General features: G+C 46.1%; 1 protein-coding gene and 1 long non-coding RNA gene across 2 annotated transcripts; one reads left to right on the top strand and one right to left on the bottom strand.

The window, feature by feature from the left end:
* Positions 1-30720: 30720 nt before the first annotated feature.
* LOC138288580 (acrosin-like) lies at positions 30721-77417 on the bottom strand. Its single transcript, XM_069230084.1, has 5 exons — positions 77334-77417; positions 76102-76297; positions 55630-55895; positions 45256-45401; positions 30721-31286 (listed from the first exon to the last, which is right to left on the bottom strand). The coding sequence occupies exons 1-5, from the start codon at positions 77404-77406 to the stop codon at positions 30846-30848; spliced, it is 1122 nt and encodes a 373-aa protein (XP_069086185.1). The 5' UTR covers positions 77407-77417; the 3' UTR covers positions 30721-30845.
* Positions 77418-134930: 57513 nt separating this feature from the next.
* Positions 134931-534642, top strand: LOC138288579 (uncharacterized). Its single transcript, XR_011202472.1, has 9 exons — positions 134931-135256; positions 170086-170168; positions 212400-212542; positions 329960-330007; positions 330450-330604; positions 498290-498406; positions 498590-498668; positions 529947-530006; positions 534082-534642. It is a non-coding gene; the product is annotated as an uncharacterized lncRNA (long non-coding RNA).
* The last annotated feature ends 35665 nt before the right edge of the window (positions 534643-570307 follow it).

Below are 570307 nucleotides of genomic sequence, written 5' to 3'. Positions count from 1 at the left end.
CTATGGTGATGCGACCGGTACCACCGCACCGGGTGCGGACTTTGGGAGGGGGCACCTGTTTGCAAGTATATTATAGTTTTAAAATCCCCTACTGCAGCGCTCCTTGCGTCCAGCAAATTTCAGGCAACAATAAAAATGTCAAGATAATGCTGGTGAATAATGTTCTTACTGGTGAGAGATTGGAATTTTGTCTAGTGGCAGTTCTGGCTCATCACAAAGTAGCGCAGAGGGTTAATGTGCCTGTTGCAAATACCATTTACCATGCAGATCACAGGACTGGGTGTGACTGAAATACTATAAAAAATGAAATATATGTCCAATAGAGGCTATGAAGAGATGAAGTGCACAATGAAGGAACCCGTGGAGAATGAGGTCATTGGGGGGAGGCCTGAAGGCGGCCCTGCCTGTGTCCAGCTTAAGGATGTGCTCTCAAGAATTCCTTTTGTAGAAAGTTACGAGACGGAATTACCTATTTAACCAGCCAGTGTTTGTTGTTTTCCTGGATACATTATTATGGTGGTTATGGTGCTAGGATTCCACTGGATTTCAAACCGGGCTGACAGGATTTCACTCTATGTGATTATATAATCTTTTGTCCCATCTTCAGTTTCCTGCAGATCTGCGCAGAGTTCAGTGAGTTTGGATTTAATTCTTGCTTTCAGAGAACATCGGCAAAACTACTCCTCTACTTGATCCAGATGTAGTAGGCATAGCTGTTCCAGGCACCTTTCCAGTATCAGTTAAATGCTTTAAATGTTTGAGAACTGAGGATACCCACTTGAGACAGCCTTTCTGAGAAAGCAGCCTGAACGGGTACTTTCTTCTTTAGGGTACATTTAGAGGCGCCTTTCCCTGACTTTATTGGGCAGTGCCACTCTGTTTATGATAATCTCCTTCTCCAGATTTCTCTATATTCTACAAAACCTCCTAAAATCCCACTTTTTAGAGGATCAATACTATTTTGTGATTCTTAAATTAAAATGATGAGTCACCCTGGATTTCCATTGAGGCAGTCTGCAAGAGTGTGGATGGGAGGGTGAGTGCGTGGGTATTTTCTGTGCCACATATTTGTAAACATTAATGAGCATCACACCTGGAATTGGTACATGAATGAGTGTTTACCTCTTCAGAGAAGCCATCCCTGAAGATTGACGGGAATAGGAGGGAAATGGGGTTTAGGTATTACTTGCACTCCCTATTCAGAGGGTAAACACCACAATAAAGCTCACAGAATAACCGAAGCAGTCATCAAGGCCTGGACAGCTGCACCAGGAAAGGATGAAAATGGAAACAAATAGAATAAATCTCCTCGTGGTAGGAAACATATCCCGACGACTCAGCACCCTCACAGGATTTGCAAAATGGAATCTGGTTGGTTTCTTTTAATTATGGGATGCCTGAGACTTGAAAGTTTAAGGCTGATTGGAACTTTTGCAGCAGAGATTTTACCTCCACCATTCCGAGTTTTACATACACCAGCAACAATCGTTGCCTTACGCGTCCGGCACAATCTTAACAGTGGTTTACTTGATTAGGCCACACTGGAAGCAGATGCCCTTTCTGGATACATGCCTAAAGGTGCAGACTCAATGTTTGTTAAACCCCTGACTGACAATACACCAGATGACATGAGGCTTTCAAAGTATAAATGGTTGAGAGACATTGCACTGCGATTCAGTAAGAGGGATTCCTCTTTTCGTGCCTCCTCCTCCCACCAAATCTCAATTAGTCTTAAAGAGAATTTTGAAAATTTGAAAATCAATGTCTTTTCTACATTGCAACTCCAACCTGTGCAATTGCAAAGCCTGTGTTTTGCAAGGCTTTGCGATCCCAAAACAGTTTGGGGTATCAAGCCCACGCTTCAATATCGCAAGAAGCAACTACACTGGAACAGCCAGAAATTGTACAGGAAACAACATACGACTGGAGGAACTAGATGACACAGCGCTTCAAAAGTTACTTCTAACTTCCGGTTCCCTACTCCTCCCAGTTTTCCTGTTGCTGCGTGGCTAAGAGTACGCTGAGTGGGAATGTGATACAGCAGATGGACGTAGGGGACGTAGAAGTTGAGTCTGCTGTTCAGGTAGGCGGGTCCGGCGTTGTAGAGTGCCTTGTGAGCGTGGGTGAGGAGTTTGAAGGTGATCCTCTTGTCCACAGGGAGCCAGTGGAGGTCTTTCAGGTGGTGGGAGATGTGGCATCGGCGTGGTACGTCGAGGACCAGTCGGGCGGAGGCGTTTTGGATGCGTTGGAGTCGTCGGATGTCTTTTGCTGGGATGCCTGTGTAGAGTGCGTTGCCGTAGTCTAGTCTACCAAAGCATCAATTTCTATCAAGAAAGGATGCTGCATAGTGCCATTACAGACAGGAGATGGCCATAGGCGCGTGTATACTTTATAGAAGAGATTATGGAAAGTTTGAAAGAAGGTGCACTGTATTTAGGAGGTGAGACAGAGCCAAATAATCCATTGTCAGGCCTATATGAGGTGCTAAACTGAAGGCTCTGTAAAATAAATATCCAGAGCCATAATAAAGTTTGCTCTGTCTCTTCCTCAAAAATAGCATTGTCAAAAAAGACAGAGGCATCAGCCAAGGAGACAGAAGATTCACATTTCTAGCTTTCATATTTAAATCTGCTGAATATTACTTTGCCTGCAAGCTCTAATGATATACTAGCACTTCAACCAACTAAAGAGACAACAAGTATTTCAAAAATTATTTCCCAATCCTCCCAAAATAATAAGACAGTGGAGCTATTCCCCTTGTTTCTTAATAATAAAACCACAAGTAACTCCACAGAAACTGCAGGAAGTGTTGGAGGTCATGAGGGCGATGGTCCAGAAGAAGCCCTTCTAAGTTCTGAGAGGGTGTCCTAAGATGCCTCATTAATATTATGCTATGTGGCCTCTGATGTGTTGTCTACAGTGTCAACATCAGCGATACAAAGTTCAGCTGAGGTAAGCAGACTGGGAGGTGTAATGGATAGTGCAAGACAGGAAAACAAGTCTAAGAACAGAGAACTGACCACTATGCTGAGAGAAATATTGATAGAGATGAAGCTGATCAAGCAATTCCAGCTAAACACCAGAAAACAGCTCTTCGAACTTCTGACGAGGATGGACAAAAAGATCTCACAGATCTTGAACAGAGTGGAAGAAATGGAGTAATGAATTTCAAAGTACGAGGATAAGCTGTCCAAGACTTCTGGGTTGGTGGATCTCTATGCAAGAGAAATAATACCACTTCAGAATAAACAGGAGGAGATGAAAATTATTCAAGGCAATCAAACCTGAGAATAATGGGGATCCCTGAGCACAGGGACAACACCTTGGGGCCTAAATCTTATGGGGAGGTGCTGATTAAAAGCCACATCCTTCCAGATTTTTCACAAGAGTTAACAATTATGTGGTTGCACAGGGTGCCTTCCCGCATTCTGCATAATGTCAAATGTTCCCAAACAATGCTGTCAATTTTTTTGACTACGTGGTTAAAGAAATGATACAGAGTAAAGCCCTATGTGAGAAGGTCTTTGATGTTAATAACAACATTTTCTTTCAAGATCTACTCTGACATTACTATTGACTCGGCACGTAGACAAATCTCAGTCGGAGCGGAGGCTACCATAGTTTGGCCTGCAAAGCTGAAAGTACTTACTATACAAAGATTGATTCATATGTTTGGATCATAGAAGAAGTACAATTATTTTTGAATGCATTACAGCTGGACTCATGTGGTATGAAGAAATATGTTTGCCAGATTGCAACAGGTTGGCATTTGAGGAGTAAGGGAAGTTTTGGCGCAAAGACATGGTGCCAATATGCAGGCTCAGAAGCACTGCTCAGGGATTACAGCAGGTGAGAACCGGTAGAGCAGGCATGAGGGGTGGGGTGGATGAGTAGGATAGGTATGTGGAAATTAAAATATTGGAGAATACACAGACTCAGTACCAGGCAAACAAATGATCAATTTGGCAGTCATTCCCTCAATTACCAAATGGAATATGCATTTTATGCACTTTACACACTTTATGCACTCAAGGTATAACATTTAAATGTGCTTAGTTTGGGTAGGTTGAAGTCAAATGTGTATTTGTCCTGTCACGGATGGGGTTGGAATGTAAAGTGGACCAGTGATGCAATATTTCTGTTCATGTTATGCACTGTTTGTACAATGTTTAATGTGTCTCACCTGGTTCGTACAGAATTGCACATATTTCCACATACTTGCAGTTTCCACATTGCTAATAGACACATTGCACTTTCACTCATCGCTTTTCTATATAGCTTACATTTTTTTTTAAACTGCAGTTTTAGATTAGCTTTACTTTTGGTATATACATGGTGGGGCCTATTAAGCACAAAGTATGATGGACATGTTTTTTACATGCATGTGTTTTTCATTTTTATTGAGTATCATAAACTCTATATGGGTGTTTGTAAATTTGAGGGGATATGCTGCTGGAAGATGAAGATGGATAGCAAGTTGAAAACTACTGTTCTATGGGAAAGGTTTGACTAATGAGAGTATAATGAAAGCTATTAAAAATGGATCATTAGCCACTATGCAGATATATGTCTCATTTATATAAAAATATAAAAATAGAAATATATAAAAGATGCTAAAGTTGGAGATTTCTTAATGTTATACAGATGGGCAGTGTTAGAAATGGGGTTCCTGGTAGGCTAGCGTATACACCTAAGCCAGGCAGAACCCGCCCTCTAGTCAGGGTAAGACAGATACACACCCTAAATCAACCTGTGTTCCCCCTCTGGTAGCTTGGAGCAGAGCAGTCAGGCTTAACTTAATAGGCAAAGTATAAAGTATTTGTGCAACACCCAAATTACATCCACCCAATGAAGGCACCACAAAAAGACTCCACACAGGTTTGCAAATAGGCGATATTTATCTGCGTTAAAAATGATGAAGATCCAATTAATAGGTCAAGCGATATAAATTTTACAAGAAATAACTGTAAGAGCATTGCTTAAATCATCTTCGCTCCTTTTAGAGCTTCTATGGTAATTCAACTCGGCAAGAATGGCACAACCACCGAGTTCGAATTGAGATTCAGAGTGTCCTTCTGTGGTCTTGAAGAAATCGTGATGCTGCCCAGTAATCCCCCCAGCTGCCTGTGATGGCACTGGGTCAGCGGTTGACACCACACAGTCACCGTACCTTTGTGGGAAGAGTTCAGCCGCCATCCAGCGAGTCAGGCCCGACCAAAAAGCTGATAATGAGGTTGTGGTCATTTGAAGGCCCTAGGGGTGAACAGGGAGCCAAGCTAGCAAATTGCTTACAAGGTTGTGGCGGTCCCAAGCAAGTAATGAGTAGGGGAAAGTGAACAAATCCTTGGAGTCCCTCTGGGGGGTATTTTTGGTTCCCTTCTGCAGGGCAGAGTTCAGCAGGCAGCAGGGCACTGCAGCACAGCACGGCAGCATTTCCAAGGAACAGTCAGTCACAGCAGAGTGGCAAACCTGGCACAATAGCCTTTACTCCAGTAGGGTTTCTTCCTAGTCCAGCAGTGTGCTATGTGAGTGGGCCAAGAAGCTCAGTACTGATACTGACAAATGCCTTTGATGTGAGGGTGATTACAAAAGAGTTCTTGTGAAGTGCACAGGTGCCCCTTTCAAGTCAGCCGCAGCTCCAGACTGCCAGTAGGAGGTAATCAGCCCATTTGTGTGGACTCTAGTCACTACCCTTTGAAATGTAAGTGTGAGCCCATCCCAACCTCCTCCCCAGGAAGACTCATCAGTATGCAGATGAATGCTGATGTAGCTCAGTCTCCCGTGTTACGGGTGTCTGAAGGTAATGCACAAGTGTAGCTGTCGCCTAGCCCAAGATTACATGTATTGGAGATAGGCTGTAGGCATACAGGGCAGAGAGTGTCAAGAAATTTCTATTTTCTAAAATTGCCATTTCTAAAATAGTAACAATAAATCTAACCTTACCAGTAAAGATGATTTATTATTACCATTTCAATGGTACTAAACATGAAGCAGCTACTCCCCTCCAATCAGGAAATACAGCTTAAAGATTTTATAAGGAATTCCCAATGTTGGCCTATGAGAAGGGAAGGCTTCACACTAATAAAAAATATCTTTAGGAGATTTTCATTACCAGGACATGAAATACTTATAGGTACATGTCCTACCTCTTGCTTACATAGCACCCTGCCTTATGGGCACCCTAGGGCCTACCTTAGCGGTGACTTATTTGTAAGAAAAGCGGAGTTTGGGGCTTTGCAAGAGGTTTTAGGTGCCAAGTCAGAGTGGCAGTGAAACTGCACACCCAGGCTCTACAATGGCAGGCCTGAGATGTTTACAGAGCGACTAAAGTGGGTGTCACAGTCAGTGCTTCAGGCTCACTAGTAGCATTTAATTTACAGGCCCTGGGTATATGGTATACCACTCTACAAGGGACCTTCAGTTAAATTAAGCATGCCAATTATGAATACACCAATGTTACCATGGTATAGGGGAGAAGCACACACACTTTAGCTCTGATTAGCAGTGGTAAAGTGTTCAGAGTCCTAAGGCCAACAAAAAGATACAGCAACAAAACAGGAGGTAAAGGCAAAAAGTCTGGAGTTAGACCACCCTAAAAATGCCAGGTCTAACAGGCAGGCCTTGAATGTATCCCTTCATCAGGAGCAGCTCATAGAGGGGTAGCTGTGTATATTTACAGTATTTGCAAACTCAGATGGATATCTTTGCATCCCAAACAGATTAAAAGATAAAAGCGGGTAGATGGGCCTGGATTAAAGGCATGGTTGATGGCTTATGTTTCACAGTGGCTATGATATATGCCCCCTTCGAGGGTCACCGAGCAACACTTATTTATCTATTCCAGTCAATCAAGGTTATGCCAGGTGAGGTGGTTTTAGGAGGTGACTTTAATCTCCTTCAGTGTCTGAGCCTAGATTCATCCGCGGTTAATCGCAGATGGAACAAAAGTATAATGGCTAAGGTGCTATTGGACTACCAGAAGAGCTTAAATTTGGTGGATCCTCAGAGAAATAAATTTCCAAACCAGCGGGAGTATACCTGTGTGTCTCCAAGATATAAGTCAGCAGTGAGATTGGATTTCTTTTGAATATCCTTTGATTTTACTCTTAAGCAATATAAGCACCATCTCAATGTTTTCTCGGACCACTGAATGGTGGAAATGCATATAGCGGCAATATTGACGCCCCAAGCTGCCTATGGGTGGCTGTTTAATAAGTTGAATCTGAAAGAAGAACATTGGGTTTCAGAAACTGAAACTGAAATAACTCAGCTTTTTCTGCACAATGAGCTTTCAGCAAATATTAAGATGGCGTGGGATGCACTTAAGGCCACTATTCGAGCATTATAAGGACAAAAGATATAGCAGAAAGAAGTAACTCTAAACATATGAAAAAACAGCCCTACAATAGTTATCTGCTGGAAATGAGTATTAGAAATCATCAAGGTCTTCAGCAAGCAAAGCAAGAGATGTGGGATTACTATCATAAATAGATCCATTTGACCGAAAAAGCCTACACGCAGAAGGTATATGAGGGGGCTGAATATTTGGGTTGGTTTTTAGTCTGGCAGACATGGAAACACCCAGCTAAAAATGTGATTAGGTCACTTTTCAATGCTGAAACAAATATCCGAATAGCAATTCGTAAAATCATTCAGGATGTTGTCTTTCAGCATTATAAAACAATCTATTGTTTCCAGCAAGAATTGTACACCATTAAGTTGCAATCCTTTTTAGAAAGCCTTTCAACCCCAACTCTTGGGCGGAGCTCCTGGCAAGCTTTAGTAAAACGATTCATACTGGAAGAAGTTGATTTATTGTTTACGTCTATACCATATTGGAAATCGAAAGGGGAAAATAGGTTTCCAGCTGAGATTTTTAGCAAAAATTCAAAATCTTTAAATAAACATAGTATGAAATTGGCTAATCACATAATGCTGGGAGGGAGAAATCCACCCTCTTTTGATGCAGCCATAGAGGTAAGCTTTCTTAAAAAAAGATAAACAATCCTGTAATTGTGAATTCCTATAGGCCACTCACTGTTTTGAATACAAATAACAAATAATAACTAAACTGTTTGCTCATCGAATAAATCAGGTTGTGGAACTGCTAATGAATAAAGATCAACATGGCTACATATCTAGCAGATAATTATCCACCCACACAAGCTATTTAATTGAAGCATTAGATTTTTTTTTAAAGCAAACAGATCCTAGGGCAGATATTTTGTATTGGATAACGAAAAAAAGCCTTTAATCTTGTAAACTGGGAAAGCCTTTACTTCATTCAAGAAGCGTTTGGGTTTCACCACTCAACTCATTACCATAGTATCCAACCTCTATGAAGGTACATGGTTTCAACTGATCGTGAACTCAATAAACATTGGTACTTGTGTAGAAAAGTGGGGTCTCGACAGGGATCTCGATTACCCCCTATTTTTTTGTTTAACTCTATTTATTGTATTTAACTTTAAGCAATTACATACTGGAAGTTACACTGCATACTTTGTATCTTGTCTGGTAATCAACAGTATTATACTAAGTACACTGCGGTGAATTATCGCCCATTAACAAACGGAAGTCTAGCAGGGGAGTCCCGCCATGGGAGGACAGTTACATCTGGATCTTGACCTGCAGTCTCTCCTAAGGAAAACAGCGCATAAAAGGGGGGAGGGAGACGTGTGGATTACAGTGTATTTCCATGTCTAGAGCAGTGAGCAATAGAGATAAACAATTCGCTTTTATAACGAACAAAATCATCATAACAGTAGTCTGGGCTATTTTAACACAATATAAACTGGTCCCATATTGCCCGCCAGATATATGTTATCATCATATGGGATGAACAGGGTGACCACGCGTCCGTAAATTTCACGGACTGCCCGTAATTTCGCCCTGCCGTCCGTTGTCGTGATGAAAGTCTTAACGGACGGCATTTGTCCGTAATTTTAGCCTTTCACCACAAGGACAACGGAGGGCAGGGCGAAATTACGGGCAGATCAGTTTCCCCACCTGGATTGAAGGGCAGGGAGTCTCCTGTGCTCTGAGGGAGGAAGGGTTAGACAGATGAGAAAAGGCTTTTTTGCCAGGGTGTCCTGGTCCCTAAAGAAATGCAAATGTGGGTAACTGGTAAATCTGCAAACACAAAGGGTCTTGAAAACCTTCAGTGACTTTAATCAAAGGAGTCACTTGAAGCTTTCTGATGGCAAATATATTTTCTTTTAGAGAGGTACTGTAATGGTGTTCCAAGGTGAGCTGTGGAGTGTGTGGTTTTAATGGAGTGTTATAAAAAATGTTAGTACTACCTGTAAACTATTATTCAAATTTGTATTTGAGAAGCACTTTTTTTTGTTTAACTGAAATGTATTTGCGCATTTTGTAGCAGCCTATGATATGAAGTAATTGTATTTATATGGCGCTTACTACCCCTGAGGAGGCACCAAATGCGTGTTTAAAATAAGGATTTACACATTCACAGTTCTTTCAGGGACCTCGGTACTTCATAGTACTAACAAACATTGGCAAAGCCATTAGGTCTCATCTACGCAAGAGTTATTGGCTTTGCCAATGTGTTTTAGCCATGTTATACACCAGAGTGGCTGCTGTTCATGGCTATAAGTTAGTGGCATAGTGGTGTGGAGTAGAGTGGCATAGGAGCAGTGGCGTAGTGGTGCAGAGTACAGTGCAGTGGGGTACAGTGCAGTTGTTTAGAGTGCATTAGCGTAAAATGCAGTGGTTTAGAGTGCAGTGGCGTGGGGCAGAGTAGAGTGGCATAGAGTTCAGTGGAAGAGAGTGGCATAGAATAGAGTGGCAGAGTGCATTAGTGTAGAGTGGTGCAGTGGCATAGAGTGTAGAGTAGAGTCGCGTGGCAGAGAGTGCAGTGGGGTAGAATGCAGTAGTAAAGAGTATATTGGTGTACAGTACCATGGCGGAGAGTGCAATGTTGCAGAGTAGAGTGTCAGTGCAATGATGTAGAGTGGAGTAGAGTGGCACAGAGAGCAGTGGCGTAGAGTACAGTGGTGCAGAGTAGAGGGCAGTGGCGTACAGTGCAATTGTTTAGAGTGCATTGGTGCAGACTGCAGTGGCATGGGGTAGAGTAACAGAGTGCAGTGGAGTAGAGTGGCATACAACAGAGTGGCAGAGAGTGCAGTAATGCAGAGTGATGCAGTGTCATAGAGTGACATAGACTGAAATTACCATTACATTTGCACAGACATACAGTTTTTCAAATCAAACCATACTGTGCACAGACGATGATGTGTGGAAATTGCATCACCAAATGTAATGATTTGTTTTAATCATATAAAGGTATTTGTTTCCACCACAGTTCAAAATTAACAAAAATGTGCTTCATTTGTACTCCTAATTTTGATATATTATGAAGTCTATTTAAATGTTGTCATGGGATAGAAAAACACTCTTTCTTAACCCCAGAATCCAGCAAGATTGTTGCATAAATCCTCTCACTTTGAAGTCAGAGAAAGAAAAGTAAACACTGAAGCCCCGATTTTGATACTGGCAGTAAAAACCGCCTACCGCCGCGGCGACGGCTGCCAAAAAACCATCGACGTGGCTACCAGCCATCCACCGTATTATGACCACAGCCGGGTTTCCGCCAGAAGAATGGCGGAAATCCGGCTGTGGCCATGCCGGCAGATGGCGCTGCCACCAGCAGCGCCACACCAGGAGGCTGCCGTATTATGAGAAATAATATGGCTTGGCGGTGTTCTGCTGGCGAGCGCTGCTGGTGGCAGCAGTGCCCCGTCTCCTGCCAGAGGACCCCCTGAACACAGGTAAGTCGGGTCTCTGACAGGGGAGGGAGTGGGGGTTCTGTGTGTGCGTGGGGGTGTGTGTGAATGTTGTGTGTGCGCGGTGTGCATTGCGTGTTGAATGCGTGTGTGCATGAATGGAGGTGTGAATGTATGTATGTTGTGTTCTGTGAATGCATGTCTGTGTGTATGTATGAAAGTGTGTGCAGATGTGTGTGTGAATGGATGTATACATGCGTGGGTGCATGTGGGAATGCGTGTGTGCATGTGAAGGGGGCATGAATGTAGGTGGAGTGGGGGGCTTTAGAGAGGTGGGGGCTTTGGAGAGGTAGGGGGGTGCTAACTTGAGGCAGAGGGGGGGATTTAATGATTATTTAAGGTGGTTGTAAGTAAGGAGTTGACCAGGGTGAAGATGGTAGTCTACCACAAGGGTTTGGAAATTTAGTAGCTCGCTGTCCAGAAACAAATCCCCCAATTTTAAGACACCTGCAGCATGCCACTGATAGAGTTGCTCTGAGCACAGCTGTACTGTCCGAGTGGGAAGGCTTAGCAAAGATTGTGCAGGAGCAGAGGGTTTCTTCATATCAGTGAGTTTACAGGTTCTAGCAAGGCAAGAGAAAGCTGTGCATGGTAACCCCAGATGGTGATCTGTAGAATGGTTAGTAGGAAGCAATGAGCAGTGCATTCAGCCTTCCTTAAAAGTCTTTACTGATAAACCACATCTCATGCAGGGAGGTGGGCAGAAAGCCAGCGAGCTACCCAATGGACCGGTGCAGCTGAATAATAGCATTCTAAACCCAGAAGACCTAATCCACCTGCTGTCATCGGTAGCTTTACAGTGGAAAGAGCTACCGACTGTGCAGCAGTGACCAAATCAGATGTGTGGCATGTCTGAAGAAGGAATGAAGGAGGAGCAGGAGAAGGTGTGCAAAATAATACTATCATTGGGGTAGCACACCATCTTCACTAGTGCCATGTGGCCCACTACTGAAAGCAGAAGAAAATACCAAAAAGAAAACTGGGTTTGGAGGGACTTTGATGCTCTGCCGAGATTTCCATCCTGCAAATCAGTGGGAGACTGCAGATAATCCTGGGCACTGACTCTGGCGGTGGTCTCCTGACCAGTAACAACGGTGTTGGCGGTTGTGTCTGGACCGCCGGAAATGATGGCGCACTTCTCCGCCGTGACACTCACAACAGGCTGGGCAGACTTCCTCGGGACCTTCCCCACCTTCTATGGAGTTACAGCTGACTCACCAATCGCCTTCGATCCCATTTCAGTTGTTGTCCCACCAGGAGTCTTGACACAGTCCCTCGTCCACTCTCCAATTTCAGAGCCTTTACAGGGGGTGGGCTGCCAGTGCCTTGGCTCCGGGTCCTACTGCCTGCCCTGGTGGACGGTGCACTTCAAAAACCTGGAACACGCACCACTGGCACTGGAGGCTTTTTGGCTGAGGCGCTACGACGGGACTGATGAACTGGAGGGGGGGTGGGGGCAAACAGGTCAATTTGACAGAGGGACAGTTTCTGACGGACACTGGGATGGGTAGCTGGAGGGGGTCTGGGAGTGGAGGTAGAGGAGGTGGTTGTAGGAGGTGTCACTTTAGGTGTTTTGGGTGCAGGTGCAGGTACTGGAGGCTGTCGTGAGGTGGATGGATGTTGGGTGAGTGAGTGCCGGCGTTTGGGTACTTTGGGAGGGGGCGTCACAGACACACTGGGAGAGGACACAGGGGACGTGTAAATGGCAGTGGAGGTGGTGAGTGCAGGTGAGCGGCTTGTGGTGCTGGGTGTCCTGGTGCGAGTCCTAGTGCCTGTAGATGTGGTGCATGCAGGTGTGTGTGTAGACGACACTGGGAGGGAGGAGGGATAAGAGGAGGAGGGGGACACAGTGGAGACAGTGGATGTTGCTGTGTCTGTATGGGTGTGATGCTTGTGTGAGTGCCTGTGGTGTGTGTGGTGCCTATGTTTGCTTGAGCTACTTGTGTGTGTTGACTTGTGTGCATGCTGGTCTGTAGGTGTGCTTGGGGTGGGCTGGGGTACAGGGGATTGGGTCTGGGTGGAGGAAGTTGGAGGGGGGAGGCTGGACACAGGGACAATGGCTGCCATCAGTGCTGAGGCCAGAGATTGCAGGGTTCGCTGCAGGACAGCCTGACCAGAATGAATGCCTTCCAGGAATGCATTACCGTGTTTCAACTCTCGTTCTACTCCCTGGATGGCATTCACAATGGTAGACTGCCCAACAGTGAGTGACCTGAGGAGGTCAATGGCCTCCTCACTGAGGGCAGCAGGGGTGACTGGGGCAGGGCCTGAGGTGCCTGGGGCGAAGGTGATGCCCACCCTCCTGGGTGAGCGGGCACGGGGCGAACGCTGAGGGGCTGCTGGGAGGGCGGTGCTGGTAGGGGAGGTGGCGGCTGTACCTGTAGAAGAGGGGCGCACAGATGGTGCCGCCACCACAGGGGAGCTCACATCGGCGGACGAGTCCGTGTCGCTGGTTGGTGATCCTGTGGCCGATGTGAAGCTCCCCTCACCCTCCGTCCCACTGGTGCATTCAGAGTCTGTGGTGTGGCCCTCCATGGCCATGTGGGATGCAGCTCCCTCGTGCTTCGGTGCCACTGTACCTTCGCCTGATGATGCTGATGTACAAAAGGACAGGGAGAGCAGGACAAGGGGGGGAGACAGAAGAAAGAGAGTTTTAGTGCATGGCATACCGCTACCGTTGGTGGACAAGACAAACGCAGATGCCCCCTGCATTACGCCGTGCTCCTGCCCTCTGCACATGCAATTTCTGGGATATGGCCTACGTGGCAATGGTAGAAATCTGCGCACATGGATGGCAAAGGGGCAACTATACATCAACTTGCCTCTGTTCTGAGGTGGGGTAGAGTGCCACATGGCCTACATTATGGAGGGGCCTTGCCTACCTAACTCGCCCTGGCCTAGGGACACCCACAGCCCACCTCCCCCACTCAGACACCTCCACTGCATGCAAAGTTCACAGAATGAGGTTGTACTCACCCCCTTGTGTCTGCTGTAATGTCCTTAAGCGCCCATCCAACTCCGGGTAGGCCACCGCCAGGATCCAGAACATCAGGGGGGTCATGGTGCGACGGGCACCCCTCCCACGTTGGGAGGCCATCCCCAGCTGAGCCTCCGCCGTCTTCTTGCTGCAGCTGCAAATGTCCTCCCATCTCTTACGGCAGTGGGTGCCCCGTCTCTGGTGGGCCCCAAGGGTCCGGACCTCCTTGGCGATGGCACGCCAAATGTCCCTCTTCTGGTGGGCGCTGACCTACATGACATGCAGAAGGAAAGAGGAACAGTCATTACCTACTGCACCGTCAATGTGAGTGGCCCCCTCCCAACTCTGTCCATGTGGCCCATTCATCCCCATGCATTTCTGTTGTAAGAACTCTGCCCCCTTCCCTCTCCCACTCAGCCCTGTCCACCCAGGCCTAGCCCATCCAACGTGCTCCCTGTGTACTAACCTGTTGGCCTGGAGGACCGTAGAGTAGCATGTACTGAGGGAGGACCCCATCCACAAGTTTCTCCAACTCCTGTGCAGTGAAGGCAGGGGCCCTTTCCCCAGACGCAGCAGCCATCGTCGCTTCCAGACCGAGGTCACAGCAGCACTAGCAGTGTAGGTCCTCTCCTGTCGAAGGTCAGGTATCTAGTGATTCAACAGATAGAAAATGGTGGTGACTTCCGCCGCGGTGACGTCCGCGGCGGGGCGCATCATCACCGCCAGCGCACCTGTTCATTGGCTCCTGGGACCCATAGGGTCCAATGTTAACCAATGCAGCATTGTGCCGCGCTCTACGACCGCCTACCGCGACGGTGTGCAACGTCAGCGCAGTTACCCCACAATTCCATTGTCCCAGTGTAGAGGTCAGGCAGCCGCCATTTCAGGGGCCACATGGCTTCATTTACTACTGCGTCACACATACCGAGGCCTACACTCAAAACATTTCCCGGCTGGGTTAATTGTCTGTTGTAGTCTTGTGTGTGACTGTGGGTACATACCTGGAGGAATGCTGACAGTTTCTTCGCTGTTGTCCTTCTTAGGCACCGTCAGTTGGGACACATTGGAAGATGGCGGAATCCGCCGGTGTACCGACCGCTGGTGGACCTGCTGACAATGGAAGAGAGACATTTGATCGTGACCTACCGGTTCGATCGTGCCACAATCCAGGAACTATGTACCCTGTTGGAGCCAGACCTGATGTCACCAATCCGCCATCCGACTGCAATCCCCCCTGACGTTCAGGTGCTGTCAGTGCTCCATTTCGTTGCAAGTGGGTAATTTCAGACTACTGTGGCCATGGCATCAGGGATGTCCCAGCCTATGTTTTCCAACGTGTTGTCCAGAGTGTTGTCTGCCCTGCTGAAACACGTAAGGAGATACATCATTTTCCCTGAGGTGGCAGATTTGCCTACAGTGAAAGGTGACTTCTATGCCCTTGGACATATCCCGAACGTCAGAGGTGCCATTGATGGGACCCATGTAGCTCTGGTCCCCCCCGCAGGAGTGAACAGGTGTACAGGAACAGGAAGAGTTATCATTCGATGAATGTCCAGATGGTCTGTTTGGCAGACCAGTACATCTCGCAGGTAAATGCTATGTTCCCTGGCTCAGTGCATGACGCCTACATCCTGCGGAACAGCAGCATCCCTGATATGATGGGTCAACTCCAGAGGCACCGTGTATGGCTATTGGGAGACTCTGGTTACCCCAACCTGTCATGGCTATTGACCCCAGTGAGGAATCCCAGGACCAGGGCAGAGGAACGCTACAATGAGGCCCATGGGCGGACTAGGAGGGCCAGGTTCAGGTGCCTCCATATGACAGGTGGATCCCTATTCTACTCACTGAAGAAGGTGTGCGACATCATCATCGCCTGCACAATGCTCCATAATTTGGCATTGCGACGCCAGGTGCCTTTTCTGCAGGAGGATGATCCAGATGACGGTGTTGTAGCAGCGGTGGAGCCTGTGGAGCCTGTGGACAGTTATGAGGATGAAGCTGATGAAGAAGAAAACGACAACAGGGAGTCAGTCATACAGCAATATTTACAGTGAGACACAGGTGAGCACATTTTCAGGTTTAACATAACATTAACTTTCACACGTCTACCTCTATCCTGTACCTACATTTCACTCACTATTTGTTAACTGAGTTGTCCACTTCCATTTCAGTTTCACTAATGTGGTAACCTACGTGTCAACAGCTTGCACCCTTGAAAGGCTTGTGATGTGTGACATTGGTATGTTGGCCTTCCAATGGGTAACCATCTTTGACACTGTAATTGACAATACAAAGTTCAAAATCATTGACTGACTCAAGTTTTATTGGTGTTTCAAGGGTGTTTATTTAAGTGCATAACAATGAAGGGGGGTTGTGAAATGGGGATGGGTTATGGTGGAAGAATGTCCATGGCAGAGTCCAGTCTATTAGTCTCACAGGTACATTGCACATCTGGCCATTGGAAGTGGAGCTGTGGCAGTTCCTATTTGGACAGGGTAACAAAGTGGGACAGTGGGGTGACAATCAGGGTGGTCTTATTTCCTGGCGGGGTCTTGCCATCTTGCTCTGTCCTGTTCCTGGATCTCAGGGACCGCTTGCGTGGTGGTTGTCCGTCTGCAGGGGGTGGGGTGCTGGTGTGTTGGTCCTGTGGCGGGGCGTCCTGTCCACTAGCGCCGGCAGAGGTGGTGGGCATTTCATCGTCCTGGCTAGTGTCAGGGGCCCCTTGGAGTGCCACGGTGTCCCTCAAGGTCTTTTGAATGTCCGTCAGCACCCCTACAATGGTGCCCAGGGCGGAGCCTATGGTCCTGAGCTCCTCCCTGAACCCCAAATACTGCTCCTCCTGCAGATGCAGGGTCTCCTGCAACTTGCCCAGTACCGTTGCCATCGTCTCCTGGGAGTGGTGGTATGCTCCCATGATGGAGGAGAGGGCCTCGTGGAGAGTGGGTTCCCTTCGCCTGTCCGCCCCCTGTCGCACAGCAGCCCTCCCAGTTCCCCTGTGTTCCTGTGCCTCCGTCCCCTAGACCTTGTGCCCACTACCACTGCCCCCAGGTCCCTGTTGTTGTTGGGGTGTTGGGTTACCCTGGGTGCCCTGTAGTGGTGGACACACCGCTGATTGACCTGTCCTGGGTAGGGAGGTTTGGGCCCGCTGGGTGGGTTCTGTGCTGGTGTTTCCAGAGGGTGTAAGCTCAGTGTTGGGCTGTGGCTGGGCAAGGTGAACCAACTGTCCTGAGGCCCACGATGGTCCGGGCTGGTCATCAAGATCCAGTAGGGCAGGGCTGCTGTCATCACTGTGGGCCTCTTCTGGGGGTGGAGTGGTGTTGTCTGGACCCTCTGGTGTGGTGACGTTCCTTCGGGTTCCTGCGGGGGTATGAGTACATGATTATTGCATGTGTGTGTTTCATGGTGTGCAATGGTTGGGTGTGCGTGTACACCAGTGCAGGCATTCCTGTGTGGGGGCTTGTGTGGTGATGGTTGGGGGGTGTTGTGGGTCTGTGCAGTGGGCATGCTTTAGTGATGGGTATCCATGCTTAGTTATGTCATGCAGGTCTTGGGGTTGGGATGGGTGGTTGGTGTCATGGGTAGATTATTGAGGATTTGGGGTGATACGGGAGGGTGTGAGGGTGTGGGTGTGTGTGATATGATGCAGGTAGGGTGGGGGATATGATAGTTAAGATTTGACTTACCAGTGTCCGTTCCTCCAGCGACTCGTGCGAGGCACTCAGGATGAAAGATGGTCAAGACTTGCTCCTCCCATGTTGCTAGTTGTGGGGGAGGAGGTGGGGGTCCGCCGCCAGTCCGCTGTACTGCGATGTGGTGCCTGGATACCGTGGAACGCACCTTCCCCCGTAGGTCGTTCCACCTCTTCCTGATGTCCTCCCTATTTCGTGGGTGCTGTCCCACTGCGTTGACCCTGTCGACTATTCTTTGCCATAGCTCCATCTTCCTGGCTATTGATGTGTGCTGTACCTGTGAGCCAAATAGCTGCGGCTCTACCCGGATGATTTCCTCCACCATGACCCTGAGCTCCTCCTCGGAGAAGCGGGGGTGTCTTTGGCGTGACATGGGGTGGTGTGTGTGAGGTGTTGGGTGGTGTATGTGTTGATGAGTGTGGTGAGTGTAGTGGTATGTGGTGTTTTGTGCGTGGGTGTTGTGTGGGTGATGGTGTAGTGTGCCTCTGTGTGATGGGGTTCTCTATTCTGTGCTGTCTCTCTCTGGCCTTCTCTCAGAAATTCTGGTTGTAGGGGTTTGTGTGTGATGTGGGTGTGTGTTTTATATTGCGTTGGGTGTGTGGGAGTGGTGTTTGTATGTGTATCAGGTGTGTGTATTTGTAATTGCCCAATGTGGCGGTGTTTTGTAGATGTGTGTGTATTTTGAGCGCGGCGGTGTGTACCGCCAATGGAATACCGCGTTTGAAAGACCGCCGCGTGGATTCGTGGGTCATAATAGCATGGGCGTGTTTCTGTTGGCGTGGAGGTGGAGGATTTGTTTCCGCATGTTTATCGCTGACCTTTGGTGTGGCGGTATTGTGTGGGTGTCTGAATTTCGGCGGATTCCGTGATGTGTGTCATAATAGCTGTGGCGGAATTCCGCGGCCGCGGCGGTGTGTTGGCGGTCTTCTGAACGGCGGTAAGCACCTTATACCGCCAATGTTGTAATGACCCCCTAGGTATCAAAAAGTAACTGGTTCCCAGTTTAATCTGAGATCTAATTGTATATAAAGGGGAAAACAGTGGCATATGTTAAAGACACACTAATTACATTTTTACATTTTTACTTTTTGTTTGTGCAATTTAAATCCTATATATTTGGATGATTCTCTATGTACTGACATTTAGGGATAAGCCAGATCACTAGTTTGGCGTTTGCTCTATTTCAAAACCATTTAAAGACATGGACAAAGAGGGCAATTGCCTTGCACAGCCTTGCAAGGGTCTGGCCCCTGCTCACCCTTCACAAGCCCAACAGCGGACCATTGCACCAGAAGATTTTGCCAAGGCGGGTGGATGCTGCTTGTTCAACCACTTGACAGTGCCTCTTCTTTTTCTCTCCTGTCTGCAAAGACAACTCCCCAAGAACCCAATACCTTCCAATGGTCTTCGTGGACCCATCTTGTCTGATTTTAGGAATTGTCCCACCTGTTTTTTTCTTCCTTATTTACCTAGTTCTTAGCAACAATGCTTTGAATCACTTGCTGTGGATCTCCCATTTGATTTCGATTTCATCTTCCTACTTTATTATCTTTGATTGGTAGTCCAGGCTCCCATTTCTGAGATAAATGTAGAGTCCCAGACATACACTCTAGTGCTGTGAGACTATAGACAAGTTGTGGGTACCTCACAACTTGACATAAGGTGTGAGACTGTTGCCCACCCCATCTGCCCTACCTTATTACATTTTTTTTAGGTTGAAAGTCCATGAGTGGTTGGAGTGAGCCAGATAGTTTTGTTTAATTTGTATAAACTAGCATAAGCTTAATTACCTGAATGTTTCCCAAATGGTTACCAAGGGTTTTAAAATGTGGAAACATAATCAAAATGTTGCTGTTTATTTTTCTTCAAGAAAGATTGGGTAGATTTGGGTAGGGGTGATGGCCTTGACACATTGCTGCTGGGCATTACTTTACTACTGAACAAGGATGTAATGTGACACCTGAATGTAGCATACCAGTAGGCAATCACAAAAAGACCTCAGTGAATAAATAGTGGTATGTTCAAAAAGAGTAAATAAATGCACTGATAACATACAGAGGTATGGTCTCTCTTGCGTGTGTTTGTAAAACTGGTGTTTGTTCTTGAATTTTTGTCCTGAATTTTGACCCTTTGTCCTGATTTTTTTCAATCCTGTACAGAATTTGCCTCAGTGCCAGGTAGTCACCCTAGGGATGAAGGTTAATGCACAACACTAAACATTCCTCACCGCAGTCAATAGGTTGCACAAGGGTGATTTGGGATTTGGTTCAGTGCCTGATGTGGTTGTGATAGTGCTGGCATCGGAGAGTGAGCTCCTATCAGCTACGTGGACCCTGTGGTAGTTGTTGTGAGTACAGCATCTGCAGTGTCATGAACGTGGCATGAAACTCTGAAACTATAGTGTCCCAGGCAGTAGCGATATGGTATTTATGAAGACCCAGGTTAGTCTACCAATGCAGTGCACCACTCGCAGCTTTCAACCACACCAAGAGTGACTGTGTCCGAGATGACAATGTCGGCGGGTCGGTGCCTTCCACCTGTGAGTGTTTAGTTGTTTAGCCAGCAAAAGACCAAGGTCCAGGAAACAGGAGGTGACCTTATAGTTTTTGCTTCTACGCAGTATACATGCCTCCCACGTGTTTTACACATCTCGTCTAGTGGAATTTTACTCCCTGCCAATAGTGGTGTAGACCAGGGTAGGACAATGGTATGTGTAGAAGGTCCGCATCCACTGGGCTACATCAAGGGTGCTCCACATCTATACAATGGAAATATCTGTTGATTTTGGCTGGGGTGAGGTAGGCTCTATGTACAATGTAAAATTGTATTAGAGGAAATCGGCCATTGCGGGGAATATGCGTGGGGTCCTCAAGTATTGTGCACCATTCTTTATCGGAACATGACCTGCCTAGATTTTGCTCCCAGTGGGCACGAAGCGTCTCGTGCAGCGGCTCTGTGTGTGTGCTCAAAGAATCACCCAACCAGTGTACTAGGTGTCTGCCCTGGCCAAGTACATGTAGATATTGGATTGTGAAATGACTTGGTGGCTCCTGAGTCAAGTCTCCCCACTCCTTCCTTAATGTACAGAGCAGTGAGTTGTACAGGAGAAACTGACCAGGCTGAAGGTCCTCTTGGTCCTCCAAAGCCTCATATGTGAGGAGTTCTCCGCTGCCATAGAGGTCCCCTAGTGTATGTATCCCCGCCTCATGCCAACTGGTCAGTTCTTGTCCTGAGGTAATGTGGTTACCCCTTGAGGTCATCAAGAGGGCCAGCACTGGGGCATAAGCAAGCTTTGGCCTCATGAGAAAGAGGCTCCTACGGAAGCACCGATGCACCACTTGTAGGAGTGTGTGTTGTGGCACAGGAGCCTTTGTGCATGGGTGGAACAGGTACAGCAGCCACAGTTGCCGCCATGCAGGTGCTGTAGTTGCAGTGTCTGACAGTTGCAAGCCAGCCAACCAGTGCGCCACCTACTGTAGCTGAGAGGCCAAATAATAGTGCGCAAATGTTGGCACTGTCAGCGCACCAAGGTTTATTGTCTGGTATAATTTAAAGAGTGCGATCCGGCAGTGGGAAGTGTACCGCATGAAGTCTTTTAGTGTGCTTTCCAGGGCACGAAAGAATGGGGGTGGGAGATACATCGGAGATACAGCAGTAAATTTGTGAAGTAAGATAGGAGCCTAGGGAGGGCAAACATCTTGATTAGTGCAACATTCCCCGCTACCATCAGTGGTAGCAACTTCCAGAAAGTCATTTGAGTCCGTAGCAATGTGAATGCGTGAGTGACATTGCCACCCAACAGGTCTTTTTGTGTATGGCATACCCTAATCACTAGGTACCTGAATGTGTGAGGTTGCCAGGCGAGCGATATCCCAGCTAGGGTGAGCTGTAGGTTGGGAGTTAGTGGATTCAAGGGGAAAACACATGATTTAGTCCCGTTAACATGTAGACCGGACTGGTTGGCATAGTTACAGAGGGTATGTATCAATGTATCCGGCATTGAACAAATGTCTCTGAAGTATATGAGCATGTCATCTGCATAAAGCGAGATTACATGAGTGCTATCACCTAGAAGTATGCCCCATTCATGTCCCTGCGTGTGTAGGTCCACTGGTAGGGGTTACTGTTGCCAGAGAAAACAATAGTGTCGAGAGGGGGCAGCTCTGGCGTGTGCCTCTGTGTTCCTGAATGGGGTCGGAGATAAGGGAACCCGTTTTGACTCTAGCAAGCGGCAATGTATACAACAGGTGCACCATCCGCTCCCAAACCTGTATCTTTTTATCCACTATTTTATTTGCTTTGTTATATTATGCCCCTTGCTATTGCCATAAGAAACAAGGTCTGTGAAAGCTCCTTTCCATAAAAGGTCAAATTGTATGAAAATGTATGTAGATGATATCATGCTTTTCATAAGACCTGAGCAGAATGACCAGCACAGAGTTTTTATTATTCTTTTTAATTTCGGGAGATCAGTGGATATAGAATCATAGATTCTGGTATGTTATTGCACTATAGAAACTTTAGTTCCAAAGCTACGGCCGCTGATTAACTCAAGGTCAAAGAGGCATTTAGGAACATATATGTATATTTGTATATGTATATATATATATATATATATATATATATATATATATATATATATATATATATACACACAAACATAAATGTAGATGATTTCTTTGAGCTAAATTATATACCACTATTTGATACATTTAAACTATAGTAGAATATTACTTATTAGAATGTGGGTTTCACCCTTACTAGATTTTCTATAGGCTGCACTTTCCTGTTTTTGCACATCATTTTTTTAGGTCGAGCTTTCGAGACCTTTTGTATATACTTTAGTATATACTTCGTTGAGGGCTTATTGTATTTCATTGGTTTGTTTCAGTGTCCTTTAAAAATCCTTGCTTGCTAATGGTCAATAATTCCAATTTGTCCCGCCTTTTCAATCCGCAGAGCAAGTACTCCAGTAATTGTACCCTTCCACTTGTCTCAGTTTAGGGACTACTTTTCCCTTTCTCTAAGACCATTTGACTAGAGCGCTGGATGATTTCAGTGCTCCGAGGTCAGTTTCTTTAAGCAGAGCTGTAAATCCTGTTCTTATCTCGTTACATTTGCTGTATATTCAAAGACAGATGTGAAATATTTGAGGCTGTTTTCCGGGGCGCTTGTTTGGCCCTCCCTGCCGCCACTTCCGCTTTCTAGCACCCAAGCTGCCCGGTTGCCTTGTTTAACTGCAGTGCACACTGCCGGCCTGCAAGTTTTGTTAATGTTGCAGGGTTTCATTCATAAGAGGGCCACGGTGCTTTAGGGCAACACCATGGTCATGCGCAGAAACTGCGAGAAAGGAGCGATGGATAGTCCATCTTCTTTGAACAAAACAAACTTCAATGCAGCCAGTCAGTGACGTCACCGGAGAGCGAGTCAGTTCTGGGCAGCATGGGACATGTAGTCCCTTACAAAAAAAGGCTCACTGATGCAGTGTGTGAAAAGAACACTTTTTCAACAATGCATTTAAATTTAGATTAGAAAATACATCGAATATATTGGGTTTTGAAAAATTTCTTGAATGCTCCATTTAATGACCTGCACAAAATCCATCCACATAGTCCTGGATCGGAAGAACGCTAGGGAGCATGTCCATCTTCTGTGGCTACTTGATGCTGCAGCTGATTCTACCACTGTGGGTTTGGGCTCTGGGTTTTGATAGAGCGTTCCGTACTAATAATTTACCTGTATTTGGACGCTCTTTGGGCCGATGAATCTTTTGGCTAAGTGGGACCCTCAACACCCTTAATCAGTCAATTTCATTAAATCAATAATCAATAACGAACATAAGCAAAGCCCTGATCAACATAACACTTAACAATTAATCCAGAATACATTTCGGCGAACCCTGACCTTTCAGTCAGGAATAACCACACCAGTTTATTCAAAGTTAGTGAATTTATTTCCCTATATTAACAAAGCTAGCACAATGTAGATGTGTCTCAACACCAAATGATAAACATAAATGAACATTAATAACTGTCCATAGCGGCGAAACAGGTGCAATCTATGCAGCATTTGAATAACAAGGCATTCGATAATAGCAATGCAAATCACTAAAACTATAATCTGTAATGAACTAATTGCATACATTTAGTCAGCATAACAAGGTCTCAAATTGCATCGTGCAACAAAAGGAATCCTCATCTAACCTCAAATTAGCATCGGCATGTGGGACTTTATGCAAAAACAATTTAGCAACATTAATTTAGAAAAACTCTTAGCTAGGGATCTTGTCAAAAATCAGCAGTTGGTTACCTAAAAGAAACACAATGCAATTGTACAATTTCCTTTCATATTTACCAATTACGATCAGCATACAAGGAAGTCTTCGTCTCACAGGTACCGTTTCTCGATCAGCATGGGACGGGGCAAAGGGGCAGGGGTGGACGGGGCAATTGCCTCACGGCGGCAAGGTAAAACTACTACTTCATGCAAAGGGATCAAAGTTAAAGTCTCTAGGGCAAGAATCATTTAAAGTCTCTTTCTCTCGATTAGAGAAAGCATCAAAGTCTCTTTCAAAATGGCGTCGCAGCAAGGTGGGCCATAATGGCTACGGTGTCCTGCAAAATGGCGGGTATCGAGCTGGTAATGGCCGTAATGGCTGCAATGGCTACTTTCTTCTCGTGCACCTGGTTTAAATAGACAACAGTTCAAATCCAGTAGGGTCTTCCATTGGAGGGTTCATAGGTTGGCTTCAAATTGTCCAATCAGAAACGACAGTTCTCAAGCTTTTACTTAAGCATACATTATCCTTGGAGATGGGTACGCAAGTTGCAACATTTTATACCAATTAACTCACTTTCAGAGCTTCCATTGTCCGCACCTGCAGATCGACCTTGGAGCAAAGAGAAAAATGCCAAGCTGGCACGAAACCTTAAGATAAGCATGTGAACGATCTCAGTGGAAAAGTACAGCTTCAAGCAAAAATACACGTTTATTAGCACATCGGAAAAATACGAGCATCTAAATCGTGAGACCAGGCAACTAGGCCAAAGCCTCCACTAAAGTAATGCTAAGCTAAAGCATTTCAAGCAAGCAAATCATATCACACGTTTACGATTATGTCGGATTAGTGCAATTCTAATACATCACGTTATATAAAGCACGCTTATAAATGTTGGCAAACTACTCTAAGGGCACACTTTGTCCCCGTACAATCTTTATTAGTTCGGTTAAAGTCACACATGATTATTGCAGTACTACGTTTAAGCGCTAATAAATTAAAACCTTCATTTTCTGCTTCATCAGTTTCAGGAAATTACTGCTTCACCGAGTGTGCACGGACCTCAGTCCGGACAGAACCTGTGCTCACTGACTTAGGGGCTCAGGATGGAGTACACTGAGTTGATCAAGAACCTGATGGTGGCTAACGTGCAGCTGCATCAGCCCTTCCACCTGCCTGAAGGGTGAACCCTGTGCTTGTTTAAATTGAATTGTTTTCTGTAGCTCCCACGGTTCATTTTTTACCACGTCACCGCACTATGTGAGAAGAGAAACTGTTCTGAATGAGATTCCACAATAAGAAATGAAACCGCCCAGGGGACTGTGCTCGCTTAGAGCATGGAAGCTAGTATTTAAGTTCACAAAGCTGAGGCAAAACTTTCTTTGAAACCAGAAACTTCCCAGTAACATGTCTTTTAACTGTACAAAAGTGGTCACATCCCACCACCCCACGCACACTTTTCCAGGGGACCCGAAAATAATGTTATTGGTGGTTAAGATGACAATTGCTGTATTTTACTTCCCTAGCCATTTCCCCTGTTTGTGCTGCTGCATCTTACGATGCTGCTGATTGGATCTACCTCGCACAGGGACCAAACCTGGCCAGCCAAGGGCAGAGATTGCAATGTATATGCGCCTCCCACTTTCAGTTCTCTCTTCCCTCCTGTCCCCTTAAATATGGATCTTGATGGGGGGCTGGTCTGTGTTCTCACACACAGAGCAGGCTCCTGTTTTGCCATTGAAGCTGCATTCTTTGAGTAGTGTAATTGGCTGACAGGGTATATTAGGATTTCCCACTACCGGACACTTTCATCTGAAACAACGTCTTTCATGGCCAGCTGAGAGGAGTGACAGTCTCTCGATTCGCTTTGTGTGATAACAAGAAGGTGTTTAGTGCTCAGTTACAGCGGGTTAATACACCTGTTGGAAAGAAATGCGCAGTCTGTTTAAATCATGGCGCAGAGAAAAACACTTTTAATTTACACAGAAGGTAGATTAGTCCTATGCGAAAAGTAAATCCAGTTCATGAATGAATAATTTATTACATTGGTTATTAAAAACTATCTCACACTTACATATGAGATAAAACATGTGTCAAAAAGAAACAGTAAAATTAATAAAATGTTAACTCTGTAAAGGGCATTTACAGGTGTTCTTCTGAAAGAGGCTGGTGGCCCACTTTACTGAGTTTGTGATAAAATGTTATATGCAAGCTTAATTATGTTGCACATTAACGGGCCAGGCTCAGTCTTTTATCCTTCTCATATTAAAGGGCGGAGTTCCATTCAGTTGAAAACAGTAGCATCAATTTCTTTGTGTGTGTTTACATAATCTGTCACATGCACTTTTTGTAGGGGTTTGCCTCTAGGCGAGGTGCCAATTCAGGCAGGAGCAAGTTATGATCTGGCCAGCAAGATGTCAGGCGAAGCTTAAGGGCATCAGAGGGTTTTATGAATGATGGCATAGAGGGGTGGTCCTAACATGGAGTATAAACCAAGCACCAACATGTCATTTACTCTGTGCCGTGTGCTGTACAAGTGTGCACTATGAATGTTAATTCGGTATCCTTTCGCACCTAGTGTAGTTCGTTGCCAGACAGGTATCGCTGTGCCACAGGTTGTTTTGTACGAGCACACATCAGTGACCTTTGGCTGCTTTGCAGTGCCGCTGACACATCTGGAAGAGTTTGCGACATGGATCCTTGGCCATACTCACTGCTGACGCACCATTGTCCATGTGCACATCCGCTGCACACATTCGAGTCACATGTGATAGAGCGTTCCCTCCTAATAAATTACCTGTATTTGGACGCTCTTGGGTCGATGAATCTTTTGACCAAGTGGGGCTCTCTTCACCCGAGATTAGTCAATTTAATCAATCATTAATCAATAACGAACATAAGCAATACCCTGATCAACATAACACTTCACAATTAATCCAGAAAACATTTTGGCGAACCATGACCTTCCGGCCATGAATAACCACACCAGTTTATTCAAAGTTAATGAATTTATTTCCCTATATTAACAAAGCTAGCACAATATAAATGTGAAAACTCCTAACTAGGGCTCTTATAAAAAATCAGCAGTTGGTTACCTAAAAAGAAACACAATGCAATTGTACATTTTCCTTTCATATTTACCAAATTCAATCAGCATTCAAGGAAGTCTTCGTCTCACAGGTACCAGTTTCGATCAGCATGGGACGGGGCAAAGGGGCAGGGTGGACGGGGCAATTGCCTCACAGCGGCAAGATAAAAGACAAAACTACTACTTCATGCAAAGGGACGAATCAAAGTTAAAGTCTCTAGGGCGAGAATTTCTTAAAGTCTCTTTCTCTCGATTAGAGAAAGCACCAAAGTCTCATTCAAAATGGCGTCGAACATCAATTGGCATCGTAGAAGATGGCAAAATTACGAAGTCGGCAAGATGGGCCATAATGGCTGCAATGGGCAATAATGTCCTCAATAGGTGCAATGGGTAATGGCGCAATGTCCTGCAAATGGCGGGTAATGGCCAATGGCTAATGGCGGGTAAAAAAAATGGCTGCTTTCTTCTCGTGCACCAGGTTTAAATAGACAACAGTTCAAATCCAGTAGGGTCTTCCATTGGAGGGTTCATAGGTTGGCTTCAAATTGTCCAATCAAAAACAACAATTCACAAGCTTCTACCTAGGCATACATTATCCTTGGAGTCGGGAACGTAAGTTGCAACATATTTTACCAATTAACTCACTTTCAGAGCTTCCATTGTCTGCACCTGCAGATTGACCTTGGAGCAAAGAAGAAGATGCCGGGCTGGCACGAAACCTTAAAGATAAGCATGTGAACCGATCTCACTGGAAAAGTACAGCTTCAAGCAAGAATACACGTTTTATTAACACGTTAGAAAAACACGAGCATCTAAACCGTGAGACAAGGCAACTAGGCCAAAGCCTCCACTAAAGTTATGCTAAGTTAAAACATTTCAAACAAGCAAATCATGGCACACGTTTACGGTTATGTCAGATTAGTACAATTCTAATACCTCACGTTATATAAAGCACGCTTATAAATGTTGGCGAACTACTCTAAGGGCACATTTGTCCCCGTACAATCTTTATTAGTTCGGTTAAAGTCACACTTGATTATTGCGGCACTACGTTTATGCGCTAATAAATGTAAAACCTTCGTTTCTGCGTCATCACATGTACCACTCCTCCCAGAGCCCCGATGGTACACTCCTAAATCACGAAGCAAGTGCTCTTTAAAGAAGGTGCAAACTGTATATGGAATGGCCGCACTTTCCACCTGGTTGAAACACCATCCGTAGACGTGCTTAAGTTAATTATTGTCTGCTTTGTGTTGTTCCCCCCCCAAACAAAAATATTTATTTTGTGAATTAGTAAAGCATCTCATCCTTGTGCGTCTCAGCACTAGGTCTGTATATCAAGCCATCCCGTGTAAAGTTTAGGCTTGATTTTTATTTATTTCTCAGAATTGTACAGGCATATCCCAGCAGGGTGTAACATTTGGCCAGATCTGTATAGCTGTTTGGTAGATTTACTGACTAGACAGCTCCTAGCCCTCAGTGCAGTGCTTATAGACAGTACATCTCTGACCAGTCTTGCTTTAGTGGTGGATGATGCAGGTTTTTGGTATGATCGGTTCCTATCAGAGCAAGACCAGTCTGATTTGCATGTCTCAGGCCTATGTCTGTTGTGAAACTGAGGGCAAAAAAACGACTTGATCTGGAATGTGGCCCAGACAATTGCTAATGGCTGAGATTGTTTCAAGCATTCCAGCGATTATGTTTGTGATTTCCTTAGCCCAACATTTTAAGTGCAACAGATATGGCCAGGCGTGGGGTTTCATGCTTGCTGTGACACAGGACTCAATCTGCACCTTGCTGAAATCAGTTGTGGTTCCTTGTGTTCCCATTCGCAAGTGACCTCACTTGTCATTTTGAGTTGGACTGTTCCTGTTGGATTAGGAACATGCCTAATTTGCCCATGGAAGTCCCTTTTTTGTACTGCCATTGTTTTTCTTTAGAAAAGTGATGGAATGTACTGCTTCCTAAGTTACTGCCTATGGTCAAGACTTTTGGAACACCTCTGAGGTTTCCTCATTGGTTGAGCTGCACACACAGTTGTCTGTATAAAGATGTACTATTGTTGTGAGTGTGGGCATATCAGGTTGTGCTTTTACCAAAACGTTTTTTTTTGGTGCAATGAAGTAGTTTGGGTGCATCACCAGTGCTCCTAGAGCCTCTGATTATATTACTGGGCATTAGTGGTTTGAGGGACTTTGTAGATGACGTAGGAAGTGTTAATTCAAGGAAATGCCATAGACCACACAATTCCACAACTAATAATTCAAATCCAACACACATAATTCCACTCCACACCACATACATCCACTCTACTCCAAACCAAAAGTCAAGGGTAAAAGACATTGTCATTTACAGCGCTGATAGCTCTAACTCTTGCAAATGTGAGACCTATTGGCATTGCCAATGCTTGTTTAGTTGAGGGACTGTTTTCTGCATTTATCTGGGCTAACATAGCACATAGGCTAGCTTTAAATTTATTGTAAAAATCAACAAATGGAGGGGGTTGGCCTTGCCAGATGTGAAACAATATTATTTCATGAATTGTGCCCATTTTTTATCCCATTTAGCCAACGATTTTAGAAGCCTGATGCTTGCTGAACACGGAATATAGAATTGTAGACTTCTGCGTTTAACTGAATTGCTGAAACAAGTCCACTATAAAACACTGTTATGGGTATTAAAAATAAAAGAGCAAATATTTAGATATTATTCTATTCCATTTTTAATGTGTCCACCTGCCTAGAACATTTACACTAGAGCAGCAGCCAATCATAGAAAGGGATATATTGCAAAGATGGAAAGTGAATGGATACTCTAATTTGATTGATTTTTTAAATTATGGTACTTGGAAAACATGGGCTAAAATTAGGCCACAAATTAGGATTTTTAAGGGTTCTATGATAAGGTTTTATAATCAAATTTCACACTTTTTAAATAACATAGACCTGAAATTAGTAAGGGCGAGTTCGCATTTGGCTGAAGATAAGACAACTACAAATAATTCAGTAACATTCTGGAAAATTAGGTTAGATGACCATGAAGATATGGATGTATTTTTAAGAGTAGGTCAGAAATGGGAGGGAACTCAGAACCTGAACATTTTGACTTAGACATGGAACACAATAAACCACAATACATTTTCCATTCTTAAATGAGTGAATTGTTGTAGAATGCACTTGCTCACTAAGTGGTTATAAATACTGGTGTTTTTAAATAAAATCAAGCCACAAATTACATCACATTGTTTTAGATTTCCATTAGAATTAGAGGGTAAATGGACACATACTATACGGCTGTGCCATAAATTGGAGAACCAGTAGAGAGAAATATTACAATATGTCAGACTATGCTAGTCATTAGCAGTCAGATAAGTCCTAATTCATTTTATTAGGTTACTCCTCACGTACGGATCTAATTTCAAGTCATTGCAAAACGTCATACTTAGCAATGCTTGTAGCATGATATGTAACATTGCAAAATTAGAGAACAAATTCAGTACCCTCGTTTGAACAGTGGAAAACTAAAATGGTAATGATGAAATAATGTGAACAACATTATCCATTAGGACAAGGATCGCTGATGCAGTTTTTCGCTCTCTGGGAGCATTTTGTGTAAGAATACCGAATGGATTGAATTGGAGGAGGGTGGCTTTCGTAGCCTCTATGATGTACTATACTATTACAGGTTTGTGCAGTTGTGGTACATCTAAAGATGCTCGAAGTGAAATCATTATACATTCGTATCTGATTGCTGCTATGCGAAATTAGGTTATTGGTGTCTTTTAGCTTATGTGTTTAATTGATGTAACACTGTAATTAATGGAAACAAATGGAAAAACTAGAAACAACATTCAGATAAACACCCGGTAAAACACAAGACCGCACAAATAAAAACATTTATTTGGAAATGACCAAACTGACAATAGGTGGCATTATTTTGAGATCCTGTTTCATCATCTCAGCAAGAAGGCAAGCAGACTTGATTATAAGAATTCAAGTAGGCTAGATCACCACCTCTGAGGCCCATGCAATCGAGGTCGAGTCTTCCGGAGTATTGGAAGGCCATGCTTTTTTCTCTTGCCATAATCATAATACCAATCATCATAGTCATCATATAAGCCTCCGTTCTCTGTGATGGATGAGATGCCATCGTTTGTCTCTTCCCTGTGCCAGATCTCATCAGAGGATTCATTTATGTTGTTTTCGTAGGAATCTACAGTTTCTGAAGAATCTGCATCATTTCTTTCTGGAGCAGCTGGAACTGATGGCGGGGAGTAGAGGGTGGATCCTTGAGCAGTCTTCAGGATCCAGGCCCGGAAATACTGTGTGGAGCTGTAGACCCCGGGGCTGTGAGCCTGGGCACAGCCCCTGCCCCAGCTTGTGACACCCACCACATAGAAAATTGAAGACTCTGTGTCTTTACACATGAGAGGACCTCCACTGTCTCCCTACAAAAGTAAAAGAAACAGTTATTAGAACAACCCACACAAGTCAGCAAATGTACCTAAATCTTACCCTGTTGTGCATATACTTACCCCTGCATTTCAACTCACATATTACTGTGCCACTACACCTCAACCTTTACATGCACTTCTCTCTTTGCATCTCCAGCCTAACGCTCCTGCCCTGCTGTACCTACTGTTATACTATTGCACAGACTTACCACACAGATCCGCTAAGGCACTCCAACCCTTAATCAGAGAACATCTGCTACCTCAGCATCTTCGTGAGGTATGCAGCTGAATCTTAAACTACAACACTCTTTTCTATTCCCTGATTGATACCCTTGCACCACTTTTGTACCTCAACCCTGTTCTGAAATACCCCCAACAAGAGGGGATCACCAGCAACCTAATGGATCCCCCAGGTAAGCACCAGTAGCCTAGAACGTTCACTCTGGCGGCTAGGATGATGTTAGACACCCTATCAATTTCCAGAAAGGCCTCTCTTTCTAAGCACGTGTGTTGTGTCTAATGAAGCTGTCCTGTAAGGAGTCAAGGTAATCATTTCCTTACACTATAATGTCCTATGTTCAAATACCGAGCCTTAGGTCTCTTTCATATATCACTAAAAACATAACAAGGCATCATCCTATATATATATATATACACATATATATATATATATACATATATACACACACATATATATACACATATATATATATACATATATACACACATATATATATATATATATATATATAAATGTCATATACATCACACTAAGACATCTTTATAATGGAAGGCCTATCTCCATACTCTGCAGGCTTCTAAGTGTGTCACCCTTCACTCGCTGTTGGTGAACTCCCTGGAATCTCCTTGGGTCCTCCCCTTGAACTCCTGAGTGAGCTGCCTCCCTTTTGCTCCTGGGTCGACTGCATAGAGCCCTCAGTAGGAAATCTGTTCCTCACTACTGCGTGTAATCCATAGAGTCCTCAATGGGTTCCATGCCTATGGGTCCTGTGTGAACTGCTTAGAGGCCTCAGTGGAGTGTCGCCTTGCTTGTGGGTAAACTATTCATTCCTTGATGGTCCCCATACAGTTCTTAGTAGAATCTCTCCATTTGGTTCTTTTGTAGACTCAATAAGGATTATCACTGAGTTTCTCTTCCTCTTAGTTTCTCTTTTCAACAGCATAGGCACCACATTTCCAGGTTGCTCCCAATTGCCTTGCCAAAAGTCTGAATCCTAAAAACAACCATCTAATTACATCAACACTCTTGAATCGCTAAACCTTTTCTGACAGAAGTCTTACCCCTACTCAATATCTTCTCCACTCTTCTCTTTCCCACCATTCCTAACCCTTTCCACCTTGCCCTTTCTCAAGTTACTTCTGCATACCTAACTTTCTTCTGGTACCCTGTTCCTCACTCCTGTATTGCCTTTCCATCATCCTAGCCTTTCCATCATCCTCCTTCTTCTCCTCAGGCTATCATACAGTTCCCTTGTATTCCCCTAATTACCCATCACCTCTCTCTTTTCTGATCCTCCTCAGTTATCACCTCATCTTTGCATATCATACACTCACACTGCAGTAACTGTAGTATATGTTGTATACAAGCTTCACCTAACTATCCACATTCTTCCAACATTGCCCCTTCATCTGTTATGAGCTATTTTATTGTTTCCTTCACAATGTCTCAGCCCCTGTCACCTTTACAATATGCACTTGTCACTACCCATCATATCTTTCCAATAACTATATCTATTCATCACTCTCCAGTCAACTCCTTGCTAAGTGCATCCTACTTTACACACTGTGCTGTGTAACTCAATGTCCTCTCAGACACATGGATCAACTTTTTAAACTCCCAGTCATGCCCTGCTAAGAAACTTTGATGGCCTTCCTATCAGAGCAATTATTTCAAGAGTCAGTAGATCACTGGTGTACTTTTACCTTATCACCAAGGGCCTATATAACCTATTGATCCCATTCTTGGCTGCCTCTTTGTAAAATGTGTCATTTATCATGTCTATCCCACCACACCCACATCTTCTGCTGCCTTATCAGCCAGAGCAATCATCAGATCAACATGGTGGTCAGCTGATACTTGGATGTGTCACCAAAAACATTAGATACTGGTACCCTTGAAGGCCCATCTTCTCAACATATGGAGCCTCACTGGTAAGAGCAAATATGAATCTTATTTAGTTCATCAGAAAATACCTGCCATTCCAGTCAGCCCTTCATCCGTTTGTATAGACATCATACTTAGCACAAGAGCGACCCTTAACCCAGCGTAGGTCGCTTCTCCCGCCTCTGCAGCTCCACCTGCCCAGGCCCCTGCCACCTCCAGCAGACCGTAAGTGCTCCTTTGCGTTCTCCCCTCTCCAGCTCCTCGTTTTCCTTCTGTCCTCTGTCCAGCTCTTCGTTTTCCTTCTGTCCAGCCCCTCGTTTTCCTTCTATCTTCTGTCCAGCTCTTCGTTTTCCTTCTGTCCAGCTCCTCGCTTTCCTTCTGTCCAGCTCCTCGTTTTCCTTCTTTCCAGCCCCCTCGCTTTCCTTCTATCTTCTGTCCAGCTCCTCGTTTTTCCTCTGTTCTCTGTGAATTTCCCCTTTCCCCTTTTTTCCCACTTTTTCTCGTTTTTTCAGCCTCCCGCCCCCGCCCTCTGCTTTCCCGCTGCCGCCACCCGTGCGGCCCGCCCCCCCTGCTCCCATTCATCGCCATCCCTCCCGCCTCCTGCCCCCAGCTGACCCCTCCTCCCCCTTATGGTGCCCGCTGCGCGGCAGAGACAGCAACCCTTGACCCTAGGGTAGGTCGCTTCCCCCGCCGCTGCAGCTCCACCTGCCCAGGCCCCTGCCACCTCCAGCAGACCGTAAGTGCTCCTTTGCGCTCTCCCCTCTCCAGCTCCTCGTTTTCCTTCTGTCTTCTGTCCAGCTCTTCGTTTTCCTTCTGTCCAGCCCCTCGTTTTCCTTCTATCTTCTGTCCAGCTCTTCGTTTTCCTTCTGTCCAGCCCCTCGTTTTCCTTCTATCTTCTGTCCAGCTCTTCGTTTTCCTTCTGTCCAGCTCCTTGCTTTCCTTCTGTCCAGCTCCTCGTTTTCCTTCTGTCCAGCCCCTCGCTTTCCTTCTATCTTCTGTCCAGCTCCTCGTTTTTCCTCTGTCCTCTGTGAATTTCCCCTTTCCCCTTCTTTCCCACTTTCTCTCGTTTTTTCAGCCTCCCGCCCCCGCCCTCTGCTTTGCCGCCGCCACCCGTTCGGCCCCACTCCCCCCTGCTCCCATTCATCGCCCTCCCTCCCGCCCCCAGCTGACCCCTCCTCCCCCCCACCTCCCTCTTATGGCGGCCGCTGCGCAGCAGAGACAGCGACCCTTGACCCTAGGGTAGGTAGCTTCCCCCGCCACTGCAGCTCCACCTGCCCAGGCCACTGCCACCTCCAGCAGACCGTAAGTGCTCCTTTGCGCTCTCCCCTCTCCAGTTCCTCGTTTTCCTTCTGTCTTCTGTCCAGCTCTTCGTTTTCCTTCTGTCCAGCCCCTCGTTTTCCTTCTAACTTCTGTCCAGCTCTTCGTTTTCCTTCTGTCCAGCTCCTCGCTTTCCTTCTGTCCAGCTCCTCGTTTTCCTTCTGTCCAGCCCCTCGCTTTCCTTCTATCTCCTGTCCAGCTCCTCGTTTTTCCTCTGTCCTCTGTGAATTTCCCCTTCTTTCCCACTTTCTCTCATTTTTTCAGCCTCCCGCCCCCGCCCTCTGCTTTCCCGCCGCCGCCACCCGTGCGGCCCCACTCCCCCCTGCTCCCATTCATCGCCCTCCCTCCCACCTCCCGCCCCCAGCTGACCCCTCCCCCACCCCACCTCCCTCTTATGGCGGCCGCTGCGCGGCAGAGACAGCGACCCTTGACCCTAGGGTAGGTAGCTTCCCCCGCCGCTGCAGCTCCACCTGCCCAGGCCACTGCCACCTCCAGCAGACCGTAAGTGCTCCTTTGCGCTCTCCCCTCTCCAGCTCCTCGTTTTCCTTCTGTCTTCTGTCCAGCTCTTCGTTTTCCTTCTGTCCAGCCCCTCGTTTTCCTTCTAACTTCTGTCCAGCTCTTCGTTTTCCTTCTGTCCAGCTCCTCGCTTTCCTTCTGTCCAGCTCCTCGTTTTCCTTCTGTCCAGCCCCTCGCTTTCCTTCTATCTCCTGTCCAGCTCCTCGTTTTTCCTCTGTCCTCTGTGAATTTCCCCTTTCCCCTTCTTTCCCACTTTCTCTCGTTTTTTCAGCCTCCTGCCCCCGCCCTCTGCTTTCCCGCCGCCGCCACCCGTGCGGCCCCACTCCCCCCTGCTCCCATTCATCGCCCTCCCTCCCACCTCCCGCCCCCAGCTGACCCCTCCTCCACCCCACCTCCCTCTTATGGCGGCCGCTGCGCGGCAGAGACAGCGACCCTTGACCCTAGGGTAGGTAGCTTCCCCCGCCGCTGCAGCTCCACCTGCCCAGGCCACTGCCACCTCCAGCAGACCGTAAGTGCTCCTTTGCGCTCTCCCCTCTCCAGCTCCTCGTTTTCCTTCTGTCTTCTGTCCAGCTCTTCGTTTTCCTTCTGTCCAGCCCCTCGTTTTCCTTCTATCTTCTGTCCAGCTCTTCGTTTTCCTTCTGTCCAGCTCCTCGCTTTCCTTCTGTCCAGCTCCTCGTTTTCCTTCTGTCCAGCCCCTCGCTTTCCTTCTATCTTCTGTCCAGCTCCTCGTTTTTCCTCTGACCTCTGTGAATTTCCTGTTTCCCCTTTTTTCGCACTTTCTCTCGTTTTTTCAGCCTCCCGCCCGCCCTCTGCTTTCCCGCCGCCACCACCCGTGCGGCCCCGCCCCCCCCGCTCCCATACGTCGCCCTCCCTCCTGCCTCCCGCCCCCAGCTGACCCCTCCTCCACCCCACCTCCCTCTTATGGCGGCCGCTGCACGGCAGAGACAGCGACCCTTGACCCTAGGGTAGGTCGCTTCCCCCACCGCTGCAGCTCCACCTGCCCAGGCCCCTGCCACCTCCAGCAGACTGTAAGTGCTCCTTTGCGCTCTCCAGCTCCTCGTTTTCCTTCTGTCTTCTGTCCAGCTCTTCGTTTTCCTTCTGTCCAGCCCCTCGTTTTCCTTCTATCTTCTGTCCAGCTCTTCGTTTTCCTTCTGTCCAGCTCCTCGCTTTCCTTCTGTCCAGCTCCTCGTTTTCCTTCTGTCCAGCCCCTCGCTTTCCTTCTATCTTCTGTCCAGCTTCTCGTTTTTCCACTGTCCTCTGTGAATTTCCCCTTTCCCCTTTTTTCCCACTTTCTCTCGATTTTTCAGCCTCCCGCCCCCGCCCTCTGCTTTCCCGCCGCCGCCACCCGTGCGGCCCGCCCCCCCTGCTCCCATTCGTCACCCTCCAGCCCCCAGCTGACCCCCTCCTCCCCCCCACCTCCCTCTTATGGCGGGCCCGCTGCTGGCGCACCGAAGGCACGCCAAAGACAAGCCGTCTGCGCCCGTCCGCTCCTGGACCGCGCCCAGCACCAGAACCCCTGGCCCCCAGCGCTCCCAAAACCCCAAGCACTTCTACAACGCCGCCTCCCTCCACGTACTCAATCCTGGGACGTACTACAACCTGCTACCAAGCCAGCCCGAAACGCACTCATGGACCCTTCGCCTGTCAAACCTGCAAGCATACCTTCCACGCGACAGCACCCCGTCCCCCAGCACGCGCCCCAACAACCACCTCAAGTGCATCCTCATCAACGCACGCTCCGTCCATAAGCACGCCATTGAACTATGGGATCTCCTGGACTCCACGGCACCGGACGTCGCCTTCATCACTGAGACCCAGATGAACGCTTCATCAGCCCCGACATCGCCATAGCCATCCCCGTCGGCTACAAGATCGCCAGGAAAGACCACGCCAACCAAGTCGGAGGAGGAATCGCCATCATATACAAGAACTCCATCAACGTCACTACCTCCACCGAAGACACCCCCCTCGCCGCCAAATACATGCACTTCCAGATCCACACCGACCCCAGGACCACCCTCAGAGGAACTCTCGTCTACAGGCCCCCTGGACCACGCGCCCCATTCAGCGAATCCATCACAGACTTCATCTCCCCACACGCCCTAGCCTCGCCAGACTACATCCTCCTCGGAGACCTAAACTTCCACCTGGAGCAGAACAACAACACCAACACCACCACCCTGCTCGACAACCTCACCAACATCGGCCTCAAGCAACTGGTGAACACCCCCACCCACATCACTGGACACACGCTCGAACCCATCTTCTCCGCCAGCAACCATGTATCCTTCAGCCACTCCTCTGAAATACACTGGACCGACCACAGATGCGTCCACTTCACCTTCAGACACAAGACTCTCCACCGTCGCACACAACCTATCTCACGCAGACCTTGGAACAAAATCTCCACAGAACAGCTACTCTCCACTCTCAACCACAACCAACCTACCATCACTTCCGACGCCAACAACGCAGCCCTCAGCCTCACACAGTGGATCACCAACTTCGCTGACAACCTCGCCCCCCTCAGACGCCTCCCAAGACAGACCAACACCAGGAAACCTCAATGGTTCACAGACTCCCTCAAAGAAACGAAGAAAACCTGCCGGACCCTCGAGAAAACCTGGCGCAAAGATCACACCACAGAAAACATGTCAGCCCTCAAAATCGCCACCCACGAACACTGATCCGTGCCACCAAAAGAGCATCCTTCAAAGAGAGACTGGACAAGAACCCCCACAACAGCAAAGAACTCTTCAACATCGTCAAAGAGCTCTCCAATCCCAACGCCAGCTCCAGCTCCATCATGCCCTCACATGAACTCTGCAACTCCCTTGCTACCTTCTTCCATCGAAAGATCAGCGACCTACACGACAGTTTCGGTCCACAGATCCCGACGACCACCACAGAACCCACAGCCCCAGCCGTCACCCTCAACGCCTGGACCCCCATCAGCGCCAAAGAGACCAAAACTACCATGAACACCATCCACTCCGGTGCCCCCTTGGACTCCTGCCCACATTACATCTTCAACAAAGCCGACGCCAGCATCGCCCCCCATCTCCAGACCATCATCAACAGCTCGTTTGCATCTGCCACCTTCCCCAAGAGCTGGAAACACGCAGAAGTCAACGCTCTCCTGAAGAAACCCACGGCGGACCCCAGCGACCTGAAGAACTTCCGCACCATCTCGCTCCTCCCCTTCCCGGCCAAAGTCATTGAGAAGGCCGTCAACAAACAACTGACCAACTTCCTCGAAGACAACAACCTGCTCAACCACCCCCAATCCGGATTTCAGGCCAACCACAGCACGGAAAACGCCCTCATCGCAGTCACCGACGACATCCGAAACCCTGCTGGACAACAGAGAAACAGCCGCCCTCATCCTCCTCGACCTCTCGGCTGCCTTCGACACCGTCTGCCACCGCACCCTAATAACCCACCTCCGCTCCACCGGTATCCAAGGACAGGCCCTGGACTGGATCGCCTCTTTTCTCTCTGACTGCTCCCAAAGAGTCTACCTCCCGCCTTTCCGCTCGGATCCCACCGAGATCATCTGCGGCGTCCCACAGGGCTCCTCGCTCAGCCCTACTCTCTTTAATGTCTACATGAGCCCCCTCGCCGACATCGCACGCAAACACAACATCAACATCATCACCTACGCCGACGACACCCAGCTGATACTCTCCCTCACCAAAGACCCAGCCACCGCCAAAACCAACCTGCAGGATGGAATGAAAGACGTCGCAGAATGGATGAAACTCAGCTGCCTGAAGCTGAACTCAGACAAGATGGAAGTCCTCATCCTCGTAAACTCCCCATCCGCCTGGGACGATTCCTGGTGGCCCACGGCCCTGGGCACCGCACCGACCCCCTCAGACCACGCATGCGACCTCGGGTCCAGGATGAATCCGAGGTCGCGCACGTGGTCTGAGGGGATTCATCCTGGACCCCCTTCTCACCATGACCAAGCAAGTCAACGCCGTCTCGTCTTCCTGCTTCCTCACACTCCGCATGCTCCGAAAGATCTTCCGCTGGATCCCTGCCGCCACCAGAAAAACTGTGACCCACACCCTCGTCACAAGCCGCCTGGACTACGGAAACACCCTATACGCAGGAATCACCGCAAAACTTCAGAAACGTCTTCACCGAATACAAAATGCCTCTGCACACCTCATCCTCGACGTACCCCGCCATAGCCACATCTCCGCCCACCTGAGACACCTACACTGGCTACCCGTCAACAAAAGGATCGCCTTCAGGCTCCTCACCCAAGCACACAAAGCCCTCCACAACAAGGGCCCCGAATAGCTCATTCGTCGCCTCAGTTTCTACACGCCCACCCGTCAACTTCGATCCACCAGCTTCGCTCTCGCCGCCGTCCCTCGCATCCGCCGTACCACTGCAGGTGGGAAATCCTTCTCCTACCTGGCAGCCAAGACGTGGAACTCCCTCCCCGCCCACCTCAGGACCACACAGGACCACCTCGCCTTCCGGAGGCAGCTCAAGACCTGGCTCTTCGAGCAGCAGTGACCCCCCAGCGCCTTGAGACCCTCATGGGTGAGTAGCTCGCTGTACAAATATGATTGATTGAAGATCCGTAAGCAAACACAGCATCCACATGAACAACAAATTACCTGATTACAGACTGAATCTCTTCTTTATCCTGAACCTATTCAGAAAACCTCCTAAATAAGAAACATGATGGGGACTAACAGTGGCTTATTGGTGGACCAACTGACATCAATCATCAAACATTATTCAACCATGGATTGTGAGACTTCACTTGTCATATGCCGACACTGCCTTACTTTCCCTACCTTCTTCCTTCTCATCTACCAACAAACCAGCATAACACAGCTCTGTCAGATGCGCTTCTGCACTTGGGGCCCAATGTACATATTAGCGGACGACCTGCCATTCTGCCAGGGGGAAAGAGAAAGTTACAGTGTCCTGTGACAGTGCGACCACCTGTCAAATTTAAAAATGACTGCCAGGTAGGCTGTAATTTATAAAGCATTGGCAGGAACCGCCATCACAGCGGTTCCTGTCAATGCATTTCACTGTTTGGCGTAGGGCTGCGTCAGCATGATGCAACCCTGCACCAAACATAATTCTTTTTTTAGTTTCAAAAAGAAAATCCCAAAAGATAATTTTCTTTATGAAAATAGAAAAATAATGCTTCCCTTAACATGGGAGTTATCTCCCATGGTGGAGGGAGCATTATTTGGCTTTCACCGTCCCTCACTGCAAGGGTTTGCCTGGCAGTGACAGTCAGTAGAAACATGGCTACATGTCCACCCATGCTAATTGGGCAGGTAGACGTGGATATTTTTCCAACAGCTTTTACTTCATCGGGCCGTCTGAGAGATTTGTCTATTGCAGTGATGGAGTAGTCACCACGGTAGCCAAAATGAAGGTCCGCCCGCATTTAAGTGGGGAGAGCGGACCTTCATATTGGTGGAATGTATCCTACGTCGCCATTGCAACAGAGTATATATACTGCCAACATTTAAATTGGGCCCTTAACCTCACAGATTGCAATTGACTACCTAGATCTATACATCTTGGGTAATCTCGGCATCTGGGTCAACAACCCCAACTTTGCCCGACCTTCTACCATGTAACTAACCTTAAAATATTTATCTTCCACCAAACAACAACTGGGCCTACACATTCTAATGGTAACGCTTTTCATGCTATTTTGCCTGGTTTGGACATGTCTCAGTTACAGGAAATGATCCTGTTATCTAGAGACATTACCACATCATTAATTTCAACCTCAATCTCCACGCTTTTGAACCAGACCTCTGTTACTTTGCCACTGGACCCCCTGATGTATGTAAATTATTTTCAGCTTTGGCTCTCTGAGAATTTCAACTAAGTATTTACCCTCAAAACTTCATGACACTGACAGCTTCGCTGGAGAAATTTCTGGTTTGACTCACTTGTAAATCTACAGAAGCCCTAGAATCCGCAAAAAACATTGGAGGATAACACTGCAAGGAAATGCCTCTTTTTGCATAATCACCCCTAACCTTTTGGACAGATGCTGCTGGTTTTTCGACTTTGAGAGTGCACTGAGGCCTGCTAATGACACCTCAGTGACAGTGCTCTGACCCATAAAAATACATATTTGATTGGCTTATAACCAATTGGTATAACTTTACGTATTTATAAAACTCTAGTATATGGTACCAGGGATAACCCAAGCCTGTAAGTTAAAGTGTCCCACCAAGACTCCAGCACTTATTGTACCAGCGTAGGTGTGACAGCATGAATCAGACAGACACCTCCTAGCCTGCCACTGCAGACAAGTGGAGCAGTTTTAAACTGCTAATTCCACTTTGCCATTTAAACCTGTGGAAAGGCCCAAGCCTCTCTTTTAAATATATACAAGTCACACCTAAAGTAGGCCTTTTGAGTCCTAAGGCAGGGTGTTTTCTATGAAGAAGCAGGATATGTATTTTTAAATGTCCTAACATTAAAACCCCCAAAATGTCATTTGTACTGAAAAACGTTAGTAGTCCCATTGGCAAGTAAAGGGTTATATGCTGACTACTCAGCTGTACTAACTTCTGAATGGGACTACTAAAGTTGGTACTTTAAGGTATCAAAATATTCATTACATTAAACCTGACTTGTCAAGTCAAATTGAATGTAGCTTTTAAAGTAATGCAACTTTTAGAAAGTTGCCACTCTATTGCTCAAGTTTTCCAGTGGCCACAAGGCACCTTTCTGGCCTCCTGGGGAGAAGTGTGAATGACTCTCAGGAGTGGGAACAATAGAGACTTGTCATTGGAAAATGGTGTCACCTCTCCCTCACAGGAAGCCACACAGGGTGTGAGCCTAAAAGGCAAACTTCAAAGAGGAAGCCACCTTTGAAAGGCAAATGGAAGAGACACACAGAAGAGGGGCTGCTCTTTTGTTTGTAGATGTTTGGCATTGGGGACAGTGAGGAGAGACCAGTGCCAAACCAGTTTATTTGGTTGGCATCTAGCTCTTAGGCAGCCACACCTCTAGCGTGGACTACCAAGCTCTAAACACCCAAAGAGGGTTTCTGCCACCTTGAGAGTGGGCAGAATAGTGCACTGTGGGAGAGCAAGATGCCACACATTGCCGGAAGTTGTCATCAGGCGGGAAATGTCCCAGAAGACCATTGACTAGTAACAACTGCACCTGCAATGGCACTTTCTGGACATAAACATGGCACCCTTGCCACCCACACCTCAGATCACATTTGGACTTGTGAAAGGACTGAAGGAAGACTGCTTTGCTGTTTACTGGACCTGGCAAGAGAAGCTGCCCCAACCTCTGGACTACACCTGCTAATCCTTGGACTACCAAAGAGAGGACTGTGCCTGTGGTGGCTGGTTCATAGGAAAGTCTCTGCTGGGCCCCAGACAGAAGAAATGATTACCAAAAGTCAGTTGGCTGATTTCCTGTTACAGCATCAGGGGTACAATAGCTGAGGAAGCCCATCCTGGCTAATCAATAGCCACACTTGCCTGATCATCACTGACTGCTGACATGCAGCTAAAGAGACCAAGGCCCAATGCTCAAAAGTTGCACCCTATTCTGCTGGACCTGGGAGAGTCATCAGAGTGCAGTTTGCACACCCAATATAGACACTAGCCTTCACCAAAGGGAACTGGTGGTTTCACTGTGACCGCAGACAAGTAGTCAAGTGGAAACTGGACTTTTTGTGTACCCAAGAGGACTTCGAGGGACATCAACCCCTGTGGTCAAAGTCACCCCACCTGGAATGTGGAAAAAGGTGTAGCCCTAGGAAGCCTGCCTCCTGGAACACATTTATAATACGTTGGCACTCATTTCGAACATGGCGGTTCAGCCCACCATGCCGGCAGTGGCGGCTAAAGCCTGGTGGCGGGAGGAAACACCATCCTCCAGGGTAGCTGCGCTACCCTGCGGATAATGTTTCAAATGCCGCCAGCCTTTTCCTGGTGGGATATCCCACCAGGAAAAGGCTGGCGGAGGGGGTGCCCCGGCACTGCCCAAGCACTTTGCATGGACATTGCAGGGGGCCCCGTGCAGGCACCCGTCGAGCATGTCACTGCCCGATTTACGGGCAGTGACATGCGCAACGGGTGCTGCTGCACCTGCCGAAAAACAACATTGGCAGCAGCTCAATGTTGCGGCCTGGCGGGGAAATCATTATACGGCCGGCAGGTTTTCCAGGAGGCTGGTGGTCGATGGAAAGACCGCCAGCCCGAACACGGCGGGAATTCCTGCCGTGTTCGTGATGAGGCCCTTTGGACCTTATAACGAACTTGGCGGTCTCATGACCGACAGGTTTGCAGTAGCGGTTGCACTGCCGCCAATGCGGCGGTCTGTTTGCCATATTACGACCGCGGCGGTCGGTCTGTGGTCGGAGTGGCAGCATCGCCAGGACTAGTCATCCTGGCGATCATGGCAGTCCAAATCTGACAGGGCAGCGCTGCAGCAGCGCTTCCCTGGGGATTACGACTGCACCACCATGAAAAGGCTGGCGGAGAATGGGTGCAGGGGGTCCCAAGGGGGGTCCTGCACTATCCATGCACTTGGCATGGGCAGTACAGGGCTCCCCCTGGGCAGCACTGTCACAGTGTTGCGAGAGTGCTGGTGTACACTGCTCACTACAGCATTGCCGCTGGCTCTGTTACGAGCCAGAGACAATGCTGTATGCCGTTTCCCGCTGACCCGGCGGGAAATTCATAAATGGCCCGGTGGGGAGGCAGCCACAACGGCGGCAACCTACCTGTCGGAATTTCGGCAGACAAGCTTTCCCGTCAGCCAAAATCATAATGAGGCCCTTTGGTTTGAAAGTAGGCACTGACCACATCTCTTTATTAGGCACACTAAAATCATGCTCTCTTTACAAGGCAACCAAAACCTTGTTCATCAGTTTGTTTCCCTAAGAGAAACAATTGAACTAAACAAAACTACCAGTGTCCCCAGTTAACCAGGTAACCTCTGGCCCAAATCTGGAGAGTTTCTCAATGAATTTAAAAATGTCCCTCATCAAACTCTCTTTTAAATAGTGAGGGCCTGACCAGTCAGACTCAGCGTACTGCAGATCTATACCCAATTGTCTGTTTCTGAGTAATCTCATTGGAAAATCAGTTTGTTGGCACATCTTTGACTTACTTGAAGAAACCAGAAACCTCAGACAGGATTTCCACCTGCACTGGGTCAATTTTAATTGCATTGTGGGATGACATTTAAAACACTGTTCACTGTCACATAGTGAACACCCTCCTCCCAATTGACCTCTCATCAGCCTTCAACTCTGTTGACAACCAACGTCTCCACTGACTAAGCATCACACAAATCCAGGATTCAGCCCTAAATTGGATTAATTAGTAGAGACCGGGGGGGCCTAATCACATAAAGTGAGCACTGTAAGTGCTAAATTAAGATAGTTTCTGCAACAGTTTTTGGATGACTCTGTATTAAGGAGCTGAAGAGCAGGAGCAGCACTATTTAATCACCTTAGATAGCATTAGATGGTTGCTTGCCATGGGAACTTTAAAACAATATGCTGCTTCTGGTAGGAAATGTAGCAGCATTTTTTGACCTGTGTAAAGGAAACAACATAACACAATAACATACACAGAGCAACATAACTACATACATTTCAACAAAATAGTAAAAACAGAAAGCAACACAACTACAGTTTGACATCACACTGCAATAATGCAGCTCAAAAACACAGCAAAGTAGAAAATAAACAATAGAGCACATCACCACCGCAACAAAATAACCCACAGCAAATATGCACAACGGTTCTTGTCACACGCTACCACTTCCAGAATCCTGTTTTAATATTATGGTGGAAAAGGATGTTTAAAACAAGCAGGCCCCAACTTCCCTCTAAGACGATGAAATAGGAGTAGTGATAAGATGCTTTGTGACCTGCCCCAACTTACAGTGATCCCCTTCTGTGATACAGCCCTCAAGCATGGCATTACATACTTCCACTAATCTTGTGGGTGGCAAACATACCTGGCAACTGTCCACTCCGCCCTTCTCGTAGCCAGCACACAGGTTGTAGATGCCAATTGCTCCGTCATACCACTGAGAGCTGTTGCAGCGGCTTACTGGGATCATTTCCACACTCGCCTCCTGCAGGATATCAGCAGCCTCATTTGCTGCAGAGAAAAATGAAATAAACACAGCTTTTAGCAAGGGCCACTTTAACTTGGTTTTCTTTTTTTTTGGCTTGACTTAGAGTTTGGTGGATGCATACTATGTCATAAATGGGATCACTATCCCGACCACCTTATTATAAGTGTCATAGGATATAATGCACTTGTAAAAAAGTGGGCAGGAGATCCTTCCTGTTTGCGATTGAGTACACGTCTGCCAAACTCTAAATGAGGCCCACTGTGTTGTAGTTGTACTTTTGTCTCCAGGAGATGAACTTTTCTGCTTGAGCAAAGAGACAGAATGAAGATGACAATTGCTGTCCTTTTACTCTCTAGTAATGTATGCAGCTATGTTTGTGAGTGAACAGAGGAATGGAAACATTTTCATTGAGCTTTCCACAGAGTGAATAATTTTTGGTCACCTCCAGATGTATAGGACCAGTGTCAAGAGATTTATGGAAAGAGGAAGACAACATCATTTCCTAAACTGCAGATCATTATTCTTTCTTGTTGCTTCCCAATTGTCCATTGGTGTAGTTCCAAATGGGAAGACTGAAAGTGTTTTTCTGTGTTATCTGGGAACAAGGAGAAGATTGCCTGATGAAGAGCATAATAACCAAACAGGCTGAGATGGAGAAACCCTACAACAAAGGTAGTTTTACACTTTATTCTGTAACGCTATGTGCAAAATGCATTAGAACTCAAATTCTGTAAGGCTACATGCAGAATGTATTTTAACTCAAATTCAAGCTGTGTTAACAGTATCCCTTTCCAACCATTTATTTAGCAACCAAATCTACAGAAACAGTGACTACCTAAACGTCTTAATGTTGAGCAGGAATTCTAACGCTTATTGAAGTCTTCTTCAATGCACATTGGTTGGATCTCATTTCACCCATAGGCACTCTATGAAAAAAGTTTCTGCAGCCACTGTAACATTCGCTGAGGTGCCACTATGAATCATTTACAAAGCAGCAAAGATCCTCAATGCAACACTTACCATGGGTCGTCCTACTTTCCTATCAAAAAAGACAATGGGCCTGATTACAACCTTAGCGGAGGGGGTTAATCCGTCCCAAATGTGACGGATATCCCACCCGCCGCATTACAAGTTCCATAGGATATAATGGACTCGTAATACGGCGGGCGGGATATCCGTCACATTTGGGACAGATTAACCTCCTCCGCCAAAGTTGTAATCAGGCCCTAAATGTCAAAGTAAAAATAAGAAGAGACATTGTTAAAATAAAAATGTTGGTCCATGTTTTTAAAGTAATTTCGAGGAGCATTCCACACAATTAAATTTGCAGAGATGGATTCCCAATCCCTTTAAGTGGGTAGGGTTTGTACACTTTGGCATGTTTACAAAAGTAAAGGGGGAAATTAGGATTAATAATGCTCCCTTCTGGATCTAATGATAATTTATGTATTTATAGTGCACTTGCATGTTTGGCCTTTGTGTCTTTCTCACTACTCTTGTAAGGTCTATAAATTCAATCCAAGCAAGTAATTCAAATTAAATTAATAGGACTTCTATGGGTCCATCAATTGCGCCTTCTGCAGCAAAGAATGTTCTCTCAGTTGGGAAATGAGGTAGAGAATATCGAAGTCAAAATATCGAAGAGTTACAATATCGTGACCAGAATATCGAGGGACAAGCTATTGAAGAGATAAGTGCACAGAGGGAAGTATGCATTCTTAACTCCACACCTGCGTACCTTATATATATATATGTATATATATATATATATATATATATATATATATATATATATATATACTTCAGGTACATATACAGTATGTGAAGTTAGGTATTGAAAATGTATACAAACTTACTTTTTGATATCTTGTCTCTTGATATTCTGGTCACAATATTGTGACCCTTCAATATTTTGTCTTCAATATTCTCAACCTATAATTCAATTTGGTTCCTTATCTTTGTTTGTCATAGCTTCTCACAATACCTCTTGTGACTTCAGGTTCCTCATAGTCACTCTAAGATATCAATGCCCAAGGTGTGAGTTCATTTCTGAGGGTCTGTGGCTTTCAGGATTGAATTGTATTCTATGTTTTAGCTAAATAAAGTGACATTGAAGACTCTTATTCCACCTAAAGATTACCTTAGACTCAATCTGGATAAGGGTGTCTGTGTGCATGTCTTATCTCTCACACATTATTGTGTGCATGTAAGGAAGTTTTATTTAGAAGCCCACTGTCAATGCAAATCTTTACTGAAGTTGCCACTTAAGCCACCTTGCACAGTCTCTTAACGTCCTCGCTCTTCTGGTGAATTTTCCCAGCATAAAAAGGACTGAGGCAAGCACCAGTGCCCAGTGGGTTACTGTAGCAAAATCCATCACAGCGTTAGTGACAATCCTGCTACAGTGTTTTCTGGAATCTCAAAACAATTGTAAGGACAAATTTAGGGGTTCCAGTTCCAGTGTTGACGGACACTGCTGTTGCTGGGGACTCCCTATCTCATAATTCTAAGCGTCCGAGGAGCTCCAACTCCAATGTTATTGGGAGGGCAGGGGGAGGCACCACCCCACATACTGTAAGGCACCTCAAGACTCCTGTTGTGCAGGACCGACACTGCTGTTGCTGGGGTCTTCCTATCCCAGAATTCTAAGTGCCCGAGGAGCACCAAAGCGAACACGTGGGGGAAGAGTGGTGGATGCACCACCAAGCGCTATATAGTGCCACAAAACTCTAGCTGTGCAAGTCAGACACTGCTGTTGCTGAGGACTTCCCATATTTCTAAGTGCCAGAGAACGGGAATGCCAAAGTGAGGAGGAAAAGGAGGAGGAGAGGCACCACCTCTCATGCTGTATAGCGCTGCATGACTCTGCACATGACGGACAGTGCTGTTGCTGGGGACTACCTGTCCCATAATTCTAAGCCCCTGAGGAGTGCCAATGCAAGGGAGATGAGGATAAGAGGCACCAGTCCACTTGCTATATAGCACTGCAAGACTCCAGCTGCATGTGACGGACACTGCTGTTGCTGGGGGACTCCTGGTCCCATAATTCTAAGTGCCCAAGGAGTGCCAGTTCAAGGGGGAGGAGGAGAAGAGGCACCACCCCATGCGCTATTTAGGACTGCAAGACTCCTGCTGTATGGGACGCGTGTGGGCTGTACCCAGTCAAGGTCCGGGCCAAGGGTGCACCCAACCGTGCCCATCAGAGCCCAGAGGAGGGTGGGCTGGGCCACCCTTCTTGGCTTTTTTGTTTGGAGGTATCTTTTCTACTTTTTACTTTGATTGTGATTGGCTGCACTTTGTAATATGGGCTAAAGAAAAGTGCAGGCCTCCAACCTCTGCTTAAAGGTACCTCAATTGATGGGATGCTGGACAGGGCTATGGGGGTCATCGACATTGAAATCACTCTAACTGAAAGGAGGCTCTCCCTTAACTCTGGGGTGGCCAGAGTGCAATTGTAGCCTCCATGTCTACTGACTCAACAGTGACTTTGGTCTCTCTTTCTCCCCTTGTGAGTGCCCGGCTTCTGTCTGATAGTGTGCCTACTCTACTGGCTCTGTCGGTTCACAGCCATTCAGCAATGTTAACGTGTTAGGCGGGCAATCAAACTAAACGTATGGGGACTGCTAATCAGACCAGTTCTTTACTTTTGTCCTTAAGTCAGGTTCAACTGGCCTCATCGTCACTTGAGAGCACAGACAGCTCGGACGGTATTCCTGTGCTGAAACCTCCTTGGGTATCGCAGTAATGGAAGATTGCTTCAGGAAAGTCAAGAAACTCCTCCACGCCTAGTTTTCCCCTCTTTCTGTTCATCTTAATGCACCTATGCACAAGCTGACCAATATTAAGTGAATAGGAGTCAGAACAACGCATTCTGGAACCACGCATGCCTAAACAACACAGCTGTTGTTCTGACCATGTTGTTACCACAAATGCCTTTACCACGAATGCCTTAATAAAAATTTGTTGTTGTAAAGGCATTGCTGTTAAAGGCATGCGTAAACAGCATGCGTGGTTCCAGCATGTAAACCCCCCGACCCCTAACACAATCGTACCCCAACCCCCCACCCCTAAAAACAATTGTACCACTACCCCAACCCCCACCCCTAAATCTACCCCGACCCCCAACCCCTGCACCTAAAACTACCATGACCCCACCCACTAAATCCTAAACTACCCTGACCCCCGCCCCACCCCTAAAAACTACCACAACCCCCAACCCCACTAAAACCTAAACAACCCGACCCCCCCACCCCACCCCTAAAAACTAAAAATACCCAACCCCGAAATACAAAAAATACCCCAACCCCCACCCCTAGTACTACTGCAACCCCCATTCCCCAAAACGTAAACTACCACGAACCCCCCACTCTGACCATAAAACTACAGTGACCTCCACCCTCCTAAAACCTAAACTGCCCGAAAAAAACTACCCTGACCCCCATCCTACCTAAAACCTAAACTACCCAACCCCTACCCCTAAAAACTAAAAATACCCCGCCCCTAAACAAACCCCAACCCCCCACCCGCCCCTAAAATTAAAAATGCCCGACCCCCACCCCACCCCACCCCTAAACCACGCCAACCCCGCCCCCAAAAACTAAAAATACCCAGACCCCCTCACCCCCGCCACTATAACTAAAAATGCCCCGTCCCCCCACCCCGCTCCTAAACATAAACCACCCGACCCCCACCCCGAAAAACTAGAAATACCCTGATCCCCCACCCCGCCCCTAAAACTAAAATAGCCCTGTGCAAAGCTTACTTTTTGGGCATTTGAGCACACCGGTAGACAGGAGTAACATCACTTTACCTCCCTTAGGGTATTTTTATTAACCTTACCCTCAACCCCGCTGGCCATGAAATGCCAGCTGCCTAAAGTTTGTTCCCCCCAAATGTCTAATCATATTAACTCTGTTCCCTTGTGTAATGCTGATGTTTTTAATGTTTAGACTTTTAATCATTTTGACATTCTATCTGCTGTGGATTGACTTTTGAACACCACCCAGGCCTCTCCCGGAATTGACAGTGTAAGAGGGAATGATACTTTGGTGGTTGACCATATACCTGTAGACGATTGTTTAGCTCCTCCCGGCTCAGCTGCAGGTAAAACCCCCTCCAGCAACTTATCCAGGCAGTCTGATATTCCTACTGATAGTCTTTGTGTTGAGATGGTGGGAGTCGACCGTCGTGTTTCTTTGTTGAGCTGTAATGTCGTCGGTATTAAGGATAAACTCACCAATCTCGCTTGAATTAATTTTGTTGCCATCTTTGATTTCATAGTTTTGCAAGAAACATGGGCCACTATCTCCATTTTGTGTTCTGGTTTACTTGCTACTCCATTCCTGCTATTCCCTCCTCCTGTGGCAGGGCTAGTGGTGGACTGTTAATTTGGGTTTAAGTGAACCTTAAAGTGGAATTCAGGGTACTTAACATCAAGAGTTCCAGCTTCCAAGCGTTGATCATTAAGGATGGTTTTAGTTTCTTTTATTTAATTTTTTTTATTTGGATAACCTTTATAATAATATCTTTGTTTTCTCACACTGTGTCCATTAAGCACAGTTGTTTACTTTTCTTTCATGGTTGCGACCCTTAGGGAAAGGGTTCTGTGCCCAGCCATTGTATCTTGTATTTGGGATTTTAATGCAAAACAACCTGCTTTTGGTGAGGACCCCGGGGTGAGAATTAAGTTGCCCCCCCCCCCTTAGGCAGATGGATGCTAGAGGGAAGGAACTTGGGGCCTGATTAAGAACTCCTTGAATGGGTTACTCTGTCATAGCGCTGATGGATTGCCCGTCCACTAAAATCTAAATCCCATAGGATATAACTGGATTTAGATTTTGGCGGATGGGATATTTGTCACCGCTGTGACAGAGTAACCTGTCTGCCGAATTTTGTATCAGGCTCATGGTCATTTGTGTCTCTGATTTTGATCTTGTTGATCTGATTTATTTTTTTAATGGAGACAGCCCTCGTACGGCTTCTTGCAGGGGGACTGGATGAGTCTGAATTACTGATTACATCTTCTCAACTAGGGCTTTTTCATCATGGTTTCCTTGGGGTTATATAGAGGAAATTGAGAGGGGAGATCACAGTGCTCTAATTATTGAAGGCTGTTTCCCTGTGAGTAGGGATAAAGCTACGGCTGTTAGTGTAGTGATCACCCAGCACTTCAATGATGGCCTTTCGTTAGTCTGCCAATTGAAGGCCCTGGCTTGACATTTGGCCGTCTTCTAAGGTGCCATCTGAGGTCTTTTCAGGGCTGTTTGGGAGATGGGAGGGGTGGTGTCCTTCTGGCTCACTATGAAGCCCTTTGCTAATGTATTAGGGATTACTTGCTGAAGCCATGCCGGTGTAAACAAGAGTGCCCACATTGGCTTGATAGTCACTGCTATGTGGCCAACTGCCCCCTGAAGAAGACATTTTCTGTTTTCCTTAAACATTCTCAGGAAATCGGGGCTGCAAGGTGGGAGTATTAAAATAGTCTGAAGATGAGGATGGAATTTCTGCCAAACAAGCATTGGAAAACACTGGAATATGCTGCTGTGCAGCATCATTGTAATGCCTTTTGGGATTTGGTGATCAGGATTAGACTTAGGGATACTCCTGTTAACCCCCTCTTACCTTGTAGCATGTCTTGTTCTGATTGGGTTCAACATTTTTCCATGATTTATCACATTGTAGATGACAAGAGATTGGAGGCTGGTCCACGGGATAAATTGAGGAATGCTCCTCCTGTGTAAGTGACCTTATGGGATTTTGAAAGATGCCACTAACCAGAGCCCGGGTGTGAAGGCTCTTTGGCCGGACGGGGACCCCATGGATCTTATCAAATGTAACATCAACCTCTGGGGTCCCTTGCTTGTTAACATTTTTAATAACTCCTTTTGCAACAAAATCCCAAGCTCCTGGAGGGTGTCCATCATAGTCCCCATTTTCAAAAAGGGAGATAGGAACTCGCCTAGGTGCTGTCGCCCAATTTCCTTATTAGACAGCACTATTAAGATTGTAAGAAGGGTGGTTTTTTAAGAGAGTTATAGACTTAGGTACCAAGGACAGGGTTTTGTGTCCTTCCCAATTTGGATTCTATGCCGGCCTGGGCACAGTGGAACAGTGCCTGAATTTGCATTTGATCATAGACAAATATACTGTTGACAGGTACTGCCCACTGTACCTGGCCTTTATGGACCCATCCACAGCATTTAATTGTGCCAACAGAGCCAAACCTTGGCTAATGCTGTTAAATTTGGGGTTGGACCATGCATTTGGTTAGCTTCCTATTCACTTTTTACGAGGATTTCACTACCAAAGGGAGATACGGTCTCTCAGGTGAAATGTTGGATTCCTTTCCTGTCAATAGTTTTTGTTACCCTGGTGTTGTTTTCGATTCCTCTGGTGCCTGGCACTCTCACGCTACTACAGCATGTCTGAAATTGAGCAGGTCAGCTGGTGCCTTTTTTTATCTTGCCCTAATTGACTCGGAAGGGCTCAATTGTACCATTTTTAATCATTTATAATGCCCAATGTGTTTGTGCAGCTATGTAAGGGGCTGCTTCATCTCCCTCCCACAGACTCTCATTTTAATTTTCATGTGGATTTAAATCTAGATTTTTTCTCAGCTAAATTAAATTGGTCCCCTTATTGCTCTAGGTCAATTTATGGACCAACGAGGAGGCTAGACTATGTAGGGAAATGATAGCAGATTATCTTAGCCTTGGAAGAGGCAGTTCCATTCCATAGTTTATATATGTCTCAAGCTTGTTTGATGAACTTGGCTTGCTCTCCGTGTTCCATGCACCTAGCACTTTATCAAAGTCCAAAAAGAAAAGGATCAAATTCAGATTTCATGGGCCAGTTTTAAGAAAATGTAGCACTACTTTTCTTGTGCACTCTTGCCCCCCCACCGCCACCATGTGTGTGCCATATTTAAAATACGGTGCACCATGGCGCAGTGTAGGGGGCAATAGCATCAGAATGTCTGATGCTTTTGATGTACTGTTCAGGGTTAGCATCAAAAGTTTGCCACTAACCCTGAACTGTACATAGGGGCCCAATGAAAATAATGGCATGCCCTCTTTTAACACCTACTCTGAGCAGGCATTAAACATTTTAGATTCCTTGCACCATTTTTTCAGCCCTCCAAACGGGAGAACACCCCACTTGCATACATTATGGCTGGTGCAGGCATAATGTGGTGCAAGGGGTGACAAAGTGGCGCAATGCATGCATTCCTGTTCTTGTGACATGTCTTCCACTCTTGCTGTTGGGAACTGATGGGTTCCCAACAGCAAGATCCATCCGGTTGCGCTCTCAGAAACTGTTACCCAAGTGGACCATGCATCAGTGGACTGCCTTATCGCAGCGGTGGTCACTCCTCCAAATTTAGGGCAGGAAGACCTTCTCTGATCTAGGCAGGGAAAAATAAATGCAGAGCAGACCAAACAAGCATGGTGCTAACTCAGCATTCATTGGTCCTTTCAATGCATCCTCCATACAGAGATCCTTGACAAGTAGGTGGGGATCTCTAAATATGCCAGGCGGTGGTCTGCCAGATAATCACAAGTGTCTCTACTGAGCACCTGCCAAATCTGCTCTGTGTTAAGCTGAGGATATGTAGGAGAGAGTGTGAAAAAAGCAGTTACATTCTTATGATTACATTCACTACATCATTTACTTTCCTTTGGATAGTTATAGGCAGCTTTAGTCACGAACCTAGGCTCAGTAAGCCATATCCACTGAGCCAGGTAGATAGACCAAATCAACTCACTGGTTTATCAGTGGGTCAGGGAGACATGACTGGAAATCTACACCTATTCCCCCCACCTTTCTAATTTTTTTTAGGTTTGTGAACCAGGTTTAGGACTTGGTTTTTGCAAACAGCAGACAAAATTCATGCATAAAGGCACTAACTGGTCATTTTCTCTGGATATAAAACACAGAATAAAATAGAAAAGTAAATTGATTTTTGTCCATTTGACTTATTAATGTAATAATATTTGACTTAAAGATCAGCTATAACACACTCTGCAACAATTAAATAGGCAATAGATTTGAAATCTGAACCCCTCAAATAAGACGAACATCAAAGTTGTTAATTATCATCAAGTGTCACCAAAGGCTACACTGTTCAACTGCATATGTTCAGGTGCATGTGATGTGATTCTGGAGCTCTAAAGAAAAAGGCAGGCTACCAATTCATAATTCAGTGGTTTGTTAAATCAAAGTATGTCTCTTGGGTACCACCAATCTCTGGGGTACAGGAGCCTAATTAATGGAAGTCCTAAGCTATCCTTGAGAAATACTAGTTTTATGAAGTGAAATACTTCATGGCGATGATTGTGAAAGGTTCTTGATGTGAACACAATGGACCTCCTTATAAATGGCCTGTTAATTTTGATAGAGCTGGTAACAACTGATACCGCGCCACAAGGATTATGAAACCAACGAGAACAATGTAGATGTATTTATTTTCACCCTGAGAAATCTCTGGGTGAAACTCAAGGGAAAAAGTAATAATTACCAGGAGGATCTGACTCACAATTACTGAATCCCCAGTAATTTCTCATTTCTCAGGGAACCACAAGGGCTCCACCTTTCATTCCAATAACTCCACCCTCTCAGAGTTACAGGAACTACTGGCATAGGTACCTTAGTCTGGGATGGGAGAGCACACTTACCAGGGCCACTGTGGGCAACCCACTGTGATCATTAAGCATGTCTACCCTTTCAATACAATCCCCCATTAATTCTGAAGTTTCTAGACCCACTGGAGAGGATAGAAAAATGTTGTGCTTACTCACAGTCCCATCGCTTAGACTCCTTATGAGTCTAAGCAGAATTATAAACAACTTTTCGCCCTGCATTTTAGTTTGCATTGCTTGCAAGTCAATACAAAATCAGATTTTATAACTTGCTACCTGAATCTGACTAGTTAGAAACATGTGTATGCATCAATTAGGGGTCAAGCTTCTCAATCCCATTGTCAGGAAACATTTGCATTGCTCACTGCATTACAACAGGTAAAAAATTGCCAATCCACTTCTCTGACTTTTCTCTGCATTCTGATCTCCTGCACTAGAACTATTGGATATGACAATGATTGACTTCTCCGCCCTTTCTGAATTGTGAGCTAAAGGAAGAAGACAAGCCACCAACTCACTGCACCAGTTGTCTGGTGCTCCAGTGGTGTGGCTAAGAGACCACGGTCTATGATTGTGTGCTCTACTGTGCATGTAGTAAGAGTAGAGTGCTCACATCCTTCCTCCATGACTCCCCAGCCACTGACATGGCATGATGACATCGTGGGGACATCCATACTGTGGTCCGGGAAGCAGGCAGGTTGCGTGTAATCATTGAAAGCAATGGATCTATCCATTTCAATGAGGGCAATGTCATTCTTCTCTGTCTCAGGATCATAATTCTCGTGGATGTAGAGCTTTTTAAACTTGCGAATTTGGGTCTCTGGTCCAAGTTCAGAGAGTTGATTGGCCCCCGTCACCACTCTCCAGCTGTGAACATTCCTAAAGAGAGAAAGAAACACAAGTCATATTATCAGGAACCAAGACTCAAAGGTAAAGCAGATACTTTTTAAATCTTTAATGTCCAACAGCAGATGACACATCAAGAGGACTGTTAGAAATTGTGTCTCTAGTTGGCAGAGGTATGCACCCTGTCCAAGTAGGGACCACAATCTTAGTTAGGGTAAATGAGTTACAGACCTTAAATTAACCTGTGCTCACCAGCTGGTAGTTTGGCACAGAGCAGGCAGACTTAACCTTAAGAGGCAATGTGTAAAGTATTCATGCAACACACACACATAGCAACACTATGGAAACACCACAAAAAAAAACTCCACACAGGTTAAGAAAAGAAAAATATTTATCTGAGTTAAATGAGACCAAAATGACAAAAATCGAATCTGTAGAAGTCGAGATGTGAATTTTAAAAGAATAAACTAAAAACAGTGCTTAGTAGTCAGTAGCGGTCAAATGGTTACTTGAGGTCGTGAGGGACAGGTGCAAAGCCGAAGTTCAGGCTGACTGCAATGGAGGGTAGACTGGCTACACAACCCACTGGGTTTAGGGTCCATTGAAAAGTACCTTAGATGGAGCAAAACATTGATGTCAGCGGGCATGATGCATCGATCTTTTCTATGCAGTTGGGTCACTGCTTTGTCGTCAGGCTCCATTGGGATACATCATCGTCGAGCCGCACAGAGCGTTGTCATTGGACCATCTATGATGTGGATCTGCTGCAATCAAACAGTCTATGCGTCAGAGGACGATGTATCGGTTTCAACCAGCGCAGTGGTAACGGTGCATCAGTTATTGTAGAAAACTGCTGCAGAACCCACTTCTGAGGCCTAGGACTGGAGGGGGCACCTCAGGCAAGGGTAGGACTCACAGATGGTAGAACCCAGTAGCATCAAGAGAGTTGCAAAAAGTCTTTTGTGTCCCTGATACTTCAGAAAACAGGCAGCAAGTCAGGAAGCCCTTGGAGTAACTTTGGGTTCAATTGAGATGGGTCCAGTCCTTGTCCTCGGCAGGGCAGAGATCAGCAGGTAGCAGGGCAGCTCAGCCAATCAGAGAGGCAGTTCTTCAGAACAATCAGTTCAGGCAAATGGACAATCCTTACTGCACAGCAGTCTTTACTCAAGCAGAGCTCTTCCCAGGTCCAGTAGTGTACTGTATTGATAGGGTCAGAGCCCCAGTCCTTATCCCCAAATGTGCCTTTGAAGTGAGGGTGACTTCAAAGCAGCTCCATGAAGTGTACAGGTCTCCCTTTCGTTCCAGCCCCAGCTCCAGACTACCAGTAGGGGGTAATCAGCCATTTGTGTGGGGACAGGCACGTTCCTATTTAAGTCTAAGTGTTGATCCCCTCTACCCTTCCTGCCCAGGAAGGCCTATCAAAATGCAGATGGATGTAGATGAGTGCTCAGACACACCTAACATTCCTGTGTTTGTGGCTGTCTAGTATGAATGTGTAGATCTCACCCACTCAAACATATATTGGACACATGCTGCAGGGCACACAAAGCAGTAAAAGTAGGGAAATGTCCACTTTCTAAAAGTGGCATTTCTAAAAAAGTAATGTTGAATACGACTTTATCAGTAAAGATGATTTATCATTACCATTCCAAAGATATGAAATATGACAAAGCTACTCCTTTCTGATCAGAAATTACAGCTTAAGGTATATTATAGAATTCCCAATGCTGACCTACAAGAGGAGCAGGTCTCACAGTTGTGAAAAACAACTTTGGGAGTTTTTTACTACCAGGACATGTAAAACTTGAAAGTACATGCCTTGCCTTTTACTTATGTAGCATCCTGTCCTATGGGCTACCTAGGGCATACCTTTGGGGTAACATATGTAATAAAAGGGGAGTTTAAGGTTTGACAAGAGGACTTAAATGCCAAGTCGAAGTGGCAGTGAAACTGCACACACAGGCTCTACAATGGCAGACCTGAGACAGGATTGAAAGGCTACTTGTGTGAGTGGCACAATCAGTGCTGTAGGGCCACTATCAGGAGTCAATTTATATGCCCCGGGCACATGGTATACCACTTTACAGGGGGCTTACAAGAAGTTTAAATATGCAAATTGTGAATACACCAATGTTACCATGTTTAGGGGAGAAGCACATGCACTTAAGAACTGGTTAGCAGTGATAAAGTGCTAAGAGTCCCAAGGCCGACAAAAAGATACAGCACAAATTTGAGGCACACAGTAAAAGGTTTGGATGAAGACCACCCTAGACTGACAGGTCTAACAAGGAGTCATGTACCAAGCCTGATTCCAGGTTTGGGTACTGAACATAGGTTACAGCCTCAGGCTCCCCACCCCAAGCTTCAACCAGAGCCTCAAAAGGTGATGAAAAACACAGATGATAGTCACAGGAACCTAGTACTTGTATTTGACCATTAACATAGGAAAGGTCACCCTTCAGTGGTGGCTTAACACTATGAAATAAATCAGCCATATTAATCCCGAGCTGCAAAACAGGCTTCAGCTAAAACATTGGCCAGGCACAGAGATGGCCCACTGGAAACTTGAACTTCAAGAGTGTCTTGGATGTAAGCAGACAGCATAGCTACAGCAACACAGGGTAGACTGGTAAGTCACAGTTTCAGATGGTGCGTAATCTTTACCCATTATTTTAATTTCTTCTTTATTGTTGTAATTTTCACAGATGGTTCCAGTCCAAGAACATCAATGAATCACAAACTTAATTAGGAAATTAGTTATTACTATGTTACTGTTAAGATTTCTAAGGTCGACTCACAATGGGACCTACTGGTTGACTTGGCGTACCCATACTATGCCACCAGCAACAGAGAAATCCATTCAGCTAACTCAGCGAGTTCACTAATCTATGTGTGTAGCATTTTTTAGATCATTCCTCACTTCATCTCTAATAGTGAGAAGTATATTTCTACTCTAGTGGATTTTGGCTTTGCATTCAATTTTGGGACAATTTTATGCGTAAAACCATTGAGCTACCCGGTTTTGCTTTCATGCAGGGCCCAACTCTTTGTATCTCTGCTGCAAGCAAACAAGAACTGCTTGGCACTGTAAGGAGCAAGTATAATGTGAAAAGCCCTTTGCTCTATACATCCAAAGAGAGATGGGCCATCCATGGTCACAAATATTTTACACAATGTTTTTCTACTTTTAAAATCCCCAAATTTGATACTGGTCCCTGTATAACTTTCAAGACTAATATTAGAAGATTTTAGATGACCTCCAGTTTTATGAGTAAACTCATCCTCCTAAATGTTTTGACAACAATAGTATGTGGTAACCCACAATCCTCCATCTCTTGTAATGGTACACCACCAAAGATTAACCAGCACAAAGGTTTATTGCGATTATGTCCCTACTCTCTTGCTTAATGTATACTTGTCCTTGACTCCTTTGCTGTTGGATGAACTGTGCTCGTTTTCAGCTATGTACCTGACCATCTGTTTTCTACTTTTATTCCTGCACACTATTGAAAGTGTTCTGCTACTCCACACCTCAAACAATTAGTACCTCAGGCAGGACACTTGGGAACTTTTTCAGACTGCTGTGTGCTACCACACCTGTAACAAGTCATACCAGGCTTCTTTGTCTATGACTGTGTTTTCTTGTTCTTTTCCCTTTCTTTACCACCTCTTCCTCTACATTATTTATCCACAGTGTCACCAAAGCATCTACTGCTTTGATGTAAGGTAGCTTTGGCACACCCTTTCTGAAAACTCAGACTTTTTCACCAAAGTCATATTTGCCTTCAAAGGAGAGTCCCGAGCCTAGTTACCCAGAGTTTCTCTTGTATACACTGCATTTATGTGCATGACCACTCGATCACAAGTTAAATCATCTGTAGTGTACCAAATTTGTAATTCTTAGGAAGATTCTTCAACTTACTTGTCTCTGTTTTGCTTATATTTGAAAAAATTGTTGTGTAACAGCAATTCACACTGAAGAAGAAAAATGTTCATCCAAATTGTTGATGGCATTGACAAAACCATAAGTGTCACCAAGACCACTCTTTTTATGTTACAAATCCTCAGACCTTCTGTGACCAAACTATGGCCCTCAGTATGTCATTTGCGGTAATGACCGCCTACCACCGTGGCAACGGCTGCCAAAACACAGTCGCCGCGGCTACCTACCGTCCACCATTTTATGACCGTAGCCGGAATTCCGCCAGTGCGGAATTTCGGCTACGGTCATGGCGGCGGACGGCAGTAAGGTGGGTCTGCTGCCAGCAGCAGCACCACACCAGTAGACCGCCGCAGACCGTATCATGACCCATGATACGGCCTGGCCGTGCTCTGCTGGCGGACGCTGCTGCTGGCAGAAGCGCCACATCCCACCTCCTTCCGGAGGACCCCCTGCAAGCAGGTAAGTCGGGTATTCCAACAGGGGAGAGGGGTGTTGTGTGTTGTGTGTGTGTGTGGGGGTGTGGGTGTATGTGTGTGTGTGCATGCGGGTGTGTGGCATGTGGAATGCGTGTGCATGAATGGGTGTGAGTGTGCATGTATGTTGTGTTGTGTGAATGTGTGGGTGCTTGTATGTATGCATGCCTGGGTGAATGTGGGTATGAGTGTGTGTATGCGTGTGTATGTTGGTATGTGAATATGTGTGTATGTCGTGGGGGGTCGGGAGGGGGAGGATGGGGGAGTACTCTGGGGAGGCGGAGGGGGCAGGAGAGACCCCTATCAGTGTCAGGGAAGGAACTCCCTAGCACTGATAGTGCCTACCGCCATGGTTTTCGTGGCGGTAAGAAAGCCACAAAAACCATGGAGGTAGGCAGGGTCATAATCCCACGGGTGGGACAGTGACAGCGCCCTGGCTGGAGACTGAAGTCTCCAGCCAGGTGGCTGTTACCGCCCTGGCGGACGGAGTGGTACATTGGCGGTTTGGCTTGAGCCAAATCTTCAATGTCATATTTTGGGGAGAGGTACCGCCAACCTGTTGCCAGTACCTTTCTCCAAAATACCACAGCCCGCCAGGGTTGTAATGAGGGCCTATGTAACAATTGCCGTGTTTTTCATCTCAGGTGACAAACTGCACCCTTCATTGTACCAATGTATTCTATAAAATATGCTTTCCATTCAGCTCAGGACTTGCTAGGCTGATGGTACATAACAATGTTTTCTAGGCAGATTCAAATTAATATGGTGTTATGACCATAACTCTCACTGCTTACTATACAAAGAAAGGAGTTTCCACAATCACACTTAGAGAATATAGGCCCTCATTATGACATTGGCGGTAAATCCCACTTACCGGCATGCTGACTGCCGCCAACATACAGCAGCGGCGGCATATATCTGTTCACCATATTATGACACACACACACACCAATCTGTCACTATACAGCCATACACACAAATCCACCACATCAAAGGTCAGCGATAAACTGGCGGTATCAAAACCCACACCGTTACTCCAACAGAACTACGCCCATCACATTATGACCCACGAATCACCACGGCGGACATGCAACGGCGGTAACCCATTGATGGTACATACTGCAGCACTCAAAATACACACTCAAACAAAACAACATCACATTGGACAATTCAAACTACATACACCTGACACCCATACACACACCACACCTACACCACTATAAAACACACACCCACACTACCCACAATCCTTTACGACTTCAAATAATTGCCACCACAGAGAGACAGCAAGACCACTCACACAATCAGTGCCACATACCACCATCACCTATACACCACGCATGCACCTCACAACACACACCCCAAACATCACCCTACACACCCTCACCCTCACCCACACTACTCACACAACACCCATGGCACCTCAACAACACCCCAGATTCTCTGAGGAGGAGCTAAGGGTCCCTTCACCCCGCCCTCGCTTCTGCCGCGAGTTCAAGGACCTCCACCACCCGCAGGCACCCGCCTGCACCTCATCCCTGGTGTCTAGTTGGTTTCTGTAAGTATTGTGTGTTTGTCTTTGTATCTGTCTTTGTTTTATGTCATTTGCTATTTGTTCAGTGCCATTTCTGTATTCCTGTGCTATTTTTGTGCCTTTTTCTTGCCGCTTTTCTTTTCGCACTCCTGTCTGTTTTTGGCTTTTTCCAGCCGCTCCTTCCCGCCACTGCATCCCTGCGGCCCCGCCCCCCTCGTGCCCTCATTGGCTTCCGCCTCCCAGCTGCTCCTCCCTCCCACCTCCCCTTCTTAATGATGCCCGCTGCGCAGTGCTCAGAGTGTCCCCTGACCTGCTATTAAGGTCAAGAGCTCGCTCCACACGCCGCGCAGCTCCACCAGACTGTGCCCGTGCACTTCACCCTGCCCTCGCTGCTACCCTGAGTTTGAGGCCCTCCACCACCCGCAGGCACCCGCCTCTGCCTCATCCCTGGTCTCTAGTGGGTTTCTGTAAGTATTCTGTGTTTGTCTTTGTATCTGTCTTTGTTTTGTGCCATTTCTGTGTTTCTGCGCTATTTTTTGTGCCTTTTTCTCGCCACTTTCTTTTTGCGCTCCTGCCCGTTTTCGGCTTTTTCCAGTCTCTTCTTCCCGCCGCTGCGTCCCTGCCCCCTGCCACCCTGGTGCCCCCATTGGCTCCCCGCTCCCGCTTCCAAGCTGCTCCTCCCTCCCACCACCCCTTCTTAATGGCGGCCGCTGCGCAGTGCTCAGAGTGACCCCGACCTGCTATTAAGGTCAAGAGCTCGCTCCACATGCCGTGCAGCTCCACCAGACTGTGCCCGTGCCCTTCACCCCACCCTTGCTGCTGCCGCGTGTTCGAGGCCCTCCACCACCCGCCTGTGCCTCATCCCTGGTGTCTAGTGGGCTTCCGTAAGTATTGTGTGTTTGTCTTTGTATCTGTCTTTGTTTTGTGCCATTTGCTTTGTTTAGTGCCATTTCAGTGTTTCTGTGCTATTTTTGGTGCCTTTTTCTCGTGCTTTTCTTTTCGCGCTCCAGCCCGTTTTCGGCTTTTGCCAGTCGCTTCTTCCTGCCATTGCGTCCCTGCGGCCCGCCCCCCTCACGTCCCCATTTGCTCCCCGCTCCTGCTTCCCAGCTGCCCCTCCCTCCCACCACCCCTTCTTAATGGTGCCCGTTGCGCGGTGCTCAGAGTGTGACCCCTGACCTGCTATTAAGGTCAAGAGCTCGCTCCACACGCTGCTCTGCTCCACCAGACTGTGCCCGTGCCCTTCACCCCGCTCTCGCTGCTGCCGCGAGTACGAGGCCCTCCATCACCCACAGGCACCCGCCTGCACCTCATCCCTGGTGTCTAGTGGGTTTCCTTAAGTATTGTGTGTTTGTCTTTGTATATGTCTTTGTTTTGTGCCATTTGCTCTTTGTTTAGTGCCATTTCTGATTTCTGAGCTATTTTTTGTGCCTTTTTCACGCTGCTTTTCTTTTCGTGCTCCCACCCGTTTTGGGCTTTTTCCAGCCGCTCCTTCCCGCCACTGCATCCCTGCGGGCCCGCGGCTCCATCGCCCCCCCTTCATCGCAAGACCTCTGCATCTCCCTCGCCACCTTTTTCGATCGCAAGATCACAGAAATCCACGACAGCTTCAACTCCTCACCCCCCCCCACTACCACCACGGCCACTACCAACTCCGACGCACCCAGCCACACCAACCTCTTGCTCTCCTGGACCCACACCAACGACGAGGACACCATCAAAACCATGAGCACCATCCACTCCGGATCCACTTCCGACCCCTGCCCCCACCATGTCTTTAACAAAGCGAGCCCCATCATCACCCCCCAACTCGGTATGATCATCAATAGCTCCTTCAAGACCGCCACCTTCCCGGAGAGCTGGAAGCACACCGAAGTCAACTCTGAAGAAACCCAAAGTGGACCCCGAAGACCTCAAGAATTAGGGACCCATCTCCCGCCTTCCCTTCCCGGCGAAGGTCATCGAGAAGACTGTCAACGGCCAACTGACCCGCTTCCTGGAGGACAACAACACGCTGGACATCTCCCAATCAGGATTCCGTAGAATCTACAGTACAAAGACCGCCCTCATCGCCGCAACCGACAACATCAGGACCATGCTCGACAAAGTCGAAACTGCGGCCCTTATCCTCCTGGACCTCTCGGCTGCTTTTGACACCTTCTGCCACCACACCCTCGGCACTCGCATCTACGACGCCGGGATCCGCCACAAGGCTCTGGACTGGATCACTTCCTTCCTCCCCGGCAGAACTCAGAGTCCACCTGCCTCCCTTCCTGTCGGGAGCCACCAAAACCATCTGCGGTGTTCCCCTAGGATCTTCTCTCAGTCCTACTCTTTTTAACATCTACATGGCAACGCCGACGATACCCAGCTGATCCTCTCACTCACCAAGGACCCCGCCACCGCCAAAACCAACCTCCATGACGGACTGCATGCCATCGCCAATTGGATGGAGAAGAGCCGCCTCAAACTTAACTCGGACAAGACAGAGATCCTCATCCTGGGCTCCAACTGCTCTGCATGGGACGACTCCTGGTGGCCAGCCACCCTAGGAACTGCACCAACACCCACCACTCATGCATGCAACCTAGGCTTCATTCTAGACTCGTCGCTCACCATGACCGAGAAAGTCAACACCGTCTCATCTTCCTGCTTCAACACCCTCTGCATGCTTCGCAAGATCTTCAGATGGATCCCCACTGAAACAAGAAGGACGGTCACCCACGCCCTCGTCAGCAGCAGACTGGACTACGGCAACGCGCTCTACGCAGGAACCACAGCCAAGCTCCAGAAGAAACTACAACGTATATAGATCGCCTCTGCACGCCTCATCCTTAACATCCCTTGCTGCGACCACATCTCAGCCCACCTCAGAGACCTTCACTGGCTTCCCGTCACCAAGAGGATCACCTTCAAACTCCTCATCCACACTCACAAAGCTCGTCACAACACAGGCCCACCCTACCTCAAAGAGCGACTCACCTTCCACACTCCCACCCGCCAACTTCGCTCCACCAACCTTGCCCTCACCGATGTCCCTCGCATCCATCGAACTACAGCCGGCAACAGATTCTTCTCCCACCTCGCCGCCAAGACCTGGAACACCCTCCCTGCCCACCTACTGCAGACCAGGACGTCCTGACCTCAGGAAACACCTCAAGACCTGGTTATTCAAGCAGTAGCAGTCCTTCCCCCCCCCTTTCAGTGCCTTGAGACCCTATCGGGTGAGTAGCACGCTTTACAAATGTGTGATTGATTGATTAAGGGTCATGGTAGAGGAAATCATCCGGGTAGAGCCACAGCTATTTGGCGCACAGGTGCAGCAAATATCAATAGCTATGAAGACCTGTGTGAAGGCCTCGGGTAGGGGGTGTTGGTGGATGTCCCCTGGGCGACGTGCAGCTTGTGTGCTAGGCCATGTCTGTGTAAATGGGGATGGGAAAGGATATCGTGGGCAATGAGTGTAACAGGCAGGACAGTCTGAGTAATACCTTTCCTTTTGTGTATTTTTCATGCAGGTCAGCGCCCATCAAAAGAAGGGTATATGGCGTGCCATCATCAAGGGCGTGTGGACACTGGGAGTCTACGGGAGGCAGAGCACCCACTGTCGGAAACGGTGGAAGGACCTGAGACGCTGGCCATGGAAGATGGCGGAGGCCCAGCTGGGGATGGCCTCCCAACGAGTGCCCGTCAAACCCTGACCCCCCCAGATGGCCCGCATACTGGCAGTGGCCTATCCGGAGGTAGATGGGCACTAGAGGGCATCACAGCGGCCACAAGGGGGTGAGTACAGTGCCCATTATTACAACATGCGCATGGTAGGGTGGTATGCGGGTGGGGGATGTGTGTCTGCCCCTGGGCCAGGCCTGACCTCGCATAGTAGGTCCCATGTTGGGCAGGGTTCTGATGTGATATTTCTCCTACCTAGCTTGTAGGCATCCACTACTGCGCAGGGCTGTGTGGGTCCCAGGTATGCTGCAGTTGGCGGTATGTGTCCCTCCCCATGTTCTGGTGACTAGCTTTGTTACTGGTACTGCACTGCATAGTGCGTAGGGCTTTTCACTGTCTGTGAGGGTGCTGTGTACACCAACGCTTGTGTTGGTGCAGCCATTGACCAAGTGTTTCCTTTATCTCTTCCCCCACTTCCTTGTTTTGTCATGCTGTCCTTCTGTGCATTAGCATCATCTGGGGGAGGATCAGAGGCACCGGCGACGGAGGGAGCTGCATCCCACAGGACCCTGGAGGCACAGTCCACCAACGGTGAGGACACCAGTGGGATGGAGGGCGATGGGAGCACCACGGCGGAGACTTGAGGGGACAGTTCGGACACAGATACCTCCTCCGATGGAAGCTCCCTGGTGGTGGCAGACACCTCTGTGCCCACCCTAGCTACAGGTAAAGCCGCCACTCGGTACCAGCATCGCCCTTCCAGCAGCCTGAGTGAGGAGACTATTGACCTCCTGTGATCCATCTCTGTTGGGCAGTCAGCCATTGCGAATGCCATCCAAGGGCTGGCAGCCCAAATGCAACAAACCAATACATTTCTGGAGGGCATTCATACTGGCTTGGCGGCCCAACAGAGACCAATCCAGGCTCTGGCTCGCTCTCTGATGGCAGCCATTGTCCCTGTTTGCCCTCTCCAACTTCCTCTACCCAGTCCCATTCCCCTCAACCCCAACCTATCCCAAGCACACAGGCAGACCAGCATGCACACAAAACAACACACAAGAGTGGTTCAGGCAAACACAAGCAACATACTTCATCCCACAGGCACTCACACAAACACCATCCAGATGCAGCCATACCAACATCCACTGCCTCCACTGTGTCCCCCTCCTCCACCTCCCTCCCAGTTGTGTCTACACTCACACCTGCATGCACTACATCCTCATCCACTGCCGCCATCACCACCACACCTATCAGAACACACAACTCACTGCCAGACACCACCCCAAAAGCCATGCACACGTCCCCTTTGTTCTCTCCCACTGTGTCTATGCCCCCCCAAGGTACACAAACACAAGCACTCAGACGCCCAACAGCCATCCACCTCACAACAGCATCTGGCCCATGCACCTGCACCCAAACACAGCAGACAGACACCTTCCACAACCACTCCCTCTTCCTTCACTCCCAAAACTTCTCCATCTTCCCACACCAATGTCCCTAAAAAGTTCTCCATCATTGACCTCTTCCCTACCCCCCGTCCTTCACGTCTGGCCAGGGTGGCTAAAACCCAGGCAAGCACCTCAGCCACCCAGTCCACGGGCCCGGTAGTGTCCACAGCAACTCGTGGTGGTAAAAGATCCAGGCCACCAGCCAGCCTGACGGAAATTGTGCATGCCCCAAGTGCTGCCGAAGGGCAAGGAGCCATCCCCAGCTGCTGCTAGGAAGGACAATGAATGATCTCCAGCTGCTGCCAGGAAGGTCAAGGGGCCTGCACCAGCTGCTGCCCTGAAGAGCAAGGAGACATCCCCAGCTGCAGCCAGGAAGGTCAAGGGGCCTGCACCAGCAGGCAGGAAGGAGAAGGGGCCTGGTGCAGGGACTCAGTTGAAGCCCCCACCACCAACCATGGTTGTGCAGCTGTCTGAGGCTGCAGGGGATGGGCTGGAGCTTCCCCCCACAACCACCACCAGCAGCACCAGCAGCACCGCCACCAGCAGTGGGAAGCTGTCTGAGGCTGCAGGGGATGGGCTGGAGCTTCCCCCCACAACCACCAGCAGCAGCACCAGCAGCACCGCCACCAGCAGTGGGAAGCTGTCTGAGGCTGCAGGGGATGGGCTGGAGCTTCCCCCCCACAACCACCACCACCAGCAGCACCACTGCCACCACTGAGCAGCCGTCACCGCCGGCATATATTCATTAGACCTGCCTCCATGGGCTGTTGTGCGTACTGCCCCCTGTAAATCCTGTGGGTATTATACCCAGCTGAGAGACTGTGACCTTGCACTCCCCAGGATCAGAAGCACAGGGCACAATGCCCGCTCCCGAACCAGTAGGTATGGCACCCACTCACCCCATCCTCCCAAGGCTGAAGATCACAAGGCACAATGCCCTCTCCAGAACCAGTGGGTATGGCACCCACTCACCCCATCCTCCCCAGGATGAAGATCACAGGGAATGTTGCGCCCTCCAGAGCCAGTGGGCAAGTCACCCACATGAGAGACAGTGGCCTTGCACTCCCTAGGACAGAGCACAGGGCATGTTGCCCCCTCCAGAGCCAATGGGCAAGTCACCCACTTGAAAGACTGTGGTCTTGCACTCCCCAGGACAAAGAGCAATGGGCATGTTGGCCCCTCAAGGACCAGTGGTGTTGTTCCATCTGCCGGCTGAGGTGCCCCCCGTTCCCCGTTCCCCGTCCCCCTGAGGTGCCTGCCTATTTTCAAACTGATGCCCCTGCAGTGTTCTCTCCGTGTTGTTTGCAGGAGACAAGTGGGCCTTGGACTTTGTGATGTGGCCCTGTGGCCCACGCACATTGAGGACTGGGCTGTGTCCCTTGATTTGTACATATATATATACATTTAGACTGGATGTACGTAATTTTGATGTATTTATATTAGTACCCTCACTTTCATCTATTGGTCTTTTCCTTGCATTATTCCTGAGGCATATGGGGTCAATATGTTTTCTTACTGTGTCTGATTGTATGTATGGTGTTGGGTGTGTGTGTGTGTGTTGTGAATGTGTGTGTCACTGTCTTTTTCCTCCCCCCTCCCCCCGCCCCTGTGTGCTAGGTGGCTGTATTCACCGTCGTCTTCGCCATCGTTGGAGTTCATGGTGGAGCAGGACGTAGAAGATCATGGGAAATATCTGCAGCTCGGGTTCCATGGCAGCCTGGTTCTTCCCTGTGTCTCCAAAGGTCAATCGTTTCCCTTCTGAGGTCTGTTTCCGCAGGCTTTTGATGTCATTGGATTCCGCCCCGGAAAAGGTGGTGGATTGGAGTGTCATAATACAGTAGGTGGAACATTGTCTTCTGCCTGGCTGTAGGCGGCTGCCGCCGTGTTGCCTGTTGTTTCCGCCCTTACGGTCGGTGTGGTAAAGTGGCTGTCTATCTGAGCTCTTTCCGCTATGGTCATAATTTGGCTGTAGTTACAGCCGGACTGTTGGCGGTATCACCAACCGCCAGGGTTGTAATGAGGGCCATAGTGTGGTTTATGAGAAAGAGAGTACAAGGGGGTTTAAATCCTATGTAAATGTTCTCTCAAGATAAATGAAATCAAAATGTCCTTCACCTACAATTGAGAAAGGTGATACCACCTGCCCATCGCACCTTTAATCTGCTCAGTCCAACAACTGAAGAGCCTGTTGCTACTCTAAGCAGTGTAATTGACATGAGCATTGTAGTGTTATCACTGAGTTGCTGGGTATTTCTTTCTGAGTTTGCGCATCTGTTTGTGATGGTGTGTGTGTGTTCAAATTCTTTGAGCCACACTGCTGTGGGGTGCAAAGCATACAGTCACACAGCAGATCAGTGAGCAGGAGCACAAAACAGGTGAGAAGCACTTGAACATGTTTTCATTAAAAATACAAGGTTCACAAGTCTATCCTTCATAGGGGAGACAAGAATAATTTCCCTAATAGCTAATCAAACCATAAACATATAGGTGCTCATTACGTTCTTGATGGGATGCCCTGCCACCAACCGTGCCGGCGGTCAATGAAAGACCACCTTTGTTGGCTGGCCGGAATCCTGCCAAATAATGATGGATGGAGCCTCACCTCCACTGATGGCAGTGAGGGCCGCCATGCGCCATGCTGGCGGTCGGTGGCGGGGGTGGATGCTGCTCCACCCTCACTGCCACGTCAGACCATACACCGGCACGCCTATAATGAAGCAGTTATATGTGTTGCGGTGTATGGGGAGGTGTCGATGGTGGCGGAGCAGCATCCAGGAAGCCCGTTCCCTCCCGGAGCAGTGTGACATAAGTGCAGTCCGAGAGGGAAGGGGGAGGGGTGTGTGCGAGTGTGTGAGTGCATAGGGGTGTGCGTGAGTGTATGTGGGGGATGTGTGTCTGAGTGCACGTATGCATGTAAGTGACTGGGTGCATGTGGATGTGGGGGGGTGTGGTTTGGGGGGACCTGTATGAAGTGGTGGGGGTTGGGGGATGGCGAGGGTTGGGGGGACCAACATGAGGTTTTGGGGGTGAAGTGTTAGGGGGTCAGTTTTCAGGGTTCAGGGGGTGGGGGCTGTTCTAGGGGTTTAGAGGGTGGGTAGGGATAGTGGAAATGGGTGAGGGACCTGGCATGTCACATACAGGTGACAGGAATTCCTGCTTTCCGCCATGGATTACCTGGCGGGCTAACTCGCCAGGGAATTCCTGGTGAAAATGGGATCATAATCCCACCACCTGTCCGGCCTCCACCGCAAGGTTGAATGTGCCCACAGTCGGCCCGGCGGTTGAATGTGGCCTGGCGGTGGGTGGTAGTGAACTGGCTGCACTACTGTGTTCAGAATATGGCGGTCTGGTCCGCCATGCCTTTGGCGGTAATGACCACCATGTTCGTAATGACCATCATAGTCTTCAAATCTATAAGGAAATACATTTCAAAGTTTACTTTGAGAGAGATAAGTCCAACAGTCAGCGTGTACCAGTTTTTTCTGAATTGTACCCAGCTGACTGTTTTAGGTCCCCAGCTGTTTGGACTCCTCATCACTGGATCTGTACCACTTTCTCTGACACAGTACTGAAAATTACAGCCTTTCTTCTTCCAAAAAGCCTGTGGTCAAAAAGGCACATTCCCTGACAGCTTTCCTCATCCGCTTCTCACTCTAACTTGCTATGACCTACATACTAGATGTAACCCTCATACTTCTTATTAGAACACAGTGGACATTCACTGGTAAAGCACACTAGCATAATGAATACCAAGCGATACAATTTTGCTTTACATGGAATATCAAATAAAAACATAGTATGACATTCAACTATTATCACAGCCAGGGACCCCGGAGACTAGAAATTTTGTTGAACAGTGTTATTTTGTTGCACTCTGTCTCTGTGACCAAAGGATTTTTATTGCATTACAATTTTTCTGCTATGGTCTTTTTTGTGCGATCATTGCTCTGCACGCAGCTATGCATTATAAGAGGTCTCATTTCCCAGGCCTAGTGTGGATGCCGGCTTTGAACAAAGGTACTCATAACTAGAGTAGAAAATAGTTTCCTTTCTCCTTTAAAGCAGAGCAAACTGCAACAGTGTTGCTGTAGTGTAGCAGGAAAATACACAATTCCCACACTGAACCATAGTAGAAGATTGTGCAGGTTGTGTATACACACAACCATAAGCACAGATGCCAATAGAACAGAATGCCATGTGAAATCATGAAAAAACAGAAATTGGATAAAAGCTGATTAGTGTGTGTATTCAGGTTGTCAGTCTATCTGGGGGGTATCCCCATGAAATAAAATAATAGCAGGTGCCCCATTCCCATCTTTCTAACATGATGAAAAAATGTATTTGTCAAGAAATATTTGCCAGAAGTACGTGAGATTCTAGAAGGGTACAAAGACTTTCAGGGTGATTCATAATTTGGCAGACAGCCTGCTCTCTGCCAGGGCATTGGAGTAAATAACTCTATCGTCCTGATGGAGGTGCTACCAGCCAAATTTAGAAATATCTGCTGGCCCAGGGGACATTCCTAGCAAATAAGCAGGACTTCTATTACCATTCTGGCCATAATAAATATGACCTGCATACCCCTTTCAGATCAGAATCTACCAATCGAAAAGTATATGGGGGCAGTCCTAATGCTAGTCTATGAAAGGAGCATGCCGCACAGTAGTGGAAAATGAATATAGGAGTTTTTCACTACCAAGACATATAAAACACATAGGTACATGTCCTGCCTTTTACCTACACAGCACCCTGCCCTATGGGTTACCTAGGGCCTACCTTAGGAGTGACTTATGTGTAGAAAAAGGGGACTTTAAGGCTTGGCAAGTACTTTGAAATGCCAAGTCGAAGTGGCAGTGCAATGGCAGGCTTGAGACATGGTTAAGGGGCTACTTATGTGGTTGGCACAACCAGTGCTGCAGGCCCACTAATAGCATTTAATTTACAGGCCCTGGGCACATGTAGTGCGCTTTACTAGGGACCTAATAAATCAAAAATGCTGATTGGAGATCAACCGGTGTTACCATGCTTAAGGGAGCAAGCATATGCACATTAGCACTAGTTAGCAGCGGTAAATTGCTCAGAGTCCTAAAACTAGCAAAAACAATGTCTGAAAAGTGGAGGGAGGCAGGCAAAAAGTTGGGGGATGCCTCCTCTAAGGCTGTCAGGACTAACACCTATACCTCGCTTGAACCGCTTGCTATCTAGAATCACAAAGCCCCTGGCGCACTATTTGAAAAAAAAATTCTCTTCGAACAAAGAAGGCATTACATTGGGCATTCTCATGAACTTCAAGGAGGGGCTGTTACGAATAGTGCTAGTCCTTACTCAGGCCACATTGTTAAATTTTCAGGTTGTGTTTTGGTAATTTCTTCATTGTTATTTATTTGGGTTATAAAGGTTAACTTCTGTGCACACATTTGGTTTATTTACTTCGCAATTAAAACATTATACACATGTACGCGTGTTTGTCTGAGTGATTGTCTTTCACCATTCTACTAGGGGATTGTTTTACCATAAACCCCATCAGAATAGCTTCAGTGGCGCAGATGTTATGGACTTCAGTGCTACTGTTGCATTTTGTTGTGTATTGCACCCTCCTTAATTGCGTCATTACACTACATATTACAAATACACAAAGCAATTCCACAACACACCACATACCTCCAATCCACACCACAGATTTCCACATCTTGCCACAAAACTTAACCACACACCACATAATTCAACTCCACAACATGCCACCCCACAGCACACAATACTATTCCACATATTCCACTCCATAACACACAATCTCACTCTACATAATTCTAGGACACTTAATACCATTTAATTATTATCCACAAAATTCCACAGAACACCATATCACATATTTCCACTACACAGCTCCACATCACACCACACAATTCCATGCCACACAATTCCACAACAAACAATTCCAATACAACCCATCTCTCCCTCGTATTTCCACCAACACTGTCATCTCTCCCCCACACACCCACTGCCCCTCTCATGTCTCCCTCCCACTGCCACTAATCCCTTCTCATCTCACAATCCCACTGCCCGCTATCATCCCTCCCTCACACTCCCTGTCTCCTCTCTATACTGCCTGCTCACACATGCTACCCTCCTGTACCTCCTCTTGCTGTGCACTTGTCCACCTCTTGCCTCCCCCACCTCTTGATGCACCTCCCACACATCCCTTTCTCTCTCTTGTACTTTCGCTTACCTCTCTCTCTTGCTCTCTTACGCTCTCTTCCCGCCTCTCTCATGTGGTTGACTTCAGGTCTTCGAACACAGTTTAATTCCCTTTTAAAAGTTTCTGTCCTCAAACCCAGGCTCACCTCCTCTTCTTGGAGTGTCTTGTGCGTACATAGGCACTCCCTCTCTATGCGTCTGTGGCCTGCTCTCCCCTTCTTTCTCTCTTTTACACACACTCTCTCTGTTTCTGTGTACGGAGTTCATTCACCACTTTGTGTACACACCCTCTCTATCTTCCTTTCTATCTATTCTGGGCAGCTCTCACCCCTATCTACTCACCATACGACATATTTCCACTACACAAATATACTACACACCACACAATTCCAATTCAACCCACATAATTCTACTCCACACCACATACATTTACTCCACTCCAAATCAAAACACATGGGTAAAAGACATTGGGCCTGATTACAACTTTGGAGGAAGGTGTTAATCCGTCCTAAATGTGACGGATATACCACCAGCCGTATTACGAGTCCATTATATCCTATGGAACTCGTAATACGGCTGGTGGTGTATCCGTCACATTTGGGACGGATTAACACCTCCTCCAAAGTTGTAATCAGGCCCATTGTCATTTACAACTCCAATAGCTCTAACTCTCGCAAATGCGAGAGCAATTGCATTACAAATGCCTGTTGTATTTCTGTTGTAATTAACGTCCACAGGGTTGAAAACAACACGTAAAAAATATTACTAAGGGGAAGCCACCAGCCTGTCTTTGAGGCCATCAACCCTATTTCTAAATGGGAATTTGTCCCAGTGAACAGCTTCGTTTGTGCAGATTAGATATTGTCTCCTTTGAGGTGATTCTGCTAAATGATTTGTGTTCACATTTGAAATCACAAACCTGTGATACATTCCTTTGTGGATTGCAAATAGGATGGTAAGACCCTTTTCAAACTCCCTTCTATTGGCGATTCAGAAAAAGGTTGAAAATGCCCTTTGACAAGTCAGAGACACTTTTCCCTTTTCCAACTCTTACAAGGGCCTTTGTAAATAGTAAAAAGGTGCTTTGTGTTTCCAAACCCTATGATTTTCGTGTCACAGGCTTTGCCCTAAATCTTATAATGCTTTTGGGTTCAAAGAATAAAGCAATCTTGTCCATTCTATAGAACTCTACATTAATAAATAAAAAATAAATTAAGACTTGCTAGAACTTTCCAAAAATTCACAAAGTATTTTACAGTATGGAGAAGCCGCAGAGGAAGTGGGAAGTCGCAGAGTTGGACACCAATTGGACACTAACGGTGGCTTTCTTAGAGCCAAGTACATTTAATACAAGTTATCAGAATAGCATGCTCTTAATTTTTTACTTGCGGATTCATTCACTATTCTTCCTTCTGTCTTCAATGATCAGCCCTCGAGGGTCTAACCCAAATGTTACCACTCACACTCTCCAACGTAATTTCTCTGGGCTTTTGCTCAAATATGTAAGTTTTGGAAGGGTGCACTAATGACATCACGTAATTTTACAAAAGTATTACTGCTGCAGTTTGTATCAAACAGAATCTGTCAGAGCTGCTCAACTTTGAGACAGTGAACACATAACAAAGCATCATCTTTTACTGACATTGTTTTTACACTTTATACTGCATTTTGCAGTAAACGTTGCACCTCTTATTTCAATAGTGCATTTATTGATGACGTTTTATGTGTTTGAAAGTATTGTGGTAAAGGTAAGAAAAGTTCAACTCAGTTGTTTTGAAATGGTCTATATTGGTTAAATAGCAAAAGCTGAACATAATATACCAGTTGGAGCTTTAATATATGTGCGGTATATTAATGTGTACTGACAAGTCAGACTGAAAAAATCCATGTAGGTTAATGACTGTCCTCCTCCAATGGGAACTGCCGCCAGACAAAAACACCATCAATTATCCAGTCATCTAAGACACTTTAATAGCATTACAATGCGATGTGTGTGCCCCTGAAAGTTCACCTCTTTCAGCTGGCTGAATAAACAAAATGTATCATAGTTCCATGGAGGGAAAGCACTTTTTTGTGGAAGCATACAAGCCAGACTATTAAACCTATAAAAACCTGCATATGTGGCACAAACATTTCTCCAGAACAGGTGTCACCAAGCCTCAAATGAATTCATGTTCGTATTTCTCACCAGAAACGTTCTAAAGTGAGCAACTTGGCCTTCTCCATCACAGCCGCAAGTCCCTAACAACTCCGCCACCCCTCAGAAGACTACCCAGCCTCATTAGTTCCAGAAACTACTGGAACTCAACTATTAGACTACTGTTTTAGCTTTGCTAAATTTACCATATACCTGTTGGTTAAATTCAAGACAGTGCTAGCCTCTGTCACTGAATCTGTGAAGACAGTAACCAAAACCACATTTTCATGTTTTTAAAAAAAATATTTCTTCCTTTATTGCAGGCAGCCTGACCCACTGCCCGGTCCATGGAATGCCTCCTTCACTCACAAGTAGGTCAGCAAGATGGCACTGGCTCCTCATTATCTTTACTGTAACTGCTAGGTAGTTGCATCTCAACTGCCCCCTACATGCTTGTGTCTCCCGAAGTAGCTCAGCTAACAACTGGAGTAGAACTACTTTCAAGGACACGGGACATGTGGAACAAATAAATACAACTGAAGACTGTCCATCTCGTTTGTCCAACTCCCTGCGTGAATGTGCATGATTATAAAATGTCAACATTTGTTCAGAATATTGCTGACTTTAGCAGATTATGAGCTAGAAGCATTCTGACAACAGTATCTCTTTTTGGAACGCTACCTTCGACAAAGTGCAGTCACACCCACAGAAAAGTGGCATTTAGATTTCCTTCTACTGCTGTCTCACTCAGGAAACTTGTTAAATTCTGAGACCAGCGTATGATAAAAAATATTAGTAATGACATTTTACAGATTACAAAAGCTTTGGAGGATGCAGTCATACCTTTCCTCTCCTTTGAAGCAGTGGGAGGCAGTCAAAACCCACCCAGTACTGAAGAGCGTCCCCCCACACAGGTGGGAGAAGTATCCGCCTGAGGGCTGCTGAATGCTCACCAGCCAGGGCCAGGTCCCTGGCTTGGCATCCGTCCCACCAACGATCCGGGATCCTCGTTCTCCCACCAGGGGGCGCTCGCCGCAGACTGCACAAGGTAAAAAAGGAATAGTGATAGCAGTTAAGGTGGAACAAAGTAACAGCCAAATGCTTCAACCAAGCGTTCAGTCATCTCTTGCTTTCTCAAAATCGCTCTGTTGTGCACAAGAAAGGCACACCTTTAGTAACATTGTTGTAACCCCAACATGGATCAAAATATAAAGCTCTTTAGAAAGCAGAATGCAAGATATCACTCATCGAAATATTTACTTGTTGGGTTAAAAGAGGGATTAGCTACAATGTTCCACTGTTGAATTTATGTTCAGTGCGACTCCTGTTCTTACAATTTTCCTCCTATGGTTAGAATCATCTAATAAAACGAGAGGGTTGTTTTGGAAGGGAATGGGAGAATTTCTTAGCCTTTGATCAATTTCCTGTAGGGCAAATTAAATCGTTTTTAAAAGGGGTCAATTGAACATTTAGAAATGAGTTTGCTACAAATGAGGTTAAGTTTGGTGACATTTATCATTTTGGAATGTTTCAGAAGTCGTTACAAAACTCCTTAGTAGCAGGGTTCTGGGGAAGGGGATTATCCTCAATTTTAAGATGAAATGTGGAGGATCTATAGTTATGTTTTCCCCTTTTTCGAGAAAGTGTCTTCATCACTACCTCAGAAGACTGGTAAAACCAAAGTTGGTTTTGAGACATTTTATCCAGTCGTTGGATAGACAGTCTAATCTGAATGGAAACTGGGAGTGATTCTGAGAAGTCGATTACTCTGAAAGTCTAGGGCTGCAGCAGTAAAACTAACAAGTCAGATATGCCTTGAATGTGACTGAATGTGCTCCACCTCAATCATATACTTATAGGCTGCAATCTGATGGCAATTCAGATAATTTTCAGATGGGAATTTCGTCTTTTAACCCAACCAATCCGAAGGTGTAACCATAATTCCTGGGTTGTAACTACATCTCTTCTCAGACTATGTGCCATTCTTGCTGTCTCTGAGACCAGCACCAAGTATGGGAAGAGGATACGTACAAGCCACTTTGATGTGAGGAATGAAAAGAGTAGATGATACACACATTGCTTGTTGGTGCTCGAGCAGTCGATGATCCATAGCAGGGAGACAGAAGAAAGGAGAAAGGCACCACGCATCTCAAGTCCCGGGCACATGGAGAGTATCTCGAAGGCCTCACATAGGACAACCGTCCCAGTGGACGTCTCATCCACTGAGCAGGCATTGTGATGTGTCACGGAATGGTGGCATCATGGAGCCATTTAGAGCACAATGGCAGAAACTCCAAAATAGAACAGTGAGTGCATAGAGCTGAGATCCAGAAGTATTGCTAAGCTTACACTGCTCGGAATTGAGTGATACTTGCCTTAACCTAAAGCTTGTCCCTCATACGCAGACAGTAGGGCCAGAGGTAGGGCTTGGCAATCCAGTATATTCAAAGGGAGCTCAGTTCCGAGCCACATCAGCGGTCTGGCTTGACCCAACGAGCCAAAGCTTGTTTTTCAGCTATTTATTTCTATTTGTCTCCTAATTTTCTTTTCCTTTTTAAAGTATTTTGTTTAATTCCAAAATACATGCCACAAAGGCAATAGCTATCCAGGTCTCATGAAATAAAAGGACGAACTCCGTCAAGAAATGTAAATCTCAGCCACAACCTAAGAAGGTAGATCAAGATATTTCTACATATGCAGAGCTAGAAGCTCCATACAATAACCAGTCAATATCCATAAGACAATAAAAGTGAAGAATTATTAGAAAGTGTAAACATAGAAGTTGTGGTAGCATTAGTAATTGACAAATCTCTGGACTCCTTTGTAGTGGCTTCAGCTTAATGCCAAAAGCTCACTACAGAGCTTTCTGATTGCAACACATTACTTTGGAAGGGCCCTTGAGGTTATTTTAGAGTCAGACATATGAACCGACAGGAACGCTTCTTGGGTTACCTCACTTGAGTGACTTCCTGTCCGAACAACCTAATTCACACTTGGTGTAACTATACAGTCTGATTTGCAAATGGTGGGGCTGTTCTATACTCAACATATTAATGATATATCCTGGAGTGAAGACATATAGGGTCAGATTACAAAGCTAGCGGTCTGAAAACCGCCAGCCTTGCGGTTGCTGTCGGACTGCCGTGGATGTTGTGGTCCAACCACCACATTATGAGGTTGGTGGGCAGGCCCGCCAACCTCCCGCTGTCCCCACCAGGATCTCAGGTCCTGACGGTCTGACGGACGTTTGGTGACATTTATCATTTTGGAATGTTTCAGAAGTCGTTGCAAAACTCCTTAGTAGCAGGGTTCTGGGGAAGGGGATTATCCTCAATTTTAAGATGAAATGTGGAGGATCTATAGTTATGTTTTCCCCTTTTTTGAGAAAGTGTCTTCATCACTACCTCAGAAGACTGGTAAAACCAAAGTTGGTTTTGAGACATTTTATCCAGTCGTTGGATAGACAGTCTAATCTGAATGGAAACTGGGAGTGATTCTGAGAAGTCGATTACTCTGAAAGGCTAGGGTTGCAGCAGTAAAACTAACAAGTCAGATATGCCTTAAATGTGACTGAATGTGCTCCACCTCAATCATATACTTATAGGCTGCAATCTGATGGCAATTCAGATAATTTTCAGATGGGAATTTCGTCTTTTAACCCAACCAATCCGAATGTGTAACCATAATTCCTGGGTTGTAACTACATCTCTTCTCAGACTATGTGCCATTCTTGCTGTCTCTGAGACCAGCACCAAGTATGGGAAGAGGATACGTACAAGACACTTTGATGTGAGGAATGAAAAGAGTAGATGATACACACATTGCTTGTTGGTGCTCGAGCAGTCGATGAAAGGCACCACGCATCTCAAGTCCCAGGCACAACCTAAGAAGGTAGATCAAGATATTTCTACATATGCAGAGCTAGAAGCTCCATACAATAACCAGTCAATATCCATAAGACAATAAAAGTGAAGAATTATTAGAAAGTGTAAACATATAAGTTGTGGTAGCATTAGTAATTGACAAATCTCTGGACTCCTTTGTAGTGGCTGCAGCTTAATGCCAAAAGCTCACTACAGAGCTTTCTGATTGCAACACATTACTTTGGAAGGGCCATTGAGGTTATTTTAGAGTCAGACATATGAACCGACAGGAACGCTTCTTGGGTTACCTCACTTGAGTGACTTCCTGTCCGAACAACCTAATTCACACTTGGTGTAACTATACAGTCTGATTTGCAAATGGTGGGGCTGTTCTATACTCAACATATTAATGATATATCCTGGAGTGAAGACATATAGGGTCAGATTACAAAGCTAGCGGTCTGAAAACCGCCAGCCTTGCGGTTGCTGTCGGACTGCCGTGGATGTTGTGGTCCAACCACCACATTATGAGGTTGGTGGGCAGGCCCGCCAACCTCCCGCTGTCCCCACCAGGATCTCAGGTCCTGATGGTCTGACGGCAGTGCAGGTTGCAATCAATCAGGTTGGCACTGAAGTCAGTGCTTCCCTGCTGATTACAACCTTGTTCTCCACCTGCCTTTTCATGGCAGTGCCATTGCCATGAAAAGACTGGTGGAGAACAGGTGAAGGGCCCCCCCTGCCCAGCACTCTCAAAATGTGCACTGTGTGCTGTGCAGACAGTGTGCATTTTAAGAATGCTGGTGCCCCCTGCGTGCGGCAGGATTGCACCCAGCTCTATTAAGAGCTGGTGGCAATGCTGCCACCCCTTTCCCACTGGGCCTTCCACTGGTCAGCCCAGTGGGAGAGTCCTAATGGGGCATACAGGAAGGTTGACCGCATGGCGGTGAACACCCCATCGGGAGTTTGCCGGACCGGTGTTTCCATCCGCCAAACTCTTAATCAGTCCATAGTATCCATGGAACTAATGTATTTAAGGGTTTGACTCATTCTGTGTTGATGATGAAATATGTTAGTACATTTAGGCAGTGGTGTAACAAGGGCCACCGCAGCTCAAGCAGTGCAGGGGAGGGCCCTCAACACAGTACACTGTGCACAGGAAGCAGCACTGCATTTGGGCCTACATCCCATAACGTTCAAGACTTCACCTCTCTCATTAAACTTATCGTCTTTGTTTCTAAGCATCTAAACTTCAAAGTGAACCTTCCCAAAGTAGACGATTTATTCATTTTGGTAATCCATTTTTCTCTTCTATCACTTTCTGCAGACTTGCAAATTTTTAGGATGAATCTTTTCCCTGATGATATAGGGGGTCATTACGACCCTGGCGGCCGGCGGTAAGGTGGCGGTAACACCGCCAACAGGCTGGCGATGTTCCGCCAGCAATTATGACCGTGGCGGAATTGCCACGGCCATACCGCCGGCCCCTCCAATATCCCGCCAGGATTCCGCCTGGCGGTCATAATCCCCAGGGCAGCGGTGCAAGCACCGCTGCCCTGGGGATTATGAGTCCCCGACCGCCAGCCTGTCCGTGGCGGTAGACACCGCCATTGAAAGGCTGGCGGTAAGGGGACTTGGGGTGCCCCTGGGAGCCCCTGCACTGCCCATGCACTTGGCTTGGGCAGTGCAGGGGCCCCCAGGCATAGCCCCGTTGGGCATTTCACTGCCCAAATTTCGGGCAGTGAAATGCGCGACGGGTGCTACTGCACCCGCTGCACATCAGCATTGCCGCCGGCTCTATTACGAGCCGGCAGCAATGTTGATGTGACATTTCCGCTGGGCCAGCGGACAGTAGCACTGTTACCGTCCGCTGGCCCAGCGGAAATGTCATAATAGGGAGCCAGGAATATCGCCGGCAATGGCGGTATTCTGTTTCCCGCGCCGAGGTCGTAATGACCCCCATAATGTTCTTAATTCAACATTCATTTGTCTGGGTGACCTGGTCTTGATTTTCTACTCTGGGCCATTTAAAAATCATCATATAAATTATGCATCTTCAAAATTCCAAAATGACTTATTCTATAACTCAGTAGATATCCTAATAACATATATGTATGACACAGAAAGGTGTCACCAGGATGTCCTTAAGGCATATGTATTCATTTTGTATAGTGTGTGCTCCCACCGAGCTGGTGCCCTTCTTTTTATTTTTTTATTTTGTCCCCCTATAGAAGACAAACTCTTCCTGGTGCTATAGTGCTTGGAAAGCATTACTGGTGCCCGATCCCTTCTTGGCACTGGCAAACTCCGGAATGAGGCAATGCAGTACTCACTTCCAGGCTGCCTCATTAATATGACACACACATATCAGATAGACCTGGGGTAGATTCCCTATTTCCTTTCAGGTCCATGCAAGGATCAAGCAGGTGAGCAGGTGGGTGGGGCTCCCAGAGGGCCCAAGGGCATCTCGTACTACCCAATAATTTCCCTAGCCATGCTTACTAGCTTGCTCCACGTTTATTTCTGTTGGTGGGAAAGAAGGAGGTGGGAGGGATTACAGAAGTAGCAGCCCAACATAGGAACAAATCCAACCAGTGTCTGACTCCTTTCTGGGGCACAGACGCACAGCTCTGTGCCACAGCAAGGAGGTAGATGCTGTTTGTTTTTTTCTTAGTGTAAGAAAAAATCCAAACAGCGCAGGCTCCTTTATTCTCTTTATGGGAAGGGGGAGCAATCCAAATGTTCATCTGATTGAGGCTGCCTTCGTATTGCTAAAGCACAACACACATATGTTTTGCAGTTTTATATAGTGCAAACTTGCCCAGAGGAACCCAAGGCACTTTACCAGAGAACTAGTTTAGATACACATTTGTTTTATTTATTTTTGCTGTCTTTAGGTGCTGGTAGATTCAGTGAATTGCCCAGAACCACAAAAGGTTGAAAAAAGGCTGTGATTTGAATTTGGTTCCCCAGCTCCAATGTTGGCAGTTTTAGCCATTAGGCCACATATTATCCTCTTGGGGGTCTTTCCCCATCATTGGACATTTCAAATGTGGTAAATGAAGTGTGTGTCATCTTGCTATAGAAATTTAGGTGGCAAGTCATGAAAGTGCTCAACAACTCACCCAGAGGCAGCAATATATTTACATTTTTCTCCAGGCATGAACTGAAGTGGAGGGCTGTCACTCTGTGCTTTAAAGTAGGCCTTGGGCACCATTCTGGACTCTGGCCTGATTTAGATTTCGGTGGACAGGTTACTCAATAATAATGGTGACAGATATCTTGTCTGCCAAAATAGAAATCCCATTATTTCCCATGGAATTTATATTTTGGCGGACGGGATATCCATCACCTTTGTGACGGCGTAACCCATCTGCCGAAATCTTAATCAGGCCTTCTGTAATTAAAGTGTGCCCCTTTAACACTTTGGTTGTTTTTATCTTGAACTATTTCAGAGACACACTATTTTTTGCATGTTGATTACATACATGTCACTCATGGACATTTTTTGGGAGCTTAATGGATTTGTTTCATTTCACAATGTGTCTTTTTTTATTATGTTCCCCTCCTGACCCTAATTACTAATATGTTCTCTGTTATCTGTTTATTACTGCATTTTATTGTGTATTCAAGTTTATTTTCCATTCTCCTTTATGTCCCACATGCACACCTTTCTTTCATTATCAGCCCAGATAAAGCCCAGATAGACCGCTGCCTGTTTTTATCAGTCCTTCCACTTGATTTTTTCTTTGCAGGAAAGTCTCTTCCAAAGAACTTCCTTCCTCAGTACCTTAATGATCTTGGCATGGACACCCCTTCTCCGATACACAAATTTCATGCATAGAGACATCCACTCTGCCATGTCCTTTATTGGTGCATATCTAGTGGCTTCCAAACTGGTTCCCGGATGGGCTTCTGCAAACTGATACTGTAGGAGGCTAGCCCTCTATGTAGTGTGCAAAACTAGGGGCACTGTGCAGGGGGTCGAGGCAACCACATGCTGGTTCAGAAAAGTAAAAACTAGATCACCTAATGCTCTAATTTTTATGGTAGCATGGTCGAGCAGTTAGGCTAATCTTGGAGAAGTGCAAAGCATTTGTTGTACTCACAGTATCAATAAATGAGACCACACACTCAAAAGAATAACTCAAGACAAATTTACAAAAATACTTTAGATTTTTACAAACATTTTAAGATTGAGTTTACCAAAATCGAGTAAGTACTTTTTAAGTTATAAATTCTTAAATTTTTAATAAAAATAGTCTTTTTGTGCGTAATTACCCACCATAGGAATCAATGGAGAAAATACTTTGAAAATGCATATACAATCAAGCAGGGCATTTACCAATGTCTCCTTTTGCAGGTATGTCAAGGTCTCTAGTGGGCACTATGGACCAGCAGGAGAAGTTCGGGCAGCTCCCGGTTTCGGTGTGTACAGCTGCAGAAGGTCATCGGAGCTGGTGCCAGGCCACTGCAGGGGACCACTTGGAAAAGTGCTGCAAAGGTAGACTTAGAGGTAAGTCCGGCGGGTCCCCTTGGGTCAAAAGGGGTGGGGGACCATTAGGGCACAGATGGATCTTCAGTGCAGGACACAGGGCAGCCAAGTGTAGAGCGAATCGGTGAGTCAGGAGCTGTGTGCAAAGGTGCCCTTGGAAGCAGGAGGTAGGTCAAGTTGAGGGTCACCTGCAGGTCAACAAATGAAACATAAGGAAATGTCATGGGGGGGAGAGAGGGGGTGTCACGATCTGAATGCTTCTTACCGCGATTGTTTGTCAATCTTGAGGCATCACCTGGTCTCTTGCTGGTTCTGGACTGACCAAGGTAAGAGTGACCCTTTCCAGTAGCCACGGTGCTGCTGATAGAGTAACACCAAGCAGACAGTGACCTCCAGAAGGAGTCCCAGAGGAAAAACCCCAGCCCTGGGAAAAACCTCAGAAGCAAGGAACTCCTGGAAAGGAGGTAAGAAAAAAGAGAAACAAAATATTAACTGTAAACAGCAATACTGCAGCCAAGAAAAAACAGGAAGTGGGGTGCCGCAGGTCCTCGTGGCATCACCGTAGGTCCCCTTCCCGAAGCCCCAGGCTTGTCCGGAAAATGCTGATAAAAGGTACGGATCAAGCGGGGAGCATGGACAGAGGAAGCATCCTCCCATGAACAGTCACTAATGGGATAGCCCTTCCAATGAATCAAAAACTGGAGGCGATTCCGAAAAATGTGCAAATCGCATATCTCCTGTACGTCATACTCGGGCTGACCATCAACCAAAAGAGGAGGAGGACCATGGACAGTTCTCTGGTAGGGATCTAGAACAAAAGGCTTGAGTTGGATACGTGAAAGACAGGATGCACTTTCCAAGTGAATGGCAGGCGAAGTCGAACAGAGACTGGATTAATCACACGCAAAACTCGAAAAGGCCCATAGTAACGAGGTTTGAACTTGTTCTGGGATAAGAGAAAAGCCAGACCTTGTCCCCGGACTGAAAAGATGGAGCAGCAGTACGCCGAGCACCAGCTACCTTCTTCATATATTGTTTTGTGGCCAAGAGATTGGCACGTATCAGGTTCTGGACCTGATGTAGATGACGAACAAATGAGGTAACTGCAGGAAAAGGGGAGTCCTTAGGAATGACATTAGGAATGCACTAGCGTGAAAACCATAATTGCAAAAGAAAGGTGTAGACTTAGTTGCACTATGGACTGTATTGTTATAAGAAAACTCAGCCAACGGTAGGTAAGAAGACCAATTATTCTGAGTCGCATTACAAAAACAGCACAAATATTGTTGGAGTCCTTGGTTAAGGCGTTCTGGTTGACCATTGGTCTGGGGATGGAAACCGGAAGATAGAGCCACATCAATATGTAAAAATTTACAAAACTCTCTCCAAAAACGGGATACATATTGAGGTTCCCGATCAGAAATAATTACTTGAGGAAGACCATGTAATCGAAAGATATCTTGTATAAAGACTTGACTCATTTCTTTAGCAGTGGGTAATTTCTTAAGTGCTGAAAAATGGGCCATCTTAGTAAAGGAGTCCACTGTAACCATTATGACCTGATAACCTGCCGAAGATGGCAAAGAACATATAAAATCTGTGGTTACCGTATGCCATGGAACAGAGGGTACTGGTAAGGGCATCAATAGACCCGCTGGCTTAGTCCGAGGTGTTTTAGTTTGAGCACACAGTGGGCAAGATCTTACATATCTTTCAGCATCAGACTTTAATGTGGGCCACCAAAAAGAGCGAAGGAGTAGTTCCTGTGTGTTCTTAATTCCAGCAATAGGAGAGTCATGACACATTTGCAAAGCTTCTGTCTGGACCTTCTTGTAGGCAAAAATATTGTGTTTTTATGAAAGTAATTTTCCTGATGCTTTTGTAAGTGGGGATTTTAAGTGTTCGATTCTTCCATGGATAACTTCTGATACTCGGTCTTCACACAATCAAGAAAAGATTGAACAAGTCCCACAATGCGACATGGCTCAATGATGTGTGGAGTAATAGAAATATTGCTCTCCGGATATCGGCGAGATAAAGCATCTGCCACAATATTTTCGGAACCGGGAATGTAAGTAACAATGAAATCATATTGACTGAAAAAGAAAGCCCACTTGGCTTGACGACTATTCCGGCATTGAAAACTGCAGAGGCATTGTAGATTGCGATGATCAGTTCGTACTTCAAAAGTCTCCTGAGAACCCATTAGGAAATGCCTCCATTCCTTGCAGGCAGCCTTTAATGCCAGTAATTCTCTTTCCAATACCGAATAGTTTTGTTCTGCGTCGGATAACACGTGGGATAGGTAAAAGATTGGATGTTCAAGGTTATCATTGTCTTGTTTTTGAAGTAACACGGCTCCAATGGCTCGATCTGAAGCGTCCGTGACCACAATAAACTTCTTAGTAGTGTCAGGATGACGAAAAATCGGGGATTGGGTAAAGGCACGCTTTAGAGTCTGAAAGGCCCTTTCCACTTCTTCTGTTCAAATGAACCCCTTCTATAGGCCTTCTTTTTTGATGGTCTGGGTTATACATCCTTGTTGTTGGGCAAAGTCCTTTATAAATTGCCTTTAGAAATTGGACAACCCTAAGAAGCACTGTGTTTCTTTGACAGACGTAGGAGAAGGCCAGTCTAATATGGCTTGTACCTTATGAGGGTCCATGGCGATTCCAACGGGATTGATACGAAAACCTAGATATTGAACTTCGGTCTTGTTGAACTCACACTTTTCCGGTTTACAGTACAAACTCTTTTGTCTGAGTCTTTCCAAAACTTGAAGAACATGTTGAGTGTGTTGATCGGGACTGCGAGAATATATTAGAATGTCATTTAAATAAACTATGACATTCTGGTTCAAAAGATCAGAGAAAACCAAATCCGTAAATCTTTGGAATATGGAAGGGGCATTGGTAAGACCAAAAGGCATAACACAATATTGAAAGTGGCCCAACGGGGTACGAAAAGCAGTCTTCCATTCGTCACCTTCCTTAATTCGTAAGAGATGATAGGTACCCCTTAGGTCTAACTTAGTGAATATTGTAGCTCCTTGAGCTGCTTCCAGAACATCCTTAATAAGGGGCAAGGGATACCTATCCTTGATGGTAATCTTATTCAACTCTCAAAAGTCTATACAGGGGCGGAGATCTTTAGTCTTTTTAGGGATAAAGACAAGAGGAGCCCCAGCAGGTGATGAAGAGGGAGCAATCAATCCACTTTGTAGGTTTTCCTCTATGTATTCCTTGAGTACTTTCTTTTCTTGTTCTGATAAGGAATACATTCTTCCCAATGGGACCACTTTCCCCAGGTATCACAGGAATAGAGCAGTCATAGTCCCTATGTGGAGTTAAATGGGTCTTTGAGGTTTCTGGAATATGTCAGAGTACCCCTGATAGCATCTGGGTACTCCTTGAATCACATTAATAGTACTGCTTGCTTCGTTGGAGGAAAACATGGACCCTTTTGGTGACCAGTAGGAGTCAGTAGAATAACAATGCAACTGACAAAAGTGAGAGGAAAGGGATATATTCGGTGTCTCCCAGTTTATATATGGGTTGTGTCTTGCCAGCCAAGGAATACCCAAAATCATAGTATGGTTTGGGGAAGATATCAGGTCGAACGCCACATGTTCCTTATGTCTTCCAAATTGCAGGCAAAGGTTGGGTGTGGTATCAACCACTGGTCCAGAAGTTAGAGGAGAACCAACTACAGTTTGGACATGTTCTGGGATTTCTTTAGGAACACAAGGTATTCCTTTTTCTTTAGCCCATTTCTCATCTAAAAACATACTACTGGCTACACAATCCAATAACGCAAAGACTTGTTCTTCCTAGTTGGGGCACTGAAGAATCACTGAGACAATAAAAAGAGTAGAGTTGTCTTCTCTGGAGTAGCAGTTTGAAGGAATTTCAAGACCTCCCGTCCCCTTCCTTCTCACAGTGGGCGGGAGTTGGCGTTTCCCGAAGGTCTGATGGGACGGATGGGACACATTCAAATTAAATGACCTGGACTGCCACAGTAAAGTCATAAGCCTTTACGTCGTCAGTTCTCTCATTCTGCTTCAGATAATGGGCCACGGGCAACATCAATCTGCATGGGTTCTTCCTCCGTAGTAGCGTGGAATTGTGCTCGGTTTTCTTCAGGATGATGTGGAGACGGGCGAATAAGCACTGTCGGAGACTGGAATCTGGATCTTCGTTTCTCTAATCTACATTCCCGTAAACAGTACTCAATATAAAGTGCCAGGTCCATCAGTGCCTTCAATGATCTTACTGGAGTAGAATGCACCAGTTCATCTTTTATTTCGTCTTCTAACCCTCGACAAAAAAGTGCCACAAAGGTGCGTTCAACCCATGTGGTTTCCGCCGCTAGTTGTTTAAATCGGGTTATGTAAGTCAGAACATCCTGATTCCCTTGTATCTCACATAACGCCTCTTCTGCAGCAGCTTCCAGTCCAGGTCGTTCAAACATCTGTTTAAAGGCTTGCAGAAAGTCTGAATAATTGGATATTATCGGATCGTTGGCAGCTACCAAAGGAGTTGCCCAAGCTAGGGCTGCGCTGGACAAGGAGCTTATCAGATAACCAACCTTGGTCTTATCCTCGGTAAACTGGGAGGGCCAAAATGCAAAGTATACCGTTAAGGAGTCTAGAAATTCCTTTAACATGTTTGGATCTCCAGTATAACGAGGCGTGGAAACAGAAATAGCAGGAACATCACTGGACCGTGACACCAATGCTTTCCTCAGAGCTGTGTTCTTGGTACGCAGTTGTTGTAATTCCTGTGTCTGTTGTTGTATAGTATGAAGCATAGACTGCACAGTTTCCACAACATCATCAGGTTGGACGTCCATGGTTCCAGGGCAACGCAGATTCTTTTGGGCGTTGCAATCTGTCACGATCTGAATGCTTCTTACTGCAATTGTTTGTCAATCTCGAGGCACCACCTGGTCTCTTGCTGGTTCTGCACTTACCAAGATAAGGGAGACCCTTTCCAGTAGCCACGGTGCTGCTGATAGAGTAACACCAAGCAGACAGTGACCTCCAGAAGGAGTCCCAGAGGAAAAGACCCAGTCCTGGGAAAAACTTCAGAAGCAAGGAACTCCTGGAAAGGAGGTAAGAAAAAAGAGAAGCGAAATATAAACTGGAAACAACAATACTGCAGCCAAGAAAAAACAGGAGAAGTCCAAAAATCACCGTAAACAGGAGCGAGGAGCACCACCAGAATGGAAGTGTTTGCAACGCAAGGAACAGAAGACCAACTGTGCTTATATACTGGAAAACAGGAAGTGACATGCAGGAAATCCAAAGAAACCATCTTGAATTGGGAAAAGCCACATTTGAGTGAATGGAAAAATAGCCATGGTGTAAAAGAGGAAGCAAAGCATGCAGGGAAGGAAACACAGACTCCTGGGACGAACAAAAGATGGCTAAGAGGAAAACCATAAAGAAAGAGAAAACAAGAAAAAAGGCAGAAAGAATAGGTAAGAGAGATTATAAGGGCGAAAAGTGGGCACAGCGTGAAGCAGCACCCAAAGAAAGATTGACTGGTCACGCTGTGGACCGAAAAATAGGCAGCGGCCCAAAACGTGTCTCAAAATGTAGCCTGCAGCAGAAAAGGCTGTCCAGGACTCGGACCGCCGATCTGACCGCGGTCCGCAAGCGGGGCGCCGCAGGTCCTCGTGGCATCACAGGGGGGGAAAAAAGTGGTGTCAGGAGGGTGGGTATATTATGTACCTGTCCTCCTTAGTGGTCTACATGTTTCGGAGTTTACCCCTAAACTCCTCACCCCTTTATTTTCCCCCCTAACCCACCACCCCTCTCTCCCCCGTGACATTTATGCTTTTTTTCCCCAAAAGATACAGGCATCCTAAGCGGCATACCCCATTCAGGACCCTTTCAGCCCTTCACCGGGCCACCGACGACCGCCATTTTGGAAGGTTGTCGGTCTAGTGCTCTCACGTGCCGACAAACCTGGACACATGAGCACTTCCCCATTACATAAACCGGATCCCTATGGGGATCGCAGTCTTATTTCAGGCCACGGCATGTTGAGGAGTAGGTTTTATGGCGGGAGTGTCACTTTGAGGACGTAAGTACTCTGCATGTGCTAGACCACCGGCATTGATTAGGACACGCTTGTTGAGCTTGCCTTTCACCACATTTTCATTTTTACAGCGTTTGTCTACAAGCACACACCCCCTCCTGGAGGACCTATGATGCAATTAGCATAAACACTGAAAGTAGGTCACGCATGCACCACGTGTGTTTTCCTAGAGGTTCCTCACGTGTATTAAGTGTTTTGTAGTGTTTCCTATATGTAGTACGTCTTGTATTTGTTTTTATGTATGAACTACTAATGCCATTTGGCTGGGTGATGGTGACAACTCCACCACACCCCTGAGAGATGCACTTACATCAATTATTTTCTCTTTTCTTCCACAGATTTGCCCAGCAGAGCATTGACACTGATGGGTATTATTTAGTTAATTTAATTTAATGTGTATATATCACCTTACCACAGTAAATAGTTAAAGTACTTCTACTAGTGTAAGGCGCATGAGGAGTGGTACTAGGGAGATCACTTTGGTCCTGAAGTGGAGTTTAGGGGTAGACTCCGAAACATGTAGACCACTAAGGAGGACAGGTACATAATATACCCAACCCTCCTGACACCCCTTTTTCATCATACCACCCCTGTGAGACATATTAAACTAGTAATATCATCCAGAGGGGGGTATTTTTAATTTACCAGGACCCCACCACTCCTATCCTTTTCTAGCATTCGCATCATGGATACCAACAGTGCTCCCACGTATTCTGTCGGTTGCAGCACGCCTCGTTCTGCAGCAGAATGGGAAGAAACCCAATGATGAAGCATGCCAAAACTTTTTTTCTGTGGAAGTTTTCCCTTGACAGAAATGTTGACATGTTTATAAATCAGGACCTTGGATCGGCTTGATAGTTGAGCATAGTAGTATGCCTTACTAGTTTGTCAGAAGTCATCATTATTGTCCTGTGACCTTTGTGAAATGCAGTGTTAGTTCCAGTATAGCTTTCAGCAGGCAGGTGTTCGCATGTCCGCAGGCACTGTTAAAACCAGAGCAGCATGGTACCGAAATCTCAGGCCAGGGTACAGTTTAGATTCAAGACTATGAAAACTGTACATGTGGTAAAGTATTTTAATTCTTGGCTTACACTGCAAACAAATAACATTTTATATTTAAAGGAAAATAGCTTGCTGATCTGCCCCGAGAGCTAAATGCATGCATCATTTTTTGTGTGGCAAATTGTAGTTTTTTGTTTTTTTTTGTCTCTGTCCTCAAAGTTAAATTGTCCATCACTGTTTTCAACTACTATCTTGCTTGAGCCTTTTTGTAGAACTCAGAACATGATCTCTTTTCATGCACCTTCCATTAACAAGGATGGCACTCAAGGAATGTCCATTGATAGCAGATCACACTTAGCACATTGTGCTATTATTTATTCATAGCCTAGCTGCTTGATGGTAATGGTGCATTGCCACTGAAACACTCATTTTCGGGAAAGTATAATATTTCTGCATTTTATAGGTGTGGTGTTCGGTATTAACATACTTAGTGGGATTTAGAAGCATCGCAAAACAAGGAGTACGTTTCATTCAGGAAGTCTTCTAAACAAAAGTATCACAGGCTGTCTGCTATTCTGCCCCAGAGAGGAGATAAATAAACCTCTCATGAAGAGAAAGTTTGGTCATCGGCGGTTAGTTGCATTAAAGATTGTACAGACTAACTTGATGAAGCAGGGGACACTAGTTCTCCTATTAAAAACAGTCCCTTTCTTGCACGCTGAGAGTTCGGTTAAGGATGTGTAACATAGTCATTCTTAACAGTAGTTGTGTTCCCTTTCTTCTATTCTGTGTGTTATGTTTGTAATGGTAATGTAGTTTATAAGTGCACTGCACGCTGGAAAGTTGTCTGGTGCTGAGATAGCACAGCTGGCAATAATCAGCATTCATGTATAAAAAAGCCAGAAAGCAGCTGTTATAACATTCTCAAAGAAAGAGGCAAAGAATATCGAAGCTTAGATGCTTTAACTGAAAAACGTCTACCACCTAATACTATGTGATAGAACTTGAGAACGGTGACTGAATGAGCACCCATAGGACAACTTACGAGCCGGAAAATATTAGTGAAAATTCCTTTGCAAATTGTGAGTACCTCGTCAGTGAATTTGGAGATAGACATCCAGTACAAAGTATTTAATGCAACTGAATCAGAACTCCTCTAAGGCCATTGTCTTTTAACAGTGTTCTAATTGTGTTGGGAAAGTTGTATCATCCCAGAAAATTCTGTGCAGCAAATGCATAAATGAGAAGCAAGTTGCAGACAGTTGATTGACTTGAATAGAATAAAATAAAAATAAAATAATGAATAAATACATTAAATAAAAATAAAAATAATGATTAAAAGAAGTATATATATGTTTATATATAAATAAAATTATAAATAAATAAAACTAATATAAATGTACTCTATTGTATGCTTTACTTTGTCTACCTATCACCATATGTCACATCTCTATCAATCTATCCTCCATCCCCACTCTGACTCATCCCAAACCCATTCGACTACTTTCATCTCCAAAATAACCCTGCCTAAGCTCTTCCCTCCTCTTCCACATCTAGCTCACCCAAACCTCAGTTTACTACCATGATCTCCCAAACAACCCTACTAAATTCTCCCCCATTTATCTCACCTTTGACTCATCCAAAATCTCTCCTGCTACTATGATCTCCCTAACCCTTTCCACAGACTCTTTCCTTCTCTATCTCTCCTTTACTCATCCCATGCTTCATCCTATTACTGTAAACTCCCAATTAACACTTCTGGATTCTTCCCTCCTCTACCCCTCCATTACTCTAGTCAAACCAACTAACAAACTTACATATTCTCTGCTCAAATTAACCTATAATAATACTAAAACTGTACTCATATTTTCCTATACTAATCCACCACTGACTCCCCTTGGGTTCCGGAGTAGGGTGCTACTCTCCAAAAAGCGCTTTGACGCCTCGTCAGGGGTAGTTAGCGCAATATAAATACTATTACAATACAATACAATATTCTTTATGGACACTATGAACCATAAAAGAAAAGGATCATCATGAATACATTTCCTTGAATAAAGATCTGTTTCATAATAAAAAGAAGTGTTGGAAATTTGTGCCATCTACTACTGTAGAAATGAACGTTGTGGAAGCATGTACATTAACAAGAAATATATATGAGTGTGAGTCGTAAGAAAAAAGTTTTTATAACTGTGCAGACTTTTACAACCTTCTAACAAAAAAATCTAGTGACTGCTTCGGCGATGAACTTAGAAATGGAAGAATTCAAAGAATTCAAAATGCAAAAGGCAGAAAACATTTCCCTCCCTTTTGGAGGATGGTTCAGCTTCTCATGTATTTTAGTCTCAAGAAGACAGAGACAGGGGGGTGTGGACAAGCATCATGGCTGAACGGACATGATCCATTTGAGCTTCACCACATTCAGAAGTAAAGGCGAGTTAATTTAAGGCTTGACTCCACTATGCTTACTTTCGCTGAAGACAAGTAGCCCTTGAACCTGTAGCACCACTTGGAACTGCAAACATTTGTCTCCCCGGCAAAGTGTCCTGACAGAGGTCCTCCGGTGGGTAGCAACGCAATTGCTGGAGGCCAAGCAGCACCTGCAGAGCTCTTGTATACCTGCACCATTTCAGGCTCCAGAGCTCTCCTGCCGCAAACCTGCACTGCTAAATACCACAGGTAAAATTTACCCTTTTTCGACCATGATCCCCAGGGAGCCCATACCGGTCATAAGCAATGACCATCTCCCTTTGTCCCCTGTCCCAGCGAGCCCACCGCTGCCATACTTGGAAGCAGCGGTGAGTAATAGTGAGGCCCTGCAACCCGCAGGCAACAAGACCAGTCTGGAAGCACCTTCCCTACCCAACGTTCTTCAGTGCAGTGCTCGGCTGTACATACCCTGTGTCCCCCTCTCACAAAATCATCCATCATTTAACTCCCATGAGTATTTCTACAGGGTAGGGTGCAAGGCGCCTATTCAAACAGCAAAAACACCATGCTTACTATCGCAGAAGAGCCATTGTTTCACAGTGATTCCATGACGCATTCCTGTCACGTCAGCAATCCACCTCTTGGAGCTCTCCATGGACAATTACGATGCATCCCAAGGCATTGTGAGAGCTACATAAAATATCTATAGTGGGGGCATAGCAAACACAATCCTTTGCTGAGACTGACTAATGTGCAGCGTGCTGCAACATGAGTATTGGGAAAAGCTTCAAGGAACAAATGCCTAAATAATCTGCTGAACTAGTCAAGAGGACATTAAGAATTAACCCATAGAACTTTGAACCCATCTCTCCTACTGGCAATAAAGGTCTCATTATTTGTGGTGCCTAACAAAGGTCTCCGTCACTGAGCCGCTGCTTGTACCGTGACCTGCGGGCACTGAAAGTCGGATCATCACACTTCACACCGCAGTCCCAAAGCAATCTACGCCAGCGCTCCTGCATTCGTCATTAGCCTGGAGTTCGATCAGCAACATCTGTGACTTCAAGAGCCCGACGACCCCTGCACCGACCTCCTGAACTCACGTTTCCAACGCCAGTAACACCAGCGACACCGCTCTCGGGATCTCATCGCGAGGATCACAATGCCGTACATTTCCAAGGTGCTGTTTGCGGGTCTTCTTTTTGTTGTTCACGGCCCTGTGATAGCCCCAGATGGAGCTACAGACTTCAAGGAATTTTATTTTTTTGTTAATCCTTGCAAAATTAATATCCTTATTTCTGTATGTTGGATTTTTCTCATTTTGGTCTTGTTTTACACAGATAAATATTGGCTATTTTTCGAAAGCTGGTGTGGTGTCCTTTTGTAGTATTTTCACTGTATTACTGTGTGTTATGTGCAATGCTTTACACATTGCTTCTGAAATAAGCCTGACTGCTCATGCCAAGCTGCAAAGCGGCTGAGCAGTGGTTATCTGAGCTGGGTATCTCCCTTATCCTGACTAGAGTGGGGGTCCCTACTAGGCAAGGTGCAAACCGACTGCCAATTAGAGACCCCATTTCTAACAAGGTCCATGAAGCCTTCATTCTGAAACTGCCAGCAAACATTTGTACCAACAGTGAAATCTTATTTGCATGAAGATATGCTGCTCCAGACCTCTTACCTGCCCTGTAGCATCCTCACACACTCAAATCACCAGCGGAAGTAGATCGTATATATCCTAAATTGTCTTATACTTTACCTGTAAATCCTGTTATCCCTGGGACACACTGCTATTAACCACCAACCAAAGGATGCACCTCAGCTACATGACTCCCAAGAAAACTCAATCCAACAGAGTATCGCACAACTGCCGGCCCTCAGAAAACCAAACCGTACATACATCTACAGGAGCTAGAGGTGATATGGCACTGACTAAAGACGACCTCCTGTCGTCCCTAAGGGACTTCAAAAAGGAATCACGTGAGGAACTCAAGACTTATCACGCTGCCTCCTTAGAGACACTTTGTGCTGGCCTTTCTTCCATGTTATCCACCCTCCAACAAGATGTAGACTCTGTAGCTACTCGGATGCTGGACTTAGAGAACACTCGCCAAATGCTCACCCAGCATGTGGATGCCTTGGCCAACCCCTCCATGCACCTCAAAAACAATCACAGGACATTGCTCTGGGCACCCTAGGTAGGATGAAGGGTGATACCCTGAAACCGGGCTTGTTTCCAGTCCAGAGAGGACCTGGCGTGGCAGTTCAGGCTGGACTGTTCCTATGGGGAACAGGGTCAAGACTGATTTGCATATGGCTGGGTCCGAACTGGAATGGCATGGATGAAAAAAAAAAAAATGATGGATTTAGGCCCAGATCTCTGTACTGGGGGTGAATTTTTGACATTGTTCAGCGTTCCATCAATCACTTGTTCTTTTTGCATTTGCTTCCCCATGTGGGAAGGGTATGCCCAGACGTGGGTCCCTTGCTCCCCATGCCACTGGAGTCAAGCTAGCCTGGCTGATGAAGGGTGATACCCTGAAACCAGTCCTAGGATGCTTGTTTCCAGTCCAGAGAGGACCTGGCTTGGCAGTTCGGGATGGACTGTTCCTATGGGGAACAGGGTCAAGACTGATTTGCATATGGCTGGGTCTGAACTGGAATGGCATGGGTGGCAAAACAAACGATGGATTTAACCCCTTCGCTGCCAGGCCTTTTCCCCCTCCTGTGCCAGGCCTTTTTTTGCCTATTTGGGGCAGTTCGCGCTTAGGCCCTCATAACTTTTTGTCCACATAAGCTACCCAAGCCAAATTTGCGTCCTTTTTTTCCAACATCCTAGGGATTCTAGAGGTACCCAGACTTTGTGGGTTCCCCTGAAGGAGGCCAAGAAATTGGCCAAAATACAGTGAAAATTTCGTTTTTTTCAAAAAAATTGGAAAAAGTGGCTGCAGAAGAAGGCTTGTGGTTTTTCCCCTGAAAATGGCATCAACAAAGGGTTTGCGGTGCTAAACTCAGCAGCTTCCCAGCTTTCAGGAACAGGCAGACTTGAATCAGAAAACCCAATTTTTCAACACAATTTTGGCATTTTACTGGGGCATACCCCATTTGTGCAATTTTTTGTGCTTTCAGCCTCCTTCCAGTCAGTGACAGGAATGGTCATGAAACCAATGCTGGATCCCAGAAACCTAAACATTTCTGAAAAGTAGACAAAATTCTGAATTCAGCAAGGGGTCATTTGTGTAGATCCTACAAGGGTTTCCTACAGAAAATAACAGCTGAAAAAGAAAAATATTGAAATTGAGGTGAAAAAACCATCAATTTTTCTCTACGTTTTACTCTGTAACTTTTCCCTGCAATGTCAGATTATCAAAAGCAATATACCGTTACGTCTGCTGGACTCCTCTGGTTGCGGGGATATATAGGGTTTGTAGGTTCATCAAGAACCCGAGGAACCCAGAGCCAATAAATGAGCTGCACCCTGCAGTGCGTTTTCATTCTATACTGGGTATACAGCAATTCATTTGCTGAAATATAAGGAGTAAAAAATTGCTATCAAGAAAACCTTTGCATTTCCAAAAAGGGCACAAGATAAGGTGTTGAGGAGCAGTGGTTATTTGCACATCTCTGAATTCCGGGGTGACCATAGTAGCACGTGAATTACAGGGAATTTCTCAAATAGATGTCTTTTTTACACACACTCCTATATTTGGAAGGAAAAAATGTAGAGAAAGACAAGGGGCAATAGTACTTGTTTTGCTAATCTATGTTCCCCCAAGTCTCCCGATAAAAATGGTACCTCACTTGTGTGGGTAGGCCTAGCGCCCGCGACAGGATATGCCCCAAAACACAACGTGGACACATCACAGAAAACAGAGCTGTTTTTAGCAAAGTGACTACCTGTAGATTTTGGCCTCTAGCTCAGCCGCCACCTAGGGAAACCTACCAAACCTGTGCATTTCTGAAAACTAGAGACCTAGGGGAATCCAAGGAGGGGTGACTTGTGTGGCTCGGACCAGGTTCTGTTACCCAGAATCCTTTGCAAACCTCAAAATTTGGCTAAAAAAACACATGTTCCTCACATTTCTGTGGCAGAAAGTTCTGGAATCTGAGAGGAGCCACAAATTTCCTTCCACCCAGCGTTCCCCCACATCTCCCGATAAAAATGATACCTCACTTGTGTGGGTAGGCCTAGCACCCGCGACAGGATATGCCCCAAAACACAACGTGGACACATCACAGAAAACAGAGCTGTTTTTAGCAAAGTGACTACCTGTAGATTTTGGCCTCTAGCTCAGCCGCCACCTAGGGAAACCTACCAAACCTGTGCATTTCTGAAAACTAGAGACCTAGGGGAATCCACGGAGGGGTGACTTGTGGGGCTCGGACCAGGTTCTGTTACCCAGAATCCTTTGCAAACCTCAAAATTTGGCTAAAAAAACACATGTTCCTCACATTTCTGTGGCAGAAAGTTCTGGAATCTGAGAGGAGCCACAAATTTCCTTCCACCCAGCGTTCCCCCACGTCTCCCGATAAAAATGATACCTCACTTGTGTGGGTAGGCCTAGCACCCGCGACAGGATATGCCCCAAAACACAACGTGGACACATCACAGAAAACAGAGCTGTTTTTAGCAAAGTGACTACCTGTAGATTTTGGCCTCTAGCTCAGCCGCCACCTAGGGAAACCTACCAAACCTGTGCATTTCTGAAAACTAGAGACCTAGGGGAATCCACGGAGGGGTGACTTGCGGGGCTCGGACCAGGTTCTGTTACCCAGAATCCTTTGCAAACCTCAAAATTTGGCTAAAAAAACACATGTTCCTCACATTTCTGTGGCAGAAAGTTCTGGAATCTGAGAGGAGCCACAAATTTCCTTCCACCCAGCGTTCCCCCACGTCTCCCGATAAAAATGATACCTCACTTGTGTGGGTAGGCCTAGCGCCCGCGACAGGATATGCCCCAAAACACAACGTGGACATATCACAGAAAACAGAGCTGTTTTTAGCAAAGTGACTACCTGTAGATTTTGGCCTCTAGCTCAGCCGCCACCTAGGGAAACCTACCAAACCTGTGCATTTCTGAAAACTAGAGACCTAGGGGATTCCACGGAGGGGTGACTTGTGTGGCTCGGACCAGGTTCTGTTACCCAGAATACTTTGCAAACCTCAAAATTTGGCTAAAAAAACACATGTTCCTCACATTTCTGTGGCAGAAAGTTCTGGAATCTGAGAGGAGCCACAAATTTCCTTCCACCCAGCGTTCCCCCACGTCTCCCGATAAAAATGATACCTCACTTGTGTGGGTAGGCCTAGCACCCGCGACAGGATATGCCCCAAAACACAACGTGGACACATCACAGAAAACAGAGCTGTTTTTAGCAAAGTGACTACCTGTAGATTTTGGCCTCTAGCTCAGCCGCCACCTAGGGAAACCTACCAAACCTGTGCATTTCTGAAAACTAGAGACCTAGGGGAATCCACGGAGGGGTGACTTGCGGGGCTCGGACCAGGTTTTGTTACCCAGAATCCTTTGCAAACCTCAAAATTTGGCTAAAAAAACACATGTTCCTCACATTTCTGTGGCAGAAAGTTCTGGAATCTGAGAGGAGCCACAAATTTCCTTCCACCCAGCGTTCCCCTACGTCTCCCGATAAAAATGATACCTCACTTGTGTGGGTAGGCCTAGCACCCGCGACAGGATATGCCCCAAAACACAACGTGGACACATCACAGAAAACAGAGCTGTTTTTAGCAAAGTGACTACCTGTAGATTTTGGCCTCTAGCTCAGCCGCCACCTAGGGAAACCTACCAAACCTGTGCATTTCTGAAAACTAGAGACCTAGGGGAATCCACGGAGGGGTGACTTGCGGGGCTCGGACCAGGTTTTGTTACCCAGAATCCTTTGCAAACCTCAAAATTTGGCTAAAAAAACACATGTTCCTCACATTTCTGTGGCAGAAAGTTCTGGAATCTGAGAGGAGCCACAAATTTCCTTCCACCCAGCGTTCCCCTACGTCTCCCGATAAAAATGATACCTCACTTGTGTGGGTAGGCCTAGCACCCGCGACAGGATATGCCCCAAAACACAACGTGGACACATCACAGAAAACAGAGCTGTTTTTAGCAAAGTGACTACCTGTAGATTTTGGCCTCTAGCTCAGCCGCCACCTAGGGAAACCTACCAAACCTGTGCATTTCTGAAAACTAGAGACCTAGGGGAATCCAAGGAGGGGTGACTTGCGGGGCTCGGACCAGGTTCTGTTACCCAGAATCCTTTGCAAACCTCAAAATTTGGCTAAAAAAACACATGTTCCTCACATTTCTGTGGCAGAAAGTTCTGGAATCTGAGAGGAGCCACAAATTTCCTTCCACCCAGCGTTCCCCCACGTCTCCCGATAAAAATGATACCTCACTTGTGTGGGTAGGCCTAGCGCCCGCGACAGGATATGCCCCAAAACACAACGTGGACATATCACAGAAAACAGAGCTGTTTTTAGCAAAGTGACTACCTGTAGATTTTGGCCTCTAGCTCAGCCGCCACCTAGGGAAACCTACCAAACCTGTGCATTTCTGAAAACTAGAGACCTAGGGGAATCCACGGAGGGGTGACTTGTGTGGCTCGGACCAGGTTCTGTTACCCAGAATCCTTTGCAAACCTCAAAATTTGGCTAAAAAAACACATGTTCCTCACATTTCTGTGGCAGAAAGTTCTGGAATCTGAGAGGAGCCACAAATTTCCTTCCACCCAGCGTTCCCCCACGTCTCCCGATAAAAATGATACCTCACTTGTGTGGGTAGGCCTAGCGCCCGCGACAGGATATGCCCCAAAACACAACGTGGACATATCACAGAAAACAGAGCTGTTTTTAGCAAAGTGACTACCTGTAGATTTTGGCCTCTAGCTCAGCCGGCACCTAGGGAAACCTACCAAACCTGTGCATTTCTGAAAACTAGAGACCTAGGGGAATCCAAGGAGGGGTGACTTGTGTGGCTCGGACCAGGTTCTGTTACCCAGAATCCTTTGCAAACCTCAAAATTTGGCTAAAAAAACACATGTTCCTCACATTTCTGTGGCAGAAAGTTCTGGAATCTGAGAGGAGCCACAAATTTCCTTCCACCCAGCGTTCCCCCGCGTCTCCCGATAAAAATGATACCTCACTTGTGTGGGTAGGCCTAGCGCCCGCGACAGGATATGCCCCAAAACACAACGTGGACATATCACAGAAAACAGAGCTGTTTTTAGCAAAGTGACTACCTGTAGATTTTGGCCTCTAGCTCAGCCGGCACCTAGGGAAACCTACCAAACCTGTGCATTTCTGAAAACTAGAGACCTAGGGGAATCCAAGGAGGGGTGACTTGTGTGGCTCGGACCAGGTTCTGTTACCCAGAATCCTTTGCAAACCTCAAAATTTGGCTAAAAAAACACATGTTCCTCACATTTCTGTGGCAGAAAGTTCTGGAATCTGAGAGGAGCCACAAATTTCCTTCCACCCAGCGTTCCCCCACGTCTCCCGATAAAAATGATACCTCACTTGTGTGGGTAGGCCTAGCGCCCGCGACAGGATATGCCCCAAAACACAACGTGGACATATCACAGAAAACAGAGCTGTTTTTAGCAAAGTGACTACCTGTAGATTTTGGCCTCTAGCTCAGCCGCCACCTAGGGAAACCTACCAAACCTGTACATTTCTGAAAACTAGAGACCTAGGGGAATCCAAGGAGGGGTGACTTGCGGGGCTCGGACCAGGTTCCGTTACCCAGAATCCTTTGCAAACCTCAAAATGTGGCTAAAAAAACACATGTTCCTCACATTTCTGTGGCAGAAAGTTCTGGAATCTGAGAGGAGCCACAAATTTCCTTCCACCCAGCGTTCCCCCAAGTCTTCCGATAAAAATGATACCTCACTTGTGTGGGTAGGACTAGCGCCCACGAAAGGAAAGGACCCAAAACACAACGTGGACACATCACATTTTTTTATAAAAAGCAGTGCCTACCTGTGGATTTTGGCCTGTAGCTCAGCCCGCACCTGGGGAAACCTAGCAAACCAGCGCATTTTTGAAAACTAGAAACCCCGGGGAATCCAAGATGGGGTGACTTGCGGGGCTCTGACCAGGTTATGTTACCCAGAATCCTTTGCAAACATCAAAATGTGGCCCAAAAAACACTTTTTCCTCTCATTTCGGTGACAGAAAGTTCTGGAATCTGAGAGGAGCCACAAATTTCCTTCCACCCAGCGTTCCCCCACGTCTCCCGATAAAAATGATACCTCACTTGTGTGGGTAGGCCTAGCGCCCGCGACAGGATATGCCCCAAAACACAACGTGGACATATCACAGAAAACAGAGCTGTTTTTAGCAAAGTGACTACCTGTAGATTTTGGCCTCTAGCTCAGCCGGCACCTAGGGAAACCTACCAAACCTGTGCATTTCTGAAAACTAGAGACCTAGGGGAATCCAAGGAGGGGTGACTTGTGTGGCTCGGACCAGGTTCTGTTACCCAGAATCCTTTGCAAACCTCAAAATTTGGCTAAAAAAACACATGTTCCTCACATTTCTGTGGCAGAAAGTTCTGGAATCTGAGAGGAGCCACAAATTTCCTTCCACCCAGCGTTCCCCCACGTCTCCCGATAAAAATGATACCTCACTTGTGTGGGTAGGCCTAGCGCCCGCGACAGGATATGCCCCAAAACACAACGTGGACATATCACAGAAAACAGAGCTGTTTTTAGCAAAGTGACTACCTGTAGATTTTGGCCTCTAGCTCAGCCGGCACCTAGGGAAACCTACCAAACCTGTACATTTCTGAAAACTAGAGACCTAGGGGAATCCAAAGAGGGGTGACTTGCGGGGCTCGGACCAGGTTCTGTTACCCAGAATCCTTTGCAAACCTCAAAATGTGGCTAAAAAAACACATGTTCCTCACATTTCTGTGGCAGAAAGTTCTGGAATCTGAGAGGAGCCACAAATTTCCTTCCACCCAGCGTTCCCCCAAGTCTCCCGATAAAAATGATACCTCACTTGTGTGGGTAGGACTAGCGCCCACGAAAGGAAAGGGCCCAAAACACAACGTGGACACATCACATTTTTTTATAAAAAGCAGTGCCTACCTGTGGATTTTGGCCTGTAGCTCAGCCCGCACCTGGGGAAACCTAGCAAACCAGTGCATTTTTGAAAACTAGAAACCCAGGGGAATCCATGATGGGGTGACTTGCGGGGCTCTGACCAGGTTATGTTACCCAGAATCCTTTGCAAACATCAAAATGTGGCCCAAAAAACACTTTTTCCTCTCATTTCGGTGACAGAAAGTTCTGGAATCTGAGAGGAGCCACAAATTTCCTTCCACCCAGCGTTCCCCTAAGTCTCTCGATAAAAATGGTGCCTCACTTCTGTGGGTAGGCCTAGCGCCCACGAAAGGAAATGGCCCAAAACACAACATGGACACAACATATTTTTTCACAGAAAACAGAGGTGTTTTTTGCAAGGTGCCTACCTGTGGAGTTTGGCCTGTAGCTCAGCCGGCCCCAGGGGGGGGGGGGCAGAAATGGCCTAAAATAAATTTCTTCCCCCCAACCCCCACCCCCCCCGGAGCGACCCTTGCCTACGGGGTCGCTCCCCCTGCGTGACATTGGTGCCAAAAAACAAATCCCAGGTGCCTAGTGGTTTCTGCCCCCTTGGGGGCAGATTGACCTAAAATCGGCCAATCTGCCCCCAAGGGGGGCAGAAATGGCCTAAATACAATTTGCCCCCCAGGGGAGCGACCCTTGCCTGATGGGTCGCTCCCCATCTCGAAAAAAACAAACAAACAAAAAAAAAAACACAACAAAAAAATTTGCCCTGGTGCCCTGAGGGTTCTGCCCCCCCCCCCCTGGGGGCAGTTCAGCCTAATAATAGGCCGATCTGCCCCCAGGGGGGGCAGAAATGGCCTAAAATAAATTTGCCCCCCCAGCCCCCACCCCTTCCCTGGAGCGACCCTTGCCTACGGGGTCGCTCCCCCTGCGTGACATTGGCGCCAAAAAACAAATCCCAGGTGCCTAGTGGTTTCTGCCCCCTTGGGGGCAGATTGACCTAAAATCGGCCAATCTGCCCCCAAGGGGGGCAGAAATGGCCTAAATACAATTTGCCCCCCAGGGGAGCGACCCTTGCCTGATGGGTCGCTCCCCATCTCGAAAAAAACAAACAAACAAAAAAAAAAACACAACAAAAAAATTTGCCCTGGTGCCCTGAGGGTTCTGCCCCCCCCCCCTGGGGGCAGTTCAGCCTAATAATAGGCCGATCTGCCCCCAGGGGGGGCAGAAATGGCCTAAAATAAATTTGCCCCCCCAGCCCCCACCCCTTCCCTGGAGCGACCCTTGCCTACGGGGTCGCTCCCCCTGCGTGACATTGGCGCCAAAAAACAAATCCCAGGTGCCTAGTGGTTTCTGCCCCCTTGGGGGCAGATTGACCTAAAATCGGCCAATCTGCCCCCAAGGGGGGCAGAAATGGCCTAAATACAATTTGCCCCCCAGGGGAGCGACCCTTGCCTGATGGGTCGCTCCCCATCTCGAAAAAAACAAACAAACAAAAAAAAAAACACAACAAAAAAATTTGCCCTGGTGCCCTGAGGGTCCTGCCCCCCCCCTCTGGGGGCAGTTCAGCCTAATAATAGGCCGATCTGCCCCCGGGGGGGCAGAAATGGCCTAAAATAAATTTGCCCCCCCAGCCCCCACCCCTTCCCTGGAGCGACCCTTGCCTACGGGGTCGCTCCCCCTGCGTGACATTGGCGCCAAAAAACAAATCCCAGGTGCCTAGTGGTTTCTGCCCCCTTGGGGGCAGATTGACCTAAAATCGGCCAATCTGCCCCCAAGGGGGGCAGAAATGGCCTAAATACAAGTTGCCCCCCAGGGGAGCGACCCTTGCCTGATGGGTCGCTCCCCATCTCGAAAAAAACAAACAAACAAAAAAAAAAACACAAAAAAAAAAATTGCCCTGGTGCCCTGAGGGTTCTGCCCCCCTCTGGGGGCAGTTCGGCCTGATAATAGGCCGATCTGCCCCTAGGGAGGGCAGAAATGGCCTAAAATAAATTTGACCCCCCAACCCCCACCCCCCCCCCCGGGAGCGACCCTTGCCTACGGGGTCGCTCCCCCTGCGTGACATTGGCGCCAAAAAACAAATCCCAGGTGCCTAGTGGTTTCTACCCCCTTGGGGGCAGATTGACCTAAAATCGGCCAATCTGCCCCCAAGGGGGGCAGAAATGGCCTAAATTCAATTTTCCCCCCAGGGGATTTTGTCCCTTTCCTGATGGGTCGCTCCCCATCTAAAAAAAAACCAAACAAAAAAAAAAAAAAACCACACAAAAAAAATGTGCCCTGGTGCCTAGAGGGTTCTGCCCCCCCCTGGGGGCAGTTTGGCCTAATAATAGGCCGATCTGCCCCCAGGGAGGGCAGAAATGGCCTAAAATAAATATGACCCCCCAACCCCCACCCCCCCCCCCCCCGGAGCGACCCTTGCCTACTGGGTCGCTCCCCCTGCGTGACATTGGCGACAAAAAACAAATCCCAGGTGCCTAGTGGTTTCTGCCCCCTTGGGAGCAGATTGACCTAAAATCGGCCAATCTGCCCCCAAGGGGGGCAGAAATGGCCTAAATACAAGTTGCCCCCCAGGGGAGCGACCCTTGCCTGATGGGTCGCTCCCCATCTCGAAAAAAACAAAAACAAAAAAAACACACACAAAAAAAAAATTGCCCTGGTGCCCTGAGGGTTCTGCCCCCCTCTGGGGGCAGTTCGGCCTGATAATAGGCCGATCTGCCCCTAGGGGGGGCAGAAATGGCCTAAAATAAATTTGACCCCCCCAACCCCCACCCCCCCCCGGGAGCGACCCTTGCCTACGGGGTCGCTCCCCCTGCGTGACATTGGCGCCAAAAAACAAATCCCCGGTGCCTAGTGGTTTCTACCCCCTTGGGGGCAGATTGACCTAAAATCGGCCAATCTGCCCCCAAGGGGGGCAGAAATGGCCTAAATTCAATTTTCCCCCCAGGGGATTTTGTCCCTTTCCTGATGGGTCGCTCCCCATCTAAAAAAAAACCAAACAAACAAAAAAAAAACCACACAAAAAAAATGTGCCCTGGTGCCTAGAGGGTTCTGCCCCCCCCTGGGGGCAGTTTGGCCTAATAATAGGCCGATCTGCCCCCAGGGAGGGCAGAAATGGCCTAAAATAAATATGACCCCCCAACCCCCACCCCCCCCCCCCCGGAGCGACCCTTGCCTACGGGGTCGCTCCCCCTGCGTGACATTGGCGACAAAAAACAAATCCCAGGTGCCTAGTGGTTTCTGCCCCCTTGGGAGCAGATTGACCTAAAATCGGCCAATCTGCCAGAAATGGCCTAAATACAAGTTGCCCCCCAGGGGAGCGACCCTTGCCTGATGGGTCGCTCCCCATCTCTAAAAAAACAAACAAACAAAAAAAAAACACACAAAAAAAACTTGCCCTGGCGCCTATAGGTTTCTGCCCCCCCTGGGGGCAGATCGGCCTAATAATAGGCCGATCTGCCCCCAGGGGGGGGCAGAAATGGCCTAAAATAAATTGCCCTCCCCCCCAGGGAGCGACCCTTGCCTAAGGGGTCGCTCCCTTTGCGTGAAATTCACGCAAAGAAAAAACTCCCTGGTGTCTAGTGGTTTCTACCCCCCTTGGGGGCAGATAGGCCTCATTAAAATAGGCCAATCCGCCCCCAAGGGGGGCAGAAATGGCCAAAATATAATTTTACCCCAAGGGGAGAGACCCTTGCCTAAGGGGTCGCTCCCCACCCAAAAAAATAAAATAACACATAAAAAAAAAAAAATTAAAAAAAATGGTCCCTGGTGCCCTAGAGGTTTCTGCCCCCCCTGGGGGCAGAAAAGGCCTTCCAGAAAAAATGCCCCCCATGGGAGCGACCCTTGCCCAAGGGGTCGCTCCCTTTTGTCAATATCATAAAAAAAAAAAAAATCCCTGGTGTCTAGTGGGGTTTCAAAAGCCGGATTGCAAGCAATCCGGCTTTTGAAACCCTCGGAGAGACTTCAAAGGGAAGGAAATACTTTTCCTTCCCTTTGAAGCCCCTCCGGGCCTCCCCGGTGATTGAAAGAGAAATGCTTTTGCATTTCTTTTTCAATCGCGCTGGAAGCAGAGCTTCCAGCGCGACGAGGGAGGCCCCTGTGACACATCAGCGCGCGCGCGCGCGCTGACGTCACAGGGGGGGCGGGGGTGGAAGGGGAAGGTCTTCCCCTTCCATCCCCACCTTGGGGGGGGAGGGGGGGTGCACGGGGGCGCGCTAGCGCGCCCCCAAGTTCCCCTGTGCCATGGACGAGATGATCTCGTCCAAGGCACAGGGGAACTGTAGCCTTGGACGAGATCATCTCGTCCAAGGCACCCAAGAGGTTAAGCCCAGATCTCTGTACTGGGGGTGAATGTTTAACATTGTTCAGCGTTCCGTCCATCATTTGTTCTTTTTGCATTTGCTGCCCCATGTGGGAAGGGTATGCCCAGACGTGGGTCCCTTGCTCCCCATGCCACTGGAGTCAAGCTAGCCTGGCTGAAGAAGGGTGATACCCTGAAACCGTTCCTAGGATGCTTGTTTCCAGTACAGAGAGGACCTGGCTTGGCAGTTTGGGCTGGACTGTTCCCATGGGGAACAGGGTCAAGACTGATTTGCATATGGCTGGGTCCGAACTGGAATGGCATGGGTGGCAAAAAAACTATGGATTTAGGTCCAGATCTCAGTACTGGGGGTGAATGTTTGACATTGTTCAGCGTTCCATCCATCACTTGTTCTTTTTGCATTTGCTTCCCCATGTGGGAAGGGTATGCCCAGACGTGGGTCCCTTGCTCCCCATGCCACTGGAGTCAAGCTAGCCTGGCTGATGAAGGGTAATACCCTGAAACCGGTCCTAGGATGCTTGTTTCCAGTCCACAAAAGGCCTGGCTTGGCAGTTCGGGCTTGACTGTTCCCATGGGGAACAGGGTCAAGACTGATTTGGATATGGCTGGGTCCGAACTGGAATGGCATGGGTGGCAAAAGAAACAATGGATTTGGGCCCAGGTCTCTGTACTGGGGGTGAATGTTTAACATTGTTCAGAGTTCCTTCCATCACTTGTTCTCTTTTCATTTGCTGCACTAGGTAGGAGACAAAAATTCAGACCAATAACCGACAAGCTCAGACAAGACAATCTTAAATACAGGTGGGCTTAACTGCTTGGCTTGGCATTCACATTAAAAAACAAACCATACCACTGCACTGACCTTGCAGAAGCTGCAGCCCTGCTGGGACTCCAAATCTCAGACCCTGAAGATTTGACGATCCACGAGAAGTGATAAGCCTCTGGTTCCAGCAGTGGTGTGGGTGGCGGTTGATGGCTCCCACAGGGATGCCCCAAATGAAAAGGATGATGATAAATCTCTTAATTACCTAGCTTACTTTACTTAAGCTATAACTGTGATTCCTTGAAACAGGTTAAAAAGGCAGCTTTATCTTTACGTGCCCTCAGCGCAGACTGACTCTATGTATGGTAGGCCCTGGTGGGGACTCGCACATACTTCTTCACACTTTTCTTATAGAAATGACACTATGGATATGATATTTTTTCTCTTGAACATGGAGAAGACACTATGGCCCTCATTACAACCCTGGCGGACGGTGATATAGCAGCGGTAATACCGCCAACAGGCCGGCGGTAAAAAAAATAGAATTTTTACCACGGCGGAAACCGCCAACACAGACAGCCACTTTAACACTCCGACCGCCACGGTGGAAGCAACAAACACCATGGCGGTAACCGCCAACAGCCAGACGGAAGACAATGTACCGCCCACAGCATTAAAACAGGCCTATCCACCAGCTTTTCCGGGGTGGTACCAACTCCATCAAAAGCACAGCGGAAACAGTACTCTGAAGGGAAACAACCTACCTCCCGACACTCAATTTTTCCAATGCTGGTGTACCTCCTCATACACCAGGAATATGAACGCTCGTGAAGACGACCACAGTGAGTACTGCACCTAGCACACAAGGGAGGGCGGAGGGAAAAGAGAGTGACAGACACACGCAACACAAAACACCCGCCCTCGCCCCCAACACCATACACACAAACAGATGCAACAACATTACATATACACCCTCTAATCCTCAGGAATAATGCAAGGACAAAAGGAATGGATTAAAATGAGTGTAATACTATAATTTTAGATAAATACATACTTAAATCAATAAACAGTATGTATGTGCAATATATACAAAAGGAGGGACAATGCCCATTCCAAAATGTCCGTGGCCCACAAGGCCATAAAACATAGGCCAAAGCCACACTTGACTCCTGCCTCAATGCGGAGAGAACACTGCAGGGGCATCAGGTTGAAAAAAACACAGGCACCTCAGGGGAACGGGGAATGGGGGGGGCACCTCAGCCGGAAGATGGTACAACGCCACTGGCCTGGAGTGGGCTCCATGCCCACTGCTTGGTCCAGGGGAGTGCAAAGCCACAGTCTCTCAAGTGGGTGGTTTGCCCACTGCTTGGCCCTGGGGAGTGCAAAGCTATAGTCTCTCAAGTGGGTGGTTTGCCCACTGCTTGGTCCTGGGGAGTGCAGGAGTGCAAAGCCACAGTCTCTCAAGTGGTTGGTTTGCCCACTGCAAGGCCACAGTCTCTGGAGTGAATGGCTTCTCCACTGGTTCTGGAGAGGGCTTTGTGCCCAGTGTGCTTCATCCTGCCAAGGAGGGGGTGAGTGGATGCCTTCTTTCACTGGTTCTGGAGGGAGCTTTGTGCCCAGTGTGCTTCATCGTGCCAAGGAGGGGGTGAGTGGATGCCTTCTTCCACTGGTTCTGGAGGGGGGCTTTGTGCCCAGTGTGCTTCATCCTGGATGGTGCAAGGTCACAGACTCTCACCTGGGTGTCACACCTACAGGTGTTGCAGGGGCCAGGACGCACTGCAGCCCATGTAGTCACCACTACACACAGCACGCCGGCGGTGACGGCTGCTCAGTGGACGTTAGTTGCGGTGCAGGTGGCAGTGCTGTCAGTGGTGGGGGTAGGCTCCAGCCCTTCCCCTGCAGCCTCGGACAGCTGCCCACTGGGGCTGCTGCTGCTGGCAGTGGTGCTGCTGGTGGCGGGGCAGGTGGTGGTGCTGCCCGCGGTGCAGGTGGCGGTGCTGGCAGTGGTGTGGGTAGGCTCCAGCCCTTAGCCTGCAGCCTTGGACGGCTGCCCCCTGGGGTTGCTGCTGCTGGCAGTGGTGCTGCTGGCAGCGGGGCAGGTGGTGGTGCTGGCCACGGTGCAGGTGGCGGTGCTGGCAGTGGTGGGGGTAGGCTCCAGCCCTTCCCCTGCAGCCTGGAACGGCTGCCCACTGGGGCTGCTGCTGCTGGCAGTGGTGCTGCTGGTGGCAGGGGCAGGGGCAGGTGGCGGTGCTGGCCAAGGTGCAGGTGGCAGTACTGGCAGTGGTGGGGGGAGGCTCCAGCCCTTCCCCTGCAGCCTCGGATGACTGCAGTGCCATGGCTGGTGTTGTGTGCCCCTTCCTGCCCTTAACAGATGGTGGTGTCTCCTTGCTTCTGCCAGCTGGTGTTCCTTTCCTACCCTTGCTGGCTGGTGGTGCTTCCTTCCTCTTGCTGGCTGGTGTCCCCTTCTTGCCCTTGCTAGGTGGCAGCCCCTTGTTGGCCTTGGCAGGTGGTGCTGGCACACTGGCCATGCTGATAGGTGCCTCTTTGGAGCATCTCACACCTGCAGTAACTGCAGAAACCACAGTGGCCGTGGACTTGGTGGCTGAGGTGCTGAGCTGGGTTCTGGCCACCCTGGCCCAAAGTGAAGGACAGGGGAGGGGAGGGGTAGGGAATAGGTCAATGTTGGTGAGGAAAAGCTTCTTAGGGACACAGGGGTGGGAAGAGGGTGAAGGTTTGGGAGTGGAGGAAGAGTGAGCGGTTGTAGGAGGTGTCTGTCTGCTGTGTTTGGGTGCAGGTGCATGGGCTGGATGCTGTTTTGAGGTGGATGGCTGTTGGGTGTCTGAGTGGTTGCGTTTGTGTACTTTGGGAGGAGGGGTCACAGACACAGTGGGAGAGTACACAGGGGACGTGTGCATGGATGTGGGAATGGTGACTGCCAGTGAGGGGTGTGTAGTGATAGGTGTGATGGTGATGGAGGTAGTAGATGAGGATGTAGTGCATGCAGGTATGAGTGGAGATGCAACTGGGAGGGAGGTGGACGAGGAGGAGGAGGGGGACACAGTGGAGGCAGTGGATGTTGGTGTGTCTGCATGTGGATGGTGCTTGCGTGAGTGCCTGTGGGATGAAGTGTGGTGCTTGTGTTTGCCTGAGCCACTTCTGTGTGTTGATTTGGGTGCATGCAGGTCTGAAGGTGTGCTTGGGATAGGCTGGGGTTGAGGGGATTGGGACTGGGTAGAGGAAGTTGGAGGGGGGAGGCTGGAGGCAGGGACAATGGCTGCCATCAGTGAGTTGGCCAGAGCCTGGAATGCTCTCTGTTGGGCCGCCACGCCAGAGTGAATGCCCTCCAAGAATGCATTGTTTGTTGCAAATGCCCTGCTAGACCCAGGATGGCATTCAGTATGGTTGACTGCCCAACAGAGAGGGATCACAAGAGGTCAATAGCCTCCTCACTGAGGCCAGTAGGGCTAACTGGGGCAGGGCCTGAGGGGCCTGGGGTGAAGGAGATGCCCATCCTCCTGGGTGAGCGGGCATGGGAAATACGCTGAGGGGCTGCTGGGAGGGCGGTGTTGGTATGGGGGTGGCAGCTGTACCTGTAGTTGGGGTGAGCACAGAGGTGTCCACCACCGCCAGGGAGCTTCCATCGGAGGAGGAGTCGCTGTCGGTACTGTGCCCTCCTGTGTCTCCGTCGTGGTGCTCCCCTCACCTTCCGTCCCACTGGTGCCCTCACCGTCGGTGGATTCGGCCTCCGGGCGCATGTGGGATGCAGCTCCCTCTGTTGCCAGTGTCTCTGCTCCTTTGCCAGATGATGCTGATGCACACAAGGATAGGGTGACAAAACAAAAAGGGGGAGAGACAGAGGATACACTTGGTCAATGCCAGCAACAACACTACCGTTGGCGTACACAACTCACAGGGAACAGCCCTATGCACTTGGCCATGCACTACCAGTTACAATGCTATTCACCAGGCCATGGGGTACAATGCCTAACGCCATTAGCTGCACACCTGAAACCCACAGGACCCTGCCCAGTAGTAGATGCCTACTAACATAATTGGGGTTGGAGTGCATCTGAGCTTGCCCATCATGGAACCCACCCTGCCATGTTCGCCCTGGACAAGGGCAGAGGAACGTTACAATGAGGCACATGGGCGAACAAGGAGGATCATTGAGCGCACCTTTGGACTCCTGAAGGCCAGATTCCGGTGCCTCCATCTGACAGGTGGATCCCTGTACTACTCACCCAAGAAGGTTTGGCAGATCATCGTTGCATGTTGCATGTTGCACAACCTGGCCTTGAGACGCCAGGTGCTTATTCTACAGGAGGATGAGCCAGGGGATGGTCGTGTGGCAGTGGTGGAGCCCGTGGACAGCGACGAAGAGGAGGCAGAGGAAGAAGATGTGGACAACATAACTACAATAATTTAACAGTACGTCCAGTAACACACAGGTAAGACACTGTCACTTCACCTTCCATTGCAGTTTTGTGCTGGACATTGAACATGGCAGCCTGATTTCCCTATTACTATGGCCACTTACTGTACCCTTTGGCATCTCTATTTTCAGTTATCTGTGCCCCACTCTGGCTCCTGGTGTGTTTACTACTGCCCACTACAGGCCATACCTATGTAAATAATGCAGTACATTTGAATTGCTAGGTTTACAGCTTGTTAAACTAATACATATTTCAATCAATTGACAGACTCCATACTTGTATTACTTCCGAGGGTGTTTATTTCAGTGCTGAGAAGTAAATGGGGATGTGTAATGGGCTGGGTTGATGGTGGAGAACTATCCAGGATAGAGTCTAGTCTATTGGTATGGCAGATGCATTGTCCAAGGGGGCATAGGAAGTGGAGCAATGTCAGTCAAAGGTGGACAGGGTGACAGGGTGGGACACAAGGGTGACAATCAGGGGAGTCCAATTTCCTGGCGGGGTCTTGGCAATGTTCTCTGGCTTCTGCCTGGATCTCAGGGACCTTTTGCGTGGTGGTTCTGCTTCTGCAGGGGGTGGGGTGTTGGTGGCCTGTTGGACCTGTGGCGGGGCCTCCTGTCCACTAGCGTCGGCAGTGGTGGAGGGCTGTTCTTCGGTGTGGCCAGTGTCAGGTGCCCGTTGGTGTGCCACTGCCTCCCTCATGGTGTGGGCCATGTCAGACAGCACCCCTGCTATGGTGACCAGGGTGGTGTGGATGTTCTTCAGGTCCTCCCTGATCCCCAGGTACTCTCTCCTGCAGCCGCTGGGTCTCCTGCAGCTTGGCCAGTATCTGGCCCATTGTCTCCTGGGAATGGTGGTATGCTCCCAGGATGTTGGTGAGTGCTTTGTGGAGAGTGGGTTCCCTGGGCCGGTCCTCCCCTGTCGCACAGCAGTCCTCCCAGCTTCCCTGTTGTCCTGTGCCTCTGTCCCTTGAACCGTATGCCCACTGCCACTGACCCCAGGTCCCTGATCGTCCTGTGTTTGTGGAGTTGCCTGGGGTCCCCATAGTGGTGGACACACTGCTGATTGAGGTGTCCTGGGGACAGAGGGATGGGCCCGCTGGGTGGGTGCTGTGCTGGTGTTTCCTGAGGGGGGAGGCTCTGTGGTGATTTGGGAATGTGGCAGGGTCACAGACTGTCCAGAGGTCCCTGATGGGCCAGGTTGGTCATCCTGATCCAGGCGTGCAGAGCTGCTGTCATCACTGTGGGCCTCTTCTGGGGGGGGTCTGGATGTTGCTGGCACCTCCTCTCCGGTGACGTTGTGTGGGTGTCCTGTGGGGATGTCAATGCAGTGTTATTGTTTCTGCGTGTGTCATCTTGTGCATGGGTATGTTTTCCTCTTTGGTTGTTATTGGCAAGGCAGCGTTGGCTTGTGTGAGTTGTGATTTGGTTGGCTAAGTGATTGTCACTAGTGTGCATGCTGTGGTGATGGGTGTCCATGCAGGTTTGTGATGGGTGTCCATGCATTGGTGTTGCATGGAGGGCTTGGTATTGGGATGGGTGGGTTGTGATGGTGGGGTATACGTGAGGTGGTGGAGTGATGGCGGTGAGGGCAGGGGTGGGGGTATATTTTGGCATGCAGGTAGGGGGGGTGATACTAATAGAGATTTGACTTACCAGAGTCCAGTCCTCCTGCTACTCCTGCCCTCATGGTGCATGATCGCCAAGACTTGCTCCTCCCATGTTGTTGTGGGGGAGGAGGTGGGGGTCCACCCCCAGTCCTCTGTACAGCTATCTGGTGTCTTGCAACCACAAAACGCACCTTCCCCTGTAGGTCGTTCCACCTCTTCCTGATGTCATCCCATGTTCTGGGGTGCTGTCCCACGGCGTTGACCCTGTCCAAGACTGTCCGCCGTAGCTCCATCTTCCTTGCAATAGATGTCTGCTGCACCTGTGATCTGAAAAGCTGTGGCTCTACCCGGATGATCTCCTCCACCACTACCCTTAGCTCCTCCTCAGAGAACCTGGGGTGTCTTTGTGGTGCCATGGGTGTAGTGTGAGTGGTGTGTGTGAGGGTGTGTGGGGTGATGTGTTGGGGTGTGTGCTGTGAGGTGCGTGGATGGTGTATGGGTGATGGTGTTCTCTGGGTGCTCTTGGTGTCTCTCTCTCTCTCTGTTGTAGATTTCTTTTGAGTCGTAAAGGGTTGTGGGTAGTGTGAGTGTGTGTTTTATAGTGGTGTGGGTGTGTGTATGTGTGTCAGGTGTGTGTAGTTTGAATTGTCCAATGTGATGTTGTTTTGTTAGTGTGTTTTTCTATTTTGAGCGCAGCGGTGTGTACTGCCAATGGTTTACCGCAGTTGAATGTCCGCTGTGGTAATTTGTGGGTTATGATGCTGTGGGCGTATTTCTGTTGGCATAATGGTGTGGGTTTTGGTATCACCATTTTATCACTGACCTTTGGTCTGGCGGACTTGTGTGTGTGTCTGTATAGTGGCGGATTTCTATGTGTGTGTCATAATATGGGTAGCGGTATACCGCCACGGTCGCGGTATGTTGGCGGCAGTCAGCATGGCTGTAAGCGGCACTTACCGCCAATGTCATAATAAGGGCCTATATTATCTCGCATATATCTGTTACTTATAGCACAAGTGTATTGAGTGGCTCCTGACCATGTTCACACATTTCTCTGTAATCCACCAAGATGTTCTTTGGAAATTTCGGAAACATGTTCTTTCTTGTAACTGTTACATTCACTATGCTTTTTAGCACCTTTTCCTTTTCTATGTCACGTGTGGTACTTTGACACTCTTTGCCTTATTGCAAAGTAGAGAGTGGGGTGAGATGCCTCTCATGATGCTTACTACTAACTTGACTACGACCTATGAAGGTTCAGCTCATGCAATGGATGTTTTCCCACCTATGCTATGGTATTAACTCCATTAATGTGGAATATTAAGGGTCTTAACTCGCCCTCTAGTGACACAGACTGTGGAAATATCTCTTGGACCAATGATATGATAGTGTTGCTTTGCAGAAGACACATCTGAAGTGAACCGATGAATGTAGACTTAAACACAAATCATACCAGCTGGTATATCGTTCCTCAGCACCCACAAAACACAATGGGGAAGCGCTCCTGTTTCACTCTTCAGTGCGCTTTCAACCTCATGCTCACAAGACAAATAAGGATAGCAGGATCCTGTTAGTTAAGGGAATGCTCCAAGCCAGCATATGCACCACAGCAACAGTATATGTCCGTAATACAGTGCAAGTCATTTTTCTTGTTTCATTTTTGACGCTTTTGGGAGTCTTTGCTGAAGGCAAAATTTTGCTTGACAGCACTCACCTTCACAGGGTGCATCGAGTGCAGACGGGGAGATTCACAAAAAAAACACTCAAGCCCACTATTCACTCCCTCGGGTTACACGATGCATGGCGCATACTCCCTCCAACACCTAAAGATTCTAATTTTTGTCCCACTTCCATTGTACTTACTTCCACCTGGATTTTATATTTATTAGCCAGTCCCTACAGCAGCATCTTTTAACTGCCACTTTACATCTGATCGTGATCTCGGATCATGACTCTGTAGGCCTTACACTAGATTGGAAGGAACCAACCTCCAAACTCTGTAAATGGTTCTTCCCGCGCTCTCTCACTAGAGACCGCTTACAAAGGGATGGACTTCATATATCTATCAGGGAGTTCTTCCACGGGACACAGATATATCCACTAACTGGGATGCCTTAAAAACAGTTATATGTGGCAAATGTATTTCTCTCATCAGAACAGGCACAAATAAACCACCCTGCCCTCAGGCATCAACGGAACGTCACGGCCATATGAGGTACACTGAATGTGATATATGCTAATAGAGCAGAATTCACCCTTGTAGGAGGCTGGCCTGGTTTGTATTGGGTACCTAAGGAATTTACACCTTATACCAGGTCCAGTTATCCCTTATTAGTGAAATGTAGGCAGTGTCTAGCAACTCAGGCTGTCTAGGGGTAGCTGTAGCAGAGCAGCCAAGGCTGAACTAGGAGACATGCAAAGCTCTTGCAATACCACTATAAATTCACAGTACTTATACACAATAAAAGGCAATACTCAGTGTTACCAACAATAAATGTACTTTATTTTATTGACACAAGGCCAAAAATATCTTAGAGGCAATACTCCTTCTGGAGGTAAGTATTATACACAATATATACACTAGTAACCAAAATCAGGCAAGTAAACAGTCATAGAATAGTGCAAACAGTGAAAAATACAGTAGGTTGCAATGAGCCTAGGGGCAACACAAACCATATACTAAAACAGTGGAACGTGAATGTCGAATTCCCGCCTAGGCAAGTGTAAAGGGGCGCTGAGAGTGTAAGAGAAGACCAAAGGTAAGTAAGGTACCCCACCCCAGAGCCCAGGAATGCAGGTGTAAAGTACAGCAAGTTTCCTCAGAACACACTACAAGTCGTGATGAAGAATTATGCAAGAACCAAGTAATATTGCAAGTAACCAACAATGGATTCCTGGACATGAAGACCTGTGGAGAGAGGAGACCAAGTCAAAAAAGAATCCAGGAAGAAAAGGGGCCCCTGTCCACCTGGAAAAGGTGCAAAAGTGGATGCTCCGGTTGGAAGAAAAGTACAGAAATGTGCTACGCTGTGCATAAAGAACTCTTGGATGAAGTGCACAGAAGCCCAAGGAGCTGCAGGGGACGCAATGCACAGGGTTACTGTCTGGCACGGGAGGCAAGCTCTTACCGCCACCAAATTTGGACAGCTGGACCTTTGGACAGTCAGGGTCACTTCGGTCCACCACCTGTGTTCCAGGGATCACGCTCATCGACAGGAGAGGAGTCACAGAGAACCGGTCGTTGTCGCAGAGAGGTGCCAGCTGAAGCAGGGAAGTGACTCTGTCACTCCACGGGAGATTCCTTCAGTTCTTCTGGTGCAGGGTGAAGACAGGCGGTCCTCAGAGTGTGTACACCTTGGAAACTGTTGCAGTTGCTGGCTGGAGCTGAAGTTGCAGGTCACAGGAGCTTTCCTGGATACTTTGTTGCAGTAACAGCGGTTCCTGGAGCTAGTCTGCAGTTGATCCAACAGTCAGAAGCTGAATCAGAGGATGCAGAGGAGTCTTGGAGGAATCTTTCAAACCGAATCTGAGGAAACACCCAGAGGAAAGATCCTGAATAGCCCTGACGGAGGGATTGACTACCTACCCAGGTATGCACCTGTCAGGAGGGGTCTCTGAGGTCATCTGCTGGCACTGGCCACTCAGATGCTCCCAGAGGGTCCCCACACACTGAAATCCAAGATGGCTAACGCCAGGGACACTCTGGAGGAGCTCTGGGCACCACCCCTGAGATGGTGATGGGCAGGGGAGTGGTCACTCCCCTTTCCTTTGTCCATCTTCGTGCCAGAGCAGGGACTGGGGGCCCCTGAACCAGTGTAGACTGCATTATGCAAGGAGGGCACCTTTTGTGCCCTTCAAAGCATATCCAGAGGCTCTAGGAGGATACCACTCCCATGCCTGTAACACCTATTTACAATGGAAGAGGATGTAACACCCCTCACCTAAAAGATATGTATTGTTCTGCCTTCCTGGGACTGAGCTGCTCAGGAGGGCAGAAACTTGTCTGTGAGGTGGCAGCAGCTGGGGCTACAAGGGAAACCTCAGAGAGCTGATTTGGCAGCATGGAATTGCCCCCCAATACCAGATTTGGATTGGGGGTCCAATTTCACAATCTTAGACACCTCACATGGCCATATTTGGAGTTACTATTGTGAAGCAACATTTATGTATTGACATATATGTAGTGCACGCTTATAATGGTGTCCCCGCACTCATGAAGTCTGGGAATTTGGTCCTGGACAATGTTGAGGGCACCTTTGCTAGTGCAAGGGTGCCCTCACACACAGTAACTTTGCACCTAGCCTTCTGTAACTGAAGGTTAGACATATAGGTGACTTATAAGTTACCTGGTGCAGTGAAAATGGCTGTGAAATAGTGTATGGACTATTTCACTCAAGCTGCAGTGTCAGTCCTGAAGGAGTATTTGTATGAGCTCCATATGGATGGCAAAATAAATGCTTCAGCCCATAAGGAGCTCCTGGGAACCCAATGCTCTGGGTACCTAGGTACCATATACTAGGGACTTATAAAGGGAGTCCAGTGTGCCAATTAGAATTGGTATATGGAGTCACTAAACTATAGTGACAAATTTGGTAAACAGAGAGAGCATAAGCACTGGAGTTCTGGATAGCAGAACTCCAGTGACACAGCCAAGCATACTGACAACACATATAGGCCACAAACTATGAGCACTGGGGTCCTGACTAGCAGGATCCCAGTGAGACAGTAAAAACACACTGACAAATAGGTCTCAAACTATGAGCACTGTGGTCCTGGCTAGCAGGATCCCAGTGAGACAGTAAAAACACACTGACAAACACTGACAAACAGGCCAAAAATGGGGGTAAGGAAGGCCGATCTGACATAAATCGTGAACGCTCCAACAAATGATTCTTCACACTCCGTTTAGAGTTTGTTTGAAAAAAGAAGCGTAGTATTTATTACGGGTCCACGGCAGGCACAAGCGTCTGTACAGGTAGACAGCCAGATGCAAGTCACAACCGTGGGCTCTAGAACCTCCAAGAGTGTTCTAAGAAGAGGTAACGATAAACCAACAGTTGAAACATGAAAAGTAAATAATAATAACACCGTACATTTGAAACATACAAAAGCAACATGCAAAAGAAATAATAATAATAACGTACACATATCACATCATCTTCCCCCTTATAAACCAAACAAAATAATTTAATCCATGACAAAATCATCAAACTTGGATGGAATCCTAACAAGCCTGTCACTGCGCGTGCGTACAGGCTCCGGAACCAGCGAGGGAGTAAATTCAACTCTGTCATCACGACAAGTGTTCTCCACAGCTGAAGTAGCACAATCTTCCTAATTTAGTTCTTTGTTCCTTGTTTGTTTAGTTGACAAATCTTAAAAAAAATATGCCACTGGAACTGGCATTGATTTCTCTTCCTGAATAAACATGCCTGAAAATCGCAGTCTGCGAGGTTGAAATAGGAACAACACTGTTTCTGGTCCACCATCCCTTACCCTCTAACAGGACAGAAGTTTTTGTAACTTTAAGTACTTTAACAGGTAGAGAAAATTTCGATTCTCCCTTAGGAACTTTGTGTGGGTTTTTAATCAAAACCCAATCATGCACATTAATTTCAACATCATTCACACTCTTTCTAGCATCATAACCACACTTTTGTAACATCTGCTTCTCATAAACTTTGCGCCGTACAGGCTGGTAGAAGTTTGGATCTGGACTCTCTACCTATGAGAAGAACAAAAGGAGAAATTCCTGTGGTAGAATGTGGTGTATTTATATATGCCCATACTTTCTCTTTCAGGAAATCAATTATGCTACAATTAGCCGCCAAAGCTGTTTGAACACCTTCTTTCAAGATACATTTGGCCCTTTCAACCAAACCATTTGAAGATGGACTATATAAAGCCACACGTGAGTGCTTGATATTAAACTTGTCCATAAAGGTTCCCATTCTACTTGAAGTAAAGTGTACACCATTATCAGTGACAATAACTGATGGTGGACCTTCTAAAAGGAAAAGATTTGTCAAAAACAAAATTACAGCCTCTGTATCAGCATGCTCAACAAAAGCATAATAGATCCATTTGGAAAAATAGTCTATAGTAACTATCAAATACTTCATATTCCTGAGTAATAAGTGGAAAGGTCCTGAGAAGTCAATAGCAATACTTTCCCAATTTTTACTTGGGAAAGGGACTGTACACAAAGGTTTTGTGCTACCCTTCCAGTGTTTGTCTGACACAACACAATAAGGACACTTATCAACAAAATCTGAAACATGTTTATCTAGACTTGGCCACCAATATTTTCCTTTTAGGCTCCTGCAAGTAGCTGAAACACCAAGATGACCTTCATGTGCAGCCTTGATCAAAATGGGTCTCAGATCAGAAGGGGGAATACAAACAGAACCCCTCATACAAACACCATTTTCACAAGACAATTCAGTAGCTAACTGTCAGTAAGTGCTTAGTTCGCCTTTGTATTTCTTTTTATTGGGTCATCCATGCTTGATGTGGTACAAAACTTCTGACAATATCACATCCCTAGACATTGCTAAATTCCAATCTTGTTAAAAAAAAATACCCTCCGATGCAGAAACAACATCTAGAACTCCCACCACACACTCAGTGTGCTCATCTTCAGCGGTATTCTGGGAGCTTGCTAGTGGCAGACGTGATAGACAGTCTGCCCGAACATTTTTTCCACCAGATACATATTTAACATCTAAGTTATACTCCTATAACCTCGAAAGCAAACGCACCAGCCTGGCAGACGCTTTCCCTAGGCCATTACCACTCATGAGAAACACAAGGGGCTTGTGATCAGTATAGAGAACGCAACAAGTACCCCAAATATACGTCTTAAATCTTTTCACTGCGCAAACACAAGCTAAAGCTTCTCTTTCGATGGTGCTATAGTTGCTTTCAGCCACCGAGAGAGCCCAAGACACAAATGCAACAGTGTGTTCTTGCCCATTGACCCATTGTCCAAAAACTGCCCCCAACCTTTAAGGCTGGCATCCACCGTAATAACCGACTTCGCTGAAGGTATAAAAGAATTCAAGGCTGGAGCAGACAAAACAACTTGTATGATGGCAGTAAACGCATCAATCTTTTGCTCATTCCAAATAAATTTGTTACCCTTTTTTAACAAAGACCAGAGAGGCTGCACCATTAGAGCATAACCATTGACAAATCTTGAATAATATTCACAAAGTCCAAGAAATGAACGTAATTCATCCTTATTGGTAGGAGAAGGAGCATTTTTGATCACCTCCAAATTGCCCTGTTTAGGTTTAATACCTTCTGCAGATATAGTATGGCCCAAATACTCCACACTCCTTACCATAAATCTGCATTTCTCACTCTTAATAGTCATGCCACAGTCTTTGAGAATGGAAAATACTTTGTCAAGCATAACTCTATGCTCTTCCACACTTTCAGTATGAATCAAGATGTCATCTTGGAAAGCACATACATTGGTTAAATGGCCAAATAATGAATCCATCATCTTCTGGAAGACACTCGCCGCAGAAGCTAAACCACAAGGTAACCTGAGATATTTAAAGACACCATACAGGGTAACAAATGTAGTAAGTTCTTGAGAACTCTCACTGAGTGGAATCTGGTGATATGCAGAATGTAAATCTATTGTAGAAAAGATTCTTGAATTACCCAGGCTAGAAATTAGTTCTTGGATGTGTGGAAGTGGATGACAATCCACTATAATGTTCTCATTCAACAATCTGAGATCTACACACAACCTTAAATCACCATTTTTTTCTTGGTTAAGACAATAGGTGAAACCCACTCTGATGAGTCAGTGGGAGCTATAATGCCATCTTCAACCAATTTGTCAAGCAAAGTCTTCAATTGTTCCCTCACAGAAATAGGAACTGGTCTCACTTTATGTAAAACAGGGACAGCTCCCTTCTTGATTCTGATGCAATGCTCAAAGCCTTTCACTGTTCCAACTCTATCAGCGAACATACTAGGAAACTTTGTTATGAATGGCTCTGTAACAACATCAGTAGAGATGGAAGACAACATAGATTCTTTAGCTTCACATTTAGGAATATCTCCTAAGGTTACTGGAATATCACATCCGGGGCGAAGCACAATACCCAATCTGGCTAGATCTCTCCACCCAACAATGTCTCTTCCGTTCACAGCTACATACATTTTAGTCACAATGCATCTCCCCAAAATTGCCAGTGTAGTGGAAAAGTAACCCAATAAATCAATATCATGATCCCCAAAAGCCTTGGGATTGATGTCAGCACACTGTAACACCTTTGTTACCGGCCAAAGTTTACTATATGTTGTGTCTGCTAGTATGGTGACTGGCGCCCCCGAATTGGCCATAACTAAAACTTCTCTTGTGTCAATAATTGCTTGACAAATTGGTCCTTTGATATTCTTGACAACACTCACCCCACCGTCAACAGGAATGTCTACAGTCAATACAACATTGGATAATTTCCCTGTGCACTCCTGGATCAAATTATCTTCATCCAGGGTGTAAACATTATTAATTTTCATTTTCGCTCCAGTGTGTGTGGGTTTATAGCTGCGGCTAAATTGTCTACAAACTGCTTGGAAATGACCAAGCTTCTGACACCTTAAGCATTTCTTTCCCAACGCAGGACACGACTGACTACTGCTAATGTGATCACGTGAGCCACACCGATAACAAGATAATTGATTTTTGCCTTGCTTCACAGGCTTTTCTTTAATGTAACACACTTCAGAATGATCAATCACCTGACTGATAGCCGTCTGTTCACTTTGACCACACACCACTCTTGACGTAATAATGGACCTCTCCTGAGCCTTCGCTGTGTCAACAGTTTCATCCAAGGAGGGATTACGGCATGCCAATAAACGTTCCTGAATTTTCTTAGAATGACAATGAAAAACAAACTGATCTCTAATGTGCACATCCACATTACCGCCAAAGTCACACTTTGCAGCAAGTACACGTAGATTAGCCAGATACTTATCTACAGATTCATCCACAGCCTGTTTGCACATTGCAAAATTGAACCTCTCCAACAACACATTGGACTCATCCGAATACTGTTTTCCAATTGTTTCTTTCCCTTTGACATACACATTCCATACAATATTATCACCAACAATATTATCACCAATTGGTGGTGGTATAGCAGGCAGATTATCAAATACGAGCTTCCCTGCCACCCCAAGATGATTAAAAAGAAGAGCTAGCTTCCTTGCTGGTGAATAATCGTTGGCATCAATTGCAATTAAATCATTCTCAAAAATTCTTAACCACTCACTCCATTTGATCTCCGGCTTTCCACCTCTTGGTAAGAATGGTGGTGGCTGGATAACAGTATGATTTGTCACCATGTTAAAACACCATAAATTCAGTGGAACCAAAATACATGTACATCCACAACATCCAAATAACCATGAAAGTTCTTAACTTCCCCCCTTTTTTTTTCTTTACAAAAAAAAAACAAAAAAGCAAAAGGATGTCAGACTCCTTGAGGAGGAAAGGACAGTACACGGAAAAATATTATTACGTGTTGCGCACCCCTTCCTGGTGCTCAGCGCAACTCCTCCTGTGAATTTACTCAGCAACAGACATGCTGAACGAGTATCCTGGCAATCACAGGCTAAATATACGTGTTTCCGACGCGATGAACAGGTATCCTGGCAACCACCGGCCACGTGGTGTGCGTTTCTGGAATGTAGAGCAGGTATCCAAGCAACCACAGACCACGAACGATCCTCCTTTTGAACGTCACATGAGTCAAACGTAAGCACAGATCAGTGAGTAGGAGATTCTTCAACGTCACTGACGTCACATGTGAGCACCGTCACGTGAGCGCTTGCTCGCGATCCTTCCTCCAGCTCGAGTCCGCTCCCAACAACGGACCTCTGTGCAAAAGAAAACAACGGACAACCGACACACATATATTCGGACAGTACCTTGGTAAGAATGTGTCTCTCCAAAATTAAATTCGGCCCAGAAAGACAAGTCAAATCATGAACGCTCGATCTGACAAAAAAATTAATTTTGGTGCAATCGTTGCCGGTCGGTGAACCCGTCACTGCTTCTTCGACGTAACATCACTCCTGGTACCATAAAATGTGCGAAGGCCGATCTGACATAAATCGTGAACGCTCCAACAAATGATTCTTCATACTCCGTTTAGAGTTTGTTTGAAAAAAGAAACGTAGTATTTATTACGGGTCCACAGCAGGCACAAGCGTCCATACAGGTAGACAGCCAGGATGCAAGTGCCAACTGTGGGCTCTAGAACCTCCAAAAGTGTTCTAAGAAGAGGTAACGATAAACCAACAGTTGAAACATGAAAAGTTAATAATAACACCGTTCATTCGAAACATGCAAAAGCAACATTCAAAAGAAATAATAATAATAACGTACACATATCACACTCTGCTTAACCTAGATGCTAAAGTCTATACCAAAATACTAGCCACCAGGCTTGAGAAAATCCTGCCTGACTTAATCCACTCTGATCAATCTGGATTCATACAAGGGAGACATACACCCGATAACCTTAGAAGGGTGATCCACCGAGTTGAGAAGGCAAACAAAAAACAACTCCTAGCTGTGCTAGTAGCTCTTGATGCAGAAAAAACCTTTAACCAAGTGGACTGGTCCTTCCTCTTTCACACCCTATGTAAATTTGGCTTCCACAAACAATTCATCCATATGGTTCAGGCCAACTATGCACATCTCATGTCACGCGTAGTGGTCAATGGAACAAGCTCAAATTTGTTTCCACTACAGCGTTGTGCACAACAGGGTTGCGCACTTTCACCCTTATTATTTGCTGTTAGTAGAGAGGATCTGGCGGCTAAAATATGAGCTGCAACAGAGATACAATGCATGCCCTTTGGCTCAGATAGGCACATGATATTGCTTTTTGCAAACAACACGCTACTCGTCATTACTGCCACTTGCCTCTACACGGCCCCCCTTATATTCCATCACGTTCATTAGCAGTGGTATTAAATTACTGTCACCTTTTTATTCTTAGACACATACTCCCACCATGTATTTCACCAAAATAGTGATACTAACATACTTTCTATATTCATGAAGAAACGATGATAGTCCTTTGGTACGCATGTTCCCATGGAGCCCTGTCCCTAATTGAGGAGGGTAAGCAGTTATTACCATGAGTTTTTCTCTCCACCCAGCACAGCAGCATGTCATCACTGAGTGCCACAATACTTTCCGCACGTCTAATTTTGTATGTGTGTTTGACCCCACATTTGTTGGTCTGTACATTTTGTTTTTTCTCCACAGGTCCTCATCTATCTAGACTGTTAGATGCGTAGCTTTTTGAGTAAGTCAACTCAGAATTCCTTTCAAACATCCCATGACACAATGTGGTACGTAGTGTAGCTTAGAAGTTGATTATATTGGTCCTGATGAAGCGCCATTTGATCCGTAGGGACTTTTTAGGCATGAAACATGTTGACCTTTTGTAGTGGCTGAAGGAAGAATTTTCCTTCACCCCCCTGTGTTTTGGTAGAGTGGTGGAACACTATCTACATTCCACTCCCTAGTGTTTTTAACCTTGACCGAGACCCTCCATGATCAATAAAATATTCTTGAGCCAATTTTAACTTTTTCTCTCCAGCTCCTCTTGCCTGTAGGGTTAAGTGTATCCCAACATGCTCTAATCACGGCACGCACTACATGCAGTGCCAGTCTGACGAGGAGCAAGCCCTATGATGAAGCATGACATCAATTGGATGTATGAGGGCTCTTGCTTCTATATTTAGAAGTGCCCAGTGGACCTCTGTCTTCTCTTGTGGAACAGTGTACCTTTTTGATTTGTATTACTACTAGGGAGGCTATACACTGGAGCATATAATCTCCCTGCCCCCTTATGGTTATATAGATATGGTGAGACATTGCCAAATTTAACCATTCATTGTAACTCAGGGAGGCTCACTAAAATATTATATATGATTGGTACCTCTAACCTACTAAACTGACAAAGATTTTTCCGTACACATCCGATCTCGGTCGGAGGGGCTGTGGCTTCTTGGGGGCTTCCATCATAGATGGTGGGATTGCCCAACTATCCAGCCATTTTGAACTGAAAACCTCACAAAAATTAAAACAACATTGCGCTATCCCATCCCCTCTACCTTGGAAGCTATACTTCTGGTACTAAGAGATGACTCACTTCGCCACCAAACTTCCAGCCATCACTCTATCATGTGGTTATGTTTGGAGGCTGCTAGATGGCCATTGCCGCAACCTGGAAGAAGGTAGCAGCATTGTCTTTGGCACAATGGCACACAGGAATCTGGCAGAGTTTCACTATGGAAAGGATGACGGACATCCTTCAAGACCTAGACAAGAACTTTGAATATTGCTGGGGAGCCCTTGCCAATTATTTATCAGAGGGACTCCAATTACTGCATGCCCCACCCTCACAAGAGCACTCAGTCCGTTTCAATCCTAGATGACCCTAAGTTCAGTTTCGGATGCTCCCCAACTACATATTCTACATACCGCAATCTCTAACCTCTAACTCACACTGTTAGAACACATTACCACACATGAACAAAGTAAAAAAAAAATCATTTCTCTTCTTTTTCTTATTTGTAGGTTTTGGCTTTATTGGGTTGTGGGAGGGGCTATTCTCTGTACCGTGACAATGTCAGATTTTTTGCAACTGTTTTGGAGAATTATACCTGTTCTGGACACAAGAAGTCTGGATTATATTGTAACTGTACATTTCATCTGCACTGTATTGCTGTCTTGTTGACTTCGAACAAATACAATGTATATGTCTGATATTGTGCCAGAATCTAATAAACACAGTTTGAAACAAGAAGACAGAGACAGAGTTACTATGAACAAATTGACCAGTAGCCTTGTCAGAATGCTTCAGTACAACTATGTGATTAAAAGTCCAACTTTAGGAAGGTTGTTACAGGAAAAACAAACTGCAAATATGGATTCCTGTAGCAGATATTTTGTTTAAAGCAATTTGGAGCCCCACTATGATATGTTTCTAAGGGGGGGCGTGGCTAAGCAGCCGATCATGGCGGACGCGAGCTAGGAGAGCTCCGCGTCCCGCCCGGCTAATCCGGAGTCACATGGGGGATCGGCGGCCGGCGGCACCTGCTGCATAAGGTGCTGGGCGGCTCTGGGGGCCAGTGCAGCGGCGGAGCTCAGTGCTGAGCCCCCGGAAGGGAGCAAAGGAGGTATGGGAGCGGTGGGCGTGGCCTTGCGCACCGAGCGTGTGCGGCACTGAGCGTGTGCGGCGCGGTGAGGCCCGGCCGCGGACGCTGGCCTATGGCGGGCCCCCCCTGGAGAGTTGTTGCCCCGTCGGGGGCAAGGAGGAGCAGGGGGATCCTGCAGGCCTGGGGTAGAAGGCGTTGGCTCCCTGTTGGGAGCGCCCGGGCACGGCAGGGGAGGGCCGGGCCTGCCGGCCACGTGGTTGGGCCACCGGTCTCCCTTGGCTAAACTGTCTGCAGGAGGCATAAACAGAGGCCCGATTTTTTGGGTGTAGTGACCTGAAGGCGCAGAGCAGGAGGAAGGCGGCGTAGCAGCGGTGAGCCGAGCATTCTCGTGCGCAGCGCAGTATTGGATGCACAGGCAAACGGACCCGGCCCTAGTGGCAGACCTGGTGCGGTGTTCTTTTGACTGGCTTTGGAAGAGGCAGGAGAGCGAAATTACTGCCAGCTACAGCGACGGGGGTGATGAAGAGTGAGTCCCCTCTGGTGCCTGGTACGGAGGACTCGCGATAGTGTGGTGGAGTATGGCGAGAAGTAGGAGGTTGCCTTGGAAGGCCCAATCGGCTGAGGGACCGCCGCATTAGTTACAGCGATCTTCTGGCCTGGTCTTCCTGAGCCAACAGAGTGAGCCGAAGGGTTTTGAGCTGCTGGAATTGGTGGTGAGTCACCCAGTGAGTGGAGTGGAACTGGTTGGAGCCTGCACTTGCCCTGGTCATGGCGGGGACGGGTCGCCTTCGCTCTGGCACTGGAGCTGGGAGGTCACAAGAAGCTGCAGTGCAAGATAGCCAGAAGTTGGACGCTGTGCTGGCCGCGGTGGAGCTCATCGGGGACTCGCTGGAGCGGGCTCGCACATCTTTGGAGGCTAAATCGACAAAGTGGCCAGCAACCTTGTCCTCCTGCATGCTGACCACTGTAATCTGGCAGACAAAACAGGTTCAATTGAGGCGCGAGTGGATGAGCTGGCACCAGTGACGTCTCGCTTGGAGTCTACGGTGGGGGATGTTTTAGAGCGAGTGGGGGAGCTGGAACGTCATGTGGAAGACGCGAAGGGCAGCACCAGAAGAAACAACATACGTGTGATCGGTTTGCGGAGTGGAGGGTCGGGATGCTGTGGCCTACTCAGAGAGCTGGCTCCGAGGACTGGTGCTGGCTGGTACACGGACTCCTTTCTTTTCGGTGGAACGGGCTCATCGAATCGCCACGTGGCCCAGGCCTCCGGGTAGCGGTCCTCGCCCCTTTATAATTTGCTTGCTCCATTATGCGGACCGTGACATTATACTCAAGACTGTGAGATCCTCCTCGCCGCCTCAAGTGGACGATGCACAAATAATGCTGTTCCTGGACTATACGTTGACGGTGCAAAGAGATCGGGCCTCCTATATGCCATTGAAGTGCAGACTCCGAGCCTTGAGCCTGGACTACTCTCTACTGTTTCCCACCAAACTCCACATTGTGGCTGAGAATAAAGCTCATTTCTTCACCACCCCAGAAGCGGCGTGGGAGTGGTTGGAGTCGACGGGACGCGTCTCGGATCGGGAAATGGAGAGGAACCCGCCTGCACCGAGGAGCAGGCGCAGCCAGGGGAGGCGAGGCCGTAAGGGAGTGGCATGGTGTGACCGCGGAGGCAGCGGCACATGCACCTGACTTGGAACAGCTCATACAGGAGCAACGTGAGGCGATTCAATTGGCCGCAGCTATAAGTGCCTCTCCGGCTGCGCTGGAATCAGAAACTGAAATTTCGCAGCCTCCCAGCGACCAGCCTGTTATGCCCGACCGACTCTCAGAGTTGGGTTTTCAGGAATGCCCGTCTGTGACTCCTGCCACAGCAGACAAACTTTTCTAGGCCCTGTGTAGACCTGCTTGGTGGACTCGGCGGTGCTGCAACCCCCTGCTTGGGGCTCATGGGTCGCCTGGGCAATAGAGTCGATATGTTATTCATTGTATGTCATCAGTTGGTTCGGCTGCAGGGCGTGAGGAATTCCCATGGGCAGACCATGCAAGTAGCTGATGGCACTGTAACTGACTGTTGCTTACACACTGCAGTTAGCTGCCGGCCCCCCCCTCTGCTATTTTCTATGGCCGGGTTGTCCGGTTTAGTAAGTGCTTGTTTTACTGAGTGAGTTGGCCTACCCGAATCTCCTGCTAACGGAGGCTTAGAATGTTTGATTATGTTGTTGAATGTTTAAGTTGCTGGGTTTGGGAGGAGACCGGTTGTTTATCTGCTCTGATGGTATTGGTTTTTGTTCTGGTTCCGCTGGAGGCTATGTGCAGGGCACTTGACCGGGTGCTGGGAGTCTGTTACTCTGCGTGCAGCGACACGCTTGCGGACGGGATGAGCGGTAAATGGGTGTACTAAACTGAAGCTGCCATGAATCCATATATTGTGGTTACTTGGAATTTGCGCGGTATACACACGCCTAGGCGTACTCCATATACTCATATCTTAAAAGACACTTGGTCCACCTTGCTTTTTTGCAGGAGACCCATTTGGTGCTTTCAGAGCTCCCTCGCTTGCAGCGACGCTGGAGGGGGCAACTATATGCAACAGGGCACTCCACTTATGCTAGAAGTGCCCTGATTTGGATTAAAGCGGGTGTCCCTTTTGTAGCAGATCATAGACTCGCAAGGGAGATTTGCCCTGGTTCGTGGCCGACTTGCGGGTCGGGCCATAGTGTTGGGCTCTATATACGCACCACATGTGGATCAGACTTATTTTCTGCGCAGTCTTTCCTCCCTCTTGGCGGGCTGGAGCGACTACCCCTGGTTATTGGGAGGGTACTTTAATAGTGTGCTTGATATTGATTTAGATCGTTCCTTCCCCCCATTGCCTACGTCTCCTGCGGTGGTCGCCGCGCGTGGGTTACTAGATTGGACGCAACAGTGGCATCTGATAGATATTTGGAGGCAGCGGAATGCTGTAGACAGAGTTTACTCGTAGTACTCTGCTCCGCACTCCCTCCATGTACGATTGGATTGAATACTCTGCACGCAGAACCTGGCCTCAGCGGTTGTGGGTGTAGATTACTTAGGGCGCACGCACTCGGACCACAACCCGCAGATTGTAAGGTTGGGTTGGGATCTCCCCCCCTCAGCTGTTCCTACCTGGAATCTCCGTCCTGAGCTCTTAGAGGACACGGCCTTTAAGGCACCTTTGGAAGCAGCGATCCCTGAATTTTTTGAGCATAACGATGGTACAGCCTCTTCGGGCCTAATGGAGTAGGACGCGTTCAAGGACTTTATCCGAGGCCACTGTATGGGGACTCTGGAATTTGCGTCGCTCGATCGAACCTGACCTAGCTCGTATAGAGCACGACTCATTACGCCCAGAAAGGGAGGCCGCCCGCCGCCCTACGGGTGGTGCCTGGTTAGCCGAGACTCGAACTGAGCATCTGTTGCTGCTTTGTCTGAATTATGCTGCGCGCTCAGCGAGATCGCACGCCTCTGCAGACAAGTTGGGCAAACTTCTGGCCTGGCTGGTCAGAGGGGACCGTGACCATGGCCCGATTATGGAGGTTCGCTCGGAGTCCAGGCGTCTGTTGTATACGCCAAGGAAAATACATGCTGCGTTTACGCAGCATTACCAGGCCTTGTACGCCTCAGTGGTGAGCTCCCCTGAACGATCTTGTACTGAGTTCCTTGCTAGTGTCGAACTCCCACAACTGACGGTGGACCAGGGGATTGCACTGGAGGAGCCCCTTGATCTTGCTGAGATACAGGCCAATATTCGCGAGCTGGCGTCTGGTAAGACGCTGGGTCCGGATGGTCTGCCGGCCGACTTTTACAAGGCATTTAACGTAATACTTGCGCCCAAGTTACTCCATGTTTATGGGGAGGCAGAGTGGAGGGGCTGTTTGTCGCCATCTCAAGGGGAGGCGCTGCTTGTGTCCCTTCCCAAGCCTGGCAAGGACCCGGTAGAGCTAGGGTCGTATCAGCCGCTAGCAATGCTCAATATGGATTTCAAAATACTGGCCAAAACGTTAGCAATGCGGCTTGCGCCTATAACGCCGGGCCTGGTGCACCCGGATCAAAATGGATTTGTGCCAGCGAGAGATATGTCGCATAATATCATGCACTAGGCGAGACGGGACTGGCCACGGGCGGGTTGCCTTGTTCTTGATCAGGAGAAAGCCTTTGGTTCCCTAGAGTGGCCGTATCTTTTCTGGGTTTTGCGGCGGTTTGGTATTGGGCCCCACTTCATTCGGATGGTTAAGGTGCTATATACTAATCCTCAGGTTCGGGTCAAGGTGGGGGGCATTATATCAGAACCCATCAGGGTGTTTAGAGGTACGAGGCAGGGTTGCCCCCTTTCCCTGCTGCTGTTTTCCCTTGCCATGGAGCCACTGGTGGCGGTTTTGCATGATAGGGGCTCTAACTGGGGTATTACCCTGGGGGACGGCCTGCACGTGGCATCGCTGTACGCTGATGACCTCTTGCTGTATTTTAGGGATATAACGCGTATCCCCCTAGAGGTTGGGACCCTGTTGCAGCAGTTTGCCTCTCTGTCTGGACTAAAAGTCAATTGGTCCAAATCATGCCTCTTTCCCTTTGATTCCACGCATCCAAATCCAGAGCTTTGTCTTGCTGGGAATGAGGTCCCATGGCAATCTCACACTTTCAGGTACCTAGGCATCCGTATTTATCATGGAGAGGGAGACCTAGTAGATGGGAACCTTCAGAGAGCGGTATCCTCGATCAAATCCCAGATGGCTTTTTGGCAGACGCTGCCGATGTCAGGGGCAGGCAGGATAGCACTGCTCAAAATGATAGTTTTACAGCACAAGCTATATTACTTTTCTAACTTCCCGCACTATATCCCTCCCAGCTTTTTTAGGAATTTGGAGTCTGTATTGAGGGAATTCATTTGGAATGGGGCTCGAAGCCGGGTTGCGCTGAAAAAGTTGTCTTTGCCGTTAGAGAGAGGCAGCCTGGCGGTCCCTAACCTGGAGCACTACTATCTGGTCTCCCAGCTCCAGTGGGTATCTAAGTGGTTGGCGGGCCTTCACCTTGCAGACACGGCGACTACGGAAGGCCCTTGGTCCCTCGTGTAGGTGTTGCACCTATTTCACCCACTTGCACGCGGGGTATCACCGGGACAAATATTCCTCAAGGTGGCTTGTATCTGCTACCACAGATCCCTGCGTCTCACGGGGGGGGGTGGTTCCATTTGCTACAGCTCTGGCGTTACTGGGAGCTCCTCGCGGCCCTAAGATTACGTCAGGTTATGAGCTACATGGCATGAGGTGGAGTTATGTACGTTGGGTGACCTCTATGATGATGGTAGGCTGATTCCGTTTCTGACACTGGTTCAGGAGTCGGGGCTGCCTGCGGGGCAGTTCCTCTTGTACAATTCACTGTTGAGGTCTTTGGCATCTGGGTGGGGTGACATGTCAGTGGCCCCTCCCACGCATTTGCTGGTACAGTACATACAGGAGATGGGGCAGGGGAAACAACTGATCAGATGGTTTACTGACGCGTTGCGCATACATACAGCCCTGGGATGTGATACACTGCGTGCGGCCTGGGACAGGGATGCCTCCGCTTCAGTTACGGACACACAGTGGAGGTTAGCCCTTTCTGGACACGTTAATGTCCCTCGTAATTCTAGGTTTCACCTGATCCAGTTCTATATCATTCACAGGGCCTATCTCACTCCGGCTCGTGTGAACAGGTATTTTGCTTGTCAGGATGTGGCATGCCCCTGCTGCTCTTCCATAGATGCTGACATGTTGCACATGATGTGGTCCTGTGCGTCCCTGCATCGCTTCTGGCGGGTGGTGGTCGACTGCCTATCGGAGTGTACGTCATGTCTGGTTCCACTCACTTGGGAGGTTTGTGTGCTGGGCCTTTTTCCTAGGGGTAGGCGGAATAGAGTGGAGGTGCGATTCCTGGATCTGGGCCGGATAACGGCTAAGCAGATGATAACCCGCAGGTGGAAGTCAGCTGACCCACCTGCGGGGCAGGCCTGGAAACATTCATTCAGGGTGTGGGCAGCAGCGGAAGAAGTGGCGTTGAGGCGAGAAGACGCCCTGGGGCTGCCCCAGTATCCGTTATCAGACAGGTGGGAGGAGATGGAGTCCTGCCTGCAGGATGCAAGTCAGGGCTCGGATGCGGAGGGATCCGACTAGCTGCTGGGGCGGGTGTGCGTCTGCTTCTGGACTGGGAGTGCGAGTAAGGGAAGGTTGGTGCCTGCGAGGCCGGCCCGGTCTTGGTGCGGTAAAGGGAGCCGAATGTTATCAAGGCAGCAAATATCTATGGCTTGTATGCAATCCCATCCTACACTGGTATGAAAGGATAACACAAAGAGATTCCCGCACCTCCGGCTTAAATCACAACTTATAGACTGCACATATAGCACTCCAACGGCTGTTCTTGTTCATGTTTTTTATTGTTGTCTGTGGGGAGCTAAAGCTATGTATCTGCCAGCAAACCATTGTACGAGAACACTGATCCTCCGGTATGGTTTGAAGAAACAGGTAGATATTGGCTCTCCTTCAAGGTGTCTTCAGGATTTAGAGTTATAAGCTATGAACCCTCTTGTTCGAATTGTAATGTTTGTTAATCCTACACTATGTGACAATTGGGTACCGTGAGGCTAAATACGTTGATTGGAGGGCTGGTTATCAGCTAGCTGACACCTACCGTTCTTCGTTGTGCGTAATCAGTTCTGTGTAATTGCACAAATTTGTTATCCTATTGCTGATGTAAATTGTAATGTTTATAATACATTGAAAACACCAATAAACAGATGTTTTAAAAAAATTATATGTTTCTAAGAATTAAAGAAGGAGGGAATTGATGTTGCCTCTTTTCAACAGAGGTTTGAGGTACTGCAGGGTAATCAAGGTCATACTTTGCACACTCATTTTCCTGAGCTGGCATGTCCGTTTGGAATGACTATCCCAGTTTCCTTCAGTACATCTGAATGTTCATTTTCTTGACCTGTCTGCTATCAACATAGGGGAAAGTAGATTGAATTATGTTGCCTTCAATTAAGTTCGATTTTAAGACAATTGCAGATGAATTTAGTAAATAATCCACCGGAACTATAAAGGCAGAAGTACATATATGTTAGAGCATGTGTCTAACATTGAGAAGACTGGCAACAATATGATGTGGATTTATGTAAGTCAGATATCAATGAAGGTTACGTAGAGGCCACCTAGTGTTTCAGAACTTTGACAGACAGAAAGGAATTTGATTTCATAATTTCGGTAAATACCCGATGCATGTCAAAGTGAGCAAGGCCACCATATATACTCTAATTTTCCTGAGTTGCTAGACTGAACATTGTTGCCTTCTTACATGAACACAAAAATGAATCACATTATTGTTTAATCAAGAAATTGCAGGTAGATATATTCAGCAGCTTTCAGGTCAAATATATTAGCATTTTAATATGCAGCACTGTGACTGTAGAAGCACGTGTCCAACTATGTGAGATTTAATGGTGTAAATGTTATGTGCAAATAAGTTGTGGATTTCCATTAGAGAGGAGTTCATGACAGCAGCTTAAAACTACAGACGTTTCTGAACAGTGTTGTAGGAACTTTGTTTTGGGATGCAAGGTTCTAACAACTCTTTTTCTACCAGTTCATTGGCGTTCTCAGTGCCACATAATTACCAGTGATGCCACTTCCGATGATGTCACAGAGGTCAAAGATCATGTTTCATAACACAGTCCCCATGAGAAACTGGCTCCCCTGAGTTCAATGTAACAATGTCCACTTCTTGCAATATTTTGTGGTTCGGTATCTTGTTTTGAGGTAATCAAAGGAACTGTAACAGGTGTAATAATTACTGCAATATCAGTGGGACATTACAGTGTGTCTCTTTTGCTATAATATTTATTGGGAAAGAAGGGGCTGGGCATACGAAGTCACAGGGAGTGGGGCCTAATGGACAAAAAAAGAAAATACCCCATCTGAGCTCTACCTTAGTGTAAGCTTCAGGTAAACGAATAGGCTGCAGAATCCAATCTATGAAAGAAAACCCTAATTTATAAAAAATAATAATGAATGTTATTAGGGAGACCTGAAAGAAATTCATTTAAACAATAGACAAAGTGTGACTAAAACACATCTATTGGAAAAAACAGTCAACATGTAAAACAAACAGTCATTAGGCAAAATAAAACACGAGCATGATTTCCTGTAGCAGTGAGGTTGCCCGCCACCACAGAAAGGTGCATTGTGTAAAAATACAAAACTGTTCTATGGTATTTAAAACAATTGTATTTGCTGTCTGACCTCCCCAGGGCAGGACTTCATTTCCTGGCAACCTTGGCCCCGGCTTCCACCTGAAATTGACGCGCTCCCCCGCGGGACGCGTATTTGCTGTCTGACATCGCCCGGGGCACGACTTCATTCCCCGGCAACCTTGGCCCCGGCTTCCACCTGAAATTGGCGCGCTCCCCCGCAGGACGCGTATTTGCTGTCTGACATCGCCCGTGGCAGGACTTCATTTCCCGGCAACCTTGGCCCCGGCTTCCACCTGAAATTGACGCGCTCCCCCGTGGGACGCGTATTTGCTGTCTGACATCACCCGGGGCAGGACTTCATTTCCCGGCAACCGTGGCCCCTGCTCCTCCTGAAATTGACGCACTCCCCCTCAAGGCCGGGCAGGGCTCAATAACTTGGCAGAAGGACAGAGTCTCAAGTAAGAGCCTGTGGCTTATTCTTCTACTGGGTTGTCATTTATTATTATTCATTCTAGTACTATAGGGAAAAGAAAGACTGTTGACCTGCCCGTGCCTTTGAACGATACAAAAAAACTGAAAAAACATCCTAGGAAATTAGCTAATATGGCTACGGGAGGTGGCCCAAAAGCACTTGATGAGATTGATTTATTATTTGAGGAAGTAGAGGCCATTTTGAAAGGTGATATAGATACCAATGGAGGTTTGCCTATAAAGAAGGCTCTCATTCAAGCTAGGAAAATACCAGAGATTTTTACCAGAAAGAAGAGGGGGCAAATTTCAGACCTTGCTACTAAGGTTGACGGTGGGGAAGAATTGTTTAGTACAAGTAATATTACCTTATCCCCATCTCAAGGAATCCTGTGTAGTGCTCCCAATTTCTCACCCACACAGGGGGTAACACCCGTAAAGGATGTAGCAACTGTACCCCTTCCATTTAGTCCCAAGGTAAGGGTGGTTTCCAATATATTATGCACTAATCTGTTTGGTCCCCTGGCTGAGGAAGGTGACTTATTTATGGACCATGCGCAACCCTCGCCTGAACCAGCCACTGAGGATGCTATTTCACCGAAAATCCCTATTTTTACAAACGGCTTGGAGCCACCTGTTAGTGAAGCTAATAGGTCTCTTATTTTACAGAGGGTTGATGAAGTCAGGAGTTTGGTCTTGCAACTTACAAAATTAATGAAGGGTAAAATGGCACACCAATGTGGATGTAAATGTCAACAGGGTGAGGTGGTAGCAAAGGGGGATGTCAAGTCTGCTGTGACTAAGTCAACCATATCTACTAACACCCCCTATGGGAGGTTAGTAAACTTCCCCCAGTGTGAGGGTCTGCCCCTGCTTGGCACAGAGGACCATCAATCAAATTTTGCAACAAGAGATGGGGATCTAACAGTATACTTACGAGCAGGGATTCCATGGAGAATCCTGTCTGTTAAACTGCTTGCCACAATGCCCCCCCAAATAGGCAAAGTTCAAGGGGGTGCGAAGTTACCCCTAAAACAGTAGGTAAGGAGGCCGATACCTTTACCACCGCAAATAGGTTATTAGAACTCCCCACTATCATTGATTCGCCCTCCTGTAATGAACCTAGTGGTCCAGCACTTACAACAAAAAATGTAGGTACAAAGTGTAGAGATAATATTATTTTTATGATTGATGTTCCTAAGCTGCCACCAGGCTCAGTTGAGAATCATGAGTCTCGGATCAATAAGGTCATTCACTGGTTACATTCCAGACGGAACTGCCTTTCAGTTATTCATTCGGATATTTCCGAAGCAAAGAGGTGTAGTCCCCCGGGGTCTAATTCTGATATAATTTCTATCCAGTTTTTTGATAAGGTATTGGTGGAACAACTTATTGCCTTTGATTTACATACCCGTCAGTATAGGGGGCTGAAAAAGGGAGGGATTACTCTTGCGCTGAAACCCGATGGTGCTTGCCAGACTGCTACCTATGGACATATGATCCATCGACGAGAGAGGATTCCCTGGCAGCAGTTGAAAACCTGCGGTCTAAACCTGTTTGACTAACCACAGCCCAGGGAGTATCCAACAGGGCTAATTCTGTGGTTTTACATATGAATGGACCTATTGGGACCACCAAGGAGGAGATGATCAAGGAGGATTGGATTGTATATATAAATACTCAAGACATCTTTCTATTTCAGGAAACTTGGGCAGAGGATAAAATTAATATAGACGGCTTCCTTTCATTTAATATTCCTGCTCAATCATGTAGATAGATTTAACTTAGTTTGTCGGAACTATGGTCTGGAGCTGAATTTTAACAAAACCAAACTGATGGTATTTCATCCTGGATCTCGTAAGAAATTTACTATTACACTGGATGGAGATCCCTTGAGTGAGGTTAGCTCAATTGACTATCTGGGTGTGAGGCTATCAAGTAAATTACATTGGGAAGACCAGATTAGCAAAAGTGTGGGACTCCTACAACACAGAGCAGCAACTATACTGCGCTTTTATAAGAGTACGACCACCAAAGCTGTATCCCCAGCGATTAAGATCTATGTGGCTAAGGCGCAGGGAACCGCTGTCTATGGTGCGGAGGTATGGGGACCCTCCAATAGCAATAGATTATGTGGGTGAGAATAACTTTGCAAGGGCTATGTTTGCGTGCCCGCATAGTACACCTTTGACTCCAATGTTTTTTACTTTGGGCTAAATCGAATAGCTGATTTAATTGCCCTATGACCTCTATTATATTGGGTAAGGCTTTGGACTGTCCCCGAATTGGATATATACAAGACCTCACTTCTCGAACTGCTAAGGATACCAAATTCGGCTACTATTCCTTGGGTTAAGCATGTATCTAATTGGTTTCGCACTTTGGGCTTAGGAGATTTCTGGGAGAATCCCCATATTTTAGAGAAATCCCACATAAAAGTTCTGAAATCTGTAAATTGGTCCCATGTAAGGAATGATTATATTTGTCGCAAATCCCATGGTCGATTAACTAACCTTTTTATTGATCTTAAGTGGTATCCACAGTTTGAACCCTATCTAGATATGATACCTGATCTATTAGGTAAAAGTTTATATGCCAGATTTCATTTTGGGTCCTTGCCTTTGAAGTCTTTGACGAGTGGTTGGGGACCAACTGCCACTTCTGATATATGCCCTGTGTGCGATGGTGCCTCCGAAACAGTTGAACATTTCATGTTTTTTTGTCCTGCTTATTCATCCCCAAGGTCCAAATGGATTTGTAAAATCTGTCGGGAAATGAGGATGAGTAAATGTGCCATAGCTTTGAGGATTTTAAAAAGCCACAGGTCCAATGTGTTCATTTTTGCCGTTAGTAAGTTTTTAGTAGCAGCATGGTATATACGTAATTCCTTTGTAATTAAGGAGCAATGAGGAACGACTGGATGGGTTTTAATTTGGGCAATTGGGTTTTAAAGAGTATTGTCATGTATTAGTTTTAATTTAGGAATGTATATTTTTTATATGTTTTATGATATTTATATTGTTTGTGTTGCTTTGATGGCCTGTTAACCGAATAAAGCTTGTGTTGATGATGATGAAAACAATTGTCATTATTACATTACTAAAAATTCGAACTCATGATTAAAAATATACCAGTTTAAGTTAATTGGATAAGTCAGTCAAAAGTCCATTCTTTTGTGGAATTCCCATTCTGTTTAAGGAGGAACTTTTTTGTGGGACAATCAAAATTTTAAATGGGTTTGTTCCTTAGGCCGGCATGAAAAGTTGCTTTAGTACTGAATAGAAATATGGGAAGTTAGGCTCATTAGAATGTGGTGATTGTACCCATGAGAAAGGCTACATGCCAAAGATTTTCTAATTTCAATGTGTAGAGTAATTACAATTTAAGCGATATCTCTGTGGAGAGAAGGGCGCATTAACTGTGGGAATGTCCATGTACTAGGAGAACCTATTTCAGTCTTGTATCATCAGTGCTGCCATTTTCCATCATATAATCCAACTATTTCTTTTACTGAAGGACACAGCACAACCTGATGACTAGACCCCTGCCGATGTGATCCTCTCCTGTAGGGTTACCTTCCTCTATGAGAAGGCAGGCAGGTTTCTAGGTACTAGGCAGCCCATCAGCTCCTCCAACAAGACGTGCAGGTTTCAGGTGATGTCCCTTCACATCTGGGGGACGAGCTGCCATACAGACACTGGCACTGGTCATACATCAGCTTTTTGAGTACTCTGCAGAGCACTCCCTTCCTTTGTCACCAAGAACTCAAAACTTGAACAAAGTGTGATAGTTTGTGTCCCTCTGGCAAGAGGCAAAGCAGGTCCTAGCTAACAAAAGTTATAACTGATGAAGGCAATACCTAGGTGAGATACAGGAGGTAGCTACCGGATTGTTGAAACAATCCAGAACTGTTTTTTTTTTTGCAGTCGACTCCCACAGGCAGGACAGCAGTGTCTGAATGCTGGAGAGATAGTCCATCCTGACTCCAATCCAGACTACACAAGGGACGACATAGCAGACTGTGATACTCAGCAAAGAAGGCGACTTTCTGAAACCCTTTGCCAGCACTGTTAGGATTGAATAGGAGAAGTGAGCAAAGCCAAGTTTTAAAGTGGGTACGGTTAGGAGGAGCTCTGATCACCCAATCAGAATCCTGGAGATTTTATGGCCATTCCCTCCAGCTGCAAGTTTACCAGAAAATAATCTGAAGCCTTTGGGCTCCTTTGAGCTGCTATGAACTACACCCTATATAAAGAAGAGAGAAAGAGATGATAGATTGGGAAACATCCCATCTGCAAACCAAAGATAATCTTTGTCTCTCAAGACAGGAAATAATTTCCAGAAAAAGGTTAAGGAGGGAAAGATCTGGAGTTGTCGACCACTTCCCACCATAAGGTCAACTCATAGATAATGTCTTCTTTACTCACAAAGAAATAGAACTAACATTTATTGACCTTTATGTCATTGGAATATAAAGGAATATTCATAGTAAATCGGAGAAAGACATGGAATAAGGAAACTAATAGAGATTATTATATTCCTTGACTTTATTTCAAATATTGTAGGAAATAAGATGCTGCAAAAAAAAAGAGGCTTGATCTTATATTTACTCTTGTGGCCTGTGAATCAATCATTTTATAGTCCCACTTTTGTACTTATTTTCCAGTTATTGGATGCAGATCCATTGTGTAAGATTTCTGAACTTGTCTGAGGTGTTTATCATTCAAATGTCATTTCATGGCTGTTGCTCGGACACAGCTTTTGTGTAAGATCCTTATCCTAGCCTAGGCTATCATGAGCCTTCCTGAAGCAGTCACCAGGCACAAACCTTCCTTAGGCATTTCCTCACCTTTAACAATAGAAACCACTGTCCTAACCCTCGCTCCTACTATCTACCAAATGTTTTTGCTTAGGAAGAAGTAATCAGCAGCCCTACGCTAACTATATTCTAATTGAATTTCTATGGGTAAACATTTCTTCATCATTCCACATATCAGTGTCTGTACAGTGCAGTACAGTGTCCACATCTAGTATTTACCAGCCATAACAATTCAGTCAATACACGCCCACCGTCTAGGGAAGCTATATCAAATCTCAATCATGGCCATGTTAAACCATGGGCTTTCCAAAAGCACTTAATAAATTTCCTCTGCACATACAGGCACTTGACACATTATCGGATGTCAGTGCAAGGATCTGGGAGTCACACTAAAGCATACGTTTACTCATGAGGGATCAAAAGACTACATTCTTTGATAAAGGAAAAAGGTCTGGTCAAGACTATTAATTCACAAAATACAGTAGCTGTCACCACCAGTTTATGACCACCAATATTGTTACAATCTACAAGGGGCATTGTCTGTATTTTTAGGGACAATTTCAAGACATATCCATATAGTAACCCTGCCACCATCTCTCTGTGATCACTACCACTCTCAGAGCCTGTAGGCCAGTGCCTCTGGCTCTGAGAATCCCCTGTCTGGTCCACAGTCCGAAAGTCTGCACCACTGGTTCTTGTAATCTTCTTGCTGGTAGACACTGACACTCAGAATCCACTAGACCCTCCTGGGTGGCAGTTCTAGAAGCTCATATGTTGCATAGGACTTTCTTCAAAATATATTGGCCTTTTGCTACCCAAAGAGATTGCCAGATCTTTGTAGACATCCTAAAGTTCAGTTTTCCCATTTGTGCCCTGTACACATTTTTGTGAATGCTGACTGCAGTTCTTTTGATATAGAAACTCATCCATCCTTCTCTGTCAGCAACATTCCCTTTCAGCTTACCCTCAAACCTTCAAGTACTTTTTTTTTATAAGCACTCAAAGCTGCTATATCAGTGAACAGAACATCTCTAGTGTCACTATTAGAAATGGGGTCTCTAGTTGTCAGTCCAGTCAGGGTAAGGGAGATACACAGCTCAGATAACACCTGCTCACCCACTTGGTAGCTTAGCACAAGCAATTAGGCTTGTCTCAGAGGCAATGTGTATGTGTACCAAAACACACATTGACACAGTGAAAACACCACAAAAGGACTCCATACCATTTCAGTAAAACATCCTATATTTATCGTAATCAAACAAGACCAAAATGACAAAAATCCAACATACACAGGCAAAGATATGAATTTTTAAAGTAAAAAGAGTCTTACTCCATAGACATCAATGGAGGTGTTGTTGTAGCACAAAGTATCTGGTATGCATTAAAAATAAAGCTGCAAGGTCGATGGTGCATCAGCAGAGCAAGCGATGAGTCAATTCCTTACTCGTTAGTGAGGCCGTGCGTCGATTCTTTACTCGCACCTGAGGCTGTGCGTCGATTCTTTACCCACAAGGGAGGCCATCAGTCGATTCTGGATGCGCAACCTTGGATCAGTGCGGTGATGTTTGCAGATTCTGACACCCAGGATCCGTGCATGGAAATCTCCGACACGCTGTGAGAATAGACCATGTTGAGAACAGGTACTGCGTCGTTTCTCCAGGCACTGCGTCAAATGTTCAGCCACAGGATGGGCGGTGCATCACCTTTTCCCCCACAGGTTACCAGCTTCCACTTCTAAGGGGCAAGAGACTGGATTTGGCACCACTTAGCAAGTCAGGACTCCCAGGAGAAGAGCCCAGGCACTGGCAGATGAAGTCTTTGATGTCCCTGTGTCAGAACTAGGGTAGTGCGCTGTCTAGGGCCCGCTCCAACCAATGCGTTACAAGTTCTTCAATGTACATGTTTGAGACATTGATGTGGTAAGGCACATGAGGCTGCACCCAGAGCACATTGGTGGTGGCATTGTCATTGCATGTGTGAGAGAGTCTGGAGAATCAGTCAAGTATATCTGGTAGTCTGCAAATAATCTGAGCTGTGTGCATAATATTACCTTTTGAATGAGCCTATGCTTGTTGATTGTCCTTGACATTATTATTACACAGACTTGTGCTTGTTTTACTTTTTGCATGAGCCTATGCTTTCTGTCTTCAAATAATCTGAACTGTATGCATAACATTACCTTTTTCATGAGCCTATCCTTATTGTCTGCAAATAATCTGAACTGTATGCATAACATTACCTTTTGCATGAGCCTATGGTTGTTGATTGTCCTTGAAATTATTATTACACAGATTTGTGCTTGTTTTTTATGCTCCCTATAGAGGTTTCCATAGCAACCAGGTTGGGTGTGTCCAGACTATAAAGCCTGCCACACTCAGTACCCAGGTGCTCACTATTCCTCCAAAGCTTTCAGGGTTTGGTCCTTCGTTTGTCTGTGGCAGGCCTTTTCTCTCCTTTTCTCTCTCGGCTTTGAAAGAGTGCTTTCTGCAGGTTGATTTTGAAGTTTATTGAAGTGCACTTAGTGGTGGGATTTTATCTTATGTAGATAAACAAAAAAGGCATTTGCTGGCAGTCTGCCAGATGCAATATTTAATGCGCTTTTACTGTTTATAAAGATATGAAGTTACATAGCTAAAGGAATACTGTGAATAGAACAAAGTGTTTGTTTTTATCTGTGTATCTGTATTGCAAGGAAAATTAAGAGGAAATTATTTCTTCCATGGATAGGATATTTTTGTTTTGCAGAGAGGATACTAACTTAAATGTTTTTGGGAGATTACTCTTTATTTAAGACAAGATATTTTAGAAATGCAGAATATTGCTGAATTGTCTAATGAAAATCCGCTTAAACAATATCTTTAGAACACTTTTAACTTGGGGGTGTTTTTATGTTTCATTTTGTTTTTTTGTCATCATATTCTTGGTGTAATATTCAGTACATTTTGGTGAGTTTGTGAGAGAAAAAAACTAATGACAGAGAGATTATAACAGTGTTATAGTTAGTTATAAGATTACATTGCTGTGTGTATTGCTATTTCTTTTTGCAAGTCTCCTTCCCAGCAGTCCCCTTCCTAATTCCCTTCCCCTTGCCTGGCCACTCTAATATTCAGTGCTACAAAGGTGTCCAGAGTTGGAGGTGCCTGGAGGTGGGCCTAACTTGTCATCACCTACAGATCCTGAGGAATAGGAGTTTCACTCTGACACCCTGAGACTTCAGAACAGGGGGCAAGCTCAGTCCAAGCCCGTGGAGAAACATCTGAAGCAGGATTTCAGAAAGCAAAGTCCAGTCCTTTTCCTCTTCAGGCAGAAGCTGCAGCAGCAGGCCAGCACAACACAGCAACAGGCAGAGGTGCCTCCTGAAGCAGACACAGACCACAGGGTTGGAGACTGCATTGCATGAGGACAGGCACAGTCTTTTCAGGTGTAGTTGTCAGCTCCTCCATCCCCACTGTAGCCCAGGATGCTCATCAGGCTATGCAGAACACACTTCAGCTCTCTTTGTGTTAATGTCTAGAGAGAATCCAGAAACAGCCTAACTGCCAGTCCGACCCAGATGTGGATTCCACAGGCAGGCAGAGGCGCAGAATGGTTAAGCAAGAAAACGCTCACTTTCTAAAAGTGGCATTTTCAAACTGACAATCTCAAAACCAACTTTACCAAAAGATGTATTTTTAAATTGTGAGTTTGGTGACCCTAAACTCCATACCTCTATCTTCTCCCAATGGGAAACCCCACTTAAAAGGTATTTAAAGGCAGTCCCTATCTTAACCTATGGGAGAGATAGGCCTTGCAAAAGTGAAAACCAAATTTGACATGCAAAACACAACAGTGCATGTCCTACCTTTTAAGTACACTGCACCCGGCCCATGGGGCTGCCTAGGGCCTACCTTAGGGGTGACTTACATGTATTCACCCCCTTTTCCCAGCCTTCACAGACTACCAAACCCATCTGTTGCCTATCAGTGACCACGTAACTCCTGTGATGACTCTCACAACCTCATTAATATGCAAAATATCTTTTTTGGCTTTAGGATTTATTCAACTGGCTCCAAGGGCCAATATGTCAGTCCTTGGACCACCTCGACATGATCTCAGCTGACCTCACATCCCCTCTAACCCTTCCTTCTTCAGCCTTTAGCCTCACCATTCATCTTCAAATTCCACTGACAGCCAACAATCTCTTTCTGGCCTTCAAAATACTTCTGTCGCATATGTAGATCCACAGCTCTTCAACTTGCCCAACTTCAACAGAGCTAGCACTGATGGCCTTAGTTCTCAGTACTACCACAGCTAATAATCAGAGCCCTTTGTTAGTCAGAGTTCCTTTATAGTACATCAGAGTTCACCTATCTGCAATCTCCCTGACCCTCTCTTTTGCTCCTCAGGGCTTTCTTATAATCATGAACACCCCTTTGTTGAATGTCATAGCCCTTTATCCTCTTTTGTCAGCAATTGAACATTTTAGCTGACTTTAGCCCTCTGTGTTTCTCAAATCCTTCCTGCCATCCTTCACAGACCATAATTGTTTTCACCCATCAACCGTAAGACCAATCTGCCACGTTTCTTTCCTTTGAGCCACCCCCAGACCACTGTGCCTGCATCACACATCGTCGGCCATCACTCAGAGCTCAGAGTGTGTTAGTGCTGACATTTTTTTGTTTGATTCTGCAAATACTTACCATCAGTTCTATAAGTGGACAAAAAAGTAGGGGTTTTTAGGAGTTGATGCCATGATAAACATAAAAAAGAACTGTTTGCACTGGGATATTGTAATACGTGGAAGTAAGTCTCACATAGGTCTCTTTCTCCTCGCTTGACAGCTTATAAGAATCATTTACAAGAGGGATATCCTAATGCATGTGATCAAGACTGACAGAAGTTTCTATCTACTCTCACCTTTGTACTTCTCCTCCTGGTTCTTCTATGCTGTGTGGTCTTGATTACCCTTATGCTTCAGTTTCAAGTCCTCATTTTCTGGGCTGTTTCATTTCTCCTAGATTTTCTTCCTGCCCTGGTAACCATAGCTCTTCCTCCTGGTGCTGGTTTCCTGAATTAGGTGCTCCTGGCTCTAATCTTTCATGGCCTTCCTGGCTAACACTTTTGTGACACTTTTGCATCTTGGATTATCCTTGTATAGGCCCTACCTCTGCCCCTCTGATCCTGGTTCCCTTTGTCCCCCACTTACTGATATGCTGCACCCTGTTCTTGCTGCTCTACTGGAACATTCTTCACCTGGCATCACTGTCCTTGACTTCTTTGGTCTGGCACCCTCGTCCTTATGGTTTGAGTTGTCCTGATCTTCCTGGCCTTGACCCCTATCCTCTTGGTCTACATATTGCATCCCTGATATTGATCCTCCTTATTATGTTCTCTTGGCGTGGGCCAAGTCATCCTGGTCCTAGTAAGGTTCCTTTATCCCCCTGGCTCTGATTATCCTGGTACCAATGAATCATGCCACTTCTACTACAGGTCCTAGTGTTCCTGCTCCACTTGGTACTTCCAATTCTGGTTCCCTTGGTTCTGTCCTCCTAGCCCTATTCTTGCTTATCATGATACTGCTACCACATCTCCATCTCAACCATGGTTTTAATTGTCCTAGTCTACCTACTCATGATCTGACCAGTACTCCTAGTCCTCCTCCATCTGGTCATGATACTTCTAGCCCTGGTCCTCCAAGTCCTTCTGCTCCATGTCATTCTGGTTTTGCACTAAATCGTCCTCTCAGTCCTGTTCCCTCTTGTTCTAGTTGTCCTGGTCTTAACCACCTGATGAGGTCTTCCTGACTCCTGTCATCCAGGCCCCTTGTGTCCTGGTCCCCATTGTTCTTCTCAGCCCGGTTCTCTTCTTCCTGAAATGCCAAAAATTGATCTGATTAGGCCTCTGTGCTTTTATCTTCCTTGCCCCTAGGTGCTGGTCCCACTGGTCCTCATTGCCCTGGTAGTTCTTGTCCTTCTAACTCTGGTTGCCTTTGAATTTGCTTATGATTCTCCAGGTCCTGTTCTTTTAAACATCCTCACTGTGGCTGCGGTCTGTCTAGTCCTCACCGTCCTTCTCATCCGTGTTTTGTACCAAATGGACCTGATCATCTTGCTTCTGGCCCTCCAAGTTGGGGGTTTTGTGTGCCTAGTTCTCTTGGTCCTGGTCCTCTTGAAAAATCTCATCCCTCCAGCACGTTCTGCTAGCATTTCTGGTTCCTTCCTGGTCCTCTTGACCCTCCGCATATTGACATATTCCTTCTTTTTTTAAACTTTTATTTGAGTATTGTTACACATTTCCATATTAGTGACTGTAATATCAACTCATAGTATATTATTTACAATATAGCACATATTATGTACAGTACGAACAAGCATATCTCATTTTTCAAAAGTTTTTAGGGCTCCACAGGCCACAAAGAGGAGTGTCTAATCTTGAGGGTCACAGTTCAAAGAAGCAGTCCTTTATATTATACAACCATCCAGTGGGTTGGAACTTGGCCCACGGTTCACACCCCTTCATCAGAAGTGTTGGATTCTGATGTTGAGGACCTTCCATCGATACCTGAGCACTGTTGGGCGGATGGTCTTCTCATGGGGCCCCCTCTGTATTGCTTCCTTGTTTTCATAAAGGTTCGGAAGGGCACACATGTTTTTCAAATTTTTGTGGCATGTCATGCACTAATGTTGTCAGTTTTTCATTTGCATAGATAAATCATACTCTCGCCCACCAAAATGTACTGGGGGGGCAAGAGAAGGCCTGTTTTCAAAATGTGGCCCGCATTAAGCAGGCCACCAAAAGTAGGAGAGTTGTTATATTGCTGTTTGGGTTTGTCTGTAGGTATGTAGAATTGTCCCCCAGGGAACCCAGCAAGATCATAACAGGGTCCATCAGGAGTTACTCTCCTGTGACTGCTACCACCATCTGAAGTACCTCCTCCTAGTAGGTTCAGGCTTTAGTGCAAGTCCACCACATGGGTAACAGGTCACCTCGCTCCCCACATCACCTCCAACATATGTCAGAACTGCCATTTATTGCTTTTAAGCCAGTGGGGGCGAGGAACCATCTAGTGAGCCATTTGTATGCATTTACTTTATATTGTACGCAAATGGAAGTTTTCACTTCCCTGGTCTATCTCTTTCTCAAGTGTCATCCCAGATCCCCCAGCCCAGGTCTCTACTCCAGGCAGACGTGTAGGCAGGGGATGGCATGTCAGCCAGTTTGTGCTTAGTTTTTCATAGTGTACAGGAGAGACATTACTCTTTTTTGTCTTATTGTGAAACATGCACCAGATCGGAGTCATGTCTCTATTAGCCGTTGTCTGAACCTCTCTGTTCCTTAGCCATTGTAGAATTTGGGTAAGTCTGTAGTCTTCATGTGGTTGTAGGTGGAACTAGTGTATGCAGGTTTATCTGTCAAGTAATGCCCCTTCTTTGAGAAAATCCCCCAGGCAAAGTAAGTTCTCTTCATTCAAGCATGTGAAGGTTGGATCTGTTCGGCCAGGAGGAAAATTTGTGTTGTGGGTGATTGGGGTCATGGGTGATGAGAAGGATGTCATGACACAGGATTTAGGTATTTTCTTGCAATGGTCTGGTCCTTCTAATCCTCTTTACCCTATTCATCTGACTCTTGGTATCTCAGCTTCTCATCCTGATGATCCTTTCAGTCCACTTGGCCTCTTGTGTCCAAGTTCTCTTAGACCTTAGTTCTTGTCTTCCTGATTTGGATTGTCTTGGTGCTAGGGGCCCTACACCTTGTCATCATGGTCCTTCTGGCACTGCACCCATTCTTAGACCTGGTCTTGTTGTTTATTTGGGTCCTTTGAGCATGACTATTTTGGCTCTGGTATTCCTGGGCATCTAGGTCTAGTCCTCTGGTCCTCCTTATCTTTCTCATCCTGCTGCTGCCATCCCCAGGTCCTGGTCTTTTTTGCTCCACATCGTGCTTTGGGCCCTAGACTCTGGGTCTTTGTCCCCCTGGCACTGCTAGGCTGGTTCCCAGTCCTCTTAGTCCTGATTCTTCTAGTCATCTTTGATCTAATCCTGGGCCACCTGGCTGTGGTCCTCCTGGTATCTACAGTAGTGGCCATCCTTTTGTTCCTTGTTTATTCTGGTCCTACAGGCTATAGTATAATACTCCTAATCATCCTAGTTCTCCTGGATCTGGTCATTATTCTACTGGCCCCAGAACTCCTGCTCTTGTCTTCGTTGTTCTACACTGACCATAGTCCTCCTTGTTCTGGTCCTCCTTGGCCTGGTCATACTGTTCCTCATCCTACTGGCCATCCTGTTCCTAGCCCTCAGCCTGATACTCCTGGCTTTGGAAATCCTGGTCCTTATCTGTCATCCCAGTCATCCTTTTTCTCCTCACCCTGGACCTCCTGGTTCTCGCTGCAGGTCCTGGTCTTGTTTACCCTGATCTTCCTGGCCCCCATGGCCTTCTCACAGCTTATTGTTCTTACTGTGTGTAGGAAGTTGGCTCTGTATATACTATTTTAAAGTAAGAAATAGTGTGCACAGAGTCCATGGGTTCCCCTTAGAGGTAAGATAGTGGCAAAAAGAGATAATTCTAATGCTCTATTTTGTGATAGTGTGGTCGAGCAGTAGGATTATCAGAGGGTAGTGTTAAGCATTTGTTCTACACACACAGGCAATAAACGAGGAACACACACTCAAAGACTTACTCCAGGCCAATAGGTTTTTATATTGAAAAATATATTTTCTTAGTTTATTTTAAGAACCACAGGTTCAAGATTTACAAGTAATACTTTAAATGTAAGGTGCTTCACTTAGATACTCTAGGAACCTTGAATAAAAGCAATATCATATACAGTCTTTGTAAAAATGGCAATTAGCTATTTTCAAAGTGGACACAGTGGAAAAGTCAACAGTTCCAGGGGGAGGTAAGTAAAGGTTAAGTTTGCAGGTAAGTAAAACACGAGTCTCAAAGTTCGGGCCAAGGTAGCCCACCGTTGGGGGTTCAAGGCAACCCCAAAGTTACCACACCAGCAGCTCAGGGCCTGTCAGGTGCAGAGGTCAAACAGGTGCCCAAAACACATAGGCTTCAATGGAGAACAGGGGTGCCCCGGTTCCAGTCTGCCAGCAGGTAAGTACCCGCGTCTTCGGGGGGAAGACCAGGGGGGTTTTGTAGGGCACCGGGGAGGGACACAAGCTGGCACAGAAAGTACACCTACAGCAGCACAGGGGCGTTGGGTGCAGAGTGGAAAGTCTCATGTTTCCCGTGGGAAACGTGAAGTCTTTCTTTGTTGCAAAGAAGTTGCAGGATGTTGAACAGAGCCGTTGTTCACAGGAGTTTCTTGGTCCTTGGATGCAGGGCAGTCATCTGAGGCTTCAGAGGTCACTGGTCCCTGTTGGATGCGTCGCTGTTGCAGTTTTCTTCAAAGTTAGGAGACAGGCCCATAGGGCTGGGGCCAAAGCAGTTGTCGTCTCCGTCTTCTCTGCAGGGCTTCAGGTCAGCAGTCCTTCTTCTTGTTAAGGTTGCAGGAATCTGATTTCCTGGGTTCTGGGGTGCCCCTAAATACTGAACTTAGGGGTGTGTTTAGGTCTGGGAGGGCAGTAGCCTATGGCTACTGTCCTTGAGGGTGGCTACACCCTCATTGTGCCTCCTCCCTGAGGGGAGGGGGGCACATCCCTATTCCTATTGGGGGAATCCTCCAAAATCAAGATGGATGATTTCTAAAGGCAGGGGTCACCTCGGCTCAGGACACCTTAGGGGCTGTCCTGACTGGTGGGTGACTCCTCCTTGTTTTTCTCATTATCTCCCCTGGACTTGCCGCCAAAAGTGGGGGCTGTGTCCAGGGGGCGGGCATCTCCACTAGCTGGAGTGCCCTGGGGTATTGTAACACGAAGCCTGAACCTTTGAGGCTCACTGCTAGGTGTTACAGTTCCTGCAGGGGGGAGGTGTGAAGCACCTCCACCCAGAACAGGCTTTTGTTTCTGTCCTCAGAGAGCACATAGGCTCTCACCCCAGGGGGTCAGAAACTCGTCTCTCAGCAGCAGGCTGGCACAGACCAGTCAGTCCTGCACTGAAGGATTGGGTAAAATACAGGGGGCATCTCTAAGATGCCCTCTGTGTGACTTTTTTAATAAATCCAACACTGGCATCAGTGTGGGTTTATTATTCTGAGAAGTTTGATACCAAACTTCCCAGTATTCAGTGCAGCCATTGTGGAGCTGTGGAGTTCATTTTTGACAAACTCCCAGACCATATACTTAATATGGCCATACTGTACTTACAATGTCTAAGAATAGACTTAGACACTGTAGGGGCATATTGCTCATGCAGCTATGTCCTCACCTTTGGTATAGTGCACCCTGCCTTAGGGCTGTAAGGCCTGCTAGAGGGGTGACTTAGCTATGCCACAGGCAGTATTTTGTGGGCATTGTCTTTTTCTCCCCACCAACACACACAGGCCCTCATTCTGACCCTGGCGGTCTTTGACCGCCAGGGCGGAGGACCGCGGGAGCACCGCCGACAAGCCGGCGGTGCTTCAATGGGGATTCCGACCGCGGCGGTAAAGCCGCGGTCGGACCGGCACCACTGGCGGGGTCCCGCCAGTGTACCGCGGCCCCATTGAATCCTCCGCGGCGGCGCAGCTTGCTGCACCGCCGCGGGGATTCTGACCCCCCCTACCGCCATCCAGATCCCGGCGGTCGGACCGCCGAGATCCGGATGGCGGTAGGGGGGGTCGCGGGGCCCCTGGGGGCCCCTGCAGTGCCCATGCCACTGGCATGGGCATTGCAGGGGCCCCCGTAAGAGGGCCCCTACATGTATTTCACTGTCTGCTGCGCAGACAGTGAAATACGCGACGGGTGCAACTGCACCCGTCGCACAGCTTCCACTCCGCCGGCTCGATTCCGAGCCGGCTTCATCGTGGAAGCCTCTTTCCCGCTGGGCTGGCTGGCGGTCTGAAGGAGACCGCCCGCCAGCCCAGCGGGAAAGTCAGAATTACCGCCGCGGTCTTTCGACCGCGGAACGGTAACCTGACGGCGGGACTTTGGCGGGCGGCCTCCGCCGCCCGCCAAGGTCAGAATGAGGGCCACAGTCTGCAGTGGCAGTGTGCATGTGGTAGGTGAGGGGTCCCTAAGGGTGGCACAACACATGCTGCAGCCCTTAGAGACCTTCCCTGGTCACAGGGCCCTTGGTACCACTGGTACCTTTTACAAGGGACTTATCTGTGTGCCAGGGGTGTGCCAATTGTGGAAACAATGGTACATTTTAGGTGAAAGAACACTGGTGCTGGGACCTGGTTAGCAGGGTCCCAGCACACTTCTCAGTCAAGTCAGCATCAGTATCAGGCGCAAAGTGGGTGGTAACTGCAACAAGGAGCCATTCCCTTACTCACAATTCCCTAGTATCACCCCTGATCTTTCTAGTGGTGGTCTACCTACTTTTGGTTTTCATAGTCCTCGTACTTCCTATGATTCTGTGCCCACTGGACCTGTTGCTCTTGGTCCTACACCTTATAATTTGTGTTCTCGTGAGCCTGGTTCTCCTAGGCCAGGCCTGCCTAGCCATCTTAGTTCTGGTCTCCTTGGCACTGGTCATCCTGGCCCTTCTTGTTCTTGTCCTCTCTTGCTGGCCATCATAAACCTTGTGTTCAGGCTGTTCTGGCCCTTCCTGATTCCTGTACTTTTGATCTCACCTGGCCTTGTTCCTTTCTGGCCCTACTGTCTCTGGTTACCTTGTCCTGGTTCTCCTCAGTCTGTGCCTTCTTGTCTGGGTACTCCAACTGCTGGTACAATTGGTCCAGCTGTCCTCTCCTTAACTGACCCTCCTATTCTTCACCTCCTGGTTTCAGTTTTTCTGGTGCTCCTGACTCTGCTCTTTGTTTTGTTGGTCTTCCTGGTAATACACACTCTAGTCCTGGCCCTATTGATCCCAGTTCTCCTTGTCAGATCCTCCTGAGCATTTTAATCCAGGGCCTTCTAGTCACCTGGTCAAGCCTCCTTGGTCTTCCTGACTTTGATTGGGCTTGTTTCATCGGGTCCTTCTCACCCTGGCTCTGCTATCCGAAACAATAGATTTGCTCCATGTGATACTTCAGGACATAGGCGGTCATTCCAAGTCTGGCGGGCGGCTGTAGCCGCCCGCCAGGCGGGAACTGCCATTTGGCCGCTACGCGGCCGAAAGACCGCTGCCGGCATTACAACCTTCCCGCTGGGCCGGCGGGTGCTAACCATGTTAGCGCCCGCCGGCCCAGCGGGAAGGAGGCCTGCAACACAGAAGCCGGCTCTGAATGGAGCCGGCGGTGTTGCGGCTGTTCGACGGGTGCAGTTGCACCCGTCGCGCTTTTCACTGTCTGCTATGCAGACAGTGAAAAGCCGGCCGGGGCCCTGTTCGGGGGCCCCTGCACTGCCCATGCCAGTGGCATGGGCGGTGCAGGGGCCCCCAAGACACCCGTTACCGCCAGCCTCTTCCTGGGGTCAGAATCGCCCAGCCGGGGCTAAAACGGCGGGAAACCGCCGGCCCCGGTTTTCTGACCGCAGCTTTACCGCCGCAGTCAGAATGGGCTATGAAGCACCGCCAGCCTGTTGGCGGTGCTTCCGTCATACGCGACCAGGGTCGGAATGACCCCCATAGTCCCTTAGGTCCTGATATTCATAGCCCTTTTAACTCTGTCATACTCCTTTTAATTCACCTAATCCTCTTTGCTGTGGTCCTTCTGGTGCCCAGGGTCCACGCCGCCTGGTCTTGATAGTCCCTGCCCAGTTTAACATGGTCTCCTGATCCTATTGGCCATTGTCCTCCTAGTCCTGATCTTCATAGTCCTCCTCAATCTAGCCCTGGTTTCTCTAGTACCTTTAGTTTTTCTGTTCCTAAACCTTCTGCTCCTGGTTTCTCTGATCCATGTAGTTCTCATGGTACTCTTTTGACTGTTTTTCCTAGATCTGACCTTCTAGTTCTGGTCTCACAGTCCTTGGTTCCTCATAGCACTCCTAGACCCCAGTCGTATTCCTCCTTGTCTTCCTGGTTTCTTGGTTTGCCTGTTCAACCTTGTTCTTATCCATGTGACAGGAGTTTCTGTTCTTTTCTAATCCTCCTGATCCTGGCTATCTAGGTCTTCCTGGTCTTCCTAGCTCTACTCCTTCTGGTTGTTGTCTTTCCAGTCTTGGTTCTTCTCCTTTTGGCCCCCTGGTCCTCCTTGATCCCATCTCTGTGGTCCTGGTTGCCCGTTCCTTGTCCTTTTTTGTATTGTTACCCTGGTACTGATCCTCTTAGATCCATCTCCTTGGTCTGCTACTTTTGGCTCTGGTCCTGCTTGTCCCTCTGATCCTGGTTAGTGCTCCTGTACCCTCCTAACCCACCTTGTCCTGTTGGTCCAGGGCCTTCTGTTCCTCCTACTCCTGTTCCTTTAGTTCTTTTGGGCCTTGGGCCGCTGGATCCAGATCTATCTATTCCACATTTTCTTAGTCTTCCTGATCCTTGACACCCTGGTCCAGTACCCCTAATAATGCTTTTCCTGGTTGTGTTCTTCCTCGCCCATTTGTTCCACGTCCCCTCTGGTCTGGTCCTCGTGAATAGGTCTCCATGGACCTGTTTCTTTTTGTCCTGGTTTTCATGGCTCTGGTTATCTTAACCCTCTTAGTGGTTCACCTATTGGTCCATATCCTCCTACATGCCATCATCTTTCTCTGACTTTTCCTCCTCCTTCCTTCCCCATGTATCCTTCGCATTGACTTAAGTCAGGCAGAGCATCTAAGCCTGTAACTCCGATTTTTTTTATTTGCCTTCAAAATTTCTGTTGCTTAAACAGCACTGTCAAAGACAGAAGTAAGGGCCCAGTAGAGACAGGACCCAGGACACCTAAAACAATGTTTAGCATGGTAAAAGGTAAAAAAAAACAACTACAAATCCTGATACATTGGGTAGGCTATGAAATCCAAATTTTAAAACGTTACTCTTCTCCAGTGGCTCCTGGTGGAATTTTAAAGTGGTGGGGCATATTGGTAGTTTGTGAATCGAGTGAGCCAAATGTTTATAAGTGGAATTTCGGGGGGGAGGGGTTCTCCCCCCAAGATTTTTTTTTTTATTTGTGTATTTTGGTGAAAAAAGGAAAACTAAAAGTTGGCTATTAAGCAGTACCTAAATCATCGCTGGCCCTGAACTCTAGAATCCTGGAGGTGCAGTGACCAGTGTTGGGGAAATCCCTCATGTTACCAGAGGAGGGATGGTAGGTTTAGGTTTCAGAATAGCAACTGTCAGGGGGCTGGGAAGCCAGGGGAGAGATGAGCCAGTGATGATTCCCCAGCAACCAGAATCCAAGGTTAAAACCATGTAGCACAGAACCCACTGTCCTCTCAATGCAACCCATCTGCTGGCACCTTGCAGGAAAACAACAGCAGGCAAAGCACCACCCTGGATCCACGTGCCAGCCAGGTCCAGAATTATTTTTGTTTATGACCTTGCCCTGACTGAAGAAAGTGTTTTATACTCAGGACAGAAGCCAGTTTGGCAAGAGGTGGGTGATTATATTTTTCTATGCAGCACCCAAATTTGATTGTGACAAGAAAATAAGTGGGACAAGCTGCAAGCTCTCCACAGCTCACTTACTGCTAGCACGCTCCCTGCTGAAATGCAGCTCCTCATACAGTGCACCGGGGAATCAGGGCACTGTATTGAATGAATAATGCATTCTCTTCTGAGGATGTGGACACCAGCTTTAGTCTGACCCCTTATGCGTGATACTTGACAGGAAAGATGAAAAGTGCACTCTCTCCAAAATTTCAAAGTGCACTTCTGTAATATGTAGAAATGTTGACATTATCATGTAACATTTTAGCACTGCACTGAGAAGCTTTTCTTAATAGTGACAGTGCTTAAATATGAACGTAGAATCACTCTGCCCCTGCCCTCACCCTGGTGGCAGTACCATTAGTGCTCTAGGAGGAAGACAGTTGTCATGTGAACTTTGTATGTGGGATAGATTCCTATAGCTAGAGCAACATTACAGTCTATTAAATCAAACACACCATGTTTCTGTACAGCTTGCATTCTGAACATTTAATGTGCTTACGGAAAAGGACGATCCGCAAAATAAAATATTTACAGTTTTAAACTTACCTTGCCAGGGTGTTTTAGAGGCTCTGTCCCAGTCTGTCCTGCGGGTTGGTGAGATCACGCCAGGGTTGGTGTGCTGCGTGACACTGTGGTAGAGAGAGGTGTCGGATTCTGAACCACATTTCACAGAGGAGCTGAAAATGAAAGCTCTTCCCTGTGAATACGGCAAAAATGCTATAAACAAATACATTGAGCACAAACATGCCTAGTGTATCTATTTACAGCATGCAGCACGTGACTGACATCACAGGGTCGAGTTGAGACTCATGACTCTAAGGTCACGTCAAACTAGGTAAAACATTTTTTTTTTTTACAAGATGCAGCATTACTAGAGTAATCACAGCACAATAAACTGTGCTGTGATTATTTCAATAAATCGCTTACGTTTTTTACAAAAATGAATAAATGATCCCTCCCTTTCCCATCTGGTCACAGGGATGGGTGGGTTGGATATGCTTGATGAACCCAACCCGTCCAGTGACGGCTTGGAAAAGAGGGGGTTGTCAATGCTGCTTAAGAATAAAAAAAACTTTTAGCTATTGCATCAAGAATTTTCAATTCTTTTAAGGACACGGAGGCGAGGGCTTTCACTTTCTTTACTGAGAAAATGACAGCAGTCAATCAACATTAAACCGTACAAAAAAACTACATTTCCCAACATTCCTTGTAGTCCATGTCATGCCCAATCTCAGGCCTGCTCTCCATATAAATGTATCTGCCTCCTTAGTCCTTCCTCTTTCTTTGCAATAAAAGAACATGACAACCACAAACTGAATTCTCCAAAGTCCCAATGAGGAACAAGGAACTGCAGCCACCGGCTGAAACTGGCGCGACCACCTTGTCCTATGCGTAATTCCTATTAATCATGCACCTTTATTGTCTGATCCTATGAACGAAAGAAAATGCGCTAAGAAACTAGTAATGATTATGAATTACATGGGAGGGTACAATATAAAGTACATGAGACATACACCATGCATATAAATCGTACTGTACTATATATATCTTAAATGCATAATTAGTTCAGGAAACATCATCTGGTATGAAAAAACAATAAGGGTGGGATAATCCTCGCCTCTGTGTCCTTAATAGAATTGCAAATTCTTGACGCAAGAGCTGGAATTACTTTTATTCTATGTCAGGACCGGAGGCTTTGGATTATGCTCGTTCAAAGCTGATCCACCACTGTAGATGCCACATCAATAGGTTTATGATAAAAAAACCTTACACGTAGTGTCAGAAGACCAATCTACGGCAGCCATGATCCTCTAAACGAGAACCAGCCAGAGAGGACTTGGATGCCATAGCGCTGCGCACTGAATGTGCTCCAAATGTGGAGGTATCTATATCAGCCTCCCACAATAACCATTTGAATCATCTGGCAATGTGGCTGAGGAGACTGGAGCAAATGCGCCTTGTACTGATATGAGCAATTGCCCTTGAGCATCTCTGCAAATCTCCTGAGTGCAATCCTCGTAAGCCTTTAAACATTTTACAACACATAACTTCTGGTTATTGGGAAATACTGGATATGAAATACACTTAGTTGCCATCTTTGTACATCTAGAAATAGTGAAACAAACTCCAGGAGTAAATACGGTACCTGCTAAATCGAGAGTGCATACATCAGACAAGCGCCAACAGAAGATGAGACACAAAAGTACAGTGAGTTTGGCTGACAATTGCTCACGAGAGAGTTCTTTGTCACATGGCCTGAAATGAACCAAGGATCTCAAATGCCAGTTTTTCCTATGGACCTAGGGGAGTGTTACAGCACCTGATGGGCGAAGTCCTCAAATTCCTTTGTCACTCAGCCAATACTCTACACAATTCCCAATCACTCTTTCCATGAACGAATGGATACCAGGTTACCAGTAGTCACAGCAAAACCTATATTTTGCCTTGCAAATGTCTTGATGCCTTTCATGTGCTGAGTCCATTAACTTACAGTGCAAAGATGCAGAAGGCACTAATCATGTTCCTCTCATTAGTAAGGCATCAAATAGATGTATTTCCTCTTTACTAATTTAGCAACCCAACAACTCTGGTTTATATGATTTACTTTTCTCCCAACCACTCTTTAACCTTTCCTTAACTTCTTCCAGCAACAGGTCTTGACTTACTTTTTCCAGCTACTCCATGTGTGATACAGAAGGACTATTTATTGAGCACAATCACACATCATCTTCATTCTCCTCAACAGATCGTCATTCCTTTCTGTTGTCAAATGAAATAGGCAAACAGCAGATTTAAAAGACTCCCTGAATGTGCCTTACTTGGAAAGAAAAGTTTTGCAATGCGATTATCCACTTTGTTGTGTGGTCTGAGGTAGAATGAAGACCTTTTGTAATAATTGCCTCTATAAACAAGTTGTCATCCATTCAGACCTCAAATGTGGTTCCCCATATGAAGATTTGATATTTCTTCACTCTCCGCATGAAGCCTCAAGCGCTATCACCGAATATCCTTACAAACTACTCAATGCGAAGGCGGTATGGAATTCCATGTAATTGTATCTGGAGACTAAGATAAGGGGGCTATTACACTGCTGAGAATCCTTTTGAGCAGGATCAGAGCGTGTCTGCAGTTGAGGGTTTACAGCATGCGAGGGGTAGGTCCCTTATCAAGTGGCTGCAAAGCCTGAATTTGTTGAATATCTTTGACCTAGTATCCGCTTCTGAAAATCAGGTACCAACTTTTGTGGGGAGAGTGGCTGGGTCTATAATAGATTATATTTTCGTGTCTCCTTCAATGAGAAATTTGGTCCAATATGGAGAGGTTCAAAGGCAGTATTTTAGTGATCATAACCCCTTACGGTGTCCCTAAGTTTTCCAGGCAATAAGTGCACATCGGTGAGTAGCGGGCTGGTATGTCTGAGAATAAAAGATCAGGGCAGAAGTATTTGCTGGAGCCAGGTGAGCGTCCCACAGGCAGTGAAGAGGGTGGTGAGCCAAAATTTAAATCTGATTATGGGGACTCTTGGCTGAATCACCCACACCAGGGGACTTGATTGTTGCTGCGAACAAAGTAAATGAGGCCATTAAAGATATTATGACCAAAAATAAAGAGGCCACTCCTTAGCATCAGGGAGGATGGTTTGTAGAAGGTTACTGGGTGTGGGACAAAATATCTCTGGGTTTTGCCTACATGAGGAGCTGGATTTAGAGTTTGTGGAAGATGGCATTAAGATTGCACCTCTTTTACTGTGGATCTCCTTTTGGTCAAATGATTGTGCTTCCCTAAATAGGGAAATGCTGAGTGATTGTATGGTCTGTGATCGACCTCTGGATATCCCTTGGTTGGCATACATAAAAGAGGCCACCACAAGCCTTGGTTGTCCAGAAATGTTTAACGCCCCACAATGTTTAACACGTATTGATAAACGGTGGGTAAAGGATAAGTTTTTTTAACATTTTGAGATCAAAAAGGGAGGCAGAGGAACTAAGAAAATGTATCTTTTTACAGTACGAAATGTTTGGGAAAAGTCACTCATTACCTGCTTCCAATTAGGAGTACTTAGAAGTAATTTGTGTTTCCCGCTTGACCAGTATGACTTGAAATCCATACAAATTTGTCAGTGTGATGGGGTTTCCTTACAGTATTGAATTCATTTTGGTGGGGTCTTTTTTAAAAGGGGCTATATGTTGGCGGAATGGCATACATTTTTAAGTTTATTCAATATTTTTATCTTTAGAATTTTAACTGTAAATTTAAATTGCAAGTTTTAAAGATTTTAAATATGCGAGCTCTCATATAATTTTTTTACATGTTTGTATGTAAAACGTTTTGTTTTTATGTGATTTATGCTTAATATTATATAACCGAATAAAGAAGAATTGATTGATTGATTCTTTCTCTCTGACTAATATACATTCATTTTATATATTTATTTTACATGTAGAACAAAATAAAATATGCTGCAGTACTATTTACTTAATTTTAAACAAAACATTAGTTAATGGAAACATATGGAATTTCATTTAGATTATTTTTTTAATTTTAAATTAAAAAATAACATCCCACCTTCCAAAAAACTATTTTATTGTGCATTTATAGTTATTAAAAGTGTAGTAGACAATTTAGTTATATTTTAATAAAAAGTTGCTGTCACATTAATTTTTAAATACAAGTTAGGGAATTAACATATTTTAGAATCAAATATTACATATGTACTATTTGATATATTTTGTGAAAATCATTTATATTTATTTATATTTTGAACTATTTAAAATACTTTAATCTAATGTAAAATTATTTCCTTTGAGGTTTCATTTTAAATCTCTACCTCCATTATTTTCTAAGGGATCGTGTTGCAATACCACTGGATGGCCATGTGTGGTGCTGCACTACATACTGTTATTTTATTAGCAATGTATACACTTGATTTTTGTTAATAAGCAAAAAGTAGTAAACTTACTCAAAAGTGGAAATTACTAAAAAGTGTAATTTTTTTGTGATTCAGATCTTCAGTATACACAAAAGGGTTTAATAAATTATAATGCTTTTTTCTAGTGCAGATTATATGGGCATTATTTTGCTAATTACAAGCAAAAATACGACAGATGTAATTACGAGAAAAATGACAACATATTAGATAGTGATCATTAAATCAAATCATTGATGGAATCAATCTGTAATCCCTCCCTTCCTAGTTCCTAGCCAACATTGATATTAGCACAAAAAGTGTTGTAAAATAAATTTCCTAGATGGCCTTATTACACTTGTAGCTTTCACTTATAGAGTTTAGCTTTTTCTCACTCAGCAGCAATCAAGGTCACTTTCTGTCTTTCTTTTGTTGTGCTTTGCTTGAAAGTAACAGCACCAGCTTGCACCAGGGCTTGACCTCCAGGCAGACTGTTTGCAACTTCACTGCTACTTTGGAAACCAGAAGGTCCTCTCTTTCAAGATGCCTCTGAATATGATTTCACCCAATTATTAAGGGGGAAACAAGTCTTGGTATTTGTGATGTTAGATGTAAAAAGAAACGCATGAAAATCTTCTGCACATTTGCCTAAATATAAAACACTTTATAAATTGCTCTAGTGGATGTATAAAATATGAGGTTTTGGAGGGGGCATGGATGACGTGCAAGATGGCGAATGCCATTCTGTAGTGCTCCAGCACCTGGCACCCAATATCCTTTTGCATTTAGTGTCTGGCAGCTTGCAGTGGGCTGTGCAGTACTGCAGATGAGTCTGCAACACCTGAGGTGGCACTGGGAGTGCCCTTTGGGGGCAATTAGGCCCCAGACAGGGGGTGATTGCCTGTGTGATCCCTGTGTATCCTGAAGATGATTGGAACTTTGCACACTCAACTGCAGAGTACCTGAGCACTGGGTAGGAGCTGTGTGGAGAAACCATCTGTGTCCAGGCCAGAAGAAGATGGAGAAGTAAATGGCTGGAGGAAGGGCCTGTTGCCCTCTACTGCTGTTAATTGTGAGGTGAGCCCTTGCAGGACTGCTTCTTGCTTAGGACAGGCTTGAGCAGCCTGATGGACCTGTGGAATATTGTCTGGGAGATGCAATGCACCGTCCCAGTGTGTGGAAAAGTCTGTGTGCCTGAGGAGTGGCTACCCCTCTAGCCCTGACCCACTGCCGTCTCAATCGCGAAGACTGCACAATATCAAGAGTGTGTCAGGGAAACAGGGGACCCCAGAGGTGAGGCCGTTGCTAGTTCGGCCGAGACACTGCCTGATTCAAATTGAGTGAGACAATGTGGCCTAGCTGGAGCAATCTGGAAGACATAGTCCAACAAAGTAATACATGCTTATTAGCCCTGCAATGCAACACAGTCCAACACTGTTCCTCACAAAGACTTCATGAGCTGAGTTGAGCTAATCTTGAATGGATGGTAGGTTGGGGGTATCTCCCAGACTCTTGATGGAACTCTTGAGCTGGACATTGTGGACTGGAGAAACAGCAGGTGATAAGGGGCCCAGCCAGTAGAGCACCAATGATAGACCCATGAGGTCTGTGCTGGCCTGTAATTCACTATGCATCAATTCACCCCTGTGATCGATGCACACTGCTTTTCCCTTGCCATTAAGGAAGAGCAAGCAATAATGATGACCAAGGATAATGCCCCGTCAAGGCAGGGCAATATGGACAATTTTGCTTCACTACTTCACTCATCCAATATGTGGATCATCATGATTGAGTCACAGGTGGCACAACCACCTGAGGTCGAGGTAGGTGATTATCCAGACACTAACATGATTCTAATAGTGATTCAGTGTCCCGTCTGTGTCTGGAATCAAAAATTGGAGAAGTAGGGGTGGATGTGGCCCTCTGCTGCCAAGCTCTGCGCAAGACCACGGATCGACTGACAAAAGTTGAAACCCAGGCGGAGGCTCTGGAAAATAATGTGAAAGAACTGTGACAAACTATCTAAAAAATTGAAATCCACAAGCGGTGAAACAGTAGCTCAGATTGAGGACACAGCGGGGACAGAGGGTCAGTCCAGACACAATAACATACTCTTCCTCTGGTTCCCAGAAGGTGTACTGAGGACTTGTCCACAACACTTTTGCGAGGCTTGGCTAAGGTCATTGAATCACTCTCTAATTCCTTCCTGATAGAACAAGCACATCAGCACTGATGCAGAGATAGACCCAGGAGTGCTGCCCAGATCTATGATCATCTGGTTTCTGAACTTTAGGGAACAAGACTTGAGAGCTCATTATGAGTTTGGTGGTCAGACAAGCCGACAGCCAAACTCGCGTACAGTAGACTGCTGCGGAGCTGGCGGTCTCCCACCTGGCCCATTACGAGGATTTCATTGGGCTGCCCAGCGGAAAACGTGCAGTGGCTTTGGCCTCAGTTCCTCATGGAGCTAAGGCCAATGCTGTCGCACAGAAGGGGCCTCTGGCACCATCAAAATGCGCACTGTTTGCACAGCAGACAGTGTGCATTCTGAGGGTGCAGAGCAGGGGGCGCATGCACTGCCCATGACATGGTCGAGTGCAGTGTAGGGCAGCTCCTGTGGCCCCCTGCACTGTGACTCCACCAGCCTTTCCACGCCTGGGTGCCCACCATGGAAAGGCTGGTGGAAATGGGGCTTCTGATCAGCGCAGCAGCACTGAACTCAGCGCCACCGTGGCTGACCATGAATCCGGCTGCCGTCATGCCGCCGGGAATATTCCTGGCGGGGACGGTGATGACCTGCCAGTCTGACGACCAATGTCATAATATTGCAGTCAGACCATCTGGAGTGAGGCGGTCTGACCCTCACTGTGAGTCTGGTGGTCCTTGGACTCCCAGACTTGTAATGAGGCCCTACGTCCTTACAACTGTCAGAGAGCTGGAAGAGGTGCTTTGCGAGTCCGGGAAAATCGTTATATTCCTGACAATGGAAGAATGGTCCAGAAACAGGGCAATTCCCACTATCTGATAGAGCAAAAGCTCTGCACCATGTTTGTGAAGTACATGCTGGTTGTTAGAATTGGGGTCTCTGGTTGGCAGTCAGTTTGCACTCTGTCCAAGCAGAGACCCTCACTCTCGTCAGGGTAAGGGAGTTACACTCCTAAGACAACCCCTGCTCACCACCTTGGTAGCTTGGTACAAGCAGTCAGGCTTATCTCAAAGGCAAAATGTAAAGTATTTGTTCTAAATCATAATGACATAATGACAAAAATCCAACATACACAAGTCGAGATATGAATTTTCTTACTCCATAACGAACAATAGAAATGTTGATTGTACACAAAGTACCTGGTTTGCGTCAAAAATAAAGCTGCACGGGCAAGAGTGCATCAAAAAAGTCAACGATGCGTCGATTCCTTACTTGCAAGTGAGGCAGTGTGTTGTTCCTTCTTCGGTTCGGTAGACGATGCATAATTTTTTCTCTCCTGCAAGAGTGATGCGTCGATTTCCAGACAGGGCACCTCAGATCCGCGCAGGGTCACAATGACTTTGACGCCCAGCAACGATGCGCAAGAAATCTGGTTGCACTGTGTTGGAAAACCGTGCTGCGTGGGGTTTGGTTTGTTATCAGCAGCTGCAAGCGGGTGTTGCTTCGTTTCTCCGGTGGCGATGCATGGATCTCCCAGCCGCGATGCAGGTGGGGTGTCGATTGCAGTTGCAAAATGGGTGGCACATCGTTTTTTAGCTGTGTTACAGGTAGAGTGTCAAAATTGTCACTGCACAGATTCCTGTGCATGGATTTCCATTCTTTTTCTACCAGCTTCACCTTTCAAGTGCCAAGGGACTGGATAGGACACCACTTGGCAGGGTAGGAGTCTCAACAGAGAATCCAGGTGCTGGCAGAGCACGTCTTTGATGACCGTGAGACTTCAAACCAGTTGGCAAGCTCAGTTCAACCCCTTGGAGATTCTTCACAGACAGGAATATACCACAAATTCCAGTCTTTGTCCCTTTTCACAGGCAGAAGCAGCAACTGCAGGATAGCCCAAAAAAGCACAGTCACAGGCAGGGGCAGCACTTTGTCTCAGCTCTTCAGCTCCTCTCCTGGGCAGAGGTTCCTCTTGGCTCCAGAAGCAAATCTTGAAATAGTCTAAAGTCAGGAGTTTTGGGTCCAATACTTATACCCCTTTCTGCATTTGATTTCCCAAATTCAAAGAAAAGTCTCTGTTGTTTACAGGATCCTGCCTAGCTCAAGCCAGGCCCAAGACACATCCTAGGGGGTTGGAGACTGCATTGTGTGAGGGCAGGCACAGCCCAGTCCAGTGTAAGTGACCACTTCTCCCTCCACTCTAGCTCAGATGGCTCATCAGGATGTGCAGGCTACACCACAACTCCCTTTGTGTCACTGTCTAGAAGAGATTCACAAACACCCCTACTGTCAGTCCAACCCAGACAGGAAATCCATAAGCAGGAAGAGTCACAGAATGGTTTAAGCAAGAAAATGCCTACTTTCTAAAAGTGGCATTTTCAAACAGACAATTTAGAAATCAACTTTACCAAAATATGTATTTTTTAATTGTATGTTCAGAGACCCCAAGCTTCAATCTTGATCTGCTCCCAAAGGGAATCTGCACTTAAAAGATATTTAAAGAAGTCTCCATGTTAAGCTATGAGAGAGATAGGCCTTGAATTATTTCACTGTTAGGACATGTAAAACACATCAGTACATGTCCCACCTTTAACATACACTGCCCCGTGCCCATGTGCCTACTTAGGACCTTACATGTATAAAAAGGGAAGGTTTGAGCCTAACAAGTGGGTACACTTGCCAGGTCCAACTGACAGTGCAAGACTGCAAACACATAACCTGCAGTGACAGGTCTGAGACATGTCTACAGGGCTACTCGTGGGTGGCACAATCAGTGCTGCAGGCCCACTAGTAGCATTCGATTTACAGGCCCTGGGCACCTCTAGTGCACTGTACTAGGGACTAATTAGTAAATCAAATATGCCAATCATGGAAAGTCAATCACACATACATTTTACGTAGGAGCACTTTCACTTTAGCACTGGATAGCCGTGATAAAGTGCCCAGAGTAACAAAAGCAGCAAAAACAGAGTACAGCATACATCAACAACCTGGGAAACAGAGGCAAAAAGTTAGTGGAGACCACGCCAAGGATGCCAAGTCTAAAACGTGGGAACCAGAGCAATTTTAAGGCAAGATCCAAACTTTACAGGATGACATAGTTGACACTGGAGTGGTCCTGATGCTGAGGGATACAGTCTCAAAGATGCTGAAGGATGCGCCTGATGCTGTGTGGTCCATGGGCATGAAGTCTGGTCAAGGCCTTGGGCCACATGTGGGTGGGAGTGACTCTGTCCATGGATCCTTGAATCCTCTTCAAAGTCCTCTATGCAGGGTTCCAAGGGCTGCTGACGCAGACCTTGCACATTTGCAACACAGTGGTCACAGTGCAAATCTTTAGTGGAGGCTGGTGTCAACCTTGGGTGATGAATCCAGTTAAAACCAACACTCATGAGTCCAGTAAACATAGGTGCACCTTTTAGTTATCTCTGAATTGTCCTTTGGGGTGCCCGTCGGCCTGTAGTGGCAAAACTTCTGCAATGGCTACCAGAGATGCAATTTGATCTCTTCCAGCTTAAATATCCCCAGTGCCATTCTGGCTCTGGGGGCCATCTGACTCTTGGAGTCTCTGCTTTGGACTGCATCTGGGAATCAATTTTCCAGAAGCCAGGCACACAGAGCAGGGTCCAAACACTGCTAGCCTAATGTGCAGCAGGTACAGTCACTCCAGCATTGCAGCCTCCCTTTTTGCGCTTCCAAATGGTCCAAAGTGGTCTTCTTCTCGTCCTCCCTCCTTCTTCTCACCCTCCTCCCAAGTCCAGAGAGTACTGAGGGTTAACGTGCCTTGGGTGCTATATTCATCCCAGTAAAGTGCCCAGAGAAAACCACAAGGCCACTACCCAATTGGCTACTGGGTCCCCTCCTACCTAGTGATGACGTTCCTGTGGTGTGTGACCACTAGCTATCCTAGAATGATGTCACTACCTTGCCCCTTTCAAGATGGTATGACCTTTCCTCTGTCGTGAGGAGCAAAGTAACCCACCCTAGAGGTGTGGCTACTTGAGGGCCCATAGTAAAATTGGTTTGGGTGTGGGTTTTCCCTCTCTGTCCCTGTCTCCATGCTGTCTGCCGGGGCAAAAGGCATCCTGCTCAGGGGTGGTGAGCGAGGCAGACCATCAAAGACAGCTTCCCCTTTGAAGCTCGCCTCTGAACTAACCCTCTGATGGGCCATCTGGGCAGAGGAGGTGTCACCTCGCTGCTGCGGGACTGCCCTTTGTTCCTGACTTCGGGGAGTCATTCACACGTCTCTCCTGGTCGTCAGAAACCTGTCTGAGTGCGTATGCTTTTGTGAGGCTTCTGGACAAGCAGAACACAGAGGCAACTTTCTAAAAGTTGCTCCTTATTAATAGTGACATTAATTTCGACCTGGCCATCACGTTGCATTTAATGCCATGAGGAATTTGATACCTCACATGACTCAGCTTCTTGGTCCCAGTCAAAGGTTAGCTGGGTGGGAATGACACGTGGCAACCCTATACTAGCCAATGGGACTACCAACTTTACCTGCAGCAAAACAACAATTTGGAAGGGTTGCTGCTAAGACATATAGAGGAACATACATCTTACTTAGAAAAATATTGCTCCGTGCCATAGGACTCGATATACCTTCCTTAGGAGAGACTTACATATACTGTTAAGAGATACAGTGGCTTTGCCATAGGTTCAAATGACAAAGTCGAACTGGCAGTGCAAGAACTGCCCTTTAAGTCTACAGTGGCAAGCTGCAAGCTATTTTGTACGTAGTTACACAAAGGGTGGCGCAAACAGTGCTTCAGCCCAGAGTGGACACTATGGGCCTCATTTTGATTTTGGCATACAGGAAAGCTTGTCCCGCAAACTCCTTACAGGGTAGCCGCCGTCTACATGTTGACCTCCCCGCTGGAGCCATTATGAGTTTCCCGCTAGGTCTGCGGGCGGGAACCTGAGTTTCCACCCACCTGCCTAGCAGTACACAGGCTTCAGTATTGTCTCTGATGCGTAATCGAGCTGTGGGTAATGCTGTAGCAAGAGGGATGCCTAGTGCATGGCCAGTGCAGGGGCCTCCTGTTGCCCCCTGCACCTGTTCTCCTCCAGCCTTTTCATGGCGGTGGTGCCACCATGAAAAGGCTGGCAGAGAACAATCTTGTAATCGCACGGCAGCGATACTTGCAGCGCTACCCTAGCAGATTATGATCTCCGCCACAGCTAGGCCACTGAAATCCATGATGATGGGGAAGCTAGCGGTTTCCTGGCAGTCTAACAGCCAGGGTTGTAATGTGACAGTCGGACTGCTGCATCAGCGGCACGGCTGTCCTGACCGCCAGTGCAAGTGTGGCAGTGATAAGATCGCCATACTCGTAATGACCCCCTCCGTCTTACATTACATATGTATACTTGATACCAAATACTAGGGACTTATAAGTAAGTCAGGTCTTGCCGATTGGGTCTAACCAATTCAACATGCAATCTGTATGGGATTAAGACACTGGAACTGAGATCTGGTTAGCAAGCCTATGTGCACTCTCAGAGTCGAAAAACCAGCAGCATCCGTCCAAATGGGAGCAAAAAGTGATGAGAAGCTTTAAAAAGCATGTTTCTTTCCATCCTCCAAGTGAATCAGTACTCCATCTCATATCAGTTTACAAACAGAGTTCTAAAGCTGCAATCTTGACAATAAATTGTGAGCCAACAACATTATTTGGGCTTTCATTTTTATTGCAGTTTGATCTTTAGTTTCTCTTACCTCTTGTAAATCATGATATGTGGTAATTGAAGAACTACTATCACCAAATTTCTGTTTCGTTTTTAACACTGTGAATAGAAATATTATTTTTGCTTTTAAATGTCTTCTGAAAGCACTCATAGCATGGACTTGAGTTGTTTGATACTGCAGATATATTAGCATGCTGCTTTCTTGTTCATAATTCAACAATCAAGCGGTATATTGATATCAAAATGATTATACATTTTGATGACTGGTGATTTATAGATAAAGGAGGTTGCAATCCTTGTAAATGCTTAGCATAGGAACAACTATAGCACGAATAAACCTAAACAATTGTGCTTGTCTCCATTTGAAAATAGTCAAGTGCATTAAGATTACTCTTCTTGCATTCACTATGTACTAGTCATCATGTTATGTAGAAGTGTGGTTCTTCTCTCCTATGAACACCACTACTTATGGCTCTGCTTGATTTATGTCCATCACCCCTAACCCAGCCTGCAGGAATTTCTTTTCCCATCATATAGATAACATTTCACAACATACATTCAGGGAGGTCTGGTGTCAGACAAGACTGTCAGAGCCTGGATCAAGCTAGAATTGTTCAGCAATAACACCATCACCTGTTGACATGGATAATCCTAATTTCTGTTCGGAAAAACATTTTGCAATGCATCTTGCATTAGTGTGATTGGAGTATGGGTTGTGCGTATAATTCCCGTGTAACGTTGACTTTCAAACATGATTCTGACAATCAACCATACTTCTTCCCTAATTAAATATTTTGCAATCCTGCTACTCAAAAAACACTGGATTCCTAACCATTTTAACATACCATATAATGACATTGTAGCATTTTGTTTGTATGTATTCACCCATTACCTTGGCTCTGTATTGCATATTATAATACAATGAATCTCATGTTCAGGCCAGAATTTAGTTGTGAATGAGTTTTGCGGTGCCTAATACCTATGCCATGGTCACAATTCTCCATGCTGTACATAGTCACAATTTACTACTACAATAATTGAATATGATCTTTTTTAGCAGAGGCCAATGAGAGAGTTTGAGGACAGCATAAAGGCTAGGCTGCCAGGCACCTTAATAAATTACTCTGACAAGTGGATCACTGATGTAATATTGATGCATACAATATCAGAACACAAAAATATTGAAACTAAATATCGATAACAAAAATATTGCCTTCCTATACTTAACTGATAAAACTACAAATATTGAGAACACAAATGTCCTTTTTAAAAATATTGTTTTTTACCGATATCAAAAATCACAAATATCTGGAGCAAAAATATTGCCAACTTTAAATAAACATATAAAATGTCAAAAATATTGATCCACACAATATTGACTACAATAATATTGCCAAAAGAAATATAATATAATTAATAAATGTAAAAAACACTTTTTTAAATAAAACAATTATTTAAAATAAAAATGAAATATTATATTCACCTATTCGAATCAAACTAAATATATTACATCCCCAAAACCTTTTGAGTTCACCCCCAACTAAAATAACTAAGTTCATAACAATATTGCCAAAAAAAGATTGCCATTGACCACAAATATTATTCAGGTTATAATGTTAGCAAACTTTATAAATAAAACCTAAATTAGCATGTACCATAGAAGGACATAACTGATAAAAAAAAAATCTAATTAAAACTAAACTAACCAATAAAAACGAACTATAAACAACCTCAACCATTAAAATCAGACAATTAAATCAACAATGTAAAAGGCACACAAATGTTATCAACTAAATACTTCAAAAATGACAAATGTTACAAGATAATGGAAATCTTCTGGATTCTCTGACCAGACCCATAAAAAAAAAAAATTATACATCTCAACAACTACCTAACCAAGCAAGTAAAAGTTATATGTAAACTAAAACTTACTTTTAAATTAACTTAAACATTTAAAATAGCAAAAAAATTAAAAAAAACTCTCAAACATCTATCTTTTTATATGTACTTACTATAAGAAAACACTATAGGCCTAATTATGAGTTTGACAGACCGAAAAACCCGCCTGCCAAACTCACAACAGGGTGCCTGCTGCTGTAGTGGCAACCTATTAGGAGTTTCCCGCTAGACAGACAGACGGAAATCGAGGTTTCTACCTGTCAGTCTAGCAGGAAGCAGGTGGCAGCATTGTCTCCAGCTCAAAATTGAGCCAGCGGCAATGCTGTTGCCTGCAGGGTGCACCAGCACCCTCACAATCTTCACTGTCTGCATAGCAGACAGTGAAGATTGTGAGGGTGCTAGACAGGGGGACCTTGCTCTCTGTTAGCCTTTTCATGGTGATGATACCTCAATGAAAAGGCTGGGGGAGAACAAGGTCATAATGCATGCAGCACTGCCTTGGCAGATTGCGACCTCCACCCGCCATCAACCCGTCGGTACCACCGATCCCAGTGGAGATGGCAGCCAGGGTCTTAGTGTGGCGGTAGGACTGTCACAGCAGGGGCAGTCCTGACCTCCAGCCTCGTAATAAAGCCTTTTGAATTTGAAAAGTAGTTAGCTGCGAGAAAAAAACACCTGTCACAAATTAGCAACAAGTTAGAACAAAGTAAGTATTCAAAAGTTATGAAAATATATAAACTCACCCCAATAGCGAATAAAAATAAACCTACCAACCTCAGACTCTACAAACTACCAACAAGTAAACGTTAAAAATGAAATTGACAGTTCTTTTTTCTTCCAACAGAAAAGAAAGCACCTGCTCCACTTTACAACACCCTCAATGGAAAAGCTGCAAAACAGTGTGAAACATCTAAAAAGAACATACAGGTAGGTATAAAAAATATCAGTAGTTGTATAATGTTATATGTAAATAACAAAAGTATAAACTTAAAACAAATTGTGCATATTGATACTATTACACTTCTTTCAGTTACAATGTGCTTCCAACTGGAGGGCCACTATGAAAGATGATGCTGTAATTCATGTAAGAGACACAACCACTGTCCCAAATGTGACCGAAACAGAAGTAAGGGAGGTATTGTATGATATAAGAAAGGCAAACATTAGCTCCCAGGAACGCAAAACCAAAATCCTAAAAGATATGGGCCCTTATAAGAAGTCCGGTGGTCTTCAGACTGCCAGATTCACGTTGGCAGTCAGACTGCCACGCACCATGCCCTATGGCAGACAGTGCACATTCCAAGGGTGCTGGGGGCATGAGGAGCCAAGGCCAATGTGGCTGCACAGTTTCCACTGGGCTGACCGGTCCACTGGGCTGACCAACAAAAACCTTAGATTTCTGAGGTTTCTGACGGTCAGCCGAGTTGAAACCTTGTAATCAACCTGTGTGGGAGACCGCCGGTATGAGCAAATAAACCAGTGCCGTGCGCGTCGGGGTTTTGGCAGAGTGTTACGGGACGGGTTTATTCGCTCCACAAATACTTGAGGCTTATCATGGCCATCATTTGCCAATACTATTTGATTTCTCCCAAGGACTCATGACTACCAGCAGCTTGATCTATGTACCGTTCGTGTTTACATATAATGTTTTATATACATCTGAAGCCTTGACAAAGTATTGAAGACGAAACACGTGTTGGCTGTTTTGCTGTATGGACTTATTGTTACATTCAAACATCCTATTGTAACTTTGACCATTTATCACCATTTGGCTGCTCTGGACACATGGTCATTTTGTACAACGCAATCTTTTGATTGAGATTTCTTCTTTCTACCTGCACTTATAATAAATATCTACACATCATCTTCCAAGAACGAACTTTCTATTTATTCTTGAACATTATCAGGATCAGGATTCATGCTACTGGTGTGCCCTGGCCACTCTTCTTTCAATATTTAGGCAACCACCCACTCTTCAGTATGTGGCCCTCCGACACCTGTGGTGGCAGGTGTTACGGCTAGCCTGGCACCCAACACCATATTGTTTAAATTTTATGACTTCGCTCGGATTTCACTATTGACATACGCTTTGCAGATGTGCAAGCACTCTCTGGCATCCGCCACCTTCTTCGCCTGACTTACCAATTTGAGGAAAGTGTTGGACACTAAAGGGATGACACTAATTATTCCCACTCCAATCTAACCCAAATGGGGGAAGGTGTTGGACACCATGGGGGGTACATTTACTATTTTCACTGCAATTTGAAGAAAATGTTGGATACTAAAGGGGTAAAATTTTACATTTCTACTACAATCTAAAACATTTTATGCAAGATGCTACACAATAAATATACACAGCGATTACTCCATACTCACACAAAATTATGGATATATAAAATAAACTGGAATATACTTAAAAACACAATACTCAAAACTGCAAACCTATATATTCATACTTAAACATTAACATATAAAATAACATTTTTAACACTATAAATAATGAATATATTTGTGAAATTATCTATTACTATTCCCAAACAGTGAATCATATAATAAAAAATAAAATTATAATCCAAAAATAAAAATGATAAAATAACAAAAATGACTCAAATTTTTAAATATAAATGTCAAAAGATAATTACAATGTCATAGTTTTCAACGTGAAAAATGTAAACATATCCTAAGTATAATGATTTTGTAAAAAATATTTTTATTGCAAACATTTTAAAATTAATCTACTTCATTAAGTTTAATTTTATATACTTTTACAATTTTTTTTGTGTTTACATATTTACTTTAATATGCACAATAAAATACTATTTGTTAGCTTTATTATAAATAATATATATTTTAATTACTCCTAAATGATGATTTACCAAAATTATTATTGGGACAAACTAGATTAAAAATTTCACAGTATCAATTTGCGTATTATTAAAATAATTAGCATTAGGTTTACCTTAAAATACACACTTTTTCAAATCACCCTTATCCCATTAAAAAAAAACAATATCCTATTGCTAAAAAAATATAAATCAATTATTTATATACATTACAACTAAAAGTACAAATTTCAACAATTTCGTAATTAATACAGTATTCGGAAAACACAAATTCATACAATAAGCACATAGCATACAAAACACTGCAATAAATGATATAAAAAATAACACAAACAATATTACATACAACAATATTTTCTAAATCAATATTTTTTTACAGCAATATTAAAAAGAACCCTTAAAATAGTATTTTTATCTTCGATATTCCTGTCCACAATATTTTTGATATCCCGATCTTCCTGACTCAATATTTTAGTGTCACAATATGTTTTCCCTATATTTTGTTCATCACCTAACAAGCAAAGTTTAGGCCACCCTGTATCCAGAGCGCAGTTATATTTGCCATATTCCAACAAAATTCTTCTGAGCAGAGTATTGTGGTCAGGACATGGACCTTAGAAAGAGAAATACTGATAACTGTGCACTGGCACAAGTACTATAGAGAAGGGACACTGACGTGAGGCAGTAGAAACAGACACTTTTAAATAAACCTTGTTAGAAGGACCATGAGACAAGTTCTTGAAAATGGATGTGGTAACGTCAATACGGATACAAGGACACTGGAATATTTGCGCTGGGATATGGACACTAAAATAAAGACACAAACAGAGAGGCATACTTATAGGTATTGTGAACAAAGGCAAGGGACAAGAATAGTACGCAACAGAATACTCTTTCAAATGGTTCAACTTAGAGGTTATCAACATGTGACCTGTTTCACTAACCAACTAGATACAAAACTGTTCCAGCAGCCTTTAGAATTAAGAACCCTACTAATCATAGACGCTGCATGCAACAAACACTACTTTCTGATAACAATTATAAACATATTTCTAAGGGGGTCAGTTAGAATTTGGTGTGACCTGAGCATGGTTATAAATTGATACTCCTGACTTGTCAACCAAGTGGTTCTCTGACCTTATTCAGAAGATATTGTTACCTCAGACATGGTAAATCCAAGCAGAGCCCAACCATGCATAATTTCTCCTATCCCTGTTCCGATTGCTTGTTGGTCTTTCTTAAACTGTGGGTTGTGACCCACTGGTGGGTCATGAGCTGATATTTGGTGGTTTGCAAAAGTCCAAGCAATAAATAAAGACCCCTTTAAAATCTGTATTTTTCCTGTCACATTTGTTGTGTTTCAACGACAGAGGTCAAATGTCAAGCCATGTCTTCTGACAAATTTCTGCTTATATTCTGAACACAGGGATTGCTGTTTACCAACACCTCTCATTTCGCAATCGCAATCAGAGAAAGACATGTAAAGTTAATTATGTGACAGTCTTGCGGGGGTACAGGGAGTCTGAAACAAAAGGCTGTGGGAGATCATTTTTTAGCAGCACACAACAAAATGTAAATACCTGTAAATGAACTGTGCACATTCAGCAGTTAAGAAAGCAAAAATGAAGCACATTTTCTTGTATTTCTTAGTTGAGATGGAAACAAAGATGTAAATAGGATCAAAACAAATTAAGACACTTTACTTGATGATGCACAAATGATACCTATTTACTGACTCCTGATTTCTACACATTATCATTTGTGTGCAATATAGTTGTATCTGCAAAATCAGCAAAACTGTATATCTGTGCAAGTTTAACATCCATTTCAACAGAAAATGCACTGTCTGTAAATGACAGTGCACTACTGCACAGTATGTTGGTTACATTAAAATATCACTTGCCTCATGTCCATTAAAGCTAGGTAGGTTACAAAGGTTTGTTGTTCTAAAAAGTGGGCCATTGTTCTAAAACATTTGAGAAGCACCGGTCTAGCTTAAAAATCTGTGATCCTTAACTGATCAGTCACACATAGCTTCATACATTGTATATTGCTTTAGAAACCCTTCTCTACGGCTCTCAATCAAATTTGAAAAGGAAAGTACTTGAGTGAGTGTTGAAATATGTGGAATATTCACTAAAAAGCCAAAGGTTACAGGGATGTTATAGGTAGGAAATAGAATTACAAAAAACTTCGAAATTTACTGGGGAAAAAACAAAGATTACAGGGACATTATAGTTAGGAAATAGAATAAAAAAGCCTTAGAAGTTACAAAAAAAACAAAATTTACGGAGATGTTATAGGTAGGCATAGATTTTACACACACACAAACCGTAGAAATGTTACCAGTTATAGTTACCTGAGCGAACTGTAATTAAAACCCCCACAATGCATTGTTTATGACCTCACATATTATGTCACTCATGACCTGGTCAAATCACTGATGACATCATTTCTGACATCTCAAATGACATCACTGAAGACATCATACAGTGAGTGTAAGTGTTTCGTTTAACTTTCTGATACTTAAGGATACCCACTAAGCTACTGCATAAGTTAAATTACTATTCTTTCTCTGCTATTAATCCTGTTTGTAAAGCGGGTGTTCCATTTATAAGGGAACTTGCCTCCATGCTGAAACATGTCCCCTACTAATGGATGTGTATGGTGGTGCTTTGCGATAGCCTAAACTGTTCATTGAGACTTCACTCCACAGTGAGGGCTGAGTATAATTCTGTTTGATGACATACTAACCAGTTTCCTTAGACCTCTCTCCTTCATGATGAATGACTATAATAGTAGATTGCAATAAATTCATCTGTTCATAAAGAAGTTTCTCTAGGCTGCAGTAGACAGTTACAACTGACTGACCTCTCTGCTCACACCTTCCTTTAGGATTAAGAATAATTCCACTAGTGGTTTGTGACACAGTGGCCTGTCCGCTAAGACCTCTCTAATGGCCGTATGTTGTAGTGGTTTGTGAAAATCTGACATGTTCACTAAACCTTCTTTCCAGGCTCATGAATGGTGTTGTTCTGGTTTCTAACAAACTAACCTATACAGGTAGATGTTTTACTTTGGTCATTAGTGTTTAGAATAGTGGTTCAGGAGAGAAATGACTATCCGCTGAGAACTGTATTTTAGATGATAAGTAAGTGTAGTAGTTGATAAGGTGAAAGTGAGCTCTGTTCTGTACGTCTCTCACCTGTATCATCTTTTGATTTTTTTTTTTATTTAAATTGTATTTTATGAAGTATTTTGAAATGCCATTTGAGATGTCATCAGTAATGTCATCAGTGATGTCAATGACCATGTCATGACTGATGTAATATGTGCAGTGCATTGAGGGAGCGTGAGTTATAGTTAGCTCAGGTAACTATAACTGTTGAATTTCTATGGTTTTGTGTCTGTAAATAACATCCCTGTAACCTTTGCTTTATTTAAGTGAATTTCTAGGTTTTTTACATATCTATTTCCTAAATATAACGTCCCTGTAATCTTTGTTTTTTTCAGTGAATTTCTAAAGAGTTTTTCATTCTATTTTCAAACGTTAACGGCCGTATAACCATTGGCTTTATAGTGGTTTTCACATTTTTTTAATATAACTTGTACTGCAATTTAACCCATACATTCAATTTATTAATGTACATTTTCATAAGTTTATGAATACATTTTATTATTACACTTATTCTTATTGTACATTTTAAAAGTACAAATTAACAAATCAATGTAAGGTAACTTATGTAAATTTTCTACAAATTAAATCCAGCAAGTCTTTCTCTTTTGTGTATACATTTTATGGATCCATGGATCCACCGCATTGCCACCACAAGTCTGCCGCAATTCCAGGAACACACCCAAACCTCAGCTTCTCATTGGATATACTAAGGGCCATATTTAAAAGGCCCATGGTGCAGGGCGGAGCAGCAAGTGCTTTGCTGTGCCACACCGCGCCACAGGGAAAGTGCATAAATGTGCTGTGTCTTCAAGAAAAGGCACATTTCTGTCCTCTCCCCCTGCGCTGGCACACAAATTGCTGCCATGCGCCAATGGAGGCACCCTTGCACAGTAGTGCAAGGGTGCCTGGTTGTGGGGATGATTGTTTTGGTATAGGAAAGGACACCTTCCTGAACAAAACAATCAATGTAGGCGATTTCCTCTTTCTATGTGTGCTGCAGAATGTTCACAAGACTTTCTCTCAGCAGCATACTAACTTCGGTGTTGTTAACTGTTTGCAATTCCAAACATATCCCAAACAACATTACTTTTTTCTATCCCCAATCACTGAGTTAGTTATTTTTCTCATAAACTCCTTAAAAATGCCTTTAATTCCTCACACATCTCCATCTAATCAAATAGGGTCTTCTTTATTTTACTTACTGTCCTCCATATTAATTGTCTTTCATCTTCTAAACTTCCTCATTCTATTGCAGCTTTTACTTGTGGGCTGCACTGCTTGTCCCCAAAATGGCCATAGTCTGGATTGTGCACCCTAGTTTTGTGTTTTGGGCCAGAGAGAGAGCTAGAAAGAGTGGCTTTGACAGGGACCTAGGCTTACCTAATGTACACATTATTTGGATTGGCCAGAGAGGGTTAAAGTGGCATCAGTTGCTGACTTTGGTTGAAAGCATTGCAGATTGCCAACATCCAGACCTCATGATTGTGCACTATGATGACAATGACCTGGGCACAATTATTGGGGTAGGACTGGAAATCCCAATGAAGATTACGTTTGGTAAATCAATTACACATACTGCCTTGGTTTTCTCCAAGATTTGCCAAAGATAGAAGTGGCAGAGGTCAACCACATTTTGCCCACAGATATAGAAATCCAGGAAACTTATCAATAAAGCAGTTTCTTCATGCCTCCGAGACCAGAACATGGGCTCTATGTGCCATAACAACTTATGCTTTAATATGGATGGAATATAGTGAAAAGACGGATTCTGTTTCACAGACGGAGGCAACAGGCTGTTCCTCAACAACTTAAAAGACTGTATCCTGGTCTCTGTGTAATTATCATCATCTACACATCATAAACATAAGGCCTCTTTTCAGAGCTAAAACGTTTCCCAAACACTGAGGGGGTTATTCTAACTTTGGAGGAGGTGGTAATCCGTCCCAAAAGTGACGGAAAAGTGACGGATTTACCACCAGCCGTATTACGAGTCCATGATATCCTATGGAACTCGTAATACGGCTGGTGGTATATCCGTCACTTTTGGGACGGATTAACACTCCTCCAAAGTTAGAATAACCCCCTGATTCTTTTTGCTTTTCAAATGTTTTTTTTTTAATTTCTCACTTTTGGACCCCGCACAATAAAGGGTCTGCCTGTTATATTATGGGACAGATCCACAAATCTGTTGCCAACCAAAAGTACACATTCAATACAGAACAGCACATTTAATACAAACATTTCCTATTTAATTTATATAACCGTATCACTGCCTATGTGTGTGTGTTCAATTAGCTGTGTAAGTGACTGTGTGGATGCATGAGTAGCTGTCTAGTGCCTGCATGGGTGTGCGAGAGGTTTTCTGGATCTGTGAGTTGGTGCATGAGAGGTTGTGTGGCTGTGTAAGTGGGTGTGTGAGTGTAGAAGTAAGTGTGTGAGTAAGTGTATGAGTTGCTGTGTGAGTGGGTGTGTGAGTGATTTTGTGGGTCTGTGAATGGGTCTGTGAGTGGCTGTATGGGTGTGTGAGTGGGTGTGTGGGTGTGTATGTGGGTCAGTGAGTGTGTGAATCAGTGTGTGTGTGGCTGTCTGGGTCTGTGAGTGGGCGTGTAAGTCGCTGGGTGTATGAGCAGGTGTGTGAGTGGTAGTGTGGGTGTGTAAGTGGTTGTATGAATGCGTGACTGGGTGTGTGATTGGTGTGTGGATGTGTGAGTGGGTGTGTGAGTAGCTGTGAGGGTCTGAGAGTGGGTGTTGTAGTGGTTTTGTGAGTGGGTGTGTGAGTGTGTGAATGGGTGTGTGAGTGGGTGTGCGAGGGTCTGTGTGGGTCTGTAAGTGAGTTTGGTAGTGGTTTTGTGCATCTGTGAGTGGTGTGTGAGTGTGTGAATGAGAGGGTGAGTGGGGATGCCAGTGTGTGAATGGGTGTGTGAGTGGGTGCGGATCTCTACATGCCCCAAAAAACACTGTTGTGCAATTTCTTACCCATGAGGTGTCCCTACATAAGTCCTATGGGGTCAAGATAATTCTATCCTCACCAGTTATATCCTAACTCACCTTAATTCCCCTCCTCCCCAGACCAAGTGCTGATAAACAAAATGGCAATCTCAACTTCCTGTCAGGGTGCGGCCAGACAATTACGGCATTGCTGTTGGCACATGGGGCCACAGATCCACTGCAGTGAATCTGCATCTCTAGATGTACATAAATCTTTTTTATTTATTAACTCCGAAACTACTGAACAGATTTACACCAAATTACATAAGATATCTTTCCGGACGAAGATCTAGCTTTGAGACAAATTGGATGTAATTCCATACAGCAGTTCCAGCTGTAGTTGCATCTAAAATCCCTATGGGAAATTGCATGGGGAAAACACGTTTTGGACCCATCAACTCTTTTTCTCAGTCCCTGCTTGACAAATCATCCCAAAACATTCCAGACAGCAGATGAATTGACTGGTGCACTAGTTTTGAACATTTTGTAAAGGTTTCGTCAAATGGCACCAACATATTTTAGCAAAACAAAAAATGTTTTTCCTACAGAAAGGAGGTCCTAACTATAACTACCTAATGGCGACCACCAGTAGGTATTGTCACCCAGCATCAAATGTAAAATAGGCCTCGGATTTTAGAATGATCAATCCCAAGATCATACTTGACTTTTTTCCCCAATAATCGTTTAGTTTAACTTGGTCAGGAAGGGCCTTGCCTCAAGCTTGGGTGATGTTATTCTTCAACATCGAACATAAGTTCACCTCAAATAGCTGAAATAAGACTCACAGTTCCCTTAATAATATATCACTAGCGAATCGTCTTTACAGTTTCCGCCATAGTCTCATCCTCATCAAAATCAGATCTATTCACCTATGTCTAACCCAAACATTGGGAGAGGGACAGAAAAGAAAACAACACCCACACATGCCCTCCATCATTAAACTATCTTAACACAAATATGTGTGTGGGTTCCTATCCGGAGATTTATTCACTGGTCTCCTGGGGTATTATAAATATCCAAAGATATTGTGAGAAGACACCTCACTCACTGTTCTTTGTAACGTGCTTCGTCATTGGTGTTTCCACACATCTGAGTACGCAAGTAACAATCTGATGGACTCAACATTTGTTGGGAGTTCATAATGAATTATTTTTGGGAACAAGCAGGGGTCCAGGTGTTTGATATAAATGATTCAGGGAATACCCAAACGATTTCTCTCTTTTTAGGGGTACCCTGAACATGATTAAACATTAAGGTTGTGGATGTTTCGTGAAATAGTGTTTCTTTCATACGCAGAGTGCCATGGAATGGCAAAAATACAGAATTTCTTACTTTGAGATTACCACATGAGCTGACAAATGGGAAGAATGAGGTAGAAAAGCCTAGGAAGTCTGATATCTTGCAGGACAAAATCAAAAGCCCAGTGACAGTAGCTTGACTATTCAAGGTCACCTTAATGAACAACAGCCTCAGAATTCTTCCATGTGTCAGGTATAAGAAGGATGGGAAGACCTCCCCCTGATGAAGCATTTTCAAACAACAGTAACACCCCTTTTTTCAGTCAAATTATATTACTACGGTTCTCTATATGAATGATGTGAGAAGGGTTTACTCTGCAATCTACAACCGCTCCAGTATAGAGTCCCTCAATTGGTAATCCTTACAGAGATATTCTGAAATATGAAACTGCTTTTGAAGTAATTGCAATTTGTGATATATAAAAGAAGGATTCCAATTTAAGGTAATTATTTGGATGCAAAAGTCGCTTTCTAGTAAGAGTCCATAATATTAGAAAGAAAGTATTAGCTGGTATTTTCCCAAAAGGTTGTTTAGATCAAATGGGGCATGACTGACAATGGTTCCAATATATAAACGCAATTCACTTAACGAAAGTGCTTTCAGTGTAAAGTGGCTGATGCTCTGGCTTACTTTGTCGTAACATCTGAAGGACTTTGAACTGTTGCCCCAATGAGACCTGTGGATGCATGGTTGTTCTACAAAGAGATCCAAGAACAGTAAGTTATGTTAAAGAAGTGGTAGCAGCTATTTACCAGGCCCATGGGTAAATAGTGGATTTTCTCTGTGATTTTCTCTGTGATTTACTTGTGCGCTGGCTAAATAGTAGAAATTATTTGCTATTTGTCCTGTGGCCTTATAAATAGCAGAGCAACTTCACTATTTACCCTGTCTCTGGCTAAATGTTGGGATTCGGCACTGTTGACTGGCGGCCGTGCAAATTGCAGACAAAAATCACTATTTACCTGGCTGCTGGCTAAATAGTGGGGATTCTGTAGTGTTTGGCTGGCAGCCATGCAAAAAGCAGAAAACCTTCACTATTTACTAGTGAAATAGTAGTGCTTCTGCAATGTTTAGCTGACGGCTGTGCAAATAGCAGAAAAACTTCACTATTTATAGGACACAGGATACATAGTAGAGATTTTGCACTGTTTGGCTGATGGCCATGCAAGTAGCAAAAAGAAGTCACTATTTCCTCGACTGCTGTTTAAATAGTACAGGTTCTGCACTGTCCAGCTGCCAGACATGCAAAAAGTGGAATAACGTTTAATTCATTCATGAGCCAGCTGATGGCAAAACAGTAGGTATAAACAATTAAGTCAGCAGCCATGCAAATAGCAAATAATCATAGTTATTTATGTAGCTGCTGGTTAGCCTAGCAGGTAGCAAAGAAATGTCAATATTAACCCAGCAGCTGGCTAAACAGCAGAAATTATGTACTGTATTGCTGGTGGCCTAGCAAATAACTTGAAAAGACATGTCATTATTTATCTGGTGGCTGGCTAAATAGTAGACAGTGTGCACAATTTGGCCACTATCCATGCAAATAGCGGAGGAACTTCACTATTTACCCATTTGCTATCTGAGTAGCTTTTTTATATATATATCTATTTTATTATTTCCAACACAGATATTCAGTCACAAATTCAAATATCAAAAATATAAAAAACAGGGTCAATGCACACCATTATTCATAGGTCAACAGAGGATGTGTTTGCTGTTTCATAATACAGATCTATCAAAGAGCAACAAGCGATATATGCAAGAAGGAGCTGCATAGTACATTACAATATCATGTGCCATCCCTTAAATGCTTTGGGTGCGACTAATTTCTTGTACCTCTCACCCAGTGGGTTAATTTTCACAACACATCACAAGTGTGTAGTCCTGTGCCTCCGATTAAGTACACTGCTGGCTACAAAAGGAGATTCAAGCAGTTGGGTAAAATCAATTTTGTTAACCTTCTCATGTGCTTATCACCAAAAAATTCCTGTATTCAAAGGTCTCTCCCAGTCTCCCATTACCCCCCGACTCACAGGAAACCTCCAAAACTTATTGCTTTATGGATATGATGATCATAACTCCTTGATTCACGGCGGACGCTCATCATTTTTGATTTCCAACTGGGCAACAAGTGTCTCCCAAATGTCATGGCCTGTGTGCGCCTGTCCCTTATCTCGCAAGCCTCGTAGCACTCACGATTCCGTCCGTTCCCATCGCAGTGTCATAGCACACCACTTGTGTATATCCAGTGCCCTGGACGCTTTCCAATTCATAGCAATCAATCGCTTATACATAATGAACGCCAGGTCGGCGAACCTGTGGATATGTGTATGCTGCTTGATTCTGGTTCTTATCCACAAAAGACAAGATTTTGGTTCCAATGGGAACACATGTTCCGTGATGTCCGTGATATCTGTCACTACATCATGCCAAACTTTCTGAAGGGGTCCACAATCCCACACCATATGATAAAAGTGAGCTGCTTGAGATCCACATCGGGGTCATGTCGGGTTAGATGTAGGGTACATGAGGTGGATACGGGTTGGGGATAGGTATGTCTGGTGCACAAAATTTAACTGAGTATAGCAGAACCTAGGGTTTCGTGGCACTCGCTGTACCTGCTGAAGGGCCACCAGCCATGTCTCATGGGTCAAAGGCACAGGGAGAACTACATTCCATCTCTGTAACGCAACCTCAAGTTTATTTCCCTCCCTGTCTGTTAGGGCTTTATACAAATTTTTAATCACTTTTGAGAGACCACTATCTGAGAGCAGAAAGTGTAGTGTGGGGGGGTTATAGGCTCCTGGTCTCCCTCCGCCCATTCTTTTTAATCATAAATTGTCCCGATCCCACTGAGGTAAGATTCCTGACAGCCTCGAATGACATCAAAACACCATCGTCAAAACAATCCCCTACTGTCTCTATCCCTGCTTCAGCCCATGGTGTGAGGGAGTGAGCTTTAAGCAATTGTGCGCCTCCTGGTATCTGGCCAAGGGAAGAGGGGTGAGTATGGGGAACCAGTTCCTCCCTTCTGTACATAACATCTCCAGCAGGTATGTGCTGTTGTCAACAAAGAATTACCAGTGTTATGTTTCACTGCGCAATCCGTTAACCACGTGTAAATAGGAATGTCCTGTAGCTGTGTACTTACCCACACTGCCTCTGATGACTCAGGCCTATGGATCCAGTATAATGCCCACTGTAGCTGTGCTGCAGCATAGTAATGTTCGAAGTTCTGGGCGCCCAGCCCCCCCTCATGTAGTGGCTGCTGCAGAGTGGCAAGTGCCATCCGAGGTCTGTTGTTCCCCCATAAAAGTCCCAACAATAATCTGTTCAGCTCACAGAAGAAGCTCCTAGACACAACTATGGCCAATGCAGCAAAGTAGTAAAGAAGTTCCAGGAGCACCAGCATGTTTTCTACTGCTAACCTGCCCAGACGGGAGAGAGGGAGCGAGCACCAAAACCGGAGTGAGCCCTTCATCAAGCAAAGCACGTGGCCCAGATTACCATCCCTCAGGTCCTCAGATTTATGGTATATATGTACTCTCAGGTATCTAAAGATGTCAAAACACCACTTCAACCTTCCAGAAGGAAGCGTCTCTCTCATCCTCGCAGGCAAGTCAACCAGAGGGAACAAGCAAGATTTAGACCGGTTAACCCTCAGTCCAGAGATCTCTCCATACGCATCCAGCAGGGACATCACTGCAGGCAGCAAGGTCCAACCATTCTCCAGGTCAATCAATGCATCATCCGCATATAATGATATGATGTGGTGCATCCCCATCCGACATATCCCCCACTGCTCGGCCATTGCACGCAACCGAGCCGCAAGCGGCTCCATTGCAATCACGAACAGTAAAGGTGACGGGCATCCCTGTCTGGTTCCCCTATCAATGGCAAAACTGTCAGATAGTACTCCTCCCGTTTTGACCCTAGCCTTAAGTTCAGCATATAAGGTCTGTACCCAACGCATGAAACCCTGGCCAAACCCTATGCGGTGTAGGGTGGCAAACAAAAAATCCCAGCCTAGTGTGTCAAACGCCTTCTCTATATCTAATGACATTGCCACGTTACCATATGCCTCTGGTGGAGTATCGCTGATGATGCTTAATAGTCTGTGGTTATTCAAAAACGTGTTACGCCGCTGTATAAAGCCATTTTGATCTTCATGAATCAGAGTGTGTATCACAGGGGGAGCCTATTTGCTAACACCTTGCCTAAGATTTTGCAATCTACGTTAAGAAGAGATAACGGCCTATAGGACCTCACATCCGTGGGATCACAGCCAGGTTTGGGGAGCATCACTACCAGCGCCTCTCTCTGAGACAGCGGGAGCATCCTGCAGGTCCACGCCTCTTCAAACACTGACAACAGGTGCAGCGGCAAATGCTGTGCATAAATAGCATAGTACTCTATCGGCAAGCCATCCACACCCGGGGTCTTATTGCAGGCTATTTGTGCTATGGCTACACAAATTTCCTCTAGTTTGCAGGGTTCATCTAACACTGCTGTATTCATTGCTGATAACTGCAGAAAAGGCGCCCCGCAGAGGAAGGCCTATATTCACTGAGTGTCGCAGGTCGCCCGCCCACGGTCAGCCCCATGTAATATTCCTTGAAAGCAATATTAATTGCTTCCTGCAAGGTGACCAGCGTTCCATCAATCAAACGCATAGCCCCAATTGAGGTATGTTGCTGGTCCTCCTGTAGCAGCCATGCCAACAGTCTCCCCGATCTGTCACCCTGCGCCTGTAATCGCATGAGGTGATAATTATAATCATGACGGCGAAGACGTTGATCCGCCTCCTTGTACAGCTCACGTTTAGCGCAAAGGGATTCAAATGACGCCTTATTTTGTGCAACTGCTATTTCCAATGCCCGCGTGTCTTTCTCCGGGGTGACAACACCAACATGCAACGACCGACGTGCCCCCCAGGAGGCCGAGAGACAATGTCCCCTCACCACAACTTTATGTGCATCCCACTCCATAGCCCTCGAGTCAGTGTACCCATTATTTAAGTCCCCGCAGAGGAAGGCCTCTAATCACTGAGTGTCGCAGATCACCTGTCCATGGTCAGCTCCATGTAATATTCCTTGAAAGCATTATTAATTGCTTCCTGCGAGGTGACCAGCGTTCCATCAATCAAACGCATAGCCCAAATTGAGGTATGTTGCTGGTCCTCCCGCAGCAGCCATGCCAACAGTCTCCCCGATCTGTCACCCTGCACCTGTAATCGCATGAGGTGATAATTATAATCATGACGGCGAAGACGTTGATCCGCCTCCTCGTACAGCTCACGTTTAGTGCGAAGGGATTTAAATGACGCCTTATTTTGTGCAACTGCTTTTTCCAATGCCCGCATGTCTTTTTCCAGGGTGACAACCTCAACATGCAACGACTGACACGCCCCCCAGGAGGCCGAGAGACAATGTCCCCTCACCACAACTTTATGTGCATCCCACTCCATAGCCCTCAAGGTCAGTGGACCCATTATTTAAGTCCCAATATTGCTTAATACAAGTGCTTAGCTCCTCTCTAAAGGGATGGTCCAACAGTGCCTCCCTCTGTAGTCACCAAGTGGGTATTGTGGAACGCTTTTTACCCCACTGTATAGTCAGCAGCAATGGGGAGGGATTGGACAGAGTCCTAGCCAGGTACTCCGAGTCTTTTATCAAGGAGCACACTGTGGAGGTTCCCCAAAACAAGTCTATTCTAGTGTGTATTTTGTGTAGTGAGGAGTAGAAGGAATACTCCCTATGTGTCGGGTGACCCATGCGCCACATGTTGTGCATCCCAATGTCGCCAGCCCAAGCCGTCAGCAAACTAGAATTGTGCCTACTCTTTGCACCCTGCAAGGGCAGCGCCGAACGATCCATCAGTGCATCTGGGACACAATTAAAATCCCCTCCACAGATGGCAGGCACTACAGGGTCAGTTAACAGGGCAGGGGTCAGTATTTGTAGGAATTCACTTAATGCGTTATTGGGGGCGTAAACCCCCACTATAGTTAATGGTCTACCATCGAGCTGCCCCTCTGACACTATATATCTGCCCCCTCATCTATCCTGTGCGTATGCTGAAAGTATGGTACCCTAGGCGCTATCCACATAAGTACTCCCCTCACATATGCCGAAAATGACGTGCCATAAATCTTCCCTCACCAGCGTTTCCTCAGAGCCTGCAAATCGCCACCCAACAAGTGTGTTTCCTGCAGTACGGCAAAATGTACCCCTTGCCTGTTAAGATAAGAGCAGAGTGAAAGAATTATGAGCGTGCAGCGTCGTGTCCCTCAGCACCCTTCGCTCTTTCTGCAGCCGCTTGTGTTTTCGTGGGCTGCACTATTGTTCTCCTCCTTGATCTCTTGCAATCTGACGAAGTCAGCCACTCTCCATGTTCCCCATCTTCCTCCGATGGTTGGGCAATACCCTTGGTATGCATCCATGTCCAGGCATCGGCCGGCGTGGCGAAGACATGAGTGCGGTCTTCAGAAATCACCCGGAGATTAGCAGGGAACATCAGGGCGTATTTGAAATTGTGTTCACGGAGACGCTGTTTTATCTTCATGTAGGAGTAGCGGTGGCGCTGCACTTCTGCTGTGAAGTCCGCGTAGAAGCCCCCTTGTGCAGCGTATCGGACCTTTGTTTAGAAAGTACTGCAGAATCGCGTCACGATCTCTGTAGTTGAGAAAACGTGCAATTAGCAGACGGGGCGGCAATCCCGGACCTGGCTGCATACTCGGAATTTTGTGCGCCCTTTCCACAGAGAAGAACTTTGGTGCTGTGCCATTTATCTCCTCGTTAATGAGCCATTGCTCCAGGAACAATTTCGGGCTATGCCCCTCCACTCTTTCTGGGAACCCCAAAAACCAAACATTATTTCGATGAGATCTGCCTTCAGCATCTTCCGAACGTCTCTGGAGGGCTTTCACTTCCAAATCCAATCACTGTATTTGCCTCTGGTTGTCAGATACCATAGGATCTATGGCGCACAGGGTGGTTTCCGTCACTCCCACCCTCTCCACCAGGCTGCGGTGATCCACTCTGAGTAGGTTAAGGTCCTGGGAAACCATGTCTATTCTGTTTTCAAGAGATAGTTTAGTGTCCATGATAGCTTGCAAGAAGTTCTCGAATTAAACCGAGTGTGACTGCAAAGTGTTCTCCAAAGAGCATAGACTCAGCACCTCAAGTGGTGCCTCTGGAAGAGCTGTATGATTAGATCCCTCCTGGGACTTGGGTGTTTTAGATTTCCCCATCATTCTATCTGTGCAAAATGTCACTCCTTTAGGGTGAGCTCCCTATTCACAGTATACTTTCCACTGCGTCACTGTGTCGAAAAGACCACTCGACTCACCGCTGCCAGATAGATCAATATCCTCATGGACAGAATCAAAGTAACTTCAAATGGGCATGAGCACCCTAGAAAACCAGTACTATCACCGGCTCCAGGGACTGTCACCACTCAGGCAGGCAACAATCAGATGCAGGCCTGTTCAGTGTGTTGGTATCATTGTGTAGTGCGCTTTAATGTACCCTTTTGCAGTGTTCAAATCCCCTTTTTCATGAAGCAAATGGGGTTTGCTTCACTTAGCACAATATCCCTGGGCTTCCAGCAACTGTACCCACTGTAAAGTTGTCTCTGCCACCTCCGATCAGCCTCATCCACGTGCAGTCTATATATGCAGTCCCCTGGACTTTCGTATGCCACCGACCTTTACTTCCTGGGTACAAGATGTCGTGGAGATAGACTCCTGCATCCAAGCACACAACAATATTATAGAGCAAGGCCCAGGAGACAAACAGGAGGGGAGGGGGGGAGCCAGCCCCTCAGTCATAACGTCCGCGCAGAGCCCCCAACAATCCTTGGACCCACAGGGTGCACACCTCACCACACGCGGTCTCTCTCTCCAGTCGTGCATCTAGGGCAATGCCCACCAGGCGAAAGAGTGCCTGGACAGCCGCAGTCGCACTCCACTTCGCCTCCCCGTAGCCGATCCTCCTTCAGCACCCCTCCCCCTCGCAGTCTGTTTTCAGCGCGGTACACCTCACCAGCATGCCACGCCTACGCACGTATCTCCCAGTTCTCAGGTCCCGGCTCCTGGGGAAGGCCTCTCACACCTCGGCGGCCCCAGACACCGCCCGTCCACCTTACGCCACACCAACCGTTCCAGGCACCTCCAGATCGCTTCCGCCACCATTTATGGTGTGTGGCTGGTGCAGCGGAAACGTCAAACAGGATATTTGTAAGGGCCTGAAGCGGAGCCTGATTTCAAGCGTCCGCTACGGCCACCATCTTGACCACACCCAAGCTATCAGAGTAGCTTAATTGTGTTTTATAATGCCTTATGCAAATTTTAACAAGTACTTACACCACATAGAACTGCAAATAAGGAGTCAAAACAATTGGCATCCATTTCCTTATGAAAGTTAGGGTCCAGTTGTATTATTACATTCATGAAAAGTGTTCGCAAAATCCGCACATACATTTTACAAATGGAATAGTATTTTGCAAACCGACATATATACTGTTCAGTCGGTTCACAACATACAGAATCACAAGGGGTTGCAGAATGACCTATTTAATTAATATTCATTAGGCAGGTGCCAACTTGCAACCCTCTGTGATTGGCTGTAAGCAAGGAAAGGGTGACAGAGAGGGTGGTCCATCTATGCGACAGCATTGGCCTCGGCTCCATGAGGATTTTTGAGGTTTCCGCCGGTCAACCCAATGGAAACCTTGTTATGGGGTTGGGGGGAGGGGGGAGACCTCCAGCTTTGTGGCAGTCTCTTCTCCACGGGGCTAGTGGGCCGACGGTCGGCCCACCAACCTCATTATGAGGCCCTTAGGAATGAAAGAAGACACTGAATAAACAAAGACATTTTGTTACCTACTGAGCAATCCTTTCACAGTTTCACTTTGATACTCATTTTCTAGCACGCGGATGTGGATACACTATTGAGGTTTCAGAACTGATTTCAGGTGATGCTCTTCCAAGTATCGTTTTTGGCTGTAGCTCAGATGAAACCTTTGTGGTAGGAGATGGCTCTTACAGCAGCATCAATAGTGCTGGCTCCAAGCAGAAGTAGCCACAATAGGGACTCAATGAAGCATATGATCCCAGCACCTGGCTATCCTCACCCTACATCAGCAGTTAGCAGGCACAGACAAAAGGATAGCCCTGCTGAGAACCTTGACACCTTTAATAAGAAAACCTATGACCCATTCCTTACTCCTACCATCTACTCTATGGGCCATATGTACGAACACATTTTCCCATCGACACAGAATGGGCAAAACTGCTTGCTACATCTGGCCCTATGTCATCACTCAGGGAGAATGAATAAGGAGCCATTTGCTGAAAAGGACCTCACAGAATTTAATTGAGTATCTTTTTCCCCATTCTCTCTCCTTTCACTTCTGGGTCTCCACAATTCATCCACAGGGATGCAGTCAATATACACCCACTGTGCAGTGAAGTTGTATTTACTCTCTATCTTTTCATGCAATATGCATTCCACTGGGCCATGCACTTAGACTTTAACCACACAAGGAGTCTTACTACTATACACTTGTTAAATACCCACAACCCATATGCTCACATGAATGTTAGCACAAGGATCTGGGGGTCACACAGAATCCTTCTTGGAGCCATATGAAGTGATCTGTCTGGAGTCTCCAGTACCCCCTTGTCCGTTCATCAGAGCCTTCCTATGATCCTGAGCTTCCCTTTGATGATTGGCATAGCCCTTTGACCCCTTTGTAAGCCATTATTCATTTTTCATGACTTCAGCCATAGGAGTTTCTCAAACCCATTCTGCCATCCGTCACAGACCACACCCATTGTTACCCATCCACCTTTAAACTTCTCTGCCAAGTCTCAGTCCCTATGCCCCCAGATCCACCCTCAGACTACTGTCAGAGAGTGTCTTCTACCAATCAGAGATCAGAGTGCAACAGCCCCGGCTTTTTATTCACATTTCATGCTCTGTTTTTTCAGCAAATACTTACCAGTTCTATATGTGGGATGAAGAGGTGGGGGTTTCTCAGAGCTGTCAGCATAAGAAGCATGAATAATAACCATTTACAAAAGGGATGGCCTAGATACACATAGGTGTCCTCCTGCTCCCGGTCTTCGTCCTTCTCTTCCAGGTCTTTCTGTGTCTTTAGGAGTTGGTCCTCCTCCTAGTCCTGTTCCAAGTGCTACATTTTGTGGCTGTTTTCACCTTCCTGATCCTCATCCTGTCCTGGTCTAACTAGCTCTGGCCACCATGGTACTGGTTTTCTGAATCTGGTGCTTCTGGTTGTAGGCCTTCCTGACCCTGGTCTTCCACGCACTGCTCCTGCCTCATCCTTGTATTAGCCCTTCTTGGGCCTCCTGATCCTGGTATTTCTGATCCTCACTGCTGGTTTACTAGGACCCTATCCACCTAGCCCTATTGCTCTGGGTCTTATAGAGCCGGCACTTCTAGTGTTCTTGGTTTGGGTCATCCTGATTCTCCTTTTCCTGACACTTGTCCTTGTGGTCCACCTGGTCCACTGGTCCTGAACCTCTTATTAGGTCCACTGGGGCTGGGCCTGATCATTTTGGTCCTGGTCTAGTCCCATTGGTCTCAAGGCTCCTGTGGTCCTGGTTCGCATGATCCTCAATAGCCTGTCCCTAACACCTCAGTTTCTAGTCCACTTACTTCACTTGGAACTTCAGGTCCTGGTCCCCTTGGTTCTGACCTCTCTGATTCTCCTGGGCCTATTCCTGGTCCTGCTTATTCTAATCCTTCTAGTCCACCTAGAAAGATTAACTGGTCCCTGGTATAAATTGCCCTAATCCACCTGCTCCTGACTTGACTAGTTCTCTGGGTCATCTTCCAACATGTCATAATACTCTTGGCCCTGTTCTTCCTGCTCATTGCCATAACTTGTCTGCTTCATACGGATCCTCCTTGTAAAGGTCATCCTGTTCTTAGTCACCCGGCTTGGTCATCATGGCTTCTGTCACCCTGGCCTTCCTTGTCCTGGTCCTGAATTTCCTCCTCGTCCTGCTTGGTCTGGTATTCCATTCCTGATACTCCTGTGCCGCTGTGACTGGAACGTCTATTTTTCCTAGGTTGAGGTCCCATTGATCTCTGCCTGCCCACCTCCTCATGATTCTTCAGGCCCTGTTGTTCTAGTCTTCCTCACTGTCAGTCTGGTTTGCCTAGCAATGATTTTCCTATTCCTGGTCCTCAGAGTCATGGTTCTTTTCTTGGTTTTGTACTCACTAGACACGGTCCTTTTGCTTCTGGTCCTCCTTGTTTTTGTCTTTGCATGTCTAATCCTCTTGGTGTCTGGTCCTCCAAACCATCCTGGTCCTTTCAGGCCCCTTCTAGCTTTTCCCTTTTCTTTTTCTGATTCTCTTGACCTAGTCCATTTCACCTGGTCCTTCTGATCCCTGTCACCCTGCTTAACTGATTCTTAGTACATCAGTTCCTGGCCCTGCTGGTCCCCTTGATCTACCTGCCCTCTATGAGTTCACCTAGTCATATCTGCTCATTTGATTCCTAATGCATCAGTTTGTAACCCTGCTGGTCCCTTTGGTATACCTGGACTCTTGTGTCCTGGCCCTGTTAGGTTTTCCCCTCTTAGCTCTTGTCTTTTTGGTTTGGATCATCATTGTCTTCCTGCTCTGTGCTTTGTCTTTATGGCCCTTCTGGCACTGTGCCCAATAATGTGGGCCCTCTTGGCCCTGGTTCTCTTTGTCTGGGTCCTTCTGAGGCTCCTCATTTGGGTCCTGCTCCTCCTGGACATCCCAATCAAGTTCCCTTAGTCTTCCTGGTTCTGGCTGTTCTGGTCCTCCTCATCCTGGTCATGCTACCTCCAGACCCTAGTCTTTCTGCTCCATATAGTACTCTGAGCCCTGGTCCTTTGGTTATTGTCTACCTGGTACACCTGGGCCTGTTTGTGGTCTTCTTAGTGCTCATCCTTCTAACCTTCCTTGTACTGGTCCTCTTGGCTCTAGTCCTACTGATATTCTTGGTATTGGCCCCTCATCTTCCCTGCTTATTCTGGTCCCCCAATCCTACTGGTCATAATCTTCATGCTACAAATTTTCCAGGACCTAGTCCTGATCTTCCTACCTTTTATCCTCATACTTCTACACTAAATGATCATGGTCCTCCTTGCTCTGGTGGTCTTGGCACTAGCCATCTTGTTCCTCATCTTCCTGCCCATCTTGTTCCAAGCCCTGTGGTGTGGACCTCAAGGTTGCGGTAATTCCGGTCCTAATCTCACTAGTGCTGATTATTCTTTTCCTTCTCAATCTAATTTTTCCGCGTCTTAGGATTCAAGATTCTAAGCTTTTTGCCTTGATCTTCTTTGCCCCTAGTCCTTTGTTTCCTGGTCCTTTTAGAACTTTTCCTTCTGGTTGCCTGGTCTCACCTCCGTAGCACTCCTGACTATGCTTGGGCTGTTTTTGTTTTTCATAGTCCTTGTCTTTCTTGTGATTATGTATCCGTTGGTCCTCATTCTCTTGGTTCTGGTCTTTATAGTTTGGTTTTATCTGGGCTTAGTTCCCATGGACCTGGCTCACCATCCATCCTAGTCTTGGTCTCCTTGGTACTTGCCATATTGGTCCTTCTGATCCTATTAAACTTGTTATCATAAAACTGCTTTTTGCCATCCTGGCCCTTCTTGGTTCCCTAAGTCTTGAACCATCTGGCTCTGCTACCACAGTTGTTTTGTCCATATGGCCTCCTAGTTTCTGGCCCTCTAAGTCTTTGTCCTCCTGATTTGGGTTGTTGTGGTCCTCCTGGACTAGATGCTTTCCTTGTCCTTTTATTCCAACTGGTAGAGCAGCCATTGATCTTGGCTCTCTTGATCCAGGTTTTCCTTGTTAGAGTCCTCCTGATTCTGGTCATAGGCCTTCTGGCCACCACTGTCCAGTCCCCTTACTCTTCTCCACTTGGTATTCCGAGCCCAGGTCCCCTCAGTCCTAATCTTCAAAGCTCTCTTAGCACTGGCATGGTCATGATCCTTTTTTACCTAGTCTTCCTTTTCTGGTCTTCGTGGTACACATTGTACTGCCCCCCTGGTCTTCTTAGTCCCTGTCCTGCTTTTGTACTCCTCTTCATTATGGTCCTGATCCCCTCAGCCTTAGTCCTCCTGCTCCATGCCCTTGTTTTTCTGCATGCTAGCCTAAGACCTTACTGACCCCATAAAGCTTGGCCTGTCTGGTCATCATTCCCATGTGCTCCTGCACCTAGCACTTTGTATCGTAGGTCTCCGTATTCACAGGCTCCTGGCCCTGGACCTTTGTACCCCTGTCACCCTAATTCTCATTCATCAATCATCGTGGTCTTGCTCCCCTGGAGTATTTATTCCCTGTTTTGTTTGTTCCTAGTCCTGTCCCTGGTTCTCCTGGTGCATGTAGTCTAAGTCTTAATTCTGGCACTTCATTGTTTGGTCCTCGTATATCAGGTCTTTTGGTGCTGGTCCCACTAACCTTTGTTTCCTTAACCCTCCCAGGCCCCAGTCCTTCACCTATGCCATCCTAGTCTTACTAGTCCTCCCTGTTTGGCTGTTCTATCTAATTGCTGTCAATCTGACCCTAGTCCCCTCTATCATTGTCCTCCTAGTAATGGTCATACTAGGGCTGGTGTTCCTCATCCCCTAGGCACTGGTCCTCCTAGTTTTCATGCTGCGGGTGACCTTGCTTCATGTAGTGCTTGTCAGGCTAGTTTAGAACCCCCTTTAGTCTGCACCTCATGGACCTTCTGATCCTGTTCCTACTGGGCCTAGACTTTCTGTTCCTTCACATCACCCCTGGGCATTGTCATCTAGAGTACCCAGGTCCTGTTAGCACAGATCATTTCTGGTTGTGGTTTTCCCAGGACTGGTCCACTCACTTCTGATCCCTTAGTCCTCCTTGATCTGATCTCTGTGGTCTTGGCCGTCTGTCTCTGGTCCTTATTTCCATTGGTCTCCTGGTACTGGTCTTCTTTGGTCTCACTACCTGTGTCTGCTACTCCTGGACCTTGTCATCCTTGTTCCTCTGGTTCTAGTTGGTTCTCTCTGACTCTCCTTTTCATTATGGTTCAAGATCTTCTGTTCCTTCTACCTGTAGTGTTTCTGTTGCTTCAGGCCCTTGTCCACTGGGTTGGGATCCCCCTGTTCCACATCTTCTAGGCTCTCCTGATCTTCTCACCCTGGTACCTCTAGTCCTGTTTTTCCTTGTCCTGTTCCTTATCATTTATTTGGTCCTGGTTCAGTCTGGCATTGGTAACACTGGTCCTCGTGGATTAGGTCTCCCTATGCCTGGTTATGCTTGTCCTTGTGGCTCTGGTTTTCCTAGCCTTACTCGTGGTCCACCTTCTTGTCAGTGTTGTCCTCTCATGCTTGTCTACATCCTCCTCCTATTGGGCCTCCACTATCCTTCCCCAGACCTCCTCCACATTGACTTTAGTCTGGTGCAGCCTCCAATCCCATCACACAGATTTGTATTTTATTTTTATTGGCTCAAAGTTTTCTTTTGCTGAGACAGCACTGTCAAGGACAGAGATGGGGACTTGGTAGAGACAGGACCCTGCCCACTTAAACACTACTTAACATGTTACAAATCAAAACTACCATTCCCAAGATGCATTGTGCAGATGGCTAAAATGCCAGTTTGACTCGAGGAGCCACTTGTGACATTGGATTAATAAGCATCTATGCCTGAAGCCCACTCTGCTGGGTGAATACTATAACCAAATGTGTTTATTCACAGGCAGAAGAGTGAACTTCTCCTGTGAATTATAGAATTGTCCAGATGGATTACTTCCCTGTCTCCTGTTTTCACATCCTTATTCCTCAGAAGCCTCGTTACTGTGTCTCACTCAATTTAACTCCTGCAGGTGGCTCAAAGTACTGTTCCTCCAAACACCAATTGCCTACTGTATGTATGCCTCCGTCCCTCTGTGGCCCAGAAACCATCTGTATGCTTCCATTCCTGTTTGCTGCTGCTTGTCGACTGCTGCTGTGTTGCTAGGTTTGAAATACTAAGCAAGCTCAATTCTCCTTAAAAAGAAGCTAGCAAAAGGCTTTCCATTAGAAGGCTAAGAGGAGCCCAGTCCTCACAAATCATCAAAAGGAGGACCATGAACATTAAAAAATGATGTATTCTCACAAATGAGTAAAACATGTATGTAACATGCTTTAAAACAATCCTCAGTATTCTTTGTAGGCAGCCAAAGATTCTTAGACTGCAGTGCAAATTATTTGCATGCCATATCTAGAAGTAACTGAAGTAGAAGTTTGATCCCTACATTTATCTGACTATTACAATAACATTGATGTTTTTATTAAAAATCGATTTTACTGTTTTTTTCAACTATCCAATCAAATCCAATACAATCCAAATGGATTTGTAAAGTGTGGCTAATCACGCATGAGGGAATCCAGGAGCTAATAGCTGCTGTTGCCGGAACTCTTTAGAATAACCAGGTCTTCCGTTTTTTTCTGAGTTCCAGCAGGGATTATGAGGTCTGTATGTAAAGTGGGAGGATATTTCAAGATTTTGCAGCAATGTACGGAAAGGAACATCCTACACTATTGCTGCGATGTATGCGGGAACTGTGGGTGAGGAGGAGGGAGGCAGAGTGCAGGTGTCTCAATGGGAGGTGGAAATTCGGTCGGTGGTTGATGTACTCTGGCATAGGTTGTGGAGAGCTTTGAAGGCGTGGATCAACATCTTAAACTGGCATCTCTTCTGAATGGGGAGCCAGTGGAGTTTCTTGAGGTGGGGGTGATGTGGGTCCACTTGGGGAGATCAAGGATGAGTCTGGCTGATGAGTTCTGTATTGTCTGCAGTCTCTTGTCAACTACAACAGTTTAGCTTAATTTATGCACTTTATGCACTTACCTTTGTACACACAATTGTGTATTTGTACATGCACTAACATTAAAATGCTTCACACACATTGCTTCCTTATTACGAGATGGCCACCAACCTACCTTTGCTTGTTGTCACTTTTTGTTTCATAGCCAGCTAAATAAAGACCTCCTTCACACAATTTATCCAGCCACCGGTCAAAGAGTACATCATCTCTACTATTTAGCCTGTAGCCGGCTAAACAGTAGAAATGATGTAGTATTTTGCCAGCAGCTGGATAAATAGCCGAGATTATGTACTATTTGGCCGGTGACAGTGTCAATAGCCACTTCCTAAATAAATATGATTAAACACTGCAGAGGAATATAAAGAATTGAGGCTTCTGGTGAGTTAGCATTTTACAAGCTATAATAATCATGTACATATTATTACATAAATAAATGTTCCAAGGACAGATCAGAAACCTTAAGCAGAAACTATGTTAGAGGCACCCTCTATGTGACAGAGAATTCAAGCTACAGATTCTTTACCCTGGCCTATGATATTCCCCAGTTGTCACATTGGATCCGGCACATCTTGAGCAGTAACTCTGCTCCTCTGTTGGTTGCGCTGATTAGCTCTGCATCGGTCACACCAGATGTGCCTTTAATGATGCCACCCCAGCGATCTGAAATCAATTATTTTCCATCCCCAACATCATTTCAGATCCAGCAGCGCTACCTTAGTCATTTGTTGACTGCTTTTTTGTAACTTTTTGTTGAACATTTTTTTAGCATTAGCTCCAAGTATGCATTAGGGACGTCCCCTCAAAACATGTAGGTTTTAAACCCTGTGGAGCCTGTCATGGGCAGATGTCTGTGACAGACCCTCACCTTTTTAACCTTTGGTGCCTAGAGCTGTGCCATAACTCCAAGGTCTGCCGAGACTGCTGTGCAATGAACCTCAAAGCAGTCCAGGAGCTTGCCTTGAAACTCCTTGGTGCTTGCAGCAGATCACACAGCCCATGGTCGCAGAAGCAAGGAAGGTCTGAGACTCCCTCCCGGAGTCGCTCCCATCAGTCGTCTTCGAGGTCTAAATGTTTATGAGGTAAGACCCACAAGAAGAAGAAGGGTAAGAAGTCAAAATGCTCTTTGACTTCACCGCGCTCATCCACGTTGTAGGAAGGGGTGTGGGAACGAGGCCACAAGTCTAGGCCCCACTCCAACATTTCAACCAACGAGTATGAATCTGGGTTTGCTCTGCGACTCCCTGAATTTCTCAGAGCCTCAGCAACACTCACCCAACTGAAGGAATTTTATGAGGCTATGCACCTCATAGTTGAGTGAGCCGTACCCTCTGCAGCGCTTTTGGGCCCCATGGGCTCTGAAGATGCCCTGACTGGATTTATGCTGGTAAGTTTGTCCTCAGAGCCAGTTGTGCCCTAGGGATCTGTTCCTAGACTGTCTCCAGTCACAAATCCATGACCTTCACAAGAATCCATTCCAGTGGTGTCTATTTTGGGTGACACCCTTTGGCAGCCCTGACGCCATTGTCATTCCTGACTCCAATATAGAGTAGGATGAGTTTCATGTGATGTCGCCTCTGGTACCAACTGGACCAAGGCCCTCTGGGTTGCAGACACTGCCTCCTGTTTTTGACAGGACTTGTAGAGAATACCATTGGGGCAGATCTGAGGATCCTTATGCTTATCCGTGAGGAGCCCTTGACACAGGATACCTTGTATGAGGAATTAGCTGATGCCAGAAGCCTGGAAACCTCACCAGACCCCAGCCTGGCCTCTCCTCCTAGTGTGGTTATGGAGGATGGGGCATCATTTGCCATTGTGGTGCAGAGGGCATCTGAGGTACTACACCTCATGCTGCCATTGGTGGCAGTCAAGACCAACGTCTTGACAGAGATGCTTCAACCTGGTGCAGGCCCCAAGAAGCATCTGCTCCCTTTTCTTGAACTCCCGGCAGAGTCTCAGCTCCACATCAACTTGTTGGATTTGACATTAAAGGCCTTCCTCCTTCCATCAAGGGAAGGCTAGTTCAGGTGTTCATGGACACCGCCATGTGTTACTGCAACAAGTAGGGCAGGGTAGGTTCCTTGACCCAGTGTCAGGAGGCTCTGAACTGCTTGACATGGCTGGGACGCCACAGTCCTTTACCTGGCAGGGTCTCTGAATGACAAGATGGAACAAATTCGGCAGTCGTTGCCTTGCAGATCATGAATAGCGTCTACATCCGGAGGTGATGCACTGCTAATGACAGTACTTTTGCACGTTGTAGTTTCGAACGTGGCTCTTGCTCAGAGACGTGTTTCATCTCGAGTGGGACTCAAGGCTTCTATATTTCTTCCTGCTGATACCGCTCCTGCCCCGAATTCTGAAGATGATCAGGATGGACCAGGCCCAATTCATCCTTGTGGCTCTGGATTGAGCGCAGAGTATGGTATCCTGAACTCCTTAGCATTAGCCTCAGTCCTCTGATCAGTCTGCCCCTTCAGGAGGATCTCTTGTCGCAGTAACAGGGCAGGCTTCTGAACCAGAACCTGCACATGCTCTGCCTCCATGAATTGAGATTGAGCAGCAACAGTTGAGACTCTTGGATCTCCCTCCTAAAGTCTGAGAGGCATTGTGGCAGCCAGTCATTCCTCCAAAAAGACTATATGCACCTGCCGTTGGTAAAAGTTCATGGCTTGATACACTGACAAACATGTTGACACTCTACCCAAATCCTTGTTTGAAGTGTTGCTGTTTGCTTTGTGTTTAGCCCTGCAAGTCCTTGCACTGAGCACAGGTATGTACATTTCCACCATCTATCATTTTTTGTGGTTGACGAATCAGCCTTCCTATTTCAAGTCACCTGTTGTGACACGTTTTCTGAAGGACCTCCAGCATATGTTTCCATCAAAACTTTTTCTAATACCTCAGTGGAACCCTAAATTGATTTTTCTTAATTTGTTCACGTTTTGAACCCATGTATAGATGCCCCCTAAGACTCGTGTCAATCAAGGCAGTCTTCTTGGTGGCCAGGAGGGTCAGTGAGCTGCAGGTGCTTTCTGTTAAGCCTCTGTACACAGGAGCAGGGGCTTTGGGCAGAGGCACACCGTGGACCCCCTACCCTACCCCAGTACTACAGGAGAAGCAGACTAGGCTCCCATCAGCAATGGCAAAGCTTGACTTGGCCACATATGCTTTCTCTGGTGCTGATCCACACCAGGCCCGTGGTAATTCTGGGTCTGGCAGGGTATTCCCACATCAGTCTGACTCATGAGCCCAAGTACTTCATTTGGAAACGTGTCTGGAGAAAATGTTGAATAAAAAATATTGAGTTACACAAATATTGAGTTTTTTTATATCGTGACACAGAAATAACACGATACAGAAATATAATTGACATTAATATTGATTTTTAGGTAAGTAATTTTGTTTGCAATAATATATATGTCCTTATTATCGCTTTCCATTATATAGTTGTACAAAATATTGTTTTTTTATTAACTTTATGTGTTTAAGTTATATTTTAATTATATATGTTGTGTATTGTTTGTTTAACTTTTAATATTTTTAAATATAGTTTGAAATTTTAAGTTAACTTATTTTTTAAAGGAATTGTTAATAGTAATTTATAGTGTAGTAGCAGGATGTGAGGTTTGCAGCGGTATAGGGTGGAAAATGAATTAAGAATTGATAAAAATAGGGGCTTCCAAAGGAAATGGAGCGATATTGACTCTGAGGATTTCATGGTAAAACGAATGGGGAAATGCAAGGATAAGTTTGAGCTCTGCCTTAGCGACGATCTGACCCAGTGCTGACCCTGGGTGCCTATGCGAACATTTGTGAGTCGGTTAAGAAACACATAGCAAAGTCTATTAGACATCACCCACGAGGCCTGCCAGATGGTTTGATAAGACTTGCTCACATGCTCGTGCCAGAGGTATACAGGCCTTAAAAACTCTCCAATGATTCTGGCAGAAATAAGGATGTTCTGTTTACTCTATAAAGAAGCTATTAGGATAAGGAAGGGTAAAAATCAAAGATGACGAGTGGGAGCATCTGGTTAATGCCTCTGTGACGAAGGAAAGTGGTCAGATAACCTAAACACTGGTGCAGAGGTTTTTATTCCAGAGTATCTGTGGGTTGAACATTATACCAAGCTACATGATTGTAAAGACTTGATACTCCACAGTTATCTTGGTAGCACTTCTTCCAGTAATCCACCTGATGTGGCAGATACAGAAGACCTGCACATCAATCTAGGGGATGTAATAACAGAAATCAAAAGATGTCCATAAGATAGAGCCTCAGGTTCAGATGGGGGTCACAGTTGACCTTTTTAATGCCAACTTGAAGTTGTGGGCCCCTGTTTTGGCAAATGTCTTTAGAAGCGCAATAAGGGCGGCCCTGCCGGCTGCTTGGTCTAGGGCAACCATTGTCCCAATCTTTAAAAAAGGTGACAGAAGTGATACACATTGTTATCTCCCATTATCATTGATTGATGCCACAGCTAAAATCATGGGTCAAGTCCTTTTAGACCATTCACAGGGTTGGGTAACTGCCAATAGTATCTTGACACCTGCCCAATACGGTTTCAGACAGGGCCTAGGAACATCTGACCAATACCTGAACCTTCACTTGTTGGTGGATATGTATGCGAGCATCAAGGAGAGGTGTCTCTACTTGGCGTTCTTGGACTTAAGTGCAGCCTTTGACAACATTATCAGGATCAAGCTCTGAGACATGCTATGAGGGGGGGGGGAACCTATCCGAACATTGTACATCTTCTTGCACAACTGTATGCTGACGTATTAGGCAGCATCAGATATTGGACTAATTGGGAGCGTACCCCCTATACCAAGACTAGGAAGGATGTTAGGCAACAGTGCGTCCTTGCACCCTTCCTATTTGGTTTCTCTATTAATGACTTGGAGGACTTTTGATTAAAGCTGCAGCGGGTCCTCCAAGGATTAGGACACCACACCTATCTGTTCCTATGTACGCATATGACTGCATACACATGGTTTGGACTTGCCAGGGCCTTCAAAAATTACTTTAGGTCTAATCTGAGCCTCACTAGTAATAAAACTAAATCTTATGCATTGATATGTGGCTGTCCGAGAAGTAGACGAGCTCCCTTTCACATAGGTGATGTCCCCCTTAAATGTGTTTCAACCTTTTCTTATTTAGGAGTGCCATTACAAGGTTACTTGGGGCCATCCCAAGACTGTTAGGGTCACACAATATGAGTAAGCAGTAGGATCTTTGTGCAAGTTCACCTCAAGATTCGGCTCCATGCCCCTGGCTGTGGCCATTATTATTTATAAAGCCAGGCCCATGTCAATTGTCACCTACAGCACAGGAGTCTGAGGGTATACTGATCCTTCATCCCTTCAGGTTAGCCAGAATAACTTCCTGAGAAGACATCCATCACTTCTTGGCAGTATACCTGCCGTTATTGCCCACGAAGAACTAGGGTTGCAGTTTTTGGGAAATATAGAAAGGATGGCTTGAATACTTCTTTGGCTTTCAGTTTGGTCTAGGTTGAAAGCAGTGTTAATACATTCTCTGATTTGCCACTGCTTAAATCTTGAGGGGGCACGCAAGAGTAAGTGGCTCACGTATTTTAAAACAAAACCTAGGTACTATTAGCAGATCAGAGCTTTTTACTAACCCCGGGTCTATTATTACGCACACTACAGCATCAATCAATTAATCAATCAAGGTTCTTGTATAGGGGGGCTAATTACTTGTTTGGGTCTCCAGGTGGTGGAAGGGGAGGTTCTGCAGCTTGGTTGAAACGCTGGTTGGCCGGTTCAGTCGAAGAGCCAGGTCTTAAGGTCCTTCCTGAATTGCAGCAAAGAGGAAAATTGCCTGAGATGAAGAGGAAGGGTTCCAGGTCTTCGCAGTGAGGTAGGAAAAGGATCTTCCTCTGGCTGTAGTCTTAAGGATCTGTGGGATGGCGGCCAGGTGAGCGGATCGAAGTTGTCTGGTGGACGTGTGGAAGGCAAAGTGGTGGTTGACGTATGCAGGTCTAATGTTGTTAAGGGCTTTGTAGGCATGTGTGAGGAGCTTGAAGGTGATTCTTTTGTTGATCGGGAGCCATCTCAAGTGCCTGCAGATGTTGCTGCGGTGGGGGATGTCCAGGATAAGTCTAGCGGTGGCAATCTGGATTCTTTGCATCTTCTTTTGGAGCTTCTGGGTAGTACCTGTACAGAGTGCCTTGCTGTAGTCAAGCTTGCTGCTGATGAGCGCCTGAGTGACTGTTCTTCTGGACTCAATAGGGATCCACTTGAAGATCTTTCAGAGCAGGTGGAGCATGTAGAAGCAGGAGGACAAGACGGCGTTGACTTGGTGGTTCATAGAGAGTGAGGAGTCGAGGATAATGCAGAGGTTACATGTGTGGTCGGCAGTGTGGGGGGCTCCGAGTGCTTCAGGCCACCAGGGGTCGTTCCACGTAGAGAGGGTGGTTCCCAAAATAAGGACTTCAGTCTTGTCAGAGTTGAGGTTAATGCAGCTGTCTTTAACCCAAGTGGTGACTGCCTTCATACTGTTGTGAAAGTTAGTCTACGCGAATGTAGGTGAGAAAGAGGATCAGCTGAGTGTCGTCAGTGTAGGAGACGATGTTGAGTCTGTGGTTCCTGATGATGTCTGCTAGTGGGCCATGTAGATTATGAAGAGGGTGGGGCTCAGAGTGGAGCCTTGGGGGACAGCGCAGTGGATCTCTGTAGGTTTGCATGTAAATGGTGGGAGCCTGACTCTCTGAGTTCGGTCAGTGAGGAAGGAGAAGATCCACTTCAGGGATTTGTCACGAATGCCAGCATTGTGGTGTCTTGCACAGAGGGTGGGGTGGGAGATGGTGTTGAAGGTGGCCAAGAGGTGCAGAAGAATGAGGGTTGTGGTTTAATCTTGGTCCAGGAGATTGAGGATGTCGTCTGTTGTGGCAAAGAGGACAGTTTCAGTGCTGTGAATGATTCTGAGCCGGATTGGGAGGGTTCCAGTATGTGGTTTGATCTCGATGAATTTGGTAAAGTGGGGCGTTGATGACTTTTTTGATGACTTTGGCCCGATAGGGGAGCAGAGAAATGGGTCTGTAGTTCTTGAGGTCCGCCGAGTCTGCAAAGGGTTTCCTCAGCAGAGGATTGATCTCTACATGTCTACAATCTTCAGGGACATGGTGGTCTCAATGGAAAAGTTGATGGTGCAGCAGAACTCAAGGGCGATGGGTTTGCTGGCTTGGTTGAAGATGTGGTGGGGATGGGGTCTGAGAGGGCTCCGGAGTGGATGGTCTTCATGATCCGTAGGATGTCATCAGTGGTGATGGTGGTCCAGTTAGTCAGGGTCGGTTGGGATCTGGAACCTTTGAGGCGGTGGTTATGGATAGGGCTGATGGGTCCTGTGTCGTGAAGCTGCCATAGATTTTGGCGATCTTGCAGTGGAAGAAGGTGGCGAGGTTGTCACAGAGGGTTTGGGAAGAGGGGATATCCATGTTGTTGGTGCTAGGTTTGGTGAAACCTTTGATCACGGTAAAGATCACAGAGCATTGGTTAAAGGGGAACCTATAAGCTTGATGGTTGAAGAAAAGTGGAAGACTCACCTAGATAAGGAAATGATGACAGCGTATTTTCCCCTATGTACAACTCCTAATGATGAGCCATATCTATTGAAGGTGACAAGGCACTACAGATTTTATCTGGTAAGGTTTAGGCTTGGCCTTGCACACTTTTTGGTGCCTATTCTTCCAACTGCTAAAGAACTGGCACCATGTCTATGTGATTCTGTTACACCACAATCAATTAAACATGATGTTCTCCTGCAGCCTATATTAAGAGGAGAGATCCCGTACATTAATCCTACTCCTGCAGGTTCTTAACATCAGGCAGTGTAAGGAAGCCTTGCTGTATTTGCAATTGCTCCAAACTGACTAAACTGCATCATTTTATCTCTTCAGTTGTAAGGGCCAGGAGTATTGTAGGGAAGTGATCACTGTAGGAAGTTGGCTCTGTATACACTATTTCAAAGTAAGAAATAGTGTGCACAGAGTGCAAAGGTTCTCCTTAGAAGTAAGATAGGGGCAAAAAGAGATAATTATAATGCTCTATTTTGTGGTAGTGTGGTCGAGCAGTAGGCTTATCAGAGGGTAGTGTTAAGCATTTGTTGTACACACACAGGCAATAAATGAGGAACACACACTCAAAGACAAATTCCAGGCCAATAGGTTTTTCTAGTAGTAGTAGTAGTAGTAGTAGTAGTAGTAGTACAAACTTTATTCGACTTTCAACAAGCCATAAAAGTATCAAATACATTTCAGTATACAATAAATAAATAAAATTAAATAAGTTAAGATAATAAAAAGATAAAAAACAGAGAGTATCTAGTATATCAATAAAATTTCCCAATCATCAATATTTAAGTGGACTAAATAAAGTTACATCACTACCCCAATAGATTTCCTTGTATTTAGTACAGAGCATAAAAAGTTAGCCAAAGTTCCACACATCTCTATAGAGGATAACACCTGGAGGCTGGCAAACGCGATACGACACTGGGGCAAGTTGCTTAACCTTAAAAGAGGCACTACTAAGCGCTTTCTCTGCTTAGCGTAAAATTTACAGACTAAAACCACGTGAATTGTAGTTTGAGGTGCCTTTGCGTCACAGGGGCATGCCTTTAGCGTGGTACTCCAGTCGTTCATAGTTGGAAAGGTTACTAAACGATTAAATGTGTCTAGCCTTAATCTAGTGAGAACGAAACGGTGGCGGAGGTTTACCACATTCGCCAAATAGGGCTGCATGCCCTCCGCCGACAGAATTATTTGGTTATGAATGACGGTAGGCTTTTTTTGATTCAACCTCCCATCGTAAATCTTCTAGATACTTTGATGCCAAAGCACTCAGGTCCTTCCTAGAAATTTTTCCCAGCGATACCGGGTTTGTGTAATAGTCTTTGTTACCCATGTTTCCAAAAAAGGTCATGATATATCTTCACCAGGGCACCCTCGCTGAGTATGTTGACTCCATACAGTCAGTCAAGATGGCCTTGTTTAATCCAGTATATTCCGAGGTCCAAACTTTATGCCATAACAATAATGGTTGAATCTTTATCAGATCTGCAATAAAGGGGACCCCCAGCTCAGAGTGGATAATGTATGATGATGTACCATTTGGTACCATCAGCAGATATCTTAAAAAGTAATTTTCCACCATCTGTACCGGGTTAGAGTTGGTGTATCCCCAAATTCCAGACCAATACAAAACAGCCGGAATGCACTTGGCTTTGTAAATTTTTATCACGTTCGGGGGGGGTAATCCCCCCAAGCCTTTTGGAAAAAAGCCTTAAGGCCGCCGTTGTTTTAATAAGCTGAGCTCTTTTCATTTTCCTGCAGTTGGCCCAAGAACCCTGTTTATCGAACATTATGCCCAGATAAGAAAAGGTTCCCGCAGTTTCAACCCTCCCATCCGCAGTAGTAGCATTATAAATCTTACTGCGTTTCCCGCCACAGTTCATAACAAACGTTTTGGAGCGATTAACGGCGAGTCCCAATTGTGACATAAATGTAATGCAGGTGGTTAAGAGTTTTTGAAGAGCTAGTGGGGTCCCGGCCATTAATACTGCATCGTCTGCATAGAGTAGTACTGGGACAGCACGCTTACCTATTTGGGGTAGGTCTTTGCAATTACTAGCCAATTCATTTTCTAAGTTATTTATGTACATTGAGAATAAAAACGGGGCAAGAATACAACCTTGGCGCACTCCTCTATGTAGACCAAAAGGGCGGGTGCATTCCCCTTTTAGCCCATACCTCACTCTTGCTCTGCACCCTGTATACATTTCTCGTATGAATTGAATTATAGCTGACTCTACCCCCATGCTGCTTAAAATATCCCATAGCTTGTCATGTAGTACACAGTTGAATGCAGATGATAGGTCGATGAAGGCCAGGTGCAAATTGCCTGCTCTAATCTTTGTATACTTTCCAATAATGATACTTAAGTTCAGGCTTTGCTCGACTGTCCCAATTCCTTTCCGGAATCCATACTGGACAGGAGATAAAACACTCTTTTCTTCCGCCCATATTTGCAGTCTATTCTGGATAATTCTCTCTGCTAATTTTGATGTTGTATCCAGCAAGGAGATAGGCCTATAACAGGCTGGGTTAAGGCGATCACCTTTTTTGTATATTGGAATAATATTGGAGTCTCGCCAAGATGGTAAGGGGCCGCATATACAGATGGCCCTCAGTGTCTGCGTCAGTACAGGCCCCCATAGCTGAATATTAGCCTTGTATAAATCAATTGGAACGCCATCGGGGCCTGGCGCTTTCCCTGGTTTACTTAGAGTTATGGCTTCCTCAACCTCCTCAAGGCTAAATTGAGGGGTTATGGTCGGGCGTGGACCTTCCTTGAGGCCTTGGTGGTGTGCGGTAACTAAAGACTTCATATCGCTAGCCAGCAAATAGATTTTAGAGAAGTGTGCAATCCAATCCTCTTCAGAAATCGCAATTTCCATCCTGGGGGAGTCTCTGTCCCCTAACGCGGGGGAATTTATTGTTTTCCAGAAGAGGATATTATCTTTTGTGCAGCTTGCTGTATGTAAGGTTTCCCACAAAGATTTTTTCAAGGTCAGTTTCCTTTCCTTCAGTGCTGTCTTGTATTCCTGTCTACACTTACATATAGCAATTGGAGATCTTTTTGGGGCTCTTAGGGCCTTTTTCAATTTCTTATGTGCTTGTGTACAGTTATGGTCAAACCATCCGATAGCCCTTTTTTTCCACATCTTACCGCCTCTAATAGTAAGAGCTTCTTTTGTGGCTGCATGATCAATGTAAAAGAACTTAAACATCGCCCTGGATCTAGGTTCTCACTTAGGCAGTCTGCAAAGGCATGGTTACAGTCACATATTAACTGTTTCAACAGAGACTTAGGGTCTATCTGAGACCATTTCAGGGTGTATCCATTACGCTGCACTAATTCAATGTCATTTGCCAGCGTAGCTCTGTCAAGCTACTATAAGAGGAGTTAGTGAGAGGTTCAGGCTCTGGGGATGGTGATCGCTGATTGCGATGTCATGCAATGTATAATTCGTGTGGTAGTGTGCAAAGTGGGTTGACATTAAGACGTAATCAATCACAGTGTTCGCACCCCTTCCATTGTAAGTTGGTTTACACTGTGTTTCGTCCGCGTGTAATTCATTTACAAAGGACAGGTTATGGGTTTGGGCCAGTAAATTCATTGCATCTCCTTGAGTGTTATGTGAAAAGTGAAGTCTTAAGCCAACATCTTCAGGATCCCAGCCACATACCTTGTTTGAGAGTTCTTTACATGGGTGGACATTAAAATCACCACCCCATAACGTGAAGATCTCGCGTTTATTTTTTGGACATTTTTTTTTTGGGTCGTTACCCCTATCCGTTAGGATGTTAGGAAAATCTCCTGGAGCTACATTATTGTAAAAATTAATAATGACTAGATGAGTCTTATGATCCAGGTTACTCTCTATCATTTGATAGTACGGGCTCGTAAAATGCATCTCTATGTTCTGCAAACGTAACTTATTAGAAATATATGTGCTCAGTCCCCCTTTTGGTCTGCCATACCTGGACTGAATGGCTGGTGTGTGAAATGTTTTATAGCCGTTAATGTAGGTTTTTATATAGAAAAATATATTTTCTTAGTTTATTTTAAGAACCACAGGTTCAAGATTTACAAACAATACTTTAAATGAAAGGTATTACACTCAGGTATTCTATGAACTTTGAATTATCACAATAGCATGTACAGTTTTGACAAAAATGGCAATAAGCTCTTTTAAAAGTGGACACTGCAAATATCAACAGTTCCTAGGGGGAGGTAAGTAAATGTTAAGTTCACAGGTAAGTAAAACACTTACAGGGTTCAAAGTTGGGTCCAAGGTAGCCCACCGTTGGGGGTTCAAGGCAACCCCAAAGTTACCACACCAGCAGCTCAGGGCCGGTCAAGTGCAGAGGTCAAGGTGGTGCCCAAAACACATAGGCTTCAATGCAAATAGGGGTGCCCCGGTTCCAGTCTACCAGCAGGTAAGTACCCGCGACTTCGGAAGGCAGACCAGGTTTCTTTTAGGGCACTGGGGGGGACACAAGCAGGCACAGAAAGTACACCCTCAGCGGCACAGGGGCGGCGAGGGCAGTAGCCAATGGCTACTGTCCTTGAGGGTGGCTACACCCTCTTTGTGCCTCCTCCCTGTGGGGAGGTGGGGGGGCACATCCCTAATCCTATTGGGGGAATCCTCCAAAATCAAGATGGAGGATTTCTAAAGGCAGGGGTCACCTCAGGACACCTTAGGGCTGTCCTGCCTGGTGGGTGACTCCTCCTTGTTTTTCTCATTATCTCCCCTGGACTTGCCGCCGAAAGTGGGGGCTCTGTCCAGGGGGTGGGCATCTCCACTAACTGGAGTGCCCTGGGGCATTGTAACATGAAGCCTAAGCCTTTAAGGCTCACTGCTAGGTGTTACAGTTCCTGCAGGGGGGAGGTGTGAAGCACCTCCACCCAGAGCAGGCTTTGTTTCTGGTCTCAGAGAGCACAAAGGCTCTCACCACATGGGGTCAGAAACTTGTCTCTCAGCAGCAGGCTGGCACAGACCAGTCAGTCCCGCACTGAACAATTGAGTAAAATACAGGGGGCATCTCTAAGACGCCCTCTGTGTGCATTTTTTAATAAATCCAACACTGGCATCAGTGTGGGTTTATTATTCTGAGAAGTTTGATACCAAACTTCCCAGTATTCAGTGTAGCCATTATGGAGCTGTGGAGTTCGTTTTTGACAAACTCCCAGACCATATACTTAATATGGCCACAACTGTACTTACAATGTCTAAGAATAGACTTAGACACTGTAGGGGCATATTGCTCATGCAGCTATGCCCTCACCTGTGGTATAGTGCACCCTGCCTTAGGGCTGTAAGGCCTACTAGAGGGGTGATTTACCTATGCCACAGGCAGTATTTTGTGTGCATGGCATCCTGAGGGGGATGCCATGTCGACTTTGCCTTTTTCTCCCCACCAACACACACAATCTGCAATGGCAGTGTGCATGTGTTAGGTGAGGGGTCCCTTAGGGTGGCACAACATATGCTGCAGCCCTTAGGGACCTTCCCTGGTCACAGGGCCCTTGGTACCACTGGCACCTTTTACAAGGGACTTATCTGTGTGCCAGGGGTGTGTCAATTGTGGAAACAATGGTACATTTTAGGTGAAAGAACTCTGGTGCTGGGGCCTGGTTAGCAGGGTCCCAGCACACTTCTCAGTCAAGTCAGCATCAGTATCAGGCAAAAAGTGGGGGGTAACTGCAACAGGGAGCCATTTCCTTACAATCACCTTTTAAATTGATTTTTTTTTTTTTTTATGGATCTCTGAGGAGTAGAGCCTTAAAAGCTTCTTACAAGCAACCAAGACAAGGGCCGCTCTTTTCTTCTCATTAAAACAAATAGTGACTTTTATAACTGTGGGGTCATTACGAGTCTGGCGGTCGCTTCACCGCCAGACTCACAGTGGTAGTTGGATCGCCGCCAATGCAGTGGTCCGAGCGCCACATTATGACCATGGAGGTTGTGCCGCGGTCGGAACAGCGGCACTGCCAGGCGGCGGTTGTAGCGGTCCTAATCCGCCAGGGCATCCAGCGATTTCATGGCAGTAACACTGCCATAAAAAGGCTGGTGGGGAACGGGTGCACTTTGCATGGTCAGTGCAGGGATCCCCATGGCCAGCATCCTCGCAATGTTCACTGTCTGCTTTGTGACCATTGCGAGAGTGCTTGTGAACCCTGCATCCTAGAGCATTGCCGCTGGCTTGATTATGAGCAGGAGACCATTCTGTATGGCACACAGTGCGCCAGAGGTGAATGTGGCTCTGCTCTGTGACAGCATGTGCTTCAGGCTCACTTTCTGAGCCGAGGCATGTTGCCGCAATGCCACTGCCACAGATACTACTGCCAGCCCTGTAGTAGTGTTGTAATATGGTGGTGGGGAAATCGCCGGCTTGGCAGCATCCAACTGACCGTTGTATTGGAGGTTCAACATTCAGACCACTAATATATTAATAAGGCCCTGTGCTTGGAATGATTCTAAATGTATTATGTTTATCACTGTAATATAATGAATACACACTGCACATTTTCCCTTGGTGCAAATAATCATTTCACCACCACTGTCAATATCTTAATACCATAGGTGTATTAACCCTTTTTGCCACCAAGGGTGCCATGGATGTAACCATTACAACCTGGTAGAGGCCCTCAGGGGAAGCGCTAGCGCTCCCCCAAGGGCCTTCCCCCCACTCCCCAGGGCAGGGCTGTAAGGGGAATCGCTTCCCCTTCCACCCCGACCCCCCACTCCCCACCCCCAGTGACATCTGATGATGTCAGCGCGATCACGCGCTGACCTCATCAGAGGTCACCTCCAATCGCGCTGTAAGCATGATTCCAGTGCGATCCGAGGAGAAACAGATTTGTTTCTCCTCGGTACAGGGGCAGGTGAGGTCAGAGAGGCATGAAAAGGAAAGGAAAGGCTTTTCCTTTCCTTTTCATGTCTCTGTGAGAATTCCTGCGGCACGATCGCATAGCAATCGTGCTGCAGGAATGAAACTAGACCCCAGGAAGTTTCTTTTATTAGGAAATGGACATGAAGGGAGCGGCCCCTATGGCAAGGGTCTCTCCCCAAGGGGGAGCATTTTTTCTAGGGCCATTTCAGCAGATTAATTAGGCTGATCGGCCCCCAGGGGGAGCAGAAGCCATTAGACACCGGGAATTTTTTTATTTTTTTGTTCATGTTTATAAGGAGAGTGACCCCTTAGGCAAGGGGTGCTCCACAGGGGGTAATTTTTTAATAGGCCTTTTCTGCCCACACCCCCACCCCCCCGGGGCAGCTCGCCCCAAAAAAATTAGTCCGATCTGCCCTTCAGGGGGAGTGACCCCTTAGGCAAGGGTCGTTCCCCTGGGGGCAATTTTATTTTAGGCCATTTTCGCCCCCCATGGGGCAGATCACCTATTCTTCTTAAGCCAATCTGCCTCCAAGGGGGCAGAAACCACTAGGCACCAGGGATTTTTTTTCACCAATTTCACCCAAGGGGAGCGACCCCTTAGGCATGGGTCACTCTCCTGGGGGCAAATTTATTTTAGGCAATTTCTGCCTCCATTTGGTGGCAGATCAGCCTATTTTTGAAAGACCCATCTGCCCCCAAAGGGGTGGGGCGGCAGAAAGCCCACCAGAGAACAGGGAAGATTTGTTTTTCAAAAAACAAGGGTCGGGGTATGGCCATACCCAAAACCCAAATAAATGGGGACAAAGTTTTTCTGCCCACTGGTGGGAATACTGGGTAATTACCCCCAATCCACTTCCCAGGGGAGGGCAGAAAGCCTACTAGATGCCAGGGAATTAAAAAAAATATAGTGGGATGGCGGCTACCAACTAGTATAGGCATGGTTATGCCCCCCAACAGAAGTGGGTAACAGTCTGTCAGCTCTCCCGCCCGCACATTAAAACATCTTGTCCCATGGCAAGCAAGAGGACATTTGATTATTTTGGGTTTGGGTTTTACATTTGGACCATGAGAGCTTGTCTAACTCTCAAAATCGTCCCACTTGGAATGGTGAGCGCTGCAGTTTTTGGACTTTGGGACGCTGCCTTGTAGAAAAATCTACGAGACCTAGACACATCTGAAAACTAAACATGTGGGTATGTCCAAGGTGGTGTCATTCACATGCCCCCCAGACCATTTTCTTATCCACAATGCCCTGCAAACCTCCAACTTTGCTTGAAATCACACATTTTTCCCACATTTTTGTGATGGAACCTCCCAGACTCTGCAGCAGCCAACAAAATTCCTACCACCCAGCATTGTCACATCTAAACCGATAACATTTCTGCCCCACTTGTCAGCCTAAAAACGTTATTTTTCAAACTGCCCTTTATGACCCACTTTGGTTCGTTCTCATTTTCCACATGTTTTTGGCTCTTACCTGTCACAGGCACTTGGCCCATCTACAAAAGTGAGGTGTCATGTTTACAGGGAGACTGAGGGGAATGTTGGGTGGTAGGAAGTTTGTGCCAATGTGGTGATCCCACACAGAAATGTGGGAAAATGTGATTTTATTTTTAGCAAAATTTGAGGTTTGCTGAGGATTCTGGGTAAGAAAACACCGGGGGGTTCACACAAGTCACACCTCCCTGGACTCCCTCGGGTGTCTAGTTTCCAGAAATGTTTGGGTTTGGTAGGTTTCCATAGATGGCTGCTGAGCCCAGGACCAAAAACGCCGGTGCCCCCGCAAAAACAGGTTCTGTTGTATTTGATAATTTTGATGTGCCCACAGAGTGTTTTGCAGCAATTTCTGTCACGGGCACTAGGCTTACCCACACAAGTGAGGTACCATTTTTATCGGGAGACCTGGGAGAGTGCTGGGTAGATGGAAGTTTGTGGCTCTTCTTAGATTCTAGAACTTTTGTCACCGTAATGTGAGGAAAAAATGTTTTTTTGCCAAATTTTGAGGTTTGCAAAGGATTCTGGATAACAGAACCTGATGAGAGCCCCACAAGTCACCCCATCCTGGACTCACCCTAGGTGTCTAGTTTTGAGAAATGCACAGGTTTGGTAGGTTTCCCTAGGTTCCGGCTGAGCTAGAGGCCAAAATCTACAGCCAGGCACTTTCCAAAAAACATGTTGGATTTCAATGTAAAAATGTGATGTGTCCATATTGCGTTTCCTGTTGCAGGCATTAGGCCTACCCAAGCATGTGAGGTACCATTTTTATCGAGAGACTTGGGGGAATACAGAATAGAAGAACGCATGTTGTTGCCCCTTGTCTTTCTCTACATCTTTTCCTTCCAAATGACAGTGTGTAAAAAAGATGTCTATTTTTTAGAAATGTCCTGTAATTCACATGCTAGTATTGGGACCACAGAAATCAGAGATGTGCAAATAACCATTGCTTCTCAACACCTTATCTTGTGCCCATTATGGAAATACAAAGTTTCCTTGATACCTATTTTTCACTCTTTATTTCAGCAAATGAATTTCTGTATACTCGGTATACAATGAAAACCCATTGCAAGGTGCAGCTCCTTTACTGGCTTTGAGGACCCAGGGGTCTTGATGAACCTACAAGCCCTATTTATCCCCGCACCCAGAAGAGTCCAGCAGATGTAACGGTATGCTGATTTTGACAATCTGACATCGCAGGAAAAAGTTACGTGGAAAGAAATGGCTGTTTTTTTCACCTCAGTTTCAATATTTTTTTTTCAGCTGTTATTTTCTGAAGGAAAACCTTGTAGGATCTACACAAATGACCCCTTGCTGAATTCAGAATTTTGTCTACCTTCTAGAAATGTTTAGCTGTCCAGGATCCAACATTGGTTTCATACCCATTTCTGTCACTAACTGGAAGGAGGCTAAAAGCACAAAAAAATAGTAAAAATGGGGAATGTCCCAGTAAAATGCCAAAAATTGTGTTGAAAAAAATTGGTTTTATGATACAAGTCTTGCTGTTCCTGAATGCTAGGAAAATTGTGATATTAGCACTACAAACCCTTTTTTGATGCCATTTTCAGGGGGGAAAAACACAAGCCTTCTTCTGCAGCCCTTTTTTCCCATTTGTTTTAAAAAATGATTTTTTTGCTGAATTTTGGCTAATTTCTTGGTTTTCTCCAGAGAAACCCACAACCTCTGGGTACCTCTAGAATCACTAGGATGTTAGAAAAAAGGACACAAATTTAGCATGGGTAGCTTATGTGGACAAAAATTTATGAGGGCCTAAGCGTGAACTGCCCCAAAAAGCCAAAGAAAGGCTTGCTACCTGAGGGGGAAAAGGCTTGGCAGCGAAGGGGTTAAAAGAAAACAATATAAACAGGTCTGTTCAAGTTGAGGATTCTACTTGTTCTGTTGATATAAATAATAAGTGCAAGAGAGTCCATATTCCTTGAATGGATAGAGTCTCCATTTATCACAAGCACAGACTCACCCAGTTTTATATTATCAACTGTGCATATTATACTTCACACCACTTACATTTGATGGACTCTGCACGACCCTCGAGATGCCCATGATGCTCCACTAACCCTGCGGATTTCATGCATCTGGCCTTGGACTGTCCTATTAGGGTGTTCTGGGCAGTGGTAGATGACACAATTGATGAAATATTCAACACAGGGTTTCCCTGCTCCTCTGTACCCTTTCTCCTGGACTGTGTGCTAGATGTTTTGTGCTCCACAAGGAGATTGGCGGCCCATTGTTATTAATTGCTTGGCACCTCATGGCCATGGCTTGGCTAAAGGGCCTAATCCCTAAACACCAGGATTGGTGAAAAGATGTTACCTTTTTCAACAAACAGGCAGAGGTGTATGCATTGCCACAAATCCCAAAAACTAGACCTAGGGATATCTGAGTACCCCATCTCGCGATCATGGGGCAATTAACTATGACTAGTAAGTTATTCCCTACCCCAACTTTGAGCCAGGTCCTTTTTACAAAAGACTGTAATTGTTCCCTAGAATGTGCCTCTCTTGTGATTGATGACACAGTAGCATGTAAGATGTATCGCATCTAATTTAGTGTTGTATTGCAGTCTCTCAGTTGCTCACACAGCCTGGAAGATCACTCCTTGTCATTGATGTCATGTTTCTGTATCATAATCCCAATGGTTCAAGTTTGGTCACCCTAGAACATCTATTCCCCCTTTTGTTTTATTTTAATGAAAACCTCAATAAAAGAGAAACATAAATAATTTATTAATGGTTGACTCTAGTGCAAATATCAAAGTCTAAATCCTTGATCTCAAGTACTATCCACAGAACTTCTTTGCATTTAGCTCTGTATCTAGCAAGTGTCTGAATACTCCAGGCATAGAGCTGTGGAATCCCAACTATGACAATAGGTTCACAGCCACAACACCTGAGTATCTTGATTACCTTTCAAAGAACACTCTAAAACACAATGAGCTTGGAATCTTGAATTGAAGAGGGCCGCCACCATTGTAAGCATTTTGAGAGGCTTGTGGTGGCCTGGGGCTTGTAGTTTGTCTTGACACCATTGGCATGCTTCATGGACTGCATTCACCATGGATTTGACGTCTCACACTGAGGGGCATATTTATACTCTGTTTGCGCTGGATTTGTAGTTTTTTTTAAATGCAAATCCGGCCCAAACTTAACTCCATATTTATATGTTGACGCTAGACCCATCTAGCATCAAAATATAGGAGTTAACGTAATTTTTTTACCATGGAAACCTACCTTGCATCAATGAGATGCAAAGTAGGCATTCCCGGACAAAAAATGACTCTAACGCATTTGCGCCCTATATATCCTCCCGTGCAAAAATGACGCACGGGAGGAGGAGGACCTTAAATAATGGCGCTAAGCCTGTTTAGAGCCATTATTCAACGCCTGGGTCAGGGCAGGCATTAGGGGACCTGTGGACTCATTTCCATGGTCGGAGTCCATGGAAGCAGTCCACAGGTGCCCATTCCTGCACCAAGGGACACCCCCTACCACCCCCACCCACCCCTGGAGGACACCCAAGGATGGGGGGACCGATCCAAAGTAAGTCCAGGTAAGTTATATTTTTTTTTAAGTGCCATAGGGGGGCCTAACATGGCACTGTGCCCAATGGCCATGCCCAGGGGACATAAGTCCCCTGGGCATGGCCATTAGGCAGGGGGGCATGACTCCTGTCTTTGCTAAGATAGCAGTCATGTCCATGGGGGTTGTGCATCAGAAAATGACGCTAGTCAAGTTAGAGCCAATATTTTTGACGCTAACCTGACTAGCATCATTCTTTGCCACACAACCCCCAGTCTTCCCTACGCCTCCCCTGCCCGGTTAGCATCAATTCTTTTGACGCTGACCGGGTCATTCCTTAAATATGACGCCCGGCTGGCATCTAGGAATGGAAGTAGCCGGCGGTAAACATTTTGACGCAAACCTGCACTAGCGCAGGTTTGCGTCAAAAAGTATAAATCAGGGCCTAAGTGGCACCCACAATCTGCTTATTTCATGTACAGCAGGCATCATAGATTTGAAGTCTCAAACCAAGCAGTGTCCACAATCTGCTCATAATACTGACCAGTTGTGCTGTAAAAAATCCCACACATTAAGGAAGTTCAGAGGACTGCATTTTCTCAACCATCCAAAATAGATGGGTTAGCATGTTTCACGGACTATGACACATGATTATATCCCTCTCATTTTGCCAGCTTTTTAACACTTCATTTTAAGGTGTTGGTGAGTGCACATCTAATAGTGCCCTGGGTTTACATGGAGTCTGCATGCAGTGCCCTGAAAGGTTTCCCCCTCACCGTGGACAATACCTAATTATTCTAGTACTTTCTGTGAATAGGACCCAGGACATAGCAAGTTATGTTAATTTATAGAAGTATTCGGTTACAAACTGTGTGTGATAGGATGCCCCAGTCCCTGGTGGTATTGCCATGGCAACCCTGACCTTCAGGTAACAAACTGATCCATATGACCATTTGGAATCTGCACTCTAGAGCTTGAGGGATGTCCTAACTGAATATTTTTCCTGTGGCTTGTTCAAATTACTTTGAAGGGCTATCCTTTTACAGATGGAATTGGTGATTGGCAGAGCCTTCTATATCCTAGACAATGCTATTCTCTATGACTGGCATGAAGGACACACCACTTTCAAAGTCAATTAGGCCTCTTGAACTTGCCAATCTGGATACTTAGTTCTGATTTGTGAGTAAGGAAGTGATGGATATCTCACCTTTTGGATGACTGCTCCAGGGTCACCACACTTTATTGATATTTATGCTGGTAAATTACAGCTCCTCAACTTAATGTATTGTAGATGCTCACCAGAACTCCACAGACATGTCTACATTGTAGAATGGTGTGGTTGTGCAACTTATGGTACTCCACATGTATAACTCTAGGTAGTATGAAAATAAAATATATACTTTTTTAATATTGCAGTAGACTTACAGCTAGATTCCATTAGCTATCCCCTTTTCCCTCATGCAACCTTAACCTAGGGAATGGTGTTTCACTGAAACTTTCAGTCATGCGTGATGGCATAGTTGCCATGCCATGCTAGAAAGAGGGATAAGGAGGTGTGAAACAAAATTGTACATACATTTAATTGACAGTTTTTTCAAATCATCTCATATCAATTACTTCAAACAAGTTACACTATGGAGCCAGATTTGTTTTACAGATTGGTTGTTTGGACCTCATTGAGATAGGTGAAGAAAAGCCTTAGCCCTAGAGCACAGTAATCTACTGTAGTAATGTTTACCTCGCCTGCGATTGAATATGCACATAGAAAATATTTAAGTTTTTTTATTACAACATATTTCTGTTTTACATTGATATTCTCAAAAATAAACAATTTGCTGGTAAAAATGTTTTTTTTTTAAACTATGATTACACGCCATAGATTTTATTTGACTAGTGTACATATTTCACACTGATCATTTGGGCAGAAAAAATAGTTGTCAATGTTATATCAAGACATCTAACAGAGGCAGCTTTGGGATGGATGTGATGTAGGCCATCAATCAAATGTTTAAGAAATAGTTTTGTTTCTGTTTTTAGTTAACTGAATGGAGGCTGTGGTTGTGCAGATTTAGGGTTTTAGATGTGTCCTCTTATTGTAGTGGATTGCTAGAATGAAGGACGTTTAATAGGACGTTTAATAGGCCTCAACACCTCTAAAGAGCACTGAAATTGGCACATTTGGAGAACTGAGAGCATCTGACTGCTTCTCAAGATGTGGAAATTGTGATGGGTTTTTATAATATAGCCTGTGATTTGACAGTATCTGTTGCTTTCATTGGGGTTGCGAATTATACATATTTATGAAATATCTTGAGTTCTCAAAATGTATTGGATTAAGAGAGTTGAAGACATCTAGTAGACTTTGAGGATATTGCTGAACAGAAATGATTTAAGGGGGCTAGAGTGGAACCTAAGCCGTACCAGTATGTGATGTAGGAGCATTTAGTGCTCTGATTGTTCTCCGGTAGGTTGTACATAATATTAGAAGGTATCTGGCTTGTCCCAGAGGCTGATGGACAAGGGGATTTAGCATGCCTCCTGGATCCTTGTGATGTAATAAATTAGGAATGTTAAAAGTATCTTGTGGTCATTCAGAGTTCATGATTTGGGATGGAGTACCTACGAATAATCATTAATCTCTAAAATCTTGATATCATTATCTTCCTAGGCCCATGTTTCTTTGCTTATATTTTGTATGTGTACTTCTTTTGTTTGTACTGTAAACAAGTGATTTACTTAGTGGTTGTTCTATGGGTTTTTATTCTCCATATCATTTCCTTCCTAATAATTAATTTTCATTTGACTAACCATTTGTAAATTTTCTCAAACTAAACCCTTTGTTCTTTTTTGTTAATGATTTCTAGAAAGGAATTTTTTTTTTCATCTTGACTGTCTCTGAAATTAGTTCTAAATATTTGAGTGATTAGCTTCGTAGAATGTGCCTGGTTTTCCATTCTGATACTTTTTGGTAAACATATCTTTTTATGTGTTTTTGCATTAACATTTCTACAGTTTTCATAAAACTCATGGTTTCCTGAGCTCATTTGTTTTCAGGTATGTCTCAGTTTCTTTATTATTAATTTTTAACGAAAGCCAACTGAATTTCACATTCAGATCTCTAAATTGAATTCAAACTGTCTCTATCCTAATTCCATCAGACATACTGGGGAGTCCGCAGTTAGGTTCATTTCTGAAACATATTATAAATGTCCCTCTCAATAGTCATGCCAAAATTGCATTGCTGGTGAGATATGATGTCCCTTTTCAAGTTGTCCATCTCAATAAATCTCCATAAGAACAACACGTGGTCTTTAAAGAAATCTAGTTGTCTACCTCCTAGTGTTTTCCCAATGTGTTGTTGTAGTTATTGAAATTAGTGTCTAAAATCTCTTTACTAATTGAATGTGTTTTAAATGAGTTAGATTGTCTAACTGGAAACCCCTGTTCAAATTCCTTAAAACTGCTCACAAAGATGTTGGGGCTGAAGTTGATATGTCTGTTATGCAGGCCCGATTTATGCCAGTTGATAATCCTTTACAAAGAAATCAAACGCTGTCTTTAGATATCTCTGTGCAAAATTCCTTAATTACTCACCAAAATATACTTCTTTAACAAATCCACATATTTGGTATTGATTCTACTTTTCAAAGTCATGATGATGTGTATTACCTAGAGTGTATTACCTAAAGTCACATGTTCATGGTCATCTTGTAAACCATTTGGCTGTGTGAGTTGAGAACCTGGAGTGGTTGCTTGGTAATTCTCAATTTTGACAGGGCTCTTTGGAGTATGAGGATTTTCTCCATTTTGTTTGAATGTTTGGTTGCGCATCTTGATTTGCTTGTTGAAAACCTGAAGTCTTCCCATGCATATTTTCTGCAGTAAAGAGATGTGTATACATGCAGTATTTTTCATAGAAACTCATTTTAATTGCCATGTTGATGATGCCATTTGATATAGCTTTGGCTATGTTGGAACACCGTCAGATTCTCCGTGTTGAATAGTTTGCTTAGTAGCAGTCACCAGAGTGTGATGAAGGTGCCCTAAGGTTCCTGGCTGTGCCTTTTGAGTCACCTTTAAATGTATTGCTATGAGTCACCTTTAGATGTACTGTTATGACTCTTTCTTTTGAAATCCTGTTTGTGTGCGTTTTATCTGCAAATTAATGAGCATTATATTAGGAGATATTTGTGTCTTTGGGGCCCGTTGTGACAAATAACTTTGTTAATTTTTTTGAGGTTTGCTTGAAAAAAGTTTATTTTCTTTCTGTTGAATTCCTTAAGTAGCCCCCGTTTGTTCTCCATGATGAAGTCTTGTAAAAATATAGGGCAGTTCGTCTTGTTCCACAGTTGTGAGCGGTTCTGTTTTGAGGGTGTTAGGTTTTCTGTGTTGAATACTTTGGATCCCTTGTCCATTGCCTGTCAAGGGTCCATGATGATACCTAGCTAAAAAGTATGTGGAAATTTGCTTACGGTCCTGGTTAAAGGACTTTGAGACAGAGATGTCTTTCATTTGTCCATGATGAAGACGTGTAAAAATATAAGGCAGCTTGTCATTGGCATCTGTTGCAAAGTAAGTGGTCTGGTTATAAGGAGACTTTCTTGTCATAACAGGTGAGCTGTCTTGAAGTTCAGCACGATGAAGGCTTAAGAAGGAGGACCGTGGTGTCTTTTTAGTTTCAGTTGTAAGTTGTGTTTGGGGGTGTATTGGGGTGAAGAAGTATGCTTCTTTATTTGGAAATCCTGGTGCAGTGGTCTGCCATTGTGCACGATGAAATGCAGTGCCAGGAGTGGACATGTTCTTTTGAAATCCCCATGGCATAAAACCTGGCTGATTTTGCTGAGGCTGATGTTCAGAAATATTTGCAATTATTTGTATAGTTTCGTTGGTATATGTGTTAATTTGAGCGTGATGAAAGGTTACATAAAAGTTCACCGGTCTATAATCCATTCCAGAAGCATTAAAATGTGTCTGGCTATTATTGATGCTTGTCTCTTGAAAGATTTCATGGGGGTTGCTATTCAGGTGCCCAGTATGATGCCTATTTAAAAGGTGTGTTGAGCTTCCTATGGGTGTCTGTGAAAAAACACTCGAGTCTTCAGTCTTTGTTTGTTCACTCCACGATCTTTTTAAAAGAAGGTCTGATTCACTTTGTTGCGTCCATGTTGCAATGTCTTCCTTTTGGCTACGTTGCGTGTTTGGAAACAGGATTGGCAGTCCTTTTTTAGTTTGCTGTGTAAAGTTTCCTTCTTGGTTATTTAAAACATTTGGTGGAAATTCTTCAGGCGTACTGTGTTGATTTACTAGTATGTTCTCTTTCAGTTTACTGTGACGAAACGTTGTAAATGTGGATGTCGGCTCCCTTTGACTTTCTTCTGCTACGTTTTTGGGTTCGTTATGAAAAGATTTAGTCATGAGCGAGTGTTGATCACCAGTCCGAGTTTCTTCTTCTATGCTGTTCCCTTTTCTACGAAATAGGCTTGTGAAGAGGGATGACGATTTAGTTCTCTGTAAGGAACTACTTGATTGGTAATGAGAAGCTTCGGTTGAAAGGCTATGTGGTTCATTGCCCTCATTTCCTTTAATGGTGTCTCTTAATACTGCAGAACGAAAGCTGGTACCTAGATGTGGCAGTGGTGTCTCTTGGGTACCCCTAGGTAAATTGTCTGTTTGTGGTCCAATGTCCTTCCTTTGAAATGTAGGCGGTCTGGTAACCAGCCATGGAATTGGAGCTGCTTGAGTTTCTTGTGGATGGGCTTTTGTTACGCCTTTCATGCGACCATGAAGAACGGGTGCAGAGTGCTGCACTCCTGGTGTAATGATTTTCACTGGTTTATGATGTGTATCTTTAAACAGGGCTGCCATTGCATTGTTAATCCCTCCTGTAAAATCACTTTCTTGGTTTGTTAACGTTTTTATTGTGAAGAGCTCATCTTTAAGGTTTTGAAATCTGGGAGCAGTATATTTCAGTTCTGCATGATGAAGCATTGAAAATAGGAATGGTAAGGTCTCTTGGTTCCCCTCTGAAATATTAATTGGTTGTACATTAGGAAATTTTGCCTTGAAGAGGTAGGGGTCTCCATGTTGAATCTCTGGTTTTGTTTCTTTCAGTTCTCCATGATCAAGTTTTGTTAAAGGAGATGGTGGTAGTCCTGGGTGAATTTCTTCTGGAAAAGCATCAGGTTCATTTTGTTTGAGTTCTGTTGCAAAAGGGTATGGGCTTTCCTGTTGAAGTTCTTTTATGTTATTACTCACTGTTCCCTGATGAAAGCTTGTAAAGGTGGGTGAAAGAGATTCTTCGATGCTCAGTGTAAAGTGACTGGGTTTGGTAGAAGCAGCATTTATAGCTAAAAGGGGAGATTCATCATACAGAGTTTGTGGCTTTATGCCTTCTAATTCCTTCTGATGTAGGCTTGTAAGGAGAAATGTAATTGCATCTTGAGTCTTCTCTTTAAATTGACTTGACTGGTCATGAAAACCTTCTGTAAAGGAGGTATATGCTTCAACATCTTTAACTCTTTGTATTGTGTCTCTTGCTTCTCCATGAAAAGGGCTGTTAGTCAACAATGGCAATTGTGCCCCTTTGGTAGGCTGCAGCAAATAACTTGTTTGATTCTGCTCAAGTTTACTCACAGAAAGGTTAGTTTCTCTCTGTTGAATTCCATGAGAACTGTCATTTTGTTCTTTATAATGAAGGCTTGCAAAAAGAGATGGCAGTTTCTCCTGAGAGCCCTTAATAAATTCAGTGGGTTGTTTCAAAAGAGGATTCGCTGCGATCAAGTTAGGTTCTACATGATGAAGAACTTGTGCGTTGTCTATCACTTGCACATGACGACTAGTCATAAAGGGGGAAGGTGGTACTTCTTGAAACCACTTTGTAAAGTAATTGGGTTGGCTGCGATGATCTTTAGGTGTGCTATGCTGTATCCCTGGTGTAGTGTATTTCCTATGTACATAATGAAGACTGGTATCCAGAGATCGCACTGGTGGCTCATGAATTCCCTGTGACAAATTTTGTGGCTGAGTCTGTTGAAATGTACTTGTAGAAAAGTATGAACCTCTATCTTGATTTTCTTCAGCAATGCTTTGCCCTTTACTATGAAGAAGGGTTGTGGAATGGAATGACGGTCTTTGATTTTCAGATGTATTGTAGGGTGCTTGGCTGTCATTAAGTCTTTGATCCCCTTGCTGAATTCCTTTTAAGAGTCCATTGTGATAGTTTAACAATGGGGTTGGAGGTACATTTTGAGTTTCTGTTTTAAAGAAGTTAGAATCTTCATCCTTCAGGTTTTTATTTTCTAGCCTTGGTAAAAATAAGGTGGATTCTCCATGCTGAGTTCCTTGTGTGATGGTGCCAATTTTTTCATGGTTTTCTGTTTTAAACTGGCTTGACATCACATCTCTAGTCTTATCTGCAAAGTCATTTTCCTGGTGTTTTGGCAGCTTTGTCGTAAAGGGCTCTTGTTCATTGTGTTCAATTCCAGATGTCTTATTTTTCAGTTCTCCAGATTGAAGTATTGCAAATAGTAAAGTTAAAGGCCCCTGTGTCATCACTGTCAAATTACTTGGTTGGTAATCAGAAAACATTGTTGTGAATAGATAAGATTCACCATGTTGATTTCCCGGTTGTTTGCTTTTCACTTCTTCATGATAAAAACTTGTAAAGACAGGTTGTAGGGTTGTTTCTTGAGTTTCCGGTGGCAAATGAGTAGGTTGGAATGGTTGGACTTTAGTTGTCGAAGCTTCTAGTCTTCTCTGTTGAATTCCTTGTGTCCAATTTCTCAATTTCTTGTGATGAAAGCCAATAACGATGCGTGGCAGAGACTCTTTTATTTTCTGTGTAAGTTCACTGGTATTAGTAAAAGTAGCATTTTTTGCTAACAGATTGGGTTTGCTATGCTGAGTTTCTGGATCTGTGCCCTGTAGTCCGTTTGGATGTAGGTTTGCAAGGAGGGATGCCACTGCTACTTGAGTCCCTTCTGTACGTTCAACAGATTGGTTATGAGAAGCCTTTGTTGTTCTTTCTTGTGTAGTGCCTGTCAATTCTCCATGAAGAAAGCTAGTAACCAGAGATGGCAGTGATGCCTGTTGGGTAACCTGTGTCAAGTGCTCCTGTTTACTGTGCTGGTCATTACTTGTTAAAGTGTATGCTTCAGTTTGTTCAATTATATGAATGGTGTCCTTCGGTTCCTTGTAATGAAGGCTCGTAGAAAGATAAAGCAATGCCTCCTGAGATCCGTTTATCAAAGAGGTTGTTTGGTTCGAAAGAGGTGATGTTGTGAAGAGGGTAGGTTCTGTATGCTGAATAATGTGTGTATTGTTACTCAGTTCTCCATAATGGATGTTTTCATGAAAAGATAGTGGTACCTCATGAGTCTGCTTTGAAAAATTGTTAGGCTGGGCATTAGAGTATTTTGCTATAAGTAGTTGTGGTTCCCCATTTTGTAGTACACTGTTGTTCCATTGTACCTGCTGAACTATGGCAAGCAGATGTGTCACTGGGGCCTTTCGAGGTAACTGTGACAAATAGTTTGATTGCCTTTTTTTAAGTTTACCTGTAGAACGGTATGATTTTCTCTTGTGATTTGTGTTGTGATGTGACAGGTTTTGATTGGGTCTTTGTTTCCTTTGTTTATTTCCTTGTGTGGTGCCTTCTAAAAGTGCATGATGCTTGTGTGATGGGTGAAGGGATATATTTTGGGTTTCCTGTATAACAGAGCTTGAATCCTCAGTCTTAATTTGATTATTCTGAGATCTTGTCGAAGGTAGACTTGATTTTCCGTATTGATTTGCTGATGTGATGGCTTTCATTTGACCACGATGTTCTGTTTTAAGCAAGAGTGAAACTGCTGCTCTAGTCACCTCTGTAAAGTTGCTTTCTTTGTGTTTTAAAAGTGTTGTTATCTGCTCATTTTCACTATGTTGAATTCCATGTGTTTTATTTTTCAGTTCTCCAAGGTGAAGTACTATAAATTGCGATGTCAGGGCCTCTTGAGTGCCCCATGCCATATTACTTTGTTGGTTTTGAGAAAGAGATGTTTTTAAGACGTATTGTTCACTATGTCGAGGTCCTGTGTGCACATATTTCATTTTTCCACTACGTGGCTTATTAAAGTGAGATGGCGTGGGAGAGTATCGGGTACTTTTATTAAAAAACCTAGGCTTGCTTTGCTGGGATTTAGTTGAAAAAAAACCTGCTCTTGTGTTTTGAATTCCGTGAGTGGTATATTTCGTTCCACCATGTTGAAGGCTGATAAAGAAGTTTGACAAAGTCTCATTAAATCTCTGTGCAGAATTACTGTAGTGTATATAAATTGCTTTTGTTGTAAGGACCTGACGCGTGTCATGTTTAATTCTTCCTTTGCTGTCTTTCATTTTTCCCTGATGGAGATGGGTAAAGATGGCTAGCAGTGCCCTTGGACTCCCCTGAGGAAAATAACTCGGATGACTGTTGGGATTGGCTGTGGGAAAGTGCCTATTAGTGCGTTTACCTCTTCCTATCATTCCTTTCATTTTTAATTGGCGATATTTTCGAAAGGTGATTGGCTGTTTCTGTTGAAGTTTAGAGACAAAGAATTGCAGTTGCTTTTGAGAAGACTTATTTACTGAACCGTTCGGCAATGCACGTTTGAATCTTTGTGTCAGATCTTTTAATTCCCCGTGATGAAGCATTTTGAAAAGATATAGTAGTCCTTCTTGAGTACTTTGTAGGCCATAGCTAATCTGGGTGTTAAAATGGGTTCGTTTTCTTAGTTGAACTCTCGATGCAATGTCTTTACCTTGACTATGACAAAGGCTCGTAAAGATACATGGCAGTTTCTCTTTCATAAAGAAATGTGGCTGAATACCTTTACTATGTGACGATTTTAGCCATGGTGGCCGTTTTGAAAAGTTGGAACTTACCTTTTGAGAAGACTGAACATTTTCTTTATATGCTGTTTTGTTACTACCCTTGATTGCATCATTGTCCATAAGAGAGTAATCTTCTATGCTTGAAACTGAATATTCTTTTTCGGGTAAAAATTTTATTTTCTCTGCGGCCATGTCATGGACTATTGAGCTGAACGGCAGTGTCTCTATCCTTTTTGATTGTGTAATCTCAAAAGCTGGAATTTGATTATTGCTTGAATACTTTTGGATATTTGTGGTACTACTTGTTGATATTGACTGAAAATAGTTTTCACTAGAGTCTAAGTCTTGCCGAGTTATTTCATTAATTGTGCTCACTATCCACGTGCTTAAAAATTGAATGGAATAGTAGACTCCAGGTGTAAGATAACAGTCCAGTAGCCAACTTCGTATTCCAATGACGTAATAGAGGCTTGCATTTTGCTCTGTGCACATTAACGCAGCACCTCCGTCCCCCTGTAAAAAAAAAAACTGAAATGGAACATTTCATACTAAAATATATGTACACTAGTGTCAGGAAAGCAACCCATTCACTGTAATCCGTCTTTTTATTCACTGCATTTTGTGCAACAGAAGCATCCAAAACGAAATATATATGTATAATAATGTAATATCTATGTAAACTGCATTGTTATAAAAACCCACAGTTCAAAACATCCTGTGAAATTTGGTTTTCATCACCATAATTTCAGCCCCAAGTCACTCTACAGAGATTTACCACTGTTAAGGATACTAGGATTATGTGGCAGGGAGGGAAAATTCATGTGTCAAATTTATCTAAATTATGCAAAAAATAGATTATGTGGCAAATTTTTTAGCAGCATTCGTTTCTTTTATTTGAGGTAGAAACATTTGTTGTGAAATCTGCAAATTATGTGGAAAATTAAGTGGCAGATTTGGTAAATCCATTTTAATGCAGTAAATGCTGCGACCATAGAGTTCCATAAATCCACTCATCATTGTTTTATCAATAATTTCTTCATGAAAGGTACACAAACCTTTAACATTCCAGTTCCAATTTGTGCCCATTATTATCTGTACTTTGAAGAAAACAGCTGGTGCAAACAAAATACCCCATAATAAACATGTAATAGAAAAAAATATCATGTGTAACGTGAAATTTGGTACTATGTTGCCATTTCTGGGTTGTGGTGACATTTACAAACCAACTGGCTTTCGGCCTCGTTTTTTATCATGTTATCAGAACTCCTCAGGGCAATACTGGAGCACAATACACTGTTAAAGTATAGCTATGACTAAGAATACCAAAACAACACTGAAATTCATAAGTTATGGTTAGTTCTGCAATCCATAAATTGCACAACATTTTTGCAAACCCTAACTCACACATTAAATGCAATGCTCATGTTTGCACTTTGATGTGACTAATGCAATTACAAACTATGTAAACAGTGATACAGGTCATATTACATACACTACCTGTGAGAGAACAAGTAAAATGGTGTTATTTATTTTTTGAGTTTGTGTTGTTATGCATTGATGTCATCTTATATGTTGTTACTTATTAGTTTATTTTTTCAATATGTGCAAATTATGGTTTTGATTGATGTTGTGTGAGTTATGGATTGCAGAGCTAGCAATAAGTTGCACATTTTAGTGTTTGTTCAGGTTTCATTCAGAACCATAACTGTACTTTATTTGTTTATAAATTAAATTTCTGAGGGTTTTACATTCAGATTTTATAAGCAAAGCTAATTAAATAAACCAGTTTAACTTAGTATTTTTCAATGAATTTCAGACAGCAGGGTCTAACAGGAGGGCAGAGCCTTTGATTAGACTATGCGCCCACCCCGTAGATGGAAGCCAAACCTCACTGTGCACTGTCTTTCACCATGTGCAGGAGGGTTGGCCAGAGGGTGTGGCTGTAGCCAAACCCAGCCTTCAGCTGCGCAAAGTAGAGGTTAGCTTTAGGGCCTAGCCTAAAGCAAGCACTTGTATCCAACTCACCACATATTGGTGGTGGTACCTGTTGCTGTGGAACAGGCACCTTTTGATGCGAGGTAAGGATATATGAAGTTTCAGGATGGTAGTCTCTTTTTAGATTATAAACTGTGCTCAAATGTGTCTATTGGCTGTGGACTCAAAAAAGAGGTAATTGGACTCATGACACACCCAAATAGTGACTATAGTCCTCAAACTCTGCGGAGTCCACAGACTACAACTAGAGGCCATACACTCAGGATTTAGTGACAATGTAGGCAGCTAAGAGCACACAGGAGCTAGAAACATTGGAAGGCAAGTCAATGGGAATGTATGAGAATATAAACACTAGACTGCTGTGTGATCACTCACTCACTTAGTTTCTGGGGTTAAGGTTTCGTCGGTTAATGATGGCAAAGCTCTTTGTAAGGCCAGTCATGACTCATAATCTTTGCCTATTTTATATGGATGCTTGTCCTTACCTACTGACATTTCTCAGAAGTACATTCATATCACCGCCTATTCTGGCTTCCAGATTTCTAGGAGCGACTGATGCTCATAATTATTTTTTGATGCTCGTTGCACCTCTTCAATATTACAGCTTTACCTGGCCACCTGGGCATTTTGTGATACTCAGCCGCCTCCCACTATGGTTTATCCAAATCTCCCCAATTGTCAGTCAGCACTGTGTACTTCCTAATGTATCTGCATCCTCCAGTTTCAAGAACTGTTGCTTTAAAACCCTATAATTATCTCACCCTACATTGAAGGTTGTCCTAATGATGATCCTATATCTACAGGGGATTGAAATGTGGTTGACAATAAATACAGACCAAGTTTCATGAGATTGATTTAAAATAAATGGGCTACATTTATACTTTGAATATCGTGACACAAACAATGCATAAATCACACACATGGAGCAGCCTTGCCTGAGCACTCAGCACGTTCTCCTCGTTTAACGTTTTGCTTACCTCACAACCCTTTTGTATATATTGTTTGGTCTGCATTATTTATCAATAAAGCATTGTTTTGAATTCACAAATGCATGAATATTGAGTGAACCCTATTGCTTTTATAGGAACAGCTGCTCTTGACAGATCATAATCTTTGCCTGACAGCACACTGCTAGGTTAACTAGTTTTCCTTATGTGTGCTGTTTCAAACTGGTTTCTGTCTCTCCTGTTTATTGTTGTCTTTCCTTTCAGTTCCCTCAGTTACCCCTGTTTCCTGCTATCTCTCATGTGCCCTGCCTGCTTTGCTTGTGTGTCTTGCCTTCTTGCTTCTTCGCATGCTAACCTCACGAAAACAGATTGACACCAAACCAAGTACAGACACTTCTCTGAATAATGTTCTAGTTTCTTGTCATGTTTTGTGCGATTCCATTTATCTGTTAGTTCTGCAGCAAAGTTTCCTATGGGTGTTCAAAGTGGGGAACACTGCTTTTTTAACCCTTCTGGAGCACCACAGTGTGCCAGATGGATTGTTGAGCTGGAGGTAGGGGGACTGCCTCATCAGAGGTGAACCTGTAAGTGAATCAACAATGGTCATAACATTATTCTCTGTACATCTACATATATAGTTTATTAGAAAATTGGAATGTTGGGAGCTCCATTGGAGACAATAGAGTGCTCTGAACTTCTAACGGCTGGTAAAAGGCAAGAGTTTCAACTTTCCAATGTTATTTGTTTACAGCAACAGCTGTGAACAAAAGCCTCATGGAGCCCGAGGGGATTTCAATCCCCTCAGGCTCTGTGAGGGTTTTGTTTTAGAACATTCTGCCCTCTAGTGGACGGAATATTCTTATCGCCTTATAGCCCTTCGCACCTGGGCTATACCGGTCAATAAAGGCCCGCTCAGTAAAAACATAGTGAAGAGTCCTTATAAATATTAGGAGATCTGTTATCCTGTGTCACTGTGTAAAGTAATTGTAGTATGCTATCTGTGAGGAAATAAATATTGTTTTTCTCTTGCCAATTGAATTGTACTTTGGTATTAAACTGGAGTTTAACCTTTGCACTATAGAAATCAATGCTTGAAAGTGTGTCTATTAGTACATGTTTATTACCACTTCCATGGCATAAAATACATTTATACCACGGCATAATTTTTCATTATTTCGAGCACCTGTACTAATAAACACACATTTACATATTACAGGAGTGCAAAGGTTATATTCAAGCTTATTATCAACATACAGCAAAAATGATTTGAGAAAAAACGTTTTAGTGCCTCACGTATTCCATGTAACAATCACTTAACATAGGGAAACAATGCTCCTTATAGTCTCTTGAGTGTAACTTTACCGTATTGGACAAATGTAACTCCTTACATCCTGGTCTGGGCTAAATGCATCAGTTACATCAAATACACATGGCAATTTCCCAAGGCTTAACCGTATATGCAGATGAGCAGAGTATATTATGTGATTTATTTAGGGGAGGATTCACCTCTCATGAGTCATAGCCCCTCACCACACTCAACAGTGGTAGTAAATAGCATAGTACACTCTGAGCATCTGCAAACATACTACATATATGTGTACATTTTACAGTGGTGATCGGCACTGTGTAGTTATAGTTAGGTCAGACTTTACATAGGAAGAGCATTTTTTTTCTTTCGCTAATAACTTTGAAAAAATATCACCCACCTCAACTCCTTCCTGGAATGTTTTGGGGTGATTTGTCAAACAGGGGCTGAGAAAAAAGTTGGATCCAGCAAAATGGCTGGACATAATTACCCCACATTTGACAGAAAGCCCAGATACTGTGCTCAGTGTGCCAAAGTCCCCTGGCCAAAACCACAACTCGTAGTGCCAGAGCCACAGCCTTGTGATTGTCTGCCAACCAGGAAAACCACCATGAGGTGTTTTCCTGTTCACTCTCCATCCATTTGTGTAACCACTCGGTTTTCGCTCAAATAGCCCTTTTCCTTGTAAATTCTAACTACCTTGTTTTCTATAAGTAGAAAAACTGTCCTGTCACGGATTCAGCTAGTTTTACCAAAGATTGACACTATAGGACAACCACTAGCGTTTCATTTAATCTCTCCCAAATCGCAAACAGATAGCACTCGTTGTCCAAAAAGAATAAATGAACACCATCTTGTCTGTACAACAAAGTTCTCTTGGGTAGTGCTACCTTGCTTAATCACTACAATGCCCCATCCTACACAAAAATGGAGTGCCCCCTTGTTCACTTTATGGCTGGCCTTCTCCATGGCATTATAATTCACCTCTCCATACCAAACTCTCCAAAGTACTAATTCAGTCCAGGGTTTCGTGAACCTTGTCAAATCACATTTTATCATCTTGATGAGGAATAAGACTGATAGCTCAACTTGTCATTTTTCCCTAAATAATTGACCAAGACACCAGATCAGGGCTTCATACTCACCAACTCTGACAACTTAAGTGAAAGCTGGTCCCCTTTTATACCACCTTTTCCCCACCATTCAATCTTGAAGTGATTTGTACGAAAACCCAGTCTTCTCCCAAATGGTCTTTTGTCAGTTTGGTCAGCCGCCCATCTGATAAGTGAATGTCTGATGATCCATTTTGAGAATATTGCCAAATATTGTCCCACAACACAATAAAGAAAAAAACATATTATCACTGGTCACAACGTTCCTTTAACTTGTCTAATGTAACACAGACACAGGCCAATTGCCACCTTCCCAACCTCATTATGGGCTTGATTTATATGTTGGTGGACAGGGTACTCTGTTGCAACAGCAATGGAGTACCCTTTCCACCAACATAATGGTCTGCCCACTTGCTTTAAAAGCAGGCGTACTTTTGGTGTACAGAGGTGACTACTCCGTCTCTGCTGTGGTTAGACCCTTCTGATGGTCCAACAGAGTAAGGGACATTGGAGGTTGACCTCTAGGTTGGCCCACCTAACCTAAATGGATGAACATACAGGTCAGTTTTCACTGCCTGTCGCTGCCAGGAAAGCACTGTCAGTAAGGGTCAATATAAACTGCAAAATGCTCCATCTCGCCATGGGAGAAATCTCCCATGGTGAGATAGGGCATTTATTTTTATTTTTAAAAACAAAATTCGGATTTGGGGTTTTGATTTTGGAAATAAAAAAAGATTTAACTTTGTAGCGTAGCTCCATCATGTTTGATGGAGCAGTATGGCAAATTTTAAGGACAGTTCCTGTCAATACCTTAAGGCCCTCATTACAACATTGGCGGTAAAAGCCGCTTACCGCCTCGCAGAAGACTGCCAACACACCGCCGCGGCCGCGGAAATCCGCCACAGCTATTATGACCCACAGCTCGGAATCCGCCAAAATTCAGACACCCACACAAGTCCACCACACCAAAGGTCAGTGATAAACTGGCGAAAACAAATCCTCCACCGTAACGCCAACAGAAATACGCCCACACTATCACGACACACGAATCCACGCGGCGGTCTTTCAACCGCGGTATTCCATTGGCGGTACACACCGCCGCGCTCAAAATACACACACTTTTACAAAACACAGCCACATTGGACAATTCAAAATACACACACCTGATACACATACCCACACCACTCCCACACATCCAATACAATATAAAACACACACCCACATCACCTACAAACCCCTACGACAACATTACAGAGAGAAGGCCAGAGAGAGACACTACAAACAACTACCAAGCATCCACTGGCACACAATACCATCACCCACATAACTTCCACACACCTCACACAACTCACCACTAAATATCACCCCACATATCACAACACACCCCACCCCACACATCACCCACACCACCCCATGGCACGGCAAAGACACCCCAGGTTCTCTGACGAGGAGCTCAGGGTCATGGTGGAGGAAATCATCTGGGTAGAGCCACAGCTATTCGGATCAAAATGCACCACACCTCCATAGCTAGGAAGATGGAGCTATGGTGAAGAATAGTGGACAGGGTCAACGCAGTGGGACAACACCCAAGAAATAGGGATAACATCAGGAAGAGGTGGAACGACCAACGGGGGAAGGTGCGTTCTGTGGTCTCAAGACACCACCTTGCGGTTCAGCGGACTGGCGGCGGACCCACAGCTCCTCCCCCACAACTAACAACATGGGAGGAGCAAGTCTTGGCGATTCTGCATCCTGAGGGCCTCGCAGGAGTAGATGGAGGAATGGACTCTGGTAAGTCAAATATTAACTATTACATCCCGCACCCTACTTGCATGCTATCACATACCCCCACCCTCACCCCATCACTCCAACTCCTCACAAATGTCCTAACATCACAAACCACACATCGTAACAATAAGTCCTGCATGCAACAACAAATCATGGACACCCATCACCCAAGCATGGCCACTGCACATACCCATACCCCCCCCTAAACCACCATCACACAAGGTCCCACACAGGAATGCAAGCACTGGAGTACATGGTCACCCACCCATTGCACACCATGGCATGCACAGATGTAATAAACATCCTTTTATACCCCTGCAGGACCCCTACCCAACGTCACCAGATAGGAGGGTCCACACATGTCCACATCACCAACAGAAGAGGCCCACAGTGATGACAGCAGCTCTGTCCAACTGGATCTAGATGACCAGCCCGGCCCATCGGGGACCTCTGGACAGTCGGTTCCCCTGACACAGTCACAGGCCACCACAGAGCTTCCCCCCTCTGGACACACCAGCACACCACCCACCCAGCGGGCCCATACCTCTGTCCCAAGGACACTTCAATCAGCAGCGTGTCCACCACTACAGGGAACCCAGGCTAACCTCCCACCCCAACAACAAAAGGGACCTGGGGGCAGTGGTAGTGGGCACACGGTCCAGGGGACGGAGGCCCAGGAACACAGGGGAACTGGGAGGGCTGCTGTGCGGCAGGGTGAGGACAGGCCCAAGGAATCCACTCTCCACGAGGCCTTCTCCAACATCATGGGAGCCTACCACCACTCCCAGGAGACGATGGCAACGGTACTGGCCAAGTTTCAGGAGACCCAGCGGCTGCAGAAGGAACAGTATTTGGGCTTCAGGGAGGAACTCAGATCCATCAATTCCACCCTGGGCACCATCGTAGGAGTGCTGAAGGAAGTCCTCAACACCAGGAGGGACACTGTGGCACAACAAGGGGCCCCTGACACTAGCCTGGGTGATGAACTGCCCACCACCTCTGCCGGCGCAAGTGGACAGGAGGCACCACCACAGGACCACCACACCAGCACCCCACCCCCTGCAGAGGGAGAACCACCCCTCAAACGGCCCCTGAGATCCAGGACAAAGACCGAGAACGATGCCAAGACCCCCGCCAAAAATGAGACCACCCTGAATGTCATCCTTCTGTCCCACTTTGTCACTCTGTCCATCCTCAAACTGCCCCAGCCCCACTTCCTCTGCCCATTTGGGCAATGCACCTGTGAGACTAATAGACTGGACTCTGCCATGGACATTCCTCCACCAGCACCCCTCACCATTTTACAACCCCCTACAATATTGAGCACTTAAATAAACACCCTTGAAACACAAAACAATCTGGAGTCAGTCTGTGATTTCGAAATAGTGTATTAGCAATTACAGTGTCAAAATGCACTTTCAAATGTAATGTCAACATACCTATGTCACATAGCTCTAGTCGATGAGGAAACAAAGCAGATGTCACACAGTGGGACCCACATCTGTGAAATCGTAAGGGAAAGTGACAACTCAGTGACCATAAACTGGGTGAAAACGACAGACAGTAAAGAGGTAGTAGTGTTAAAGTACATGTAGTAGGCAGGTTTGTATTCTTACCTGTGTCTCACTGGAAATATTGCAGGATCACAGAGTTCCTCTTGTCGATGTCCTCTTCTTCTGCTTCCTCGTCTTCACTGTCCACAGGCTCCACAGCTGCAACAACACCGCCATCTGGACCATCCTCCTGCAGAAAAGGCACCTGTCGTCGCAAAGCTAAGTTGTGAAGCATACAGCAGGCCACGATGATCTGGCACACCTTCTTTGGTGAGTAGAATAGGGATCCACCTGTCATATGGAGGCAACTGAACCTGGCCTTCAGGAGGCCCAAGGTCCGCTCTATAATCCGCTGAGTTTGCTCATGGGCCTCATTGTATCGTTCCTCTGCCCTTGTCCTGGGATTCCTCACTGGGGTCAGTAGCCATGACAGGTTGGGGTAACCAGAGTCACCTGCAAATGGCGAGGGACAACTGTTAGACACACACTAACTTGTAGGGATATCCCCAGACCCAGACAACCATTCCCACTGACTTGCTTCCAGGTGCTCACCTAATAGCCACACACGGTGCCTCTGGAGTTGCCCCATCACATAAGGGATGCTGCTATTCCGCAGGATGTAAGCGTCATGCACTGAGCCAGGGAATTTGGCATTAACATGGGAGAAGTACTGGTCTGCCAAACACACAATCTGCACATTCATGGAATGATAACTCTTCCGGTTTCTGTACACCTCTTCACTCATGCGGAGGGTACCAAAGCCACATGTGTCCCATCAATGGCACCTATGATGTTGGGGATATGTCCCAGGGCATAGAAGTCACCTTTCACTGTCGGCAAATCCTCCACCTGAGGGAAAACGATGTAGCTCCGCATGTGTTGCAGCAGGGCAGACAAAACTCTGGACAACACGTTGGAAAACATAGGCTGGGACATCCCTGATGCTATGGCCACTGTTGTTTGAAATGACCCACTTGCAAAGAAATGGAGTACTGACAGCACCTGCACAAGTAGGACAATTTGATGTGAGGTAACTGCGCTGGCGTTGTACACTGCAATTCTGCATTGGTTAACATTGGACCCTATGGGTCCCAGGAGCCAATGACGATGTACGCCGGCGGTGACGGTACGCACCACCGTGGATGTGACTGCCATTTTCTATCTGTTCAATCACTTGATACCTCATCTTCGACAGGAGAGGACCTACACTGCAAGTGCTGCTGTGACCTCGGTCTGGAAGAGACAATGGCTCATGTGTCTGGGGAAAGGGCCCCTGCCTTCACATCGGAGGAGTTGGAGAAACTCGTGGATGGGGTCCTCCCAGTACACGCTACTCTACGGTCCTCCAGACAAACAGGTAAGTACACTGGGAGCATGCTGTATGGGCTATGCCTGTGTGGAGCGGGGTGGATGAAAGATGGGGGGGGGAGAGATGGAGGCGTGCATGAAACAACGGTGAGTGCATGTGCCACATGGCAAGGGTAAGGATGGGGGCCAATGACTGTGACCGTGCAGTTGGTAATAACTTTTCTTTTCCCCCTGTACAATTCACGTAGGTCAGCGCCCACCAGAAAAAGGATATTTGGTGTGCCATTGCCAAGGACGTCCGGACCCTGGGGTGTATCACAGACGGAGCACCCACTGCCGTAAGAGATGGGAGGACATTCGCCGCTGGAGCAAGAAGACGACGGAGGCCCATCTGGGGATGGCCTCCCAACGTGGGAGGGGTGCCCATCACACCATGACCCCCCTGATGTTCAGGATCCTGGCAGTGGCGTACCCGGAGTTGAATGGGCGCTTGAGGACTTCACAGCAGCTACAAGTGGGTGAGTACACTCTCATTCTGCTGATTTTGCGCGCAGTGGAGGTGTCTGGGTGGGGGAGGTAGGCTGTTGGTTTCCCTAGGCCAGGGCGAGTGTACTAGTTAGGTCCCCTTGTACTGGCAGACCCTGTGGCACCCCACCCCACCTGTGTACAGTGCTAAGTACACCTCGTCAGGCTCCTGTGTCGCACCATGTGGGCAGATGTCGGGCATAGCCTTGTAGGCCATGTACCAGGGATTGAACAGCAGAGCCCAAGTCCGCGGTATAGTGCAGGGGGTTTCTGTGTCTGTCTTGTCCATCAACGGTAGCGGTAATGCATGCACTCAACATGTCTTTCTTCTGTCGTTCCCCCCCCTTTTTGTGGTCTCACTGTTCTTGTGTGCATTAGCATCATCAGGCGGAGGAGCAGTGTCACCGGAGAAGGAGGGAGCTGCATCCCACATGGTCCTGGAGGGCGAGACAACGGACTCGGAGTTCACCAGTGGGACGGAGGGCGAGGGGAGCTCCGCAGCAGGGACAGGAGCTGACACCAGTGATACGGATTCATCCTCTGATGGGAGCTCCCTTGTGGTGGCGGCAACATCTGTGCCCCCTGAATCTACAGGTACAGCCGCCACCCCGCCTACCAGCACCGCCCTCCCAGGAGCCCCTCAGCCTTTGGCCCGTGAGGGTGGGCATCACCTTCGCCCCAGGCGCCTCAGCCCCTGCCCCAGTCACCCCTGCGGCCCTCAGTGAGGAGGCCATTGACCTCAGGTCCCTCACTGTTGGGCAGTCTACCATTTTGAATGCCTTCCAGGGTGTAGAAAGGCAGTTGCAACAAACAAATGCATTCCTGGAGGGCAATCATTCTGGTCAGGAGGCCCTTCAGTGAGCTTTTCAGACTCTGGCCTCAGCACTGATGGCAGCCATTGTCCCTGTCTCTAGCCTCCCCCCTCCAACTTCCTCCACCCAGACCCAATCCCCTCTACCTCAACCTATCCCAAGCACACCTTCAGACCAGCATGCACACACGTCAACCCACAAGGGAAGCTCTGCCAAACATAATCACCACACATCCCACAGGCACTAACGCAAGCATCATACACATGCAGACACACCAACACCCACTGCCTCCACTGTGTCCCACTCCTCCTCGCCTCACTCTTCCCTCCCAGTCTCATCTACACTCACACCTGCATGCACTACATCTACAGCCACTACTTCCATCACCAGCACACACACCACCACACCCCGCTCACCTGCAGTCACCACCCCCACTGCCATTCACACGTCCCCTGTGTCCTCTCCCAGTGTGTCTGTGACGCCACCTCCCAAGACACACAAACGCAGGCACACACCCACCCAGCAGCCATCCACTTCACAACAGCCTCCAGCGCATGCACCTTTACCCAAAGTCACCAAACGAACACCTCCTACAACCACAACCTCTTCCTCCACTCCCAAACCCCCTCCTGCTACCCGTCCCAGTGTTCCCAAGAAACTTTTCCTGTCCAACCTTGACCACTTTCCCTCATCTCCCCCACCCCGTCCGTCTCCTAGGGCCTGACTCTCCAGGTCCCAACCTAGCACCTCAGCCACAACATCTCCGGGACCAGTGGTGCCTGTAGTCACTGGAATCTGGAGTGCACCTGCCACCAGGGCAGCCAGTGTGGCACGGAGGCACAGCACAGACAGTCCCCCACCTGTCAACATCAAAAGTTGGCCAGTGCTCGGCAGGAGAGGGGGAAGACTCCAGCCACCAAAGCCACTCCCAAGGGTAGAGGTGGGAGTGTGGAGTCAGCTGCGACACCTTCCAAGGTGGGGAAAGGCCACAAGAAAGTCAGCAAGTCTGGGAAGAGCAGCATGGCGGAGAAGACCACCATCATCCCCGCTGCCCAGGAGGCCGCCGCCACCAGCCCTGCTGCCCAGGAGGCCAGCACCAGCCCCGCTGCCCAGGAGGCCACCGCCATCATCCCCGCTGCCCAGGAGGCCACCACCACCAGCCCTGCTGCCCAGGAGGCCACCGCCAGCACCAGCCTCGCTGCCCAGGAGGCCACCGCCATCATCCCCGCTGCCCATGAGGCCACCGCCAGCACCAGCACCAGCCCAGCTGCCCAGGAGGCCACCGCCAGCACCAGCCCTGCTGGGCCATGAAGGACCGCCAGCACCAGCCCCGCTGGGCCAGACAGGACCGCCAGCACCAGCCCCGCTGGGCCAGACAGGACCGCCGGTACCAGCCCCGCTGGGACAAATAGGACCATCAGCACCAGCCCCGCTGGGACAGATAGGACCGTCAGCACCAGCCCCGCTGGGCCAGACAGGACCATCAGCACCAGCCCCGCTGGGCCAGACAGGACCGCCAGCACCAGCCCCGCTGGGCCAGACAGGACCCCCAGCAGCTGAGTCACTGCCAAGGACCCCGCCGCCACAAGCACCACTGAACAGGACACCGCCGCCAAAAACACTGCTGAACAGGACACCGCCGCCACAAGCACTGCTGAACAGGGCACCGCCGCCATAAGCACCGCTGCCAAGGACACCGCCGCAACAAGCACCGCTGCCAAGGACACCGCCGCAACAAGCACCGCTGGCCCATGAGCGCCAAGGGCACTGACGCTACTGAGTCCATCACGAGCAGGATGAAGCACTCTGGGCACAAGGCTCCCTCCAGAACCAGTGGAGAGATACATCCACTACATCTGTCCTTGGCAGGAAGAAGCACTCTGAGCACAAGGCCCCCTCCAGAGCCAGTGGAGAGATCCATCCACTGCCTCTGTCCTTGGCAGGATGAAGCACTCTGGGCAAAAAGGCCCCCTCCAGAACCAGTGGAGAGATACATCCACTACGTCTGTCCTTGGCAGGATGAAGCACTCTGGGCACAAGGCCCCCTCCAGAACCAGTGGAGATAGGCATCCACCTGAGAGACCGTGGCTTTGCACTCCCCAGGATGAAGCAGTGGGCAACCCACCCACTGTAGAGACTTGAGAGACTGTGGCTTTGCACTCCCCAGGATGAAGCAGTGGGCAACCCACCCACTGTAGAGACTTGAGAGACTGTGGCTTTGCACTCCCCAGGATAAAGCAATGGGCAACCCACCCACCGGAGAGACTTGAGAGACTGTGGCTTTGCACTCCCCAGGATAAAGCAGTGGGCAACCCACCCACTGGAGAGACTTGAGAGACTGTGGCTTTGCACTCCCCAGGATAATGCAGTGGGCAACCCAACCACTGGAGAGACTTGAGAGACTGTGGCTTTGCACTCCCCAGGATTGAACAGTGGGCAAACCACCCACTGTAGAGACTTGAGAGACTGTGGCTATGCACTCCCCAGGATTGAACAGTGGGCATGTGGCCCCCTCGTGGATTTGGTGTCGTGCACTCAACCGGCTGAGGTGCCCCCCCTTTCCCTTCCCCCTGAGGTGCCTGTTTTATTGCTATCTGATGCCCCTGCAGTGTTCTCTCCGTCATGTTCGGGGATTGAGTGTGGGCCTCGCCCATGCCGTGTGGACCCAGTGTTCCATGCACTTCAATGGAGCACTACCTGGACTACTATTCTTGGTGTATATATTTGTTAATAGGTTACATATATTTTTGCGTACTGGATTTTTATATATTACAATGGTTACACTCATTTCCTTTTGTCCTTGCATTCTTCCAGAGGGTTGGGGGGTGTAACTGTAATGTATCATGCTGTATTAGTGTGTGTGTTGTCGTGGGTGAGGGTGAGGGTGGGGGTGGGGGGGTGTCACAGTTTTTTCCCTCCCCTGTGTCGTAGGTGCAGTACTCACTGTGGTCTTCGCCGCCGGCGTTCGTGCTCCTGGTAGAGGAGCAAGAAGATTAGGTCTGGCGGGATCTGGAGCTCGGGTTCCATGGCATCCGGATTCCTCGTGGGGTGTGTTGAGGTGAGCGTTTTCCCTTCGAAGTCCTGTTTCCGCTGTGTTTTTGTTCGTGGTGAATCTGCCCCGGAAAAGGTGGCGGATTGGCCTCTCATGATACAGTGGCCGGTACATTGTCCTCGGCATGTCTGTTGGCGGTGACCGCCGAGCTGTTTGTTGCTACCGCCGTGGAGGTCGGAGTGTTAAAGTGGCTGTCTTTGTTGGCAGTTTCCGCCACAGTCGTGATTCCATTTTTTTTTCCGCCAGCCTGTTGGCGGTCTTACCGCCGCTTTAACACCGACCGCCAGGGTTGTAATGACCACCTAAATGTTCACCTGCATTATAGACATTTATAAATTTAGTATTTGGGACCTCTGACAGGGCGATGGAGTAAAATACTCCATCCCTCTGGTGGAGAATGGCCCAAACTCCAAAGTATAAACAGGTCCTATGCATGGACGTCAATTCCCCGAAATGCCAGGGGTAACTGGAGTGATAACACAAGCACTTTGACTGCCACTTTCACACACACATACTTATACATATATACAAATTCACACTTATATATACTTTATCTCACATAAGCACACTCTTACCTGCAAGCACACACACAACATACACTTAAAACATTTTTTACTTACCTCTGCTGCCAGGGGAGGGTATGTTACAGCTAATTGTACTCCATTTTTATTACACTAATAAGGAATAATATATATTAATATTTACTATTAGTTTAATAATTGACAGAAAACAAAGAGAGTGGAATCCCAACTGACATCCACAAGGGCAAGCTGTCACTGTGTTCCTGGCACTGAAATTGCCACCTCTGAGGACAGGGGTCACAAAGGCAGTGCAGCAATAGCAAAGGGCAGGCCATGGGTAGCATCTGCGAGCCCTTGCGACCCCAATGGGAAGTCCATGGACCTATGTCTTTCAAAGACAACCCAAGCCTGATAACTTCAGCTGCCCCGAATCATAAAAGAATGGGTGCCATAATGTGAACCCACATCACTCGCTTTCACTAACACAATCCTCATTACTGCCAAAAGCTGAGATGAAAACAATTTCTTCCAGTCTCAGTGACAGAAAGCTATATCTTATTGTGCTCTTTCTGCTGCTCTAAGCTCCTTTTACACCTCAGCTGGACACACCATACAATCTTATACTCTTTAGAATCACCTTCACTCCTTTACCTACTTTGTGAGTTTTCAAATTCTTCAACCATAGCAACAATCTCCCGCCCTCCAATCTCACCTCCTCCACTCCTATGCTTTTCTCCCTTTTTGGTCCCCCAAAATTTGGAACGCAAATGCTCCAAAGAATAGCCATAACATACATAACAAAAATAACAACACTTCAAAAGCATACAAAAACACACCTTGTAGTGCTTTTATTAGCTTCACTAGATGTTGCATTATTAATGGGTTCTCTCATTCTGCCCACTATTCTTTTTGGCCCATCCCTTTAACATCCTCTTGCTTTTAACACCCTTCTTGCCCAATAATGTCTCCTAATCCACAGAAATATTTGCCACAAAAGGCAGTATCTGAAAATGTATTTCTCAAATATTTTCATGGCTAAAATACATTTTCCCATCAATATAACTTAAGCATCTTCTCTCCTGGCTCTCTTGCTTCCAGTCTCATGTTTTCTAAAAGATGCACTACTAGCTAAAAATATCCCCATGCCTGTTTGTGTGTTTCATTAGTCCTGCCACTAGCAAATCCTCAACCAGTCTTACTACTCTCAGTTGCCCAAAGCCCATATCCTCTTTGGTACCTCTGTCCTATGTATATCCACTCAGCATGCCCAACCACAGAATCTCTATACCTGTGAATAAGAGAAAGACTCAAATATGTTATTGTCCATACCTGGCACATGCTAAGCCCTAAGCATAATATTAAACATCAGCCCCCCCCCCAACATGAAATGTTGCAGCAGCTTCAACAATCTCTTGTCATTTACTTCCTAGCCATTCACCAATGTCACCACCATTTCATTATTCAAATTGAAAGTAACTGTCTTGTTGGCTAATTCACCTCCCATAAAGAAAGCACCACCAAGAAAGCGGAAGAACTCTGTGAAAGCTATGCTTCGTCATTCTTCTTGCCATTTTTTGGGCTACCACTTAAAACACTACCTACCCTCAGCTCCAGCTGACACAGAAAAAATGAAATATTCTATGCAAAATCGTGACCAATTGACCACATAGTAACCCCATTGAAATTCCATATGAACACAAGGTAGGTCTCCAAATCCGCAAACACCACTGCCAATATTCTTACCCTGTGATGGGACAACCTTGCAACTCACATGGCACAACCCAAACTCCGACAGAAAGACCTGATAGCTCTCACCACCCTTTATGCAAAACTCAAATGCCCCAACAACGTTTGTGTCTTGCTCAAGTCCAACTTTTTTCAAATTATGGAACATGGATTCTGAGGATGGCAGCTATCATGTCATAAAAGAATGTTTTTCATCTGTAGTCTTGGTATAGAGACTGGTAGTTAGATACTCCTGAAATGGTATCATAGTCACACCTAAGAAATTGACATTTCTATTGTCAAAAGTGATGTTAAATTTGATGTCCCCTGTTTTCAAGTTTGACATTTGGAAGAACTGTTGAAGTTCCTCTGGATTGCCTCATCAAATGCAGAATACGTTCTCAATTTAGTGATACCATTACGGGATACTCCCACAAAAAGGATTGTGTTCAAAAACTAAATTTGCTCATGTATAGCAGACTACCCTTACCTGACAAAAACACTGGTGAGGCTGTGCCTCCCTTACCCTGTTTGCCACCACTCAGCCCTTGCTGAGCCCAGCTCCAAATACCCTCACTCTAATCCGCAATTTTAACAAACACTAATCTAACACAATTGGAAAAAATATATCTCAAGAACTCCCCTGACAGAAACACTAGCCTGATGCTCCTCCAAGGACCACAGCGCTCCTATCACTGTCCCACATCCCTGTTTACTTGTATCTAACAGTCACCCTGACCCTACCCTCTGTATGGGTTCATCTCTTCTGACCCTAATGTCCTGGACTCTACCACTTGCTCGGATCACCTCCAGGATGAACGCTCATCAGGCTACTACTCCTGGGAGCTGCATTATAGTATGAAAGGTAGGTATCCAAAATTAGAGCAAGTGTATTTCACACTGACACTTTTCACCTTAATACATTAGATTATTTTAAAAGTATTTAGTTAAAGTTAGTGTTTTTAAACATGAACTGTGAAACATTCCTGCCCACGCTATAATGACAATGCTACTAGGGAACTAAGAGGGAAGCTAGTTTTTATTTATATCTTAAGTTCACTAAAAAAGCAAAGGTTAAACTAACAGTATAGTTAGGTATAGAAAAAAGACCTTAATGTTTGTGAAAAAACCTCAGTAAAAAACAAAGGTTAAAGTGACATTATAGTTAGATATTTAAAAAAAATAAAATTATAGTTAGGTATCGTAAAAGAATCGTAGTAAAAGAACCTCAGAAAGCTCAGTAAACCGTAACTGCCAAATTTCAGTGGTATATTGGCTTTAAAATGTTCTGTTGTGTGACTTTCTCACCTAACTATAACATCCCTTTAACCTTTCGATTTTCAGTGAAAACTTATACATGTATTTTGAGAATGGATAGTTATAGTTAGAACTACATACATAGAAAATTGTTTTTTTTGGTTTGCCTATAACTTTGTCTTCATTTGACAAATCTTCACAGAACTTTCCACAGACATGTTTCATCCACCTCAACTCCTTTCTGGAAAGTTGTGGGTGATCCATCAAGCTGGGGCAGAGAAGAAGGGTGTCCCAAAATGTATTTTCCCCATGCAGTCTTTCATAGGAAAATTGAAAAGCGATACCAAATATACCACTGAACAGAATAGCACAAAATGCTGGCAGAACACTAAGGGGCTCATTCTGACCCTGGCGGTCGGTGATAAAGCGGCGGCCAACCCGCCAACAGGCCGGCGGTAAAAAAAATGCAATTCTGACCCTGGCGGGAACCGCCAACACAGCCCGCCGCATTAACACTCCGACCGCCACGGCGGAACAAACAAACAGCACAGCGGTCACCGCCAACAGCCAGGCGGCAGACAATGTACCGCCCACCCTATCACGACCCACCAATCCGCCACCTTTTCCGGGGCGGGAGCCCCGCCGATAAAAACACGGCGGAAACAGACATTTTCAATGGAAAACGCTCACCTCGACACACTCCACGCGGAATCCGGACAGCATGGAACCCGAATTGAACATCATACCTGCTCTCGTCTACCTGCTCATCTACCACGAGTACGAACTCCGGCGCGGACGTCAACGGTGAGTACTGCACCTACGACACACGGGAGGGGGGAGGAAGAAAGGTTATGGGCATACACATATGCGACCCCCCCACCCCCCCAATATGTACACACCAATGCAGAGCAGGAAGTCACAGTGACACCACACAAAGCCCCTTTAAAAATACAATGACACAACCAAATTTGGAATAAATTTTCATGTACAAAAAAAGCACCTGGAAATAATTGAGCAACGGTGAAAAATATTTACAAAAACCAAAAAGATATACACATCAGTGTATCACTGAAGTAACAAGTCCTGCACATCCTACGAATCTAACATGTCCGTGGGCCAAGGTTCTGCGAAACAAGGGCAAAGCCCACACACGAGACCTGAGTCCTTTGGAGAGAACACTGCAGGGGCATCCGATGTCAAAACTACAGGCACCTCAGGGGGAAGGGAAGGGGGGCCACCACAGCCACATGAGTCCACGACGCCAGATCCACGAGGAGCCACCATGCCCACTGTACCATCCTGGGGAGTGCAAAGCCACAGTCTCTCAAGTCTCTACAGTGGGTGGATTGCCCACTGTGCCATCCTGGGGAGTGCAAAGCCACAGTCTCTCAAGTCTCTGCAGTGGGTGGGTTGCCCACTGTGCCATCCTGGGGAGTGCAAAGCCACAGTCTCTCAAGTCTCTGCAGTGGGTGGGTTGACCACTGGACCATCCTGGGGAGTGCAAAGCCACAGTCTCTCAAGTCTCTACAGTGGGTGGATTGCCCACTGGACCATCCTGGGGAGTGCAAAGCCACAGTCTCTCAGGCGGATTACAGAGTCCACTGGTCAAGGAGGAGGCATGGTGGGCACAGTGAACCATAAACAGTGCCTGAGACGGCGGGACCCAGCGCAGCGGTGCATGACATGGCGATGTCCAGCGGAGCGGTGCTTGAGACGGCGGGGCCCAGCGGAGCGGTGCTTGAGACGGCGGGGCCCAGCGGAGCAGTGCTTGACAGGAAGGGCCCAGCGGAGCGGTGCTTGACAGGAAGGGCCCAGCGGAGCGGTGCTTGACAGGAAGGGCCCAGCGGAGCGGTGCTTGAGACGGCGGGGCCCAGCGGAGCGGTGCTTGACAGGAAGGGCCCAGCGGAGCGGTGCTTGACAGGAAGGGCCCAGCGGAGCGGTGCTTGACAGGAAGGGCCCAGCGGAGCGGTGCTTGAGACGGCGGGGCCCAGCGGAGCGGTGCTTGAGACGGCGGGGCCCAGCGGAGCGGTGCTTGAGACGGCGGGGCCCAGCGGAGCGGTGCTTGACAGGAAGGGCCCAGTGGAGCGGTGCTTGAGACGGCGGGGCCCTGTTCAGCGGTACCTGTCTTCACGGCGGGGCCCTGTTCAGCGGTACCTGTCTTCACGTCGGGCCCTGTTCAGCAGTGCTCCTCTGCACGGCGGGGCCCTGTTCAGCGGTACCTGTCTTCACGGCGGGGCCCTGTTCAGCGGTACCTGTCTTCACGGCGGGGCCCTGTTCAGCGGTACCTGTCTTCACGGCGGGGCCCTGTTCAGCGGTACCTGTCTTCACGGCGGGGCCCTGTTCAGCGGTACCTGTCTTCACGGCGGGGCCCTGTTCAGCGGTGCTCCTCTGCACGGCGGGGCCCTGTTCAGCGGTACCTGTCTTCACGGCGGGGCCCTGTTCAGCGGTACCTGTCTTCACGGCGGGGCCCTGTTCAGCGGTACCTGTCTTCACGGCGGGGCCCTGTTCAGCGGTACCTGTCTTCACGGCGGGGCCCTGTTCAGCGGTGCTCTTCTGCACGGCGGGGCCCTGTTCAGCGGTGCTCTTCTGCACAGCAGGGCCCTGTTCAGAGGTACCTGTCTTCACGGCGGGGCCCTGTTCAGCGGTGCTCCTCTGCACGGCGGGGCCCTGTTCAGCGGTACCTGTCTTCACGGCGGGGCCCTGTTCAGCGGTACCTGTCTTCACGGCGGGGCCCTGTTCAGCGGTGCTCCTCTGCACGGCGGGGCCCTGTTCAGCGGTACCTGTCTTCACGGCGGGGCCCTGTTCAGCGGTATCTGTCTTCACGGCGGGGCCCTGTTCAGCGGTACCTGTCTTCACGGCGGGGCCCTGTTCAGCGGTGCTCTTCTGCACGGCGGGGCCCTGTTCAGCGGTACCTGTCTTCACGGCGGGGCCCTGTTCAGCGGTGCTCCTCTGCACGGCGGGGCCCTGTTCAGCGGTACCTGTCTTCACGGCGGGGCCCTGTTCAGCGGTACCTGTCTTCACGGCGGGGCCCTGTTCAGCGGTACCTGTCTTCACGGCGGGGCCCTGTTCAGCGGTACCTGTCTTCACGGCGGGGCCCTGTTCAGCGGTGCTCTTCTGCACGGCGGGGCCCTGTTCAGCGGTGCTCTTGCAGTATGTCAAGGGAGTCATACCTGGCCTGGACACCCTGCTCAGTCGCCCTCCGACCGTGCTGTGTCAGGCCCCTTCGGGGAGTGAGTCCTGGGCCCTTTGGTGTCGTCCCTTGCAGCCGGGATGGGGCTTGTGGGGCCCTCCTGCTCCGCGCTCCTGGTGGTTGTCCTCTCCGCCCTGCTGTCCTTCCGCTCCTTAGATGGGGCTCTCGGGCCCTTGCCTCCCCTGGCTGCTGTGGCCGGTGAAGTGGCCGGAGTCACCTCCTTGGGGGCAGCCGTCTCTGTCCGCTCACGGCGGCCCTTCAATTTCCGGGTCCTCTTGCCTGGGGGGGGGGCTGGCTGTCCCCTTGCTGCTCACCGAAGTGTTACTGCCGCCAAAGGGTGGACTCCACATGCCATGCACCACTTGCACTGTAGTAGTTGGGCTGGTGGTGGCTGAGGTGCCCTTGGGACTTTTCCCAGTTGGAGGGGGTGGGTCGGGGGAGGGAAAGAGGTCAAAACTGGAGAGGTAATTTTTCTTGGGACCAAGGTAAGGGGTAGGAGTAGTGGTGAGAGAAGTGGAGGAAGAGGATGTGGTTGTATGAGAGCCAGGTGTGCTGTCCTTGGGTGCAGGTGACTGGGACGTAGGCTGTGGTGAGGTGGTTGGCTGTTGTTTGGGTGTCTGCCTGCGTTTATGTGTCTTGGAAGAGGGGGTGACAGACACAGTGGGAGAGGACACAGGGGACGTGTAAATGCCAGTGGGGGTGGTGACTGCAGGTGTGCGGACTGTAGTGGAGGGTTTGCTGGTGGTGGAAGAACTGGCTGATGTTGGGGTGCATGCAGGTGTGAGTGTAGACGTCACAGGGAGGGAGGAGGGAGACGAGGAGGACGGGGACACAGAGGTGGTAGTGACTGTTGATATGTCTGCATCTGTGTGTTGCTTGGGTGAATGCTTGTGTTTTCTGTGGTGCTTATGTTTGGATGAGCTGGCCTTGGGTGTTCAGGTGTGTGCAGGCTGGTCTGATGGTGTGGATGGGATAGGTTGAGGTACAGGAGACAGAGAAAGGGTGGAGGCAGATAGAAGAGGGAGACTGGAGACAGGGACAATGGCTGCCGTCAGTGCTGAGGCCAGAGCAGTGAACGCTCGTTGATGGGCAGCCTGACCCGAATGAATGCCCTCCAGGTAGGCATTGCTCCGATGCACCTCCCTTTCCACCCCCTGGATGGCATTCAGAAGGGTAGTCTGCCCAACAATGAGTGTCCTCACCAGGTCAATGAGCTCCGCACTGAGGGCAGCAGGGGTAACAGAGGCAGGGGCTGAGGTGCCTGGGGCGAAGGAGACGCGCGCCTTCCTGGCCAAGCGGCCACGGAGCGAAGACTGAGGGGCTGCTGGGAGGGCGGTGCTGGTGCGCTGGGTGGCGGCTGTACCTGTTGTTGCGGGGGGCACAGATGGTGCCGCCCCCGCTAGGGAGCTCCCAAACGAGGACGTGTCCGTGTCGCTGGTGTCTCCACCGGCCCCCGTTGTGGTGCTCCCCTCGCCCTCCGGATCACTGGTGCCCTCGGTGTCTGTGTCAGTGCCCACCGGGGCCTGGTGACCTGCAGCTCCCTCCTGCTCCGACGCCAAATCTCCTCCGCCTGATGATGCTAAAACACAAGAAGACAAAGATTTAGGGTGGGGGGAGAAATTAAACAAAGTTGAGTGCATGCCTTAGCAATACCCTTTGCGGAGAGGACAGACACAGGTGCCTCGTGCACTAAGTGGCGAACTTGGGGTACACTACTCAGTACTTCTGACTAGGCAAACAGGTCTAGGGACAACACACGCGCACATGTGTGATGCTGGAGCATGGGTAGCTGCACTTGGCACCCTACAGAGGTGGGGGGCGGGGGCACAGGGCCATGCCTAAGGGAGCGGACTACACTACAGAGAGCGCCCGGGCCTAATGTCACCCACAGCCCTCCTCCCCCACCCAGACGCCTCCAATGCGCATACAGATAGGAGAATGTGCGGATACTCACCCCCTTGTGTCTGCTGTGCTGTCCTCAAGCGCCCATCCAAATTAGGGTAGGCCACCGCCAGATCCGGGACATCAGGGGGGTCATGGTGCGACTGGCACCCCTCCTAGGTCGGGAGGCCATCCCCAGCAGTGTTTCTGCGGTCTTCCTCGTTCCGCGGCGGATGTCCTCCCACCTCTTGCAGCAGTGGGTGCCCCGTCTGTTGTGGACCCCCAAGTTCCGGACTTCCTCGGCGATGGCACGCCAAATATTGATTTTCTGGTGGGCGCTCACCTGTTTGACATGTACAGGGTGGGAAAGAGAAACCGTCCCATATCTGCATGTTTGGAGTACATGCCCCCCCCTCCCCAACCTTGTCATGGTTCCCATTCTCTCATCTGTCGTGCGTTGCACTCCCCATTCCCTCCACACCCCACCAACTTACATCCCCCCCCTCCACACAGGCATAACCCATTCAATGTGCACTGAGTGTACTCACCTGTTGGTCTGGAGGACCGTAGAGTTGCGCATACTGGGGGAGGACCCCGTCCACGAGCTTCTCCAACTCTTCTGAACTGAAGGCGGGGGCCCTTTCACCAGTAGCAGCAGCCATTGTCACTTCCAGACCGAGTTCACAGCAGCACTTGCAGTATAGGTCCTCTCCTGTGGATGATCAGGTCTCGAATGATTGAGCAGATAGAAAATGGCAGTCACGCCCGCGGCGGTGCGTACCGCGGCGGTGCGTCCCGCGACCGCCGGCGCACATCGTCATTGGCTCCTGAAACCCATAGGCTTCAATGTTAACCAATGCGTCTTCGCACAGCGGTCTTCGACCGCCTACCGCCACGGTGTGCCCCGCCAGCGCAGTGACCTCACATCCCATTGTCCCACTTCACAGGTCAGGCATCGGCCATTTCAAGGGCCCACATGGCTTAATTTCTAATGCGTCACACAGGCCTAGGCCTTGCAATGGCACACATACAAACATATCAAACCATACATTTACCTGTACTGTGCAAGCTGTGTTGTACGTACCTGTGAGTGGATTGACTCTGTACTCCATATTCTCCTTCCTAGGCACCGTCCGCTGGGACTAGCGATGAGAAGGAGGAATCCTCGCGTGTACCGGCCGCTGGTGGACCTGTCCACAATGGAAGAACGCAACATAATACTACGATACCGACTTGACCGAGCCTCCATCCATGAACTGTGTGCCCAGCTGGAGCCAGCCCTGATGTCCCCCATCCGCCAACCCACAGGAATTCCCCCTCTAGTGCAGGTTCTGTCTGTCCTCCATTTCTTTGCAACTGGCTCATTCCAGACAACAGTGGCCATGTCATCTGGGATGTCCCAGCCTATGTTTTCCAAGATCTTATCCAGAGTGTTGTCTGCCCTGATGAAACTCATGCGGAGCTACATCATTTTCCCAGAGGAGGGTGATTTGCCTACAGTGAAAGCTGATTTCTATGCCCTTGGACACATCCCCAACATCATTGGTGCAATTGATGGGACCCATGTGGCTTTAGTCCCCCCAAATGACGATGAACAGGTGTACAGGAACAGGAAGAATTACCATTCAATGAATATCCAGGTGGTCTGTTTGGCTGACCAGTACATCTCCCATGTAAATGCCAAGTTCCCAGGGTCAGTGCATGACGCGTATGTTATGCGAAATAGCAGCATTCCCTATGTGATGGAACAGCTACAGAGACAGCGTGTGTGGCTAATAGGTGACTCTGGTTACCCCAACCTGCTGTGGCTATTGACCCCAGTGAGGAATCCCAGGACCAGGGCAGAGGAACGGTACAATGAGGCCCATGGGCGTACTAGGAGGGTGATTGAGCGAACCTTTGGGCTCCTGAAGGCCAGGTTTAGGTGCCTGCATATGACAGTTGGATCCCTAATGTACTCACCAAAGAAGGTGTGCCATATCATCGTGGCGTGCTGTATGCTCCACAACCTGGCTTTGCGACGCCAGGTGCCTTTCCTGCAGGAGGATGGTCCAGATGGTGGTGTTGTAGAAGCCGTGGAGCCTGTGGAGAGTGAAGAGGAGGAAGACTCTGAGGACGACACAGACAATAGGGACAGAGTGATACAACAGTATTTCCAGTAACACACAGGTAAGAATCACCCACGCCATTTCACAATTGCTTATAGCCTCCTGCATCTGTACTTTCTGTAGTTCCCCACAGATGTTTTTCATTAATTTTTGCCTTTCCCTTCCCTTCTCAGTGCTGTCTGACTCAGTACCTGACTTCTGCTTGGTTCGCCCATGAAATACAGCGTATTGACATTGGTATGTTGTCATGACTAATTGACAGAACAGAAATCGAACAGTAATATGTAATACATTTGTTAATAATACAGCATGACTCAAAACAGATTTGTGTGCAAAATGTGATTTATTTACAGTGCTAGATATCGGTACATGTGATTCTAAGGGTGATGGGTGGGGGTGGAGGAATATCCATGGCAGAGTCCAGTTCTCAGTCTCACAGGTGCATTGTCCTTTTGCCTGTGGAAGGATGGAGCATAGGCAGTTCATGGTTGGACAGGGTGGCAATGTGGGACAGTGGGAAGACTTGAGGGGGTATGTCCTGCTGGCGGGGGTCTTAACATCCTACTCTGTCTTTTTTTTTGGTCTCAGGCTCCTCTTACGGGGTGGTTGTTCTTCAGCAGGAGGTGGGGTTCTGGGGGGCTGTCGAGGTGTTGGGACCTCCTGTCCACTAGCGCCGGCGGAGGTGGTAGGCTGTTCCTGGTCCGGGCTAGTGACAGGGGCCCTGTGTGGTGCACCATGGTCCCGCAACGCGTCCTCTATCCTGTGGAGGGCCAGGACGATGGTCCCCATTGCGGTCCCGATGATTCTCAGCTCCTCCCTGAACCCCATGTAGCGTTCCTCCTGCTGTGCCTGGATCTCAGTGAACCTGGCCAGTACCGTCGCCATCGTTTCTTGGGAGTGGTGGTATGCCCCCATGATGGTGGTGAGGGCCTCTTGGAGAGTGGGTTCCCTGGGCCTCTCCTCCCCCCCCTGTCGCACAGCAGCCCTCCGAGCTGCCCGGTTTCCCCCGGCCTCTGTCCCCTGGACGGTGTGCCCGCTACCACTGCCCCCAGGTCCCTGTTGTTGTTGGGGTGTTGGGTTAGCCTGGGTGCCCTGTAGTGGCAGACACACCGCTGATTGAGCTGTCCTAGAGACAGAGGCATGGGCCCGCTGGGTGGGAGCTGTGCTGGTGTTGGCAGAGGGGGTCGGGTCTGGTGTGGCCTGTGGCTGCCTGAGGGGAACCGACTGCCCAGAGGTCCCCGATGGTCCGGGCTGGTCATCAGGTTCACTGTCGACAGAGCTGCTATCCTCAGTGTGGGCCTGTTCCGGTGGTGGGATGGACACTTCTGGACCCTCCTGGCTGGTGTGTTGTCGTTCGGGTCCTGCATGGGGTAAGAGAGTTTGGTTATTGTTTCTGTGTGTACAATAGCTTGCGTGTTATGGGTGCCCTTGTCCCCCAGTGCAGGCATTCCCTTGAGGGAGGTGTTGTGAGGGTAGTTAGTGGGGGGGGGTGTTAGTGCAGTGGTCATGCTTAGGTGATGGGTGCCCATGATTTGTGTTGGCATGCAGGAGTTGGTGTTGGGATGGGTGGGTTGTGCTGGTGAGACATTGTCAGGGAGGATGTGTGCTGGGGGCTTGGGGGTGAGGGTGGGGGTGTGGGTTGGCATGCTGGTGGGGTGGGGGGGATATAGTAGTTGAGATTGGACTTACCAGAGTCCATTCCTCCGGCTACTCCTGCGAGGCCCTGAGGATGCAGGATGTTCAAGACGTCTTGCTCCCACGATGTGAATTCGGGAGGGGTTGGTGGGGGTCCGCCGCCAGTCTTCTGGACCGCGATGTTGTGCCTGGAGACCATCGATCGGACCTTCCCCCGTAGGTCGTTCCATCTTTTGCGTATGTCCTCCCTATTCCTGGAATGCTGTCCCACCGTGTTGACCCTGTCCACGATCCGCTGCCATAGCTCCGCCTTCCTAGCTATACTGGTGTGCTGCACCTGCGAGCCGAAGAGCTGGGGTTCCACTCTTAGGATTTCCTCCACCATGACCCGGAGTTCTTGGTCCGAAAAGCGTGGGTGCCTTTGGGGTGCCATGGGGTGGTGTGGGTGAGGTGTGGGGTGGTGTATGTGATGATGAGTATGTTGGTGAGTGGTGCTTTGTGCTACTATGTGGTGTGTGTGATGGTGTAGTGTGCCTCAGTGTGTCTTGCTTTGGATTGTCTGCTGTGTCTCTCTCTCCTTCTCTCAGTAATTATGGTCGCAGGGGTTTGTGGGTGATGTGGGTGTGTGTTTTATAGTTGGTTGATTGTGTGGGAGTGGTGTGTGTATGTGTATCAGGTGTGTGTATTTCAAATTGTCCAATGTGGCTGTGTTTTGGTGATGTGTGTGTATTCTGACCGCCGCGGTGTGTACCGCCAATGGAATACCGCGTTTGAATGACCGCCGTGTGGATTCGTGGGTCGTAATGGCATGGGCGTATTTCTGTTGGCGTGACGGTGGAGGTTTGGTCATCTCCAATTTATCGCTGCCCGCTGATGTGGCGGGCTGCAGTGGAGGACGGAATTTTGGAGGTTTGGCCGTTGTGGGTCAGAATGACCGTGGCGGTTAACCGCGGCCGCGGCAGTGTTATGGCGGTCTTCTGACCGGCGGTAAGGGCCTTTTACCGCCGAGGTCAGAATGACCCCCTAAATCTTGGTACAGGAAGTGTGCTTTTTGTGATTTGGTTGGAATCCGTTTACAGTTTTTGAGAAATTAAGGTTCAAAATGTATGTATATTTCACACTCTGGAGAATGTGTGGAGCAGACAGGTCAAAAGATAAGATCTGATTGTCTGGCTGCCACTACATGAACAAATATGTGGCAGCAGTCATTTTAAGACTCGCTGACTCAGTCTCCTGTTCTGTAAAAAGAAGTAAAAAAGCAGGAATACCCTGCCTCCTAGGCCTCGTGCCCCACCGTTGGCCTGCCTGGGTAGACGAGGGCTATTGTGGGGTTTTTTAATTCATTTTTTTGTGAGGGGGCTGTGAGGCCCTCATCCCGAGCTGCAGTACGGCCCCAGGGATCCAATCTCTGGGGGCAGTTAGTATGGTTCCCGCCTCTGGCAGTAGTGCTCCCACCGGGTCAGAGCAACCATTTGGTTTTGTAGCCTGCCCACAAGCATGGGCAGGGAAGAGTGTTTGTCACCACTGGAGAGTAGAGAGAAAATCTTTGGAGCCACACGGCTCCCCTCACTGTGCTTTTAATGTCCCCAGGGACCCCAGGCTGGCTCAGTACTCTGTCCCAGGGAGCCCATCCCCGGAATATAGTAGGTTCCCTGCCTGCACTAACACAGGCAGGGAAACACAGGCAGGGAAACTTATATTACCACATTGGTGGAAGGCTGCTCTCACCTGGTGGGAGATTTAAACATGCTCTCACCAGCTGGTAGCAGACTTTCGTTCTGTTTCCCTGCCCTTAGCTGTGGCCAGAAAAACAGAAAACATAGTGCTCCTGCCTGGACGCAGCAAGTAGAAGGTTGCTTCTTCCTCTGGGCAGGAGCAATGCCAGCTCAGACACCATGCAGGGAGCTGGCTGGGGCCAGGGGCGCCCTAGCCCTGAGGCCCCCCCGGCAGCCCCCAACATGGGCCCAGAAGTATTGTGTCCCCGGGACATGAGATGGTTTGGGTAGGGCGGGTTATGTGGCCCCTCTCCCATTTTTAATAAAATATGGACTGGGAGATGGGGTCTTGGGGCCCGAGAAGGCTCGGGGAGGAGGGTGCCACCCCTCTCTTCTATATAAGCTATGTCCCTGAGGGATAGGGTCCCCAGGACCTTTTTAGGCCCACTCCCTTTTTAATTGAATGTGGCCCCTGGGGGGGTGGGGCCCCCAGAGCCTAATGTGGCTCAGGAAGGGGGACCCAGCTATGCCAAACTGACCATCGATTGGTGGGAGAAGGAGATTGTATGAGGAGAAGAGAATGAACATTTCATTGATAAAATTATCTGGGGACCAGATATATTGATGATTTGTCCATTATTTGGAGTGAATCACAGATTGACTTTGAAAGATATTTTATAAGATTGAACAACCATGAGCTTGGTTTCCAGTTGACATATACTATCAATACAGATAAAATGTAATATATATATATATATATATATATATATATATATATATATATATATCAAAACAAGACCCCTTTCAGGGTTAGAGTGATGCATAAATTATGCAAAATACAAGCAAGAACTCCCAAATTTAGGTGGAGAGCATCTCCAATAAGTAGTACTCTACAACACCAGCGACACCCTAAATTTGCTCACCTTAAATGTCTGTTTATCTAGCAAAGTTTTTAAGCATAGGATCAGCATAGTGCTATCCACGCCGAGCTAGATAAAGACAATGGCGGTCATTACAACCCTGGTGGTCGGTGTTAAAGCGGCGGTAAGACCGCCAACAGGCCAGCGGAAAAAGACAGCCACTTTAACACTCCGACCGCCACAGCGGTACAAACAAACAGTGCGGCAGTCACCACCAACAGACAGGTGGGAGACAATGTACCGCCCACAGTATCACAACCTACCAATCCGCCACCTTTTCCGGGGCGGATTCACTGCGAACAAAAACACGGCGGAAACAGGACTTCAAAGGGAAAACGCTCACCTCTGCACACCCCACGAGGAACCAGGACGCCATGGAACCGGAGCTCCACATTTTACCAGCCTTTATCTTCTTGCTCCTCTACCGGGAGCACGAACACCGGCGGCGAAGGCCACGGTGAGTACTGCACCTACAACACAGGGGAGGGAAAAAACAGTGACAAACACACGCAACACGCAACATCCCCACCCCCACCCTCACCCACGACAACACACACACTAATACAGCATGATACATTACAGTTACACCCCCCAACCTCCCCCGGAAGAATGCAGACACAAAAGGAAATTAGGTGAACGATTGTAATACATTAAAATTCAGTAGTCAAATAATATACATACACTATTTATAAATATAAACACCAAGAATATTAGTCCAGGGGATTCCACCCTTAAAGTCTGTGGACCACTGGGTCCCAAATGCATGGACGAGGCCCACACAAGATACCCGAACATGACGGAGAGAACACTGCAGGGGCATCAGATGGAAATAAAACAGGCACCTCAGGGGGAAGGGAAAGGGGGGGCACCTCAGTCGGTTGAGTGCACGACGCCAAATCCACGAGGGGGCCCCATGCCCACTGTTCAATCCTGGGGAGCGCAAAGCCACAGTCTCTCAAGTCTCTACAGTGGGTGGGTTTCCCACTGTTCAATCCTGGGGAGTGCAAAGCCAGTCTCTCAAGTCTCTACAGTGGGTGGTTTGCCCACTGTTCAATCCTGGGGAGTGCAAAGCCACAGTCTCACAAGTCTCTACAGTGGGTGGTTTGCCCACTGTTCAATCCTGGGGAGTGCAAAGCCACAGTCTCTCAAGTGGATAACAGTCTCCACTGGTTCTGGAGGGGGCTTGGTGCCCAGAGTGCTTCATCCTGCCAAGGACAGAGGTAGTGGATGTGATACTCCACTGGTTCTGGAGGGGGCTTGGTGCCCAGAGTGGTTCATCCTGCCAAGGACAGAGGTAGTGGATGTGATACTCCACTGGTTCTGGAGGGGGCTTGGTGCCCAGAGTGGTTCATCCTGCCAAGGACTGAGGTAGTGGATGTAAATCTCCACTGGTTCTGGAGGGGGCTTGGTGCCCAGAGTGCTTCATCCTGCCAAGGACAGAGGTAGTGGATGTGATACTCCACTGGTTCTGGAGGGGGCTTGGTGCCCAGAGTGCTTCATCCTGCCAAAGACAGAGGTAGTGGATGTGATACTCCACTGGTTCTGGAGGGGGATTGGTGCCCAGAGTGCTTGATCCTGCCAAGGACAGAGGTAGTGGGTGTGATACTCCACTGGTTCTGGAGGGGGCTTGGTGCCCAGAGTGCTTCATCCTGCCAAGGACAGAGGTAGTGGATGTAAATCTCCACTGGTTCTGGAGGGGGCTTGGTGCCCAGAGTGCTTCATCCTGCTCGTGGCGGCCTCAGTAGCATCAGTGTTTTTGGCCCTCATAGGCCTGCGGAGCTTGTGGCGGCGGTGTCTTTGGCAGCAGTGCTTGTGGCGGTGGTGTCCTTGGCAGCGGTGCTTGTGGCGGCGGTGTCCTTGGCAGCGGTGATTGTGGTGGCGGTGTCCTTGGCAGCACTTCAGCTGCTGGCGGTCCTGTCTTGGGCAGCGGGGCTGCTGCTGGTGGTCCTGTCTGGGCCAGCGGTGCTGCTGGCGGTCACCTCCTGAGCAGCGGGGCTGATGCTGGTGGTCCTGTCTGGGCCAGCGGGGCTGATGCTGGCGGTCGCCTCCTGGGCAGCCGGGCTGCTGCTGGCGGTCCTCTCTGGGCCAGCGGGGCTGCTACTGGCTGGCTCCTGGGCAGCGGGGCTGATGGCGGTTTTCTCCGCCGTGCTGATCTTCCCAGACTTGCCGGGTTTCTTGTGCCCCTTCCCCACCTCGGAAGGTGTCGCAGCTGACTCCCACCTGTACCTCTGGAAGCGGGTTTGCTGGCTGGTGTCTTCCCCCTCTCCCACCGGGCACTGGACAACTTTTGATGCTTGACAGGTGGGGGACTGTCCATGCTCTGGCTCCTTGCCACACTGGCTGCCCTGCTGCCTGGTGCAATCCAGAATCCAGTGACTACTGGCACCATTGGTCCCGCCGATGTTGTGGCTGAAGTGCTAGGTTGGGACCTGGAGAGTCAGGCCCTAGGAGACTGACGGGGTGGGGGAGGTGAGGGAAAGAGGTCAAGGGTGGACAGGAAAAGTTTCTTAGGAACACTGGGACGGGTAGCTGGAGGGGGTTTGGGAGTGGAGTAGGAGGTGTACGTTTGGTGACTTTGGGTGAAGGTGCATGCGCTGGAGGCTGTCGTGAGGTGGATGGCTGTTGGGTGGTTGTGTGCCTACATTTGTGTACCTTGGGAGGTGGCGTCACAGACACACTGGGAGAGGACACAGGGGATGTGTGAAATGGTAGTGGGGGTGGTGACTGCACGTGAGCGGGGTGTGGTGGTGGGTGTGCTGGTGATGGAAGTAGTGGCTGTAGATGTAGTGCATGCAGGTGTGAGTGGAGACGAGACAGGTAGGGAGAAGGGAGACGAGGAGGAGGGGGACACAGTGGAGGCAGTGGATGTTGGTATGTCTGCATGTGTGTGATGTTTGCGTGAGTGCCTGTGGGATGTGTGGTGCTTATGTTTGCCTGAGCTTCCTTTGTGTGTTGAGGTGTGTACATGCTGGTCTGATGGTGCGCTTGGGATAGGCTGAGGTAAAGGGGTTTGGGTCTGGGTGGAGTTAGTTGGAGGGGGAGGCTAGAGACAGGGACAATGGCTGCCATCAGTGCTGAGGCCAGAGTCTGAAAAGCTCGCTGAAGGGCTGCCTGACCAGAATGAATGCCCTCCAGGAATGCATTTGTTTGTTGCAAATGTCTCTCTACACCCTGGATGGCATTCAAAATGGCATTCAAAATGGTAGACTGCCCAACAGTGAGGGACCTGAGGAGGCCAATGGCCTCCTCACTGAGGGCAGCAGGGGTGACGGGCAGGGGCTGAGGTGCCTGGGGCGAAGGAGATGCCCACCCTCCTGGGTGAGCGGGCACGGGGCAAGGGCTGAGGGGCTGCTGGGAGGGTGGTGGCTGTACCTATAGATGCGGGGGGCACAGTTTGGGTCTGGGTGGAGTTAGTTGGAGGGGGAGGCTAGAGACAGGGACAATGGCTGCCATCAGTGCTGAGGCCAGAGTCTGAAAAGCTCGCTGAAGGGCTGCCTGACCAGAATGAATGCCCTCCAGGAATGCATTTGTTTGTTGCAAATGTCTCTCTACACCCTGGATGGCATTCAAAATGGCATTCAAAATGGTAGACTGCCCAACAGTGAGGGACCTGAGGAGGCCAATGGCCTCCTCACTGAGGGCAGCAGGGGTGACGGGCAGGGGCTGAGGTGCCTGGGGCGAAGGAGATGCCCACCCTCCTGGGTGAGCGGGCACGGGGCAAGGGCTGAGGGGCTGCTGGGAGGGTGGTGGCTGTACCTATAGATGCGGGGGGCACAGATGGGGCTGCCACCACAAGGGAGCTCCCACCAGAGGATGAGTCCGTATCACTGGTGTCAGCTCCTGTCCCCGCCGTGGAGCTCCCCTCACCCTCCGTCCCATTGGTGAAATCAGACTCCATAGTGTGGCCCTCCAGGGCCATGTGGGATGCAGCTCCCTCCTGCTCCGGTGCCACTGCTCCTCCGCCTGATAATGCTAATGCACACATGTACAGGGAGACCACAAAAAGTGGGGGCGAAGACAGAAGCAAGACATGTTGAGTGCATGCAATACCGCTACCGTTGTCAGACACTAAAGACACATAAGCCCCATACACTACCCCACTCACTTGGAGTTCCCTATTCAATCCCATGGACCTGGGTTACAAGGCTATGCCCGATTGCTGGACACATGGATGTCACAGGAGCCTGACTAGGTGTAGTTGGCACTGTACACAGGTGGGGTGGGATGCCACAGGGCCTGTCTTAAGAAGGGTCCTTGCCTACTAAACTCACCCTGGCCTAGATGAACCCATAGCCCACCTACCCCACCCAGACACCTACAATGCGCGCAGGATCAGCAGAATGAGAGTCTACTCTTACCTGTGTCTCACTGGAAGTATTGCAGGATCACTGTGTTCCTGTTGTCGATGTCCTCTTCTTCTGCTTCCTCGTCTTCACTGTCCACAGGGTCCACAGCTGCCACAACACCGCCATCTGGACTATCCTCCTGCAGAAAAGGCACCTGTCATCGCAAAGCCAAGTTGTGAAGCATACAGCAGGCCACCATGATCTGGCATACCTTCTTTGGTGAGTAGAATAGGGAACCACCTGTCATATGGAGGCACCGGAACCTGGCCTTCAGGAGGTCGAAGGTCCGCTCTATAATCCTCCTAGTTCACCCGTGTGCCTCATTGTGGCATTCCTCTGCCCTTGTCCTGGGATTCCACACTGGGGTCAGTAGCCATGACAGGTTGGGGTAACCAGAGTCACCTGCAAATGGCGAGGGACAACTTTTAGACACACACTAACTCATAGGGACATCCACAGACCCAGACAACTATTCCCACTGAATTGGGTCCATGTCCTCACCTAATAGCCACACCCGGTGCCTCTGGAGTTGCCCCATCACATAAGGGATGCTGCTAGTCCACAGGATGTAAGCGTCATGCACTGAGCCAGGGAATTTTGCATTAACATGGGAGATGTACTGGTCTGCCAAACATACCATCTGCACATTCATGGAATGGTAACTCTCCCGGTTTCTGTACACCTGTTCGCTCCTGCAGGGGGGTACCAAAGCCACATGTGTCCCATCAATGGCACCTGTGATGTTGGGGATATGTCCCAGGGCATAGAAATCACTTTTCACTGTAGGCAAATCCTCCACCTTAGGGAAAACTATGTAGCTCTGCATGTGTTTCAGCAGGGCAGGCAACACTCTGGACAACACGTTGGAAAACATAGTCTGGGACATCCCTGATGCAATGGCCACTGTTGTTTGAAAAGACCCACTTGCTAGGAAATGGAGTACTGACAGCACCTGCACTTAAGGGGGGATTCCTGTGGGATGGCAGATAGCTGACATAAGGTCTGGCGCCAGCTGGCACGATCAAGCCTGTAGGTGATGATCACATGTCGCTCCTCCATTGTCGACAGGTCCACCAGCGGTCTGTACACTGGAGGATGCCGCCATCTCCTCACATGCCCCAGCGGACGGTGCCTATGGAGGAGAACAGCGAGCAGAGAGTCAACCAACTCTGAGGTACGTAAACACAGCTTACTCTGAAAATATTAGCAAATCGAAATTTGCCTGTATGAGTGTTTAGGCCTAGATATGTGTGACGCAGTCCAAAATAATGCCATGTGGGCCCATGAAATGGCGGCTGCCTGACCTGTAAAGTGGGACGGGGGATATGAGGTAACTGCGCTGGCCGTGTACACCGTCGCAGTAGGCGGTCGAAGACCGCAGCGCAATCCTGCATTGGTTAACATTGGACCCTATGGGTCCCAGGAGTCAATGACGATGTTCGCCGGCAGTGACGGTAAGCACCGCCGCGGACGTGACCGCCGTTTTCTCTCTGTTCAATCACTTGATACCTGATCTTCGACAGAAGAGGACCTACACTGCAAGTGCTGCTGTGACCTCAGTCTGGAAGAGACAATGGCTCGATGTGTCTGGGGAAAGGGCCCCTGCCTTCACATCGTAGGAGTTGGAGAAACTCGTGGATGGGGTCCTCCCCCAGTACACGCTACTCTACGGTCCTCCAGACAAACAGGTAAGTACACTGTGAGCATGCTGTATGGGCAATGCCTGTGTGGAGTGGTGTGGATGAAAGATAGGGGGGTGAGAATGAGGCGTGCATGAAGCGACGGTGAGTGCATGTGCGTCATGGCAAGGGTAGGGATGCGGGCCAATGACTATGACGGTGCAGATGGTAATTACTTCTCTTTTTCCCCTGTACAATTCCTGTAGGTCAGTGCCCACCAGAAGAAGGACATTTGGCGTGCCATCGCCAAGGAAGTCTGGATCCTGGTGGTCTACCACAGAAGGAGCACCCACTTGGAAAAGATGGGAGGACATTCACCGCTGGAGCAAGAAGCCCAGCTGGGGATGGCCTCCCAACGTGGGAGGGCTGCCCGTCGCACCATGACCCCCCCTGATGTTCAGGATCCTGGCGGTGGCGTACCCGGAGATGGATGGGCACTTGAGGGCATCACAGCAGCCACAAGGGGGTGAGTACACTCCCATTCTGCTGATTCAGCACGCCTGGTAGGTGTCTGGGTGGGGGAGGTGGGCTGTGGGTTCCCCTAGGCCAGGGCGAGTTTAGTAGGCAAGGACCCTTCTTGAGGCAGGCCCTGTGGCACCCCACCCCACCTGTATACAGTGCCAACTACACCTAGTCAGGCTCCTGTGACATCAATGTGTGCAGAAATCGAGCATAGCCTTGTAACGTGCGCGGTGTAGTGCAGAGGGCTTCTGTGTCTGTTGTGTCCACCAACGGTAGCGGTAGTGCATGCACTCAACATGTCTTTCTTCTGTCTTACCCCCCCTTTTTGTGGTCTCCCTGTTCTGGTGTGTGTTAGCATCATCAGGCAGAGGAGCAGTGGCACCGGAGCAGGAGGGAGATGCATCCCACTAGGCCCTGGAGAGCGACACAACGGAGTCTGAATTTACCAGTGGGACGGAGGGCTTTACACATTCCAGGTTGGCTTGGATGGTATTTGACCAGTCCAAAGCTGAAATACTGTGCCTGGTAAATGGCTTTTGCCATTTTACAGCTCGGCAAGGATGACACTGTGTCAATTCTATGCTAAAAGATTTTGCTGTACAAATGGCAAAAGACTTTGGTGGTCATTACAACCCTGGCGGACGCTGTTAAAGCGGCGGTAAGACTGCCAACAGGCCGGCAGTAAAAAAAATGGAATTACGACCGTGGCGGAAACCGCCAACAAAGACAGCCACTTTAACACTCCGACCGCCACGGCGGTACAGACAAACAGCTTGGTGGTCACCACCAACAGACAGGCGGAAGACAAAGTACCGGCCACAGTATCACAGCCTACCAATCCGCCACCTTTTCCGTGGCGGATTCTCCGCGGACAAAAACACGGCGGAAACCGGATCTCGAAGGGAAAACGCTCACCTCTACACACTCCACAAGGAATCCGGACGCCATGGAACCAGAGCTGCACATCTTGCCAGCCCTTATGTACTTGCTCCTCTACTAGGAGCACGAACGCCGGCGGCGAAGACAACGGTGAGTACTGCACCTACGACACATGGGAGGGGCTAGGGAAAAAACAGGGACACACACACACAACACGCAACACCCCCACCCCCACCCTCACCCACGACAACACACACACCAATACAGCCTGATACATTACAGTCACACCCTCCAACCCCCCCGGAAGAATGCAAAGACAAAAGGAAATGAGTGTAACCATTGTAATATATTAAAATCAAGTACGCAAAAATATATAGATACACCATAAATAAAATATACACCAAGCTTAGTAGTCCAGGTGGTGCTCCAATGAAGTCCGTGGAACACTGGGCCCACATGGTATGGGCGAGGCCCACACAAGATCCCCGACCACGACGGAGAGAACACTGCAGGGACATCAGAGAGCAGGAAAACAGGCACCTCAGGGGGAAGGAAAGGGGGGGCACCTCAGCCAGTTGAGTACACAACCCCAAATCTACGAGAGGGCCACATGCCCACTGTTCAATCCTGGGGAGTGCTAAGCCACAGTCTCTCAAGTCTATACAGTGGGTGGGTTGCCCACTGTTCCATCCTGGGGAGTGCAAAGCCACAGTCTCTCAAGTCTATACAGTGGGTGGGTTGCCCACTGTTCCATCCTGGGGAGTGCAAAGCCACAGTCTCTCAAGTCTATACAGTGGGTGGGTTGCCCACTGTTCAATCCTGGGGAGTGCAAAGCCACAGTCTCTCAAGTGGATAACAGTCTCCACTGGTTCTGGAGGGGGCATGGTACCCAGAGTGCTTCATCCTGCTAAGGACAGAGGTAGTGGATGACAGTCTCCACTGGTTCTGGTGCCCAGAGTGCTTCATCCTGCTAAGGACAGAGGTAGTGGATGACAGTCTCCACTGGTTCTGGAGGGGGCATGGTGCCCAGAGTGCTTCATCCTGCTAAGGACAGAGCTAGTGGATGACAGTCTCCACTGGTTCTGGAGGGGGGTCTGTGCCCAGAGTACTTCATCCTGCTCGTGACGGACTCAGTAGCGCCAGTGCTCTTGCCGCTCATGGGCCAGCGGTGCTTGTGGCGGCGGTGCCCTGTTCAGAGGTGCTTGTAGCGGCGGTGCCCTGTTCAGCGGTGCTTGTAGCGGCGGTGCCCTGTTCAGCGGTGCTTGAGGCGGTGGTGCCCTGTTCAGCGGTGCTTGAGGCGGCGGTGCCCTGTTCAGTGGTGCTTGTAGCGGCGGTGCCCTGTTCAGCTGTGCTTGAGGCGGCGGTGCCCTGTTCAACGGTGCTTGTAGCGGCGGTGCCCTGTTCAGCGGTGCTTGTAGCGGCGGTGCCCTGCTCAGCGGTGCTTGTGGCGGCAGTGCCCTGTTCAGTGGTGCTTGAGGCGGCGGTGCCCTATTCAGCGGTGCTTGTAGCTGCGGTGCCCTATTCAGCGGTGCTTGTAGCTGCGGTGCCCTGTTCAGCAGTGCTTGAGGCGGCGGTGCCCTGTTCAGTGGTGCTTGAGGCAGCGGTGCCCTGTTCAGCGGTGCTTGAGGCGGCGGGCTCCTTTGCAGTGACTCAGCTGCTGGTGGTCCTCTCTAGCCCAGTGGGGTTTGTGTTGGCGGTCCTCTCTAGCCCAGCGGGGCTTGTGCTGGTGGTCCTCTCTAGCCCAGCGGGGTTTGTGCTGGCAGTCCTCTCTAGCCCAGCGGGGCTTGTGTTGGCAGTCCTCTCTAGCCCAGCGGGGCTTGTGCTGGCGGTCCTCTCTAGCTCAGCGGGGCTTGTGCTGGCGGTGGCCTCCTGGGCAGCGGGGATGATGGCGGTGGCCTCCTGGGCAGCGGGGATGATGGCAGTGGCCTCCTGGGCAGCGGGGATGATGGCGGTGGCCTCTTGGGCAGCAGGGCAGGTGCTGGCTGTGGCCTCCTGGGCAGCGGGGATGATGGTGGTCTTCTCCGCCGTGCTGCTCTTCCCAGACTTTCCGGGTTTCTTGTGGCCCTTCCCCACCTTGGAAGGCGTCACAGCTGACTCCACACTCCCACCAGGACCCCTGGGAGCGGCTTTTGGTGGCTGGAGTCTTCCCACTCTCCCGCCGGGCACTGGCCAACTTTTGATGCTTGACAGGTGGGTCTGTGCTGTGGCTCCGTGCCACACTGGCTGCCCTGGTGGCTGGTGCACTCCAGATTCCGGTGACTACAGACACCACTGGTCCCGGAGATGTTGTGCCCTGTTCAGAGGTGCTTGTAGCGGCGGTGCCCTGTTCAGTGGTGCTTGTAGCAGTGGTGCCCTATTCAGCGGTGCTTGAGGCGGTGGTGCCCTGTTCAGCGGTGCTTGAGGCGGCGGTGCCCTGTTCAGTGGTGCTTGTAGCGGCGGTGCCCTGTTCAGCTGTGCTTGAGGCGGCGGTGCTCTGTTCAACGGTGCTTGTAGCGGCGGTGCCCTGTTCAGCGGTGCTTGTAGCGGCGGTGCCCTGTTCAGCGGTGCTTGTGGCGGCGGTGCCCTGTTCAGTGGTGCTTGAGGCAGCGGTGCCCTGTTCAGCGGTGCTTGTAGCTGCGGTGCCCTGTTCAGCGGTGCATGTAGCTGCGGTGCCCTGTTCAGCAGTGCTTGAGGCGGCGGTGCCCTGTTCAACGGTGCTTGAGGCGGCGGTGCCCTGTTCAGCGGTGCTTGTAGTGGTGGTGCCCTGTTCAGTGGTGCTTGTGGCAGCGGTGCCCTGTTCAGTGGTGCTTGAGGCAGCGGTGCCCTGTTCAGCGGTGCTTGTAGCTGCGGTGCCCTGTTCAGCGGTGCATGTAGCTGCGGTGCCCTGTTCAGCAGTGCTTGAGGCGGCGGTGCCCTGTTCAGTGGTGCTTGAGGCGGCGGTGCCCTGTTCAGTGGTGCTTGAGGCGGCGGGCTCCTTTGCAGTGACTCAGCTGCTGGCGGTCCTCTCTAGCCCAGTGGGGCTTGTGTTGGCGGTCCTCTCTAGCCCAGCGGGGCTTGTGCTGGCGGTCCTCTCTAGCCCAGCGGGGTTTGTGCTGGCAGTCCTCTCTAGCCCAGCGGGGCTTGTGTTGGCGGTCCTCTCTAGCCCAGTGGGGCTTGTGCTGGTGGTCCTCTCTAGCTCTGCGGGCTTGTGCTGGCGGTCCTCTCTAGCCCTGCGAGGCTTGTGCTTGTGGTCCTCTGTAGCCCAGCGGGGTTTGTGCGGGCAGTCCTCTCTAGCCCAGCGGGGCTTGTGGTGGCAGTCCTCTCTAGCCCAGCGGGGCTTGTGCTGGCGGTCCTCTCTAGCTCAGCGGGCTTGTGCTGGCGGTGGCCTCCTGGGCAGCGGGGATGATGGCGGTGGCCTCCTGGGCAGCGGGGATGATGGCAGTGGCCTCCTGGGCAGCGGGGATGATGGCGGTGGCCTCTTGGGCAGCAGGGCAGGTGCTGACGGTGGCCTCCTGGGCAGCGGGATGATGGTGGACTTCTCAGCTGTGCTGCTCTTCCCAGACTTTCCAGGTTTCTTGTGGCCCTTCCCCTGCATTTGTGTATCTTGGGAGGTGGCGTCACAGACACACTGGGAGAGGACACAGGGGACGTGTGAATGGTAGTGGGGGTGGTGACTGCGCATGAGCGGGATGTGGTGGTGTGTGTGCTGGTGATGGCAGTAGTGGCTGTAAATGTAGTGCATGCAGGTGTGCGTGTAGACAAGACTGGGAGGGAGGAGGGAGACGAGGAGGAGGGGGACACAGTGGAGGCAGTGGATGTTGGTGTGTCTGCATGTGTGTGATGTTTGCCTGAGTGCCTGTGGGATGTGTGGTGCTTATGTTTGCCTGAGCTTCCCTTGTGTGTTCACGTGTGTGCATGCTGGTCTGAAGGTGTGCTTTGGATAGGCTGGGGTACAGGGGATTGGGTCTGGGTGGAGGAAGTTGGAGGGGGGAGGCTAGAAACGGGGACAATGGCTGCCATCAGTGCTGAGGCCAGAGTCTGAAAAGCTTGCTGAAGGGCCGCCTGACGAGAAAGAATGCCCTCCATGAATGCATTTGTTTGTTGCAACTGCCTCTCTACACCCTGGATGGCATTCAAAATGGTAGACTGACCAAAAGTGAGGGACGTGAGGAGGTCAATGGCCTCCTCACTGAGGACAGCAGGGTTGACTGGGGCAGGGCCTGAGCTGCCAGGGGCGAAGGTGATGCCCACCCTCCTGGGTGAGCGGGCACAGGGCAAAGGCTGAGGGGCTGCTGGGAGGGTGGTGCTGGTAGGGGAGCTGCCATCAGAGGACGAGTCCGTATCGCTGGTGTCAGCTCCTGTCCCCGCCGTGGAGCTCCCCTCGCCCTCCGTCCCGCTGGTGAACTCCGAGTCTGTAATGTCGCCATCCAAGGCCATGTGGGATGCAGCTCCCTCGTGCTCCGGTGCCACTGCTCCTCCGCCTGATTATGCTAATGCACACAAGAACAGGGAGACCACAAAAAGGGGGGGGGTGACAGAAGAAAGACATGTTGAGTGCATGCATTACCGCTACCGTTGGCGGACACAACAGACACAGAAGCCCCCTGCACTACGCTGTGCTCTTTGGCTCCACTGTTCAATCCCTGGGAAATGGCCTACAAGGCTATGGATGACATCTGCACACATGGATGACACAGGGGCATGACTAGGTGTACTTGGCACTCTACAGAGGTGGGGTGGGGTGCCACATGGCCTGCCTTACGAAGGGCCCTTGCCTACTAAACTGGCCGTGGCCTAGGGAAACCCACAGCCCACCTCCCCCACCCAGACACCTACACTGCGCGCAAAATCAGCAGGATGAGAGTGTACTCACCCCCTTGTGGCTGCTGTGATGCCCTCAAGCGCCCATCCATCTCCGGGTACGCCACTGCCAGGATGCTGAACATCAGGGGTGTCATGGTGTGACGGGCACCCCTCCCATGTTGGGAGGCCATCCCAGCTGAGCCTCCGCCGTCTTCTTGCTCCAGCGGCGAATGTCCTCCCATCTTTTCTGGCGGTGGGTGCTCCGTCTGTGGTAGACCCCCAGGGTCCGGACGTCCTTGGCAATGGCACGCCAAATATATTTCTTCTGGTGGGCGCTGACCTACATGAATTGTACAGGGGGAAGAGAAACTTTATCACCAACTGCACCGTCACAGTCATTGGCCCCCATCCCTACCCTTGCCATGTGGCACATGCATTCATCGTCGTTTCATGCACGCCTCAATCTTCCCCCTCCCCCCCCATCTTTCATCCTCCCCACTCCACTCAGGCATAGCCCATACAGCATGGTCCCAGTGTACTTATCTGTTTGTCTGGAGGACCGTAGAGTAGCGTGTACTGGGGGAGGACCCCATCCACAAGTTTCTCCAACTCCTCCGATGTGAAGGCAGGGGCCCTTTCCCCAGACACTCGAGCCCTTGTCTCTTCCAGACCGAGGTCACAGCAGCACTTGCAGTGTAGGTCCTCTCCTGTCGAAGATCAGGTATCGAGTGATTGAACAGATAGAAAATGGCGGTCACATCCGCGGCGGTGCGTACCGTCACCGCTGGCGTACATCGTCATTGGCTCCTGGGACCCATAGGGTCCAATGTTAACCAATGCAGCATTGCGCCGCAGTCTTCGACCGCCTACTGCTGCAGTGTACAACGCCAGCGCATCCCATTGTTCCACTTTAGAGGTCAGGCAGCCGCCATTTCAGGGGCCCACATGGCTTAATTTTTAACTGTGTCACACATACAGGCCACTTTTCGGAATAGGATCCGTGTTCTGTGTAAGCTGTGGGCACGTACCTCCGAGTTGGTTGACTCTGTGCTCGCTTTTGTCCTTCATAGGCACTGTCCGCTGGGACATGTGAGGAGATGGCAGCATCCTCTGATGTATAGACCGCTGGTGGACCTGTCAACAATGGAGGAAAGACATGTGATCATCACCTACAGGCTTGACCGTGCCACAATCCATGAACTGTGTACCCAGCTGGAGCCAGACCTGATGTCAGCTATCCGCCATCCCACAGGAATCCCCCCTCAAGTGCAGGTGCTGTCAGTGCTCCATTTCCTTGCAAGCGGGTAATTTCAAATAACAGTGGCCATAGCATCAGGGATGTCCCAGCCTATGTTTTCCAACGTGTTGTCCAGAGTGTTGTCTGCCCTGCTGAAACACATGTGGAGCTACATCGTTTTCCATCAGGTGGAGGATTTGCCTAGAGTGAAAGGTGATTTCTATGCCCTGGGACATATCCCCAACATCATAGGTGCCATTGATGGGACACATGTGGCTTTGGTCCCCCCCGCAGGAGTGAACAGGTGTACAGAAACGAGAAGAGTTATCATTCCATGAATGTGCAGATGGTTTGTTTGGCAGACCAGTACATCTCCCATGTGAATGCCAAGTTCCCTGGCTCAGTGCATAACGCCTACATCCTGCGGAATAGCAGCATCCCTTATGTGATGGGGCAACTCCAGAGGCACCGTGTGTGGCTATTAGGTGAGCACCTGGAAGCAAGAAAATGGGAATGGTTGTCTGGGTCTGGGGATATCCCTACAGGTTAGTGTGTGTCTAACAGTTGTCCCTCGCCATTTGCAGGTGACTCTGGTTACCCCAACCTGTCATGGCTACTGACCCCAGTGAGGAATCCCAGGACAAGGGCAGAGGAACGCTACAATGAGGCCCATGGGTGAACTCGGCGGATTATCGAACGGACCTTCGGCCTCCTGTAGGCCAGGTTCAGGTGCCTCCATATGACAGGTGGATCCCTATTCTACTCACCAAAGAAGGTGTGCCAGATCATCGTGGCCTGCTGTATGCTTCACAACTTAGCTTTGCGACGACAGGTGCCTTTTCTGCAGGAGGATGGTCCAGATAGCGGTGTTGTTGCAGCTGTGGACCCTGTGGACAGTGAAGACGAGGAAGCAGAAGAAGAGGACATGGACAACATGAACTCGGTGATCCTGCAATATTTCCAGTGAGACACAGGTAAGGGTACAGACCTGCCTACTACATGTACTTTAACACTACTACCTCTCTACTGTCTGTCGTTTTCACCCACTGTATGGTCACTGAGTTGTCACTTTCCCTTACGATTTCACAGATGTGGGTCCCACTGTGTGACATCTGCTTTGTTTCCTCATGGACTAGAGCTGTGTGACATAGGTATGTTGACATTACAATTGTAAGAACATTTTGTCACTGTAATTGCTAATACACTATTTTGAAATCACAGACTGACTCCAGATTGTTTTGTGCTTCAAGGGTGTTTATTTAAGTGTTAAATATTTGAGGGGGTTGTAAAATGGTCAGGGGGGATAGTGGAGGAATGTCCATGGCAGAGTCCAGTTTATTAATCTCACAGGTGCATTGCCCAAATGGGCATAGGAAGTGGAGCTGGGGCAGTTTGAGGATGGACAAGGTGACAAAGTGGGACAGAAAGATGGCATTCAGGGTGGTCTTCTTTCTTGGCAGGGGTCTTGGCATCGTTCTCTGTCTTTTTCCTGGAACTCAGCGACCGTTTGCGGGCTGGTTCTCCCTCTGCAGGGGGTGGGGTGCTGGTGTGGTGGTCCTGTGGCGGGGCGTCCTGTCCACTAGCGCCGGCGGAGGTGGTGGGTAGTTCATCGTCCATGCTAGTGTCAGGGGCCCCTTGTTGTGCCACATTGTCCCTCCTGGTGTTGAGTACTTCCTTCAGCACCCCTACAATGGTGCCCAGGGTGGAATTGATGGTTCTGAGTTCCTCCCTGAAGCCCAAATACTGTTTTTCCTGCAGGCGCTGGGTCTCCTGAAACTTGGCCAGTACAGTTACCATCGTCTCCTGGGAGTGCTGGTAGGCTCCCATGATGGAGGAGAGGGCCTCGTGGAGAGTGGGTTCCCTTGGCCTGTCGTCCCCCTGTCGTACAGCAGCCCTCCGAGTTCCCCTGTGTTCCTGGGCCTCCGTACCCTGGACCGTGTGCCTACTACCACTGCCCCCAGGTCCCTGTTGTTGTTGGGGTGGTGGGTTAGCCTGGGTTCCCTGTAGTGGTGGACACACTGCTGCTTGACGTGTCCTGGGGACAGAGGTATGGGCCCGCTGGATGGGTGCTGTGCTGGTGTTTCCAGAGGGTGGAAGCTCTGTAGTGGCCTCTGACTGTGTGAAGGGAACCGACTGTCCTGAGGTCCCCTATGGGCCGGGTTGGTCATCTAGATCCAGTTGGATAGAGCTGCTGTCATCACTTTGGGCCTCTTCGGTTGGTGGTGTGGTGGATTTTCTTGGCCGCAGCGGTGTGTTGGCGGTCTTCTGCACGGCAGTAAGCGGCTTTTACCGCCAATGTTGTAGTGAGGGCCTTTGTCTTTATCAAGCTCGGCGTGGATAGCACTATGCTGATCCTATGCTTAAAAACTTTGCTAGATAAACAGACATTTAAGGTGAGCAAATTTAGAGTGTCGCTGTTGTTGAAGAGTGCTCCTTCTTGGAGCTGCTCTCCACCTAAATTTGGGAACTACCCAGAGTTCTTGCTTGTATTTTGCATATATATGTATATATACACACACACATATAGATATATTAAGATATAGAGCTATTTATGTATATAATAATTCATTTAAAATATCTATAATTCATTTTAAAAAAACAAAGGTTACAGGGACGTTATAGTTATGCTAACATTTTAACCACAATAAACCATAGAAATTCACCTGTTATAGTTAGAGTTATCTAACATAACTATAACTCATGCCCTAAGGCAACTATAACATGTGCCCTATCCATGCACAGTTTTCATCAAAATTTCTACTGCAAATATTAAATTGATATTATCAATGATGTTATCAAAGATGTCATGAGTGCCATAATTTGTGGGTTAATTAGTAGTGCATGGCGGGGGCGCGAGTCATAGTTACCTTAGTGCCATATAGGCATTGCCCTGGAGAGGTGGCTAATAGGGTGTCTGAAATGGACCCCCTCTACATTATTTAGTATGTGTCCAGAGGAGGTGGTGATCTCAGGGCTGCGAAGGAGCCACGTGGCCCGCTCATTTTTCATTATATCCCCGGGGGAGGGGAGGTGGTGGTCCTTGAGGCTGTGGGGGAGGCCATCGGGCCTCCCCCACATATTAAAAGCTTTTTTGCCCCATGCAATGATGGGCCCCAGGGGCCAGGAGTCCCCCCCCCCCCTTAAAAAGAAAAGAGTGTCCCTGGGACCTGGCCCACCCAGGGGCTTATTTAAAAACGAGCTCAGGAGCCTGCTTCTGTTTTGTTCTTTAATTTTTTACAGTGGATTCGCAAGCCTGTCATGAATTTGTCGTAATTTTTTTTTTTAAATGCTTTTTAGCCCTGGGTGGGTCCCTTTGGGACTGCAGCACCAGAGCTAAAGTGTTAGGGTGTTCATGCCCTGACCCCTTTTGTAGTTCGTATTATTTTTTTCTAGGACTCAGGTTTAGCTGAGTCCCAGGATGGCTGCCAACAGTTCCTTGTTGTAGTGTTGGCAGCCAACCAGATCACAACATGAGATCGAGAGGGGTCGCAAATACTTTGCGCCCCTAGATAAACAAATTTGGATTTCCTTAAATTTCTCTAAAACTACTGAACGGATTTACACCAAATAACAAAAAGGGCTCTTCTTTACCAAGAGATACATTTCTGCCAAATATGGTGTAATTCTGTCCAGTGGTTAGTGCGCTATTGCTGTTCAATATTTCCTATGGGATTTAACATTGAAAACACTCTAAATTTCACCCCCCCTTTTACCTCAGTCCCGTCTTGATAGATCACCTGAACCTTTCAAGACAGCAGCTCACATGACTGTCAACGTTTTTGGAAAAGTTTGCAAAGATTTGTCAGGGGGCGCCAAAAATATAGGTGAGCAAAAAACAGCTTTTTCTATAGAAATCAGGTCCTAACTATGACTACCTAGTGTTAAAGGCCACTAGGTAGTATGTGTGTGTGTGTGTATATATATGCCCTCCCCCCTTTTGCCCCTCATGAAGAGTGGCTGTCAGGCTGAACAAAGGTCAGCCTGACAGACACTCTTTATGTTCAGGTCAGGCAGCCAGGAGCAGACAAGCGCGATTTGCACAGACTCCTGGCTGCCTGAGCTGAACTTTGCTGGGCTGAAGAGGTCACAGCTCCTGTGGGAGTGACCTCCTCGGCTCAGCAAAGGTGCCTCAAGGCCCTCCCCTGGGTGACGAGGGAAGCGTCACCCATTGACTTCGACCTTGGCGCTTCAGGTTTAAGCGCCCAGGGTGAGTGTCAATAAGTGACACCTCGTCACAGAGTGGGGTGGGGTCATCAGTCTCACTGACCCCATCCCACTCTGTGACGAAGTTGGGACTGCTGTCTTCCCAGTGAGGGAAGGCAACAGTCCCAACCCTCCTGGGACCTCCGAGGCTGAAGGTAAGTGTGTGTGTGTATGCGTGTGTGTGATCTTTTTAAATTAATGTTTGGTGCGTGCATGTTTGAATGTTGATGAGTGTTGTTAATGGATGTGCATGCATGTGTGTGTGAAAGTGTGAGTGTGCTTCCCACCCGCCCATGGATATGTGCTATGTTTTGCTATGTGAAGTTTGCCCAGGGGGGATCTAAGGGAGGAAGGGAGCTAAAAAAAAAAATTTGTTTTCCCAAGTAACTCCCAAAGAAAACTTTGCCTCTGATGCAGCAAACAAGCTTGGCATAACTCTAGAAAATTATTTGGTTTGGTATAAATCTGATCAGTAGTTTTTGAAAAATTATCATTAACAACTGATGTCAGGCATGCCTGAAAGATTTCAAAGAGAGTTATCTTGACAGATAATTTTTGGATCTTTTGGATATCCAGCTTCTTAAAGCCTCCCAGTCCCATGCATCCCACTCCTCCATTGCAGTACTCAACGAACCTCAGACAATTCAAAGATACGAGCAATGTGACTGGCAGTCAGCAACTGCCAATTGTTGATGCTGTGTCCATAATAGTATACCAAGCACTGATGTCTGTGTCACGAAAAAGCCCATGGAAGATTTCTATGTGGGGATAGGAAGGGGATGTCAGAGGGTCAGATGTTTTAAAATATAATAGATAAGGATAATTAAAACAAATTACTCCTGTTTGTTTCACAGGAATCACAGATCCACTGTCAGAGCTGCAAATCCATGAATTCACAGGTAGAACAGTGCATTTCGGGAAACATCTAATACTCAATTATCCTGAAAAGGGTAAAACAGTAACAATCATTCACAGTGCAGATATGGCAAAGATCATGCACAGTAACCTCTGCAGATCCGGGGGCTGGTTTAAGGTCTGGCCTTGGACAGTGTTGGTTCCTTGGGGTTCGGAGGATGGAGGGGAGGCGAGTCAGCATTGAGACTGTCCAGCAGCCAGTCACTGCAGTCATCCTCTGCTGTCTATGGTCAAAGGTAGTGTGCAAAGGGGTTTGACTGCCTTCAGAAGGTTTGGCACAGTCTCTAGCAGAAAGCCAGGACCTACAGCCAAACCTCTTAGTGTATAATTGTAGGATGCTGGCCTGGTGTGTAGTGGTGTTGCGTAGGCTCTCATTATCCTAATGAGACTACTGGATTTTTGGGCGGCAAGATCGTTCACAGTGTGGGGGACTAAGTCTGACCCACGGTGAAGGACCCTTGTCAACCCAAATCCGGGGTACACTCCGGCTAACTAGCAGTGCCTTATCTTTCCCAAAGGGAAAAGACAATTGGGCAGCCGAGCGCATGACATCTTAGTGCTTCCCAGGGAAGTCGTGGTCACTCAGGTCACAACCAGTTCTCTCATACACAGTGTGGTCTCATATATAAATGACAAAGGCAGTTTGAGTTTTAAAGATTGGTTTAATAAAACGACTGCATTTTAGATAACAAGGCGTGAGCTGCAATAACCAGAACCATACAACACAGTAGGATTGAAATAGTAACGAGGAGAGTGAAACATAAGAATAATGCTATCATATTGCAATTAGGTTACATTCTCTCTCTAAGTTATATTTTGAGCACAGCATGTTAAGCTCTAAGCCTGCCTTTTAGGTTCCCCCGGGAGGACATCAACCCTCATACCTGAGCAAAAGCCTGTGATCTGGATCAGCATCTGCAACAGGGCAGTCAGCATCTAATTGTGGGTTCCTGGTCGGAATCTCCCTCTTACGTGTACTGGGACTAGAAAGTGTTTTTATACTATTGATGTGAACTAACACCCCGATGTTCCTGCGTAAGAATGTGTACTGTCTACGAACCATAAAGACTAAACTTCTACCACGTCTATCGGCAATGTACCAGACTGTATCCTTGACTGAAGCACAGAGTGAGCAAGAATGTATTGTTTGAGAACTTCAGTGCTAAAGTAAGCTAAACAGTGTGATAGAAGAAAATAAAACAAGACCGTGAAACTGGTTATTGTAAAATAACAGTGCGAGGCTAAATAAAATGCATCTAGGGCAAAGTGCACAGAGGCCTAATACTTTAAGCAAACACGTATAAAGCTACATTAAAAATGGCTACACTACAGTGGGTACCTATGGTACTTAGACCTTATACCAGGTCCAGTTATCCCTTATTAGTGTAGTGTTGGCCGTGTCTAGAAGCCAGGCTCTCTAGAGGTAGCTGTGGATGAGCAGCCAAGGCTTATCTAGGATACATGCAAAGCTCATGCAATACCACTGTAGTCACACAGTACTCACACACATGAAAGAAAGTACTCAGTGTTACAAAAATAAAGGTACTCAAATACCAAAAATAGCATAGAGACTATGGCCCTCATTATGAACACAGCGGTCCGTACCACGCCGCCGCCGGTGGCGGTAAAACCCGCCAAGAGAGGAGTGGTCCAGCCCGCCAAATAATGAACCAAACTAAGCACGGGCATCCAGAAAACCACCCACCGCCAGTAGAGGAGTGCCGACGATGACGGCAGAGTCCGCCCACAGGCCGACGGGAAGGCCAAACCCGCCCATCAAATAATGAACCACCAGTCAGCCACCAGTTCCGGGGCGGGAACCCCTTCCACGCAAAGCAAGGCAGAAATGAACCAAATCCAATGAAACACTCACCGGAGGCCCTCACAACGCGCCGAAGCAGACATGGATAGAGAGCTGCAGATTATGCCAGGCCTGCTCCTTGCCATATACCTCCACGACCAAGACCGCCGACAAAGACGACAACAGTAAGTACCGCAACCTACGACACAAGGGAAGAAAAGGCACAGTTACATAACCCACCCACTCCACCCACCCTGAAACGCCCCCAACCCTTCCCAGCAGCACAACCCATACACCCCACAGCATAGGGGACTTACCCGAAACAAGGCAAATCCAACTTGACCATAGTACATAAAAATGCCCCACACCCATAAACAATTAAACGAAAGACCAAGTTTCAACATTGTGCCACCAAAACACAGGCCACACAGAAATATTTTATTTAAGCTCACAGAGCCAACTACTTCAAACAGGGCCAATGGCCAGTCCTTACCGCTACAAGTGCCATGGGCCACAACGGACCCAACCTGACTCCCAAAAGTGCATGGTGCTCCACCTAATGGGGCAACAAAGGGGCATCCAGGCACCTCACAGAACGGGGGCGGGGGTTGGTGGGGGTGGGGATTTGCGACGGGGTGGGCCTTGGACTTTGGTTTGGAAGGTGGAGGTGGTGTGGGCTTGTGCTTTGAAGGTGGGGAGGTGTTTTGAGCGGTTGGAGCCAGATGGACTTGGCTCTGCCGGGGCTTTTTTTTTCCCTGGGGAAGGGGCACGGGAATGTGAAGGGCAGACAGGGGTGGGTTGTGAAGTGGAAGGAAGGGAAAGGGCAAGCCGGTGAGCACGCTTAGGGACAAGGCGTGGTAGGCCAGTGGGTTGGAAGAGGTCAGCACGGGAGAGGAAAGATTTCTTCTGAGCAATTGGGGTGGTCCTGGATGAGGGCGTGGGAGTGGAGGCAGAGGCAGTGGATGTATGTGGTATAGGGGTGCGTGTAGTGGGTGCAGGTGACTGGACAGTATGCTGTGGTGTGGTGGATGTGTAATGGGTGAGTGTCTTGGTGCGTTTGTGTGTTTTTGGAGGAGGGGGTGGACACAGTGGGAGAAGACAGGCAGCTAGTGTGGATGTATGTTGTGGGGGTGCTTGCAAGTCTGGTGAGTGTGCTAAATGTGTCAACTACAGTAGTTGTGGTGAGTGCAGGTGTTGTGTATGAGGTGCATGTATGGATGTCTGCTATTGTGATGAGTGCAGTAAGAGGAGCAGCAGCAGTGATAGAAGATGCAGTGCATGAGGGTGTGGATGTAGAGGGGACAGGCAGGGAGGCGGAAGAGGTGGGCACACTGGGGGAAGTGGATGTTGTTGTGTGTGCATGTGTCTGTAGGCTGTGTGAATGCTTGTGGTGGGAGGTGTGGTGCTTGTGTTTAGAAGTGTGCTTCTTGTGTGTTGATGTGCTTGACTGCATGTTTGAATGTGTGCTTTGGACGGGTGAAGGGAGTGGGGTACTGGAAGGGGTAGAAGAGGTTAGAGGGGGGACGGAATGGCCAGGGAAACTGGCTGCCATCCAAGAGGAGGCCAGAGCCTGAAAAGATCTCTGTAGGCCAGACACGGCACCGTGAATGCCATCCAGATAGGCATTTGTCTGCTGCACCTCTGATGCTAGCCCCTATATGGCATTGACAATAGTTGTCTGCCCTACAGAGATGGTTCTTAGGAGGTCAATAGCCTCATCTGTGAGGGCAGAAGGGCTAACAGGGGCAGGGGAGGAGGTGCCTGGGGCGAATGAGATGCCCACATTTCTGGGTGAGCGGGCACGGGCAACTGGGTGGGGAGCAGAAGGGAGGGCGGTGATGGAATGGGGGTTGGCGGTAGTGGTGTGGCCACTAGGGACCGCCAACGTCGGGGAGCCCCCATCGGAGGAGGTCTTGGAGTCACTACCTCCAGTGGTAATTGCCTCCCCTGTGGAACTCCCCTAGCCCTCCCACCCACTGGTCCCCTTGGCATCGGATGTCTCTGCCTCCGAGGATCCGTGGGCCGCTGCTTCCCCACTTGCCGGTTCCTCAGCTCCCTCGCCAGATGTTGCTGCTGACCCAAACAAACACAAGAGAACAAGGATGGGGAGACAAAACAGGAGAGACAATCGTAAATAGCTGAATGGAGGTACATAGTGGCCAGACATACACCCACCCAGGAGACACCCCCAACAGGCAGCACCGTTCCCTATGCCCAGGGCCATGCCCCTGACTATTGACCAGAATACTGCACTACACCCATCCCCTGGACTACCTAAGGAGGCGATGGTTGGGAGACCTGACAAAGACACCCCTACACCCTTTGGAGACCATCATGTACATGGACACCAGTCAGAGTCCTTGCCTCTTAGCAGCATGAACCCTAATGCACACACAGACATCCTTCCAGACTGAAGTTTGTGACATGAGTACTCACCCCTTTGTGACTGCTGTGCAGCCTTCAAGCGCCCATCCAGGTCCAGGTACGCCACCACCAGGATACGTCGCATGAGGGGGGTCAGTGCCCAACAGGCACCCCTTCCACATTTAGAGGACTTCTCCAGCTGGGCTTCACCGATCTTACGCGCCTGTGATGCTATTAATTGTGTTTGACCAATGACTTTGTGATTCACCACTGCGCATATTATTTGCTCAATGTTCACCAGTAGCCATTACATTTTGTATTCAGTTTAGCTGCCTATTGGCTTTGACATGACATTAGACATTACATTTGATATTTAGGTTAGCTGCCTATTGGCTTTAATGTGGGGTTAGACATTGCAGATGAGCTGTGTTTTTCCAAGCTGTGTTTTTCCACAAGGTGGACCAAGCTGTTTTATCACACCAGACCTTAGCTGATAAGAGCATGTAGATTTTGTGTTTACCTCGCAATCCAGTCTGAGAGCGAGGGAGCTCGGTAGAATTGGCCACTCTCCAGGGTTCTTCGGTTCTCACACTGAGTTTGCTTTTAAGGATGACTCCGGGCTACAGCAGGGGTAGATTGAATCTGCTTTGACTTCAGACAGGAGCTAGACGTCAGTTGCCTGTCTCCCGTTTGGGTAGAAAATCTCTTTCTCGCAGTTGACCGGAGTCATCAACTTGCAGACCCCAGAAAGATGAAGCTGAATATAGGCCCTACAGCCTTGCCCATACGGTGATGAATTTGGACTTTTATGCTTTGCTTTGAAGTTATGCTATAATATAATCACAACTATTTGCTGTGTACATTGCAACTGAGAAGTACTTTGATATATTTTGCTTTAATTGCTGCGACTACTTTTGAACGTGTGCTTCCAATCTACTAATTTCGTCTTGTGGTGGAGAATTAATAATAATAAATGTCTTCTTTAAACTCAGAAGTGCATTCCAGAGAGGTTCTGTAAGCTTAGTTATGAGATAAGAGGGAAAGCTGAACATTTTGGCTTAGTCATCAGTTTTCAGAGTCGGAAATTGGAGTTTCGAAGTTCACTATTTAAAAGTGTAATTGCTTTTTGTTGTTTAGAGAATTAAAGAAGCACGGCAGACCATGTTTGAAAATGCATGTGAAGTTAAACTGCCTTATGATGCTGTGAGAAACATGTTTTCTTGTTTAACAGGACTGGATGAGTGCTGTGATAAAGCATATTTAGAAAATGTGCCTTTTGAAAGAAATGATGTTCCTTTTGTTTTTGACAGAAGGGTTTGGAAACTTTTATCTGCTTACAGAAAAATGCAGGAGAGATGTAGGCAGTTAGAACATGAAAATAAGAATTTACGTGAGCAAATTAGCCAGAACACATCAATGCAAGATAATGCTGAAATCTATAAAACTGCTGTTTTAGAAGAATCTGGCTTTTACCATTCCAGTAATGAGGGGGTTAAGACAGCTGTGAGCCAGTCTGAGCCTCCGTGTGAGCAGAGCATAGAGCAAAACACCCCGCATTCCTTAACACATAATACTGAGAACAGAGCTCAGAAGGTTATTTACAGGCAGCCTCTGCAAAGACAAATTAATTCAGACATGGCAGAGGTACCGTCACAAAATGTGCAGTTACTGGCACAAGTAAAACAAAAGATTTTAGAGTTTCTTATTTTTTGCCCTGAGCAAAAGACACAGTTTCATGAGAAAAAAACATGGGCAGCTGCGCGCTTTTAATTTGGCAAATGAAATAATTCAGACTTTAGGTTTCTGCGCAGTGCAAGAGGGAAATACTGATTTACATGTAAATCTGGAACAGGGGAGGACAAGAGTGCCCCTGAAACTTTGGAGTATGAAAACTGAAATATCAAGCATGCAGTGGGTGATGAATTCACCTAACTCTTACAGTTTAGGACAGGTACAGGAAGCTAGTATCATACACTGGATCTGGTACATGCAAGACAGGGCTACAGTCACTGCAGCCCTACATTGTCAGGTGTCACAAGCCCCTTTTCAGGATGTGGAGGGGGTGCAGGGAGTACCCCAGGTAAAAGAGTCACCAGTGAAATTGAGTGCACCATTTGAATTTGTGTCCCCTGAGGATAAAAAGTGTGTGTTTGACTAATGATTACAATCCAGTTACTGAAAAGTTGTTGTCTAGCACAGGAGAAGGAACAGTGTTGTACAATGTGTGTCAGACTTTAAAGCAAGAGCTGCTTGAGATGTGTCATTTTTCCACTGATTCTTGGTTCACTGCCAATGGTTTGGCCGTTTGGTCTTCCACATGGCTTGTACCTAACTGGTTCAATTCCCTTGCATATGTTAAAGAAAAAAATTCAGAGTCTGAAGTGTCCACCCAGGATTCTGACTTAGTGGGGATGGCTAAGTGGGTGCACCAGAAATGTGGACAGCTGGGAGAAAAAGCCACTTACAGGTGGGCAGAGATGAGAGAGATGCACATTCCCCTAGATTTGATCAAAACTGTGCAGCACGCACAAGAGCAATCTGTCCCACAAACAGTCAAAGATCAGTTGGAGAGAGGGAAGTTACCAGGACAGATATGGCAAATTGATCAGGTTTTAGGGGGAGTGAGTGCTGCAGATTACCAAGGAGAAATCAAAATTATGCTGATAACTGGAAAAGAATCTGATTCATTCATACAAATTGGAGACAGAATGGCCCAACTTGTCAAAAATGCAGTGAGTGGAGGTTTGGTAAAGAAGGAGTCTGCCCCAACCCTTCTGACAGTGCAAGGAAAGGGAAGCTGTGATGCACCAGATAAAAACCTCAGTACTGAGGTGTGGGTTGAAGCCCCAAATGACCCTCCAGAACCTGCAGAAATCATAACAAAGGGCCCCAAAAAGGTCCTGCTGATTATAAAACAAGTAAAGGAAGAGGAAGGGCACATTTCAGATGACAAATGTTATTTGCAAGAAATGTCATACTTTTTTCTTTTTTAGATCCTACCATGTTTCGCCACTGACCATGAGTGTACTGTGTGGTCTCCCTTTGGGTGTGTGCGTGTGGGGTTGGGGAAGGGACCGAACCCCCAACCTGAACCTGATTGAGTAAAGTACAAACCACATGGATCCATTTTGCGCAACTGGCGCCTTCAGTTCAAGTTCAACTTGTTTGATTACGTTCTTCCACTGGAACTAAGCAACCTTAACAGTTAACTGTCTGTGTTTTTTCGTGTGGAACTCTGACTTTCGCCAGCAAACCTTTCAGGTGGACCGTGTACCTTTACATGAGTAGAACTCATGCTACATTAAATTGCTGTTTTAGAGACACTGTTCAATCAGAGTATATAAGTTTCAGTCTTTTCTGTGTAGATGTATCTGATGTGAAAGGTTATGAGATCAATATGTTAATCCACTTCCATTGCTTTACAGTGATTGCTTTTATCATTCAAATCTGATTTGCTTATAATGGTTTTTTTGTGTTGATGTTTTTGTTTTTGTTTGAAATAAGAGGTATGTAAACAAAAATTAATTGGTCATAGGGTGGAACGTGATGCTATTAATTGTGTTTGACCAATGACTTTGTGTTTCACCACTGCGCATATTAGTTGCTCAATGTTCACCAGTAGCCATTACATTTTGTATTCAGTTTAGCTGCCTATTGGCTTTGACATGACATTAGACATTACATTTGATATTTAGGTTAGCTGCCTATTGACTTTAACGTGGGGTTAGACATTGCAGTTGAGACATTGCAGATGAGCTGTGTTTTTCCAAGCTGTGTTTTTCCACAAGATGGACCAAGCTGTTTTCTTCACACCAGACCTTAGCTGATAAGAGCACGTAGATTTTGTGTTTACCTCGCAATCCAGTCTGAGAGCGAGGGAGCTCGGTAGAATTGGCCACTCTCCAGGGTTCTTCGGTTCTCACACTGAGTTTGCTTTTAAGGATGACTCCGGGCTACAGCAGGGGTAGATTGAATCTGCTTTGACTTCAGACAGGAGCTAGACGTCAGTTGCCTGTCTCCCGTTTGGGTAGAAAATCTCTTTCTCGCAGTTGACCGGAGTCTACAACTTGCAGACTCCAGAAAGATGAAGCTGAATATAGGCCCTACAGCCTTGCCCATACGATGATGAATTTGGACTTTTATGCTTTGCTTTGAATTTATACTATAATATAATCACATCTATTTGCTGTGTACATTGCAAATGAGAAGTACTTTGATATATTTTGCTTTCATTGCTGCGACTACTTTTGAACGTGTGCTTCCAATTTACTAATTTCATCTCTCAGGAACCTTGTGGTGGAGAATTAATAACAATAAATGTCTTCTTTAAACTCAGAAGTGCATTCCAGATAGGTTCTGTAAGCTCGGTTATGAGATAAGAGGGAAAGCAGAACAGCGCCCAGCGCTGCAGGTCCTCCCACCTCTTTCTGCAGTGGGTGCTCCACCGGTTGTAGACCCCCAGGTTCCGCACCTCCTTGGCGATGGCATGCCAAAGTGCCCACTTCTGGTGGGCGCCGACCTAAAAGGGTGACACAGATCTGGAACACAGAGGTCAGGCACTTGCAAGATAGGTACAGCTGGCTATTTGTCCACTATGGTACGGACAGTACTCTCAGACTTACAGGCCATACGCACGCAGCATGCATCACCACGGCCCATGCAGGCTCAGAGGTGCACACATATGTCCATTCAACACCATCCATCACATCCAAACAGTGCCCCCAAACCCAGACTCACCTGTACCTCTGGCCGTCCATAGAGTTTTGCGTACAGGGGCAGGACCCCGTCCACTAGAGTCTCCAGTTCCTCCTGGGTGAAGGCCGGGGCCCTTTCCCCTGCAACACGAGCCACATCTATGACCAGAGGCAGGCCACAGCAGTACACACAGTGGAGTACCTGTCCGCACGAGATCAGGGAGTCAGGTGAATAATAGATGACGAAATCGCGTGTGCACTATCACCGCCGGCGGCGATCATGATACGCCAGGATTCCCCATTGGCATCCATGTTAAACAATGACGGTGCGAACGGCAGTAAACACCGCCTTACGCTGTGACGTCAACCGCTAGCGGTATGAGGTCACAACGAAAGGCCTGGATTATAGTGGGCAGACATTTTGGCAGTAACTACGCATCTCGAAATAAAAATGTGCACAATCCAGGCCCTACTAGCCACATGAAGCACCTATGCATGCGACCATTCCGTAATATACCACACATGAAAAACACTGTTCCCTCATTGAGGTGTAGATGTAGATCTGTCAAGAAGCAGTTAATGTTGAGTCACTACAATGCAATATGCAGTGCACAATTGATGACAATGTGTGCCTATGTATGTGTGTTCATCACACCTTTTTGATACCCTTGTAGGTACCGACCCTTGTGGTGAGGAAGGGCACCATCGATGTACAGACCACCTGTGGATATGAGGACCATGGTGGAGCATCAGATCATAATCAATTACAGACTCACACTTGCAACAATTCAGGAAATCTCTGGGAAATCATAATCAGCATGCCATCCCTACTGAAGTGCAGGTGCTCTCCGCACTCCATTTCCTGGCCACGGGCTCATTTCAAGTGACAGTGGGCATGGGTGCTGGTTTTTCACAGCCAATGTTCAGCATGGCACTGTCAAGATTTCTAAATGCATTTGTACGACACCTGCAGTCCTATGTGAGGTTTTCCCAAAGTACTAACCTCCCTGCAATCAAGTCAGAATTCTATGCCTCTGCCAACATACCCCATGTGATAGGTGCCATCGATGGCACCCACATACCGATCCTCCCCCCAAGAGTCAATGAACAGGTGTACAGAAACAGAAAGAACTTTCACTCCATAAACATCCAATTGGTATGTATTGCAGACCAGTACTTCTCACATGTAAATGCCATGTTCCCCGGTTCAGTCCATGATTCCTTTGTGCTGAGGAACAGTAGTGTGCCACAGAAGATGGAACAACTCCAAGACGACAGAGGGTGGATCATAGGTAAGTGTTTCTGTCACAATCTGACACATAGCAGACAGCCAGGCTGTCTGACTAAGGGGCTTAACAATGACTACTCTGTATTGCACCTTTTTCTAGGTGATTCTGGCTATCCAAACTTGGGTTGGCTCGTGACACCAGTGAGGAATCCTAGGACAGATGCAGAGAGGAATTACAATTAGGCCCATGGACATACTAGGAGGGTGACAGAGTGCTCAATAGGTCTCCTGAAGGCTAGATTTCGTTGTCTACATATCTCTGGGGGTTCCCTGGCCTTTGGGCCTGAAAAGGTGTGTAGAATAGTGGTGGCCTGCTGCATGCTGCACAACATGGCAGTGAGACATTCTATCCCCCTCTTGGAGGTGGAGGGTGCTGTATGTCCTGACCGGCTTCCTCAGAGAGGGGAGGAGAGTGATAGTGATGATGCGGAATGGGAAGATGTCAATTCCAGGACCCATCTGATACAACTCTACTTCCAGTAACTGTGTGGGACTAAGGGCTGACATTGGGGTTTGTGACATATACTGTCAGTGTTCTCAGTCATTTAGGGGGGATTGATAATGATATGTGAAACATGGCCCAAGTCTGCATGGTACAGATTTATATTTTCTGCATTTACTTAGGGCCCACATTTAGGCACACAGGACTCCCTTCATGCAAAGATTTGACAATAAAGTGGTTATCAGGCAGTTGCATCCATACTTCACTTTGTTCACATTTTAACACAGGGGACAGTGTTACAGGTGTGATATGTGTTTTATTGGTTAGAGGGAGTGAATAGTGCTATTTACAGTGATGGCAAGTCATAGGGGTGGGTGTCCTCAAAGCCAACATGGTGGCAACCTTTTTGGTGGTATTGATTGGTCCATCTTTTCTTACATTGGTTCATATTGCCTATTAGCAATGTGGGGTGGCTGATTGAGTGGGATGGTTGCTGTGCAGAGTGTTGCAGAGTTACTTCTTGAAGGGGGCCTTGTTCTTTGCAGGGGTTCCAGTGCCATATCTTGGCCTGAGGGTCCGTTTGGGTGCCTGCTGTTGATCTTGAGGGGATGACATTGTAGGCCCTTGGGTTTCCTGTGAGGGAAGTTCCTGGGATGTTTCTGCTGATGGTGTAATTTCATGGTGGGTGTCCAGTGCTGTAGTGGGGGCATCCTGTCCTGTGTGGGTCTCAGACTGGGTTTGTACCAGCTGCAGCAGTGCTCCGGCTATGGTGGCCATTGTGGCGCTGTGCTGTTTCCACTGCTCCATGGCCTGTTGGTGGTGTTCCTGCTGCATCCTCTGACTCTGCTCCAGGGTGGACACTATCTGTGCCAACCTGTCATGGGTATGCTGGTAGGCCCCCAATACCTCTGATATCACATCCTGGGGTGCTGCATCCATCCTGTGGCCTCCCCCCTGGCCCACTGAGACCCTTGCACTTGCCCTAGCCACCTGTGCCTGTGTCCCCTGCACAGGTCTGGCAGTACCACTTGTACTGGGGCCCTCACCTTCTTGCATGTTGGGAGTGGGAGACTGTGGCTTCTGTACCTGTGTTCCACCAGTCTGTGGCCTGGATACAATGGTCTGAGGACGCTTGCCCTGGGCTGCTGGTCTTGACTGGGTGGTAGGGGTGACAGTGGTTTCCTGAGTGGGGCTGCTGCATGGTTACAGTCTAGGACTGTGTGAGTGGCCTGCCTGCTCATCAGTGTCCAGGGATCCTTCACCAGTCTCCTGTGAGGTACCTCTGTCTCCCTGGGGGGCACTGGCACTCCTTGTCCCATCTGTTAGGGTGGCATGGGTGGTGCCTGTTGGGGGACATAGACATGTCTGCTACAGTTGCATGAACATTTGGGGTGAACAGGACTGGGCTATTTTGTGCTGGGGTTAGTTTCAGTGGCCTTACAGGGTGCCTTTGTGAGGTTGACACTGCATTTTGCTTCGACTGTGGGGTTGAATTGTGGTGGGGGGTGTCGTTCCATTGTGGGTACTTGTAGGGGTGGGTGGCTGTGCACGGGGAGGGATGTGGGCCTGTTAGTGGGTTTGTGGTCATGCAGGGGGGTGGATTTAGTGGCTGTTGCCTGGGTGAGGTGTTGGTCCTAGTGGGTGTGGGTGGGGTGGGGTGGTGCATGCATTACAGTATGGGGTTTAGAGGGTATTGTTGATGACTTATCCGAGTCCATTCCTCCAGTCAGTCCAGTGAGTCCCTCAGGGTGCAGAATGGCCAGTACCTGTTCCTCCCAGTCTGTGTATTCTGGTGGTGTTGGTGGCAGTCCTCTCCCAGTCTTCTGGACTGCAATGTGGTGCCTTGATGCCATGCCTCTGACCTTACCCCGCATGTCATTTCATCTCTTCCGGATGTCGTCCCTGGTGCATGGATGGTGTCCCACTGCATTGACCCTGTTCACAATGGTTTGCCATAGCTCCATCTTCCTTGCGATGGGTGTGTGCTGCACCTCAGCCCCGAATATTTGTGGCTCCACCTTCAGGTGTCGGCGCAGGGAACGCGGTGAGGGTGCTATTCTGTGGGTCGCTGTGCGTCTCATGTATGGTGGCGTTCGATGTCTGCCTCTGTTGCTCTCCGTCTTCTCGGCCTGGTTTCGTTGCAAAGGATTGTGGGGTATGTCTAGGGGTGTTTTATGGGATTACAGATGTGTCAGGTGTGTGGGTTGCACGCTTATCCAATGTGTGCACTTCTTGCTATTGGATCCACTTGCCGCCCGTGGCGGTCGGCACTGCCAATGGTCGTCCGTCCTCCAGTGTCCACCAAGGTGATTTGTGCATCATTGTTTTGAGGGCCGGATGTGGGTGTGCTTGGCGGTGGCGGGTGGGGAGGTCCGGGATTCCCACCAACAGGGTCATGGCGGGGAGTGGTGGTCTGGTGATTTTTGGCGGGATCGGAATTTTCGTTCATTATATGGCGGGTTTCCATTCACCGCCAACGGCGGACTTCTGTTCACCGCCGCCACGGCGGTCGTCGGTGTTTCCCACTGTGTTCATAATGACCACCTATATTCCCGCAGGAGATAACTATTACCCAAATTATATACACTAGGGTGCAGAAATAGGCATTAAAACAGTTAGAAAACAGTGCAATTAGTGAAAATCACAATAATTAGAAATGGGCCTGTGGGAGCACAAACCATATACTTAAAAAGTGGAATGCGAAAGTCAGCCCCCCACCTAGGAAAGTGTAGTGTGTAGAGGGGAGCTGGGAGTACTAGAAAAGCCCAAAGGTAAGTACCACAACCCACCCCAGCGACCAGGAAAGCAGGAATAAATCACAATAACTTTCCAAGAACACACACAGAAATGAGAAAAAGGATTATGCAAAACCCAGAAGAGACTGCAAGACACCAACAGTGATTCCTGGACAAGAGCACCTGTGGAAGAAGGGGACCAAGTCCAAGAAGCACAGAAGAATCCAGGGAGAGCAGGAGCCCCTGTTAACCCGGATGAAGGTGCAAAAGGAGAACCACCAGTGAGGAAGAAAAGTAAGCACTGCACCCAAGAAGACGAAGTCGGGTTCCTTAAGAGTGTAAGTGATGTTCCACGCTGAATGGAGGATTGCAGAAAGGTTTGCATCGTCAGAGTCCATCAACAAGCCTTGGCACACGCAAAACTCACAGTTAGCGGAAAATTGCTCTGCCCGGGACTAGGAAGGACCAGGTGGACTCTACCAAGGAGGGTGAGTCAGAGAGGGCCCTCAGCAACTCAGATAGCCCACAGAAGACCAGGCAGCGCACACAGGAGTCCTACAGCATGGGGTCAAGAATGTTGCAAAAGAGGCCCACGCAGCACTATAAAAAAGTCTCCCACGCTGCTGGAGAACCACTTAGGAAGCTGTGCGTCACAGGACATAGTACTGGGGGCTGGAGCTACATGATGCACAAAGATCTTGGAGGAAGGATGCCAACAAGCCTTGGCAGCTGCAAAAGATGCAGTGCACGGGGGAACTGTGTTGCCTGGGGAGGCAAGGTCTTACCTCCACCAAAGTGGGACATCTGGAAGAGAGGACTGTTGGGAGCACTTCAGTCCACCACCCATGATGCAGCACCCAAGCAGCTCTGCAGGAGAGGGGGATCTACACAGCTGGGACTCCTTCACCCCAATGGAGATTCCATTGCTCTTCTGATGCAAGAAACAGTTGCAGTTGCTGGCAGGAGCCAGAGATACAATGTTGCAGAAGAGTTCCTGGAGGGTCCAGATGCAGTGAGAAATCAAAGTGGAGGATGCAGAGGATTCCTGCTGGAGTCTTGCAACCAGAATCTGAGGAACCACCCAAAGGAGAGGTCCTAAATAGCCTTGAAAGCGAGATTGGTCACCTAACCAGGTAAGCACCTATCAGGGGAGGGCTCTGACATCACCTGCTAACATTGGCCCCTCAGATGCTCCCAGAGTTCCCTACCAACCTTCAATCCAAGATGGCAAAACCCAGGGACGCTCTGAGCACTACCCCTGGCTTGGTGGAGGACAGGGGAGTGGTCATCCCCTTTTCCTTTCTCCATTTTCGTGCCAGAGCAGGGACTGGGGGTCCCTGAACCGGTGTAGACTCGTTTATGCAAGGAGGGCACCTATTGTGCCTTTCAAAGCATTTACAGTGGTTTGGGGAGGCTACCCCTCCCAAGCCTGTAACACCTACTTCCAAAGGGAAAAGGTGTAACATCCCTCTCCCAAAGAAAATCCTTTGTTCTGCCTTCCTGGGCTCGAGTGATTCTTCCTGTCTGTGAGGTGGCAGCAGCTAGAGCTGCCTGGAAAACCTCAGAAGGCTGGAATAGCAATACTGGGGTCCTCTAAGGAGCCCCCAGAGAGCATGGAATCATATAACCAATGCTTGCAAAAGCCTTGGGGTATGATTCCAACTTGTTTGATACCAAGCATGCCTATGTTCGGAGTTACCATTATGTAGCTAGACATAGGGGCTCATTCTGAGGCCGGCGGGCGGCGGGCACCGCCCGCCGGGCGGAAACCGCCGAAAGACCGCACCGCGGTCAATAGACCGCGGGGGTCATTTTGACTTTCCCGCCGGGCCGGCGGGCGATCGCCAGGAGATCACCCGCCGGCCCAGCGGGAAAGCCCCTGCAACGAGGAAGCCGGCTCGGAATGGAGCCGGCGGAGTTGCCGGGGTGCGACGGGTGCAGTAGCACCCGTCGCGATTTTCACTGTCTGCATAGCAGACAGTGAAAATCTTTGTGGGGCCCTGTTAGGGCCCCATGACACCCGTTCCCGCCATCCTGTTCCTGGGGGGTTTTATCGCCAGGAACAGGATGGCGGGAAGGGGGTCGGAATCCCCATGGCGGCGCTGCAAGCAGCGCCGCCATGGAGGATTCTCTGGCCCAGGGGAAATCCGGCGGTTTCCCCTTTTCTGACCGCAGCTTTACCGCCGCGGTCAGAATGGGCACTGAAGCACCGCCAGCCTGTTGCCGGTGCTTCCGTTGCCCGTGGCCCTGGCGGTTTAGGACCGCCAGGGTCAGAATGAGGGCCATAGTGACCTATGTCCAGTACACACGTAAAATGGCATCCAAAGTCCGGGGAAATGGTCCTGAAGGTCGTGGGGGCACCTCTGCTAGTGCAGGGGTGCCCTTACACACAGGTACTTTGCAGCCTGCCGTCAGGGCTGGAGAGCCTGCCATAGAGGTACATTTTCACACAGGCTGCAATGGCAGTCCTGCAGAACCGTTTGCAGGGGGTCTCTATTGGTGGCAAAATATATGCTGCAGCCGATAGGGATTCCCTGGAACCCCAGTGCCCTGGGTACCTAGGTACCATATACTAGGGACTTATAAGGGGGCACCAGTATGTCAATTGTGGGTGAAATACAGAGTTTTGGAAGAAAGAGCATAATCACTGGAGTCCTGGTTAGCAGGATCCCACTGAACACAGTCAAGCACACTGACATCGGGCAGAAAATGGGGGTAACCATGCCAAGAAAGAGGGTACTTTCCTACAATAATTCAAGGCCATATGCAGCAGGGGTTTAATATGCATCAAGGATAGGGTGCAGGGCTTGGATGTCCAATACATGGATACATTGAGAGAACCCTCCTTTTACCTGTTTTAAATTTCTCCTCGAATTTGGCTGGTACACTGACATTTTAGAGCTACACAGTATAAAAGGAGAGATAAATTAGACTGCCACGTTCAAACCCTCGCTGAGAGTAGGAACAGTCAATATTTTAATATGTACATTTAATTTTTAGAGTTTTCTATTAAAGCTATTGTGAAACTTAGTAATCATTATATTACAGCAACATTTACACAACAGACATAGTAAAATCAACATTATTTATAGAAATGTTTAACTCTCCTTAAAACAGGTAATGTTATTTTCATTTCATAATACATAGTGCAGAAAAAAAGGATGAGAATAGTGGGATCAAATGGCATTGTCACACATGGCAGTTCAATTATATAAATCAAGACACCACCACAGTGAGGGGGTCATTACAACCCTGGCGGACGGTGTTAAAGCTGCGGTAATACCGCGAACAGGCTGGCGGACCAAAAAAGGGAATTATGACCGTGGCGGAAACCGCCAACATAGACAGCTACTTTAACACTCCGACCGCCACCGCGGTACTTACAAGCAGCGCGGCGGTCACCGCCAACAGACAGGCGGAAGACAATGTACCGCCCACAGTATTACAACCCGCCAATCCGCCACCTTTTCCGGGGCGGATTCACCGTGGATAAAAACATGTCGGAAACAGCTTTTGCAATGGGAAAACGCTCACCTTAACACACGCCACAAGGAAGGAGGCCACCATGGAGCCCGAACTCCAAATACTCCCTGCGCTTGTCTACCTGCTCTTCTACGAACATCAGCAATGTAGCCGCCAAAGACAATGGTAAGTACTGCACCTATGACATAGAGGACGGGGGAGGCAAAAGTCAGAGGGACACACACGCAACACCCCCACCCTCAACCCGACCCTCACCCACTACAACACACACACCAATGCATTTCCAAACAGCACAGTAATAACCCACAACCCCCCCGGAAGAATGCAAAGACAAAAGGAAATCAGTCCAAACATTGTAATGTATTAAAATAGAGTAACCAAATATATACAGATACATATAAATCATACATCATGAGTAGTACTGCAGGTATGCACATATCAAAGTCCGTGGACCACTGGGCCCAAAATGCTTGGGCGAGGCCCACACTAGATACCTGTCCACAAACGGAGAGAACACTGCAGGGGCATCAGATAGAAATACAACAGGCACCTGAGGGGAAAGGGAAGGGGGGGCACCTCAGCCGGATTACAGCACCACGCCAGATCCACGACGGGGCTCCATGCCCATTGATGTATCCTGGGGAGTGCAAAGCCACAGTCTCTCAAGTCTCTACAGTGGGTGATTTGCCCACTGCTTTATCCTGGGGAGTGCAAAGCCACAGTCTTTCAAGTCTCTACAGTGGGTGGGTTGCCCACTGCTTTAACCTGGGGAGTGCAAAGCCACAGTCTCTCAAGTCTCTACAGTGGGTGGGTTGCCCCCTGCTTTATCCTGGGGAGTGCAAAGCCACAGTCTCTCTAGCCTATACAGTGGGTGGGTTGCCCACTGCTTTATCCTGGGGTGTGCAAAGCCACAGTCTATCAAGTCTCTACAGTGGGTGGGTTGCCCACTGCTTTATCCTGGGGGGTGCAAAGCCACAGTCTCTCAAGTCTATACAGTGGGTGGGTTGACAACTGCTTTATCCTGGGGAGTGCAAAGCCACAGTCTCTCAAGTCTCTACAGTGGGTGGGTTGCCCACTGCTTTATCCTGGGGAGTGCAAAGCCACAGTCTCTCAAGTCTATACAGTGGGTGGGTTGCCCACTGCTTTATCCTGGGGAGTGCAAAGCCACAGTCTCTCAAGTCTCTACAGTGGGTGGGTTGCCCACTGTACCATCCTGGGGAGTGCAAAGCCACAGTCTCACAAGTGGATGCAGGTCACCACTGGTTCTGGAGGGGGACTGGTGCCCAGAGTGCATCACGCTCCCCGTGGCGGTCCCAGTTCCGTCACTGTCCCAGCTGCACATGGGCTAACGATACTTGATTTGGCGGCCTTTGCCCTGTTCAGCGGTCTTCACCATGGCGGTGCTTTGCCCTGTTCAGTGGTGCTTGCCTTTGCTGTCTCTGACCTGTTCAGCGGTGCTTTGCCCTGTTCAGGGGTCTTCACCATGGCGGTCTTTGCCCTGTTCAGCTGTGCTTGCCTTTGCTGTCTCTGGCCTGTTCAGCGGTGCTTTGCCCTGTTCAGCGGTCTTCACCATGGCGGTCTTTGCCCTGTTCAGCGGTGCTTGCCTTTGCTGTCTCTGACCTGTTCAGCGGAGCTTTGCCCTGTTCAGCGGTCTTCACCATGGCGGTCTTTGCCCTGTTCAGCGGTGCTTGCCTTTGCTGTCTCTGACCTGTTCAGCGGAGCTTTGCCCTGTTCAGCGGTCTTCACCATGGCGGTCTTTGCCCTGTTCAGCGGTGCTTGCCTTTGCTGTCTCTGACCTGTTCAGCGGAGCTTTGCCCTGTTCAGCGGTCTTCACCATGGCGGTCTTTGCCCTGTTCAGCGGTACTTGCCTTTGCTGTCTCTGGCCTGTTCAGCGGTGCTTTGCCCTGTTCAGCGGTCTTCACCATGGCGGTCTTTGCCCTGTTCAGCGGTGCTTTGCCCTGTTCAGCGGTGCTTGCCTTTGCTGTCTCTGACCTGTTCAGTGGTGTGTGGCATTACGGTCCCTCAGTGCCCAGCGGGGCTGTGGCTGCCGGTGCCCTCCAGGTCACTGACGCTGGCGGTGGTCTCCGGACCAGTGACGATACTGGTGCCCTCCAGGGCACTGACTCTGGCGGTGGTCCCCGGACCAGTGACGATACTGCTGCCCTCCCAGTAACGATACTGCTGCCCTCCAGGGCACTGACTCTGGCGGTGGTCTCCGGACCAGTGACGATACTGCTGCCCTCCAGGGCACTGACTCTGGCGGTGGTCTCCGGACCAGTGACGATACTGGTGCCCTCCAGGGCACTGACTCTGGCGGTGGTCTCCGGACCAGTGACGATACTGGTGCCCTCCAGGGCACTGACTCTGGCGGTGGTCTCTGGACCAGTGACGATACTGCTGGCGGTGGGGTCTCTGCCAGCGGGGAGGATGGCGGCCTTCTCCGCCGTGCTGCTCTTACCAGACTTTGGAGACTTCTCCTGCCCCTTCACTACCTTGGTGGGCATCACAGCTGACTCGGCACTCCCCCCGGGACCCTTGTGAGCTGTTTTGCCGGCAGGAGTCTTCACCCTCTCCCGTCGGCCACTTTCCAACTTAAGGTGCTTTACAGGTGGTGGACTGGCAGTGCTTTGGCTCCGTGTCACCCTGGCTGCCCTGGTGGCCGGTGCACTCCACACACCTTTGACACAGACCACTGGTACCGGACTTTTTTTGGCTGAGGTGCTACTACTGGACCTATGAAGTGGAGGGGTGGGGGTGGTGGTAAAGAGGTCAACGTTGCTGAGGAAGAGTTTCTGACGAACACTGGGATGGGTAGCTGGAGGGGGTCTGGGAGTGGAGGAAGAGGAGGTGGTTGTAGGAGGTGTTACTTTAGGTGATTTGGGTGCAGGTGCAGGTACTGGAGGCTGTCGTGAGGTGGATGGGTGTTGGGTGTGTGGGTGCCCGCGTTTGTGTACTTTGGGAGGGGGCATCACAGACACACTGGGAGTGGACACAGGGGACGTGTAAATGGTAGTGGGGGTGGTGAGTGCAGGTGAGCGGGGTGTGGTGCTGGGTGTTCTGGTGCGAGTCCTAGTGCCTGTAGATGTAGTGCATGCAGGTGAGAGTGTAGACGACACTGGGAGGGAGGAGGGAGATGACGAGGAGGGGGACACAGTGGAGGCAGTGGATGTTGCTGTGTCTGTATGTGGGTGATGCTTGTGTGAGTGCCTGTGGGTTGTGTGGTGCTTATGTTTGCCTGAGCTACTTGTGGGTGTTGAGGTGTGTGCATGCTTGTCTGATGGTGTGCTTGGGATAGGCTGGGGTACAGGGGATTGGGTCTGGGTGGAGGAAGTTGGAGGGAGGAAGCTAGACACAGGGACAATGGCTGCCATCAGTGCTGGGGCCAGAGATTGCAGGGTTCGATGAAGGACAGCCTTACCAGAATGAATACCCTCCAGGAATGCATTACCGCATTGCAACTCCCTTTCTACACCCTGGATGGCAATCACAATGGTAGACTGCCCAACAGTGAGTGACCTGAGGAGGTCAATGGCCTCCTCACTGAGGGCAGCAGGGGTGACAGGGGCAGGGGCTGAGGTGCCTGGGGCGAAGGTGATGCCCACTCTCCTGGATGAGCAGGCACGGAGCGAAGGCTGAGGGCCTGCTGGGAGGGCGGTGCTGGTAGGGGGGGTGGCGGCTGTACCTGTAGAAGTGGGGGACACAGATGGTGCCGCCACCACAAGGGAGCTCCCATCGGCGGACGAGTCCGTGTCGCTGTTTGGTGATCCGGTGACCGACGTGAAGCTCCCCTCGCCCTCCGTCCCACTGGTGTATTCAGAGTCTGTGGTGTGGCCCTCCATGGCCATGTGGGATGCAGCTCCCTCGTGCTCCGGTGCCACTGTACCTCCGCCTGATGATGCTGATACACAAAAGAACAGGGAAAGCACAAAAAGGGGGGGGACGACAGAAGAAAGACAGGTTGAGAGCATGGCTTACCGCTACCGTTGGAGGACAATACAGACACAGCAGCCCCCTGCACTACACCGTGCTCTTGGCCTCTACAGATGCAATTCCTGGGATCTGGCCTACATGTCTATGGTGGACATCTGCACACATAGATGACACAAGGGCATTAATACCTGTACTTGGCACTCTACAGAGGTGGGGTGCCACATGGCCTGCTTTACGGAGGGGCCTAGCCTACTTAACTCGCCCTGGCCTAGGGAAACCCACAGCCCTCCTCCCCCACCCAGACCCCTCCACTGCGCACAAAGTCTGCTGAATGATGTTGTACTCACCCCCTTGTGTCTGCTGTGATGCCCTCAAGCGCCCATCCAACTCAGGGTAGGCCACCGCCAGGATCCGGAACATCAGGGGGGTCATGGTGCGACGGGCACCCCTCCCACGTTGGGAGGCCATCCCCAGCTGAGCCTCCGCCGTCTTCTTGCTCCAGCGGCGAATGTCCTCCCATCTTTTACGGCAGTGGGTGCCCCGTCTCTGGTGGACCCCCAGGGTCCAGACGTCCTTGGCGATGGCACGCCAAATGTCCTTCTTCTGGTGGGCGCTGACCTATATGACATGTACAGGGGAAGAAGAGAAGTCATAACCAACTGCACCGTCGATGTGAGTGGCCCCCATCCCTACCCTTGCCATGTGGCACATGCATTCACAGTCCTTCATGGTCGCTGAACTCTGCCCCCTTCCAACTGACATCCAGCCCTCTCCACCCAGCATAGGCCATACAATGTGCTCCCTGTGTACTTACCTGTTGGTCTGGAGGACCGTAGAGTAGCGTGTACTGGGGGAGGACCCCGTCGACTAGCTTCTCCAACTCCTGAGCAGTGAAGGCAGGGGCCCTTTCCCCAGACGCAGCATCCATTGTGTCTTCCAGACCGAGGTCACAGCAGCTCTTGCAGTGTAGGTCCTCTCCTGTCGAAGATCAGGTATCGAGTAATTGAACAGATAGAAAATGGCGGTCACGTCCGCGGCGGTGCGTATCATCACCGCCGGCGCACTTCATCATTGGCTCCTGGGACCCATAGGGTCCAATGTTAACCAATGCAGCATTGCGCCGCGGTCTACGTCCGCCTACCGCGACGGTGTACAACGCCAGCGCAGTTACCTCACATCCCATTGTCCCACTTTACAGGTCAGGCAGCCGCCATTTCAGGGGCCCACATGGCTTCATTTACTACTGCGTCACACATACCTAGGCCTACACTCCACACACATACAGGAAGACTTATGTATTTGGTGTCGGGTTCGGTGTAGCTGTGGGTAAATACCTGGGAATTTGTTGACTCTGTGATCGCTGCTGTCCTTCTTAGGCACCGTCAGCTGGGACATTTGAGGAGATGGCGGAATCCTCCGGTGTACAGACCGCTGGTGGACCTGTTAACAATGGAGGAGCGACATTTGATCATCACCTACAGGTTTGACCGTGCCACAATCCAGGAACTGTGTACCCAGTTGTGGAGCCAGACCTGATGTCACCAATCCGCCATCCCACAGGAATACCCCCTGAAGTGCAGGTGCTATCAGTGCTCCATTTCCTTGCAAGTGGATCATTTCAAACAACAGTGGCCATGGCATCAGGGATGTCCCAGCCTATGTTTTCCAATGTGTTGTCCAGAGTGTTGTCTGCCTTGCTGAAACACGTAAGGAGCTACATTGTTTTCCCTCAGGTGGAGGATTTGGCTACTGTTAAAGGTGACTTCTATGCCCTGGGACATATCCCTAACATCATAGGTGCTATTGATGGCACCAATGTAGCTCTGGTCCCCCCCCACAGCAGTGAACAGGTGTACAGGAACCGGAAGCGTTATCATTCGATGAATGTACAGATGGTATGTTTGGCAGACCAGTACATCTCCCAGGTAAATGCTATGTTCCCTGGCTCAGTGCATGACGCCTAAATCCTGCGGAATAGCAGCATCCCGTATGTGATGGGTCAACTCCAGAGGCACCGTGTGTGGCTATTAGGGGACTTTGGTTACCCCAACCTGTCCTGGCTATTGACCCCAGTGAGGAATCCCAGGACCAGGGAAGAGGAACGCTACAATGAGGCCCATGGGAGGACTAGGAGGGTGATCGAACGCACCTTCGGCCTCCTGAAGGCCAGGTTCAGGTGCCTCCATATAACAGGTGGTTCCCTATTCTACTCACCAAGGAAGGTGTGCCAGATCATCATCGCCTGCTCGATGCTTCACAATCTTGCTTTGCGACGCCAGTTGCCTTTTCTGCAGGAGGATGGTCCAGATGACGGTGTTATGGCAGTTGTGGAGCCTGTGGAGCCTGTGGACAGTGATGAGGAGAAAGCTGAGGAAGAAGACATAGACAACAGGGAGTCAGTCATACAGCAATATTTCCAGTGACACACAGGTGAGAACAATTTTTTTACTATTACATTCACTTTCACACTTCTACCTCTATCCTGTCTGTCAATTAGTAGCAGTATTTGTTAACTGAGTTGTACATTTCCATTACGGTTCAACAGGTGTGGTTACCAACGTGTGTCATCTGCTTGCATCCTTCATGGACATGTGATGTGTGACATAGGTATGTTGGCATTACATTAGAAAACGCATTTTGTCACTGTCATTGCTAATACACATTTTCAAAATCACAGACTGACTCCAGATTGTTTTGTGGTTCAAGGGTGTTTATTGAAGTGCTAATTATTGGAGGTGGTGGCAAAATGGTGATGGGTGATGGTGGAGGAATGTCCATGGCAGAGTCCAGTCTATTAGTCTCACAGGTGCACTGCCCATATGGGCATGGGAAGTGGAGCTGGGGCAGTTCCAATGTGGACAGGGTAACAAAGTGGGACAGTGGGAGGACAATCAGGGTGGTCTCATTTCCTGGCGGGGTCTTGCCATCTTGCTCTGTCCTGTTCCTGGATCTCAGGGACCGCTTGCAGGGTGGTTCTCCGTCTGCAGGGGGTGGGGTGCTGGTGTGGTGGTCCTGTGGCGGGCGTCCTGTCCACTAGCGCCGGCGGAGGTGGTGGGCAGTTCATCATCCAGGCTAGTGTCAGGGGCCCCTTGGAGTGCCACGGTGTCCCTCATGGTCTTTTGTATGTCCTTCAGCACCCCTACGATGGTGCCCAGTGCGGAGCTGATGGTTCTGAGCTCCTCCCTGAACCCCAAATACTGTTCGTCCTGCAGGCGCTGGGTCTCCTGAAACTTGGCCAGGACCGTAGCCATCGTCTCCTGGGAGTGGTGGTAGGCTCCCATGATGGAGGAGAGGGCCTCGGGGAGGGTGGGTTCCCTTGGCCTGTCCGCCCCCTGTCGCACAGCAGCCCTCCCAGTTCCCCTGTGTTCCTGTGCCTCCGTCCCCTGGATCATGTGCCCACTACCACTGCCCCCAGGTCCCTGTTGTTGTTGGGGTGGTGGGTTACCCTGGGTTCCCTGTAGTGGTGGACACACCGCTGATTGACGTGTCCTGGGGACGGAGGTATGGGCCCGCTGGGTGGGTGCTGTGCTGGTGTTACCAGAGGGTGGAAGGTCTGTGGTGGCCTGTGCAAGGGGAACCAACTGTCCCGAGGCCCACGATGGTCCGGGCTGGCCTTCTTGATCCAGTTGGCCAGAGCTGCTGTCGTCACTGTGGGCCTCTTCTGTGGGTGGAGTGGAGATGTCTGGACCCTCCTGTGTGGTGACGTTACGTAGTGGTCCTGCAGGGGTATAAGAGCATGATTATTGCATGTGTGTGTGTCATGGTGTGCAATGGGTGGGTGTGCGTGTACGCCAGTGCAAGCATTCCTGTGTGGGGGCTTGTATGATGATGATTGGGGGGATGTTATGGGTATGTGCAGTGAGCATGCTTTAGTGCTGGGTGTCCATGCTTAGTTGTGTCATGCAGGGCTTGGTGATGGGATGGGTGGTTTGTGTTATTAGTACATTAGTGAGGAGCTGTAGTGATAGGGGAGGGGGTTAAGGTGGGGGTGTGATAGCATGCAGGTAGAGTGGGGGATATGATAGTTAAGATTTGACTTACCAGTGTCCATTCCTCCACCGACTCCTCCGAGGCCCTCTGGATGCATGATGGTCAAGACCTGCTCCTCCCATGTTGTTAGTTGTGGGGGAGGAGGTGGGGGTCCGCCGCCAGTCCGCTGAATCGCGATGTTGTGCCTGGAGACCACTGAACGCACCTTCCCCCGTAGGTCGTTCCACCTCTTCCGGATGTCCTCCCGATTTCTTGGATGCTGTCCCACAGCATTGACCCTGTCGACGATTCTCCGCCATAGCTCCATCTTCCTGGCTATGGAGGTGTGCTGCACCTGTGCTCCAAATAGCTGTGGCTCTACCCGTAGGATTTCCTCCACCATGATCCTGAGCTCCTCCTCGGAAAACCTGGGGTGTCTTTGGCGTGACATGGGGTGGTGTAGGTGATGTATGGGGTGGTGTATGTGTTGATGAGTGTGGTGATGTGTGGTGGTGTGGGGTGTTTTGAACATGGATGTTGTATGGGTGATGGTGTTGTGTGCCTCTGTGTGGTGGGGTTGTCTATTGCTGTAGTGTCTCTCTGGCCTTCGTCTCTAATTTTTGGTAGTAGGGGTTTGTGGGTGTGTGTTTTATATTGTAATGGGTGTGTGGGAGTGGTGTTTGTATGTGTATCAGGTGTGTGTATTTGGAATTGTCCAATGTGGCGGTGTTTTGGAGATGTGTGTGTATTTTGAGCGCGACGGTGTGTACCGCCAATGGAATACCGCGGTTGAAAGACCGCCGCGTAGATTCGTGGGTCGTAATAGCATGGGCGTGTTTCTGTTGGTGTGACGGTGGAGGTTTTGTTTTCGCCAGTTTATCACTGACCTTTGGTGTGGCGGACTTGTGTGGGTGTCTGAATTTCAGCAGATTCCGAGATGTGGGTCATAATAGCTGTGGCGGAATTCCACAGCGGTGTATTGGCGGTCTTCTGCACGGCGGTAAGCGGCTTTTACCACCAATGTTGTAATGACCCCCTTATTGTTTACCAATTCATTTATATATGTAGATGAGAAGAGTGCTTTATGCTATCTGTTTGAATTGTTGGGCACAGAGAGAGGCCATAACTGACTCCTGCTCTCTGTTTTTTTAACAGCACCAAAGAAAGCCAACACAATAGTTGAACAAGATCAGTCTTTCCTGGTTTACATGTGAATATTGCCAATTGAACAAGTATGAGTCTTTGTTTTAAAATGAATAAGTAAAACAAAACAACTGCAAAGTCAATATGCATTCCCACAGATGTATGTAAACAGGGAAACTGTAAAGGAACCTAACATACCATGACCAAGACATTGAATGGTTGTTGGAAAAAGAGCAGCTTGCACTTTTTTGGATTCATAAAACAGCACATTACACTTGCTTTCTTGATTGCTGCCATCTCTTCTGAAAAATAGAAGCAGCCAGCCAAACTGACATGTGGACTAAGAGCTCTCCACGCGGCTGTGTTGCACAGCCGGAAGGAGACCAAGCATAGTCTCTCACTCCCTTCCTGAGCAGCATTTCAGCCCGCTCAGGCCAATCCTGATGCTTCTCTCATGCTGGGTAACAGCATGAGAAAAGCATCAGGATTGAGTCTGGAGGGGAGGAAGAAGATGAGAACAACCAAGGCGGCGGGAGCGGCAGAATACCGAGGCGACAGATAATTTTTTATTAATGCCCCCGCTCCACGCACTGCCCCCACCCCTTCCGGGCAGCAGACACTACTGACTCTAAGGGACTAAAGGTTGACTCTAAGGAACTTAAGGTTGCTGAAAAATTGACTATCTCCTTCCTACTGGGCCCCTGGCAGCCTGAAAGAGTCTACCCATCCTCCCCTCCACCCCCATGGTACTTCAGTTGAAGAGATAATCCAGGAACCTGGGGTACTGGATTGGCATCATTTATAAGTTATGCAGGGCTTGAGTGAGAGGGAGAGGCCTGGAGTGGTAGTTGGCCATTGTGCTGTGGTCCTGATAGGTAGGCAAGTTTTTTGTTCTGTTTGTGCTCTAAGCCAATGTATATATAGATTCGTTTTTTTTTTTTTCTTTAAGCAGGCTTTGATAGTGGTTATTTAGCTGTGAGAAAAGAGTGAATTGAGCAGCAAGGTATGTCCCGTTCGGATGAGCTTGTGAGGGAAGTGTTGATGACCCTCTGTGAGGTGCGGAGGGAGGATTTATTGTGGCCAGTGATAATCAATCAGACCTGGGTGGGGACTATGCAGCCTAGCTGGAAAGCATCCATGCCATATACCGCAAAAGGCTGGGCAAGCCATGGGGTTGGATACCTACTAAGGGGTTGGCCGCAGGTCCAGGCTACAAGCAGCGAGGGCTGGATTGATGTGCTGTAATTTTAATATTACTTAACATTACTTAACATTAAAAAAAACATAAAACCTCACTGAAAAAAGCAAAGGTGACAGGGTTGTTATAGTTAGGAAATAGAATTGAAAAAACATAGAAATTCACTTAAAAAACTAAAGGTTACAGGGACGTTATAGTTGGGCTAACATTTCAAACTTTAAAAAACATTGAAATTCACCTGTTATAGTTAGAGTTATCTCAAGTATCTATAACGTGCCCTCGCTATACACTGCTAATTTGTATGTTTTTTTTTTTTACGTAAAGCTATTTTCATTACTTAACATTAATACAACCACCAGTGCACGTGGCCTTCGGCCAGTCCCTGTGGCCAATCCCCCCTAACCACCCAATCCCATGCTGCGCATGGCCTTTGGCCATGTGCAGCAGGAGTTGGCCGTGGGGCTGCGTGGCACCCATCCCCTGGCTGATTTCGGGCCCAGGGACCCCATCTCCCAAGGCCCCCTTCAATTCCATGGGGGTGCGGTGCAACATTCCTCCCCAGGCCCATCTCAGCCCTCAGGACTCCATCTCCTGGGGCCTGGCCTTCAATAAATGGAGGAGGGAGGTCACGCAGCTCCCCTCCCCCAGTCAATTTCATCCCCAGGGACCCCATTCCCAGGGGTGGTTGTTAACATATTTATTTTTGGGGGGAGTGGGGCTGTGCAGTACTCCTTCCCTGGTCAACTGCGGCCCCAGGAACCCCATACCTCAGGATCCGGTATTATTGTATCTTTTTGGGGGGGGTGCAAGACCTTCCTCCCAAGGCCGATCTCGGCCCCGGGGATGCCATCCCTGGGGTCCTGCCTTCTCTTTTCGGGGAGGATGGGGGTCGCACGCTCCACCCCCTCGTACATGCCGATTTTGGCCCCTGGCGCCGGGCCTTAATATATATTTCTTTTTGGGAGGAGGCCCCCCTCCTCTGTCTGATCTCGGCCCAGAAAAACCCATCCCCAAGGGCCCAGCTATCTGTGCTGGGTGCCCCACAGGACACCTTGTGATCAGTGGGACCGCGGGGGGAACCTGAAGGTCTAAAGACCAGTCATTGCTGTCACAGAGAGGGAGCTGCTAAAGGTGCAGCTCCCTCCCTGTTAGAGCAATCGTTTCCTCTATTTCCCTGCCTGCATCACGGTAGGAAAACAGAGGAAACCTCAGCTCACACTTGCTGCTTGCAGGGTGTTTGCTTTGACTTGGCAGGAGCTGTCAAAGCTCAGAACAAACAGCTATGTCCCGGTGGTGGGCAAACTGGAACATAGCAGGAGCTGGCCCTGGGGGGTGGCAGTCCCCAGGGCCATCTATGGCACCTCAAGGGGGGTGCCCCCCTCCAACTTAAACAGCCCCGGGAGGTGGTTGTCCCCGAGGACAAGGGTCCATGACCGACCGTTCATTATTTCAGCTCAGCCCTGGGGAGGTGGCGGTTCCCAGGGCTGTGGCGTATCCACTCACACCTGCATGCACTACATCCCCATCCACTACCTCCATCACCAGCACGCCCATCACTACACACCCCTCACTGGGAGTCACCACCCCCACATCCATGCACACATCCCCTGTGTCCTCTCCCACTGTGTCTGTGACCCCTTCTCCCAAAGTACACAAACTCAAGCACACACCCACCCAACAGCCATCCACCTCACAACAGCATCCTCATGCACCTGCACCCAAACACAGCAGACTGACACCTCCTACAGGCACTCCCTCTTCCTCCACTCCCAATCCTACACCCTCTTCCCTCCCCAATGTCCCTAAGAAGCTTTTCCTAGCCAACATTGACCACTTCCCTACCCCACCCTTCCTCCCCCCGTCCTTCAGCTCGGGCCAGGGCAGCAAGAACCCAGCCCAGCTCCTCAGCCACCAAGTCCACGTCTGCTGTGGTTTCTGCAGCTGTCAGAGGCTCTAAGGGGGCACCCGTCAGCCCAGCTAGTGTGCCACCAACCCCTGCCAAGGACAAGAAGGTTCAGCCACCTGGCAAGGTCAAGAAGGGGACAGCATCAAGCAAGGATAAGGAGCCACAACCACCCAGCAAGGCCACGTCAAAGACTCCAGCTGCCAGACCCAAGGTGACACCACCATCTGTCAAGGGCAGGAAGGGGCACAAAACACCACCCAAGGCACTTCAGCCATCCGAGCCTGCAGGTGAAGGCCTGGTGGCTACCAGCACAACCGCCAGCACCACCACCTGGACCACTGAAAGCCCTGCCGTGAAGCACTGCCACCTGCACCGCCACCTGCACCGCTGAAAGCACCGCTACTGTCAGCAACAGCAGCCCCAGTGGGCACACATCCAAGGCTGCAGGAGAAGGGCTGGAGCCTCCCCCCACCACTGGCAGCACCCGCACCTGCACCTTGGCCAGCACCGCCACCTGCACCGCCGCAAGCCCCGCCGCAAGCACTGCCACCTGCAACTGACAGTAGCACCACTGCCAGCAGCAGCAGCCCCAGTGGGCAGCCGTCCGAGGCAGCAGGAGTAGGGCTGGAGCCTCCCCCACTACTGGCAGCAACCCCACCAGTGCCTACACTACCACCACTGTGGGTCATTTCAAACAACAGTGGCCATTTCATCAGGGATGTCTCAGCCTATGTTTTCTAAGGTTTTGTCCAGAGTGTTGTCTGCCCTGATGAAATACATATGGACCTACATTGTTTTCCCTGAGGTGGGAGATTTGCCTACAGTGAAGGGTGATTTCTATGCCCTTGGACATATTCCCAACATCATTGGTGCTATTGATGGGACCCATGTGGCTTTGGTTCCCCCCAGTGAAAGTGAACAGGTGTACAGGAACAGAAAAAGTTATCATTCTATGAATGTCCAGGTGGTCTGTTTGGCTGACCAGTACATCTCCCCTGTAAATGCCAAGTTCCATGGGTCAGTGCATGACGCGTACATCATGCGAAATAGCAGCATCCCTTATGTGATGGAACAGCTACAGAGACACCGTGTGTGGCTAATTGGTGACTCTGGTTACCCCAACCTGTTGTGGCTACTGACCCCAGTGAGGAATCCCCGGACCAGGGCAGAGGAACGGTACAATGAGGCCCATGGGCGGACTAGGAGGGTGATCGAGCGGACCTTCGGCCTCCTGAAGGCCAGCTTTAGGTGCATGCATATGACAGGTGGATCCCTAATGTACTCACCGAAGAAGGTGTGCCAGATCATCGTGGCCTGCTGTATGCTTCACAACCTGGCTTTGCGACGCCAGGTGCCTTTCCTGCAGGAGAATGGTCCAGAGGGTGGTGTTGTGGCAGCTGTGGAGCCTGTGGAGAGTGAAGAGGAGGAAGACGACGGCGACGACACAGACAACAGGGACACAGTGATACAACAGTATTTTCAATAACACACAGGTACGAATCAACACCGCCATTTTACATGTACTTACAGTCTCCTGCCTCTCTACTGTCTGAGTTTCCCCCCAGTTTATGTTAACTGAGTTGTGACTTTCCTGTCCGTTTTCAGAGATGTGGGCCCCACTGCGTGACCTCTGCTTTGTTTGCCCATGGACTACAGCTGTGTGACAGTGGGATGTTGTCATCACAATGTAACTGAACATTTTGGCACCGTTATGTCTAATACATTTGTTCAAAAGACAAGCAGACTCCAGATAATTTTAGTGCAATAAGTGAATTTATTTAAGTGCTAAACTTAGGGACATGCTTGAAAATCGGTGATGGGTGATGGTGGAGTAATGTCTATGGCAGAGTCCAGATTTTCAGTCTCACAGGTGCATTGTCCATATGCCTGTGGAAGGATGGAGCAGGGGCAGTTCAAGGTTGGACAGGGTGACAATGTGGGACAGTGGGATGACATCAGGGGGTATCCTTTGCTGGCGGGGGTCTTGGCATCCTACTCTGTCTTCTTCCTAGATCTCAGGTACCGCTTGCGGGGTGGTTCTTCTTCTGCAGGAGGTGGGGTTCTGGTGGCCTGTTGTTGTGTGGGGGCCTCCTGTCCACTAGCGCCGGCGGAGGTGGTAGGCTGTTCCTGGTCCATGCTAGTGACAGGGGCCCTTTGTGGTGCCACATGGTCCCGCAATGTGGTGACAATCTGGGTAAGAGCCACGACGATGGTCCCCATTGCGGAACTAATGGCTCGGAGTTCTTCCCTGAACCCCATGTACTGTTCCTCCTGCAGTACCTGGATCTCCTGGAACCTGGCCAGTACCGTAGCCATCGTCTCCTGGGAGCGGTGGTATGCTCCCATGATAGAGGAGAGGGTCTTGTGGAGAGTCGGTTCCCTGGGCCTGTCCCCCCCCCTGTCGCACAGCAGCCCTCCCAGTTCCCTTGTTTCCCTGGGCCTCTGTCCCCTGGACCGTGTGCCCACTACCACTGCCCCCAGGTCCCTGCTGTTTTTGGGGTGGTGGGTCAACCTGGGTGCCCTGTAGTGGTGGACACACCGCTGATTGACGTGTCCTGGAGACAGAGGCATGGGCCCGCTGGGTGGGAGCTGTGCTCAGAGGGGTGTAGGTCTGCTGTGGCCTGTGGCTGTGTGAGGGGAACCGACTGTCCCGAGGTCCCCGATGGGCCGGGCTGGTCATCTGGGTCCAGGGAGACAGAGCTGCTGTCATCACTGGGGGCCTCTTCTGGGGGTGGGATGGACATTTCTGGACCCTCCTGGGCGGTGTGGTGGCGTTCGGGTCCTGCAGGGGTATAAGAGTATAGTTATTGCTTCTGTGTGTGCCATAGTGTGCAATGGGTGGGTGGCCGTGTACCCCAGTGCTGGCATTCCCTTGTGGGGGCTGTTGTGATGGTGGCTTGTGGGGGAGATGGGTATGTGCAGTGGGCATGCTTTGGTGATGGGTGTCCATGCTTTGTGGATGCATGCAGGGCTAGGTGTTGGGATGGGTGGGTTGTGATGGTGAGCCATTTGCAAGGAGTTGGTGTGATGGGGGTGGGGGTGGGGGTATGATTTGGCATGCAGGTGGGGTGGGGGGAATGAAGTAGTGAAGATTTGACTTACCAGAGTCCATTCCTCCAGCTACTCCTGCGAGGCCCTCAGGATGCAGGATGTGCAAGACTTGCTCCTCCCATGCTGTAAATTCTGGGGGAGTAGGTGGGGGTCCGCCGCCAGTCTTCTGCACCGCAATGTTGTGCCTTGATACCATGGAACGCACCTTCCCCCGTAGGTCATTCCACCGCTTCCTGATATCGTCCCGATTTCGTGGATGCTGTCCCACAGCGTTGACCCTGTCCACTATTCTTTGCCATAGCTCCATCTTCCTGGCAATGGTGGTGTGCTGCACCTGTGTCCCGAAGAGCTGGGGCTCTACCTGAACTATTTCCTCCACCATGACCCTGAGTTCTGCGTCAGAAAACCTGGGGTGTCTTTGGGGTGCCATGGGGTGGTGTGGATGAGGTGTGGGGTGGTGTATGTGTTGTAGAGTGTGGTGAGTGTGGTGGTGTATGGTGTTTTGTGTGTGGATATTGTGTGGGTGATGTTGTGATTTGCCTCTGTGTGATGGTGTACTCTATTCTGTGCTGTCTCTCTCTGGCCTTCAGTCGCAATTGTGGTCGTAAGGGTTTGTGGGTGATGTAGGTGTGTGTTTTATATTGTAATGGGTGTGTGGGAGTGGTGTGTGTATGTGTTTCAGGTGTGTGTATTTTGAATTGTCCAATGTGGCTGTGTTTTGTAAAGGTGTGTGTATTTTGAGCGCGGCGGTGTGTACCGCCAATGGAATACCGCGGTTGAAAGACCGCTGTGGGGATTTGTGGGTCGGAATAGCATGGGCGTATTGCTGTTGGCGTGACGGTGGAGGTTTGGTCATTGCCAGTTTTTCGCTGGCCGTTGGTGTGGCGGACTTTTGTTGTTGTCGGGTTTTTGGCAGTTTGCCAGTTGCGGGTCAGAATGACCGTGACGGTTTACCGCGACCACGGCGGTGTTATGGCGGTCTTCTGACCGGCGGTAACCGCCTTTTACCGCCGAGGTCAGAATGACCCCCTTAATTTGTTTGTTTTGCATTTTTATATAGCGCAGACTTGCCCTGAAGGTATTGGAGTGCTTTACATGACCATCAGTTACATTACATAAGTGTCATGGTCCCAGCTGTGAGCAGGGCTAGTCGTACCTTAGTCATGCCTTATCCCCCCCTTTATGAGTGATATCAGGAATGTCAGGAATGTTGTTATTTTCTTTTCATCACAGTACCACTTTGAATCGTGTGATGCCTTTGAAACCTTGTGTAACTTGGCAACTCAGTTAATACCATTATGGCAATGTTTAAAGCAGATCTAGACCAATGCTTATTGTCAAAATAACTTCTTAACACCTAGGCCTCACCCAGGTAATCCAGGAAGCACATGTCAACTGTCTACAACTACCTGGGCCTCACCCAGGTAATCCAGGAAGAACATGTCAACTGTCAACAACTGTTGGTTCTTTAATTGATACTCCTAATGGAAAAAAACAGTTGAGAAACATGTGCAATTACAATAATGACTAAAAGGTTCCTCTGTTTTCCCCATATGTTTCCTTGCACCTGGTTCAGGGGGCTGACTATAAAAGCTGGCATTTCAGACTGAATCCTGCTTAGCCTTGTTAAACTTGGAAGCGACGCTTACCTGTCTCCAGTCTTTGGCAGCCTTCCCTTTGCAGCAGCAGTCCTCTCTTCGCAGCGGCATCCATACCTTCACAGCAACAGGCTTCTCATCGCACCAACGCGCTTCCTGAGTTCCGACCTAGTACTTCCGATCTTCTCTGCAGTTACCACAGTGTCTGTAAAAGGCGGGCAGCTTGCAATTCGTTTCTCGCATAGCGCTTTCTTGCACTGACATAAAATCATGAGTCATGCCAAATAAGATAACACAAGTGTTAGAAAGTGGATTATTGGTAAGGGCAGGCAAGTACCTACACTTAGCAATAGGCCACTAACCTCCACTAGGTCCAGTTTGGTCTCAATAAAATAATCCCAGCTCAACCCTTGGTTTCTTGACAACCAGCAGGTAGGCTTAACTTAAGAGACAGGTGTGTAAAGAATTTAAAAAACACAAAACACAAGATAAATCCAAAACCAATTTATACAATTAGATTATATCTCTATTTTAAAATGACACAAAAACTATTAAAATCGGATGCCGGAGATATGAATTGGATACATGTCGCAGGAGACCTCTTTAAAGAATTCTACCTTTGAACTTAGACGATTTTTCAGGACAGAAATCTTCGTCTGGACCGAAGTTGAAATTAGATCCGACGGCCCTAGAGCCCTCCTCGGATACATGTGGGACGACCCGATCAACTTTTTACGTTCAGACTTTGTCACTTTTTGGAGCTCACTGCGACACCGGACAACCCTCCAAAGCAAGCCGATTTCGAGTTGACGTCATCGGATTGCCTTTCAGGAGCCCCCAGTGAATTCCTGGAAGTCTGGGGCTCCGGAGCTTTTCAGCAGGACGAATCTGCAAGGTAGGCCTGGTCGTGGTTGACATGAGCTGGCTTGACTAATGACATCAGATCGGTCCCTTTATGGAGCTTTTTCCCAAACGTTTTCCAATCTTCTCCAAACTTCTGGTTTTACTCCAGAAGGTCTTTGAAGTGCCGTTAGACGTCCACAACTCACTCTAAGGTTCCAGAAGCTCTGAGTTGCTCCTTGAGGGTTAGGGTTCCAAATACCAGGATGAACCTGGTTCAAATCCAGAAATGACCAATGAACAGTGGTCAGCCTACCAGTTTATTCAGGTTTTGATGCAGGGGACTCTGGTTATCTATTTTCTACCTGTAGAAAACAGGAAGTCCCTTCTTGAACCAGCTGAAGACAGGCAAAGTCATTTTAGTGGTGAAGCTCAAGTGTGCAGCTGGTGCAGTCCTTCAGGGTGCAGTATCCAGGTGCAGGTCAGGGGTCCAGCAGGGCAGTCCTTCTTCTTCTTCTGGACTTGTTCTTGGTAGACATCTGATGTGTGGGTGGAGCTCTGCCATATTTATCCTTGCTCCTGGGGTGGAAAGCAGGGAAGGCAACTGTCCAATCACAGGCAGCCCACCACCCTCTTGGATGACCACTTCCTGGGAAGTGTGGCAAAAATCAATCCCAGGGAGCAACATTCCTTAACAATCCAAAATGGCAGAATCTGAATGTTGAAGGGTAGGTCTTACAGAGTCCACCCACTGGTGTGGCTAAAATTATGTAACACACTCATTTCCTGCCCTCTCCTAATCTAATCAAGGGGGCACCTGGTTGTCTGGGTTTGCAGGAAATGGGGGAGGTCCTGAGCTGTTCCAAATGTCTCACCTCCTTTGAAGACCAGTTTGGCTGCTCTCCCCACATCCTGTTTCACCATCTGCTGAGGCAGATCTCCCCCCCCCCCAGTTACATCCTTTGTCTTCAGCTCAGGCCACTTCACTCCTCATCAAGGCAGGCTGGCCAATCAGAGAAGGGCACTACAGAGCTGAAGTTGACAATTTTCAGGTAGAGTTTTAAAACCCTTTCCCTGAACTAGTTATATTAAATTCAACAATGGCAAGTTGTTGCATTTATTATAACAATACGTTTGATACCAAACCTGACATATCTAGTTCTTTTGAGACTTTATTAATTAAAATAAAGTCTCCCCATGTTAGCCCATTCGCTACACTGAGGGAAAACAAATGTGGCTATTTTTCCACCAGGGCTTATAAAACATCTGTTATAAGATCCCTGCTTATAGTTACATAGCACCCAGCCCTAGGGGCACTTAGGACACACCTTAGGGGTGACTTATATGTATAAATAAGGTAGTTTAAGACTGTGGAAGTGCTTTTAATTCTAAAGTTGAATTTGAAGGTAACTTTATTTTAAAAACGAACAGCAAGGCCGGCCTGCATTTAGAATGACACTGGACACCTCAGCAGTGCAGCTATGGCTGCACTACCTATGCTGGGGGCCCTAACCCTACATGCCTTACCATTTACTAGGGATTTATAGGTAGGTTGATACAGCCAATTATAACTAGCCTAATTTGCATAAAAATCAGAGCACAGGCCCTGGGACTGTTTAGCAGCAGGAACTCACCAGTAAAAATTAAAAAAACGTGGTCAAAAAGTTAGGGGGCTTTTGCAATCATCCCAGTTTTCTCTCAACAAGTTTTTTTCTTTCATTTGGGATCTTGATCAGCGCTGATTAATCAAACGTATCTAAAGCAAGCAATAACATTCAGATCAATCTTGTGACTGAGAAGACATTAGAGAAAGTTGTATTTCTTGAAATAGCTGCACCTTCCTGGATCTTGTGCTTATAGTTGGTTTTCAATCTGTGTTATCTCAGTCAGAATCTGATGTTGGTGTTCCAAAGACTTTAGGGCCAATTGAGAACTATAATCTGATTGCCACTTCATATTTGCATATGAACCTTGAACTCTTGAAACTCTTGAACTACTGAAGAAATTAAAGTTGTTTTGTTATGATTAACCCAGTTATTGTCTCGCAATGAAATCCTTGTACATGATAATTCCATTTCATGATAATCCCTGAATAATTCTTGAATCACACTGGGGAATGTTTCTAGTGTGAATTATTGGTATGTTGATTTGATGTTAGTTAATGCCAAAAATATGTTTAGTTTTTCTTGTTTTAAATTTTAAATTGTGGTTTCATAACAAGGAAATCATAGTTTAGACCTTTGTATCTGAATAATCCTGATTGCCAGTATCCTGAATCCAAAACCAGAATCCATATATCCTTGAGCTCAACAGTGCCTGGAGTAGAGAAATATAAATACCCAAAAGCCCTGGTATTTCTCTATTTCTCTCTCATTCCCACCCTCTTCGTCTTGGAAATGCCTAGGTTTGCAGTGTGTCCTTCTTAGCTGCCCTCCCAATTCTCGTTTGAATTTGTGATTATCATTGCCCCATCAGAACCACCTGGAATTCAGATGAGTGGCTCATAATAACAAGGACACATTCATTTTGGTTTTAGGCATGGGGAGATGAAGTGATTTGCCCAGAATTACAGGATGTCGAGATGATGCCGAAACTTTAACCTGCTTCCCCAGTTACAAAGTATGCAGCTCTGGCTGTAAAACCACATCCTCTCCCCTAAGTGAAACATATAATCAAGTGATCAACTAGATAGAAGCATAACGATAGCAAATCATTTAAAAGTGGTTGGTCGCTCTAAACAAATATGTCCTCATTTTGTTTTTTAGAGCACTAACGATCATTTCTATGGGAATAACACCCACTTACTTTTTATAATTTTTTAAGGAAATGCTTTAGGAATAACAGTTTTGATTACATCAAGATGACCTGAGGTGTGCCACATTTTTGTAATAAATATAGAATGTTAGCAATATAGTTGTTCATTAGAATAATGTGGGGAGGCAGAGGTCAGGGGCATGGACTCGGATAATTGAGGGCAGGGAGGAGGGTCCAGAGGCAACAAGTTGACCATGCTAGGCAGGCAGTAAGGGCAGTGGCAGTACTATGGACCATGGAGGGTTGGTGAAGGGGGGCAGAAGCAACACATTAACCATGCAGGACAGACAAGATAGGCTGTGGCAATATAACAGATCACTGAGGGCAGAAAGAAAAGGCAGCAGCACTACAGCCCAAAATCTCCTTTTTTTCTATGTAAATCAGTGAGGAGAATCAATCCCCATTTTTTTTTTTTTATCTCCCTCTTACCAAGTTCAAAATGTTGGCAAGTATGGTACATTGGATCAGGGAGGGCAGGAGGAATGGGATAAGGGCATGGACTTGGATAACAGAGGGCATGAGGGAGATGGGCATGTGCACCAAACTGACCTTACAGGGTAGGCGTCATGGGTTGTAGCAGCACAATAAACCACACAGGTCTAGTGGGATGGAAGTGGAGCACCACGGACCATGGAAAGCAATAGGAAGGGGACACAGTCATGCACACAGCAGACAGACAGGAGGGACAATTGTAGCATAACAGACCATGAAGGGCAGGAGGGAGCAGGCAGGGGCACGGCAATGACTTATCAAGGCAGGAAGGAGGGGACAAGGGCCTGCACATAGAAAAAGGAGGGCAAAGGGGCAGGAGCAGCAAGCTGACCATGGAGGCAGGCGGGATGAGCACTGGAAGCACAAGACAAGACTATCAAGGCATACACACAGACAACGGAAGGAAGGTGGAAGGGGGGTCAAGGGCAGCAAGGTGACCACCCTAGACAGGTGAGAGGGACTGTGGCAGCACAGAAGACCATGCATGGCGAGCGGGAGAGTTAGTAGCAGAATAACAGCCATAGTGGGCAAGAGGGATGAGGGTAGGGATGGGCAGGGGTAGCACAAAGGACCAGGGAGGACAGAAGGGAGGGCAGGAGGAGTGGGCAGAGACATCTAGCTAAATGGGGGTAGTGGCAGCACATGAAACCATGCAGGGCAGGAGGGAGGTGGCTGGTGCATGGACTCAGACAACAGAGGGTAGAGAGGAGATGGATGGGGCAGCAAGCTAACTGTTTAGGGCAGGTGGGAAGGGCCATCGCAGAACAACGGCCACCCAAGACTGTGATGAGGGAGCAGGGGTATGGACTTGGAGAATGGACGGCAAGGAGAGGGAGCAGGAGCAGCAAGCTTGGGTGGGGGCAGCACAATACCTGGCCAGGCCCTGTGTCTTAGTCCCCCCATCCACTGTGCATTGCAATGGAGATCTTACTTAACATTACAGAAACCCTAGCAATTCCCTGAAAAAACAAAGGTTACAGGGATGTCATAGATAGGAATTAGAATTTTTAAAAACCCTAGAGATTCACAAAAAAAACAAAGGTTACAGGGACGTTATAGTTAACTCTCCCCCCTCCATGCACAGTTTTCTCCTCAGTGGCAGGGTTTGACCACAGGACCTGGCCTGCAGTCAGGCTCTGCAGCCAACCCCTCTGGTCACCCAACTCCACGCCAGGCACAGACTTCGGATGTGTGTGGTGGGGATTGTCTGCAGAGCCTGCCCCCTATACCCACCCAATTCCATGCAATGTATGGCCGAAGGGGCGGGGCTTCTAGGCCATTTCACATACTTATAGCTTTTAAAAGGGAAAATATGATCTCTGGTCTGAGAAGCGGATTTCTCTGAAATGGGCTTCGTGCCAGAATGAATCCTGCCCTGCTTATTTATCCAAAGAGAGGGCACCATTTTTTAAAAAAAAGTCAGAGACTGCCGGGGGAGCCTCACGACCCCACGGTCCCAGTCAGCCTCCTGCAGGAGCTGGCATTGCTCCCGCACCCATGGAGCTGCTGGAAAGGCAGCTCCCTGCATGCGTGAGCAATACTTTCATCTGTTTCCCTGCCCGCATGTCTGTGGGCAGGGAAACATATGATAACATATGATAACTCAGCTTCCAGCAAGCAAGAGCATTTTGACAGCTCCCACTTGTTGGAAGCAGAGTGCCTGCTTTTGTGTGCAATATATATATAAATATATGCATATACATATATATATTAATCACACAATCCTTTGTTGATTCCAAAGAGGGCCAGGACACCTCTGTATACTGTTCCAAAGATTTATATATTTATATTTATATATATGTACATATGTGCACACACACATATATATATACACATATATGTGTGTGTTTACATATGTGTATGTGTGTGTGTGTGTGTATATATACATATATATATATATATATATATATATATATATATATATATATATATATATATATATATATATATATATATATATATATATATATATATATATATATATAAGTATATACATAAAACAGAGTGGTGGTAGTCACTCTGCCGTTATGGTTGGGTTGGCCAGAGGTAGTTTTTTTGTTGTTGTCGCTTTTGTCCCTTAATAATTTTTCACTTGTTTGCCGAATGTCTATGAAACTTTGCAGACCTACCAATTAGCCTACATCTGGCCTAATATAATGCTGAGCCACCATTTTGAGTCCTCTTTCTTTGCCTAACTGCGGAACTGTATCTTTAAAACTTCCATAGAACTGTCACCAAAGCTCAACAAGAGTAACAATAACTTAGTCCACTTGTCACAAACGTCTGGGAATGGAACTATCTGCCGACATCATCTGGAGGAAGAACGTGAATTCAGCTTAACTGGCCCATCCCTGTCTTCTCTTGTTTCTGGTCTGTACCTAAAGAAAACAGAAAAAACTGTGTCATTTCCAAACCATAACTCAGTAAATCACAGTTAACACTGTTAAAAATAAGGTAGGAAGGGTTGAAATATGCATGCAAACAGATAGTTAGTTTGTATAATCCTGAAGTGGGATAATCCTTGCTTCTGAGTCCCTAATAATTCTAGGCAGTGTTAGCTAAAATATTATTCAGTCTATATCAGGACCAGAGGCTTCGGATTTTGTTTGCTGAAAGGTGATCTAACATCACTAAGACAACAGTAGAATCAGATGGCCAATCTGCCGCTCTCATTATGTCCTGTAATTGGATACCTAACAGGTATGATTTAAAAGCCATCCTTCCTTTCACTGAATGAGCACCGAATTTACTGGTGTCAATAACGGCTTCATATATTAGCCATTTCACACATCCTGCTAGAGTGGCTGAAGATACCAGGTTGAAAGGTTTCTGAAGGGAGATTAAAAGTTGCCCACCAGCAGACTGCCTATATTCCCTACTACGGCTCTCATATTCTTTCAAGGATTGCACACTGCACAGCTTAAGATTGTTAGGAATATTTGCATAAGTAATCTGTTTTGAACGAGTTTTCGGTCTCCTAGATGAGGTCAGAGAGTCTTTGATCTTAATTATGATGCCGGCGGGGCGGTCGGACTGCCACACTCCAGGGGGTCTAACTGCCACACATTATGACCCTGAGGGTCAGACGGCCAGGGGACCACCGTCCCCACCAGGAACATGGTTCCTGATGGGCTGACAGTGGTCAGAGTCATGGTCAGCCACGACAGCGCTGTCGGCTGATCACGAGTCCAGTTTCCCACAGTCTTTTCATCTTTGGGGCCCCGTCATGAAAAGACTGGTGGAAGTACAGAGCAGGGGGCCACAAGGGTCCCCTAGGCAGAGCAGGGACCTCCATGCCTGGCACCCTCTGAATGTGCACTGTCTGCTATGGCAGACAGTGTGCATTCCGAGGGTGCTGGGGGTCCCCTCAGTGCGCCGACTTATGTCTCGGCTCCTTAAAGAGCTGAGGGCATTGCCGCCACAAGTTTTCCAAGGGGCTGACCGGTGGAAACCTCTGATTTCAGAGATTTCCACTGGTCAGCCCAGTGGAAACCTCGTAATGAGCCTGGGGGAGAGAGCACCAGCTCTGCAGTAGTCCCCTCTCCACGGGGTTGCTGGGCCGACGGTCAGCCCAGCAGTCTCCCAGGAAAAAGCTAGTTCAGCTAGGAAGTTGATGTCATAGGTAACGGAGGTACCCAGAGGATCGAGACTGTGTTTGTTGCACCGACCAAACCATTGTCCCCATGGGTGGTGGATGAGTGGTGGGAAGATGAAGGATTCAAATTCTGCCAAAAGGCCAGGGAGGTTCCATCCGCCCCTGAAATGTGCCATGCCATGAGTAGTAGACAGTCTTGAAACAGCAAGGGGTGCTGGAGAACTGCCAGATCCAAAAGGAGATCTGGGAGTCAGGTAATTTTACATTGGGAGTCACAAGACATCTCCAAAAGCAAGATTGAGATCCCCTAAGGGGATTGATCAGAATCAGCTCCACTTGGGGTTAGGCTGAAGCCCTGGGAATCAGAAGGAAGAGGGGCTAGGCACAGTGCAGTGGGCTGTTCCAGTCCTGAAGAAAGGCATCCGTAGCCAGGGCCATATTATCCGGTCTTTTGGAAGTTTGGACGAGAAGCAAACAGTTCTGGGTTGCTGTCAGATATCAACAATTCAGTGCTTACATGATGGCCTGCACGATTTGATTTGCAGGGATAATATGAACCCAAATCCACGTTCCCTACCTTTCTGCTCATGCTTATAAATTGCCACAAGGGAGATTAGTAAGGGCTAGGGAAGAGGGCCTGATTGGATATCATTGTTGATGTCCATAGGTAGTTGTTGGACCTTAAAAATAATAAAATGATGGTATGAGTTGCCAGAACCTTTAATGTTGCCCTGCCCAAGTGAGGTAACCCCAAGCACTCTAGAGCACCCTTTCTACCTGTGATAAACTACATGAAATCAGGACATCCGTGAAGGAGTCATGTTAGCTGCTGTTGTAGTGTTAGTCGTGGGCCTCACACAGTTAATCCAGACTTTTCTCTGAAGGTTGCATGCAAGACATGGACCAAATATAGATCTGGTAACGGAAACATAAAATATATTATCAGCACTGTTGTGTTTTACACACTTTGCATCTCATTTTACATCTGTTGCGCATAAGTCATCCACACGTACTGTATGATTGAGTCCATCACATCTGTGGACTAATCTCATGTAAACCCTAGAGTTTGTAGGATGATCAACAACCAACTGAAGTCTAAACACTGAACAAATGAAAGAATAAAGATCTATAATACTATCTTTAATATTAGTCGCACTTAGGACCCTGTTAATAAAATGTTCGTAATAGGAGAATTGTTAGTGAGGTCGTTAGTAGCCTCTACACGCCAGTCATGCACTAGATAAATAACGCAGTATAAATAACAGGACCACACCCAAGGTGGCCACCGGGATTTACTGCAATTTTAATGGAAGTCAGCAAATCCCGTATTAAGGCTCAGCTGCAGTACCCAATCTGAACACAGTGTTGGGAACTGTGATCGAGCACAAGCATACTGCTGGGGGGCTGGCAGTACAAGTGCAAGGCCAATGACAATAACAGGCACATGGTAGCAATATAAAGCAGAAAAAAGCAGAAGACATAGGGGGTCATTCCGACCCTGGCGGTAAAATCCGCCAGGGCCGGGGACCGCGGATGCACCGCCAACAGGCTGGCGGTGCATCCCTGGGCATTCTGACCGCGGCGGTACAGCCGTGGTCAGAAACGGGAAACCGGCGGTGTACCGCTGGTTCCTCGCTGCCCTGGGGAATCCTCCACGGCGGCGCAGCTTGCTGCGCCGCCATGGGGATTCCGACCCCCTTACCGCCATCCTGTTCCTGGCGGTTTTGGCCGCCAGGAACAGGATGGCGGTAAGGGGTGTTGTGGGGCCCCTGGGGGCCCCTGCAGTGCCCATGCTAGTGGCATGGGCACTGCAGGGGCCCCCGTAACAGGGCCCCACCAAGATTTTCAGTGTCTGCCATGCAGACACTGAAAATCGCGACGGGTGCAACTGCACCCGTCGCACCCTTTCCACTCCGCCGGCTCCATTCGGAGCCGGCATCCTCGTGGAAGGGGGTTTCCCGCTGGGCTGGCGGGCGGCCTTCTGGCGGTCGCCCGCCAGCCCAGCGGGAAAATCAGAATTACTGCGGCGGTCTTTTGACCGCGCAGTGGTATTCTGACGGCGGTACTTTGGCGGGCGGCCTCCGCCGCCCGCCAAAGTCAGAATGACCCCCATAATGTTAACGTACCTGACTCTCAGTGCCAGTGAACATGTAATCCTGATATAAACTGACACGCAGTGCCAGTGAACATTAATATAGCTGTGCACAATCACAGGTGCTGGTGCACGGATCAGTTGGTGGGTTTTTATGCAAAAGAGGCCCTCTGGGAACCCTGGAAATTATGACAATTGCACAGGCCCCATTGATTCTAAAACAGTTGGTAGATGGTTGGGTGTAACTTCCACTGGCTAAAGTCACAGAGATGTTGCAAGTTCCAATATACCACTATTTTGTTGCAACATGGGTGGTATTCTGCAGTTGCTGAGAGGCGATGAAGGGGACAATGATGCCAAAACACCTTGGCAATCTCCTCTAGGACTTTGGATCTGGACTCCCAGTCCATTTATACATTGGACTGCTGAGAGTTCAGGTGAGTTAACAATAGAATTTTCTCTCCGGCCATCAGGGGAATGTTGTCAAGATATATAATTAGCCTGACACACCTGGCACGCAGATGTTCCACATCTGGGCAGATCAGCATGGTGAAGCACCAAGGAGTGGAGGACAGGCCGAAAGGAAGGACTTTGAACTGGTAACATTGACCCTTCCATATGAATTGGATATATTTGTAGTCTGGTGGGAAGAAGGGGATCAGCAGGTTCCCATCATTCAGATCGAGATGGGCCATCCAGTCCTTGTCTCGTAGAAGATCCCGGGGGAGGTGAATCCCCTCAATCTTGGAGTAGCAATAGAGGATCCAGCTGTTCATTTCCTTCAGGTTGATGACCAAACGGGAACCTCCCCCTTTTTTTAATATCACAAATATATAGCTGCAAAACCCAGAGGGGTCGGGGCAAAAGAGACAAATGGTGTCCATCTGTAAGAGCGGGATGATTTTGTCTCAAGTTAAAGACTGATTTTGAAGGGAAAATGTAAAGGTTAAGGAGGATGGGGTGAAGGGAGGGGTGCCCCATAGAATTCAATCTTGTAACCAGAGATGGTCTTCAGTACCCAGGGGTCATGTGTGAGGGATTTCTAATTGGAGAGAAAAGGTTTTGTCCTGTCCCTCAAGATAACTGACGCAGGAAAAAACATCCTTACCTGAGGTGCTGGAACTGGCATTGAAGTTTCTTTGGGCACAGAAGGAGCCCCTTCCTTATCTGGGACACCCTCTGAGGGCTCTGGGAGGATAAAAGGTGTTTCATGAGTCCACTGTGTAAGAGTGGCTTCTGCTTTGAAAGGTTCTGGAAGGGTCTTGTGGATTCTGACAACTGGACAAACGCCCTCTATATCAGCTTGCCCAGCCAAAAAGGTTCTGATTGTGTAAGACCCTGTGAAGGAAGGATTGGGCTTTGTCAAGAGCCCTGAATGTATGTACAAATTTTCCTAGATCTTTAACAAACTTGTCCCCGAAGCAAAGGCCATTGGCTTTTAGGCCCACCTCTGTGGTAGCTAGTTTGGCCAATTTTAGGTCTATCCAAATGAGGACAGATCTACGGAGCTCAACTGAGAGAGTACAGTTAACGTTTCCCAATAAGCATAAAGCCCTTTGGGTCCAATGCGCTAAGGTGCTGGGGTCCACTGGAGAGCCCATATCCTTGCCTGGGACTGCAATTTCTAGGATTTGCATAGCGGACTGGTCAAGTGTAGGACCATGTCTTGGCCGGCCCTCCATGACCAATTGATCCCTTTCTTGAGGTCTTTGGAGGATTATTTTAATAAAGTCGCCAGGTTGGGATCTAGTTCTGGGGTCTCCCCCACCTTGTCAGGGAAATTGGGGTGAGAGCACTGTGACAATAGGTGATTGTGCACCTCCCTGCTCTAGCTCTTCCGAATGCTGTCATAGACATAGTCCTCAATAGGATGGAGCAGGGCTTAGTTGGAGGAACAGGGGTGTGTGATGGTATCAGGATCGAATTCCAGGGGTTTGGCAGGTCTACAATACTGTGGCAGGCGGGGGAAGGGCATGAAAGGTCACCTGGGCCCCTTTTCTGTTGCTTTTGCTGAGCCGTGTCAGAGTCATCGGAGTCTGAAGGATGAATTTTGGTTGCATCCACGGCTACATCCTGGGGAGGTAAGGGAAACTTGGTATGGCTAGTGGGAGGGTTTTGTGTGGGTAAGGCATAGTCGAGAGGCCAGGTCTGGGAAATGCATGCCATAGTAGCAGTGTGAAGCCAGTCGTCAGAATGGGAGCCAGTGTTGCCATGTGTACGGGTGGGTGCCCGTGGGGTTATGCAGAACAGGGTGGAGAGGGGACCTCATGTGAGGCATGTGGAGGGTGTACCTTTGCATGTGGTGAGTGAATTGCTGGAGGGGCACTGCAAGGGCCCAGTTGACTGACTGGGGAACCAAGTCATCTAAAGCCTCCACCAGGTTTTCCTCCAGGAAGAAGTCCTCTTCAATGGCATTGTTGTAGGGCATGTCAGTGCTGCTCTGCCATAGTTTGAAGAGTATTGTTCAGCGAGCCTGGGGCTGAATACAAAAGGGGTGGAAACTCCAATCACAATAGGCTGCAATACGGCGGATCAGCGAGGTCCAAAATGTTACTTAAAACCCTTCAAACGCAGCCAGTAATATAGTTTTTAACTTGCTCGAGTGAGGGTTTAGGGGAAGTAGTAATGAGGCACGATTAAACCACACGCACAAGGGAATGAGCTCAACTTGCAAGCCGGCGTGGCTCGCTTCACCCAATACAAAATGGGTTTGCCGACACCCTCTTCGGGAGCTGAAAATGCGGCAAAGCACTCATGTCTTAGTACGATAGCCAGGTGATAAAATAATAATAGACCATAAACTTGAGAATAAAAAATAGAAGTACTTAACTCTGTGATGGGAAGCAGCAAAGAAAGAGGACTCAAATTGATGGCTCGATGTTATATCATGCCAGATGCAGGCTGATTGGTACAGATATGGTGATGTCACTCTAGGAATGCTAGAGAAGGTAGTCTTTATTAAAGTTTAAATTTGATTGGCTGCTGTAAAAAGATAGTAATAAACAGTGAAGAAAGAGAAAAGCATAATCCAAAGCCTCCGGTCCTGAAATAGAACTAAAAGACCCATTTATGGTCACATGCTAATATAAACCTACAAGCAAATACCTAACAAATGAAATACATTTTAATCTGCATATATTTTCTTTGCATACTTTCTGCCGAACAAAACCAAACTGTGCCGAACAAAGCAAATAAAAAACTTCTTTCTTATGTGCCCTAGTGCAAAAAATTGAAAAAAGTGACCTAGCAGTGAGCTAAAATGATTACTATTTGGAGGACATGATAATTGACCACTAGGAAAAAATATAATAATCTAATTTTCTATATCAACAGTAATGATAGTTTTTCCTTCACTGTGGGCTTGATATATAGCACAATTCTACTAAAAGTAGCAATGAAGCCCCCAAAAAATCTAAACTGCATATGTAACGTTTAAGAATTACTACATGAACAAATAAAAATACATGTATGGTCACATGATTATGTAAAACAATAAACAAATATGTAACAAATACAACAAATAAAAGAAGAAATCATATTACATCTGATTGCCACTATAGCTCAAGTAAATTTTCCCAGGGATAGGAATTCCTCAGATTTTAGCTCCCTAATAACTTTTCACCCATTTGGCGAATCACCACAAAACTTTCCAGACCTGTAGCATTTTCTCCATTTTGAGAAGATATACATTTTTGTGATGGATCATTAAAGTGGGTGGAAAGATAAAAGGAGGGTCCCAAAACGTGTTTTTTCGCCAATTCATTTTACACAGACCATTGTTTTTGACATAGAGCAAAAATGGCTGCATGGATTAACGTGAAATTTGGCAGGATTATATATTATGGTGAACAGAGGATGCTTTTTGGGTACTGCAGTTAATTATGGCAAGTATTTTTTAAGTTTGAAGGCATTTCAACTTAGTAATCACTGTCACTGAGGTACTTTTGTGGACTTTGACAACAGTTCATAAAACTACCAGAGAACATGGCCGGAAACATATTTAAAAATATATAAATAAATGTCCCTACCTGGTACCACTTTAAAGAAGTGGCAATAGGTAGGGACCTTCTACTTACTTATCTAAGGATCGAACACTGAGCACAACAAAGTGTAGTAATAACAGTATGGCTGCCTTTTCATTCCCTAAAGACACCCATTACCCAAATATATACTGCCTTGTTATTGCCATGTACCACATTACGCTGCAAAGTTCTCACTTTATTCCATGGCCCAAATTATAAGTAAGGCCTAGCTGTATTATTGGATTGTTGCACCCTTGCGTCATGCATGGTGTTTCATGGGTAATGCATTACTTAAGTCAGATTTACAAAGCAAAACAAGGCCAGTTGCCTGGCCCTGTGTTGACTGGTAAATCTAGGAAATGCAAGGCAGAGCAATTTGCTGTTTTGCCTCAGTCTGCACACCACAATCAACATTGCTGCTAAATTTCACATACATCCGGATGCCACACCACTGTACTCTTCTTCACTATAGACTATTCCACTCTACACCACTCCATTCTATGCCTCTCCACTGTACGAGATTCCACTTCACTCAACTCCAGTCTATGCTATTACACTGTACGCAACTCCACAGTGTGCCACTATACTCTACGCTCATTCAGTGTATCGCACCTCCACTTAATGCCACTCCAATCTACGTCACTCACTGTAACCCACTCCACTGGATACTACTCCACTTTATGCTATTCCACTCTACTTCATTGCATTGTATGCCACTCCACTCTACGCTACGCCACTGTATGCCACTCCACTTTAAAACACTGCACTGTACGCTATTCTGCTGTATGCTATTCTGCTGTATGCCACTCCACTGTATGCTACTCCACTCTATGCCATTCTAGTGTATGGCACTCTACTCCACTTCATTCTGCACTATTCCATTGGACCCAATCAAATGTACATCTCTCCACTGTATGTTATTACACTCTACCTCACTCCACTGTACACCACCTCAGTCTACACCATTCCACTGTACATCACTCCAGTGTATGCTACTCCACTACACATGCCACTCTGCGATTCTCCACTCTCCACTCACTACGCTATTGTGCTGTACACCAGTCCACTGTACGCCAGCCCACTCTACGCTTTAATACTGTATGCAGCGCTTCCTATGCCACTTCAATGAACGCTAGTCAACTGTATGCCACTCTACTATATGCTACTCATGTATATGCTATTCCACTCTACGCCATTCCACTGTTTGCCTCTGCACTCTATGCTGTACAACACTCCACGGTAAGCTATTTCACTGTATGCCACTACACTGTATGCTACTTCACTCTGTACCACTCCAGGGTGTATCACTCCACTCTACACTGCTCCATTCTACACTATTGCATTGGACACCACTCCCTTGTATGCCAACTCCACTGTATACTGTTCCCCTCTACCCACCTCCACTGTATACTGTTAAACTCTACCCAACTCCACTGGGCGCCACTCCAGCCTACACCATCTCACTGTACGCCATGCCGCTTTACACTATTGCACTCTGCGTTATTCCACTCTATGGTATTCTACTCTACACCACTCCACTGTACTCGAGTCTTTGTTATTCCACTCACTGTATGCCACTACATTATTTGGTATTTCACAGTATGCAACTTCAATTGTTGCCACTCTACTGTATGGTATTCAACTCCACCACACTCCACTGTACTCGACTCACTGTATGCTACTACACTCTGCACCACCCCAAAATACACCACTCCAGTCTACACCACTTCACTGTATGCCACTCCACTGTACACTACCACACTATGGGGGTCATTCCTACCCTGGCGGTCTATGACCGCCAGGGTAGGTGACGGGGGAAGCACCGCCAACAGGCTGGCGGTGCTTCCGGGGGCATTATGACCACGGCGGTAAAGCCGCGGTCAGAAAAGGGATGCCGGCGGTTTCCCGCCGGCTTCCCGCTGCCCCAGGGAATCCTCCACGGCGGCGCTGCAAGCAGCGCCGCCATGGGGATTCCGACCCCCTTCCCGCCAGCCTGGTTCTGGCGGTTTTCACCGCCAGAACCTGGCTGGCGGGAACGGGTGTTGTGGGGCCCCTGGGGGCCCCTGCAGTGCCCATGCCACTGGCATGGGCACTGCAGGGGCCCCCTAACAGGGCCCCACATAGATTTTCAGTGTCTGCGTGGCAGACACTGAAAATCGCGACGGGTACAACTGCACCCGTCGCACCCCTTCCACTCTGCCGGCTCTGGCATCCTCGTGGCAGTCGCCCGCCAGCCCAGCGGGAAACTCAGAATGACCGCCGCGGTCTTTTGACCGCAGTATGGTCTTCTGGTGGAATGAGCCCCTATATGCTGTAGGCTATTATTATGAGCTATTTCTGGCGATTATAGATAGTGTTCTCTGGTTATAAAACTGAAAAGAGTTGTTGACAAAGTGCGCCACATATAATAATTTGAAGGTGGTGAAAATTGTAAATGATAGTTATAACTATGACTATAATTCTTAAAGTCTGTGTATTGTCTATATTGGGATATTTAGAGAATACGACAAACAGTGTGGCGAAAATGATTCTACCATATAAAAACAGACATATATACTATAGATAAATACCTTCTCTTCCAAACTGTAATGGAAGACAGCAAGAGTGGATTATAGTGAAACCGCTATTGTATGAGGGGTCTAAAGGGTTATAGAAGACTCAAAGTATCTTGGCTAGTATCTTGGAAATAAAATAACTGGGCAAACCAAGCAGCACAAAAAAATCCCCCCCTGCTGAAAGGCAGAAAGTAATACTAAAAAAATATTCTTTCCTCTGGATTTATTAGCTATCTAATGTTGCTGTCCAGAAACAGCCAAACAGCACAGGACCAGTTCGCAAACGTAAACTTACACTTTTATATCAGTTTACGATTTTTCCTATTCACAAAGGTATTTTACGAGTAATATCTTTACGACTGCCAAGTCTCTGCTCTCGTGGTGGAGACTCTGCACATAAAAATATAGGACAGTCCTATCTTTGTATGTGAATTTAACAAAACCATAATATTAGTCCAAAATGCTCATGTGAATTTAGAAAGACCATTCCATTGTATTGGGCCTAAATTCTCATTTCTATTTAAAAATGCAGTTGGACAAGTCTTAAATTGTTAAGTGAATTTAAGAAAGACCATTAGATTGGCCAGAAATTCACATGTGGATTTATGAAAAACAATGTATTAGTCCTAAACTCTCATGTGAATTTAAAAAGCCTATTGTATTGTTCTCAAATTGTCATGATAACTTATGGACATTACATTGTTTTCTTACCTTGCAAGTGTCTGTTCCAACAGCCCCTGAAAACTGGGTGTATATACTCTTCTCAAACAGCCTCCTTTCATAACAGGTGCTGCTATTACATAGGTCAACAGGAAACAGATTCACATTTTGTACCTTAAGAACTTCTTTGTTCACACTGTCCCCTGTAAGACAAAGATGGTGGGCTTTGTGACACTGTCTTTCGATTATCCTATATGAAAAAGTTCTGAATAATTTTGTCAAAAACAACCTATAAGAAATCATATTTTGAGTTAGAAAATGCACAGCTTTCACTGATTACCTCAAAGTGATCAAATCATTTTAAAAGGTACTAGGTGAGAACTATGGCTTTCAGAAAACATGGTGTGCTGAAAACTGATAATTTGTGAATTTCATGTACATTAAATATATCTATCTAAGAGGCTTGAGGCATAGTAAACATTGAAAAGTGTGACTACCCCAAAGTCCTCAACAGTCTCAGAGTCGTATTGAAATGGATTATAATTGGGCAGCACACATGTACAGATTTTGTGCTGATTTACAAAAGGAATCATGTAAAAGTACTTGCATATCGGTTACATACTTTATACGGCCAGGGAGGTCATGTAGGTGTTAAAGAGGGTCAGGCGGAGGGATGTTCACTGGGGGGCTCCACAGATGATCTCCGTGGGCTCTAAGTTGAACAGTGGGAAATGGATCCTTCGGGTTCTGCCAGTAAGGCGCAAGGGGATCCATTTGAGGGTGTTTCCTTAAATCCCAATGTGGTGGTCTGTTGATCAAGATGTGGTGGAAGACGGTGTCAAACATGGCAGGCAGGTCCAGGAGAATGAGGGCTGCTGTTTCCTCACTGTCCAGGAGGGCTCTGATGTCATTTGTGGCTGCAATCAGGGCTGTCTCAGTGCTGTGGATAACTCAAAATCTGGATTGGGACGGGTCTAGGAGGTTGTGGCCTTCTAGGTGTTGGGCGAGTTGCTGGTTGAATGCTTTCTAAGGACTTTTGCTGGACAGGGGAGCAGAGAGATGAGCTTGTAGTTCTTCAACTCGGCAGGGCTTCACTTCAGTGTGTTTCCAAATCTCCAGGAAGGAGGCCAGGATGATTGGAGGTATTCATTTCCTTCCTGAGCTCGTCACCAATTGTCTGGCTTCTGAGGTTGAAGATGTAGTGGGGGCAAGGGTCCGTGGGTGCTCCTGAGTGCACTGAGTTCATGATGGAGATAGTGTCTTGAGTTCCCAGTTGGTGAGAACGTCTTCGGGGTTTGTGTTTGTGCGTGTGAGCTGGTTGATGCTGTCTGCAGTGGAGGGTTGGTGTTCAAAGTTTTCGTAGATGGTCTAGATCTTGTCGTGGAAGAAGTCTGCGAGGTTGTCATACGGTTCCTGGGAGGGAGTGATGCTGTTCTCTGTGGCTGTAGGATTGGTGAATTCCTTTGCAATGGATAAGTGTTCTTTGCTCTGGTCTGTGCTGTCTTTGATGCGATCTGCTAGTGTGCTCTTCTTGCTTTCTTTCAGGAGGCAGTGGTACTTGGGGAGAGTGGTCCTGAAGGCGGTGCAGTCTTCTGTTTTTTTGCTGATGCGCCACTTCCCTTCAAGTTGGCAGCAGTTGCATTTGGTAGAGTGCAGTTCCTCAGTGAACCAGCTTGCTCTTTTGCTTTGGTCTTTGGCCTTTGTTTTCTTAATACGGACGATGGCGTCGGCTTAATATGTGATCCACTGAGAGAACCTCTTTGCTGCTTGTTCAGGGTTGTGTGTAGAGTCTGGAAGGTGGGAGCGGAGAGTGTTGTTCAACTGATCTTTTGATATATTGTTTTCAGTTTTTTCACATGGATCTGGGGAGCACGGTACTGGGAAAGGTGGGTCCTGAGATAGTGAAGTGTATGTTGTGGTGGTTGTACCAGGAGAGTGGTGTGGTGTGGTGTGGATGCACCTGACTCTGCCGCTGGAGGTGAAAATGGGGTACAGCGTGTGTCCTGCGATGTGGGTAGGGTCGGTGATGAGCTCCTTGAGGCTGATGTTTTTCAAGCTTCCAGGAGGTCGGTAGAGTTGGCATCAGTGGGTTCGTCAAGGTGAAAGTTGAGTTCCTCTAGGAATATGTAGCGCTCAGAGTTTGTAGGCACGGGTGCCTCTTTTGGTGCTTTTTCCGTCTGTATGGAGTTGAAAGTTAAGGTGTTCCATTATCGGTGTCGGGTAATGAGGGCATGTTGTTTTAACCCCAACAAATTAATCACAGAATTAAACAAAACCCATTGTAATATGTGTCTATCATCTCTCAAAGTTTAAAGGTGACATCTAAATCCATCAAACAGTGTTTCCAACTCACAGCACAATGCGATCACATTCTGATATACTGTGAGAGCTGGAGGTCTAACGTCTTAACACAGCTACATAGTTGTGTTAAATTGTGTAGTATATGCTATAAGGTGTTAATGATTTAATGATAGGAATCTGTTACATTATGTTGAGAGTGTAGTTTTAAAGATATGTTTCTTGTAATTTGTACTCCTCTGGGTGCTTTTGAATCGATGTATTCAAATAAAAAGAGGTTTAAGTTGAACCTTTTTGGTGGTTTTTGATTACTTCTGAGGTCACTGATGCACACTATTTGTAATTCACATCTTAAACGTTCCTAAAAAGCACCCCATTTTCAGGGATATTTTTTACACATTTTTGTTTTAATTGAAATTGTAATTTAATATAAATTATATTTTGTTGTATAAAATGTCATTTTTGTTCTTACATTTTTTTATTGGGCTTTTTTTGAAGATATTGTATTCTACATGTTTGATTATATTAAAGTTTAATTGTTTAATTTCTACTTTGTTTAATAAATTGTATTTTTTAATTTAAATTTCAAAGTATATTTACTTGTTAATTATATTGATAAATTTTTCTAATTACAAAACGTATTTTAAAGTTTTTGAGGGTACTTTGGGGTTGTGTTGTTAATAATAACTGTAATAAAAACTATATAGTAGCAAGTATGTTCGAGCTAATTTCACTTTTATTTAATTAGTATCAATTAAATATTTATATTTAAATATTATGAATAATATGTGTAAAAATTAGAAAAGAAAATCAGCATGTATTTTTTAACTATTGTTAAAGAAACGAATTAATGTTTTATACAGTGTGTCCTGCGGAAAATCTTGACACTGCTTTCTTTTTCTGCTCGGCCCTTGGTGGTGCAGTTGGCAATTTTGAGTCAACTGGACTTTTGTAATTCTTTATATTTGGGCTCTCCGATATTGGCTTTCGGAATAGGTTGCAGCAAATTCAAAATGCGGCAGTAAGGTTGGTGATACAATGTCCTCAGTATTCATCTGCTTCCACTGCTTTGGAAGCACTATATTGGCTACTTACGCCCAAAAGTATATTGTTTAGATCACTCTACTGAGTACACAAGGCTTTCTATAGAACAAGCCCCCTTATCTTCAGCATAAATTTAAACAATACATACCAGTCCGCACATTGCACTCATTGGATATGAACTTAGTTATAATCTGATAGCTTAGGACCTGATTATGAGTTTGGCAGTCTTCATACAGCCAACCCCGCAGTGGCAGTCAGACTGCCGCTGTCCTGGCAGTCCGACTGCCAGATTACGACCCTGGCAATCGGACCACCAGGGGACCACCACCAGGATCATGGATCTCAACGGGTTGGCAGCAGTTGAAGTCGTGGTCAGCCATGATGATGCTGAGTTCAGCACTGCCGTCCTGGTCATGACTTCCATTTCCAGTAGCCTTTTCATGGCGTTGTCCCCGCCATGAAAAGGGTGGCAGAAAACCAGTGCTGGGGGCCCCCTGCCCAGCACCCTTGGAATGTGCATTGCTAGGGACACCCTCTGTGCAATGTCATTGACCTTCGTGCCCTGAGGAGCCGAGGCTAATGCCGCTACAGTGGTTCCACTGGGCTGACAGGCAGAAACCTCCTAGTAGGCCAAATTCGTATTCAGGTCCTTAGACATGAACGTCATGGGGGCCAAAGCTTCTCATGGAATACTCTTCCTCTATTTTTGTGTACAACACCGAATATGTTAGCTTTTGGAAAGACCATAAAAAACTTGCTATACGCTCAATAGCTGAGGTATGTCTTTGCTACTTCATCTCTCCTGTATGGTCATTCCACAACTTGTATACAGGTAACAGTGCACTTTATAAAACAATTAATATAGAAAGGTTTGTTTTATTTATATTGCTTTTAGTATTCTAATCAGGATTTGGGTTTTGAGTAATAAGTTTACAATGTGCAGTTTCTTAGTATTGTAAAGTTTGCAGTAGCGATTGCAATTTGAGCCACCCCCCTCCCAGAGTCTAGCATTTTTACCAATGTGTTTAAATGTGAGTTGTAATAGTAAATTAAGCCAGGCAAAGAACAACACTTTCTCTAATGAGGATAGCTTTGCAGACTATTTCTTAAACTCCAACACATTTCTTCTTGTAGCTAAGTTTGGCGTGAGAATAGTAAATTCAAATCTTCCCCCCACAAGCCCAAGACCTTCTCCAGTTTGTTGTAAGAATTGTGAATCTAATCCTACCATCACCAGGAGTTCACCTCCTTGTTAAATGTGGCCAAATTGGTGTGGAAATAGTAAATGTAATCTCTCCAGAATCCAAAACGCATCCCATTGTGGCTGTGTTTGAAGTGAGCATCATGAATCAGACTTTTAATACCAACCATGCCCCCGCCCAATACTTTTCCCAACTTGGCTGAGTATAAAGTTAGAATGGTAAATTTGACCCCATGCTCCAAAAGACCAACATTATCCCAGTGTGGCTCCATTTGGTCTTGGAATAATAAATCTAACCCTGTCAGAGTGCTGCATTTTCCACACTATGGATAAGTTTTGTGTGGGAATCGTAAATCTGATACCCCACAATGCCCAACACTTTTCATCATGTAGCTAAGACTGCATTGGGAATAGTGAATGTAACACCCTGAGTCCAACCCTGTGTGGGAATAGTAAATCTAACCCCACAGACTACCACACATTCCCAATGTGGTTATGTTGTGTGTGGGAAGAGTAAATCTGACACCTCACAAAGGTCACCTGTTTCCACAATTTGGCTCAGTGCCTGATTTAGACTTTGGCAGATTATACTCAATCTTTTGGGGTGAAGGACGGCATGAATTCCACCATCCTGGTGGACTGCCATCTGCCAAATTTAGAGATGAACGCTGGCCCAGCAGTCATCTTTGTACGCTGAAAGGAACCACAATCAGGATGGTTTCTGTCAAGCTACAAACAGTTTGGTGGCCTTACGCCATTTGTTTTGAGAGCAATTCACCAAATGTATAAACTTTTTTTTGTTTTTGAGAAACAAACTCATAAAGCTGGAGCATGTTTCTGAAAATCAAAAACCTAATGATCCCCAACACCCTCAGAGGTTTCTCTTTTTTTTCTGTCCCTCATCACCAGGTTTTACTTGGTGGTGATGGCCGAAAAAAAAAAACCATTAAGTGGGGTGGGTGGTGTAATGCCCTTTATTTGATGATTCCTACGCTGTCCTTACTCTGTCAGGCCACTGGAGGAAGCTTTCTGTTGAGGAGCTAACAGGGGCTCTGCTCATGCAAAGCTTATGATCCACCCATCTCTAAATGAGGGAGACAGACCGAGACTTTGTAGAACAGAGTAATCTGTGGCATTTGCAATGGAGTCTCCTGTTCACCAAACCTGGCCCTAAGTTTGGAGCTGGAGTGGCAAATTTAATTCCTCTACAACCTCCCAGACTGCAGAGTGAGAATAATAAATCTGACCCCTGCAGAGTCCAACATTTTCCCAGTATTGCTAATTTTGAAGTGGTAATAGTGAATCTAACACCCCAGAGCCCAACACTATACCCAGTGTGGTTACAATTGGAGAGGGAGTAGCAATCTGGCACTCCACAAAGTTCAATTTCTTTCCCAATGTGGTTAAGTTTGGAGTAAGAATAGTAAAAGTAATCCCTCTAGAGTTGAACTCTTTCCCCAATGAAGCTAAGTTTAAAATGCAAATAGTGAATCGAACCCCTAAGAGTCCATCACTTTCCCCACTGTGGCTAAGTTAGACATGGGTAAAGTAAATCTGACTCCTAGGGTCCAGCACTTTTGTTTAGAGTGGAGTAGCAGTAGTCAGTATTATGCCACAAAAGTAGCGATCTGTGTCAGTTTTGAGATGGAATTGTTAGTGCTCTTTCCTATGGTCATACAGAAATTAAAACATGTTTTAACATTGTAGGACACAGGATCTTTTAATATTCTTTATTTATAACTTATTTTTTTAATTAACAAATTTTTTTAATTGTATAATATAAAGGTATTTGTTATGTACAGTCATACAATTTTCCTAACACTGTATAAGCAACATTTTAAAAACCTTTTTGATGATACATTTTTAACATATTATATTGTTAATATTTTTCTTATATATTTATACTCTGAATTATTTAAGTTGCATTTATTGATCCATATTTTTAATATACAGTTACATTATTATGCACAATACTTTAAAAATATTTTTGACATTAAATTCATATTCTGTGCAGTTTGGAATTATATTATACAGTGGTTTTAATTATTTTTGTATTTGCTTCAATAGAAAAAAATGTTTTCAATATCAGTTTCTCTTCCTTTTTTTACCACTTAAAGCATGTTGCATCATGCCTTGTTCTTTGTATTTCAGCTGCGGGTCTTCAGCATGCTGGTTCCTCTTTGCGGTTGTCTGGTGCAGGTAATAATTTCTTTCACTAGCTTATAGGGTACTTAGGTGTATGAGTAGGGTTTAATTGTTAGTGACCTTATATGTTGTAGGTTAGTATAGTTTTACAGTTCGAGTTTGTGAGTTTAGGTCCACTATGGTGCATGCGGTAGGCCTGATTCTGCAATGCTTGATATGTATAGGTAGTTTAGATGTACTCATTATATTTTAAAATGCAGTCTAAGAGTTATCACTTATGTATAATGTTACTGTGTGGGATTTGTTTTTTTCTATGATGGGTTTCTGTGTTTTCTGTTTTTTACATGATTTTTTTAATTGTGGAATCTTTATTTTTGGACTGTGTTTTCTTTGGAAAAATCAATTGTTTTTTTTACCAACTTTTTATTTAAATTTTGCTTGTTGTTTGCGGGTTTCTGGAGCATGTTTTTTATTTTAATGTTATTTTGCCTTACAGGGTGTTCTTGAATTTGACAGTGTCTGCCTGCATGTATTTCACTATTTTTCATGGATTTTTGTTTGCATTTTTTGGGGATTCATTTTATTTTTTGGTGGATCATAATTTTTACTTTAGATATTCTACTGTAGATGGAGGACTTCTGCTACTAAATTGTAAGTATGAATATGTTTTTATTCTGTGACTGGGTGGGATTTTTATTTTGAAATGTGTTTTAATCTGTTTGCATTATTTTGTCATTCACTGAGGTTGTAATTATTATGTGTGGTGTATATTTGAATCTGTTTATCTATTATGTGTTATTGTGTGCTGCATTGTTCATAAATAATACTTGAAATTATTTGTTATCTTTTTGATTTTCAATTTTATTAATTTAATTTTTATTTTCAGAGTGATGAAAATAAAGTTATATTTTTATTATTTATAATGTTGTTTTTGGTGAAATAAGTTTTAGGTGTTGGTTTAATGTTACCTGTTATTGTTAGCCCTGACTGTCTGGAAATAACAGCACCTTGCTTGCTTGCATTCCATGCATTTGTAAAGTCTGTTTGGATATTTCAAATTTTATTTGAATTAGAGACTTTTCTATTCATAGTTCTTGGTGGCCTTGTTGTTTTTTAATATTTCAAGGACTTACGATAGTCTACTTTAAAAGGAACTGTGACATTGTTCCATACTGCTTTGTTGGTTTTTGCTTCTTTTTAGACTGTACTGTCTTATACTTTGCACCATGGAATTAAAAAAATGAGTTGGTGTCTTTTTTATTTGAATTAGAGACTTTCTATTTATAGTTCTTGGTGGCTTTGTTGTTTTTTTAATATTTCAAGCACTTAGCATAGTCTACTTAAAAAGGAATGTGACATTGTTCCACACTGCTTTGTTGGTTTTTGCTTCTTTTTAGACTGTACTGTCTTATACTTTGCACTATGGAATTAAACAAATGAGTTGGTGTCTTTGGCCTCATTGGTATGGGCACCCAGGTGATTCTATCAGCTTATCACATTTTAGTAACCTCTGTGAAAGGTATACAGGCTCAAGCTATCAACTTTTTAATTGCATAAGCATTTTTGGGTCTGTGGCATAATCTAGTGTAGGACACCATCTAATATGAATCTACTTTTCGATTATCTATTTCATCCCACCAGAAACCCCTGAATTTTCTGAAGGACCCAATTCTTTGTGTATACAGTTTTTCCTACTGCTTCACCTGTTTTATTTTGCTTACACATGATTCAGAGGTAGGCACTTTAAGTGACTTCCACTTTTGTAATATTAAGGACTGGGCGACCAATGAGGCAATATAGAGAAATTTATGTTGTCTTACAGACACTCGATGTCATACCAAATAATACCTTTGGGAGGTCCGGGTTATGCAAACCAGTAACTGCTTATTAATTGATAAAAATATTTTATTCCACAAATAAGTAAGAACTGGACAGGTAAAGCATATATGAAGCCAGTGGCCTTTGGCCTGCCCACATATGAAGAAGGCTGCAGGAATTGAAGGGTACATTTTTTGCGCCTGGCAGAGGGTATTGCATAGCAGCCATTTTGAGTCAAAGTCATTCTTTTAAAATTGACATGGTGAATGGCTTTGTGGGCCATTCAATTATAACAGACCTTGGAATTCAAATCTATCTTGCAACCTGAAGAGGTTGTAATCTTGGTCAACGATGCTGGAACAGCCTCATCCCGGAATTGTTGATAAAGCAAGTGGTGCTAGCTGCCTATGCCAAAAAGACAGCTCACAAAATAAGCTTTGCTGACACTTACTGCAAATGAGTTCATGCCCATCTTACTGCCGGGTATGTAGAGGCTGATTTGAAAATAGGAGAAGGCTAGCTCAGGAGCGATTGCGGGATTGGCAGCTGTCAGCTGTTTCAGGATTTCACTTCCCCCGCCAGCATAAAATCATTGAATTTCGAGAACCCCACCATTTCCAAATCTTTGATAATACCGGTTTCTACACATATCGCTAACTGTGTACTTTTGCCTATATGAATCTGGGGATGAGGCAGGGTACATTTAATTTGTTCTTTAAGCTTCATAAATCTGTACTCAAGAATATGTGGGAGCTTATATATGGTGCAATTCAGGGATTTTGAGGATTACAGGAAACCTCTTTCAGCTTCTTGCAGCATTCACTGGAGATAAAAACAATGCAAATTACTATTTCCTGTCGCTGCCTGAATGAGCTAATTGAGCAAGGCGGCTTGTCAATACTTCTAATATGTGGTAAAGCAAACCTGCCATCCTCTATGTTCAACTCAATTGTCTTCAAGTTGGTATGGGTCCGCCTGCCCTGTCACAAAAAGTAACGAATTGTTTATTCACTCTCATTAAAAAACGATTGTGGACCTTTAGTTATAATATTTGAAAATACGAAAATAAATAACAGAAGAATGGCCATTTTGATCTGGACTACACGTCCCATGATGGATAGGGGCAGAGATTGCCAATTGACTAGTAGGGCACGAACTTTGTTAAGAGTGGCAGTGTAGTTTAATTTAAAAAGTTCAGCAAACATATGCGAGGCATAGACTCCTAAGTATCTTATAGGACGGGCAGTAGAGTAGAGCTGCCTCATTGCTACAGGTATTATTGAGGGGGTACTATTGAATAAAAGAACTTCCAATTTAGTATGATTAATTTTGTAACCCACAATATTCTGAAATATCTTGATTTTGGCAAATGCATTTAGGATGTTTTGCTCCTCAGCAGCTAAGTAGAGGATGATATCGTCCGCAAAGAGTTTGATCTTTGGTGATACTGCATAGGGGGCCTCTAATCCACGGATCTTGCCTTAAAGCAGATACCAAATGGTGAATAGTACCTCCCACTGTACTACGTCAAAAGCCTTATTGGTGTTGAGCATGATGATAGCAGCCTTAATGTTGTTGTTTGAATAGAAATCAATTGCTTGCACCAAAAAGTTGGTATTGGATGAAATTGATCTTGTGGGTAAAAACCCGCTCTGATCACGATGGACTACAGTTTGGGCTGCAAGAGCTAGCCTGGATGCTATGATCTTAGTAAAAAAAGTTTGTATTAGGTGTTTAGTTAACTGATCGGATGATAAGAGTCAGGTTGCTCAGGTGGCTTGTCCTTTTTGAGAAAACTGACAATAAATGCCTCCATAAAGGAGTTGGCTACCTCACATCCTTCCAATACTTCATTAAATAGAGTAACTAATAGCTTGTCATCAGCCCCTCAAATGCTTTAAACATTTTTCCAGGCAGGCAATCACTCCTGCATGCTTTTGCATTAAGTAAGGATTTAATAGCTGGTTTTACTTATTCTAATGTTATTTGGGTGGCTGAGGCATGGTAATCCCTACTCAAAACGAGTAGCCCAATTGGGTGTAAAAAAATTTCAATCATCTCCAGTGGAGTACTGCACGCAGAGACATAGACACCAATGTAGTGTCCCAGGAACACTTTTAATTTTGGTCGGGTTGCGTGACCCTTACATTCATGGCCCCATCAACAACTGTTTTAATGATGTCACTATTCCTTTTTGTCTTGACAGAAAGGCCAGAAACCGTCTGCATGTTCACTTTCTTCATAATATTTCAGGAAGCAAGTGGTCTGAATAACTATTTCCCTAGACATATGATAATCTTTTAAGTTTTGGCTAGCTTGCAGGACCTTGGCTTTGGATTCTGGAGAACAGCATATGAGATGGTTACTAACCACCTGATCAGGTTCGTATTGAAGAGATGCGGCCTCTTTGCGTCTTAGCTTATTAACTTGGGTCTTAAAGGAAATCGCTTCATCCCTTATAAAGGCTTTGCTGGCTCCCCACATTGCAAAGGTTGAGGCTGTGCCTGTTTCTTCGAATAAAGTCCTCAATATCAGAGCGTCTAATCATGACCCAGCTCTCCTCCGTTAGGAGTGAGTTATCGAGTAGCCATCGAGGACGTTCAGGCAAAGGATCATGGAGAACCACATCGTGGAAATAGGACCAAGTAGTAAGGAAATGTATTCACAAGGATGCCTGATCTGTTTCTATCCCATTTATGTGATACCAAAAAGATGTCAAATTTTGAGGCTGAACTGAACCATTTGGAGAAGCCAGTATACTTTCACCCTTTAGAATACTTGATCCGCCAGGGGTCAACTAGCACAAAGTCATTGATCAATTGTGCTAGGAAGTGTACAGCCCATGGTTTATTTTGCTGTTTTTTCCTATGGGATCAGTCCAAGCTTGTGTCCTGGACATTATTAAAGTCCCCCATGATGATCAGTAAGCCACTTTAATGGGAGTAAGATGCTATACATTTCTTTCAGGGAAGAAATGTCATCCTTGATGGGGCCATAAAAACTAACGAGATAGGCTGAATATAGGCCACAAGACTGACTAGAAGCCACCGTGCTTTAGGGTCTCTTGTCACCTGTACTATCTCCCCTGGAAAGTCACAGGTGATCAGGATGGCTACACCCCTAACCACTACATTGGCCAAAGCATAGAATGCCTGAGAGATAAAGTTGGGAGTTTTAGGTTGTTTGGCCTGAGGTTTAAGATGAATCTCTTTGGTTGATTTAAGGCACGCCACGATGGATCTAATATTGGGCCAATTGTTAATACCATTTGCGTTGCAAGTAACTACCCTGGAGAATACAGGATTCATGGAGACTAGACTAATTACTTCCTGCCCTACTTTTACTCTTACACTTACTATCTCCTAGCTGGACTAGCCCGAACTGGACATAAAAATTCCAGGTCGCCTGCATAATCCGTAGGCTATTTGTCCCGCATGGGACGCCAAAACACTTACACTTGCCAACTTCTGTACCTGATTTTTCAAACATAGAGTGACCCTCTATTCCCCCAGTTCCTCTACTGGAGCCTAGTCTGTCCTGGGCTTACTCGGGAGCAGTTGCCCTCCCCCTTACATTGCTGCCCACACTGCTGTCACCTCCCCCTAACTCCCACCCACTCCCCTTGAGTGAGTGCCCTGACAGAGCACTCGTGAGACTGCCAGCAATGGTGGCCGATGGCGTTCTGCTTCGTGGCCTAAAATGTGCAGTCAGTAAATCCCAGCATAAACCATAGCTTGAGTTAGAACATTAAATCATACGTTACATACCCCAGCCACACCCCACCCCTTTACTTAAGTGTTTGAACAGAGACTAAGGGGGTCATTACGACCGCCAGGGCCGGGGACCGCGGATGCACCGCCTACAGGCTGGCGGTGCATCCAGGCCAATTCTGACCGCGGCGGTAAAGCCGCGGTCAGAAAAGGGAAACCGGTGGTTTCCCACCGGTTTTCCCCTGGCCTGAGGAATCCTCCATGGCGGCGCTGCAGGCAGCGCCGCCATGGGGATTCCGACCCCCTTACCGCCAGCCTGGTTCTGGCGGCTTTGACCGCCAGCCTGGTTCTGGCGGCTTTGACCGCCAGAACCTGGTTGGCAGTAACGGGTGTCATGGGGCCCCTGGGGGCCCCTGCAGTGCCCATGCCAATGGCATGGGCACTGCAGGGGCCCCCTAACAGGGCCCCACCAAGATTTTCAGTGTTTGCATAGCAGACACTGAAAACCGCGACGGGTGCAACTGACCCCGTCGCACCCTTTCCACTCCGCCGGCTCCATTCGGAGCCGGCATCCTCGTGGAAGGGGGTTTCCCGCTGGGCTGGCGGGCGGCCTTCTGGCGGTCGCCCGCCAGCCCAGCGGGAAACTCAGAATTCCCGCGGCGGTCTTTTGACCGCGCAGCGGTATACTGACGGCGATACTTTGGCGGGCGGCCTCCGCCGCCCGCCAAGGTCAGAATGAGGCCCTAAGTCCTTTGCCTGGTCTACAGAATGAAAAAGTTGTGATTGTCCTTAATATAGGACTTTTAGCTTGGATTGCTGGCCGATCCCTGCTGGAGCACCTTGCGTCCTTAAAATTTTTAATCAAGCCTTTAAAATCCTAACTCCAACGGACAGCGAGAGTGGACATGTCTGAAAACATTTTGAAGGAGTAATTGACTGAAGTTTGACACATTTTGCCCCAAATGGTTGAGAAAAAATATGGTCTTTAACCCAAAAGTTGCAAAAATTCACCAGGATAGTCCATGGGTATTTGGAATTTGGGGGCTATGGTGCAGGGACATGGTGTGCCTGGATAATGGTGAGATCTGTGTTTTCGAGGGCAGCATTTGGGTCCATATGCTTATTGATGAGCTATGTAATCAGTTTGGTGACTGTCTGGCCATATTCACAGCCCTCTAGTATTCTAGTAAACCGTAGGTCAGAGCGACAAGATCTATTTTCTCCATCATCTAGTTTCGACTGTTGTTCAGCCAATTCAGATTGAAGTTTGACAGTTAAGGATTCCTGTTTGTGTTTGAAGTCCTCTAGGTCAGACACCCTTTGCTCCACTTGGGTTATCCTTAATGTAACCAATTGAATATTAGAATTGATCTGGATAAGTTGCTTATTCATCTTTTTGTAGACTTCCTCTTGGGAGATTTTCATATCCCTCAGTTCTTCTAGTATTTGGAGTAACATTACATCTGATGGACTTATCGGGGTTGCATCTGATTCAGGAACTTGTGGTGCAGCCATCACATGTGTTTTCAATAGTTGCAAATCTTCCGTGGCACGGCTACACATCCCTTGAGTATTTTCTGCACTCTTCTGTGCACCTGATTGAGGTGTAGAAGTTACTTGGGCTGCTGGAGCACGTTGTGTCGCTTCTATAGTTTTGCTAGTTGGGCTATCCACGCTGGCTCTGCTTTGCAAATACACTAGATCTAGGACCTCCTTTTATCTTCCTTTATAGCTAATGGGGAAAAACATGGGATACGTTGTCCAACTCTTGGATGTTGCAGCTTCGCAGGGAAGGTACCCGGATAAGTTACTTAAGGAGTCAGAACTTAATGTAGGATGCATGGCTGGAGTCTTCTTTTGACAATTACTCCATATTCAGGATCCCTCCGGGATCAGCTCTGGTTTTGCAGGGTCGCTCCGGTCTGCACCTATTTCATTAGCTGTTGCGACAGAGGCAGCCAAACAGCACAATGCTACAAATGTTTGCATTTTAGTTTCCTAAGGCAGCTGATTGCGCAATTGCTCTGGGGACAAAGTCTGCAGTGCTACTTCCGAGATCCTTGTTCCTTGCGTCATGCTAGTTGTGAAGTGGCTGAGGTGCTTCATACCTCTTACAGTCTTGCCAAGGGGGCATGCTTTAGCCAAATTGTCCCTTGAATATTGCTTCATTTATTCCTGGTAGAGGCTACTTGTGGCGTAATGCAGCAAGACGTGTCAATAGAGCTTAACATAAAGCTCATGAGCAGGCTAAGAGAGTAGCAGGAGATCTCCCAAGGGGTCACAAACTGCATACTCTGCTTCACAGACCACCTCCACAACACCCCTGGGGGCTCACTCCACAATCTGGGGTGCCTAGTGAGCCACCCCCGACCCCCAGGCTGCCAAGCTATCTGTACAGCCTGCTGTCTGCATTGGGGTAATCGCAACCTACACATTTCATGCTTAATTGAGGTTGCCTCTGGTATGCTGTTTATATTCCATTTGAAGGCTGCGTCTGTATTTGTGCTCTGCTGCTTGACTGTCCTGGCTTGCTACTGTGTACTTGAACCCCCTCACCGCTGCCCTTTATTCTATATCTTCCTTCTCCAGTTGCTCCCATTCATTTACAAGGATTCAGTAAACAGCGCTGAGGGCTGCCATGTATGATCTGCACCTGAGACCGTCTGGAACCACTAAGAGATACTTTTCTTACCTCCATTGTCATCCCCGTAAAGAACTTCTCAGTGGGCCGTGCTGACATAAATGTTAGTGGGTTGAGAAGCGCTATGGCACCCATGGTAATTATCGCAAGTGGGGCAGCTGCGGTGATGCATCTAGGGGCTTAATCACCCCAGTTCTTTAGGTGTGAAGGGAAATCCAAGAGGTGTGGCAGTGTGGGCAACTCAATAGCGTTGTTGTCTCACCCTGAGATCCATGTAATTAAGACCGCAGGGGGTGCATTGGCTCTTTCCCATGAATGTCCCATTCTGCGCATTTTAGACAGATGCAGAGAATTAGGTGAGAAGGAGGCAAGATTGCTCCCAGATTCCATGCCTGAGATCAATGAAGTCCACAAAGTCAGAAGTCAGCAGGATGCAGTGTGGCGTGGCGTGATGCTGTTGGTCACCCGGAAGCAGTCTTAGCGACGGAGCATGACGGGTGCTATCCTTATTGTTAACTTTTGTAGGTGCCTCCATGTTGTCTGGTTAAAATGCTTGTAGCACTCTTGTATGACTCTGTGTGGGTAGGTGTTAAACATGGTGGATATGATAGCTTGTTCAAAGTCAATAATTATTTTTGTCATTGTTCGTATATTTGTGTTATGGTGCTGGGCACGTATGGTAGATATCTGTGTGAAGGGTGGTGAGAAATATTTAAGCATCTCATGTATTTTCCAGTTTTAGCGCAGTGTTAGTATTAAGTTGTTATTGGTTGCAAAGACAAGAATCCTCTTCTCGTTATGTTTACTTGCATTAATTTGGCAACTGTTGGTTAGTGTGTGTTAGTTCCAAATTTTCAGAAATTTATATTTCTTAATAGGTGACTGGGACCCTTGAGGATTGCCTTGTTACCTCCTGGTTCCTATTATAAGTCTTTTTAAAAATTGCTACAGCTGGCAGTTGAACTGTGGCTTCTTCAGGAACTTGGGGAATTATGTATCTAAGTATAAATCCAATAGGTACTTGCTGCTTGCCTGCTTTGTAGCATATTTCTAACTTGTAATTTCTGATACGATTGGGGAGTGAATGTGCTCCCTCACCCTTTTATGTAATCTTTTGTTGTTGCTGTCCTATAGCCTGCATTGGAATCATATTTAGAGCATTTTTAATAATATTTAGAACATTTCTAACATGTCATTTTAAGTAATTTTATAGTGTTTTTAGTATATTTGCTGGTTTTATTTATCAGACGCACATGTTAGTAGTCTGCTTGTTGTGTTCTGCATGTTCTTTCTTTAGTTTGCTGTTTCTTTCTTTTATGCATGTTGCTTTCACCAGTCTTGATATCGATATTTTAATTCCACTATGCCAAATTGTACCTATGGCTCTGTCTCCCTATTTCTTATTGCACTTTTTAAAAAGCTTTGGGAATTTGTTTTCTCAAAACAGAAATGTTCTCCACACAGACGATTGAAAAATCGGGCCCACTAGGCAAACCTGCAGCGTTGTGAGGGAAGCCACAGCATAATAGTATGTCACTAACTGACTGTTATAAGTTGACACAGGCATTTAATAATGTCACAATGCTATTTCCTGAACTTTTGCAGACAGATGACACCTCCCTTCTTTCAACTCTTGTGAGAGAAGATGATGGACAAGGATCAGTTGGACTCTCTGTGATTACAAGTAGGCCTACAAATGTATCTTGCTGCCATTGGTGCTCAGAGGTTACTTTGAGACTCAGGATTGACCTCATTGATAAGTCCTGAGGAGGCTGGTACCAGTCTGGGTTTAGTTGTGTTTCCATAACGAGGAGACCTGGCCTGACAGTTTGGGATGGACTTTTCCCATTGAAACAGGGACAAGATTCCAATGCATATGCCTAATCCAGCGGCGTCTTCTCTGCTATGGTGGAGAAGCGTCGCCCCCACGAGCAGCAGCTGCTGCAAACCTTCAACAATATAATGATAATAAACAGTGTTTATTATCATTTTGTTGTTAAAGGGGTGGGCCCTAGGGGGATGACAGGGACGGAGGGGGGCTGCACAGCTCTCCCCCTCAGTGTGCATGTATGTGTGGCTGGCCGTCTCAGGACGGCCAAACTCACACACGCACTGTGCTCTCTCCAACCCGGCAATGTGTTGCCGGGCTGCAGAAAGTAGGCACAGGCTCCCAGTTTGCCTGGGAACACCCAGCCATGGTGCTCCAGCCAATCCTAACGCTGCTGTCATGCAGCATTAGTATGGCCCCAGGGCAGGCTGGGAGCCTGTGCCTCCAGTGACCAGGAAAGAGGAGCGGTGAGGCAGGTAAGTTTTTTAAAGTTTTTTTTTTAATGTAATCTTTACGTTGTCTCCCCGCTGCCCACCTCCTTGCCCCTCCCCTTCACAGCACAGCGAGCCTTGACTGGTCTAATCTCTATCTGGAGTTGCACAGAGGGTGAAAAACAATGGCCTGGACTGTGGCCCGAAACATCACCGGAGGCTAAAATAAATTCTATAACCATGGGTTTTGTTGCACAGACTGCTTTAAACCACATCATCCTGCATCCCATTGTCTGAGATAAGGTGGAAAGGGTTATGCTGCTGCTCTGTGGCCACATCTTTGGGCCAGCACTAGAAGCACTGTAATAGAGAATTACATGGTTAATAAATAAATATATTTTAAATGGGGAAGGAGAATACATTGGACACAAGCATAGCATAGAGAATGCAGGGGTAGTGAGGAGAAGTAATAACTATCTTGCAACCCTTATTGTTCTGCAAATCCTTGTTTTGTCACAAATGTGACTACAAATCATGTCAAATCGAACATTAGTTTAGCTTTTGATAATTTTAGTAGAACTAAAACTAGCAGATCTTCATCAGCATACCAGTATTCTTCAAAATTAATTCGCATTGTGCTTTAACCCATGCCCACTGACCTGTGACATGTTTTCTATTAAATGTTTTTGTGATGTTACATACAGCCCATGCCTTGCAAGCAAGATATAGTCAAGAGACATCCTACAGTATTTTAGATTGTTAGATGTCTATCTGTTACCAAAGGTATACCCTTATTGTTAATACCAACATGTGTCTCTTTGTAAGGTGGCTGGGGAGGCAGATGAAGTAGAGATAGAAACTGTGGATATACCTGAAAATGTGCCTATTTGACAGCACAATGATTCTTTTGAATAGGGGGCAAAATTGCACTAATGGTAGGAGAAGGCCCCATAAAAGTGACAAAGGTATTCTACTCAGGCCTTGAAACAGAAACTGCTGATACACCAAGGCTTTATACTAAATATGCTCTAATATACCCAGAACCATTATCTGATCTGCATAGACCTATTAAAGTACCCTCAACATATATTGAGCATAGGACCTTGTTTCAGGTGATAGTACCACAAGTGACACAAACAACATGATTGGTACTTTTAATTCTATGAGCATAGACTTGGTGTGCTTCAGATCAGTACACACCTCATTTTTCTGGGGATTGATTACCCATGAGTGAAATGAGGCTGATGCTAACTGAGGTGATAGGGATATCCAGGCAACTAAGACAATAGTACTACAACACTGAGACAGAGAGGTGGTAGGTAGAGTCCTGAACATGCTCATGAACGTATATATAATCTACAAACTATTAATGTAAAACTCGGGCAATATCCACATAAGTGGGCAGACATTCCTCTCTAGATTGCTACACAAATTACCAGCTAGAAGCAGTATACCATCACTGTTAGACCTGTAAGACTTACGGTGGCCTCCCCATAAACATTTTGTCTACTTATTTCCAATTTGTGCTGAAATACGATTTTGTGGGCCTTAGGACTCTGTGCACTTTACCACTGATAACAAGTGCTAAATTGCTTATGCTCATTCCCCTAAACATGGTTTGATTGGCATACACATATTAGCAATTTACCATAAGCCCCTTGTAGAGTGGTATAGCATATACCCAGGCCCTGTAAAATAGATACTACCAGTAGGCCTGCAGTACTTATTTTGCACTGCTCAAGTAGCATTTTAAAACATGTCCCAAGCCTGCCATACAGTGTTAAACTTCCATGTCGGGTTGGCATTAAAACCCCTGTGCCAAGCCTTCAATTCCCCTTTTATTACAGGTAAGTCACCATTAAGGCAGGCCCATGGTGGCCCATAGGGCAGGGTACTCTGTAATTAAAAGGTTGTACTGATACATGATAGCTCTACATGTCCAGGTACAGAAAAACTCATAAATGTGTTTTTTTACTATTATGAGGCCTACTCATCACATAGGATAACATTGCAAATTCCCTATTATATTGAATAAGCTAGATCATTTCCAATTGGGAGCAGGTAGCTATGTCATGTTTGGTAGCAACAAACTTGTAATGATAAAAAATACCCTTTAATGGCAAAGTCAGATTTGTCATTACCACTACCAAATGCCATGTTTAGAAAGTTGACATTTTACTGCCTTTAGCCCTTTCTGCCTGGAGCCTGTCTTGGGTCACATGAATAGGTGAAGCTGACAGTTAGACTTTTTGAATTCCTCTCAAACAGTCATACAAAAGAGGGTTTAGGTGTGCCTCAATGGGCCATCTGCTGTCAGGATGGGGGCAGAGCTGAGTACAATCCCACTAGCAACTGAATAGCCTGTGCTCTCCCTTCACACAAAGGGACCAACAACCCCACATTGTTACGACAGTCAGCTTGGAGCCAGTACAGGGGAGGCAGGAAATTCCATGTACTTCAAAGAACCTTTCTAGAAGTTGCTTCAATCTTCCAGAGGAAGGATACCAGGGTGAAGGAATACAACCTTCAGATTCACTCTTCAGGACACTTCTGGACCTCTGGATACTCTTCTAGGAAGAAGGACTGCTGTGCTGCTGAAAGAACTGCACTCTGCTGGATTGCTGACCTGCTGTGCCTTGCTGTATTACTGCCTTTCTGCATCGCTGCCCTATTGATAGAGAAGGAGAACTGGACCTTCAATATCATCTTGATCCCAAGGCCACCAGAGTGAATCCAAGGGCCAGTATGCTGGCCTCCTAATCTGAGCCTCAGGGGCATAAATGGTTCCCTAACATACTGCACTGGCACCTGGATCCAGCTGAAGTGAGTTCCTAACCCCCAAGGGATACTAGTCAGGTCCTGGTGTTGCTCAGAGAGCTGTATTCAAGCATTGGAATCTTTCGTGAATGGGCCCATGTTCACCCAGAACCTCGATGCTTGCACTGTGATTCAATGTAAAATGCTGTTAGCCCGAGCCTTTATGATACAGCATCAACCACTCCAGGAGACCACCAACCCAAAGCTCTAGCACTGTCCATTCACAACACCTGCCCTGCACTTCGCACTATGCTGGCAGCCTCCCGCAATGCTCTTCCTACTCGATGCGGCCCCCTCCACGAGAACGGGACTCTTGGTATGGATTGTGAAGGTAAAATTTCAGCTGGCCTAACCTGGTGAGTGTAGCCGACCCATACTCCGCCACTGTCGGCCTGAACACGTGACTTTGACCCAGTCCTGCGCTACCAGATATTCATAGTTGGCGCTTTGTGGCTCTATTTTTACTAAAATCTTTAAAAATTCATAACTCTGGTTCTACTGATTCGATTTTTGTTGTGTTGGTGTCAAATAATTGAATACAATTTACTCAATTGTTCTAAAATGGTTTGGGCTATGTCTTGAGTTGTGGTTCAACTTTATTACTGTTTGCCAGCTGCATATTCACATTTCACATTGCCACTAATTTAAGCTTGGCGGCTTTTTGTACCAAGCTATTCAGGGTTAAGCACAGGTGAATTTAGTGACTTTGTGGTTCATTCTCCAAGGGATTGTGGCTGTAGTTTGACCAGGGCTCACACCACAGTCAACAAACAACCTAATTTCTCACAAAACATTTTAGATAAACACAAAGTATATGTCTTCCAATATTAACAGTACTCGGTGTCCGACATTGTGCAATTTTTCAACCATGTATGCTACTACACATGGAATGCAATCTATAGCAGTATTACCTAAGGTTCTTATGCAAGTGCAGTAAGAGCTATGAGTCTTACAAAAATGCATTTTGGAGTACCTAAAAACAGACTGCAGTAATACCCCTTCTAATACTCTCAAATGGGTTTGTGAATCACCCCAGAAATGTCCAACTTCCTTTCACTAAAATTGCAAAGAGGGGTATAGACCTTTCAATTTCTACTAATGGTATATGAATATTTAATAAATATCCCTATTTTATTTCCATTTCAGGTTTATTTGGATAATTGAAAAAGGCATTTTGCAGTGTGTAAAACATAATCCTGTAGCACTATTTTATGTCATTCTAAAGGCGTTTGTGAATTGGCCCCTAAAGGTCCATCTCCATATGATCAAATGTGCTATTTGTACTAATTGCATATGAATATTCCATAAACTCCAAAATGTCTTTGTAAATAAACACTACAATTTCTCCCGGTACGAACCTGGATTGAAGATCCTGGAGAATATTGCACAGGTGCAGAAATAGTTCTTGGTAACATGAAGAGGGATTCTGCATTTCTTGTAATATGCCAAAAATAGACCAGACAGTATAAAAAAGAGGTGGAGCTGCCAAGATGGTCTCTGCAGTTTATAGGCTCAATTCACAAACTGCAATTTGTAGCATGTAAAGTAGTACTACAGTAGTACTACTTATTTACTACAAAATGCAATTCACAAACCTTTGAGATGAAATCTTCACCTTGCCCGCCTTTTCTAAGGGGAGACCTCAACACATGTAAGCTTACTTCTTAATAGTAAATGTAGGAAGTGCCTGGAGAGTGGTGGGAAAGTGGGGAACATCTGCTACAAAAAGGGAGTGGTTTAGGGAAAAGTAAGAAGGCGTTTATGGAGGGACAGTCTACTACAAACACAGACCCACAAATGCATAAGTACATTGCTATTCAAACACTACACTCCTCAAGTTACTAAGCTCTAAAGATGACAAAGAAGTAGTAAATTTCTCAACACCGAAACTTGGAATTTGTCAGGCACCACACACTATTTAGGAAAATGCCCCTTTTTTGTATTTACCCCTATTTTTAGCTCAATTTTAAAGATGGATCTCAGAATATGCACACTGGGCCACTTCTGGCCGGTGCCCAGTGTATATGCTTCAACCCCTAAAACATGCACAAATGACCCCTTATTGGTTTATTAAACTCTCCTCTGAGGCCACAGTAAATGGTGTATAAACTACAGCTGTGGCATGGATCACCTGTAAACTGCAGCACTTGTGGTGCCATCCTCTAGTGTGACAAGGAAAACATGCCTTTTCTCCTACCAGTGTGGCTTGATTGCTGCAGTTTAAACCTGCTCCCAATTTGCCAAAATAATACTTTTGACAGGTGAAAAAAACCTTCCCTTTAAGTAATAATGGCAGCTCTATGTAGGCCTTGTAGCCTACAACGTGTGGTGCATAGTATTTAAAAATGAGACATGCAGAAATGTAATGTTACCATGTCTCTAAAGTGACAAGCCCTCAAAAGCTATTTTCCTTGTGGACATCTCTGGCTGTTCTATAAGAAAATTGTATTGATTAAAATATTTGGTTTGGGACCAACTAGAGAATAAATATAATTATTTGTTTCAATATAAATTAAAAGCTCATAATTAGTAAATAACTATTTAGAAAAAGTAACTTTTCGACCGGCTGGTGCTCCCAGAAGCTAATTTACATCACCTGTCCAGCAGCTGTCATTCATGACCTTAATGAGTGGTGACGTTTACTCCCAGAGCAGGGACAATGACCTGGGGGTCCGGAGTAAGGCTGCTACAAAACCCAGTCAGAGGACAGCCACCCTCAAAGCTGGTATTGACTGACCACATGGAGAAGGGTTTACCCGTCTTGGATTTCAGAAATAAAGTGCACAGTGGGAGTGTTTGCAATAGGGCAAACATGAGCTGCTGCAAAAGTGGGTACAATAGCCTTTGTGAACTTGTATCCCATTGGTTGGGGAAGCCCCGCGAGTCACCTCCTCCTACTAGCTGGTGCAAGGTATAAATGTAACACCCCAAGGCACCGTCCACAGAATACTTCTGGACCTGTGGAAGTAAAAACAGAGGTCTGCACGTGCAGTTTGAGACCTGTGAGGAGGCATGAAGGGTTGAACTTGTACCCAGAGCAAAGAGACAGACTCCAAGGGCCAGTTCACTGACCTCCTGTGTGGCTAGAGGGACACAACAAGCTGTAAGAGGGCTTTTTCCTGAAGCGTCCAGGTGAACAGTAGCAATTAAATGTGAACTGGACCATGCTGCAGGCATGACACACTGAGATTCTGTAATTGCCTTAGTCTGAGGTTCTGGGTGACCTTAAAAGTGTACTTCTTTGGTTGTCTGGGTACCAGAAGAAAGTTTGGAAAACTTTTCTTCCATAGCTTAGAGCATCCACTTGCTATATCTTACCCATCACAGTTGGCCTGAAATTGCAACTTGGTCCCGGTCTACCACAACCATTGACTATCACTTTACTTTTTCTTGCCACTTTTTCCACTTAAATCCTTAAAAATTCATACCTCCAGTTATCCTTATTGGATTTTTTTTTATCATTTTGGTGTCACTTTACTTATTACAATTTTTTAATAAATTGGAGTGGAAACTGTATTGTACTGTGCCTCCACTTTTTCTTTGTTGTAGTACTTCGTAATGCTGTACACATTTTCTTTAGGTTAAGCATGTCTGCTCTGTGCCATAGTTGACAGGGGTTGAGTTCAGGTTTAAATTACTGAAATCTTTGACTGACCCATATAGGGTAGTAACTTTATTACTTGTGGTGGACTTCCATCCCCCCATTATTATTATTAATGATATATATATATATATATATATATATATATATATATATATATATATATATATATATATATACATTCACTTAAAAAACAATGGTTACAGGGATGTTATAGTTAGGCTCACACATTAAACGTACGAAACCCTAGAAATTCACCAATTATAGTTAGAGTTACCTCAAGTAACTGTAACTCGTGCCCTAAGGTTACTATAACTTGCATACTTGCCATGCACAGTTTTTTTGTCCAAAATTTGACTGCAAATATTACATTGATAATACCAATGATGTTATCAAAGATGTCATGAGTGCCGTAATTTGTGGGGTAATTAGCAGGTCAACCCCCTATATGCACCCAACCTTGCAGCATGCATGCACTTCACCCATGCTCAGCAGAGGTTGCCCGCAAGATCTGGCCTGCTGCCAGATCCTGTGGCCAACCCCCCTAACCACCCAACCCCATGCTGTGCACAGCCCTTTCATCGTGCATGACGGAAGTTGGCCGCAGCCTCCCTGGGTGTCAGAATAAGTGTGAGAGGGTGTATCTGGGGGTGAGAGTGTCTGTCTGGGTTTGAGAGTGCAATGATCAGTGTTTTAGTGGGTGCCTGAGTCTGTGATTGGGTGCATGACAGTGAGTCTGTGAGTGGATGTGTGAGTGTCTGAGTGGGTCTGTGAATGGGTGCGAAAGTGTCTGAGAGGGTGTGTGAGTAGGAGAACAAAATTCAAAGACAGAGAAAGAGAGTGAGAGGGAGAGAGATAGAGACTTATTAGGCTTTAATATATGATAGGATGACATATTTCTACAAAATCTGGATAAAAAATGTATTTCTCATCATCCTTCATATGAACCCTACAATTTTTTTTCTTGGAAAAAGAAAATAAAGGAAACGAGTCCTGCTGGACTCCAACCCTGAATGCTCAGTGTGAAAATCTGTGACCTTCACACTGAGCTATTCGTTTTTCTCACTTTTTTTTAGCCCTTTATGAGCTATCTGGGACCGAGAGGGAGCCTTCTAGGGCTTCCCGCAGTCCCTACATGTTTTTTTTCTTCATTTTATTAATTTTATTTAACAAAATGCCCTTTATGGGCTATCTGGCACCGTGGGGGACGCCTGAAAGCCCCCTCCCCCGTGGAGCCATTGCTTCAGCAACCAAGAAGCTGCTTTAACAAGAGCTCTGTGCTTGCTGAAGCAAACCTTTCATCTCTGTTCTCTGCACACATACTTGCGTGCAGGGAACAGAGATGAAATCTCCGTTTTCTGACAGTGGGAGCTGTTTGACAGGTCACGCTGTCTGAAACCGGAATGTTTGCTGTGACTTGGCAGCAGCTTCAAATCTGCCACTAAGCCACAGCAAAAAGCAATGTCCTGGGGTTGGGCACCTTGGGACATAGCAGGAGTGGCCTCTGGGGTGTGGCGGTCCCCAGGGCCATCAGTGGCTCCTTGAAGGGGGCTGGGCGGCCCCCTCCAGCAAGATATAGCCCCTGGGAGGTGGTTGTCCCCAGAGCTACTGGGGGTCCTAAACAAACCCCCTTCACTATTCTTTTATCTTTGCCCCGGGGAGGTGGTGGTTCCCGGGGTAGCTGGGGACCTCACGCCCGCACTAAATAGTAAGAAAGTCCTGGAGATGTGGCGGTCCCCTGGGTGGGGGGGTGCCGGATGGCCCCCAGCTTCTTCATTGATTGAAACCCGGGGGGGTGGCAGTCTCTGGGACTGTGGTGGAGGTCCACAGGCCTCAACCACGCTAATAAATGATCTAGCCCTGGGGCGGTGGGGTCCCCGCGGCTGCAGGGGGGCCAGACAGCCACACCTGTACTGCAAAAGAAGAATTCCCCTGGGACTTGGCCCACCTGGGGGCTTGAAAAACATGAAATTTGGGAGCCCACGCTTCAGCTTTTTAAAAAGTTTTGCACAATCTGCCACAAATGTGGGTAAAAAATGTTTTTTAAATGCTTTTTAGCCCTGGGGGGTCCCACCTCCAGAGCTAAGGGGTCAGGGTGTCTGTACCCTGGCCACTTTTTTAAAAACCTTTTTGTAAAGATGGCCACCAACACTTTCTGGTTGAAGTGTTGACAGCCAATCAGATCTCTGCACTAGATCGTAGGGGTCATGAATCCTTCAAGCTCCTATATGTACAATTTTTTTCCCCTTAATTTCTCAAAAACTACTGAACGGATTACACCAAAAAAAAAAAAAGGATTTCCTTCTGGACCGACCAGGACCTACCTTGCTGCCAAATTTTGTGTAATTCCATCCAATAGTTTTGGCGCAATCGCTGTTCAAAATCCCCATGGAAAAATGAATGTGGACCCCCCTTTTGCTCTGCTTCCGTGGATGAATCACCCCGAAACTGTCCAGACAGCAGCTGACCTGACTGGCACATTTTTTTGAAAGTTCTGTGAAGATTCGTCAAGTGGTGCCAAAGATATAGGCAAGTAAAAAAACACTTTTTATATAGAAACTAGGTCCTACCTATAACTACCTAGTGGTGACCACCACTAGGTAATATATATATATATATATATATATATATATATATATATATATATATATATTTATATATACCCTTCTGACTTGCGTCTCCTGCATCCGGCTGCAGTGTCCTGTTCTTTGTCCTAGCCTCCGAGAAGACCGTGGTTCCCTTGATGTTACCTTTGTTGGTATTATAGATGTGATAAGTTTCTTATTAAATGTGAGAATGCGCCCAGCCTCATAATTTGAATTCCGATGAGGAATTACATGTACATCTAGACCAGAGGTCTTCAAACTTTTTGATGCCGGGACCCCCTCTCAAAGATTTTTAGGTCTAAGGACCCCCTCCTGACAAAAATCTATAGAACCTGGTACTCCTCATCATCGTCAATAATAAATGTCCCCATTTCCCACAGCAAATCATTTATCATTTTTACGGTGAGGAAATAATATTAATATTAAACAGTGTTTAGCAAACCAAAGGTCAGTGAGTGTGGGTGCGTGGACAAAGGTGTAGCTAAAAAAAAAGGTCCTCATTTATGATTTGGTGTAGGACAGTGCCACAGGTCTTCTTGCTACACTGCCCTACACCAATACAAAAGGGCAGGAATGGACCGTATTTATGAAATACAATGCATTTCTGTCCTTTCATCCTGCACTGGCGCACAAATTGCTGCCTAGCACCAATGTAGCCAGGATTGTTTTTGTGCCGGAAGGGGCACCTTGCTGCACAAAAACAATCCAGAGAGGCATTGTACCTCTTTCTATATGTGCGGCAGATAGCAAAACACATGGAAAGAGGAAAAACAAGGAGAAATTAAAACATTTCTCCTCATTATGCCTGCTCTGGGGAGGCCTAAGGTTATGTCACTGCTCCAGTTTACATCATTTTGTAAATCTGGGGCAGCGTCAAAATCCATGGGTGTTGCGTGGGAACACCCACCACAAAGCCCATGGAACCTCTCCTTGACGCAAAGTAAGGCAATGTAGTGGCTTGCACTGCTTTTAGGCTTGTGCCGCTGGAACATCAACAAAGTGATGCTCCAGCAGCTCAAGCCTCTCATAAATTAACCCCAAAATATTCTAAGTTGTTTTTAAGTCTTTCACCGTCAGGTAGCTACTTATAGAATAACAGCCAGCTTTAATGAAAAAGAAATAAAAGAAAGTTGTTACTTATTGGGAAATGCACTGTAGTGCATTAGGAAACTTCTATTAGTTAATGCACACGCAGTATAAGATAGGCCGCTACAAAGAGGTTTAAGATAAAACTGTGCTTCCTAAATGTAGATTTAAGTAATACCAGAGCATATGCAATACCTTTTTTTTTAAATAGCTGTCCCTTCAACACCTCCAGGTGAAGTAAGCGCTGTGTAACTACAATTAAAAGCACACACAATTCTTAACTCTTTGCACTACCCCTAAAAAAAAAAAAAGAATAAATGTTAGCCATCACAAAGCTGTGAGTGATTTGATCAGCTCGCCAGCATCCTTTGCAGTTGCAGATTACCCTTTACATTTGCAGATCAGCTCGTATAACACATTTGCATTTCATTCAGGAAGCAGGTGCCCTGGTGTGAAGGCCTCCTTAGCTGTCTGTGGCTTTCACAGCACATGAGACTCAATACATCAAAGTTCACCTGAGGCATTTTAACAATCAGATGGGGAAATGCAGAACCCCCTTTCCAGGACTCCACGGCCCCCCTGGGGGTCGCGTCCCCCAGATTTAAGACCTCTGATCTAGACTGAGAGTGATTAGTAGGGTATGGTAAACATGGGTGAGTTGAGTGAAGTCTTACCCCCCAGGAATAACATGCAATATTTGTAATATTAGAGTGCATGTTAAGAATGCCACACTGTCAGCATTGTGTTTAACTGGGTGATTGTTTTATTTATAGGGAGGAGAGAAAAAGACTGTCACCTGAGTGGTTTGATAGGAGGCTCTGACGGGGGCACCCTACCTTTTTCTTCCAGAGCACGAGAAGTATTTGGGTGATATCTACACTATTTTAGTTTAATACTTCAAAGGACTGTAAGAATTGCTTTATGGTTGTATAAGAAAAGTTTTGCCCACTCGTCCGTACATTGACTACTCTATTAGGCTGCCAGCAAACTGATTGATGTGTAATTTCATTGTACAATGTGATCTTATATATTGATAGATGTGCATATGGGCATCATTCCATTATCATGCAGGCTGCTGGAATATTGATTATGTTTAATTTGCCTATGGACCAGAAAGTAATATTGGGGTCGATTTGGTTAAATTGATTATTCTAATATTAATTTTTCACTCCTCTGTAGGATCCACAGGGTGAACTTACATGAGTAATGAATGATAACACACTTCAGGATTCAGAAATTTATGTGTAATAGGGATTTTGAATATCACCTATATATCTGCTGGACAGGAATGTAGGATTTATATGTTGTAGGATATTAATTAATAACTCTTAGTTGCAATGGATTGCGTTTGTATGTATCAGCACGATACTGGTGGTTCATAATATTGTACGCATTTCAGAAGTTTTGACTGATGAATTTTAAAAGTCATTAGGACAGTGATCGCTTCTTCTATTATATTCTTTACCCTTGGTTGATGAACATAATTTTATATATAGATGTGTTACTAATGATTATTGATATTTAAATCGATGAGAAAAGAGGTAACGTCATTGTTTCTATAACAACGTGTATGCTCCAAAATGGCGGATCCCATAGGATGAAAACAATGTGTTAATATGTACTAGTCCTTTTTCCCTTTTATTGTTCATGACTGGTATTTGGGGCTGGACATTTTTTGCATGCTTAATAAAACTTGGACGCACCGAGAGTGTGTGTTTTCCTTCTTTTGGATTTCTACATATTTATGCCAGGTGCTGCTCCATCTTCCACGTGCCACTCCATGTAAGGGGTCCGGCATTAGCGGTTTGTTTTGGAACGTTGAGATATGTATATATATATTAGAAAATTATTTTACTACTTTAATATTAAACAATAATCTTCATTTAACATTGAATTCAACTTTAAAATGTTTGGTAAAAATATTGAGAATAATTTGAATTCATTCAACATACGCCTTTTATCAAAATGTAATACATATTAAGTAAAAATGTTACTGTGGGTGGGATTTTTAAAATTAATTTGTAACAAATATTATTTCTGAATGAAATATATTTACATGAATTAATTATTTCTACACATTTTATTAGTTTTATGTTAATAATATTTTAAACTATTTTTTGTTTATATTTTATATTAAAATGTTTAAGATTTTAATAAAAGAAAATGTGTTATTTTACTGTATACTTTCCCATACAGCGATCGCTACCACAGTGGTGTGAAAAGTTACTAATAGCAAATTTATTCTAAATTCAATTCTGGATGTCTCCACCCCCTGAGCTGAGATAGTGAAGACATACAAGTCTACACTTCGATGTAAATCCTCACTTGGGAATGCTGATTAGCTCAAAAGTGTAGATTTACACTTGTGTGCAGGAGTAGATTTTTACATGATTAAATTGACACATGTAAATGTACCCTTTACGTATAGGCCCCCGAGCTCTGTGGGAAGGGTCACTTTGGAAACCAAGCCACGTAAGCCTTAGTTGAAACAGAAGCCAGAAAACAAAGCAAATCCAAGAGAAAAGAAGCAAGATACACACAGATCTAAGGAGGAAATTGTAAAAACCCAGGATGAATTCCACAAAATAAAGTTTCAGCATTATGACAGACATAAGGCACCTGGAGGGTACAAACTGAAAGAAAGAAATCTCCAGAGCTGTGCCAATCCTTTGAGGAGCATTGTTCTCATCGGCAGAAACATGACAATAGGAGACCAGACCTACATTAGAGTGCCCACAATTCTTAGAGACCTATGAAGAGACAAACATGTAATCAAGGATGAGGGCACGGCAAAGGTTCAGAGCTAGACGAGCACTTCTACAAAGAGAAAGGATGCCTCACAGGAATAGGTCCTGTTGAAGAGAGGGTAATGAGCCACAGCCACCTTAGACAGTACAGCATAAATCACAATAGACCACGTGAACCTCAAAGTCTCTCTGAACACAAAGGAGACTAATAACTATATTCAGTTTGAAAAACCAGATGCCGATTTAAGCAAAGTGAATCTGATTATTAAGACTCAGATCTGGATAGAAATAGGCCTGGGCAGAACTTACAGAATTTCACTCAGCTGAATTCTGCAGTTACCAAAAAACTATGCAAGAGTCTGCAGAATTCCACCAATGGGCAAGAAAATGCTTGTCCTGCCATTTGTGCTGTTTTTTTCATACCAGTAGCATGTTCCGCACAGAAAATCAGCGCTTACGGCACCACATGGTAAGCAACTGCCACCATTTTGTTTTACCTGTTTCTACCTATTTTCTCCTGCCTGCTCTTTCCCTACTTTTCAATCCTACCTATTTCACCCACTTCACAAGCTCACCTTTTATTTACTTATTTTCATTACTATCTGCCTTTTCCCATGTGTATATTTACATTTCTGTGTGTGTATTCTCGTGACTTTTTGTACTTTGCTTTTTCATTTTGTTTCCTGACCTGTTCTTTGTTCACCTCCTGTTTTCTTTTTCCTTCCTAAGTTTCCCATCCCATTCTGACTCCCTCCTGTCCCATGCTATGGCAAAAGCAAACAGCACCAGTGCCACCCGCACCCACTGCCCCCCATCACCCTACCAATGGGCAACACAGGAGTGAAGGGGTGCAATGCCCCCATCTGGTGGCAGAAGGTCCGGTAAACTGTCAGATGCTCAGCAGGGTAAGTGTGTCAGTGTGTGCGCAGCAGCACAGGGGTCAAGCACAGTCAGCAGCAGCTGACGCACTGCTGGGTCGATATCTTAGATTGCTTGGGTGTTTCTTTTCAAGCAGCAGTATCACACTCACAGATAAGTTAAGTTTACGTGATGATTAAATAAAACATGTTTATATACATATATATATATATATATATATACACATACATATATATAAACATATACATACATGTATGGCAGCCGGAGAAGAGCAGGTCCATTGGAATGAATTATAGTAAGTTAATAATTTTATCATGCCATTACAGCTGGTCCAAAAACATGCTGCAGAGTAGCAGACCTGCCAGCATGCCTCCTTTAATGTTGCACATATACTGTAGTCACATTTTCTATTAATTGTGTTTATGTGTCCCTTACTCATTAGTAACAGGTAATTCATTTCACTATGAAATCCTTTAAACCAAAATCACTTTTTGATTATGTCAGTAAATTCCTTGCAGTCAGTGCTATTGCGTTATGTGATGCATGTGTGGTGGAAAACTGTCCCTTTGACTAATCACATCAACAATTCCAATGGCCCTAGGGGAGAAGCATTGTTCTGCTACTGTGCCACTGTAGTATAAACAAGTGTTGCACTGAGCATTACAAGTCATGTTTTTCACTTTTTTTATTGACATAGCTACTCCTGATGCTGGAGATCACCCATCCTGGCAGGAGAAAGACCCCATGCTACAGTACCAGAGGCTGAAGGCCATTGTGGCCGAATATCACCAGCTGTTGGCCGTGGAGGAGGAAGAGGCACATGCCTCTAATTCCTTGGGCTGCCAGCCTGGCCCACCTCTATTTCAGCAACAACGCCAGCAGCACCTGTAGCTGAGGTCCACTGCTGCCCAGCAGAACACCACCATCCCCCTCCTCATCATCTATAAGAGACTGCCTACTCTGCTGCACGCTAAACAAGTTGGTGTTTCTCCGGCATAGGCAGTAGAACCCGGGACGTAGCCCGTCTACACACCAGGATGGATACTCTCAAAGCCCTTTTTTATTTAACTTTGTTTTGGTGGGAGGGACTGTGTCAATGTGGGTGGAGACGGTGGGAACTGGGAAGGGAAGTTAGGTAAAGGGTTGGACTCTGGACATTTGGGTGCTTTTGCTTGGGGGGAGGGGTGGGCCTGTTGTGGGTAGAGAGTGGGTTTCCTATGTAATTTTTTTTTTTATTTTTTAATGCATATCACTCACTCTGTCCTTTTGTCTTTGCATTGTTTGTTGGTGTAGCATTGTGTTTTTTCCATTGACGAAAAGCTGTTCTCTGAAATTGTCAGCTATAATACTGTATATCAACTTTTCCCCCTAGACTTTCCCTACCGGAAGTCCCTTGCCATGTATTTCTTCAGTAGGTTACTTTACTTACCTCTTCTTGCACATCCAGTATACCCCGCCATCAGAGTGGGAGCAGACTAGTTCTGTTTGACTTATTGCTTCATGAGGTTTTGCAGCACTCATCCACCTATCACTGTGTATATTAGTTATTTAAAATCCTTGTCCTACTACCCTCTGTAACTATTTACCACTAAGGGGTATGTCAACAACATACACAAACATCTTAATCTTACTTATCTATATCTGCCTCCCAAGAACAACTTCAGTAATTCGTTCCTAACTAGTTCACTTCTTAGTTCTTACATAAATAGATAAAAGGATGGCTGCTACCTCTCTCAATCTTCCCAAACTTTATTGCAGGGTTTCCCAAAGGACCTTTTTAATGGCGGTGGTATTAGTGGCCTAGTGCTAACAGGAAAGACATCACAAAGCAGGATCCTACTCCCACCTATTCCAAATGAGGTAAACTCCAACTATGGCATTATTCTGAAGGATTCTCTATCACAGGCAACTAGACTGAAATGAAAAACAGAGTTAGTAGGTTATCAAAGACTGAGACCGGACCACCATGACAAAAAATGCATGATACAAAAAGTAACAGTAGTAGCTTCTAATTAATCCAGGGCTCTAGTAACTAGTTAGTTTGTTATAAAAATTAAAACTAAACTTACTCCTCGAGTCAGGAGTTAGGACTGAGGAGAAGGTTAGGTTACTCCATGTTGCATTTCAGCAACAAAAGGCCTGAGTCAGAAAAGTAAAGTATGTTACACTTTTGGTGTTTGTTTATGCTTACAGTGTAAGTAAACAACTAGTTTCGATCTGTAACTTGAAGAGTAGTCACTTTGTGATTAGTAACACCTATTGCTTTAAAACGAATTACTATTACTACTAGTTAGTTACTACTCATAAGGTTACTGCTTTTAATGCCGATGGTGGTTGAGTTGCACTGCAATAGTGAACATACACCAAAGGTGTAGCTTTACCTTTGTGAATCAGGCCACATAGTGCACACTAGTACTATTTATCATGGGACAGACTTTGTTCTAACTAAGACTTTGCACTATGATGCTGTTGTCCATTTCATGCCTGGGTGTGTAAGTGGGGTTGGCATGGACTATTGTTCAGGTAAGAGGATCCCGCAGTGAAATGGTGTCGCTTTCACCACATTTGCCTGCCAATTGTGTGATCCGTTTGTTGTGTAAATTCCTAAATCACACCTCAATAGATTGCACAACTTAGGGGGGAGAGGGTTAGGGGTTTGATGAATTGAAAGGAACGGGGAGTTAGGGAAAAGTATGAAAAAGAGAAACATAGCATTCATGAGGTCAATGACCAGCATGTCGTCATCAAATCTGTTGTGGGAGGAAATCAAGGAATGACACAGTTCAGTTAATAAATGCATTGCAAACAGTCCTTCAGCCCAGAGTCTTAAGGTATCTAATTGTTCAGTCACCTAGGTTTGAAAAATACAAATTAGGGAAGGACCACACAGTTCAAAAAATTGTGACTGTTGAGAAAAGAAAAAATTTACTGTAAATAAATGCCAAAATGGATGGTGCATCTACATTCTTTTTCTCGGAATGTCCACCTTGGATGCAGGGCTGAGTCAGTCTGGTAATTAAGCAGGAGTGTTATGGATCTTTCATGCAGAAAAAAGGGCCTGTGGAATGCAAAAAGTTTATGTCACTATTTTAGAGTTAAGGAAAAGGTAAGCTTCATGGTGGATGAGGATTGAGTGGGCAGAGCAAGAGCATAGGCTTAAGCAGTCATGTGTGATTAACTGAGAACAACTTTATTACTAATCCCAGACATATTGCTGAATGGTTCTGTCTGCTCAATCTCACAAATGTCATAACATTTAGCCAAGTGCATCCATCATGTGATATGTCTCCAGTTACAGTTCCCCCAAGATCACAACCACTTAATTACAGGAGTTTGACATGTGAGCCAGTACACTGCTTAGCATTTCCCAAATCAACACACCTCCCGCCAGTCTACAGGGCTGAGTAGGCCTCTTTGAGTCATGTTTCCCATTGAAGCAGATAGGCGTTGTTCATAACTTCCTTCTTCTTTTAGGGTCAGGGCTAGTCCCGTCCTGACTCCCAGCACTAACCCAATGAGATTGAAAGAGATAGACTTGCAGTGCCTTTGATGAACAAGAGGAGCAAAAGAATTTGGCCAGTTTGTGTGATTTTGTTAACTAAACTAAAAGAAGTACAGGAAAAGAGTGGATCATGTAAGTAACTCTAGTGAAGTGTGAAAGCAAGGCAGTAATTCATTCACAATCGCTCATCAGGCTCCAAACATTACAAATTAAGTTTACGAATTAGTTGAACAACACCCCCGACACCACACAAATCATCATCACTCACTCAATATATTACTCATTGGTGCAATAGTTACCTGTTCCAAGCATGGTTGTGCACATTTATATATTGTATATTCTCTTTTCCCATGGAAGCCACAAACAATGGCAGTCATGTATAAAATGAATTATCTTTACTGGCAGCCCTTCTAGGGAATGAAAAAAAGATGGATATGGATGGGAGGCATTGTCTTCTTTGTGTCCTTTAAGCAATTGGGGAGGTTTCTTCTGTGCACAGTGGTCCAATTCCACTCCAGTCCATACATGTGAATAAATGATGGCGCTGCATGAGTCAGTCACTAAATATTCTTCTATATTCATGTTTTCTTGTTTGTTGTTTGCAAAGCAGTTCTGCGATAATATATATGAAAGTTCTGTTGTGGCCTAATTAATCAGGGAAGTTTGTCCTCAAACTCAGGGGGGCTTGCCCAACAGTTAGCTAACACACAAGTCTAATTGCCCTCATCCTCCTCTTGTGCTCTTTTAGGAACAGTGCAATCCTGTGGCATGAACTGTTGGTTCATTTTAATCATGGGCAATCTCACCATGTTTTGGGGCGAGAAACTGGTGCTTCTGACTGTGACAACTGTGCCAGCTGTACTAATGACATGCTTAAAAGACACACTAGCTATTGGACAAGCCAGATACTTTATTGCCAGCCTGCTGAGCTCTGGCCATTGGTGCATCTTCCCATACCAATAAACTAATCGGTTTTCAGCCAGGTCATCTTTTGGGTCATCCAGATAGTCTTGGACCATCCTTGGAATGGTCATTGGTGCTGCCAGTTTCTCAACCCCTGTTAGCTTTGCCCCTGCACTTGACTTAAGGCTTGCCACTTGAAACCAAGCCATTGCAGAGGTTGGGCCCAACTCTACTGTTGCTGGTGTTGGCTGTTGTGAGACAACAGCACTCCCCTTTCTGGAGGTTAAAAGCTGCATGCCAGAACTTCTACATGGGCCTCTAACTTCCAGCTGTTCTTCTTCCAGTTCTCTAGTTTGATCGACAATCCAAGTCTTGTAAAGTGCAACATCCCCTTCTGAAAAAGGAATCAAAGGGGGCACTATTTTTCAGTTCCCTGGATCAAGTATTGTGGCACATATGTACTCTTTGGAGGAACAATCTCTCTTTCCAGCCTTGGAATAACAGCAACCAACCAACTCATATGCTTTTTCATTCTCACCGGCGAACATTTTCAACACTATTTTCAACTGGTCTTGTAGCAGATACAACAACGGGATTGCTTGGCTCATCATACTGTCCTCTTTGCTGACTTCCCATGTGAAAACCTCAAAAGGGAGTATAATTTGTGTCAGGCACTCTTTTGTCTATCTCCATTGTCTAGCCCTCTTTTGTCTATCTCAATTGTCATGCTTTGCCAGTTGTATCCCCTTCGCTTTAAAAAGACAAAGTCGGTGATCAGTATGTACTGCTCAAACAAATGTTGCAGCATGTAGTAGGTCGAGTTCCAACATTGACACCTCCCGTATGAGGACTCTAACCTTTAATCTAGTCACACATGGAATGATCCTCAACTGATTACAGGATTGAAAAGAATTAATGAAATGAGTGCAGATTATTTGGCAGGTGGCCAGTATGTTGCTGACTATGAGGGTCATTCTGACCCTGGCGGCCGGTGGCCGCCAGGGCCACCGACCACGGGAGCACCGCCGACAGGCTGGCGGTGCTCCAATGAGCATTCTGACCGCGGCGGTTCAGCCGCGGTCAGAAGCGGAAAGTCAGCGGTCTCCCGCTGACTTTCCGCTGCTCATTGGAATCCTCCATGGCTGCGGAGCGCGCTCCGCAGCCATGAGGATTCTGACCCCCCCTACCGCCATCCAGTTCATGGCGGGAAAGCCCCCGTAAGAGGGCCCCAAAATGTATTTCACTGTCTGCCTTGCAGACAGTGAAATACGCGACGGGTGCAGTAGCACCCGTCGCACCTTCCCACTCCGCCGGCTCGATTACGAGCCGGCATCCTCGTGGGAAGGTCGTTTTCCCCTGGGCTGGCGGGCGGTTTAACTGGAACCGCCCGCCAGCCCAGGGGAAAACTCGTAATACCCGCTGCGGTCTTTTGACCGCGGCGCGGTAATTTGGAGGGCGGGATCCTGGCGGGCGGCCTCCGCCGCCCGCCAGGGTCATAATGAGGCCCTATGTCTTCATTTTTTGAGAAAGTTCTGTACAATCAGGTTGATTCAATGTTCCAAACACAAAACCCTGAAATATCCATCATCTGCTATGGCCTTCACTACATAACCACAATTGTTTGTGGAAACAAATCAATTTCTGAGACCTCAGGGTCTAAGCCATTCCAACATTTTGCTATTAAACTCTTCCAGGATGTATGGGATTTCTCCATGGCAAATATCTTGACTGTTGCATGCAGCCAAATGCCCTTAAAACTTTCTTTAGCACTGAGGCCTGCAGATAGCTAGTGTCTAACGTCCACAAAAGAGATCCAGTGTACAGTGATGCACATGTAATCAGTTGCTTGAGGACTAGTCCACATGTCTGTTGTCAGATGGTTAGTGTGAACATCTCTCTGCTGCATAGCTTGGCCAACCAATTGCAGCACATCATGATGGAGCACTGGAACAGCAACACTAGCAAAATAAGGTCGTTTTGGAACCTTCCTTTTAGGGCAGATGGCCTCCACATATTCCAAAAATGCTACTCTTTCTACAAAAGAAAAAGGGAGGCGATCCAGCGCTAATGTTTTAGCCAGCTCCCCGTTGTAAAAATGTGCTGTTGGGTGGTAGAGTTCATAGGGCCCATCCTGCCTACAATTGACCACAGGAATTGCTTGTTTTTTTTCTTTTGTGGTGCCAGTAGCACAAGAGACTTCCAGAGAGTAGCAGGAGATGGTAGACACACTGTGCATCTTAAAACAGGAGCGACTGTATGCAGCAGTGTCTGCATCTGAGTCTTGTGCCATTTGGACATTGCTGATGCAGGTGATGCTAGAACACTGCAGGGGACAGGGCTGCTTTGTGTAAAGCTGGCATCATCTTCTTCCTCATCACCTCCTTCTAGCACTGTTTATCGCAGCTGCTTTCCCTCTCTGATCACCATCACCTTCAGCCGCTGTATTTTTAAGGTGCTTCTCCCACCAGATTGCACAATGTGTTTTCATATGGGATGTTTGACCTCCAGTACCATAATGTGAACCTAGCTTACCTTGATGAAGCCTCCATGTGGCAAATGGAGCATATTGCAATTTTAGCTTCCTGCTTGCTAGTTGTAAAGAAATCCAAACTGGAGAGGATAAACGTTTTAGTGTGGCACTGCCAATGCCTGAAGAACTGGACATTTGTGGGTATGTCATTTGCCTTTGTGCAATGGTGAATGCATGTCACAGTGGGGGCCTTACAAATATGGAAGCTGGTGGTGGTGGTGGTGGTGGGGGGGGAAATCACATTCCTCTGAGCAGGTTGAATAGGAGGGCTTATCCCAGTATCCTCTGAGCCGCCCTCCATACTGACAATCACTGGCTCATCATCTTCACTGTCACTTTCCATAGTTCTAAGGCTTTCAGAAACTTTCCTTTTCCTTGTCTCTGGGGGTGGGTCTTGAACTTGGCCGGGGTCCAATCCATGTGCAGTTCATCAGGGGGCATGGAGAAGATTGTAAATTAACCTTTCTTTTTCTTGCTGGAGATCGTGAAGCTAATGGTTCAAGAACTACATCTTGCTCAACAGGAAGCTTAACCTTCTGTTCTGCTCCCACTTCATGAAGAACTGTTGCTGGCTGTGACCCCTGTAGTCCACTTTGCTCAGTTTCTTGCGACTATTGGGTACTTTGCGGCTGAGACAAATCCAATTGAGACTCCCTTCTTGGTGCCACGACTGCAGGGCTGCCTTGCTGAGAGACTTGGGTTTAGGTTGGAGTGGTGCCGTTGATGCGGGAGTGCTGTTCTAGCTTTTTGCTGCCCAAAGGAGAGTGTGTCAGGTACACCTTGTTTCCTGAAAAAGGTGGAGGGTGGCATGCCACTGGTGGCAATCTCCTTCATCTTCTGTGCCTCACTGACCACTCTCTTGGCAGGAACACCTTTCTTTGGGGCCATCTTCAAGTTCTTAGCTCTGGAAGTTTGCACTTAGCTGCAGAAGCGGAAGCAGAGGAAGAGAACTTAGGTGATGTCACTCTGCGCCTGCCTTATGTCTAGCAGTACTCTGCGTGATGTCTCTTGTGCATCTAAAGGCAAACAAACAAGAAAAACATTCAATGAACTGTAACATTTGCAGGTTGGATTTACATACAAACCATATAATTTAGAGAGGTCATCACAAATAATTAACAGTGTAACCATTCCAATCCAAGCCATAACATAATATTTCAATAACATACAGATTTAAAAGTTTACTTTATGTGCCTACGAGAGACTGGTGGCAGAGAGGGGGTACAGGGGAAAATAGAGTAATCCTTAAAATTGTAATGCTGGTGTACGCTTATTGCAGGCAGTGGGTGCAGGAGAAAATGGAATAATCCTTAAATATATAATGCTGATGTGCACCTATGGCAGGCAGGGGGTGCAGGGAGAAATTCAATAATCATTAAAAAATGTAATGGTGCTGGGAGCCTATGGAAGACAGGGGCCTATGGCAAGAGCACACTGACTACCACAAAATGGCCACTGGCTACATGATCAAACAATAACAGGCAAGAAGGCATGGACAACAAAGAACACAAGCAAGCCAATGGCAAAAAGCACACTGACTACTGCAAAATGGCTGCCTGCCACGTGTTCAAATAACAACAAGCAAGGACTCATGGACAACACATACAGGCCTATGGAGACTGCCTACACAAAATGGCCGCCGGCCATATGGCATGGAGAACCAAGACAAAATATTGGCCTACGGCAAATACACACACGCACACACATGTATACATTGGACAGACAAAAAAATGCCCATTTGGCCAGCAAACAAAGCAGGCATGGTAAGCAAAGAAGAAAACACTACCTTTAATTTAGCAATGCCAAAAATGAAAATTAAGTCAGCAACAAAAGTTCCCCAACAACACACATCTTCCCACGACAAAAGAAAATAAACCCACCAAAATACACTTTAACACTTTTAACAGAAAAACGTGAAATACAAAAGAGCATTTTGCATTTAATCCAAAGCCATCACTAAATCATAGATGTTCTAAAACAACATCTATCACAGAAACATTTGTTTTATACACAAACTGCCTACTACTGGCTAAACGGCCCATGGGCAGACAAACCACATGGTAAAATAAATAGGGCAAATTTCACAAACATGGAGAAAAAGTACTTAACTGTGCACATTTGTTCCCTTATAAAAACCAAAAAACATGATTGCAAAACATAAACTCTAGGCCACCCACAAATAAATTTAAAAATTGAATAAAAAACTAAAAGGTACAAATATATACTGGTGCGCACCCTTTATCAAGCAACACCCTTATCCACACATTCAAAAAATATTTCTTTATTGTATTATATAGAAAAAATAAAGAATTAAGTAAATCATAATCGTACAGTGTCACATTTTCTTACTTATGAGCATGTCCAGAGACAGGCATTTCCTTTTTTGTTGTCTCCTTTTCTTTAAAGTATACAATATGTGGGTTTGGTTTATTACCTGAACAGCATCATGCGACTGAGAGTCGTATCAGATTTTTTCAATAGATCAACTTTATTGTCTTTTTCCAACACGGGGTAAAGGAAAACATAAGGAAATAACCAGTGTTATATGAATCTGTACATTAACATCTTTCTCGGTTTATATATATGAACTATTGTGGTGGATGCTGGGTACTGTCCCAGCCAGGGACTTGGAGCCAGATGTAGCAAAAATAAAAATTGCGACTCGCATTTTGCGAGTTGATGCGACTCGCAAAATGCGAGTCGCAAATTGGAATGTCAGAAACAAAAGCGATCCGATTTTGCGACTCGCAGCCGGTCTCGCAACGCTGTGTGCGAGTCCGCAGTTTGCGAGGTCGCTGTTTGCGAGTGTGCAAAAAACAAACTCGCAATTAGCGAGTGGGTGTCGCAAATTGCGATTACCTTCAAAATTGCTTGCAGGTGCAGCAGAACACACCAGAAAGCTCTGGAAACACTTCCTGGCACATGATGATGACATCACAGCCAGGAAGTTAACAAATACACCTGGGAGGAGGGCTCAACAGTGAGCAGTGTCTCTGCCACTGACAGTAGGGTGCTGAGGAGTGGTAGGCACAGCACCATGGACGCAGCAGGGACCAGCCAGGCTGGCAGGAGGGGCAGGAGATCATAGATAACAGCCAGGACAGATTAATGTGGCACATGGCGTTAATGTGCCACATGACTGGTTGGCATTTTCCTGCCCATGGACAATTTCAACTTGTATATAGTTTCTTCATGACATTAATAAAACAGTTATTTTTGTTCCACTTAACAAATGGTTAATAGGTGAGTATGGTGGGAGTTGACACGTACCGTCCAAAATATTGCGTTGCAATGTGGTCCCGTCTCAGTCTGCCTTGATTAGCTAGACTCCTATCCCCATGATGGCGATGTGGTTGTTCTTGCTCTTCATCATCAGGATCTGGGTCTGCAGGGGTGAGAGGTAGCCCACGTCGGGTGGCTATGTTGTGGAGGATCGCGCATGCGACCACAATTCTGAAAGCGGTAATGGGGGTGTATTGGAGGGCGCCTCCACTGCGGTGGAGGCATCTGAATCTTGCCTTCAGCAGTCCGAAGGTGCGCTCGATCAGGTTCCTGGTCCTCTTATGCGCACTGTTGTATTGCCTCTCTGATTCAGTTCTGGGTGTTAAAAACGGAGTCATGATCCAAGGCCTGAGAGCATATGCACTGTCACCTGTTGGGCACAAAAGTACACGGTTAGGAAGTCCAGATTGTCGTGCACAGTGACCTGTGTGTATGTCTGCAAGTGTCTGTGGCTCTACCTAGGAGGTAACCGTCTCCAAATTCCCCACGTTCCAGGCGTTGATGTATCCCACTATGCCTAAAAATGTATGAGTCATGGGTACTGCCAGGAAACTTAGCTACGATGTCCGTGATGACATAATGGGCATCACAAACAACCTGTATGTTGAGTGAGTGGGTACACTTCCTGTTGCGGAAAATGTGTTCCAGATTAGCAGGGGGGCATATTTGAATGTGTGTCCCATCTACACACCCTATGACATGAGGAAAGTGGGCAATGCGGTAAAAGTCCAGCTTGGTGCTGTTAATTTCTGCCTCATTCCTTGGTAAGTATATGAAGTGAGACATGTGCGTGACTAAGGCATCTAGGAATGCCCTGAGGAACCTTGACACTGCACTTTGGGATACCCCACCTGCCACGGCAATGACCCCCTGATAGCTCCCTGAGGCCAAGAGGTGCAGTGCGCATAGTACTTGCACATGCGTAGGGATGGCGCAGCCACGCAGAGTCTTGTGTTCTAGCTGTGGTTTCAGTAAATCTATTAATTCTAGAATGGCTGCGCTGCTAAGGTGGTATTTGTCATAGATCTCCTCTTCAGTTTGCTGAAAAAGAGTCTGCCTGGTTCTATATATCTTCTCCTGTCTGTGGCCCCTCCTCCTCCTCTGCTGGGCTGCGTAGACTCTCCTTCTCACTGCTATCAGGTATATCTCCGCCATCTTGAGTAACCCAGATGCCTTCTGGGTCCCCTTTTATACTTTGGTAATGGTTACCACCTGCTCTGAGTTAGTGGTAAATGGGACATGCAAACTGGGCTTTTTGCGACTAGTCGCAATTTGCGAGTTGCAATTGCATATGGGTTGCGACTCGCAAATTGCGACTTGCAATTTGCGGGTCGCAAAATGGGGTCGCACCGGATGCGACTCGCAAACGGGTCCCATCGCTTTTTGCGAGTCGGAAATGGGCTTTTTGCATCCCATTTCCGATTTTGCACTGTCGCAAATTGCGATTCGGCCCGTTTGCGAGTCGCAATCGTTTGCTACATCTGGCCCCAAGTATCTGATGGGGAGGGGGCACAATCTTTAAAAGCCAATGGTATATGCAGCAGGAATTGGGGGAAAAGAGAGTGATATTTTTATCTCACAATCCATAGGACACATGACCAGGGGATGGATAGAGCACTGGGAGGAGCCATTTGGATGGGAAGAGGAAATTGGAGTCTCTCTGGCACTTCCCTATTCTTAAATATTAATAATATTAAAAAGTTTGTTTTCCCACCAAAAAAATTACCTGAACTGTTCATTCTGGTAGAATATTTACTAGAAAAGGTATTTTTGAGTTGATTTAGCTGCTTCTCGAGTGCAAAATGTACTTGAAAAGCAACCCCAACTGCTCATTACCTTCCACATTAAAGAAACGAAGTCAGAAGGTTCCCAGAATCCAGAAGATCAGTGTAAAACACATGTGGTGGAAAATGCCCTTACTATAGGACTAATGACACAATTCACACATAAAAAATATAAAAGAACAATAGATGCAGTCTATGGATATTATCACAAGACAGGAGGCTAGCAATGTGCATTAACTTTTAAAACTACCTCCAAGAAGCAGCCACTTCAATGTTCCAAAATTAGAACACTGCATGACACATAAAATAAAATAGAACCCTCCATCCATAAAGCCTCTCTGCTCTTAATCATCTCCTTTTGTGTTCTATTTCTCAGCAGGTAAGTACACTTTTCTTCTTGTTAAGCATAATAATTGTTTTGAGTAGATGAGTAAAGGATTTTTGAGCAAAGACCCAATTTATGAGTTTTGATAGCAGACTTGGGTGGTCATTACAACCCTGGCGGACGGTGTTAAAGCGGCGGTAAGACCGCCAACAGGCCGGCGGTAAAAAATTTGCAATTACGACCGAGGCAGAAACCGCCAACAAAGACAGCCACTTTAACACTCAGACCGCCACGGTGGTACAAACAAACAGCGCAGCGGTCACCGCCAACAGACAGGCGGGAGACAATGTACCGCCCACACTATTATGACAGGCCAATCCGCCACCTTTTCCGGGGCGGATTCACCACGGATAAAAACACGGCGGAAACAGGAAGTTCGAAGGGAAAACGCTCACCTCATCACACTCCACGAGGAACGAGGACACCATGGACCCGGAACTCCAAATTCTACCTGCGATAGTCTTCCTGCTCCTGTACCAGGAGCACGAACGTCGGCGGCGAAGACCACGGTGAGTTCTGCACCTACGACACTGGGGAGGGGGGAGGGAAAAAACAGGGCACACACATGCAACACCCCCACCCTCACCCACTACAACACACACACTAATACATGTTGATACATAACAGTTACACCCCCCAAGCCCCCTGGAAGAATGCAAAGACAAAAGGAAATGATTGTAACCATTGTAATCTATTAAAATACAGTAATCCAAAATATATATACACTATAAACAAATATATACACCAATAATACAAGTCCAGGTATTGCACCATTTATAGTCCGTGGACCATTGGGCCCAAAATGCATGGGCGAGGCCCACACTCAATACTAGATCAAAACAGAGAGAACACTGCAGGGGCATCAGATAGAAATACAACAGGCACCTCAGGGGGAAGTGAAGGGGGGCACCTCAGCCGGAAGAGTGCACAATGCCAGATCCACAAGGGGGCTCAATGCCCACTGTTCAATCCTGGGGAGTGCAAAGCCACAGTCTCTCAAGTCTCTACAGTGGGTGGTTTGGCCACTGTTCAATCCTGGGGAGTGCAAAGCCACAGTCTCTCAAGTCTCTACAGTGGGTGGGTTGCCCACTGTTCAATCCTGGGGAGTGCAAAGCCACAGTCTCTCAAGTCTCTACAGTGGGTGGGTTGCCCACTGCCATATCCTGGGGAGTGCAAAGCCACAGTCTCTCAAGTCTCTACAGTGGGTGGGTTGCCCACTGCCATATCCTGGGGAGTGCAAAGCCACAGTCTCTCAAGTCTCTACAGTGGGTGGGTTGCCCACTGTTCAATCCTGGGGAGTGCAAAGCCACAGTCTCTCAAGTCTCTACAGTGGGTGGATTGCCCACTGTTCAATCCTGGGGAGTGCAAAGCCACAGTCTCTCAAGTCTCTCCAGTGGGTGGTTTTCCCACTGTTCAATCCTGGGGAGTGCAAAGCCACAGTCTCTCAAGTGGATAACAGTCTCCACTGGTTCTGGAGGGGGCTTTGTGCCCAGAGTGCTTCATCCTGCCAAGGATTGAGGTAGTGGATGTGATACTCCACTGGTTCTGGAGGGGGCTTTGTGCCCAGAGTGCTTCATCCTGCCAAGGACTGAGGCAGTGGATGCCTTTCTCCACTGGTTCTGGAGGGGGCTTTGTGCCCAGAGTGCTTCATCCTGCCAAGGACTGAGGCAGTGGATGCCTTTCTCCACTGGTTCTGGAGGGGGCTTTGTGCCCAGAGTGCTTCATCCTGCCAAGGACTGAGGTAGTGGATGCCTTTCTCCACTGGTTCTGGAGGGGGCTTTGTGCCCAGAGTGCTTCATCCTGCCAAGGACTGAGGTAATGGATGTATCTCTCCACTGGTTCTGGAGGGGGCTTTGTGCCCAGAGTGCTTCATCCTGCCAAGGACTGAGGTAGTGGATGGGGCTTTGTGCCCAGAGTGCTTCATCCTGCCAAGAAAGGAGGTAGTGGATGCCTTTCTCCACTGGTTCTGGAGGGGGCTTTGTGCCCAGAGTGCTTCATCCTGCCAAGGACTGAGGTAGTGGATGTGATACTCCACTGGTTCTGGAGGGGGCTTTGTGGCCAGAGTGCTTCATCCTGCCCATGGCGGCCTCTGTAGCGTCGGAAGCTATGGCGCTCATTGGCCTGCGGTGCTGCTGGCGACGGTGTCCTGGGCAGCGGTGCTGCTGGTGGCGGTGTCCTGGGCAGCGGTGCTGCTGGTGGCGGTGTCCTGGGCACCGGGGATGGTGGCAGCGGTGTCCTGGGCAGCGGGGATGGTAGCGGAGGTGGCGGCGGTGTCCTGGGCAGCGGTGCTACTGGCGGCGGTGTCCTGGGCAGTGGGGATGGTGGCGGTGGTGTCCTGGGCAGCGGGGATGGTGGCGGCAGTGCCCTGGTCAGCGGGGATGGTGGCGTCGGTGTGTCCTGGGCAGCAGGGCTGGTGGTGGTCTTGTCTGCCGTGCAGATCTTCCCAGACTTGCTGGTTTTACTGTGCCCCTTCCCCACATTGGATGGTGGCACAGCTGTCTCCACACCTCCAACTGTACCCCTGGGAGCGGCTTTGGTGGCTGATTTCTTTCCCCTCTCGGGCCCTAGGAGACTGAAGGGGTGGGGGAGGTGAGGGAAAGAGGTCAAGGTTGGACAGGAAAAGTTTCTTAGGAACACTGGGATAGGTAGATGGAGGAGGTTTGGGAGTGGAGGAAGAGGTAGTGGTTATAGGAGGTGTACGTTTGTAGGAGGTGCACCAGGCCCCCAATCGTCCATCCTTCGCAGGAGTTTTTGAGCGAAATAATGTCATTCACCTTCCTTATAGCAGCTCTTTACTAAATCAGTAAACCCTAAATGATTAGCGGGGGTATTAGAACCACAGACTCAACTACATAGACATAGCATACAACCTAGGGCCCCGAATCAGGCTCCATTTCTGCCAAGGTACCTGTGGCTTGACCAGCCTCCAGGCAAAGTCCCATCTATTAACAACTCCAGGCAACCAGGTTAGGACCCAAAAGCAGGCCCTTGGGTTGAGAAAAAAGGACTCTGGATCAGCGAATCCAGGTTACTGAGTCACGCCACCACGTGCAGCATTAACCACTTGGTGAAACCTGAGATCTGGGACTGTTCAGAGTTCAAATTCCAGGGGCTGGCCCACCACATCCCTGTAGTGATTCACTAAGTCCAATATATAGACAGACGGCATAAATTCTCTTATTTATTAAGGCTAGTTTGCCATGCAGCATTCAGGCCTTGCAGGATGCGGGGAGGTGGGATGGTGGACTGAGCTCCACAGTACTTCGTTAGCGAACTACGTGCTTTGCAGCCGATGCAGCAAGGACACCGGATACAAGTATCAGTAGCAAGGCTGGTTAAATTTGCCTCACCTTCCTTCCTCTTAATCCCAGATCCAGAGCTGTCTGCAGCAAGATGCTCTTATTCAAATGAAGCAGGGCTATTCTTGTAATGCTTCAGAGCCAGCAGTAAGACATGACAGGGCTGCTTCTGCGTGTAGATTGTTCTTGTCATATGCTTTGAGCTGAAAAGCCATATGCCTTAGGTATATGCTGCAAAGTCTTTGAAGTAGCAAGAGTGATTATCGAGTTCATTCTTTAAACTACTATATAGAGATGATGTGCAGCGGTGTTAAACTACATGTGCTTCTGTTGCTAAAAGAAGCTAGAGATGCTAGCTTCTCACTGCAAGGGGACATTGTGGTTAGGCTGGGAAGGTGCGGTGGGAGAGTAGTAGAAGTATTAGCAAGGAGGGACAGTTTGCGCACTGCGGGATACAGGGGTCACTTTCATAGGCATCAAGAAGTAAAAATTCGTGACACAATAACATGAGGCAAAGGGAACAGGTCAAGTGCTGAATGCAGTTCAGAGCCATGGCAGGCAACACCCAGACAGAAATACACCATGATACTAGTTACTTTCAAGCAGCAATAAAGGAAGCCTAGGAAACCGCGCAGGAGGGACTACTTTTTATTCAGGGCAGAAATATATTAGTATATTAAAATATGGGCCAAATAAAGAAGCAAACTCAAGAAAAAATACAATTTATATCCCAGGAACACGTGTGTCTTCCACAAATGTCAGTTTTAGGCATGCCCCGAACTTATGTATGTTTACCGTTGAGTGGAAGGGGGACCCCAGCCAGAGTAACAGCCTCAGGCAGGTGGTTCTACACAGCACAGACATGCTGCTGTCAGTTTTGGAGCGGCTCCTAAGAAATATCACGGCCTTGTCCAACTGCCAGCTATGGCACTATGCTTGTACCACACGCACACTCTTCCAGAAAGATTACATTGAAACAAACGAGGAGCATTGCAATGAATGAAGACATCTTGGGACATACTACTTTTGCATTAGTTCCTGGCTCAGCCTTGAGATTATTTCTTATAACTGAACCGTACAGCTTGAAAACAGTGCCTTAGAAGTGTAAATGCATGAACATTCCTCATTATTTCCCCTTTACCTTTATGCCACCACTATGTACTTAAAATACACACTAAATTATTTTTAAATATGAATCGCATATAGCTGTGTTTTACTGGTACGGAATAACGTAGTTATGCTTTCCAAACATTTTTGTTTGTGAAACGGTGACCTAGAGGGGTATTTACTAAACATATCTCTCTGAAGAGGGGTGGTCTAATCAGCTTCTGCTCTGCGCATTTTGCAGCCAGTTTCCCTCCCCTTAGTTACCGAATATTATATATTTCCGAACACTGACTCAGATATCACAATTGTACAAATGAATTTGTTCTTAAACAAGTGCACACCAGCACAGGCCCTCTGTAATCAGGCTACATTCACCAGATAGGGCACAAGCAAGAGCGATTCACAGCCCTGGTTACAGCAGAGCTCATAAATCACAAGAGCTCATAAAGACGAGCAGGAGACTAACAAGACAGGGAAACATGCAGAGAGAGCAGAGGAAGCGCAGCGGCGTGAAGGGGTCTCCGCTCTGATCAAAGGAAACAAAACACTCTAATTTGTGGGTAGTGCTTCTTGCAAATTAAAACGAGGGCGAGCTGGCCCTGAAAAAGCTGCCCTCTGCTGTTGGTTTTATGTTTGTAGAGGGAGCTGGTGAGGAGGAGGGACTTGCCCAAGGAAGTGTGGCAGCACTGGAACACACACCCAGAGTGTAAGATGAACAGGCACCAACTAAAAAAAAAAGTCCCCTACAGAAGAGATAAACAGGACATAGAGTCATTATACAGTAGTGGGTCCCTGCTCCCAAAGAGAAAAAGGCAGGACAAAGAGGCAGAACTGACCACTAGCAAGCAAGGATCTTTAAAGGACACTGGAACCAACAAATGAAATCACTTGAACCCACAGTATACTTAAAAGTATACAAGAGGTTAAACGCTCACGCTCGGCCTAATAAGTATCCTTAAAAAGTATACAAGAAGTTGAATGCTTACGCTCAACCTAAAAATGAAATAGAAGAATCTCTCTGGTACAAAGCACCAGAGGGTCCTTTATATCCCTGCCCAGTGCTGGCCAATGGCCGACAGACGCACTGGGGAGGAAGTATGGATGTCAATTATTAGCCAATCGGATGTGAGGTAGGATGTTAAATCAGTATAAAATTAATGCATGGAATGCAAATTGTACCTTTCTTGTAGCAAGTGATAATTGTAAAGTAACATACATTTGAAACCTACATACAAATAATGTCATAAGAGAGTTGCCAAAGGAGTTGCAGGTTCATTAGCAAACAAGATTGATCTAGATATGTAAGGCTGGTAAGGTTAATTTTGCAACTGATAAAATGAGGAAACATTTTCAAAGATGGTCTAATGATCATCTCTTGGCATCTAGATGTTTCATGAAAATATGAGTGTGATTTCCGTTAAAGTCCACAAAGAGTGGGAAGATCTAAACAATATCTGATGACACTTGCAGCTATGGTGCTTATGGAAAACTCATAGTTTTCTGTAAAAGAGGAGAACTCAGAATAATACATGGTGACCTTACAATGCTAAAAGAATAAATATGTTTAATATCACGTTTCACATCATTGCCATTCAAAGTTGCTAAAGCAACATTTGAGTATTTAAAAAAGAGTAAGAAAAATCTATATTTACACTGTAATTGTCTTCGCAGGTGCTAAACCCCTGCAGATTGCCATGGAACCTGATCAATGGCACAATCAGTAAATTACACCATTTATGAATGCAAAATCACCTTTCACGATGTATGAAAGGCAGTGCAATTTTAGGAAATTGTAATTTTTAGCGATTCCCTCAAATTGCGACTTTGATTATGGAATCGCAAATTGCGATTCCCTAAATAGGAAATCGCAAATAGAGAATTCCTATTTGCGATTTCCAAAGCACATGAATCATGCATTTCTTAAATGCAAACTGGGCATTTAGGAAATGCAATTACCACAAATTCAAATTTGGTGGTAACGATGTGCAATTCTTAAAATGCATTAAAAATGCATTTTTAAAAGTGGCATGCAATGCACACATGCCCCTAGGGCATATGTGCACTTTTATGTGCACAATTTCTTTGGGGGGGTGCATCAAGGGGGCCTTAGGCCCCCAGCATACTTGGATTTGCATTACCTAAATTGCAAATTCCCAACAGGAATTTGCAAGTTGGGAAATGCAAAAGCATTTGCACCTATGGAATCCCATTCCCTAATAGCGATTCCCTAATAGCGATTGTGAATTTTAAGGAATCACTGTTAGGGATTCGCTATTTTCTTACTTCCCATTTTGCATTTCTCAAATCACAATTTCTTAAACTTCGTTATTTAAGAAATGCAAACCAGGTCTTTGATACATCTGGCCCTTAGTTTATTATCCTTTCCTTGTTAAAGGATTTGCAGCGCTTGCTGCTGGCGGGGGCGACGCTCCTCCATCATAGCCGAGGAGTCGCCACTTTTAATATGCAAACCAATTATGATACACAATTAATATAATGTCAAAAATTTGAACAACAAGTGTTCATTAATTGTAGCAGCAAAACAGATTATCACAGAAATGTTCATGCTGTTTGAATATGGTTCCGATTTGCAAAATCATGCTGTTTTCAAACCAGCTGAAGCAGACCAAATTGACACAGCACTAACCTCCCAAAACCTCAACCCAAACAGAATACTGGTGGACCAACACTTTGAGAAGAATAATTCCTACTGTCTCGCATGATCCAGTAGCTAACATTGATCACAATATAAAAGAAAGCACTGTCCGAATGCAGCTTTAGTCCACTCAAGCTAATACAATAGTGCAAAACATTAAGGCAAACGTGGTTCACAGAAATGCTATGCAAGAAAATGGGATAACTACACAATTCAGAAAATGTACGGGCAAATCAAAAATACACATACTCAATATCAAGTTAAAAGCCAGGAAAAAAGTGCGCAAACATTGATTTGCACCACCAAGACTGACTACATAGAAAAGCCATAGAAAAGTATTTGTCTTACGCCTGCCCTTGCCAGCCTGGATAGCAAAACATGAACCTGGGAGGTATGGATTCCAAACCACAAAGACTTGTTTTGATTTGGCTGAAAGGATGGCTAACTACGTAGTTGGTTTTCAGCAATCTTATTTGCTACATTTTCAACAATACAGAATATATTTTGGGCTGCTGATACCCAAACAGAAATAACCCTTGAGGTTCGCATACTGTCTGACAGTTGCTTTCAGCCAGTAATATTGCTGTGGTCTGTGTACCACTACATTGTTCCAGCTACAGTTAACATTCATTTTTAGCTCATTTTAGATATAGGGAGATCCCACAAATGTGGTTGATTTGCACCATGATTCGTATCAGTGTATCGTGGACAAAAAAGTCAAGCCCGCCTAGCTCTACCTGTGTAGTTGTGTAACACACGACAGATACAGATAATGGTGGCATGTAATAAAATTGTTTCCTACATGCCTTTAACTAAAATTACTTTTCTAAAATACCCTTTCAACTCATTTTTACCTGTATTATACCTTAGACCAATTTTAACAATACCCTTTGTGGCACAAAAATTTAAAGAAAGCCCGAAAATATCTGTATTAAATTGAACAACAGTTTAACACATTACACTTATTAACTATTAGTAAAGTGGACATTGAAAACTTTTAAGAGATTTCAAAAAAATCTGTAAGAACATTATTTTACACTTTAAAATTCGAATAGAAAGTAAAAAATCAATTCAAAATAGGAGAAGAATTTCTACAATGTTAATAAGTTTTAAATAGTTTGCTTAAAAAAGGTAGGTGTTAGACGTGTGAGTTTTATGGTGGTCTTCCCCCAAACTTTTTGCCTACCTCCTCCATTTTGCTGATCTATTTTTTGCTGGCCTTAGGAACTTACCCCTGCTAAACACTGCTAAAGTCTATGTGCTCACTCCTTGAAACATGGTGACATTGGCTTATCCCCTATTGGCATATTTAATTTATTTATAAGTCTCTAGTAAAGTGGTACTATGTGTACTCAGGGCCTGTAATTTAAATGCTACAGTGGATCTGAACACGTATTATGCCACCCCTTAAGTAGCCCTTTAAACATGTCTCAGACCTGCCATTGCAGCAAGTATGTCAAGTTTTTAAACTGACAGTTCGACCTGGCAAAATAAATCTATTTCCAGGCCTAAACCTTCCTTCTTAATACATATGTCATCTGTAGGGTAGGTCATAATCAGCTCAAAGAGCAGGATGCAATGTATTTAAAAATTAGGTGTAAGTTTAAGCAATACAAGTCCTGCTAGTGAAAAACTCTTAAATTCATTTTTCACTACTGCAAGGCTTACCTCTCCCAAAGGATAGTACTAGAGTTACCTCATTACATTTAATAAGCTATGATTTCCAAATGGGAGCAGATGTTCAAGTTCATGTGTGGTGTCTTTGGAATTGTAATGATACATTTTCTTTCATGGTGTAGTCAGATTTTAATATACAATTTTGAAAATGCCTCTTTTAAAAAGTTGCCATTTTCCTGCCTCAGCCATATTGCCTGTATCATATGACGCGGTGTAGCTGACAGTTGGGCTTTGTGTATTCCTCTTAGACAGCCACACTCAATAGAAAGTTTAGGTGTGCTTGATGGGCCAACACAGGATGGGAGGGCCCAGCCTTACTTACACTTGAATAAACTGTGTCCTGCCTCCAGACAATGGGCTTCATAACCCCTGTAATTAGTATGGAGCCAGGACAGACAAGTCAGGATGACTGGGGACTTCAAACCTCTACAACCTTCTCCCACTTTCCAGAAGGCTCCAACAAGCTTGAACTCAACATCTGGACAATGCCATCTTTGAGTCTACCCTACCAAGTGATGCCACTCCGGTCCTGGACCCTTGAAAGTGGCCCTGATGTGCTCTGCTCGCCTCTGTGAGTCTAGTTGAACTGACACATCTTCTCTACTGTGTGGTGCAACCCTGAGCAGAACCGATGTATCGCCGCTGCTGCACGGATCTGAACTTCCAGAAAGACGTGCATTGCATAGAAGCCCATCCCATCATCGGAACCACCGCTGCATAGTGCATCCTCGGTGCAGTCCCTCGCATCCCTTGTCAGTGCATCCTTGACAACGGCATGGGACTCCGCACCACAGTCTTGTAGCTCCTTGGAACTGACTCATTGCTGCAAGTATGCGACACATCTTCAACACCGGACTTCACATTGAACCTTCGACACTGGACTTTGCATTGCAAGCCCTCATCAACGGGATCCTCGATGACACAGGACTTCACATCGCAGCCTCACCGCACCTCAGAAACAATGCATCACTTTGGCTGTGCAACACATCTTCAACATGGATCCTCACAATGCTCTGCAAAGCTGGATTTAAGGTGCTGTGTTCAGCGAGCCTAACTGGGTCGCTGTAGCCAGCACTCACTGCATTGCAGTCTGTCTGAATTTGTGATTTTGTCCCGGCATGACCAGATATCCACAGTTGGCGCTTTGCGCTTCTTGGCACTATTTTTACTAAAATCTTTAAACCTGCATATCTTCAGTTGTACTGATTGGATTTTTGTTGTTTTTGTTTTATTAATTAAAAATATTCTATGTTTCTAAACTGCTGTGGGATCTCTCTTATGGTGCATTTACTCTGTGTTACTGTTTGAAGTTTTGCACAAATACTTTACACATTGGCTCTGAGCTAGGCCTGACTGCTCTGTTCTAGGATACCCAAAGGTTGAGGATAGATTAATTTAGGGTTTGCTTGTGACTTTACCCTGAGAAGAATTGTGGTTGCTGCTTGAGAGGGTTTTCACCCCCTCAACCAGTAATCCAATATTTTACAGTAGGTAAGTGAAACAAATTATGCTTGACATTGTAAATGTACACAGGGGTGCCATGGGTTTCCTCTTGTAAGTGATGTTAAAGGAAAAAAAAGAATTTAGGGTTAGGGGATGAGCATTGGTTCTCCTGTTGTTATCTCATGTTAGGTTCATTTGTAAATCTTCCTATCACCCTGAACAGGGTATCCTAGCTTGAATAATTCACCTGCCTGTACTGAAACATGATGGTTGAAAGGGATAGGGCAAGAACTTAGAACAGGCAGGTTACCAGTTTTTTTTTTAATACCTAGATGTTGGTAGTCAGGCAGACTAGAAAAGTAAGGAAGTTCCGGTAGAATACAGCCAGATAGGAGAAGGAGTGCCCTGCATTCATTGCAAGACAGGTGTGAGAAATAAATGAGAGTTTTTGGATGAAGAGTAAAGTAGATGAGAGGACTTGCACAGGGATACTCCAAAATTGGAATAATGTGGGCTTTTACTGTGAAGCGCTTTGTGTGTTAGACACGTAAGTTTGGTAAGGGTTTGTTTATGCATGATTAGCCAATGGATGAGATTGAGATTTTAGGACATGGAGATGTTCGCGGTAGGATGAAGATCATTTGTGCCACTGCAGGTTCAACAGATTGCCGTCTCTATACAAGATATAAATGGGTGCCAGCATAGGGGACATTCCCATAATTTAGGCATCTAGAGATTAGGACCTGAGTAATTGTTTTGAAGTTTCCAGCGGGGAGGCCATAAAAAGGCCTTATGAAACATTGTTAACATGCCAAACATGATGTGGATACTGAGGTGACTTGGGGCCAGATGTAGCAACTTTGCAAATTGCGAGTTGCAATTTGCGAGTCCGAACGACTCGCAAATTGCAACTCGCAATTTGCAATGCAGAACGGTGTCTCAGACACCCTCTGCGAGTCGCTATGGGGTCGCAAAGACCCACCTCATTAATATTAATGAGGTGGGTCGCAAATTGTGCCCCCATAGCGACTATGGGCACTCACTAACATGGAGGCCTGCTGTAGTCAGCAGACCTCCATGTTCGTGACTGCTTTTAAATAAAGCAGTTTTTTTTTTTTCAAGTGTAGCCCGTTTTCCTTAAAGGAAAACGAGCTGCACTGAAAAAAAAATCCGAAACTTTTTTTGGACCACTACCTGCCCTGAAAAAATATTTTGGGGTCCATTCACAAAGGGGAAGGGGTCCCATGGGGACCCCTTCCAATTTGCGAGTGGGTTACCATCCACTTCAAGTGGATGGTAACTGCGACTCCATCGGTCGCAAATGGAATTGAATCCCACTGCGAGTCGCAAATAGGAAGGGAACACCCCTTCCTATTTGCGACTCTGAAATGCATTTTGCGAGTCGGTTCCGACTCGCAAAATGCATTTCTGCAGAGGAAACTCCGGTTTGCGACTCGCAAACGGCAATTTTTGCCGTTTGCGAGTCGCAAACTGTTTCCTACATCTGGCCCTTGATCTGCCATAATAACATATTTGCCCAGTATTATTCCTAATTTCCTGGCAAAGTTAGTGAATTGGTGAATGGTTCCTAGATATTTAGGTCACCAGATTTCCAACTAATAGGAAGTGGATCTTCCAAAAAGGATTGCATCCATTTTGTTGCCATTTAGTTTGAGATAGCCTTTATCCAAAGAGTGACTTGGGAAATGCAGGAATTTGAATTGGCTTAGGTTATATGGAGCATATATGAAATGGAGATGATCAGCTGGGTGTCGTCCACATAGTAGACTATTTTGATACTGTGAGATCTAATGGTTCCAGCTGTGGGTGATAGGTCTTGTACACATTGAAAAGAGCTTGGGAAGATCCCTGAGGGATGCTACATGAAAATGCTAGTGGTGTGTGATTGATGTGCGAGAGTAAGATGGTCTGGGAGCTATTAGTCAGGAAGAATGTGAACTATTTGGGAGCGACTGGGTATATAGTGATTGATGCATACATTTGAGCGGAATGGAAAAAGAGACAGTGCTGAATGCCTCAAAATGGTTGAGAAAGATCAGAACAGTGGTACCACCTTGATCCAAGATGTTATGAATATCATTGGTTGCTGCTAATACAACTGTCTCTGTACAGTAAGTGATTCTGAAACCAGATTGTGAAGGATCTAAATAGGCAGACAGCAGTGTGCTATTCATCTTTTCCAGCACTTTTGCAGGAAATGGAGACAAAGATATAGGTATGTACTTGGCAAGCATTTGTGGGTCCACCAAAGGTATCTTCAGCAGAGGCAGAATGTTTGCATGCTTCCATCCAAGTGAAAATTCAGCTGTGGTAAAGGACATGTTAAAAAGGGGGTCAGAACAGAACTATTCTGATCTAGACATGTGGAGAAGGTGTATTATAGACATGGACTGTCAATATAACCTGCTTTGATGAAGCATATGTTTCAGCTGACCATATCTGTATCAGCCAGGGAGAATTCGGACAGTGAGATTCTGTAGTTGATAGATCTGGGGAGATTGATGAAGGACACATTTTGGTGGAAGGTTGAGGATAAAAGTTGGAGGAAATTTTGTTCATTTTATCAATGAAGAACTCTGAGAGGATGGAGCAGAGGCCCTTTGAGAGGCGGTGGACCAGAAGCAAGCAATACATTGCGAGAATTCCTTGATGATAGTAAAGATTTCTCACAATGTTTTAGAACCATTGTGGGTGCAATTTACAAGAAAATCCTGGTGTGTTCTTCCGATCTCTCTGTTTTTCATTGCTGCTTTACACGTTTTTATCTTCTTTTCAATTGGAGCATCTCCAACAGTGATCCAGACATTTTCCATGGTTCTTGAGATCCCTTAAATCACTCATGTACCACTTAGCAGAAGATGGTTGGCACACTTGAGGGTACTCTTTTATGGGGCTATGGAATCAAGAGAATTGATAGCCCACTGATTAAATTCTTGAGATGCCAATAAGATGTCAGCCTCATTGACTAGCGGAAATCAAATTAGTGCTTCTTCTAGTTTATTTTAGGTAATCTGTTCCCAAGATCTGGTTTTATTTAACAGGGGATAGACTGTGACTGCTTTGTGAGGCTTTTGGGGAAGAGGAATAATTGAACTTTATGAAGTAGTGGTTAGTCCAGATCATGGGGAGGGCTGTGGCTTTCCTAAATCCAGTCATGTTATTTAAAATCAAGTTCACTGTGTGTCCAACTTAGTGGGTTATAAAGTGGAAGAGTCATTATGGAGATATTACCCAGGTGAAACCTAAAATCTCCTAGGATTAAACACTATTAGTGTTTGAGTACAAAAGGTGAAATAAGTTTCATATATTTGTGACTGAAGTCCTTTTAGGGTCCACGGACCTATCGATAAGAATGTCACAGAGCATGAATTTAATGTTGATTTTTAATTTCAAGATCTGTATTCCAGCCAGTCATAGGAGTAGGTGTCAAGGGTGGTGCGCAATACTTGAGTGAAAAAGGTATTCCGATTCACATCCAATTTTAAGAGGTCTATCTAGTTTGAGGATCTTGCCACCAGGAGTGATGGTCAGGATTTGAGGCTAAATTGAGCTAGTCTCTCTGATGAAAAGTAGATCCGGAGACTGTGAGTTGATCATGTCCTAAATTTAAAGTTGTGTAATGGGATAGAGTCTTGTTGATGTGGAAACAGTTTAAATGTAAATCTGCTATTGTGCAGGTGCACAAGGGTGACGGAGGATTCGACATGCTCCTAATAATGGTAGGCTGTTTTGCGGTGGCAAAAATGCCAGGAAATATATGGGATGTGTCTAAGGTGTTAATATTATTTTTGCGAGAAAAGCTGGCTTGGTGACTACTGAAGGATCCATAAGTGAAGGTACAGGTAGCTTTACAACAGTCAAGCCAGTTGGGCTGATGCAGATTTGAAGGAAGTTAAAGGAGTAGGAGAAACGTACCTGTTCACATGAGGAATGGCTAGCAGGGGTCCTGGCGCTGGGTACAATCCTGGCATGGACAGGCACAAACAGACTGTGGCACGCCTGCTGCGTGTGTCTGCACAGCAGGTGCCATTTTAAAGACAAGTGATGCAGGAGCAGGAACTGCCTTAGATCTGTTCACTTATCCAGGAAGATAAAAGTGACAAAAGGAAAGAGATACTAGCAACATAAAAAAATGAAAATAGCGAAAGGCAAATCACATCTAAGTGAGACCTGGCAACCTGAGAGAGCAATACAAGGAAAGCAATGTTTTTGGCTTAGTACCCTTATAAATAGTCTTATAATAAAAAAAGAACAAAATTAAATAAATACTATGTGAAGGTCAAAATGTCTGAAATATAACTTTGGTCAGAATATTAGAATATGTAAAAAAATGAAGTTATTATAAAAGATTATTTTAGATTATAAATGTTAGTGAAAGATATTCAGGAAAACGTTAACAGTTGGAACTTACCAGGAGAGCATGTTCCATGAAATAGTATGCTTCAGCACTGTTTTGTAATCCCCATAACATGGGACAACCATTGCCATTTACCTGTATGTGGTATTTTTTCCCATCCCGCAGTGACGCAAGATTCCATTGTGCTTATATCCAGGTCATCAGGTGGAAGGCAGGCAGGCTGAGTGTATTTATCGATGGTGACAGGCATGTCCAACTCAACAAGGGCAATGTCACTGACTGCAGTTTGGTCATGATATGTGTCATGTATGACTACTCTCTTGATATGACGAATCTGCTCCCTGTTCAGATACATCAGCTCATAGGGGCTGGTCACTAGCTGCAAGTTCTCTATGTTGCTGAAACAGAGATTTGACAATAGTTTATGTTAGACATCTGGTTTAAAATCTGGATATTCACAGGACATTTGACAACACGACTTTCATCAGGAAATGAAGAGCTATTACTTTAGAGTGCAGAAGAGTCTACATGCAATTTGAAACCAGTACTGCCATCATCAGATAATGGACAGTGTTCGGATGACAATGGAAGGTTATTGTCTAACAACCAATAGCCATTTTTGGCATTTGGTGGCCAATATTCAGAACCAGAAGAGTCACCAACAGATGTAAGACAATCAGAACACCATATTAACAAATGTTGGAGAACCGCTATCAGATAATCAAAAACAGCTTGTGACAATGTCACATGGTGATACATGGGAACAACTAAAAAGGCAAAGGATAAAAGGATAGGCATCATTAGACAATGGATAGCTACAGTCAAAAAATCAAAAGCATCTACCACACTATCGAAATCAAACATAGGTTATAGGAAAGTCATCTTCACCTACTGACTTGTCATTGTCAAACAATACAGCATCGTCATTAGACAGCGAAGAGCCATTATCAAACATTGACCAGCCACCTGCTGGTGATAGAGACCGATCATGTTATTGCTTTTTGTTAAGCACTAAACCAAAAGGTATGCAAGTGCTAATTATGCATGTTTTCTGAGGATATACTGAACTATGTGTAAAAAAGGCTAGCCATACACAGGTTTTAGATGCAACCAAAACAGTAATTTTTGTTTTTACCGAATGTAAAAATGTTGTATGTAAGAACATCATTGTCAGAAATATTGTCTGGCACAAACATAGTCTCCTAAATATCATTTGCAAACATATCAGCTATTGGGTGTAGATTTTCTTAAGACCAATTAGGTAATATTTTTATAAACACAATTTAGGATTCAATATTTTGATTAGACTTTATTCTGGAACCATACCTTTAAAGGCATAGCTCATTTCTGAGCTCAGTGCTATTACTGACACAGGACATAAGATTGTGTTTTGGCGGCAGGCTCACAGTTATTGTTGTGTGAAGATTTATATAGGTGAAATTGAAGACAAATTACTTCTGCAAGAAAGGCTACGCACTTAAAGGTAGGCATTTTGGACTTGAAATAGTTACTTAACATTTAGAAAGGTTTCCATAGTAGAGTGATGATGAGTTCAAATAATTTTGGTTTTATCTTGTTATGTTTGCTGTGTGTTCAAAGATGGTTCAAATGCCATTCTATGTCTTCTGGCAAAATGCTGCATATTAGTTTCACTTGGAGATTGGTGTTTACTTTTCTTCCTCTAACTGAAAGAGTAAAGGATTTTGTTAACTGGCCAATCACTTCACTTTCCTTCCTCTGACTGAAAAGTTAGATGATTTTGTAAATTGACCAATCTGCAATCTTGCTGTGGTGCAGGGAGCTTGAAAATAAAGTTTGTAGGATGTCAGTTCGTTTCTATCTTTTCTATCACACAAATATTTTTTGCCGTTTTGAATAGAAAATGTTTCTGTCTGTAAGGAAAGTGTGCCACTATTCCATCTTCGGTAGTCTTTGCACCAGTTTGCTCCGGAATGTACTATTGGCTATATAACACACCCCTGCCACTCTCCTGCTGAATGAACGTTGCTCGTTCGTTATTCTTCTTCTTTGTGTGACGATTGGATTTTTCACAGTGACTACTGTGATTTGAAAATTGAACAGGTATCCAATTGTTTTAAACTTGGCTATTGTAGGAATAAGCCGCCTATCCAAACTGTACAGTAATGAATAGTATGTCAGTTGCCTATATTTTATCTCTTTTTTTTGCAGTGGGTTCTTCTGTTCCATCACAGCAAGGAGATTAAGCCCCTCCTTCTCTTCATGTAGGGTTCGAATCAGATTAATGAACGACTGAATGTTATCTGTAATGGCCAAATAATGAAGAATACTGACCTTGTAATGTAAAGTATTGAACACAAGTGGAAATGGGCCATTATAAAAGGAACTACTGCATTAGAAAGTGAAGACACTCATTCAGGGACACCAGGCTTGCACATCATTGTTTCAGCTCAGAAAGAAACTAAAGACCTGCCATGTTGCAGATCCTTTCTCCGCATATATCCGAGAAGGAGAAATCCTCCTACCACCTCCACCACTTTACATAGAATTCTTCTGTTAGCTTGGTAGCATACATATATTAGGTTGTCTGTTAAATACCCAACTTATATCGTTACACATACATACATACAGTAGAGAAATATGTGTCTACATGTTAGAAATGGCCCTCTCCACAGGGTCACCACTAAACGTTTTGGCCTCTCTACATGGTCACCTCTAAACATTTTTCCTTCCTCTTCCTACCTTTTCCTGTTTTTTTTTTTGCTTGTTGGCCTTAGAATTCTGTGCACTTTACCATTGCTGACCAGTGCTAAAGTGATTGTGCTTCCTCCCTAAAACATGATTTGATTGGTATATACCTGACTGGCATATTTAATTTATATGTAAGTCACTTGTAGAGCGGGTGTACCATATACTCAGGGCCTATAAATTGAATGCTACCAGTGGGCCCGCAGCACTTATTGTGCCACCTACTTAAGTAGCACTTTAAAACATGTCCCAGGCCTGCCACTGCAGCATGCCTGTAGTGTCCCACTGTCATGTCGGCTTGGCACTTAAACCCTTTGCCAAGACATAAACTCCCCTTTTATTACATATGTCACCCCTAAGGTAGGCCCTAGGTAACCCACAGGGCAGGGTGCTGTGCAATTAAAAGCTAGGAAATACACTTTTTCATTTTGCACGTCCTAGTAGTGAAAAAATCCCAAATTCTTTTATTCACCACCGTGAGGCCTACCCCTCCCATAGGATAACATTGGGGGTTCCTTATAGGATTAAGGTGGTCATAACAACCCTGGCGGACGGTCTTAAAGCGGCGGTGAGACTGCCAACAGGCCGGCGGTAAAAATTTTGCAATTACGACCGTGGCGGAAACCGCCAACAAAGACAGCCACTTTAACACTCCGACCGCCACAGCGGTACACACAAACAGCGCGGCTGTCACTGCCAACAGACAGGCGGAGGACAATGTACCGCCCACACTATTACAACCCACCAATCCGCCACCTTTTCCAGGGCTGATTCACCGTGGATAAAAACACGTCGGAAACAGGATTCTGAAGGGAAACGCTCACCTCTACACACCCCATGAGGAACCAGGACACCATGGACCCGGAACTCCAAATTCTCCCTGCGATAGTCTTCCTGCTCCTCTACCAGGAGCACGAACGCCGGCGGCGAAGACCACGGTGAGTACTGCACCTACGACACAGGGGGGGAGAGAGTGACACACACACATGCAACACGCAACACCCTCACCCTCACCCACTACAACACTTACGCTAATGCATATTGATACATCACAGTTACCCCCCCCAAGCCCCCTGAAAGAATGCAAAGACAACAGAAAATGAGTGTAACCATTGTAATATATTAAAATCAAGTAGGCAAAAATATATATATACACCATGTACAAAATATATACCAAGCATAGTAGTCTAGGTAGTGCTCCAGTTAAGTCCGTGGAACACTGGGCCCTCACGGTATGGGCGAGGCCCACACAAGATCCCCGACCATGACGGAGAGACCACTGCAGGAGCATCAGAGAGCAATAAAACAGGCACCTCAGGGGGAGGGAAAGGGGGAGCACCTCAGCCGGTTGAGTGCACGACGCCAAATCTACGAGAGGGCCACATGCCCACTGTTCCATCCTGGGGAGTGCAAAGCCACAGTCTCTCAAGTCTCTACAGTGGGTGGGTTGCCCACTTTTCCATCCTGGAGAGTGCAAAGCCACAGTCTCTCAAGTCTCTACAGTGGGTGGGTTGCCCACTGTTCCATCCTGGGGAGTGCAAAGCAACAGTCTCTCAAGTCTCTACAGTGGGTGGGTTGCCCACTGTTCAATCCTGGGGAGTGCAAAGCCACAGTCTCTCAAGTCTCTACAGTGGGTGGGTTGCCCACTGTTCAATCCTGGGGAGTGCAAAGCCACAGTCTCTCTAGTCTCTACAGTGGGTGGTTTGGCCACTGACTTATCCTGGGGAGTGCAAAGCCACAGTCTCTCAAGTGGATAACAGTCTCCACTGGTTCTGGAGGGGGCATGGTGCCCAGAGTGCTTCATCCTGCTAAGGACAGAGGTAGTGGATGGATCTCTCCACTGGTTCTGGAGGGGGCATGGTGCCCAGAGTGCTTCATCCTGCTAAGGACAGAGGTAGTCGATGGATCCCTCCACTGGTTCTGGAGGGGGCATGGTGCCCAGAGTGCTCCATCCTGCCCGTGACGGACTCAGTAGCATAAGTGCTCTTGGCGCTCATGGGCCAGCGGTGCTTGAGGCGGCGGTGCCCTGTTCAGCGGTTGTTGAGGCGGCGGTGCCCTGTTCAGCGGTTCTTGAGGCGGCGCTGCCCTGTCCTGCGGTTCTTGAGGCGGCGGTGCCCTGTTCAGCGGTTCTTGAGGCGCCGGTGCTCTGTTCAGCAGTGCATGAGACGGCGGTGCCCTGTTTAGCGGTTCTTGAGGCGGCGGTGCCCTGTTCAGCGGTGCATGAGACGGCGGTGCCCTGTTCAGCGGTTCTTGAGGCTGTGGTGCCCTGTTCAGCGGTTCTTGAGGCGGCGGTGCCCTGTTCAGCAGTGCATGAGACGGCGGTGCCCTGTTCAGCGGTTCTTGAGGCGGTGGTGCCCTGTTCAGTGGTGCATGAGACAGCAGTGCCCTGTTCAGCGGTCCTTGGAGCGGCGGTCTCCATTGCAGTAACTCAGCTGCTTGCGGTCCTTCATGGCCCAACGGGGCTTTTGCTGGCGGTGGCCTCCTGGGCAGCTGGGCTTGTGCCTGCGGTGGCCTCCTGGGAAGCTGGGGTTTTGCTGGCGGTGGCCTCCTGGGCAGCTGGGCTTGTGCTGGCGGTGGCCTCCTGGGCTGCTGGGCTTGTGCTGGCGGTGGCCTCCTGGGCAGCTGGGATTTTTCTGGTGGTGGCCTCCTGGGCAGCTGGGCTTTTGCTGGCGGTGGCCTCCTGGGCAGCTGGGCTTTTGCTGGCGGTGGCCTCCTGGGCAGCTGGGCTTGTGCTGGCGGTGGCCTCCTGGGCAGCTGGCTTGTGCTGGCAGTGGCCTCCTGGGCATCTGGGATGATGGCGGTCTTCTCCGCCGTGCTGCTCTTCCCAGACTTGCTGACTTTCTTGTGCCCCTTCCCCACCTTGGAAGGTGTCGCAGCTGACTCCACACTCCCACCTGTACCCCTGGGAGCGGCTTTGGTGGCTGGAGTCTTCCCCCTCTGCTGCCGGGCACTGGCCAACTTCTGATGCTTCACAGGTGGGGGACTGTCTGTGCTGTGGCTCCGTGTCACAATGGCTGCTCTGGTGGCTGGTGCACTCCAGATTCCAGTGACTACAGGCACCACTGGTCCCAGAGATGTTGTGGCTGAGGTGCTAGTTCGGGACCTAGGAGACAGACGGCGTGGGGGAGGTGTGGGAAAGAGGTCAAGGTTGGACAGGAAAAGTTTTTTTGACACACTGGGACGGGTAGCTGGAGGGGGTTTGGGAGTGGAGGAAGAGGTTGTGGTTGTAGGAGGTGTTCGTTTGCTGACTTTGGGTGAAGGTGCATGCGCTGGAGGCTGTTGTGAGGTGGATGGCTGTTGGGTGGGTGTGTGCCTGCGTTTGTGTATCTTGGGAGGGGGCGTCACAGACACACTGGGAGTGGACACAGGGGACATGTGAATGGTAGTGGGGGTGGTGACTGCACGTGAGCGGGGTGTGGTGGTGGGTGTGCTGGTGATGGTAGTAGTGGCTGTAGAGGTAGTGCATGCAGGTGTGAGTGTAGACGAGACAGGGAGGGAGGAGGGAGACGAGGAGGAGGGGGACACAGTGGTGGCAGTGGATGCTGGTGTTTCTGCATGTGTGTGATGCTTGCATGAGTGCCTGTGGGATGTGTGGTGCTTACTTTTGCCTGAGCTTCCCTTGTGTGTTGACGTGTGTGCATGCTGGTCTGTAGGTGTGCTTGGGATAGGCTGAGGTACAGGGGATTGGGCCTGGGTGGAGGAAGTTGGAGGGGGGAGGCTAGACACAGGGACAATGGCTGCATCAGTGCTGAGGCCGGAGTATGAAAAGCTTGCTGAAGGGCCGCCTGACCAGAATGAATGCCCTCCAGGAATGCATTGGTTTGTTGCAACTGCCTTTCTACACCCTGGATGGCATTCAAAATGGTAGACTGCCCAACAGTGAGGGACCTGAGGAGGTCAATGGCCTCCTCAATGAGGGCAGCAGGGGTGACTGGGGCAGGGGCTGAGGTGCCTGGGGCGAAGGTGATGCCCACCCTCCCGGGTGAGGGGGCACGGGGCAAAGTCTGAGGGGCTGCTGGGAGGGCGGTGCTGGTAGAGGGGGTGGGGGCTGTACCTGTAGGTGGGGGGGCACAGATGTTGCCGCCACCACAAGGGAGCTCCCATCAAAGGACGAGTCCGTGTCACTGGTCTCAGCTCCTGTCCCCGCCGTGGAGCTCCCCTCGCCTTCCGTCCCACTGGTGAACTCCGATTCCGTACTGTGGCCCTCCATGGCCATGTGGGATGCAGCCCCCTCGTGCTCCGGTGCCACTGCTCCTCCGCCTGATGATGCTAATGCACACAAGAACAGGGAGACCACAAAAAGGGGGACAACGACAGAAGAAAGACATGTTGAGTGCATGCATTACCGCTACCGTTGGCAGACACAACAGACACAGAAGCCCTCTACACTATGCGGCGCTCTTGTGCTCCACTGTTCAGTTCCTGGGAAATGGTCTACTAGGCTATGGACGACATCTGCACACATGGATGACACAGGGGCATGACTAGGTGTAGTTGGCACTCTACAGAGGTGCGGTGGGGTGCCACATGGCCTGCCTTACGGAGGGACCTTGCCTACGGAACCCGCCCTGGCCTAGGGGAACCCACAGCCCACCTTCCCCACCCAGACACCTCCACTGCGCGCTAAATCAGCAGAATGCGAGTGTACTCACCCCCTTGTTGCTGTTATGATGTCCTCAAGCGCCCATCCAACTCCGGGTACACCACCGCCAGGATCCTGAACATCAGGGGGGTCATGGTGCGACGGGCACCCCTCCCACATTGGGAGGCCATCCCCAGCTGAGCCTCTGCCGTCTTCTTGCTCCAGCGGCGTATGTCCTCCCATCTTTTATGGCAGTGGGTGCTCCGTCTGTGGTAGATCCCCAGGGTCCGGACGTCCTTGGCGATGGCACGCCAAATATATTTTTTCTGGTGGGTGCTGACCTACATGATTTGTACAGGGGGAAGAGAAAGTTATTACCAACTGCACCGTCAAAGTGATTGGCCCCCATCCCTACCCTTGCCATGTGGCACATGCACTCACCATCGTTTCATGCACGCCGCACTCTCCCCCCTTCCTTCTTACATCCGCCCCTCTCCAAACAGGCATAGCCCATACAGCATGCTCCCAGTGTACTTACCTGTTTGTCTGGAGGACCGTAGAGTAGCGTGTACTGGGGGAGGACCCCATCCACGAGTTTCTCCAACTCCTCCGATGTGAAGGCAGGGGCCTTTTCCCCAGACACTCGAGCCATTGTCTCTTCCAGACCGAGCTCACAGCAGCACTTGCAGTGTAGGTCCTCTCCTGTCGAAGATCAGGTATCGAGTGATTGAACAGATAGAAAATGGGGGTCACGTACCTTCACCGCCAGCGTACATCGTCATTGGCTCCTGGGACCCATAGGGTCCAATGTTAACCAATGCAGCATTGCACTGCGGTCTTCAACCGCCTACCGCATTGGTGTACAACGCCAGCGCAGTTACCTCACATCCCATTGTCCCACTTTACAGGTCAGGCAGCCGCCATTTCAGGGGCCCACATGCCTACAATTTAAACTGCGTCACACATACCTAGGCCTAGACTCAACACACATACAGGCCACTTTTTAGATTATGAATGGTGTTCTGTGTATGCTGTGGGTACGTACCTCTGAGTTGCTTGACTCTGCGCTCGCTGTTGTCCTTCATAGGCACCGTCCGCTGGGACATGTGAGGAGATGGCGGCATTCTCCGGTGTACTGACCGTTGGTGGACCTGTCGACAATGGAGGAAAGACATGTGATAATCACATACAGGCTTGCCCGTGCCACAATCCAGGAACTGTGTACCCAGTTGGAGCCAGACCTGATGTCAGCTATCCGCCATCCCACAGGAATCCCCCCTCAAGTGCAGGTGCTGTCAGTGCTCCCTTTCCTTTCAAGTGGGCCATTTCAAACAACAGTGGCCATAGCATCAGGGATGTCCCAGCCTATGTTTTCGAACGTGTTGTCCAGAGTGTTGTCTGCCCTGCTGAAACACATGCGGAGCTACATCGTTTTCCCTCAGGTGGAGGATTTGCCTACAGTGAAAGGTGATTTCTAAGCCCTGGGACATATCCCCAACATCATAGGTGCCATTGATGGGACACATGTGGCTTTGGTCCCCCCCCACAGGAGTGAACAGGTGTGGAGAAATCGGAAGAGTTATAATTCGATGAATGTACAGATGGTGTGTTTGGCAGACCAGTACATCCCATGTGAATGCCATGTTCCCTGGCTCAGTGCATGACGCCTACATCCTGTGGAATAGCAGCATCCCTTATGTGATTGGTCAACTCCAGAGGCACCGTGTGTGGCTATTAGGTGAGCACCTGGAAGCAAGTCAGTGGGAATGGTTGTCTGGATCTGGGGACATCCCTCCAGGTTAGTGTGTGTCTAACAGTTGTCCCTCGCCATTTGCAGGTGACTCTGGTTACCCCAACCTTTCATGGCTACTGAACCCAGTGAGGAATCCCAGGAGAAGGGCAGAGGAACGCTACAATGAGGCCCATGGGCGAATTAGGAGGGTGATCGAGCGGACCTTCGGCCTCCTGTAGGCCAGGTTCAGGTGCCTACATATGACAGGTGGATCCCTATTCTCCTCACCACAGAAGGTGTGCCAGATCATCGTGGCCTGCTATATGCTTCACAACTTGGCTTTGCGACGACAGGTGCCTTTTCTATAGGAGGATGGTCCAGATGGTGGAGTTGTGGCAGCTGCGGAGCCTGTAGACAGTGAAGACGAGGAAGCAGAGGAAGAAGACATGGACAACAGGGACTCAGTGATCCAGCAATATTTCCAGTGACATACAGGTAAGAATACAGACCTGCCTACTACATGTACTTAAACACTACTGCCTCTCTACTGTTTGTTGTTTTCACCCAGTGTATGGTCACTGAGTTCTCACTTGCCCTTACGATTTAACATATGTGGGTCCCACTGTGTGACATCTGCTTTGATTCCTCAGTGACTAGAGCTGTGTGGCATAGGTATGTTGACATTACCAATGAAAAAGCTTTTTGCCACAGTTATTGCTAATACAGTATTCCGAAATCACAGACAGACTCCAGATTGTTTTGTGCTTTAAGGGTGTTTATTGAAGTGCTCAATATTGGAGGGGGTTGTAAAATGGTGAGGGGTGATGGCAGAGGAATGTCCATGGCAGAGTCCAGTCTATTAGTCTCACAGGTGCATTGCACATATGGGCATAGGAAGTGGAGCTGGGGCAGTTTAAGGATGGACAGGGTGACAAAGTGGGACAGTAGGATGACAATCAGGGTGGTCTCATTTCTTGGCATCATTCTCTGTCTTTGTCCTGGATCTCATGGACCGTTTGCGAGGTGGTTCTCCCTCTGCAGGGGGTGGGGAGCTGGTGTGGTGGTCCTGTGGCGGGGCGTCCTGTCCACTAGCGCCGGCAGAGGTGGTGGGCAGTTCATCGTCCAAGCTAGTGTCAGGGGCCCCTTGTAGTGCCACAGTGTCCCTCCTGGTGTTGAGTACTTCCTTCAGCACCCCTACGATGGTGCCCAGGGTGGAATTGATGGTTCTGAGTTCCTCCCTGAAACCCATATACTGTTGCTCCTGCAGGCACTGGGTCTCCTGAAACTTGGCCAGTACTGTTGCCATCATCTCCTGGGAGTGGTGGTAGGCTCCCATGATGGAGGAGAGGGCCTCCTGGAGAGTGGATTCCCTGGGCCTGTCTGCCCCCTGTCGCACAGCAGCCCTTCCAGTTCCCCAGTGTTCCTGGGCCTCCGTCCCCTGGACCGTGTGCCCACTACCACTGCCCCTAGGTCCCTGTTGTTGTTGGGGTGGTGGGTTAGCCTGGGTTCCCTGTAGTGGTGGACACACAGCTGATTGACGTGTCCTGGGGACGGAGGTATGGGCCCGCTGGGTGGGTGCGGTGCTGGTGTTTCCAGAGGGGGGAAGGTCTGTGGTAGCCTGTGACTGTGTGAGGGGAACCGACTGTCCCGAGGTCCCCGATGGGCCGGGCTGGTCATCTAGATCGAGTTGGACAGAGGTGCAGTCATCACTGTGGGCCTCTTCTGTTGGTGGTGTGGACATGTGTGGACCCTCCTGTCCAGTGACGTTGGGTAGGGGTCCTGCAGGGGTATAAAAGGATGGTTATTACATCTGTGTGTGTCATGGTGTGGAATGGGTGGGTGACCGTGTACCCCAGTGCTTGCATTCCTGTGTGGGACCTTGTGTGATGGTGGTATAGGGGGGTGTATGGCTATGTGCAGTGGGCATGCTTTAGTGATGGGTGTCCATGCTTTGTTGTTGCATGCAGGGCTTGGTGTTGGGATGGGTGGGTTGTGATGTTGGGACATTTGTGAGGAGTTGGGGTGATGGGGGTGAGGGTGAGGGTGGGGGTACGTGCTGGCATGCAGGTAGGGTGGGGGATGTAATAGTTAAGATTTGACTTACCAGAGTCCATTCCTCCTGCTACTCCTGCGAGGCCCTCAGGATGCAGAATTGCCAAGACCTGCTCCTCCCATGTTGTTAGTTGTGGGGGAGGAGGTGGGGGTCCGCCGCCAGTCCGCTGAACCGACAGGTGGTGTCTTGAGACCATGGAACGCATCTTCCCCCGTAGGTCGTTCCACCTCTTCCTGATGTCCTCCCGATTTCTTGGGTGCTGTCCCACTACGTTGACCCTGTCCACTATTCTTCGCCATAGCTCCATCTTCCTTGCAATTGAGGTGTGCTGCACCTGTGATCCGAATAGCTGTGGCTCTACCGGGACGATTTCCTCCACCATGACCCTGAGCTCCTCCTCCGAGAACCTGGGGTGTCTTTGCTGTGCCATGGGGTGGTGTAGGTGATGTGTGGGGTGGTGTGTAGGGTGATAAGTGTGATGATATTTAGTGGTGTGTAGTGTGCGGTGCGTGGTAGTTATGTGGGTGATGGTGTTGTGTGTCTGTGGATGCTAGTGTTGTTGATGGTGGTGTCTCTCTCTGGCCTTCGTTTGTGATTTGTTGTCGTAAGGGTTTGTGGGTGATGTGAGTGTGTGTTTTATATTGTATGGGGCGTGTGAGAGTGGTGTGTTTATGTGTATCAGGTGTGTGTATTTTGATTTGGCCAATGTGGCTGTGTTTTGTAAATGTGTATGTATTTTGAGCGTGGCGGTGTGTACCGCCAATGGAATACCGCGGTTGAAAGACTGCCGCATGGCATGGCGGTGGAGGTTTTGTTTTTGCCAGTTTATCACTGACATTTGGTGTGGCGGACTTGTGTGGGTGTCTGAATTTTGGCAGATTCCGAGCTGTGGGTCATAATAGCTGTGGCGGAATTCTGCGGCTGCGGTGGTGTGTTGGTGGTCTTCTGCACGGCGGTAAGCGGCTTTTACCGCCAATGTTGTAATGACCGCCTTAATGATTTGTAACTCCTAAACCAGAGATGGGAGATTTGTATCTATGAACTTGTAATAAACCCTCTTTAAAGGTAACATCAGATTTATCGTTACAAGTTTGAAAATGCCACTTTTAGAATGTTGGCCTTTTCCTTCCCTTAGCACTCTGTGCCTGCAGCCTGCCTTTGGTCACATGATTGGGTGCAACTGACAGTTGAGACTTTGTGAATTCACCCTGCACAGTCACACAAGAGTGGGATTAGTAAAGCCTGAATAGTCCATTAACTGACTTGACGGGGGCAGAGCTAAGCACAGCCCCACTTGCAACTGAATAGGCAGGGCTCTGCCACCATACAAAAGGCTTAACAACCCTGTATTGTCAGTGCAGCCATCTAGGAGCCAGTGCAGGAAAGGCAGGAAACTCCTGGAATGTCAAAAGACCCTTCCGGAAACTTCTCCCAACTTCTAGTAGCATGGCACCAGGGTATAAAAATAGGGTTCTAAGACCCACTCTTCAGTTCACTACTGGACCTGCTGGAGGGACTCTGAGAGGTCTGCCTGCTGCTGTGACCTGCTGTGCTCGCAGACAGCTCCTGTACCTGGAATGACTGCTTTACTGCCTGGAGCCTGCCTTGAACCTTCAGAAGCCAGCCCTGCTGCGGAGGCCTGCATCTTCGCCTGCAACGTGGACCTTAGAAGTGACCCCAAGGGCTAGTTCAGCTGGCCTCCTGTTCAGAGCCAGAGGGACACAACAGGCTCCTACTGTCTTGAACCTGCACCTGGACCCATCCTGAGTGAGTCTTGAACCCTCAAGAGGTTTCGTTGTGGTTCTAAATGTGCCCAGGTGGCCATTTTCCAAAACTGAGGACTTGCTATTTTGAAGCTTAAACATTAAAAAATCATAACACTGGTTCTACTGATTGGATTTTGATAGTTTTGGTGTCAAAGAATGTATTCAACTTTACTCTAATTTTCTAAATTGGTTTGGGATTTTTATTGTGGTGTGTCACTGTATTGCTCTTTATGTACTGCATAAATAGTTAACACGTTGCCTCTAAATTTAGCCTCACTGCTTTTTGTGCCAAGCTACCCAGTGTTAAGCACATGTTAATTTAGTGTCTTTTTTTAGGTCCACCCTGCAAGGGATTGTGGCTGTTGTTTGACCAAGGCACGCACCTCAGTCAACCAACCTCTCGATTTCTCACACTGATGTTCAGCGGTGTGGATCAGCACTTGTGTTTGTGCAGTACCAGACAGCGATTTGTGTTACACAAAAATCCCAGATTAGTAATTTGACTTCCGAATTGACCTATTTTTGAATTCTCCTTTTTTCTCTCAATTGATCATTTTTCTAAATTTGTCTCCTGCTTCACCTGCATCAACTTGGGACTCTTTTTTAAGTTGTTGCATCTGTGAGACCTTGACAGAATGTCCATGGATTTCAACTGCCTGGTATCCTACACTAGGGAGGGGTTTACGAGGTTCTGCAAGGACAGCAGGCTGCCTGTAAAGAGAGGATCCACTAATCTGGACCTAAGGCTGGCTTTATATGCATTTGACTTCAAACTCTGGGGTGGCGCAACAAAAGAGGACACCTATGAGAACTCTGAGGAGCAGGAGGACCCCTTTGGTATTCTAAAGAATCAAAAGTCCTGGAATCCCCTGGATGGTTCACAGGACCAACAGGGCAGTGGCCCTCAGGATGAGGCAAAGCAGGAAGAAAATGACTTTGCTGAGGATCCAGAGAAGAGATGGGAGCCCACAGAGAGGGAGCCCCTTGCTAGATCCACAGCTGAAAGCAGTGTCTCCTCCAGAGCACTGTCTCATGAGGAGTTAAATGACTAACAGGCTGAGAGGGACCTGAGGCTGCAGCTGGCCCAACTGGCTGTAGAGGAGAGAGGAGCTGAGTCTGACAAAGCATTAGCAGAGGACAAAAAGACAGAAGCTGAGAGAGCCTTGGAGGAAAAGATGCTGGCCATGAGAAGAGGATGGCCCATGAGTTCAGTTTCAAGGAGCTGGATTTGAAGGCCAAACAGCTGACAGAGTCCAGCAGAAATGGTGGCAGCAAATAAGCAGTGCTCAATGGCGATGTGAGGGGCAAAACACCCAGGGACATGGTGTCTGACTTTAGGAAGGAGGATGAGATAGACACGTGGTTTGAGGTCACTGTAGAAGCACACAGGATCCCTGAGGAGTATTGGGGAGCTGTCCTAAGGAGGCATATACCTTGTGATGTAAGAAAGCACTACTGGCAAGGGGGACAGGCGGAGGTATCCCACCATGAAGAAGACCCTTGTCAAGAGATTTAGCATCACCCCAGAAGAGTACACGTTGAGATTCAGGGGCGGTAGGAAACCATCTCACCAGTCTTGGGGGTGTTTTGGGGATTACTTTTGCAAGGCACTGGATGGTTGGGTGAATGTTAGTATGGTAAACACTTCTGATGGGCGGTACAATTTGATTGCTAGAGAGCACATGTTCAGTCATTGTTTTCCAGAGCTCCGGCAACTCCTGGTGGATTGTGAGTTTGCTGACCCCAGGGAGCTTTGAAAGGAGGAAGACCTCTGGGCAAGTACCAGAGTGCCTGGAAAGGTGTTGGGGAGTGATCCAAAGGAGGGTGACTCAGGTTCCCTCCTTCAGAGTAAACAGGAGGTACTCAGGGACACAGAACGATCCCAGTGTAGTGTGGGGTGAAACGGGTCCCATGCTCCTTCCAGAGTTAGGAGGGGAGGTTATGGTGAGCAGAGAACCAGGATGCCCTATTTCCAACCCCAGTGCTTGGGCTGCTCCCAGAGGGAGGGGAAGCAGAAGGGACCTGGTCTGTACCAAGAGGATATCCACTGATGGAACTTCCACAGTGTCAGGAGAACTGGTTGGGGCACCTGCCAAAGGCACCCTGCTTGTTCAGTTTTCTGGGGGGGTACCTCTCCACAACTGAGGGTACAGAGGCCCAGATGGGGGGGTTGAGGGGAGAAAGAACTCAATCTTGACTCCTGTTCAGTCTCAGGATAAAACCCCTGGGCTGGGTGACCAGTCTCAGGTTACCACAGCTGAACTGGTGGGAGAGAGTGAAGGAAGGATGCCTAACACTTGGGGCAACTGCCCCCCACTCTGAGAAACCTCAGAGATCAGAGACCCCGGGGAGGACTGAGACCTGGCTTTTGACACTGACAGCTGTCAGTGGCCTCTGTTGGTTGTTGTCCTTATGGACAGTGTTTTCCTTTGGTGGGGGACAACAGTCTGACCCAAAGGGTGGAATAGGCCACATCACTTTGTTGGCCATGGTGGTAGTGTCTGACTACTGGGATGGCTCTGTGAGCAAATTAAGGTTAGGTGCTGCACAGATGGGGTCTCCAAGTGTGGAGAAGGGTTACCCATGAGTCAGTTCAGTGGCTCAGGAGAGTGTAGACAGAGGGGTCCAACTGCATCCAGAGAGGTGTAGAACTGACAAGTGCCCCTGCAGTAGAGGGTCATTGTCCATGTTCTATCGCGAAGCACGGAAGTTCATCAAGGCATTGATTAGTCTACCCTGGCTTTACGCTGGAGGGGGTCATGTTGGAAATGGCCCTCTCTACAGAGTAACCCCCAAACATTTAGCCTTCCTCCCCCTACCTTTTGCTGTATTTTTGCTTGTTGACCTTAGGAGTCTGTGCACTTTACCACTGCTAAAGTGCTTGTGCTCTCTCCCTAGAACATGATTTGATTGACATATACCTTAGTGGATATCTAATTTACATGTATGTCTCTTCTAGGGTGGTATACCATATACCCAGGGCCTGTAAATTGAATGCTACTAATATGCCTGTAGCACTTACTGTGCCACCCACTGACGTAGCACTTTAAAATATGTCCCAGGCCTACCATGGCAGCCTGATGACAGTGTTCCACTGCCATAGTGACTTGGAATTTAAAACCCTTTGCCAAGCCTTAAGCTCCCCTTTTATTACACATAAGTCACCCTATGGTAGGCCCTAGGTAGCTCATAAGGCAAGGTACTGTGTAATTAAAAGGTAGGACATGTCGTTTTTAATTTTACATGTCATAGTAGTGCAAAAATTTCCAAATTCTTTTTTTCACTACTCTGAGGTCTATCCCTCCCATAGGATAACATTAGGGATTCCTTATTAGATTTAATGAGTTGTAATTCCTAAACCAGAGGTGGTCGATACCTCATGTTTGGTATCTATGAATGTTTAATGATAAACCCTCTTTAATGCTAAAGTGGATTTATCATTGCAAGTTTGAAAATGCCACTTTTAGAAAGTTTGTATTTTCCCAGACTCAGCCCTCTGTGCCTGCAGCCTGCCTTTGGTCACATGATTAGGTGTAACTGACAGGTGAGATTTTGTGAATTCAACCAAGACAGTCACACAATAGTTGGACTAGCAGAGCCTGCACAGGTCATCAACTGACTTGATGGAGGGGTGAAGCTAAGCAGAGCCCCACTTGCACCTGAATAGGCTGGACTCTGCCACCACACAACACGCTTACCAACCTTGTATTGTTGTCAGTGCAACTAGTTAGGAGCAGGGGAAGCAGGAACTTCAAAGAAGCCTTCTGGAAATGTCTCCCACCTTTTTGGATTAGGGCACCAGGGTATGCAAATAGGGCTACTTTAGCAACACAAAAGAATAATGGACGGAGTGTTGGAACTTTTCAAACACTCACCCCCCAGTCACAGATCTCGGTTTGAACCATCGTTCTTTTGCTCGCCATGCCACCCCAGTTTGGACACAACCATATCAAATCAGTCTTGAACCTGTTCCCCATGGGAACAGTCCAGCCCGAACTGCCAGGCAAGGTCCTCCCTGGACCAGAAACAAGCATCCTAGGATGGGTTTCAGGGTATCACCCTTCATCACTCAGACTAGCTTGAATCTAGTGGCACAGTGAGCACCGCACACATGTCTGGGCATACCCTTCCCACTTAGGGCAATTTTAGCAACACACAAGGATGATGGATGGGGTGCTGAAACGTTTCAATCACTCACTTACAATCACAAATCTGGGTTTAATCGATCGCTGTATGTGTAAAATACATCTTTATATGTTGTCAGACTCTTCTTTTAAATGGCTTAAGCATGAAACTCAAACACCCTATCACAGTGCAAAATACGGATTTTTCCCAAACAACAGTAATTCAATACAAACCAATGCTAAATTCACCAATTGGGAATTAGGCAGCCTGGGGGGCGGTTTCTTTGATTTGTTTAGCTCAATAGTCACCGGCTGTATCTGAACTGACTAAAACTAGATTCAAAAGCAAGCTGAGGAGGTATGCCTGCTCAAATATTCACTCATTTGTTATTTAAACCAAACACTACACAAACATTATCACTCAAACTAGTTAAATGTCATCAGTTGATCAAGTTGTAACATGTGAGGATAACTCATCCCCTGCACATAATTGCTGAGCATACATCTCCAAATCTGAAGTGATTCAGTCACTGCTTCTGGTAACCTTTTATTTACTATTTAGTTCACCAATAAAATAGTTGCTTATCTCTTAGCTCTAACTTGGTCAGTTGTAGGTTTCACAAAAAATCAGTTTATTTTAGTTCTTCTCAGAGACTTTGCATGTTTTGGAGGGCCTCTACTATTTGCCCTAATCAGGAAACCCTCCAACAACCGCACCAGCACTAAGGCCATCTGGTACACCGCCGACCTTCAGGCCTCCAAGCGGGAGTGCCGAAAAATCGAGAAGAAGTGGTGCCACAAACAAACAGAGAGCAACCACACCGCTCTAAAGACAGCCATCCACAAGCACCACCAGCTAATCCGGACCACCAAGAGATCCTTCTACAAAGATTGCATCGACAACAACGTGCATGACAGCAAAGAGCTCTTCAACATCTTCAAGGAACTCGCCAATCCCAGCTCCTGCTCCATCCACCCCCCTCCCTCGCAAGACCTCTGTGATGCCTTCTCCACCTTCTTCCACTGCAAGATCATGGACATCCACGACACCTTTAACACCTCGACCCCACGACCACCACGGCCACCACAAACCCCAATGCACCCAGCCACACCAACCTCCTGCTCTCCTGGACCCACATCAATGATGAGGACACCATCAAAACAATCAGCACCATCCACTCTGAATCACCCTCCGACCCCTGCCCCCACCATGTCTTCAACAAAGCCAACCCCATCATCGCCCCCAAACTCCGTATGATTGTCAACAGTTCCTTTGAGACCGCCACCTTCCCGGAGAGTTGAAAGCACCCGAAAGTCAACTCCCTGCTAAAGATATCCAAAGCGCACCCCGAAGATCTCAAGAACTACCGGCCCATCTCCCTCCTCCCGTTCCCGGCGAAGGTCATTGAGAAGATCGTCAACAGCCAACTGACCCGCTTCCTGGAACATAACAACACGTTGGACACCTCTCAATCTGGATTCCGTAGGCACAGAGACCGCCCTCATCGCTGCAACCAACGACATCAGGACCATGCTCAACAAAGGCGAAACTGCGGCCCTCATCCTCCTGGACCTCTCGGCTGCCTTCGACTCCGTCTGTCACCACACCCTCCACACACGCCTCCACAATGCAGGGATCTGCCACAAAGCCTTGGACTGGATCACATCCTTCCTCTCCGGCAGAACCCAGAGAGTCCGCCTCCCTCCCTTCCTCAAGGATCCTCACTGCGCCCAACCCTTTTTAACATCTACATTGCACCACTCACCAACATCGTCCGGTCCCACAACCTCAACATCATCTCCTATGCCGACAACACCCAGCTGATCCTTTCACTCACCAAAGACCCCGCTACCGCCAAAACAAACCTCCACGACGGAATGAAGTACAACGCCAACTGGATGGAGAGGAGCCGCCTAAAACTGAACTCATACAAGACGGAGATCCTCATCCTCGGCTCCAACCGCACCGCATGGGATGACTCCTGGTGGCCAGCCACCCTAGGAACCGCACCAACACCCACCAACACGCATGCAACTTAGGTTTCATCCTAGACTCAGCGCTCACCATGACCCAGCAAGTCAACACCGTCTCATCTTCCTGCTTCAGCACCCTCCACATGCTCTGCAAGTTCTTCAGATGGATCCCCACTGAAACCAGAAGGACGGTCACCCACGCTCTCATCAGCAGCAGACTGGACTACGGCAACGCGCTCTACGTGGGAACCACGGCCAAGCTCCAGAAAAAACTGCAGCATATAGAGAACGCCTCTGCATGCCTCATCCTCGACATCCCACGCCGCAACCACATCTCAGCCCACCTAAGAGACCTACACTGGCTCCCCGCCAACAAGAGGATCACCTTTAAACTCCTCATCCACGCTCACAAAGCACTCCACAACGCTGGCCCTGCCTACCTCAACGAGCGACTCACCTTCCACACTCCCAACCGTCAACTCCGCTCTGCCAACCTCGCTCTCCCCACCGTCCCTCGCATCAATCCGAACCACAGCCAGCAGCAGATCCTTCTCCTACCTCGCCAGCAATACCTGGAACTCCCTACCCGTCCCCCTACAACAGACCCAGGATCTGCTGACCTTCAGGAAACGCCTCAAGACCTGGCTGTTCGAGCAGTAGCACCTCCTAGCCCCTCCTTTCAGTGCCTTGAGACATTAGCAGGTGAGTAGCACGCTCTACAAATGATTGATTGATTGATTGTTTGTCTACTACCACTTTGTTCCAACCCTTTGGATGCTTCAGCAGGTTCTATGAATAAATGAGCTTCATCACCATCTGGTGTTTTATAATTAGAAGGGGAAAGAAGCATATACTTCACACCCCATAGCTTTCAAGCTTCACTTAATCTTCAGGTAAATGCCCTTTGTTGCCTACCTTGCTAAGTAGCCAGAAAAAATCCAGATTAGGTTATTTCCAACTTGCAATTTTCCCAGGCTTTAGGCTTTTGGTAATATAATGTCTCTGTCTTTTTAATAAAGAAGGTGTGCCACCACTGCCCTCAGGTGAGCACCAGGGGCCAGTCTGCATGCAAGCACTGTGTGTGTCATCTCTGTTGTGTATTTCAGGTCACTAGTAGTTGGAGCTGCTTGAGAGAGCACACCTTCTTTTTAATCCTCCCCATCTGCTTCTTGTGGTCATCTCTCAATAAACCAGCTTTGATGATGGATGTGTCAATTTAGGCCCTTAGTGCTTCTCTAGTGGATATGACTACTGTAAGTTGGTGTTTAATTTATCCTGCCCATCATTTGTTGCAGCAGTTGCACTTGAACTGGCTGTTTGTATTTACTTCTGCGGCTCCAGTAGGGGACCTTGTGGAAGGAAGGATTCCATACTGTCTTTTATGGTCTTGGCTTTACCCATACTTGGACAGCCTTCTTGCCTTACAAGTCTATGTATTCTAATAAAAAGGCCAGTTATTGTGTGCTACATTATATGAAAGAAGGAAACACACTTCCACTGTTGTATTCAGACTCGACAACCACAGAGACTTTGGACTCATCCCACAATTCACATTGTAGTGCCATTCACAGATAGTGAGTCAGCAGATATAGGCATTACTGCAATCAGCATTAGGATACATTTCTGGGGGCAGCTACAGATTCCATCTTCAGCTGCTACCACTGGAATAACTAATGCAGTTACTTAAGCAGCCACTCCTGGAGAACAATTACAGGGAGGCAATACAATGTTCACAAACAGTACTTAATTTGAGTCACAAAATTGTCACATGTTGGGGTTGTGATCCATGGTGCTATCACCCACTTCTGATACTGGTAACTGAGTAATGTACGTGGGCATGCTAGGGACTAAAAGTAGTGCCTCTCACTTCCCAGTGGTGCAGCCACTACTACCTGATGGTCATAAGGCCTCTCCACTTATGGCTGCGCCATCTCAGGTCATTGAAGTATACAAAAAAGTGTATGGAATGCTTGAATTATTCTCAGAAGCTGGTAATTACGTGGGACGCATCATAGTCCATCATTATCATACAAAGCATGCAACCTCAGTTTGGACCCAACCATATCCAATCAGTCTTGACCTTTCTCCAGCAAACAATCCAGCTCTAACTGCAGGGCCAGTTCCTCTGTGAACCACAACACAAGCAAACCAAGACCGGTTTCACCCTGATTCGAGCTTGTCAGTTGGTTGAAGCTTGATTCTGGTGGCAAAGTGTGCGTGAAACGCACATCTGGGTATATTTGTCACAGTTAGACATTGCACTGAAGTATACATAAACGTGATGGATGAAATGCTTGAATTCATCTCAGCCACTGGTAATTACTGAAGGCCACATCCCAGTCCATCATTAGTTTGCACACCATGCCTCCTCAGTTTGGACCCAGCCATATGCAAATCAATCTTGAACCTGTTCCAGTTGGAACAGTCCAGCCCAAACTTCCAGGCCAGGTCATCTTTGAACCTCAACACAAGACAGGTGATGTCCCTCTGCGCTCGCAGGTTCTCATGCCAGATCATCAATGGCAGCTTCACATCAGAGTTGGATAGGAGTGAATTTCTGCTAAATCACCCTGTGAGCTTTTGGAGCTTCTTGCACTCCATTGACACTCAAACATCAGTGACCTAGAAGCCAGGCAAACTAACTGCACCACATTTACAACAGTGGGCGATGGCACAGCAGTCTCCCCACTCTCAAATCAGGTGTGAAAGTCTGCTTCTGAAGAAGGATTCTGTTGGTAGAGACCACTGAATAACACATATTACTCCATTGTGTTGCAAGCCACACCTCTGGATGGCCTAACATGATTTGCTAAAGGTTATTTATTACTGGAAGTAGCGTTCAGTTAACTGGTGTTGTTCATTAATTCATTATTGGTTACATTCTATGAGAGCAGCCCATTTTTGCTGTTGTTGTTGAGTTTCCATTGTGGGTGGGGCTGCTCTCCATTTACTGGTGATGGGCACCCTTTGGCTATTGAAGGGGCTTCACTTTCAGTCTTTCTCCTTTGCTGTCTGGTGATGACCCTTCATCATTTAATGGCAGAGCTGGAAAGCATTATTTTATATCTCCATTGTCTGATCATTTTCCTTTTTTACATCAGGATGGAACTCCATTGTTAGGTGTTGACCACTCTTTGTCTGGTGATGGTCTTCAGTCATAGATTGATAGCTAACAAGTGATATTAGTGCTTCGTTTTCTGATTCAATATATTGTGAGAAACTGGCTTCCAACCCTTACACATACAGGTTTGGAAACAGTGTGGCAGGATAGGGTTAGAACGCATTAGGCACAAATATGTCATACTCAGTTGGAACATGAGGGGGTTGGGATATGGGACAAAGGGCCAGATGTAGCAAGATATGATTTTGCGACTCGGAAATTGCAAGTCAGTGCGACTCGCAATTTCCAAGTCGCAAAATCATATGCAGAATGGTGTCTCAGACACCTTCTGCGAATCGCAAGGGTGTTGCAAAGACCCACCTCATTAATATTAATGAGGTGGGTCGCAATTTGCGACCCCCTTGCGATTCCCTGCACTCACAGGGATGGTGGCCTCCTGGAGACATCAGACCTCCATGTCTGTGACTGCTTTTTTAATAAAGACGTTTTTTCTTTTGTATTGCAGCCCGTTTTCCTTAAAGGAAAACGAGTTGCAATACAAAATAAAAAATGAAACCATTTGGTTTCGTTTTTTCAGAGTAGGCAGTGGCTCTGAAAAAATATTTATGGCGACATTCACAAAGGGGAAGGGATCCCATGGGGGCCCCTTTCCTTTTGCGAATGAGTTAGCACCCACTTGACATGGGTGGTAACTGCGAATTGCTTTGCGAATGAGTTAGCACCCACTTGACATGGGTGCTAACTGCGAATTGCTTTGCGACCGCGTTCGCGGTCACAAAGCAATTCTGCATTGCGGTGCGAATCGCAAATAGGAAGGGAACACCCCTTCCTATTTGCGAGTCGCATTCCCATTTTGCAAGTCGGAACCGACTTGCACAATGGGATTGTGTGCATCGCAATGCGCGTTTTGCATGGCGCAAACTAAGCTTCGTACATCTGGCCCAAAATGTTTTAAAGTAAATTCATTCCTGAGATGACAAGGGTGAAAATTGTTTTTATTTAGGAAGCACACTTATCCACCCTTGAGCCTGTAAATTTACAATGTATATCAGCTCTTTACCACTGGGTATTCTAATAACAGGTGAATTCGCTGAAAAAATCCTCCTGATTATTTATCAACTGAGCACTGGTGGGAATCTGCATAATACCTTGTAGTACAGTGATCTTGAGAGTGTGTATTATTAATTTTATTCAACTACATATGATTTACACATTAGATAATATTAGATAGAACGATGTTCAATGCTGAAGTGCTTAGGTGAGTCTCAGACACACAGAATAACTGGGTAGTATGGATCTGACCACAATCCTATGTTGGCTAGATTAGCATGGGGGCAGTGTAATTGCCTCTAGGCAGTGTAGCGCCATTTTCTGGTGCACAAGCCCCATGGACATGGCTCCTGTCTTGATAAAGACAGGAGCCATGCCCACCACCCCAATGGCCATGCCCAGGGCATGGTCATTGGGGCCAGCGCAGTGCTGGGGGACCCAAGTCAGGGCCCGAGCGGTGTTGGACGAAAAAAATATATATACTCACCAGGACTTACCTTGGATGGGTCCCCCATCCATAGGTGATCTCCTGGTGCAGGCATTATTTAAGGCCCCCATCCCGCTGTGCTGGATTTTAGCATGGGGATAAATATGGCGCAAAGGCCATATCGTCCTTTTCTAGACAGGAACGCCTACCTTGCATCTCATTGACACAAGGTAGGTTTTCCCCTCCAGGAAACGGCATAAACTCCATAACTTTGTGCCTAGACGTGTCTAGCGCCAAAGTATAAATATGGAGTTAAGTTTGCGCTGAATTAGCGTAAAAAAAATGAAGCTAATTCAGTGCAAAATAAGTATAAATATGGGCCTAAGTGTGCATGTCAGTTTGGCCATCCTAAGATGGCCGGCCAAACAGACATGCACACTTACAGTGCACCTATCACTCCGACCTTGCTGCTGCTGAAGCAGAGGATGGCCTAGACTTAGCGGACTGGCTGAATAAGTGAAAAATAAAATGATAAAATAGTTTTATTATTTTATTTTCTGCTGCCTTTCAGCAGTGAGGGACACTCCTCCACCATAATGGAGAGGCCTCCCCTGGATGCAGGGACTTAGAAAACATTCCTTACAAATAAGTTAATATATTTTGACTTTTGAAAAATGTATATAAATTTTAAGTAATCTTTAAAAAATTATATCTAAATAAAAATGAATATTTTATGGTAAAATAAGTTCATAACCCTCTTTTAATTTAAAAATGTATGCAACTTTAAAAAATATATTAATCTAAATTAATTATACAAAACATTCTGTAATATTTAATACATAAGAAGTGAATATAAACATTTGACTTTATATGATTTTTTAAAATACATTTTTTAAAACATAATTTTAGTTTAATTTTTGTAATTACTTAAACATATAATGTAATGCCATGTTATTTGTATTTATATAGTGCACCACTCTCCCGGAGAGTGTCCTGGCACTGAAACAGAAGCTGTATAGATCGAGTCAGGGTCAGGGCTAGGTGAAGAGCCAGGTCTTCAGTTTATTGAGAAATTCAAGAACTGAGGCTCTGATGTTCAGGACAGGACATTCCAGGTTTTAGGAGCGACGTAGAAGAAGGCTTGACTGTTAAATATGGTTCTGCGAATGCTGGAGTTGTGTGGAAGTATGAGTAAGCTCAGCAGAGGTATCTGGTAGGATTGTAGAAGTCTATGTGGTTGTTAAGGTACGTGGAGCCAATGTTGTGTAAGGCTTTGTATGTGTATGTGTGAGAAGTTTGAAGAGTGCTTGTTAGACCTGTCAGCCTCAGGGTAGTTTTCACCCCCAATTTATTTGCCTTTACCCTCCTATTTTGCTAAATTTTGTTTTTGTTGGCTTAATGACACTCCACCACTGCTAACTAGTGCTAAGGTGCTTATGCACAGTCCCTAAAACACGATACAAATGGCTTAGGTCTGATTGGCATATTTGACTCTCCTATAAGTCCCTAGTAAAGTAATATACCATATACTCAGGGCCTGTAAATTAAATGCTACTTGTGGGCCTGCAGCACTTATTGTGCCACCCACTTAAGTAGCCCCTTAAAAACTGTCCCAGGCCTGCTGTTGCAGCCTGAATGCAGTTTTAAACTGGGTAGGCCAGAGGCAGCCCACAGTTCAGAGTGCATTGTAATTAAAAGATTGGACATGTACTTTTAAGTTTTACTTGTCCTGGTAGTGAAAAACTCCTAAATTTGTTTTTTCACAATTGTAAGGCCTATTTCTCCCATAGGATAACATTGGGTTCTCTTATTACATTTAAAAAGTGCTAACTGTTGATTGGAGACAGATAAACCTTTGGGGGCAGGTACACCTTTCATGTTTGGTATCTGAAAAACTGTAATTTAAAACCCTCTGTAATGGTACAGTCAGATTTAAGCTATAATTATGAAAATCCCACTTTTAGAAGGTTGGCATTTTCCTGACATAACTATTTGGTGCCTGCAATCTTTTGCGGAGCCACATGACTAGGTGGAAATGGCAGTTGAACTTTGCTTATGCCTCCCAGAAAGCCACACAATAGAGAAATCAGGTGTGCCTGGATGGGGCACCACTGGCGGTAGCGGAACTGGTCAGACTTTAGCCCAGTCTTGCACGACTAGATGTCCATGGTTGGCACCCTGATCTTTTAGGCACTAGTTTTATCCTTGAAACATTAAAAAATCATAACTCTGGTTTAACTGATAGGATTTTTGTCATTTTGGTGTCACTTTATCACTGTTTGTGTGCTGCATAAATACTTTACACAGTGCCTCTAAGTTACGCCTGACTGCTTTTTTGCTCAGCTACCAGAGGGTTAAGCACAGGTTGATTTAGTGACTTGTGTGTTTCACCTGACAGGGATTGTGGCTGCCGCTTGAGCAGGGTTAACGCCCCACTCAACCAACGACCACATTTCTCACAGTGCTCATTTTTAAATTGGGAGCTGAAGAGGCTCTTTGAGGTGCAGGATAAGGTTAATATAGGTGGGAGGTTGAGAGTGAGCCTGGAAGCTAACTTTTGTATGTTCTGGAGTCATCTGGTCAATTCAGCTCTGATTCTAACATAGAGTGGTCGCCATAGTCTGGCGTGCTGGTGATGAGGGGCTGGGGGAAGGTTCTGCATGTGTTTGTGGGGCACCATTTGCAGATCTTCGTGAGCATTTTCAGAGAGTGGAAGATGGAGACATAGACTGAGGTCACTTGGTCAGTCATGATGAGTATGTTGTTGATTACTATTCTGAGGTTCTTTGCATGGGTCGCTGGAAGGTCTGAGTTCAACAGGCCACCAAGTGGAGTCCGAGAGCGAGATGTCTTTGACGAAGAGCATTCATTTTTCATCCATCAGGTGACTTTGGTCATGCAAGCTGAGAAATTGGTGTGTTTGTTTGGCATCTTGTCAGAGAGTATGAGCTAGGTACTGTCAGCATAGGATATGATGTTGATTTAGTCGACGCGGATGATGCTGGTACATAGGGTCACATAGGTGTTGAACAGAGTGAGGCCGAGTGAGGATCCTTGTGGAACTACATAGGTGAGGTTGACTGTGTCTGAGGTGAAAGGTGCTAGGTTGACCAACTGGGTGCAGTCTGTAAGGAAGGAGAAAATCCAGCCAAGTGAATGACCTTGGTTGCCAGCTTTGTGCAGTCAGTGCATAAGAATGCTGTGCGGGACAGTGTGGAAGGCTGTGGAATGATCCAATGAAGCCAGGATATATGTGCAGGTGGTAATTAAGACATTGAAGTTGGAGATGGATGGTGTAGAAGTTTAAAAGACTAGGATGCTTCTGAGATAGTGTTCCAATCCCATCCTGACAATTTGATGATGGAGTTTCTGTAGTGGTGTGAGATAGGTATGCTGAAGTTGATGAGGATGTGGTCGGACCAGGTGATTGGTCTGGGCTTCTCTACTTTGAAGGTGTACAAGCTGGTGAAGATGGGGTCGGGTTGATGTGTGTGGGACCCTCCAGTGGTTGGGTAAGTCTGGGCTTGGACACATCCTCGAGGAGTTGGGTTGTGTTGATGACTTCCTCCATTTGTTTGTTGAGATTGCCCAGAAGGATAAATGTGCTGGAGTTGAGAATCAGGGCGTGATGAAGACCGTAAAGGTACTGCCGAAGGTTGCAGCGATGAGGAGTTTAAAGGGCAAGTGTTCCATGTTGCTGATGATGGTTTCGGAGGTGGTTGAGCCTTGGATGGATTATTTGAAGATGTTAGCGATTTTGTCTCCAATTATGTTTGTCCATGACTGGGGCTGACGAGGAACTCAGCAGGTTTCAGTCAGGAAGAGCAGGTTTGATGAGTGGTTGTGCAGCAGATTCCATATTATTTTGTTTTAATTTTTTATTTTGGGTTTTTTACAATAAAAGTAAAAAAAGAAAAAAGATTCCAGGGTGTTTCCATTTTAAACATTCAATGAGCATACATATCACATAAACAATACAAAGCTGGGCACAGAGCTACAGAAAGGCAACACAGAAAAAAGCCAACAAGCTACAAACATAAAACATCACTTAATTGGAACAGGTTGCTTGAGTCCATCCTCGGCATCACCAGAGTGCTGCCTGGGGCTAAAGTCCCCACAAGTGGGCCTGCTGCAGCATCAGCATCATGATAGTAGTAGGGATCACCTGGTCCCTGTCTCTTTTGACATACATCTTGAATGGTAACCATATTCTAACAAACTTGAACATCCTATTATTACTTAAGGCTGTTATGGGCTTAATAGCACATGTGCCACACCTTGGTCCATCTTCAGGGCAAAGCTCAGGGGAGGGGGCTTTTCCAGGTGTGGGCATTTGTTAACCTAGCTGGTAGGTAGGAGGAAAGTGAGCAGTCTTCATTTAGGAGAGGTATACGGATAGGCTGAATCTTTACCAGCTTTGCCCAGCAGCAGCACTAGCAGAACCAGGGGCAAGACTACAGAGTACATCTGGCAGACTTTCTGGAGCACCGCAACCCAAAACTGCTTCACCTGTGTCCACTGCCACCACATATATAAGTGCCCCAGGTACCACAACCTCTCCAACAGGCATCCAAGGCTTTAAACATCTCATGGAGGGGTACTGAGGTAAAATACCTTCTGGTAAGTATTTTATATGCGTTGGCCTTATGTTGTAGACAAATAAAAGTCTTGACTGCTCAGGACTGAAGCCATTACCCGGTTTTATCCATGAGGGTAGTGTCTCGGTCCTCCTCCCTTCTCATCTGGTAGAGATGCCTGTGTGGCTGGGAGAGGCCATCATAGAGGGGGGTTATACCTTTCCTCATGGTTAAAAAGATGTTCTAAGGAGGCCTTGTCTCTGCTGCCACTGTCTTTCATTCTCTGTGTGTTCATCCAATGGAGAAGCTGGTTGAGGCGAAACTCATCATCAGCAGACAGGTGAAAAAGCTGCCTACATGTAGGTCTGCCTAGTGTGGCACCCTCTCCCTACAGGTTTCCCAGTAATGGGGGCACCTCCCATCCCCAATCCTTGAAGCAAGAATTCATCATGCGTCGCTGAAATTCAGAATTCCATATAATGGGATAGAGTGGGGAGGGGGCAACTTGGTGGTGATTAACTTTCTCCCACTAACATAAGAGTGTAGCTGTAGCCTGTAGCTGTGTCTGGGATGATGGGAAATGATCTCAGGGCCTCATCGACATAACATGATGTAAAGGGGTGGGGACACATCCCAGTTCGAAAAGCAGCCAAGGTTTTGTGTAAGGGAGTTGATGCCAATCAAGTGCCAATTATCACCTTCAGTGCCCCGCAGGGACTGCCCGGCAGCTATGCCAAATCTGCAATAAGATGAAGTGTACGCCCTGGACCAGTGTGTGAAGTAGAAGGTCACTATAACAAAACTGGAGCTCAACAGTAGCAAAAGAACACCATTGAAAACAAAAAAATAAACAATAGAATAAACAGAACAAAATGGCTGAGTAATGCCCATCAACTGTGTCGTGGGGTCAGTACTCAAAGCAGTTTGGGCCCCCCACACTGACCCACCGTTGTAAAGGATATGAAAGCAAGTTTGCAAAAGCTGACCCACTATTGCTAATATTCTTGGACAAATTACTCTGTCCAATTAAGTCTGTTAGCTGATTGACAACAAGCACCTCAAAAAGAAGCCCAAGCCTCACAATGGAAAAGAGTTCAACAGGGGTTAATCCTTCTCCACTTGAGGTAAATCAAGCCTTTGGTAATGCCACTGGGTCGTCTTTTAGATGGCCTGCAGGTAGTCATCAGTGACATTTTCCACCATTTAGTCATTCTGGAAGAACTCGAGGTGTGAGAATTTTCACTGCCATCATCTGTTAGTTGGTGGTCATATATAACACAACTTCAGCATTGTCTGGTGTTTGCACTGCGACTTGTTTGTTGTCAACAGTGAAAATGAGACACAGTTGAAATCACCACCGCTAAAGGATTTTCCTGTTGTGCAGATGAGACAGAACATTTTTAAATTTGCCTTATCAGGCCAGGGTACGAAAGCATTTGTTTTGAAAGAGTGTCAGGGTAAAACCTCAGAAAGTGATGGTATCCAACTTCCAGGATGCTCTTAAAATTTCTCCTTTGACTTGACAGAAATGCACTCTGGTAAGTTTATCGGGTGTGAGCCTGTTCCATTGTTGATAAAAGGATTCTTGTCTATCATCGTCCTTTAGAATATGGCAAAACCCGGCCCGTATATAACCTCAAGTTCAGCATTCACAACAGAAGCACTTATGCCTCTGATACAAATATTATTTTGGCAAGCTTGATTCTCATGTTCTTGCTCCAAACTTTCTAGGGTAACAAAGGCAAGGGCAGGCCTAGTGTTAGGTTTGTGTGTGCTGCAGGTAGGGCCCTTTGAAGTACAATCAGGGCAGGGCCCAACTCCTCTTTGGCCATCCTGTCGTAAGACCCTCTCCCCTTACAGCTAGGCTTCTTTGGTTTCAGTGTCTGGAAGTCATACACAGCCCATAACAAGAGAGTTATTAACAGTCATGTGACCCTGGACACAGACAGAAAAGCACCTTTGGTCTAGGGCAGAAAAATGCCAACTTTCTTAATGTGGCACTTTCAGAATGGTAACTTAAAATCTGACTTTACCATTAAAGAAGATTTCAAATTACAATTCATTTAAGAGTAAACAGCATATCTTTACCTGGAACAAACTGAAGTTATCCCTTATTATTTGTAGCAAGGTTACCCAGTTATGGCCTATCTTGGCACACCTAATCCCTCTAGTTTGTGGCTGTCTGGTAGGAAAGTTCAACTGCCAAGTACATATAGTCATGTTACTCAGGTATAGGCTGCAGGCATCAAATAGTTATGGCAGGAAAATGCCAACCTTCTAAAAGTGGCATTTTCAAAATTGTAATTTAAAATCTGACTTTACGATTACAGAGGGTTTTAAATGACAGTTTCTCAGACACCAAACATGAAATGTTCAACTGCTCCCGATCAAAGGTTAGCACTTATTAAATGCAATAAGACAACCCAATGTTATTCTATAGAAGAAATAGCCTTATAACAGTGAAAAACACCTCTAGTAGTTTTTCAGTGTCAGGACATGTAAAACTTAAAACCATTTAACCTACCATTTAAATAGCGTGCATCCTGCCATATGAGCATTGATAGCCTAACTTAAGGGTGATTTATAAGTCTCAAAAAGGAAGGTTTAGGCCTGGCAAAAGATTTATTTTACCAAGTCGAAATGGCAGTTTAAAACTGCTTTATAGGCTGCAGTGACTGGCATGAGATGTTTTAAAATGCAGTGTAATAGGTGGCACATGGAGTGCTGCAGCCCACTAGTAGCATTTAGTTTACAGGCACTGGATATATGTAGTGCCAAACACTAGGGACTTACAAGGAAATTAAATGTACCACTGAGATGTATGCCAATCTTACCATGCTTTAAGGAGAGAGAAGAAGCACTTTACCACTGGTTAGCAGGGGAAAGGTGCACAGGAGTCCTAAAAGTCAAAAAAGCAGGTTCAGCAATTAAAGGCAGAGGAAGTCAAACATTTCCCCTGCAGAGAGGGCCACGTTACATACTACATAATGCAGTTTGTGATACAGGCCCAGTGTGTTTAAAAATGAACTTACAGTAGACTGCAAAAGGTGTTTGATTCCCTCAACTGGCAATGCTTGAAAGCTGTTTTGAATAAAGTGTGAGTATTGGGTGACTTTGCCCAGTGTATTACAATAATTTACTGTAACCTAAGGGCTAGAGTCTGGACAAGGGGAAGTATATCAGCGTCATTTGGAAAATACTGCTGTAAAAGACAAGACTGGCCCCTATAGCCCATGTTATTTCCTCTGGTGATTACCTGCACATATTTAACACCTAGTAAGATCAGAAAAATCTATGGTAAGCAATCCATCGCATTTCCCTAATGTACACAATCAGAAGCAGAATTCTAGCATATATTCTGAGCCCACCCTGTAATTGGGACCTACTCGAAGAAAAATCATTGTAAAGTTAATGACAGCCAAGTGTAGAGATGGCCTGTACTCACCAATGGTTTGTCTGTTGGGTGTCCCCCACCCCTCAAAACAGTAAATAAGCACTAACAATGCCAATAGGTCTTGCATTTGCAAGAGTTAGAGCTATTGGCATTGTAAATGACAATGGCCCTCAGTATGAGTTTGGCGGGCGGCAGATGCCGCCCACCAAACTTGTACCAATACCTACCTCCAGGGTGGCCAGAACACCACTGGCCATATTACAAGTTCACGGCAGGGCCGGCGGGCAGAAACAGCATTTCCGCCCAACGGCCCTGCGGTGAACAGGACCTTAACATTGACACCGGCTCATAATCAAGCCGGCGGCAATGTAAGCGGTGCAACGAGTGCCGTAGCACCCGCCGTGCTTTCCACTGCCCATAATTTAGGTAGTGGAAAGTGTGCCGGGGTTGCGAAGTGCATGGGCAGTGCAGGGGTCCCCATGGGACCCCCAGCACCCCTTCTCTGCCAGCCTTTGCATGGCGGTACAGGCTGATGGAAAGGGACTCGTATTCCCCAGGGCATCGCTGCAAGCGAATGATCCGTATTTATGTAAAACATGCAGTCTACATTGGCGAGATTGGAGGCCAGTGGCTGAACATAAATGTTGAAAAGATGTGGGGAGAGCAAGCATCCCTAGAGGGGACTGCTGTACTGATTAAAAGCTGTCAGCTAGAAAAGATTTCAACCAAGCTAGGGCTTTCATTTCTGCCATTGTGACATGTTCCAGAAGGTGGTGGACAGGTTCTGTAGGTCCAGTGCTGTAGTATGTCCTAAACAAAATCTCTTCTAAGATAATACAATACAGCAAGCGTAACCAATTCTGTACTGCGTGTAGGACAAAAACCTCCTGGTAAGTTGTCCAAAAAGTTGGACATCTGAAGGAAGCTGCATAACATCTAACCAGATGCATTTCTGGTAAATTAAGTTGAAAGAACCATGGCACATCCAAGCATTCCAAATGTAAGTCCTTTATTCTTCTTGGGTATTCAATGAAAACAGCAAACGTTGTACCAATCCATGTATATACAGCCGACACGTGTTTCGTCGTGAAAACGACTTTTTCAAGGCTCATTAAAGACTGTAAGTTATTTGATCTGTGTCACAATATGGTCGTCTTGTAATATTCGGTGTAGAAGTTGCTTATCACATGTGTGGATATATCAATATATATTTGACTGTACACCTTGGTAATGAATCAAGGTTTGTACCAGGACCATGATAAGTCCAACAGTCGTGTGTTCGATCCCGTTTCTTGTTTGTAGTGGTCAGAAGAAAATTTTTTGGAAGTGCGCACCATCTTAGTACACAGCCACTGGCTATCTCTATAGATGCATTTCTGGTATTTGGCAAAATTGGTCTACAGTTTTGCATATTGGCAGGATCAGAATTAGGTTTTTAGGTTTCACCTGAGACAGCACATTGCTTTAAACAAAAAAAAGTTTTAAATGGGTTAGAGCCCACCCATTTCTTACCATTACTTACCAATGGTTTGCTTCTACATCACTCTCAATTCCTTGATTCTTAATGGTCAGTGCCTTCCGCTTCCTCCAGGTGCGTCAGTGTCCCTGGTCTCTTCTGTTGAGCATGGACCAAGTACAACTTTCTGTCTGTGTCCAGTGTCATTCACTGACCGCACGCTACAGCAGGTGCCCCATGTAAGCCCTCCCACTGTCAAGGCTCTTGTCACAACCTCCAACACCACCCCGTCCAATCCCTCTCACCTCTCCCTCATGTTGATTGCCCCCTGCCTCTCATTGCCCATTGTGTTGCTGCTCCCTCCTCCCCCACAACTCTCTTGTGTTGTTTGCCCCCTGCACCCTCCAGCCACATCTGCACCTCCTTTGTGTTGCTTTCCCCCCTTTGCTTTTATTTAGACATTTTTGCACAGCATTTTGGGCTGCTGTACAACATGGCTCAAAGAAAAAAGTGCTACAAATCGGTCAACACTGGCCATGTCATAGTGCTTTTTTTTCTGTACTTAACTCCATGTTGCACAGTAGCCCATGCTGCTGCTGGACAACAAACAATTGACAAAGCTAATAGACACAGCATAGGTGACACTTTTTAGCTTTATTGCTTTCCTAAAGGATTATGCTACTTGACATTGAATCAGGGAAGCAGGAGAACCTAGTGCCCGTCAAAGTTGAAGCAAACCAGATGAAGGGCATGGGCTCTAATAAACAGGCTGACTTTATTTTACTAGCAATTCAATGGAGCACCTATAAATCTAGTAAGAAGAATTAATCAAGGTGACTGTCATTATGCTTGATAAAAATGTCAACAGAATGAAAGTGACTTTTAGAAATCTAATTTTTTAATGCATTTTTTCATAACTAATTGAGATCATGCTTGGGTATTACCTAGGTTTCGATTTCCGTATATTGTGGTAATTACTGGCAACCTGTCGAGCTATTTTGCATAGACAATATGTGAGTGATTTTAGACGCAATTACCTGTTCTCGGGAGTTGTGGGTATAAACACACAATTGTAATTATGACAAATGCATCAGTCTGGAGGAACTGAGATGTATTGCATTGCCACATTTGCAATAACTCCTAAAGCTTAAAGCACGATACGATCCTGAGGTGTTTGTTTCTTTTGATTATTAGTTATAAAGTTATTTACTTTAGTTTTTAATTTTTGAAGTTGGGGTTTTAATACTGGCCTGCTCCAATGATTACCTTAAAATTAACGGGGGGTTTCTCCTCTAGGGCTAAGGGGCTGCGCCCCTCTGATATTCCTGCACATCAACATTACAAAAATATTAAATAGATCCATTTGTTCAGAGAAACGATCATATCTCTAAACAAATCAATGTATTTAACTCTGGGCTGTCTGTCCCAGGCTGCCTCCCTCCTCGCTTTGAAGTGAGAGACGGAAGCCAGGCAGTAAATCGAATTCTCTGCATTGTGACGCACAACGCAGGGCTTAGCTTTCTAAAGCCCTTCATTTCCATTGTGGTCTATGATGGTATCCACTATAGTCCAGTGACGCTTTTAGCGTCATGGTTTCGGCATTGGAGTCTTCATCCCTGCATGCGGGCAGGCTTTTGTCATTTGCAGCATCCATCCCACCCTTTGCCATTCATCACATAGTAGTAGTGAATGTAAGCACGTGTGGTTTAGTACCTTGTCCTCTGTAATGGTAAGTGCTGTAATGCTAATCTTGGGTTATTTATATTGTGCTGCGACCCCTTGACACCTTAACCTCCCAAACTTTGACACCCCAGGCCCTGGCTGCAGATCGCTGGCCCCTTCAGAAGTGAAGCTGCTGTATTTGTTCCTCCGCTAAATTGTTCCAAAAGAAGAGAAGGGTTCTGATTTCCCTTGCAAAGTTTACCCACATATGTGAGTCAAGCTCAAAGTGAGAAATATGTGCTTACAGGAAAGGCAGATATCTGCTGTATGGCTTAAAACTGACCCTATCTTCATGCTCTTAACATTAATACCAAAAACATAAATTGTTTTGCGAACAATGAATGTTAAAAATGTTATAGTAATGTGTGTCAGTGATTTCGTTTCTCTCTTTTTATACTTAATGTTGCATTCGCCAAGAGAGTTCGCTGTTTCATCATGCTCTGTTTCTGGATTTCTTTTGACTTATTTTAATACTCTAGCATAGTGCATACTTTGACTTGTGCAAGTTGTTTATGAGGAGCTTTGATTGAGAGTGCTGGCACTAAGGATGAAGGCAAAGCAAAGTGTCTGTCAGTGTGTTGGCGGCTCTGCAGAGCAATGGTCATGTATTCCAGCTACAATTGAAATTCAGTGTAAATGTGTGCGTAGGCTGTGCAAAAAGGTCAAAATATTTAGAAGGCAAAGCAAAAGGAAATAAAGTGCTCAAATGTGTATTAGTGCAGTGTATGTTTGAGATGGTAAAATGAGGGAGATGCGAGGAAGTACATTCAGGTGACAGTGAAAAGAGGGTGCTGAAGAAGAAAGAGAGGAGATTGAAAATGTGCAGATGGATGAGATGTGCAGAGAAAAAGGGCATACATATCTATGATAAAGCACACGTAACTGAAGGCCATACTCCTTCCACAGGCCTCAATAATATTTAATTCATGGTCTCACAATATCAGAAATGAAACATTTCCAATGTGAATTATTTATAATAAATTGTTGTTACTAATTTATCTTAAACAGATAACAACCATTGACAAAGCCAATGGGACTGACACGTTTTAGGTGTATGTCAGTTGTTGTTATACATTTTGGATGCAATAACATTTCAGAGAGAAACCAAAATACAGGTCGGGTGGCACACTAAGGGAATCACAGAAATGTATTTTGCATGTCCCTTTTAGAGAGCCCCCACATTCTTCATCCCACTTAAAGTCCTGTCTGCACATATTTCTGTAGGACTGATTGCAGCCAGCAGCTGTGGGTGCTTCCCGATGCCTGGTTAGAACATTTTCTTCCAAAGTTGATGCCGCATGCAGTGCAAGACACTGGGCAAGCACACACTTTGAAGGGCCTGTTGTCACTCTGTACAATTTGTGCATTAAATTAACTGTTGAACTTATTATTGCAGTAAGAAATAGAGCCGTTTTTAGTGGGTTTGCTATTTCAAGGCTGTACATTTGCACTGCTTTATAATCCTTGCTTTCTCAATAAATTCTTTTACTTTGAAATGCACCATTTGTCAATTTAAAAAAAATGATTCTTGGGCAGCGTACTCACCTTGGACTCCACGTTTGTCCATTAGGCTTGCTCGCTTCACGTGTTACAAAAAAATCATACCCAAGTTTTACGCCCTACCACTTTCAAACGTCACTAGCCACCACTGCTGTTATAACATCGAACACAGTAATGACTGTAATATCTGCTGAGAACTGCTGAATATATAGATACTTATTAAATGACAGTGAACGTATTTTTAAAAAACCCATAAAGGTTGGCCATCGTCACATAATAAGTGTCTCAATGGAGTGTTATCTTCAGACAATGAAGAGATATGTTTAAACAACAAAGAGACATCATCAGGAAATGGAAGCCTATCACCGCAAAATGGTAACTATAACTATGATACTCCCACAATGTGACTTGCCATCTCCAAATATCGAGGGAAGTCCGTTTTAGTTTCTCCTCTTTTAAGTCACGGCCGTGAAGAGTACAATGGTCTCACCTTTATCAGTCTTGGGATTTAAAGGTCCCTTTACTCAACCACAAATACCCAAGGAGTGTTAATTACAATTAGATTTAATTTACATCTCTCATTGCACTCCAGTTGAAAGAATGTTAGGCATGACATCACTACAGCTATTTCCCAGTCAGAAAGGGAAATGTGTAAAGCTTGGTGCCAAGAGTGAGTGTCAGATAGTCTTGAAAATAGCATTCTAATATATCCAAGCATCCTCCACTGCTCTAAGCTGCCCAAATATTAAAACCCGTTTTCAGGCACTGTAACTAACAGATTTCACTTTTACTCAGTTTAATGGTATACTCAGTTTATTGACTTGGAAGTCTGAGTCTACTTTGCCTAGATTCAAGCGCATAACCTCAAGGCCAGTGTAAACATCTAATGTTTGCTTACTGAGCCATCTTCCTTGCACCGGAGACAGCTAGAAACACTTACTGACGTTCCACTCTTTCACAAGAGACAAGAGTCTGTTAGTTCATCAGGAATACGGTAATCTGCTCCACCACGTTACCAGACACAGATAAATCAACAACATGACAACACCCTTACACAGCTGCTGCATTCTATAGCAAGAAATTTGTATTTTGAATCTTTCCCCACTTTGCACCATTGAATACATCAGATACTTACGTCCAGATACTGACTCTCTAAAGGGTCGTAGACCAATTTCCACAGTTTCTGTCAGCCCACTCCCACCGTCTAAACACTCACATACCTGTGCCATTTTAGGATCATCGAGACTAAAATTGATTTAAGAAAAGTGAAAAATATTGTTAGATAACAGAGGGCCAGACCACCGTTTAGTTGGGTCCAAAGAAGAAGTTTCCTGGAACAAAGAGTAATAAATCCACAACTCCAAAAGGGTAAGCTATCGTAGAAGTAAGTAAATGAGAGGACTACTTTTGAATTTACATATTCTTCCTAACTTTCAACCTTGCTCGGAATGGAGGTACTTGCTTCTGAACCGGGTAGTTACCTAGAGTTATTTAAGGTGCAAGCAGTTAGAGGTCCGTTCAATGCAAGGTTTGAAAGGTCGAGCGGGCGTGTGCCGTCCTGGAGTATCTCCAAAGGCAGCCCAAAGCTTTAGAGAAGGTAAAAGCCTCTGAATGCAAGCAGCAAAGCTTGACAGCTCCACGATGGTGATAGAGCCACTTATGACTGCATTTGAACACCTGAAATTTGAGTAACAGTAGAAAAACGATTTACCACCATCACTTGTGTCAGGTATGATGATGGGAGAGCATGCTCAGAGGACGTGGTGTCAAGAAGGACTTGCATCAGCAATATATTATCTGTTTTGGCATTCACAGTCCCACCCCTTTCAACCTGCCTCCTTTCTTGCAGTGCTTTCCATAGCCTTTCCACATATGACCTCTCATTTTTCCATTAATGATGTATGTGTTTCATATTCTTCAGTCTCCATCTTACCAGCACCTCACATCTTTTACTTTCTTGGTAAATTCTTATCCTCTCCACAGTCTCTCAATACCTTCCATCAGTCTCCCTAAGTCTTCTCTCATTCATAGCCTTTTCTCTCCTATGCATCTCCTAATTTCTCTCCCTCTTTCGGTTCTAGCATTCTAATTGTTGTCCCTTTATTACCTCAAATCACTGTGTCTGTTCCTCTGTCTCTCAGTGCTTGCCACTGGCCCGCTCTCTCAGTACCTTCCATCACTCGCTGTCTCATTCTCTCAATTGGTACCTAGTTCGTCTATATTGCCCTCACCTTCCCCTGCCTTTCTCATTAACTTATAAGGTCAAGTTGAGCACTGGTGTAGTGTATGAATTGTGGTGGATAGTGAAGGTAAGTACAGAAAAACAGAAGAGTTTTGCCCTTACCATTACCTGTCTTTGAAGCAGTGGCTAGCCGTGAGGACCCAGCGTGTGTTCAACAGGACTCCTTGGCAGAGATGGGACAGTCCCTCTCTCATTGGCTCTTGGATGCTCACTAACCATGGCCAGTCTCCAGGCTGGACTTCTTCAGATGTCTCAAACACATAAGTAGTTTGTTTGTGCTTGACCAGTGGGCGCATTCCACAGGCTGTGGAAAAATATGAAAAAACAAACCATTAAGCGGGAAAGACATATGACCGCTCCCTTAAAGGTTTAGAGTAGGTAGAAAGCCATGGTCACTCCAAACCAAGTCACCTGTCTTAGTGCCAAAGAACCATCAACAAGGACATTAAAAGGCATGCAAAAAAGTGAGTCACCTTACTGCTATCAATGTCAATTGTCACTGCCACAGGTAGCCGATGATAGCAAGCCACTCCTAACAACGTACCACAAAGTGAACATTTTACTGCTCAGAGAACCAAAATTTGAAACCACCAAAAATACCATGACAGGGTCACTTAAGTATTGTCCTAGACAACTATAGAAGGCACCACAACGCCAGAATCATCAAAATTATCGTTCTGAAACCTAACGGTAACCCACAGGTACTCCAAAGACTAGGTCACTTTACCACAGATCCCACATAGGTAAGAAGGGCAGGACTGCGCAGTAACCTCCAAGGCAGTGCTTCCGTACTAAAGATGGCTGGATATTTACAGAAATCGAAGGATAGAGGCACCTTACCACCACTAGAAAGTTAAGATGGTCAGCGGTTGTATCCATAAGATTGATTCCAGTGCTAGAAATAAGGTTACTAAGCAAAATATCAACATATGGTAAACTCTGCCCAAGAAAGCAAAGAAGGGTGACTTCACATTGATTTTCCCCTAAAGGCCTCTCCACAAGTCATGACCACCTTCTACTTGTTTCAGTAAGTCAATTCAAGGGAATATGTGTGAAAAAGTTAAACAACATGTTTCACAGGATGTCCATGTAGAGAGATTGAGCATCACCATGACTCAAAATGAAATTGAGAATTATCATCCTTTGACTAGATCCTAGGGCCTAATGCCAGATGATAAAGTCATTGGTGGATATCATTGGAGACAGCAGAATAACATGGAGAGGAAGACTGCTTCAGAGATAAAGCAACATTATCACTCACCTGGATCTGTATCCCTAGTGTCCATTAGGCTTGCTCGCTTCACGAGTGGGGATTCCTATCCAGGCAATTCTAAGATTCCCGGTGTTCCCTCATCCGAGATTACTGGGTGCGGGAACAACAGATGTGGTTTTACCAGGTGCAAAAATGAACCTGGTAGAACCACTCAGGCTTCAGGGCTGAGGAAGAATGCAGAGGGACTGCTTGGCTCAGAGTAGGTCGTAATTCCGAGATGTTAAGTCTCAGCAAATGGGCAAAACCTCATGTCCTTGACCCAGTAATTCCAGCTATATGAAGTTATACTTCATTCTGGGCAGTTTAACTCCGATGTCCAGACATTGCAAGGAAATCCTACCCAGAATCCTTAATTCTGATCATAACATCTCACCCTCCAAGCACTGGCCGTCATGTAATAAGGCCCCTAAGGAACATGGAACGAAAAACTGAGAAAGCTGTAGCTTTTCAACGAACACATATCAGTTAGATACACCCTCACCTTTAGAAACCAATATGCATACTACTTATGTGAGGCAATATCACCTTAGAGAAACCACCAGCCACCCACACTACTGATTGTTCTAGATAGGCTTTACTTTATACTAGTCTAGAGCTAGCACACAGGCCCCAAGAAAAAGAAAACTAAAATGAGATAATGTATATAAAAAAAGATGAACCATACTAAAGCAATTTTGAACAATAACTGAGTGAATAATAGATGCATTTCTAATAGTAGAGTATGCGATTTTAGTTGGTAAAGTTATCATGCCTCAAGACTTTCAGAATCGAGACTAATAGGACAGGAGAATGAAGAGTCATAGGTGAACTGTTCCAAAGACGAAGCCCCCAAACTGTCCATTTTCTATAACCCTGTAGGATTAATCTTGTTTTGTGTGTCCCAAGTAGGCTACTTCAGGTAGAGTGTAGGACTCATCTAGGAATATTGGGATGAACATCTTTGCTACGGTCGTTAGAGGCGTAGCCATGAAGGCAATTTATAATTAAGGTTAGCTCTTTGAATACAATCCTTCCCAAATTCAGTAGTCGACAAAGCCTTATTTCTGCAACTATAAGAGTCAAACTAAAGTACACCAGTGGCTAACCAGATAGTGGCATTTTACACCTTTAGTAATTCCCATATCTCTTTGGGACTGCACAATATAAAGCAATAAATAGTTGCATGGTTTTAACTAACACAGAGCAATCAAATGATCTGTCATCAAGAGATGTCCTTTTAAAATAAATCAGAGACTTTTGATGTTTACCTCAGCTGGAATGGGATTACCAAACGTATTAAAAGATCCTAATGTGCTCTTAACGTAAATTCTTATTTTATTCACACCACAAAATATTTCCACAGTTTTTTGCATGCATTTAATCGGGGAGAATTTTGGACAAAGCAATCCTCCATAGGGTTCAGACATTATCAGATTTTGCTAACGGACAACAATTTTATCAATTATAGATAGGGTCTGAAGTCAGCTCCAGAATCTTGAGGTTTTCATTTTACAGAGTTATTTACACATTTGTAAAAATCCAGGGACAAGGACGGTCACTGTGAAAGCCCATACTTAGAGACTCAATTCTCACATTTTACTCCTGATTAGTCAGAAAAGACAGAAGTCACCTAATGGTCTTCCATATTAGCTCACACAGAATGGAATCCATCATTGAGAAGCTTGTAGGTAACGGGTTGAAAGGTGATAACATTTGTTAGGGGAATAAAAGTCCACCTACGCATTCGAGCTGTGGATAAACCAAGAAATTCACTTGAAGGTTGTGATTGTCATGTGAACATCATGTAAGAAATTACTTCACACCCTTCATGCCAGTTAATCACCTCTCTTGATAATTGATTGTGGGTACTTCCTAGCTGACCTAGCAGCCTGAAAATGTACAGTCAGATGTGCAGACAAAATAAGGGGATTAAAATAAACATTTACTAACGTGACAAGAATTAACAAGGAATAATTCCTGTCTTCAAGAACACTAGTAAGACAACAATTTATGAAGATTATCCTCACTGAGGCATTTGTTACCAGAAAGAAAACATCTGTAGAAACTCAAATATATCAACTGCAGAGTTCTGTGTACTACAGCCATATATTATTCCCTTAAAACCCCAGTTAAAATGTATATTTGTCATGCTTCTGTTGTTTCTGACATGGAGAGTATTATCCTGTAAAATCTGGACCTTAAAAAAAAATTACACAGTTGCAGGCCAGTGAGGTAAAGGACACTAACACTGTCCTAATTTCCTGTAGGTGGTACAAAGACCAGACAAGACCAACTGGAATCAAATACTATACTCAGTAATAACAACATTCCAATTAAAAGACCAAATCAGATTTTATCAAGAAAATGTTTGAAATGTTTGTGAAAATGTGACTTCATGCAAGACCTCAATCAGAATTTCTCCAGAGTAAGGACAGTAAAGAGCAATGCACAGTCTCTAAATTGTTGAGAAAAACTATTAACAAAAAGTAAGGTTCTTACACTGCATCTGCTGTCTCCTTCTACATTATTCCTTCCTCCCTTCTTTCCTCCATCAAACTTACCCAAACCCTCCTTTACTTTTGGGCGACCTCTGCTACCAAACATGAATAAGTGGCATGCGTTTTATTTTGTAGATCTGTAAATCTGTTTAAGTTTTTTATATTTTTTCAAAGTGGACAACACTTCCATTGCTCTTTTCACTTCCCTGCCATTACTTTGTTCGCACCTTCACTTTGTCTGCATTTACTGAGCTACATAATCACTTCACCTAAAGCCATAAGGATAATTTATCCCTTAGCAAAAGAAATCACTAGATTGTTTGTACAAGATTATATAAATGCACTTTTGTTTAATTTAAGCATAGGATGAATGTTATCATTAAGTGAAAACCATTTAGGTAAAGTTAAGTGTTGAATAGCATTAGTCATTATATTTATTATATTTAATTTACAGTAGTTCAATAATATTATTAGTTAGGGTGGTTAAGTTATAAATACATGTTTTAATTAAATATCAAGTTACAGTTAGCATTAGTGTTCGAACAAAAGTTGCATTCTTTTAACGTAACAACAAATGGCGTTATAACTAATCTTATACAAACTAATTAAGAATGCTGTAAATTATTCAAACAGAATAATTATAGGGTTTAGGTGGCAATAGGGTTACAATGAGCATAATATTTCTGAATAGATTATTACAACATGACAAAGTTTATAGTTAGTATTATTTTGTTCTAGGAAATATATTTTTAAATTATTCCATTTGCTTAGGGGTTTGGTTTTGGGCTAGTGGTAGAAATAGATAAATACTCTTTTAAACCATTAAAATATGTGATTAAATTCAACTCAGTGTTAAAGTAAGTTTTGCTCCAAAGTTAATTTAATGAAATTAAATTAAATCAAAGATAAGGATAAAGGAATGGTTCGTATTATGATAAAGATTGGGGTCTGGAATATGATATGAAGAAATGGTAGGATAGGGTAAGGATGACTAAGTAAAGGTCATTTTAATGTAATTGATAGGTTGGTGAAGAAAAGAAAGGAAGATGTAAATGCATAAATAAAGCAAGAAAAAAACATACATTCTGGAAAGTGAAAGAAATTTCAGCTTGATGGACCTTGTGTTGTTTAGCTATCCTACTGGCACATCAAAGTTCTAGTGGACATTCTTAAATGAAACAAGAGAGAGTGGCCTTCATTAATACATTGGCGGTATATTCCACTTACCGCCATGCCGACTGCCGCCAACATACCGCCGCTGCCGAGGATATCCGCTAACCATATTATGACACACACCAATCTGTCACTATTCAGCCACACACACAAATCCGCCAGCCCAAAGGTCAGTGATAAACTGGCGGTAGCAAAACCCACACCGTTACGCCAACAGAAAAACACCCACAACATTATGATCCATGAATCACCACGGCGGACATTCAATGGCGGTAAATCATTGGCGGTACATACCGCTGCGCTCAAAATACACACAAACATACAAAACAACACCACATTGGACAATTCAAACTACACACACCTGACACACATCCACACACCACATCCACACACCCACTCCACTATAAAACACACACCCACATTACCCACAACCCTTTACGAATACAAACAATTGCCACAAGATAGACATCACGACCACAGACAAGACCAGAGATACACACCACCATCATCTATACACCACCCAGGCATCTTACATCACACACCCCAACACATCATCCTACACACCCTCACCCACACCACTCACACTACACCCATGGCACCACAACAACACCCCAGGTTCTCAGAGGAGGAGCTAAGGGTCATGGTGGAGGAAATCATTCAGGTAGAGCCATACCTATTTGGATCACAGGTGCAGGAGATATCCATTGCTAGGAAGATGGAGCTATGGCGGAGGATCGTGGACAGGGTCAAGGCTGTGGGACAGCACCTCAGAACAAGGGATGACATCAGGAAGAGGTGGAACGACCTACGGGGGAAGGTGCGCTCCATTGCAGCAAGACACCAGCTCACAGTACAGAGGACTGGCGGTGGACCCCCACCTCCTCCCCCACAACAACAACATGGGAGGAGCAAGTCTTGGCAATCATGCATCCTTAGGGCCTGCCAGGAGTAGCAGGAGGACTGGACTCAGGGAAGTCAACTCTCAATACTATCACCCCCTACCTGCATGCCATCACATACCCCCACCCTCACCCTCACTCCCATCACTCCACTACATCCCACACACCCCACCATCACAACCCACCCATCCCAATGCCAAGCCCTGCATGCACCACCACTCACAGACCTGCATTGACACCTATCACCACAGCATGCACACTAGAGAGAATCACCTAGCTCACAAAATAACAACTCACACAAGGCAAAGCTGCCAGGGCAATTACAACTATAGAGGGCAACCCACCCATGCACAATATTTCACACACAGAAACAATAACACTGCATTTACATCCCCACAGTTACCCCAGCCAATGTCACAGGAGAAGAGGTGCCAGCAACATCCAGTCCCCCCACAGAAGAGGCCCACAGTGATGACAGCAGCTCTGCTCTGGATGACCAACCTGGCCCATTAGGGACCTCTGGACAGACGGTTACCCACCACAGGGCCTCCCCCCTCAGGAAACACCAGGACAGCACCCACCCAGCGGGCCCATACCTCTATCCCCAGGACACATCAATCAGCAGTGTGTCCACCACTACAGGGACCCCAGGGCACCCCACAAACCCAGGACACAGGGAAGCTGGGAGGACTGCTGTGCGACAGGGGGGGACAGGCCCAGGGAACCGACCTTCTAGGAGGCACTCACTGCGATCCTGGGAGCATAACAACATTCCCAGGATACGCTGGGCCAGATTCTGGACAAGATGCAGGAGAACATGAGGCTGCAGGAGGGACAGTACCTGGGAATCAGAGAGGACTTGAAGGCCATTAACACCACCCTGGTCTCCATTTCAGGGGTGCTGGCAGACACGGCCAACATTATGAGGGAGGCAGTGGCACAACAGCAGGCCCCTGTCACTAGCCAGAATGCTGAACAGCCTTCCACTTCCACTGCCGCTAGTGGACAGGAGGCTCTGCCACAGGACCAATAGGCCACCAGCACTCCTCCCCCTGCAGAAGGAGAACCACCCCGCAAACGTTACTTGCGATCCAGGCAGAAGCCAGGGACTACTGCCAAGACCCCCACCAGGAAATAAGACCCCCCTGATTGTCACCCTTGTGTCCCACTCTGTCACCCTGTCCACCTTGAACTGCCATTGCTCCTCTTCCTAAGCCCCCTTGGACACTGCACCTGTGGTAGAAATAGACTGGACTTTAACCTGGACATTCCTCCATCATCAACCCAGCGCATTGCACTACCCCCTCTTCTTCAGAGCACTGCAATAAACACACTTTGAAAAAATACAAGTATGGTGTATGTGAAATGATTTGAAAATGTATTTGTTTAACAAGGTTAAAACATTGCAATTCAAATGCAATAGGAAATACATAGGAAAGACCTGTAGTTGGCTGCACTAAACACACCAGGAGCAATAGTGGGGTACCAACATCTGCAAAAAGAGATGGCAAAGGGTACAGTGAGTGGGCATAGAAGTAGGAATTCGCAGCCTGCCAGTGACAATGTCACACATCAAACTGTAAATGAAATGTGAAATAACACTGTCTTACCTGTGTGTCAGTGGAGGTATTGACGAATGACTGCACTTCTTTTGTCCTCATCCTCCGCCTCCTCATCTTCACTGTCCACAGGGTCAACTCCTGCCACACGGCCATCTCCAGCCTCCTCCTTCTGCAGAAAAGGAAAATGGTGGCGCAAGGCAAGGTTGTGCAACATACACGATGCCACGATGGTCTGGCAGACCTTCTTGGGTGAGTAGCACAAGGATCCACCAGTTATATGGAGGCAACAAGACCTGGCCTTCAGGAGGCCGAATGTCCTTTTTATTATCCTTCTTGTTCACCCATGTTCCTCATTGTAACATTCCTCTGCCCTTGTCCTGGAATTCCTCACAGGGGTTAGTAGCCATGAGAGGTTGGGGTAACCAGAGTCACCTGCAAATATCGAGGGACAACTGTCAGCCACACACTAACCCTTATGGACCGCAACAAACCCATACACCAACATTCACTGGGTGGGAACCAGAGCTCACCTCTTAGCCACACCCGGTGCCTCTGGACATGGCCCATCACATTTGGGATGCTGCTATTTCTCAGGATAAAAGCATCATGCACCAACCCAGGATACTTAGCATTGACATGGGAGATGTACTGGTCCGCCAAACACACCATCTGCACATTCATCGAGTGATAACTTTTACGGATTCTGAAGACCTGTTAATTTTGCCGGGTGGGGGGGACAAATGCAATATGTGTCCCATCAATCGCACCTATGATGTTGGGGATATGTCCCATTGCATAGAGGTCAGCCTTCACTGTGGTCAAATCCTCCCCCTGGGGAAAAACGATGTAGCTGCACGTATGTTTAATCAGGGCAGACAACACTCTGGTCAGCACTACTGAGAACATTGTCTGAGACATTCCTGCTGCCAAGCCCACTGTCACTTGGAAAGAACCAGTAGCCAAGAAATGGAGCACAGATAGGACTTGCACAAGAGGGGGGATCCGGGTGGGGTGACGGATAGCAGATATTAGGTCAGGCTCCAATTGGGCACACATCTCTGTGATTGTGGCCCTGTCCAGTCTATAGGTGAGGATAATGTGTCTGTCCTCCATTGTTGCTAAGTATACCAGGGGTCTGTACACGGGGGATGTCTCCATCTCCTATTCATCCGCAGCGGTTGCAATCTATGGGGCAAAAGAGTGAGCAGCTGGTCATTACTTGTACACTGTAACCACTACAGTACAATGCATATTGTGATTTTTACAATATATTGGTGGCATATGTCCAAATTGTGAATTTGTGTAGTATGATGCAGTTAGGATCCATGGCCGCCACCCCCCCGAAATGGCGTCCACCTGTCCAGTATGGAGGGACAGGTGGACATGAGGTAATTCCACTGACGTTGTGCGCAGTTGCGAGAGGCAGTCGAGAACCGCAGTGCAACTCCTCATTGGTTATCATTGGGCCCTATGGGGTACAGTGACCAATGGTGATGTACGCCGGCGGTGACAGTATGCACCGCCGCGGACGTGACCGCCAGTTTCGATCTGTTCACTCACTTACTACCTGACTTTCAAAAGGAGAGGACCTACACTGCATGTGCTGCTGTGACCTGTGTCTGGAACCAACCATGGCTCGTGTGACTGGGGAAAGGGCCCCTGCCTTCACCTCGGCGGAGTTGGAGCGACTGGTGGATAGGGTCCTACCCCAGTACCTACTGCTGTATGGGCCTCTAGACCAACAGGTGAGTACACTGTGAGTACGATGCATGGGGCATAAATGCATGGGATGCTGTGTGTGAAGGCCTCATGTTGGGAGGTTTGGTGGATGGGCCCTGGGCAGTGTGCAGCAGGTATGCTAGGCCAAGTCTGTGCTAATGGGGATGGGAAGGAGCATGGTGGGCCATGAGTGTAACAGGCAGGACAGTTGGGCTAATACCTTTTTCTGTGTGTATTTCTCTGCAGATCTTCACCCATCAAAAGAAGGGTATATGGCGTGCCATCGCCAAGGATGTGTGGACCCTGGGGTTCCATGGCAGGCGGAGCACCCACTGTCGCAAGCGGTGGGAGGACCTGAGACGCTGGGAACGGAAGACGGCAAAGGCCCAGCTGGGGATGGCATCCCAATGAGGAAGGGGTGCCCATCGAACCCTGACCCCCCTGATGGCCCGCATACTGGCGGTGGCCTATCCGGAGCTAGATGGGTGCTTGGGGGAATCACAGCAGCAACAAGGGGGTGAGTATAGTGCACTTCATTTCAACTTACGCCTGGTGGGGTGGTATCCGTGTGGGGGATGTGGGCCTTGTGGGTGCCCGTAGGCCAGGCCTGACATTGCAGAGTAGGCCCCACTTTGGGCAGGGTTCTGATGTGAAAGTCCTCCAACCAAGCCTGTAGGCATCCACTACTGGGCAGGGGTCTGTGGGTCTCAGGTATACTGCAATTGGCGGTATGTGTCCCTATCCATGGGCTGGTGACTAGCATTGTAACTGGTAGTGCATTGTGTAGTGCGTAGGGCTGTTCCCTGTGTGTAAGTGTGTTTTGTACGCCAACGGTGGTGCTGGTGCCACCATTGACCAAATCTATCCTTTGTCTCTTCCTCCCCCCTATTTGTTTTGTCACCCTGTTCTTATGTGCATTAGCATCATCTAGTGAAGGAGCAGAGGCACCGGTGATGGAGGGAACTGCATCCCACAGGACCCAGGAGACCGAATCCACAGACGGTGAGGGTACCAGTGGGACGGAGGGCAAGGGGAGCACCACGGCGGAGACAGGAGGGGACAGTTCAGACACGGATACCTCTACCCGATGGAAGCTCCCTGGTGGTGGCAGATACCTCTGTGCCCACCCCAGCTACAGGTACAGCCGCCACCCCTGTACCAGCACTGCCCTCCCAGCAGCCCCTCAGCAAGTTTCCCGTGCCCGCTCATCCAGGAGAGAGGGCATCTCCTTTGCCCCAGGCACCTCAGGCCCTGCCCCAGTTAGCCCTGCTGCCCTGAGTGAGGAGGTTATTGACCTCGTGTGATCCATCTCTGTTGGGCAGTCAACCATGGTCACTCTCTTTTTCCTCCTTCCCTCCCCTATGTGCTAGGCGGCTGTACTCACCGTGGTCGTCTTCGCCGTCATTGGTGTTTGGAGTGGAGCAGCACATAGAAGAGTATTGGGAAGACCTGCAGCTCGGGACTCCATGGCGGCGTGATTGTTCCCTGAGTCTCCACAGGTGAGTCCTTTGACTTCTGTGCAATGTTTCTGCCAGGCTTTTGATGTCATTGGTACCATCCTGGAAAAGGTGGCGGATTGGCCTCTCATAATATGGTGGGCGGAACATTGTCTTCCGCCTAGCTGTAGGCGGTTACCGCTGTGGTGCTTGTTGATTCCGCCCTTGCGGTCGGTGTGTTAAAGTGGCTGTCTGTCTGAGCTGTTTACGCCATGGTCATAATTTGGCAGTAATTACGGCTGGCCTGTTGGCGGTATTACCGCCACTTTATCACCAACCGTCAGAGTTGTAATGATGGCCTGTGTGTCTTAATCTTTTACCCTCAAAGGACTTACTACCTCTGCTCAGGAATATGAAGTCTGAAGTTTGTTCTGACATTAGGGAAGCTGGTTAATGCCCTCCTAGGCTCAGACATAGAGCCTGTGGATGTATTGTCCATGTGGGAAGGGAGGTGTGTGAGCCAGGTATGTCCTCTCTGTTCCTGTGGGATGAAGTGACTGGAGCATCATTAAGAAAGATGAAGTGCCGGTCACATGCCTGCATTCTGGCTGTGGGCTTCAAAAGACCAGCAGCAAAGGTCGTGATCCTCTTTTTGTTCCCAGCACACTATCAAGAAAGAACTGAATACTTAAGAAAGCACAATAAAAAAAACACAAAAGAGAAGGCAGAAAGGCTTGGGCTCAGCAATTATCTGCTGCCTTGATGTTGGAGGAGGCAGGAGTGGGGTGGATGGCACTGGAAAATTTGGAAGGGAAAGAACTAAAGGAGATGTAAGGCAGAAGAGATGGCATGGTGAGCATAAAGGAGGAAAGGGAGGGCAGAAGTGGAAGGTGCAAGAAAGACAGGATGGCACGGTAAAGGCAGGGGGGTTTACAGGTAAACCGTATTATGTACAGAAGAAGCCAGCCGAGAAGAGGTTTGAGGTGGGGATTTTGCATGGAGGAAGGGGACATGTTTCAGAGATTAGGGTGGAAGACAGACATGGACAAGGTGATTGATGGATAGGATGGAATAAGGGAAGGGGGCGTAATAAGAGGGGTAACAGAAGTTGGTGGGGAGCAGCTTGAATAGGAGGAACAAGGGGACTTTTACAGAAAGGGTGAGGGAACTGGTGTGGAAGGAAAGGAGGAAGCTGCATAGGTGTGAAGAGTGTAGACAGAGGTGGAAGACTGCAGATGGAGGAAGTAGTAGAAGCCGGTCAGTGGGTCAGATCAGGAACAGGGAGGAAAATCAGGACATGGGGGAAGGGAAAATGCAGGGTGCATGGGGAAGAGATGGGGAAAAGAAAGGAGAGGTGAAAGATTGAAGCAGGGCAAATGAGAATTTGAAAGTGATCCTATGGGTGTTATCTGAGGAGGAACTGAAGGCGGAGAAAGGAATAGATGCAGAAGGACAAAGATAGCAGGAGGAGAGAAGACAAATATAGCATAGTTCGGTCATCTGTGAAAGGCGGTAGTTTGGGATTTCATTTTGCAGCAAGCAACATGGCATCAGCAAGGTAACAGTCATCATGCTTGAGTAAGGAGGGAGAGGTGAATATAGTTGCATATGTTTCCAATGAGCTCAGTTAGAAATCTCTCAAGTTTCAATATTTCACCATTTATTCACAGATTCACTTGTCAGGAGAGGTGGTAGAGAAGGTATACTGGCATAGTATGGGTGTATTCAGAGAAGAAGCTACCTAAGCATCTGGCATTCAGGACATTTGCAAATTGGACATCGGGTTTGGCTATGATGATGCACAGACTTTGGGAAGAAAGGAGGTATTTGACATCAGGGCTGCTAAAATATAGAGATGGGTGTACACAAATTATATGAGAGCAACAGGAACAGTGATGTGTGGTTAATTATTCTGGAGAGTTTGAAAGGTACAAGAAAAAACACCTGTATTTAGTTGGGCAAGGAGGCATTTAGATCACTTATCGAATGCAAGCGAGAGGGGCATGAAGCAATTTTCATTTAGCCCTCCTGCACAAGGGGGGTTATGGGACAGGAGTGATAAAAGTATTTAGAAAACAAAGTATAATGGTGGCAACATGACCAACGCTGTTGTTACACAGGAGCTGGGTGCAGATTCGTACACAAATGCAGGCAAGGGAGCTGGCCTGTCTTTCCTGTTTCTGCTCTCTGTTCTCTGCCCCCCTCCTTTCCCTTGCCTGAGGCACTTGGGCATCAGGGAGGGTCAGGACAGCATGGGTCACAGGGGTGGCCTCTTTACTATGGTGGGGGAGCGCTGCCCCCCTGCTGAAAGGAGGAAGCAGGAAAGCAGAAAAATACAATTATAATAAAAGCATTTTTATTATCATTTTATTTTTCTTCATAGGTAGGGTGGGGCCAGCATTCTCCACGTCACAGGGGGGTGGGGAGAAGGAGTGCTAGGTGCAATCCAAGTGTGCATGACGGTTTGGCCAGCCATCCGAGGCCAGACAAACCGACATGCGCACATAGAACTCTATCACAGCCGGGCGGAGACCAAGTGCAGACTCACACTTCCTCCCTGAGTGGCATTTCAGCCCACTCAGGCCAATCCTGGTGCTCCTTTCATGCTGTGTAACAGCATGAATGGAGAGCCTGGATTGGTTGGGGAGAGGAGGAAGACAGAAGCACAGCGGAGGCGGCAGAGGCAAGGTGGCGCAGCGGCCCCCTCCCCGTTCCGCATGCTGCCCCACCAGCCTTTCCTGCCACCAGCAGTCCCTGGTGGTTCAGTTCACCAAATGCTGAATAGGCTGGGGACACAGCAGGCCTTCCATTGTCCAGTGTTTGGCTGGGATTTAAGAAAGCCATGTGCAGTGATGCCAAGTTGAATCATGAAGATGGAGGGCGTCCCGGGACAGGTCTCACCCACCCATGTGTCTTGTTCGGGAATAGCCGGTATCAGCATTTGGATTTACCGAGGCTATCAGGATTCATCTTGTGATAAGGGTTCATGCTTTACTGTGTGATGCTTCTGCCGTGAGCTGGACACTCAAGACTTCATTGCTGTATGAAGAAGGAGAAGGAGTGCCCTTGAGTGCTATTTAGCATGCTATTCACTCCCACAGCACAGGCCAAAAGCAAGCCCATCTTTGCCTGGAGGAGCCTGAAGTGGGCTGGGCCGCCCCTCCTGGCTGAAGCCTAAAATTGTCTAAAAACCTGAAGGCATTGACCGAAGCACAGAGGCCCTCTTTGAAAGTACTGTAATTTGTTTTCTGTTGGAGAGGCCCACTTGTGATATTTCTATCATGGGGAAATGTAAAATGTTGAGCAGAGAAAAGTCTAAAGTACAAACTGTGCCAACAGGCTCTGCATTGGACACTGTTTTGTCCAGGGCAGTGGAGGTCACATGGAAAGAAATTGATTTGGCCGAAATATGGGTTTCTCTGGAGCAAGGCAATATTTTAGCAGCCACTTCTCCCCTCTCCATTATCTAGGCACTCTAAATGATTTATTAGTAACTGCCCTAATTGAGGGGAATGCTAGCAGTAGGGATGAGACCTCTTTTCCCGATACATCCGACCATTATTCCACGCATACTAGCAAAGGAGGCCCATCTGAAAAGAGGAAGGGAAGAGTCGGGCATGAGCAGTCACAGGACAGTGGTCAATGGGAATTGTGGCAGAGACAAAGCCCTAGGCACATTAACTGACTTGATCTGCTGGAACATTGCAAGCTTTAGTGCAAAGTGGCCAGATCCAAATTGGCTTAAATATATGACAAACTTTGATATTGTGATGCTGCAGGAAACATGGCGTTTGGGGGATGGTCTCTCTCTGTTGGGGGCAGGGTTCACAGAGCACTGGGGAATATAGTCCGAGTCCCCAAGTTGTGATATCGATTGCTTGCAACCATCCTGGGATGCAAATACTATGAACTGTTCTCCCAAATAGGTTTATTTTTTCTTATTATTTTTTATATTTCTGGGGTTGAATCGCGGTGTCGAATTAAGATGTTGTTTTATGTGACTGAAAGTTTCAGAAATAGGGCTGTAGCATACTGAATGATTTTCTTGCAGTAATCGGGTGTGATTTTAAGGTGAGTATTGGGCGAAATGAAATCCAATGTGACACTTTTACAGTAACGGATTGTAATAAAGTACCATCTTGCCTGGCATGTTACCCACATATTTCTCTGTATATATGTTGTTTTAGTCTATGTGTCACTGGGACCCTGCCAGGCAGGGCCCCAGTGCTCATAAGTATGTACCCTGTATGTGTTCCCTGTGTGATGCCTAACTGTCTCACTGAGGCTCTGCTAACCAGAACCTCAGTGGTTATGCTCTCTCTGCTTTCCAAATTTGTCATTAACAGGCTAGTGACTAAATTTACCAATTCACATTGGCATATTGGTACACCCATATAACTCCCTAGTATATGGTACTGAGGTACCCAGGGTATTGGGGTTCCAGGAGATCCCTATGGGCTGCAGCATTTCTTTTTCCACCCATAGGGAGCTCTGACAATTCTTACACAGGCCTGCCAGTGCAGCCTGAGTAAAATAACGTCCACGTTATTTCACAGCCATTTACCACTGCACTTAAGTAACTTATAAGTCACCTATAAGTCTAACCTTCACCTGGTGAAGGTTGGGTGCTAAGTTACTTAGTGTGTGGGCACCCTGGCACTAGCCAAGGTGCCCCAACATCGTTTAGGGCAAATTCCCAGGACTTTGTGAGTGCGGGGACACCATTACACGCATGCACGGTACATAGGTCAATACCTATGTACAGCGTCACAATGGTAACTCCGAACATGGTCATGTAGCATGTCTAAGATCATGGAATTGTCACCCCAATGCCATTCTGGCATTGGGAGGGAAAATTCCATAAACCCCCGGGTCTCTAGCATAGTACCCGGGTACTGCCAAACTACCTTTCCGGGGTCTCCACTGCAGCTGCTGCCAACCCCTCAGACAGGTTTCTGCCCTCCTGGGGTCCAGGCAGCCCTGGCCCAGGAAGGCAGAACAAAGGACTTCCTCTGAGAGAGGGTGTAACACCCTCTCCCTTTGGAAATAGGTGTGAGGGCTGGGGAGGAGTAGCCTCCCCCAGCCTCTGGAAATGCTTTGATGGGCACAGATGGTGCCCATCTCTGCATAAGCCAGTCTACACCGGTTCAGGGATCCCCCAGCCCTGCTCTGGCGCTAAACTAGACAAAGGAAAGGGGAGTGACCACTCCCCTGACCTGCACCTCCCAGGGGAGGTGCCCAGAGCTCCCCCAGTGTGTCCCAGACCTCTGCCATCTTGGAAACAGAGGTGTTTGTGGCACACTGGACTGCTCTGAGTGGCCAGTGCCAGCAGGTGACGTCAGAGGCTCCTTCTGATAGGCTCTTACCTCTCTTGGTAGCCAATCCTCCTTCCTAGGTAGCCAAACCTCCTTTTCTGGCTATTTAGGGTCTCTGCTTTGGGGATCTCACTAGATAACAAATGCAAGAGCTCATTAGAGTTTCTCTGCATCTCCCTCTTCACCTTCTGCCAAAGGATCGACCGCTGACTGCTCAGGATGCCTGCAAAACCGCAACAAAGTAGCAAGACGACTACTAGCAACCTTGTATCGCTTCATCCTGACGGCTTTCTCGACTGTTTCCAGGTGGTGCATGCTCTGGGGGTAGCCTGCCTCCTCTCTGCACCAGGAGCTCTGAAGAAATCTCCCGTGGGTCGACTGAATCTTCCCCCTGCAACCGCAGGCACAAAAAGACTGCATCACTGGTCCTCTGGGTCCCCTCTCAGTCCAACGAGTGTGGTCCCGGGAACTCAGCAACCCTGTCCATGTGACTCCCACAGTCCAGTGACTCTTCAGTCCAAGTATGGTGGAGGTTGCCTCCCCACGCTAGACTGCATTGCTGGGTACCGCGTGATTTGCAGCTGCTCCGGCTCCTGTGCACTTTTCCAGGATTTCCTTTGTGCACAGCCAAGCCGGGGTCCCGACACTCTAACCTGCAGTGCACAACCTTCTGAGTTGTCCTCCGGCGTCGTGGGACTCCCTTTTGTGACTTTTCATGGGCTCCAGTTCACTCTTCTTCCAAGTGCCTGTTTAGGTACTTTTGTGGGTGCTGCCTGCCTCTGTGAGGGCTCCCTGAGTTGCTGGGCACCCCCTCTGTCTCCTCCTCCAGGTGGCGACATCCTGGTTCCTCCTGGGCCACAGCAGCACCCAAAAACCTTTCCCACAACTCTTGCAGCTAGCAAGGCTTGTTTGTCATCTTTCTGCATGGGAACACTGCTGCAAGCTTCATCGCGACGTGGGACACACATCCTCCAAAGGAGAAGTTCCTAGCTCTCTTCTTTCTTGCAGAACTCCAAGCTTCTTCCAACAGGTGGCAGCTTCCTTGCACCCTCAGCTGGCATTTCCTGCTCTCCTGCCCACTCTCGACACTGTCGCGACTATTGGACTTGGTCCCCTTGTCTTACAGGTACTCAGGTCCGGAAATCCACTGTTGTTGCATTGCTGGTGTTTGTTCTTCCTGCAGAAACCCCCTATCATGACTTCTGTGCTCTCTGGGGGTAGTAGGTGTACTTTACACCTACCTTTCAGGGTCTTGGGGTGGGCTATTTTTCTAAACCTCACTGTTTTCTTACAGTCCCAGCGACCCTCTACAAGCCCACATAGGTTTGGCGTCCATTCGTGGTTCGCATTCCACTTTTGGAGTATATGGTTTGTGTTGCCCCATACCTATGTGCTCATATTGCAATATACTGTAATTTTACACTGCTTGCATTACTTTTCTTGCTATTACCTGCATAATTTTTCTTTGTGTACATATATCTTGTGTATATATCTTATCCTCATACTGAGGGTACTCACTGAGATACTTTTGGCATATTGTCATAAAAATAAAGTACCTTTATTTTTAGTACTTCTGTGTATTGTGTTTTCTTATGATATTGAGCATATGACACCAGTGGTATAGTAGGAGCTTTACATGTCTCCTAGTTCAGCCTAAGCTGCTTTGCCATAGCTACCTTCTATCAGCCTAAGCTGCTATAAACACCTCTTCTACACTAATAAGGGATAACTGGACCTGGCACAAGGTGTAAGTACCTCTGGTACCCACTACAAGTCAGGCCAGCCTCCTACATTGGTTGTGCAGCAGTGGTATAAGTACTTGTAACTACTTACCACTTTGTCATTGTGCACTTTTCATAAGAGAATAATATACAAAACAAGTTCAGTGTATGTACACGTAACCAAAAAGTTTTGCTTTTCTCCTCTTAAACATTTTACAAAGTTCTGAAAAGTTTCTCTAAACTTCTAAAAGTTTTCTAAAAGTTAGAAAAAGTTTTTTTTCTCTGTTCTTTAAAAAGTTCTGAAACTTTTTCTTCCTTCTCACTATTTCTAAACCTTTTACTATCATGTCTGATGTAGAGTCTGATCTTAAAATGGTCAATACTACTTATGACAATTTAAATTAGAAGAGCCTAAGGAGTCTCTGCTTAGATAGAGGTTTAGTGATAGGAAAGAACCCTACAAAAGAGTTTCTATTTAACATGCTTATGGTGAATGATGAGTCCCAAGCAGGCACTTCAAATGAGAGGTTAATAGAAGGTTCCCATTCTGACTCAGGGGATCTCCTTGAGGGAGGTGGGGAGGGTTCTGTACCAGATCTGCCCCCTAGCAGGACACCTAGTAATGTTGGTAGTAATGGAGGTTCCCATCATGGTAGGGAGTCTTTATTCCTGGAGGCCAAGTTGTTAGGGTTCAGTCAGTTAGGGACAGATTCCCCTCCGTTGTTTCCAATTTATCTTCTGTGTCCAAGCATTCCCAACCCACCCACCCTGAAGACAACATGTTAGAAAGGGAACTCAAAAAGTTGAGGGTTGAAGAGACCAGACTGAAACTTAAACAGCAACAGCTGGCCTTCGATAGGGAATCCCTAGACCTGGAGAAGGAAAGACAGAGATTGGGGTTAGGACCCCATGGTGGCAGCAGCAGTATTCCTGATAGTAATCCTGTTAGAGAGCATGATTCCAGGAATCTGCACAAGATAGTCCCCCCTTGCAAGGAGGGGGATGACAGCAACAAGTAGTTTGCTGCACTTGAGAGGGCCTGTATGGTACAGGGGGTCCCTCAAAGGCAGTGGCAGTGGCTATCTTTCAATGGAAAGGGTAGGGATAGGCTCCTTACTGTTAGAGAAAGTGATGCTAACAATTTTGCAGTTTTGAAGGATGCACTCTTGGATGGATTTGGCTTAACCACTGAACAATACAGGATTAAGTTTAGAGACACCAGAAAAGAGCCCTCACAAGACTGGATAGACTTTGTTGACTGTTCAGTGAAGGCCTTGGAGGGGTGGTTACATGGCAGAAAAGTTTCTGACTATGACAGCCTGTATAATCTTATTCTGAGAGAGCATATTCTGAATAACTGTGTGTCTGACTTGTTACACCAATATTTAGTGGACTCAGATCTGACCTCTCCCCAAGAATTGGGAATGAAGGCAGACAAATGGGTCAGAACAAGAGTGAACAGAAAAGTTCATACAGGGGGTGACAAGAATGGCAAGAAGAAGGATGGTAAGTCTTCTGACAAGGGTGGGGACAAAAGTAAAACTGAGTCTTCATCAGGCCCACAAAAATCCTCTGGCGGGGGTGGTGGGTCCAAATCCTCTTCAAATCAACCTAAAAAGCCTTGGTGTTATTTGTGTGAAGTCAAAGGCCATTGGACAACTGATGCCAGTTGTCCAAAGAAAAACACCAAACCTCCCACTACCACAACCCCTACTACAAATTCTAGTGCCCCTAGTAATAGCAGTGGTGGTGGGAGCAAACCTACTAATAGCCAATCTAAGGGAGCAGCTGGGCTCACTTTTGGTAATTTAGTTGGAGTTGGTCATGTTAGGGAGACCACAGAGGCTGTGTTAGTCTCTGAAGGTGCCATTGATTTGGCCACCTTGGTTGCTTGTCCCCTTAATATGGATAAGTACAAGCATCTTCCCCTAATAAATGGTGTTGAGGTTCAGGCCTACAGGGACACAGGTGCCAGTGTAACCATGGTGATAGAGAAACTGGTGCACCCTGAACAACACCTACTTGGTCATCAGTACCAAGTGACAGACGCTCATAACAACACTCTGAGCCACCCCATGGCTGTTGTGAATCTCAACTGGGGGGTGGGGGGGGGGGGGGTTTACTGGTCCAAAGAAAGTTGTGGTTGCCTCAGATTTACCTGTAGACTGTCCACTAGGGAACGATTTAGAGACATCAGCTTGGGCAGAAGTGGAGTTGGAGGCTCATGCAGCAATGCTGGGCATTCCTGGGCATATTTGTGCTTTGACAAGGGCCCAGGCCAAAAAGCAAAAAGGACAGGATAACTTGGATCCTGGAACAATGGACCAAGTGCTCCCTAAAGCTAGGGGTAGCAAGGGTAAATCCCTACCCACTATCCCTCCCTCTACAGATGATTCTCCTTCTGAGGAAGAAGAATTTCCTCCCTGTGCAGAACCTTCACCACATGAGCTGGCAGCAGACTCTGCTGAGCTTTTGGGTGGTGGGGGGCCTGCCAGGGAAGAGCTGAGTGTGGCACAGCAAACCTGTCCCACATTAGAGGGTCTCAGACAGCAAGCTGTCAAGCAGCAAAATGGGGATGTCAGTGACTCACATAGAGTTTACTGGGAGGACAACCTCTTGTACACCGAGGCAAGGGACCCAAAACCTGGAGCAGCCAGGAGATTGGTCATTCCCCTGCAGTACAGAGAGTTCCTCCTAACTCTTGCACATGACATTCCTTTGGCTGGGCATTTGGGCCAGATCAAAACATGGGAAAGGCTTGTCCCCCTGTTTCACTGGCCTAGGATGTCAGAGGACACTAAAGATTTTTGCAAGTCTTGTGTGACCTGCCAAGCCAGTGGCAAGACTGGTGGCACACCAAAGGCTCCCCTTATTCCTCTACCTGTGGTTGGGGTCCCCTTTGAAAGGGTAGGGGTTGACATAGTTGGCCCCTTGACCCTCCTACTGCTTCAGGCAATAGCTTTATCTTGGTGGTTGTGGACCATGCCACAAGATATCCTGAAGCAATTCCTCTAAGGACCACTACAGCTCCTGCAGTGGCAAAAGCCCTCCTTGGAGTCTTTTCCAGGGTTGGTTTCCCAAAAGAGGTTGTATCAGACAGGGGTAGCAACTTTATGTCTGCATACTTGAAGGCTATGTGGAAGGAATGTGGTGTAACCTACAAATTCACCACTCCTTATCATCCACAGACTAATGGACTGGTAGAGAGGTTTAATAAAACTCTCAAAGGTATGATAAAGGGACTCCCTGAAAAACTCAGGAGGAGATGGGATGTCCTGTTACCTTGCCTCCTTTTTGCTTACAGGGAGGTACCCCAGAAAGGAGTGGGCTTCAGCCCCTTTGAACTCCTCTTTCGACACCCTGTAAGAGGTCCACTAACACTTGTGAAGGAGGGTTGGGAACAACCTTTAAAAGCTCCCAAACAGGACATAGTGGACTATGTACTTGGCCTAAGATCCAGAATGGCTGAGTACATGAAAAAGGCCAGTAAAAACCTTCAGGCCAGCCAGGAGCTCCAGAAGCAATGGCATGACCAGAAGGCTGTTCTGATTCAGTATCAACCAGGACAGAAGGTGTGGGTATTGGAGCCTGTGGCCCCAAGAGCACTCCAAGACAAATGGAGTGGACCCTATCTTATTGTTGAGAAAAAGGGCGAGGTTACCTATTTGGTAGACCTGGGCACTGCCAGGAGTCCCCTTAGGGTGATTCATGTCAACCACCTAAAACCCTACTATGACAGGGCTGATCTCACCCAGCTCATGGCAACAGATGAGGGACAGGAAGAAGAGAGTGACCCTCTCCCTGATCTCTTCTCCTCCACTGAAGAAGAGGCTTTAGTGGAGGGAGTAGTTTTGGCAGACTGTCTTACTGCAGAACAGAAAGACAACTTCATAAATCTCCTTGGACAATTTTCTGAACTCTTTTCAACTGTGCCAGGCACCACATCTTGGTGTGAACACACAATTGATACTGGAGACAGCTTGCCTGTCAAAAGTAAAATCTATAGACAGCCTGACCATGTCAGGGACTGCATAAAACAAAAGGTTCAGAAAATGCTTGATCTAGGAGTGGTTGTTCCTTCTGAAAGCCCATGGGCGAGTCCTGTGGTGCTTGTACCAAAGCCTCAATCAAAAGATGGAAAAAGGGAGATGAGGTTTTGTGTAGACTACAGAGGTCTCAATCAGGTAACAAAAACTGATGCTCACCCTATACCCAGGGCAGATGAGCTCATAGATACACTGGCATCTGCCAAGTATCTAAGCACCTTTGATTTGACTGCAGGGTATTGGCAGATCAAATTGGCTGAGGATGCTAAACCTAAAACTGCATTTTCAACTATAGGAGGGCACTACCAATTCACAGTGATGCCCTTTGGTTTGAAGAATGCACCTGCCACTTTTCAGAGGTTGGTAAACACAGTCCTGCAAGGGTTGGAGGCTTTTAGTGCAGCATATCTAGATGATATAGCTGTCTTTAGCTCCACCCGGGATGAGCACCTGGTCCACCTTTGGAAAGTTTTGGAGGCCCTGCAAAAGGCAGGCCTCACTATCAAGGCCTCAAAGTACCAGATAGGGCAGGGAAAGGTGGTTTATCTGGGATACCTGGTAGGTGGAGAACAGATTGCACCACTGCAGGGTAAAATCCAAACAATCATGGATTGGGTTCCTCCTACAACTCAAACCCAGGTGAGAGCCTTCTTAGCCCTCACTGGGTATTACAGGAGATTCATTAAAAACTATGGCTCCATAGCAGCCTGAAGTAATTCGGATGCAGGAAACCAGGAAACAGTAATCCGTATTTATTGAAGAATAATTCTCAACTCAGAAAAGGAAACTCCAGCCACTCCTGCTCTGCTCCTTCTCCAACTGTCCTGACCAACATTCTAAACAGTCCCATTGATGGAGCAGGGGCGGCCGGAAGAAACCAAGTAACATGTTACAAATAAACAAAGAGTAAAACAATGAACTACAATTACACAAGTAATATGATACATTTTAAATACATGAAAGTTATTTTTTCCTTACTTATTCTTAACACAATACCACACCACCTTCCTCTTCCAGAAAAGTAAAAATATATCCATCTACATTACTTGACTTTGACAATTCTATTGAGATTCCACACACGACCATCATCTAATTTAACAGCACCACTGTAAACTTCAACAACCTTAAAAAACTCAACTAAAGTGAGATTGCCCTCCTGTAATTTTCCCAGGTAACTTGACCTTTACAAAATCACCCACCTCAAAATGTAACTCTTTTACAGATTTCCTCAAATCATACACTTGTTTTCTTTTCTCCTGACATGACAAATGTTTGCTCCTTGCAGAATCTCTCCTACCGTCATAATTGAGTTGCTCCTTAGTATAAACTTTAACCCACGGAGGATACACCATAGTATGTGGTATACGTTTCTTGAACATGACAAAAGGGGATTGGCCAGTGCTAGTGTGTGGAGTGAACCTATATTCCTCCACCTTCTTCTTAATCATGAATTCCCAATCACACCCTAATTGATTTGCCAATTGAATGGTCTCCTTTAATGTCCTGTTGAAACGTTCCACCATCCCATTTGTCTCAGGATGGTACAAGGCACTCTTTCTATGCAAAATCCCTCTTTTACTCAAAAACTCACGCATAAGTTTAGATGTGAATTGAACCCCATTATCAGTCAAAATGGACCTGGGATTACCTTCTTTACTAAAAACATCTGTGAGAAATTCTACCACAGTCAAAGAGGACACTTCTGAAGAGATCATGATCTCTGGCCACCTAGAAAGCTCATCCATAAGAACTACAACAAATTTTGAATGTGATTTATAGTTCAATGGTCCTAAGATATCAATAGATACTGAGTCCCACACTTCGTTAGGAGCTTTCTTGAGTATCATAGGTTGAGTTCTAACTTTCAACGACTTATCTGCAACATTACACTCCACACAATCACGTACTTTTCTTTCAATATTTACGTCCATACCCGGCCACCAGTATACTCCTCTCAGTCTTTCTTTAGTTTTACAAATCCCATGATGACCACTATGGGCAAAATCCATGATGCGCTCACGCAAGTTACACGGAGGAATTAACCTTTCTCCTCTCAATACTATCCCATTCTGAATGGACAATTCATGCCAAATTTTACTATAATTCTCACTCATATTCTCATTTTTTTTTAAGGCCCGTCCATCCAAAAGTAAATCTCTGACACGGGAAAGATTTACATCATCCTTCATTCCTTGTAACCATTCATCCTCTGTAACACACCCGTCAGTGACAGCACATACCTTAACATCCTCGTCAACCCACCAGGAATCATCAGAGTCATAACCATCCCAATCAACATTCTTCATTCTAGATAAACAGTCCGCTGCTTTGTTTTCACACCCCGGAACATACCTCACCTCAAAATGGTAATCCTGTAATCCAACAATCCACTTACAAATTCGACCCGAAACATTATCCAACCCCTTTTTCTCAAAGATCTCACGTAGAGGTTTGTGATCAGTGCATACTTCAAACTTGACTCCCCACAGAAATTGTTTAAATTTTCTTACAGCCCAGAAAATTGCTAATGCCTCTTTTTCGATAGTCGAATATTTACACTCCGCACCACGTAAACTACGAGACGCAAATGCAATTGTATTAACTTTGTCCTCATTAAACTGTCTTAAAACACATCCTAATCCTTTCTCAGATGCATCCGTGGTAATTGAGCAAGGTAGACCTGGTTGAAAACTATTAAGAAATTGAGCTGAAGACAAACCCATCTTTAAATCTTCAAATTCCCTCTGACACTCAGAATCCCAGTTAAATTCAGATCGGTTCTTAAGTAAACTCCTAGTAGCACAAGTTCTTTTAGCCAAATCAGGAATGAACTTAGCATAAAATTCCACCATACCCAAAAAGGACTGTACATCAGATTTACTTTCAGGTGCTGCTAGCTTTATAATGGTATGAACTAACTCCTCTTTAGGCTTTACTCCTTCCGCAGAAATTATGTGACCAAGATAGGAGATTTCTGTTCTAAAAAACTTACACTTCTCTTTTTTTAAAGTTATCCCCTTGTCTCGGAAAATGTTAAGCACACTCCTGACAGATGTTCTATGCTGTTCAAAAGTATCTGAAAAAACAAGAACATCGTCCTGAAAAAATTTCACAAAAGGCAAATCACCTAATAACCCATTCATCAGTCTTTGAAAGACGGATGCCGCCGAACATAACCCAAAGGGCATCCTGTTGAATTTAAAAACACCAAAAGGAGTGATAAATGAAGTCAACAATTTAGATTCTTCGCACAGTGAAACCTGATGATAAGCTGAGCTGAGATCCAAAGTAGTGAAGAAACGGGCATTGCCCAAAGAACTTATCATTTCTGTAATGTTAGGTAAGAGAAATCTGTCCTCAACTATTTCTTTATTCAAATTTCGCAAGTCTATGCAAAGCCTAATATCTCCGTTGGCTTTAGAAGCAACTACAATTGGGGCAACCCATTCTGCAGCTTCCACCTTCTCAATAATATTTTCCAATTCTAGTCTCTGAAGTTCCACCTTAACTTTGTCTCTTAAACTAAAAGGTATGTTCCTAACCTTACATGCTATAGGAATAGCTTCTTTTTTCAACACAATGCGGTGCTTGTATCCTTTTACACACCCAATCTTACCGGGAAAAACTTCAGGAAATTCATTCATAAGATCATCACTACCAGAGCAGACCTTTTGAACCTGAACTTGTGGAACTGCATTAGGGTTCAATACAATATTAAGTAATTTCTGATGAGGCCAACCCAAAATGGTATTTCCTACTATGGGAACATAAATCTTCCCTTCAATGGTATTCCCTTTGAAAATGATCTTAGCTTCAAAATATCCTCTCAACTCAATAGGTTTTCCCCCATAACTAAAAGGCAAAACATCTGGAGGTTGAAGAGTAATCTTGTTCTCAAAATGTTTTAAAAAGTCTGACTGTGAAATCAGAGTCAATTTTGCACCTGAATCCATCATCATGGAAACCTTGACCCCATTAACATCAACCACATCAATAGGATATTCACATCGTACCTTAGCAATACAGTTTACATCATTTACAACTTGTAAAATGAATGATCTTTCTTCATCATTATCATCACTGCCCCCATCACCAACTTCATTCAACTTCACCACCCCTTTATCTCCAGACTTACAACACCTAGCAAAGTGCCCTTTTTTACCACATTTTTTACATAACACCTTAAAGGCTGGGCAATCTTTGCTATTGGCTAAGTGTGATGATGAATTACATCTATAACATAACAGTTTAGTTTTCGACGGACCAGGGTGTTTTTTAGTTGGCAACCTTGTCTCAACAATCTGAACAGACTTTAACGTATTCTTGGATTTTCTTAAATCTTCCACGCAGAGTTCTGAATGTTCAATTTGTTTTGCGACCATTAAAACCTCTTCCAAATTTGGATCACCTTTGGACCACAAGGCCTCTCTTATCTTGTCGCTTCTGCACTCCAACATAAATTGGTCTCTAATACGTTCCTCTACAGTGTCACCAAACTTACACTGGGCCGCCAATTTGCGAAGATTTGTTACGAAATCTTCTACTGTCTCAGTTTCACCCTGTTTACATTTTCCAAAGTAAAATCTCTGTAATATAATTGACACTTTTGGTAAAAAGTGCCTATCTAATCTGAGTAATGTTGACTCAAACTCATTCAAGTTTGTGTCCCCTTCTCCACCATCTGACGAATTGATAACAGGTAAATTCTCCAAAATCCCCTGTCCTTCTGCCCCAAGACAGTGTTGAAGAACAGAAGTCTTCCGGTCTGCAGACAAATTGCTTCCACAAACACGAATGTATGTTAGAAAGACCTTCTTCCACTTACACCACGGTATAGATGGTTCACCAGGCAAAGGCAAAAAAAATGGAGGTGGTGCAATGTTCTGCATGCTTTCTTCTTCAAACAATAATATAATTTATTTTTAAAAAACTCCAATCCCTTCAAACATGTATGCCTCTTTACCAATAATTCTCCAAAAAAAAAGAAAAATAGAACAAAAAGGAATATATATATTTTGTAGCAGAGCCAGGTAAAATAAAAAACCTTTCTTCAAAATGTTTAAAATGCTTAAATAAACAATTAAGCAAAAGAAACTGCAGATTGTATATAAAAATCAATCCTTAAAAAATATGCTCTTAGCTAAGCCTTGGCAAGCAGCCAAACAAAATACACACAGCAATCCTTTCTGTGCCGGAGAATCCTTGGCAAGCAGCCAGTAGAGACACGAAGTGTTGCCTAGCAACCTTAGTGTCGATCTGAGAGGAAACGTTGGCAGGCAGCCAAAGCAGTCCTGTAATAGCTCTCTTGGTAAACAAATTATCTCACACTTCTTTGCGCAAGTAATTGACACACACAGCAATCCTTTTCTGTGTCGGAGAAGCTTTGGCAAGCAGCCAGTAGAGACACGAAGTGTTGCCTAGCAACGTTATTGTCGATCTGAGAGGAAACGTTGGCAGACAGCCAAAGCAGTCCTTCCTTGCGCAAGTAATTGACACACACGGAGCCCGAATAAAATCAATAATGTTCAGTGCTGGAGTTTCCATGTACCGGTGAAATAAAATCTGACACTGGAACGTTGGCAGGCAGCCAAAACCAGTCTCTAATAGCTCTCTACTTACAATGGCAGCTGTTGTGGAATAAAATCTGACACGTGGTCCTCCAGACTGAAAGTCTTAACCCTCGTCGCCAAAATTGAAGTAATTCGGATGCAGGAAACCAGGAAACAGTAATCCGTATTTATTGAAGAATAATTCTCAACTCAGAAAAGGAAACTCCAGCCACTCCTGCTCTGCTCCTTCTCCAACTGTCCTGACCAACATTCTAAACAGTCCCATTGATGGAGCAGGGGCGGCCGGAAGAAACCAAGTAACATGTTACAAATAAACAAAGAGTAAAACAATGAACTACAATTACACAAGTAATATGATACATTTTAAATACATGAAAGTTATTTTTTCCTTACTTATTCTTAACACAATACCACACCACCTTCCTCTTCCAGAAAAGTAAAAATATATCCATCTACATTACTTGACTTTGACAATTCTATTGAGATTCCACACACGACCATCATCTAATTTAACAGCACCACTGTAAACTTCAACAACCTTAAAAAACTCAACTAAAGTGAGATTGCCCTCCTGTAATTTTCCCAGGTAACTTGACCTTTACAAAATCACCCACCTCAAAATGTAACTCTTTTACAGATTTCCTCAAATCATACACTTGTTTTCTTTTCTCCTGACATGACAAATGTTTGCTCCTTGCAGAATCTCTCCTACCGTCATAATTGAGTTGCTCCTTAGTATAAACTTTAACCCACGGAGGATACACCATAGTATGTGGTATACGTTTCTTGAACATGACAAAAGGGGATTGGCCAGTGCTACTGTGTGGAGTGAACCTATATTCCTCCACCTTCTTCTTAATCATGAATTCCCAATCACACCCTAATTGATTTGCCAATTGAATGGTCTCCTTTAATGTCCTGTTGAAACGTTCCACCATCCCATTTGTCTCAGGATGGTACAAGGCACTCTTTCTATGCAAAATCCCTCTTTTACTCAAAAACTCACGCATAAGTTTAGATGTGAATTGAACCCCATTATCAGTCAAAATGGACCTGGGATTACCTTCTTTACTAAAAACATCTGTGAGAAATTCTACCACAGTCAAAGAGGACACTTCTGAAGAGATCATGATCTCTGGCCACCTAGAAAGCTCATCCATAAGAACTACAACAAATTTTGAATGTGATTTATAGTTCAATGGTCCTAAGATATCAATAGATACTGAGTCCCACACTTCGTTAGGAGCTTTCTTGAGTATCATAGGTTGAGTTCTAACTTTCAACGACTTATCTGCAACATTACACTCCACACAATCACGTACTTTTCTTTCAATATTTACGTCCATACCCGGCCACCAGTATACTCCTCTCAGTCTTTCTTTAGTTTTACAAATCCCATGATGACCACTATGGGCAAAATCCATGATGCGCTCACGCAAGTTACACGGAGGAATTAACCTTTCTCCTCTCAATACTATCCCATTCTGAATGGACAATTCATGCCAAATTTTACTATAATTCTCACTCATATTCTCATTTTTTTTTAAGGCCCGTCCATCCAAAAGTAAATCTCTGACACGGGAAAGATTTACATCATCCTTCATTCCTTGTAACCATTCATCCTCTGTAACACACCCGTCAGTGACAGCACATACCTTAACATCCTCGTCAACCCACCAGGAATCATCAGAGTCATAACCATCCCAATCAACATTCTTCATTCTAGATAAACAGTCCGCTGCTTTGTTTTCACACCCCGGAACATACCTCACCTCAAAATGGTAATCCTGTAATCCAACAATCCACTTACAAATTCGACCCGAAACATTATCCAACCCCTTTTTCTCAAAGATCTCACGTAGAGGTTTGTGATCAGTGCATACTTCAAACTTGACTCCCCACAGAAATTGTTTAAATTTTCTTACAGCCCAGAAAATTGCTAATGCCTCTTTTTCGATAGTCGAATATTTACACTCCGCACCACGTAAACTACGAGACGCAAATGCAATTGTATTAACTTTGTCCTCATTAAACTGTCTTAAAACACATCCTAATCCTTTCTCAGATGCATCCGTGGTAATTGAGCAAGGTAGACCTGGTTGAAAACTATTAAGAAATTGAGCTGAAGACAAACCCATCTTTAAATCTTCAAATTCCCTCTGACACTCAGAATCCCAGTTAAATTCAGATCGGTTCTTAAGTAAACTCCTAGTAGCACAAGTTCTTTTAGCCAAATCAGGAATGAACTTAGCATAAAATTCCACCATACCCAAAAAGGACTGTACATCAGATTTACTTTCAGGTGCTGCTAGCTTTATAATGGTATGAACTAACTCCTCTTTAGGCTTTACTCCTTCCGCAGAAATTATGTGACCAAGATAGGAGATTTCTGTTCTAAAAAACTTACACTTCTCTTTTTTTAAAGTTATCCCCTTGTCTCGGAAAATGTTAAGCACACTCCTGACAGATGTTCTATGCTGTTCAAAAGTATCTGAAAAAACAAGAACATCGTCCTGAAAAAATTTCACAAAAGGCAAATCACCTAATAACCCATTCATCAGTCTTTGAAAGACGGATGCCGCCGAACATAACCCAAAGGGCATCCTGTTGAATTTAAAAACACCAAAAGGAGTGATAAATGAAGTCAACAATTTAGATTCTTCGCACAGTGAAACCTGATGATAAGCTGAGCTGAGATCCAAAGTAGTGAAGAAACGGGCATTGCCCAAAGAACTTATCATTTCTGTAATGTTAGGTAAGAGAAATCTGTCCTCAACTATTTCTTTATTCAAATTTCGCAAGTCTATGCAAAGCCTAATATCTCCGTTGGCTTTAGAAGCAACTACAATTGGGGCAACCCATTCTGCAGCTTCCACCTTCTCAATAATATTTTCCAATTCTAGTCTCTGAAGTTCCACCTTAACTTTGTCTCTTAAACTAAAAGGTATGTTCCTAACCTTACATGCTATAGGAATAGCTTCTTTTTTCAACACAATGCGGTGCTTGTATCCTTTTACACACCCAATCTTACCGGGAAAAACTTCAGGAAATTCATTCATAAGATCATCACTACCAGAGCAGACCTTTTGAACCTGAACTTGTGGAACTGCATTAGGGTTCAATACAATATTAAGTAATTTCTGATGAGGCCAACCCAAAATGGTATTTCCTACTATGGGAACATAAATCTTCCCTTCAATGGTATTCCCTTTGAAAATGATCTTAGCTTCAAAATATCCTCTCAACTCAATAGGTTTTCCCCCATAACTAAAAGGCAAAACATCTGGAGGTTGAAGAGTAATCTTGTTCTCAAAATGTTTTAAAAAGTCTGACTGTGAAATCAGAGTCAATTTTGCACCTGAATCCATCATCATGGAAACCTTGACCCCATTAACATCAACCACATCAATAGGATATTCACATCGTACCTTAGCAATACAGTTTACATCATTTACAACTTGTAAAATGAATGATCTTTCTTCATCATTATCATCACTGCCCCCATCACCAACTTCATTCAACTTCACCACCCCTTTATCTCCAGACTTACAACACCTAGCAAAGTGCCCTTTTTTACCACATTTTTTACATAACACCTTAAAGGCTGGGCAATCTTTGCTATTGGCTAAGTGTGATGATGAATTACATCTATAACATAACAGTTTAGTTTTCGACGGACCAGGGTGTTTTTTAGTTGGCAACCTTGTCTCAACAATCTGAACAGACTTTAACGTATTCTTGGATTTTCTTAAATCTTCCACGCAGAGTTCTGAATGTTCAATTTGTTTTGCGACCATTAAAACCTCTTCCAAATTTGGATCACCTTTGGACCACAAGGCCTCTCTTATCTTGTCGCTTCTGCACTCCAACATAAATTGGTCTCTAATACGTTCCTCTACAGTGTCACCAAACTTACACTGGGCCGCCAATTTGCGAAGATTTGTTACGAAATCTTCTACTGTCTCAGTTTCACCCTGTTTACATTTTCCAAAGTAAAATCTCTGTAATATAATTGACACTTTTGGTAAAAAGTGCCTATCTAATCTGAGTAATGTTGACTCAAACTCATTCAAGTTTGTGTCCCCTTCTCCACCATCTGACGAATTGATAACAGGTAAATTCTCCAAAATCCCCTGTCCTTCTGCCCCAAGACAGTGTTGAAGAACAGAAGTCTTCCGGTCTGCAGACAAATTGCTTCCACAAACACGAATGTATGTTAGAAAGACCTTCTTCCACTTACACCACGGTATAGATGGTTCACCAGGCAAAGGCAAAAAAAATGGAGGTGGTGCAATGTTCTGCATGCTTTCTTCTTCAAACAATAATATAATTTATTTTTAAAAAACTCCAATCCCTTCAAACATGTATGCCTCTTTACCAATAATTCTCCAAAAAAAAAGAAAAATAGAACAAAAAGGAATATATATATTTTGTAGCAGAGCCAGGTAAAATAAAAAACCTTTCTTCAAAATGTTTAAAATGCTTAAATAAACAATTAAGCAAAAGAAACTGCAGATTGTATATAAAAATCAATCCTTAAAAAATATGCTCTTAGCTAAGCCTTGGCAAGCAGCCAAACAAAATACACACAGCAATCCTTTCTGTGCCGGAGAATCCTTGGCAAGCAGCCAGTAGAGACACGAAGTGTTGCCTAGCAACCTTAGTGTCGATCTGAGAGGAAACGTTGGCAGGCAGCCAAAGCAGTCCTGTAATAGCTCTCTTGGTAAACAAATTATCTCACACTTCTTTGCGCAAGTAATTGACACACACAGCAATCCTTTTCTGTGTCGGAGAAGCTTTGGCAAGCAGCCAGTAGAGACACGAAGTGTTGCCTAGCAACGTTATTGTCGATCTGAGAGGAAACGTTGGCAGACAGCCAAAGCAGTCCTTCCTTGCGCAAGTAATTGACACACACGGAGCCCGAATAAAATCAATAATGTTCAGTGCTGGAGTTTCCATGTACCGGTGAAATAAAATCTGACACTGGAACGTTGGCAGGCAGCCAAAACCAGTCTCTAATAGCTCTCTACTTACAATGGCAGCTGTTGTGGAATAAAATCTGACACGTGGTCCTCCAGACTGAAAGTCTTAACCCTCGTCGCCAAAATTGAAGTAATTCGGATGCAGGAAACCAGGAAACAGTAATCCGTATTTATTGAAGAATAATTCTCAACTCAGAAAAGGAAACTCCAGCCACTCCTGCTCTGCTCCTTCTCCAACTGTCCTGACCAACATTCTAAACAGTCCCATTGATGGAGCAGGGGCGGCCGGAAGAAACCAAGTAACATGTTACAAATAAACAAAGAGTAAAACAATGAACTACAATTACACAAGTAATATGATACATTTTAAATACATGAAAGTTATTTTTTCCTTACTTATTCTTAACACAATACCACACAGCCCCACTTAATGATCTGACTAGTAAGAAGATGCCTAAAAAGGTATTGTGGACAGCTAGCTGTCAGAAAGCTTTTGAGGAGCTCAAACAGGCCATGTGGTCTGCACCTGTCCTAAAAAGACCATGTTACTCCAAGAAATTCATTGTTCAAACTGATGCATCTGAATTAGGGGTAGGGGCAGTCTTATCACAACTGAATTATTTGCTGTGGTCTGGGCACTGAAAAGTTCAGACAGACCACAAACCTCTACTTTGGCTAAAACAAATGAAAGGTGAAAACCCTAAATTGTTGAGGTGGTCCAAATCTCTACAGGGAATGGACTATACAGTGGAACATAGACCTGGGAGTACCCACTTCAATGCAGATGGACTCTCCAGATATTTCCACTTAGACAATGAAGACTCATCAGGTCATGGCTAGTCTTACTGTCCTTCGTTTGGGGGGGAGTTGTGTAGGAAAGTATCATCTTGCCTGGCAAGTTACCCCATATTTCACTGTATATATGTTGTTTTAGTCTATGTGTCACTGGGACCCTGCCAGGCAGGACCCCAGTGCTCATAAGTATGTGCCCTGTATGTGTTCCCTGTGTGATGCCTAACTGTCTCACTGAGGCTCTGCTAACCAGAACCTCAGTGGTTACGCTCTCTCTGCTTTCCAAATTTGTCACTAACAGGCTAGTGACTAAATTTACCAATTCACATTGGCATACTGGTACACCCATATAATTTCCTAGTATATGGTACTGAGGTACCCAGGGTATTGGGGTTCCAAGAGATCCCTATGGGTTGCAGCATTTCTTTTGCCACCCATAGGGAGCTCTGACAATTCTTACACAGGCCTGCCAGTGCAGCCTGAGTGAAATAACGTCCACGTTATTTCACAGCCATTTACCACTGCACTTAAGTAACTTATAAGTCACCTATGTGTCTAACCTTCACCTGGTGAAGGTTGGGTACAAAGTTACCTAGTGTATGGGAACCCTGGCACTAGCCAAGGTGCCCCCACATTGTTCAGGGCAAATTCCCCGGACTTTGAGAGTGCAGGGACACCATTACACGTGTGCATGGTACATAGGTAAATACCTATGTACAGCGTCACAATGGTAACTCCGAACATGGTCATGAAACATGTCTAAGATCATGGAATTGTCCCCCCAATGCCATTCTGGCATTGGGGGAACAATTCCATGATCCCCCGGGTCTCTAGCATAGTACCCGGGTACTGCCAAACTGCCTTTCCGTGGTCTCCACTGCAGCTGCTGCTGCTGCCAACCCAGCTATACCCAGGGCAGATGAGCTCATAGATACACTGGCATCTGCCAAGTATCTAAGCACCTTTGATTTGACTGCAGGGTATTGGCAGATCAAATTGGCTGAGGATGCTAAACCTAAAACTGCATTTTCAACTATAGGAGGGTACTACCAATTCACAGTGATGCCCTTTGGTTTGAAGAATGCACCTGCCACTTTTCAGAGGTTGGTAAACACAGTCCTGCAAGGGTTGGAGGGTTTTAGTGCAGCATATCTAGATGATATAGCTGTCTTTAGCTCCACCTGGGATGAGCACCTGGTCCACCTTTGGAAAGTTTTGGAGGCCCTGCAAAAGGCAGGCCTCACTAGCAAGGCCTCAAAGTACCAGGTAGGGCAGGGAAAGGTGGTTTATCTGGGACACCTGGTAGGTGGAGAACAGATTGCACCACTGCAGGGGAAAATCCAAACAATCATGTATTGGGTTCCCCCTACAACTCAAACCCAGGTGAGAGCCTTCTAAGCCCTCACTGGGTATTACAGGAGATGCATTTAAAACTATGGCTCCATAGCAGCCCCACTTAATGATCTCACTAGTAAGAAGATGCCTAAAAAGGTATTGTGGACAGCTAGCTGTCAGAAACCTTTTGAGGAGCTCAAACAGGCCATGTGGTCTGCACCTGTCCTAAAAAGACCATGTTACTCCAAGAAATTCATTGTTCAAACTGATGCATATGAATTAGGGGTAGGGGCAGTCTTATCACAACTGAATTCTTTGATGTGGTCTGGGCACTGAAAAAGTTGAGACCTGTTTGGCACCCACTTTATTGTTCAGACAGACCACAAACCTCTACATTGGCTAAAACAAATGAAAGGTGAAAACCCTAAATTGTTGAGGTGGTCCATGTTTCTACAGGGAATGGACTATACAGTGGAATATAGACCTGGGAGTACCCACTTCAATGCAGATGGACTCTCCAGATATTTCCACCTAGACAATGAAGACTCATCAGGTCATGGCTAGTCTTACTGTCCTTCGTTTGGGGGGGAGTTGTATAGGAAAGTGCCATCTTGCCTGGCAAGTTACCCCATATTTCACTGTATATACGTTGTTTTAGTCTATGTGTCACTGGGACCCTGCCAGGCAGGACCCCAGTGCTCATAAGTATGTGCCCTGTATGTGTTCCCTGTGTGATGCCTAACTGTCTCACTGAGGCTCTGCTAACCAGAACCTCAGTGGTTATGCTCTCTCTGCTTTCCAAATTTGTCACTAACAGGCTTGTGACTAAATTTACCAATTCACATTGGCATACTGGTACACCCATATCATTCCCTAGTATATGGTACTGAGGTACCCAGGCTATTGGGGTTCCAAGAGATCCCTATGGGCTGCAGCATTTCTTTTGCCGCCCATAGGGAGCTCTGACAATTCTTACACAGGCCTGCCAGTGCAGCCTGAGTGAAATAACGTCCACGTTATTTCACAGCCATTTACCACTGCACTTAAGTAACTTATAAGTCACCTGTATGTCTAACCTTCACCTGGTGAAGGTTGGGTACAAAGTTACTTAGTGTATGGGCACCCTGGCACTAGCCAAGGTGCCCCCACATCGTTCAGGGCAAATTCCCCAGACTTTGTGAGTGCAGGGACACCATTACACGCGTGCACGGTACATAGGTCAATACCTATGTACAGCGTCACAATGGTAACTCCGAACATGGTCATGTAACATGTCTAAGATCATGGAATTGTCACCCCCAATGCCATTCTGGCATTGGGGGTGACAATTCCATGATCCCCCGGGTCTCTAGCATAGTACTCGGGTACTGCCAAACTGCTTTTCGTGGTCTCCACTGCAGCTGCTGCTGCTGCCAACCCCTCAGACAGGTTTCTGCCCTCCTGGGGTCCAGGCAGCCCTGGACCAGGAAGGCGGAACAAAGGACTTCCTCTCTGAAAGAGGGTGTAACACCCTCTTCCTTTGGAAATAGGTGTGAGGGCTGGGGAGGAGAATGCTTTGATGGGCACAGATGGTGCCCATCTCTGCATAAGCCATTCTGCACCGGTCCAGGGATCCCCCAGCCCTGCTCTGGCGCAAAACTGGACAAAGGAAAGGGGAGTGACCACTCCCCTGACCTCCCAGGGGAGGTGCCCAGAGCTCCTCCAGTGTGTCCCAGACCTCTGCCATCTTGGAAACAGAGGTGTTTGTGGCACACTGGACTGCTCTGAGTGGCCAGTGCCAGCAGGTGACATCAGAGGCTCCTTCTGATAGGCTCTTACCTCTCTTGTTAGCCAATCCTCCTTCCTAGGTAGCCAAACCTCCTTTTCTAGCTATTTAGGGTCTCTGCTTTGGGGATCTCACTAGATACCGAATGCAAGAGCTCATCAGAGTTCCTCTGCATCTCCTTCTTCACCTTCTGCCAAAGGATCGACCGCTGACTGCTCAGGACGCCTGCAAAACCACAACAAAGTAGCAAGACGACTACTAGCAACCTTGTATTGCTTCATCCTGCCGGCTTTCTTGACTGTTTCCAGGTGGTGCATGCTCTGGGGGTAGCCTGCCTCCTCTCTGCACCAGGAGCTCTGAAGAAATCTCCCGTGGGTCGACGCAATCTTCCCCCTGCAACCGCAGGCACCAAAAGACTGCATCACCGGTCCTCTGGGTCCCCTCTCAATCCGACGAGCATCGTCCCTGGAACTCAGCAACTCTGTCCAAGTGACTCCCACAGTCCAGTGACTCTTCAGTCCAAGTTTGGTGGAGGTAAGTCCTTGCCTCCCCATGCTAGACTGCATTGCTAGGTACCAAGTGATTTGCAGCTGCTCCGGCTCCTGTGCACTTTTCCAGGATTTCCTTTGTGCACAGCCAAGCCTGGGTCCCCAACACTCTAACCTGCAGTGCACAACCTTCTCAGTTGTCCTCCGGCATCGTGGGACTCTCTTTTGTGACTTTTCATGGGCTACAGTTCACTCTTCTTCCAAGTGCCTGTTTAGGTACTTTTGTGGGTGCTGCCTGCCTCTGTGAGGGCTCCCTGAGTTGCTGGGTGCCCCCTCTGTCTTCTCCTCCAGGTGGCGACATCCTGGTTCCTCCTGGGCTACAGCAGCACCCAAAAACCTCTACCGCAACTCTTGCAGCTAGCAAGGATTGTTTGTCATCTTTCTGCGTGGGAATACTGCTGCAAGCTTCATCGCAACGTGGGACATCCATCCTCCAAAGGAGAAGTTCCTAGCTCTCTTCTTTCTTGCAGAACTCCAAGCTTCTTCCAACAGGTGGCAGCTTCCTTGCACCCTCAGCTGGCATTTTTCTGGGCTCCTGCCCACTCTCGACACTGTCGCGACTATTGGACTTGGTCCCCTTGTCTTACAGGTACTCAGGTCCGGAAATCCACTGTTGTTGCATTGCTGGTGTTTGTTCTTCCTGCAGAAACCCCCTATCACGACTTCTGTGCTCTTTGGGGGTAGTAGGTGCACTTTACACCTACCTTTCAGGGTCTTGGGGTGGGCTATTTTTCTAACCCTCACTGTTTTCTTACAGTCCCAGTAACCCTCTACAAGCCCATATAGGTTTGGGGTCCATTCCTGGTTTGCATTCCACTTTTGGAGTATATGGTTTGTGTTGCCCCTATACCTATGTGCTCATATTGCAATCTACTGTAATTTTACACTCCTTCCATTACTTTTCTTGCTATTACCTGCATAATTTTGGTTTGTGTACATATATCTTGTGTAATATCTTATCCTCATACTGAGGGTACTCACTGAGATACTTTTGGCATATTGTCATAAAAATAAAGTACCTTTATTATTAATACTTCTGTGTATTGTGTTTTCTTATGATATTGAGCATATGACACCAGTGGTATAGTAGGAGCTTTACATGTCTCCTAGTTCAGCCTAAGCTGCTTTGCCATAGCTACCTACTATCAGCCTAAGCTGCTAGAAACACCTCTTCTACACTAATAAGGGATAACTGGACCTGGCACAAGGTGTAAGTACCTCTGGTACCCACTACAAGCCAGGCCAGCCTCCTACACGGATCTCATTATGTCTGGCCTGAGGGTCAGATATGCGAGGCCAGTTATTATTGTGTAATTTACTTCCATTTAATCTTTGCAATCTAGATTTGTCGCCTGGCTCAAATTATGGGCGATCTGCTGGCACAAGCTCCCACTTTTGTAGGCTGGGGACAAGGAAATATACTAGACTATATATTCCTTTCAAGGGGTATGGTTGACTATGTAGTTGCAAGAGGTATCACTGAAGGTGGATTTAGTGATCATTACCCTAACACTCTGCTTGCTGATCTGCCCCAACCATCTCAGTGTAAAGGTGTTAGCAACCTAACTCCTAAGGATAAAGGATTGAGGAGGCAGGCAGCAAGTATTTCCTCCTTGCTGATGACCTCTGTAAGTGCTAACCTTGGTCAGATTCTGGATCACCTGTTAATTGTTGACCATCCAGCATCTAAGTGACTCCAGCCTTTGAAAAGTTAAACCTATCCATCAAGTCCCTTCTTTCTGGTCCTGCTAAAAATGTTAATGTTATCCAACCAGACTGGTTTGAGAGGGAATGCAGGGCAGCTAATCAATCTTTGCAATCCACTCTAAATCGCAGCCCTAATGATAGAGATACTACTGTTAAAGCAAGACATAATTAGAAAATAACCCTCAAACAATGCAAGTTGGCCCTTAAAGAGGAAGCTTGGGCTTACCTTATAAGATCCTGCAAAGAAAAGGATTCTAGATGTTATTGGGGCATTGTTGTGGGAGGCGCTTAACACCAAAAGTGTTAGGTTAGTGACTAATATTACCTAATATTAGTGCAGTCAACTGGAACAACCACCATAAATACATGTACTCCTTTAACAACAAATGGAGGGAGAATCTGAACGATGACCCCCCCCCCCTGTTTCCCATAGCCATGAGGTTCAACTTTGAAGAGATGATCACTGCTATTTCTACCACTCCATCTAAAAAGGCACCTGGCCCTGATATGGTCCCAATGGATTTCTACAAGGAGAACATTGCACTGTTCCCCTATTATTACCAACACCCTGAATGCTGCAGTACTCTGTGGGATTCCTGTCTCTTGGCAATTGCTCGTTATCGTTCCCATATTTAAGAAAGACAATAAGCAGGATCCCCGCTGTTATTGAGCAATCTCACTCTTTGACTCCTTGGTGAGAGGGCCTGGGGACTCAGGAATAGAGCTTTATTCTCAGTTTGTTGATTGGAAACTACACATTTGCCTAAAAGGTTTCCCTCTATCTCGCAAGATCTTCTAATGGCAAAGGGGGCTCTCTCCACTCCTCCTCTGAATCTCATTATGCAATAAACCAGAAAGCAATGTTTAATTACAAAGTTATAACTACATGCAGCTGTGTGCTCAGGAACCAGTGGCTGAACTATATAAAGAAAACAGTGGAAGGTCTAGTAAAACCTGATTTATTCACTTCACCTCATACCATTGTAAGTAGTGAGGCTGGCTAGAAGAAAAAGCTGTTTTTGAGGTGGGCAGCTGCCAACAGAGAGTATAGGGTGCTAATGAAGCACCCTGAGGGATCAGTCATTATTCAAACTGTCATGGGTGCCAAACCATATTAAAAAATGCAAATGAATACCTTTAAATAAAATGGATACCAAACCATATCTCTCCTATGTGAATAATGTTTGGGAAGGAGCACGCAACTAAATTTCATATGGGGATTATCAGATGCTACCTATGAGTTTTTTTATAGACCAATTTGATTCAAAATCTATTTTGCTTTGCCCATGAAATGACTCCTTTCCCCAAACTTTGGGTCATTTCTTTTTTCAAATTTTACCAACCACTTACATGCAAGTGCTTGATAGCAATTCTCAAAACTTGTGGTTTTTATATATCTTGCTCTTTATTTTTTTTGCATGTTGCCTGTCCCTTTTGTATGTTATTCTGTTGGAGCATTTCTAAAAAATGCTTTACGCTGGTGTAAATCCGTTGATTTTTTGTCCTTTTTTATGCCAGAGTACATAATTAATTCTTATGTAATTATGACAAATTTGCTATAGGTTGACAATTATGTGGATTGTGTCTTTTATTCTTCGCCTTGTTCCTGTTTTATATGTTTTGTATATGTCTTGAACTCAAGCACTTTATTTGCATCTAACTGCATCTTACGTTTGGCTGCATAGGCGGTAGCTAATTTATTCACAAGTATATGAACACTTGGTGTGAATTTTATCTGACTTTATTATGCAATTATAGAATTGTAATTAATTGTATTTTTTGTGCTCTTTTATGATTAGATGTTAATCATTGTATAAAGATAACCAATCAATAATCAATCAAATGCAGATAAGCGTAGTAGAGCTTATCAACATGTGCAGTATTGGAAAAGAACAGACAGGTATTTCTGGGCAGATTTAAAATGGAAATAAAACAACCAATTAGGCTTAGAAGAAATGAAACAGAAAGAGCTGCAGGAGTGGAAGAAATCTTGAGTCAATACATGACCGGGTCTTTCTGAGATCAGTGAGGATTGAACCACTAAGCAAGGTATTGGCAGGCTATGGGGAAGAATGGGAAGCATACATGTTAGACCTGACATCCTTGGCATGGTTTTTCCCCTACCTTTGCCTTCACCCCCCTGTTTTGCTGACTACGTTTTTGGTGGCTTTTGGACTCAGCACACTCTACCACTGCTAACAGTGCTAAAGTGCTTGTGCTCTCTCCTTAAAACATGGTAGAATTGGCTTGTACCCATTTGGAATATTTAATTTACTTCTAATTCCCTAGTAAAGTAGTGCTACCTCTGCACATGGCCTGTAAATTAAATGCTACTAGTGGGTCTGCAGCACTGATTGTACCACCCACTCAAGTAGTGTATTTAAAAAGTTGGGCATGTACTTTTCAGTTTTACATAGCCTGGTAGTAAAAAAAAACCTACATTTGTTTTACACTACTGCAAGGCTTATTTCTCCCAAATGATAACATTGGAGTTACCTTATTACATTTAATAAGCTGTAACTTCCAAATGGAAACAGGTAACCAGTTCATGTTTGGTGTCATTGTAATTGTAATGGAAAATCCTCTATTAATGTTGGATTTGCAATTATAATTTTAAAAATGCCACTTCTGGGAAGTTGGCATTTTACTGCCTTATTCACTTAGTGGCTGCAGCCTGTTTGCCGGTCACATGACTAAGTGTAGCTGACAATTGGACTTTGTGTATTCCTCCTACACAGCTACACACAATAAAGGGTTTATGTGTGCCTAGATGGGTCATCATTGGCAGGGCGGGAGGGTGGACCTTCGCACTGCCCCACTTGCACTTGAATTGGCTGTTTCCTGCCTCCACACAAAGCTGCATAACCCCCGCAGATAGTCTGGATCCAGGGAAAAGGAGGCAGGAATCCTATGCACTTCAAAGAAAAACCTCTAGAAGATCTTCCCACTTCAAAGGAGACAACTGGTATAAATATTGGATGTCAGACACCAATTCTTCAGTAAACATTTGGTCCTGTGGAACCTCTAGTAGGAGGAAGGACAGCTGTGCTACTGAAAGGCCTGCCACTTTGCTGGACTGCTGCCCTGCTGAACTACTGCCTTGCTGGGCTGCTGCATTGCTGCCCTGCTGCCGTCCTGCCTGAATCAGAGGGATTGGACCTGCACTTGAACCCAGGACTCCCAGAGTGACGCCAAGGGCTAGTCTGGTGGTCTTCTGTTCAGAGACACTGAGACATAACAGGCTCCCAACCACCTGAACCAGCACTCAGATCTAGCGGGATCCAGCCCCGGGCCCCCAAGTGGTGCCCCTCAGGTCCTGCACCCTTGGTGTAACCTCAGTGGATCTGACCTGCGTTTCAGGGCTTTTTGAGAACGGGCCAGTGGGCACCAAAATGTTGTCACTCACACTGCCCACCATCGCAAAGTTCCGTCAACCCGACCATTTGTGCTACAGCATTGACCAATTGGGGGTGTGCGCAACTGCGAAACTCTGACCCGACCATTCATGACGACAATAAGTTCTTTGTGCTACAGTGATGACAGTCCATGATGCCAGGCCTGGTCTTTGTGCTACATCAAAGACCATATGCAACGCTTCCCTCTCCTCATGACACCCTCCACCACGAACGGGAATCTTTGTGCTGGATTGAGAATTAACTTTTCAGCAGGACTAACCTGGTTCCTTTATCTGACCCATGCCCCATCGCAGATGGCCTGAACGTATGACTTTCTCCCGGCCTTACATGCCCAGATAGCCATGAGTGACATTTGGGCTTTTTGGTGCTATACCCACTTAAATCTTTAAAATTGCATATCTCTGGTTCTTCTGATTTATTTTTGTAGCTTTGGTCATGATTTCTTTATTGAATTTTGCTCTATTTTGCTAAATTGGTGTGGGATTTTTTGTGTGTTGTGTTTTCACTTTATTACTATTTAAATTGCTGCATAAATACTTTGCACTTTGTCTCTAAGTTAAGCTTGATTACTCTCTGCCAAGCTACCAGAGGGTTGAGCACAGGTTAATATGGGGTTTACTCGTGCTTCACCCTGACAAGGATTGTTCTTGCTGCTTGGGTTGGGTTTCACCCTCGGAACAAATAACCCAATTTCTCACACTACTTCTTAAAGCAGGGGTTTGAGCTAGATTTTCAGATTCTGCGTGGCAGTAAGAAGCAAATTTCACAGCACACAATCTACAATTAATTAGGCAAATGCTGCTCATATTGAGGCAGAAAATTGACAAAGAAGTAACCTTGCAGAGGTAGTTGGCTCTTTTCAAGAACCACCATTGTTCAACTTCAGTTTTCACCATTGGGGTTGGTACCAAGGTGGGGGCGAGGGAAATTTACAATGATTCATCACCACTCATACCTAGAAAGACGTTCTGATAACTTATTCATTGATAAGGAAGATTGCCCAGTTGCACACACATCCTTTCAGGCAGCAGGGGTACTGGTGTAAAGAAAGGGGGTAGGGGCCTTAATGGGGAAAGTAAATGTGAAGTCAGCATTCTGAGGGATGACAGTCCACCTGAGGAGTTACCGAGTGCTGGGTTTTGTTTTGAACGCGAGTGTTACTATGATAAATGCTTGTCAGTATGGTGCATAGTGTTGTGCGCTGAATTCGAGATGTTCAATACTCTTCTAGAGTATAAGCATAAGTAGTACAGTGGTCTGGAAGCAGGGGTTCATTACATGAATTAGTTCCTATTTGTTGTTAGAGTGGAGTTAGGGGAAGGCCAGGCATTGCTGAGTCTGTTTGTAAGCATGACAACAATACTAATGGTGACTTTAGCTCTGAAAAAGTGGTAGGGCTCAACCACAAAGGCATCTTTTTGGGGAATTGAGTTGAGCACATTGACAGAGGAGTTTAGACTTACAAGTGAAAAGTTCTGGAATTAAAGACCTCCATCAGGTTTTGTATGTTGCCAAAAAAGTGAGATTGGTGCAGTTGAAAGCATTAACTGTTCAGTTAAAGTTTGCGGCAAGAGTCATAACACTGGGGTTGCCTTTTGCAAGGAAGTTGGTTATGGGTAAGGCCAAGGAAGTTGGTAATGGCTAAGGAATTTAGACCCAGGTCACACCGGGCTCTCCAAGAGTAGAAGATGATTTCAAGGTATGTGGCCTCCAATTGACTGTGGAAAGGAGAGAGGTATTCCAGTCATGCCTTTATATAGAGATGCAGCAGGCAGGGATGGCTTTGGGTCATGGCCAGCTTTAGCGCTGGTGTTGCCCAGTGTGACAGTCTCTTTTGGTGCCCCCACTTCCCATGACCTCCTCCAAAGAATCCCTTACTACCACCCAGCAAAAGTGCCCTTCATCTGTACAGAGTCCCTGTCGCACACACGTCTTTTGTTTTAAAGAGCTGGTAGAGGCTGACTTTTCTAATCCATTCAGCTATCCACATAAAATACAGATCTGTTCTTTGCAGCAGTCATAATAATGCCCTGTGCTACTTTATGGCGTGTCAAAACTGCCATTTGGCAAAACTCTGATCTCTCGCTGTAGCAGGAACATTAATCACAAGAGTTATCTTGAAATTTTTTATTGCTGCCTGAAAGCTTGGCGCACAAGGAACTCTGCAGCAGGTACTTTTAAATGGTAAGTTTTTGCTAAACATAGCGTCCGTGCCGCCCCGAGGTCAGTGCCTCTCCCTCTAGGTCTAAAGCCGGATCTGCTTTGGGTTGTCACTAGGTAGAAGGTAGTTTGCAGGATAGTGGCTGCAAGTATGACAGCAACAAGGTCTGTTGAGGAAGACTAACTTTTTGGCCCTATTCCCCAATTTAGTGGCAGTGACAGTGTAGGCTGAGTCCTTTAAAGGGAAGAGCATAGCTTTTTTGGCAGACAGTTGGTCGGTAGTGCAGGTCATGAGTAAGCACTCTGCCAAGTGCCCTAACAATATGTGACTGGTAAGGGCACTAGTGCTGCAGCGTTTGAACATTTCTTTTTTGTGCACACTTTATGGAGAGGCTTTGCCTCGCAGCAAGTTCAGTGTGTTTGTGAAGCTGGCACCACATGCCGAGGAGATGGCTCCCTTCCTGTGAGACCTTTTGGTTTTCTGGCATCAAGATTGAATCAGTTAGCTCTGCACTCTGTTACCAAACAGAGGCAGGGCAAGTGTGAGAAGAGTATGAAGGATTACAGTACGTGGTTCCTTAGTAAAGGAGGGTCCCTGAAACAATAGCTCACTTAGGATGCTACATTGCAGTTTATTGACTGGGCCAGGAGGAAATGTAAGAACAGATCCTAGATGACTCTAAGACTGACAGTATTCGGCTTTGTGGCCAAGGTCTGGGACAGGGGCAAACTGCCATGAGGATTATTACAGAGAGTGTCTGCTTTGCAATATGTGGCTGCCTTATTTTAGTGTTCTTTTGCTCTATAGATTTTTGGGGCGCCGCCAGTCACAATGTTAGCTGTTACACAGAAGGGCACAAGCAAGGCAGGGTGGTTCAAAAGCAGAACTACTAAACATAAGGGGACAGAATATGCTTTAAGGTACCATGGTCGAGGACATCAGTGTAGGAAGGGTACAGGGACCTGGATCGTCTCAGTGAAAAGCTTTTCCCTTGGACTTAGGGGGTCATTACAACATTGGCGGTAAAAGCCGCTTACCGCCGTGCAGAAGACCGCCAATACACCACCCACCTCCTCCCCCACAACTAACAACATGGGAGGAGCAAGCCTTGACCATCATGCATCCAGAGGGCCTCGGAGGAGTCGGTGGAGGAATGGACACTGGTAAGTCAAATCTCAAATATCATATCCCCCACCCTACCTGCATGCTATCACACACCCCCACCCTCACCCCTCCCCTATCACTCCAACTCCTCACTAATGTACTAATAACACAAATCACACATCCCAACACCAAGCCCTGCATGACACAACTAAGCATGGTCACCCCTCACCAAAGCATGCTCACTGCACATACCCATAACAACCCCCTAACCATCATCACATAAGGTCCTACACAGGAATGCTTGCACTGGGGTACACAAACACCCACCCATTGCACACCATGACACACACACATGCAATAATCATGCTCTTATATCCCTGCAGGACCACTAAGGAGCGTCACCACACAGGAGGGTCCAGACATCTCCACTCCACCCACAGAAGAGGCCCACAGTGACGACAGCAGCTCTGCCCTACTGGATCCTGATGACCAGCCCGGACCATCGTGGGCCTCGGGACAGTCGGTTCCCCTTGCACAGGCACAGCCCAACAACAACCTTCCCCCCTCTGGTAACACCAGCACAGCACCCACCCAGCGGGCCCATACCTCCGTACCCAGGACACGTCAATCAGCGGTGTGTCCACCACTACAGGGAACCCAGGATAACCCACCACCCCAACAACAACAGGGACCTGGGGGCAGTGGTAGTGGGCACACGGTCCAGGGGACAGAGGCACAGGAACACAGGGGAACTGGGAGGGCTGCTGTGTGACCGGGGGCGGACAGGCCAGGGAACCCACTCTCCACGAGGCCCTCTCCTCCATCATGGGAGCATACCACCACTCCCAGGAGACGATGGCGACGGTCCTGGCCAAGTTTCAGGAGACCCAGCGCCTGCAGGAGGAGCAGTATTTGGGGTTCAGGGAGGAGCTCAGGACCATCAGCTCCGCCCTGGGAACCATCGTAGGGGTGTTGAAGGACATACAAAAAACCATGATGGACACCGTGGCACTCCAAGGGGCCCCTGACACTAGCATGGACGATGAACTGCCCACCACCTCCGCCGGCGCTAGTGGACAGGACGCCCCGCCACAGGACCAGCACCCCACACCCTGCAGACGGACAACCACCACGCAAGCGGTCCCTGAGATCCAGGAACAGGACAGAGCAAGATGGCAAGACCCCCACCAGGAAATGAGACCACCCTGATTGTCCTCCCACTGTCCCACTTTGTTACCCTGTCCATACTTAAACTGCCCCAGCTCCACTTCCTATGCCCATATGGGCAGTGCACCTGTGTGACCAATAGACTGGACTCTGCCATGGACATTCGTCAACCATCACCATTTTACAACCCCCCTCCATTTTTGAGCACTTAAATAAACACCCTTCAACCACAAAACAATCTGGAGTCAGTCTGTGATTTGGTAAATTTGTATTATCAATGACAGTGTCAAAATGCTTTCTCAATTGTAAAGCCTATGTCACACATCACAAGTCCTTGAAGGATGCAAGCAGATGACACACGTTGGTAACCACACCTGTGAAACCGTAATAGAAAGGAACAACTCAGTGACCAAATACTGCTATTAAATAACAGACAGGATAGAGGTAGAAGTGTGAAAGTGAATGTAATGTGAAAAAAAGTATTTCTCACCTGTGTGTCACTGGAAATATTGCTGACTCCCTGTTGTCTGACTCCCTGTTGTCTATGTCTTCTTCCTCAGCTTCCTCCTCATCACTGTCCACAGACTCCATAGCTGCCACAACACCGCCATCTGGACCATCCTCCTGCAGAAAAGGCACCTGGCGTCGCAAAGCAAGATTGTGAAGCATCGAGCAGGCGATGATGATCTGGCACACCTTCTTCGGTGAGTAGAATAGGGAACCACCTGTCATATGGAGGCACCTGAACCTGGCCTTCAGGAGGCCGAAGGTGCGTTCGATCACCCTCCTAGTCCGCCCATGGGCCTCATTGTGCCGTTCCTCTGCCCTGGTCCTGGGATTCCTCACTGGGGTCAATAGCCAGGAAAGGTTGGGGTAACCAGAGTCCCCTAATAGCCACACACGGTGCCTCTGGAGTTGACCCATCATATAAGGTATGCTGCTATTCCGCAGGATGTAGGCGTCATGCACTGAGCCAGGGAACATAGCATTGACCTGGGAGATGTACTGGTCTGCCAAACATACCATCTGTACATTCATGGAATGATAACTCTTCCGGTTCCTGTACACCTGTTCACTCCTGTGGGGGGGGACCAGAGCTACATGGGTGCCATCAATAGCACCTATGATGTTGGGGATATGTCCAAGGGCATAGAAGTCACCTTTCACTGTGGGCAAATCCTCCACCTCAGGGAAAACAATGTAGCTCCTTACGTGTTTCAGCAGGGCAGCCAACACTCTGGACAACACGTTGGAAAACATAGGCTGGGACATCCCTGATGCCATGGCCACTGTTGTCTGAAAAGACCCACTAGCAAGGAAATGGAGCACTGACAGCACCTGCACGTCAGGGGGGATTCCAGTGGGATGGCGGATTGGTGACATCAGTTCTGGCTCCAACTGGGTACATAGTTCCTGGATAGTGGCACGGTCAAACCTGTAGGTGACGATTAAATGTCGCTCTTCCATTGTCAACAGGTCCACCAGCGGTCAGTACACCAGAGGATTCCGCCATCTTCTCAAATGTCCCAGCTGACGGTGCCTAGGAAGGACAGCAGCGACCACAAAGTCAACAAATTCCCAGGTATGTACCCACAGATACACAGAACACAACACCAAACACAAAACTCTTCCTGTATGTGTGTTGAGTGTAGGCCTAGCTATGTGTGATGCAGTAGTAAAAGAAGCCATGTCGGCCCCTGAAATGGCGGCTGCCTGACCTCTAAACTGGGACAATGGGAATGTGAGGTAACTGCGCTGGCGTTGTACCCCGTCGCGGTAGGCGGTCGTAGACCGCGGCGCAATGCTGCATTGGTTAACATTGGACCCTATGGGTCCCAGGAGCCAATGACGAAGTGCGCCAGCGGGGATGATACGCACCGCCGCGGACATCACCGCAGCGGAAGTGACCGCCATTTTCTATCTATTCAATCACTCGATACCTGATCTTCGACAGGAGAGGACCTACACTGCAAGTGCTGCTGTGACCTCGGTCTGGAAGAGACAATGGCTGCTGCGTCTGGGGAAAGGGCCCCTGCCTTCACTGCTCAGGAGTTGGAGAAGCTAGTCCTCCCCCCCAGTACACGCTACTCTACGGTCCTCCAGACCAACAGGTAAGTACACAGGGAGCACGTTGTATGGGCTATACCTGGGTGGAGAGGGCTGGTTGTAAGAGGGAAGGGGGCAGAGTTCAGGGAACATGAAGGACTGTGAATGCATGTGCCACATGGCAAGGGTAGGGATGGGGGCCACTCACATCGACGATGCAGTTGGTAATGACTTCTCTTCTTCCCCCATGCATGTCATGTAGGTCAGCCCCCACCAGAAGAAGGACATTTGGCGTGCCATCGCCAAGGACGTCCGGACCCTGGGGGTCCACCAGAGATGGGGCACCCACTGCCGGAAAAGATGGGAGGACATTCGCCGCTGGAGCAAGAAGACGGCGGAGGCTCAGCTGGGGATGGCCTCCCAACATGGGAGGGGTGCCCGTCGAACCATGACCCCCCTGATGTTCCGGATCCTGGCGGTGGCCTACCCTCTCATTCTGGGGACTTGGCGCACAGTTGAGGGGTCTGGGTGGGGGAGGAGGGCTGTGGGTGTACCTAGGCCAGGCAGAAATACGTAGGCTAGGCCCCTCCGTAATGCAGGGCATGTGGCACTCCACCCCACCTCAGTAGTGGGCCAAGTAAAGGTATAGATGCCCCTGTGGCATCCATGTGTGCAGATGTCCACCATAGCCATGTAGGCCAGATCCCAGGAATTGCATCTGTAGAGGCCAAGAGCACGGCGTAGTGCAGGGGGCTGCTGTGTCTGTATTGTCCACCAACGGTAGCAGTAAGCCATGCACTCAACCTTTCTTTCTTCTGTAGTCCCCTCCCCCTTTTTCTGCTCTTCCTGTTCTTTTGTGACTCAGCATCATCAGGCGGAGGTACAGTGGCACCGGGGCACGAGGGAGCTGCATCCCACATGGCCATGGAGGGTCACACCACGGACTCAGAATGCACCAGTGGGACGGAGGGCGAGGGAAGCTACACGTCGGTCACTGTATCACCAACCAGCGACACGGACTCGTCCGCCGATGGGAGCTCCCTTGTGGTGGCGGCACCATCTGTGCCCCACACTTCTACAGGTACAGCCGCCACCTCCCCTACCAGCACCGCCCTCCCAGCAGCCCATCAGCCTTCGCCCCGTGCCCGCTCACCCAGGAGGGTGGACATCACTTTCGCCCCAGGCACCTCAGGCCCTGCCCCAGTCACCCCTGCTGCCCTCAGTGAGGAGGCCATTGACCTCCTCAGGTCACTCACTGTTGGGCAGTCTACCATTGTGAATGCCATCCAGGGTGTAGAAAGGGAGTTGCAACACACTAATGCATTCCTGGAGGGCATTCATTCTGGTCAGGCTGCCCATCATCGAACCCTGCAATCTCTGGCCTCAGCACTGATGGCAGCCATTGTCCCTGTCTCTAGCCTCCCCCTTCCAACTTCCTCCACCCAGACCCAATCCCCTGTCCCCCAGCCTGGCCCAAGCACACCATCAGACAAGCATGCATACACCTCAACACCCAAAAGTAGCTCAGGCAAACATAGGCACCACACAACCCACAGGCACTCACACAAGCATCACCCACATGCAGACACAGCAACATCCACTGCCTCCACTGTGTCCCCCTCGTCGTCGTCTCCCTCCTCCCTCCCAGTATCGTCTACACTCTCATCTGCATGCACTACATCTACAGGCACTAGGACTCGCACCAGAACACCCAGCACCACACCCCGCTCACCTGCACTCACCACCCCCACTCCCATTTACACTTCCCCTGTGTCCTCTCCCAGTGTGTCTGTGACGCCCCCTCCCAAAGTACACAAACGCGGGCACCCACACACCCAACATCCATCCACCTCACGACAGCCTCCAGTACCTGCAACTGCACCCAAAACACCTAAAGTGACACCTCCTACAACCACCTCCTCTTCCTCCACTCCCAGACCCCCTCCTGCTACCCATCCCAGTGTTCATCAGAAACTGTCCCTCAGCAACGTTGACCTCTTTGCCCCCACCCCCACCCCTCCAATTCATCAGTCCCGTAGTAGCACCTCAGCCAAAAAGACTCCAGTACCAGTGGTGCGTGTCACAGGTGTCACGGAGCCAAGTCACTGCCAGTCCACCCCCTGTAAAGCATCTCAATTTGGCAAGTGGCCGACGGGACTGGGTGAAGACTCCTGGAGGCAAAACTACTCACAAGGGTCCCAGGGGGATTGCAGAGTCAGCTGTGACTCCTCCAAAGGCGGTGAAGTGCCAGAAGAAGTCTGCAGAGCCTCGTGAGAGCAGCAGGGCGGAGAAGGGCGGCATCCTCCCCGGCGGCCGGGACGCCACCGCCAGCACCATCGTCACTGGCCCGGAGACCACCGCCAGAGTCAGTGCCCAGGAGGGCCCAAGTATCGTCACTGGTCCGGAGACCACCGCCAGAGTCAGTGCCCAGGAGGGCAGAAGTATCGTCACTGGTCAAGAGACCACCGCCGGAATCAGTGCCCAGGAGGGCAGAAGTATCGTCACTGGTCAGGAGACCACCGCCGGAGTCAGTGCCCAGGAGGGCCCAAGTATCGTCACTGGTCAGGAGACCACCGCCAGAGTCAGCGCCCAGGAGGGCCCAAGTATCGTCACTGGTCAGGAGACCACCGCCAGAGTCAGTGCCCAGGAGGGCCCCGGCTGCCACAGCCCCACTGGGCAATGAGGGACCATCTTGCCACACACCAATGCACAGCCCAGAGACCGCCATGGCAAAGCACCGCTGAACAGGGAAAGCACCGCTGAACAGCCCAGAGACCGCCATGGCTAAGCACCGCTGAACAGGGCAAAGCACCGCTGAACAGGCCAGAGACCGACATGGCAAAGCACCGCTGAACAGGGCTAAGCACCGCTGAACAGGCCAGAGACCACCATGGCAAAGCACCGCTGAACAGGGCAAGCACCGCTGAACAGCCCAGAGACCACCATGGCAAAGCACCGCTGAACAGGGCAAGCACTGCTGAACAGCCCAGAGACCGCCATGGCAAAGCACCGCTGAACAGGGCAAAGCACAGCTGAACAGGCCAGAGACCACCATGGCAAAGCACCGCTGAACAGGGCAAGCACCGCTGAACAGCCCAGAGACCGCCATGGCAAAGCACCGCTGAACAGCCCAGAGACCGCCATGGCAAAGCACCGCTGAACAGGGCAGAGCACTGCTGCAGAAGGAAAAGACCGCCACATCAAGCATCGTTATCCCATGTACAGCTGGGACAGGAACTGTCACGGGGACCCTAATCCAGTCTAGGCACCATTCCCCGGCCTGAACCAGTGGAGGCTGTTATCCACTTGAGAGACTGTGGCTTTGCACTCCCCAGGATATGGCAGTGGGCAACCCACCCACTGTAGAGACTTGAGAGACTGTGGCTTTGCACTCCCCAGGATATGGCAGTGGGCAACCCACCCACTTGTGAGACTTGAGAGACTGTGGCTTTGCACTCCCCAGGATTGAACAGTGGGCAACCCACCCACTGTAGAGACTTGAGAGACTGTGGCTTTGCACTCCCCAGGATATGGCAGTGGGCCACCCACCCACTTGTGAGACTTGAGAGACTGTAGCTTTGCACTCCCCAGGATACATCAATGGGCATGGAGCCCCGTTGTGGATCTGGCGTGGTGCTGTAATCCGGCTGAGGTGCCCCCCCTTCCCTTCCCCCTGAGGTGCCTGTTGTATTTCTCTCTGATGCCCCGGCAGTGTTCTCTCCGTTTGTGGACAGGTATCTTGTGTGGGCCACACCCATGCATTTTTGGCCCAGTGGTGCAAGGACATTGAGATGTGCATATCTGCACTACTTCTCGTAATGTATATACTTTTGAATCAGTTTATATATATCTGTATATATTTGAAACATGTATATTGATACATTACAATGTTTGAACTGATTTCGTTTTGTCTTTGCATTCTTCCGGGGGGGTTGTGGGTTGTTACAGTGTTGTTTTGAAATGCATTGGTGTGTGTGTTGTAATGTGCGAGGGTGGGGGTGGGGGTGTTGCGTGTGTGTCCCCCTGACTTTTGCCTCCCCCGTCCCCTATGTCGTAGGTGCAGTACTCACCGTTGTCTTTGTCGCCGCCGGCGCTGGTGTTCGTAGATGAGTAGGAAGACAAAGGCAGGTAGGATTTGTAATTCCGGCTCCATGGTGTCCTCCTTCCTCGTGGGATGTGTTAAGTTGAGCGTTTTCCCATTGCAAAAGCTGTTTCCGCCGTGTTTTTATCCACGGTGAATCCGCCCCGGAAAAGGTGGCGGATTGGCGGGTTGTGATACTGTGGGCGGTACATTGTCTTCCGCCTGTCTGTTGGCGGTGACCGCCGCGCTGCTTGTCTGTACCGCCGTGACGGTCGGAGTGTTAAAGTGGCTGTCTATGTTGGCGGTTTCCACCACGGTCATAATTCCCTTTTTAGTCCGCCAGCCTGTTTGCGGTATTACCGCACCTTTAACACCGTCCGCCAGGGTTGTAATGACCCCCTTAATCTCCTCGGATGGAAGCCCAAAATTTCTTCGGAGCAAGGCAGCAGGGTGTGGCCAAAGAGGGCTCCATGTCGACGGACAGCCGTTGTCTGTGAAGCCATTGATTTTTGTCAGGAAAGCTTGGAGTAGGAGAATTTTGAATTTTACTCCCAGAGATGCTCCCTCACCAGGCAGACACTTTGCTTGACTTTTTCTGGTAAAGATTTCTACTTTCCGACTTCAGACCTGATTGAGAACGCTGATGGATATTCCGTCCGTTGACACTAAACCCCATCATATACAATGAGATTTAGATTTTGTCGGACAGTATATCTGTTACTGTTGTGATGAAGTAACCTGTCCGCTGAGTTCTAAATCAGGCCCTTGGTCACTTTTTTGGAGCTAGGATTCTTTCAGCAGGGCGTGGCTTCAGGTTGTAGCCCAAGAGGGCTCCATGAAGCCTGATGAAGTAACCCATCCGCTGAGTTCTAAATCAGGCCCTTGGTCACTTTTTTGGAGCTTGGATTCTTCCAGCAGGCAAGGCTCCAGGTTTTAGCCCAAGAGGGCTGCATGAGGCCTGACACTGTCTTAAAAGTCCCTTTGGATTGGATTTGCTGCTGTGGAAAATAACGTAGCTGGAGCAACCTGAACCTTTTGGCCAGAGGCAATGTACCTTCATCGGATCCACTTGCCATGTTCGCCCTTGTCCCCTGTCAGTTCTCAGAGTAAAAAGTTGGCAAAATGTTTCTAAGTCGTAAGTTTCAGGAAACGTTAAGAGGCATACACATTGACATCAGTGAATGGTCCAGGACCTTGGGGACAGCACTTGGGGGTCAAGAGTCACCCCATCAGATGCCAGCAGCATGGTCCTGGGCTGATCCAGTTGGAATTGGTCAGCTGGGTAGTTGCAGGAAAGGCCTCTGGAAGCTTGTTGTGTCGCTGTAGCTTAAACAGGTGATCGGCCAACTGGCCCTTGTATTTACTTCTGGATTCCTGGGTTCAAAGCAAGCAGTTACAGACTTTCTTCAGGTCCTTTAGACAGCAGGGAAGCACATTTTCTGATCTTTATAGATCCAGGAGCCTTTTGCGAGCGGTAGTGAGGATGCCACTTTTATGCCGAGTGCCAGCATGTGGGTGGAGAATACTCCTGGCCACTCACTAACCAATGGGGTAAAGCCCCACCTAATTTTACAGCACATCCTGTGTATTTTACTGTAACATATCCCAAAGTGCCTCTCCCCTCCTAAATCTAACCCAGCAGGACCCTTCTTCCCCTGATCAGAGCTCTCTGTGCCCACCCAGAGGTGAGGTTATAATGATGGGCAAACCCTCCCTTGTGGTCACCTAAACCAGGTCTGGGTAGCTCCCACTCCTGTTGAGTTTGGAGCCAAGTTGACTAGGAAGACAAAAGGAGGCAGGCCTAGCTGTGAGCTACATCTGCCAGTCACAGGGTGGCCCCCTTTGAAGTTCAGGAAGAGGCTGGGCACAACTCCCCAGACCATCCTGCTCAAAGAAGAAAACACCTTTCCATACCCAAGCCTTGTGTCCATCTGGAAGCAATCCATATTTCACTACAGGGGAGCCATTCTCCAGACATGTAACTCTGCATACTGCCAAAAAGGCATATCATTTGGCTTAAGCAGGAAAATAATAATTTGGTCACATTCAAACTAGTAATTTAAAATCCAGCTTTACAGTTAAGTTGGGATTTTGGATTACTAATAAAATAAGCCATTGAAGCATTTTTCTAGCTGCTCCCAAACCAAAATTAAGTATTACGAGTTAAAATGTAATCCAGTGTTTACTTGTGGGGAACCACCCTTGCAAAGGTGAAAAACAACTTTCAGGGTTTTTCACTGCCAGAACATGTAAATATACATGTCTTACTTTCTAGATACCATGCACCCTGCCCTGTGTGTATTTAGGTCCTACCTTAGGCATGATAAATAGGTATTAAAAATGAAAGTTTAGGTCTGGCATAAGGTTTATTTTTCCAGGTGGAAATTACAGTTTTAAACCGCCCTCCCAGGCTGCACTGGCAGATCTGTTGACATGTTTTACAGTGTTCCTTTTGTGGGTGGCACAATGAGTACTGCAGTTCACTGGTAGAATTTATTTACAGGTCCTGGGAGCATGATTATATACTAGGGTCTTACAAGTAAATTAAATGTACCAATCAGGCATATGTCAATTTTATCATGATAGAGTGAAGAGCGCAGATACCTATGGCCAACAAAACTAGTTCAGCTACAACAGGCAAACAATCTGGGGGAATGTCACGCAAAAGATGGTCATTTCAAATAATTGCCACATAAGTAGATATATCTAAGCTGTCCATAAAAGGGGTGAGAATTATATAACCTGAGTTAAAAGGAGTTACAAACAAATAACTATTGAAAATATATAGAGATTAAGGGGTAAACGTGGATGGAATCTCAGCTGCTGGAGCTATGTCTTTCGTAGTTGGTAGGAAGGGTTCGCCCATCCACCAAGGGGGCTGGGCCTTGCTTGACCTTCTGCTGGTGTGTGGTAATACCAGCTTGGAGCAATTACTCAAGGTTTTTTCACCCAGGAAGTGGTGTCCCTAGAAAGAGGGGCAGATGGAGTCCATACCCCAGCTTTATTTGTCCTGGCATCCCCAATGACCCACCATCACAACTGCTGGATGTGCCAGTAGGTAATACAGAAACAGCAAACAATGCACATATTAATTTGACGAACTGCCTTTCATTGAAAAGCAGTGTTGTTTTCTTAAGGTGAATAAATCTGACTTTGTATGTATGTGTGTGTCTATCTTTATCTAAGTATACATATTTAGATGTATGCACACATATACAAAGTTAGATGTGAACATTTTAAGCACATGTGTTTGCATATTTATGTACATATCTTTTTAAGTAGCCCTCCAATTTGATCTGTGGCGCGATGAGTGCCCACCTAAAATTCACTTCTGAAGGCGCCAGTGCACCTGGGATAAACCAGGGAAGTGATGTAGGAGTGTGTTTACAAATGATGTGTGAGGTACAAAGGGCGGAACTGGTCTTTGTTCTGGCTGTGTGCCTAGAGGCTAAGCCCTATATTGCCAATCCCACATTATGAGAGGTTCATCCCTAAGGAAAGTAAAGTCCATACCAGTAGGTGATGAGTAATGGACAGTTGAAAGTGTGCAGAATATGGAGGGCGTGGACCCATTCATCAAAGTAAACTACACTATTTAGTCTATAAATTATATAGGCAATACTTATCAAGCTGTGTCTGACTGAAACCTTATCCTGGGGTCCGTTGTTATTGAGAAGTATTCACTCACTTGCAAAGGGGTTGGAAAGAAAGTATGTAAGAAGAGGAAGTACAAGCCATACAATGGAGTTCTGTTCAATGCCTCTTCATAAGGAGAACCCTGGCAATATACCCACAAAAAGGTCAGACGAAGAAGGTGGCGGATGCCAGAGAGTGCTTGCACATCTGCAAAGCGTATGTCAATAGTGAAATCCGAACGAAGTCATAAAATTTAAACAATATGGTGTTGGGTGCCAGGCTAGCCCTAACACCTGCCACCACAGGTGTCGGAGGGCCACACACTGAAGAGTGGGTGGTTGCCTAAATATTGAAAGAAGAGTGGCCAGGGCACACCAATAGCATGAATCCTGATCCTGATAATGTTCAAGAATAAGTAGAAAGTTCGTTCTTGGAAGATGATGTGTAGATATTTATTATAAGTGCAGGTAGAAAGTAGAAATCTCAATCAAAAGACTGCATTGTACAAAATTACTGTGTGTCCAGAGCAGCCAGATGGTGATAAATGGTCAAAGTTACAATAGGATGTTGGAATGTAACAATAAGTCCATACAGCAAAACAGCCAACACGTGTTTCATCTTCAAGACTTTGTCAAGGCTTCAGATGTATATAAAACATTATATGTAAACACGAAAGGTACATAGATCAAGCTGCTGGTAGTCATGAGTCCTTGGGAGAAATCAAATAATATAGGCAAATGATGGCCATGATAAGCCTCAAGTATTTGTGGAGCGAATAAACCCGTGCCGTGCGTGTCGGGGTTTTGGCAGAGTGTTTGCCACAAATAAGATTTATGTACTATTAATCTAGCCGTGAATAATTTGCAGAGTCAGTGGTTATCTTGAAAGAGTGTGGACCTAGCGTTCTAAGCCCAACACTTGACATCCCCTTCCAAAGGAAGACAAAGCAGCAGAATACCAAGAGACAATGACAATTTACAGTTCTAAAAAGGGGCTGTTTCTCATGAGGTTCCTAGAAGGTACAAAACGGTTGAGATGTCGCATATTGATACAAGTACGTTCTCATTGCAGCTCAAGCATTATCTTCCTACTTGAGCTGCTCTTGTTTATTTGTAGAATATTTATGTTGAAATATGCCCGCGCTGACAGACTGAGCGGTTGCCAAGGATCCCAGTAGACTTTGTTAGTTCCCCCCTTAAATCCGAGCCAACTGGTCGCTGCCTGTCATGGGCGTATTGGATGGAAATAAAATCTCAAACTTACCAGCTGACTCTGTCTCAGTCGTTACTTCATGACTGTCAGTAAAAGAACAGTGAGAATTTGTATTGTGCACATTCTGGAAGGAAATCAGCTCAAAGTGTGATAGCCGGTAACACCATTGCCCAAATCAGTGGCACTAACTTAATACGAGAGGGATCTAATTCCGTGATCTGAGGTACGCACATCTCTGTTGCAGATCGGGTACTCCACATAGCTACCCCACAAGCTATATGATCATGATTTTATGCGTTCTGTTATGGGTAGGATTTCTTTCCATAGATCATCTTGTGGGTCAACACCAGAGTATTATCTTGCATTCACTTAGAGACCAATACACTATGAACCCTCTTGTGGTTAGAGAGAGGTACATGAACTAATTAGCCCTCAACACTAAAATGGCTTCTGTATCTCAGGGATGGAGTTTTTTTAAAAACTCTATTCACACAAACTAAAAAATGCTACTGAAGTGTACTTGTCCTGTAAAGAAAATCACGAGCCCCACCAATCAATGTAACCAGATAAATGAGCCAGCAAAGATAAGTTTCTAGATTTGTTTCTACAACTGCAAATCAAAATGAAATAAATGCTTCACAATAATGCTAAAATAAAAAACACATTTTTAATCTACACAAACATATTGGAGTGTTTAAGGTGGACTTGGGTGTGACTTGAGTGCAACATTGGTGCATCTTAGGAATGCTTCTAAATTATTCAGCGTTTCTGTTTAATGTCACTACTATGCTGACAGCTGTTAGTGCACTGGTATGGAAGAGCTACATCATTCCAACTGGAAACTATAAACCACAAATTACACACAAACCATTGTATTAGGTTTATTAAACCACTTCTCTGTTGCCATGATTGGAACCTATGGCCAGTACATTACACTCAGTGCCTGTGGGTGCATTAACCCACTGAGCTTTCACATTGGGATTAAAATTGGTAACCTGCAGGATTACATGCAGATCCCTGCAGTAGACGAATTTACTTGCACTATTCTAACAGAAATTAGAAACTGTGACTTGCAGGCTATTTCTATTTTTCTATTCACCGTTTTTTATGTAGCTCATGGCTACCCAACGGGCGTCCCATCGCTGGCGAGACCCAATAAAAACTATTTGTCAGCATTAATATAGATATGTTTTAAGTAATTTCCTAAAGGTCAACCCTGATTGTTCCTGCCGAATATGTGGGGAAGCTCATTCCAAAGCTTTGAGGCCAAATGTGCGAAGGAGCTGCCTCCTCTTCTCACTGTAGAAAACCTGGGTACTGTGAGTAGGTGTTGACCCTGAGACTGCAGGGCCCATTTTGGAAAATAAGGAACTAGCATCCATTAAATCAGCATCGGTCCGCCTTATGAACCAGACACAAGGTTTTCAAATAAATTCTTTTCTAGACTGGCAGCCAATGCAGGGCTGCTAGAGCATTGGGCACTGAGGCACTTTTAGAGATTTTACAAGGCGTATGTGCCACCATATCCTGTATTATCTGCAGATATTTGATGACATATTTAGGACTGCCTTGATAGAGAGAGTTGCCATAGTCCAGGTGCGAGTTGAAAAAGCCCTGAACTACAACTCTGCGCACGGTGACCGGAAGCCAGCAAATAAATGTTCTCAAGGCACGCAAAAGTCTCAAACAAGTTGCTGCCAGTTTATTTGCTTGTGTTTCCATTGTGAGCTTTTCATCAATCCAAAAACCTAAACTCTTTACTGATGAAGAGTGTACTGGAAGTCTTCCTAACTCGATTGGCCAGTTCAATGCATTCAAGGGGGAGGGATTATTGCCCAACACCACCACCTCATTTTTGTCCCCATTCAATTTGAGATGGTTATTTGACATCCATTTAATGCCAATCCTTGGCACCTCCGAAGAGCGCACAAAGCAATGGTCAGGTGGGTCAACTGTAATTGTAATTATATGCAATATTGTGTCAAGGAAGTGTACCTCTGCCAAAATACTGGCAGGGTGAAAGTTGAAGAATAAGCAGTGTATATGGGTGAATGGCTTCATTGTGTGTATGTCGGAGGGAGGGGCGATTGGTAAAGTGAAGGAGATGTAAGGAAGTACATGCCGGAAAGAGTGAAAAGGGTGTTGAAGAGAAAAGGGTTGAGGTGTTAGGTATGCATTTTGAGTATATCAACAAGATATGGGAAGAAAAAGAAAGTAAGGCGGTCATTTTGACATTGGCGATAAAAAATGCCTACAAGCGCGGTGATGGCCGCCAAAATACCACCACCACGGCTACCATCTGTCCGCAATATTATGAGCACTGCCGGACTTCCGCCACAAGAAGGGCAGAAATCCAGCAATGTTCATAGTGGCGTATGGTGGTAAGGTGGCACTGCTACCACCAGCACCGCCGCGTCAGTAGAACGCCGCCAGCTGTCGTAAGACAATATGCCCCTTCCCGTTACCTTACAGAAGACCTCCTTGCTCAAGGTAAGTCGGGCTTCCGACAGGGGAGGGTGGGGGGTGTTGTGTGTCTGAGACTGTGCATGAATGTGTGAGTGTGTGTGTTGTGGTGTTTTCGTGGTTGTATGCGTGTCAGTGAATGCCTGTAAGAAAGGTGAAGTGAGTGCGTGTCTGCATGTCAGTGTGATTGTGTGTAGGAATGTGTGCGAGCATGTCTGGAAGTATGCGTGTATGCCGGTTTGAGTGATAGGGTGTATGCGTGGTGCGTGTCTGCGGGTGTGTGCGTGTATACGCGGTGGGGTGATGATCGGAGGGTGTGGGGTGGGTGTGTGATGATCGAAAGGGTGGGGTGTGTGTATGGGTGGGTGGGGGGCTTTGATGGAAGGGGTCTGGGAGGTGTCAGGTGTGTTTTGGGGGTGGGAGAGCCGCCGCTGCGCTGTGCCGGCCACTGGGCTGGAGATTCAGATCTCCAGCCCAGCAGCTGATACCGCCATGGCTGTATGAGTGGAGAAGTGGCAGGTTGGCTGCAACAATAGTCCTTGGCTGATTTTGATTTATATGTGATCATATTACAAAGCATAAGGTGTGAACTAATAGTGAACTAAAGTGGTGCACACAGATTCAATAATGAAGTGCATTCACTGTAGTGTTAGGTGAAAACGTACTGTGTGTCATAACCTTATAAACTGAAAAATAATATCCTCACATTAGTGTTTACCCTTAAAATGATAATGGTTTATGTAACATTTGCACTACAGTTGTTGATTAGTGTTGAGAAATGGAGTTCTCCATTATATTCACTTGCATGTGTTAACAATTTATTTTGTTTTTATATTAACTATAATATGAAGCTTAAATGAAAAGAGTTACTGACATTATATGATGCAGATGTTAAACATGCATGGCATAGCGTGAACTAAATGTGCAATTGCGAATATTAATTCGTACCTTGATTTTACTAGGCCTGAATTTTCCTAATGTGGGAAACTGTTTTCCATTTCTGCTATCATGTCATTTCATTGCAGGTATCTTCACACAAAATGATAGTTTGGAACTAGGGGCCATATTTATACTCCGTTTGCGCCGAATTTGCGTCGTTTTTTTCGACGCAAATTCGACGCAAAACTAACTCCATATTTATACTTTGGCGTTAGACGCGTCTAGCGCCAAAGTTCATGGAGTTAGCGTCATTTTTTTGCGTGAACACCTTCCTTGCGTTAATGATATGCAAGGTAGGCGTTCCCGTCTTAAAAAATGACTCCGATGCATATGCGTCGTATTTATACTCCCGGGCAAAAATGACGCCCGGGAGTGGGCGGGTCTAAAAAACCCGCATTAGCGCCGGATTTTAACGCCTGGGTCAGGGCAGGCGTTAAGGGACCTGTGGCAGGGACACCCCCTGCCACCCTTGCCCACCCCAGGAGGACACCCAAGGATGGAGGGACCCACCCCAGGGACATTAAGGTAAGTTCAGGTAAGTATTTTTTTTAAATATTTTTTGTGGCATGGGGGGCCTGATTTGTGCCCCCCTACATGCCACTATGCCCAATGACCATGCCCAGGGGACATAAGTCCCCTGGGCATGGCCATTGGGCAAGGGGGCATGACTCCTGTCTTTGCTAAGACAGGAGTCATTTCAATGGGAGTTGGGAGTGAAAACAAAATGGCGCAAATCGGGTTGAGGTGATTTTTTGGCCTCAGCCTGACTTGCACCATTTTTGGACGCCCATACTCCATTTTCCCCCTACGCCGGCGCTGTCTGGTGTACGTCGTTTTTTTTAACGCACACCAGACGGCGCCGCCGGCTAACGCCGGCTAACGTCATTCAATAAATACGGCGCCCGCATGGTGCTTCAGAATGGCGTTAGCCGGCGCTAATTTTTTTGACGCAAAACTGCGTTAGCGCAGTTTTGCGTCAAAAAGTATAAATATGGGCCTAGATGTGCTATTGTTTTGCTGAGAGAGAGTCTGAAAACGCAACCCTGGAGCAGGTACATGGAGAAATCGAGAAAGTGACTATTCCTATTCATACATGTTGCAGATGTTGTACAGGAGATGAAGGACAGCAATGTGCCCAGGACTGCCGTGAGTCCTGAGAGTAATGTTTCAAGTCACCCCGTGGGACAAAAGAAAATTATGACCATGTGATGAGCTGATCTATGCAAGGTGTCCTAGGGATCTTTTTGCAGTAATGACTAGGACTTACACTGATCAATGATAAGAGAGATTCCCTTGCACTTTGAGAGGAACAGAGATTTCCTCTTTTGCCCCATGCTTTGCTCAGTGTGGCTTAGGCTTACACTTGACTCTCTAAGAAGATTTTTGACTGAGTTTCTGAAAAGCTAACGCCTTCCCTTTTACTGTCTTCTTTATTTACCTTTCCTATTTTTTAAATCATTTTTGCCCTATTTTCGCTTCTCGCTTTTTGTCCCTGTGTCTTTTAGTTACATTATTTTTTTTACATTGGTGTAGGTGCTTTATTCCTACTTGCCTATTGCTAATTTAGTTAGATGGTTTTAAATATGTACTGATGTGTAAAAGATTAGACCAGCATTTGTTTTCGGAACATCAGATCATTTTCTTAATGTTTTGCAAAGCTGTGCCCAAATTTCTTGTTTGCCTTATGCTAACCCGCTTACATTTTCTTTGGGCGATTTGGTCATCCTTATGCCATTCTGTATCTTTACTATGTTTATGTTTTTGAGATTTGTTTGCGTTAACCTGAGTGTTAAATTGTAATAAAGCCCTTTAACGCTATTTCTGATTCAGGTTTTTATTGTGTAGCCAAATTGGTTACACTGTTAGATTGATGTTGATTGACTGTTGCCTGAATCCCTTTTTGCACCCATTTGCATGGATCGAAAGATTCATCGACCTCAAATTAGAGCATGCAAAATGCTCCATCAAAGCAGGAAGCAGAGAAAGGTTTAGTCCTCTGGGAGATAGAGACAGGGAATTAGGGTGTCCCATTATAAAAATTGTCCAATTCAGCCCAAATTTCTGAACTCATGGCCCGTTCAGAGGATTAATGGAGTTCCAGCTTTGTTCCAATGCAGCGGATGTGTGAGTAGTACTAGGTTTGCGCTTTGCATTGCTTACTCTTAGATTGTAGTGATTTGAGGTTTTGAAGTTGTGTGAATGTGGCGCTTGTTGCTAAGAATTTGACTTGGTTATCAGATCCATCGCGGCCTAAAATTCCAAGATATTGAAAAGCGTAGAAGACACTTGCTGATATTGTTGTCTGCTGTGTAAGCTGTGCAGTTGGTGAGATGCTGTCAACAGTGCCATTAGTAAGGGACTTTCTTTTGTGTGATTGTGAGAGGTTAGTATAGTGAATTTCAAGTGTACAGGGAGGAACTGCATCAATCTGAGTAAGATACACTGATCGAGGTTTCATTCGAGAAGTGAATGTGAAAGTAGGTCGGAAAGTGTAGTTTGGAAACGTTTTTGGAAGTGGATGATTACTCCAAACCTTTAGAGGAGCAGACAATTTGCTGTTGAAAAGTTGCTTGCATTGTTTTTGCATTTAAGTTTGCATGAGAGAGTGACTGCAACAGAATTTGTAAAGGATGGTGAGTCGCTGCAAGGAGTGAGATTGACGTCACATTGTGCCACTCTGGTATAGCTCAGTTGGTGTAAAGCTGCACTGGTATTGAAGGACTATGTCACAAAGAGTCACGTTGGTAATGGTTGTGAATGCCAAACAGAGGATTGTGGGAGAAGATCCTTCTCCTACCTAGCAGCCTGGACATGGAACACACTACCTCTCAAGCTCGGGCAGACCGCATCACTGAAGCAGTTCAGGAAGGACCTTAAGACCTGGCTCTTTAACTGAGCAGCACGACCACAAACAGCACCTTGAGACCCTATAGATGATTAGCCGTGCTCTACAAATCTCTGATTGACTGATTGATGGACTTCCTGATTGTGAACAAAAAGTCAATTGTGAACTATTATAATTTGATTGCAAAATAAAATTCTTTGAAGTATTGTGAAGTCTAAAGAAAGGAGATGTATTTATGCCAGTTAGCAAGGGAGTATAGATTCCACCTGAATGTACACCAGGTCATTATTTAATGAACAATGCAGGCCTTCATGAATGTCTTTGGCTTGAGCAATTGCATAAGATTACTGAGAAAGAGGATGCACTGGCATGTCCACGCTGTTGAACATATAAATTGGGAATTATTGAGAATTTGATGTGAATTTTGTATCAGATGAAACCGTCTCCAGGACCTGTTCATTTTGAAGCACTTAATACTTGGGAACACATAGCCCATCAGAGACAGAAGGAGAAATAAGGAAGACAAAGTCAGAAAAGCGATGCAGACTTGTGCAGATGTTAAATGGGATAATCAATAGAAAGGTTGGAGAACTGACATAATTGAAGAAACTAGATTATATCCTGCCTTAACTAGTGAAGAAGAGGGAATGACTAAATCAAAAAAAAGAAAAGGAAGGAAGAGACAAAGGACACTGAGAATAGGAATGAAATATATGAGAACGATTCGCATGATGATTTCATAAGTAAGTTATTGATAAATTGTCTATCACCATATAACACTATCCAGACAGTAGAGGTAGCTGAGACATTGGGAAATGAGACTTTTAACTTACCTACCACACCAGCAGAACCAAATTGTAACCAGACAGAGCAGAACATAGGGATGACAATTCCTTATGCCCAATTACTTTGACTACTCCAGACGCATTAACAGTTCCCATGACAGTTGGTCCTGTAGTTCCATTATATGGTCCAGGAGTAAAAGGAAATAATACACATACATTGGCTGTTCCGACTGGTCCTTTAGAAAGGAATGTCCAAAGTAATATTAGTTCAGAAAATGTGGCAATACGGAGACTTCCTTCAGTCCCAAGACAAATGAACCCTACACGTATTGCAGACCCAGATCCAACAAGTCAGACGGGATCTACACCTGATGTGAGCTTCCCTGAGGGATCCCCACCATATTTGACTTCCAGATCAAACCCTACTCCACATTTTGGCTGTAGTACCCCGAACAGGAGACTACCCTTGACTACATCAGAATCAGAAATGTCTATTGCAAACACACCAGATCATGTAATTTCAAACTCTTCCGAGGGGGAGGGATATTACTTGATATTTCAGAAGAAATATGAGGACTTAGTGCCCAATTAGATGATTGGCTCAAGTGTTTAGATGTCCCAAATGAAGCAGGAAGCTCAGGACACAGTGGAAGGACATTTCAAACCCCAGAGAGAGAACGAACAATAGATGTGCCTGAAATGAAACTGGAATTGAATGAGATAATACTAGGAACTCTTGACTCAATCCAATGAATAACTTACAGAGAAGATGATCTACTGCTCACGAGTAAAGACATCACAAGACGTGTGGGATAAGCTTATGAGAGACTAGCTGGCTTAGCTCAGAAATATGACATTGATTTGGATAAGTCAAAAGCCTTACAAAAAGTTATTGTTTGAGTTTCAGTAACAGATATTGCAAATATGAGACCATTCAGGAATGAAATTACTGATTAGGAAATTAATTGGTTACATTTGAAAATGGAATGAATTACATAGATGGAAGGATGATAAGTAAAGAAGAAGGATCAGAAGAAAGTAAGAATAGATCTGCCTATGGCTGGAGCATATGAGAGTGAGGAAGATGTACATATGCTTCCTATGAGAGAGATTCCTGGTGAAGGTTATGTTCATGTGACGAGGAGAAGAAGTGACATTGCATCATTCACAAATGAGTTCCCAAAATTGTGAGAAAAGCCTGTGGAATGGTACAGACAGGTTGAACAATTTGTGAAGTCTTCAAAAGTTTTGTGGGAAGATTTTGAACATATTATTTGACATGTTCTGAGTGATTGTGGACCAAATGTAAATTGGCTGTTGATTGACCTGAGAAAGAGCCTATGAGTCTAAAAGTCTGTCTCCAATTGAGATGAAAAGATACCAGCAGGTGATTTCATTTTTGAACACAGAGGTGTCCCCTAAAGATATTGATTGGCTCAGAATTGACAGAACAGCTCAAGAACCTAAAGATTCGATACATTCCTATTATGAGAGATTGTTGCAGGCTTTTATGCATTTTAGTGGCACAGAGAGTATTGAGGAGAAAGGCATGGGGCAGTTTGTGTTCAGATTTGTACAGGGATTGAAACCAGAAATGAATAACATGATTCAGCAGTGTTTGATTTCTTGTCAGAATAAACCGATTGATGAGATTCTGAGATATGCCAAGTATTGCACCAATGAATTGGAGTTGAAACAAAAGAAATTAAAAGAGAAGCTGGTGATGGTGATAGTGCAAATGAAAGCTGCACAAAGGAGTCAGAATCTGCAGTTTGTAGGCAATGATGGTGGAATGCAGGGAGTATATCAGCAGGTTGTTCAGATGATGCAAGAAGGTAATGGATTTCAACAGCAGGAGAGAGGACGAGGTGTTCCAAGTGACCCAAGTACAGGTGTAGAAGTGACGACTGAAAATAACTAATTCATTGCACGTAGATGGGAAATTGGGCCATTGAAAGAGAGAATGTCATTTTGAACTGGATATTATGGCAAATGAGATGCTGAACGGTGGATTCGTGCAGACAAAGGGAAACAATCCAGTTCAGTCACAGCAAATACAAAGGCTGCAAGTGCAACATTCTAATGTGCCTCAGAGACAATCAACACAAGTTTATCAAGCCTCAATGCCTCAAAAAAGGATGAATGTGCCAAGACCAAATTTGAATAAGGTCCCAAATGTCAATACTAATCCTTTTGTGAATCAGTACCCCATGATTCCGATGAATGAAGATTACAATTCAGATCAATCTTAATGATGGTGCCTGAGGGGGAAAGAGGAATGTATACTTGGTGCATCGTTAGCGGTATACCAGAGTGGTCCATACGTAGATGGTAACATGAATGGCCACCCATGTCATTTTTTGTTGACACAGGTGCTATCCCCACTCTATTGTGAGAACAGCAGAGTTTCCCAGCTACCCTTTCAGAAAAAAGAATGTAGGTGTTGCGAATAAACAATTGACAAGCTCAGTCACAGAAGCTACACCTGTAAAAATAGGAACCTTTGAAGAGAATCACCAATTTGTGGTGTGTGATTCGAATCCAGTGAGTCTGCTTGGACAGGACCTCTTGTGCAAACTCAACTGTTCTATCTATTATACTCCAAGAGGCATAGAGATACAGACTCATGATGAAGATGTGGCATTTAAGATTGTGACTCAAACCCCAGGTTTCACATTTTACCCAAAGCAGACATGTGGTGATTTACCTACAGGTTTGAGAGATACTTTATTTCCTGGAGTCTGGGGCTTTTCAGGAAAGAAGATAGGTCTCATCAAAGGTGTTGAGCCTGTCAAGATAATTGTTAAGCCAAATGCTGAGTACCCAGGAATCCCGCAATACAACATGACACCCTGTGACAGGTAAGTACAAATGGATACGTAAGTACGCAAATTAAATTTAAGTTTTTCTCTTTTTATTTGTCTTTTCCAATAAATCGTCTCTTCCTTTATTTATATTTTCTCTATTGTTACTTGTCTGTATGTCTGTAGGCTATATTCTTCCTTTTTGTTCTTCCTTGCTCCTTATTTTCTTTTTTTGTTTTCTCTTTTCCATGTTGTCGCCTCAGGGATCCAGAAGATGGTCCACTGTAAGAGGGAGAGAAGAATAAGAAGCCCGTTTTAAAAGGTACCTTTGTCTTTATGGCAGGTACTACTCTTTCCTCTCTGGCTATTCTTTCTCTCTTTCTGTCTTTTTTCTTGTTTTTCTGTGCCCCTTTCTTCCGTGATTTGTTCGTTTCTACGTGAATCTCCTATTTTCTTTGTCTGAGACCCTTTCACTCTAGTTTTCTGACTTCTTATGTCTTCTTTTATTTGTCCTATTTCTTTTTTAGGTTAGTACCCTGCTTTCCTTTCACTCAGTGTCTTTTCTTATTTTGTCCTTTCAAAGGTTGTAATAGGTCTTGTAAATAAAAAGGAAAATGGTGAAATAAACAGATAGTGCTCCCCACTTTTGTGTCTTTTGGTTGACTCTCCATTCCCTTCCTCAGCTTGTGGCATGTACCTGGTGGGGCCACTTTCCTCCTGGAACGTGGCTGGCTCCTTCACTTGGTCTCCCTCTCAGTCTTCGTCTTCTTCGTTCATTTTCCTGACCTCCTCGTCTCTTTCTCTGACCTCCTCCTCTCTTTCTCAAACCTCCTCATCTCTTTCTTCAACCTCCTCGCCTTTTCCTCCGACCTCCTAGCCTCTTTCTTCAACCTCCTCGCCTCTTCCTCCGACCTCCTCGCCTTCCCAGCGGCCTCCTGTTGCTGCCTCTCGGCGTCTTCCTGGTTGTTGAAGCCCCGCCCCCTGCACCGTGGAGCCAGCGTGACGTGGAGGTTTGACCTCTACTCCGGGACTCTGAGCAGTGCCCCCGGGGTACGTCCAGTCCAGCGCTGATCCTTGCGCCCCGTTACACACCCAAAACCATTGCAGGGATTACTCCAGTTATGGACTCCATGATTGAGCAGGGAATACTTAAGGAAGTAATGGGAATGCCATGTAACTCACCCATTATAGTACTGCAGAATCCCAATGGAAAGTACTGCATTGTCCAAGATTTGAGAAAGATCAATGAGATTGTGGTTTCTTCTTGTCCCATGGTACCAAATCCTGCTTGTGATTTGGTTTCCATGTGAAGCTGAGTGGTTAACTGTGATTGATCTTTGCCAAGCATTTTTCTCCATACTGTTGCATGAGGATAGTCAGTTCCTTTATGCATTGTGGTTTAGCAGTCATGTTTTGGCATGGTGCCGAGTCCCACAAGGCAATACTGAGAGCCCAACGATCTTAAAACAGATTCTAAAGAAGAATCTACAGTTTCTAGTGTTGCTCTACCATTTAGTTTTCATTCATTATATTGATGACCTATTGGTGGCGTCAAATAGACAAGAAGCTTGCAGAAGTGACACAATTGGCCTGCTGAACCATTTAGTTGAACATAAAGGGCCTGATATACACTTTGGCAGATGAGGACGGATATCCCGTCTGCTGTATTACAATGCTATTTTATCCTATGGAAATCGTAATACGGCAGATGGGATATCTGTCCGGTTTCTGACAAAGTAACCCGACCACCACACTCTAAATCAGGCCCAAAGTTTCCTCCAACCAAATTGTAGTACTGTGAGACGGAGATCTTATACCTTGAACATCATATTCGGAAAGGTGCAAGGAAGTTGTCACAAGAAAGAATCTCAGCAATTCTGAACATGAATTCCCCCAACAACAAAGAAAGAACTCAGGATGTTCTTGGGAATGGTTGGCTTCTGTTGTCAAATGGATTCCAAACTTTTCCATTCTGGCCAAGCCTTTGCAGAGGCAGACACACAAGGATGTGCCTGATCTGCTGCCATTAGATGACAACTGCATGTATGCCTTCTCAGAGCTGAGAGAACATTTCTGGCATGGCCCTTCTTTAGGAATGCCTGATTACAACAAATCTTTTACTTCACATTCCAGTGAGAGGGAGGGATGCACTCTCTCAGTGCTCATTCAGTGACATGGAAACACACATAGGCCTGTAGCGTATCTTTCAGCCACACTTAACCCAGTGCCTTCACACTGCCCGGCTGTCTTAAAGCAGCAGTGGCAGTGGCAGTGGCAGTTGGAGTCAGCATTGAACAGTGCAAAATCATTGTTATGGGTCATCCCCTGAATGTTTTTGTTCCCCACTCTGTAGAGATTTTGCAGACACACACAAAACACAACATCTGACCAATAGCAGACTTACAAGATATAAGCAGGTGATACTGGCTGCTCCTAATATAAATCTGAAACATTGTACAATATTAAATCTTGCAAATCTATTGCCAGTTTCTACGACTGAAGCTGATGACAAAATTGAGTATGACTTTCTAGATGTCACTGAACTATGCACCAAGCCAAGACCTGACATACAAGATACGCCACTTTCTGAATCATATCATGTAATGTTTGTGGATGGCTCCTGCTTGAGAAACCGTGAAGGAAACTTGTGAGCTGCCTATGCAGTCTGTACTGTCTCAGGTGTGATCAAAGTCTCCTGAGTTTAAGGAGTCTTTTCCCCACAAGTGGCTGAATTGATTGCCCTTACAAGAGCATGCTGTGTGTTTAGACCAGTTGAAGGTAACCATTTTCACCAATAGTCAGTATGGCTTTGGTGTTGTTCATGATTTTGGACAGTTGTGGTCCCACAGAGGGTTTATGACCTCCTCTGGATCACCTATAACTTAGAGAAAGTATCTGGCCACCTTATCTGCATAGTTGTTGCCCATAGTAGTGCAATCTGTTTTCTTGTGGTGTGCAGAGCACTTGACAACCGGAATCTGGGCAGGCAACTTACTGAAAGCATTACAGTTGCCTGGCTAGATTGCAGTTCTCAAGTGCTCTGCACACTGCAAGAGAACAAGTTGCATTACTACGGGCAATAACTATGCAGATGAGGTGACCAGATACTATGTTTTGGAATATTGTGCATTCAATGGTGATTATGCAAACAAGGCAACAGATGAGAGTAATTAAAATCTCTTGTTAACTGCTTCAGATACATGGGAAGAAGTCAAGAGAATACAAGAAGAAGTGTCAGAAGCAGAACAGCATGGATCAGAGCAGGTTGCGTCAAAAGAGATGAGGATGATGTTTGGGTTTCAAGTGATGGAAGAGTTGTGATGCCCAATTAGTTTGTTACCACCTATAGCGAGACATTACCAGTGTCCAGTTCATGTGGGCCGTGGTGCAGTGGTAAGATTGCTTCGACGGACATCATTTAATCCTAAATTTATGCTGATGGCAGAAGCTTTATGTCACCGATGTGCCATATGTCAACAGATAAATGTAGGCAAACATACTGCAGTGACACTGAGTCACATAGGGAGATCAGGAGGACCTATCACAGGATGCAGTTAGATGTCATAGAACTGCCTGTGTGCAATTGACTGGTCTTGGTTATTGTATGCATTTTCTCTTGTTGTGTTGAAGTCTTCCCGACAAGGAGAAATGACAGTCTCACAGTACCAAAGCTGTTATTATGAGAACTTATACCACATTTTGGATTCATGACTTCTCGTGAGTCAGACCTAGGGACTTACTTTAGCAGTGAGGTCCTGAAATTACTGTGTGCAGCACTGCAAATTGAGCAGAGACTACATTGCTAGTTACAGACCAGAGGCTTCTGGTCTTGTTGAGCAAGTGAATGGAACACTAAAATACAGACTGGCTAAAGTTTGTGCTTCCACTTTATTGAAATGGCCTAATGCTCTGCCTCTTGTGTTGATGAGTCTTTGCAGTATACTGCAGACAAGAAGACAGAACTGTCACCCAATGAGATTATCATTGGTTGTGCCATGATATTACAGCTGTGCCTGCAAATGCGCTTCTGAACATTACAGATGACATGGTGCTTAATTATTGCAAAGGACTGGCTGATTATGTGCCTTAGCAGGTTGGGAAAGCTACAAAAGAACTGGAACAGGAGCAGTGACATGACCTATGTCCAGGCAACTGGGTTATGGAGAAAAAACACATCTGGAAAGCATGCTTGGAACCTCGGTGGAAGGGGCCTTTCCTGCTTATCTTGGTCACAGCAACAGCTGTGAAGTGTGGAGGTCTCCCCAGATGGATTCATGCAGCATACACTCATAGAGTTCTGTGCCCCCTTGATGATACAACAGCATCTGTCCCAGACGGGTCGGTTGCAGTGAGATGGAGGTAACAGGTTAGTCAAGCTGTTGGAGATGAGCAAGTGACTGATGGGGGTCTGAGTGAGTCAAGACTTACGGGTCGAGACAAGAAGGGCTGACTGTGCAAAGCTCAGATGCTGGCGAAGGATCTAGTGCTGTAGCAAAACGAATTGTGCCTGGAGACCAATGGCCAAAAGAACAGACTGTGCCTGAGGTGAAAGTTATACAAACTAGTCCGGGCACAACTGAAGACTCTGGCCAAAGTGACAGTGAGGGGAGAGAGAATTTGGAATCTTTTGTTTTAACAATTTGTGTCCAGCAGAACCTTCTTGAATTGATTCCTGTGGCAGAACTGACCTTTGAAATTTCATTGCCACTAGATAGACTGAGATATATCTTGGATGTGAGCATTAGAGAGTTTGACCTGCACATTTATAGAGATATTTGATAGACTTTGTAGAGAATAAAAGAAGGGTAAACCATGTCCAAGTTGCAGAATTCATCATAGGATTGTCTTTTTGCAGAACACGGAGTATGTTTAAGGAAGTCTAACAAATATATTGCAATTAACATTGAACTTTATTGAAAAGACAATTGCTTGCTACTGCCTTGCTCAAATTGATCATGACTGAAAGAGACTTTTTGCTATTGCTGCTGCTGCATTTTATTAAACGGCCTGTAATTTGAGAATTCATGGAGTCTAATAGACACATAAATAGTAAATGTAGATACATAGGTGTAGGAGTGTTCGTTGTCTTGCTTATAGGGTTAAGTTTACTTACACCTTCCAGAGTATAAGAAATTGGATCTAAAAAGTGCCCCACAAACACCACCTCCTACTGACAATAGGTTGTCTGGAATAGATGAGAAAGACTTACATGTAAATGCTTCTGGAGGAGATTATTCATTGAATGTTTATTCAAAACTACTTTATGAATATGTTGAAACCCTGGATGCTAGGGATTGCTATGTTTGGATGCAATTATCTGCTTCGGTTGTGGAGGGAATTACCTATCACCACCTCCCTTTAACATATGGAGTTACCTGTAGTTTGTTGCTAAACCTATTTTATGGGAAAGGTAATTTTCAATATTATTACTCAAATCGGGATTTGGTTCTCTCAGATGCACCTGTGCTGAGGTATTTGAATCAACAGCCTAATGCTAAAAATGTTGAGATAGTGGGACATTTCTTGACACAGCATGACACTGGATACTGCTTATGTGCACCAACATAACTTGACTTGTCTCTTAATACATGGAGAAAAGAAATATATAGATTCAGTAGAAGATAGAAGAAGAGACCTATTGGCCAAAGCAATGAATATAGATTAGTAGGAAAATGGTGGCATTAGCTTTAGATAGGCAAAACAAAGGGAAGTTAAGCATTTTCATTAGAAAATCCACAACTGACACAAATATTATAGGGACTGGTGAATATGCCCATACATTTGAAGTTAGAAGAAATTGGTGACTTACTTAGATGGAGCACATCCTGTTTATTACATCTGTGGGAAACATGCATTTTTCAAATTACCCAACAGATGGTGTAGGACATGTTACATGGGGATAGTTTTTCCAAAGATTTATCATGTGGGACAAACTGAGGACTCAACTGGAGAACAACATGGGAGAACAAAGACAGGTGCTAGTGCTAGTGAAATTGTAGGAGACATTTTTGGTGTTTGTACCATCCGTAGCAGTGATACTCAACTCACAAAAAATTAGAAAGCTCTCCACTTGATAAGTTGTCTACCAGTACAGCTGAAGGACTTTTAGTTATACATACAGAAATGGTTGCTATCGGACCTATGGTTTTGCAGAATCTACTTGCTTTAGATGTCTTTATCGCAAAAGAAGGCTGAGTCTTTCAGATACTGAAGGTTCAACAATGTTGTACTTTCATACCAGACAAAAGTAAGGAGCTGAAGAAATACATTAAGAACATCACTAACTTGAAAGGAGATTTAAAAGAGCTAGAAGCAACAGGTGCATGGGACGTTAATGGGAATGGATTTTCAGCAGTTGGAAAATATTTTGTAAGTTTAGGTAATGGAAGTGTTGAAAGCATCTTGAGATCTTTACTGATAATTGCTCTTTGTGGATCGATGCATTCAGACTTTACAAGGAATACAAGAGAGTGCAGGTGAAGAGAGGAGAAAAAGGGAGAAGAAAGGCAGAAAAAGAACTTAAGAATAGATGAGAAATCTATTACAGTAACATTAAGCAGTTAGAAGAGTCCAGAAGATATTTCTTGTATCAGCCTCTGAGATTTTGGTCTGTCTCACTGAAAAGAAAAGAATACAAATTATGTGATGGCTTGATTCGTCATCAAAGGGGGAAATGGAACAGCGCAGATTTGTTTCCACTCCTGATATCACAATGTTGAGTTATATGTGATCATAATACAAAGCACAATGTGTGAACTAATAGTGAACTAATGTAAAGTGGTGTACTCAAATTCAATAATGAAGTGCATTCACTGTAGTATCAGAAAAAATGTACTGTGTGTCATAACCTTATAAACTGAAAAATAATCATTGATTATAATTTTAGAACCATCCTCACGTTATTGGAGAGTGCTTACCCTTATAAGGATAAAGTTTTATGTAATATGTGCAGTGAAGTTATTGATTAACATTGAGTTGAGAAAGGGAGTTCTCCATTATATTCACTTACATGTGTTAACATTTTATTCTGTTTTTATATTAACTGTAACACAAAGCTTAAATGAAAAGAGTAGTTGACATTATATGATGCAGAAGTTAAACATGCATATATGGCATGAATTAAATATGCAATTGTGAATGTTTATTCTTAGCCTGATTTTATTAGGCTTGAATTTTCTTAATGTAAGAAGTTGTTTTCCATTTTCCATTTGGAAATAGATGTGCTATTGTTTTACTCATGGAGGGACGGAGAAAACAACCTTGGAGAAGGTACATGGAGAGATCGAGAAAGAAGTGACTGTCCCTATTCATACATGTTGCAAATGTTGAATAGGAGACCATGGACAGCAATGCTTCCATGACTGAGAGTAATGTTTCACGTTACACTGTGGGACAAGAGGAAACTATGACCATGTGATGGGCTGATCTATCGGAGGTGCCCTAGGGATCTTTTTGCAGTATTAACTAGGACTTACATTGATCAATGGTAAGAGAGAATCCCTTGGACTTTAAGAGGTACAGACCTCTAGCTTTCCCCTTTTGCCCCATGCATTGCTCAGTGTGGCTTAGGCTTACATTTCTCTCTCTAAGAAGACTCTTCACCGAGCTTTTGAAGTGCTAACACCTTCCCTTTTACTTTCCTCTTTATTTCCCTTTCCGATTTTTGAAATTATTTTTGTCCTATTATGGCTTCTTACCTTTTGTCCCTGTGGGGCAGATTTAAGGAAAGTGGCGCTGCATCCAGTGCAGCACCACTTTCCTTGCGCCCCTTAGTGCCCCCTACTGCCACCATGTGTGCGCTGTATGTAAAATATGGTGCACCATGGCGCAGGGTACGGGGCAATAGCGTCAACATTTTTGATGCTTTTGATGTACTGTTCAGGGTTAGTGCCAAAGGTTTGGCGCTAACCCTGGACAGTACATAGGGGCCCATTATAATCAATGGTGTGCCCCCTTTTAACGCCTGCTCTGAGGAGAGTTAAAAGTGCCAAACAAATAATGGAAAGAAATTTATTTGTGCCATTTTCTCTGCCCCCCTCTGGAGGAAAGCTCCCTTTGCATACATTATGCCTGGTGCAGACATAATGTAGCGGAAAGAGTTGCAAAGTGGCCCAATGCATGCATTGCACCACTTTGTAAATCTGGCTCAGTGTTTTTGGCCATCTAACGTCACTTTAGCGTAAAAAAATTGCACTAAAGTGTCATTAGATGGAGCTAGGCACTCTTAAATCTGGGCCAATGTCTTTTAGTTTCATTTTATGGTTTAGGTGCGTTAGGAGGATTCCTACTTGCCCTTAGCTAATTTAGTTAAATTACTTTTATTTGCACTACTTTGCAAAAGATTTGACCAGTGTTTGTTTTCAGAACATCAGATAATTTTCTTAATGTGTTGCATAGCTGTGACCAAATTTCTTGTTTGCCTTATGCTAATCCGTTTAAATTTCTTTAGGTGATTTGGTTATCCTATTACTATTTTTTCTATTTACAATATGTTTTTGAGATTTCTTTACATTAACCTGAGTGTTAAATTTATTTCCGATTTGGGTTTTTATTGTGTGGCCAAATTGGTTGCACTGTTAAACTGATGTTGATTGACTGTTGCCTGATTCCCTTTTTGCACCCATTTGCACTGATCCAATTAATCATTGACTTCGAATTAGAGCATGCAAAATGCCACCACATGCCTCCTGCAAAAACCCACTCTTCAGTCACATCTTATAGGCACAAAGTCCAGCAGACATGCACGAATTTCAAATACCTCTGCAGATGTTCACCACCCTAGTCCATCCTCTATGGTAACCCCACTTGCAGATGCATCCTTACACACAGAACCACCCTTGCATACACACTTTTTTATTCACTCCTCTGCATTCACATCCCAAGCCTTCAGAAACTACCCCTTTTTACACATGCATCACTCTTTTATTAGTTTATTAGTAAAAATAAGACGGCCTCCACTGAGAGCACATGCCCTTGTGGCCCACCCCAGGTTGTTTTCAACAGGAGCAAATATTTAAACTTAAGCAGGCTGCGGGTTTACGCAGCCAGCCCCTTCCTAGCGCCCATTGATGGGCTTCTGGGAAATCACAGGCCAGAAACCCCATGGTTCTGGGATTTCATTCTACCATGCTGATTGCCTGAGAGCACTACCTCGGTCTCTGCATACTACAAGCAAATGTCTAGTAGTTTTTTTTGGTTCTTTTGTCTTACACCAAATCAAGTCTTGGGTGAAATAATTTACACATCCCTCATTCTTATGTATTATTTTTGTGAGGCCGCTGTCAAGCATTTTTCCATAATGTAATTTTGAGCCTACAATGGCTCTTGACTTAGGGGCCAGATGTAGCAAAGCTTTAGCGACTCGCAAACGGCGATAATCGCCGTTTGCGAGTCGCTAAAGACACTTTGCTATGTGAAATGCATTTTGCGAGTCGGAACCGACTCGCAAAATGCATTTCCGAGTCGCAAATAGGAAGGGGTGTTCCCTTCCTATTTGCGAGTCGCACTGGTATGCAATTTCATTTACGACCGCGATTGCGGTCGCAAATGAAAGCGCAGTTACCATCCACTTGAAGTGGATGGTAAGCCAGTCGCAAACGGGAAGGGGTCCCTATGGGACCCCTTCCCCTTTGTGTCTGGACCCAAAAAAATTTTTTCAGAGCAGGCAGTGGTCCAATGGACCACTACCTGCCCTGAAAAATACCGAAACAAAAGGTTTCGGTTTATTTTTCAAAGTGCAGCTCGTTTTCCTTTAACGAAAACGGGTTGCACTTTGAAAAAAAAAAACTGCTTTATTTAAAAGCAGTCACGGACATGGAGGTCTGCTGACTACAGCAGGCCTCCATCCCCGTGAGTGCCCTGAATCGCTATGGGGTCGCAAATTGCGACCCACCTCATTAATATTAATGAGGTGGGTCTTTGAGACCCCAAAGCGACTCGCAGAAGGTGTCTGAGACACCTTTCTGCATCCCAAATTGCGACTTGCAATTTGCGAGTCGCAGGGACTCGCAAATTGCAAGTCGCAATTTGGGAATTTGCTACATCTGGCCCTAAGTTACCAAATGTTCCTTAGTGCGCTAGGGTAGAAAGAGAATAAGTGGCTTACAGAAGAGGTGAGATATTGTGACAGCTTTAAAAGCGATGGTTTCATGAATAATTTTTTATGTGTTCAGTTGCATATATTTAGCATTATATCCTTTTTCTCATAGCCTAAGTGATTTTACGAATTATTTGCATTACTTTTGTTTTCGGACCTCACCATCACAAGGCCAGTCTTTATGCATTTAGGTCTGACAACGTTTTATCTCACATACGTTTTAAAAGCTTCATAGAGTACGTTCTGATATGTACTTTCTCACCCTTTACAAGTAACATTTAGTCTGTGTTTCTTTCTAATAAGTTCAATACCCAGCCGAGGCCATCAAGACATGCCATGCAGTGCTCTCACTTACACAACCAACAGTCACCTATACGACTCCTTGCATATTTGGGAAAGCTAGGCTGCTGTCATATGTCTGTTATCTGTACCTTAATGATGACAGCGCCTGCATCCGACTTCTGCAGACCCTTAAGGTTACTCACAGTGATCAGCAGATCCATTCACGATCCAAAAGAGTGAGACAATCATAGGTAACAATCTGCTGGGTGGCCCCATCAACAGGGGCCGCCCCTCCCGTGGATAGAGCTGAAACCTGGAGCGCTGGGGGGCTGCGGTGGCTTCCAAGTTATCTTTTTGATTTCAGCGGTGATGCCAGCACCTACAAGGCCAAGGCCTCTCTTAGGAAGCAGCATTGCTCAGTAACAGCAGACCTGTCTTACAGGGCTATATTGAAAGTCCCAGGCCACATTTCTACCCTCTTGGTGATGGTGATCCTTAAAAGCACATATTCTGTTAACATGAGGGCATTCAAGTACTATGGAAACAAGTGACCCATTGTTAAAGGAGCTGCTGGTTGCCTCGGTGATAGATATCATGTTCTAAAGTGATGTCACCGTTTACAGAGGCTGCTGGAGGTCATTATTTTTTTTTTAAACCATTGTATTAGTGAATCATACAACCACAGAGAGCTACCCACTTGTTCAAATCATAGATCCAGAATGCCATTGTAACATCAGTAAGATTATATGTGCCCTCAACAACTCTATACACACACACGTGTGTGTGTGTGTGTGTGTGTGTGTATGTATACAGATATGTATGTGTGTGTGTGAGAGAGAGAGACAAGAGAGGCATATGGACTGCAATTGAGGTATGTATTGACTATGATGTCTGTAAACCCTAGGAGGTCACAGTCTTAACATACCCAATACTAATAATTTTAATAATGTTAGAGTGTGAAAATTACTAATAAAAGTTGCATGATTAACTGAAAGAAAAACGTGCGTTCAAAAGTGTAAGGCTGAAATGAAAATGAGGCCTACACTAATGATTGACACAGATATTTCGAAAATGAAAATAAATTACTGTATAATTAAATGTATTTTATGTTTTACTAACTGAGAGTAATGAAAAATAATAATTACATGTTCAAAAAATAAAACATTTTACTGCATGTTTGAAAAGGCCTATGTTAAGCTAATTCAGAATAAAATAAATGTGATGCTTAGAAATGCCAATGGCAGTGGAAAGTATTCTGTTCCTTCTGAAACATCCTGTGTGATCATCTAATATCTGAGAAAATTATGTTCTCCTGCTGTATATTTTGATACATTTATTTAGTTCCTGTTAGATAGTGTTCCACAGAAAACAATGGCTTTGAGGAGATTTATGTAGTTTGAAACATTTTATTTCTGCAAACAGAAACTGGTGATGGCAATGAAAGGGGCTGAACCAATGAGGGAGAAAAGAACACAAGAATTGCAACATGAAGAACCATGCTTTAGTTTTGTCCAAAACCACCTATGGTCTAAACCAATGGTAGAGTATCTAGTTTTTTCTTGGGAGTTTAATATTGTGATTTTAGCTCAGACTTGAGGGAGATTTAGCTTTGTCCTTTGCTGTGTCCAGATGTGTTTTGATTTCTGCCAGTGAAATAATGTGCTATGTGCCACTGACAGTTCAGATGCATTAAGGTCAAATATTACCGAACTGTTCCCATAGATGTCACTGTACACTGAAGATGACCAGAATGTGCTCTACTGAAGAAGACTTTGCTGCCTACTGAACCCATTAAGGAGAGGTATAACAATTGTGCATTTGTCTTTCTTGCACGTTTTTATGTTTTCTCTTCTAGAAACCCAACCTCTATTTTGCTAGCCATAGGTGGATGTTTTCCACATTAGTTTTTGTCTTCTTTTCCTTTTTGCATGAAGTCGAACATGCTTAATCTAAGTAAGGTGGTGGAATGTCACATTCTGAATTTGGCTGTGCAAAATAACTGCTTGTGAATGATACATCTGTCTTAACTCAATGCATTCAATCTCAACTGTGCATCTGATACTGTTGTTATTCTGTATGGTAATTCATATTCTGTCAAAGCTGAGATTCTTTAGAAGGTTTGGTCAACCTGTGTTACTCATGTATCTTTATAATTTGGTTTTGTGCTTGGTTTACATGAATTTAGCATTGTTAATCTACAGGGCAATAAATGTTTGAACTTTCCTAAACTGGTGTGGTGATTCATGGCTGTTAGAAATGGGGTCTTTGGTTGACAGTCCGGTTACCCCCTGTTCAAGCAAGGACCCTCACTCTAGTTAGGATAAAAGAGAATCACCCTCAGCTAACCCCTGCTTACCCCCTTGGTAGCTTGGCAGAGCAGTAGGCTTAACCTCAGAGTGCTAGGTGTAAAGTATTTGTACCAACACACACAGTAACTCAATGAAAACACTACAAAATGACACAACACCAGTTTAGAAAAATAGGAAATATTTATCTAGACAAAACAAGACCAAAACGACAAAAAATCCAACATACACAAGTCAAGTTATGATTTTTTTAAAGGTTTAAAATAAAAAGAGTCTTTAGGTAGTTGTAACACCACACTAGCGCTGCTAGCGTGAAAATGTACCTGGTTTGCGTCAAAAATAACCCCGCACGGGCGGTGTGCGTCGAAAGTAACCCTGCACGGCTGTGTGCGTCGAAAACAACTCGGCACGGCGGTGCGTGTTGAAAAAGCCAGCCACACGACGATCCGAAAGTCCCGCGGCGCAGGGTGCGATCTCTCAGCCTCCGTCAGCGATGCTGCGCGTCGTTTCTCCTGCTCCGGGCGTCGGTTTTTCGGTCGCGTTTCCTGCGGCGTCGTTTCTCAGCTGCGGAACCGGCGTCGCGTCGTTTTCTCAGCCGCGATCGGATTTGCGTCGATCTTTTCTCCGCACGGCGCTCCGTGCGTGTATTTTTGTCCTTAGGCTGCCAGCCTCTCCTTTCAGGGTCCCAGGAACTGGAAGGGCACCACAGAGCAGAGTAGGGGTCTCTCCAGAGACTCCAGGTGCTGGCAGGAAGAAGTCTTTGCTATCCCTGAGACTTCAACAACAGGAGGCAAGCTCTACATCAAGCCCTTGGAGATTTCTTCTTCAAGATGGAAGGCACACAAAGTCCAGTCTTTGCCCTCTTACTCTGGCAGAAGCAGCACTGCAGGAAAGCTCCACAAAGCACAGTCACAGGCAGGGCAGCACTTTTTCCTCAGCTATCAGCTCTTCTCCAGGCAGGGGTTCCTCTTGGTTCCAGAAGTGTTTCTAAAGTTTGTAAGTTTGGGTGCCCTTCTTATACCCATTTTAGTCTTTGAAGTCACCTTTCTTCAAAGGGGACTCACACCTTCTTGTGAAATCCTGCCTTGCCCAGGCAAGGCCTCAGACACACACCAGGGGGCTGGAGACAGCATTGTCAGAGGCAGGCACAGTCCTTTCAGATGAGAGTGACCACTCCACCCCTCCCTCCTAGCAGAGATAGCTAATCAGGAAATGCAGATCACACCCCAGCTCCCTTTGTGTCACTGTCTGGTGTGAGGTGACAAACAACCCAACTGTCAAACTGACCCAGACAGGGAATCCACAAACAAGGCAGAGTCACAGAATGGTTTAAGCAAGAAAATGCTCACTTTCTAAAAGTGGCATTTCCACACGCACAATCTTAAAATCAACTTTACTAAAAGATGTATTTTTAAATTGTGAGTTCAGGGATCCCAAACTCCACATGTCCATCTACTCTCTAGGGGAATCTACACTTTAATCATATTTAAAGGTAGCCCCCATAGTATCCTATGAGAGAGAGACAGACCTTGCAACAGTGAAAACGAAATTGGCAGTATTTTCACTGTCAGGACATATAAACCACATTACTATATGTCCTACCTTATCCATACACTGCACCCTGCCCTTGGGGCTACCTAGGGCCTACCTTAGGGGTGCCTTACATGTAAGGAAAGGGAAGGTTTAGGCTTGGCAAGTGGGTACACTTGCCAAGTCGAATTTACAGTGTAAAAATACACATACAGACACTGCAGTGGCAGGTCTGAGACATGATTACAGAGCTACTTATGTGGGTGGCACAACCAGTGCTGCAGGCCCACTAGTAGCATTTGAGTTACAGGCCCTGGCACCTCTAGTGCACCTTACTAGGGACTTACCAGTAAATCAAATATGCCAATCATGGATAAACCACTTACATACAATTTAAACAGGAGAGCATATGCACTTTAGCACTGGTTAGCAGTGGTAAAGTGCTCAGAGTTGAAAAGCCAACAGCAACATGTCAGAAAAAAATAGGAGGCAGGAGGCGAAAAAAGACTGGGGATGACCCTGCATAAGCAAAAGTCCAACACGACCCCCTACCAGCCTAAAGCCAGGGGAGAACAATCAATACCTTGATGTACTTCCCTGATTGGGGCGATAGAACAGGGACCCAGGCCCACAACAGCAGGGGCATGTTCCAGTTCTACGCCTTCCTGACTCCAGTTGGATCCCTCTGTCCATACTCTCAGGGCCCACTAAGCTAACCCATGGGGAACCCTTCTCCACATCTACAGACACCATCTGTGCAACACCTAACTTTACTTTGCTCACAGATGTATTGCAATGGGCAGATAGTACCACCAGGGCCAACACAGTGGTGTTGCCCACTCCACCCCCGGGGTGTGACTCTCGTCCTCCCCCCCCCAGGGGCAACTCTGTCCACCAGGACAGCAAGCCACAGTGGCCCCAGACAACTGTCAGGGATGAGAGCCCGACCTCAGGCCTCTCTAACCACTGTGACTGTGGAGAGTGGGGGGTGGTAGCCCCAGGTGCCTGGCACCCTTTGACCACTCTCTCTTCCACCAGGTCAGGGATGACAACCTGACCCTGGTCCTCCCCTCTGGGGCTCTGTAACCTCCCTGCAGAAGCGGCACCCCCAGAGTCAAAAACTGTCAGGGTGCTTGTAGAAGCAGTCCTGCACAATTCTTCCACCAGTGCAGGGATGTTAACCTGCAACTGATCCTCCAACCTGGGGTCTGTACCTTCAGGTTGGACCAGGGCCAGGGGTGAGGCTTCCCTCCCCCTGCCCTCTCCTCTGGGGTCCTGAACCACCCAACTAGGAGTGGCCCCCCCAGAAGACAACATGGTAGGGGCACTGTTAGCAGTAGCCCCTTCCTCCAGGTCAGGGGGGACACCCTTAACCTGGCCTCCCAATCCAGGGTCTGTACCCACAGACTGGATCACTGCCTGGCAAACCAGGACTTCCTGGGGGGCATACCTACCCCCTACCAGGTCAGAGTTTACCCTCTGAACCTGGTCATCCAACCCAGGGTCACCACCCTGCGGTTGAACCACTGCCTGGCACACCAGGACTTCCTTGGGAGCACACTTACCCCCCATCAGGTCAGAGTTTACCCCCTGAACCTGATCATTCAACCCAGAGTCACCACCCTGCGGTTGAACCATTGCCTGGCACACCAGGACTTCCAGGGGGGCACACTTACCCCCCTCAAGGGACACACTGTCCCGAAGGGCCACACAAGAGTCTGGCTGGCGCAGGTCTCCTGACCTCTGCCCATCTGACAGAGTCTGGATTCCCCCCAACCCAGAAATGGTCTTACCAAGGTCATTCATGGGGGGCTCTGCTCTCAGAGCTGACCCCTGACCCTCCAGGTTCTCCACTGGGGTCCGCAACCCCCTCTCAACCCTCTGTCTGGACTTCTGCACCCCCTCACTAGGAGTGGTACTGCCAGACACCAGAACTGGTGGGACGCTGGCTACAGCCGCCCCCCCAAGTTCTCCTGACACTGTGGGGTCTCCCTCAACAGATGGCCCTATGGTACAGGCTAGGCTCCCCTCCTGGTGTTCCCGCAGGGAACCCTCCAGGACCTGGGACCGGATCTCGGGCACCTTGGGCCTCAACCCATCCCCATTCCCTCTCCTCTGAGACTGGACATGGGGTCCCTCACCCATCCCACTACACTGGGACCTACCTGGGACACTACAATCCTTCCCTACCTCACCTGGTTGGGAACTACCTAGACCACTCCTCTCAGGAGCACCCCCAAATGCCTCTTCAGACTCTCTGGTACTCACCCAGAAGTCTGCCTCCATTGTAAGCTCCCTGGGGTCAGAGAACTCACACTCCACCTGGTGTTGGCATAGCTCTGGAAAATAAGGACTAGACATATGCTCTCCAGCAATTACATCACTCAGCCCCTCACATGAATTAACCAAAGTACCCTTCACCCAACCATCCAGTGACTCTGCCTTGAAAAAGCACCCCACATCACCCTCCTGAGACTGGTGAGACAGTACCTGACTGTCCCTGACACTCAACCCACACTCTTCTGGGATGTTTTCACACTCCATAACCAGGACTTCTACCTGGGGGGAACCCCTCTCCCTGTCACTCTCACCTAGAGTCAGTAGAGTGTCCCTCCCACCAGTAGGAATATGACTCCCCATGCCAGTTCCCCAATCCACCTCAGGGACCCTGTGCATCACTGGAGCTACCTCATACCCCTGAACCTCCTGGCGTGTGTTAACTCCCTCCTTCAAGTAGGGCACCACCTCTCTGGGCATGTGCACTTCTGCAGCATCACTGGATATACAATTGTTGCTGCCACCATTCCAGCTGGACTCAGCCCTCATGACTTCCAGCTCTTTCAATTTAAGCTCGTAAGCATAAATCATTTTTTTAATCTCTAAGTTCCTCCTCCTTTCTTCCAACTCCCAATTGAGCTTTTTCAGCTCCCATTGGTACTCCCTCTCTGCCTGTCTGTCCTGTAACTCTTCAGGAGTCAGACCCTTGGGTGACACCCTGCCATCCCTCCTGGGGACCCTCCCCCCAGGCGTAACAGGTTCCTCCACTACACCACTGTGTATCCTCTGCACTTCCCCCCCCATATTCTCCTCCTCTGTGTGCCTTCCAGCCTTCTTGATTGTCACCCAGGCCCTCTGTGCCTGTTGCAGCTCCCCCTCCCTGGTGGAGCTCTCAGTGGGACAGTCAAGATCTTTAAGGAACTGTTTCAATTGAGCAACTGAGTACTCCTTCAGTTTCTCCATTTCAAACACAGCTCCAGCTGTTGCATCTCCAGATTGAGACATGATGGTCACAAGTGCAAAGTTCCAAAAGGCAGAAAAAAATAATTTCCCAATGAAGTAAAAAGAATCAGTCAAGGGATCAGCAAAATCATGGAAGTAGAATAAAAAGAGTCCTTAAGAGAAAAATCAAAAGATCACCAAACAAGTAGTATGTGGTCACGTAGTGGTCTGAGATCAAAACAGTAGTGTACACTTAATTACTGTATGTCAAGTACAAATACAAGTCCAATCCCGACCGCTGGTCACCAATGTTAGAAATGGGGTCTTTGGTTGACAGTCCGGTTACCCCCTGTTCAAGCAAGGACCCTCACTCTAGTTAGGATAAAAGAGAATCACCCTCAGCTAACCCCTGCTTACCCCCTTGGTAGCTTGGCAGAGCAGTAGGCTTAACCTCAGAGTGCTAGGTGTAAAGTATTTGTACCAACACACACAGTAACTCAATGAAAACACTACAAAATGACACAACACCAGTTTAGAAAAATAGGAAATATTTATCTAGACAAAACAAGACCAAAACGACAAAAAATCCAACATACACAAGTCAAGTTATGATTTTTTTAAAGGTTTAAAATAAAAAGAGTCTTTAGGTAGTTGTAACACCACACTAGCGCTGCTAGCGTGAAAATGTACCTGGTTTGCGTCAAAAATAACCCCGCACGGGCGGTGTGCGTCGAAAGTAACCCTGCACGGCTGTGTGCGTCGAAAACAACTCGGCACGGCGGTGCGTGTTGAAAAAGCCAGCCACACGACGATCCGAAAGTCCCGCGGCGCAGGGTGCGATCTCTCAGCCTCCGTCAGCGATGCTGCGCGTCGTTTCTCCTGCTCCGGGCGTCGGTTTTTCGGTCGCGTTTCCTGCGGCGTCGTTTCTCAGCTGCGGAACCGGCGTCGCGTCGTTTTCTCAGCCGCGATCGGATTCGCGTCGATCTTTTCTCCGCACGGCGCTCGGTGCGTGTATTTTTGTCCTTAGGCTGCCAGCCTCTCCTTTCAGGGTCCCAGGAACTGGAAGGGCACCACAGAGCAGAGTAGGGGTCTCTCCAGAGACTCCAGGTGCTGGCAGGAAGAAGTCTTTGCTATCCCTGAGACTTCAACAACAGGAGGCAAGCTCTACATCAAGCCCTTGGAGATTTCTTCTTCAAGATGGAAGGCACACAAAGTCCAGTCTTTGCCCTCTTACTCTGGCAGAAGCAGCACTGCAGGAAAGCTCCACAAAGCACAGTCACAGACAGGGCAGCACTTTTTCCTCAGCTATCAGCTCTTCTCCAGGCAGGGGTTCCTCTTGGTTCCAGAAGTGTTTCTAAAGTTTGTAAGTTTGGGTGCCCTTCTTATACCCATTTTAGTCTTTGAAGTCACCTTTCTTCAAAGGGGACTCACACCTTCTTGTGAAATCCTGCCTTGCCCAGGCAAGGCCTCAGACACACACCAGGGGGCTGGAGACAGCATTGTCAGAGGCAGGCACAGTCCTTTCAGATGAGAGTGACCACTCCACCCCTCCCTCCTAGCAGAGATAGCTAATCAGGAAATGCAGATCACACCCCAGCTCCCTTTGTGTCACTGTCTGGTGTGAGGTGACAAACAACCCAACTGTCAAACTGACCCAGACAGGGAATCCACAAACAAGGCAGAGTCACAGAATGGTTTAAGCAAGAAAATGCTCACTTTCTAAAAGTGGCATTTCCACACGCACAATCTTAAAATCAACTTTACTAAAAGATGTATTTTTAAATTGTGAGTTCAGGGATCCCAAACTCCACATGTCCATCTACTCTCTAGGGGAATCTACACTTTAATCATATTTAAAGGTAGCCCCCATAGTATCCTATGAGAGAGAGACAGACCTTGCAACAGTGAAAACGAAATTGGCAGTATTTTCACTGTCAGGACATATAAACCACATTACTATATGTCCTACCTTATCCATACACTGCACCCTGCCCTTGGGGCTACCTAGGGCCTACCTTAGGGGTGCCTTACATGTAAGGAAAGGGAAGGTTTAGGCTTGGCAAGTGGGTACACTTGCCAAGTCGAATTTACAGTGTAAAAATACACATACAGACACTGCAGTGGCAGGTCTGAGACATGATTACAGAGCTACTTATGTGGGTGGCACAACCAGTGCTGCAGGCCCACTAGTAGCATTTGAGTTACAGGCCCTGGCACCTCTAGTGCACCTTACTAGGGACTTACCAGTAAATCAAATATGCCAATCATGGATAAACCACTTACATACAATTTAAACAGGAGAGCATATGCACTTTAGCACTGGTTAGCAGTGGTAAAGTGCTCAGAGTTGAAAAGCCAACAGCAACATGTCAGAAAAAAATAGGAGGCAGGAGGCGAAAAAAGACTGGGGATGACCCTGCATAAGCAAAAGTCCAACAATGGCCAAATAGGTCATGGTGTGTTTAAATTACTGATTCTAATGTTGATTAATGGTAGTATTGTTTAGTTTTGTTTATTGTTGATTTGTTTTGTTCAGAGTCAAATACTCACACCTATCTGAGTCCAAAGGTTAATTTGATATCATGAGGGTAAATGGTTGGTTACCCTTATGTGTCCGCTTATAATAATAAATTATCAAAACAAATATAAGGCAGGACGTGCCCACAATAGCATGCTTATTCTATCTTATTTCTTCCTACAATTTTGTAAAGTACATAAGACAAATGGCATTTCCTGCTCGCTCACTACATCTTGGGTCTTTTAAAAAAAAAAAATGTAATGTGTGTTTCCTCTAATGAGTGTTGTGTATGTGCTTTTGCACCCAGTTTTATTTTTAGTCCATTATTGGTCTTCGTAGGACTGTCTTATATATGATCTTCTTAGCTCCGGTTGCTTCATTGTAGAAGTGGCAGGCATGAAGGGTATAGACACTGTAACATCAATATGGCTTTCAGCTGGGTATGCTTCTCTATTTGCCCAGTAATAAATCAGTAGCACTCCCCATGCAGCCCTTTAGCCTATGCGAGTTTCAAATGTCACTGACTGGTAAGGCTCCGTTATGTGTTTTTTTCCTTGTGATGAGTAGTTGCAGTGCAGCCTTTCACCACTATCCACTGTACATTACAACTTTCCTCCCAAACAAAGTGTCATTTGCCAGGCTGCCCACCCATTTCATATGTGTTTAAAATGTTTATGGATACCCATGCATGTGCTTGCATAGTTGTTCAATATCAGCCCATCATGCAACCCCTGTAATTTGTTCATTCTAGAGGTCCTTCGTGACAGACTTTGAATGAGATGTTCCTTTACTGGAAATATCATCTTGCTGTACTTGACCTTCAGTTGTGACAGCTTCATGGAGTGTTTTGAGTAGGCACCGACTATAAATACATTACCCAGCGGCAGTCACCACTAGGTAGTTATAGTTAGGACCATGTTTCCATAGGAAAAGCGTTTTTTGACTTGGCTATATCTTGACAAATCTTCACAATTTTTTTTAAGTGTCGTGTGAGTCTTGTTGTGCATGTAAAGTTTCGAGGTGATCTGTTAAGCGGAGGCCAAGAAAACCGAACCACTGAACAGAATTACACCAAATTTGTCAGAGAGCTATTATTACCTATTTGGTGTGAATCTCTTCAGTAGTTTTTGAGATATTGAAGGGACAATAAATTTGTATATCTTTGGCCCAATTTCATTCGTGAAAATCATGAATTTTTCGAGAATATGCTAGCGAAAAGAAGCGTTGCAATTGGCTGACAACAACCTGACTACAAAGTTGCAGCTGCCATTTTATTTCACAGGACACGGTCCCTGGGGGTGAAAATCCAAATTGAAAGTGGCATAAGTGGTCAGGGTGAAGGTACCCTGAACCCAAGGGTGTGATACAGGTGTGTTTTAGGTGCAAATTATGGGTTTAAAATAATTTTAGCCCACCATGAGCAATATTCGTGAAAATCTGCGAATTTTCGTGTATTATTTGCAAATATGGAAAAATCTGAAAGAAAAACCACAGAATCATTCATACACTAATTATTTCACTCATACATGCACTCAGAGACTCATGCGTCCACTCACACATCCACTCAAACACTCATGCACCCACTCATAGATCCACTGACAGAGACAGTCCCTGTGGCCAACCTGCGCTGCCCACGGGGAAGGCCGTTCTTGGAGTGGGTTTGGGTGGTTATAAGGGCTTTGCTGCAAGGCCTGGCTGTAGGCAGGCCTTGTGACCAACCCCTGCCAGAATTATTTTAAGTAACTATAAATCGCACCCTAGGGTAACTATAACTTGTGCCTTTGCCATGCACAGCTAATTACACCACATATTATATCATTGATGAGCTCTTGTATGGCATCTTTGATATTCTCACTGCAACATTTGCAATAACATGATTGATAAGAAAACTGCATGGCAAGGGCACATGTTATAGTTACCTTACGGTATGAGTTATAGTTAATTATAATAACTCTGGCAGGGGGTGGTCACAAGGCCTGGCCTGCAGCCAGGCCTCTCAGCAAAGCCCTTATAACCACCCAACCCCACTGCAACATGTCCTTTGGCTGTGGGCAGCACAGGTTGAAAAGAACTCTACCTATAACTGCTAAATTTCTATGGTTTCGTACGAGTAAATTCAGAACCTAACTATAATGTCCCTGTAACCTTTGTTTTTTTGTGTGGCCTCCAGAAGGACTCTGCTTTTTGCACAAATGATAAGAGCAGCTTCACATAGGTCTGCTAGGCCAAGATAAACATAACATTTTGATATAGTCTGGCATCTTGCTTACTCCCATCTGGCTGGATATACTTGACTTTTCTGGGTATAATCATTTGCTGGTAACCTCTAGTGAAGCTGGTCATAGTGATGTCTTAGTGGTGCCTCCATCTATAGCAATGGTAATTTCTGGTTCATCTCTGTGGGCTGTGTGACCACAGGTCCTTTTCTACCTCTATGTGATATGCCACACAATCTAATTTATAGTGTTCTGATTAGTGTACGAGTATGGCCTCTTTCAGATAGTGGCATACCTACAACAGCTGATGGTTTTGATACTTAATGATGTGGTTGGCTTTCTCCACTTTCTTCCAACACTTCACCAGGTCATGATGCACTACCATGGTAAGGGAAAATGTCTTCATCTCTTGTAATTTCTTACTCAAGAAAGTAGAGGTGCCCTGTCAGGTTTGATGAGTGTGGGCTGATTCCTGTGGGTGGTTTGTTGGGTCTAGATTATATGGTACGAGGTGTAACCCTCTTAAACATAATCCTGGGATGGGGTAAAAATGAGGTAGAAATAAAGAGTTGTGTTACTCACAGGCACATAGTTTTATCCGTCTAACTCTCCTGTCCTGTTTCAGTGAAGATAACAGACTCCAGTGTGCCCTCACAAAACCTCTTGCCAAAGAGCCTTAATGGGGCCTTTTGCAAAGGAATTGTAAGAAGGCAAGAACAGACCAAGGATAAAGCATGCCTCCTTTGTGTGGGTGAGTTCCCAGCATCCCCTTAAAACAGCTCCTCATTAGGGTAGTTCCAATAAAACAGTAGACTAAGGTGATATAGACTCTTCTTGTCCATCAGCACCATCCACAGAGGTTAGAGTATCTTGGATGTGTTAATGAATAATTAATGTTTCTGGGTTTTTTTAGAGCCAATTATAACAGATAAAAAAACACCAAAGGGAAAATGAGTTTTTAGTGGAAACCATAAAACACCGGAGTTTGTATCACTTTTACTGCTTTGGCACTCTCTGGCATCAAACAGTATAAATGCAGCCCCTACCTCAAAGCACTTTTCTGTGATGGATGCCTGGGCTATGTTGACCACTTAATATGCCCTTGTGGATATCTGCAAAGGTCCTTGGACCTCTGTGAGCTACTTCCACTCCCATTTTGGGAGGATGGCTCACAGTATATAAATTCAGCCACTGTTTGGTGCATATTGCTTCATAGTAGCCAGCAAGCTTGCAGCTGAACTGTGACCAATGTATCGGTCTAGAGCAAGGAGAACCTTCATAATTCCATCCTCATTAATTGAGAGTGGACAGAGATTTACATTATGTAACCTCATGTATTAGGAATGTGGTAAAAAAGATAACTGTGACTATGGATGCCTTCAGAAACAATATTCTCCCTTAGAACGCTACACTCAACACCCTTTGTCTTAGGCATGCATTGTGGTGGTCTGAAAAGAAGGCCTATAAGAGTTCTATGCATTGATGCAGAAGGATTAGAGGATATGTCATAAATATGTTCAGTGCCAAAGCGCCATGCAAAGAGGTACAAGAGCTGGTCTGAGTGCTGCTTTTAATGCATAATTGAACTCAGAAAAGTTATGAGTTAGTACATAAACTATAGATAGTACAGCTAGTAGTTTTCCTAGTATGGACAGCAGAACAAAGAAAACAGGAGCAAGGAGTTGTTCTGGGTCTGTGCATTGATATACATAGAGCCTCAGGATCACCAAATTCAACTTTCATTCCTCCTTACTCCATGTCAAAGTGAAGGTTGGAACTTATGGTGTCTGAACAAGACATGCCACTAAGCCACTAAGCAATATCACAAGGAAGAACACTGTGACCACATGTAATGCTGCAAATTGAGCTGAGCTTGTTCTTTCCACCAAAGATTGAAAATCTATTGTAAAAGAGCACACTGCATAGAATACGAAGGTAAAGTGATTTGTGAAACTTTCACAAATGGCCGCAAGAACACAGTCCCACATTGCTCTAAATAAACACTAAACACCCACCCACATACACGGTGTCATCAAAGTCCCTATAGCTAACAGTATGCACATAATAATTTCTTAGTAAACTCCCCTCTGTGATCCCCCCCGCACACACACACACCCTCCCCGTGACCAGGTAGATTAGGAATAGGCCCAGCTCAGACTATAAAAATACATTTACTAGCCTGGCTCTTTCTTGAAATGTAAAGACAAAGAACAGGACAGAATGTTACTGGCTTGTAATAACTAAGTACTGAGCAGCCAACTAAATATATCTCATGTCCTAAGTAGCAAATATTAATTTACAAAATGTTTGATATTTGTCTGAATAACAAAGCAGCAGGGAGGTGTTTAAATGCCCGCCAGTAACCTATTAGCCACTATAACTGACTCCTATTAGCACATATTCATCTCTCATTGGGCAAGCAGGGGGATAATGAAATGTTACATGAAAGAGGAAATTTAATGAAAGGGTACTAAAGGGGAGTTTGCAGCAGAAAGAATGTAGAAATAATTGACAATAGGAATGAATGAGGAAGGATGGAAGGGTGGAAATGAAAGAAAGCTTTAGGGATGAAGCTAATATTTTCTGGAGCGGCACTAAGTTTCTGGAATTCCTTTTTGATTGACCTAAGATGCAGTCACCATATCCTATCTCCCGGTAAAGGCCCCAAGACTTGCCTCTTTGAATTTTACCTCTACGGTGATTAAATAAGCTTCTTGGCAACCCACACAGAACACCACCCTTCAACACCGCCCACACATATTTTCTTATTGTCATCCCTGAAGTGACTACATGACTTATATGGAGTCCATTCAGCTGTTTACTGCTTGCCTCCCCTCATTTCTTAGTGTTCCTTGACATTCTCTATGTAAAGCTCCTTAATGTCTGTTAGGTGACAATGCACTAAAGAAAAAACTTCAAATAAACAAACAAATAAAGTAAATTCTTGAAAAAAAAACCTGGAAAACACAATTCCTATGAATAGATTATAAACACTAATAATAACTGATTTTTACAATTTCTTAAACCATTGTATAACACTGAAAAACCCCAACCATGATTCACAACAAATGGAAACTGACACCAGGAAACCATGTGTATGCATTTAGAGGAGGACTCTGACCCTTTTAAAACAGTTCATTTCTCTTTTATAAAACTAAAGATAAACACTGCCAGGAAGGAGGGACAATCACAGAGAATGAGGGAAACCACATGAAGGAGAGAGCAGTAGAAGCACAGAGTGCAGTTGAAATTTAGGGGCTGTTAAAGACAGAGATAAAGACAGGTATTTGAGTGACTTTCAGAGGAAGAGACAGCGAAAGAGGAAGAGTCGTGGGGCAAGATCTGACGCACAAAATGGGAAGGGGAGAACCTTCCAAGGAAGGAGGGCAGTGGGCAGTGGGTCATATGGGAAAGGGTGACATGAGTGAAGTACACTAAATACAGTGTGAAATAGTGCAAATCTAATCTTTGAAGTGAATGTTTTTATTAGGTAGTAGGGCTCTGATAAGGTTCTACTACAAATTATCTATCAGTGATCTGCTGCAGAATGTAAAATATGTGTTTTAAAGGTCATTGTGAAGTGCATGTCAGGAACTCAGCAGAGGTCAGGACAAACCTAACCGGGATGTAGAATCTGAACTGAGCAAGGATAGGGTAATTCTGGAGGAGGGGTTCAGGAACCTGTATGCTGAGAACGGCAAGGACAAGACAGACTCTGTGTACCGGAACAGGTAGGGATCTAAGACGTAGGGCTGAAAAGCATAATGTCTGCAAAGATAAAACTTCAAAGACAAGATGTATATTGCACAATAATCAGTGAAAAGGCAAGATGACAGTACACACAGAAGCATGACAAACACACTATCTTAAATGTTAGTTTCTATGCTCCTTTGGAAGCGATCTCCCTGTGAGAATAAAAGATTGTTCAAAATGCAAGGAACAGTTACTCTCACAGTCTGGGAGCACACCCAGCAGCTTTTCTGGGAAAATGGTGCTAGGTGAGACTATGTACAAGAGGCGCCAAGTCTCTGAATCTCCCTGACACCCTGAGTAGAAATAATCAATAACATCACAACCACAAGAGAGGACAAAAGGGAATAGAGCAAGGAACACTGAAAAGCAGGGCCGGACTCAAGAGCAAAGACATTGGAACACCAAAAGCCAAGAAACGGAAGCTACAAACAAAGAACAGGGACAGGACTGACACAAGAAGCACTGAGTAAGTCACAAGAAACCAAGATTAAGAATCTGCACACCATGACCCTGCACATTATCCCTTTTTCACTGTCTTTTCTGACATGTACAGTCTTATTCAGTGTGCTATATTGTACTGTATCCCATTTGTGTATGTTGGATTTTTGGTACTTACCATGCTCTTGTGTTTTGTACTGCACTAAATTTCAATAAAGAGATCTATTTTTGAAAAAAAAATCTGCACACCAACAAGGGCAGGACAGGGAGTATGCAGACAGGACTAGATTAGGAACAGGACTGAAACAAGAAATACAGGAAGAGGAACAAGGATCCAGGACTCGGAATCTGCACACCAACAAAGGCAGGACAGAGGTCAGACAGCACGAATCACAGGTGAGAAGGGACAGAGAGGTAGCAACAGCAAGGAAGAGAACCAGGAAAGGCTAGGCAACAAAGCAGGGAGGAAGGAGGAAGAGAATAATAGGAAACCAAAGTATAAGGGCAAGGAAGAAGTCTGGGCTTAGGAGACCAAGACAAAACCAGAAAGGTGGAGCTTCAGATGAAAAGACCACTGTAAACTGCTGCACACTGAGCTTACCGGAATATAATAGCCGGGGGCACTGAGGCAGAGCAAAGGTGCAGAGCGTGAGTCAAGTGAGAGTCATTACACAGGTGCCACCAATGAAGGGAAAGATACGCAAGAGCTGGGAGAAGGGCAAATTATGGCATGCAGAATGGAGTAGCGAGTGTGACCAGAGAAGTAAGCAAGTTTGAAGGTGTTGATGTAACTATAGCAGCCAGTATCAAAGATGCTGGAGAAAACTCCACCTCCTGGTCAAGATCTGTGTAATGTTTGGCAGCAGAAAGAACTACATGTCCCACAATGCATCAAGATTGCAAGATGAAAACTAGAACGGGAGCATAATGTGGAGCAAAGTGTGCCATGACTTGGAGAGTATATTGTCATGGGCAGGTCTAAAGTCAGGAACTCACAGGGCCTTCATGAGCGCCACATGGTGGCCGGATGGTGGAATCCTGGCAGTGCAATACAGATGACCATCATAGGAGCCATTATCGAAGCTGGGAATGAGGACTGTCTGAGGCCCAATGTCACTGTTACAGGAGAGGTAAACACTTACATTTAGCACATGGTCAGTGAGGGACTCCTTGGGCTAGGGCTGCAGGTGAGGGTTGTTAGTAGAGCCTGAGTCTTCTTGTTGCAGTACCTGAAACACAGGGATCCCGAGCCAGTAACCACTGCCAGGATCTGAAGCAAGCCTGTTTAGTGCCTGATTATGAGTGGCATGCTAAATTGCGATCCCTGGGCAACACCTAGGCCCATATTTATGGCCCATATTTATGGGCTTTAGGCACAGAGCAGCACAGCAAGTCACCTTGCTGCGCTGCCCTGCATCAAAGGGAAAGGGCTGGAATCGCCGTATCTATGGCATATGGCGTATTCCTGTACTATCCACCTGCGCTAGAGACGTTTCAGCAGCCTAGCGCCAAGCAGGAACCCTTGCATCATGGTGCACGGGTGCCTACGTTGCATGCAGGTTTGTTTATGTGCAGGAAGGTCCCCCAAGGTTCTAGGTACAGTGTGCCAGGGTCCTAAATTATCAGGTCTGAAGATCCTAATTTTCAAGATTCTGATATTTCTGGACTTTTAGACACCTGTGAACTTGCGGAGCAGTAAACCTCTTGCAAATACTTCACTGGCAACTCGTAATGAGGGACCTTAGTGTCTGCACTGTAGACAGTGCATTTATATTCAGAAACATGTGCCCAACTCCAGTCCATGCTTGGACACAGCTTCACAATGCGATCACTGAGCTGTGTCTTAGCCACATAGATGCTACTGAGAAATTACATGAAATTTGCTTTGAAATAATTGTAATAGCTGACACCATGTTTATTCATTTACTGTATTTTATGTGCACATGATGTGCCTTTACTACTTACTAACCTCTGACATAGTCAGCCTAACTCTCGGGCTTGGCACTCCGAAGCAAGGGTTCACAAATGACTAGCTCAGTAGCTGGACGTTGATATTTCTGATATTTTTTCGAGGTATTTTAACTTTTTTCTCATGACTTTGCAGAGGGGTATCACACTTTGCTTGTTTTGATGAATAACCTAGTGCATACCTAGAGTGGGCATTTGTCTTAACTACCACACTATCCACACACACACAGTCAAGGATGAGAACTTCAGACAGTAATAAATATGAAGTAGTGAATCTCCTGCCAATCTCTGCATATTTGATGGTGGTGCAACAAATGTAAAATCTGTACCTGAGAAATGTATAGATGCTATCAGTAAATACATAGCTAAAAAATTCAAAGACGTCAACATCAGCACTGCAAATTTTTGTATAGAAGTGATTTTCAAATTTTTTGTCCTGTAAGATTCTGCACGTGGACAGTATATTAAATGTTTCCACTGTCAAAAGACCCCGAAAGCGCCCCAAAAGTCCTGTTGAGTTCTTTTTTACTCTCCTTGAGTCATATTTATCTATGGCAGGGATGAAGAAGCGCTCTGTTTGAGCACAGGGCAACATGACCTAACTGCCAGCAGCAGCGTGAAACATCTTGCATCATATGTTTCTGGCAGGCATTGTGTTCTGCTCTGAAGATTGACTTCTGTTCTGTAGTGTTCTGATGTGCATGTAGCCACCATCACTGAAATGCTGACACCGATGTGCATCTGAAACTTTAATAATTATTTATTTGGTGTGAGCAATTTGAAGGCCTTAGGAGATGCAGCTTTGGGCTGTGAGGAGTGTGGGGTATTATATGTTGTGGCTGTGTGACCTGAACGTGTCATACACTCACAATAACAATGATAGTCCAGTCAGGCTCATTTGTTAAACCTTACCTCAACCCTCTGGAGCTATTAGGTTAAAGAAAGGAACAAGTGTAAAGCATTTATAAGTACCAAAACAACGAAAGAAGAACGTCACACAACACTAAATAAATCTGACACCAATTCATAAAAAGAGATCTTATTTTTATGAATTTTCCAGATACCAAAACGAATAAAATTGACTGGAGGGTTCCTGAGATATAGATTTTTAAATTAAAATGTAAATCACAGCTTTTCACTCAAAATGTAAACAAGCAATGGCAACTACTGTTGTGAGTATATTTTAGAGTCTTGCTTGGGCAGAAATATTTTAGCTTAGGCCTGTAGCCTGTGCCCTTTTAACCAGATACAAGCTCTGTTTTCATTTATAAAATTGACATTTATTTTAGCACAGCCTGCTTTTAGCAGAGATGTTTTAGTTTCCCTAACTAACTGCTATTCTTCAAACGCGCTGTTATTGCTTTCTGTGCGCAACATTTTCACAGTGTACCTCCACACAAGGTTGTGCAGTGTAGTGCATCATGATCTATCTATTATTGCCACCACAAGAGTGCACAGAGAGCCTAACACTTAGACACATGATCATGTCATGTTTCTCAGAACACAAGCAAGTTTTTTTATAAAAAACATCACAGGAGCGAAAAAAGGTTAGAGAGGTCATTCCAGCCAGGAAATAGAATCCATGTTGTATGCCATTTCACTGCTTTGCTGACATCAGTCCTGTCTCCGTAACCAACCAAGCAGATGGCGGGCAGATTCATGTTTCAGGTAATAGTGGTGGGTGTTCCTTCTGTGGATTAAGTAATTGTGCTTTGTCTCATCTTCCTAATAATTGCAGCCCATATATTTTATTGTATATTGCAGTTTTTTCAATAAATGCATTGAAATCTGTCCTGCATCTTTCTTTGTCTGCCTACGTGTGAGTGAGACTTGTGCTAGTGTGAGAAAGGGGTAAGATCTGCCAACCACGACTTCCCTGAGAAGTCACAGAGGGGCATATTTATACTCCGTTTGCGCCGATTGTGCGTCAAAACATTTGACGCACAATCAGCGCAAACGTTGCCCCATATTTAAACCCTGACGCCCAAGCCCGCGGACGACAAAACTCCGCCGTGTGTGCCATTTTCTGGATGCGGCAACCCGCCCTGCGTTAATGATATGCAGGGTAGGCGTTCCCGTCCAAAAAACGACGCGCACGGCCGTGCGTCGTATTTATGCTTCCGGGCAAAAATGACTCTCGGCCGGGAGGCGGAGCAAAAAAATGACGCAAAGCCCGATGTGCGTCAAAATTTAACGCTTGGGTCAGGGCAGGCGTTAAAATGGGGCAAACACACCTGTATTGAATCAGAACACACAGAACAAACAACAGAGCAGCAGAGCCGCAGAGCAGCAACAGGGAGACATGGAGGTGATTTTTATCCAGCGTGCACGTAGACGCAGAGCCCTGCAGCAACAACAGCAGCTACAACAACAACAGCAGGGACCCCAAAGGCAGCGCAGAAGGCAGGAGAGGATATTCCGCCCAAGAACAACCCTGCATGGCCTCAGGGAACACGACATCATACAGAGGTACTGGTTGAACTGCAGACCATTCAGCAGCTGCTGCGAAACATTGAACAGCAGTTGGTCCCCACTTTGGTGACACCCCGCACTATCCCAACAGAAACAAAGCTGCTTGCTGTACTACACCTGCTGGCAAGTGGCTCCTTTCAAACAACTGGTGCCCTGGTTGGCGGAATATCACAACCATCATTCTCTGCATTTCTGCCAAAAGTACTGGATGCCATCATTCGCCTGACACCCCTCCACATCTGCTTCCCTAACACACTGCAGAAGCAGCAGGAAACTAAACAGGGGTTCTACGCCATCAGTGGCTTCCCACACGTCCTTGGTGCAATCGACTGCACACACGTACGCCTTGTGCCACCTGCTGCAACAGAACACCTCTACCGCAACAGGAAGCACACACATTCAATCAACGTGCAGGCCATAGTCAATCACCAGGGATTGATCAGCAACATCGTGGCTAAATATTCTGGGAGTGTACATGACTCATTGATCTTCCGTCACAGCACCATCAACCAACACTTCCAGGATGGACGGTATGGCAATGGAATACTTGTTGGTAAGTACAGAAACCGACATATATACGCACTGCACAGCAACCCTCTAGGACACACAACACATACACCACAACAGCAACACCTAGACAGGAACACACTGAGGTCCTCACATCACTAGCCATGTTTCTTAACTCACCATTGAACCTGTCACACATTGGAATTTACTCTACAGCTTAATGTGAAGACATCAATGAGTGTGGTTGCCTAAATGTCACCTTGCAAATTGTAAGTGTCACAATAACCTTTAAATTAATACATTGCATAAGTTTCAAAGGGATGGGATGTCCAGGGTACTTTGATATGAACGTGTTAACAACACTTTCAATTTTAACTCTGCATGGAACAATCATCTCACCCCCAGTGAAGACACACGGACACCTGTATCACAAGTCACAATGCTAGGGAGGACACACTCTATTGCAATTTCCAAAACATACTGCTGACAAACGGTTAGCAGACAAACACTTGCTCAGCCAAGGAAAAAACACAATGCAGAAGGTATAGCCTACAAGTATAGGTTGTCACATTAGTACACAAAAGAGTCACAGACAACACAAGACAACTACTGCCATTAAAGGTCTCTTCAATAGTGCCAGCTACATCTACATGATCCCATTCTGTGTTTTTCTTTCAGCTGATCAGGGGTATAGCATCTAGCCGTGGCTAATGACACCATTTGGGAACCCGACTACTGCTGCAGAGCGGGCATACAATGACGCCCATAAGAGGACACGCAGCATTGTCGAGCAGACCTTTGGGATCCTAAAGTCAAGGTTCCGCTGTCTTGACAACACTGGCGGTAGCCTACTATATTCCCCAGAGATGGTCTGTAAGATCATACTCACTTGTGCCATATTGCACAACATTTATGTAAAAAGGAACATTCCCCTCCTCGAACCAGACCCATACATGCCTGAAGACGACGAAGAGGAGGATGCTGGCCTGCAGCAGGAGGGGGAACAACCAAACACGGCTGCTGGAGTGCGTAGGCGCCAACAGATTGTAAATAATTTTGTTTCTTAATTTTCACTATGACCACTTAAAGCATAATTGTAAATAAACACAGATAACAAACACCACATCATGGTTTGGCCTATTCATTTCTGCCCACCTTTAGTTTGAAATAGCTGAAGAAGAATGTCGTCTCATTGAGCAATAATGACATAACAATCATCACACAAAAAATATACACCACAAATGTAATGGCCACCATACAATGGTCAAATACACACACCATGTAAATGACAGACATCCTGTACAGTTCACCTTTGAAGGGCAATAGCTGAGGACCACACATATGACTCACATACATGTAGGAAACATGGATCATCGCAGCAGATGGCACACAACTAAAACATCATCACTCAACTAGGGGAAAACAGGCCTCATACATCAGCCAGTTCACATGCTAATTCTTCAGGAACAGGAATGTAGTACTAAACTCTTGCCAACAGTAATTCCAACTACTTACTATCATTGCAATGACTATCTGTCACTAGAGTTACACATAAGCAGAACATACACAGCACAAGTGCTACACCTATGACAAGCATCCAGCACATCACATCCCATCTACATGTCAGGCCTTTTCTAAAAACAATACAAACACTTGCAGCTGCTCACACCCCACCTGTCTGAAGAGGTCCCTGGAAGTCCGATTTGTGTACACTCAGATTCCCTCATCTACACACACACACTCACAAGAGTCATCCAGTGTGCCACACCCTTTACTATGCCGACCATTGTCATACTACCATCTCACTGCATGGAACACAGCTCATATAATACACTGCCTTGGAGTTCATAAGGCCTGGTATCACCTGTAGATTGATTCTTCTGTGAAAGGTACTGTAGGCTATTTATCAGCTAATCCCATCTGACAGGACTAGTGAGACACAGATGGAGGCCACACCTGTGATCCCCTCCATGCACACCACCCAAATGTACATGCCCTGTCCCTGCAGATGCCTCCTACTGCATACATGTTTGAATGTGAGCCATTACATCATTAAGCTTTGACACTAATGTTGCCGTGTAACACTTTATCAGGGTTCATGTGTCACCTTCAAAGCAACACAGGACATACACAGTGTGACATCTCAACTGTCTAATGCTCCCTCTGACCAGTCCTAGTCAGAACACGTGATCCTGTGATTGCTGAAAGAGCTTGCACCTGATTGACCCAGCATCCTGTCAGCTTGACTGGCACCTGTCCGTGGGTCACTCTACAGATACCTGGGGTCCACCTATGGACCACACATGCTGTCCAATACCTTTTGTACCTCAGACAATAATTTGTCATTAGCCTCATCAATGTATACTCAAATACATAGTAGTGCATCATCTGACTGTCATTTGCATCAGATTTGTGACAGTGCCCATGAATAGGCAAATCTTGGCCCTTCCGTTGTCTGACCTTCATTAATGCCTAAACTTAAAAGTGTGACAGTGGACCAGGACCATAGTGTATGATGGTGTCAATGGCCTCCATCAAAACCAGCAACCTCAGATAATGTCCATGAAAAGTCAACACATATGAGGACCCTGACTGTTCAAAACTCTGAGTAACACTTTTTCAAATGATAAAGATGAGTCGTGTGTTCAATACCACCAACTTACGTCTGCACAGAGGCTATGATGTTTCATGATACATTACCATCCACAGAGGCCAACTGGAGTACAAATGTGGCAATGACACATGCCAGATCCAGACACCTGAGACATTCTCTCACTCAGCACAAAAAGGTTGCCCATTTGAAAGTCTCATTATACGTGTTCAGTGACAGGGTGGGACCATCCATGTGTAGGTGACCATGTCCTCAATGGCTTCTCTCCGTTTTTTCTACAAACAATGCCCAATTGGAACAAGATTAGCTGCCACTAACTCATGAGGAGACCTGGAAGTTACAGTGACAACATACACCCTGACAGTTGATAGTGGATCTACATTGGACCACACATATAAACATGTGCCATCCAATCAACAACATATTTGCAAGCAGCCGATCACAGTAGTGTCCCAGTTGGAACCTAGCAGGAATAATGAAACATGCCACTAAACCAGGTAATGCATAAAGGGCCACATACATCAACAACCTATTTGTCATCAGCACATGAGGAACGTCGAGATTTAGCAAAAAATATGAACGCAAAATGGTATGTCAGATTGCTCCAAAGAATCAAGAGGGCAAACGTCAAATGGGCAAATGGGATTATTGAATGGCAAACAGTGAATCATACCCTATGGGCTTCCATGAGCCTGCTGCTGCAGGTTTAGCATTACTGAATAAATGAAATCCTTGGATAAATGTGCAAATCTGGAAGGGCAAACCCTAGGGTGCTGGGGGCCTAAGTCCACCTCTACCGCCCCCCAAATATACATGAAATATGCACATGTGAAGTACACACATGCATAAAGCGCATGTGTGGCCTACATGTCAAAAGTAAAACACATATAAGATACACAAATTCATAATTAGGATATGGTTACCCCCATAAAAAATGTAGGTGACAATTGCACTACCTATTTGGCCCATAGATAATTTGGATTACCGTGATAAATGTGGACACATTTTTGCTAAGGAATACATCCTGGTATCCCATTCATCATTTCAAATTAGCCATCAGCAATTACCCAAAATATGTGTACAATTATGGGTAATAACCATTTGGAGCAATCATTACTATTACACTGTTAATGCCTTCTATACATCCTATAAGGGACATGTGCCATAGCTAACCCCAAATGTGTATCACTTAGCACCGTTTGGTCATGACTAAATTCTTTTCACAATTTGACAAAATAAAGACATATTTGTCAAAATGCGTCATATTTCCACACATACAGCTTGTGCGTCATAATTTTTGACGCACAGGAGTGCACATAATGCTGAGTCAAAAAATCTCATTTTAAAATAAATATATTAATAACCAGCATTACATGGCCACCATATTTTATATAATGCGTCATATTTCCACGCATACAGCTTGGGCGTCATAACTTTTTGACGTACAGGAGTGCACATAATGCTGAGTCAAAAAATCTCATTTTAAAATAAATATATTAATAACCAGTATTACATGGCCACCATATTTTATATAATGCGTCATATTTCCACGCATACAGCTTGGGCGCCATAAATTTTTGACGTACAGTAGTGCACATAATGCTGAGTCAAAAAATCTCATTTTATAATAAATATATTAATAACCAGCATTACATGGCCACCATATTTTATATAATGCGTCATATTTCAACGCATAAGCTTGGGCGTCATAAATTTTTGACGCACAGGAGTGCATATAATGCAGAGTCAAAATTATATTTCATATTTGGTCATCATATTTGCCAGCGGCTTAAATTTCAACTCTAGAACTGTAAAATAAGCCTCACACAAATATAAGTGAAAAATGACGAAAAAATTCTTGACTCTGCATTATGTGCACTCTTATGCGTCAAAAAATATGACGCACAATCTGTATGCGTGAAAAAATGACGCATAACGGAAAAATAAAAACGGCGGCCATTTTAGGCAGGATGTGATGTTTACAGATTCTGTACTGTGGGTGTACTTTCACTTTCACTTTGCAGTCTCAGATTATTCTAGACTGTGTGGCTGTGTGGAAAGTGTTGTCCTGTGTTTTAGTGCTTTTGTGTCCAGTGTACTTCTCTACTGTGCTTTTGTCATCATTGTCTTGTTGTTGAATACTGTCTGAGTCTGTATTGTATACTTTTGTCAAGTCCAGTGTTTCTTTTAATGTCTGTGGGAGTCTGTTCTGGGTAGTGTAATTTTGGGGTTAGTTGGGCTCTTATTCTTAAGTTTTCTTTGTTTTTCACTACTCTACCTTTCCCCATTTCCCCCTTTTTCTTTTTTTCCTACTTTTTCCACTTTGTTAGTGCAGAGATGTCAGGTAGGCCACGGCTTGCCAGGATGGGTGAGGAGGAATTGGGGGGATGTATATGGCTTGTTTGCCATTTCCTCCCACTCATGCTGGAGGCTGGGGGTCGTGTGATACAGGGGTATCACACGGAGGCACGTAAAGTCCGGTGGGGGAAGGTGCGCCATCACTTGGTCCGTGTCTATGGGAGCCTGAGGAATGACCATCAACTCAAGCACTGCTGGGCTGATCTGATATCCAGGGAGCAGGATCTGCTGGACCACCTGGGAATCAGGATTGGTGGCCATGTTGGTGAGTACAAATCATTGCCTAATCGCCTCTAGGTGTTGTTTTGTACCAATTAGGGAATAGCCATCTTTTTGTCCTACTCGACCCTCCGTGTATATCTATTCTTATGGTGAGACCTTTCACTGGCTGTGGGTGTTGTGATTGCCCTGGCAGCACACTTGCCTCTCAGGACCTGCCCCAAAATCTGTTTGTTCACATTGACCTAATTGTAATTGTTATGTGGCATATCCTACGCATGGCAATGTTACGATGTGATATGGATGTAGACATTGTTGATGTTTCCAGCTGATGTTGGGTAATGTGTGTTTAATTGGATTGCCCTGTTTATCGTATCAATGTCCTATGTGGTCCTCTGACTGTGCTGGTGTGTTTCAGTGACCAGTTGCATGTGTCCCCTCCTCAATGTTGTTGTCTGAGCAGTATGACATTAGTGATGTTGCCTTGTTAGCCAGGCACGTGAGGGACCCTGACGTATGCAGCATGTGTGTGTCCTTAGTGCTGTGTGGCTCCTATTGCTATTTACTTTGGCTGATGTATGTGTCAACTATGGGCATTGACATTTGAGTGTACTGATGCCTTTGTCTTATTTCTGGAGATTGTTGCAGATGTCATCCTCACCCCCTAATTTAGGTATGTATGTTCCATGGGGAGGTTACTGCCATTGGCTACTATAGCTGCACAGAGATCAGAGGTGTTAGTGCCAACTGTTGTTGCAGTTACATTGCAGTTGTTGTTTTGGCTACTGGATTACTGATAGGGACCTAGTTGATGTAGGATCTATTTTGACTGACGAGTGCCAGGATGTAAGTTTGACGTAGTGGCCTTCCCACCTGTTGCGGCTTTCCCTTAGCTCCATTGTTGTCATGACAGGATGCCCCCATGGGACAGTTGTTGGTGCTGTGTTATGTCGTGCCCCAGCTTCTGTCTGTGCTGGCCATGCCCCCCTGCCGTGCCCCTTTACCTATGCCACTCCATATATATGCTGACATGCATTGTGTAGTAGGTATTCCCCCCCCCGGTTGCTGTTAAAATTATTGCGACTTACCCTGCATGTGCGTTGTCTCGTGGTAGTCTGCGCTGTCCTGTCCTTGAATCCCTGTGACGATCTCCTCAGGGATGACGGCTGCGACCATCTCCTCCATGTGGTCCAGGGCCTCCTGGTGTGCTGGACTCCCACCTCCAGTCTGCAGTGCTGCCTTCCTGTTCCTGGCAATTTTTTCCTTTGTCCTACGTTTGCAGTCATGTCAGCGTTTCTTACACTCGGTGACAGTCCTGCGTACTTCAGCCACACTGTTGATCTTGTCAACAATTTGTTGCCATATGGCCTCTCTCCTGCTGATTGGCAACTTAGAGGTGATGAACAGTTGGTGCTGGTGTTCCGTCACCTCTTTAACCAGGATTTCCTGCTCCTCTGCACTGAAGCAACACTCTTTTTTTTCTATATATGTCTTGGTTCCTGTATGGATCATCCTGGCTGGTTCCTGGTCTGCTGTCATCTTCCGGGGGTCTGTTGTGGCATCTGGGATCCATTTTGGCTCTCCTCTGCTGAAAGGGCAGTGTTCGCGGGTAAATTTGACGCTATTGCGTCAAAAAAAACGGCACTTTCCGGGTTGCGCTGTCGTAAATCGACCCACAGTCATTTATGTCGCGTTAACGTTGTTTTCCTTTACGACTTGACGCCGCTGTGTGCGTAAAAAAAAATGACTCCCACCTGTTGGTTGCGTCGCCGTGCGTCAAAGTATAAATTTGATGCACGCACAGCACATCGAAATTGCGTTAGCCGGCGGTAATATTTTTGACGCGAAACTGCACCAGCGCAGCTTTGCGTCAAAAAGTATAAATATGGCTCAGAGTGTCATGCGTCAGGTTGCCACAAATCACCTTTACTTTGTAGGTTTGGATAAGATACTGCTAGCTAGCTGAAAGGGTTAGGCCAACAGCTACCAAACTGTGTGGGATTGACTCAGTCACCCAGAAGTGGTGGTGCTGCTGCCGAAATCCAGCAGTCACATCCCTGTGACAAGAGTCCTATGATGTGGAGTCCAATGTTGCTAAGGCACTAATTCTACAGGTCTCCTGAGTATTTTTTTTTCTCACACACACATTTTCAATCCAAAACTCACACGCACAGCTTAGTGCACAAAAAATGCAAAACAACCTTGGATATGTCCAATGGTTTTTCCTGACAAAATCTACCGGATGAAAGCCGGGATTTACTTAAATCATTGAAGTGTCTTCAATGCGCTTGGCTCTCAAAAAAGGTTTTGCTGTTTGCCCCAAGGGCATAAAAACAGCCCTGGGCTGTTCTCCTCCTGTGTAACATTAATATTACATGATATTCATTCAGAGGCATTGTCCTATGTAGATGACATCTATCTCAAAGAGGATGACCAAAAACGCACATATAGCCCAGGTGGATTGCATCATTTTAAGATTCACTGCCCTCAGGCTATAAATTCAATTTTAAGAAAGCCAAAATTGCTTTTCTTAATGTCCTATTCCTAGGATACAAATGATCTGATGAGGGCAAGAGCCTAGCCCAGCACTTCTAGAAAAATGTGCTCAACTTCATCCTCCAAACTCCATCAAGAAATTCCTTTAATTTTGACAAAAACATACATCCCTGAGTATGCACAACGCATAAAACATCTTTATGATCTAATTCATCCAGATATTTGAAGCAAACATTGGACATCTGAACATACACACATTCTCAGAGCATTCCAACAAGACATGCTAGAAGCAAAACACTTACATACATGTTACAAGAAAACAAAGTGCAACCCTTATATTTTAGCGTCGACTGCAGTCTTTTCAATCCTGCATCTCTCTTTGTCTGCCTACGTGTGGCTGAGACTTTTGCTAGCAAAAAGGTGTTCTAAAATGGTAATAAGTTTATGAACACTACCATTACGTAAGCCATCTTACTTAATAGTCACTGTAAATATCAAAACACTCACATCTTACCTAATAGTCATTGGCCCTTAACAAAGGAGTGTTGCAATGTGTAACAAACACTGCAGGACGACATCTTGTGTAGAAACAAGATGTGTGCCTGTCAACCACATGTTCCGAACACATGTCCATTGGGAAGACATACACCAAACAAAGAAAGGAATTTTGAACAGTTTGAGTATGTGTGCTGGTACAGTGTACTGACTGTCAGACATCCTACCACAATCCAAAAGGTGTGCAAATGTAAACAGTGTACAATGACTGCGTGTGTGTGTTCTATATCTAGCCATTTGAAAAGCCTTATACTTATGGAGGACGGCATATTGAAGTCATAGTCTGATGACTGTGAACATAGGCACATTTGATGTGCATGGGAACACAGTGCAACCCACACAGTCTACATATGCTACATCAATGTCTGCAAGCACATAGTAAATTCACTGTGGCATCTCCCATAACACATATAAATGTGTATTTCTCTATTTGCAGGTGCAGAATTGGCTACCTAGGACTAATGCTGACACATTTTCCCCATGAGGCAAGGATGCAACTGGAATCAGCAGGGATGTAGGTTACCACATTGGTGCGTCTCACTCAGATGCAAACAATGAGGTCACTCTTACAGCTCTATCTATGTGTCTCTGTTAAAAAGGACACAAAGAGTTAGAAAATAAAACTTTGCCTTGAAGTAATGACTATATGCAAGTAACTCCTGCCAAGGAACATGTTCTGATGCATTTCAGGTCATAGTGGTAGAATGTGTCATTAAATGACTAGATGAGCATTTGTGTAAATGCATACCCACATCCTAAGTTCAATGAACCTCTCGTTACAGCAAAATATTGTGATGCATGCCAATTGCAAACACATACCTCCTTGACATGAATCAGACTTGATTTGCCTGCCCAAGCTGGCCTCATGATCACCAAAATATAGGGGAATAATGGAGGCAAACACTAATGCCTCAATTATTCCCCACTAAGTGGTATTGTGCATGTACCATACATATTGTTCCTGACCCAAGCCCATGCAGCAGATGTGTGTGTACCACAACATGATGTTCTAGTTGTTGGTTATTACTCTATGGTAAAAGTTGTTTTACACATATCAACATGTGTCATATTTGCCTAGCCACATAAATTACAAATCTAGCCAGTCAATCTGGCTGCCACATACACTGTAGACTGACTGAACCAGCCAGTGTGGGTCACTCCCTCAGTGGATAATGCATCCATATCACATCACAGGATAGCAATGTATCCAGATATGATATGGGCCTATTTACCAGAGGCTGGTGCCACTTATGGCTCACTACTTTTGGCCCTCTGGGGGGCACAAGCCTCTCAACCTTATTGATGAGGCCACACTAAGTCACTTTGTGTGGCTCATCGTGGCCTCATAGCTATGGAGTAAATCAAGGCACTGTAATAGGCCGGCTTGTTATACTTTGTGTCATGGGGGTGTTGTAGGGCTTTGCAGGAGGAATTCCAAGGCAACACCCATGTATATTCAGGCTGACTCAGATTAACTTAAGGATGTAAACCTGGTGCTGTGGCAAAGGCTTATGCCTTCCCCCGATCTGACGTCATGTGGCGTTATAGTTCTTCCTGCACCTTCCTGCACAAAAACCATCCATGGAGGTCTTTTGCTTGCTCTATGTGTGCTGCCGAATGCAGCACACATAGAAAGAGGAAAACACAAGGAGAAAATAAAATATTTCTCCTCATTATGCCTATTCTGGGAAGGCATAAAGTTTGGGCACGGCACCAGGTTTACATGAGTCTGAGAATCTGGGTCAGCATCAAACTCCATGGGTGTTGAATGGGAACACCCACTGCAAGGCCCGTGCAATGCCTTCTTAATGCAGAGTAAGACAAGACAGTGCTTTGTGCTGCCTTACTCAATATCAATGAGGCTATGACAAGACTCGCAAACTGGCTTAGCGTTGCATCAGGAATATGATTGAGAGTCCTGCACCCCAGAGCATCTAGAAAAGTGATGTTCCTGTGTGGCAGGACTCTTATATATGAGCCCCCTAATGTAAATCCTGCAAGATCACTCAATATGCCACATAATTTAATGTTGCTACTTTGCATGGCCAAGTTTTCACACCAGTAATGCAATCAGTCACACATATGTACACTATCAACATACACATGCAACACATTCTGAGACATCAAGCATGTCACCTCAGATACTTACAGGTAAAACACTGATCCCTGTAATTGGTTACATGCATTGCACAATATACTACACTGTAAATACACATATTTGGTCCATTGTGTCAATTTAAACAGATGCATTAGCCTAATGAGTGATGCATTGCACACATCACATCATCCGGATGACACGCATCCAACCATAAGCATCGAAAAACAGCATTGTGTATTGACATGCATTGTGTATAAATCACACATTGCCTATTTTGCCAAGGATGTGTTTAAACAATGATGCTTTTGGTGAAAACGTGATGCATCCACCCAGGAAATGATGCAATGGCTCTGCCATGTTCCAAACCAGGAAGTGTGATGTTACTTTCTCCTTCCCTCAGCCTTATTGTCTTGGCTGATGGAGGTGTTTGTTGGTGGCAGGAGAGTGTGGTGCAGCTTATTGGTCTCGTTGGTATTTGCACTGTCCCTGTTGTGTCCCAAACGTTTGTTTTGTACTTTGTATTTCTAATCTGTATTGTTTTGTTCACTGCATTGTAAGGTATTTTTATCGTAAGAGGTAGTTGGGGGGTTTTAGGTACAATTCTTGTTATTTAAGGGTTATTTCTTTGTGGGGGGATATGCTTGGGTGGGGCTGATGGAGGAACATGTTGGAGCAGGAGTTTGGTGGCTTCATGTGGCTAATCACGTACTACCAACTCAACATGATAGCCAGTTATGGTCATGTGGTCCAGGGGTACCCAAGCCAGGAACTGAAGACACGTTGGAAAAAGGTGTGGCAGCACATGCTCTGGGTCTTCAAAGTGGACAGGACACAGCATTAACTGAAGCATCGCTGGGCAGATGTGGTCAGCTGGGAGGTTGACCTCATTGCTCACCTTGGCATTGATATGGGAGAAGTTGTTGGTAAATACATATATGCAGGAAATTTGTAGCTGATTCTCCTGTGCTAATATCTGATATAGCTTCAATGACTGTAAGGGTCACAAATGTTTTATGGTTAGAATGCCATGCTACAGCCTATGTTAGTAAAAAAAATAAGCATGCCACAGGAGAATGTTAACACTGAACTGGCATTAACCCACATAGACCATGCAGTGCATGCAGCCCCAGAGGCGCTTATTGCCCCACTAGCATTGTGCAGGTACTGTTGTCACCAGGCACTCTCAGCCTTTACTGACTCACAAATATGTGTGCCAAATTCAATGTATGTTACCGGTGATCCTACTCACATGCAATCACACCAAAACTTTTACAGGCAATTTGGGAGACATCTAACCATTTATCATACAAGTTGTTATGCAGATGTTGCCAATTCCTCATTTTACCTGTACAGGGCATGGATGGACAATGTCTATTTGATGTGCAGCATTCACAGGTACTGAGCTTAGTGAAGACAAGAAACATGCATGGCGACTGTCTGATGTGTGGAGCATTCACATGTACATGTATAGATGTGAGAAAGGGACAGCTAATGTAATGTTGCAGAGTGCGGTATGTCAAATCATTAGGTTCACATAATCATTTCAGGCACACTTGCACTATTTTGAAAGCATTGGTGTATTAGTACTTGGTCCACACTCTGCACACCTGATTCCTGATTTGCCACATCAGATCTGCAAACACTTCAACCTGCCTTACTTATGTGTATCATTAAGCCATGTCAACTGTGCCAAATGCTTCATGTGCAATGTGCAGACATACAAATACAATTGCTAATTCAATGTACTGTGCTTATTATGTCCACAGTGTATGTATTCTACATTCAAAGTGCAATGTACCGTGTTATGTCTTGTAGGTGGGCCCAAACCCTACACTATAGCTGAGGTGGAAAGATTCAAGGATCCAGATGCTACCAGTGAGTGTCACCTAAATGGTTTCTGTGTTGTGCAAGGTTTGTGTGTGATGTTGGATAACGCTTGCAATGCCATGGTCAAAGGGCATCCTAATCCCAATGAAAACATTAGTTCCATCCATGGTACATCAAAAATGAAATAGGACAAAGTAGCATGTGTACTAGATAGAGACTAATATGAATGTGCATGTATGGCCAATGTATAGGGATTTGCATTTCACCATATCCACCAGTCAAGAGAAACACAACTTTTTAGACCTTTGGGTCATTATAGAAAATAACAAACGTATAGTTGTTAATCTTTTTACTAAACCTATAGACAAAAATACACCCCTTGATTAAGAAAGCAGTCATCCTCGGGCTCTCAAAGAAAACCTTCCTTATGAAAAATTTCCTATAATTCTGAAAATTGCTCATGGAAAGATGATTACTTTGAGAATGGACATAAGTTACAAGAAAAACTGATGCAAAGAGGGTACCCAAAAAGATTAGTAAGGCACACATTTAAAGGAGCATGGTTCGCACCAAAGGAATGTTTATTGTCCCCCAAAGCAAAATCGCAGGAACCACAATTAACATGTGTTTTGACTTATTCACCAATAGCCACTAAAATTAAAATGATTAATAGTTCCAATTTCAAATTGATTCAAGCAATTGAAATTCCCAAACCTTTGATCTCTCTTAAAAGAGATAAACGTGCACCAACATCTGGTTAAGTCAGCTTGCAGGAGAGATGAACCATCACTTACACGAATGTTGGGAGTACCACCCCCAAAAGGACACAATGGATATATGAAATGTAAAGCATGCAATTTCACAAAAAGTAGTAAGGAGGTGGAAATAGGGTACACATGTGGCAACAAAGAGTGTTCTCGAATTGCAATACAAGAAATGTTGTTTATTAATTGAAATCCCATTGCAATAAAATATTTATCAGGCAAACTGCACAGCCAATGTAAAATAGGATCCTACAACATAGGTCCCGTATAAAATGCAGAACACAAGGGGCTCCTCTAGTGCATCACTTTAACGAGGACACAGTGAAAATATGGACTGTTTTACATGTGATGCCCAAGGCAATAACCTAATCATATGTAGCGAATAAGCTTTTGAGAATGCAGCAAGATTAATCGATAGATTCCATAAAGTTTCGAATGGATTGAACGATCAGGATAAAGTTTGGCCTCAGTTAAATGTTTGAGAAAGATTTGGAAAATCATGTAAAAGTATTTAACACTACCTCTGAATGTAATATTGCTGACTGGATATGTAATATTGTAATTACAATTGATTATTGTCTGCATAAGTTGTGATAGATCACCATGTGTTAGTTCCATTTTTTAAAGAGGAGATGTAATATACAAGTGGTATGAGAGGCATATGGTATGTTCCAGTGCACAGGTTATTCACAGTTATACATGCCTTTTTACTAACAATTTCATCCTTGGCCACTCTAGGGCATGATTAGACAGGAGGTATGGTATTGGGAGCCCTTTTGTATGTTCAGTTTTCACAATCTGCAGTTTGTAGTGGGAGGTGTGATCAATCTATTGGAGCACATACCATGATTTGGCGACTGTTATTTTTAATCACATTTTCGTATAAATTCCAGAACGGGTGTAGCAGTTAATAGTTTTAGCAATAAGGCTTTCATATTACCCATGGTCCACACTTAACTGCAAGATGGTGGCGGTTGTCAAACAACTGGATGCGCCAGATGCTAGGCACAAACCGTGTCATGTGCACTTGATACGCCAGAAAGTATACATTGGAAATATTGCAATATCCGCGAGGCATTCCTGTGCTCCATGGCACGGCACAGAGTTTATATCTAAAGGCAATGGTAGCTTTATTGTCATAGGACATGATGACACTCGCCGGTATACAGGTAGATTCACTCAGTGACAAGTGAATGCTAGAGAGGAAGCTCAATTTATGATCCCCCAGTACTTGCGTTTTCTTAGACATTTGCTGTTTAATCCTTATAGGGGGCTGATACATAAAGAACACCGGGCCCATTCAATTAGTGATACTTTGCCGGAGGCTAGACGGAGGAGGTTAGTGCAACAAGTTTGTTTTCAAAAAGGTAGGGCACACTAGCACTGATGGGAGGCTGTGGGATGCGTTCTTTTCTCCCTTCCTTACATTGAGAGGGCACCTTTCAATTGAGGTTGCAATTCTGTCTGCACGAATACAATCTGGACTGAGATACCACCATTAAAATCACTTTGGTTCTATATATATATATTTTAGGATGATTAGGATGACATATTATACATATGTTCTCATGGTCCTGCTTTACTTCCTGTTTTGGCTTTTTGTGCACAAGATGGTGAAATTGGGGTTTTGGATTAGGATAATAAATCTGGTTAAATATACTTTTGTTTAATACATGTGCCTTATATTTTCCTGAAGAGGCCAGCAGCAACCTCGGCCGAAATGCGTCAGCGATAATCAGCACTGGGTGTGAGTGAATTTGGTTGTTTGGCGATTAGGCCTTTTAACTTATGGACTACCTTATAGACGAACCAAATTGATGGAACTGAACATATTTGGTTGTCGCTCTTCTAATGAGATGACTGTACTATAAGTATAGCATTGAAAAAAGTGTTGATTTTAATGTGAACTGCATAAGGGAGTGGTGGTTTGTTGCTCAACATAGTAAAGGCCATACCGTCTGTGTTTAACCTTCTGAATGTGATATACTGAAAAGGAGGGGAATAATAAGAATTGGTCCAATAATAATTAGGTATTATTATAGACTAAATTATTTTGCATTTATCCTTCCGCAGTCAGTTTTCTGTTTTTCATATTGTATTGCCATGTATGCAGGCCCATGTGATAAATGGGGTAACAAAGGAGCCTTTACCAAAATACCATAGTCTATTACAGTATATGGGAGAGGAATTATTGGTAAACATGGCTTTGGATGGTTCAACTTCAAAATGCCTGTTAGATGCACATTGCTACCGTAATTATCCAAATTGCATTCTATGTACCTTTTGTATGGCAAGTCCTGACATGATGTGAGGATTTATACATCAGTGAAGACAGAATAGGTAAGGATAGGTGGCCAAGATGTCAGCGTTCCACGCATGGTAATGTAGGTAAGGGCCTCTCTCATGCAGTCTAATGCCCCATTTTCCATATTGGATACATAGTCATACCTTTTCATTGTTTTGATAGCAGAAATGCCAAGGTGTGTTGGACCAAAGGCATGTCTGTACAATATTGTCAGACTACAGTCCATTACACGGTCCCCATTCTGGTGGCGAAACCCAATATGGCTCACTAGAAAATGTCATCCCTGGATTAGAGTTTGGCTAATACCTGCTAGTTACATCACAAGATAATTGTGCATATGAGATGCAAAGCATGCATGCACACACTCATCACTTGGATATGCTGAGAGGTGATGTGCATCAAGGTGATAGTACTTGCTGATGTGTAAAGACAGATACTAGGGTATGTAGAGGGGCACATGCTATTACTTGAACTGCATGAAATGAGCCATGACATAGGAGATGTATCCAACATGTCTGTTTGATGTGAGGTAGCAAGCCACCCTTCATCCATGTTTCAAATACCTGGGACATAGTAAGTCTATGTAGCAATGTGTGTGGATGTGTGATCTTGCCATATTAGGTTAACAATGCTGAGGCACAATACCTGTTTTTTCCAGACATTACTCGTTTTACACAGGGTAATGGCCATGGAATCAAGCCTGTTACAGGGCGCATAAGGAACACCAATGATCAATGATTAGGGACATGTATAGCATACCATGGGTACACAACAGCACTGTTCCCAATCTTTCTCATTATTAACATAGTACTACCTAGATTGTTTCAGACAATGCAATTCCAATTTCCGACACTGGCAACACCTGGGTACTTTGGCTTTGTTACATTAAGAGAAGTAAATTAATTTTTGGATGGGTGGTCAATTTATGCTAAAAGGTTATTTTTGGGTTTAAGAGATGCCACATGTGATATTCTAAACTACATGTAGCATAATAATGATTGCCACAGTTCCTCTTTAACCTTTGTCTGACACCTATTTTCTTTCACTCCAACAGACAACATGACACCTGAGCAGCTTAAGAACCACCTTATCCAGCTTGAACATTACCGCCACATCCTTAACGTTACAAAGGCTTACCAATAAATAGTACAGCAATTAATTGAAGAGAGGGCAGCTGGGACTTGTAAGATTACATTCCATGAGCTCCCAAGCCATGATCAGCAAGGCCCCAGCCAGGATGTTGCTGCAGACCAGGGAAATCCATTGGTTGCTGTTCTGGGAACATCCACCAGTCAGACAGCAGGACCACCACAGCCCCGGTCACTAATCACTGAACAGGGAAGTCAAACTGAACTTTTGGCAATGAAGGACCTCGCTGACCTGAAGCTTTGTGTCACTGGTTTGGAGCATAAAGTGGATACTGTAATCCGGCTGTTGCAAACTCTGCAGTAGTCCATGAATTGCATAGCAGATCAAATTTAGTCTGCATTGACACTTTATGCCCTTGCCCAGTTTTTAACCTGAGCTATTTCTTTTACTGGTTTTATAGTGCAGTTTAGAATGTCTTTTAGTGTAAGCATAGGTTATGTTAAGTTTAGTAATTTTAACATTTTAGGTGGGGTTTGTTCTTAGGTTGGTATATGGGTGGATAGGGCATTTAGTGGGTTAGGGTTGATGTTTAGGATATGTGTTTAAAAAATACAAAATATATAAAAAAATATATATTTGTTTAGCTTTTTATGATTAGGTAGTTTGTGTATAGGAGTAGTTTATGTTGTTAGTGTGTGAAAATGTGTATTACGGGGGCTGGAGGTTGATGTTTAACATGTCTGTTTTGTTATATTTGTGGAGCAAGTTAAATTGAGCTAAGGTAGTTTTAGATAGATTTTAGGATACAGTAGTGTATTTTAGGTAGCATAGTCTAGTTTAGTTGTAGTTTAGGTAAGATAAGTAGTTATTTTATTCTAGGCAGTTTTAGATATGATAAGTTGTATTACTGAATTAAATAGCAACCTTTTCTACATACAAGCCTACTTCATGATTTACTGTGTAGGAGTTGTCCGATCTGCTTAGGTTGTGTTGAGTACATGCAGTAGGATTTGCAAGCAGTTTTGTAGCCATGTGTGGCTAGGTGACACACCTATGGAAAGGAACCTGTCAAATGTGGCATGGAATCACATAAGAGATCCTCAAAAATAGTTGAGCACTGTAAATAGCATTCTTGTAATGAATGGATAAACAGCACATAACAGATATTCACCGACAGTTGCACTGTGTGTGTAGGTCATGTGACATGCATTGAAGGGATCGTAATGTCAAACAATTGTCACTAATCAAGGATATTTTAAGTCACACACTGATGCCAGCCACTTACATAATCATGCTAGCACAATATTTTTGTCACAGCAGTGTTGCATGCTGGCTGGTAGCCATGGAGGTGGGTCCCACCTCTGCTGTGACTTCATTCACCCTTACCATTGACTGAGTGTTCAATGTTGCACTTTAGACATGTGACCTTGGGTAACTACTTGCTTGTTCACATATACTATTGCCTTTGGCCTGTGCAGATGTTGCCAGGGGTCTATTGAACACAATTCCATTTTGATAAATGGTTTAGTCTTTAGGGGCAGTACATCCACCATGGTCTACTCCATCTGATCATGAACACACTTACAACACACTGTTTCTGGTAAGTGATTTTATTCATATGTGACCTAAGGGGTAAGTGGCAGTCCTTGCATCAAGAACGCTATCATTGTTTGTGAAACATAGGATGTCCAGAAAGAGTCCATGGCGGATACATTGCATGGGACATGTGGAGGAGAGGAATGTTTCAGTTAGGAAGAGGAGAAGCAAATTGCCTGTAGGGAATATAGGCCACATCAACAGTCCACAAATGGGTCAGATCAACAGGTGGGGCAGCAAATTGAGGACAGTACCAGTTGGGAAGTACACTAGCATGGTCATCAGCACTGGGCAAAGGAGAAACTGACCATTTGGTTCATAGTAATGGTACTGGGGAGTTTTATGGTGGAAAGAGGTGAAGTCCACATCTTTCTTCTCTGTCTGATGTGTGTGGTGCTTCCCGTGAGGGGGGGTTGTTGTCGGCACCAGAGGCGACGGCGGAACATACACATGAGGGGCTGAATTTGTGGCTCCCCTGTCCGTAGCAGCATTTCCCTATGCCAACAAGTGAGACAGCACTGCACTAAAAAGGGCCTGCTAGTTTGCCAGCACAGTACCAACGCTGCGATGGTAGGCACCCTTTGTTGTTATATGTGTGTCCTGCTTCCACTCCATGAACTCAAGAATGGTGCGGATCATCCCCAGCTGGTTGACAACCTCGCTGGTGCCACTTTATCAGGGCAGTTGTTCTTGCCTCTGCATCACAACACCAGCGATGTTAGCCAGGGACAGTTTGAGGCCACGGAGTAGAGGGTAAGTGTTTCTTATTGCCACCAAGTTGTCCTTATTGGGTCTGAGGCACCTACGAATTACCTCCAGGGTGCCTGCCATGGTCACTAGCCCCACCTGCACCACATCTAACATCTCCTGCTGGAATCCTACTGCACAAGGTTGGAATTCAACCTAGGGGTCCTCAGAGCCCATGGGGGGGGGGCTGGCAGGTGGTGTTTGTTGGGTGATGGATGGATCCTCTGGAGACCCTGCAATGCTGTTGGCTCATCCTGCAACCAGAGATGGTGTATCAAAGGAGGCGAGGATTTGCCGGAGGGTGTCTTGGTCAAGGGTTGGCAGACTGTCATCCTCAGCAAGATCATCATACCGGACAGGCAGCTGGTCGGGAGGTATGTATACTCAGGTGATTTGATTGCATCCACATTTACCTTCATATTTGGACAGTGAGCACTGTGTGCCAACTCTGAGGGGATGGACCCACTCACACTAGGTAGATTGCTAGCACTGTCACTCACCAAAGTCGATAATTGCCACAGATGGTTATCTACATAGTATGACACATCCTTTGACTCTGGCCCACTCACTTGTACATGTACATGCCTCCTTTGCCACTCCTTATTTGTTGCCAGGGACTCAACTTAATACCACACAGTGATGGAATCCAGATCATACATTGACTCTCATGTGCCTAAAACACCAACAATATGTGTGACCATAGCCAACGGACTGACATGGCTAGTTGTTATTGAGGGCTATGGGTCAAGCTGTACCCCATGACAGAAGTGCTGGAATTGGTGACATGTACCTACCTAGGTCTGCAACATAACTGGGCACAACCACCTCAGTCTCCAACCATCGCTGACTTCTGCCCTTTGTGGTGGCAGACCACGTTTTCCTGTACTTTGACAGATCCCTGTTTCACATCCTCCAACTGAGACATGTGTGGCATGGTGAGACAATTTCCCTTCTGACTCCCTCCTGTCACATGCTACATCTTTACCCAGGACAACGTTACATGTAGAATATTGCACCCCAATGGGCTCTACCTTGCCTTCCCTTCCCAGCTGCAACACAAGTGTGACACTGTCAGACACAGCAGTGAATGTGTATTGTTCAGGCTTCCTTGCAGGATACACATCCATGCTGACGTCCTTGCTATGTTATGTCTCCCCATTCAGACACAGTGGCAGTTCAATCTACTCAGCCAGCAATTACAATGCAATTCACAACTGGTGGCCAATCAGGGCCACACACCATCTTTGGTTTCAACACACATGGTCCTCTGGTGTGCATCACTTGCATTCACTCTTACCCAGTCTGATTTAGTAAATGGCATGAATTCTGGTGGTACCTACCATGGGCGCCTCTATGGTCTCACTCTGCACATTGGGTCAGCTGTGTGCTATATAGTGTCATGCAGTTAACATACATGTGGCTCTTGGCATATTCCTATGTGGTGACACTTCACCTGACCACCCCCCTCAGGTGAGCTTATTCTCCTCTGGCAAGCCCATTCCATTTAATTGGTTTACATTCAAGATTTGTGTGCATGGGCCCAAGTAAAACACCGGACCTCAAGTTGCAAGGTGGCCTACATTGTCACCATCAGGTTGTGCAGGGCTGAAGTGTCCATGCATGATGTATTGTTCCAGTCCAGGTTTTTTACTTTGTATTGTGGGACTTGTAGTTCTGGTGACTCATGTACATTCCACTACATATGCCAGTATACGAAGGTGGACCAGGACTGGTGCTGCACTTCACACACATGTAATGGAGAACATGGCGAAGCAGGACTGAGCTGTGCAACATGTAACTGAGCAGTGTGACTGACATTTCTGTGTCATTTAATGTGACATGAGCCATATTCCTGCCCTTTGCCCTGCGCACAGTGCAGTGGAGAGCTGGAACATAGCTAGCTGCATTGCACAACATGACCGTTTTGCCCACTCTGCCCCTTGTTGATAATTAGTCTGTAAATCTGGCTGTTCCTCAAGTGCTGCACTTTCCTGTCCTGGTACTCCGGTCATCAACTCATCTGGGGTAACTGCTGCCGCCTCCTCTACCGAGGCATCCAGATCCTCCTGAGGTGCTGGGTCCCCTCCTCCGGTCTGCATTGCTTTAGGTTGTTGGACAGTTTCTCTTTCATTCAACGCTTGTGTTCATGCCAACATTTTTTTAATGTCGGTGACAGTCCTCTTCACTTGTCCCATACTGTTGAACTTCTCTACCATGGACTGCCAAATGGCCTCTTTCCTCCCTAGTGGAAATTCAGAGGTGACAAAGAGCTGATGTTGGTGCTCTGTCACCTCAGTGATCAAGATGCCATTCGCCTCTTCACTGAAATTGCACTTCCTCTTCCCGATTGTTGCTATGTATGTGTCCTGCTTCCACTCCATGGACTCAAGGATGTTGCGGATCGCCCCCAGCTGGTTGGCAACCTCACTGGTGCCACTTTGTTAGGCATTTCTTGCCAGACATCCTGGTTGGTGCTGGAGTCGTTGTCCTTGCTTCTGCTGTGTGCTCCCTGCTCTCCTTCTGTGAAGTGTGCCATTTTTTCCCAGATGAGTAATTGTTTGTACTTTTTTTGATGAACCCACACTCAAAAGTGACACAGGGCGATTAGTGTTACTTTACCTGCCACAAGTCAGCCCTGCATCAGTTTTACAGCAGAAGTGTCAGATTTCCTTGCGACATGGCACACACAGATCAGTAATTTTTTTGACGCAGCCAGGATCCTTATGCCATGGTGCATCATGCTGTAAATATGACACATCCATGGTGTAGGATTCCGATGTACCAAAGCGCAAGTTATTTCATGCATCGCTGCCGCTGATGTATCAACCACAGAGAGGCACAACACAGGAAGAACACTATACTATACTGGAGCTGCATAAGCGGGCCACTGCATGGTGGCCGCTAGGGTGATGTGGCGCCACTGCTACCAGGTCTTAGTCAATGGCATGTTTGATCATGGAGAGATTAGGGTTGCCTGCAGTGCTCACATGTCACTCAGTATATTTTGTCATTTCTAATGTTGTCGTACACACGTATATCCTGTGATCTGATCTGGGTCCCATACAACCTGATGTCATTTCCTGCAATTACATTGTCATGTCAAAAATCATGTGATGCCATTTGCATTGATGTCATTATGTGTGTTAATATTTTGGAAACTTGAAAAATCCTCTCTCATTTTGGAAAAGAATGTTGGCAAGTATGTGCTGTCTTTCCTCCTGCCTTACTCCTCCTCTATGTGCGTCCTGGGTTCGAATCTGCTTCAAAGTACAGTAGTTAAGTTGAAGCTAAATCCAAATGTAATGGTAATTCTGTTCACCTATAGTGTAGTGCATATGCATGATGATATATCCAATAAAAGCGTTTGCTGCCTGTCCAGTTTTACTTAACCATTTGCATGCCTTTATGTGTGTGACAAGAATAGACCTTCAAGTGTTTCTTTCATGTCAACCAAGGCGTATATAAAATATATGATATCTATACCATTAATGTATGCTATTTGTGTTGGCTGTTCATGGGGCCTTTTCTGCTACCTAAATATTGCAAAGAGAAACACATTCTCTTTCATCACTGTACTGTACTTCCTCATACTCACAATAATTAGCGTTTTCCTGTAACTGAGATATTACCAGAAATAAACAGTCTAGATAGATAGCTGAGCGCATATAAGGCTCATCTTCATTGGCACTGGTAATTGGGCATTCCTGCCTTGAAGTCATGGCTGCTAAATCCAGTGCTAGTAGTTTGCACTTTGAAATTATTTCCGTTGTTGAGTGTCTTTGCAAAAACATGCTGGCTTTGGCAATGGTCGTTTGTGAACACACGGATTTTTTTATCCCATGCTGCACCTTCTTTAATTTTCAGCAGACATTGTAAATGGTAATTGCAATTACTCCATGATTCAGATAAATCATTTCCGTACATATTGTTGCTGGTACAATAGAATAAAATGCATGTAAACAATGAATGTCAAAAAAGGGAAAAACTGGCAAAGCAAACATGTCTACCATCTTGGGTTGCCAATGCACAAGCTACTGGCTTTGCCAAAGCTTTTTGACGATACTCTGCAGCGTTGGCAAACAAAAAAAGAAACATCAGAATGATCAATTGAGTATCCTGAGTATACAGTAATTGTATACAATAATTGAGTATACAAGCTGAATGTTGTCAAAGCGTCATGAAACATATAGGTAAACATTTGATTTCACACTATACAATGTAACTGAATAAAACAATCAGCAACCTTGAACATTGTGATCAATGGTGGATACCCAGTTGGGGACAATGTTGAGGTAATATTGTTGGCGCTCCCACTTTTTTCATGCAGCAGCATATCTCTCTGCAGATGACCACTGGAGTTGGTGTGTGGTGGTGTCTTAGAATGCGGGTCACCCGAACATGTCAAATGCTAAAATATTTGGGAACTCACAGTAAATATTTGAAATGCATCTATAAGGGCCAGTTAGTCCAAAATGGTAAGGACTTTGAGCCTTACAACTTTAAAGTATTATGGCCTTTGGTTTTGTCTTTTTCCATTCTTCTACATTCGTGTTCATAGCACAACTATAGATGGTTGTGGATAACCATCCACCTTTTGTGGGTCATGAAAGTATCATACTAGAGAATTCCAGAGTGGATGCATGTCAGAAGCCAGCATCCATCCTAGCTGTAGTCTAGGGTGCTGGCTGCTTTGCAGTTAGATTAAGTCGGACTCCTAAAGCCATTTATTCTGCCCATAGGATGGAAAGACTTGGTCAAACAAAGTAGAGGCCAAGGAGCATAGACTTCAATTTTGAACAGGCCCAGTAAATGAGATTCAAATGGTGGAATTGCCATTACCAGCAACCCTTGCTGTCCTAAATAGAAGGTGACCAGATATTTTGCTTTTCACTAATGACCAAGCTGAAATACTCATTCACTGACAAAAATCTGGAATGCGCTTTTTAGTCCAAAGAAGACATTTATTATTTCACTATGCAAGGTTCCTCAAAGGAGATTAGCATGCTGAAAGTACATGTTTAAAAATAGTCACAGCAATGAAATGAAAACATACATGAATGATTCTCCACTGCGATATACACAGCTAATATAAGTATCTATATTATAATACAAAGCAAATAATGAATTAAAAAGAATGCATCATCATGAGGCAAGGGCCAACTCCATCATCTCCCTCCTATCAGCATCAGATCGCCAGATCCCAGAATTGATCGAGGAGAGAGAGATCAATTATCCTCAAGGGAAGGATGACACACTTCAGCGCCCTGAATGCGGCTGAGACCTGCTCTGTCCCCGGTCCATTTGGTCTCGGCCTCTTATACTTTAAACAAACAGAGGACATTTCCAGACTTCCCTCTCCCTGCAGAAGTTTATTATTAAAAAAATGTTGTTTACTTTAGACCAGCTTTGAAAATGACATGTTGGGACGTGGCCACAATCCCAGGATGTCAAGTCAAAGCAAGGCCGTTCCCTGCCGTCTGAGTACATTCTTATCAGCCAAAGCCCTTGACGAATGAAAACGAGACAGAAAACATTATAGAACGTGGAAAATCACTTGCAGCTTAGAACATGGCAATGAAGCTAAGGGTAGGATAAAGTCGATAGACATGCTGAAGCTGGTGGTCACTGATGTGACTATGTACTGCTAGGCCAAGTGCAACATGGAGTCAGTGGTCAAAACCCACATTTCACTGCACCAGAACATTGAGACAAATATACGGTAGCATTAATATTGCTGTTTCTGATGGTAAAGGCAGCTAGGCAACTTTTCTAAAATATCTGGGAGGGGTGAAGTATTATCATCACACCGCCCAGTAATTTCCTGAACAGTTCAATTGCTTTGGAGTGGGAAACATTTCCAGAACCCAGGCCACCCTAGATTATTTTCACTTATTCCAACATATTCATGATGAAGGGCTGAGCCATGCCACATTTCGAAGTCTCTGACTTAAAATATACGGTTTCACGGTAAGATGCAGCAAGATGGAGCAGGCAGATAAAAAATGTAAACCCTTTTGCTGCATCAGAAATATCACGCTACACCATATTGAGAGAGCAGGAGCTTGAGAGAGCTAGCACGCGAGTTTGAGCATGTCAAAGAGAACTGTGCTGTACACACCACAATTCATTGATTGGCAGATGTAGGTGCTGCCCCATACACAGGACAGACTCATACTGGCAGAGTCCAGTGTTGTCTCAAGATACCTGTAGGTATATCAAAGTAATTTGGGAAAGTTAGAGCACAAAGAAGATGTGGGACTGGCATGTTTTTTATAATAATTTTTTTAGGTGTCACCTACAGAAACCTTTAGTTGTCTGTTGTCACAAGACCCATTGTGTACAATACCAATACTTACAGTGGTCTTTGGGAAAGACCATCGCTTATCACTGGTTATTTTTCTTGCCAATCTCATTTGCTTACTTCTTATTCAAAGACTTTCTTTGCTCTTCTTGTGTTTGTCCCTCCCAGGAGCATATCCTCTTGACCATCCTTTTGGAGGAATATTTTTTTTTTTTTTAGCATTCCAGAGGAGTGCATGGGTTTTCTTGAGGTTTTCACCCCACTACCTCTTGCTGCATTGCCATTTCACATCCCTCCCCCTGCTCTCTCTGTGTTGCACCCCAGGTCATCCATTGCATCCCCCATTCCTACTGCCCCACTTGCCTTTTTTATTAACTCTCTCCTTGCTGGGCTCTTTGCACCTCTGCTCCCTCCCTGCTTACCGTAGCCTGTCATTGGTTTAGACATTTCACTCCACCCCCCGCTACTCTGTTGCTCCCTAGGTTATTTGTGTTCCATTTGTTTTTTATTTCACTTTCATAATCATCATTATCAAAATAGCTTTATTGGGTCTATCTAGACCATAAATATACACAAAAATAACAATACATACATCATTCATTAAAAGCAGAATATGTTTGTGTCAATAAGATAAAATCAGTAAAAAGGCCAGATGAAAACAAAATAATAATATGTTCTTAGAGTAAATCAACTTATCATTCCTAGGCTATACATAAACAAAAAAACAGGGGAAGCATATTGTGTAAATTAGGCAAGTATATGAGCCACCCATGCCTATCAAAACCAGAACAGGACATATATATTTAAACCCTTAGGACAAAAAAGCACATCACAATAAGAATGAACTACAGTCAGGACCAGCTTACTGTCCATTCCTAGGCTATAAATATGTTGTGCAAATTAGGCAAATATGTAAACAAATACATTACATACAGAGTTGGATATCCCAACAGAACACAGAACAGTCATACAAAATCTTGTAACAACAAAGTGCATAATAAAAGACAAATCAGGCCTGCCCAAAACCTGTATCAAACGTCTTCCACAGCCTCAATAATCAGGCAAGTGACCAACCACATAGGTTGTGTGAACATCCGTGAGGGCCGGCTTAACATGGAAAAAAGTCAGAGATTTCAGCAGTGGTAATAAGATTGTCCTTCTTTGAGTATTATAACAATCACAGAAAAAAATAAAATGCACAAAATCCTGAGCAGAAAAGTTATCACATGTGCAAGGGCTCAGTTTCATATTCCAGACAGTAGGCTTAGGGAAAGCCAGCAACAGATGAAATTGGTTAAACCTAAATCTGGTAAGGAGAAACCAATGGTGACTGTTGGTTATGTTAAGCAGACAAGATTCAACGGCTGGCTGTTACAATCTGTGCATACTGTCAAACTGAGGATTACCAAGTCCTGCCCCGTCTCTCTGCTTTGCCTCATGAATATTACATGTCCAGAGAATATCTGCCTTCAGAATATTAGCTGGAGAGTCAAACAGGGCTGGTCTGCCTAACTTAACAAAGGTATCCAGTATATATGCCAGCTCTTTGACAGACCTCCACCCTTGAAGCTGCATACAGTCCATGAGTATCTCCCTGCTTAAATCATTCTCTGTCCACATCCAAATAGTGAGCCCCCTACCCAGGGGACGCAGAGCAATAGTGTAGAGGACGGGACTGCTAGAAGACATCTGCAGGACACATTTTCCTCCACTTGAAGCTCCACTGGATCTGTGGATCCCCATATATCACTGCCAAATGTGGCTACTAAAAACAGATTTAGCCTGGTAGATCTCAATCAGTGCACCCAGTGGCTTACTGCCAATTCTAGAGGAGAAGGAAAAGACCACCCCTATAGACCGGGACAGAGCTAATCTCTTAGATCTGTTCAATGGAGCCCAGGTGAATTTATCATCAAAGACCACCCCTAAGTATGTATAAGTCTGAACCCTAGACAGCGTATGGCCCTGGACATGAAAGAATCTTGTCTTGGTCCCCCTAAGTCTCAAAACCAGTACATGTGATGTACCATAACTGGTAGAGAGGTCGAGGATATTCATATATGTGACAAAGCCATGAAGCAGTGTCTGGAGACCCAAAGCAGTTATTGCCAGCAAAACAGTATCATCCGCATGTAAAAGTACAGAAATCTGGTGGGAACCCACCCGTGAACAGTCAACATGTTTATCTAACAGCAAAAAAAACTGTGGCAAAGCAAAAAGGTGAGGCCTTTCGGCTTTCCATTGCTTGTTCAAAGTACCTTTCAGTCTCAGGAGTGCTCACTTGTTAGAGTAAGAATATTTATCCTCGTATTTCTGGCTTAAGGTTGTGACAGGAGCCACATCATCCTAAGTCAAAAAGGAATATCATCCTGGAGTCATTCTGAAGTCATCTGATGAATTCAGCTGAGCTTTTCTTGTAATGGCAAGGAGTCATTCTAAAGTCATCCCAACCCATTCTGAACTATGTGTATAGGGTGAAATATTTAAATGAGATGCCTCAATTCAGCACAAAAACTACTCTAGGATGTCTTTCTGTTGATCTGATTTGCAGGTGTGAGATGATTATTTACTCCAGGTATACCAGCTGACAACTTTAGAATTAGTGCAGATTACTACACAATGCTTCTAGGAGAACTTGAGGATGAGTGTGGATTACTGTTGGATGACTTTATGCCAACTTAACCGCTTAGGTGCGGGCGTCGGCCACTGGCCGACGCCCACACACCCTCCCTGGTGCGGGTCACGACCAGTGGCCGACACCAGGAAGGGCATTAATAAATCCTCGGGTGCGTCGCACCCGAGGATTTTTTTTTTTTTTTTTTTTTACTTCCCTGAGGAGACACGGAAGCTACTGTGTCTCCCCCCGCCCCCCACCCGCCCCTTTGTGACGTCAGCGCGCCGCGAGGCGCGCTGACGTTGCAAAGGTGTTTTCCCCATCAAAGCAGGAAGCAGCCTTGCGGCCGCTTCCTGCTTTGATGGGGAAAACGGCCTTTTCCACGTTCGGGAAGGCCTCGTAAGAAAGGGGAGAGTCTCCCCTTTCTTACGAGGTCTTCCTGAAAGTGTTTCCTGGCCCCCGATCGCAGCTGTGCTGCGATCGGGGGCCAGGAAACACTTTCAGGAAGGCCTCGTAAGAAAGGGGAGACACTCCCCTTTCTTACGAGGCCTTCCTGAAAGTGTTTCCTGGCCCCCGGTCGCAGCACAGCTGCGATCGGGGGCCAGGAAACACTCTCAGGTTTCCTGGCCACCCCGATCGCAGTACAGCTGCGATCGGGGGGGCCAGGAAACACTTTGAAAAGGCCTCGTAAGAAAGGGGAGACTCTCCCCTTTCTTACGAGGCCTTCTGAAACGGTTTCCTGGCCCCCGATCGCAGCACAGCTGCGATCGGGGGCCAGGAAACCCCACTAGACACCAGGGATTTCACTTTTGGGGGGCGGCCAAAAAAAAAAAAAAAAATGAAATGACAGGGGGTCGCCCGTGGGCAGGGTGACCCCCTGTGGGGGCAATTTTTTTTTTAGATGTTGTAGGCCCCCAAGGAAACCATACAACAACTAAAAAAAAATATATGTATATATCTATATATATCTATGTAGATAGATATATCTAGGTACATGGATATATCTATAGATATATCTATGTAGATATATATATATATATAGAGGTAGATCTGTATCAAAGAGATTTATAAAGCGCGCTACTCACCTGTGAGGGTCTCAAGGCGCTGGGGGGGGGGGGAGGGAAAGGGGCTGGGAGGTTCACTGTTTAAAAAGCCAGGTTTTGAGGCCCTTCCTGAAAAGAAGTAGGTTTTGGGTCTTGCGAAGGTGGGTTGTGAGTGCGTTCCAGGTTTTGGGTGCAAGGTAGGAGAAGGATCTGCCCCCGGTGGTGGTGTGTTTGATGCGGGGGACAGAGGCGAGAGAGAGGTCAGCTGAGCGGACGTTTCGTGTGGGGGTGTGGAAGGTGACTCTCGTTGAGGTAGGCAGGGCCTGTGTTGTGGAGTGATTTGTGTGCGAGGATGAGGATCTTGAAGGTGATCCTTTTGTCAATGGGGAGCCAGTGGAGGGATTTGAGGTGTGGAGAGATGTGTTCGTGTCGGCGGAGGTCGAGGATGAGTCGTGCTGCTGAGTTCTGGATGCGTGTAGTTTGCGCTTGAGTTTTAGAGTGGTGCCGGCGTAGAGGGCGTTTCCGTAATCAAGCCTGCTGCTGATGAGTGCGTGAGTGACAGTTTTTCTGGTCTCTGTGGGGATCCATTTGAATGTTTTTCAGTATACGGAGTTGGTTGAAGCATGAGGAGGTAAGAGCGTTGATTTGTTGGGTTATCGAGAGGGAGGAGTCTAGGATGATGCTGAGGTTGCGTGCGTGGTTGGCGGGGGTGGGTGCAGGGCCTAGCGTGGTGGGCCACCATGGGGGGTCCCAGGTGTTTTTGTGTGGGCCAAAGAGGATTATTTCGGTTTTGCTTGAGTTGAGTTTCAGGTGGTTGGCTGTCATATATATATATCACTTTTGTCAATATGTGTGTGGTTTCCCTGGGGGGAGAAGGGTCCGACTTGTCTAGTGGCAGTTTTAGTGCCATAAAGAAGCGCAGAAGGTTTATATGCCTACTGCAAAGAGCACATCTGTATTTTATGTAAATAGCTGACTACATTAGTAAAGTCTATGGAGAGATGAAGGGCACTTTTGCTGGGTGGTAATGAGGGAATCCGAGGAGGAGGGAGTGGGAGCACCAATAATGATTGTTGGACTGGGCGTAGGAGGTGCTAAAGACTGTGACGAATGGCATGTGACAAGGTGTTTTTTGAGTGTCTTGAAAGTACGTGCTGATTGAGGGAAGAAGCGCAGGTAAGGTGGCCTCTACTGTTGCACGTATCTCACACACACCAACGATTTTGTGACTGTCTACGTAGGCTAGTGTTTTAGAGCAACAGTTTAGCCAATAGCAGAGATGGCATCTTGATGGATGACTGCTGCCTGCACTCGGGTTATAGAGGACCGCTCTGACATAGGATCAGAGACTGAGACATCAGATACTGAGACAGTATCTGAGGGATAGGACAATGGCGCAGACTCTGGGAGTGATTTTTCAGTCAGAGGAGTCCCATTCGAAAACTCCTCTTCCAGTACATTATGAGGGAGGTGATGAGGACAGTCCTGCTGTCCCTTCGCAAGCTGTTCGTGCAACTGGGTAATAGTGGGTTAGGCCAACCCAGAGAGCAGGTGAATGCAGCAGCAAGCAGAGAGAGAGTGCTCTCTTGGGAGCTCACCAATTTAGTTCAGCCCCAAATTCCACCACCCAAATCATATTGTAGAGACATCAAAATTGTCTATGGCAAAACAAACTGGTTTTGTAAGGCAGGCACCTGTGTTTTTGGTCCTGGATTCGGCGGCCATATAGAGAAACACACTAAACCCAAACATTTATGGAAACTAGACATTCGGGGGAGTCCACAGAGGTGTGACTTGTGTGGATTCCCCAAAGTTTTCTTACCCAGAATACCCTGCAAAGCTGAAATGTTGAAAAAAAACTCTATTTTTCTCGCATTTCTGTCACACAAACTACAGGAATATGCTGGGATCCACAACATTCCTACCACCCAGTGACTCCTCACCTGTCCTGATAAAAACACTACCCCACTTGAGTGCCTACACCTAGTGCCTGTGTCAGGAATGGATCACCCCAGGGTCAACAGCTGCCTCACGTAAGGACCAACATTGACCGTTGTGTGATCTATTCCTGTCGCAGGCACCAGGCCTAACCACACAAGTGAGGTATCATATTTATCGGGAGACTTGGGGGAACGCTGGGTGGAAGGAAATTTGTGGCTCCTCTCAGATTCCAGAACTTTCTGTCACCGAAATGTGAGGAAAACGTGTTATTTTAGCCACATTTTGAGGTTTGCAAAGGATTCTGGGTAACAGAACCTGGTCCGAGCCCCACAAGTCACCTCATCTTGGATTCCCCTGGGTTTCTAGTTTTCAAAAATGTGCTGTTTGCTAGGTTTCCCCAGGTGCCGGCTGAGCTAGAGGCCAAAATCCACAGGTAGGCACTGTTTTCTATGAAAAAATGTGATGTGTCCACGTTCTGTTTTGGGGCATTTCCTGTCGCGGGCGCTAGGCCTACCCACACAAGTGAGGTATCATTTTTATCAGGAGACTTGGGGGAACGCTGGGTGTAAGGAAATTTGTGGCTCCTCTCAGATTCCAGAACTTTCTGTCACCGAAATGTGAGGAAAACTTGTTTTTTTTGCCACTTTTTGAGGTTTGCAAAGGATTCTGGGTAACCTCTGTTTTCTTCCAAAAATTTGGATGAGTCCACGTTGCGCTTTGGGGCGTTTCCTGTCACAGGCGCTAGGCCTACCCACACAAGTGAGGTATCATTTTTATCGGGAGACTTGGGGGAACGCCGGGTGGAAGGAAATTTGTGGCTCCTCTCAGATTCCAGAACTTTCTGTCACCGAAATGTGAGGAAAACGTGTTATTTTAGCCACATTTTGAGGTTTGCAAAGGCCGAGCCCCACAAGTCACCTCATCTTGGATTCCCCTGGGTTTCTAGTTTTCAAAAATGTGCTGGTTTGCTAGGTTTCCCCAGGTGCCAGCTGAGCTAGAGGCCAAAATCCACAGGTAGGCACTGTTTTCTATGAAAAAATGTGATGTGTCCACGTTCTGTTTTGGGGCATTTCCTGTCGCGGGCGCTAGGCCTACCCACACAAGTGAGGTATCATTTTTATCGGGAGACTTGGGGGAACGCTGGGTGGAAGGAAATTTGTGGCTCCTCTCAGATTCCAGAACTTTCTGTCACCGAAATGTGAGGAAAACTTGTTTTTTAAGCCACTTTTTGAGGTTTGCAAAGGATTCTGGGTAACAGAACCTGGTCCGAGCCCCGCAAGTCACCCCTCCTTGGATTCCCCTAGGTCTCTAGTTTTCAGAAATGCATAGGTTTGGTAGGTTTTCCTAGGTGCCGGCTGAGCTAGAGGCCAAAATCTACAGGTAGGCACTTTGGAAAAAACAGCTGTGTTTTCTATAAAAAAAATAGGATGTGTCCATGTTGTGTTTTGGGGCATTTCCTGTCGCGGGCACTAGGCCTACCCACACAAGTGAGGTATCATTTGTATCGGGAGACTTGGGGGAACATAGAATAGCAAAACAAGTGTTATTGCCCCTTATCGTTCTCTAATTCTTTTCCTTCCAAATATAAGAGAGTGTGTAAAAAAGACGTCTATTTGAGAAATGCCCTGCAATTCACATGCTAGTATGGGCACCTCGGAATTCAGCGATGTGCAAATAACCACTGCTCCTCAAAACCTTATCTTGTGCTCATTTTGGAAATGCAAAGGTTTCTTGATACCTCTATTTCAGCAAATGAATTGCTGTGTACCCAGTATAGAATGAAAACCAACTGCAGGGTGCAGCTCATTTATTGGCTCTGGGTACCTAGGGTTCTTGATGAACCTACAAACCCTTTATATCCTCGCAACCAGAAGAGTCCAGCAGACAAAACGGTATATTGCTTTCAGAAATCTGACATCGCAGGAAAAAGTTACAGAGTAAAACATAAAGAAAAATGGCTGTTGTTTTCAGCTCAATTTCAATATTTTTTATTTCAGCTGTTATTTTCTGTAGGAAAACCTTGTAGGATCTACACAAATGACCCCTTGCTGAATTAAGAATTTTGTCTAGTTTTCAGAAATGTTTAGCATTCCGGGATCCAGCATTGGTTTCACACCCATTCCTGCCACTAACTGGAAGGAGGCTGAAAGCACCAAATATAGTAGAAATGGGGTATGTCCCAGTAAAATGCCAAATTTGGGTTGAAAAATGTGGTTTTCTGATTCAAGTCTGCCCGTTCCTGAAAGGTAGGAAGATAGTGATTTCAGCACCAGAAACCCTTTGTTGATGGCATTTTCAGGGAAAAAACCACAAGCCTTCTTCGGCAGCCCTTTTTTCCCATTTTTTTGGAAAAAACAAAATTTTCACTGTATTTTGGCTATTTTCTTGGTCTCCTCCAGGGGAAACCACCAACTCTGGGTACCATTAGAATCCCTAGGATGTTGGAAAAAAAGGACGCAAATTTGGCGTGGTTAGCTTATGTAGACAAAAAGTTATGAAGCCCTAAGCGCGAACTACCCCAAATAGCCAAAAAAGGGCTCAGCACTGGGGGGGAAAAGGCCCAGCAGCTAAGGGGTTAAGAATGAGTGCCCACTGCTAGATGATGATTATATGAAAACTGTGATGCATGCACAGAATACTTTATGATGATTCTCACAAATTCAGGATGAGTGTTGATTATTTTAATATGATTTTATGACAACCTGAAGACTTTGGATTTCTCTGGGAAGATTATATGACAGCTTCAGGGTGAGTCTGGGTCTGTGTTTTACCAAACAGTGGGTCACGACTTACTGGCGAGTCTCTAGAAAGTTTTTGCTGGGTCAGGAAAGTCCAAGCAATAAATAAAGATGGCTTGAAATTCTGTGTTTATGTTATCATATTTGGGAGCAGATTTAAGAGCCCTGTGCGCCATAATATCACCACATTAGCGTAATTTGTGTTACGCTAAAGTGGCAATATTATGGCAAAAACGTTTGTAACTGTTTGCACCACATTATGTCGGAGCCAGGCATTATGTATGCAAGGGGACGTTCTTTGCCTCACTTTTTTTAGCATTTGTAATGCCTGCTCAAAGCAGGCGTTCAAAGGGGGCACAGCATTGTTTACAATGTGCCCCTATGTACTGTTCAGGGTTAGTGCCTACATTTTGGAGCTAACCCTGAACAGTACATCAATAGCATAAAAAAATTCTGATGCTATTGCCCCCTACCCTGCACCATGGTGCGCTATATTATAAATAAGGCACACACATGGTGGCGGTAGGGGGGCACTAAGGGGCAGCGCCACTTTTCTTTAATCTGCCCCTTTGTGTTACAAAGACAAAGGTCAAATGTCAGGTTATGTCTTCTGACAATTTGCTGCTTATTCTTTTAACATGGGGTTAGTGTTTACCTTTCTTTCTCTAACCACAAAGTGAGAGAACACAACTATTCTGGTCTTGGGCATTTATTTTACAAGTCATTGTTCTCAGCTGTTGTTAGTCCAATTGTCTCTAAACTAAGACTGTAACATTCTGACTTTCTTGTAGTAGCAAAGCAGATTCCTCCTTTACCAGTCCAGCTGCCTGTCTGCTGCTATTTATTTCTCCTGTCACTGTCAGAAATAGTGTCACCTGGCCTTGCTTGAGGCATAGAATAGCTTTTTACACAATTACGTTCACCATACATTCTAACATTTCAAAAGAGGGAAGAGGGAAAAAATTGACAAAATTGGGGGAGTTTATTGCCCACTTTGACTAAATTAAAACAAGGCCAATTTTAGTCGGGAGACAGCTAATTGAAATGCATGTTTTTGCTTTGAAAACAGGGAGTCTACTGTCTGAATCAGGTCTGCTGGCATGTATTGTCCAGTCCCATTTTAAGACACCTTTGTAAGCGCGTTTTTTTGGCTGCATGCAAAGGATGCTTACTAGAAAGAAACGACTAGTAGTGTACTCAAAGCAGGGAATATCAGGAAGCGTGACAGGCTCAGCAATTCGCTATGGTTCAGAATCAATATCCTAACCCTCTCTTCATTCAGTAACTTGTTTCCACATGTGTTAGCAGCAATGCATACATTTAATGTGCATCACATTTCTTTCCTTTATTTTTTACTCTGTGATTTCCATGAAAAAATCCATATTTGTTACATATGACGTAGGTATATTGATGTAAGATTTGAATGAAGTTTCTACAGCAATGTTCCACATGCTGCGTGTTATATCCCTACTTCGGTGTTATTGGTGTTGCCCTATGTTAGAACTAAAACATGTCAGTACTATGTCTCTGTAGTATGCCTTGGTTTTTGATTTAGAAAATCTGGTCACCATAGGTAAGGTAGTCATTATCTTAGCTGATGGACAGGTAGGAACGCCATATCGCTCTTTGTTTACCGGCATAAACAGTATTTTAATGTCCTGGCCAGTAAAACAAACATTGCCAAAGCCAGTAGGTTTTGTCTGAGCAAAAGCTATTGGCTTTGCCTGAATCTTTTAGCCATGTTGTACAGCAGAGAGGAGTGGCATGTCGCAGAGTGGTGTGGAGTGGCATAGAGTTGATTGGAGTAGAGTGGAGTGAAGAGGCCTAGAGTGGAGTTGAGTGGACTGGAGTGGTATAGAGTGAAGTGGTGTAGAGTGAAGTGGCATAGAGTAGAGTGGCGTAGAGTGGCGTGGCATAGAGTAGAGTGGTATAGAGTGGATTCGAGTAGAGTGGTGTGGAGTGCAGTGGCTTAAAGTGAAGTGACACAAAGTCGAGTTGAGTAGAGTGGTGTGGAATGGAGTGGGTAAGACTAGAATGTCATGGAGTGGCGTAGAGTAAAGTGGAGCACAGTGCACTAGAGCAAAGTGGAGTGGTATTGCATGAAGTGGAGTAGAGTGGTGAAGAGTGAAATGGAGTAGAGTGGTGAAGAGTGAAGTGGTGTGAAGTGGCATAGAGTAGAGTGGCATTGAATGAAGTAAAGTGGTGTAGAATGGCACTGTGTGAAGTGGAGCAGAGTGGAGTGGCATAGAGTGGAGTAGAGTGAAGTGGCACAGAGTGAACTGGCATAGTGTGGTATTTTGTGGAGTGAAGTGAAATAGAGTAGAGTAAAGAAGAGGAGTTGAGTGGCATAGAGTACAGTGGCATAGACTAGAGTGGTGCAGAGTACAGTGGCGTAAAGTGCAATGGTGTAGAGTAAATATTCTTACTCTAACAAGTGACATATAGTGAAGTAGCATACAAAGGAATGGTTTGAAGTAGAGTGCAGTAGCATTGAGTACAGTAGTGTAGAGTGCAGTGGTTTAGAGTGGTACAAAGCACAGTGTAGTGGCATAGAGTAGAGTGGCATACAGTTGAGTGGAGCAGAGTATACTGGGCTACAGGGCAGGGGCATAGAGTAAAGTGGTGCAGAGTAGAGGGGTATAGAGTGCAGTGGCCTAGAGTAGAGTGGCACAGTGTAGAGTGGTGTATAGTGCAGTGGCGTAGAGTGGTGCAGAGTAGAGTGGCATAAAGTACAGTGGTGTAGAGAGGTGCAGAGTAGAATGGCAGGATGTGCAGTGGCACAGAGTGCAGTGGCATAGACTAGAGTGGCACAGACAAGTGCAGAGTGGTGTAGAGTGCAGTGATGCAGAGGAGAATGACACAGAATAGAGTGGCATTGAGCGCAGAGAATGTGTAGAGCAGAATGGTGGCGAGTAAAATGGCACAGAGCACAGTGGCATACAGTGCTGTGTTATAGAATACAATGTAGGGGGTGGGAGGGTAAAGAAGCAACATGGAAGGGGGCGGGTGGGAGGGAATAGAAGCTACATGGACAAGGATATGAGAGATGGACTGAAAACTAGGCCTGCGTGAAGTTCGTCGAGTTGCACTATGCGGAACTTCACAGAGTAGTTAAAAAACTCAGCCGAGCTACACGGAGTTCCACAGGCGGGCAGAGTTCCCCCATTGCACCCGTTCACATTGAGTTTATGTCAAACGCAACAAGGTCAAAATCATGAGCGAACCGCACCATGTGGTTCGGATGGGCGCGGCCATCTTGGTTTCTTACTCTGTTCATGGTGCTAGGCCTGTTTTTTACATGTTTTGAATCCCTTTCTTGTCTTTTCAATCCTCCGCCCTCCTAATTAATCTACCACTCAGCTTTATTTATTGTATTAGTGGTTTTTTTGTGTCTGCGTATTTTTACGTTTTTTTTCCATTTCTTTCGTGTTTTTCAGGACTTTTTGTGTTTTTCTTAATTTTTCCCTTTACTTCCTTATTTCTTCCTTCCTCCCTTCTGTTTCTTCACTTCACCCCACCCAGCGCCATAGCATAGCAGGGTGGCGAACAGGGGTGTGGTTGTGCCAGCCCCCCCCCAAACAGCCCGCAGCAGCCACCTACCCTGTGGACGGTGCATTGCCCAGGTGTGCAGCCCGGGATATTTTTTGTGAGGTGGAGATAGCAGCACTGTTTTTGTTACGTGCAGCACCACCTCCCCTCTAAGCTAGCAGCAGGCCTGGCAGTGGGGACCTTCTGCTGGTGCATCGGCTGCATTGGGCTAGGGTGTGCAGGTGTGTGAGATGCACCAGCCAGGTCCCGCGCCCCACCCAGCAGTTGAGGTACCACTGGGCAGACATCGTCAACCAAGAGCAGGACATGCTTGACCCGCTAGCCATCTAGATACCAGGGCTTAGTGAATATTAACTATATTATTTGTTGTGTTTGTGTTCTATAATGCTAACATTTTTTCTGAATAGCATGCTGCTCACACTCAGAGGTAAATTACCTTTAGTTCACGTTAAGAATATTATTATGTGTCCAGTTTGTGCTAGGCAGGTGCTAGGTGCTACCTCAACGTACTCGCAGGCAATCAATTTGGCTGATTATTTAAGAAGCCATTGCAATGCAAACTCCTCTTTTCTCCTGTCACCATAGTGAATTTGTAATATCAGTGAGCTAGCATTCTCTGTGACTTTCTTTATGTAGATTGTGCAGGCCCAAGTAATTTCACACTTTTAGTACCAGTATGCATCTATGCATTGCAAAAAAGGGAGACTGAGTTGGTCCGTTAAGGGGGTTGAGAAATGAGAATAGAATCAGAGATCATTACTTGTAATGCATTAGTTCCAAATGTAGTTTTTGTTAAGGAAATTTGAAATGCGGATTTTAGGAGGATAGCCAGCTCAACAGTAGTCAATACTAGTACCATAGGCGATCTGATTTAGATCAGTACAATATTACTGCATTTGCCAGTTATAATAATTTTGTGGAGATTAACTGTACCACTGATCTAATTTTATATCTTCTTTATTTGTTACATCAACACCCAAGTGCAAGAAGAGGGTCAGTATAGAGGGGGGTCCAGAAAGAGCTAGGGTGGATATCCTGACAATCAGCGCCAATGCTGAAGGCTCTGCCAAATCCCAGTAAGTCCTATTATTCATTGTTATTGCTTCCCTAACTTTTACCTCTGCACAGTATTGTACTACTTTAATTTTGCCTTGCTTATTTTTTTTTTTATACTGATTCCTTTTATTTTCAACTCCCCTATCCAAATTTTGTTTAACTCCTGTTATCCCTGCATTATCTCTTTTTCCTTATTTCATGTTTTTTTTGGTAGTGACTTTTTCTGATCTGTACTAGTCTGTAGATTTCCCTGCTTTGTTAGTAATCTTTCCCTCTCCCCTATATATCTTGTGGTACTTTACGACTAAGAGCAGATTTTTGGTACTCTACTGTCTACTGTGAAGATTGCAAGCTCAAGTAGGCTAGTAGTATAAATAATATTCATCATCCATTGTGTTGAGAAGGCTTTCTTTTTCTTGCTCATGTTCTAACAGTTAACTATAGAGTGGCCATGGTCATGGACTACCCTCACACCTCCAATGCTGTGCTGTGTAATTCATTTACACATCATACCAGCAGTTCCCATGACAGTGCAGCATGGCGGCTGGAATGTATGAGGTCTCATTGCATTTGCCAACCAACACCATATGTCTTTCATTGACCATTATTATTTCACCCCTTCATTGCGCTTCAATGATTCAGAGTCATCATCATCATCATAGGCTATAGGTCTGCCCCTCCTTTACCAATACTTTTTGGTTGGCTTGACTAACTGGCTTTTCTAACATTGTGAACTAAACAAAATGCCCAGAGTGATATTTTTGAAAGAAGATACTGCAGTGGTAACCGAACTGTATTGCTGTATCATGAATGCATTTTTTTGATTAAAAAAAAATAAGGGGAGGCATATCTCGCATCTAAAAAATTGAGGGGGAGATGCTGCAGGGACGGGCAATGGTAAGTCACATTGTTGCTTGTTGACAATTCTTATTATACTCACTAGCTACAAGTGCATCACAGTGACTCATAATCGTGAACCCACGTGTTATCGGCTACAGCTGTGGTTGAGTTATGGCCTCTTCTAGCTACAGTTCAGCAAAAGCTCACATGATGTATGCTAAAAATGCTAAAAATGATGGCTTGACTGAAAATTGGAAAAAACGGATGGTTAGAAGAAAGGATGGGTGAAATGAGTGAAATGAAAGAATGCATGGGGGTGAAAGGATGTGTGGGTGAGTATTCAGTAATTGGATCGATGGGTAGAAGCATGATTGAAAGAAAGAGTGGATACTGAATGGATGGATAATGGATTGGAAATGTTGATGAAAGACTGGATGAGAGAAAATTAAACTTAAATCATAGTGGATATAGGTCAATTTAGTAGGAAGAATGAAAGAATGATTGAATCATTGTTCTTCCGGAGAGGAGCATGCTGCTCATCCACTTCGCTTACTTTGTTTTATGGTTATCAAAGCTATGGTTCAAAGTGGGGGGGATTAATGTTTGTTCTAATCCCTTGACTCACCGTATGTAATAAGCGAGGCAGATATGTATCCCACCCATCATCATTAATCAACCCCCTCCCTGCCCATGGCATTTCACTACACATGACCGAAATGCAGTATGGTTCAATTTGTAACTGCAGTGTTGGCTGCTGTGCAAAGTGTGTCTGCTTCAGTTAATGCGGCATCTACAAAGTTTTCAATACATTGCAAACCGAACACACAAGGTGTGTTTCCCTTCCCCACTCAGTCACCTCTTACTACTTCAGTCATTTGTTCTTTCCTGAAATTCTTCCATCCCCGCCTACCAAAAAATGGAAAATCCATTCTTGGCATGTGCCACATTTCTATGGCCATGTGAAGTGATTCCAAAATATATTTCCTGGTTTCCCATAACAGATTTCTTTTACACCTGTTCAGATTTTTCCCTTTAGACTTTTGTCTATTACAATGACTGAATAAGTCAAAGCTTAGGCATATGGTGAATCGATGATCAGTGACATCCCTCTATTCTATAGTAAAAGTCTCTACCTATCCGCATAGTACCTCTATCTTACCATGAAGTACAGTAAGCCAAGTTTCCTTTCCTTACTGCCCAGCAAATGCATTTGTTGGAAATAATTTGTGGTGGTGGGCGAGGCCAGTGAGTAAAGTGGGACTAAGTATCTGATTTGATTTCAAGTTTGGCGTAAGGGATTCTCTGTGACGAACGTGCAAAATATAATCTATATATCCTGTTCCTTTCGCTGTAGTGCCGTGCGTCGTTTTCCCCACCGTCTACTTATGGCAGACAAGATAACAATATCCACATTTTATATGTGACGTGCGTGACATAGTATCTTATTTATTATTGATCTGCCTCTTTGGAGCCATGGTAGAAAATAAAGGCATTTGGAGAAGAGCAGGGTGTGATATTGTTGGAATTCATTGATGTCACATAGAACATTATCATGACATTAGCTTCAAGCTGTTCTGGGTTGGAATGTAATGATTTGAAAGGAAGAGATTAGGAGCATCTTAACACTGATGGCTGGGATGGTCCTTGTAGACAGCATCTTGCACTAAAAAGGATATAAGAAACCCCTACCTCTACTGCCTCTTTTACACAGGGCCACTGGAATTAAAGATACGTAATTGTCAACTACATCTGCCCCAGCTGCAGATAGTAGCAAAATACCGGAAAAGCTGGCTAGAATGTCTCCATTAATTTACAACAACTTGTACACCACAGTGCATAATCCCTTACCCGTAAATGAGAGGTCATTTGTTTATTGTTTTTCCACTCATAGTGTATGTTTAGTTAATAGAAAAGTCTATAAAAGAAAAAAATAAAATAACTATTTTTTTAATCTGGTGTTATTCTGCCTTAATTCTTTTCTGGCAGTCAGTGCTTTTTAGGTTAGGCAAGTATGGGTAAAAAATCAAATTGACCCTTTGACGCACCTAATCATAATTACATCAAATTCAAATGGCCCTAAGGGACCAGCAATGTACTGCTACTGTACCACTCACTGCTTAATTTTAAGCAAGTGTTTACATGGGACATTGTTTACAATTTGCCTTTTTTCTTTTTGTTTTTCTCAATATAGCTTCTCCTGCTGGTCCAACACCACCACCCATCAGGCAGGAGATAGCAGCCATCTCTGACAGCAGAGCATGGAGACCATCCAGGCTTGTGGTCCTCAAGGATGAAGAGGCAGAAATACAAGCTATCTCTGACCTGGGCCCCAGCCTCCAGCCTCCCAGCCATTCCATCGCTGGCACCACCGCTAGCTGTCAGGAACTTGTGCCACACCCTCCCAAACTGACACGCAGAGTACATTGCTGCAGCCCATCCTGCAGCGGCTGGACCGCCTGGAGAGGCGGGTGGGGAGCCAGCTGCAGGGGATCAAGCGAAACCTGTACCAGCTCTGGACCCAAATCAACTGTGCCCTCTTCTGAGACCTTTTTTTAAATTTTTTGGTTTGGTAGGAGGGACTTCTTGAGGGAGTTGGGAACGGGGTTTGGACTTTAGACTTTCATTGTGGACTTTTGTTGTGGAATTTTGTTTGACTTTTGGGGACAGGGCCATTTGTTTGGGGAGAGGAGTGGGCCTGTTGTGGATGGAAAGAGTGGGTATTCTATTTGTAAAAAATAAATGGGGATAATTTATTTTACTTGATTTATGCCTCAAATGTTTATTTTGGTGTTTCACTTTGCACTGCTGTCTTTTAGTGTAGCCCACTTTTTAAATCTGCAAAAATAGTCCATGTCATTTACTTATACCCTTGCTCTACTGGCCTCTCTAACTATATTGACCACTAGGGGATGATTGTCATTGCCTATTTTGCTTACAAAAACCTAGATACACAGAAACAACATCTTCTTCAGTAGAAGTTAATTATTACCTAAACAAATTCACTTCAATCCATAGTTCTTCTCTTACCTGAGCAGATGAAGGGAGGGTTAATACCTCAGTCTTCTTACTGCAGTGTTTTTCCCAAGGTGGCATCTTAAGAGGGTGGTAGTAGTAGTAGCAGCAGGCTAGCGTGCTAACAGGAAAGACACAAGGTGTCATTCCCACCCATGCAAACTCCAACTGCAGGAATAATCAAAGGGTTATCCATCAATGTCAACTAGATTGAAACAAAACAGAGTTAGTGGATCAATCAATCAATCAAGTATTTATAGAGCGCACTAATCACCCGTTAGGGTCTCAAGGCGCTGGGGGGGGGGAGCTACTGGTCGTAGATCCATGTCTTGAGGCGTTTCCTGAATGTCAAGAGGTCTTGGGTCTGGTGAAGGTGAAGCGGTAGGGAGTTCCAGGTCTTGGCGGCTAGGTGAGAGAAGGATCTTCCTCTGGCGGTGGTGCGGCAGATGCGGGGGATGGGGGCGAGGGCGAGGCTGGCGGAGCGAAGATTACGGGAGGGGGGGTGGAAGGTGAGTCTGTCGTTGAGGTAGGCTGGGCCTGTGTCGTGGAGGGCCTTGTGTGCGTGGATGAGGAGTTTGAAGGTTATCCTCTTTGATTCTGGTAGCCAGTGAAGGTCTCTGAGGTGGAGGGAAATGTGGTTGCGGCGTGGGATGTCCAGAATGAGGCGGGCGGTTGTGTTCTGGATTCTTTGCAGCTTTGTTAGGAGTTTGGTTGTTATTCCTGCATATAGGGCATTTCCATAGTCCAATCGGCTGCTGACCAGGGCGTGGGTGACAGTTTTCCTGGTTTCGACGGGAATCCACTTGAAGATTTTGCAGAGCATGCGGAGAGTGTTGTAGCAGGAAGAGGAGATGGCATTGACCTGCTGAGTCATGCTGAGTGTGGAGTCCAAGATGAAGCCTAGGTTGCGTGCATGGGTGGTGGGTGAGGGCGCAGTTCCTAGGGAGGTGGGCCACCAGGAGTCAGTCCAAGTTGAGGGGTTGGTGCCAAAGATGAGGATTTCTGTCTTGTCTGTGTTTAACTTGAGGTGGCTTGATTCCATCCGGCTGGCGATGGCGTGAAGTCTGTTGTGGAGGTTGTTCTTTGCAGTTGTAGGGTCTTTCGTGAGGGAGAGGATGAGCTGAGTGTCATCTGCGTAGGAAACTATGTTGATGTGGTTGGTTCGTGAGATGTTGGCGAGGGGGGCCATGTAAACGTTGAAGAGCGAGGGGCTGAGCGAAGATCCTTGGGGAACGCCACAGATGATTCTGGAGACTACTGACAGGAACGGTGGGAGGGGGACTCTCTGGGTTCTGCCTGAGAGAAATGACGAGATCCAGTTGAGTGCCTTGTCGCGGATTCCAGCGTTGTGGAGGCGTTTGAGGAGAGTGTGATGACATACCGTGTCGAAAACTGCAGAGAGGTCCAGGAGGATGAGTGCTGCTGTTTCTCCTTCGTCGAGCATGGTCCTAATGTCGTCTGTGGCAGCAATGAGTGCAGTCTCGGTGCTGTGGTTTCTGCAGAATCCGGATTGGGAGGTGTTGAGTCCCTTGCTGTCTTCCAGGAACCGGGATAGTTGGCTGTTTACGATTTTTTCGATGACCTTGGCTGGGAAGGGGAGGAGGGAGATCGGCCGGTAGTTCTTAGGGTCATCTGGGTCTGCCTTTGGTTTCTTCAGCAGGGCGTTGATTTCTGCGTGCTTCCATCTTTCTGGGAAGGTGGCTGACTCAAAGAAGCTGTTGATGGTTTTGCAGAGGTGGGGGGTGATGATGATGTTTGCCTTATTGTAGATATGATGTGGGCAGGGGTCCGATGGTGATCCGGAGTGGATGGAGGCCATGGTGGAGGCGGTGTCCTCTATGTTGACGGGGGTCCAGGTGTGGAGGAGGTGGGTGTTGCTTGGAGCGTTGGGTTCTTGGGTGTTTGTAGTCAGCTGGTGGGTCTGGGGTTTGAAGCTATTGTGGATTTCTTCTATCTTTCGATGGAGGTGGGTTGCCAGTGAGTCGCAGAACTCCTGTGATGGCGGGGGTTCGTTGGAGCAGGTCATTGACGATGCTGAAGAGCTCTTTACTGTTGTGAGCGTTGGCGTCGATGCGGTTTTTGAAGTGGGTCCTTTTGGTGGTGCGGATCAGTTGGTGATGTTTGCGTAGGGCATCCTTGAAAGCGATTTTGGATTTGGTTTTTGGTTGGAGTTGGTAGGGTCAAGGTGCCAGGTTTTCTCCATTCTGCGACATAGCCGTTTGGATTCCTGTAGTTCTGGGGTGAACCAGCTGGCCTTGATTCTGTGGGAGGTGTTTGGGGTTTTCTTGAGCGGTGCTGTGCTGAAAGAGACGTGGTTGCTGGCTGAGAAGATGGGGTCGAGTGTGTGGCCTGCGGTGTGGGTGGGTGTAGTGACGAGTTGCTTGAGGCCGAAGTTGGCAAGGTTGTCGATTAGGTTGGTGGTGTTGATATCGTTGTTATTTTCTAGGTGGAAGTTTAGGTCACCGAGGAGGATGTAGTCTGTTGAGGCGAGGGCTTGGGAGCTGATGGCATCGGCGATGTCGGCGCAGAACTGCGGTCTGGGTCCAGGGGGTCTGTACACCAGTGTTCCTCTGAGTGTGTTGTTGGCATTGATGTGGATTTTGAAGTGGAGGTGCTCAGCGGAGTTGATGGTGTCGTGGGAGTTGGTGGAGACTCTTATGGTGTTTTTGTGGACTATGGCGATTCCTCCTCCTGGTCTGTTGATTCGGTCTCTTCTGGTGATCTTGTAGTTTTCTGGTATGGCTATGGCTACGTCTGGTTCTGAGGCCGAATTCATCCAGGTTTCGGTGAGGAATGCGACGTCGGGCGAGTATGTGGTCAGGAGGTCCCAGAGTTCAGTTGCATGTTTGTGGATGGAGCGGGTGTTAAGTAGGATGCATCTTAGGCAGTTGTCTGTTTTGATTTGGAGTTTGGAGGTTAGGTTGCAGGTGAAATTGCAGGCTTTGCAGGAGAAGGGTCCTTTGGTGAGCGTCGGTGCGGACTGGAAGCAGATGGAGGAGCGTCCTGGATTAAGGGCATGGAGTTCGTTGGCAGTGTAAAGGTGTTCGGTGGCGCGGGAGGTGTGTTGACCAGGGGGTCTGGCTCTGTGCACCGCCTTGGCGCGGACGGGCTTGCCTTCGGTGTGCCAGCGGCGAGTCAGCGCTGCGGTTGGCATAAGAGGGGAGGTGGGAGAGGGTGGCAGGTGGGAGGGATACCTCCAATGGGAGTGCGGGGGCGGGGGCAGCAGGAGTCAGGAGCGGGAAGAGCTCAGAGGAGGAGGGAGGGAGGCGGGCCTCCTGGGAGAGGAGAAGCCAAGAAGCCCAAACAAACCCAAACAAACCCAGACAAGCCCAGACAAGCCCAGACAAGCCCAAACAAGCCCAAACAAGCCCAAACAAGCCCAAAACAATGGCAGCACTTACCGGAGCAGTGGTGAGGAGGAAGCGACCTACCTGCAAGGATGCAGGGTCAGAGGTCGCTTCTAACCTCGCGCTGCGGCCGGCATAAGAGGGAGGTGGGAGGGAGTGGCAGCTGGGAGGAGGGAGGGAAACCTCCAATGGGAGTGTGGGGGGGGGGGGGGCAGCAGGAGTCAGGAGCGGGAAGAGCTCCGAGGAGGAGGAGGGAGGGAGGCGTGGCCTTCTGGGAGAGGAGAAGACAATAAGCCCAAACAAGCCCAGACAAGCCCAAACAAGCCCAAAACAATGGCAGCACTTACCGGAGCAGTGGTGAGGAGGAAGCGACCTGCCTGCAAGGATGCAGGGTCAGAGGTCATATCATATTATAACATTAGGAAGACTGAGACCAGACTACCACAATGACAGTATTTGACACACAAAAAAGAAGACCTGATATGATAATAAAAACTAGCAATATCAACTTCTATATCAATTTCTTCTAAGCAATGGGGAGCTAGTGTTTAAAAAACTAAACTTAGGAAATGAAAGACTTGTGTCAGGAGAAGTGGGCTCAGAGTCAGGAGTGGCTGGACAAGGTTAAGCATTTAAACAACTCACAACACAAGGCCTTGATGTTGATGGGGCCAGTGTGGAATATTTCTCTTGTAATAGAAGGTCATGTATTGAGTCACTTTCACATCATCCTCCCCAGCAAGTGGGTGATCCATTTATGGTGTAAAATTAAGCCAGACCTCAATAAACCACATTGTCCTGGGGAAGAGGGTTATGGGCTCGATGAATGAATGGGAAAGGGCATTTGGGGAAGGTGTTACAAAGACAAACACCACACAAAAGAAACCATAACAATAATATTCATCAGGGCACTGAGCAGCACACCATCATCAATTTGTTGTGGAAGGAAACAATAAAAAGATAAGTATTACATAGTTCAGTGAAATGCATTGCAAATAGTCTGTGACGACCCTGTGGGCTCTGGGGAAGCGGACTTAAAACCCACATCTACGGAGGACCAGAAAGCAGGACTGTTCTTTCAGGAGCACCCCGGGGGAACGGACCTCATTGATCTTGCAAGACTAGTTGTTACATCAGACTCCCATTTGAAGGACATCCAGCGCTGGGAAGAGGAGGCGGGGCGAAATTAGGAGAGACGTGAGGACGCCCACAAGTGAGCGAGCGAGGAAGCATGAAGACGGTGGACACCATGAGAAACACTAGAGATGATGAAGGATGGAAGAGAAGCCAGGACAAGGCCGGGAGTATCCCCATCTGACAGCAGGAGAAGCCAGCAGGAGAATGAGATATCCTGACACATTCCAGGAGAAACATGACTTATGCAGTTACAGGATCCATATGTGGCTGGTTTGGGAGGAGTAAGGACGCCGGGTTGAGTGGGACAGGGGAGGGCCCCTGAATACACAAGTGCATGTCCGTTATTCGAGTACCCACCAAAGAACACAACTTTGATACACAGGGGAGCACGGTAGAGTCACTAGTGGTATCCAGTTTCAGGTATTTTTCTGTGGGTTTTTTTTGGTCCTCATACACCTCTGGCCTACAACGCCAGGGAGAATAAGACTCTCTCATTGGTCCTTAACCCACCATTATTGTTAAGGACACAAGAGTTAACATATATATAATCATAGGACCAATATCAACATACATAGATGGTACATTATAATAAAGTGCATTATAATAGAGTGCCCTGCCATTCCCATAAGCGTGACCACATTGTAATTTTTTTTCCCTCTTGTTCAATTTACTCACTCCTACATCCAATTTTGAGATACCCATTAGAGCGTTAAGCCAGTCTATATAGGAACGGGGCATAGGAATCATCCATTTCCTGCAGATCTCCCTCCTAGCCAACAGTATTGCATACATGAGCATTGGTCTGGTTTCTCTGTTCAACACTACGCCCTCTTCCAATTGGAAAAAAATAACCAAAGGTAAAGTCGGATAGATATTTTGTCCAGTAGTACCCGAAAGAGAGGTACATACATTTCGCCAAAAAGCTAACATCCCTGGACAATCCAAAAACATATGTACATCCGAAGCACCAGGCATACCACATTTTACACAGACTACTTCTTCTCCTTTCCTAATCTTAGAAAGTCTCTTCAGAGAGAAAAAGGCCCTATGCAATGTATAGAGATGATTCCTTCTCAATGACACAGGTTTTATTACTTTGAACATCCTTTGCATAGAAGACTCCCACCAATCTTGCACCAGATCCTACCAGTATCCAGTTTCAGGTTACATGAGTGACAGCCACAGGTAATCCTGGTCCCCTCACCCCATCCTTTCCCTATCCTTTCTGGAAAAGGCAGCACACTCATCTGGAGCCCTTTTCCTCTTGTTCCCTGAGGATACATCGCACCTGAAAACCATAGAAGAAGAAAGAGGAAAAGAGGGAACACAGGAAGAAGAGAAGAATCAAAAGAAAGAAAATGAACTAGGTCGGTGAACCAACCACCGCCTGTGTTAAAAAGGGGAAAGAACCTTCTTTAGTGCAGTAACAACTAATGGTGACGAGCCAAAATAAAAAGAGAAAGATTTAATAACCCCCTCCTGAACCTGTTTTTTTTTTACTTGTATCCAAGAAGGGTGGCCCCAGGACCCCACGACACAGTCCTTCTGCCCCAGAGAAACCCAGGATAGTATATCTCTAAAAGTTATGTCTTCTGGATTTGAAAAATACAAATTATGGAGGTTTGAAGTTAACCCACCCACCGAGTTCTAAAAATTAGGATAATTAAAAGAAAAATTATATTGTATTGCAAAAGTGGCCACTGCATCTCCATTCTTCTTGGAATATCTGTCACTCTTGGGTGCCTGGCTGAACCTGTTCTGTAGGTAAGTTGGAGTGCTGTGCTTTCACCAAGTTTTATTTCTGCAGGAGAGAGCTAGCAGAAGGCCTATATATTGAAAAACAGTAACTGTATCACAGAGTAAAGGAGAAGGACAAAATTAAGCAAGGTAAGCTTCATGAGGAGCCAGGAGTGCACCAAAAAGACTCAGAAGGAAGAGCAAGAACATAGAGGATTTTCATGTTTGAGTCAGCAATGCAGCAAAAATACACTCAGCAGGAATTTCCCAAATCAATGCACCTCTCTCCAATCCACAGAACCAGATGAGTACTAGGCCTTGGAGTCTTCACCATCATCACAGGTTCTCTTTGAAGTTGATAACTTTCTCCTTCTAGTTGTTGAGGTAGTATGCCCTGAGTCCTTCCATCCTCGTCATCCTTCTCCTTATTCTGAGTAACTCCTTCCCAGCCCCAAACTGAGTAAGGTAGACCTGAGTAGTGCACTGCTGTTGAAGAAAAAAACTGAGAAACAGAATTGGAGTATTTTGTGTAGATTTGTGTTTGGTAACTAAAGTGACTAGTCTAGTCACACAGTAACCAGAAACAAGGAGTGGACCCTACAGGAATATTTCACTAAGCTTGAAAGGCCAATCATTTTCAGGAAAAAATGATCACTCATCGGTCCCTAAACCTTGCAAATCATCGAAATCAGGTTTACAAATATCTTGCACTTCCTCCCTCACGGTTAGATACCAAATATATCACCAATAATCACTCACAATCACTCAATATATCACCACTCATTGCTGCAATAGTAAGTAGGTATGTCATCTAATCCAAGCATGGTGGTTGACACAAAATATTAACTCCTATTTGATGTTAGCAACATATTTGAATTTGGCATTGACACTGCCAGTCTTTTAATCTACGATCTTCTTGGGCAGTCCATCTAGCTGATGCAAAAATAAAAAAGGACAAGCAATGGCACGTGAGGGAGGCAGGCATTATCTTGAATACCCTGAAGGGAATGTGGGGCTTCTTCACTGTACATGGGCCCAACTCCAGTCCGGCCATATGTGTGCTTATTATAAATGGGGAGGCAGCATAAATCCGACACAAACAATGTTCCACTAGCTATTTTGTTTTTGCAAAGAAATAAGGAAAGAAAGAAGTCTAAAGAGAAATAATTAAAAGGATCTATGGTGGCAGTGGCATACTCAGTCTGGGAAGTAAGGTTTGTCCTCAAACTCAGGTGGTTCACCCAGATCATACGCTTCTTCCATCTGTGGTGTTTTGAGAACAGTGTAATCGGGTGGTATAAAATGCTGGTTTATTTTGCTCATGATTAATCTCTCCACGTTTTGAGGCGAGAGACTAGTCCTTCTTACTGTAACAACTGCACCAGCTGTACTGAACACACATTCAGCAGACACACTGGCTACAGGACAAACAAGATACTTTATTACCTATTGCTGAGCTCTGGCCATTGGCACATCTTCCCATACCAATACACCAATGGATTGTTGGCCACATATACCTCTTTTGGGCCATCCAGAGACTCATGGAACATCCTCTAAAGTGTCACTGGTGCTGCCACTTACTTGACCTCTTCTGCCCTCACCTCTGCAAAGGACTTAAGACCTGCCACCTGAAACCAAACTAATGCAAAGGTTGGGTCTGATTCTTCTGATGCTGTTGTTGCTGGTGTTCTTGTTCCTGTTGTTGGCTGCTGTGAGACAAGACTGCCCTCTCTAGAATTTGAAGGCGGCACCCCAGAAGTACGGAGCGGGACTCTAAGTTCCAGCCATTCTTCTTCAGGTCTCCAGCTTTCTCAACAATCCACCTCTTGTATTTTGTAACATCCCCTCCAGAAAAAGGAATGAAAGTGGAAATAATTTTTTGTAGCATGGATCAAGAAGGGTGGCTCAGAGGTACACTTTGGACTTGATATTGTCATTTTGCAGCCCTGCATTACAGGTCAAGCGATAACTCAGGCTCTCAACCAAGGCATGCGCTTTAGAGCTTTCGTTCACACGTCTGAGTGCAAACTTTTCAGACATCTTCTTTAGCTGCTCCTGTAGAAGATACAACAACTGGATAGCTTGGCCCACTGCACTGTCCTCCTTGCTAAATTCCCATGTGAAAACCTAAAAAAGGGAGCAGCACCTGTGTCGGGCATTTGACTACACCCCATTTGTTAACATCCATTGTCATAGCTTTCCCAATTGCATCCTGTACTCTTAGAATGACATAGTCATTGATCTGTCTGTATTGCTCAAAAAGACGCTGCAACATATAATAGGTTGAGTTCCAAGGTGTTGGCACCTCCTGTATCAGGGCTTTAACTGGTACTATGTTACCAAGCAGAATCATCCACAACTGCATCCGGGGTTTAAAGAATAGCTAAAATGAGTGCAGATTAATCTGCAGGTGGTCAGTATGTTGATGACTACGGGCCTCATTACGACCTTGGCAGAGAGGATTACTTCATCCCGAATGTGACGTATATCTCACCCGCCGTGTTACAAGTTCCATAGGATATAATGGAACTTGTAATATGGCGGGCGGGATATTCGTCACATTTGGGACGGAGTAATCCCCTTTGCCAAGTTTGTAATCAGGCCCTCTGTCTTATTTTTTTTTTTAAAGTCTTGCACAACCAGGTATATGCAGTGCGCCAAACACAGGACCCTGAAATAGCCACTGTCCGCCATGGCCTTGACCATGTTACTGCCATTGTCTGTGGCAACAAATCCAATTCAGAGACCTCTGAGTTGCAGCCATTCAGACATCTTGCTATTAAAGCGTCCAAGATGTTTGCAGCTGTATGAGATTTCTCTATGGCTAACATGGCTACTGTTACATGCCCCCGAATGCTCTTAAAAATGTGTTCTGGGACACGACCTATAGATAGCTCTTGCAGTGAAGCACATGTAATCAGTAGCCTGACAACTGGTCCACATGTCTTTCGTCAGGTGGATAGTGTGGACAACACTTGTCCAACCAATTGCATCACATTTTGATGCAGCGCTAGAACAGCAACTCTGGCAAAATAGGTCAGACTTGTAACCTTCCAGTTCAGGCAGATGGCTTCCACAAACTCTAAGGCCTATATTTATACTTTTTGACGCAAAACTGCGCTAACGCAGTTTTGCGTCAAAAAAATTTGCGCCGGCTAACGCCATTCTGAAGCACCATGCGGGCGCCGTATTTAATCAATGACGTTAGCTGGCGTTAGCCGCCGGCGCTGCCTGGTGTGCGTTGAAAAAAACGACGTACACCAGGCAGCGCCGGCGTAGGGGGATATGGAGCTTGGGCGTGAAAAAATGGGGCAAGTCAGGCTGAGGCAAATTTTTCGCCTCAACCCGATTTGCGCCATTTTTTTCGACTCCCAACCCCCATAGAAATGACTCCTGTCTTAGCAAAGACAGGAGTCATGCCCCCTTGCCCAATGGCCATGCCCAGGGGACTTCTGTCCCCTGGGCATGGTCATTGGGCATAGTGGCATGTAGGAGGGCACAAATCAGGCCCCCCATGCCACAATTTTTTTTTTTTTTAAAACACCTGAACTTACCTTAATGTCCCTGGGATGGGTCCCTCCAGCCTTGGGTGTCCTCCTGGGGTGGGCAAGGGTGACAGGGGGTGGCCCTGGGGGCATGGGAGGGCACCTCTGGGCTCCTTCCGAGCCCACAGGTCCCTTAACGCCTGCCTTTTCCAGGCGCTACAAAACGGCGCAAAAGCGGGCGAACGTCATTTTTTTTGACCCGCCCACTCCCGGGCGTGAATTTTGCCCGGGAGTGTAAATACGGCGCACATGCCGCGGAGTCACTTTTTTAGACGGGAACGCCTACCTTGCATATAATTAACGCAAAGTAGGTGTCCACGCTAAAAAATGACGCAAACTCCATGGACTTTGGCGCGAGACGCGTCTAACGCCAAAGTATAAATATGGAGTTAGTTTTGCGTCGGAATTGCGTCAAAAAAACGACGCAATTCCGGTGCAAACGGAGTATAAATATGCCCCTAAGAATCCCACTCCTTCCACAAAAGAAAAAGGGAAGAGGTCCAGTGCTAACTTTTTTGCTAGATTCCCATTGTACAAACGTGCCATTGGGTGGTTGCGGTCATATGGCCCCTCCTGCCTGAACACGCCCATAATAATACCTTAGATATTCTTCTTTTGTGGGGCTGCTGATGCAGATGACTTTTGAGATGTAGGTGGTGGTAGACTCAATGTGCGTCATGGTGCAGTCACAATATGCTGTGGTGTCTCCATCTGACTGAGTCTTCCTGCGCCATTGTGATGTCACTAAGGTGGATGGTTTTGGAGCACTGCTGGGGACAGGGCTTCTTTGCTTGAGGATGTCACTGTCTTCTTCCTCACTTTCCGCTGTGATTGGACCAGTTGTAGCTGATGTTTTCCTGTTCTCCTTACCTTCACCACCACAACCATATTCAGCAATTTTTTGAGGTGCTCCTCCCACCAGATTGCATGATGTTTTTTTCATATAGGTCATCTGGCCTCCAGTACCATATTGTGAACCCAGTTTATC

The sequence above is a fragment of the Pleurodeles waltl genome, chromosome 4_1 (genome assembly GCF_031143425.1).
Source record: "Pleurodeles waltl isolate 20211129_DDA chromosome 4_1, aPleWal1.hap1.20221129, whole genome shotgun sequence".
NCBI lineage: Eukaryota > Metazoa > Chordata > Amphibia > Caudata > Salamandridae > Pleurodeles > Pleurodeles waltl.
The sequence above is the reverse complement of the archived record's forward strand: the minus strand, read 5'-3'. Positions and strand labels throughout refer to the sequence as shown.

Excerpts from the sequence above, each read along its gene's own strand:
- LOC138288580 (XM_069230084.1), bottom strand. The coding sequence starts at position 77,406 with ATGCGTGGTGCCTTTCTCCTTTCTTCTGTCTCCCTGCTATGGATCATC. Across the intron at positions 55,896-76,101 it reads TGCTTCAAAGGAGAGGAAAG|GAATGTTCACAGCTGGAGAG; the intron begins GTATGACTGCAT and ends TTCTCTCTTTAG. Across the intron at positions 31,287-45,255 it reads GCGGAGTGGACAGTTGCCAG|GGAGACAGTGGAGGTCCTCT; the intron begins GTATGTTTGCCA and ends TTACTTTTGTAG.